This window comes from Drosophila kikkawai, chromosome 2R, assembly GCF_030179895.1.
Source record: "Drosophila kikkawai strain 14028-0561.14 chromosome 2R, DkikHiC1v2, whole genome shotgun sequence".
Lineage (NCBI taxonomy): Eukaryota > Metazoa > Arthropoda > Insecta > Diptera > Drosophilidae > Drosophila > Drosophila kikkawai.
The window spans coordinates 18,828,668-19,383,011 of record NC_091729.1 but is presented as its reverse complement, the minus strand read 5'-3'; the positions used below and the strand labels follow the sequence as shown (position 1 = coordinate 19,383,011).

The 554,344-nt window shown below is 43.3% G+C and overlaps 68 protein-coding genes and 5 long non-coding RNA genes across 100 annotated transcripts; 31 read left to right on the top strand and 42 right to left on the bottom strand.

Moving 5' to 3' along the window:
• The first annotated feature begins 41,286 nt into the window (after positions 1-41,286).
• Positions 41,287-97,780, top strand: side-VIII (sidestep VIII). 6 transcript variants are annotated; one of them, XM_017169494.3, is made up of 21 exons: positions 41,287-41,533; positions 46,424-46,776; positions 49,472-49,492; positions 77,961-78,093; positions 80,382-80,587; positions 82,671-82,784; positions 83,379-83,588; positions 83,691-83,842; positions 84,510-84,654; positions 85,602-85,732; positions 86,380-86,539; positions 86,958-87,172; positions 87,575-87,656; positions 88,463-88,622; positions 88,975-89,111; positions 89,317-89,481; positions 90,637-91,059; positions 91,154-91,440; positions 92,529-92,675; positions 94,824-95,177; positions 96,767-97,780. In XM_017169494.3, the coding sequence occupies exons 2-21, from the start codon at positions 46,626-46,628 to the stop codon at positions 96,875-96,877; spliced, it is 3,504 nt and encodes a 1,167-aa protein (XP_017024983.1). In that variant the 5' UTR covers positions 41,287-41,533; positions 46,424-46,625; the 3' UTR covers positions 96,878-97,780. The 6 variants fall into 6 exon arrangements, with proteins under 6 accessions (XP_017024983.1, XP_041633066.1, XP_070140652.1 ...); XM_041777132.2 differs by having other exon boundaries at positions 90,637-91,068; XM_070284551.1 differs by lacking the exon at positions 49,472-49,492 and having other exon boundaries at positions 92,529-92,813.
• Positions 97,781-123,858: 26,078 nt separating this feature from the next.
• Obp57c (Odorant-binding protein 57c) lies at positions 123,859-124,526 on the top strand. Its single transcript, XM_017169558.3, has 2 exons — positions 123,859-123,979; positions 124,042-124,526. The coding sequence occupies exons 1-2, from the start codon at positions 123,926-123,928 to the stop codon at positions 124,456-124,458; spliced, it is 471 nt and encodes a 156-aa protein (XP_017025047.1). The 5' UTR covers positions 123,859-123,925; the 3' UTR covers positions 124,459-124,526.
• A 7,888-nt stretch (positions 124,527-132,414) lies between these two features.
• LOC108076671 (uncharacterized) lies at positions 132,415-132,945 on the bottom strand. The gene is made up of 2 exons (XM_017169602.3): positions 132,785-132,945; positions 132,415-132,725 (listed from the first exon to the last, which is right to left on the bottom strand). Exons 1-2 carry the CDS (start codon positions 132,925-132,927, stop codon positions 132,461-132,463), a joined length of 408 nt encoding a protein of 135 aa, XP_017025091.1. The 5' UTR covers positions 132,928-132,945; the 3' UTR covers positions 132,415-132,460.
• A 14,928-nt stretch (positions 132,946-147,873) lies between these two features.
• Positions 147,874-148,473, top strand: GNBP-like3 (GNBP-like 3). Its single transcript, XM_017169579.3, has one exon. The coding sequence runs from the start codon at positions 147,907-147,909 to the stop codon at positions 148,354-148,356; it is 450 nt and encodes a 149-aa protein (XP_017025068.1). The 5' UTR covers positions 147,874-147,906; the 3' UTR covers positions 148,357-148,473.
• Positions 148,474-149,771: 1,298 nt separating this feature from the next.
• LOC108076626 (uncharacterized protein DDB_G0282077) lies at positions 149,772-153,635 on the bottom strand. Of its 3 annotated transcripts, none has more exons than XM_017169552.3 (2): positions 153,555-153,609; positions 149,772-151,168 (listed from the first exon to the last, which is right to left on the bottom strand). In XM_017169552.3, the coding sequence occupies exon 2, from the start codon at positions 151,109-151,111 to the stop codon at positions 150,107-150,109; it is 1,005 nt and encodes a 334-aa protein (XP_017025041.1). In that variant the 5' UTR covers positions 151,112-151,168; positions 153,555-153,609; the 3' UTR covers positions 149,772-150,106. The 3 variants fall into 3 exon arrangements, 1 of the variants encoding a protein (XP_017025041.1); XR_011444574.1 differs by lacking the exon at positions 149,772-151,168 and adding an exon at positions 151,577-152,192 and having other exon boundaries at positions 153,555-153,635; XR_011444575.1 differs by lacking the exon at positions 149,772-151,168 and adding an exon at positions 152,204-153,362 and having other exon boundaries at positions 153,555-153,615.
• Positions 153,636-154,970: 1,335 nt separating this feature from the next.
• On the bottom strand, positions 154,971-155,693 carry LOC138928125 (uncharacterized). Its single transcript, XR_011444589.1, has 2 exons — positions 155,561-155,693; positions 154,971-155,499 (listed from the first exon to the last, which is right to left on the bottom strand). It is a non-coding gene; the product is annotated as an uncharacterized lncRNA (long non-coding RNA).
• On the top strand, positions 155,109-156,185 carry LOC108076634 (uncharacterized). Its single transcript, XM_017169560.3, has 2 exons — positions 155,109-155,478; positions 155,566-156,185. Exons 1-2 carry the CDS (start codon positions 155,415-155,417, stop codon positions 155,721-155,723), a joined length of 222 nt encoding a protein of 73 aa, XP_017025049.1. The 5' UTR covers positions 155,109-155,414; the 3' UTR covers positions 155,724-156,185.
• Positions 156,186-157,077: 892 nt separating this feature from the next.
• Positions 157,078-158,366, top strand: Bbd (Bombardier). Its single transcript, XM_017169841.2, has 2 exons — positions 157,078-157,373; positions 157,632-158,366. Exons 1-2 carry the CDS (start codon positions 157,307-157,309, stop codon positions 158,300-158,302), a joined length of 738 nt encoding a protein of 245 aa, XP_017025330.1. The 5' UTR covers positions 157,078-157,306; the 3' UTR covers positions 158,303-158,366.
• Positions 158,367-158,924: 558 nt separating this feature from the next.
• On the top strand, positions 158,925-161,155 carry LOC108076810 (bleomycin hydrolase). Its single transcript, XM_017169840.2, has 2 exons — positions 158,925-160,105; positions 160,157-161,155. Exons 1-2 carry the CDS (start codon positions 159,512-159,514, stop codon positions 160,979-160,981), a joined length of 1,419 nt encoding a protein of 472 aa, XP_017025329.1. The 5' UTR covers positions 158,925-159,511; the 3' UTR covers positions 160,982-161,155.
• A 505-nt stretch (positions 161,156-161,660) lies between these two features.
• Positions 161,661-162,231, bottom strand: LOC108076812 (uncharacterized). The gene has a single exon (XM_017169842.3). The coding sequence runs from the start codon at positions 162,012-162,014 to the stop codon at positions 161,661-161,663; it is 354 nt and encodes a 117-aa protein (XP_017025331.1). The 5' UTR covers positions 162,015-162,231.
• A 4-nt stretch (positions 162,232-162,235) lies between these two features.
• LOC108076648 (uncharacterized) lies at positions 162,236-163,228 on the bottom strand. The gene is made up of 4 exons (XM_017169580.3): positions 163,044-163,228; positions 162,948-162,977; positions 162,518-162,586; positions 162,236-162,444 (listed from the first exon to the last, which is right to left on the bottom strand). Exons 1-4 carry the CDS (start codon positions 163,137-163,139, stop codon positions 162,349-162,351), a joined length of 291 nt encoding a protein of 96 aa, XP_017025069.1. The 5' UTR covers positions 163,140-163,228; the 3' UTR covers positions 162,236-162,348.
• Positions 163,229-163,889: 661 nt separating this feature from the next.
• On the bottom strand, positions 163,890-165,435 carry LOC108076677 (uncharacterized). The gene is made up of 3 exons (XR_001770784.3): positions 165,292-165,435; positions 164,307-164,509; positions 163,890-164,207 (listed from the first exon to the last, which is right to left on the bottom strand). It is a non-coding gene; the product is annotated as an uncharacterized lncRNA (long non-coding RNA).
• A 689-nt stretch (positions 165,436-166,124) lies between these two features.
• LOC108076624 (uncharacterized) lies at positions 166,125-167,014 on the top strand. Its single transcript, XR_001770782.2, has 2 exons — positions 166,125-166,298; positions 166,365-167,014. It is a non-coding gene; the product is annotated as an uncharacterized lncRNA (long non-coding RNA).
• A 3,509-nt stretch (positions 167,015-170,523) lies between these two features.
• Positions 170,524-171,031, bottom strand: LOC108076665 (gram-negative bacteria-binding protein 3). The gene has a single exon (XM_017169598.3). The coding sequence runs from the start codon at positions 170,996-170,998 to the stop codon at positions 170,630-170,632; it is 369 nt and encodes a 122-aa protein (XP_017025087.1). The 5' UTR covers positions 170,999-171,031; the 3' UTR covers positions 170,524-170,629.
• Positions 171,032-171,274: 243 nt separating this feature from the next.
• Obp57e (Odorant-binding protein 57e) lies at positions 171,275-171,737 on the bottom strand. The gene is made up of 2 exons (XM_017169464.1): positions 171,681-171,737; positions 171,275-171,622 (listed from the first exon to the last, which is right to left on the bottom strand). Exons 1-2 carry the CDS (start codon positions 171,735-171,737, stop codon positions 171,275-171,277), a joined length of 405 nt encoding a protein of 134 aa, XP_017024953.1.
• A 175-nt stretch (positions 171,738-171,912) lies between these two features.
• Positions 171,913-172,347, bottom strand: Obp57d (Odorant-binding protein 57d). Its single transcript, XM_017169606.2, is given in 3 exon segments — positions 171,913-172,029; positions 172,031-172,225; positions 172,282-172,347. Coding segments are annotated over 3 exon segments (372 nt in total). The 5' UTR covers positions 172,342-172,347.
• A 184-nt stretch (positions 172,348-172,531) lies between these two features.
• Cpr57A (Cuticular protein 57A) lies at positions 172,532-173,410 on the bottom strand. Its single transcript, XM_017169577.3, has 3 exons — positions 173,307-173,410; positions 172,874-173,230; positions 172,532-172,796 (listed from the first exon to the last, which is right to left on the bottom strand). Exons 1-3 carry the CDS (start codon positions 173,325-173,327, stop codon positions 172,611-172,613), a joined length of 564 nt encoding a protein of 187 aa, XP_017025066.1. The 5' UTR covers positions 173,328-173,410; the 3' UTR covers positions 172,532-172,610.
• Positions 173,411-173,558: 148 nt separating this feature from the next.
• Positions 173,559-174,585, bottom strand: LOC108076583 (trypsin 3A1). The gene has a single exon (XM_017169495.2). The coding sequence runs from the start codon at positions 174,575-174,577 to the stop codon at positions 173,774-173,776; it is 804 nt and encodes a 267-aa protein (XP_017024984.1). The 5' UTR covers positions 174,578-174,585; the 3' UTR covers positions 173,559-173,773.
• A 222-nt stretch (positions 174,586-174,807) lies between these two features.
• On the bottom strand, positions 174,808-175,317 carry BORCS7 (BLOC-1 related complex subunit 7). The gene is made up of 3 exons (XM_017169496.3): positions 175,153-175,317; positions 175,049-175,092; positions 174,808-174,989 (listed from the first exon to the last, which is right to left on the bottom strand). The coding sequence occupies exons 1-3, from the start codon at positions 175,244-175,246 to the stop codon at positions 174,810-174,812; spliced, it is 318 nt and encodes a 105-aa protein (XP_017024985.1). The 5' UTR covers positions 175,247-175,317; the 3' UTR covers positions 174,808-174,809.
• Positions 175,318-180,631: 5,314 nt separating this feature from the next.
• Positions 180,632-183,920, top strand: lms (lateral muscles scarcer). Its single transcript, XM_017169810.2, has 3 exons — positions 180,632-180,892; positions 182,645-182,793; positions 182,860-183,920. Exons 1-3 carry the CDS (start codon positions 180,658-180,660, stop codon positions 183,613-183,615), a joined length of 1,140 nt encoding a protein of 379 aa, XP_017025299.1. The 5' UTR covers positions 180,632-180,657; the 3' UTR covers positions 183,616-183,920.
• Positions 183,921-184,177: 257 nt separating this feature from the next.
• Mgat1 (alpha-1,3-mannosyl-glycoprotein 2-beta-N-acetylglucosaminyltransferase) lies at positions 184,178-186,734 on the bottom strand. The gene is made up of 7 exons (XM_017169809.3): positions 185,677-186,734; positions 185,187-185,617; positions 185,020-185,124; positions 184,853-184,943; positions 184,701-184,783; positions 184,502-184,589; positions 184,178-184,444 (listed from the first exon to the last, which is right to left on the bottom strand). Exons 1-7 carry the CDS (start codon positions 186,142-186,144, stop codon positions 184,331-184,333), a joined length of 1,380 nt encoding a protein of 459 aa, XP_017025298.1. The 5' UTR covers positions 186,145-186,734; the 3' UTR covers positions 184,178-184,330.
• Positions 186,735-187,129: 395 nt separating this feature from the next.
• Positions 187,130-209,594, bottom strand: qsm (Zona pelucida superfamily protein qsm). Its single transcript, XM_017169845.3, has 10 exons — positions 209,280-209,594; positions 208,287-208,450; positions 208,051-208,223; positions 207,574-207,664; positions 189,873-190,099; positions 189,605-189,804; positions 188,911-189,019; positions 188,585-188,706; positions 188,241-188,515; positions 187,130-187,812 (listed from the first exon to the last, which is right to left on the bottom strand). Exons 3-10 carry the CDS (start codon positions 208,210-208,212, stop codon positions 187,565-187,567), a joined length of 1,434 nt encoding a protein of 477 aa, XP_017025334.1. The 5' UTR covers positions 208,213-208,223; positions 208,287-208,450; positions 209,280-209,594; the 3' UTR covers positions 187,130-187,564.
• A 3,390-nt stretch (positions 209,595-212,984) lies between these two features.
• On the bottom strand, positions 212,985-213,942 carry Nnf1a. Its single transcript, XM_017169581.3, has 4 exons — positions 213,722-213,942; positions 213,453-213,665; positions 213,287-213,395; positions 212,985-213,218 (listed from the first exon to the last, which is right to left on the bottom strand). Exons 1-4 carry the CDS (start codon positions 213,850-213,852, stop codon positions 213,048-213,050), a joined length of 624 nt encoding a protein of 207 aa, XP_017025070.1. The 5' UTR covers positions 213,853-213,942; the 3' UTR covers positions 212,985-213,047.
• Positions 213,943-214,296: 354 nt separating this feature from the next.
• On the top strand, positions 214,297-233,574 carry HnRNP-K (Heterogeneous nuclear ribonucleoprotein K). 3 transcript variants are annotated; one of them, XM_017169689.3, is made up of 9 exons: positions 214,297-214,486; positions 222,430-222,536; positions 222,613-222,669; positions 224,368-224,411; positions 225,306-225,378; positions 225,450-225,545; positions 231,710-232,657; positions 232,715-232,909; positions 233,412-233,542. In XM_017169689.3, the coding sequence occupies exons 2-8, from the start codon at positions 222,441-222,443 to the stop codon at positions 232,904-232,906; spliced, it is 1,506 nt and encodes a 501-aa protein (XP_017025178.1). In that variant the 5' UTR covers positions 214,297-214,486; positions 222,430-222,440; the 3' UTR covers positions 232,907-232,909; positions 233,412-233,542. The 3 variants fall into 3 exon arrangements, with proteins under 3 accessions (XP_017025178.1, XP_017025177.1, XP_070140024.1); XM_017169688.3 differs by having other exon boundaries at positions 214,298-214,486; positions 232,715-232,884; positions 233,412-233,574; XM_070283923.1 differs by lacking the exons at positions 214,297-214,486; positions 224,368-224,411 and having other exon boundaries at positions 222,474-222,536; positions 232,715-232,884; positions 233,412-233,574.
• A 239-nt stretch (positions 233,575-233,813) lies between these two features.
• On the bottom strand, positions 233,814-246,768 carry Hil (peptidase hillarin). The gene is made up of 9 exons (XM_017169687.3): positions 246,651-246,768; positions 242,557-243,014; positions 241,535-241,676; positions 241,270-241,469; positions 235,682-236,676; positions 235,138-235,624; positions 234,832-234,945; positions 234,593-234,756; positions 233,814-234,509 (listed from the first exon to the last, which is right to left on the bottom strand). The coding sequence occupies exons 2-9, from the start codon at positions 242,743-242,745 to the stop codon at positions 234,341-234,343; spliced, it is 2,460 nt and encodes an 819-aa protein (XP_017025176.1). The 5' UTR covers positions 242,746-243,014; positions 246,651-246,768; the 3' UTR covers positions 233,814-234,340.
• Positions 246,769-247,837: 1,069 nt separating this feature from the next.
• On the top strand, positions 247,838-250,091 carry LOC108076735 (DDB1- and CUL4-associated factor 11). Its single transcript, XM_017169713.3, has 7 exons — positions 247,838-248,119; positions 248,186-248,453; positions 248,512-248,658; positions 248,712-249,254; positions 249,319-249,474; positions 249,542-249,648; positions 249,718-250,091. Exons 1-7 carry the CDS (start codon positions 247,931-247,933, stop codon positions 249,856-249,858), a joined length of 1,551 nt encoding a protein of 516 aa, XP_017025202.1. The 5' UTR covers positions 247,838-247,930; the 3' UTR covers positions 249,859-250,091.
• On the top strand, positions 249,762-257,428 carry FAM21 (Family with sequence similarity 21). The gene is made up of 5 exons (XM_017169710.3): positions 249,762-249,890; positions 252,518-252,651; positions 252,717-252,911; positions 252,974-253,113; positions 253,169-257,428. The coding sequence occupies exons 2-5, from the start codon at positions 252,550-252,552 to the stop codon at positions 257,310-257,312; spliced, it is 4,581 nt and encodes a 1,526-aa protein (XP_017025199.1). The 5' UTR covers positions 249,762-249,890; positions 252,518-252,549; the 3' UTR covers positions 257,313-257,428.
• On the bottom strand, positions 250,025-252,407 carry LOC108076733 (PIN2/TERF1-interacting telomerase inhibitor 1). Of its 2 annotated transcripts, XM_017169712.2 has the most exons (3): positions 252,227-252,407; positions 250,570-252,164; positions 250,259-250,427 (listed from the first exon to the last, which is right to left on the bottom strand). In XM_017169712.2, exons 1-3 carry the CDS (start codon positions 252,297-252,299, stop codon positions 250,404-250,406), a joined length of 1,692 nt encoding a protein of 563 aa, XP_017025201.1. In that variant the 5' UTR covers positions 252,300-252,407; the 3' UTR covers positions 250,259-250,403. The 2 variants fall into 2 exon arrangements, with proteins under 2 accessions (XP_017025200.1, XP_017025201.1); XM_017169711.2 differs by having other exon boundaries at positions 250,025-252,164.
• On the bottom strand, positions 257,305-262,669 carry Rcd6 (Reduction in Cnn dots 6). Of its 6 annotated transcripts, none has more exons than XM_017169715.3 (4): positions 262,511-262,669; positions 259,643-260,141; positions 258,949-259,188; positions 257,305-258,881 (listed from the first exon to the last, which is right to left on the bottom strand). In XM_017169715.3, exons 2-4 carry the CDS (start codon positions 259,805-259,807, stop codon positions 257,748-257,750), a joined length of 1,539 nt encoding a protein of 512 aa, XP_017025204.1. In that variant the 5' UTR covers positions 259,808-260,141; positions 262,511-262,669; the 3' UTR covers positions 257,305-257,747. The 6 variants fall into 6 exon arrangements, with proteins under 6 accessions (XP_017025204.1, XP_070139696.1, XP_017025205.1 ...); XM_070283595.1 differs by having other exon boundaries at positions 262,515-262,669; XM_017169716.2 differs by lacking the exon at positions 262,511-262,669 and adding an exon at positions 262,125-262,497.
• A 362-nt stretch (positions 262,670-263,031) lies between these two features.
• rig (rigor mortis) lies at positions 263,032-269,715 on the bottom strand. The gene is made up of 8 exons (XM_017169767.2): positions 267,892-269,715; positions 267,674-267,836; positions 267,460-267,613; positions 264,362-265,269; positions 264,135-264,300; positions 263,917-264,067; positions 263,599-263,856; positions 263,032-263,540 (listed from the first exon to the last, which is right to left on the bottom strand). Exons 1-8 carry the CDS (start codon positions 269,619-269,621, stop codon positions 263,342-263,344), a joined length of 3,729 nt encoding a protein of 1,242 aa, XP_017025256.1. The 5' UTR covers positions 269,622-269,715; the 3' UTR covers positions 263,032-263,341.
• LOC108076767 (cilia- and flagella-associated protein 206) lies at positions 265,428-268,013 on the top strand. Of its 2 annotated transcripts, XR_011444596.1 has the most exons (4): positions 265,428-266,168; positions 266,282-266,631; positions 266,696-267,621; positions 267,676-268,013. XR_011444596.1 is itself a non-coding variant. In XM_017169768.3 (3 exons), exons 1-3 carry the CDS (start codon positions 265,532-265,534, stop codon positions 267,437-267,439), a joined length of 1,731 nt encoding a protein of 576 aa, XP_017025257.1. In that variant the 5' UTR covers positions 265,448-265,531; the 3' UTR covers positions 267,440-267,685. The 2 variants fall into 2 exon arrangements, 1 of the variants encoding a protein (XP_017025257.1); XM_017169768.3 differs by having other exon boundaries at positions 265,448-266,168; positions 266,696-267,685.
• A 270-nt stretch (positions 269,716-269,985) lies between the features above and the next one.
• maf-S (MAF bZIP transcription factor K) lies at positions 269,986-270,735 on the top strand. Of its 2 annotated transcripts, none has more exons than XM_017169777.3 (2): positions 269,986-270,144; positions 270,207-270,735. In XM_017169777.3, the coding sequence occupies exons 1-2, from the start codon at positions 270,112-270,114 to the stop codon at positions 270,570-270,572; spliced, it is 399 nt and encodes a 132-aa protein (XP_017025266.1). In that variant the 5' UTR covers positions 269,986-270,111; the 3' UTR covers positions 270,573-270,735. The 2 variants fall into 2 exon arrangements, with proteins under 2 accessions (XP_017025266.1, XP_070140686.1); XM_070284585.1 differs by having other exon boundaries at positions 270,003-270,144; positions 270,195-270,735.
• A 152-nt stretch (positions 270,736-270,887) lies between these two features.
• Positions 270,888-271,720, top strand: LOC108076772 (mitochondrial inner membrane protease subunit 2). The gene is made up of 2 exons (XM_017169776.3): positions 270,888-271,072; positions 271,133-271,720. Exons 1-2 carry the CDS (start codon positions 270,979-270,981, stop codon positions 271,546-271,548), a joined length of 510 nt encoding a protein of 169 aa, XP_017025265.1. The 5' UTR covers positions 270,888-270,978; the 3' UTR covers positions 271,549-271,720.
• Tcs1 (Threonyl-carbamoyl synthesis 1) lies at positions 271,721-272,711 on the bottom strand. The gene has a single exon (XM_017169775.2). The coding sequence runs from the start codon at positions 272,709-272,711 to the stop codon at positions 271,950-271,952; it is 762 nt and encodes a 253-aa protein (XP_017025264.1). The 3' UTR covers positions 271,721-271,949.
• On the bottom strand, positions 272,711-273,162 carry Polr3K (RNA polymerase III subunit K). The gene is made up of 2 exons (XM_017169778.3): positions 272,959-273,162; positions 272,711-272,896 (listed from the first exon to the last, which is right to left on the bottom strand). The coding sequence occupies exons 1-2, from the start codon at positions 273,097-273,099 to the stop codon at positions 272,711-272,713; spliced, it is 327 nt and encodes a 108-aa protein (XP_017025267.1). The 5' UTR covers positions 273,100-273,162.
• A 38-nt stretch (positions 273,163-273,200) lies between these two features.
• On the top strand, positions 273,201-275,049 carry DMAP1 (DNA methyltransferase 1 associated protein 1). The gene is made up of 5 exons (XM_017169774.2): positions 273,201-273,432; positions 273,491-273,880; positions 273,939-274,528; positions 274,595-274,749; positions 274,822-275,049. Exons 1-5 carry the CDS (start codon positions 273,332-273,334, stop codon positions 274,885-274,887), a joined length of 1,302 nt encoding a protein of 433 aa, XP_017025263.1. The 5' UTR covers positions 273,201-273,331; the 3' UTR covers positions 274,888-275,049.
• Positions 275,050-275,568: 519 nt separating this feature from the next.
• Lrt (Leucine-rich tendon-specific protein) lies at positions 275,569-291,509 on the top strand. The gene is made up of 6 exons (XM_017169663.3): positions 275,569-276,303; positions 288,118-288,526; positions 288,588-289,775; positions 289,879-290,025; positions 290,091-290,176; positions 290,236-291,509. The coding sequence occupies exons 1-6, from the start codon at positions 276,188-276,190 to the stop codon at positions 290,837-290,839; spliced, it is 2,550 nt and encodes an 849-aa protein (XP_017025152.1). The 5' UTR covers positions 275,569-276,187; the 3' UTR covers positions 290,840-291,509.
• LOC108076708 (lysozyme c-1) lies at positions 283,342-285,432 on the bottom strand. Its single transcript, XM_017169669.3, has 4 exons — positions 285,277-285,432; positions 284,025-284,173; positions 283,813-283,965; positions 283,342-283,628 (listed from the first exon to the last, which is right to left on the bottom strand). The coding sequence occupies exons 2-4, from the start codon at positions 284,170-284,172 to the stop codon at positions 283,438-283,440; spliced, it is 492 nt and encodes a 163-aa protein (XP_017025158.1). The 5' UTR covers position 284,173; positions 285,277-285,432; the 3' UTR covers positions 283,342-283,437.
• On the bottom strand, positions 286,252-287,295 carry LOC108076709 (lysozyme). Its single transcript, XM_017169670.3, has 4 exons — positions 287,035-287,295; positions 286,648-286,736; positions 286,525-286,588; positions 286,252-286,437 (listed from the first exon to the last, which is right to left on the bottom strand). Exons 1-4 carry the CDS (start codon positions 287,186-287,188, stop codon positions 286,304-286,306), a joined length of 441 nt encoding a protein of 146 aa, XP_017025159.1. The 5' UTR covers positions 287,189-287,295; the 3' UTR covers positions 286,252-286,303.
• Positions 291,510-291,831: 322 nt separating the features above from the next.
• Positions 291,832-292,978, top strand: LOC108076707 (uncharacterized). The gene is made up of 3 exons (XM_017169668.3): positions 291,832-292,307; positions 292,434-292,652; positions 292,711-292,978. The coding sequence occupies exons 1-3, from the start codon at positions 292,172-292,174 to the stop codon at positions 292,803-292,805; spliced, it is 450 nt and encodes a 149-aa protein (XP_017025157.1). The 5' UTR covers positions 291,832-292,171; the 3' UTR covers positions 292,806-292,978.
• Positions 292,979-293,096: 118 nt separating this feature from the next.
• Positions 293,097-298,431, bottom strand: Fem-1 (protein fem-1 homolog B). 2 transcript variants are annotated; one of them, XM_017169665.3, is made up of 7 exons: positions 296,019-296,076; positions 295,845-295,944; positions 295,272-295,554; positions 294,416-295,158; positions 293,941-294,356; positions 293,656-293,882; positions 293,097-293,592 (listed from the first exon to the last, which is right to left on the bottom strand). In XM_017169665.3, the coding sequence occupies exons 1-7, from the start codon at positions 296,036-296,038 to the stop codon at positions 293,429-293,431; spliced, it is 1,953 nt and encodes a 650-aa protein (XP_017025154.1). In that variant the 5' UTR covers positions 296,039-296,076; the 3' UTR covers positions 293,097-293,428. The 2 variants fall into 2 exon arrangements, with proteins under 2 accessions (XP_017025154.1, XP_017025153.1); XM_017169664.2 differs by lacking the exons at positions 295,845-295,944; positions 296,019-296,076 and adding an exon at positions 298,078-298,431.
• A 152-nt stretch (positions 298,432-298,583) lies between these two features.
• exu (maternal protein exuperantia) lies at positions 298,584-302,350 on the bottom strand. The gene is made up of 5 exons (XM_017169770.3): positions 302,189-302,350; positions 301,731-301,886; positions 301,497-301,649; positions 299,899-301,190; positions 298,584-299,514 (listed from the first exon to the last, which is right to left on the bottom strand). Exons 2-4 carry the CDS (start codon positions 301,869-301,871, stop codon positions 299,922-299,924), a joined length of 1,563 nt encoding a protein of 520 aa, XP_017025259.1. The 5' UTR covers positions 301,872-301,886; positions 302,189-302,350; the 3' UTR covers positions 298,584-299,514; positions 299,899-299,921.
• A 513-nt stretch (positions 302,351-302,863) lies between these two features.
• galla-1 (cytosolic iron-sulfur assembly component galla-1) lies at positions 302,864-304,335 on the top strand. 2 transcript variants are annotated; one of them, XM_017169773.3, is made up of 5 exons: positions 302,864-303,037; positions 303,095-303,443; positions 303,515-303,627; positions 303,869-304,019; positions 304,085-304,335. In XM_017169773.3, exons 2-5 carry the CDS (start codon positions 303,158-303,160, stop codon positions 304,180-304,182), a joined length of 648 nt encoding a protein of 215 aa, XP_017025262.1. In that variant the 5' UTR covers positions 302,864-303,037; positions 303,095-303,157; the 3' UTR covers positions 304,183-304,335. The 2 variants fall into 2 exon arrangements, with proteins under 2 accessions (XP_017025262.1, XP_017025261.1); XM_017169772.3 differs by having other exon boundaries at positions 302,871-303,443.
• A 15,416-nt stretch (positions 304,336-319,751) lies between these two features.
• Gr57a (Gustatory receptor 57a) lies at positions 319,752-321,084 on the bottom strand. The gene is made up of 2 exons (XM_017169607.2): positions 319,927-321,084; positions 319,752-319,868 (listed from the first exon to the last, which is right to left on the bottom strand). Exons 1-2 carry the CDS (start codon positions 321,082-321,084, stop codon positions 319,752-319,754), a joined length of 1,275 nt encoding a protein of 424 aa, XP_017025096.2.
• A 5,810-nt stretch (positions 321,085-326,894) lies between these two features.
• LOC108076555 (uncharacterized) lies at positions 326,895-327,325 on the top strand. The gene is made up of 2 exons (XM_017169465.1): positions 326,895-326,976; positions 327,036-327,325. Exons 1-2 carry the CDS (start codon positions 326,895-326,897, stop codon positions 327,323-327,325), a joined length of 372 nt encoding a protein of 123 aa, XP_017024954.1.
• A 517-nt stretch (positions 327,326-327,842) lies between these two features.
• Positions 327,843-328,607, top strand: LOC108076556 (uncharacterized). The gene is made up of 2 exons (XM_017169466.2): positions 327,843-327,913; positions 328,036-328,607. The coding sequence occupies exons 1-2, from the start codon at positions 327,844-327,846 to the stop codon at positions 328,605-328,607; spliced, it is 642 nt and encodes a 213-aa protein (XP_017024955.1). The 5' UTR covers position 327,843.
• A 437-nt stretch (positions 328,608-329,044) lies between these two features.
• On the top strand, positions 329,045-329,792 carry LOC108076557 (uncharacterized). Its single transcript, XM_017169468.2, has 2 exons — positions 329,045-329,114; positions 329,206-329,792. The coding sequence occupies exons 1-2, from the start codon at positions 329,045-329,047 to the stop codon at positions 329,790-329,792; spliced, it is 657 nt and encodes a 218-aa protein (XP_017024957.1).
• A 594-nt stretch (positions 329,793-330,386) lies between these two features.
• On the bottom strand, positions 330,387-331,812 carry LOC121502924 (uncharacterized). 4 transcript variants are annotated; one of them, XR_011444502.1, is made up of 3 exons: positions 331,591-331,812; positions 330,788-330,875; positions 330,387-330,707 (listed from the first exon to the last, which is right to left on the bottom strand). It is a non-coding gene; the product is annotated as an uncharacterized lncRNA (long non-coding RNA). The 4 variants fall into 4 exon arrangements; XR_011444503.1 differs by lacking the exon at positions 331,591-331,812 and adding an exon at positions 331,091-331,384 and having other exon boundaries at positions 330,788-330,862; XR_005991126.2 differs by lacking the exon at positions 331,591-331,812 and adding an exon at positions 331,091-331,379.
• Positions 331,813-334,903: 3,091 nt separating this feature from the next.
• Positions 334,904-385,847, top strand: dpr1 (defective proboscis extension response 1). The gene is made up of 8 exons (XM_017169861.3): positions 334,904-335,694; positions 364,874-365,040; positions 373,053-373,130; positions 373,199-373,331; positions 380,986-381,105; positions 381,197-381,293; positions 382,828-382,925; positions 383,674-385,847. The coding sequence occupies exons 1-8, from the start codon at positions 335,610-335,612 to the stop codon at positions 383,985-383,987; spliced, it is 1,092 nt and encodes a 363-aa protein (XP_017025350.1). The 5' UTR covers positions 334,904-335,609; the 3' UTR covers positions 383,988-385,847.
• LOC108076826 (uncharacterized) lies at positions 366,397-369,142 on the bottom strand. Its single transcript, XM_017169859.3, has 6 exons — positions 368,982-369,142; positions 368,404-368,923; positions 367,685-367,819; positions 367,149-367,368; positions 367,033-367,094; positions 366,397-366,981 (listed from the first exon to the last, which is right to left on the bottom strand). The coding sequence occupies exons 1-6, from the start codon at positions 368,998-369,000 to the stop codon at positions 366,588-366,590; spliced, it is 1,350 nt and encodes a 449-aa protein (XP_017025348.1). The 5' UTR covers positions 369,001-369,142; the 3' UTR covers positions 366,397-366,587.
• Positions 385,848-386,456: 609 nt separating the features above from the next.
• On the top strand, positions 386,457-387,657 carry LOC108076558 (uncharacterized). The gene is made up of 2 exons (XM_017169469.2): positions 386,457-386,529; positions 386,588-387,657. The coding sequence occupies exons 1-2, from the start codon at positions 386,457-386,459 to the stop codon at positions 387,655-387,657; spliced, it is 1,143 nt and encodes a 380-aa protein (XP_017024958.1).
• A 517-nt stretch (positions 387,658-388,174) lies between these two features.
• LOC108076559 (uncharacterized) lies at positions 388,175-389,221 on the top strand. The gene is made up of 2 exons (XM_070284586.1): positions 388,175-388,237; positions 388,295-389,221. The coding sequence occupies exons 1-2, from the start codon at positions 388,180-388,182 to the stop codon at positions 389,212-389,214; spliced, it is 978 nt and encodes a 325-aa protein (XP_070140687.1). The 5' UTR covers positions 388,175-388,179; the 3' UTR covers positions 389,215-389,221.
• A 20,024-nt stretch (positions 389,222-409,245) lies between these two features.
• Positions 409,246-410,633, top strand: LOC108076676 (uncharacterized). The gene is made up of 2 exons (XM_017169608.2): positions 409,246-409,322; positions 409,384-410,633. The coding sequence occupies exons 1-2, from the start codon at positions 409,268-409,270 to the stop codon at positions 410,631-410,633; spliced, it is 1,305 nt and encodes a 434-aa protein (XP_017025097.1). The 5' UTR covers positions 409,246-409,267.
• A 754-nt stretch (positions 410,634-411,387) lies between these two features.
• LOC108076560 (uncharacterized) lies at positions 411,388-411,847 on the bottom strand. The gene has a single exon (XM_017169471.1). It carries the CDS (start codon positions 411,829-411,831, stop codon positions 411,388-411,390), a length of 444 nt encoding a protein of 147 aa, XP_017024960.1. The 5' UTR covers positions 411,832-411,847.
• A 1,398-nt stretch (positions 411,848-413,245) lies between these two features.
• Positions 413,246-414,190, bottom strand: LOC108076561 (proteoglycan 4). The gene has a single exon (XM_017169472.1). The coding sequence runs from the start codon at positions 414,188-414,190 to the stop codon at positions 413,246-413,248; it is 945 nt and encodes a 314-aa protein (XP_017024961.1).
• A 776-nt stretch (positions 414,191-414,966) lies between these two features.
• Positions 414,967-416,139, bottom strand: LOC108076562 (uncharacterized). Its single transcript, XM_017169473.2, has one exon. The coding sequence runs from the start codon at positions 416,137-416,139 to the stop codon at positions 414,967-414,969; it is 1,173 nt and encodes a 390-aa protein (XP_017024962.2).
• Positions 416,140-420,517: 4,378 nt separating this feature from the next.
• LOC121502876 (mucin-2) lies at positions 420,518-425,194 on the bottom strand. Its single transcript, XM_041776860.1, has 3 exons — positions 423,273-425,194; positions 422,169-422,732; positions 420,518-421,766 (listed from the first exon to the last, which is right to left on the bottom strand). Exons 1-3 carry the CDS (start codon positions 425,192-425,194, stop codon positions 420,518-420,520), a joined length of 3,735 nt encoding a protein of 1,244 aa, XP_041632794.1.
• A 670-nt stretch (positions 425,195-425,864) lies between these two features.
• On the bottom strand, positions 425,865-426,874 carry LOC108076563 (uncharacterized). Its single transcript, XM_041776861.2, has one exon. It carries the CDS (start codon positions 426,867-426,869, stop codon positions 425,865-425,867), a length of 1,005 nt encoding a protein of 334 aa, XP_041632795.1. The 5' UTR covers positions 426,870-426,874.
• Positions 426,875-427,176: 302 nt separating this feature from the next.
• LOC108076565 (uncharacterized) lies at positions 427,177-427,867 on the bottom strand. The gene has a single exon (XM_017169475.2). It carries the CDS (start codon positions 427,860-427,862, stop codon positions 427,212-427,214), a length of 651 nt encoding a protein of 216 aa, XP_017024964.1. The 5' UTR covers positions 427,863-427,867; the 3' UTR covers positions 427,177-427,211.
• Positions 427,868-428,258: 391 nt separating this feature from the next.
• Positions 428,259-428,998, bottom strand: LOC108076566 (uncharacterized). The gene has a single exon (XM_017169476.2). The coding sequence runs from the start codon at positions 428,996-428,998 to the stop codon at positions 428,297-428,299; it is 702 nt and encodes a 233-aa protein (XP_017024965.1). The 3' UTR covers positions 428,259-428,296.
• Positions 428,999-431,496: 2,498 nt separating this feature from the next.
• LOC108076567 (uncharacterized) lies at positions 431,497-432,243 on the top strand. Its single transcript, XM_041776863.2, has one exon. It carries the CDS (start codon positions 431,508-431,510, stop codon positions 432,213-432,215), a length of 708 nt encoding a protein of 235 aa, XP_041632797.1. The 5' UTR covers positions 431,497-431,507; the 3' UTR covers positions 432,216-432,243.
• Positions 432,244-438,338: 6,095 nt separating this feature from the next.
• On the bottom strand, positions 438,339-440,298 carry LOC108076606 (uncharacterized). The gene is made up of 4 exons (XM_017169521.3): positions 440,219-440,298; positions 439,728-439,951; positions 438,796-439,662; positions 438,339-438,616 (listed from the first exon to the last, which is right to left on the bottom strand). Exons 2-4 carry the CDS (start codon positions 439,939-439,941, stop codon positions 438,420-438,422), a joined length of 1,278 nt encoding a protein of 425 aa, XP_017025010.1. The 5' UTR covers positions 439,942-439,951; positions 440,219-440,298; the 3' UTR covers positions 438,339-438,419.
• A 23,722-nt stretch (positions 440,299-464,020) lies between these two features.
• insc (inscuteable) lies at positions 464,021-480,125 on the bottom strand. Its single transcript, XM_017169636.2, has 4 exons — positions 479,987-480,125; positions 468,575-468,810; positions 466,553-468,346; positions 464,021-465,721 (listed from the first exon to the last, which is right to left on the bottom strand). The coding sequence occupies exons 2-4, from the start codon at positions 468,806-468,808 to the stop codon at positions 465,170-465,172; spliced, it is 2,580 nt and encodes an 859-aa protein (XP_017025125.1). The 5' UTR covers positions 468,809-468,810; positions 479,987-480,125; the 3' UTR covers positions 464,021-465,169.
• Positions 470,853-480,125, bottom strand: sktl (skittles). Of its 2 annotated transcripts, none has more exons than XM_017169638.3 (2): positions 479,987-480,125; positions 470,853-473,846 (listed from the first exon to the last, which is right to left on the bottom strand). In XM_017169638.3, exon 2 carries the CDS (start codon positions 473,836-473,838, stop codon positions 471,400-471,402), a length of 2,439 nt encoding a protein of 812 aa, XP_017025127.1. In that variant the 5' UTR covers positions 473,839-473,846; positions 479,987-480,125; the 3' UTR covers positions 470,853-471,399. The 2 variants fall into 2 exon arrangements, with proteins under 2 accessions (XP_017025127.1, XP_070140851.1); XM_070284750.1 differs by lacking the exon at positions 479,987-480,125 and adding an exon at positions 475,420-475,994.
• A 12,357-nt stretch (positions 480,126-492,482) lies between these two features.
• On the bottom strand, positions 492,483-494,431 carry LOC108076690 (luciferin 4-monooxygenase). Its single transcript, XM_017169643.2, has 4 exons — positions 494,086-494,431; positions 493,807-493,999; positions 493,625-493,747; positions 492,483-493,493 (listed from the first exon to the last, which is right to left on the bottom strand). The coding sequence occupies exons 1-4, from the start codon at positions 494,429-494,431 to the stop codon at positions 492,518-492,520; spliced, it is 1,638 nt and encodes a 545-aa protein (XP_017025132.1). The 3' UTR covers positions 492,483-492,517.
• A 286-nt stretch (positions 494,432-494,717) lies between these two features.
• LOC108076691 (luciferin 4-monooxygenase) lies at positions 494,718-496,688 on the bottom strand. The gene is made up of 4 exons (XM_017169644.3): positions 496,234-496,688; positions 495,978-496,176; positions 495,796-495,915; positions 494,718-495,738 (listed from the first exon to the last, which is right to left on the bottom strand). Exons 1-4 carry the CDS (start codon positions 496,574-496,576, stop codon positions 494,769-494,771), a joined length of 1,632 nt encoding a protein of 543 aa, XP_017025133.1. The 5' UTR covers positions 496,577-496,688; the 3' UTR covers positions 494,718-494,768.
• A 13,412-nt stretch (positions 496,689-510,100) lies between these two features.
• Positions 510,101-513,372, top strand: CAH14 (Carbonic anhydrase 14). Its single transcript, XM_017169479.3, has 2 exons — positions 510,101-510,259; positions 512,403-513,372. Exon 2 carries the CDS (start codon positions 512,405-512,407, stop codon positions 513,281-513,283), a length of 879 nt encoding a protein of 292 aa, XP_017024968.1. The 5' UTR covers positions 510,101-510,259; positions 512,403-512,404; the 3' UTR covers positions 513,284-513,372.
• Positions 513,373-515,489: 2,117 nt separating this feature from the next.
• Positions 515,490-515,852, bottom strand: Dso1 (Daisho1). The gene is made up of 2 exons (XM_017169646.2): positions 515,699-515,852; positions 515,490-515,621 (listed from the first exon to the last, which is right to left on the bottom strand). The coding sequence occupies exons 1-2, from the start codon at positions 515,766-515,768 to the stop codon at positions 515,569-515,571; spliced, it is 123 nt and encodes a 40-aa protein (XP_017025135.1). The 5' UTR covers positions 515,769-515,852; the 3' UTR covers positions 515,490-515,568.
• A 1,794-nt stretch (positions 515,853-517,646) lies between these two features.
• Positions 517,647-517,958, top strand: Dso2 (Daisho2). Its single transcript, XM_017169645.2, has 2 exons — positions 517,647-517,766; positions 517,838-517,958. The coding sequence occupies exons 1-2, from the start codon at positions 517,700-517,702 to the stop codon at positions 517,909-517,911; spliced, it is 141 nt and encodes a 46-aa protein (XP_017025134.1). The 5' UTR covers positions 517,647-517,699; the 3' UTR covers positions 517,912-517,958.
• A 101-nt stretch (positions 517,959-518,059) lies between these two features.
• Ipk1 (Inositol phosphate kinase 1) lies at positions 518,060-527,785 on the top strand. Of its 3 annotated transcripts, XM_017169639.3 has the most exons (11): positions 518,060-518,256; positions 519,802-520,471; positions 521,091-521,243; positions 522,079-522,179; positions 523,487-523,774; positions 523,841-523,899; positions 524,881-525,027; positions 525,579-525,636; positions 525,827-526,345; positions 526,789-527,024; positions 527,091-527,778. In XM_017169639.3, exons 2-11 carry the CDS (start codon positions 520,141-520,143, stop codon positions 527,245-527,247), a joined length of 2,049 nt encoding a protein of 682 aa, XP_017025128.1. In that variant the 5' UTR covers positions 518,060-518,256; positions 519,802-520,140; the 3' UTR covers positions 527,248-527,778. The 3 variants fall into 3 exon arrangements, with proteins under 3 accessions (XP_017025128.1, XP_070140852.1, XP_070140853.1); XM_070284751.1 differs by lacking the exons at positions 525,579-525,636; positions 525,827-526,345; positions 526,789-527,024; positions 527,091-527,778 and adding an exon at positions 525,187-525,453; XM_070284752.1 differs by lacking the exons at positions 518,060-518,256; positions 519,802-520,471; positions 521,091-521,243; positions 522,079-522,179; positions 523,841-523,899 and having other exon boundaries at positions 523,668-523,774; positions 527,091-527,785.
• Positions 527,786-528,343: 558 nt separating this feature from the next.
• Cib2 (Calcium and integrin binding family member 2) lies at positions 528,344-531,165 on the top strand. Its single transcript, XM_017169562.3, has 5 exons — positions 528,344-528,531; positions 528,618-528,652; positions 529,204-529,346; positions 529,418-529,540; positions 530,835-531,165. Exons 1-5 carry the CDS (start codon positions 528,382-528,384, stop codon positions 531,050-531,052), a joined length of 669 nt encoding a protein of 222 aa, XP_017025051.2. The 5' UTR covers positions 528,344-528,381; the 3' UTR covers positions 531,053-531,165.
• Positions 531,166-532,632: 1,467 nt separating this feature from the next.
• On the bottom strand, positions 532,633-545,980 carry otp (orthopedia homeobox). Of its 3 annotated transcripts, none has more exons than XR_011444593.1 (7): positions 545,478-545,664; positions 545,078-545,233; positions 535,615-535,819; positions 534,282-534,448; positions 533,759-533,875; positions 532,971-533,697; positions 532,633-532,896 (listed from the first exon to the last, which is right to left on the bottom strand). XR_011444593.1 is itself a non-coding variant. In XM_070284553.1 (7 exons), the coding sequence occupies exons 1-7, from the start codon at positions 545,846-545,848 to the stop codon at positions 533,485-533,487; spliced, it is 1,002 nt and encodes a 333-aa protein (XP_070140654.1). In that variant the 5' UTR covers positions 545,849-545,980; the 3' UTR covers positions 533,377-533,484. The 3 variants fall into 3 exon arrangements, 2 of the variants coding, with proteins under 2 accessions (XP_070140653.1, XP_070140654.1); XM_070284553.1 differs by lacking the exons at positions 532,633-532,896; positions 545,478-545,664 and adding exons at positions 535,394-535,519; positions 545,831-545,980 and having other exon boundaries at positions 533,377-533,697; XM_070284552.1 differs by having other exon boundaries at positions 532,634-533,697.
• Positions 545,981-546,562: 582 nt separating this feature from the next.
• LOC138928128 (uncharacterized) lies at positions 546,563-547,348 on the top strand. The gene is made up of 3 exons (XR_011444594.1): positions 546,563-546,825; positions 546,883-546,930; positions 546,999-547,348. It is a non-coding gene; the product is annotated as an uncharacterized lncRNA (long non-coding RNA).
• Positions 547,349-554,344: the final 6,996 nt, after the last annotated feature.

Here is a 554,344-nt window from a genome sequence, read left to right as displayed (position 1 = left end):
GAAAGTTAAGGGAGAAGATTCTCTAAGAAGATTTTTTAAGACAAAAATGTGAATTTTTTAAAGATTATTAAATTGTTTACTGCTGTCGACAGGAGAAGTGTTTTAGTAGGAAAATGTTGCATGTTTTAGTGAGCAGAATCCAAAGCCTTTTAAGATTTTCTATAAGGTTTTCGGTTTAAAGGGTATATAAGTTATAAAGTTTTATCAAAGGTAAAAGGTATTTGGAAAAATATTCCTCCATATAATTACTTTAATTAACTTTTCAAATAAGAGGGTAATATCCCGGTCGACTGCCGGATAGATTTGCCCAGCTTTTTTGCCTTATCCAAGTTTGCTTTGCCAAACTTTTGTTATCGACTGTCGCAGCAGTGGCAGTGGCAGTGGAAATAAAAAGAAATATTATAAAGTAAAACATTATGTTAATACAACACTTTGTTTTGCTGTACTTCATATCTTGGCCACGTCCCCCGCCGCACCTCTCGAATAACTTTTGGCATATTCGACTGGCGACCGGCAACTGGCGACTCGGCGACTTGGCGGCGTCAGGGCGACAATAAATCAAAGTTTATAATATTAATTTTAAATTCAAAATGCGGCGGCGGCGGCGGCGTCGGCGTAGAAACTTTAAGGTTTTGCCCCGATGCCGCCGCTCGGCAAATTAAACAGAAAACTTTTACCAACTTTGCCGGACGGAAAGCTGAAAAACGTAACCCCAGCAACTGTTTTATTATTAACTTAATTTGCTGGTGTGCCACAAAGCGGCCAACTTATTCGCAGAAAATATAAAAACAAAATAAATAAAATCAAATAGCTGTTATAAAAAAATGGTAAGGCGAAACTTGTTTGCTCTCAAGTCGGGAAATTTTTATTAGCCGCCCCCAAAGTTTGCCAGAGCCACTGTAAAAAAAAACGCCGAACCAAAAGAATCAATCCCTACGGCCAAGTCAGGAATTCTGAGTATTTTATTTATCAACTCACGCAGCAAGAAAAACCCCAAAAAAAAAAAAAAAATACAGAGAAAGCAGAAGGGACTGGATGAAAAAGAGAAACGGAAAACTGCAACCTGAACAATTTCCAGAGTTTCAATTCAACTTATGAAACAGCTCGCGGCCATATCGATTTCACGCTTGACGCTAAGAAAATTAACTTTGCCCGAGCGCAAAACTCCACGAAAAACCAACAGCTGCAGGGGTAGCAGATACTTCGATGCGTATGACAGGGGCGGTGGGGGCGGGAAAACCCCAAGAAAAGGCGGGTACATCGGGGAAAGCTGCGGCAGGAAGCGAGTGGAGAGGCCGCCTGCCATTCCTAAGCCCTGCACGTACTGCGGGTCCAAATATTGTAAGTGATTTGGTGAAGTTCTCAAAAAAAAAAAAAAAAAGGAAACCCGCCCCGAGTCGAGTTCCCACATGCCAAACGGAAAGGTGTACAGAAAGGCAACGTGCTTGTAATGTCGATTCAGTGCGCCTAATTTGCTACACTCAAGCCTGAATGGGGGGGCCTGAGGTCGGAGGTCCCTGGATTCTGGGGGCAATTTTCATAATTCACTTGCCACTCCCCCCGGCCTACAGTCAGACTTTGAACTTCACTTCAAAACTGGTCATTAGCCATACGCATTGCCAGCACTTTTCAAATGTCATTTGCCGTTTTGTGGCCCCAACTTCATTAGGCACATGGCATTGGGCTCGGACTCTGCCCCTGCTTCGGCCTCTGCCTCTCCACTCTCCACTCTCCCCTCTCCGAGCTGAGGTCACAGGACACTCTGGTCGAGGGACAGCCAGTGCAATTACTGCAAAAGTTCGCGCAAACAACTTTTTGACTTTGGCGCGTAAAATTCAATGAAAATGCCATTATTTGAGCCAGCCGGTTTTTCGGGTATTCGCCCGGACAGACAACAATGAGCTACAAGCGGGACCGCAACGGATTCCCGCCAGAGGTGGACTCCAAAATGTGCGAACAATGTTTATGGGAGCGGAGAGACAAATGCAGTTGGACAACATTATCGGCGAGTGTCCAATGTGGAAAACAGGAGCGGGTGTAAGGGCGGTCCTTCGGAGCGGCAGGATAGGTCGCGGAATGGTGTGGTCACTGATATATTGACAAAGATTTCTGTCGAATGAAAAGCCTCCAATGTATAGCTTAATCTGGGACTTTAATTTTGTAGGGAATTTTACGGTGATTAAAATTGTTGTTGAATATTAAAAACTACATTCTAGGCTTTTATGGTTGGTGACGAATACAAATATTATGGTAACAAAAGTTACACAACACTTTAAACTATGTCTGAAGATGTAAATATTCAAAGTAATATACATTTTAAATTATCTACAATTTTAATTATATTTTAGGTTTATGACCTATTGGTTAATTTATTGGTAATGAAGCTTATAATCATTTCCCTATTTAGCAATGCTTTTTGAAAGCCTCGTTCCTCCAGCCCCTTTAGAAACCCCTGAGCAGTGTAGATACTTCCGTGTTGGTACTATTTAAACTCCCCTCCCAAATCCCTTATCCAATTATATCGCTGACCAATTACATTTGCACCATTCTGCATTTTCAGCTAACGCTGCAAGGGTCTCTTTTGGCCAAACAGGTGGCAGTTGGATGCCGGCGATAATAGTGGCCAAAGTCAGACACTCCTGATATCAGCTGGAAAATTATACGAAATTGGCAGCAGAATGGCGTTTGGTTATCGGGGTTGCGGTGGCATAGTGTTGTTTCTGTTGCTGTTTCGGTGGTTTGCAGGTCAAGTATACTCCGCGTGGTCCAGCTAAAAACGAAACCCGTACTCATTGCAGTTAATTTATCTTAATTAGCCGCTGTCTGCTTTAAATTACTATAATTAACTGGTGCCACTTGATTGCTTTTGTTAGCCAGGTCGCAGACAAAACGAGTTAATTGCACTTTGTGTCTGTCGCCGGCTTATTAAAATCAAATCGATATCTTAGCTGGCTGTCAAACTTTTCGTTAACCCAATTAAAGTATTGCCTGGGGGAGGGAGTTGAGAAAAATACTACACATGCTCAAGGGATTTATTCAGCTCGCAGCGGAAATGACAACTGAGATACCAATTGCAAGTTGGCCCCTGAGTGTGTTGCAGCTAGTCAAGCCAAGACCCCTGCCGCGGCATGCATTCGTGCTTCAAAAGTCGCATAAATCACATGTGAAACTAGGGCCATAATTTAAAGAGTTCGGTTTCGGGGAGTTTTTCCAGGCCACACACACACACAAATGAAATGGAGCACGTAGATCGACTTTTGCACCGCAGGCTTTTCAATAATTTATGCAATTTGCTGCACGAATGCAATCAAAAACAATTTTCGCAGCTTAAAAACCGCATTTATTTACTCGGTCTAGCACTTTTTCTTACCTGCTGCAGGTGCATCTAGGATTTTTTTTAGAGGTAAGTAATAAATGCTAGATGTTTTGTATTCTATAAGTTGAGACATCAATATGGCAAGTATCTGTCATAGCTAAAAATGGCATTATATTTAAGTAACTGGAATCCCAAAGAGAAAAAGTAGCACGATTCAGGAATAACAAATTCTTTTAAATTGGATTAATTCAGAGCAGCTTGGCTAACATCTGAAAATATATATGAAATCGTTTAACCAAAGTAAAACAAACTGTGTTCAACTTTTAGATACACTTTCTTGCAGTTCGTTCTTAAGGAAATATTTCTTTAAATATATGATAGCCTCTTTTATATCTGGGTAACTATTTTAATATATCTCTAACAAACTCTTTTCACCCAATTTATTTAATTTAAAAAAAATATAATTCCACCTTTGTGGTCCCTCAAAAACCCAGAGTGCTTTAATCTTAGCTGTGGTTTGGACAGACACCTACCTCTTCCGACATTGCTGGCTAGCTTCCACGGTTTGTGTAATGGTCGCCAGTTTTTAGTTTCGGGGAATATGCAGTTCAAATGTGGTAAAAGCATCTAACTGACAGAGATCCCATTTTAATTTCTCACTCCGGTTTTCCGGTTGGTATATCTAACCACATGCGATTTCCATGCGTATTCCTGTGTCTGTTTTGCCTGCTAAACATTGTCAACACAGATTTGCATGGGTTTTGGTGGGTTGGAGGAGGGGGATGCTATCGGGCGGGCAATGCCAGCACCACGTTGACAGTGTTATTAGTTGGAGTCCGTCCGAGTGCGCTGAAAGGGATTTGCCTCTGCCCAATTTTTGTGTGCTTTCTTTTGCGGCTGCATTAAATATTCATGTTGGTCAAATACGGGTTTGTTTTTTTCGTTTCTTGTTTTTTGTTTTTGCTTTTCCTGTGTGCTTTATCAAAACATAATAAACAAATTTGCATGCCGGGCGACAGCTTTTTTATTACTGCTCGCTGCACGCCGTCGGCTGGCTTCCTTCCCTTCCTGGCCAAGGAACTTTTTGATTAAATGTTCAAACGGACATGCTCCTGCAGTCGTCGGCTATTTCACTAATTTAAAGTTGCATTTCATGCTTCAGTGTTAGGGGTTCCGATGGCAGGGTCCTAAACTAGAGCTCACTTTTTGTAAAGTAAGTTTTTAGGACAAGGTAATATATAATATTCTTACATAATTTTTACGCTGAGAAAATTTGGAAATAAATCACATTTGATGCGTTCTCTTTAAATAATTTCTTTGCCTTAAAAAATTTAAAAATAAATCCCAACCAATAAAGAAAGCTAACTTTGGCCAGCCAAAGTTTGTATACCCTTGCAGGTAACAATTAAAATATATCACAACTAAGCCAAAAATGCATTAATTTCGATTCGGAAAGCAGTGTTGTGTTAGTTTTTATTAATTTAAAAAAACTGCATACCAAATTTAAAATTTTAAGAAATCAAAATTTTCGGGCATTTTTGCTAATTTTAATGATGTAACCCCTTATAAAATTTTGCAAAAATGGCCAAAAAATCTATTTCTTCCGGACATGTCTAGAACGATTCCCCTGTTAATGCTGATCAAGAATACATATATATGGTTTATGGGGTCGGAAATGATTCCTTGACTTAGAAAAATATTATTTTGTATTATAAAATCGGATTTTTTATATTAAAAAACTTCTTGATTTTTTTTAAACTAAAAATATCATAACTCGGCCAAAAGAGCATTAATTTTAAATCGGAAAACTGTTCTGTGCAAGATTTTCCATAGTTAATAAATCTGCATACTTCATTTAAAAATTTTGAAAATTCAATTTTTTATCAAAATCAAAAATTTTAATGATGGGGTTACTTATAAAATTGTGCAAAAATGGCCAAAAAATCGATTTCTTCCTGACATATCTAGAAAGATTCCCCTGTTGATGCTGATCAAGAATATATATACTTTATAGGGTCGGAAACGTCTCCTTCACTGCGTTGCAAACTTCTGACTGAAATTATAATACCCTGAGAGGGTATAAAAATTAGTAATTTTCCTCAATGTTACGCCATTTCCTTGGAATATTGAGGTAGCCCTGTGATCGTAGGGTATATTCATACAACCGCTTATGGCTGTCTCCGCTTGTTTCACACTCGCAATAATCATACGCCCTGGTGTCCCCATCGGTGCCATCGCCTGCTTATGTGAGCTTTTCAATTTGTTTTGTTTTCCTCCACCGCATACACATGCAGACACACGGACACAGTGTCCCATATAAATGGCAACTTTAGCTAGAGCTGCCAAAGCCATTTGAGCTAAATTTTATATATCTCGCCATTGTAACGGGCGTTCGTTCGCCGTCTTTCCCCTTTTGCCTTGGCGCTTTCATCAACAGAAGCGGCAGCAGCAAAAGTAGAAGAAGAACTCTCGCTGGATGCTGCTGACTACTACAGTTGGCCTTAATAACAACACTTGTCGTAATATCATTTTTATGCTCAGGGTGGGGTCGCTCTGGGGCCAAATCGTTTTTATGACACGCACCAGGCGCTGGGCTGGCGATGGAGCTGGAGATGGAACTATGGCTGATGCTGACGCCGGAGACTCTCGGTGGGCGAGAGATAAAGAATTGATTTTATAGCGTCAAACATGCGATTATGAGAGAGACGCAGCCAGGGGCAAAGGGACAAGGGGTCAAAGGGTGCCGCCACCTAGAATGAAGCGGGTGTCAGGGCAATAAAAACTTCGCACAGCTTTTTCTCTTTCGCCCTCGTAGATCCCAAAACTATTCCAATCTAGCATCTAGCATTCGGCTTTAGTGCTGAGCCATGGAAAAATATATTATTAATATCCGAGCAGCACAAACAAACGCACGCCAGCATAAACACTTTGCGCACTTTTGTCACTGCTGCCGCCTTTTCTGGGCGGCAATAAAATTATATTTATGACAAGTGGACGGGGGTGCTGGGCGAGATGAGCAATAGACCGCTCGTCGGTGGGACCGTTTTACATAAATCAACCAAATGGAGATGCTGCGCGGGGCTGTGACTAATTACCAGCAGGAGCAGCAGCAGAATCATTCTGCCCACTGCATCCCACTTGTCCTGGAGGAGTTGCTGGAGCCAATTAAAAGTTGTGCCTGGCTTGCACCTGAAACACAATTTGGAAATTATAGAAAAACACGAGCATACCAAGCTGGACAAGCAGGAGCAGTGAGCAGGGTTGGGGGAACATTAAATAATTGTTAAAATTTAGTTTTGTATTATATTATATTTTTTTAATTAAATTTACTCATTTTATATAAGCATTTTTAATATATCTTATTCTTAACTCTATTTAGAGTCGACTTTCCAAGTAACTTAGCAGTTTTCTGCAATTTAAAAACCAGCTCAAACCCAAAACTATATATTTCTCTGCTCATCCTAGACCCCATTCAACTACTCCTACGCCATCCTGGGGAAATTTCCGCTTATCAATATGAAATATTAATTATAATCGCGGGCAGCTTGCCCAGGGACCTGGGGATATTTGACCGAGCACCGACAGCAGCCTGCGGGTGAGAGGAGCGACAAATGACAGATTAGCGCAAATATTTATTTTAATGTGAGGATGCGACGACCATCAGCGAGAGGGGGAGTCTGGGGACGTGGGATTCAGGATTCAGGATGCCGGGGATTCAGAAGCCAGGAGCCAGGGCTATTATGCTTAAGCTGCGCACTTGAATACCCCGGGAAATCGACTGTGTATGTGTGTGTTGGGGGAAAACACGGCCCTTATTGCCCATTAAACGCAAAGTCATAATGAGCAGTCGGTGGTGGAAATGGGTTAAAACTACTATTACTATGTGAAGCGCGGTGTTGTTTCCCCGGTAGTTTATGCAATAAAAATAAACACAGCCAGGCAATGGAGCCACGTTTATCAGTGAGCACATGATGACTATACCTTCTATATATTGATAGTTTTTGCGTATATAAAGGAAAGTAATAACAGATAGAGGAATGAATAAAAGAGTGGCTGAAAGAGAGAGACTGGTTGCCCCTGATTCCGCTTATTAATAGCATTTCATAATCAGAAGGCTTCATTTATTAGCCGCATTAATGAAAAGGCTCCACTCGAAACTAATTATAGCCACGAGCCCCAATGACTGCACCTCGGCTGGTAAAGTGGACAGGCATAATAAATGACATATTTACATGTTAATATGAAAGCAGCCGCAAGGTTCGCTGGCAAAATGGCCGACTTAATTATCGGATCAGCATCTTGGCCAGCGTCCTCCACGTCTTTTGTGTGTGTCTCTCAGAGGAACTTATCAAGGCTTAATTTTCTGAGAGGAAGTGGAAAGGGGAATGGCATGGAGTGGGGTGTAGAGGAGCGTGGGTGCTTGTCCAAATCTCAGCAGCAAAAGTTAAGTAGCCAAGGCAAACAGAAACTGCTTACGAAACAAAAAGTCAAGCACGCAGATGAAAGAGGAAGTCCCTCTCCGAATTCGACTTTGTCTTTGGCTCTGAATCTGCTTGTGCTTCTGCTGTTGCTTTTCCTGTTGGTGTTGCTTTGTGTATAATTTTTGGCAAAACTTTTCGCCTAAGTCACTCTGCCTCCATGCAGGAATCGAGCCTGGGAATTAATTATACATGCAGGTCACGTAAATATGATTGTCATGCCAGCAGCCGGTCGGCTACAATGGCGGGGAAATCGCTGGGAACGAAGTCAGATTGAGATTGACCAGGACAACCAGGATGAGTCGCTAGCTCTGGCCATGGCTCTGGCCCTGGCCCTGGCATTGGACCGATCTTGATAAACTTAAGGACTTAAGCGGCTTGCATGCCCTGCTTACGGCTTTGCCTGTGCAGTAAGCGGTGATTGGAGTCGAGTCCGAAACTTTTCTGCCAAATCCCCAAAAACTAAAAGTATTTAGCTAATAAATTATACAAAAATTGAAACAAATTCCTTAAGCATTTTGAGTGGCCCACAGAGGGCGGGGTAGAGGAGCAGGAATTTCTGTAAGGCAATTGGTCAGCTCTCGACTTTGGGCTCCCTGCTCTCAAATTAATATTTAATTGTGCCAGGCGGGCCGAAAGCTAGCCCTGCTACACACGAATATTTGTGTGTGTGGGGGCGGGTGCATGCTGTGTTTTAGCCTTGCAGGAGAGGAAGGACTTTCCCTTCCAGGCAGGCAAATTACAAGGCTCAAAAGGGAGCAACGAGATTTTGTCGGAAATTGCAACAACTGCAGCCTGCGTTATTAGAACTGGTCCTGGCCGAGGGGAATCGGGGGTTCAAAGGGACGCTGACACGCTACCGACAACAGCAACTGCAATTAGTGCAGGCTGCCTGCAACAAATGCCACATTGTTGAGCCCAGGAGTAAGGATATTTTCGAGGTAGCAAAGGACACTTTCTTAAAGTTGCGAGAGGCCTAAAGTTTTCATACAAAACTGAATGCTTTCAGCTGAAGTGGAAAGGAATTAAAGTCCCTTAACATACATTTTAATATACTCTTTTGGACAAGAACCTATTTGAATGCAGTTGCTACTTTGCCGGCAAAGTTAACGTACGTCTCATTTTAATAGACATTAAAAAGTCTCATTATGTTTGCTACTTTTGAGCAAATTTTAATTTCCTACTAAACAAACAAACAGACAAAGCAAACGGAACGAAAAGGAGAGGAACTGGGAGCAACTTTTCGTGTGAGTGACTTAACTGGGGGGCGGCCGAGGGTTGGGAACCGCAGCGAACGACGCCCAAGGAATTCAAATAAAGTTCATGTCCTTGTCAGTAAGGGGGAGACGGCAAGGTGGCGAAAGGGGGTGGCAGGGTGTGGCAGGGTTGCGTAGCCGTCACGTTATAATTGATAGACAGTTGCAGGACGTGTGCGAGTTGACAGGCCTGCTTCTGCCTCTGAATCTGACTTCTCTGCCGTTTTATGCTTTATTTTTATAAACTTACTCAGAAAGCGAAGCCGAGGGGTCTGACTTCTTTGTTAATATCAACGCAAACACAAATGAGCGTGCGTAAAAAATTCAATTATGGCCCCGTGGGCAGAGGGAGCAGCAGCAGTCAAAAGGCAGGCCGAGGAATTAAATAAACTCGCAGGTAAGTAGGCCACATAAAAAGGCAGGGAATGAACAACCGCCTCGTGTCTGTCTGTACCGTGTCCCTGTGGCAAATGCTGAACATTAAGCACAGCCAGGACACACACACGTCATGTGTGTGTTTTGCAAAGGACTGCTCAAATTTTTCCGTCTTACGACCCAACTCTGTGGCTGCAGCCATTCTGCGGTCCTGCTCCAGGCTGCCACCTGCACTTTATTTGTTTAATTAATGTCGCCTTGTAAATTGCAAAGTGTCTGCCTGTTTGTTATAGGCAAATAGACACTTGACATAAACACAGCTGAGCTGCAAACTTGATTAAATGTTGCGGAGCAAGACACTCGCTCGCCAGACTGTCAAAATGTGGGCGACCAAAGGACTGCGATGTCCTGGCCCGGACTGACAGTTACCACCTTGACGTTGACTCAACCGCTCGCTGGCAGCTGACAAACAGCTGGAAAGGATGGCAGGTGCAGCGTGATTAAGCTGCGGTTCCTTAGCTTCAGGTATCTCAATTAGAAGAGCTCGCGAGGCAAACTGAAGGCAAAAGTTAGCCTACAAAAATACAAGTTTTTCCAGAGAGAGAGAGGAAAAAAGACACCAACTTCATTTAAAACTAATTATGCCACTGCATGCATCTGCCGGAGAGTCGGCATTTTATTTAGAACATTTAACTGCATTACTCAGGCAGGCAGCACATTTTGCATGCACACGATTTCAATCTAACCGAAATCTACTTACTGCGAAAAGTAGGCAGTAGTCGGAGGAGCTGTCTGCCCGGCTTAATGGGTAATTACACAGCACAGCAGCCGTTAAATGAGCCAGAGCCATGTGCGATGCGATGTGAATGCGGCTGTGGAGTGTGTCTCAAATTGCACTCAACTCGATCCCAGGCAGGTTGGAGGCTGGAGGAGGAGTGACAAGTGGCAGCACAAAGTGCAGACAGGTTAGTCGAGAGCTGGCAGTTTGTTTTAAATGATATTTATTTATAATGCCGTCTTGTTTGCCACACGGCCTCCCTGGCAAAAACTCATTTAAGTTGTAGATTACTTGCTTCCCTGCTCCTCAAAGCCTTCCTTTGCCAAGTCCTGGCTCGACTTGACTCCGCTTGACTGTGTGTGCAGTTATACATTAAGTAGTTGTGGTTATTTTTGATGGAATTAGATCGGGATGATTGTGAAACGGCAATTTCACCGGTTATTTATGCATGATAAGCTGGCCTCCACTTGGCCCCGATGTATGGAAAGCATAAACTACCTGTCAGAGCCCATGTCCACTTCGTTTGCTTGGCCAAATTAATGCAGAGTCAAATGTGGGCTAACACGCATCCTGGACTCCCCCTGGAAATGGTCTTGAGTAGGAAAATATAATTACCACAGCCTGCTATCTCTGGCTGCCCCTGTTTTTATTCTATTTGCCAACTGATAAATAAAATTTGAAATACGCCCATTATGTTGGCACTAATTTCCTTACAGGCCTCGGCAATTATCTTTTTAATATTCCGGCAAATGTCCACTTGCTGCTCCCCCTGCCTCCTTAAATCTACTTAATAAATTTCGTTAGAAAATAAAAATGTGCAACTTGAGCTTGTTTTTGGGGGTGGATGAAGCTGGAGAAGATCTGACAGCACCTGTGCCAAATAGACGCCGGGAAGTTGGTCAAACAAAGTTGGTCGCCAGGGGCATTCGTCCTTCGTTCCTCCGTCCGACTTTCCCCCTCCGGGGCTGGCACTTTATTAGCGCCCTGACAACCTGGACTACAATAAATAACATTCTGTGCCCGCCATTTTGTGTCTTGCTTGGTCTTTCTTTGTTTTCTGACTCTTGTCTGAGTCCAAAAATATAATGTGTAGGTAATAAAAGTTGGCTGAGGTTCCATCAAATGTATAGATGGTAATATAATCACGTTTCCTGTACATTTCTTAAAGGAAATGCAGAATTTCTTGATTTGTCTGCTAACTAGAATGATTTTCCTCAAATAAAACACAATTTTGAAGACTCCTTTAAGACCCACTCTCTAATAGATATTTTTGAGTTGAAAAATCAAACAATGACTAGGATTACTTCAACCTTTCGAGGCTCTCACCCATCTCTAATTTCGTTTTGAAGTGGAGACACACACTTTTTCCAGGTTTCATATTTGCAACGTGGCCGCAGAACTGTGGTGCCGGCTAAGCCAGAATCAGATGCAAAGCCGGGCCAATATGACATTTCAATTTCCATCAACAACAGGACAGCAATACCAGGCGCCAGGGATACCTGCACTGTCGACGGGAAACAGAGAAGGACGTCGACGCACTCCTAATACAATACAAACGCAATAATATCGGATTTCCGCTTCCGCATCCGTTACGCAGCTGAGCTCTCAGTTCCCAGCAAGTTCTGTCTGGGCCAAGGGGCGATTTTTTCCACCCCGATTCGCCATTCGATACAATTTGTTGTGGGGGCAACAGGCAACTTCTAGCTGGTATGGCAATGGAAAAACCATTTAGAGTTCCTCGCTTTCTGGCTTGGTACTCTTAAGCACGCCGAAGCAATAAAAACTTGTCGGGCACTGGCACGAACGTATGAGCGAGTGTGAAAGGATTTCATGAAGTTGCCATGGCACACGGGCCGGGAAAAGTGAGAGAAGCGGAAGGAGTGGGGGAGCTGACGTCTTGCAATCGAATGCATGTTGACAATGACGGCAATCTGCACAAAGTTCAGGCGACAGCAAAGAGTGCGCCGTTGTCCCGGCTCGGAAATTTGCTGGGCTGAGCGCAATAAATCGCGCCTTGCCGTCTCTAACCCGAGGGCTATAATGGATATTGATGGAAAAGTTTGATTGATTTTCACCACGCTCTGCACGTTGCACTCTCTCTGTTTGAATATGTGAGAGCTAGCGAGTGTTGGCCAGAAACTTTCAATTGAATTCATTACCAGCGATAAAATCACTACCATCTCTGAGCCCGTAAATCGCAATCAGTCTGTGGCTGCTGTGCCGTTTGCGTGTGGCAACTAATAATGATCCAAAACGAACTGCAAAGCCACTCAATTACAACTAACCGTGATGGTAACACAGCAGAGTGTCCTGAAACCAAGACCAAACCAGCACCGAATGAGTGTCGCAATATACAAAATGTTTATTTAATTGTTTTCCATGTCCACACAGAGTGGCGTATATGCATATGTGCCGGCCAGAAAACAAGAGATTTAATTTCATTTGGTTTTTAAAATGGCAACAATTTCCATATGCCGCAATTGTGTGCACTGCATTGTTGTTGTCCTCGCCGGGATATGGGCTTTGTCATGGGCCAACGTGACGTATACGTGATGTAGACTGGCGGTGGGGATAAAACTTTTACTTTGGCCATGGGTTTATGGCCTGCTCTTAGGCGCCCCAGTGAACTTTATGATCAGTTAGTTTAGTTTTATTGTTAATAAATTTGGTTTATTTTCAATAACAAACAAAAAGCCAAGCACATAAAATATTTCCGAAAAACAACAATAGAAAATTGTCTAAGCGAACTTTTTGTGTGTGCCCCTGTGCCGATTTTTATGGCATTAATTTGTTTAATGCACAACTTTGGCCAGCAGAAACTTGTCTTGATATTCAAATATAAGGCAGGGGTGGAATATACTACATGTGGCATTCAACTTTTGCCCTATCAGTTGCTCAATTTCACAGAGACCAGGCACACACACACGCGCCAAAGCCATTCTCCACCCTTCCCTGAAGATTTGGCCCGGTTTTCATGCGTTAAATCAGCATATAATCCCAAAGTATTTCCAATTTTATACTCACCCACACTCACGCACCCCGAGTCATGTCAAACAAACTTAAAAACACACAAAGAAAGGGACTCAGGCACCCCCAGCAGCAGACTGAGACACAGACACAGGATATGCTGACAATTTGCAAGTTCTTTAAGGTATGCGCCAAAGTGGAAGCCTCGAACCCTGCATCCTGGGATCCCTGAATGTCTGGATCCCTCGGATCCCTCGCATTTCTTCGGGGGCGTAGAGCCCGAGCTGAAAGGCAGCTAAGGCGCTCTTACACTCGCATCTGGATCCGGGTATCTCGGTATCTGTGTATCTGCTTATGCCTCGTCAATCTAAGCCCCAGAATCTTGTCGCTGTCATGTTGTATAAATTAAATGTGTTTATATTAAATGTAAAAATCCAAAAAAAAAAGTAAGAAGCCAGTCACAATAACGTCCCTTGTTGTTTTGATTTTTCCTGCCGCCCACTCTCATATATATATTTATATTCTAATAGGCAGTGAAAGTTCTGAAGGCTGAGGGTTATCTCTGATAAATATTGACATGTGGGGACTGTTTTTGTTTCGGGACCAAAAAAAAAAAAAGGAGATGGTGGGAAATGTTGACACGCAATCAGTTGAGATCAGTTAGCATTTTTGTGGGGATTGGCATCGGGGATTGGCTGTCGTGTTTGGTTTATGCTGACAGCCAAGTGACGTGCACTGCGAAGGCGACTCCTGATTGTGTTATTAGATATGATATTTATGCGAGCGATGCGACAGAGATGGAGCAGTTGAAACCTTAAAGTTTCCAAGCGAAACTTTAATATTTTCATTCTCTGACAGTGTCCAAGCGAATTACGGAATATATATTCCGATAATTCCGTTTGCTCTTCTCATATTTACCTGCTCGATTTCGCTTTCTTCCTGACACGCTTTCGGCTTTATTTGCCGTTGTTGTTAATGTTGCCCCGCTCCATGATTACACGCCCGATAATGTTGATAAAAGTAATAATATTGATGATAATGATGTCGCGTGTTCCGCACAGAGAATTATTTAATTTTTCACGGAAAGTCAGCTGGGTCAGCAGGACCGGCAGTAAGCCTTCGGTATTTGCGTTTCCACTCTCTGTGCGGTGAATGGGATTTTTGCTTGTTACGAACTGAAGCATTTCAAGCGGAAGTTTTCCGGTTTTTTTATGTTTCACTCGTTGTATATATATGTATATATTTTTTTGCTGCTGCTTTGTCTTGTTGTTGCTGTTGTGCATATGTAATGCCTGCTGCCCGATCCTGTAATCCCGGGTAGAGATAATTAATTACTTAACAGCCAGAAAGCAACCTTCAAAGTTTGCCATACTCTTCATATACGCAACGTGAGCGGGTCGGAGGTCGAAATGCAATACTTTGCCACAGCTTGTGTTAGCTTTCGCATCGAAAGCATTATTAATTTGACCGAGAACGGCATTCACCTCTCTATTCCCTTCAATTTCGCCTCATTATGGAATGCCAGTGATGAACAATAACCTCGAGCTCAATCAGAAAGCAATGCCAACCGAAACCTGTCCGTCAGCAGGAAAGCAGAGGGAACCCATTGAAATTGAAATTGAAATATCATGGGCGAGCATTCTGTGTGTGTGTGTGGCCCAGTAAAAATTTGAATTTAATTTCTGGCGATTGAAGGAGAGGCGAGACAGATGAAAAGTGACCGCAAAATGTCGGCTACAGTCAGCGGACCGGAAGGTTCCGACCAAATACCGCTTCCGTTGTCTGTCCGTGCTCCCAATCCACATTTGTATCCGTGTCCGCTCCCTGCTCCCTGTGTACGTACTGTTTCCTGCCACCCTTGTGTTTGTTGGTCATGGCGATGCCGTCACCGATGCCGCTGGCCAATGACCATAAGCGGGGAAATTGTGACTCGCAGCATTTTGTGGCACGCACCACTCTCTCTCTCTCTGGGTTCACAGAGCTCAACTGGCACGGGTCACATGCATATTTAATGCCGGCAATTTTTGGCCATCGCAGCTCCGGGTATTAGCAGCATATTTCGTCAAGTTTTTGGCAGCTGCTACTACTGGCTGCTACTACCCCGACATATGCAATTGCCGCGGTCCAGACTTGGCACCGATCAGCACACAAAAATAGGAACGTATATAATATTCGCATGTGGAAAGTTTCTTGCTGCTGCTGCTTCTGGTGCTGCTGGTGGTGGGGTCGCTCAGTGAGATTTGCGCTAAAACCACTTTGCGGTGACGCCAAAACTTCTAGCCAAGTTAAAAACTATTGTCATTCTCTTAAGTGGTCACATTTAACACTTGCGGCGCTGACAACCGATGCAGAGGGGTGATGGTGATGGCCTGGCCCAAACCAATGAGTTATGGGCCCTGGCTTGCATTCAGCGCGCTTTGGCCAGATAAATGACCGCCTTCCATTGCTTGTCCACTGCTGCTGCTTGTTTTGCCACGGAGCGTATGTGTGATATTTTAGCTAAGAAATTGGATTACTCGAGATAAAAGTAAGCCCTGGGGATCTAATATTACCTAAATGCACTTAATTTAAACCTCATATTTATTGGCTTCCCTTTACTATTTACTTACCAAGCCTGGTATCCTGGTATTTATCATAAAACTGAATTAAATTTGCCGATTGTCAACATGGCAACGAATTCGGCAACGAATTCAATTTGCTTTTTGGTCAACTGGCAGCCTAAGCAAATAAGTTCCAGCTCGCTTGACTTCCTTCCAAATATCTTCGGTGGCCTCTTGGCCAAATATTAGTTTAAGATTGTGAAAAAATCTCATTTCACGCTTAAATGGCAAAGTTCCGAGAATCAAACAAAAGTCAAAACGAAGGGCTTGATCGCTGGACTTTTGAAGTTCGAATTGGGGATGCTCTTCGCTGCCTCCTCAGTTAATTATTTCATGGGGCAATCAACTGCTTTATTAAGTTCACTTTGTATCGTGGCAGGCAGGCAGGGGGCTTTACGGCCAGTATAATCCCCTCACACACGCACAAGGACCTCCGAGCTGGCCATGCATAGAAGATGGTGCCGTCAGCGGGCAAAAGTGACCAGGAAGTGCAAGTGCCAACGGAAACTTTTAATTGTTTCTGCCGTTGCCTTTGCGCTTCCGTTTCTTGCTGCACGGCCAAGAACAAAAAGCCAGCGACGCAAGAAAAACATTAAGCCGTACGATGCAAAAAAAAAAAAAAAGAAGACGAAGAAGGAAGCCTGTTGGAAAAGCCTTACCCCACCCACTCGCCGCACATTGTTGCTCGCGGTTATTTGGCTACTTCTTTTGGCCAGGCCAGCCAAGCAGCAAGCCCGCGCATGTCGTTCCGGCTTTCTTAACTTTCGACGTGGCCATTGTCACCGCTTAACCGGATCCGGAAACTGCGGAGAGGGAACGAACGCTTTACGAGGTTATTAAAAATCTCATTATCATTGTCGCTGCGGCGTAAATTTTAATTGTCCGTTAAAATTGTCCCTTTTTTTGCCCTCCGTCTTGCGGTCGCTGCGAAATCAATTTAAAGTTGTTTGACCAACCTGATTAGACCGGAATGAATTTGCTTAATAACTGCCTTGGCTCCTCGGACCACGACAGCCTTGACAAACTGCACACTGGACTTCCATCGAACTCCAGGAGTGCCAATCCCAGTGGCATTTTGCATGTTAAACTGTACACGAACACAGCCCTTTGTCCACATCCATCTAGCCATGCCATCCGTCAGGTATCGAGCTATGGGATTTGCCGGGCTTGGCACCGCAGCGCAGCTTAGCTCCGCTCTGGATAGCCGGCCGAACGTGTCATAACACACAAGCTGGGGGCTCACTGGGAGAGCTCGTGGCTCCCGGCTGCCGCTGCGGATCCTGGCTCCTGGATCCACACTCTATCGCAACAAAGTGGCACGACGTGTGCATAAGAAAGCAGGCGAGTGTGTGAGCCACAACAGCAACAGTCCTAAGCCCGGCTTCTCAGTCCCTTTTGCCCAGCCCCATAGCCTTTCACGGACTTAACCCATTAAGCGCACGCAATAAAGCGTTGAAAATTTGCTGTTTTTAAGGGGATACGTTTAACCCATTTTTAAGGGAATGAAATGTGTGTGAGATAGTAAAGAGCAACTATTTAGTTTTTTGTAAGGATTTCTTAACTTTAACTTTGGTAACTATAACAGTTTGTTGTAGATTTTAGAGATCCTGGCAGTCTGTCTTAAGATTAATAAGCATCCGAATCCCTAGATTTAATCTCCTGTGACCGTCTGGAAGCGATAAGATCTTGAAAGAAATCTCCGGCGTAGCTTAATTCTCCCCGGGAATTAATGTTCAGGAATTCAGCATAACTTAACCCATATAATTAAAGAGTTGCCCAGAGCCTGCTGCTGCAGAATCTAACTGGGCCCATCGGCCTCAGAGCTCTAAGGCTTGAGAGCCGCCAGGGTCATTAGTCAATTTCCATGCAGGCAACAAAAACAAACTGTTCTGGCTTCCGAAAAGTCACGCAGCTTGGCCTTTTGAACTGATTTACTTTGCCTCGCCTAGAGAACAGCCCCGAGAGGGGAGACAGAAAAAAGAAGAGTTGGCCGTGGCAGGCACTTGAGCACAAAATAATCCTTAATTACACATTGGAAGCACGTAAATGTAATTTTTTGTACACTGCCCCATTGCGTGTGTGTGTATGTGTGTGAGTCCTGGGACAGGGCGGCTCTAAAGCATAAGAAAAATTATGTTAAGACACGCTTTGGTGATTGGGTCTGGGATAGCTGGGCAGGGAGGGATCCAGGATTCAGGCTGATTGGCCGACTTCTGGGCCTAAGCCCGCCATAAATGATTGTGTCTGCCTTTTCGGCTTCGGTGATTGCTAGCGATGGGATGCCGGGATGATGGGCCAAAGTGGCCTGTACTGGCTAATTTGTACGCATTTTGTAAGCTCCTCGGATATCCTCGGGGAGTCTAAGCTACCCTTTTGGGTATTTATTGTCGAGGTAATGGCTACATATGTTGCCAATGCCAATTGAGTGACTTCTTGCCCTCTTAAAGCCTTTAATGTGTGCATTTCGCGGCCCTTTCTGTTTCGAGTGAGACGCCGCGCTAAGTGGGAAACTTTTAGCCTGCTACCCACACCAACGGACCATATTTGTTCAGCTGCCTTTATATTTTTTATAGCCCCTGGTTGCTGGGAGTGTTTTTTACGCGTCCAGGCAATTATGTTGCATGATAACTATTTTTTTTCTGCGCCGCAGAGCGCACCTTAAATGAGAGAGATCCGAGGTCCCGGACGCTGTATTTTTAAGCTGGCTGTTTGCTTTGTAAATTAACTTTAACAAAAGTGTATGCCAAATAAAACAAGGAACCTCCGCTTCCACGTCGTTCCTCTCCCGCACTCCGTCCGATTTCAATGCGAATGAAAATCAATATACATATAGAGGGGAATTGCATATTCAAAGCGAGCATTCAGATTGCCAATGGTAAAATGTGAGTTATGGCACGAGAGACCAGGGCTATGCAGGCTTCTTCTGAACTTTTCAAATTGAATTTTAAATGAGTCGAACCGTAACATATAGAAATCGGCTTTGGATCCGACCACTGGCAATTATGCCGTTATTTCTTTCGGACCTGGTTTCCGCTTTTTGTGGAATTAATTACTTATAAAAAATGCACGGCAATGAAACCCGCATGCAAACAAAGCTCACGTAGTGAAAACATATTGGAGCGGATCGAAAAACAAACAGATAAAAAATTAGCAACCGCATACAAAGAATTTACAATTGTCCGTCGATGGTATTTCACTTGCTGCAGGTGCTGCCGGTAATACACATAGTAGGCAGGTGAGCGGGTAGCTGGGTATCTGATGGCAAGTGGCATTATTGTTGGTCTATTTGTTTAAGGCAATTGGCCAATCGAGCGCTTCAGTGGCCGGGGCGCTTAACATGGCCCCAGGGGCGACTGACAGGCCCCAACCCTTATTCTGTGCAATCCCTCCGCCTGCCTCTGCTCTGCCGTTCGAGGTTGGGAGCTGTGCGGACTGTTGTCATTGAGCATAATACCGTTATCTCTCTGTGACAGCAGCGATGTCGCAACTCACATGCACGCAGCAGGGGACGCAGGACACACTCACACACACGCACACAGGACACTCTGAGCTTGCATGGGTTAAAGCCAGCAACGATGGCAATGGTCTAGCATATTAAGCGGCGCCGAAAAGTAGGCAACGAATTCCGGGCCGTTGCCATTGATGATTTTTTATACCCTCCCGCAAAAGGAGTGTATTTCAGTTACTCGCTTGAGTTTGTAAAGAATTTTAAACATATTTATGTATATTAATTAAATTACAAATTCTGATATTCGTAGGAAAGGTAATAAATAGTTTAATCTTGTAGGAATGTGCTTGTTTTGCTTTTGTTATCGTTTCAAATTGTTTTACTGAAACAAATTAGTATCATTTATACAATTTTTATTCCATTTAAGGTAGTTTTCATAGAAATTAGACTTCCCAGAGTATTCCCTACTACGACCTCGATTTTAGTTCCTAATTCTTGTTTTGCTTGGGCTACTGGCCTACCGGAAATTGTTAGTCAAATCGAGTTTACGGAGCTTTAGAGGTCAGGCAATTGTGATGCTAATGGCCATAATCTAGACATTCCCCGTTGTTTATCGAGCCGTGTGTCCATCCCACTGAGCCGAGCTCACTAACCCAGCCGGCTCCATCGGTGGCAAGCTCTAGCCGCCACCCGCCAATATCAATATAAAAGCCATTTAACTTATGCTCTACCATTTTCCACCAAATACACACTTCTCCAACCCCATTCAGAGTGGCGAGCTCAATTTATTTGGACCGCACCGCGTTTATTTCAACGCTTATTAGGTTTAAATTTATTTTCAATTTGGCCTGTCATTAAATAATAATTTACGAGCATTGTGACAGAGCTACAGCGCCATTTCCTTGGGCGGCTGCACATCCAGACATTCGTTTTCAATTGCTTTACGTTCAATTTAAAGCCATTTGCTTTGTTGACCTGAACCTGAACCTGAACCAGGTCCTGGGAGCAGGATTCGGGATACCAGACCCGCTCTTTGTTGTTGTGTCTGTGGCTAAGCAGCGATTGTTGCCGCACCCATTGTTGCTGCTGGAACTGGGATCTAATGCTATATAGCTACAGCGACTGCTTATCGACATCTCCGGTCTCTCGCTGGCTCCGGCTCCTCCTGGCTTTTAGCTCCTGGCAGCGTTTATTTGTCTTCGCCAATTGAATTTACGCGCGCCCGGCGTGTAGACAATCCCAATTGCGAACAGAACGAACTGAAACGGAGGAGTGCCCCTTCCTTTGGAGCGTTTGATTATTTTAAAGCTTTAAAATTATCGCTGGTGGATTTTTTGTGCTTGTTGCCAAATTATAAACGAATTTGTTTTAGATTAATTGCGCGTAAAGTTGCAAACAACAAAAATGTCAGCGGCTAGAGTCCCAGTTCCTGTCCTAGACCCCGTCCCAGACCCAGACCAAGTCCCATTCCCAAAGACAAGAGCGCAAATTTGTTCATTTTAAATGCGTCTCCGGCTTTGAGCATCAAATGGTATTATTTATTATTTCACTAGGCACTGGGCCCCCTCAAAGACCTCTAGTGTTGTTTTAAGGCTTCCTCTGTCTGTTCCCCTCCACTTTTCCGCTGTTTGTTGTCTTTTGTTTTATGTTGCGGAAAATAATCGGAAATTTTTTCCCTTACTTATTTAATGTTAATAGTTATCTCGACGCGGTCCCGAATATCCTTCTCTGCTTTTTTTTGTTGTGTCTTTTTTTCGGGTGGGCTTTGCGCTTCAATTGTCCTCGACTGGAGGTCCTGGCTCGGTTTATTTGTAATTTATGTAACTATTTCAGTTAATCGAGCGTAATTGATTTTATTTTGAGCTTTATTACGGCGTTTGGCGGTTGCCATTTTTCTCGCTCCTAGTTTGACTTTAGTTTTGCGGCGGCGGACAACGAACCATTTGTAGTTGATTCACGATACGAGCATTTGACATCGGCTTGGCTTTGATGATTTGGCCGGGGCATTAAAGCAATTGCTGGCTGAATTATGGCATTACAGGGAGAGCTCTCGCTGTCGGTCTTGGTCAGGGACTTGTCTATAACCATTCCTGTTGCTAGTTGGGGTTTGGTTCATAAATCGCCTTCTCGACTGATATTTTGCCCTAGCACTCGGACATGCACATGACTTCATATCCCCGCCGAGCCATAAATATTTTAGGGTGCACTGGAAGAAAAAGGATAACCAGAAAATTAGTAACAAAACAAAAATAAATAAAAATCTGTCTACTTTTGATGTTTTATAAAAGGCTTAAGACATCCTTTTGCTATAATTTTCCTATAGAGATCTTTTAATTTCATATAAGAGGAAGATGTCCTTAAAATATGATATTTTCCAAGTGTTGGAATCCTCTCCCAGCTCCAAAGTCCCCTGCCAATATCAAGTGCTGGCCACTGGACGCACTTACTGGCCCCCGGGCTGCTTAAATGAAAAGCAACTTGTGGCATTCCACCCCATCCTACTCCTCCTCGAAACCAACCAATATCCTTGCTATGCGCAACAGCGTGAACAGTCGAAACAGAATTTGGCATTAGCCCCGTCCAGGTGTCCCGTAGTCCCGGTGTCCCGGTGTCCTGGTGTCCAGGTGGCAAGTACTTGCCATGGATGTTGCGCCATATTAGCGCCGCGTGTCTGGTAATTTATGAAGCGACAGCAGCATCGGCCACAGCAGGCTGCCAAGGACTCGGGCCTGAGCCGGGACCGTGTCCTGCTCCGGCTGTAAATATCTTTAAAAGGCGCTGTTAAAACAAATTACTGACTGGTTGCGTGTGCCATGTACCTGTGGGGGTGGCGCTCGCCCCGCCCCGCTTGGCTGGGAAAGTTATTAAGCGAATTTCTTGCAGACAAGGAGGCATGAAAATTCCCGCGGGAATTTTCAACACTCCCCCAAAAAGTCCGGTGCGTGTGGATTTTCCGTATTGTTTTCCTTCAAGGGGGTACCGAGGGGGTGGGAGGGTCTGACAACTTCCGGGGTCCCCCAGCAATTTTTGTGCGTGCGTGACACGAGCGGGGAGACAGCTACTCGACGGTGTTGTCAATTTCACTTTTAAAGTTGGCCCATATGCAGCCATCATTTTCCGCACGCAGATTTTCCGCCATCATTTCAGATCGCAGATTTTTCTTTACACCCCACTTCTCCTCGAGGTCAGGCATGCTCAATGTGGTTTGATTATGCATAGATGAAGTTCCTCCAGGGAATCAAGCGGAACAACTCCCGGTGGGTGAGAGTCTATTAATAGCCAGGACAGGAACTTGAACTTGAGCAGCTCTCGAGACGAGTTGCTTCTGTTAATGGGATGGGGATGGGGATGGAGCTGTGGTGGAGAATACTCCCACCTTCAGACTCAATAAATTTAATGCAAATTACGAATTTGTGCCAGAAATTAAGTTAAATTATGCCGGAGACGAGGAAACCCACAGAGCAAAGAATACCGCAGAATGTGCAGAGGCAACGCCCAAATAACTGCCATGAAGACAAAGCCGGGCCGAAAGGAAAACAGCAATTTTTTGTGGCTCCCTCAAATTGAAAATGAAAAGTCAGAACTTGAAAATGATAATCAACGTCAACAAATTCAGGGTGGTACCCAGGCTCGGCCTCGGCACGAAGGCAGTATGTATAATGATCTAATAAATTTCATTACCGCAACAAAGCGAGAGCAGGGAAAGCGGGAAATGTGGGAAAACCTGGCTTTTTATCTATTTGAGGGCCATGTTCGGGGCGTTCGTTCATTTATCCCGCATATCTGGGCCAGGTAGAGAAACTGGGTCCGCGCAACTGCTTTGCTCACTTGAGAATCAAATTGGCGGCAACTCCACCCCGGAAAATGGGAAATGGTGAAAAGCAACGGCAAGCGGAGAACGAAAGTCGCGTTTGCTCACTTCAAACTTGGGAAATTTGCTACTCGGAACTCTGTCATCGAGCCACGAACTTTGTGGACTTGCCAATGCCTGTCCCTTCGTCCTGGCCCCGCCATCCTGCATATGTCAGCAGTTTTCCATCCCGTTTTTTTTTTTTTTTTTTGCGCTGCCGCTTGCTGCTTTCTGCTTTTGGCAAAGGATTCGACGAAGGCTTCCTCTCCCGCTTCCTGCAAATGTTTTGTATTCATTTTCGTTATTTGGTTTATTGCGGAAATTTGTAAATTTGCTAAAGGGGTTTTGTTGTCAGTGAAGTGGCTCAGGTAAAAATAGAATATTGATATTGTTATGGGTAGTAGTGAGTGAGTGCTGGATGGATGCTGTTGGCACTGCGGGATATTCGATTGAAATTTAGGAGGAGTATTCAAATTGTGTGCGGTGATTGAGGGAAGCGCACTGAATGGAAATTGTGTCCGATTTGTGAAGATTTGATGGTGTTTTGTGCGCTGTGCGATGTTTTCTTTTGATCCTCCCCAGATGTGGGTTTATTAACAAATTGACAAGCTCCCTTGGGAGCACCTAGCCATGTACCTGCGTAGAACCCAATCTTCTAGGCTTTCAAATTCCGCTCTAAATTCACTTCCGCCTCAAATTCGAGCCGCTAATTAACCGACAAACCGAACAAATAATCACTTCCTGCGCGGAAAATCCCCAGACTATTTAGACAATTTGTTGTACTCCGGGATCCGCCATTAGGTGGAGTTCATAAATACATGGCCATTCCCCCGGAGAAGGCTGGAGGCAATTACGAGTCCTGCTCCACTGCCACAAGGGTGGGCCATAAATAATGCCACTTAATTGTTTTACAAAGCATAATTTTATCCTTTCGCAAATCCAGTGTTTTACAAACATTTTCAAACAAAAAAAATATATATAGGGAAAGTATGAAGGGGAAAAGTATGAAGGGCAGAGGAAAATGGCGCCTTTTTCTTTTGCCGCACCAGCTTAAATATGAATTAATGGCCAATAAAGATAATCTTTTACACATTCGCGTACGCAGCGCATTAAAAGTTAAATTTATGCGGCACACATTCGCCCGTCTCAGGAACTTCAAGCCAGAGACTTTATTTTTTCGCAACCCTAGCTTATTCTTAAGACTTCCTTAAGTATAAAATATATTTAAAAAAATATATATATATTATACAAGTTTTGGTGGTGATTATCTGGCTTCCTTCTGATCAATAACTTCCAAAACCTCAGCCTCATTTGCTGCATACTGAATGTTATTGCGTATACGCAATGTGATACAAAAAAAAAAGGACATGAAAAAAGCCGAGGCCGCAACCGCTCATTAATATTTCATGTTCGAATGCGAATTATTCAAAACAATGCGGGGAACCCAAATGAACGCGAGGAGCATAGCCAAAATCTCGGACCAAGACCGCAGTACTCGGGATTCCTCGAATGCTTCCAGTGCCTCTCGAGGGTGGCTCAGCCTCCCCTCTGGACGGACTGACAGACTTTGGGTCAGCGAAGATGACTTGGAACTGGACTCGGGGCCGTGGCTGTATCAATATTTGTGTTAATCTGTCATTTTTCGTCGTTTATGAATATTTGAGTTGGCCAGAGAGGGGGTCATGAAATTTTCATGTGACTTGCGGATAGGTCCTCGCTCGAGTGTTTGCGGAAATGTGATGATTATTGGTTGAACAAATAGCAGTCCCGGACTGCTTCTTGACTACGTTTTATTTGGACAACCTGCCGGCGGAATTTCAACCGAAATAATATCAAACGGAGACCGAGACCTAGACCGAGACCGTTCGTCTTATTAATTTCCTCCGGCCAATGCTGTCACTGCTTGGCATTCCCGGCCAGCACCGCACTTACTTATGACAATTTGCCTATCTCAATTCCCTCATTCCCAGATAACGGCCCATCTAAAGGCCACATTAAAATATTTTACACATTCATTTTCTTGACCAGACAAAAAGTCGTAGCGGCCAACGCAGAAAATAGAACATGAAAAATGGGACAACAGAAGTAGTAGTTATCCCCCCGTCCAAATATTTATTATATTTGCCAAATGGAGTGTGCAGATGCCCCTCGAGTGTGTGGGTGCTTGGGTGGCTGGTCCGTCTCAGATTATTTAGTTTGTTTGGGGAGCAATGAAAAGGGTTAAGCGGGAAAATAAACAAATGCAAGAAGACACCAATTTGCATATTTTTAATATTTCTCTTTCAGCCGGAGAGAAGGACAATCGCCGAATAAATTTATGTTCATGCGTAGGAAACACTTAACCAAATTACATTCGAGTGATTGCGAGGGTTCTGGGAATTTTATTTCTATTTTTTATTTGCTGCCTTTACAGATCTCTTTTGGTATATCAGAGAATTGTAGGTAATAGGGAACCTGATATTTAATAATATTTAAGAATACTTGGTAACTATACTTGATCAGTTTTTCGTTAGCTGAAGAGACTCCTCTTCAAGTCCTTTCATCTCTGTTATATTTTTAATTTCCTTCCAATAAATACTTTTTCAAACAAACTCCAATTTTAATATATATTTTCTGTCCAAAAAAGTGTTAAAATGATCATCCAGTTACGCTTTTCACGCTTGATTATGGTCAGCATAATATTGGCCGAAATAATATTTAATTTGAAAAAAAGCTGCGCTCGTATATGGTATAAATATGCACACGAAATTGAACCATTTAAATAGTTGTATGCTGATATTTTGCAGCTAAATAAATCCCGCAGAGATGAATGCATAAGCGGGGCAATATGCAAAATTGATTTCGCAACAATTAAAAAGCGCATCGTCAACAATCCAGAACACTTAAATATTTAAGCATTTTTTGCGGCTCCTGTACCTATTTTTTTTTTAGAGCGAGCCAACTGTCGCCAACGGAATTGTCATGGCACTTCCATTCACTGGCAGTTTTTGTGGGCAATAAACAAAAATTATTATGCTCAAATAAGCGTAAATGCATGCGGAATACATAGGGGCTGGAAGCGGGGAAAAGGGCTTGCATTGTTGCCAAAAAGTGTCTGAGTGACGATGATGAAAAATGCAGCAAGGCAGCGACGCCAGCGTATTATGGGGAAAATGAAATGAAACGGAAGTTGCGAGCTCTGAACACGTTTTATTGGCACACTCACATACCATACACACACACAGACTCCCAGCTGATTTGACAACAAATCTGAATCCACACACACAGGCGGCCATGGGGGGGAAAAAAAAGAATGGAAAAGTGAACCTCGTCGCTCGAGTAAAAACGATTGCAATGAATTTTTATAACCGCCAAACGGCGAGCAGGCAAATGAAATCAATCGAATCGAATGCAGTCAACAGCGCCACAATTGAAATGGAAAATGTTATAAATCGAATGTGGCGATAGGTGAGGCGAGGCAAGGGAAAACCAGTGGGAAAATCAGTGGCTGACGACGGGGTGCAGTGTCGCACTCTCTCTCTCTCTCTGACGCCAATCGTTTAGCGGCTTTTGTCTGTGATTTTTATTGTTGCGCAAACTTTGAGCCCTCCTCCGTTTTACGGCTTGTCAACACTGAAAACTCAACTCGACTCGCGGCGCTCTAATTAAGGAACCCTGATTAATGACGCGCACTACGATTTGACTACGAGCTTTGTGGCCAATGGTGGCTGAGTCCTGGCCAAAGACAGCGCCAGCGCCATCGCCCCATCAATCATCAATCATGCATTATGTCTGGAAACGCCACAAACTGAACTTGTAATTTGATTAGTGCTAGTTACGCCCGATACTCGATATTCCCTGTCAGCCGTCAGCCGGCGTCGGGGCGTCTTAATTCAATTTATCAATTCATTAGAGAGTGTCGCCGCTCGCTTGCGTCACCAGTAATCAAGTAGATTTTTTAATGGCAACTTAATGCATAATCATTAAGTCGCTTCGGAGCTCCTGGGCTCTCCCCTATTTTGGCCAGCTGCTCTTGGCCAACATAAATTCCCGTTTGCCGCAGAGCAGTAATAATTTTTATGCCTACGGCCCACTCGAATGTCCACTGGGCAGGAGATTTATATTGTACTAAAATAAGAGAGGAAGCTCGCTTGCGGAAATCGAAGTCTCTATACCCTAGGAATTGCAATGGGATCATGAAAATCTATCGTATTTGAGCGAAGAAGGAAGTAATTTCATTACGGAAAGGTTAAGTCTTAAAGGGTGAATCGAAGTATATAATACTTTTAGCAATCACAAGTTTTTAAAGCAATTAATGCTCTTAAAAAGACCTGAAATATTCGCATTCTGTATATCAATATTTACCGATATTTCCTATATTATAACTATTGGACAATTCAAAGTTTAGAAACACCATAACTAAGTCCAAAAATAATCACTTTTTATTTGGAAAATTCAAATTTTTATTAATATTTGACAATTGTAAGGAAATAAACCCTACTAAAACCTTTCTTTTCTTTAAGACAAGGCCAGATAGACTCACCTGTTCATCAAGAATATATATGATTTATAGGGTCGGAAGTGACTCCCAACAATGAGCTTAAAAAACAATAGAAAGCCCATTAATATCAATAAATATTTGGAAATAAAAGAAATTCTTGAATGTTACTAAAGTACCTCCTCAAAAAACCAATGAACATTACAATATTTACACCTAAAACTCTTGTAACTCTCCACAGTATATCACATTATGCCCCAGTTTATTTCCTCTGTATACATTCACAGCAAATGTCCGAAAAAGGGGATTCCTTTTCGGGGCCATATTCAAAGTCACATAATTTTCCAATCAATTAGCTTTTGTATTGACTTTTGCCGGCAGCAACAGCCCCGCCCGGTCCGATGGAGCCCCGAAAACTCAATTTGTATTTCGGGGGACAAACATGCGATTCCACCCTCGGAACAACCCATTGACAGCTCAATGGAAGTGGAAGTGGAAGTGGAAGAGCAGGACCACATTTGACCGGTGAACCTCAGTCAGGATGCAGTGACTTACGACCCTATGGCCAGCCCTTTTCCATTTGAATAAACCGAAGGGAGAGCAGGGCGTAGTGAGGAGTGTTAAGGTGGCTGCGGAAAACAAGTCCTGGACAGCACTAAACTAACTGACACCGATCTACTCTACTTGAGCTCAATGGAGAAACGCAGCGTTACTAATTAATACAAGCAACTTTGGCCAATTAATTAGTACTCGGCTGGGCCAGGTGAACTTTAAGCCAAACATGACACGTGAAAAGACCAGTGCCAAGGTTTTGGCACTCGCATATAAATACGTATACTTTTGGCCAGCTATAATTGGCCTTCGGTTCGGTTTTTCCCGCCCCCGGCCGTGCGGATGTTGGGAATTTATGGCCAAAGCCCGTGACATTTGAGCCCGCATCCTTCGTCAGGACGAAAAGAGCACATAGCATTGGCCTTAGCGAGGGCGTGGCCGTTGCGATGACATTTTAAAGTCGTCTTTAATAAGGTTTAATGAGCGCCATCCGCATTCGACTTTTCCCCTACGGCGGAAAAGCGAAATGCGAAAAACGAACGCGACTGCGAATGCGAACCTCAACCGTATTGAATGACAGCGCTCGGAGAGCCAAATTGGAGGGAGATCGGTTGACAAAGCTGCAAAAGTCGCACCAAGGACTCGACTCGGACACTTGCGAAGGCGGGGGCAGGGATTCTGGTTCGGGTTCGGACCCAGGGAGCGACCTCGGCTCCGAATCAAGGTCCACCATCAGCTTAATTAAGCGGCCAGGGCATTTACGTGTTTGCCGCTATTCTTTTGTGTGTGCGTCGTGTGTCCGCTTTGCTCGTAGTTTAGTTTACCGCAATTACAGCAATTAACACTAAGCAATTAAAAGCAACAACAATGCAAATTACGTGCAACATGCAAGTGCTCAGCGAACCAACAACAGCAAGCACTACGGAGAAAAAATAATCGAATGGGACAAGGGTAGCGACTGATGAGATACCTCTGGAAATTCAAGTGGGAGGGATGAAAAACGAGGAGTACTTTAACTCAAGGGGTTTTTCAAACAGAAAATGTATAAATTAATAAGAGAAAAGATGCAGTATTTACTAGATGAACGGAGCTATTGAAAATCAAGGCTGATCTGATAAATCAAAGAGCTAAAACCTTGCTTTGCTTTCCCCCTCAAACCTTTGCTAAAACAAGACAAACTTATTTATATCAATCAGTACCCATCTCAAGGCACTTTGCAGGGTATCAAAACAAATAAACAGCGTGAAATGTTTGGCTAGAGCCGAGCGACAGCCTCCGGCCCTGGCGGAAATAGTTGTATGCAGTTTTAAATTTGCGCCCGCGGAGACAGATGCCGGCCAGAGGAAGCAGGGGCGACTGGCAAGGGGACCTGACCCAAGGCAGGTGAGGTGAGCTAAGCTGAGGTGAGGCCTGTGGATTGGAACGGCGGATCGGTCGGGGCCATGGCGTTGGCTGCGTTAAATGAAGACCACAAAATGCAGCGTCGCTGCGCAGCTCTAATTAAGTTAAACCCAGACACTGGCAAACAGAGGCCAACGCACACTCGTGCATAGCGGGGTGTACGTGCTGGTGGCTCAATAATTAACTAACTGGCAATATATGCAACGGGGCTCCAACAAGGACACCCACCCACATCCTGCATTCCAGCAAATCCCTGCCAGCCACTCCCTACGGAGCACTAGCCTCTCACACACTTTGTTTACTGACAAGGACTCCAAATGGCATTGCACTTGAACTATTTCTGCATATTTTATTTTTAAATTCCCAGATCCCAGATTGGAGATTGTTTGCCTCTCTCTATGCGCCGGCAATTTGTTGGTGAGCAAGCAAATTGAATTAAATTTAAACAATTTCATTTTATTTTCGGACGAGAGCCAGTTGTTCCAGGCAAACTTGAAAAGAGACAACGTAGTCATGTTCCTGTCGGGACTGCCGTTGGTAATTTTAATTGCCAGCCCGCCCAATCCATTTTTAGTTCCCCGGACCAGGTCCAGTTCGGTCTTCAAGTCCCACACAAGCATTTGGCCCAAAATGTGAGTGTGAAATATATTCTAAATAATTTCTGGGGCTTGGAAAAGAGTTTTATGAAATTTTATATGTACACTTATCGGATGAGTTTTATACCCTTGCAGGGTATTATAATTTTAGTCAGAAGTTTGCAACGCAGTGAAGGAGATGTTCGATTTTTTGGCCATTTTTGCAAAATTTTATAAGGGGTTACATCATTAAAATTTTTGATTTTGATAAAAAATTGAATTTTCAATATTTTTAGATGAAATATGCAGATTTTTTAACTGCAGAAAATCTAGCACAGAATAGTTCTCCGATTTAAAATTAATGCTCTTTTGGCCGAGTTGTGATATTTTTAATTACAAACAAGAAAGAAATCTAACTTCGGCACGCCAAAGTTTGTATACCCTTGCAGATTGGTTTCGATGTTTATATTATAGATTTAAATGCTGAAAACACTCACAAAACAGAGTTTCATTAAATTTTACCTATACTTATTATGTTTACAGTTTGACAGTTTCAGTTTTACATTCCCAGCTTTACATATTTTATATATTTACCGATCGCTTCTATGGCAGCTATATGATATAGTTGTCCGATTTTTATAAAAATTTATACCAAAATTCTAGAATAATAAAAAAAGGTTATATCCGAGAGTAGATAAACATACGCTGAAAAACAACAAAGCTATAATTTTTATACCCTTGCAGGGTATTTTATTTCCAGTCCGAAGCTCATTACGCATTGAAGGAGTCATTTCCGACCCCATAAACCATATATATTCTTGATCAGCATTAGCAGGCACATCTTTCTGGCTAAGTCCGGAAGAAAAAAATTTTTAATAAATTTTTTCAAAATTGTATAAGGGGTTACATCATTAAAATTCTCAAAATTTGATCAAATTTTCAATTTCTAACTAAGTATGCAGATTTGTCAACCTTATAAAAACTAACATAACACCGCTTTCCGAATGCAAATTAAGGCATTTTTGACAGAGTTATGCCGTTTTTAGTTTTTAATTTGCTGTTTTTCTCATTTCAATTACAGACTTTCCATCACCATTGCCATCGCTCATCAGTACCACCCACCCCGGCCAAAAACCAAGGGAAAGGACCAACGACACATGCAAAAGGATGGTGGATAAGGGATGGGAATGGAGGAACAGGGATCAGGAATCAGGGATAAGGAGAGAGCACCGCCAGTCAGGTCTGCCGGCTACTTTTACAACAACAGCAACGAACACAACAAGCAACATTTTAATTTTAAAATACTTTATTTTATTCTTTGTTAATGAACCTAAATAAAAACAATGAAATACATTATTTTATATTATTTTGTTTTATTTTATTTTCCTATATAAGAACAATGAAATGAGCATCACTGGCAGTTAGTATTATGCCTATAATTTATAAAAAACCCTCATAAGTGTATTTTAATTATTTTCTTAGTTTTATTACCGCTTTAAAGCGTTTTCCTAATTTTTATTTTATTTTCCTGGTTCAAATCAAAAAGTAAAAAAAATTGCATACTTTTATGCATATTAAAATATAAGTTGGTCATTTTGTGGCATCTTTTGCGCTTAATTTTTAAGTCTTTGATTAAAATATAAAGTAAGGCATACTTTTGGGCGGGGACGAATGCAGGTCCACGTATTTTTCTTTTATTTTCCTGGTTCAAATCAAAAAGTAAAAAAATTGCATACTTTTAGGCATTTTAAAATATAAGTCGGTCATTTTTGTGGCATCTTTTGCGCTTAATTTTTAAGTCTTTGATTAAAATATAAAGTAAGGCATACTTTTGGGCGGGGATGAATGCAACTCCACTGCATCACTGGCAGTTAGTGAGATGCCATTTTGTCCCAATAATGCAAAATAGCTAGATGAGCATCACTGGCAGTTAGTGAGATGCCATTTTGTCCCAATAATGCAAAATAGCTAGATGAGCATCACTGGCAGTTAGTGAGATGCCATTTTGTCCCAATAATGCAAAATAGCTAGATGAGCATCACTGGCAGTTAGTGAGATGCCTTTTTGTCCCAATAATGCAAAATAGCTAGATGAGCATCACTGGCAGTTAGTGAGATGCCATTTTGTCCCAATAATGCAAAATAGCTAGATGAGCATCACTGGCAGTTAGTGAGATGCCATTTTGTCCCAATAATGCAAAATAGCTAGATGAGCATCACTGGCAGTTAGTGAGATGCCTTTTTGCCCCAATAATGCAAAATAGCTAGATGAGCATCACTGGCAGTTAGTGAGATGCCATTTTGTCCCAATAATGCAAAATAGCTAGATGAGCATCACTGGCAGTTAGTGAGATGCCATTTTGTCCCAATAATGCAAAATAGCTAGATGAGCATCACTGGCAGTTAGTGAGATGCCTTTTTGTCCCAATAATGCAAAATAGCTAGATGAGCATCACTGGCAGTTAGTGAGATGCCATTTTGTCCCAATAATGCAAAATAGCTAGATGAGCATCACTGGCAGTTAGTGAGATGCCTTTTTGTCCCAATAATGCAAAATAGCTAGATGAGCATCACTGGCAGTTAGTGAGATGCCATTTTGTCCCAATAATGCAAAATAGCTAGATGTGCATCACTGGCAGTTAGTGAGATGCCATTTTGTCCCAATAATGCAAAATAGCTAGATGAGCATCACTGGCAGTTAGTGAGATGCCATTTTGTCCCAATAATGCAAAATAGCTAGATGAGCATCCCTGGCAGTTAGTGAGATGCCATTTTGTCCCAATAATGCAAAATAGCTAGATGAGCATCACTGGCAGTTAGTGAGATGCCTTTTTGTCCCAATAATGCAAAATAGCTAGATGAGCTTCACTGCCAGTTAGTGAGATGCCATTTTGTCCCAATAATGCAAAATAGCTAGATGAGCATCACTGGCAGTTAGTGAGATGCCTTTTTGTCCCAATAATGCAAAATAGCTAGATGAGCATCACTGATGCAAGGATCAAATTTTTTCATTCGATTTGGCCGCTTTCCAAACTGGGGTAACAGGCGAACAGAAACCAGCAGCAAGCAACTGAAAACTGGTATAAACTGTTATAAAAACATTTGGGCAAAAATAATAATTGGTTTAAACTGTTATATTTCATTTTATGCATTTATACCTATTTGTTGCAGACAACAACAGCTTGATGGCAACAACAACCTCTTTACAACAACATCCCTTCAGCAGCCCATCCAAATTTTTGAACATTTCCATGCAAATTGCCCGTTTCCCAAACTGGGGTAACAGGCGAACAGAAACCAGCAGCAAGCAACTGAAAACTGGTATAAACTGTTATAAAAAGTCCAAGTTTCGAACCATTGATCTTGGAGTAAGCGAAGACTCAAACCAGATGTGACCATATTGTAAATTTTTTGGCTAAAATGTTGCTTAAATGCACCTGGGCACACTGAAACTGACTTTGCATCAGTGATGCTCATCTATCTATTTTGTCCCAATATTGCAAAATAGCTAGATGAGCCTCACTGATGCAAAGTCTGATTTTATAGCCTCACAATATTGCAATATAGCCAGATGAGCATCACTGCCATTAAGCCCGATTTTATAGCCTCCCAATATTGCAATATAGCTAGATGAGCATCACTGATGGAGATGAGCATCACTGATGCAAGTGAGCAAATTTTTTCATTCGATTTGGCCGCTTTCCAAGTTTCAGTGTGCCCAGGTGCATTAAGGCAACATTTTAGCCAAAAAATTTACAATATGGTCACATCTGGTTTGAGTCTTCGCTTACTCCAAGATCAATGGTTCGAAACTTGGACTTTTTATAACAGTTTATACCAGTTTTCAGTTGCTTGCTGCTGGTTTCTGTTCGCCTGTTACCCCAATTTGGGAAACGGGCAATTTGCATTGAAAATTTCAGAAATTTGTATGGGCTGCTGCAGGGATGTTGTTGTAAAAAGGTTGTTGTTGCCATCAAGCTGTTGTTGTCGGCAACAAATAGGTATAAATGCATAAAAATTGAATATTAAAGTTTACACCAATTATTATTTTTGCCCGAAAGTTTTTATAACAGTTTATACCAGTGTTCAGTTGCTTGCTGCTGGTTTCTGTTCGCCTTTTACCCCAGTTTGGAAAGCGGCCAAATTTTAGAAATTTTGCTTACTTGCATCAGTGATACTCATCCGATTTTTTTTTTTTTTTTGCACTATATTTAATAAGGCATACGGAGTGCTATTTACCCCTTTGTGACCTTAATATCTAATCATTCTGCCCTAAAACGGGCACGCCGGCTAACCTTATTGGTTAGCATTTTCACAATTACAAAAATAGCAGAAATATCACATTGTAGGTCGTCTACTTCTGGCCCCAGGCGACCGAAAAATGAGGTCTCCAGGGTACCTCCTCCTCAGTCTTCTGGGGTTTATCCCTCTTGTCAGCCTATTGGCCAGCCAGTTTCGATGCTGCGCCAGTCTGTCATGGTAGCGACTTGAGTGCATGCTGATTTCTTCCATCACCAGGGGAAGCTTCAAGTCCTTGCGCAGGGTGGAGTTGCGGACGTACCACTCGCAGCCAGTGATAATTCTGGCTACTCTGTTCTGAGCAGTCTGGATTCTCCGGATCTGACTATCGCATGTCAGCCCCCAGATCTGGCAACCATATCTCCAGATTGGCACAAAACTGCTTTCCGAATCGAAATTAATGCATTTTTAACTTAGTTATGATATATACAAACTTTGGCTGGCCAAATTTAGCTTTCTTTCTTCTTAAATATCTTTTCAAGTTGAGCTTATTCAGGATTTTCTAGTTATTAGGGTATTGAAATAAGACCTAAATTGTCCTAAAATCTCATTTAAATTTATCAAAAAAAAAGCAAAAGTTTAGTCTCAATTTATAAGCTAAAAGTTAACGAGCTAAAAATATTCAAGAATCCGATTAAATACGAACAAAGTAAATCGTTTGTTTTGGCTTCCATTGGTAAATGTATTCAGCTTGTTTTATATATTGCAAATATTTGAAATCTATTCAGAGCTGGATACTATAGCATCTGCATAATACCCGTGTATTAGTGGATTTACCGCCATAAAAACCGGCCGAAACGTGAGCGGGCATAAAAAAGAACGTTGCCACAATATGACAATCCATTGAATGACCATGGATTCTCCTCATATCACAAACAATAAACAGCCACAAACGCCAACAACAATGGAACATAAAAATGCAAAAAAAAAGTATATATAAAATAATAAAAAAAAATGAATAAAAATAAAAAGGAAAACTAAAACAATGTCACGGAAGAGAAAGGGGAACGAACAGTTGGAGAATGGAAAAGAGTTGGCCAAAAAATATAAATCGCCTGCCAGCTAAGCAAAATGTCAGAGCCATAAATATCATAAAAAATATATTATCAAGCGACCATGATTTCAAAATGGGAAGCTGCCCCTGGTGTATACACGCAATATTCGTTTATATGTTATCCGGGGGATGTGTGTATACACACTATATAGAGTCAGAGTCCTGCCTGGTTTGGCTACAAATTGTGTGTTAACAGACACTCGAAGCAACTGCAGGCGGGTGCGAGAGAAAATATTTTAATACGTGCTATAAAATTAGAACAAAATACGCAGTAAAGCTAAATTGAAAAGAAAATCGTTATGGTTGACACAAACTGATGCCCATAACCAAATAAAACTGGGCAAACCAAACCGAAAGCGATTCGAGCGCGTTAAGCAAAACGCGTTTTAGTGGCGGCCCCGGCCAAAAACTACAAACAAACATACATATATGTATGGGTACCCTGCCAACCATTTGGCGATTCTCGAATCGCCGGTCGCCAGAAAGAGTCTTCTGGGAGTCGCTTTGGCGATTGCTGGAGGACTTATTTACGAAAATCGCCAAGAAGAGTCTTCTGCGAGTCGCGGTGGCGATCATTGGTGAAATAATTTTCGGGAATCCCGAAGAAGAGTCATCTGGGAATCGCGGTGGCGATTGCTGGAGGACTTATTTACGAAAATCCCCAAGAAGAGTCTTCTGGGAGTCGCGGTGGCGATCACTGGTGAAATAATTTTTAGGAATCCCGAAGAAGAGTCTTCTGGGAATCGCGGTGGCGATTGCTGGAGGACTTACTTACGAAAATCCCCAAGAAGAGTCTTCTGAGAGTCGCGGTGGCGATTATTTGGCGACTCTTAAAGCAGCGTTAAAAACTAGGAAATGAAGGAATCAGGGATTAAAGTACCGTACATAGATGCAAAGCAGAGAATGCGTTTAAAAGCAAAAGAGTTTTACAAAAACAAATTGCATTCATTTGAGTGAGAATAGGAGTGCCAACCGAACGTCTTTCAATATTTCTATGTTCATTTAGTTTGACTTCGTTCTTTTGTCTTTGCGGTCGATCTGTATTTTAATTCTTCGGTTAACGATTTTTGTTTTATTAATTTGTTTTTGTTTTATATTATTTTCAACTAAAATGAGTTCATCATCGAGGCAATTGAAAATCGTAGTAATCGCGAAGCAAAGCGACCCCAAAAACGTTTTAAATTTTATGAAACTTCCGAAACAGGACAACAAGAAACCTGTGAAACAAGTGAAATATTAAAACTTTTGTTATTAGTTGTGAAGAAAATTATTGCGTTAAAAGCTATGATTCATTGGCACCCTTACTATCTGACGAAGAGACGATGGAATAAGTGGTATGGATTAACTTTATCTTTCTTTTTTATTTATCTAAGAGTACCAAACTACGAGGGTAGGCTGATAAAAAGTCGGCCTTACAAAGAAAATACGTTTTTTTTTTAATTTTTCTTTTTTATATTTCAACATAATCTCCTTTTAGACGTATGCACTTGGACCACCGATCCTCCAGTTTCCCAATACCTTCCATAAAATAGGATTTGTCCAGGTCCTCAAAATAGCGGTTTGTTTCACAGACTACCAGTTAATTTTACTGAAATTTTTTACCCCCAAGCCATTTTTTTAAGTTTGGAAATAAATAATAGTCACAGGGTGCTAAATCTTGAGAATAGGGTGGATTGGGAATAATTTCGTAGTGCAATTCACACAATTTCGACATGGCGACAAAGCTCTTGTGAGCGGGAGCATTGACCTGGTGAAACAAAACTTTCTTCTTCGCCATGTGCGGCCTTTTATTTCTTCAGCTTCAAATCAAATCGTCCCAAGAGATTGGAATAGTATTCTCCCGTAATTGTTCTGCCTTTTTCCAGATAATCCACATGAATTACACCTCGGGAATCCCAGAAAACCGTTGCCATCACCTTATTGGCCGACAAACCGATTCTTGCCTTTTTCGGTGCCGTTTCTCCAGTTGAAATCCATTGCTTTGACTGTTCCTTACTCTCTGGTGTATGGTGATGAACCCAGGTTTCGTCAACAGTCACAAAACGACGAAAAAATTCGTTTTGGTTTGCGCAATGTGCAAGCGGTTGCGTGATACCACGATATTCGATTTTATTCATGTTGACGAAATGCAAAAGTGAATGCGTTAAAAGTCTCGCCAAAATTACCTGTGTTGATAAAACCGCATGAAACTTTCACAGTAATCAGCTAATAGAAAACACTAATCGAATAAAATATTTATGAATTAAAAAAAATTTTTTTCTCTGTTAGGCCGACTATTTGTCAGCCCACCCTCGTAAATATATATATTTTTGTTTCAGAAAAACAAACTGCAACAAATATGTGGGAGCGATGTGCCAACATTTGTACGCAACTCATTAAAGCTATAATAAGGTATTATTGAAAATAGTATAATAAATAAATACAAATAATTTAATTTTAATTTTCTTTTGTATAGGTGTTGGTTTACGAAAGTTCCCGAATTTTTACGAACAAGATATGAACAAAATTTATCAGCAACCCCTGGTTGGAAACAAAATAAATATGTTAAATTTAAGATGATGTAAATGTAATAAAGAAAATTATGAAGTTATATAAATAAAAAAAACTAAATTAATTTAAAAAACTCTTATACTCTCTTAAGGCGACACTTCCGCGACTCTTCCACAAGACTCTTCCGCGACTCTTTCACAAGACTCTTCCGCGACTCTTCCACAAGACTCTTCCGCGACTCTTCCAGAAGACTCTTCCGCGAGTCTTCCAAAAGACTCCTCTGGGACTCCTTCAGAAGAGCCCCCCGCGACTCCCTTAGAAGAGTCGCATTCGTAGGTACACTTTCTCCCAACAGAAGATCGGAAAGCGATCAGAATGCGATGTCGCGGGCGATCAAATTAATCTTCTAGAAGAGTCGCAGGCGACTCTTTCGCGATTGAAATGGTTGGCTGGGTATATATAATCGGAACGTTGAGAAAACTTCGGCAAAAACACATTTTATATGCTTGTTGTTGGCTTGCTAACTTTGGAACAATTTTCGTATTTTTTATGCGAGATTTTCCCCCGCTGCTTTTCACTGCCTTCCCTTCTATTTATTTTTTTTTTATATTTTCCATGCGAGTTAGGGGAGAAAACTTCTTGGGCTTCCAATAATTTGTTGTAGCGAACTTGTTTTGCATGTGTGTTGCCCGAGTGCGAGTGTTGTTAGCCGCTCTCCATATATATCAAAGAGTGGCAAAAACGAGGCAGGCAAGGAAAACTCTAACAATACGGCGGGACGAGAGAAAAAAAAGGGGAAAAATCCTAAGCATTTTCCCAGCAGTAGCAGCAGCAGTTTGTAAAATATATTTTTATTGCTATTGCACACACACACACACACACACACACTATACACAATACGGCGGCAGGACCAGCGGACTCCTTTGGCTGGTCGACGTTTTGCCATTGACTTCTTCTCGCTATTAAAGCGCTAACAAAAACCAACAACAGCACTGCGGAAATAGCGGAGCTGTAGCATGCTTTTTGTCATATTTCACCGCGAAGAGCAGGAGACTCGGAGGAAGCAGCAGCAGGAGGAGCAGGAGCAGAAGCGGCAGGATCAGGACACGCATGTTGCGTACGAGGATGCGAACACTTCATAAAAAACACTTTCATTACAACTACAACGTCAACAAGAGGGGAAAGTGTGTGGGCACAGTGGATTGTATATTAGAGAATATAATATTTAGTTTTATTTGTAGATTTAAATAAGATATAACAAAACATCAGGAGCACTTTTTAAATCTAATAAAAAAGACTGAGCATCTTAGTTAAGTTTTTGTTGAAATTCAACATCAATAAAAATTGTTTTTAAATGAAATTATATGTATGTATTTAAAATAAGTTGAGTGTTTTAATTATTTCCTGCAACGATTGGCTTTTCAGTTGAGTTTTCATTTAATTTAGTTTCTGTTTGAAAGCGTTTTAATCGGCATATAACAAAGCGTTTAGGCTTGGCTATCAAGCTTTTGTAACATTGTAGTGTTTTGTATAGATTGGATGTTTTATTAAACCTTCTTATATTTATTTATATAAAGGTTAATTTCTTAGAATTTCCTTTAAGAAGCCACAGAAAGTAGCCTGAAACCCCTAAGGAATTTTTTATATATTACTTTTAAGGGAAATAGAAAAGGTTTTCAAGCACTAATATTAATCAAAAATTTGCAGTCCAGCAAGTAATCCTTCTCCCTTTTTTTATGAACTCAACCCAAGGTGCGTCATCTGTTTGGGTTCGGTTCTGGCCGGACTACTTACTACTTTGGCCGGCATTATTTCATGTGCAAAAGTCGCTGCGTGTTGTGTTTGCTATTAAAAATGTCAGCCAACGAGAGTGTGTGTGCGTGTTCGTGTTAGTGTATGCTGCAGCTGTAAAATGGACCCACACACACACACAGATATGGGTGTGCGGGAAACACGCTTTTAACACCAAAATGAACTTGTTCGCCATGTTTATGAGCTGATAAAAAACAGTTGACCAACATTTGCGGAAGTGGAAATTGACTTTAACGGAGAGGAGGGTAAATTAAGGATATTTTAGAGGGGCTCATGTGTAGTGTGGAAGGGGAGATTATAAGTGAAAGCAGAGCAGTGTCTTAGTTTCATGCGGGGACTTCCCCAAGGAACACTCTGATTTGGCCTACTTACACTGCCCAGTTAACATTGCCTTACATTGCCATAAAAAAGCTCAGCAGCGAGTCTGACAATTTGGCACACTTTTGGTGCAGAGATTTGGTTCTCTTAGCAAAGAGCACAAGGCTGTTAGCTACAGAGCTCTGTAATAAGACTGCTTAACAAATTGTTTATTAACCTATATTACATATGTAGAATAATAAATAAAGACGAGTTAAACTAAAAGTTGAAAAAGTAGAAAGGCTATACTTTTCCCTGTTGACCATTTAGTGTCTGTCTTTGGTTTTAAATGCAACTTCACTGATTGATGTTGGCAGCAGCCAAAAGGCAACAGGTTGTTCTTGATTGATGTGGGAATTTGGTTAAGGGAAGGCTGACTACAAAAACACATTTAATACAATTAATATATAATAAAATAAATATTCTTAAATAGAATAAGGCAATTTCGAATATACTTTTTGTTTGCTTGAAAATATTTTTTAATAAGTTTCGATTGAATACTTTGTTTTTCAATATTAAATTTATAAAACTAAGTATTCTTTAATTAACTTAATTATTTTCAACTATACCTACTTTTTGCCAACTCTTTTGTTACTTCCAAATTAGACAGTAATTTTTAAAATCGCGCTTTGCCTAGGCAGACATGAACTTTAGAACATTCATCAGCTGATTTTTAGCACAAGCTGCGCCGCAGAGAGCCAAAGAGCTAAAAATCCCGAGAGAGACTCAACGAGAGAAGCCGAGAGAGACAGAGCCAGAGAATTGCCGCAGGCTAATTTGAAATGTAAACAAGATTACCCGATGCCATAAAGCATCTGCAGGACACATAATGTCGCAGGCAATGGTTCATATGAGAAGGTAAAGAAACCGAGTGACTAAAGTCCAGAGATTCCTAGTTTGTAGGACTCCATTTCATTCCTTCCTTTAAATGAGCCACAGGAAGTACGCCCCCGAAAGCCTGCTATAAAACCGTAAGCCGCTCTAACAGAGCTCTGTTATGGCACAGCATCCGCACAGAGTGGCACTTCGGACAGCCTCATCGTGTGCTCTCTCGGCACCCTCTCGCCCATTGGGCGGCCGAGAGCGACTTCCGCTCGGCGCTCGTTTCCGAGCTCGGAACGGATGCTGCCGAGCCGCTCCAGCCTCTCGGTTCCAGCGTGTGTACCATAAAAATCGGTTCAGTGAGAGTTTGCGATCCCGCGGGTACGGTCGGAACTAACGGGACTTCAACGGCGTGACGCCTCCAGTGCGAATTGTTTTTCCGGCTAACCGAGCCAAGAAATCTGCGGAAAGCCAACCCAAAAACCAACCGCAATCGGAATAAATCAGTTCGGTTCGATTCGAGTGTGCAGAAATGAAATAGTGTAAAATTTAAACCGGTCAAGGGATAATGCCAAACTGATTGAGTGGAAAAGTGCGTTTAGAGGCCAGGCTAATTTGTGATTCAACGTAAGCAGCTGCCCAATGTGGTTCCCATTTAAGTTGTTTGTTGCCGCTGCTGATGCTGGAACATTAAATCCGCGAATCGAGACTGATCTCTGACTGCAGTGCAGTGCCCCAGTCGCCCTCAATGAAAATCATTTCCATTGAAAAGCGCCCGTCGCCGTTCTCGTTTGGATTAGGCGGGGGTGCGTCCACTTCTCCGGCTATATACGCTCTAAGCTATATCTAGCTATATGGCCGAGTGCCTTGGTTCTTGCTGTGCCGCATAGCCGGCAGATAAAACGATTTCCCCGCTCAGCTGAGCTCGTTTCGGCGCTTTTTTCGAGCTCTTTTCACTGGCTGCTGGAATAGATTTTTGCAGCTTTGTTGCTCTATTCGAGCGGCGCGTACAAATTGCACGAGAATGGTTATTGTTGAGCGCTTTAGTTATTTATATGAGCAGCATTTTTCTGTTATTTTTTGCTACTAGCACAATTCGCAATGCAATGCCATCATATTTCACGGCTCTCAAACATAAGTGCAAAATTGCTGGCCTTTGACGGCCATTAAGGCAGTGAAATGCGAGCCATAAACTAATAGATAAATAAATCCCACACCCTCGTTGTTTAAATTGCTAAATTGCTGAAGTGTGCGTGTAATGAAATTACACAGATGAATGCCACTTGAAAGGCAAAACTGTTGAGGCCTTTGATGCTCTGATGGTGAGAAATTGAATGTGCACGATGAGCTGCAGGGAGAAACATTGACGAACTTTACGACTGATTAAGAGTGAGTGCGCTGCGATATGAAAATTGGTTTAAGGAGGTGTGAATCTCTAAAGCCAGGCCAGATGGACTGTGATGCGTAATCACATCAACAAAATTAAATGTAATTGAATTTGAATCGAAGTCCAAAATGGAAGAAACTGGCAGACACTTTTGTTTTTATGCTGGTGATAAGTAATAGTTATAAATCAATTTGTACAATTAGGTTTCAAAAACTACAGTTGAAGATGGCTTAGTTTTCGGTGTGAATAATTTATTTACATATATATATTTTTTAAGTTTCTGGGTTTCTTTTTCCATTTGTATTAAGTTTATATTATGTACAATATAATTAATAATGTAACATTTTAGTTTATATTCTATAAACGGAATTGTTTTAGTTTTCCTAAGTATTTACTGAAAGAAAAATTGATTAAATTGCATTATTTATTTTATTATATTTACAAATTAACATTAAATGTGCCTTCTTTAAATTAATGACAACCCACCAAATATTATTATAAATTTCTCTTTGACCAGCGAACATATTTTCATTGTTTTCATTTTATTGTTCGCACTTGAAACCTAATCCCCGCTGCTCCCATTTGGGGCCCAATCAAAATTACTGTGCAGACCATTAATTGCAAATTCTGACACAAATTCGACAGACCAACACACAGGCAATTGTAGAGAACAATAACCACACGATTTGGCGACAAAAGCAATTTATAAACGACACACGATACAACATAAACAAACTTATTGGGAACGTCGAGAACAAAGTGCATCAATTCGGCATGGAAATGCGAGTGGAAGTGAATTTTAATATGCAATTAACTCTGCGGACAGCTGGAGACCGAGCGTTTATTTGCATATCAAAACGCTCATCACCCGGACTCCGGGGGGAGGAGTGGGCACTCCTCCGGGATTGGGTGTGAAGGCCATGCCCAGTGAGGCCAGCCAGCAGGCTCACCCAAGTATGCAGCACAATTAGCAGTCGGAGGAGGCAAACAGCTGCTGGGGCGATGATGATGACGTTGATGATGCTGATGATGGCGCCAAGTGTTGAACGCTCTGATTGCTGCCCAGTTCTGCAGCCCTCTCCCTGAACTGCTCCTCACACACACACACACTGGTGGCCATTAGAATTTTTAGTATTCATAAAATTGCACTTGAACCCTTGCGAAACGAGGCAGCCATGCATGGCTTTTTATAGGCTCACTTAGCGCACATAAACCGCGCGCGAAAAAAATGCCAGGCAGGCAGGCAGGCAGGTATCCTGCTCAAGGGCTCTCCTTGATGCAAACACACACACAAGCACAAGCCGTGCACTTGTAGATGCCATAATAATATTGTAACTTTGCACTTCAAATTGCATTTTAATGCAAACACACTTCATTACATTACAAAATAAAGAGAGAGCCAGCGGGGGGTAGCGCAAACTTGCATGCCGGAAATGGAAAAACGTCGACACACTTTGCTGCAGCTGCAGCCGGAAAACTCACTGACACACACACACACAACACACACCTCTACACCACCACAGCCCACTTTCCACTTCCCACTCAGATACTCACACAAGTTTGTAAATTGAAGTGCATGTCGATCGTAGGTGGATGCCTCAATGGCGAAACTGGCACAATGTGCCCATCGAGGTTACGTATACGCAGCGTAGTGCTGGGAGAACCCTTCACCTTCGGCCCTCGGCTTGCATTAGCTAATGTGACTCACATTTTATTGGGAGCGCTCTTTATTGGCTGCACACAAGTTTTCATCCTTGCATAAGCCATTCGGTAAACTGATTTGCAGAGTTTGGCCGAAGCTTGGGTAAATGGGTTTTGAGTGGCTCATATTTAATTTAAGTTCGATTCCAGGGTTGAATGTGTGCCAAGCCTTAAAGGGACGGAGCTAACTCTCTGCTATTGAAATGTAAATTTAATAAACTCCACTCGGTCATTTATTTAGTATATTCTTTTAATTAAAGCTTTTATATCTCGATTCAATTAAACTATAGCGCATATCCAAAACTGCATCTCGAATGTTTGGATATTTTTCGATTAGATTTTCATACGTATTTTATTTTCCTCTCTGCCACAGGACTTCGTTATGCAATGAATACCACTCCGCCTTTATTCGAGCGCTATTGACAAACGATTTACAAATATTTTCACTTTATCGGTATGAAAATCCATTTGCAGGCACTGCTACTCGTGTTGTAAATACATTTAGACAGATTTATTAACGCCGCTTAAAAAACATGATTAAGTGGGCACTCCGCCACCTGTCAGCTGCGGTTGCGGGGGCCACAGTTGTCCGAATAGTTTTGGTTTATATATTTCGGTTTATATCCATGTCCAGGCTAAAAGATAAATAAAAACTTTCAGGGCATAGGCCGCCAGCGGAGAGCTGAAATAAAATTAGTGCAGCCAGCTAAAAGCATTTGGTCCTGTAATGTCCTCGATAAAAACCGTGCTAGAGCAAGTCAATATATCATAAAAGCACGTCGCACACCCAAAGCCTCAATTCTGCGGCCCACAGTGGGTGTAAATGCAGAGAAAAAAAAATTATTACAAGGATAACATTATATTAAAAAAGAAAATTATTATATGAACTATTTTTAGAAGGTTTTCGTTAAAAATAAATATTTTATAAATACATTTTAAGGCTCTTTAAGGCTCAAAACTAATTTTAGAATCTAATGGTTTAGTTTATTTACGCCTTAAATTTGTGTTTCAAAAATACCTTTATTGTAGATATTTTTCTGAAGGGAAAATATATTAATGATGTATTTAAAAATTCCCTTAGTAAATTATTCTTGGTTCAAACAAATTATAAAAAATATTTATAAACCTTCTATATATAAATTAATAGTCTGTCTACATTTATTGGCTACAAAGTTCAATGTTATTATATATTTCTGTTAAATTCCGGCCACATTATACCATCATAATTTAGCTCCTTGAAAGACTAGAAATTTTCCCTTAAATCCCTTATTTTTCCAGTGACTGTGTTTTAGTGGTGATATTTGAGCCAGTGTATGTAGTCTAGAAACATGAGCATATACAGTTTCCGATTTCCGCTTTCCTGTTTATCGTTTATTGGGTTTTCGCAACGTAAAAGTAAAAGCACTGCCAGACCGTGGTCGAGGCGGGGAAAAACAAGAAATCCGAAGAGAAATTTGCACTCGTTAGCTCTTCAGCGGGAAGCTTCAGCTTCTGCCATCATCGTCATATTGAACTTTGATGCCGGCACGTTCCTTTAGGACCCGGCTCCCCCCGTTTAAAGATCTACACGCGCGGATACTTTGGCACATGTTTCACTCTGCTGCCAGGCTGCCATCCATTCCGCATCTACTTCCTACATTTCTACTGCCATCTCCTTGGCGCGTCCTTTGCCAGTTGGCCGTGTGTTGTTAGTCATTTATATGGGCCACATAAATTATAACAAATATGTATGCAGGCGGCATTCGAAATGATTTCTCACTGTTCGCGCGCCCCGGGCTGCGAGTTATAAATAATCTTTAATTAAAAGAGCCTCTCGCAGCGGAAGAGGGAAATATGTTTTAAAATATTGAGGTGTACGTGCTGTCGTGCGGTTGACAAAACGGCTAAAATGTGCGATGTGATTTGTAGCTGTCTCTCGCAAGACATCGTCGGCACTCGTACAAATTCTATGTTACAAATTTATTTCCGTGTCCGGCCTGGCTTTAATGGGTCCAAAGTTACTGCCGACTGCAGTTGAATTGTGTAATTCGATTTGATTTTACGGCGTGAATTAACAATTGCAGGCGCATAAATAAGGCCCGCTTAAAATTGCCATAAATATTAAAACAAACAAATTAACCCAATAAAATTTGTAAAAATCACATAAATTACATTTGCATGTTTGTGCGTCGGTGAGAGTGTGTGTGTGTGTGTGTGTTTGTCGTGCGAAAGTGCAATGAATTTGCTTACAAATTTGCCAAACTGAAAATAAAGGCAATTAAATGAATTTTCAGCAGAGAAACAACCAGCAACGGCAACGGCAACAAACTGCAATTACCCAAAAATGGCCTTTGTTTTACTTTATTTATTGACATGTCAACAAATTTTGCTGACTCTGTTTCTCTTCTCTCTCCCTCTCTCTCACACTCTTTCTCTGTCTCACTCTTTAGCAGCCATTGCGAAACAATTTAAATCAAATTCATGCATAAATAATTCGCGCGAAAGAACTAAAATGCGCGCAGTGCCAAGTGTGAAAGAGTTCTGAGCCATAAAGTAGGCAACCTCGTGCGCGCCTCCATCCAGGACCCCAGCAGCCCACCACCTCTTGCATATACTCTACTTCTTTCCTGCCAGCTCGAGGGCTGGGCCACCATGAGCATGAGCCGGCCCTGCAGCCGCTCGCTCGTCCTGCCGCTGTGCCTGCTCGTCGTCCTGTCCGCGCTGAATGGCCAAGCGGCAGCGGCATCCCGCGTCCGTGTCAGCTCCTCGACGACAATGACGCGTAACATTGAGGAGGAGAACGGTAAGTGACATTCTATAAGTATATAGTATAATGTGCAGTCTAGATATCGATTGTGTCTGTAAGACGAAGTATCCTTTCAAGTTTTCCATGCCCCTATTAGATTTTGTAGGTCCTGAAAGGATTCAAAAAAATTAGTTAAAAATTTTAATATATGAACTTAAAGTAATATATTTAAGATTATTAACTTTGGACTGGATAAAAGAACCTATTTTGGATATACTTTTGGGATATTAAACATTCAAAATGGTTAAAAATAAAGATGTTTACAGTTAACCATATAAATTCAAATTATATATTATATAAAAGTGTAGGACAAGGTTTATATTTTTGGTCCAGAAAACCATTGAAAATGTATCTTTAAGCAGGAAATTTTATTTTTTGGGTACCAATATAATATAAATATATATTCTTTAGTATAATTAGGATATTTTTTTTAAGAGTTTAACATCAATTAGAAATTTGATTGCACATAGAGCTTAAATTATGTTCGTTGAATAAATGTTTTAAAATTTATAATTATATTTAAAATGAAATTATTATATAATGAAATGGTCCTTCTAATAGTTTTAATATGAAAACATCACTTTGCTGTGGCCATATCGAACTGATGATATTGTGAATTTTCCCTCTGTGCTTAAAAGTTAATTTAAAATGAAAAGTTTGCCTGCCATTAGGCAACTCCCTCACTCTCTATCTATGTGTGAGTGTTCCAGTTTGTGTTCATGCGAGTGTGTGTATGTGTGTGTGCCTGTGCCTGACGCAACTTTTATTCAATCAACATAAAGTTTATTGTGTGTAAAGAAATTGCGTTTGCGTTTGCCTTTGTGGGCTGACAAAGAGAGGCCTTTGTCGCTGCATTATTGAGTAAATGAAATTTTCGGTTTTATGCGTGCAAATTATGCCAAATTGTTATGGATTTGAAATTGATTTCACTGCGAAGCGATGCGATGCGATCCGTGGCGGGGCAAAGCGAGTCCAAAGCTTTCGTAAATCCTTCTAATCGTGGCCATTGGCGGCTGAATTGTGGCGAGAAGTTTCTTTTGGCCATCACTTTCGTTTGGCAAATAATAAAATGTTGCTAATAAATAAGCCCGAGGCAGTGGAAAGCCGCAGAAGAACGAAACAAACTTGGCAAAGTTTTTGGCCATCGAAAAGTTTAGCAGCCAGATTGGACATTTGGGCCTGCTGTCAGCGGCACAAAGGAAAGAGTGAGTGCTCAGGTCTGGAGATAGATAGTTATCTATTAGCTGGTTCCGTTTCCATCTCAATTAACCCGCAAGTGATCCGCCAGATCACGCATACGCCATGGGTAACTTCAGAGTAAGGTAACTGTGCCTGGGGTCCTTGGTAGGTCCTGTATCCTGAATCCCTGCTGCATATTGTTCCACTTGCCTGCTCGGCCTTTTGATGCCAAAGTTTTCGACTGACGCAAATTGCCGGCCTGCGCATGTGGGGGTCTTCATAAATTCAGATTTTATATGTTTTCAATTGAATTTCGTTGTTGCGCCAGCCAGCCGAAACTTTTTACTTTGGCATTTTAATGTTTTCCAAGTTAACTTGGCCACACGCCGCCACTTCCATCTCCATCTCCACCTCCACTTGCATTTCCTTTGCCTCTGCCTCTAACTCTGCCTCTGGAGTAGTTCCGGCCGCTTGCCGGCTAAGCCGGCTAGGAAAAGTATTTATCGCATTTCTGCGAAAACAACCTACTCAACATTTTGGGCAAAAACTTGGAAATTATGTTTGGCTTGCCGCTCCGATTCGTTGTTGTCTGTTTTTGGGCAAAAGTTTACCCAGTTTACCAGGCTGGATGTTTAGCTGTGTTGCCGCAGCGCAGCTCTATAAATGCTTATTTAGAGGCATATCTGATGAGTTAAGTTTCGGCCCAAAACACTGTAAACTTCGATTCAGATGTCTATATCTAAGCTGGTGTCTTGCGAACTTTCGCAAAGGATTTAACGCCAGATTTACAGGATCTTCCAGGCCGTCAAGGCAGCAGTGTGTTCGGCTCTATGCGGCTGCTAACTGGTTTGTTCATCGACCACGCACTGGATGAAGTTGTTTTCCCCAGATTTCCAAGAGCATAAAGTTCTGCCTCCGAGAAGTTTTCAATTATGCTGGTTTTGGGCAAATCTTTGGCCAACTACAAAATATTCTGCACACAGTTTGGCAGCTTGATTGATTTTCATTTGCAATTGTTGATTGGAGTCACTTCAAGTGGATATATTTTATATAGTTTTGAGGAGTTTCTATGGGAATTTTGTTACTGTGACTCCAGAGTTTATTTAAGTTTATTGAACTGAGGATAAAGTGTTTGCTTTGGATTTCTTTTTGAAGTTATGAGTTCTTAAAATAGTTTTCTTTCTCCAGTTTCCTCAATTAATAAACAATTTAGTTTTAATTCATTTTAAATCTTTTCTTTTAGCCTAAAATTAATATATTCAGCAAGAATATTGTTAAAATATTAATCAGGGATATATTTTTTGACCAGATTATAAAGCTCAATGTATTATTTAATATTATCTATTAGTAAATTTATTATTTTAAATATTTTAAAACATTTTTTGCTACATTTTTTATATAGATTTTCATTATCATTCCTCCATTTATATTAATTTATTTATAACAATTTATTTTTACCTTTATTTTTATTATTTTTACCTTAAACATTAATTTTATTTTCGTTTATTTACAGCTTTGCTTTTGCTTCTAGCTGGTAAGTCTATTACCCATTTAATTTATTTTCAAAGCACCTTCTTGGGGCGGCCTTTAAGTTAGCAAAACATTGTTGGTCTTTAAGCCAGGCCAACCCAAACAATTTGGCCATCAGATTGACCGGGCAAGCGGAAGGGCGGCGGCAACAGCTGCGACCACGCCCACAACATGAATACAAACACGAGGCCCCAGTTAAAAGGCATCAAAGCAGCTAAAAAATCAGCTTTGCAGGGCGAGAGGGCAGCGGACGGGGAAAAGTCAAGATTCAGCATGGATATATCTCACTGAGGTCGGGCAGGGCCGAGGAAAGCACAGAGGAGCAGAGGAGAAAAAAAAAAATACCAAAACAACTTTCAGCTGGTCAAAGTCCTTGGCCATGGCTATGTGTGTGTGTGTGTGCGTGTAGTTGACCGAAAAAACTTTCCCTCGAAACTTAGCCCGAGAGACTGAAAATTCCAGTGCAGTCCAGGAAGCGGGCTGACAGCGCGATGAATGACAAGCAGCGCCAGTTCAGTTTGTCAAGAGTTTTCTTTTGCTGCTCGATTTCCTTGCTTTCCCTCTTTCCCTTTTTTTTTCCTTTTGGCTTCGTTTGGTTTTGGTTTTTGCAGCTTTGCCGATTGGCTCTGAGTTGGCCAGAAAGTCCTGGCCGCTGGGCGAGTGGCCCACTAGTCCGTGGAAGTGTTTCGGCGGCCTCAAAGAAAAGCGACTGTCGCCAGGACAGGACTCTGTCTTCCCCCGCCCCCGACCCGCTCCGCCTGTTGTGATTTTTGGTCTCCCTCGCTGTTGTCAGGTTTTCTTTTTGTTTGCCCGGGAAATTCTGCCTGTTTGCCTTCGGCCACACATAAATGCGTGGCCATACTTCATTCATTTCATGGCTTGGCAAGGACATTTATCATCTGCCCCTCGAGTGCGTCACAAAAAGGCACAGCTCCTCCACGGCCCCCTCCTTGTTGATATTTCTATATTTTGCGGAAGGCAGAGTAAATACTCGCCCCCCACAAAGAAAAAAATTGCGCAAATTTCACCCAAAATGTTAAATAGAATTCGTTTTACTTACTCACTCGCCCCCCCTGCGCACCAGCCATCCCACGATGGCTTTTCCCTCGACCGCATTTCCTCCGCCTGCCGTTATTCATGGCACTTTTTGCCCTCTTATCGCTCGTGTTATTTTTGTATATGAATTTCTGCGGTTACATTGAATGCTAAGGAGCAATTGCCGGGGCGAAAAAGTGGAAAATTTTAAGCCTACTTGAAATTTATTTGCACTCATTATGCCTGACAGTTTGCAGATATCAAGGCGGTGTGAAAAGGCCGAGATAAATTCATTTCGGAGCCGGGCCACTGGCGGCGAGCCATTAAAGAGTTTGCAGTCCCAGTCCTTGCCCGGCTTAGGGGTTAAGCCCATTGAACGGGATCGAGTCGGGCTTAGGCGGTGAGCCTCCTATGCTATTTTCAATAGAAACCAACTGGGCCTCGACAGACTCACTAATGAACAAATAAAGCTTAGCGGGCCAGGGAAATAAAACCCAACCGCATTAATAAATCACGCCGAGAAAGCGAGAACAGAACACAAATAATGCAAATGCCTAGCGACAGTCGAGTGGAAGGAAGGGCTCTGTATCTGTAGAAATGACAAAACACTTTTCCCTTCCAATCTCCATGTCTGACTTAAGGGATTTTCCACGCAAATTCCGCAGGATGCATGGCATGGCATGGCCTGGCTGGCTGGCATTCGTTGTCCTCATTCTAGACCCACTCCCCACACAGACAGATGAATATGCCATGTGCTGCTCTCGGAGTCGTCACCAGCTCCTCGGCCATGTTATGTCTGCTATCCCCCTGAAAATCAACAGAAAAAATCAAACAACTTCGTTGGCCCAGTCGGGGGAAGTTTATTGCCAGCAACTGGCAACTATTATGCCATGCTAATCGGCTTAGACTGACTCTGGGTCCTGCGTCCTGACCAGGTCTGTGATGAAGCCAAGGACTCGGGCAAACAAGGTTGGCCAGCCGCCGAAAGATGTTGCCATGTGGCCAGCCTGATTGTTCATTTGCCACACGCGCTATAAACACAGGCCACAGGCACACAGGAAGAACAACAGATGGGATTGGGTTTATATCGAGGGAAAATAAAAAAAAAATAAAGGTATTTTTCCATATAAAAATAGTTATATAAGGAAAAACATGGAAAGTGTAAGTAATATATTTATATTTATAAAAATTCTTCTCCTAAAAGTACCTAAAATTTTCCATCATATAATAATTTTTTAAACTGTAATTTCCTTCTAGAATTATTTAACTTTTAGTACATTTATATTGAATATCCTTTTTAAAGTGACTTAAATTTTGTCTTGTGTAGAATTTTCTTTTGGTGCAAGACCTCAGCTAAAGAACTCAAGCGGATACCTGCTTCGTAGTCATGTGTGTGTGGCCTCCGAAAATTGCGGCCTGGCCTCATTTGGCTGACAGCTTAAGACGGCAGCCATCGCAGAGCAGCCCCAAAGGCAGCAAGGATTTCTCCCTTGTGGCTGGAAAAAATCGGTGGGCGCGTGTGTGAGTGTGCTTTCGTTAGCATTCCGTGTGGAATTTGATACTTGATTATTTGTTGCTGGCCTCAAGCGTGCATAATATATCAAAGTGGCGTCAACGTCAACCGGAGATGTTCGGCCGTGTCCTCGCCGGCTCGATCCTTTTGGGGCCGACATGTGTAGACATCGTGTGTTGGCAGTCGGCCTGGAATCTTGTTTTTAGTTACAGTTTAGTGTTGGCCGCATAATAAATAAATAAACAGTTGACTCAGACGCCCCTTCTCCACCTGGGGGGGGGGGGGGGGGGGGGGGGGCAGTGAGTTTGCCCACGGCTCCTGTCAGCTCCTTTCGTGCATGTCCTGTCTCGTTTCGTATGCTAAAGAGCCTGCCTGGGTTGCGGGAATTTCTCTTAAAGCTCTCTCCCTCCCTCCTTCCGGTCCAAATCAGATTCAGCCCATGAAAATTTCCCCAAAAAATTGCAAAGTTTTTCATTAATCTTTGGCAGTTGTTGTCGCTGTCGAGGATTTGCATACTTAAGTTGTCGCTGACTTTATAAACAGGCGAATTTAAAAGCGGTTTTTATGCCGGCCAGCAGCAACAGTTGAACTTTCAAAAAATAAAATCCGACATGGAATATGTTTCTTTTGGGAAATATGCAAGAATATAAAGTTTTTTGGTCGATATACAGATTTTTCGGTATATATATTTCTTTAAAAGAAACATGAAACATTGAAAAGCCTCCCTGCTGATAACCCACAACAATGGCTTTTGAATTTATACACATTGTCTAGGACCAACATAACTTCCCATTGATTTCCTACATAATCTCTCTTTATCACAGCGGGGATCTAAAGAAATTCCAGACAATTAGTGCTGGAAAATCCCTCTCCTGGCTGCACTAATCATTGAGTTTGAGTCCAAGGCCCATGGCTGCAAACTCAAAGAGGGAGACAAGCCTCCTGCTGGGCCAGATTTCGAATCCTTACGGGCTTAAGGCTCCAAAGCCACGTGATGCCATGACATAGTTCCGCAAATGGCAACTGTAACTTGCAGTTGCACATGTCAGGCCTAAGGACTAAAGGACTAAGCCCTAAGCACACAAACACATGCCGTTCGTAGTCGGCCGTAGACACCCGCACATTCATAACAATTTGTCGGCCAAGAATGTAGCCAAAAATCTCGTACGCTCTCTCAATTGTTATACAACATTTAGGGTCATTTGCATACAGAACCTAAATTAAAATTTGACCGAGCTAAGCTGCACATCCTTTGATGTGCAGGCTCTCGCACTGCAATCTCGCAAAATCCTGGCATCTCCTCACTCCTGGCCAGCGGGTTATTTAATTCAGCCATCCGACCGACAGTTGTTGCAGTTTTCTAATTAGACGAGAGCCAGCAGCAGAGAGGGGTGGCCAGTCATAACAAAAAGTTAATTAAACATGTAATTGTTGCCAAAGAGAGCAGCGAGCAAAGATTTCCCCACGAGTGTTGCCAGCAGATTGGATTGCCAGGATCGAACGGGGAGCTTGTACAGGGTATACTGGAGTTTGGCATTATTATTTGCGAGACTTTGCCCGCCAGCCAGTTGGCCAATTTGATTAAGTTGCAGAGGTGCCGAGTCCTGGCCAGGATCGGAGCGAAAGGTAATTAAAACTGAAACCGGCTAATGGCAGCGACTAGAACTCTAGCTCTAGCTAAAGCCAGCTCGCCTCTCGAAAGCATAATAAAAATTTTACAATTCAATTTCGCTTTTATTTCCCAGATATTATGCCCCGCAGTGGCGCGAGTCTGCCCACTTCATATGCTCTCTTTATTTTATTGCCTCAAATTGTTTGTTGCCATTTCGCATTTGTGCCGCCCGGCTGCCCAGGAACATTTAACTTTGTGCAACATGACGACGGCAAAAAGCAGTAGCCAGGCCACTAGGATCGGGGTGGAAAATGAAAACATAGCGGAGCGCAGCAACTAAAACCAACTATACTTAAAAAACAGAAACTAAAACAGCGCGGCGACAGCGAAAAAAGTTGTCAACTCTCTCCAGTAGCAGTTGGAGGAGTGGCACTACCAAAGAAGGTGGAGAAGGACTCCAGAACTGGGAGTGGGAGTGGCGCATAGCTCCGCTTTCTGTTCACTTTGGCTCGAGTAGAAGTAAAGTCAAGTTACGCGTAGAACTCGGGGCCACGGGACACGGCACGGCCAAGTAGCCAGGCACACACAGAACATTGCAGAGGATGAAAAAAGAAAAAAGAGGGAAAAGGTAAAAGTTCCGACTAAGAGATACCCAGTGGAGTATATGGATATTTAGCTTGATAATTATTGATTAAAATTTCGGTAGATTAGCTAATTTTCTATGAATTTCAAGAATAAATACCCCTTAATAAAAATTCCTTAAAAAATTACTCTTTAAACAAGTTCCTTAGAACTCAAGCCAACCTCTTTCCCGTACAAATACAGAGTACCAAGAAGACAGCAAAGCGGAGAGTAAAGAGTGGAGGACACCAAAAGCACATTTCAGCTTGAACTCCCACGGAGACCCGGGCGAAATGAAATTGCCAACGTGAAAAGTGTAGAAAAATGCAGGCAACGGGAATGGGACTGGAACGTGGAAGCTGTAGCTCGGATTGGAATCCTGGTGGGAGTTGGCCCCAAGGATCGGGGTAACAACAGACTGCTCCTGTCGTGCGTCTGCCGCCTGTTAAACTGCAAAGTAAACGGACAAAATGTTAAATCAAAGCCAAACAAAAGAGGCGTAACGCTCTGCCAACAAGGTGCAGCAGTGGGAGGGGAGCGAAGAGCCTGGACAGGTGGCTGTCGGCCAGGCCAAGTGGGATTCCCCTCGAGGAAAAAGTTTTGCGTGCACTTTTCATAAGTTGAGTGCGACTCTCGCCTTCAGCTGGCTTAGATGATATTCTATCCAATAAACTGATAATAAATATTGAAGTTTGGTAGCCATATTGGACGGTAAAATCAACCTGGAAAATCCTTTAAAATTTCATTACGCGAAATGTGTGTCAGCGCACGGCCTGGCATTTTGCCCCATGAATCTTTTAGTGGGGCATTAAGGCTGCTGTGGCATTATTAATGCGGCTTCATTATGAAATTGTGCAACAAATAATAAATCGATTAAGCAAATATTTGCCGGTGCTAAAAGCGTGTATTTTTACAAATGTAGCCGTTGGTTCTTTTTTTCGGCCTTAACTGCGGGACAGGATGCGGACGGGGGGGTCTCGGTCCAGCCATATGCATTTTCCGTGCGTCATCCATTTTAATATTTCAACAAAACCAGAAATGACGCTGTAAAACCAACGCGGTTATATGTCAAATATTCCCCCCAATGCATATGCATGACAGGGGAACAGGGGGACAGGGGTCTGGGCGGGCTTTTAAATTTTGCATGTAAATTTCATCGCACAAACACATGCGAATGTATTTTGCTTTATGCCCCAGCAGAGAGGGAGAGCTGGCAACTGGGAGCCGCTGCTGCTGTCTGGTGCATTTTAATAAATTTATGATTTTATTTTGAATTTTTTTACCCCCCGAATATGTGTCATTCGCTTGACAATTTCCCTTAAACCAGAAAAAGGAGCACCAGGATCAGAACGAATACGGAAAAATAGCAGAAAGGTCCATAAATAACGAAGCATTTTACTTTGTATTTGCTGGATAAGATTTATAAACGCGTTTTTGTTTCGCTAAATCGAGGGGAAATTTCATCGCGATGCCCGTGCCACATTTCATTGAACGAAATGAAAAAATAATTGAAATATTTGCCAATCAGCAGAGCGAACGAACAGAGAGCGGAGAGCCCAGATAAGGCGAGAATTTCCCAGGAATTCTCAATTGCTGTCTGCGGCACGTTAATAAGCTCTTTGTTGACACGCACACAAACAGCCAGCACACCCAAGGACCCCACGTGTGAGAGGAGTGTTCGTGTATGTGTGTGTGTGGGCAAGGACCTTGTGTTATCTGTGCTGACATTGTACTGGCCCTTTCAGGCTGTCATCTGTGGCACGGGTCCTGGCGGGCTGTCGATTATCGAGTCGAGATTATTAACCTGTCAGTTTAGCGCTTTGTCTTGCCAATGCCAATGCCAACTTGGTCCTTTTCGGGCTCGGCAACACTGACAGCTGCAGAGCATTAATGTAAAATATTTGTTTTATTGCAAACAACAATTTTTTCCAATTCTTTTCGGTACTTATTTTCGTTCTTTAAGCCTGAGTTTGGGTGAATAAAGAAAATGTTTTATGAACAAGAAACTTAAGTTGCATATTAAGGGGAAGTGTGTTTATTTAAAGAGTAGATATGAAACCTAAAAACCAAATATTAATTTAGGGGAAATATTAATAGTAATAATTATAATTTGGCAAGTATATATTTAGAAATATATTTGTAAAATATCTTTAAGTCATTCAACTAACCAACGAAGCACCTTCTACTTGCCCCTGAATTTAACAACAACAGAATGCAAATAACTTCCCACCCATTAATGTAAATTATTACTTTTATTAGGAACAACAGTTTTTTTCTACATTTATTCCGTGCTGTTTTTCCTATTTCTCGCCGGGAATCGCATTCGAAACGGCGGATTGCGAAACCTCGACACTGCCACTGGCCCATAACAGTAACAGTAACAATGGCCGTAACAACGGTGGCAGCCATTGCAGCCATTGCAGCCATAATAGTAACGGTTACAGGCGCACAACTTGTACATGGGTACATTGTAGCCGGTACATGGCAATTGCAATTGCAATTCCCGCACGAGTGCGGCTGCTTTTAAATTTTAATTAACTCAGCGCGCCCGGCTGCGAGCAAAAACAAATCCGAGGGCCCGTCGCTGTCGTGCAGAAAAAGTTATTATTTATTTCATGTTATTTTGTGCTGTTTCAACGCGCCATAAACGAGCGTCCGACTGAGGCCACTGACTTGGCCGAAAACGGCCAAGAGAAGAGGGTCAAGCTGGGGGTAGAGGTAGGAAGGATGGGGTGATGGACTGCAACTAGGCTGGTGGCCATTGCCATGTTCATTTATTTATGAGCATTTTACACAGCCAGTGCACAGACACACTCGCATACACACACACCCAGAGAGCGGCACTTTGAGAAAACTTGTCTGGAAATTATGTAAATTTTTCAGTTATTTTTCGTAGATTCCTGGCAGAGCGAGCCGGGGCTGGGATCGGTTTGGTTTAGGTTCCATCTCGTTGCCCATGTCCAGCATGTCCTTAAAAGTGCCACCGTCGTCCCTCCACTCCGCAGGCCATTGTTGTGGCGGGGGTCAAAAGTTCAACTGCTGTTTCGTAGGTGGCCCTTGTCAACGCAGCTTTTGTGTCTGTGCCTAGAATATATAACCCATTTTTGGCTTTTCACGACAACAGGCCAGGGCCAGCAACAACAAATTGCCGTCCTGCGGTCTCAGCCACATGCAAAATTCTGGGCCACATCCTGATCCCGTTCCCGTTCCCAGTCCCGGTTCAGATCCCGTTCCCGTTCCTGACTCTCGCCCCCATTGTTGTTCAGGCAAGCGAATCCCGACAAGAGTTGACTCAAATTGCATTCGGTGTCCGGCACTCTGTTTGCTAAAGGCCCTTCCAGCTGACATTTGCTGCAGGCCCCAGCATCAGCATCAGCTGAAAGTTGTGTGTTTTTTTTTTGGTTACTTAAATGTGCATTTCAATTTCATAACCGTATTTGCTTTTACCTGTGTCATGTGATGTATGAGCTGGGCCGCCAAAGAATGTGACAAATGTGAAAAATGATTGAATGTCTTCCGCTCGTAATTTGAATGTGAACTGTTCGACCTGTAGCCGGAAGCAGACGAGACAGAAGGAGGCTTTCGAGTCGATTAAAGTCTGGTCATAGGGAGGAGATCCGGCTTTAACCTTTGGCTAACCCATGTCAAATCGCCCACGCCACACTCGGCCATCGGCCCTCTGCCCTTATCCATTTAATTTGCCTGACTTATTGTCTCGCAATCAAAAATAAATTTCCTTAAATCGAAATTAGACGCACAAAGGCCATTAATCTTCAGCCCTCATCCCAGTATCCATTATCAGGGCCCGGCCAGAAGCCCTGGCTGGCTGGAGTTAGTAAGCAGCTAATCTGGCGAATGGCGAATGCAATCTACACACAGACACACACACACGCTGCTATTTCACGAATTATTTATTTTAAATTGCAAAATTGTCTGTGGCCAAATCGGTTTTCATATGCTCTCGCCCACGCCCCCTGCATTTATGGCTATTGTTTTATGCCGTTTTGTTTGTTTTTTCAACTAGACAATAATAATAACAAACGAAGCAGTCGTTTATGGCCGTTTATGTGACTTTATTTACGGTCTTGTTGTCTGCCGCTTTTTGGTTTTTATAATCTTTCGTTTTTTTTCTTTCCTTTTTTGTGGCATTTTTAATTTGATATTTATCAATTTGGGTTTCATCTGCTTTTGTATGCGTTCCGTTGTCTGGAGTTTTTCACTGCCAATTACATTAGTCCCTTGGCTTGTTGACTTGTCTAGAAATGCTTCAAAATGGCTCTTGAGGCAACAAAAGGAAAAACTGAGCAAGTGACAGGGCGGCTTCAAGTCTTCGATACTCTGTGGAGGCATAAAGGCAATGTAAAAGTTTAATAATTAATTCTTTAACCTTAAAACCTGTCAAAAGGTGAGCTCTTTGCTTGTAAATAAATAACCAGAATATAGCCAAGATGCTTATTAGTTCACAATTACATCTTTATTCCCCCAAAGTATTTATTTAACTCGATGTTAAACCAACCCAACTTAAGCTGATAACCAGACATTAGACACGACACATCCCAGGCACACTTTCCAAAATCCGGAATCCCGGCACTCATTCATTGTTTGGCACTAGTTTCGCCCCCAAATGTCATTCAGATTAAATTTGGCGTGAAAGTAGCATTTTAAAATTGTACAAAATACTTAAGGCGAAGGCGAAGGGTTCGTGGGGGAGGGGTTGTGTGTGTGTGAGCTCGCGCATAACAAAGGGAATGGCTGCTGGTGCTGTTGTGGCTGACATTAAAGGCAAAAGGCGCGAGTGGTGAAGCAACAGTCGAGCTCAGGACGTGCCACACACATACACACACTGCTGCACAGCTGTACCATAACTTTGTAGTCTACTTTGGGGCGGGAACACCCACATGGATGTTTATGAGAGCCAGAACGTGATGGGAGAAGCGAAAGGACTCGGAGCTCACAACAGCTCACGATGGCTCAGAACTTTGGGCTCAGGGCTCTGGGCTCTCGGCTCAGGACTCAGGACTCAGGTCTCAGTGGCGGGCTTTCCTTTCTGCCATTCCTTTGTGGCGCACGCACTTTGCCTTAAACAATTGTTTGCAGCAGCCCTCTTTGTGTGAACCGCTTTTCCAGGCGCTTTTCCCACGTGCCCGTTTCCAGCTGAAAAGGAAGGTTTCCGTGCTCGCCGTGTCCTGGGCCTCATTTTGCTTTTTACGTAAGTCGCAAGGCGGTGAATCTGTTGTTTGTTTTCCCTCGGAGGAGTTGCGTTGCCCCTGTCCAGACTCTGGTTAAATCTGGTTAAGGATTTGCCGCCGTTTAGGTGTCCAGTCTGGAGGATTCTTCGGATTCTCTGGGTTCCTGGGACTCAGTCAGGCCTAATTGATGCGCTTGAACCTAATGATCGATTTGAATTACTACGAATTTCGTTGTAATAACCCCAAAAAGGCTGAGCCCCGTCAAAGCAGATTTATTTCAAATGTTGTCGGAGCGTAAATCCGATCCGATAGCGAAAGACCTCCCGGCAGACACATCAAAGCAGTTGCCTAGTCAACCAGCCGCAGAAAAATGGAATCGTTCCGGCGCGCTCCCCTCCAATAACTCGGGATGCCTGCCTCGCCATCTGTTGCGCCCGTTGTCCTGGCTGCCACATGCAAATGTTTTGGGATAAAGGCGACCGAAAAACCCCCAACACAACACACAACAGAACAGAACACAAATGTGGGGCTACTTTGTGTCTGATTGTCGGGCTGTGAGCGAGTGTTTGCGGGTTTATTCCCCTGCTTTGTGGGTTTATTTTCGGCGAAAAATAAGATGAAAATATTATGTCACGGTACCTTTATTCGATAACTATATTTACGCCGCATCCCGCCAGTCCTAGCACAGACAGAGAGAGAGAGAGTGTGTACATAAAATATGGGGTCATGTTTTGGCCAGCCATCGGCATTATTTATGCCGCCATCCGCCTACGTGCATTGTTTGGCTAATAAAGCAAAAAAGGGAGAGCACGGCGGAAGCTGTGGGGATATTTTCGGCGAATGTTTTCACAGCTAACAACCGGGGACATGCCACCGATACACCGCCTTTTCACACCTAAACGAATCCATACCCATGGGGCATAGCCCAACCCCTACCCCCTGTAGCTGCAATAACAATGCACAATGGCAGCGATGGATTGAGCAAACAATGAAACGCTTTCGATCGAGCGATGCCGCAGGGATCAATGCATATTTCACTTTTGAAAAGCCGCAGAAAACGCTTTGACGTGCAATTGAATTTATTAAAAAACGCTAACTTCTCGCTCAATCATGCTCGATCATCCCACCTGGCGGCCATCAAAAGGATATCGAGTCCTGCGACCCCTCCTGCCTCTCCTGCGGAGCTATCGCGCATACTAATAAAAGCCCCGAAACGGAAGTGCGTGCGCACGTATGTGTGTATTGCGCTGGGTTGTGTGGGTGAGCACTGACGACATTAGCGCCATTTTGTCGTAATTAATGTGCGCCATATTAGTTGCTATTTGGCCATTTTTCACACACACACAAACACGCCGGCACAGGCGCTCGCAAAACAGTTTTGTGGGGGAAAACTTTTGCAATTTTAGTTGAAGAATTTCGCACAGCTGCCTGTTTCCTGTGGCTATGGGAAAAACTCTGTGAAAGCCGGGCCCAAAATAGCTGTCTGCCTGTGTTCGTTAGCGTTTGTCTGTGTGTGTGTGTGTGTCTCGACATCCATCTTCCGACAAAAGGAGCCACCCACGACCCACTTACCCTCCTCACATATACAGCTTTTTGAGACGAGTTTTTATTGCTGGCATAATTAGCCCAACTGGAGCAGGAGGCGCCTGGCCAAAAGTCAAAGGAAAACACCAACGAAATGCCAGCAGACTGTGGTCGAGTGGCTACATTCTGGCCGGAGTTTACTGTCCTTGAAACGTGTATCTAATTCACAATATTATTCTGGCCGAGGGGAGATATCAGCACCAAGAAAAAGTAACAAATCATCAAATTGTGGTTACTGAGACATGTTAGTGGAAGGTTCTAGCTGAAGCTGTGAAATAGTGAAAGGCAATTATAGGAAATATTATTAGTTGGCTTTAATTAAAGTAACAGGAGAAGTCATAAGTGGTTTTTTGTAAAACCTTTTGTGTTAAATATTCAATATGGGCAAAGTTAATTGAAGTAATTTTTTGAAAAACTAATTCCCGCAAAGAACTTAGGGGGATTTATATAAATCTAGTCCAAAAATTGGTTAATGGACAGCAACTAAAAGTGATTGATGGCCTTAACTCTACATATTTCTCTTATTATTTTGAATATGTTAATATTTTTCTTAGAAATTTCCTAACACTCCCCTTTTGATCATACATTAAATGAACTCCTTCCTGCTGCTAGAGTCCTGGAACCGCCCTCGCCGGATGCTTCCATTCAGCCTGTTTATCTCACGCTGCCTTTCACAAGGTTAGTTAGCCAGTTGGGCCTCCCCACCCTCAACCTCAACCCCTCTCCGGCTGCGTATATTTAAATGATTTGCTGCTAATGCGTCTGTTTATGTTTTATGTTGATGTTGCCAGAGTCTGCGGCCCTTTCTGGGTCTGCTGCTGCTACTGCTGTGCAGGGCCTATCCTATCTGACTTTGTGCAATATTTATTTGCGGCGCTCTCACACACACCGACAACGCCGCAGTGTTTATGTTTGAGCAAACACACAGGCAGCGGAGCGGGCAATGCCAACGTGGTCACATGTGCGTGGTGCGCATTAATTTCTATGGCCGGAAGTTGACTAGACAGTTGACTGCCTCCTGTGTCTGCCACATCAACACACGCACACACACACACATACGCTTTGTGTATTTGTGTAAGCTGCTTTTTTTCATTTCTCCATCGTTGAGCTCTGTGCTTTGGCCTCGATTCCATCGCTCAGTGTGTCAATATTTGCCGTTGGGCTTTGGAGGTCGCGGAGAAAGACATGCGATGAGCTCGGCTAATTGCCACCAAAGTTGTATTGGATTCGCCAAGCCACAGCACAGATTGTTAAAGTATAAAATCAATTTTCCAAAGAGCCAGGGAACTTGGTACCATTGCCTGTAAGCAGTCAATAGATTCTATATTGAATTTTAATTATAAAATTAATATTATTTAAATGGTAGAAAGTTAGTTTATTAGATTTATTTTAGAACGAACTTTGTTGGAATTTTATACTATAATTTCGTTTTAATCAAGAGGCAGATTAATCTTCCTTTAAATCTACATTTACTACCATTTTCTTAAACGATACTTAAACTAACGTCTTACCTTTTTTCATTGTATCCCAATCTTCCCTCGGAAATGTCTACTTTCTTGTGACTTTAGCTCCCCCGTTAAGCTGTGCTTTAACGACCCACACTATCGATTCGTTGGTTTCAACCGATTTATAGCCACATTTATTGCCATTACTGAAATATGCTGCATTAAAAAATTGGTGACTTTCCCCAACCCCCACGGTGGCCATAAATCAACAGGCCAAGAGGAAAACTACTTAAAGCGCCATTACAACAAATTTAAAGCAATTTCCAAACTTAGGCCAGCCGCACACGCCCCGATCCCTGTCCCGCCCCCACCCCGACCATCATTTGGTTTGGAAAGTTGTGCCAAATAAAAAGGCCAGCAGAGCAGAGCAGAGAAACCGGAAAAAAAAGAGCCAGGGCCAGGAGGACAAGGCAAAAAGAAAACAAATGTTTTGGACACTTTATTATGCGCATTATTCACTGCTACAATGTTTTATCCCTTTTCGGCGCAGGACTGTTGCTCCCGTTGTGCCGGCGATTTCTACTCCATTAACTTGACCCAAAGGTCCACTCAACGGGAAGCGCTTCAAGAAATCACTCTCACTCCCACGGTGCCCCCTTAAAGCCAAGTCCTGTATAAATGTCAAAGCAAGCAAGGCCCAGGAGTTGAACATTAGCCAAGTATTATGATTTGATGTGCCTCGATCCCGATCCCGATCCCCATTCCGAGCCCTTTGTGCCAAGTCACTTGTGCAGCTGAAGGCTTTCGGGACCAGGACTCAGAAGGCGAAGGTTCAGTGGGCCTGAATTGCAGGCTCAGCCCTGTTTCCAGCTGAAGTCACCGCCGAGGCCGCCCATCATGTGTAAAATTAGCTTATTCTGTTGGATAACCTGCAAGCCATCCTTATAACCATCCTCCGGACTCGGTCCCAGCCACTGGGCATAGAAATAGATTGCTCCGGTCGCTGTTGCATAATTCTCGGTGCGCTTAATGCAATTTTTATGTAGCCTGTGCATTAAGTCATAGTCAGGAGCCGGGAGGAGGACACATTTCTTTTGCCTGTTGGCGCATTAAATTTATATGGGAATTGCTCTGCCAGCCATATGGGACACCGGCAGGAGCAAGAGCAGGAGCAGGAGCGCCAGCAGCAGCAGCAGGAAAAATGGAAAATATCCCCCGCCCCACACCCACAAACTTTACCTCGACCGCAGCTCCTTCCTATTTTGACTTGCTGCCAAGCATAAATTTTACAAAACTCAACAAATAACCCTCGGGGCCGCACGGATAAGGCAGGATATGGCCAAGAGGGACCCAAGGACGAGCGTGGACTCCTGGACACTGCCAGGTTTTTCCCGATGCCATCTCCATGCCCTCGCTAAAATTTATTTTGTGGGCGTGCAGTTTTCAATTTGGCAGCTGCCTGGCCCAAAGTATACGCAGAAAGCCTGCCAAAGGCGTGTGTTCAGCAAAATCAATAAAAACACATTTAAAACCGCACCAGGACACTAACACGACACAAAAACCGTTGGCCCCATGGATGTGTTTTTGTGTCGAGTCAGCGGGACCACTCCCGAGGACTGCAGGCCAGTGGAGTCCGGTTGAGTCCAGAGTACAATGCTAATTCCGAGCGGATTTTGTCGGGTGCTCTGCTGGTGGTGGGAAGAAGGCTTCTCGGTCAGCATGGAACGAATTACTGCCTCTGGGCGAATGTTAATTCCATCAAGCTTTTCCCACTCGCGCTGTTTGCCCAGCCCGATTGCATTAGGTTCTCCCCCTCCTTGGCCTTCCACCCCGTACACCGTGGCGTATACGCATTGTTGCGACTTGAGTGCTGACGGCTGAGTCACCCGCTTTCGATTTACGTGCCGCGCTTTAAAAGTAGTTTGACCCATTTACAGGCCGTGCATTCTCCTCGTAAAAGCTAAGGCTGCTCCCTGACAAAAGTATCCTCCATTTGCAGAGACATCCGCACGTGGCAATAGGAGTTTGTCAGGCATTTATGTTTGCAATTTAAATGCTTTTCCCCCAGCTGGCTTTTCATTTCAGCCCGTTGACATACTGCGAGGCCTGCCCTGCCTTGTTCTTCTCCGGCGAACTTCCACCTGGAGGACTCTCCCACTACCGGGCATAAATACTTTCGTTTGCCTCCAGATGCAGATGCGGATGCGGATGCGGATGTGTTGCATAGTTTCGAGTGCCATTCAATGGAGTGTGCATCCCCGAACCACTCCACTTATTTATGCATTCGTGCGCACTTTTTCCCTGTCGCCGCTGCCGACGTTGGAGTGCATTTTAATTTCGTTTGCATATGACAGGCAGCGCCCCATCCTATGGGCCCATGGAATCCAGCGAGACTTTCATTCATTTGCCTGACGCTGCTTAAATATGCACGAAACCCCGGGCCTGGTCCCACTCACTTTCCCATGTTTGCAGCATACAAAATTCATCGAATTCATAAAATGGATTTATGAAGAGCGCTCTCGATTCGATTCGATTCGATTCGGTTCGGTTCGATTCGATTCGAGTCTGGCCTGCCTGACGTGGCGAAAATTCAAGAGATGCCAAAAACAAATTCGAGTGGATACATTAAGGCTTTGCAAATGTTGTGTAAGCACTGGAGATGCTCTCGCCAGCCTTTCAGCTCAAACATTTAACGTCTGTCGGTGATGGAGAATGCAAACGTTGCCAGCTGCAGCCATTATTTTTTCACAAAGTATTGAATCGACCATCGAAAGGAGGTAAGGTCAGGGGAGTTCATTCGGCCTTCGAATTACTGTCAGGACATATACACACGAGCTTGATATCGAGTAATTATAATGGAGAGGAGAAACTCAAATAAATTTTAAATGTTTAAAGCAGTTTATGGATGGTTATAATGTGTCTTATAATTCCGTTAAATTATAACCCCTTATTTGCTTATATTCAAATTGTAAATACATAACAAAGTCAAATGGTTTTTGTGTTATTTTTATGGGAATATAAGCTTCTTTATTTCCATTTCCAGCCCAGTTTTCAGGCCCTCGAATTGCTTTTCGTCATCACTCCCAAAGCAGATATATAAAACATAAAGACTTGAGAGCATTGAAATGTAAGCACCGAGGCTTTTATAACCTTTTTACAATCTAAGAACCCATCTGGTCAATTATCCACATCGAGCCCCTTGTTAGTCCCAATAAAAATGATACAAATTAATGAAACATAAGTCAAAAGCAGCGACGAACAGACATAAAATGCCAATCAAAAGCCTATCTGCCGAACGGAACCAGACAGCCGCCGCCCTGCCCGACTGTCCGGCATGGCCCCAAAAATGTTTGTAAGACTCCTTTGCCAGTCCCTGTACCCTCTACCCACTTCAAAAGGCGTCGCAACGTTGCACAGTCAATTTGCGTTCGAGATTTATAACAGTCACAATGCGCCGTTCCATGGAAACAGTTGACTCGGCACCCGTCACACCCGCGCACAACCAAAAATGGGACCAGGAGAGACGTGTCCTTGAAGCGGGCGCCCATCGAATCATCAACTGGGCCGCTGGTCCCGTTTCGGCGAGCGCTTTGCCATAAATATTTTTTGCTCGATCAAGTGTACTAATTTAATGTGTTGCCATGGCTATGGCCATGGCTATATATCCCACATATACCTAAGTATGTGTGTGTGTGTATGCATGCGAATCGATGACTCGACTGACTTTAGCAGGACTCCCGCCTGCCCCAACCACTCCCCGTGCGCTATCAGCGCTGGCAGGACATTCAAAACAAGATTTATGACAGGCGTGCGCTAACTGGAAGATGGTGGGGAAGAGGCCATGGCAGACAGGCAACAATAAAATGAAATCAACGTTACGAAACAAGAGAAATGACAACGTTGCTAAATGGGCTTATCTGAGGCAGCTAGCGGGTTGGAAAGAGACAGCTATCCAGCCATCCACCCAGCCGGCTCGGACCGTGCAAAGTTTTTCGATTGTCTGCCGAGCTCAACTTGGAGAATTTTTCGCTTGAAAATTTGATTAATGCTTCGCTCCTCTGACTGACGGCTATTAACAAGGAAGGGATATCCAGCGACAGGGCCAGAGATCAGGGGCCCCAACCGGGTACTGTGTGTGTGTAGCAGGTCATGATTTGCCGACTGAGATTTATCTTCTGGGATCCTATTAAATTTCCAAAAGAGCAACAAGCCATCGGGGTCACTTAAAAGTCCATGATGAGTGTTGTTTGCGGAGAAATGTTCTTGGGATTACACTGAGGGAAAACAATCAATACATCAAGGGTTTTCTTAAGGGAGTTGCTTAATTTGTTGTAACTTCTATACTATTATTGTTTAATATTAAATTACGCAAAAGAAAGGAATGCTTCAGGTAAAAGAACCTCCTACTAAAAATTATAGTTTTGTGTATGTATTTCTCAAGATTTTACCTTCCACCTTGCTCTCCTTTGTCTGCGTTAAATTAAGCCTTCTTTTGGACAACATTCTCCTTTTGTACCATTCTTATGCAACATCCTTGTGTGCGACGGGATCTGGGTGCACGGTGGCAGGTGCAGTTCAAAGCAATTTCATTGCTGAAACAAAAACCCGATCCTCTGTGAGCTCCTTTCCCGTGTTAATTATGTGCCCTGTGCAAGTTTCGCCAAGCATTTGTCTTTATTATGGGCTGAGCCCGAGCCTCGGGACGATGACTACCTGGCAGGCAGCAAGGACATCTGCCGCAGCTCCTTGCCAGCCCGAGCCTGTCGCCTTTATTATCATTGTTGCCGTCGCCGCTGCCGCCTGTCGCTGTTGCCTTTGTTTTTCCGCACTGACATTCGGGCGACACAATGCGAGGGATGGGCAGGGGTGTGGAATTCCGGGAGCATAAGCTCGGTAAGCTCAGTGGAATGGAGAGGCAACAATACATCATGTATGCAAAATGATGTATGCATGTAAATGACGACGACGACGACGCACAAGTGTTGCGAATTAGGCCAAGGAGAAGCATTAATAAACGCATTTAGTGGCCGCTGGCATACGCGGCGTATGCGCAATGCAAAGAAAAGGCATCGTGGGAGGTGAGGAATAAGCTTAGATAATCGCAGGCGCAGGCAGCAGAACAAGGATAAGAACAAGAACAAGAACAAGAAGCAGATGATGATGATGATATAGACGACACATGCAGGCTTATAATTTGCACGTGGCAGGCAGTCAGGCAGTCAGGCTCCTCCTGCCGCCATATTTTTCCCTCTGAGCATGCTAGTATATAGTGATAGTATGTGTACTTATTGTGTCACTGAGCTTGACATACTTTCCACTTAGGCAGCAGCATCAGCACCCCCACTCTTATTTTCCCCCAGCAAGTTTATCATTTGCAGCCTTAGTTATGCATAGTGTTACAGCCCGCGCGCCACTTTCACCCGCCTGGCAAGTCATCATTGTCGTCTCTCAAGTTGCTTGCTCAATTTTCTCCAGCGACTCGAGCCCGAGTCGTGCTGTTGCTGAGGCGACATTAGTCGTAATATGTCAGCCTGTTACTTTTAGCCGCCTACTTTTAAGTCTGCTATCTTTGCGACGGCGAGAGTGAAAATAAGGAAAAGCGGGGCGCTGCGGTCTCGTGTGTGTTTGCACACATTTCACTACATATCTTGAGGCGCACTGCAGGCAGTCCAGGATCCGCTTTCAGGGCCTGGATCTATGTATATGTCCTGCCAGCAGAGAAACCATTATAATTAACGCCGCTTGCTATGCTTTAATTCGCCCTCTCCAACATCCTCCCGTCCGCCTCCACTCAGCCACGCATAATTAACGTATAAATTACTTATAGTGTGACGTTAATAATCCGGGCGTTAATAGATTTTTCCTCTGTTTTTCCGGCCCATTTCCATTTGTTTATTCTGGCTAACGCACACGCAGGCTGCCAGCTGTGGCTAAAACGGAACTGCCCCCCTCCTCGGCGGGGCCAATGGCCTAAATTATCGATAATCAATGAATTTGGTCCTTTATTGTGTTTTCCCAATCGCTTTCAGGGGCAGCTCCAGTGTGTGTGTGTGTGTGTTTGTGTTTGGGTGCGGTAAAATAATTGTTTATCGAAATAATGGAAGCATTAATTTCCGCTTTATTGCAGTTGGCTTTTTGTTTATGCCGGTATACCTGCGACTATGTTTTATGCGCCAGTTGCCAGACCTAGCTCAGGCCGAGGATAATTAAATATTCAAGAGCCCCAAGGGTTCCCAAGCTCTTTATTAAAATCCAGAACACACACACACACACACGGATGGAGACTCATTAAAAATCCTCACTCAAAAGTCATGTTGCCTGCCCTGTCAAACATTTTGTAAGCAATTTAAGTGCAAAATCATGCGACAAACTATAAACCAACAAGCCGCAGACCCTCCTCCAATGGCAGGGGCGTGTCCGACAACTAATGAGACCCACAATCCTGGCCGGAGTGGGGGGGGGGAGGATAGAAATCCTGAAGTTCTGCTCCCTTAGCCATTGTCGCTGAGCCGCAAGGCATTCGAAAGGCAAACAAATAGACATTAAAAAAGGCACAAAACCAACAGCAATAATCAGTTGAGGGTCTAGCATTCAGCCGCTCCTCCCTCCCCTTGCCCACAGCATTATCACTATTCCGCACCGAACCGAACACCCCGACAAATGGCACAAAATTGTAGAGGTTGACGTTTAATTTGCCACTTTTATTAACAGCGCTCATATTAGGGACTCATTTATCAGGTCCACTGTCGCTCTTGCCGCTGTTGCTATTGTTATTGTTGTTGTTGTTGGACCAACAAAAAACAAAATGAAGCCCAGGAAAAGCCGAGGTGGGCGGGGGGATAACACCCTCCGCCAGCAGACATGGCACACAGTGTAGCAGTTGTGGGAATTATTTAATTTAGACACTGCGCTCAGACCTTCTGCATTGCTCTTGGAAATGGGAAGTGGGACGAGCACAGTGGAATGGAATGGTAAAAGAAGAGGATAAATAAATCAAAAGTGATTTAAAGACTCTACTTGAAATATCCCAATTTATTTTATGTAATTATTTATTAGAATAATTAGAATTGGAGCAGATAAATTGCATGATAAATTGCTGATAAGAGAAATAGGCAAGATATCATTTCAAATATATAAATCATATAAATAACATAAAAATATAGGTTAAAAAGACTAAAATTTTATTATTTTTACCTCACATACCCGTAAAATTCATCTAAATTTAAAAACGAGGTCAGTTTTGGATACTTTGTACCCCTCAAAGCCACTCCTGCTGCCTTTCCAAAGTGCCAACTCCTCACTCAAGCTGTATTGCTGTTACAACCATTGTACAAGGACTCCCAGAGCTGGGAGCACCCATTTAACTGGCAAGTTGTTTTTGCACTCTCATGATGCCACTGCTGCAGACAAGGACTAGGAGGAGAACCGGGACCGTGTTCTGGACCGGCAACGGGAATAGGAACAGGAACAGGAACCAACCAGGGCACAGACCAACTCCTAAGCTATTGCTTTGGCCCGAGCCGGGCCAAATTAATGACAATGACTCTGAACGCCATGGCGGAGTGGGATGCCGGCGTCCGTGTACCCACTGATTGTTCGGTGGGTTCTCCGGCCCCGAGTTGCTCCAGCTCCAGCTTCAGCTTCGGTTACTTTTTCAGTGTTTGTCTGCATTTGCACTGACACATGACAGAGCGTTTCATTTGTTGTGCGGCGGAGCATGACGCGAAGGAAGTGGGCTCTGATGCCTGGCCAGGATTAAATATTGCATTGCAAAAACTCAAGGGTTCGAAGGGCAGTTATGAAGTGTCTGGCCCACCCCCCAGACTATTCCCCAGTTAATTGAGAGGAAGGAAGCTGGTGGTTGGGTTGGGCGAGTCACTTAGCTGCTTATTAACTCGCCAACGATTGGGCCAAGACACGCAACCCAAACGCGGTTAACGCTACACTTATGAGCTGCTGCGGATCCTGGCCGGTGAGCAATGTAATTGGCTAACCGCTCACGTTCGGATTCCATTTCCACGGACACACATTCATCATTGCCAAGCCGGCTAATTGGCCGGCTGGCCGGCATAAATGGTTAGTGGCGGCGCTGCCAATGTGTAGGCCCATTCTGCGGCTGCGGCTAATCAGTATTAAGCTGCGGCACATGTCGGACAGGACTGACAATGCGCCAAACTGTAGACTGAGAGCCACTCCCCTCCCCCCGGTTAATGGGAATTAAATTTCGAAATTAAAAACTTCCTTTGCAGATGACGGAATCGCTTCTTTGGCCAAATATTTGCTGCCTGCCAACAGACGCATCATCAAAATGTTTTTCTTCTGCCGTATTTATGGCCGTGCAATGTAACAAACACATCATAAATGGGGCACAACACATACTTAATGAAATATTTATGTGCCTTCTGTGCGTGTGCGAGTGTGCGTGCGAGTGTGTGTGTGCAGTGAGCACATATTTGCCATACATTACGCACACATTACGGTCTGCTGTATTTGTATTTGCTTTACTCACAACAGCAGCAGCAGCAGCAGGGATATGAATTTTTTCTGTTTCGGGCGCCGAAATAAAACAAAAGATGCTGGGGAAAAAAACGTGCTGCATATACTTTGCTGCGCACTTTGAGGCCAGAGGCTACTGCTCTCTACGGTTTCATATTTTTTAATATATTAGCTAGGAAAATATTATATTATATTATGTCGTACGGCATAGAGGGAAAGATGTATGTATGCGCAACGACTGCCTTTAAATGGGCATGTAAATTTTATTTGTTTTTTACGAGCGCATAAATCAAAGAAAATTGTTTTTATACAAAAAATATGTGCGTTGCCCCTTTCAATGGCCGAACATTTCATATTTTATGCGGTCGGCGACCCTTTTCTGCAGGCATTTGCTACCAAAAAAAAGGGAGCTCGAGTCCCGGAGAAATCCTTGGTTGGAATTCCAACCATGCAGCGAATCCACCTACGATCAACTGCAGTCGATAGGAGGATTCCAATCAATACTCGAGTACAAAATAAACGCCTTCGGGCGTCGCTGTTCCCATTTGAGACCCTACGCATCTGGCCGTTTTCTTTGGATTTTTCCTCTTTGTTTTTCCAAAAATTGATTTCATTAATTTCTAATGCTATCTGAAAATATACAAGGAACAACAGCCGCTGGCTGTTTTCACAATGAGAGAGGAACAGAGCCGGCAAATACATCAATGGAGAATAAAAAATATAAAAAGCAGAGGGCAACGTATATATTTTCACAGAAAAACGAAAAAAGCAAACTGTACTCCACGAATTATATCAAAAACGAAATGAGCAAATGTATATATGTGAAAAGACACTGAATTGAGACAGAAACAAATACTGTATACCCTATAAAGAAATGTAAATAATACTAGAGAAAGTAAAACTTTACACATTTCATTAACTACATGCCATTTGGTCTTGAGTTCATGAGGTTTTAAAAATTAAAATCATTATCAAGTTCCCCCATAATTATACATATTCCAGTGGACTCTTTGAGTTCCCTTACAGAAAATGGCATGAAAACGTATCAAATAAAAATGAGATGAGGAATTAAATAAAATAAGATACTCTTGTTGAAAATTTCATTTGGAAATTCCTTGTGCAGCAATTAGGGGAAATTCGTTTGGGTTTTTTTTCCCTTAATTTGCGTTGTTTGTGCCATCTTGGCTTTTGGCATAAGAAAATTAATTTAGCCCTGTAATTGTGTTGCTCTCTTTTTTGTAAGGACACTACAAATCCTTGAAGGCAATTTCCATTTGTTCTTCGCTGCTACGTTTTCATTATGTAATTATTTCCACATGCTCACGTTCGCACATCGAATTCATTACATTTTTTTTTCTTTGGTTTATCAGATTCACCTTTTTGGGAGCAGAAAACTAAAACTAAACCAGGGCTGGCCCAGCGCTTGTCGAGTCAGCAACGCATTACCCGATCCCACTTTCAGATAAAAGTAAAAGCAGCGACACGTAAACGGTCACGGCTTCGCACACAACCAAGTCCTGCTACCAAAAAAACTCACACAGATTCGCACACAATCACTCTAATACACGCAACGTGTTGGCACCCCTTTCTTATGCAACAATTTTCGAATGCTGGCCGAAATCACAGACTCTCAGACGGGCACAAAGAGCCGGCTTAATGGCCCCGGCGGATGGAATGGGCTTGGATGGGGCCGAAAGGACGAAGGACGACATAGAGACCCGCATAAAAGGCTCTCCAAATGCAGGCGGAGGCCCTTTTAAGTATCTATAAAATGAAAATGTTTATAGAAAAAGTGCTCAAGTGACTTGATTTGTGCATTAAAGATATGTGTATATAGGTTCCACCTGACACGGAGTATTTCCTCGACCATAAAATGCAAGAGATACCGCTGAGCCAGAGCCAGAGCCTGAGCCCGGTGCCACGTGCTTGTATCTCCCAGATACTTATGCTGGGTGGCAGGCATAATGTAAATGCGAAAAGGGTAGACCGGCGCACACATTCACAATGGCCACTAAAATTCGGCCGTTAAGAATCCTTTAAGGGGCATCGGGACCGGAAGTGAAAGTTTTCCATAGTCAGTCAGTCTGTTACTCAGCCATTTACTGCATTTTTATGTGAGCGGAGGTGGAGGAAGGAGATGGCGAGGACCGACATATGGAGATTGGCCCTTGCCATTGATGGTTTATGTAAGAGCCGGTTGTGTGGCCGAGAATCCGGATCGTTATAGTTATGTATGGGATGTAAAATGAACAGACGACATGGGAACTCTCCTCAAGATGGGCCACAGTCCGTAATGAAATGAAGTGTATAACATTTTATTTTACGAGTGCGTATTCAGTTTGCTGAAATATAATGAATACCATTTGATGGCACAATAAAACTATTGATTTTAAGGCGATTTAGCATTTAGATTAAGTTTTCAGTAACGGATATAAATAAATGCTTAAGAACTACCCAAGTTAAGATGAAAATCCTGCGTTTTGTGCTTCTTGTTTAATTAATTATTATTATTAAACTTCAATTAAGCTAATGGAAAGGGTAACTTAGGCCAAGCTATACAGCTTTATCGATCCGTGAAAGAGTTCTTCCTTTAAAGCAATTGTCCTGTTTAATTTTCCCTTAAAAACCCTCGCTATTTTCGTAATCCCATTACTTCTCGCCCGTGTTAATGGGATACGAATTAAATTTAATATAAAATTCATTTGGCCAAATCAAGGAGACCGAGACAAAGCGATTGCTTGTTACACTTTTCGGACTGGCCGAGTCGAGCACTTTCAATAATTGCCACTTTGGCGCCCATTAAAGCCAACTTATGCCCACGATTGACTGCTGCAACAGCCGAGGCCTATCCCCCGGCCCTCTTCTCGAGTCCCTTTTCTACGACTCTCTTTCTGGCCAGCTCCACCTAGAACGCATAATCATTATCGTTACAGTTTATTGCACATTAAAACTGCGCCGCTGTCGCCCTTTACTTTTATGCCACCGTCGCTGGGCCAAACACTTGGCATTACATAAAGCAAATGGCCATAAAACGGAACTGAGAACATGGCCGAGACGAAGGGAAGAAGAGAACGAACTCGAACGAGTCTTGACCGACTCGTAATTGTCACCCTCAGCGCCTTTTGTTGGAATTTACACATGAATAGTTGCCGGACCTCCTGCCAGTGGGAATTTAATTTAATTGCGCCTGAAATTTGCTTCCATCTCGAGCACCCTCTCTCTCCGCGAATCGTTCGCCTCAATTGTATTTGAAATTTTTATTTGATTTTTATTTAATTTTTAAGTACTCCCCAGGCGGGTCCCAAGTGTATGCAATTAGCGGAGGAGTCCCGAATATCTCTCAATCTCAATATGATTTGCAGTTGGCCAAAATTTACGATTGAATGAAGCTGAACCCTTCGCTTAAGCTTAAGCCCGACTAAAAAGCAAATCCAATAAAACGGGGTTAGAGCTGTCACGCTTATTTTATTTGATAGCCCCATGATTTTAGCAAATTATGCAAATGTTTGCACTTATTTGAAACAACATTTTTGTTACTCATATTGAGTCGCCGCACTCGCTCTCAATTCCCTCGGTTGCTGGCAAATATTGACAAGAGTTTTATTTAAATTTGGCTGCCAATTCCTTGGCAGGAGTTTCCGGCAATGTCACTGCGCTCCTTCCCCTGCTGCCACGTTCTGCGCATATTTTTGCGAAATCAGCAAATGTTGCCGTTGTCAACTGACTTGGCCCCTGCCATGTCTCGATTCGCAGATTCTATTTTTTCTGCCTGCCGTCTTCGCTTCCGTCGACAGTCGTCGAAGGAGCAGTGGGTAGTGAAGCAAATGCCACTAATATGAAAGCAAATTTGCATAATAATTTTTGCCAGATTCTTTTGCTAGCTCTCTGCCGTCATATTTAAGTTGAAATTCCTTTAGTTTGGCTTTCGAATATCACGATTTGGTTACTCTTTAATGCTTGTTTATTTTCACAGCGGTCAAAGCACTTGCCACTGCCACTGCCACTGCTAATTATATTAATTGAATTTAATGGCATTTAATGAGAAAATTAATTAAACTGCTTTATTTATTGCGTCACATTAAACGGATATATTTTTTTCTAGCTTCTGACAAAGAGAGCGGTTTGTTTTTTTTGCGGAATTTGGCCTGTGGCTTTGGTTAATATGACAACTACTATTGGACAAAAAAAACGAGGTTTTTTCTTCTATTCATAAAGCGTGTGTAATTAAAGAGCCAGCTGGGTCCGATTATTCATTAATAAATTGCATTAATCTTAAAGCTTAAAGCAAATATATGAAATATTTCATAATGAAAGTAAACTATTGAGCTTGAGCTCAATTGTTGGTACAATAAAATAAATAATCCAAAGTTAAAGTTCATTTATCTGCACACCTTACGCCTGTTTGCCCCCCTTGGCAATAAAAATAATTGGCTATAAATGCGCCAAGAGTCAAAACAAGAAGGCCAATTGTCAAGGAGCCAAGGAGAGTGCCACGAGTGGCTGGCAAAATGGAGACCCGGGAAGGAATAAGAAATCAACACATTGCTTTTAATTAATGGAAGCTGCAGAGCACACACAACATACACCACTTCCCAGTGGCAATGGCAGTTACCGTGGCGTTTTTATGACTTTCCGCCTGGCATCTGGGAATGCCATCAAATCGGAGCGAAACTGGGGTGAGAAAGTCACCTTGTCGCTTGTCAGTTTCAAGTGCGTTGAGTTATAATTTTATGTGCAATTAATTTGCCACCACACAAGCACTCACACACACACACACACACACACACACTCGTTTAATGCGTTTCCTGGCTTGTACGTGGGGCCAACTAATGAGCCAACAGCTACTGTTTTGGCCTGTCTGGGCTAGAAATTTTTGTTTAGCCCGCAAAAGCAATTTTAATGGCCACCGTGTTTTGGCAATTAATGTTGATGGCTTTTTTATGGTTCAAAACGACATGGAAAAAAAAAACACAGCCGTTTTCCATGCATCCAGAATGCAATTCGTTCGATCAGTTTGCTTTATTCAAGCCGATAGCTGGAAAACAAATCAGCACAAGTGGACAAACGTGGCCGAAATTGCAAATTCCAGCACAAAACCACGCACAGCCTCTGGACATTTTGCGATTGATTTTTGTTGTGGCTGCGAAAAAAGGAAGGGCAAGGGGAGAACGAACTGCGTTTGGGCCCAGAGAAAATCTCTAATTAGCTAATTGCTATAATTAAATGTTTTGCCAATGTTGGCATTTCGTTTAACTCGGGCGCAAGGATAATGTAAATTCTGAGAGCTGCCCTCGCTGTGCCAGTGTGTGTGTGTGTGTGTGTGTGCGCTGTGTTGTCCTTCCGCTTTTGTGTTAGTATATGTGCAAGTGTGTGTGTTTGGGGCCGACGTCATCATCATTACCATCATTGGCATTGTTATTATTGCGGTTGCCCTCGTGCCTCGGCACTGGCTGTGCTCGCTCCGTAATGGCAAATCGAACATATTTGCATATGAAATGAGCGAAAAATCGAAACATGGCGGCAGCCAGGCCCGGGCCATGTGGAGCCCCAACAAAACAAAAAAAAAGAAAAGGGAACCCAGCGATTTCCGGCTTAGGAGCCATCACATTTTAAACGAGTCTCCCCCGCTCCGACTTGGCCGATTATTATGCAGAATCGAAAGTCAGGCGGCAGCACAAACCATTTATAATCATCATAAATTATGCATTGCATTATCGCTGGAGAGTCGCGCAGCTTGCCTTTTTCCCCCCAGATGATTAGCAACTAATTCCGCGGAGCGGCCACGCGGCGTATGAGTAATATGCGCCGCCTGCAGTTGAGCTGTGAGTTGGGTTCGCAATTAAATCATCTCTTGCGGTCGGCCAGTGCATGGGGAACTCTCAACAAACTGTAATAACTTTGTTTGGGCCCCGTCAAAACGCTGAGCCTACGAAATGCAAATGAGTTAACAAGTGAATTTAAATGAGATACAAACAACGGAGGAATTCCGTGACGAGGGACCGCCTTTCGGCCAAACAGACAAAAAGGGCTAACAAACTTTTTCGGGAAAGGAAATTTTAAACAGGGAAATTAGACCGGCTCTCTGGCCCAATCTTATAAAATTTAAATTAAAATCAGACCAAACCCGGTTGGAAGAAGCCCCTGTCCCGAAATTAATGTCAACTTCAAACAGTAATCCCTCTCTGTCTCTCTTTCCCGTCTTGCGCTTTAAACAAAGCGGCAAAATATGAGCGGACAAAGCAACTGCGAATAATGAAAAGGCAAACGAATCTTAAGTGCAGGCCAAAAATAACACAAATAAATGCTGAGCAAAAGGGAAATTGTTAAGAGCAAAGACTCGGAAAATAAGCCAAGCCAAAGGACATAACTCAAAAACTGGCTGAGCAAAAGTAACACAAAAAGCGAAAAAAAAGGAAGGCAGCAAAATAAAAGAAAAGAAGAAGCCGGCGAAATGAGGAAGAACAATCCCCGCCGCCTTGAAAGCCGAACGAAATTAGCATAAAAAAAGGATTTGCTCGCTAATTTCACTTTAATGTGAGAGGGCAAAAGAAAAGGCGCAGGACAGCGATGAAGACGTCGCGTCCATTACGTCACTTTTATCTCGCCGCCTGCGCCCCCTCCAAGACGTCTTTTCGCCTTTATTTATAGCATTATTAGTTGGGCCAAGCGAAAGTTCGCAGCAAGCTCCCCGCTACTTGGCTTTTCGGGGGGTCCCTGGTCCCAATAACAAAGTGCTAATGCCCTCGGCTAATTATACATCATTTGTTAGCCACATTTTTTTGCAGTACAGCCTCTTCCCTGCACTCCCTTCTGCTCATTTTTTTGTCTTTCGTCTCGTGTTCTTTGAGCTCGAATATTTGGCCACCTTTTCTTGAAGCCTATTTGTGGAATTTAAGAAGATTTTCTACTATAACTATAAATATGGATAAAGCCTTATTTTCGACCCTATAAAGACTAAGTTTTTCCTTAATTTCTAGGTCCTCCCGTGCTATCCGAGTCCATAATGGGCACAGTCGGCCGACTGCCCTGCAACGTCACCCCGCCCATCTACGAGGATCGTGTGGCGTTGGTCATCTGGTACAAGGTCGGCCTAAAGACGCCCATTTACAGGTGAGTCCCGGCACGTTTTGGAAGAATTTTTAGGGAAGGGAAAGAGCTTTTCAATAACCTAAGTGCAGTGGCAGGGGGCCTCCCATCTGAATGACACATTTTCAGAGTCGCCTTAAATCTTTAAGCCGTCGTGTCAAATGCAGAGCCACAAGCCGCAGAGCAGAGCAAAGCGGAGCAGAGCTGAGCGATGCTGAACACCCACCTGACCGCAAACATTTCAACCGCACACACTCAGACAGACACGCACGGGTCCATAAATAAACAAAATTGATTACCGCAGACAACTTTTGACGCACTCAACCCGCTCGCCATCCGCCATCCACTCGCCAATCGCCACTCTCCACTCAGCCCGGCAACACAAACCAAACAGATGAGGCGGGAAATTGGATCGGATGCCGGAGACCTGCACATGTCAGTTACCGCATTCGAGGAGAGTTTTCATTCTGATTTAATGGCGGCTAATTAAGCCGATTTTTTCTCCGTTTGCAGTCTGGAGTCCGTCAGCCTGCAGACATGAAATTAGCATAACTAGAAAATTATACGCAGAGGAGCTGCCGAAAGTGGGCAAAGTTTCTCGGCGGTTCGCTCCAAGGTTACATTCGGCAGCAAAAACTTTTTCAATTATTCATGTCTAACATTATGTCGTAGTGGTGGCAGCTAGTACCGAGTATCTTGTATCTACCAGATACACGTCTACATCAAAGGCGTGAAACTTTAATTGGATTCGTCTGACTGGGATGTGTGTGTGTGTGTATGTGGTGATTAGCTGATTGCTAGGCAGCCTTCCAACCAGCCAGGCAGCCATCCTGCCAGCTAGCCATTGACATGCGGCCAAAACTAATTGAACTTCGGGCACTTCAAGGACTTGGAAATGACTCGAGCGAAAGTAGTAATTAGCGTTGCATAACGACCGGCAGAACCAAGCTCGAACTGAGCTCAACTCTTGTTTGTAATTAAAAACCACTCAGCAAGTAAATTAATCATAAAAGAAAGCGCTGCCCAGACGCTGGACCAGGCCACGCCCGCTGGTAAAAATTTAATTTTCGCCAAGCATTGGCAGCGCTCGATTCTGGTCCTTTTCGACATTGACTTTTTATTGCCCGGCTGACATACGAGCTCCGGCCACGTCAGGTCCTTCTGCAGAACCTCATTATCCGTTCGAGAGCGCCATATGTTCGAAGCAAATCAAAATCGAAATGCAATAAAACACAGGCTTTGCAATCCGAGCAGTTGTCGAGGGCGAAGGATATATAGAGATGCAGGGGAATTTATGGCGCTTTCCTGGCTGGCGAAAATATGTACTCTTCATGCCAAACAAACGGCCGGCCGCTTGTCGATCTAATTTAGGTGAGATTTTCCAGCAATTTGAATGCCAATTGAGTTGGCAACTCGAAGCAAGGCCCTGGGGCCAGGCACTAAATGATTAATTCATAAGTTGTAGCATATCAGTGGGCGAGTAGGCACTCAAATCGGGCTCCGAACTTCGATGCTCCGGGCGGGGATTACTTTCTGGATCTCAATTAAAAACGCTTTCGGCCGCTTTAAGGCTTGCCAAAATAGAATATTACGCCGAAGCGTGCATAATTAACTATGTGTTGCCAGCCAAGAATGCCGGGCGGAGTGCTTTAAGCCCAATTAACTTCGCCACTCGGCTAAATGTTGACCCAAATCGGGTATCACAGCGAACACTCCTCTCCCTCCACTTCTCAGCTGGCTTGAAACTTTTTAAACCCAATGCTGGCCCGAAGTTGGAGCAGTGCGGTGGCATGGACACTTTAAGACCATTGATTGACCACCAAAATGAGCTCATTACGGCCAGTAACGGCAGAACGGAATAATCAATAATTGGGAATTTCAAGCGAAAACAATAAATTACAGTGTGGGGGGAGGGGGCGGTGTGTATTATTAATTCATTGCAGAACCCAATTACTCCGGCGGCGATAATAAAAAACTTCAACATGGCGTGAGAAAGTAATGGCAGTGGTGGGGCGACTTTTGTTTTCCTTTTGGCTCAGGCTGATACACAGGAATTCTTTTAATTTTTCCCAGGCCCACACTGAGGGAAATACAAGATAATATAAATATTTGACAATTAATTAAAATAGGTACATTTTTTAATTAAATTTATAAGGCTAAAAGTGTCTTAGTTTGGGACATTTTACACATCTAAAAGGACTATAAATATTATAATAAGAATATATATAAATCAATAGATAAAAACCCTATTTCAGGTAATTATTTTTCCTAGTGCACTTCTGATTATCGCTTCCTTTTTCCCCCCGTTTCAGTGTGGATACACGCGACTCCAACTTCGCCCAGGGCACGCACTGGTCGGATGAGACCTATCGGGAGCGGCTCTCCTTCTACGTGGAGGGACGTGCCGGCACGCTGACCATCAAGTCAACCACCGAGGACGACACGGGCGAGTATCGCTGCCGCGTCGACTTCCAGAAGAGTCCGACGCGTAACTCCAAAGTGAATTTAACTGTCATAAGTAAGTACGGGCATCAAGCCACTCGACTTGCTCGCCATTCTGTTTGCTCACGATGTGCGGGGCAGCATAATTGAGCAGCTAATTTGTGCGGCAACATATCCTGGCCGGGTGGTGTCCTCAAGCCTCTCCTCAACTCCATTCTTCTGCGTTCCGGTCCAACCACGCCACTCAGCTCTTGGACAAACACATTAGTTACAGAATAAGACGCCAACTATATGTTCGGGTTGCCAACTTTTCCCTTATTTTAACCCACTGCCCCCACCCGGGTTGCAGTCCTGCACTTGGCAAACAGATTTTAAAGTGCCAACTTGGCCAGAAGTTTAAACTTGGCTGGTTAAAGCTGCTCGAGGAGAAAGCCCCAGTGGGGCGACGGGTGGCGACGAGGGCAAAGCGCAACTTTTGAATTGAATTCCTCGCCTCTTAAATGGATCTCAGATTGGAATTGGGCAAGAGTATGCGCTGAAACGGTTAGGATTTTTCCAGGGCAAGGATTTGAATCGATAGAAGTTGAAATTGAGAAAGGATTTGCAGCATTCCGAAAATTCTGTAATCTTAAATCATGTTTTTAGTAAGGCAAAGGATTTACAAGTGGAAGTCTTTGAAAAATAAAGATATATTATTTTTATAGAGAATGAGCTAAAGTACTATACTCGTATCAGATTTCTTAAATATAGTTCTGGTTAGTTTTTACTTATTCATTTAAGATTGATTAGAAAGAACTTTGAAAATTCAAACGTACATTGCAAATAAGAAACACTTTTTTAAAGGTTTTTCAACTCCATTTTCCTCTCATGATTTTCCAGAACTGAAAGCGTATTTCCACTTCCATTTTACCCTCTTCCAAATGGAATTGAAGTCCTGTTTTTTAAGCTTAACCTCCGCGAGGAGGATACCTGGGCATTGAGGCGGCCACAGCTTGCAATTTACCATTAAAATTTATATGCGTTTCCAGCGGCGTTTAGCTGAAATATATGGCCAGCAGAGTTGGCCTGGCCAAATATTGTTGGTAAATAGTTGCTGCCGACGCCCGAAGTCGTCGTCGCAGTCTCTGCCGGCGTCGCAGTTGCCAGATGAAGCACGGAAGGCGGCGGAGGGGCGTGGCTGTGTTTTACAAACTTCTTGAGCATGTTCAACATGCTGCCGCTGTGTGTGCGTGTGTTTGTCTGTGACATGTGAAGCGTAAAACCAAGGCAGGATTTAGAACTTTGTACGTCGGTCGGGAAATGACAAAGGGAAAAAAGAACAGAGGGAAAAACTTTAAAGAAGATATTAGATTGAAAGTTGCCCCAGTTCGGGGTGGACAGTTTGGACAACTTGCTGCTGCTCTGCTAATGCGCCGGGGTGCTGCTGGGGTGGAGCAGAGCAGAGCAGGAAATTCCCAAGACTTGATCAGGCCAAGCAAATTTGCCAGCAAAGCGATGATAATCGGGTTCGGGTTCCGGCTCCAAATAGTTGGCCAAGCGCCCACCCCGAAATAACCAATAATAATAAGGAAGAACCCTGGGAGAATGGAAAATAGGAAACAGAGTAAAGCAGTCAAAACAAGAAAAGGTGTCTAAGCTAAAGAGAAATAAATGGATGGATTATTTACAAGAGAAGCTTAAATTGTGATAATATTGTAGAGCGAATTGACTATAACTGAACTAGCTAAAGAAGAGGTTAGTTCGAGTGAATAAATAAATACATTTTTAAGTCAAAGAATAAAACAAGTAATCTTATTTCAATTTATTTCCTATAAATAAAATTGATATAAATGCTTTTTATACCTTCTTTCTCCACAAATACGAGATATACAAGTAATACTTTGCTGAACTTTGACTGCATCTGGAGCAGGACAGGGTTTATTTTTTTCCCTCGTTTTTTTCTTTCCTGAAGTGGCAACAGCATAAGCAGCTCTTTAAGGCAGCGACAGCCAAGCTCTTAAGGAGCTTGCTGGCCAAGTATTGAGCTGACAGGAGGAAGACCGGCTAGGTGTCATCGATTTGACACTGCAGAAACGGCATTTTAACAAGCTCAAAGTCTATGATTTCCATTTTCAAAACTCAATTCTTATGAACTGTGTTGTACCTTACTCTCCTTGCAGTTCCGCCCGAATCCGTGATTATATTGGACAGCAAGGGGGCCACCATCAAGGATCACACACTGGGGCCCTACAACGAGGGCTCCGGCATCAACATCACGTGCGTGGCCATCGGCGGTAAGTCCCAGATATATGTATGTTTGTATATAAAGTACTGAGGGTTTTGCGGGTTTGTGTACTTGGGCGAGAGACGGAGAGTGTGTGTTGATGCTGGCTGCCGCTTGTGTCTGACAATTAAAAGTGATGAGCGTGAAAATGCAGGCGAAAGATTTTCACATTTTATTTAATTTCCACCCGCCTGTCTGCTGCACGAACCCGAACTCGAGCTGGAGCCAACGTGCAGACAATCGAGGAGCTCTGCCACACACAATGCCCACACAAATTGCATTGAGAGCACTTGAAAATTGCTAAAAGCCAAACAAGACAACAAATGAAACAGCGAAAGGCACTTGTACACACACGCAGCCAGCCACACACCGCACACATTCCGTCCCAGAGCCCGCACCCACCAGGAGGGGACACTCATCCACTCCTTGCACTTGTGAGCACATAAACAAACAGGGGGACCGGCTAAAGCGCTGCCGGCTAAACGCCAGAGACAACTCCGAGTCTAAGCCGTTTGGCAAACATATCAGTTGCACACACACGTCCCCGATAATTCTTTTTCTTGCCCTTACCAATCCGCCCTCCACCTCGTCCTCTCACTTGCAGGTCGCCCGCAGCCAAGGGTCACCTGGCTGCACGGGAACACCGTCTACAAGGACGCCAGCGTGGGCCAACCCCTCTCCGAGCGCCGTGTGGCCAATGTGCTGTCCCTGCCTCGGCTGGAGCGTCGGAATCTCCACATGCAGCTAACGTGCCGGGCGGAGAACAATAATTTGACAACGCCAATTATCAGCAGCGTCGTCCTCGACATGAACCGTGAGTACCCCGGCCCGAGAAGCCATCATCCCCGAGTCCGTGTCTGGGCCTAACTAATTAATTCTATTGCTTTCACCCCCCTCCTTCGACAACCCGCTGCAGTGCGTCCTTTGATTGTCAAGCTGCAGGGGGAGAATCGACCACTGTCGGCGGGGAATTCTTATCAGCTCAGCTGCGTTGTCATCGGAGCACGTCCAGCGCCGACGATTACCTGGTGGAAGGGCAGTACCCCCATGAAGAATACTCATGAGATTGTAAGTGGAAGCATGGCGAAACAGAGGCCAAGCTCGACTAGAGAGTGTCCTTTGTGGTCTTGGATAAGGGTGGCCTCATCAAGAGAAAAGGATTCTGCAAATTAAAGAATATATTCCCTTAAGCCTGGCTTAATTTTGTTTCCAAAAAAAGATTTCTTTAAAGGAAAGTAAATGTTTCTTAAAGAGTTTGGATAAGAACGAGAACGTTAAATTATAATATTTTCTATCTTAATTATAATCAATGTAAATCAGAACCACTTAGCCAATCTTTACCATTCAAAACTTTATTAAATATCTTGAATTAAATACTAAAGTATATACCCCACAGTATATACCCTACCCGTGAGAGTAACTTCCTTGCAGACCCATTGCTACCCCGCTCGAAATGTTTATAAACATGCAAATTTCAAATGCCTGTCATCCTTGTTAATGGCCGCTCTGGAGTACAATTTCTACTCCCCCCATTTCCCAGTGGCAGCCGTACACATGCTTTGCGGTAATTGAAGTTGCTCGAACGGTAGTCACGTAGCGAGGGCCTCAATTAAAAGCCACCCCTATCTGGGCCGCAGGACGTGCGGGCCAACGCCAACCCTTTCCGATTCCTTTGTCTTGGCCAACTTGGGCTCAGCCATTAACTTGCTGCTCTCCTTCTCGTCTCGTTATCCAGGCGAATCCGGACGGGAATATGACCACCTCGGTGCTGACATTCACGCCAACCATCGATGACCGCGGCAAGTTCCTGTCCTGCCGCGCCGAGCAGAGCATGATACCCGAGTCTGGCATGGAGGATGGCTGGAAATTGGACATCTATCGTGAGTACAGACCCGCTTAATATTTAATTCGGCCTGCCAAAGTTTTTAATGAAAACGAAAGCACCAAGGCATGGCTTTAAGAACTGTGTAAGGAATCGCTGCACTGGGAGGATCCTGCACCTCCTCGACTCGACTCCCAGCAGCTCCATATTTTTCTTCGATTCTCCTCAGCTGCGGCAAGTTTTGGCAAATTAATTTCCAGCGGCGGCCGGTGAAAACTTTTGCACAAAAACTTGCGAAACTTTTTAACCCGCCACAAGCACCGCAAGCAGAGCCGCCACCGACGCCGGCGCCGCTCGCAAAGTCATCTTTACGCTTTTACAGTTTTCGACCTGTTTGCACAAAATTTAAATGGTAAAACCACGAGGAGGGAGGAGAGATGGGCCCCCTCCCGAAGCCCGGACCGCTTCCTGTTTGCCTTGGGAGTGCGGTCTTGTTGCTTACCTTTTAACTTTTCCCCTTTTTTGTTCCGCCCAACGGCGCCAGGCAATTCGATTGAAATATCTGGCTCTGGTTGAGTCGCCGCGAAGGGAAGGAGGAGCACGGACCAGGGCAGGGGCACTGTTTGCCCAATTTGATAGATTGCTTAATAAGCTTAATTGATTCGCATTCGCGAACCAATTTTGAATTAATCAAGTTAAAATTTTACCCAGTTACCAGTACCTTTTTCTCCGCCGGAACAACATTTCCAGGGCCTAATTGGGGCGAAAAAAAATATAATAATAAACAAACAAGCAGCTGGCACAGAAGGAGCAACAACTTAAATTGCCTAATTTGTGCGGCTTACACAGTAATTACACCTTTGGCCGGTGCTCAGGCATTTTATTTGCCTGCCAGCCAGCTTTATTATTTGTCTGGCAGCCGATTTAAAGTAATTAGCCTGCTCCAGGAGCCATGGCAGCAAAGCCCCATACTATATATATACATATATCTGATTTCGTTCACAGATATACCGGTGGTGAGTCTGGAGCTGGGAACCAATTCCCTTAACTCGACGTTGCGCGAGGGCATCGATGTGTTCTTCGAGTGCAACATAAAATCGAATCCGTGGATATACAAAGTTAGCTGGCGGCACAATGTAAGTGACAGACAGATGCCGTTTTACACAAGTTACCTCTGGTTGGGAGAGGGCTCTTAACAGCCCAGTGCCCCCATCCCCGACTGGCTAATTTATATACCACCCTCACTTGACTTGGGGCACTTTCAAAAGGAGCAAGAACTGCTTACATGGGCTGTATGTGTGGCGGCGTTATTATTATTATTATTATTTTCATTATACGCCATACATACATTACCCTGCGGCAGCGAATCCGGCCGAGATGGAGCGCATAATTGCTGCATATTTTAGGGCTGCCAAAGGGCCAAAAAATGGAGTTCTCAACGCTCACACACACACACACGCACACATAGATCGCACAATTTATTATTGAATTACCCGGCAGTGGGAGAGCACTTAACAATTTATGCAGGCCCGGCCTAATTTATGCAGCCACCGGGGCTTCAATCAGCCGCCCCTTTGGCCTGCGGGGCGTATGCGCAATGTAACGCAACATAAAAGTGTTATTAGCTGCGAGAAATTAAATTTATTTCAATTTAGCAGTTATCGGTAAATTGAATTCGATTCAATAAATTATTATGCCGCACAAGCAGCCCGAATTTGCGAAGCCTTTTCAATTTGCGTTCACTTTCCGCCCTCTGACTTCTGCCTTCTCCTTTCGATTTCAGGGCGAAATTCTGGCCAACAATCCCGCCGAGGGCATCGCCGTGTCCAACCAGAGTCTGGTGCTGCAGAACGCCAGCCGGGCGAGGAGCGGCATCTACACCTGTGTGGGCAGCAACCGGGAGGGCGACGGTGAGAGCAATCCCGTCCAGCTGGACATACGATGTGAGTAACGAAGGCTGCACAGAGTGTTAATTTACATAACAGCTTAATTAAAACGAATTGGATCTTTCGATTGCAATTTGTAACTAACACGTTACACAATGCAATTACAAGAGGACTCAGCAGGACGACTTATCCTGCCTGCTGCCAGGGACAAATTGAGTTTTTCCCGTAAATCAGACAAATAAATCAATTAAACAGCAGCAGCAGCAGCAGCAGCAAGTCGGCCACAAACGAGGCAACAATGCCGGAGCATTTTCTTTAAATGTTTAATGTTCGAGTGCTGACAGATCTGGCTGCAGGCCAATGGCAGCTAAAGTGGGAATCGAACCCAAGTTGGCCAATGTTTTCCTTTAATTATGCAGATGTCGTCTTGGCCATTCAACCCGACTTCAATCTCATTCTCTTTGTATCCTTGCAGTTGCGCCCGTGTGCCGACCTATTCAAAAGACCACTTACAGCTCGGGCAGGCATGAAACCGTTAAGGTAGCCTGTGAAATTGATGCCAATCCCGCGGAGACCACCTTCGTCTGGAAATTCAATGCAACGCAGGGCGAAACGGTGGACATACCTGCCTCGCAGGTGGCCGTGGATCGGGGCCGCAGTATTGCCCACTACACACCGATGACGGAGAATGTAAGTGCGCCTTCCCCAACCCCCTGCTATTACCAATCCGAACCCAGATCCCTATTCGTAATCATTTCCATTTCCATTCCCTTGCCGGGACTCCTGGAGGTCAAATAAATCAGTCCCCGGCACGCCCTTGAGGGCCGGCACATAATTTTCCAAACGAGTTGCGGTTTTGAATTTTCAATTAAGGTTGAAAAGGTGTGTCGCCATCGGCGTCGCCATCGCCGCAGTGCATGCATAAATTAAGCCAACGAAATGCATTGTCACTCAGTCCGCACCACCCACAGACTCGGTTTGGTATACAGACCCTTTACAACCCCCCATACGCCCCTCTACACACATCCCTTTACTCACGCCCTCACTCATCCTCTCATGTGTGTGTTTGCGATTTCTTCTTTGCATTGCCAGGACTACGGAACGCTGCTCTGCTGGGCCACCAACGAAATTGGCGATCAAAGTGAACCCTGCGTATACACAATAACCCCGTCAGGTGAGTACTATCGCTGGGGAGAAGGGGGAGAGGACGAAGGTGGTTCTCGATTCACCTGTCATTGGGGCTATGTGGAGCCATTGCCCTGCGGCTCGCGTGCCTGCAGCTTGGGTTTCATTTCAGGGATTGCAGGGCATGCGAGGTTTATTCGGGACATATAAGAAAATTATTATTTTACCAGTATAAATCGAAAGGTTTTATAAGTCAGGTTAGAAGATAATCATAGTTTAAGTTCGTATTCAATAACCAAAGAAATTTATTCACAAATTTTCAGTTTATTGAAAGTTGTCCACTATTTCTAATTTGAAAGATATGCTTATATTTGTCTTTATAAAATCTATAGCATAAATTGCTATATTTTCCATCTTGCTTTTAATTAAATAACCATTTCCACGACTCACAATAGAATTTATCGCTCAGAAGCATGCTCTTGGTTAGCCACACGGTATTTGGAACTCCGTGAGTCGGATTTTCAGCCGTGGGAACAAACTCTGGCTTTCAGTGCGCTTTGTTTATGTTTTGTTTTGGGTTTTGCAAAGTCCTGCTGTGCCGATGACTTTGGCACTTTGGCGCTTGGCTCCGCTGGCTGCCGCCTGCTGGCTGATGGCTGCCGGATTAGTCAAACCGAAGCCGCCAGTTGGCTTATTGATTTTGAAGCCACCTCGGGAAATATGTACACGCAAAGCTGCAGACAAATGCTACGAGTCCGTGGCATTTGTAGCTTGATCTGCCTCTGAGCCGGAATAATAAATATCCTTTGGTTTTTTTTTGTTTCTGTGTTCCCTCTGTTTTCGGTGGGATTCCAGGCGAGCCGGATCCGCTGCTGAACTGCACGGTGCTCAACCAGACATCGACGGGCTTCCAAATCGAATGCATCGAGGGCTTTGACGGCGGCCTGCAGCAGGACTTTATAATGGAGGTTTACATGAATGGAACGACACGCAATCCCAAAATTTCCAAATCAAAGTGAGTACGAAGTCGGCGTTGCAGGCAAGACAGGAGCAGTAGCAGGAGCAGGAACAGGAGCGGAATGGACACAGAGCAATCAGAATCACACGCCATGTGACTTCTGCATTACAACAAGCCCAACGAGGCGTGGCATCGGGCAGAACGCATGGCCATGGCGATGTCCACATCCAGTGGCACAGCCACATCCACATGCATATTCTCTCGGCCTCATCCAGCTCTAGTTGCTCCTCCTTCTGAGCACTGCTCTGCGCTTGGCGAAACCCATTTGTTCGGCTCTTTGGACTTCCCTTTTTTGCGGTTCTGCCGCTCTTGATTTGGACATTCAGATATCGATTCAACTCCGTTGCAGGCGACCATACTTTGAGGTGAGCGGCCTGGTGCCAGGACTGGGCTACAATGTCTTCCTCATCGCCCAGAACGGCAAGGGCCGTAGCAACGCCACCATTTTGCAGGTCTACACGCTGAAGGATCCGGAGAAGCAGACGGGTGAGTTTAATCACAGGGGAGGGCCCAAAAATGAATCCTGATGCGGGCTGCGTGTCTCTCGCTCTCTCTCTATCTTTCCTGCCTTTCTCCTGCACTTACAGCTGCTTCATTTGTCTTTTAATTTGCTTTAAGTTCTGCTAACATGGTTTTCTTTCCTTCTCGGTTCCTCCGGCCGCCTTATTTCGATTGCACGCTTTCCTTTTAGTTAAAATAACATTCACTAAGTCCTATCAGAGATTCAGGCCGGCCTTGCCCAAGCCCAAGGCGACGGCCACCACGACAAGCGACTGCATTTGTGATGAGGATGAGTTTCTGAACCTGGGCAAGGGGATAAGCCACGACGAGGGCAAGGACGTTGTCCAGCAAGAAGGTAGCGGTGGATACTATTTTCATTTAATTTTCTATTGATTAACTAACTCTTAGTTGTTTGTTGTTAACCCTTGATTTGGTATGTTTTGTTATTTAATTATGTGTTATTATTTGTTTAACTTTTAAATTGCTTCCGTTTTGATTTATATTTAGGTTAAGTTCCTTTTGTAATAACCAATAATGTTACAATTATTTTTCTTTTTGTTGTACATTTTTAGCTATTTATGTTTCTTTTTTTAGTGCTTTTATTTTATTATTATTTTAGTTGTGACTAATTTTATTAATTACTGTTTTGTTTTCTTGTCTTTAAATAAATTTCACTTTACATTTTCACCCCAAACACTGCACACAAATAAATCCGGCTGCCGAATGGTTTTATTTTCCTTTCTTTCTTTTATTTTATTTTGCTTTGGGGGCTCTAAAAATTCCTGGCATGCCGACAAGGACTGGGACAAAAATTAGCAAGCCCAGCGAGGGGGAATGTGGGGATGTAAGGGACAACAAGGCGGATTACAACGCGCAGATATGCACAACTAGACCCACATACATGCACCCGCACCCACACACATGCAGCTCATTAAGGCGGCACTAAATTCAAGGCACGTGCGCCAGGACCTGCCACCGACAACAATAACAACCAAAGGACGCAGACTGGACCAAGAGCGGAACGTAGTTAGCAGCTCATAAAACAATGCAGGCTCAGGGAAAGAAGGAGAGGGAGACTAAGAGAGAGAGATAGAGAGAGAAAGAGTGCACACTTCGAGAAAATGTTGTTTTATATTCTCATAGAAAGTTCTTCATAATCCCATAAAACTGTAATAAAAATGTAAATTAAAATCAATTAATCATGTCCTTGAAGTTGTACAGAGTTCTCTAAGCGTTTAAGGTCATTTGTAAAGTTTAAAACAATCAAATAATGTATACAATTAGGTTCGCAAATGACTCCTTTACTGTGTACTAAGCTTCTGACCACATTATAATACCCCACAAAATATATTAAACTTATCAAGAGTCTCTAAGAATTCCAGAGAATTTTAAAGACATTTTTCTTTGTGCATAAGGAATATGTAAATGCCACAGCACATGCTTATCCCCCAATCCTTGGTCTCTTTCCGGCTGCCTTTATTTTTTACTCTCTTACGCCGCTCTCTCGCAGACCTCTCCCTGGCCTATGCGCCCGTCATCGAGGACATCCGGCCATTCCTCGGCATTCTGGCCGGCATCGTGGGCAGCGTTTTCCTGGTGGCCCTCATCATTGTGATTGTGGTGCGTGTGCGCGGCTCCTCGGGGCGCGATCGCAATAATTACTCGCATCCGGGCAGCGGCGTCGTCGGCGTGTCCGGCGCCACCGGCACCGGCTCCGGGTGCGGCGGGGGTGGCGGCGTGGGCGGCACCACGGCCAATGGCAACGGCAGTCTGGGCCTGCTGGCCAGCAATAACAATGGCAGCCTGGTCATTGGCACACTGGGCCACAATGGCGGGCAATCAGTGCAGGACATGCATCGCATCGGCCGGGAGACGTGCCATGTGACGAGCAGTCTGGATAGCATCGACAAGAACCCGGACATCATACCGCAAGGTGGGTTGGGTGAGTTTCCACAGGTGGCCCAGATTGTCACCTCTTGCCATCATGATCCCTTCCTAATCCCCTGCACTCACTCCTCTGCTTGCAGATGGCCACGACGTGGACGATGAGTGGACGACGAAGGGTCATGGCCGGGCCTACGCCACAGCGGCGCTGGCCGAGCAGAATGCCGTGATTAACTCCGGCACCTATGATCACCTGATGCCCACGTACGCCGTGGTGGACAAGAAGACGGGCCCGCCCCCGGGCCACGGTCCCTACATCCAGTACAACACGCTTATCCCCGTTAGCAAAATGGGCGCTTACGCCAATCAACAGCAGCAGCAGCAGCAGCTCCATCATCAGCAGCAGCAGCCGCAGGCGCCGCAACAGAAGGTGAGTTATGGACACCCTAATCCACTTCCCCGTCGGACACTAAACCTTTTACAATATGCCCGAGCAGCCACCGCCAGGGTCTTAATTTACGAGCCAGGGACAGGCCACTGGCCAGGTGGTGGTCCCACTTGGCTGCCGGGCTCCACATATTTTGGGTTAAGTGGTTTTTATAGCCAGCAGTTTGTTGCTTATCTTAGGAGAAGAAACAGGAGTCTTTAAAGGGAGGCTATCGGAAAATAGGTGTCAATTAGCAACAAAGTAAATTCCTTAAAGCTGATATAACTCTACCTTTAAGAAACCTTTAAGTATTACTGATTCGTGAATGCTTATAAATTCAAGACAACTATTAAAAACTCTCTCGAAAACTTTCGAATACTGTCATTGAATAATGGCGAAATATTTCCCGCAACTAACCCCCAAGGAAATTCCCTTTGAAAACTACCGAAGGTCGTCCGTGAAGTAAGCGAAAACAACAATGACTCGGTGGGGAATAGAAGTGCAACAGCATCATCTGCAGTTGCAGCAGAAGCGAAGAAACCAACATAATTTGAAAATCATTTAAGAAGAAATTTCTCTTTGGATGCCACGCCCCCGAAGAGCTGGGGCGCAGTAAGGGCAGCCGCAGCAGCTGCAGCAATATAAATTTTCCATTTGCGAATTTAATAAAAATAAGTTGCAGGCGGATCCAGCGCGAGACAGAAACCGCTAAGGATGCAGAGGATGTGCGCATCCTGCTGCCAGCTCGAAATGCAATAAACGGCCAAGTGTGTGCCTTCTTGGCGGAAGGGAAAGCCAGTCGGGGGTAGGGCTAGGGCCAGCACCAGACACATTACGGACAGGCGCCGCATGTGGGTGTTGTCTGGCCTAAACAAACAGGCCGGCAGCAGACGTAAAGCTGCCTGAAGCGACTCGAGAGGTGTAGTAAATACCCGCTAAAGTTTAACCTGCTCGGGGATAAGCGAGGGTTCACTAAACACTTTAGTTGTATTAAGAAAATATCAGTGGAAAATTGTATTTATCGAGGCTTATTTTTATATATATGCCCTAATTTATATTACATAAATCCTTTTCTATCTTTTCACCCTTAGACTGAGCTCAGCTATAGTGAACTATCTGCCCCGCTGGTGGGTAGTGCCGTGGGCGTTCAAAGAATGGCCCCCTATTGCAGCGCGACCTTGGGACGGCCGGGCAGACAGGCGGAACTGAAGCGGGCCGAGCCGAACATCTACTCGCAGGTAAATGTGATGATGGACGACGAGATACTGGCCGACCTGCAGGCGGCCACAGCCTCCGGCAGCAGCTATGTGGCCGGGGCCGTGGTCGACAATGTGGGTGGCGCCGCCAATCTCTACGTTCAAGGATACGCGACGCGGGTGTAGCCTTGGATTCGTTAGCCTATGATTTTGTTTATGATTTTGTTATTTATTTTTTGTTAAATAAATGTTATTTATTATCCTGCTTAAAGTTGAGTTGAGTTCTCGCTGTGTACTCGAGACCTGCACGTTTTAATTACATCTGTCGGTGGTACTGCCATAAAGAGCTGACCATATCAATAACCAGGTAGAAAAGAAAGCTTGCTGCACTGGCTGGCAAAATATTTGCTTTCCATTGTCCGGCCTTTCTGAACATTACTCATACGCAGCGTAGCACAAACAAAACGAGCTGCAAGCAAACAGACTACTGAAATCTCAGTTTACGCAAATCGGGTTTAAAGAGAGACGCAGGACGTGCCGACAGACGTGAAATAATGACCGAGGAATATCCTCGGTACAAGCTGCCAAGGTATTTGATGGGATTGGGCCAGAGAATTGAGTACCTGGAGCGGCTGAGCGCAGATTTTCAGAGAATCTGACTGTAAGAGGTACAGACTTGATAGATATCTCGAAAACGATGTAGCTGCCCATCTTGGCAAAGCATTTTTCAAATTTGTCTGGCCCTGGCAGACAAGTTATGCTTTCATTTTAGGGAACAATCCCCACTAGACATTGTTCGGGTCTTTTTGTTTATCGAACCTGCTTTCAGTTCCCTTAATAATTGAAATGACTTGAGTTACGACCAAGTGCGGGTGATTCTATGGACAGGCCCAAATGCACTTAAACAGCTCTCCGTTCGGTGGGAACACGGACTTTGGGAATACAGGCCAAAAACAACAATTACGGCCGCAGGAGCACAGTCCTGGCAACCATTTCACCTAATGACATTGTTTGGCTTTATTGTCGTTTATCGAAAAGTTTTACACGACATGCAGTTGGCTCTGGACTTCCTCTCTGCTCTGCTGGCAAAAAATTCTGGTCATTGATTTCAGTTTTTAGTTTGGCTATTATATTAATTCGATTCTCTATGGCTCTTGTTGGGGACCATATTGTTTTTTCTCTGTTCAGAATATTCCGAAACTCTGCTTTATAAGCCAAGTTGTGAGGTCATAAATACTAGACACACATAATTCTCTTCCCGAAGAGCACATTCAATATAATCAGACGATGTTCTACTTGTTTACTTATCCCTCCAGCCCATCAATTTTAATAGATATGGCGCTAAAAATTAATTTCATTAAAATCTCGTTGAGCGCGTTGAAGACAACAACGTAAATATGCCTCACCCAGGCACACACGTTAATTACGGAAATAAGCATATAAACATGCCGCACATACACACCCATTTAAGCCAACTCACAGCTACAAGGCCCACCCACGGGCCAATTATTGTAGTAGCTCACCGCATAGAGTCCAGGCCCGGCTTCTTGTTCGCCACCGTGGCTACCATGTTGGCTAAATAAACGCCGGGCGCGTTGTTAACTATCAGTAGCAGCGACACGAGGGGGAGAGTGCCGGCAGCGGTGGAACCGCAGAGCCAGCGATGGCTGCAATCTGCGCGGGCAACCACACTGGCATATAAACACACTGACTCTTCAGATGTACATATAGTATGGCGAGTTCAACATATAATTACACATACGCATATTAGTACGCTGTCGAGTAACTTGTTTACTTTGGCATTTCATATTGCATTAAGTACCATAAAACGCAAGTGATTCACAAGAGGTTACTACTAGAATTAAATGCAAATAAATAAATATGTGAAAAGGTGTAGTAGATGATGGATAGGAAGGCTTAACATTTAACATTTTTAAAATATGTGTTTATACAAAATTACAATTGCTTACACATGTGGGGCGGTGCTTTAAGTAATTTGTTACAATATTCACCTTAGTTTGAGACTCCGCGGACTTTTTTTTACACGCATTATTATCATTTAACCTTCCCTTTGATCAATTACTTTTGTTTTTAAACAACTAGACCCTCCAAACTCGCGACTAACTTGCAGCATATAAATCATCACATGACTAAAACCTCATTACCTACTCCTCTACCTGAACACCGCAGATCGATCTGGCCCATCATCCCATGCCCATGTACTCGACCAGCCCGATGTTTGGCACAAACACCACCATCACCGGAGTCACCATGTCACATCCATCACAATTGGCCACCTTCTCGCCGACGCCGCCGCCGCCCATCTTTGCCCATAGCGTGGTGACCACCGGCGATGGCCTCCTGCAGCCTGTGACGTGCATGGGACTGGTGGCAACATCTTCGGCAACGGCCTCGGGCCCAATGCCAATCCCCCAGCAGCAACAGCAACAGCAACAGCAGCAGCAACAGCAGCAGCTGACGGCGGCCAATGGCGGAAACGGAAGCATCGTCGGCATGGGCATGAGCCTTTATGGCAGCGATGTGGTAAGTGTCAGTTTGATGTACTCCCCAATTCCTGGAGTGGACGGGAACCGAGTCGCTGCTGCTGCTCCTTGTTGATAGCGCTCCGGTCGTCAAGGCAGCCTCGCCTAATGTCCAAAACGTTGAAAGCATCAATATGCAAAGTGGATTTTCAGGCAAGGATTTTTGGCATCGATGCAGCCAAAGGGGAACAGGATGGGGGTGGGGGAGGGAGAGCCGGCAGCAGGAAACATTTATCTTGGCCCCCCTCCGCCCCCTGCGGCCCGCCCGCATTCGTGGGCATCTTTTGTGCCCAATTTTGTTTTCGTTTTTCCCTTATAAATGGTAGCCGCTGGGGCGGAAAATGGGTTTTTGCGGTTGGCCTGATAACTGTTCAAGTGATTGCAGCCGCCGAAAGGGTATCCAAATGTTGAAAATTAAGAGCGGAAGCTGTTCGAGTTCAGATATTTAACAGCAAAAAAAGTGTACGCCTACAAGCAACTTAATTTTCGGGGACTCGAAAGAATCCTGCTTCCCCATTCCGGTGTTTCCCCTACATTAGCTCCCTGTTTTCAATCGATTAGGCCACCACCCAGTGCGTCATCGATCAACAGATGACTCAAAGGCGAACTCACTCTCGTGACAATGCAATTTTCTGGCCATCCATAACCCTTGATCCCCCCAACAGACAGCTTTAAACTCAGCGCGAGGAGCTTTTGCCGCCATTTCGAGGCGGTAAATGACCTCTGAATGTGCCGCAGGATAAAAAAAAAAATAAAATTAAGCTGCCGCCTGTCCTGCTCTTGCCGCTGGTGACTGTCATTCATTGTCTCTGCCAGCCGCCTTATAAATACGCCATTATGTATACTCTCGACGCAGAGCATTGCGTTCGCAGTGCCTGTCCTGTCCTAGTCGTTGTCCTGGCCAACAGGCTTCAGCCCCTGCATTGTCCCTGCTGATACTTGCTCCGTAAAAAGAATTACGTTTTTACAACAATTTCATGCCAAAAGGACACTGCGGTGTGGCAACTTTTGACTCTAATGATTGCAATTATTATGACCCAAATAAGAGGAAGAACGACAGAGCAGAAAAAAGACGAGCACAAGCACAAGGCAACATCATCATCAACAGCAGCAACTGAATTCACAATGTTTTATTCCCACTCTCTGCCGTGGCTGCCAGTTTTTTTGTTTGCGTTTTTGCGATGCCTTTTCTTGAGCTGCTCCTTTTGTCTGCCAGTGATGTCGGTTGTCCTTGTTTTTCCCGCTCGATTCCCAGCGGCGGCCCAGCCTGACACTGTTGGCCCAAGGGAGTTGGCCAAAACACAGCAAATGGCTCCGAGACTTGTTGGTTTCTTACTTTTGTTCTGTTCTTGCCTCGCCGCTGATGCCACTCTGCCAAAACCAAATATTACGCATACGCAACGTTTTTGCTCCTGACTCCTGGCGGGGAACGTGAATTCGTTATGGCTGCGAGTACTCAAATAATGTGCGGCTCATTAATTTTAAAGCAGCGCTATTTAGTGTCTTCCCTTGGCCAGGCAGGCTTGTTTAATTGTTCCCAATTCGTCGCCGAGAATTCCTCTCATCTGCTCCTTTTTTTATCGTTCTCAGGGCAAGCCACAGCTGCTGAAGACCGTTCCCGAGGAGCTGCACCATCAGCTGAACGGCGAGGATGTCCTGATCGCCCAGGATCGCAGTCTCGGAGTCGGAACACGCTTCTGACGCTAAGCTCGCGGCCAGGAGGAGGAACTAATCTGAAGTCAGAGCCAAACAGGAAATGCAAATCAAAAGAGCGTACTATGGAGAGCCAGAGAGAAATCGGGGAATAATTGGTAAACAAATTGACTATAAGTTGTATGTGATGAGGGCAGAGCAGGAAGCCAGCTAACTTGGAGTTGATTTTAAAGGAGCTGAGCTGCGCGGAAAGAGCAACCTTAGTTGGCACTTTTTTAAACAAATCAAAGAACATTATATGAGATGGGATGTAACCTGTAAAAAGATAACAATAAACCGTGCTTGCCAAGGATTCGAAGCGAATGCAAAGCTCGGCATTGAAATGAAATTCCACTAGGCCTAAGCAGACATGTGTAAATTATGGAATACAATTAACATGGATAGCTATAATTACGACTAACATTAAAGCGAGGACACTGAATTGTTAATATATTTTTAAACAACAGCTTTAAGCGCCAAAAGAGATGGAAAACTTTTAGCTATGTAAACGAATTCATAATTGTTGTTGACCTTAGTTCGAGTGACCTAACTCCCATTACCATTTAGCTTGTAACCTAGGCTTAACTACGGCATTTACCACATCTAAATCAAATTCATCTAGCTGTAAGCTCAAACTTAGCATAGTTCAAATTGTAATTAAAAATCATAAAGAATTTAAACCAACCCTAACCCTAAGCCAACTAAATAATGAACGATTAATAAACGACTCTAATTAGCAGGCCACGGTTTGCATTTTATACGTAAAGAAAAGGTATGAGAAGTGGAAATCCAAAGAGGTTGGCCGATTAACCCGGAAAACCCAGGAGAAAATGAACTCTAGCTTAAGACAGCTTAAGCATAAAATGAATAAAATAAAAGTCTAAGGAACTGCATGTAAAATATTTAACTGAATATTAGGCTAAAGTTAATAAATTAAATTTAATAAAATGTATGAAACAAGAACGAGAGGAGTGTTGATTTAAAAGGGAAGAAAACAGGGAAAGGCTTTAAAAATCAAGTTAAGTAAATGTATAAGGGAAAATTATTAATTAGCTAGAAAGATGAGTTATCTTTGTGTCCCCTCCCAGGGTCACTGATCTCGGCCCCACTAAATTAGGCCTTTTTGGAAGGTATCTAGAGCAAACATTAGCGGCCTAAAATGTAACAATGTTACACAGGAGCCCAGCGGCTGCTATGTGTTCGGCCCTGCCTTGTAGCAAACGGTAAATATTGACAGGCCGCGTGAGCAAACAATGACGGAAGCGGAAGTCAAGCCCTGCCACGCAGCCACCGCAGAGGAACAATAACAAAAACAGGCAACAATCTGCATTGAGTAGAGCAGCAGCAACATCAACTAACTGAAGCAGCAACATGGCCGATACAGCGCTCAAAAATTGTCAGGCCATGTAAATTTTGTATGCGAAAGCACTTAACACCGTTTTCGCTTAAGCAACGCAAACAGCGCCGGCCAAAGGAACTGAGTTAGATCGCTGTAGGCAGCATTTATGGACGGGGACCGAGAACGGAAGGCCTACTGCATGGCGAGCAAATTATGCAAATTTTGACCGCAGCACTGTCACCGTCACCGTTGCTGTCGCAGTCGATGACTTGTAAATTTTGGGCTCCGGGTAGACAGGAACCCGCAGCCAGGACTCTGTATCCTAGAGCACCTGTTTAGATTTCAAGATATGCCATGCCCATATAGGTGTGCTCAGATCAAATATTTGGGCCCGGCAGCCCCTCAAGGAGCTGCCTCCCCCAAATAGATTTCGAAATTGGAGTGGACCACATGTCAGGCCACAAAGCCGCAGGATATTTGGAAAGGGCCTGGTGGCAGCTGGCAGCCATTAACCCGCCAGATTGAAATCAATTAATCAAAATACACCGCATAAATTATAAATTAAACGCCGTGTTTATGCTCATTTCGTAGATGTGGCTGCCGCCGAGTCACTTCTAGACATCCCTTCCGGGGGGCGGCCATCAATCAGGCGGCGGCGGCAATAAAGCGGCCCAGAAGTCAGCCTGAAATTCATATTGCCAATGACAGGAAAACGGCATTCAATTGTATTCTAAATCATAAATAAATATTAAAAATCAATTTGAATGCGATTTCCCCCGCCACGAGCCCGTGCTGCACAAAGCGGAGAAATATAGTCGCAACATAAAATAAATAAACGGAATAAATATGAAAAGAAAATAGAAAAGCGCACAACAATGCAGAGGGCATTGACAGCGTGCTGCACTCTCAGTGGAATTTTTCATAAATGAAAAATATCCAGCATTAAGGAATGTTATAGAAATGAAAACCAAGCAATGCCGGCTAATATCGCAACGTTTTATTGACAACATTTAGATTTTCCTGTGGCAAGTATTTTCAATCATTCAGGCATTTTTCCAGCCCCTCGGTGAGTTCATTTATCGTCCAACGAATTTTTAGTTGTTTTCATTCCTCGTTGCTTTTTTTCCCTAAATTAAAAGTTTGCACACAAAGAGTTTTTATTACTCCGGAATGATAAATGATGGATGGATGAATCGGTTCGTCACAGAAGAATTCGTGTATTTATGCGACATTTGCTTTTAATTGATTGTTCGAAATGACAAACGACTTTCGGTCGCCGACGCGTTTGATTTATGCCCCGGACGAGCTAATAAAACTTTACTGCGGAGTTGTGCGAAAATTAAACGAAAATGCCCGGCAATTAAGCGAGTTCTTTTTCGGTGCAACACTTAAGCCGCCATTAATGCGGAGCTGCGCTGTGTTGTCTGTCAGCCGCTCGTGCACTGCAGTGGCCTGATTTATAAGCCAACACTTACAGCACAGCAGACAGGGATACAAGGATACAGATCCGGATGAGGATGAGCATGAGGACGTTGGACGAGAACGAGAAGGGGCAGGCGAATGCGAACGACGGGTACTGACCACAGCAACATTTTCTTACCACTGATTTATTTACATTTAAGCAATTTCGTCGCCATCGTTGTGAAGTTTCCAGACGGAAATTCGCAGCATTGCATCCGGAAATTGGCAACAAAAAGAGGGAGGATGGACTGACCCACCCTTTCCTCCCTTCGCCCATTCAGCGCCACCCAGGAGGCAGGGGCCCCACTTACTACCATTCGCGAGGGCCAGAGAAGATTAATGCCGGCGCTTTTATTGTTTGGTCAGTCGCGTGACCATTTCTGCAATTTATATCGTAAATAAAAGTGACGAAGAAAATAAAGAAAACTTTTGTGCCGAGACTGCGGGCAGGATGTAAATAAACCGCCTGAAAAGTGAACTCATCTTGGCCTTTGGAGGGCCGAGTGGTAAGATTAAGGCTTTGTACTACCAAAGAGGGTCAAATTGGTTTAAATGAATAATTATAAATAATAAAATAGAACAAAAACTCTTATAACTAAATTTAAAAAGCTATTCCTTAATGATTTGAGCAAATATGAACCCACTAAGCTATTTCTATTTTAGCCAATTTCAAAGATTTTACCTTAAAGAAATGTTTGCCATTCAAAATCAAGAATATGCCGTAACGATTTGATGGCGGAAACTCAATCCTGCTGTACTATTTATTTCTTGGCCAAAAACCCAATCGTATACAAATTTACCGACAATCCGCAATTCACCACATGAAACTGCGCCACTGGCAGCCACTAAGCCTTGGCCTATAATGTGTAACAAATCTAGGCAAATTTTTCTGGGGCAAACACAAGGCGACACCTTTGCAACATATACCCAAATCCTGGAATGGGTCGAAGAATAACGCAGTTTGAAGGTTAAATAAATTGCTGGATCCAAACATATGCCCCAGGGCCATAAATATTTGGGCTACGGAAGCTGGCAAACAAAAAAAGGGTTTAGCCTGAGGAGGGGCTGGGAGAAGGGGTAACAAATGCGTGTATCCATTTACATAGAAAGTACCTGGCGTCGCACATTTCCTGCCTTTCACCGGATCCAGCCGGATTCCCGCCTCCGGTTAATATGGCGGCGTCAAAACAACATTAAACACAAGGCCTGGTAACCGGGAGCCAGTCACCGGAAGTGTGTATATAAAATAACCCACGCCCGTGCGCACACACGCACTCTCGAACACGGTGCGTATACGCAATAAACATAAAAATTTTGAACAGCGACAGGCCGAGGACAGGAGGAAGGAGGCGGGGTGGCCGCCCGTCGCTCTGATTTCCCTTTTGGACGTTCCACCTTTTCGTTCTTTATGCGCTGGGCCCCCCCAGAGGTTGCAAATTATTTTTTTAGTACTTTATTCAATGCGCATTAGGCGCGCTCCCCGTCTGTTTTTTGTGCCCTGCAAATTTTGGCCATAAAATGAGTGAAAGGTGCGTGAGCCCGGGTCGGATTTGCAGACTTTTCGGTGAGAGTGCAGGCCAGAAAAAACTTAACACTTAATTTATGTTGAGTTTTTTACAGCCCAGCGTGTCTGCAATTATTATGAAATGGAGTTTCCCAGCGATTTGTCAGGCGGCACACGTGCGGAATAAGTTTAGCCCCAATGAAATGGCACAACTCTTTGACGCGAGTTTAGCAGCTGTAAATCCTTTTAACCATTAAAATTAATGCATTCCAATGCTAATGAGTTGTGCCAAATAGATGGGCAATCAGTATGCATTAGTGTTTGTTCAAGTTTTTGAAATACTTTGTCAACTAATTAAAATATTGAATGCCTAAGCCCTAATTGAGCGCTCTGTCCTCCCCTGACAGCTGGACCGCAGGCCACTGGTATTTATCTGTGGGCTGTTGGCCAGCGTCAAGTGGCTAATTGACAGAGTCCAGGCAGTGCATTCTCCTTTTTTTTTTTTGCCATTTTCATTATGTTGATTGAATGTTTTGTGCGCTCACTCATTGGACTATCAAAGTCCCTGCTAACCGAAATGCAAATTACATTTTTTGCCCGCCTGCAAACTAATAAACATAACATTTATGAATTTTATCAAATTTGCCATTTGTGCACGCTTGTAATTCGGTTTATTAAAAAGGGCTTCATGGATAATTAATAAATTGCGCATCATTTGCAAAATGCAACTGCCAGGATCATGCATGGCAAGATAGGAAAGGCTTTTCACTGTTTATTGCTGACCAGATGCCAGACCGCTGCGGTCGAGTTGGTAAATCGAAATGATTTCATTGACATTTATATGATTGCATTTAAATTTTAGTTTTAATTTATATTTAATTATGTTGCCTGGCCCCTTTAAAGGGAGGAGGGGGGGGGGGATAATTAAACTGACAAAGAGCGTTGGCAAATTTATGCAAAACTTTTGCTGGGCGCTGAGAAGCTCGCAATTACAGCTGCCTGTGTTGCCTTAGTGTCGAGCGTCTATAATTACTCGGTGCGAAAATGTTTTTGCAATTATGAAACAAAAAACTGCACGAAGGATGAAAGTGAATTCCGTTTCTGAGAAAATTACACGGCGCGTGCTAAATTATATGACCCGAAAGTTGCCTCTCGCTGGGCGTGGAGAACTCTAATTGGTTTTTGATTTCGTCTTCTAAAAATTTTGCGACACTTGCAGCACCGTAAACTAAATTGCTTCAGGAGTTTTGCACATGCCTACAATTTGGGCAAAGTTTCCGGCAAATAACAAAATTAACCCCAAAGTGCCTGCCTGCCTGGCAGCCTGGCAGCCTGGCAGCCAGTCGAGTGTTAACTCCACTCCGCTCCAGAGTATGTGTGCTTTGTAAAGTTGACTACGCTAATATGTCACTTTGTCGTGGGCAAAGTTAACTTTGCTCTCACCTAACGCTCCATCTCCGTCTTCTTCTCTGTCTCCATCTCTGTCTCTATCACAGCCTCCATCTCTTTCAGCACTTTTGGTCCTGCACTCAACTCGGTTTTTAGCTTGCTGCATGCATGCATAAGTGTGTGTGAAACCAGAAACCAAGGCGGCCAAGAGCCGGAGCGAGTTGGTCCTGGAGGGAGACCAGAGACCTCTCCCTACTCGCACTCACATGATTCGGCATTAAATTTGCAGTAACACAAATTGTCGCTTACCCAAAAGTCTGCATCTACAGGTAAAAAGTGGCACCGCTAAAAGCTTCAGCTCAAAGACAACAAATAAATTCAATTGAATCCAGACGAGACGCGACGACACGAGCTGAAATAAAATTGCAAGAAATGGCGTAGCTCAGCAATAGGATATATCCTCGGATGGTTCCCATATGGACTCTATAATGCCAAAAAATGCTATGAAACTTAAGTTATTATAAAGTCATATTAAAGATTGGTAAAAACTTTTTACTAAAAACTATAAAAAAGTCGGTGGGTTTGGATACAGGCAATTTGCTAAAGATATTCCTTAAATTAATGCACCAGTTTTATTTGAATTTAGTTTACAAAATATTATTATAATGCTTCATGACATTAATAATAATAAAATTGAGTTACATAGATTCTAAATTTATAATTTAAATTACCATAAATTAGTTGAGAAATTAAAGGTACAATAAAGTTACTGGATACTTTTGCTATGGGCTGAATATATATTTGAATCTTTACATTGATAAATAAACAAACAACAAATTTAAATGTAATGAGAAAGAAATACGATATTTCGTAGGCAAAAATACATTTGGAATTAAAAATTTGTGATTAATTTTACTCAAAACAAGAAAGAAAGCTAACTTTGGCCAGCCAATTAATTTCGATTCGGAAAGCAGTTTTGTGTTAGTTTTTATTAATTTAAAAAAACTGCATACCAAATTTAAAATTTTAAGAAATCAAAATTTTTGGTAATTTTTGCAAATTTTAATGATGTAACCCCTTATCAAATTTCGCAAAAATGGCAAAAAAATCGATTTCTTCCGGACATGTCTAGAAAGATTCCCCTGTTGATGCTGATCAAGAATATATATGGTTTATGGGGCCGGAAATGATTCCTTGATTTAGAAAAATATTATTTTGTATTATAAAATCTGATTTTTTATATTAAAAAACTTCTTGATTTTTTTAAAACTAAAAATATCATAACTCGGCCAAAAGAGCATTAATTTTAAATCGGAAAACTGTTCTGTGCAAGATTTTCCATAGTTAATAAATCTGCATACTTCATTTAAAAATTTTGAAAATTCAATTTTTTATCAAAATCAAAAATTTTAATGATGTTACCCCTTATAAAATTGTGCGAAAAATGGCCAAAAAATCGATTTCTTCCTGACATATCTAGAAAGATTCCCCTGTTGATGCTGATCAAGAATATATAAAGTTTATAGGGTCGGAAACGTCTCCTTCACTGCGTTGCAAACTTCTGACTGAAATTATAATACCCTGCATATTTAGATATATGTATTAAAGAGCCCAATTCCTCTGAGTATGAAATCATTGAAATAAATTCAACTTTTCAAATTTCCCAATCACAAGCACATCGAAAATCTACCGATCAACCTATTCGTTTAATCATATAGTACAAGAGTATTAATTTTCATTCTGCCTTTAATTAAATTCCATGTGGAAAATCACACTTGCATAGCCATTTCCCTACGGTGTGGAATAGTTTTTGGCCAATCAACTGCAGCTAAAGGCCCAGAGCCTGGCAAAATCACTTTCGAGCCTTTAAAATGCAGGCAGCGGTTTGTTTATTTATTTTACATGCTTTTTCACACTCACCCACACACACACAAACACACACACACACACACTTCTGGCACCTTTTTGATTATAATTTACGACTAAATGTTGTTGTTGCCGAGGGAAAATTTGTAAACTTTTCCAGAGAAAGCCAGAGCGAGAGAGAAAGGGGAAATGGAAGTGGATGTGGAATAACTTCTTCATATTGCAAACACATTTACTCGCCAGTTCTTGCAACTGCCAAAAGGTGTGCCAGTGTGTGTGTGTGTGTATCTGTGTGCGTATCTGTGTGTGAGTGTGGTAAAAGTAACTTTTAAAAGGCAAGCAAAAAGTTGGCATTACTGGCTTTCGGCTTGCTTTTATTTTTCGGCAACCAGACCGCACTTGGGCCCACCCCCAAAGCGAATTTTTGCTACATTTTATTAGAATTTAAAATACACGCAGACGCCATAAATTTTATGAGTTGATGCGACAAGCGAAAGTTGCAGCAAAGTTGCCGCTACTGCTGCTGCTGCTGCTGCTGCTGCTGCTGCCTTAAATGCGCCTGATGCCGCTCTGTGCATAATTTATGCTCATTAAGCGCAAATGCAATGCTGACCCACATAGGCAATTGACTGCACTTACAGTAGCCTGCATTCCCCAGAAGGAAAGAAAGGCAGGATCAGAGGCACAGTGCAGGCGGAGGAGCAGGAGATGGAGCTGAAGCTGGGACTGGAGAAGAGGCAGCAGGACGAGGAGCTGCCTGGTTGGCCAAACGGATTCACGCTGGAATAAATGCCTTTTACTGTTTCGGTATGCAAACTTTTTCGCACTCAAATTGCAGCAGCAGCAGCAGCAGCAACTGCAACTTTCACACATTTTCGTTTGCTGCACAGAGAAAAAAATATTGAAAATTAAAAAGTGAAGAAATTAAACAATAAAATCTAGGATAAAAGGTAGAGGAAATATTTAATTTTTAAAGATAACATTATACATTTTTGGAAATTAAAAGTAAAATAGCAGCACATCGTTCTTGGTCTTTCTATTCCAAAAATATCAAAAATTTGTAAGAGAAAAATATTTATAATTAAGAAAATACAAATCCATAAATACAGTATTTCACTGGCTACTAGATTTTCTCTCTCTGCATCGCTCGTCTTCTGGCTTTTGGCTGGTTGCACATTTGAATGCCTCAAATTGTTTGCTGTTTTGTTGCCGGGCTGGCATTGTTTGAGAGCCGAAGGACGAAAAAGAAAGCTGCAATTTTTTTTTTTCGCCTCCCTTCCCCTCTTCATATTCCGCAATCCCCCCCGCTCTTTTTCTTGGCTTCTTCTATTTTTGTTATATTTTTGTCACAGGCAAAAGCGGAAGAGGAGCTGCGACCCGACTCGAATGAATTGCAATGAAATTTTGAGGCTCGCTCTAGCCGCCATGGCAACGAATTGAATTTGCTGGGGCAAAGGGACAAGGGAGAGAGGGGTTCGAAATTGCTGAAAAAGCGGGAGGGGAGGTGGCCAGGAATGGTGCTGCCGGTTGTTTTGGCTGCCTACCAGCCTGCCAGGCAGTCGTCAGTCAGGACGGGAACTTTTGTTGCGGCCTGGCGCCAAGCCAAAACGGAAGTTTGGTGTTAGAAATCGAGCTGCAGACGACTCCGAAAAAGCCCTGTCCCTGTCCCTGCTTCTGCCCCTTTAGCATCCGCCCGCATCTGTTTCGAAATGCCTGCCATATGCATGGCAGGCCGGCAGATGTAATGAATTTTCAGGGCAATTCCTTGCTAATTTTCCAAGTAACAGCGGAAAACAGCAGAAGCAGCAGCAGCAGCAGAAGGAGCCTTTTCTGTCCGCTTTAGGTTAAGTTATTAACATGACTTTATTAACACTCAATTTGTGGTCATTGGTAAGTTGTGTTGGCGTTGGCGAGGGAGCGCAGTTGTAGCCATTTCATTTTATTTGCACACAGAACGCAAAGCCATTTAAAGCACGCAAAGAGGAGCAAAGAAACCAATCGACCAAATAGAGCAAATTGTTAAATATTATAGACACGTCGGTATTTGTTTAAATAACTCTGCAGGCTCCCCTCCTCCTCCCCTTTTCGTTCCATCAATCCCAGAAATGCCGCAGAAAATTGGCCACCAAACACCGCTGGAAATGCAGACCTCAGACAGGCTGCGGACACTCAACCCCACCACTGCCTGCCAGTCTCTCCGCGCTTAATATCCCCCCGTACTCCTCCTGACCGGAATGCATTTGTTGCTGTTTTTGGACGTGGTTCGGAGCTACCACTGTTTGTGTTGGCGGTTCGCTCCTGCCGGTTTTCCATGCGGGGTTTTTGCAGTTTTTAACGACAGTCAGTTTGCGGCTGGCATCGTCGACGGTTAATCTCGCATGGAAAATGCGGACGTAGAGGTAGCATCTGGTGTGTGCATCTGATGGGACAAAAGCCGAAGCGTAAATGCAGCACACTATTCACAGGGACAATTTTATTTTTTTCAGATTAAGGTAGTAAGTTGAAGTAATCTTGAAATTGTTATAATCCTTAAGTATCAACCCAGTTTAATTACCAATTTCATAGTCAACACATTTTCACTAAAATATTAACCAAACATCTTCGAAGAATACCACTTTGAATTGAAAATAATTATCTGGAAATCATTACATTACTCTTTCTCTTCTCTATCTGGCTTTCCTTTCGGCCCCAAGGGGCAAGTTTTCTGCTTTGAATTTCCCTTCTTTTGAGCTTTTTCAATTCAATTTTCACGTTAATTACACAGAGTTGAGGAGGCAGTCGTCGAGTTGCTGCCGAGAAAAATAACACAAAAATGTTGCTTCAAGAGTTGGCACTTAAGTCGGCCCACAACAATCAGCCAAGCGAGCACCTGTCCCACCTCAGGCCCGCACTTAACCCACCCGGCATCATTGCTTTGTCCATTCATTTCGGAATTTTGAGTGCCTAAAAGGCATCAAAGCAGCGCTGGAAACTACGGAAAACTAATTGCAACTACACAAACAGAAGAATACACAACAAACCAGCAACAATTATATACAAAATTGGGGCTAAAAAACTTTATTAATTGCAAAAATTCCCCCGAGTTGTGTAAAATAGTTGAAATTGAGACAGCGGGGAGAGGGGGGACAGAGCCAAAGGGGTGAACGGTGAACGGTGAATAGGGAGGGTGCTGGTATAGGGGTGGCAAAGTTGACAACTTCATTTACAACGTTCGGGTCGCCTTTTGCATCGCCCCCTTCCGTCGGCACGCCTCCCAAGATCGTTCCGGCATTGTTGCTCGCACCTACTTAACTTTTAATTAAAGCAAACAAAAGCCAAGGCGGTGACAAGCAGGGACGAATTCGGGTGGCACCGCTGCAGAGTGGAGTCGAAGCTGGAGCCGGGGCAGGAGTAAGAGGCTGGAGTTGGAGCGAGAGAAATATCAGATGACGGCAAGTGAGAAAAACCGTAAAACGAAACGTGCAAATAAAATGTTGACTGTTGTAACAAAAGCTGTCTAAATTAAATGAGGCCACCAAAAAACAAGAGAGGGGAAAAAAAACAAAAGCGCCATCAAACCAAGGAACGATAGTGTGTCCTGGCCTGGGTCATTGTCTCCTTTAAGCTTTCGCCTTTGATGTTGGTTCTCATCGCCAGGCATCCCTCCTTCGACTTCTGGCGAGCAATTTGCATATCATGATATCAGCTTAAACTTTCACTTTGGCAGCTCCTTCAATCCACTTTTTTCTTTCTCGAAAATTCAAATGACACCTCAGCTCCCCCGCCACAAAGTCTGGCGTAAAATCAACATTAGCTTCAGACAGATAGAAAATGAGATACAATTAAGGCGAATAATAATAACAATGCGTCAGGGTAAACATTGATTTAATAAATATTTAATGCATTGTAATTATAAAAAACAAAAACATTAAATGACGCTTATTAAGCCTTTTGTTTTGCATTTTGTGGCAAATAAATTCATTTATTAATTGATTAAGCGTAGAAGAAAAAATATGCAACACAACCCAAACAGAAAGCCTCTTCAAATGGAAGCCATCAATTGCTGCACATTACAAATTATTAAATATATAATAATGCATCCAATTAAGAACTAATAAGTGATATTAATATGGCCTGGAGTGCGAATAAGTTATGCGGCGGTCATAAAAAATTATAACAAAGGCGGTTAAATAATTCGAATAGATTAATAATTAAATTCAAATGATAAACAACAGCCTCGGGCAAAGGCAATTATGCATTGCAATGGTAAAATTCAATATAGTAAATACCGAAATCAAATTATTTATCTGCATTTACATATATATAAGTAGGTGTGGCATTAGGTGTATTAATATTTTCATAATTCAATTAAAGATGAGGGGTTTTGAATTAAACAACCAACTGAAATATCCTAAAGTTAAGCACTTCATTTCCAGACAGCGTCCAAGATCATTCTACTTATGAATGTTTATCAAAAATACCTAATTACCCATACGCCACGTTGTCTGCGCCCACAGACATCACGCAAGATGTCCTCCCAAAATTTCACGAAAATAATGAAAATGAAAATGGCCTCGCGTGTGTGTGTTGTTACGTGTTGTGTTCTCTTGAACCCAAAATTTGTTGTTTGCCAGCGATATAAAAAGATACGGAGAACAGAGAATGTCGAGGGAAACACACCCACGCGTTGGGAAACGGGGGAGCGGGACGCTGGAGAACGGAGAGTCACGGCCGCAGTGCATGGAAATTAAATGGCGTGCCATTTCCGTGTCGTGACTGTCATTTCCGCTTCCTGTATTTATACAAATCACAAAGTAAGCCAAAAATACATGCCGGGCACGAAGCGCCCGCCGCTCTGTGTGTGTGCACGCTGCTCCCTCGCTTTTATGGCAGTCAAAAAGTTGGAAAAACACAAGCGAACGTACAACTTTAAATGTCTTTATGTGGCCAACAACAATGGGGGCGCGAGCATAAATCTTAAAACGAGATGAAATCAAATCAAATCATCAGCAAACGTGGCCCAAATTTTAAGGTTGGCCCAAAGGATACGCATGCAGCGGCGTCACCAGCGGTAGCAGCAGGACATTAACGAAATGTCAACATGTTTGGCTAAGTGAAAATTCAGGGCAACAGTGAGGAACGAGCCGGAAAAGTACACAGAGCGGGAAACGAGAGGGGAAAAGCGAACGAGAACGTGTCAGACAAAGCCATGGCGCACCGCTTAATTAAATTGTTTGCGGGTATTAAAATGACAAAAAAAAATTAAAAGGGGAAAAGGGGAAAGGCTAAAGAAAGAAATGAAAACTTGAGCTGGAAGAGCATGCGGGTCACAAAGTGTCGCGAAAAGGACGCGGAAAATCATCGCGGGCAGTAGACAGTAAAGCAAGGAAGATAGATAAGAGAGAGAGAGAGAGAGAAAAGACTGAAGAGTGGAAAAGGTCAAAGACTGTATAGGAATCTCCATTGCGATGGCGTGGGATTAGCTTGTGACTTTCGAGGGAATTGTAAGCGTGTCAAAGCGTGGCGAAAGGATTAAGCGAAAGGATTATGACATCTCAACAGAGGGCTTCAAAAAGGACCACTAAACAAGCAAATTAGCAAAGGCAGCCCTTCAAGACACCATACGGAATTTTAAACATTATCACAGCCAATTGAAAGACATAACTAAACAAATTTAAATATTTGCCAAATTTTGTATTCAATTTTTAAGTACTTTGTGGAGTTTAGGTACCTTAAAACATTACAATTTATCATTTAAAAACTTACATATTCATAAATTCATTACAGAAACTATTTTCTTTCAAGTGAAATAAGGCACTTAACCATTAAGCTTGAATTTAAGGCCATGAATTAAGGTTACAGCAATTTAAGGCCTTTCCAGGTTGCGTGTGTATACTGCAATATTCAGCAATTAATTGCATTGACAGCATTATGAGACCTTTGCTCTCAATGCAAACTGACAGTTTCGATAAATGCCAACGGCCCCGGGTGGCCGGCCATAGGCCCAGAATCACAAACGGGAAGGTCCTGTCGCTGATGTTATCCCGGCTGTGTGTGTTCTTGGTCACCGCTGTCACATGTTGCTGCTGCTGCTGCTGCTGTTCCAGGCAATTGCAATTAAGTTAGCGGAAAGCCACTGCGTTCTGCCAGAGCAGTTATGTCAATTTCCGGATATTTATTTTAGCTAGAGACCCAGCAACTAACCAAGCATGAAATAATATATATATTTCATTACATTCTGAGAGCTTTAAGTTGTTATATAATATATTAAAGTGTTATTATAAATTAAAAATTATATAAACTCTTTAGGGGCACTTGTAAGTACCCGTATACAGTTGATTTTTAAGACGATGTACAAAACCCATAAGAAAATGCTTACTACTAAAAGTTTATTGATTGTTTATTAACCACCGTCAAATGCGTCATCATAATATTACAAAAAAGCTTATTCCGTGTGGTGTGAAGATATTGCATTGTATGGCTGCTGTCCAAGTGCGGAATTTCCGGATCGCATTGTCTTGGCTGTCATTGTTGCAGCTATGTCTTTGATTGAATTAAATGGCTTCGCCTTGCGGTTGGTCCTTCTCCTGCGGCTGTTGTTGGCTGTTAGTCATGTCCTGTCGGCATCGGCAGTGGCAGTGGCTGTGGCAGTGGCAGCGGCATCGGCATGTCCTGATGCTGCATTTCCACCCCCTGGCACCCCACTGCGTATGAGGAATTGCGGCCAGAAGTTATTGGCCCAGATAGGGACACTGGACAAGCGGTGTTCGTCGAAGCGTGGGCGTGGCAGGGCTTAACCGCAAAAATAGCAAAAAAGAAATAAAAAACGAAAATGAAACCAAAACAAAAAACAGGCATTTAAAAATAAAACCAGGAAGCAGCAGTCTCGGGCCGCATAAAAATTGTTAAATGCCAAAAGCATCAGTGGAAATCCCAACGAACCCCACAACTCGCACCTATCGAATGCGGCAGCAATTTGGCGCAGATATTGTTTAATTTATTGCATTTTACAGCGCTCGCTCCTTTTGCTTTTGCTTTTGCTTTTTGCGCACATCGCTGTTTTGTCCGGGAGCTGGCATCAATGGCAAACAATAAAGCAAGGAAGTGGAGTTGGTTCCGACCCAGGGCGAGGTCAAAGGGCTGCCCGCTTCGTGGCTGGCAGTTTAAGCCTTTTGACAAAAGCATTTTCCGCCCAGTTGGTGGGCAGCGAATGTCCTCGTTGTCCTCGATGTCCAGAGTGTCCTGCGTGTCCCCAACTGATGCAGCTGAGCTGAGCTGGTCGGGCTGTTTGAATTTTTATGAAACTGACAATACGACATCGATCATTGGGGCTTCACAGCACGCAGGAGTAGCGATGCAAGGCAGCACAGGATGCAGAAGGCAGGACACTGTCAGCATTTACCGCAGCCGCCCGGCAGAAGGACATTCGTTATTGTTTTTTATTTTGGCTTTCTTTTTTGTCAACGGCACACGGTCTGTGGTGCCCGGATTTTTTTGCCGACCAGCCTGCCAATGCAGTTATATGGCCATAGTAATTATTCGCACTCGCCTCTCGCCGCAGTGTCGTTTTGTTGTGTTTTTCTGGCCGCCCTTTGTCACCGTTTTTTTCGGTATTCAAAAACTGCATTTAATGTTGATTTCAGTGGGTTTATTTTGTAGTTTTCGGTGGGTAAACTAGCCGAAAAATGCGGGCTAAATATTCTCCCTTACCCATAATAATTTACTCCCCTTCCCCAGCCACGCATATGTACCATATTGGTGATTTATTGAGTGCCCTCTTAGCCAGTAGCTGACAGGATTTATGGCTCTCTTAGCGCGGCCACTCCGTCATAATCCAGGCGCACAAGCGCGGCCGAATGCTCGATGGAGCGGCTCATTAAGTTGATTGAACGCACCAATGTGTGCCGTACTTATATGCTAATTTCAAGCTGACGCCCGCCCGAGCGGCGGAAAACAACAAGCGACGGCAGCTGCCCCGGCAAAAAGTGCCTGCGAGGTCGAAGGGCGTCGGCAATCAAACAAATTCCGACAGAAGAACACTCTCTCCGCCCCCTCTTACACACGCACACACACACTCGCTCCTTGGCACACACACATGCATATTCAATTGGACAAGTGCGTGTAATTGACCCAAATTGTGATGAAATTGCGCCAAAGGAGCACTTTGAGTGAGTGCGCTTGGCCGACAAGTGGGTCGGGAGGCGGGTCGAAGGTCGAAGAAGAAGGCGGCCCCACTCAAAGTAAAATCAGAGCCAGAATGAGGCAAGAATGCATAGTTATAAGTACACAAAGAACAGAAGTCTCTAATTTTGTTTGATTTTTCCACAGATTTTATTCACTTTATTTGTAATATATTTTAAAATCGTAATGTTTTCTAGATTTTATTGTTGGTTTCCTGGCAATCGCATTCTAAGCACTTGTTTGACCAATAAGGACATTTGCTAATCTCTAACTGCCAGTCGGTGACGAAGGACATTTCTGTTGGGGGGGAAGTGGACTTTAATAATATTGCAAAAGTTTAATGCTAGCAAGTTTAAGCAACACAAAAGCCAAAGCAGCAGCAACTGTTCAAAGAAAATAAGTACAAGGGGTCGCCTGGAAAATACCCTTACCTCCTGATTGATTCCACCCTCCGTTTCTTTGATTTCAGAAGCCTTTTGACCGGACTTGGCAACTCCTTGGGCAGAGCATTCGCAACTTTTGCAAGTTATCAACAATTACGCAATAACAGAAAGTAAACCAAAAGTTGCAGCAACAAGAGGACGAAGCTGGAGCAGAAATAAAAATAAATAAATGCTGGCAAAGCGAGCGAAAGAAACTAAGACAAAAGGAGCGCTTTGCAGATGGAGCACAAGGAGCGGGGAGTGAGTGCCTGAAACTGCAATAAAAAGCAGCTGCAAGTCAGCGACAGAAAATTTTGATGCTCACTGTCCGGGCTCATTTGCACTCAACTGCAGCTGGAAAATGGGTGGAAATGGCCTGCCTGGGAGGGGGGGTCGGCGAGCTTTTGAGGACAGCTTAAGCACTGTGACAACTTTTTAAGCAACTTAAGAACGAAGTTTCCCCCGCATTTTTGGCCGCCGTCGCAGCTGCCTCTCTTGGAATCGGAGTAAGCACCTGCAGCAGGTGCGAGTCCCGCCAGCTCGCAGCTCCTTTTGTTTGAGTTGGGCTGCGCGGAGCATCCAAATGAAGGTATCAAATTAAAATGCGCTCCGGCAGATGAGCAGGCTAACAAGAATGGAAAAATAAGACTCTAAACTCCAGTCTAGGCTGAGCCAATGTCTGTGTCTGTATTGGTGACTGTTGCGCTTCAGTGAGCAGCGTAAACTTTTTTTTTCAGTTAAGCTCCTCCATTGTCCAAGGAAAACTCAAATGCCAATGCACAGACAAAAAAATATATAATATTTCCTTGAATTCATCTATTCTTAAAGAATTGTTTATGGTGTATTTTTTACTTTGTTTTAATAAACAAAAGAAATCTCATAAAACTTAAAAAAGTTAATAATTTACTCTACAAAATTAAGCAAAACAAAATGTTATTTTAACACAATGTCTTGAGGGCTGTGAAGGCCCCTTAAGCCCCTTCTAAAAACAATGATTTCCTGTTACTTTAGTTTTACCTCTCTGTACGCCCTTTTATTTCCTACTTTTCTTTACTGTTTCCCCCTTAGACTGTGCTTGTTCGCCTGGCAATAATTTTATTTGTTAACAAACAGAGAGCCGGAACATTGATGAGACTAGCCAGAAAATTTTGCATTACCTGTGGAGGCGTTTCCACCCGAACGAAGTCAAAAAAAAACTCTTTTGTAAACTCCCTTTCGTGTTGGGAGTGTCACCATATGTGGCCGCATTCAAGGCTAACGATCTGGGGAAACCCGGGAAAAAGGCGTTGAGTGGAAAGCCGGGGCAAAGTGGAGTGACTGTCACTGGTGCCGATGGTGGTGATGTGATGGTGTGAAAAAGGTGAAGCGCCAGCCGTCAACGAGTCAACAACTAAACGCAGACTAACTGAAAAAACGGCCGCCATTGTCCGCTATGCTCCTACCCTTTCTTTTTCGCGTACCTAGTTACACCACCCACTGGCCATGGGGGTCCACGGACTGTTGACACTTGAACGCTGCCCGCTGCAGTTGTCGCATAATCCACACAATTCCCTTTCGCCTTTTTTCCGGCCATTTCCGGCGCTGCAGTGGTGTGGCCTCTGATATCAACACGGATCAAAGCGGCCATCTTTCTTCTGCTGCACATACACACACATAGACACTGTGTGTGCAAGCGCGCACTCACACACACACAAATGACAATGGAGCGGCCAACGCGTAAAGCTTATCATCAACGCAATGGCCAACTGGAGAACAGAAGTAACAACAACAAGAACAGCAACAAAAGCAGCAACAACAACAACAACATCAGCATGAACAGAGAGTAATGTACAGAGAGAAAAATATTCAATTTTCATAAAATCTATATTACTTTAACAATGCATTAAATATTTAAATAATATAAACAATGTTTACTGTTATATTTAATGCAGGTAAAAATTAATTATTACTTAATTATTTTCGACCCAATTAACTATTTGCAGTCTTGATCAGCATCAACAGCCTAGTTAATCTAGCCATATTTCTTAGAAAAACAAATTAAATCTATTTTTAAACATTTTGGAAGAGATTAGTTCTATAGAAATATATAAATTTTTTACCGGAAACTAAACTATCAGACAATTGTAATCTAGAACTAAGAACACGATTTTTCTCGCAGTGTGGTAACAACAATCAACAACAGCATTTTGTGCTGTTGACACTTTGGATTCGAGAATTTATGCAACTTAAAAGCGGTCAAGTTACGAATTTATGCATGCCATGCATTCACAGCAGCAGAAAAGGACGGCTGTAGTGGGCCAGACAGAGACGGCTGTCGAGACGGAGACAGAGACAGGGACAGGAGCAGAGACAGGCACAGCTGGGGGGCGCACACCATATAAATATATGTTTGCATGCAGTTTTTTGTTGTTGCCGATGCATAAATTGAGCAGCATCTTCCCCCCCTGTCCGCCCCCGGCCAGTAGTAATCGGGGAGAATTGCCCGGCTGACACTTGCTGCTTACAGCCGTTTAACCCGCCTCTCAACGGGTTAACACTCTTTATGGGCGAATATAAAAACTTTCGTTGAAATTATTTGCATTTTGTTGCCTCGCATAAATTGCACTTCATTTGGAAAAGAAAGCAGCAAAACCGCCAACGGAAAGCGCCATTAAACGCGGAAGGCGATGAAGAAATATTCAAAGGGAAGTTATAGCTGAAAATTAACGCAAAAAAAAAAAAAACTCGAGATTAAAGCTCACAGATCTGCTTTCGGGATTATGATTGTAATTGGTGGGCCGAAAGGCAGAGAAAAACCAAAGCTTTCAACGGAAGGCAGCCCGAAATTAGGCCAGGCTAAGAGCTAACCAGCTCGCTGATGTGCGGTTACGTCCACTTGACCACGCCACCCAGGACCACCCCAGGACCACCCCAGGACCACCCCAGGACCACCCCAGGACCACCATTTTCCAGGAGCTGCGCCTAAGTGCAGCGGGCGGGGCTCATCGCTCGCCGCTCGGCGCTTGCATTACATAATAAATTCCCAGCTTATTTGCATAGTTTTGCGGCTGCGAACAATGCCAGCAGCGCGAGTTAATGGAATTCTGTAATAAATTCCGCAACGAGCTGCCCGAAACGGACTTTAACTCGACTTTGGCTTATCGCAGACGAAGGGAAGTCGACCGCCGACGGACGCAAGGCTATTCAATGACGCGGCGTCCCGTCTTGGCCCTTTGTCTTAGATGGTTTTCGTGAAAGCGGAGCAATTACAACAAGTGCCAAATGCACATCAACAACAGAAAACGGGGTTGGTGTTGGTTGGTCCTGCGGATCTTGCGACGGGAATGACGCTACCGACTTTTCAACAACTGTCGTCGACTGGCGGCTGTCGCCGGAAGCGAAAAAGTTGCTTCCTAGCAGAGCGGGGAGAAAAGTGCTGCTGGAAAATCGGAAGCCGGCAGCGCAGTAAAAGTCGCACTACTTCTGCGGTTGTCAGTTGTTTTAACAGCTTAGAAGGGTGCAGGATCCGAGGATTGCCACGGAAATGTGCCGTCGTCAATTTACGCAAAGAAGGGTCCTCTCTCTTCATCTATTCCGTGCTCTCACTTTTTACATCCCTTGGGGGCGGCTTTGAGTGTTTCCCGATAACATTCTATAATTGCCAAAGGTAAGATGAGCCAGTGGCTAGATTTTTATTCGATATCCGCAGACCTCGAACCGAATTAAATGTGGAAAATTGAAAAGTATTCATCAGCAACTGTCGAAAACTTGTCTGCTCTCATATATTTCCTTTTCTCCGGTCTCTTTTTGTGTCGCCAACAAGTTTTAAATTAACTTTTGGCCTGTTGGGGCGCAAGTTTTGCTTAAGTCACTCGCATTTGATGAGAGTATTGTGAGGATTCTTTGACAGTTCCGGCTGCATTTTCAATTTTTGGCATAACGTCAACACCCTAGAGGAGAGGAGACTTAGAGGGGGCAATGATATATCTCCATTTCGATAGGAAAAATAAATATGAAGTGATTTAATGCCATTGTAATGCCAGTGCATATCAGGAGCACTCTATGAACGGCAGCCCGAGTTATAAACATAAACACATCACCTACATGAGCACCTGAGATAAACCTGCACTAAGTGCAAAGAGTCAGGACTCGCAGGATGACCCAGACTACTCCGGCAGCGAATTATTGCAAGTGTCACCGAGCGAGGCGACAAAAATTATATATATGTACATATACGTACTCAGAATGTGAACGACAGCCTGCCTATGCAAACAAAAAAAGGGGGAAAAATTGCAGAGATCCCGGGCTGGCGGGCGAGGTGAAGAAGGAAGCACATCAATCACAAAAGAATTATGTTGGGGTAAACAAAAACATTTGTCATGAAGCGGCAGACAAGAGCAGCGGTGCACGAGTATGCGAGGATATGCGGGATATGGGAGGCAGAGGCAAGGGCTTCAAGTGCCAAAGGATTGAGGACATTAGCTGGAATAGCTGCAGCAGGAAGGACCTGGGACTCAGATATGCCGGTGGTGTCAACCCGGGCTGCTGGTCAGAAGCAGTATCCTGGGCGGCCACATAAATCTGGTCAGCTCAAAAAGGTGAGTATGTGTGCCGGCCCTTTGAGTAATTGCACACATTTAAAATTCTTTTCACACTTTTAATGCCGAAAGGCAAGGAACTCCGTGGCCCCCGGGCAGGCAGAGGTTGGGTTCAAGAGCTGCCCCCCCACCTGGCCCGGGGTCAACACTCGCCTTCATCTTCATCAAGTATTTATGCATAATTTCACAAAGTGCATCGCCGAGTTGGTTTTCTTTGCGCCGGCTTACGGTGCACTGTCTGCCGGTGCCACAAACAAAAGCTAAATACCCGCTCTTGCCAGCAGTTATTAAATTTTATGCATCTCCAGCAAGTAATTTGAGTCCGGGCCCGGTCTCCGTCCCGATCCCGTCCGGAGGTCTGGGCTAAAAATTTGCATTTAAATGAGTTTGGCCCAAAGGCAGCGTATCGAATCTAAATATTTTCCATGTGTGCTTGCTGGCAGCAGGTTATTTTTACAACTTATGCAACAGTGCACACATGTACACAAATATTGTGCCAGCCCCAAAGAAAGGAAGCTGGCTAAGGCGGCTAATGGGCGTGATCCGAGGAGAAGGCGGAAGGCTTTATGCACTCAGAAATGCACATCAGATGTTTATGCTGCCTGCTGGGGCTCAAATTTGGACACCCTTATGCTTTATAAGTGCTATTAAAAGATGAAGAAGGTATTAAATATTGTTAAAAACAAAGTAATGATAATTTCTCTTAGAGGAATATAATACTATGTAATTATATATTAATAACTAATTTTATAAATTTCAATAATTATACTTATATTTCTTTAAATTCCTTGCAGATTAATATATTTCTTAGTGTACAGCGGTAAGAAAATCTTTTGATGCAATTTCATTTTCACATCCATCACTCCTCACTCCCTCCCTCTTACTCTTAAGAAAGTTTTCATTTTAAAGAATTAAAGTGCAATTGCCCCGCAGGACTCTCCTTTTGCCAAAAGACAAAAAGCAGGAAGAATATATAAAAACAAATGAGTAAATGTTTACAAGCCAAAGGAGCCCTAAGTGAAGACAAATTGTTTTTAGCAATTTGTTTTGTCTCCTTGCTAGGATTTTTCTAATATTTCCACAAATTACGTACACAATTTCTCGGACTTAAGTTCCAGATGTTGCCCCGAAATAACAAAATTATTAAGAATGCACACAACTTTGGGACAGAGACGGAAACTGAGACGGAGACGAAGGGAGCAGTCGAAATCGCTTGCGGCTTGTCTGCATTCAAAATTGGCCCTTCTCAGGGGCCGCCAAGTGTGGCCTGCAAGAGTGACCAATTTTATTTGCCAGCATACTATATTATGTGGCAGAGGCACCAGTCAGCAGTCAGCCGGCAGCAGGCAGCAGGCAGGAAGCGGGCTGGCAGTCAGTTTACTGTTCCAATGACCTTTCGACATGAGCCAGTCAAGCGAGTGGAGGCAGCCAGCCAGAAAGGAACGAAAAGTGGCACAACAGAAAAAACAATGCTTAGGTTGAGGATCAAAGTAAAGGATAAAGGATACCCTGTGTAAGTAATATCTAAATTAGTTATAAATATTGTATAAAGTCTGTAGAAAGCTTAATAAACGCTTTCCTGCTCTTCTCAATATATTTTTAAATGATTTATTGAAAGTATTTATATTTGAATTGTTTTTCTTATTAAAGTATATAGCATCTTCTCAGAAAGTTTTCCAACGCTAAGCACAGTTCCAGAAGACCCACATCCTTGAGCCGCATGGCAGCTCGACAACATAAACGGCGACCTTTGACTGCCACCAGACTTTAAGTGGGCTTGCCGGAGGAGGGTTGGGAGGCTTCAGTGGGTGGCCCAAGCCATGGGTAGGGGCTTTACTCTATTCATTTGGCCCCGGCGACTGGGCGCACTGCGTTGATTTCCGTTTGCTGCATGTAAGAGTGCAACTTGAGCCGGCACTTGCTCTCAAGTGAGTGTGTGGGGGTGTGTATATGTGTGTTGAAAACTAAACTGTTGCCATGTGACAAGTGGCAGCTTGACGACAACAAGAACAACTAGAGCAACAGCAACAGCTAGAGCAACAGCAACAGCAGCAGCAGCAGCAGCAGCAACATCAACGTCAGCATCAATGACGCTGGGTGCGCACTTTGCAGCAAACAAAACGGGGCAGCAATGTGCACCTGCTGCAGAAGCCGAGAGCTGGAAGAAGAAAAATGACGAGGACCACGAGAAGGACTCGTCGACTCGCCCGTTGTTGTTTCAAGTTAAAAACGGCAGAAAGCGCACTCGAAAATTGCCACAAAAAGGCAGCAGTGGCAACAGTGGCAGCAGCACTCAAGTAATGAGTCGCCCATTCCGCAGCAGACAGCTGCAGTCAAAGGGGTTAAGTGTTGGAATTTAATACACAATACAGGCAGTCACCTGTGAGAATGTTTATTGAACCCATCAACGGCGTCGAGTCAAAGTTGAAGTCGAGGGCAGCGCCCGGGCGCCAAGAAAGAGAATCATTTAACACGAAAATCGGATTATGAAGCTCATACGGACAAAGTCAATATCATTGTGGTATATATATGCTATATATGTTATGGCGTGAAGGGGTCTGAATTCATAAGAAGACTTTTCTCCGCTTTGCTTCGCTTTGGTTTGGTTTGCTTTCGTGAATTGTCAATGCAACAACAATTGAAAATCATTTGAAACCTTTCAAATGTCACACAAAAGAAATTGATTTGAGTTCTTGGCATTTGCTTCATCTTTTTGCTGCTGTTGGCTCTTGGTTGCCATGAGATTGGATTTAAATTTACACCAGAGCCAGGACCAGGACCAGGACTTGGCAGCCAAGGAGGCATTGACGTCATCATCATTGTGTCATCTTGGTCAGATGCACTGAATAAAATATGCAGGACTCGATATGTACAGAGAGCAAAAAGGTTATGAATATTATGCAGAGACACAAGTCTTTAAATCTTAAATCTTTCTTAAATTAAACTAAGGTATCATTGAATTTAATCACAAAATCTTTAATTAAATTCAATTAAAGGTGTAGATCTATCTCATAAATTTCGTTCCCTGTGCAGAAAATACAGAGTCCAGCATTCCTGAAGGATATGAGCTGGCATCCTGAAACATCCTCTTTGAAAAGTTGGAAATAATAAGCTTGCATAAGTGGACAGGCTGTCAACTCACACCGCTTTTAGATGGAAAATATCTCTCCAAGCATGTTAACCTACTAAAGAGTAATGAGATTTTCACGGCCGTAAAAAAGTAACTGACCCACCTCGCCGTTTCGGGGCAACTTCCAGCACATTAACCCCCAGAAGGGGCTTAACTAATTCCCTTTCGACTCGCCAATTCAATTAGCAGTAAGACCCTGGACACACACATATACCCAAAGCCCACAGCACCAAAAAAAAAGGACGTTTTAATCGAATTTATGGGGGCGGACTGAGTTAATAGTTCTGCCTTTTGGGCCAACAAAAGGCTTACCTCAAGCCAGATAGCCAGCCAGCGAGCCATGCCCGGATTTATCTATTCTATTTTGTAATTTTTAATTTCACAACTAATGCGATTATTCACGGCTGACGGACCACGCCGGCAATAAAAATGGCCAGTGTGTAAGCCACGTTTAACACTCGGTTTATTTTTAGTTAACGAAACGCTTTCTCTTCGCCTTCTCTTCGTCCTTTATCCTGCAAATACGACAAAACTATTCGCACACGAGCATGCACTAAGCCCAAACTTTAAGCTTCCCAGTTGGTGGACAAAAAAAAAAGAGGACCTAGGATATTTATGCGAAGAATTGGCACCCTTTTTGTGAGAGAAAAACTAAATTTTCACAAAAATACGCTTTGAATAGAAACAACTCACAATTTCTGTTTTAGTTTTATGCCAAAGAACTTAATTGTTTCCATTTCTAAGCTGCTTCCAGAGTGGACAGTGCACTTAATGGCTCATAAAGTGTGATATCTATGAATAACATATGACAACCTAATGCGACATAACCCAACAACCCCAACATGTATCCAGCAGATACTGAAAGCCATGTGTAAGCCCTCTTGCGGGCGGAGAAGGAGAATTACTCACCAAATGCAGCGAGGCGTGCAAATCTCACGGAAAGCCACGAAAAATTGCCAAAGTCCGACGGCTGCGGCGGAGAACTCATCTCATCTGCTAGTCAAGTCCCATTTGCAGTGGAACTTAAAGCTCTGCGGCGTGCCCGGTCTCAGTTATGAGTGCTTAAAGTCCTCCATTTTGCGCTTAACATTTAATTAAAAAATTTTGTAATTACCGCCTGGGAAGTGGGTTTGCCTTGCTCTGCTCCGTTTCGCCATGCAGCTGCCTGGTGTGCCCCTTGGCACTTGCAGCTCTCAGGATGTGGGGACTCCTTCTGCGCCATCCCCTCGTTTGTTTGTCTTGCAGAAGCGATTCACACCCGAGTGGCTAGGAGATGGCTCCTAACTGTTATTGCAATGAACTTGGCAGCTGCCTGCACTGCCCTCCATTTCCCACTAATTGATAAATGTAAACTCCTTGGAGGTCCTTTGTCCCTCTGGGCAAGTATGCCAACCTGGTCATTGTAGTTAGCAAGAGCCAGGATTTCGGCCATTAATTTGTTGCATTGTCTTGGAAAGTTAAGGGGTCTACAGAAAATCCTCAGTTAAGCAATGATCCCCCCCCCTGCCTGCCCCCTACGCATTTCTCGCATTTCTCCAGAAATTCCATTGTGCTTCTGCACGTGCCAAAATGTGTGGGAGTGTGGGGCGTGGCATCAAAGTGCATGCAAAATACGTGACATGCATATTGAAGTCACTTACTATTTATTTTTATTACGCAAAGCAGCAGAAACTTTTTACACATATTTTTCCCTTAGTTTTTCTTTGTTGTGGCAACTTTCCCGGTAGCAAGGTAGGTAGTACAGCAGGCAACAGCTGGATAAAGGGGCGAAGTAACTTCACTTCAGCTCCCCCTTCCTGACATGTTTAATAAATGGCAGTAGCTGTCAAAAAAGAGCGAGAGTTGTGTGGGTGGCTCTTCCTTTTGTTTTTGTTAACCTTCAAGGAAACTTGACTAAGCTAAAAAATTATTTGTATTATTTTTGCCATGCTAAAGAATTAAAATCTTTTAAATTTGAGTTACATGAACTCCCCTGGGAACTTATTATTATGAAAATTCTGAAAAACTTTCTATAGAGTAATGAATACTATTATATTTCACTATTCATTCCATCCTTACTGATTCCTAAATTATGCAACTGACTAAACGAGAGAAGCTCATTTGGGTTTGAGTTTTTCATGGGCCTAATTAGCTCGGCCGAAAGCTTAACCTGCCACAACATAGTCAAAATTTAAGCCAAAATAAAAGGCAAAAACAAGAGATCGTTCCATGGAAACGTGGAAATTTTCCATTAAACATCAAAAATTGATGGGCTGAGAAATGGCATCGCAATTATGCAGCAAGAGTTGACAGGAGTGGAAACGACAGGCCGGTCGACGACGGGTCGGCCGAGGACACAGTTTAGCACCTAGCGATGACCATAAAAATTTGTAATTTTCCCAACACATATTTCCTTTTTGGCAAACGGCCAAAGTATGCAGCGTGAAAAGAAAGAAAGAAAACCCGACAAAAATGTTGCTCAGGCCGTAAATAACCAAAGTAAACAACGCGACAAGCGGTTTGGCGGGGACCCGAAAAGCGAAGCAGACAAAGTCCTGGCCGCAAAAGCCAAAACTCACTGCGAATGTGAATATTCTTGGAATTTTCATTTGTTGTCTGGAGTTGCATGGGGTTGCATAGTTAGGAATGCCATTCCCCATTTCCCATTCCCGGTACCCGGTTTTCCGTCCCTCCCCCCCTTCCTCCTGTCATCGCAATTTGTCGCTTTGTGTTGCTCCTGCCGCTGCAGTTGTCGCTTCATTTTTGCAGCAAAAGTGTTGCAAAATATGTTGACAGGAAATGTTATGCGAATTTCACTGCGTATAAAACGAAATTTACGTGGGCTTTTCCACACCGTTTTTTTTACTTTTTACCTTTGTACGAAACACAAAAAAATATACCTGACCCTGGCCATTGAAAAACGAAATCAATCACTGGCCGCCGGGCTCTCAATCTGATCTTGTTACAGTTCCGAGTTGCAAAACCCAATTAAATGCACGAGAGATTGCTCTCGTATTCCCATCAGGGTTATATTATATATCCAGCAACTAGTTGCCGGCAATTAATTAGTTTACTTGATTGCAATCACAATACGAAAATAACCCTCTGGTCGGTTTCTATAAATTTACAAACACTTTTCTCTAGTTACCAGTTTAAAGTTGGGTGTTGACGGCTACACGGGAACCCATGTCCATATTTATCTTGAAGAAGATTCTCAGAGTTGTGCGATAATGTTAAAGCTAGGGATTGTATTGGTCTTGGCTGTTGTCTTGGAATTATCCCAGGTAAAGCTAAGATTTATCTTCTAAAAGAGAGAGAAGAAGCTTATAGTTCTTCCTTCCCGAAGGCTCTGCCCGTTCTGGAGGAAACCGCTTTTGTAAGTGAATGCCTCGCCGCAAACAACATAAGCCAGACCGAGTTCCAGGAACTCATAGAGCAGAGTTCCTCCGAAGAGGAGGACTACGAGGAGGATCTCGACAACACCGAGCGAAAATACAAGTGCTTTGTCTATTGCCTGGGCGAAAAAGGTAAAATCCTAGACTCAAATGGCTACCTAGATGTGGGCCTGGTGGAGCAGATGGAGCCGCTGAGTGAGCAGATTCGGGATGTCCTCTACCATTGCAAGAAGATCCACGATCAGGAGGAGGACAAGTGCGAGTACGCCTTTCAGATGGTTCGGTGCCTCTCGGAAAATATTGACCAGAGCGATGATGAAGTAACCGACCAGAACCTAGACGTGTCAACAAATAAGCTAAATGAATAATGAATCAAGCAAAAACAGGTTAAGCAGCACGAACTTAATTATATATAAGTGTGAAAACAGCCAGACAACTGATAGTTTTACTTCCACAATGCCGGCAGTTTTTCCTACCTTGATCTTGGTTTTAACAAGCTTGACTAAGGTGAAAGCAACTAATTAGCAAGTGAAATAGTTCCCATTATTTAAATAGATTTTCTTAACTGTGGAGTTAGAGAACAACTTCCATGTGAAACAGCGTAAAAAAGGCTAAATGATCAGGGTAAACTGGATCTGGAGCAGATGAGTGTCACCAGTAAGGCAGCGGAGGATATTACCTTTTTCTTACACCTTCAAACTGTTTATTTACGCTCTCAAGGCGGATATGCTAACCCTCGAACGACTCGAATTCACCACCCAGATGGGGTAATAAATTTTAATTAACATAAAAGTGCAGCCATTAATAAGCTCGGTGCATTTGCGGACTGATTTGCATAATCAAATGGAATTGCACGGGGCGGGCCAAGGGGGACGTTTGAATCAAATCAAACCGATCCGAATGGAATCCAATTAATTGCATTGCTCTGCCCAGCCATGACGCAGCAGGTAAACACACAGCAAATAATTGATTTAACATACTAAATATCGCGACAGAGTTACTGGTTGCCATATTTCTCGGGTAACGCCTCCGATTTGCCAGCTGTGTGTGCGAGTGTGTGTGTCACTTTGTCGGCCCCGTTTACAGGAAAAAACATTTTCCTCCTTACAATGCGATTCCGCTACAGTTTTCCATTCGCCCGTTCCACGGGGCGTATGAGTGTTTGTTTGTGTTCGACTTTTTGTCGCTTTCCTTTGTGCCGGCAGGCGAATGCAACGGAAGTTGTCATGTTGCATTGTTGCAGCTGCTGTTGATGCCGCTGCCATTGTTATTGTATGTGTATGGGGTCGGCTGGAAGAAAAGACGGGCGCGCCACGCCCACGCACTTGACTGGCCCGCTCCGCCGCCTCTCGGCTTTCGATTGTGTCAGCTCAACTTCACGCCGCCGTGGGGCGTGGCACATTAGTGGCAACAGCACGGCGGCGGTAAGGGAATGAAAGAAAAAAAAATAGCAACAACAGAAAAACCCGGGAATACATGATTGTCAACACGCACACTTCTCACCCTCACCCTCAGCTCACCCACCCACCCACGGCAGCAGCGACAACACGGCGTATGAGTAATATGTCTGGCTGCCTCGCTGGCGGTGCCTGCGCCATGTCAACATGCAAAACAACAATGGGGCGGAAGTGCATTGTAAACGTAGCATGAGCTGCACCAACCGCCCATTCACGCTCCCACTCCGACACCCCTTTCCCTGGCCTGTTACCATCATCACTCCCTCGGTGGGCGAGTGCAATTATAATTTTGTAAATCGACGGAAGTTCGGATAAACATACGCAAAACGTTTGCCAACGCTGGCCGAAAAGGATGACAGGAAAAAAAAGGTGAACACGGTTGCCGGCCCTCAGGCCAATGCACTTTTGCTTAATGGCGAAAATGAGTAAAATATGTTAGGTAACCGGGAAAAAGAAAACCGGGGAGAGCATCAATCACAGGACAGAAAATATGATGTAAATCGAAATAAAATCAAAACGAAAAAAAATGGGAGAGATATCATTAAAAGGAATTATTTTATACAAAAACCTAGTGTAAATAATATTTGTATATTTTTAAGGGGACAAAATACTACAGAAACTTGAATATTTAAGAGCTCCATAAGTGTTAATTAAGCTGTAAGCTGTTATTATATTCTCAACAATTTTATTTTATATAATATTTGGAGTAAAGCTTTAAGACAAGAAACAAAGCATTATTTCCCGCCAAGGTTGGTATCCAATTTCGCTAGGTTTCCTTCAAGGTATCCTTATCAAACTCCATCTTCCTTAAACTCCGGTCCGGTCCACACATACTCCTGTGTAAAAAGCAATCTAATCGCACCCCTAACCCCCGCACACACATGCCAGAAATTAAATTCAACGAGCAAACTTACACTGCGTTGCATACTTCAGCAACTGCCAATAAAGTGCTTGGCGTGTGAAGCAGCCAAAACAAAAAAATATAAAATGAAAACCGAAAATGGGAAAAAAGCGTGGAAAACTTATACTTCTTATTCCCTGCCTTCAGCTTATGCCGCTGCGCTACAGTTTCTGTTGCTTCGAGTGCGCTTATCAAAAGACACACAAGGCACTGACATGCAGCCAGAAAACTGGAGACTGGGCGGAGAAAATCGGAAAAGCGAGAAGGAAAAAGCTCACGAAATAGGGATGGAAAGGCGGCGAAGCGGAGAGCGTAAGTTTTCCAGTTTTTCCGCTGCCATTTCACTTTGGGGCAAAAGCGTAGAAGAAGCAAGAAGGACTCTTTGCGAGTTCTGCATATGACTGCAGGCACGTCTTTAAGCCCCCCTCACACACACACGTTGGCGCTGGTGTGTAGGTGAGCGTGTGTAAGTTGATTTATGCCACTTTGTATACTCGGCATGCGTAAGGGTGTCCTTACACTGAAAAAGAAATTAAATCTTATGAAAGAAAATATAAAGTTGGTAATAAAGATACATAAGTCATAGAATCTATATAAAATATTTATCTGAAAAATCATAAATCTATAATTACATATATGTTTTTATATTTGTATATATGATATTTTATCATGTAAATATGCTAACAAGTGTTGTAGATCTCTAATTATAGTTCCATATCAAAATGGATTCATATTTCCTATTAAGACCTATTATAAAATTAAACCCCACTTTTTCCCCCAGTGTATTTACTGTCTGTGTGTAAGAGACGCTGCTGCATAAATGATTTATGGCCAACTCTCGCGACAGTTTCGTTTCGCTTTCGTTTGCAGAGAGTGCAACAAAGGGGCCGAAGGAGACGCAGATAGCCGGAGTGGAAACTGTCGCATAATAAATAATTATAATTGTATTTTTCTTTCCGTGTTGCCTTTGGTCTTGCCGGCTTCTTTGTCTTTTGGCTTTCCCTCGAAGGTGCCACCACACACCACATTAATAAACTTAATAGTAAATATTTAAGGAAAAAGGTGACGGGCGAGTAATTGAAACCGCCGCAGCAGGTGACCAGATGTTTCGGGGTCCAAGGACAAATGATAATGGTTCAATCGGGACCGGGAAGATCCTGCCAACGAACTATCACTCAGTTGTGGGTCAAAGAGACAACAACAGCCCAGCTTCCGGCAACTTCAAAGTTTGAGCTTCCTGCTTAGCCACCCAAAAATCTTTGCTTCCTTGGCTCGCCTTTATATATTTTTGAACTTTTTTTTTAGCTTTTGGCTTTCGGCTTTGTCGTGAAAGCGAAATGCGCTTTCACAGGAAACGGGAAGTACGCCTCATGCAACATTTATGGAGGGTCCACACTTCTGCCCCTCGGAAGGGACCAAAACTGACAATAGGACACAACCGAAACAAAAAGATACAGCAGGGAAGTTGACGCGTAAAAATTGTCACAAAGTGTAAATAGAAAATAAAATTGAAATGCCTCACAGAGATTTAATTAAATTTCAGGCCAACAAACAAAAACTGGCCAAAAACTGCCCACAAATACGGAAAACATAGAACGCAAAGTAAAAATATCTGAATTTGTGTGTGTTTGCACTTTTGTTGGCTGGGCATAAATATTTGAAAAATCTTCGCACATAAATAATTTCGTTTAAATTGCATACATAATTTGCAGCAGGCAAATCAGTAAACATTTCAATATCACCAGCTCCGAATGGGATTTGCCCTCACTTACTGCAACCATCGGCAAACAAGTTTTGGTAGACTTCTCCAGATTATTCAATGTTGGTCTCCCACAAACAGCCACCTCGATTTCCTTCTTTGCCAATCGAAGTTTTGTATTTTCTAGCTCTGAAATTCATATTTTTCATATATGTATAGTATTTTCCTTGATGTGGGGAAACTGATTTTGTTTATTTGCTAAACTTGATTTCTAGGAATTAAATTCTTGGCCAAATAAAAGCGAAAGTCGTAAGAAAAGTGTATGCCAAAATGTTTGTAATAGCTTCTGCTTTTGTGTGGCCTATTGATATTAAATATCTTTTGTGTTATATTAAACCTAAAGTTACAGTTTGTGAAACATTGGTTGCACTTTTTGAACTGCAACCTTGTTTCAAAGATATTTTCTTTTGTTAAGTTTAACCAATAAGTTGTTTATCTTGGAACACTTATGGGTGCTATGCATCCGCAAGCCAGATGTTAATGGTCACCTAACTTAAATATGCCTTTTGACTGAAGGCCAATAAATTGAGCAGTCTGTTTCTATATATTTTTGATATGCGCACGGCCATGCCATGGGCACGGAATATTTAATAAAAACCAATAAACGTTAAAAGCCTTTCCAGTGGGCCATGGCCGTAAGCCACCTGCCCTGGCTGGTAGACCAAACCCCACTGACCACGATCCTCGGCCGCATCATTCCCTGCCATCCCATGTTCCTGTTCCCCTTCTACCCCCGGCTGGCTATGCGCCCGATTAAATGCATTTAAATGTGTTTTCATCATAATTATGCATATGCAAACCTGACTCGACCAGTGGCCACTCTATCGCAACCCCGCCGAGCGTCCCCTTTTGACCCCGGCCATATGCCATGTCGTGGGTTTTCCGGCAGCTTAAGTGCTTTAATGGCTTTAATTATGTTGCATGCAATTATTGTCCATGTCCCCGGCAAGAATGATCTTCATCATCGGCTTAATAATGAAGCCGATTGCGAAGCCGATGCTGTTCGGCAGCTCTTGGCCTCCGACAAATGCAGCAAAAATTATATAATTAATAAATGAAAAGCAAAATGGATAAAGCTCCCCTTCCGCATTCACATCCAACTGATGTACTATGTACAACGAGGGGCAAAAGCAGCTGCTACTGCGCTTTGCTTTTGAGCATAAAATTCAATCGCTAAATTATGCAAATATTCCGCAACTGCGACAATCGGCTGGGGCCACGTTACGTATACGCAATGCCGGCCGGATGAGGCCTCCGCCATGACTCCCTTTTTTGTGTGTGTGTTTGTGCGTGTTTATGTGCGTAAAGAGGTCGTCGAGTTCATCGATGACGATTTTACTGCAATTCCGCTCCCATTGCCGGCTTTTTGGCGCAGATGCAAGAAAGGCACAAAAGCACACAGTCACACACAGAAAAACCGCGGGTGTGAGGTAGAAGAGTAGAATGCCAGAAGAGCCCAACTCTGCCACAACAACAACTAGACAGCCAGGGGGTTCGCTTTTGGGGCATTTGGGTTTCGGCCTCTCTGCGGGTTTTAGTACCCGGTTCTTGAAGAAGGATAGATATTTTTGACTATACAGGATAGTAAAAGTTGGTCCTTGAGGAAATAAGCTTAAGATTCGGCTACTATGTTTAAGGCTATAACAATATATCTTTAAAATAAATTTAAATACTTTACTATAACACAAAAAAGAACAAGAAAATATATTAATAATCTTACTCTCCGAATATTTGAATATAAACCAATCGTTTTCCATTTAAAACCAGGTATCTCCTAGTCGATCCTTTAGCAAAATTTTCGTTTTTTTTGGCCACCTATCCAGTTTGCCTAGCCGTCACTTTTTTTGGGGTCGGGCAGCAATTTTATTTCGGCGACGTGACAAACGCAATCAGCGTCAGTCATATGTGTAAAAATGTTTTCCGCTTCACGCGACTCACACTGCATGGAAATCGAGCCACAAAACCCTGCGTTAAGATGTGCCAACATGTTCACACAGTGTGTCTTTAACTTTTCGCACCTGGTCTAGACCGATTCGGTGTCCCCTCATTAGCTTTTCCATTCATCCAAAACCTAATTTGCAGCCTGCCATCCCAAACAAAAAATCACTTTGCTCTCGGCCTCTGTGAGCCTTTGCAGAAACTAGTTTCAAGCCCAGAAACTGGCTTTTCGGCCAAGAGTCGCACATTGAGTTAATTAAAGTTGTACATGGTAGGCGCAATCAGGAGGAGAACAAAAAACACATGTGACCAGAAGGGTGAGTGTGTACAGAGTGTGTGTGTGTGTGTGGGGGGGCAAGAGAAAAGGCCAAAACAAATTGCCAAAGTCAGAGCGGCAACGTAGAACTTTTTTTTTGTGTGAGGGCTGAGAGCAAATGGCAATTTATAAAATCCTTTGAAGTGTCGAAAATCAGTAATTGTAGTCAAAGTGCAAATTGATTGCCAGTCTCTCTCTCTCTCTCTCTCTCTCCTTCTTTCTCTACACTCTCCTTCACACGATTCGTGCCGAAAAATCAGTGTGGCAGACATGTTTTATTGAGTGTAATTTGTAGTTGCAAATTAATGGCCGCACTTCACTTTTAATTAAAATGCATCCAGAAGAGAACTAGAAGCAGGCAACTGTGCCACAGCAGGCTGTGTGATAGAATAGAAGTGTGGATGCTCTCTGAGCTGCAAGGCATCGGGAATCAGTCTTAAATAAAACGAAATATGGATTTAAAATTGTTTAAAAATAATTCGGCCTTTTACATCCCTTATTTGTGATCTTTGATTGCTAATAAAGTACTAAAACACTAAATAGAATTTGTGAAATGTACAAGAGGATACCAGATTTGTTATTATTCCTCATTTTATTGTCTTCAAGTTCCAAAATTGGGTATTCCAAAGCTCTTACCCTCCTACACACCTACACCAACATAAAAGCATTCCTTGTAAGGACACCAATTAACCCACTGCCATAAAAAATGAAAATAAACCTGCATTCATGAAACCCTTCCTAGGCAGATATTTAAAAAGTAAAGCCAAGTTTTGTGACTTTCGACTTCTCCTTCGAACTCCATATATAGTCAGAGAGTTAATTTCCTGCCAGCGATTCTTTTAGACTTGGCTTACGTCCGGCGCCTTTGACATATCAGCGAAAAAGAACTCTTATGCTCAAGGGACTTCCTGTGCGATATTCCTTCCTACCTTCAGTTTCCCCGAGTTTCCCTTGCCTGCTGCTGCCTTTGACGCCTGTTGCATGGACGAGCCGCTAAAGGATGCAACTGCGTCGAAGTTTTGAATAAATTTTCGCCATTTGCCAGCGGCAACAGCGGGAACAACAAGGCAACGCCACTCGCATCCTCTCAACGTCGCAAGGACGCGAACGAGGACATCGAGGCATCATCAATTTTGGTTTGCGAGACTCATCAATAAAACATAACAGCGGCAAATGGAGACACATGTGACAATGCGAATGCAACTGTAGCTGGAATATGGATGCCGTCGATTCCTCTGGAATCCCTCGGCAGCTGCTGCGAGTTTCGAGATAAAAGCTCTTTTAACTGATTTGGTGAACAAGTTTCTTTGGCAAGAAAATAAGCAAGGAATTCAATTGAACTTAAGAAATTAAATTTAAGTTAAAGGTTTAAAAATGATGGCCTGAATGAGCTTGTATCTTTTTTCACACCTTTCTAGCTATCAGCCAAGAATGACTCCACCTGTGAACTCGCCTTTTCTTCCTTTTTCGATTAGGTTCACCACCAAATATAGAAAAATACGTATATTTCTGTGTTTTTGGCAATGCTGAATGTTTTCCAGCAAATCAAAAAAGGCAATATTGTAAGATGAAACTCCAGTAAGCAGACTAAAGGATACCGTATAGTTCTCTGCTCTTCTTACTTCTTAATAGAAAATAATGAAACCTGGCAATATGGAATACAAAGAGATATCATAGCAGAACCAATCACAAAACCTTTTGAGGTAAGATAATCATCTTATATATATATATATCTATCTTATATATATATAATATATACCACAAAAATAAAAATTCAAATTCAAATTCCTACAAAACCATAATGCTCTTCCCCCTACTCACACAGAGTAATAAAAATAAAGTCTTGGCCAAGAAGAGGAATGATCCTGTCAACACCCTGAGGTCAACCCAACCAGCTTGGCTCTGTTCTCGGCTGTCTTGGCTTTTGGCCAGCGAACTCTCAACTCTCGACTCTAGGCAGTTGAATTGAAACTTTATTTCCGCTCAAGTTTCCTGGCTCTCAGGACATAAGAATGCTGGTGATGGGTATGTGAATCAGTTTGACCGCGAATCCAATCGAGCCCATGATGAGGAATCCCACTCCGATGGCCAAGCAGGTGCGTTGAAACTCCTGGCGATTGGGCTTGGTGCAGCGCTTCAGGAAGCGCAGTGAGTTCTTGGCCAGAGCAGCGGAGGGCAGGACTCGAAGTAGCTGAGTTTTGACCCGTCGTCCCAGTCCCTTGAAGGACTTGCTTTTCAAATTGGGTAGCATTTGGCAGAGGCTCCTGGAGATCACCACAAGAATAATGTGATCGCTTATAAATATTCTGGTAGATAAACTTACGCCTCATCATCTTTGCGCTGGTACTTGCGCCGACGAGCTATGAGTTGCTCCATCTTTTGATATCCAAATTGATTTTTTTGGGGCAAAACTTGTTCGTATATGAGCCTGGTAACTGGACTCCCCAGGCCTGTTGAGATCGACATGGAATTCGGTCCTAATAATTGCCAGCTGTTGTACCGAACATGGCCGTCAGCATTTGCCACATGCAAAGTGTAGCAACTTGAAATGGAAAATACTGGCCGGCTTACACACATAATCAAACTTTACGCAAACTGTTTGCCAGAAGCCGGCACACACAAGTATACACCAGCCAGCACACACACCAGCTCAAACATTCTCTACTAGTTTTCTACTCCGGCTGAACGGAAGCTGAATTTGTGGAGCAGAGTGGCAGAATGCAGGCAGGATCCCGGGGAGTGGTGGGACGGGTCTTAAATGCTGCAATTTGTTTCACTGCCGAATCGTTGCTGTCTTCACTTGAAGCTTAACTAAATGCACAGGGAGTCGGTCCGAATATGTACCCAGGCCCCAGCACATTCTAAGCTAAAAATTGCCCCCTCTCGCTCGCTCTCCCCAAGTGCCGTCTCTCTTTCTCCCCTGCATCTATCTCTATCCATCTCGGCGCGCGGAGAGGTGGCTGTTGTGCTACGATTTGACAGCCTTGGCTTTGGAGATCCCCAGGACAATTCACTGCAAAATTGGTAGACAAAACTGTGCCACAACGGGCTCCTCTTGTTCTTCACCACGTATATGATTACACTGGGAGAAAGCTAGTTGATGATTTTATTTATAATGATATTATTTTTAGAGAAAACAAGAAAGAAAGCTAACTTTGGCCAGCCAAAGTTTGTATACCTTTGCAGGTAACAATTAAAATATATCATAACTAAGCCAAAAATGCATTAATTTCGATTCGGAAAGCAGTTTTGTGTTAGTTTTTATTAGTTTAAAAAAACTGCATATCAAATTTAAAATTTTAAGAAATCAAAATTTCTGGCCATTTTTGCTAATTTTAATGATGTAACCCCTTATCAAATTTCACAAAAATGGCCAAAAAATCGATTTCTTCCGGATATGTCTAGAAAGATTCCCCTGTTGATGCTGATCAAGAATATATATACTTTATAGGGTCGGAAACGTCTCCTTCACTGGGTTGCAAACTTCTGACTGAAATTATAATACCCTGCAAGGGTATAAAAAGAGTTACTTCAACCCTTGCCTTTTTTCAGGATAGAAAAGCTCTTTTCGCAACATTTTTAAATAAAGAATTAAAAAAGTTTATAAAGCTTATAAAGTTGATTGAAGTAAAAACAAAATACTTACATTTAAATACAATTTTTGTATTTATATATTTTTTTTATTTATTTTATTTAAAATATTCTCTGAAAACCTATCAAATAATCTTTAAAAATAAATTCCTCGAGATAAAAACCTACAAAATTTAAAAATGGTAGCATTATTTAATTCGTCTCTGAAGCGATATTTTTATATAAATATTATAATTATTATTTTTATTATAATACTATATTTTAATCATAAACTACAATTTTATTTCCCTGTGTAATTGTACGGAAATGAGTGTATGCCAGTGGCAGTGTTTGTGTGCCTGTGTTTGTGGGTATTTATGATGGTGTGCGTGCCTGCCGTTTCAGGCATTGCCATTGAGATTGAAAAATGTTAAAAAATTGCTTTTAAATGCCGCAAAATACAATTTATTATTCAACAGAGGCAAACGCCAAACACTGAGAGCACAATGTGCGCCAAGGGAGAGGGCGGACGAGGATGGTGGCTTGTTCCGGGCTTTCTGGAGGAGTGACACCGGGTTGAGAGGGGAGGGGCATGGCCAGTGTGCGTAGGAAAGCTCAACAGTGCCGACTGCTTGGTTGTAAATTTAAATAAAGCCCCCTCACACACACACAGACACAGAGGCGATTGTTACTGCAGTTGTTTTGTTTATTACGCATACGCACTGTGCGCCGACCATTGAAGTTGGTCATGGAGCGCAACGAGGCTTGCGGAATTACTGAGCTTCTTGCCTGCCCGCTTTTCCGTTTTTAGGGTCAGTCCCTGGTAAGCAGCACTTAAAGGGCTCTTATACAAATTATTTCACTCGTTCCAAGTCCTTGGGATAATCGCTTAAGATGGCTTACCGGAACAAACTTAATTTATATATTTTAATATTATATTTATGGTTCTTCTTTATATGCTTAGATTTAAATCTTTAATTATATTATTAAGTCTCTGAAACCACTTCGTATTTTTTAATATATTCCCTTATTCCCCAAATCAAACTATAAATTTCCACGCAAATTCGTCTCATTTTATTCGCAATCCAAGAGCAGTTAGCACACTTTTGTGTCCGACTAATTGTGGATCAGAGCCGGCATCTTGGTTGGTAACTTTTTTTTGTTTGCGGTGGCACTTGAACAATTTTCCATGTGCTCCAAAAACTTTGGCAATAAAATTTGTTTCAAATTGCTTTCGAAAGCCGAAAGCCCCCCCGAAAAAGGGAGGCAGCACATCCGGCGTACTTGCTCCGCAGAGGCAAAGTTGTCAGCGGGAAAATGACCAAAGTGCACCCAGAGGGCCAAAATAAATATCAAATATATTGAGAGGGCGAGGCAGTCGCGCAAAAGTTAATTACATTGTGTTAACCGGGGGCGGGGCCAAGGCCTAATTTTGTAATTCTCTTTCTGAATCATTTAACCATGAAATTGCCTGCCCGGCCACGCCCACAGCCCACAGCCCGCCGACCGCCCCCTGTCGTCCTTCTGCGAAAGGACTAACCAAATGATAACCCACAACGCATTTGCTCCTCATGGATGTCAGTCCAAATGTGCAAAATTAGCCTTTCAACTGCCAGTGCCACGCCCCCTTATCATCGCCATACCATCTGATGCTCCTCCCCCTCCCCCTCCCCCAATTGGCCCCGGAGCAGCAGCCACCATGTTGACAGCTGGCACGCAATTTATAATGAAAAGTTTCCACTCGCACAATCCCCCGGCTGCGATGGGGCTCACCTATTCCGATATTTTCATTATTTGTGTTTATTTTGTAATTTCTAAATAATTTTGTATAAAGATATTAATGCAATTAGAGTGAGTTGTGTTTTTTCCCCATGCAAATCGTGAGTTGAGGGAAAGGGTGTGCAGCCTGCCTGGTTAATTTACAGTGTCTTTTGATGTTTAAGCCGCTTTTGCCCTTGGCCTTTGGCAAAAATCTGTGGCCTAATGGCAGGGGTAAAGAAATTAATTAAATTTCATCAAGTCTTAATCAAACTTTGGAGATTTAGTAAGTGGGAAATAATGGTAATTCACTAGAATTTTAAATTAATTTAAAAAGATTATTTATTCTAAACAGAACTTCACTACGAGACTATAGGAAGCCAAAAGCTGTTCTATATGCTAAAGAATTGTAAATATTTCCATGAACCAGAGTGAGTTAATGCATAATCGAACTATAACTCTCAGATTGGATCTCTGACATACCTCAATGGCATTTTCAGGCTCTGGCCAAATCGAAAACCCATCACAGAAGGAACACCGAACCAACATAAAGATATAAAACCTGCGCAATGATTGCCAAAAACGGAACGGCCACAGCCACAGCCATTACCAATTTTTGTGCTTAACGCTTCAGCGAGCAAATCACTGGGACAGACAGATAGACATGGCCTGGCACAGGGACAAGCACAGCGATACATTTCCAGATACAGATACAGAATCAGATACAGCTACAGCTACAGATGCAGAGACACTGAGGAGCAGTCATAGTTTTAGTTCCGTTCGTCGGCTCTGCCTCCACTTATACCATCAGCATGTCATCATGGCAAATCAGAGGACATGCAACATTGCATAAAGATTTGTCACAGCTAAGGCCCCCAGTTTGCCACCCGGAGAAAAATAGCAACAGCCGATGGGAAACTTTTGCAGGCCAGGATGCTCGGTGGGAAAGAGGAGGGAATGGCTCAAATCGCATTTTCGCATGCTCAAATACGACAAACTGCAGCCAGTTGCGAAATGGTAGCTACAGGATGCAAGCGGAGGCGGATAAGGATGAGGATGCCAATGCCGAATCCTGAGACCCGAGCAACTTGCTGCAAATTCAATTTCGTCTGGCTCGATTGCATTGCGGCACATTGCTTGAAATTCAACTCCAACTCCGGCACAAGCCCCGATTCTCAACTCCATTCCCATCGATTCGCATTGCATTTCAATATATAAATATTTATACACAAGCGAATTTGTGCACAGCTGAGGGCTGTCAGGCTACACTGGAAAATAATGAGATTAGGGAGAACAAATATTTTAAATTTTATTAAAAAGTTGTTTAGTAAACAGAGAACTTCATAAAGATTAATCTAGAAAATATATTAATTATTAATTATAGAAATTGGTCAGAAAAGTTATCTAGTAAAACAAGTTCCTTGAAAGTGATATCTTCTTCCTTAGATTACATTTGAAAATTGGTAAATTTTGTAAATATTTTTGCATTTTTTTTCCAGTGAAGTCCCCCCGAGCTTATCCGTACTTTGTCGCACTGTGCAAGTTCGACTAAAATGAAGATATATGAAGCTGTAACTGACGCCGATTCTCCTCTTTCGCGGCCCCACAAGAGTAATGGTCATGTCCTGGCGATGTAGCTGCATCTGTTGTTCGAGCTACCAGAATCGTTTAGTTTCGCATTGGCCTTTTTTCTCTGCTGGTCGTCTCCCTTGGCGACTGCCTAATTCCGTTTATTACAAGCTCTGCCCGACATTTGATGTCTGCCTTTCGCCATATAAATCATGGCTAAGCCCTTATGACATATGCTAAAATTTAATTCCCCAAGACCTTTTGCCGCGACGGGGTTAACCGGCGTTTATGTTTAGCTAAACGCGTGACAAAATGATTAAACGGTTAGCCACGACAAGGGGCTACTACAAGCATCCCCAGACCCAGTTACAGGCCCTGGTGTTGGCCATTGTTTGGGCCATGACTGTGCAAAATGGCTGATGATGTTAACGATGCGATTAGATGAGTGGATATTTTGGCAGGCCTCGTGTGTGTGTGTGTGATGCGAAGATTCAACCTGTGGCAGTCACTGCTCAAAAGTGCCAAAAGTGTTGCCGCAAAGTTTTCGGAAATTTGAATATTTAATGGGGCTAATTTTGGGCAAATCTTTAAGCCATTAGCGAGAGGGAAAAGTCAAAAGATACCGCTGGTGGGGATGAAGAGAAATGTGCGTATGTGCTTGAAAAGTTTATTTCAAAGATTAATCCACATTCAAGAGGCATTAAATCGACCCGAAATTGCACCGCATTCAATTAAATTTAGGTCTCAGCTCGCTATATCTCCCATCCAGCCGCATGTGCACTACACTGAAGTGCAATTTGTGGTGCACTTAACCATTTTCATATGCTAATTATGAGCGATAAATTTGCTGCCTGGCCGTAAATCGTTCAGCTTGCCACGATTTTATGTGAGGTCATAAAAAACACAAGACAATTCCTGCGACCACCACCTACTACTACTACATAGCATACATAGATGCCGCCGGCTCCTTATTGGGAAAGTTTTCCAGGTGCTGCTCGGAGCACCAGGCCAAACTATATAGACAGACAATTTCCTTATGAAATGAAAATAAACATGACATTTCTGGGTTTATGTACTTTTGCAGCTGTGTCTTTGACTCGCCTCCGGCAGACGGTTTCTCCGGCCTCTGGCTTCCATTTCAGCTACGGCTGCGGCACTGGCTACGGCTCTGGCTCCGGCTACGGCAAGGGATACGGCTCCAGCTATGGCTGCTTAGGCCAAAGGCCCAAAACCACTGAGTTTCCAGGCCCCCTCGCTCGGCTAACATGGCTATGACTGCTATAAAATGTCATCTTTTATTATGGCAAAGGCTCAACTGGCGCAGACTGCGCCTAGACCAAGGCGGAATCGGAGATGTTGGCTCCTCACACTCGCCCTGTAATAGTGGCAAACAAGTTAAAAAGCTAACGGGGAGAGTGCGGACTATGGGGTACCCTGTACTTTGTTTGAAAATACCTTGGAATCAAATTTCCTAAGAATGAATTTTAATAGATTTTTGAATATAAAAGAGGAGGGGTTTGATGACAGGAAACCAGGATCTTCCCTTTTTTATTATGTATAGTAAATGACACCAATTGAACTGACAGACTGGAGAAACATTATTCAAATCAATTAAACTTATTGTAAATACACATCCTTTTGTTTCACATAATATACCCTTGAACTCGACGAGTACCCAGTATAAATAACAATGCTCAGCCCGACCACGCCCCCTGCCTTCTCCGCCTTTATACCCAGTTTACACGCTTCGCTACACATTTTCCCGCAGACAGAGATAGAAGAAAAGAAGACGAAGACAGAGACGGGTACAGTCAGAGAGATAGAGACAGCGATGGCAAGCCAAGTCTCATGCTGTGAGTTTCATTTCCGGTGCGACATTTTGTTACAAAACTTTATTTTCAATTTGTGCACATATTACACACAGCTTGCCACGCCCCTCCGACAACGACGCCCGATCCGCTGGCCCACTTATCCGGCTTTTGTTTTTATTTTTAGTGAAATTGTTCTATTTTTGCCATGGCAATTGCTCCGGCGAACGGAGATCCGCAAAGCTGCAAGTGTCCATGTCCAGGTCCGTGTCTACTTATCATCTTCTGCTCCACCCTGCCTCTGGGGCTGTTGATTATTATTACAAGCATTATGACCGGATTTCATGGGGCTCGGCCGAGGATATGGACAATCCATGTCGGTGCCAGCTGCTCGTAATGAAATTAGTTTGTCACTCGTCCACGAAAGCGAAGGATTTCGTTTCGTGACTCCTTTGCGGGGTACATCTTTTGGCCTAGACCCGGGCTAAAACGTCTTCTTCGGCAGCTGGTGGCAAGAGGGAGACTTTGATGGCTGTTTTTGTTAAGGTCAATGTTAGAATGTATTGCCTTTGCGCTTCATTAAAATTGCATTACAATGTGATTTCAATATTATATTTTAGTTGGATTATGAAAGTAAATAGTTGCATTACATTTTCCCGATCTTGATATATAAATTATAGAAAAGTTCACACACTTTATTTACTCATAACTCCCAGGTTTATCAACCAACTGTACTCAGATTTTCACAAAATCTTTACTCGCGCCTAATTATTATAACTATATTTATTATCCAAGCAAATCAAGGCTTTATAATGAGCTTTATTATGATTTGTGTGGGCGGTAGTGGTTGGGGGCAAACATTAAAGCAAACTTGAGCTGTGTGCAACCCATGATAATGTTAAATTTGAAGGCTCTAGCTCTTGTAGTCTATGAAATATATTCCTTCTGAAATTGAAAATGCCTGTAAACTATGCAACCAATACAATACCACCTCATAAATGCTCAACAATCTGGATTACATACCAAAATAATTATGGGAATGTATTCTGTTGTTCTCTCCTTAATTTCAAGGATTGCCCTCTAATGACCAGAATCTAGACAACGCAAAGCGGCTTATGTATCATCAAATAGGCAAAATAAACTTGGGACAAAGGCCTTCCTGGAAATTGTTTGGTTACTAAGCGGCTTTACCTGAGCAGGGAGAATTAATTAATATATTTTGGCACCCACATCAAAACAGGATGTCAAAACTAATTTGCGACTAAAAAAAGTGATGATTAAAAATTAACGAGATTCGGAGGGAGGGAGGAGGAGGAGAAGGAGAAAGGGAAACGTTCCAGAGCAACGGGACGATGAGCTCACGTAATCAATCAACTTTGATTACGTACATAGGCATATGACCCTCATAAGAAGGCCAATCCAACCTTTTTTTTCTGGTTTGGTTGGGCCCAGCAGATTATCGTCTCTCTGGCTGGCAATATTTTTTGGCGCCCGGCAAAGACAAAAATCAATATGTCTTGATGCCTGATAAAAGTGAAATAAATTGTATGGCTCGCAAAGTGAAAGTGTCAAATGACCAGGATTCCTCACACCCACACACACACATCGGCTGGAGCAAATGAAAAGTGAAGATGTATGATGAGCCCCGAAATAGTGATCAATCCGCCACTTGACCCCAGTTCTCCCAACTTCCAAATCAAGGGTTTCTCCATTTTCTTTAAGGTTTGCGGCTTTAATGCGGGACAATAAATACGCTCTTAAAAGATAAATAAATCCCTGACACTGGCACCAATCACTGTCAGAGACCAGGGACCAAAAGCAAGGCTCCTAACCGCATTTCCCCTAGGCAGCATAAGCAGCTTAGCCCCGAACACGCACCGGCATCACCTATGGCACAAGTTTAAAGTCAACAAAAACAACAACAACAAGAAGAGGAGGAAACCCTGGCGGGCCAAGCCGCAAGTGGAAAAAGAAAGAAGGAATTTTTCCGACTTCGGTCATGTGAAGCGTAAATTACCAATGATCGGGAAAGCCGCAATGGAATGGGACAAACGAGAGCAAAATACCGGGGATAAGACGGAAAGCCAAGAGGCAGAGGAGACCAAGTGAAAAAACCTCAAAGAGTTAAAGGACAATGGCGGTACTTTCGTACCTGGCAAACCGAAATTTAATTAACTCACCTGTCAAATGGCGGCCAAGCAGGAAAAATGTGCCCTAGCTCTAATTGCCAATTTGGCAGGAGGATCTTGAGCTGAGAATTAGTAGGTCTACCTTTATATATAGATAAAAATAGTTTACTAGAGAAATATAGTACTTAAAGACATATTAAAAAAGAAAAGTAGACTAGTTTAAATTTTATAAATTTTAAATTTAAAACCCCAACCAAAAATACCATAAAAAGGCTACCTATTAAACTCAATTTTACATTTCCCGGATACATACTTACCCTTACGACTACATGCTCGACGCTCCGCCGGTTTTCCATGTCGCGAACTTTTATTAACTTGCCCCTTTTGGCCACTTTTCCGCTTCTGCCAGGGCCGAGTTTGTTTGCTCTTGGCCTTTATTGGAAAACGGACACAGACGGGCGAGTCTACGGGCTGCTCATTAACTTGGCTCTGTAGCGGCGGCTTCGGCCAGATACAATTGAAAACCTAAAATCTCATTTTGAATGCAATCGAGTGATGGATTTTTGCATACAATTCGTCGGCTTATCGGCAATTGCCAAACAAAAAAAAGTGCCTTCATTAAAACGTAAATATCAAATTGCCAACAATTGCGAAATTGCGAATATAGTCAGGGAATGGATGTGCGTGTGTGGTTGTGCTTTGTGTGTACATTGTGCTCTCCAATCAAGAGTCCGGTTTCAATTGCAGCCGCAATTACGCTAAACAAAATTACGTATTTGTGAAATAACAAAACGAAGAAGAGGCGGCTAGGCGCTAACACAGGGATTTTTGGTTGCTGAATTCCGCATTTACCACACATATAAATTTGACTGATTTTCATCGAGTAAAAAAAAAGAACTGAAATATCAGGCAATTTATTGAAGGACCAACAAAAGCCAATGCTTTTAATGGTTAACTGCTAGGACCATCGATACTGATATAATAATTTTCAGCAAATGCGCGGCAATTTGGACAGAGCAACACAACAGTTTTGTGAACCGCAGCACGGCCGAGCGGATTGGCTAAATGGAGTTTACATAAATATCGCATTCGTCTTTCCGGATGAATCAACGGCGTACGAAGGTGCCCCCCGCACCAGGACAATGCATGTTCAACAGCCCCATTAGCAGCTCACCAGGACAACTCCCGAATAATGAAGCCAGCGCCACGGCACTCCACATACACTGGACCACGCACAGTTCCTAGAATTCATATCCTGGCCACGCTTCCTACTCTTTTGGCCAGGACAATGGCCAGGACTCCACTTACACTCTTTTAGAGGGAGGCGCGTGCATAAAGCGACGGGAGAAACTAAGCTACCAAGTCCTAGCCACAGATGCTCCTGCTGCTGCTGCCCCTGCTGCCGCTGCCCCTGCTTCCTGCTTCTGTCCCTGCTTCTGCTCTTCCTCTGGTTGCTGCGCATAAAGCAACACTTTTCCAATTTCCGGCTATGCGAAGGGGAGCGCAACCAAAACCAAAGCAGGCGAATGCAGCGGCATCAGCCAAGAAACAGAATGTATGGCCATTTAGTCAGTGCATTGTAATAATTTCAGAGATGCCAGCGTGATCCGGGCACGAGATATGGGTATTATCCAATTTCTTTATCGTTTGCAAGCGAATATCGGGAAAACGATTTCTCGACACTGTCAAATGGTGGCTGAATGCTTTTGCTTTTCTCTAAACTCCACGAACTACTTAATTTAATCTTTAAGATATTTATTATAATATTATTAAAATAATTTCCTTTAAATCAAACACCTGTGGTTTTTAAAAAATTAATATCCCCACAAGACGTCAAAAATCAACCAACACGCACATAAGTGACTCATCTCCCTTGCGCATCTCTATAATAATGACCATTTTGGTCGCTTTGTTGGGCCATGGCCAGCGTGAAGCATAACTCACAATGCGCACAAATACATGGCCAGGATCGGACCAGAGCCCATTATTAATGAGCCCAGCAATCGAAAATGCGTGTACACCCTTTTTTCAGGAGCAGGATGTGCGAAGAGGATGACGAGAATGGCGATGGCGATGATGACGGCGACTTGGTAACAATATGCAGCACTCTAATGAGCAACCGCTTGAGCAGAAGGAAACCGCGTATCTGCGGGGCGACGGAGTCAGAGGCATTCCATCTCTTGTGGCAACGAGTAAAACTGGCATTGGAACGCTTGTAAAGTTGCCGAGTAATTAATTTGTTCAATGGCATGCTGAAGGTGTAAGCGAAACCATTTAAAGTTGACGACGCCAGACACTTGGGAATTCAAAAGCAACTACAAAGTGGCAAAGTCCTCGAGGGCCTTGCCTCTCAGTAGAGCACGGACAGAGGCAGGGGCAGAGGCACTATATAGTATGCCGGCGGGATCTGTAGAAAACTTGCGTGTATGCCCGACGGAGTGTGTATCCGGCTATGTAAGGCCCGAGGTGGGTTAAAAGAGTTATGCTTATGTGAAATTTGAATTGTAATTTTTAGAAATAATAGAATAACTTTAAACGAGAAAATAATAGAGGATACTTTTGCTTTCACAATATAAAAATAATACAAAATTGCAATGGGCATTCCAGGGCATCTCCAACTTTGACTTTGTAAAGATTTTCTCTAGAATATATCCCAGTTTTCAGACATAATTTCTTACTGTAATAGAACTAATAATATTTATCCATTTTGCAACATCATTAAAAGAAAATACTTTTCAAACCACCCTGGCAATATCTAGTGCTCATGCTACCGGGTCCCGTATGCGTGTGAAATCGGAAGTGGATGCCAACCCTCCCGCTCCCAACGCCTCACCATCGCAACTCCTAAGTGTCCCCAAGTCCTGAGTGGAACATCTTCGAGCCGTAGTCTCCGGGTTGGGTTCCTTCTTGGCTGGGCGACAGGTGCTTCCGCATTTGAATGTCAACGGAAACCGCAACGGTACAACTTAGATAAACGTTTGCTCTTTAAATATGTGCGCAGTGGCGCCGGAAAGGGAATGCCAGGCAGTCGGGGGTAGTCGGGGAGGGTATAGAAACTGTCCCCGTGTTTGAGCAACTGAACTTATGTGTAAGGCAAGCGCTACATGCGAAGTGGTTGCGGTCCTTAGAATGGGCGGGTGGGAGTGAGTGCGAGCTATGACAGGTGTATGCTTGGATAGATCTTGGCTTAGCTTATTGCTTACTCTCCAGATATACATACGTACTTTACGTGTTCCGTACACCGACTGTGCGTGAGTGGAGGAGTATGCCAAGGTGTTTGCCTTTGCAGGAGCACTGTGAAATTGATTATGGGGAAATTGAGATGGATAAGTAAAGACGGTGTCGAAGTCAGCAAGCGAAGGCTGACATAAGGAAGCTGTTGGGAACATCGATACAACCGCAAAATAGCAGGGTTATAGTGCATCTAAAATCCAGGATATATAAAGAAAGCTTACTCGCTTAATTCTAAAACAGAATATACAGGATCTTTGATCTGTTTGTAAATTATAAAAAAGCTTGTTGCTGTACTTCTATCTTTCCTTAGTAACCATAATGTTATATGATAATGATACCAACTTTAGCATCATCATTGTTCAGTTATAATTTAAAATATAGCAAAAATATAGCTTTAAAGAACACAAGAATGGTGTACATGATGAACATGCATCTGAGGCTTATTGGCGACTTATTACGAATATTAAATTTTGCATTTCTGACAAGTTGATCCATCACAGAAAGCATTACATGCCCGCAGCAATGTACACGAAATTATTCACAAAAATATTGTATCAGCCCGTTGATTGAATTATGCTCAGCGGCTAAATGGGATTCCTGCATCGAAAGCCCTGCCCTTTCAACCTTTTTGTTGTTGCTGCTGTGGCTTCTGACCATGCATCATTGACAGTTTTCAAAAAATCGAATTAAGTTGAAAATCAATTTTCATTCAATTTAGGCAAATGCCCAACAAATTAAATCACGCCCGAATAAATCGCCAAGCACCTGAGTGACTGGCCAAAAAAACCTCTCTATGCTAAACTGCTAAAAATAAAATCAATTAACAATAAATGCAAGCAATTAAATTCAATGCTGTGCGAGGGCGAGGCGAAGCGAGGTGAGGTGAGGCAAGGAAATGTTCGCCACAGATAAAAACAGGCCACTTAATTAAGCCGAAAGGGTGTGAGGGACTGGGAGAGTGGTGGCTTCTGGCCCCATTTCTACACTTTCTACACTGGCCGGCATGTTTAAGTGCGAAACAATGTAATTTCATGGTAATCAGTCGGGGACCTGGCCGGCATCTAATGCCAGTCCGGCAGCAGCAGCACAACTACAACTACACAAATTTCCGGCTGTGTGCACAAAGCCAGTGGGAACCGATGGAAAAGATGGAAAAGGGCCAAACCGAGGCTGAGCACTTGGGCCAGAAAAATGTCAGTTTGCAATTTTCTATGCCATTTAAAATAAATGAAAATTACTCTTCATTCCTTTTCTGGTGGGTTTTTTGCTTTTTTGGTATGGCATACTTTGGGCCAACGCGTGTTAACGTAAATAAATTACACACACGTGCACTTGGAAAAAGAAACTAAACTTAAGATATATTTTAACAAAATTATAAAAAAAACATATAATATGTTAATTAAGATCAAGGATATTTGTTGTTAAAAATCTATGTATTTGAGGAGACCTTAGTGGCCATGAGCCATTCGAATTTTTCTATAGGCACTGCAAGAAATTTTGGCAAAGATTACCAAAATTTGTTCACAGGGAATCTAAAATAGGCTCAATGCGAATATAAATGGAATACAAATATCTTGTTTTTTTATATTCCAAGAACCACAGATTTTAGGAGTTTAAATTACAGGAAAATTTTACAAACTAAGGTTTCATATTTTACAATGAATCCATTACGTATTTCTCTTTCCCTAATTTTAACACTTTACCTTCAACTTCAAATCCATAGAAATTGTATCTGGGGGCTAACCAGGCTCAAGTCTCCTCCTTCTTAACCCACTTTTTTCCGAGTGTGAAGAGACTGAGCACGGGACACAGATACGCAATCAAGTGGTCAGTGGCATGCAGCTTATAAATCAGCGCCAGCCGCTTGGGCGCAACATCAGCAAACATTTGGAGGATAGATGACCCCGGCATCGCGACCCGCATTGCGATGGACAGCTGAACGAATGACCGAGTGAGTGGATGGCCGAATGACTGAATGAATAGATTGAGCGGGCCAGCTCCGGATAGATTGCTTCTATAAATGTTCAGCTATTTAGTTTCGGTTTGCTGTGGTTTGACTTTGCTTGTTTTTCCCCAGTCCCGAGCATCACCCACAACCCCAACCCCATCACCGTTCCACTTTCCCCCCATGCTCCCTCCCACTCTCTCTCTGTTGGATTTTTTGTTGCCATTCGGGGCAAAGTTGATATTGCGCTTTTGTGTTTTAATGTTGTTTCTGGGACAATTGTCGGTCCGGCGAGAGAGCCGTGCGTCCGAGTTGGTTAGCTGAATCATTTTGTTTGACAAATTGCAGAGCAATTAAGAATTAACTACCATCTGGTTAGGCCAGGCCCGGGGACATAAGCCGCTTTAAGAGCGCTCCTGGTTCGGGGGAAGCCAGAGTGCTGATAAGCCAGATGAAAGCCCAATGTTTGGGAGTCGGCCATAGTCAAATGACACTACGAGTGGGTTTAATTTTAGTACCAACTGATTCTGGCATAAAAAAAGCATTAAATCGTGAAGAGAAATATATATGTACAAATAATAAAGAGTCAAATGGATTAAGTTACGACATAGTGTAGACTTAAATATGACAAGAAAAATATACATTTTTGTTATTAATTCAAAGAAGCATGTACTGCTAGGGGAGAACTCTATTTCTGAAATGCCTACAAGTGTTCCTAAAAAACAATTTAAATAACCGTAGCTTTCCCTCTGACGGGGGATTTCATTCCGTATATCCGGAAACTTAAACGCCTGCTGACTGGCTGCATAGTTAACATTGCCCCCTGACTTTGTGCCACTGACAGCAATTGACTGTCTAAGTATGTCCCACTGGCTGCAGCCTTGCCCCTTCACCTCAGCCTCTTTATCTTTCGCTTTGTATGGGACGCGAATGCCAAAGAAGAATGCCTGCCTGTGTGTTTTGTGTGGGTTTAGAGGGGAGTAGAGTAAGTACTTATATATATATATATGTATACTTACAGCCAAAAGTAAAACTGGACCGGCAACAATGCCACAAGATTGCTGTGTGGCCAACGAGGCGAGTTGCCAGGATCATCTGCATATAAGCAAACGTGTGTGTGTGTGTGTGTTTGGTTGCATGGCACAAAGGAGTCGCTGTCCCAAAGCAAACCGCACTCATGCGGTGTGGCTATAGCTTTAAGCTCTTCCTCAGCTACCCGCGCCTCTTCTTGAGAAATATTGCTATGCAAATATTTGTATTGCATACTTTCGGGCACGCGGCAGAACCAGTCGCGAGGGGGGATTCCCCGCCGGCGGGAAATTCACAGCTTACGGTAGCTAAAAAGTAAAAAAAAATATAAACAACAGACAACTGAGGAGATAAGCTTGCAGTGCCGGAACCCAGCCGCCGTCTGAATCCAGTTAGCATTGCCATGTCTCAGGCCACAAAGGTGCTAGTGTTTCTGCTCCTCATCGTAGGCATCTGGGCCTATAATGTGCCCCAGGCCTCCGTCAAGGTCAATTCGCCGCAGGGCTTCGAGGTCTCCATTCCTGACGAGCCTGGAATCTCCCTGTTTGCCTTTCACGGCAAGGTCAACGAGGAAATGGACGATCTTACCGATCAGACCTGGGCGGCAGATATTGTGAGTTCTCGGAACGGCCGCTGGACATATCGGAACCGGCAGCACCGACTGCAGCCCGGCGATGTGCTGTACTACTGGACAACGGCGCGTTACCATGGCATCGACTACCATAACTATAACCAGCGATATGTAGTCGGCGCCGGCGGGGATTCCCAGAGCATCGATGTTCACGGTTCCAAGGGCGGGCACCTGCCTATTGTGGCCACTGGTCACAACACGATCAATATACATGTACATTAACTTAAGTATAAATAAAGTTGCATCAACTCGAGATTATATAAAAATATATACATTAAATTAAATTTGTGAACCAATATTAAACCCAAACTATTGACAGCTTCTTTGACAAAAAAATTAGTTTCCCTTTTGCAACAAATTATTTCAATGCAACAGCCTTGCTTTATTTTTTGTGTTTATCCTTAGAGGCTATAAATCAAAGTGGCACTTTGTCACAGATATGCAGGTAAGCATCCGGATCGTATAAATCATGCTGAAAAGTTCCCACACCTTCGCTCATCAGGCTTGGGGCCACCCAAAAATCGCAGCCATATATTCCAGCGACGACGGCATCAACAAAAAAAAATGCACCATAGAATCTATGGAAAGGTATGAAACCATCGCCCTTCCATAAACAACTGCATAAAAGGTTACTCTTGGACCATTTAACTTTCCCTTGAGGCTAACAAAAAGCAGATAAAACTTTTTGCCATCTTAGTTTCAGTTCAATTTGCCCTTGGTACTCCTCCTCCCCCAGGTTGTTTAGAAGTTTTTCGTTCTGAGTGTGTTGAAAGGTTGTCCCAGGATATAACCAAAAGATGCAAGCGATTTAATCGACTTGAAATTGGCCTGATTAGAGTTTAGAATTATTTGCTTGGGATTGCCTTTAAAACGTAAAGATAATAAGTTTTGCATTACTGGAAAAGGATTTGTAAAATAAAGAGCTCGACTATGAGATACCCAATACTCAGTTCAGATTTTTATAGATATAAATGCTTTAATGCTTAGTATGTCGCTTAAATTAGAACTGGATGAATGTTAGTATTATATTTTAATGTTTTTATTAGTTCCTTGAAACAGATTCTACCCTTAATCCGCTCCTGGAGCCTACTGCTTTGTGTTACCCTGCCTTGCGCTTGACCTGGCTCGCTGGCCGCTTTCAGCCGGGAGAGTTGAGCCTGAACAGAAGCCGGAAAATTAGAAAATTATATAATGTACCAAGGACTTGGGGGAAAATGGCCAAATTGCTGATATAAAAAATCATAAATACATTATTATATGCCTCGTCAGCCCATTTGTCAGCACCCATTTGTAGCGTGTTAAGGCATGGCGGGGTGACTGCACTTTTTCGCACTCGGACATGCATATATTCACACACATACCTGCATATAAGTCCTGGCTATATCTGCGGACTAAGTGACGCTGTCAGCAACATTTGCGAGCTGTGTGCTTGCCGCTCTCATTTTCCCATTTGGCTCCGCGCAAACTGCCAGCTAGCGGCAAGATTGTGGCAGTTGCACTTGCACTTCCACATCCACGACACCACCTGCAGCCCACCACAGACTCATGCTTCATTTACCCCCCAAATATACATATACACACACAGGTTGGCCAACGTTTTTCACCTGGCAGGCGCTAAAATGACTTGTGACGACAGCTTAATGCGGCAAGTAGGGAAAAAATATATATTTAAGTCCACACAAACGCATCTCACACATATAAGCCTCAAGTGGAGAGCACTTAATGGTATACTTAAGCTTCTGATGTTTGTCGTAGCCATGATTTATTTTAATATAATTTAATGTGCTAACTGTAATTTAATTCTTAACTCTTGAAATCTCTGTAAAATGATAATATTCATATATTTATTATTTATAAATAATATCATTTAATGGGATCTCTAATATGACTTAAAGTTTACATATATCGTCTCTTGATGAAATGTTTCCGAGTCTTTTACTCGTCTTTAACTTATTTACTCTAAAGAACACCTTTAATTTCCGGTTTCAACTATCAAGCCATCGTTTCCTTGATAAACTTCAAAAGGACCTCCAGTATTTCCGCCAGAAATGAGTCCTCCTTTACGATTACCAGTTATAAAAGGACCTCCTGTATTACTGCCACTAATGAGACCACCAGTTTCAGCTATTCCACTACCAAAGGGACCTCCAGTAGTTCCGCCAGAAATAAGTCCTCCTTTTTGATTAGTAGTTATAAAAGGACCTCCTGTATTACTGCCACTGATGAGAACACTTCCACTTTGAAGAAAGGGTCCTCCTTTGCCGGATTCTACTATCAAGCTGTCTTTTCTGTGAAATCTTCCGAATGGACCGCCACTTATTCCTTCAGAAATTAATCCATCTTGCTGGTTACCAGAAGCAAATGGACCTCCGGTATTACTGCCACTGATCAGGCCACTTTTAGTTTGACTTCCTTTGCCGGTTTCAGCTATCAAGCCTTGATTTCCTTGGTATCTTCCAAATGGTCCTCCAATATTTCCACCGGTAATGAGTCTCCCTTGATGGTTACTAGTAATAAATGGACCTCCACTATTACTGCCACTGATCAGACCACCTTCAGCTTTCAAGCTATCTTTGCCGTGATTACTCGCGAATGGACCTCCACTAGTACCTGCTGAAATCAATCCTTTTTGCTGATTACCAGAGACAAATGGTCCTCCAGTATTACTGCCACTGATCAGACCACTTTCCCGTTGAAGATCTGCTCCTCCATCAGCGAGTTTAGCTTTTAAGTCGTCTTCTCCTTGATAACTGCCAAAGGGACCGCCACTAGCTCCTCCAGAGATCAATCCACCTTGATGATTTCCATGGGCAAATGGACCTCTTCTTCTGGTGCCACCTTGGGCAAAGGGTCCGCCACTGTGGGCACCATTTATCAAGCCTCCAGTGAGGGCTTCACCAAGTCCGTAGTCTCGGTAAACAAGTTGTGACGAACTTGAACCAAGTATGAGCAGCATCACAGCAAACAGCGAACTCATTGTAGACCCCGCCAATCGATGACTGATCTTGCTAAGTGATTCGCATTCAGTTTTTCACTAAGTTCAGTCAGCCGAAATAAAAGGAAAACAAACAAAAATAGGCAAAACGCAAAATAGCAAGCGAAATATAGCAAACAAAAATAGAAACAAATAGTAAATCAGATAAGCAATCAATCATAAAATGACGTCTAACCAAGATCGGAGAGTGTCTCAGCATATTCCCAAGCTTTGAAGAAGCTTTCGTGTTTGGGCATTAAGTTAGTGTTAATTGTATTCTCAGATTATAGAATCTTTTATTCAGTTCTATTTGTACCTACTTAAAGTAAAATTTACATATTTGCTTTTGGAACAAACAAAAGTTTAGTAGTTAAAACTCTAGTATTTTCTTTATTGTGTGAATTCCTAATATAATATACATATGTATAAGCTATTAAATTTCAAGTCTACATCAAAACCTAAGGCATCTCTTAGTGAAATACGCCAAGCATTTTCAACATTATTAACCTTTTTCACATGTCTAATCTCGTGTTGAGGCCTACCCTTCCCTTCCTCTACATATCCCATCCATCGACCCCCATAAATTGCAGTCAGAAAACTTAAAGACACCGAAAGCGCCCAAAAGAAAATGTTACTTTCGCCCATGAATATAAATACGTGTCCGGGGCTGAAACTATTTCAAGAAAATGCGGGCATCCTCTAATGGGTAAAATATGAAGCCGCCAGCGGAGGAGGCACGAAGCTCGCGGGCCATGAGACGCAAGTAAAAAAGAGCCGACAGAGTGGCAAATTAATTATAAAAGATTCCGCTGCCACCAAGTTAAATATTTTTGCGCAACTTCGGTTCAAACTGTGGGCAGACACGGGGCGTGGCCGTGGAAAATAAGTTGCCAGTAACTTGACGCACATTTGTCAGGGTTTTCCCCGTGAAAAAGGGGTTACTCGGGAGGTAAAGTGCGAGTCTACAGGTGTCTTTTCACCAGCGGAGAGAGTGGAATTTGCACAAGGCGGCGGTGTGTGTGGGCGGGTGAAAGGGCAGGTCCTGATATATGGCTCTTTGAAATTAGTCCAAGTGCAAAATGTCCTGAAAGAAATAAAAAATTGAGCAAAATGGAGAATAATTGCATAACTTTGTCAGACTGTTGTCGATGGGTATATACAACTTGGAATGAAAGATCGCAGACTTTTATATATATATATATTACTTTTATATTATATACATATATTATAATATATTCATATTTACTCAGGGTTTACCCCTTATAATTTCATAGCTTTAACTTCAACCCAATACATTATCTTGCACCACAAATAATTAATACCCCAAGTAATAAGGCCTTGCCTATAATGAAACCCAACTGAATATCCGATAAGGAGCTAACCATTATTGAAGCCCATCAAATTATATGCTAATTTATTAGCTATTGGCTCAAAGTGCTTGAATAAACTGTCCTAAAGCTGCCATACCTAAAGCCCTATATCACTAAACAACTACATTAGGCGGCATGTAAATATATTTGCATCTGCAAAATGTAATTTGCGGCCTAAACATTTGAAAACACTTCTGGGTTCGGACCCTTGGATCATAACATATGTGCGTAATAAGTATATATATTCAGGCATAGTATATACTCCTCGGCTGTGTACTCAATTAGCATTAATGAATCCTCATCCTCTTGCGGGTAATGCCTATAAAGCTCGCCTCAATAATTGAATTAATGTCGCTCCGCTGACGCTCACTTTGCCCCAAGTCGTTGTTTACTTATTAGGCTAATTGTGTTCATTAAGACCACCTGCCTTTGTGCAAGTACTTTAAGACTTGAGATTGTTGCCATCTTCGATTGATCAAATGCATTTTCCGTGTATTGAGCTCTACATATCCCGCTCCCTGCCCTGGTGACTGAACCTGGTTTCAACAATGGCCCACGTCGCAAGTCATCTGCAGCAGCCCGACATCGTCGCCTGCATTTCAAAATCACACACAAAACATTTGCCAAATGCGAAAATGCAGTCAAAGTCGTGCAATATGCAGTGCCACCCTAGGTAGCCGCCCCCTGGCTCACCACTAGAGCACCCCTGAAGGTTCTACACTGACAGAAAGCGGTTTGGTAATCGAGAATTTAGAGTTCCTTTAATTTGTTTTAAGGCTTCTATAAGATTGTTCAACGAACAAAAATATATATTTTTTATATATATTCCGTTATATATTCCGAGGGTTTTGCCTTATCAGAGGTGCCACAAAAGTGTTGTTTATCTGCAAGTATCCATTATTACGAAAAGTACTTAACAAAACATAGAGGTATATATTTATCTCCATATATCTCAGTGTACGAGATCACCCGACAAACAATCTTTTTTTGTGCTTGTTCACTCAGCCGTTGATATAGACATTGGTGGAGAGGGGAAAAGGGACTTAAACACAAAGAGAAAGACAGGGAAGAAATACCTCTACTGCTATTTTCTAGCTCTGCTCTGTGGCAATGATTGTTGCTGCTGTCGCTGCTAACTCTGTGCAATTGTTGTTATATTTAGCATCGCAGACGCAATTTATATAAAGTTTAATTGATTGGAAAATCAAATCGATTCGATTCGCACTGCAGCAGCAGCAGTGGCGGCACCAACAACACAGACACGCATTTGCCTTTGACCAGGCGTAGATTGTAGGGGAATTCCCCTGGCCCGAATCAGCAGCCCACATCCATGGTTTGGCTGGCAGCCGTATTTCAGACCCAAAGTCGTTTATCTTGCCGCTGTTTGGATACATTTCTGATCTCGGTTTGCAGTTGGGCCAATGTTGGACACACATAAGCACATTAAAGATTGAAGGATGGGAGCAATAAAAGACAAAGAAACCCATTGTGGTTGAATTAAGCTTCTTAACCTGGACTCGACAGCCGGAATTCAATTACATCCTTAACGCGCCAGAACAATGCGATAAATAATTCAACAAGTAAGTCAATTTAAAGTTACAATTTTCCTTTATGGCAGAGAGGGAAAACGGACTCGTTAATCGGAAAAACTTTACACGAGGCGGACAAGGGACTAACAAGCTAAATATAGGAAAGGAAATGCAAATCGATTGAAAATAAGGTAATAAAGAGATTACTGCGTCAAAAAACAATGAACAATTTATAAAGAAAAATATATTTAAATAAATAGTCGATTAATAAAGACAGATCGTGGAACAACTTTAGGATATAATCTTATAAAAATTGTGCTAAGCTCGCACCTATTATTTCTACAAATTAGTTAATACCTTTTGCTCTTGATCCCATCTTAAAAAAAAGAGCAAATTAATTAACACAAAATGAACCAAAGGTTTATTAGCGGTCGTTTTGAATTCATCAACCTCAGGAATCAAGGTAGTATAATTTTAAGGACTGCAATAATTTGCACTCCTTGCTAATTAACTCTTCTCCGACCATAATAGTGCTACTTCCAGCGATGTCATTTTATTTTCCACTTAACAATTGCTTTATTTTCAGCAGATAAGCTCCATTCTCTCCATCCCCAACTCCCGACTAATCCCGATCCACAGCCACTCAATGGGAGCAGCAACAACTAAGCACTTGTCATTAACAAACAGCGCAATACCTGTTTAATTTTTATTGTGAAACTTGGCTCTGCGAGAGAGCTTAACTTTTCTCGATGCACTGCCAGCCACGCCCACTGTCCATGGCTAATGTCACTGGCCGGTGGGAGGACGAGGGACGAGTGAGTGGGAGTGAGCAGTTCGACGATATGTTTAATGGCAGTTACAATGGAAAAACTTTTACGTATAGCAAAGCAATTCAATTGAAAATAATTAGAAACGTAGCCACATGGCGAAACTTCTTAATTGCCCGACTATTGTGCGTTTACACTATACAAAAAAATATATTTTTAAGACTATAATAACAGTACACTTAAATAAATATTATATTTGGGTTAATATATATTCCTGTGCAGGTAAGAACTGTCCGGCTAAAAGGTAATAAATCAGATTGAAGACCTGTAAGAACCATGTAACATAGCTTTCTCCGACTGTACGTGACACTGGAAGGGTGGTTAGGGGGATGGAGAAGGGCTTGAATGTGAATTGAAAGAGTGCAAAAGACAGCAAATTGCATTATGCATAAGCCGCTTGAGCTTGAGCCATTATCGAACCCCTCCACGTAGCCAAACATGGGGAGAGGGAGCGAGACTCTGGCCATCCGCGAGATACGAATCCACTGAGCGGCGAGGCGAGAGCAACTTGACGATAGGAACCGTATAAAATAAGTGCGTATATATAAAGCCGCCTCATTTGGAACTCCTCGCCTTGACCATGCACCTCAGTCAGCATATCGCGGTGCTGTTTTTCTGGCTCTGCTTCGCCCTCATCGGCGGCGGTGAGTGACGACTTCGTCCGTCTATTTTTATATGTATATTGTAGCTTCCAAGTTTTTAATGTTCAATTTATGTTTTTAATACCAAAGGGCACGGCCAGCCATGGCGTTGGGGCCCAGCCTCAAATAGCGGACCCATTGGCGGTCCCGCCTGGAATGGAGGCCATGACGAGTCCACCGATAACATAGTTCTCCATGCTAACGGCAACGGCAACCGCGGAAACAGCGGCGGCAATTGGCGTTACTAACTTCTAACCAGTGGAAGGCGTGACCAACGAGTTATATTTTCCAGCAACTCTATGAATAACACTGTAATTACTTTGTTTTCAATTAGTTTTCTAAGAACTGATTCAATACATACGATATAATACTCCCTCATTGTCATACCCTCACGAATATGCATATATCATACCGAAAAAATTATTTACTTGATGTAAAACCAATAAATACTCAACAAAAATATAATTATAAATTATTTTTAAAGATTATACATCATATCAATGCTATTCTAAAGCTCTCCCATCTTTTATTGGTTTTTTTTGTTGATAAGAAATTTGATCATAAAAATTTACTTCTAAAATTAGCGTCGCATATACGAGGCGATCAAGAGCATCAATCTAAAATGGAGAGTTTTTTCATTCTGTAAATCTCAAATAAACTATGGACTAGCAGTAAATAAAGTTTGGAATCTTCTATAGGCTTTAAGCAGACACTTTTCCTTTAACATTTCTTATAGGTTTGAGGGGCCAAAATAATGACTTTTGACGAAAGTAGTCTTATCATGAGCCTTTAATAGTATTATTAGCTTTAAAAGTATAAATATATATTGTTCTAAGTTCTTGGAGAAACGTGTGCTAATTTTTATAAGCGATACTATTTAAATTGGAGCTGGAAACAATTTCTATTAGCTGTCATAAAATCTTTTAAACTATGTCTTTTTTGATATTTAACAAGCATGTTCTTTTGGGTAAGATTCTGGTCCTCAATTCTGAATCGTACACCATAAAAACCCACAAAAATAATCATTCTTACTGTCATCAACCAGACAGAAGATGACCAAGGGAATCAACAAATAAAAGTCATCCGCATCGGCATGTGTGCTTTGTTTTTTGAAGTCCTCAAGCGGCTATTGTACCCGAAAGATGTCTTGATTTTGTTTACACTTCAAAGAACGAATTTCTTTTCGATAAAAGGCTTTTTTTCGCAGAATGATAACAACCACCAGGACAAGAGATCTTGACCTTTCCAGGTATATTTAATCCAGTATCTAGGCAGTATTTTCAACACGATTGGCATAGAGGTCACACCTTCATTGATAAGGCGAAATACCCGTTGTGTGGTGTTGAGCTGGGAATTTCTCAGACTCGCCATATTCGACGTCAAAACAAAGTCGGGCGGCACGTGCTATATTATATGAATTTTTTGCAGTACAGTGTGAAAACATTGCAGCCCGCCCATCGCCCATTTGTCCGGTTTATGGCTAACGTGCATAACACTGGTACTAACTCAAAAGCAATATCGCGTTGACACGCTTCGCTCTCTCGATTAGCCAAAATCAACAAAAATCGGGAGTCGCTTGGCGAATTGGTGACTCAATGCCTCGGTCCCTCAAGTCGCTCAACCGCAAGTAAACAAAACAAACTCGTCGCTGGCAATTCCCCGACGATTGCACCGCTGCTGACCTCCTCCCCTGTCTTATCGTCCGGTGTGGGAGAGGATTGGAGCTGAGCACCGAGCTTTTAGAATATATAGAACGACGTGATGATCCGATCTTGCCTGCACTCGTATAAATAGCTGACACTTGACTTGGCCCTCGTATAGTCAATGCGAAATGGGCTCGAGCACTGGAACTTGGATCTTACTGGGCCTGGTGGCCGGCATTGCGTCTCTAGCTAGCGGTAAATATATATATCTCGATCTATTTAGTAGATTTCTTAAGTTTTACTAAATGCATTTGAAAATGTGTGAAAAAATAACCATACAATTATAATTTTACAAAGATATCCAGTCAATAGCGAAGCCATATCTTAGTCAGGTGTTTCTTCTTAAATTTTCTTCTTAAATGAAACTTCTATCTACATGGAAATTTAAATTAAGAATAGTAGTTATTCCTTATTAAATTACCCAAAATAATTATGGTGTATTCCCCTTTTCAGCTGCAAATATTCAACGAAGCGACGGCCAGTCGATTTATCAAAACAATGGACACACTTTTCTAACCAGTGGAGCTGGACAAATCATCCGTGGACCCGATGGCAAAACCGTCCTGATAGGATCCGATGGCAGCCAGATTGTGGCAAACGATTCCGACGAAGATGACTCTCTGGATTTAGATGATGGAAGTCACAACCACAACAGCAACAACATAATCATCAATGGAGAGAGATCCACAATTATTCAGAATGATGGAAACAGCATTTTGTACGGTAGCGCAAATGAGGGAAGTCAAATGAGCCTCAATGGACGCACTGTGCGGGTCATAAATGGAGGTCTTGAGCTGAATGAAAATGGACAGGTCTACACCTTCCGACCCAAGGCACGGAGCGAGAACCAAAAGGAAACCGTGAATATCAACGGTAAGCCAGCTCAAGTGGATTACTCTAATGGTGATATAGTCATCGAGTTGGCCGATCACACGGTGGTCGCCAAAGTAGGAGATCGTACCTTCCTGGGCGATCGGAACTCCTTCGATAATCGCGACAAGATAGAGGCAGAGTCCCAGAAAGAAGCCCGCCGCATCCAGGAAGAGATTCACGCAAATATTAAGAAATCAATGGATGAACTCCACGCCCACCTCCAGAGCACTCTGGGCAACATGTTTCACTAATGGGAAAATGTAACCAAGTGTACGATAGTCGCGTCGCTCGAATAAAGCGAATTTTAAGCATTTATCTCTTTATCATACTTTTTTTTTTTGAGGGAAAATGTTACATTTTCCTAAGTAATCGCTGGATATTGATTGCCCTGAGAAGCTATTGTTGTCGCTGGACTAATTTCACTCCCAACTCGGCAATAATCTCTTGATTCGCACAACCTGCGGCCACAAATGTGTGTGCGCCAATTACAGGGAATTGCCGCACAGCTTAAATTATGTGATTGATTAGCGGGAAATTCGCCGGGCCGTCGTCTTAGGACGCTGTTAATTCTAACGCTTAGTTAGGCAACCGAGACTGTTTAGGCCGTGGGCGGTTGGGCATGCATTATCCGGATGTGGCGTCGTATCTGTGACCAGTTCTCAGTATTAAGCCAATTGACCCTGCATTACGGGGTGTCAGACCTGTTATGATATTTTCAAGATAATTCAATTTATTTTCAATTTAACGACCTTGATCTTTTCCCCATCAACCTACAAATTGAACTCGCCAAGATATATAGAAAGTATTTTTTAATAAATACATATACAAATACGTATACAAATTTAACTAGACACTTATAGTTAGGAAACTACGTACATGTGTATGTAATTTGAATACGGTTTTCCGTTAATCTATGTACTTATATAACTTAATACCTTTAAAAAAATAATGACATGCTTACCGAATAACCCCTTAAATGGTTTAAATGTGCGAGCTCACGATTCCGGTGTCCACTTGTTCCAGTTTCCATTCAGTGAAATTCTTACGTTATTAGTTTTCACTTAATACAAATTTTGACGATAAGCTAACTTATTTCTCACTTTGAACGATCAGAAATGATTATTTATGTTCAAAAATATTTAAAAAAAACTCCTAATTTTATATACAAACTGTACAAATGTGATTTATAAACCTTCTTGAGTATTTTGTCATACTTCTTCTATATCCATCGTCCCAATTTAATTGCTAATTGACCGTCACTACTTTGACCCTTGACCCAAATGAAATTTATCCCGTTTTCCAACACTTTTGCTCGTTAAAACCTAACCTAACCTAATAGTTCTGAAAAGTAATACAAAATTAAACAAAATTAATACAATAAGTGCGTTATAAACAGCTTCACCTTATAGGCTTGACAGTTCCCACAACACAGGTTAACTTGCAGATTTTCACACACTCTAATGGCAACCTGTGTCGATAACAAAAACTGTATCAATGAGAAAGCTAAAGAAATTAACTTTTCTCTGACCAAAGAAAAGGTGTCCGCCTGGCGTGCCAACTTCTACGGCACACCGCATAATCGCCTAGCCCAGAATGTGTGCACATCCCGCGATCCCATGCAGGTGGCCCTCAACTCCCCGGTGGTGCATAACTCCTTAGGAACAGGAGTAAAAACGTGGCACACGGTAACCGGGCCGGGAAAAGCAACCACCGGCGGTCCCGGATGGATTTGCACAGGTTTGGATATGCTACGTCTGGGAATGGACAAAAAGATTCCACTGCCCGTGGATTTTGAGCTTTCTGCGGGTCATTTGTTCTTCTACCACAAATTGGAGCGATGCAACTACTTCTTGAGGAAAGTCTGTGAGCTGCTGGAGACAGACGAGCCTCTGGACGGACGATTGTTTAATCACCTGATGAAAAACGCAGTCCCAGACGGTGGGAACTTTCATATGTTCATGAATCTGGTCAAGAAGTATGGTGTTATGCCTCGAGCATGTTACCTGCACAACCTCAGTTCGATGACCAAAGTCAACAAGATACTAAGGAGCAAGGTGTGTAAGCTACTTATCCTTTTTTTCATTTTATTATTGATTCCCCCATAGCTCCGTGAGTACGCCTGCCGGCTTCATACCCAGTTCTCCCTCGATGGAGACTGCAGAAGCCTTCCGGAAATCATTGACGGCATGCTGCCGAATCTCTACAACGTGCTGGTCATCTGCGTGGGGGAGCCGCCTTTGGAATTCACCTGGGAGTTCTATGACCAAAAGAAACGCTACCAGTGCCTAAAGGACCTAAATTCGATGAATTTCTATGAGGTTATGGTGGGACCCACCCTTAATCTTGACTCTTGCGTTTCCCTGGCTCATGATCCTCGAGCGACTTCCAGCTATAATTCCAACTACGAAGTGGTCCACAGCTCCAACATGATTGGGGCAAAGGACCACGTCTTCAACAACCAACCCATGGACGTGATAATGAAGATCATAGCGGACGCTCTGACCAGTGAAAGTACAGTGTGGCTGGGCTGTGATCTGCGCCACCGGTTCAGGGCCAAGCCATTAGCTTTGAGCCTGAAAACCTACATGTTTGATATGGTGTTTGACGTTGATGTGGGCAGCACGCTCACGAAGGCGGAGAGACTAATTTACAAGGAATCACGTCAAGATTCAGCTATACTTCTAACGGGTTTAGGATTGGATTCTTCTGAGCAGTCGGTGCAATTCAGCACCATTTCGGCATCGGTTCTCGGAAAGGTTCCGTCAGCGAAGAATAAGACCTTCACTATTGACGCAGACTGGTTGAGGGAATACGCCTTCGAGATTGTGGTTAACGAGAAATTTGTTCCACAGGATGTTCTGGATGCCACCAAACTTTCAGACGTAAAGCCGCTGCCTCCTTGGGATCCCATGGGCGCCTTGTATGCATAAATCGTCAACTTTAAGTAGCCAATGATCTAAGATTACTACCACTGCTTAAATTAAACTCTACAAATTATGGTTGACTTTTTGTATAATTCTCGACTTTGGCTTAAATGCAAGAACTAGTAATAAAACTCTTTGACAGATGTAAAGCTATTTCCATCAAGTACTTAAAGCAGCTCAAACTGAAGTGTCCTGTCTTGTATAAAATTATTTAAAAATCCCCCCAACGTTGCCGCCTTTCAGGCAGTTGTTGTCATCGTCACCGAGGCGCGACCTTCACTAAGTTTTTCGGGAATCGGTCCTACGTGCCCGGCATGCCTAATTAGGCATTAGAGAGTTGCCCGGGAGTCCGGGTGCTGGTTGGAGTAGCCGGCAAGACGGCAACTGTTTTCGTCTTAAGGGATTTGCGCTAAGGAATTTGACTTTGCGAATAATAAAAACAACATTTATCTTCGACTTTAAGGCCAGTCTTTATTTTATTAAATTTGTAACAATTACTTCTAGAAATCTGCTAGCTATAAGTGAGTCTTGTTTTATAAGGAACACCAACGACTTTTACGTCTGCATTTGTTCCCTGATTTGCTTGTTACTTAAAAATAATTAAAAGAACAGTTTTTAATTGATTTTTAAGTGAAATCATATTTATTTATACAAATTCTCTACAAACACGTCTTAAGTATCCACGCTACCAATACTTCCCAGATCTACCCTCGTTGTAGTACGGATAGGGCGCCCCATATCCGGAATATGCTCCAGGAAACTGCCGGGGATAGACCCCTGGACTTACAATAATGGGCTGCACCACCACGGGCTGGGGATGTAAGAGTTTGCCTAGAAGATGACGAGGCCGGCGAATGCTGTTAGAGCTCTGGTCTGCTGATGGCGATGAATCCGCGGATCCCTCATCTGCCGGACTGGCCAGTGCAAGAGCATGCTGGCCACCAGCTGGCACAACAGCATCTGCATCGTCGTTATCAGGAAATGCCACCACCATCGCAATGGTAAGAATGCTCATCAGAAGAATGGCCACGAATTTCATCTCAAGGCGACTGCTACGATATATTGTCAATTTCAAACTGATTTGTTTTCAATGCCGTCTCGTCTTTATATAGGCAACACAGGTAGACGAGTGTAACCTTTCTACCTGTCCTGCCGCGGGATTATGACCCTTCATTCCCTCAACAGCTGCAACTGGAAATAATTATCCAGCTACATTTCCCAGAACCATTAGGCGACTTAAGGTTTTCCGGCTTAAAAAGATTTGTGTGTTTATGATTTTTGGAATGCTTGAAACGAGTTTTATTAGCTTCGATGTGGTTCCCATTTACATTGCACAAACGCCCAACTTTATGCTATACATTCAAAATTTTTGTTCAGATGATGAACTGCGGAGGTGGGGGCATACCGCCCGGAGGTGGGGGCATACCATCCGGAGGCGGGGGCAGGCCGGGTGGAACCTGGCGACGTTGCTGTTAGGATAAGAGAACCATGTTTTAGATTTGTTATAAGTTGTTCTTATAAAGGAGTATGAACTATACTCACCCTGAACTGCTTAGGCGGTGGCGGCGGTTCATCGGCCTTCAGGCCTTCGTCCAGGGCATTACGGCGAGCCTGATGAAAGGAATTATCAGGAAATTTAGTATAGCAAAAAATAAAAAAAAAAGTCTATAACCTTTCTAATTAACTAAAAACATTATAAACTTCCTATGTTAAATTCTTAACCGATCTGGGAACCTCTGTTCAGCCTAGGTCCTTAATCCCAGCTGGAGCTGGATTCATTCTGGGAGAACGGCGTCTTGCCCAGAAGAAGGCACTTAACAAACCGTTGATTTAACAAAGCTAAATTGTGAAGGCGCCGCCAGTGCTTTGCCTCCTCTGGATCGAGCTGCTCCATTTGCTCTGGCGCCTTATGGTTTTTAGGACCAAGAAGTCTTTAGATTCATTGGCCTTCCGCTTTACCCTTTGCACTCACCCGCTTGAACAGCCCCACGAACTTCGGTTCCTGCAAGGAGAACAGAAACACAGGTTAAACCCACCGAGAAGTCACGACAAAACCACCGGATCTCACCTCCACGCCGTTTGTGGTGCCCCCGCCGCGTCCATCGACTCCGAAGAGGGTCAGAGCCACAACGTAAATAACCAAAACAAGGCAAAATAGCTTCATTTCCGAGCTGTCACGTTCCTACGGCTCACTAAAATGTTGAATGGTTGAAATGCCCGGAACAATTCGCTCCGCTGATGCTGTACGGTCCGGTGGCACTGCGACTTCTTTATATACCCCATAATTCCGCCCGTGGGGATTGCATTTAATTGGCTTGTTGGGGGTTTCGTTATCCGGAATCTTGTAAAGTTGCGGCCGATACATGGCCGGCGATAAGCAAAACATGTTAATTGGGATATGCAATCGTCATATTAAGAGATGCATCTTGCAGATACCACGGAAAACACAATGTTGCTGCAGCAAATAATATGAAATAATAGCATGATCGAGTGATTCTACTGAGATACAGAGGAAGTATAGGTTACCTTAAATTGGTTAATTTTAGTGCTGCTTGTAAATGAAACCCAATTAATGTGATATTTCATTAATAACTATTATTAATTGTTTTCATAGTTAATTAAGAATTCAAAACGCTATTGAAACTATGAGAAATTTACTCAAGATACTCTTTAGTTTAACCAAAAATCAATCATTAAAGAAAGAATGATCTGGAAAATTTGGTTAAAAAGTAACATGGAGTCTTTATGGTAAACAGAAATAATTATATTAACAAATTAAGAAATTGTAGGTAAGATAATAATGTTTCCTATTTTTTCCCAAGTGTAACAATTTGATTGCATGCAGCGAAGGTGTCGCAGCAAATTCGCTTTACAGGTGCAATCTCCGTGTTTCGTTGCCGTTACCTTTATTTTTACCGTTGCCGCTACACCGTTACGAAACAATCTGCTTCCTCTCCAGCCAACCCATCCGCCATCCTTCCCGCTTCCGTACCGACGGAAGACAAATGATTCTGCGTCTCGCGCTATTTTTCATTATTTCCGCTTGTAAACGCCACAATGCGTCCACGTTTGATAAGCTTTGCATAATTCCGAATTATAACGCCCTTTGATGTCGCCGCGAGTAAAGAGAGAGAGCGAAAGGATCTCTCCCTGTCTCCCTCTCTCTCTCTCTCTATTTGCCTCTCTCTCTTGCTCCTTCAAGTCAAATAGAAGTGCAGGCGACAACGGGAAACTGTACAAAAAGGAGAAGGTGGAGTGGGGCGGAAGGGATGAGGCGAAAAGAAAGTACAAAAATAAATAAGCGCACTTTTTTCTCATTTCCGTTGCTTACTTTGACGTGTTTAGTTTTTGATGTGCACACACTCGCACACCCAGGACGAAGGAGCGAGAGCAAGGCGAATGATTAAATTCGCCGCCAACATGGACAACGCTCTCCTACTCGCTCCTTCGGGATATCCTTGCTCTCCATCTGTATCTCAACTGGCTCCTTCTCTCTGTCTCTTTCTCTGTCGCCGGCGCTTCCTCTCTTTGTCTCTGTGGAAACTTTTCTCATTAGAAAACTTTTACTATTTCCGCTACTCAACGCCAAACGCAAACAACAAACGACAAAAATACGAAAAACATAAAAAAGTGCCATGCTCGAGAGACTGAAATGCGTAAATGTGTTGTAAATAAAATGTTTGATGCGCCCAAAGCTCCAAAAAAATGTATGTACTTCGGCAAGTGCAATTGAAAAATGCCACCGGAAGTGATCTCGAAATAGAGATTGTATATCGAATGGAAGGTATATCGACAGAGATCGTGCTCGATATCAAATCGAAAATATCGTAATGCATTTTTAGATATTTTGTATTCCCTGTCTTAGGTGGTATTCAGTCTCATTAATATTTTAGGTTATTATAGTTGTATAACTATTATAGTTTTCAGTCAAATTGATAATTAAATACATATTTTACAAAATTACAAAAATAGTTTAAGATTTAAATTTAATTGATAACTAATTTTCTTAGATTTCTGGACCACACTTTTCCAGGTCCATAATTTTATTAAATCCATATGTTGCAAAAGGTATTGATAAAATATATTTATAGGTATCCAAAACTTTTGAAATAAATAAAAAAATGAACCTTTTAACCTGTGTTCTTTAAGTGAAAAACTATTGAGCTTTGGAGAGCAGCGAGAATGGAGGCACCTAAAATTTCACTTTATTCAATTTGCAAGCCATGCTGAAAACGCTGCTTGAAAATCAATAAATCAGTTTTGCTCGGCAGCTTACCTCAGTTTCAATTCAATCAGATTTTGTTATTTGATTTTACCTTTGCCTCCCTGCCTCCGCCTGCGGGTCACCCTGGCTCCTCCGTCTGCTCTTCCTTCTTCCGGTTTCCTGTGCTTGCAGCGCATTTCCTTCAAGTACTTCGCATTTGCTCTAATTTGATTTTGAGCGGCAGGCAGGCAGCTTCTTGTGCGATTGCCACTGCCAGACTGTCAACTGTCATCGCGAATTTGAAATGTTCGCCCGTTTTGAGTTGCAAATATTGATTTCGAACCGAGTTCACCAGCTAAGCAGGAAGCGAGTGGTTGTTGCCGAAATTCACTAACTATTATTGCCAATTTAATATTACTGAATAAAGACAAAGATTTAAATGATCATGTAGAATAAACTTTGCTATTATTCTTAAGATTTTAGCTATGATATTTATATTTCAAGGTAAATTTTCGCTAATTAGGTTGCGAAAGAATAAACCAATAAATACATATCACTGAAACTTACTTTAATAAAAATACAAATTAGTATTTCATAAGAAACGTCATAGGGTAACCTCTAACCTTCAGCTTCTAAAAGGTTTACATATATAATTTTGTAGTTATTTTTACAAATACCATTATCAGTATTCAACATTGGACCATACGCTCTAACCTATGCCCTGAGCTTCATCAAGTATTATATATTAAACACCTTATTGGGTTTTCCCCTATGGTTTAAGGTAAATAATTATCAAGTATTTTGAATGACATTAATTAATTCCGTTGTAGTATATAACGTCATTTTAAGCAACAAACTGAGCTAGAATAGATTAAGATTGTATTAAGATTAAACTAAAAATTGATAACGCCATTGGCTTCATAAGAAAAATTCTACTATCTCTAATGCAATTGCAATAAATTCACATTGGCAGCCTATAAATACTCAATGCAGCGTAGAAATATTCACAGTCTGCATCATCTATTTGCGTGTTGAACTTATTAGTTTTTGAAAATGCGGCATATACTATTTCTTGTTTATTTCGTAGTTGCTTGGCAAAGTATTCTGGCAAATGTAGTGGTGAGTACATATTTTCTAATATTTAACTACACAGTTTTCTAATATTTCCCCTAAAATTAATAACAGCCCCATCCTGATGATGAGGAGGAGAAACTACTTTTCTATTCACTCGACTCTGAAACTGCTGAAAATAATTTAAGCTTGAAACTCAATAGTTTGGAGAAACAAGTTGAGGAATTGAGCAACCAACTAAAGCACCTTTCTTCTCAATATGACAATCTGATTGAGAGACTTTCCCTAGTAGAAAGTGAAAAAACTAAAGAAAGAAACCAAGTTCCAGATAAATTTAATGTTGAATTGGATCAAAATGATGATGATTTACCAGTAGAAGTGGAAAATGCAATGCACTTTAAGACAATTGGATTAAAGTTTTACTATATTGAAGAAAACGAAAAACTTGACTGGAGCCAAGCGAAAGATAAATGTATTCAGATGAACGGCCACCTTGTTGTACTTCAAAATGAGGAAATGTGGAATGCCTTAAGAGTGTACTTGGATCCCTTAGAAAGCTATTGGATAGAACCCTTTGAGTCGTATTACTCCGAGCCGCATAATCTTGCAACAACGTTGGATGATGAGTTCTGTATCGAACTGGGATCAGAACTGGGACTCATTAGCTGCTACGAAAAAAAATATTTTATATGCGAAGTTTAAGTAGCTTATTCTTTGTAATTTGAGAAACGTAATAAAAGTCTTTTATTATGATGTTTTATTAATTGACAATATTTTTGGTACTTTATATTTTGAATATCTGTTTTGTAAAGAATTTTCCTTCCTTTAAACACCTTTAACAATTTGGAAGAGAAGAGATACTGAGAATGACGCCCGATAAATTTCAATTCTAAGCTAAGTATGACGAGCCATAAAACCCTTCAAATAACTGGCAATTTTTAATGACTAAAATTCTATTGACCAATAAGTGCTTTCCAAATGCTAAGCATTAAGCAACCCAAATTACGATAAATAGTTTGTTAAAAGCTGCAAATAAAAAGGCCTCAATATTCATTGCAATTCACTATTACCATTAATGGGAATGAAAAATTCAATTACCACCCTCGGGCCATTAGTAGCCCATAGATTTGAAGCTGCCATTTAATGCGCCATAAGTAGCCAGTGAAATTAATGCCCGACTGCCCCAATTGACAAAGTGCCGGGGCCCAGGCCGAGCCATTGCGCTAATGCAAAACATAAACCAGGCAGTCCAGTAGCTGGCAGAAGGCAGCCCGGCAAACCCGGTGAAATGTGTTTTAGTTGTCGATGCATATTCGCCCAGATACCCGCGCCCAGATACCCAGATAGCTAGATACCCTCTCCCGGGGTAATAAGTTCAATAGCGCCATTTCAACTCCGGGAATGCTGCATCACGTCGCCGGCAAACGAGGGCATCACGAACCGGATAATGATCAACGAACTGTATACGTTTCCGCAATCGTAGTCAAATCGACAAACATGCACACAGAGCGCAGCGGCTGGCTCGACAGCTCCTCGGTACAGCTCCTCTAGCTCCTGCAGTTCCTCCTTCAGTTCCTACAGTTCCTACAGCTCCTAGAGCTCCTAGAGCTCCTCTGCTCTTGTATCGCCTGCTGCTCCCGCAGATCCCTACTGCTCCCACTGCTCCTTTCCGCTGTCACGGGGGACTACTCCGCATCGGAATGGCATCGAAGGCCAGGAGGAGCTTTAGAGATGTAGCCCAAGCAGCTTATGCCGCTTCGCTGGGCGACGCTAGTGCCAACAATCACACTGACTAAAAAATCGACCTCAAACTGGCTAATAAAATAGCTGATAAAGCAATAAATCTTTCTAGAAAAATATGTATACTCGGTCTAAACTAAAGTTTTAATCGAAATAATATAATATAGAGAATTTTATAGAACTTAAATTTAGAGAATTCCATAAACTCTCCTTAAAATATGATCATTGTTATCCTATATTTCTAATCAAGAAACCAAAAACTTTGTACTATCGATGAAGCATTAAACTCAAATCTAAATCGCTTAATTATTTTCAATTTTATTTTCTTTCAATCATGCAAATTGTAAATTTTTGTAACCCAAATATAGATTGATTTCTGTCAGTGATCTGGGTACCAAAAGGGGGTTTCCCTTCGCGACGGAATATTTTGCATTATTGATAAACTGCTTTCCCCCGTAGTCGTCATCGTTGTCGCTGTCGAACCAAGAAATAAAGCAGCGGCAAAGAATATTTATGACACCGCCATGCCCCAGCAAACACTGTAAAAAATACATGCATATGTACGAGCATTCGCATTGGAAGCCAGCGGAGCGGACAGACAGCTCAGCACGCCCCGAAGCTCGGAACGTGTCGGGCATTAAGCGTCGGAACGTGTGTAACAGGCTTCCTTAGAAGCACCTTGCCATGATAATGGATCTCCTAGTGACACATTCTCACAGCTTTCGATGGCAAAAGAATGACCCAAGCGGATGTTTTGGCGAAACAAGTCAAAGGGTTTTTGAAAACGTATGCAAAATGGTTCAGTATTGTGGTAATTTATATATATATTTTTTTTTTGTACAAATGGAGTTCGTAACTCTTAAGTATGGAGTGCATACAGAGCAGGATTATGGCATATAAAATATAAATAAGTGATTCTGATTAACATCAAAAGTCTAGGTTAATGTTCAAGCTAATTAAGGCTAAGAAAATATTCAAAAAAATCACTTCTGATAATTGCCTGAAAGTATGCAACGATTTGAAGATCAAGTATTAACGATACTTTAGGTCCCTTAAAGGTTTCAAAAAAAGGACATACTAAGGCCTATTGCGATCCTTGCAGCCCAGACGACATTCAGCGGGACATTTTTTGGCAATTTCTGGCATTCTGACGTGCAAATGGAATGCTGCAAAGACGGGGAAAAGTCGCCAATGAAGCGTTTAACGGCTGCTCCGCCATGTTCGAGAAGACTGAACCTCATAAGGATGCGGGCGCAGTGCAGGGGGCGACATGGTGATATGGGAAAAGCATTTGCCAGACCAATTTAGCGTGGCTCCAAACTCTCAACTCGGCGCACAGTGAGTGCAAAAAATGTGCGCTCGTTGCGTTGTAATTGCATTTGCCATAGCTTTGTTGTTGCTCACCAAAAAGGCACCGCAGTAGCGGTCGATGCAGGAGGAAGGAGTTGCCGAGAGGTTGAAGGAGCAGGAGCAGGAGCAAGAGCCTGGGCCAGAGCGAGAAAAAGTTAACGAACGGGCGGCACAAAGAGCGCCCATGGACGACACGCCATGTATGCACGCAGAGGGCGTGGTCGGTGGGCAGTGCGTCGTCTCTGTCTGGTAACGCACACATCACGTAGCGAAGTTGCCGCAACTAAAACTTCATCAATTTGCCTTGTGAATCCTTGGCAACTTTTTGCCCCGTCGCCTGCCGCCGTGTGTGAGTGCGGTGTGCGAGTGTGCCGAGGATGTGTGTGTGTGTCTGTGTGCGGCTGAATGTAAGTACGTACTTACAATCGCGGTCAAGATAATAATAATAATAATAGCTTGAAGGCTTTTACAATTTGTCTTAAGTGTCCGTTTCAACGATATACATAATACGATTTCATCAGGATCAGTTAATTATTTTTTCCTCCTTTAAAATCCTTTGGGTTTTATTTTCATGACCCCGTCTGTTTGAGCCACTACGTGCATGCTGGCCAGTGCATAAAGCAAATTATATCGGTTGGTTTGAGAGCGAGCTTTATTTTACGCAATTTTCAGACCATCGCATTGCAGGGCCCTGCGCTCCATTTGGCCATTAATGCCTTGCATTTTATTTATGATTAATTACAGCGTTTAAAAGTGCATAAATTTGCATTGGATAAAAGTGTTTTTACTAGCGAAAATAATTAAATACGTCACGGCCACAATGGAATCCGGCGAAGGATGGACGGTGACGGTAAAGTGCATGAAATATGAATTTGCATTAAAGCATTTCCATTTCTTTGATTTAAATATCAATTGACTCGATTACATTATGCTGCTGCCCATTAAAAATATGCAAAAAGTAACAGGAAGGATTTCCCTACTATGGGAGATCCTGAGAAAGAAGAAGGAACTCCAATAGGTCTTATTTCTCATCAACTTACTCATTAAGCAAGATGAACATTTCTTATGAAGAGACTTTTAGTCTTAAGAAGGGTGTGGAAAAGCTTTTACTCAGTTTTAAAAATTCTGATAAGGCAGCTATATATGCGATTATATACCAATAGGAGACATAACAATACAAGTATTCTCTGTAAACAAAGACAAAAGGCAAGCTTAAAGCTTAGCTATAAGATCTTTATTGTTTCTTTGCTCTAAAAGAAATAAATGTTTCATTTCCCAGAGAACTCAGTCTATTGATTGTCATAACTCTCCACCACATACACCCCATCATCCTGGCGATATCCCAGTCCATTATACACCACGTAGGTCCAGAAGTACAATGTATCTCCGAGCTGCAGCTTCGTCTCGCGGTCCCGGAAGGTCCATCGTCCCCGCTTAGCACTTGGTATATCCCTTGCCCATCGACCCGCCTCCAGGCCGTCAAACTCCTCGTTTAGCTTGCCGTGAAAGGCGAACAGCGAAATGCCCGCCTCATGCGGTATGGAAACCTCGAATCCCTTGGGATGAAACACGCGCACCTGGGCCTCAGGTGCTTCGTAGGCGCCACCAAACCAAATCGCACTTGCCAGAAGCAGCAGGCACAGCGGAAGTCGAGCCATCACGGAGCGGAATGGAACGTGTTTCCCGTTTGATTCCTCGGACAGAACTGAATCTATGGAGCGGAGATGGTTTTGTCACATGGCTTATCAAAGCGAAGAGCGAATAGATTAAAAAAAAAGGTCAAAATACTCACATTTTTGTAAGAAAAAAAAAAACAATCCTATCGAGCTTATATTCATTTTGGCTTATCAGTGTTTTTTTCTTTTTAATTCGGACTATAAATTTTCATGTTTACGAACAATAAATATTTAAACATTTAAATATTTCTCAATTTCTTAAACTTTTCTTTCTGCAGCAAGTTTCATCTCTCTGAAGCAATTGAAAATTCCGAAAACAAATTCACACAGATCCCACTCATCGTGATATTTAGAGCGACATGAGGCCAAGTCACTAGCCACCCACATCCTGTCCAAAACTCCCGATTCCACATATTTATCGATCTGCACCTGTCCCATTTTATTTACCAGACCCAAGTCTATTAGCACGCAGGTCATAGTACACTTGTAGCGGTGCTCAATGAGGGATATATCTTGGTTATCAGGCCAGTTTTCCAGGGCAATGATTGCTTCGGCTGCAGATAGTTCTTTTTGGGATATGCAGGGGTTAAAAACCACAGAAGCTCCCTATGAATATAGTAAAGATATCCTACACTGAACTAAGATAATAATAATATCATTTTACCTGAACTGACGAGCACAGAAAAATAAGGAAGAGGTAAAAACTTTGTCCGTCCATCATAGTTTCTATATTGAAGCTGGAACCAACAGTACTTGCATGCTTATATCAAAGCCAATTATAAGTAATTAAGTATATTTTAATAAGGTATTATAGTATACCAACCCATTGAAATGATGCTACATAAAAGAATCTTATTTATAGATTGCACAACAATTTAATTATAAAATAATCTATATTATTTTGTGGCTAATTTCTCTAGTCTAAGGCAGTGATCAGACACATCTCTATACTGGTAAATACAGCGGTCGAGAGTCGGTGCAAAAGCATACTCATCTATAATCCCAAGATCCAATATATACATCAAGGCGCATATTTCCGAAACAATCTATAATACCAAAGTACCAGAGAATGCCGGACACATAGCACTTGTGGGTTCTATTAACCCTATCCACTTGCAGATTTCTGGGCCAGTTCTCCATCACTGCATTGGCTTCTTCGACTTTTATTCCATTTCTATCTCCACAGGGATCAAAAAAGCTAAAAGCAGGCTATCGTTGAATGTGAATATTAAATATTTAATTGCCAAATTGAGAGTTAAACTTACTTTAGTTACTCCAAGCAGGAAGATTAGCTAGAAAAGTTTTGGGACCAATTTTACAGACATTTTTACTGGCAGTAAACTAGAGAGTTCTTCTGCCATGTAGTATTACTTATACTGAATTGTCGTGACAAATAAATAAAAACAATTTAATTACTGCTTAAAAAGCTGTGACATTTTAATTGAGAAGTGATTTGATGTTGAATAAAGCAAAATCAAAGCTTGAATGCTTTGATCAGTTTTAATTAGAATTAGATTTTGCTCTCAATGGATATCAGAAACTTCCGTTTTATTAACATTTAAAAAACAGAATTCCAAAATATTCATAGCCAGTCCTATTCTGGATGGTACTGCCCATTGTCCACCTCCCCATGCTCGGACTGAGCGGCCAGGGCCAGACGCTGTGCCTCCTGCTGGCGGCCTATAGCCGCATGCTCCGCTGCGATCCGCTCGAAGGCGCTCAGATGCTTCTGGGTGGCATGTGCAACAGCGGCGCTGGCATGCGGAGCGGCAGCCAGTGACTGTGTGGGGGTGTACCAGAAAACAATGCATCATTACAAACTATTTGGGCCACACCTGCTGTCAGGTGAATACTCACCGCTTGGCCGGGCGTCTGACTCGCATGCTCTTGCGCAATGCGGTTGTAAGCCTCGAAGTGCCTCCGCTTGGCTGCTTGAACGGCTGCGCTGTCCTCCAGTTTGTGGCTCAGCTGCGGATGGAAACCATGCTCATCGGCCACATACTGAACGGTGCGCACTTGGTTCTTGGGATCCACATAGGAGAAGGCCCCACGGATGACGCCGGAGCCATCGGATACCTCGGTATGCTGACGATCCACATGGCCTGGAGCTCGACCAGCCTGGTAACTGAACACATAGGGGCTGGCGGGAACCTTGGGTTCCGGGGTGACCAGATGGGACACATCCGCCCTGGTGACGCCGAGCAAGCAAACGACCTTGAAACGCAAGCAGGAAGAGTCAAAGTTGAGAAACACCGTTGCTGCTAGTGCTCTGAGGCAATAGCTCACTTACACAAACTATAAACTGCTTCATTGCGGGATGATGTTGCCCCTATCGAGTCGAACTGCGATTGGTAACTGGCGGAGACTTGGCCAACCGCTCGCTATTCGCAGTTCGTGAGAGCCAAAAACTGGTCTTTGGCTCGCCGAGATGCGCATTTTATATGCGACTACCTTCGGCTGTGCCAGCCACGATCCCAAAACTTGTTTTTTACATTTTGCATTCATAAACAAGGTAATTTGGCATTAAAATTGAATTAACAAATTGTTTTTCGATAAGTAACATTTAATGTTAGGGATTAGTCACTTGAACTTGGCAATTTGCAAGTTATTAGCACTAGGAAAAGTTCATTTACAGCGGAGAAAAGTCTTAAGTCCTAGGATAACTATTTTATAGGAACTATACAACATGGGTAATAACTTAGGCATATAGCGTGGGGTCCGGTCTATTCTGTCTAAAATTTAACTGGGAAAGCTAAGCTAATCCAGCTCTTTCAATGTCTGAGCCACCCAGTCGCCGTACTCCGAGACTTTGGTGTAAACTCCTGGATAGAAGGCATTGGCGCAACCAAAACCCCAGGATACTATGCCGTAGAGCTTCATGCGTCCCTCGATGGAGGTGACCACTGGTCCGCCGGAATCTCCCTGGCAACTGTCTCTGCCTCCGAACTGAGTGCCCGCACAGAACATGGTGCTGGTCACTGTGCCAGCTCCAAAATAGTTTCGGGCGCACTGCTCCTGATCCCTCTGCTGGACAACCGTGTAGCGGAGACGCTTCTCCGGCTGCATTTGTGAGATTGACAAACTGCCCCAGCCGCTGACAAAGAGCTGAGCCTTTGGCTGTATACTGTCCTCCTTGGTGACCAGGGATATGGGTTGGATTTCGCGACTGTAGACCAGAGGATGCTTCAGCTGTACCAGAGCTATGTCGTTGTTCATTCGCGTGGGATCATGGAACTTTGGATGCGGAATGATGCGACGAACTCGGATATAGCTTCCACCTTGAGCCCACTCACTTGTTCCAGCACGGATTACATAGTACTGCGGCTTGCTGTACTCTAGGACACAGTGCGCAGCAGTCAGAATGATGGTCGGGGATAAAATGGTTCCGCCGCAGGCGTGGCGAGTGCCCAACTGCAGTGATACTTGGTGCGGAAAGAAGGTAATGTGCGTCTCCCAGCCTCCGACAATGCGGCCATCCTTGTCGCCATCCGTAATATTCTGGGATGCCGTCGTCCAGACCAGCCACAGGGTGATTCCCAGTCTCAATTCCAAGCTGAGCATGTTGAAGTCCGTAGCTAACTGCGGTGGAGACCACTGCGGGCCAGCTCTTTTATGCAGAACTTCACGGCACAAGTTATCTTATCGGCAGTTACAACTCTTGTGGTGATCTTGACCTTGTCGAGGGCTATCGTGTGGGATTTATGGATATATATGGAGGGGGCGGGCGCTGGGCAAACTAAACTGGAGGACGAGGTCGAGGGTGCTGCTAGTTTCTCGGCTTTTGCTCTTCCAATCATCTTTCCATGGCCGTGACCTGCTCCTTGAGGTAATCCAGGTGGTTGACGCTGTCCTGCATCACGTCGTACTGGTAGCCCACGTGCTGGAGAATCAGGGTCATCTTCTGCAGATTCTGGTGACTGTAATCGGAGACCACGTCCACCTGGGTGAAGTTCTTCAGGGTTTGATGCATAATCTGTGGAATAACTAATCTCTAGGGGTGTTCTGAGTTTGGAAGTTGAAAAATTAGCTCACCTCGTTGGTCTTGGAACCCCTAACCACCTGCCTGGCCACTGAGCCTAAAAAACAAAACATATAAAATTAGTTTAATGATAAGAAAATAATCGATAAAAGCTCACCTAAATTATTAACATTTACACCCACACGGGCGCACAGTCGCTTCTTCGACTCATCAAACAAATGTCGGGCACTTGAACTGGAAGCGGAGGCCATTTTATTTATGGATAAATTCTACGTAAACGTTAATAAACTTTAATAAACTTTGAAAAAGTAAACAAAGTCAAGGACAGTGATGGCAGTTAAGCTTGTTTCAGGCTAGATTTTGCTTATTTGAAAATGGAAAAGCTTATAAAGCTTATCACTAAAAAAGCTTATTTTATTAAGGGTATTCTAGCAATAATTGTATTCATGACAATTTATTTTAAAAGAAATAAATAAACTTGTATTTTAGGTGTTATTTTTTATAAATGTATAAAATATAAAAAACATATAGCATAAAAATAAAATCTGTATTTATGGACTTAACATTACATTTAACATTTACATCTACTATTTTAAAAGCTTTTAACTAAAAAATCAATTAATTCTCCTTATTATGATTTTGTCTTTAACAAAAATTATATAATTTATCTATTATTTCTAAATAAACAACTATTTACATTTTGTATATAAATGGCACAATAAATAATAATATTAATAATAAAAAATAATTGCAATTTCTGTTAATTTTTAAAAGCATTCCTTTAATTTTTTTTTAATTCTTGCTTCTTGGTAGCTTTTACTCCCATTAACTTTGAGATCTACATATATCTATCTATTTATTAGAAATATATAAAGAATCTTTTTTGTAGATGGATAGCCTAAACTGTTTGCTTATATTTTCATTTTCAATTTTTTTTTATATTTTACTAAGAATTAAATGTTTAAACAAGATATAAAAAGTTATAATAGTTATGGTTATAATAATTAAAAGTTATAATAATTACTATATTCAAAGGAATATTTAAGAGTAAGAGGGAATCCAAATTTTCCAACCATTTCCAAGATGATCGATGGGCTAATTTCCAACCTGGAGTCCCGTCGGCAGGATGCTCTAGTCGCGCCACTCTGACGACAGAATGGAATTCCCTGAACCTGCCCCCTGGCACTGATCCTGATCTACATCTATCTCCGTGCCAGGCACCCACACAGACATGCCCCAAAAACCGGCTAGCATTCCAGGCTGGCTGGCGCCAAAAGGCGTCGCTAATTGTCCCTAAACGACGGCATTAGGCGCCAACTTTTAAAACAGGAAGTGAAGAAAATTCGACGCTGGAAGAGAAATAGAGCGATGTAGCTTCGACTGCGACTGCGACACTTGGCCACTTAGTTGCCACATCATAGCTAATAATAAAAGCTAATTAAGCGATTCTGTGACAACACCTGTAGTTGGTTTCGGCCCCTCTTTCTCTCCTCTAATGACAATAATTCGCCGCTAAATGTCACCAATAAGCATCTGCAGCAGCTTCGAGAGATGCCACTGGCACTGGGCCGCTTCTAATTAATTTATGATTTTCCTCACCGCATTAATCTCCCTCGGATGGCGTCTCCAGAAAATGTCGCGAGCCCCAAACAAGAGAACAAGACAAAATGTCATGCAGATGTGGCCGCAGGGAATCTACTTCCACAGTTTTGTGGTTTGTATGGGATTAGGGGGGCTCATGTTCGGGTTAGACATTTGTCATAATTACCCACAAAAAAACACACCTCAAATATGGGGGATTACAGGGCTTAGAAAATTGATCCGCAGGACAGCAAGACTTTTAATCAGATCAGAGATCTGCAAGGATCTGCGTTGGGAATAATTTCTTGGAAATTAATTACAACATATGCTCATCACTTAGCCCCATAAATCTGCCCCGGCACAATTATCAGTTTCAATTTGTGCGTGAAACTGTTTGATATCGCAGACGACGACGACGACTATGCCGATGTCAATTAGTAGAAGCCACTAGAGAAGATGCTGCTGCTGCTACCCCTTTCCATGGGTTGGGGCAATTTGCCGCCACTCGAGGGGAGATGCCATCGCATTTGGCTCATTAAAATGCCGCCGCAATTGTTGGAGAGATCGAGGAGGAGAATCAGTGCCATCGATGCGTTGAGGTGCCAACACAGCGCCCTCCGCACCCGAGACACGTACACAGCCACGGCTCCATCTCCAGATCTGTCACTCCGCCTGACGCAGCCCTGAGTAATTACACCAAATTAATTGCCCGTAGTTGTCAGGCTCGCATTGTCTGCTAATTTTTCCAATTGTTCTGCTTTTCTTTATATTTTAAATGCCGCCATCAGCAGGCCATGAATCCACCATTGATTCTTTATTTGATCCGTAGGAAAAAGAGATATAAGAACCCATTCGTATAATAAAAAACGCACGGAAATGAAATATCCCCAGATTGTGTCGTAAAAAGCGTATTCCAAGCACTTCTATATGATTTAAACTGCATGTTTTGTAAAAATCTAATTTGATAATTGGTTGTAATTTATGAGTCTTGTCTGCTCGCCTGAAACATAAACACGGAACGGGACGGGAATGACGCCTTTTACTCCGCGTGCTGCTCCTCCCCAAACATGTTTCTCGGAAAAGAGATCCGAGAAGCGGCAACTCCGAATTCGAAACGAGCGCACATTAAATTAATAATATGCAGTTCATTCTCTCTTATTTTTTCTTAATTATTATTTATATCTGTCAGTTTATAAGGCGTAGGCTGGTCTGATTTTGGATGGTTGCCTCCTCTCCTGAGGAAGTTTTCATGAATGAAATTAACAGTAGACTTTGGCAAGAGGGGAATCATGATTCATGGATATTACTCAAGGAAACAGAATGACGGAAGGACAATTCAATGTGTTAAACATTTTTTTGTTTCATTTTTAGTTGCGGAAGGAATAAGCTAACCATAACCATACAAAATCAATTAATCAGTAGGAGAAAGGTAATGGAAAATAAGGTTGTTTTTGAATCAAGTTAAAAAGATACAACCTGTAGAGTTCCTAGAAGATAAAATAACCTAACACCTTCTTGGTCTATTAGAAACACTTTACCCCGAATCCAATTTCCACAGCTTTTCTTGTTGCTCTATTAGTTTTTCACACAAATTAGCCTCAGGACACACAAACAGACAGCCCAGAGAATTAATCAGGATACCATTACCCAAAGAGTTCAATGCACGCCCAGCCAAGGAATCCCTTGGAATAGGAATCCTCCACCTTTGACGTAATCGGAAACCTCAAGAATATGCAAGAGGCAATGGCGTGGGAGTGTCCCAGGCAACGATATACAGATGTTTGGCCCAAGCAGGCCAATGATCGATGTGCCAGTGATACCCAAGTTAGATGTAGCTGACACCCCGCAGGACTTGATGCATCATTAGCTGGATGCGATGACAAAAAGAGGGGATACGAAAAAAAAAGTAAAACTAAATACAAAAAGCGAAGACTCTCCAGCCGGAGGACGGACTGTTCCACGCGACTGCCAGTGCAACTCCGCCCGGGACTCGGCGGGTCTCCGGCTGTGATTTATGCTGCGTGCGCCTGACAAACACTTGAGAAGTGATGATTTATAATGGAGATGCATGCTTGGTTATTAATTAAATTCTGACACGGCTGCGCTCCATTTAGCGTTAAATGCGATCATCAAACGGGAGGATCTGGTTAGGTTAAGGGTTGGCATCTTATGCAATAACCGGCCAAAGGGTCAAAAGGGTGGGAGAATTGGGTTGAGATTCCAAGTAAAGTCCAGGAATTTGGCGAATTTCATTTATTTGTAATTAAAAGGTGGGGAAATCCATTTATTAATATCGTTTATTTGATTTTAAACCAATAAGAAGATGTTAAAATATAGATAACAGGGACTCAGAGTTCCTATCAAGTAACTCTGCTTTTAAGACACGTTTACTTCAGATATCAACCTTAAGCTTTATTTCGATTGATATCACAAAATAAAATCCGATTAGAATGATGATCCTATAGTTTAACCCCAGAAAAAAAAGGGGCCATCAAACCGGAAAACAAAGTCTGCACTTCGTCTGGCAGCGGAATTTGAAATATGGCAAGCAATAGTCGAATATTCATTAAGCGCAATTATGAAAATTAAGTTGTCATTTTGATTTGAGTGCTCGCGACACTCGGGCATGCGGTCCCATAAGCAGATCCGAGAATCCCCTCGTCCCGCCACTATTCTCATTAAGTTCAATCAAACTGACAGCTCGGCCGGCTAAATGGATGCCAGGCGATTCGTCCTCGCCGCCCTTTCGCTCTCGGATCTTGGCGACTAATTAACGTGTTTTCACATATTTTGTTCGAATCGCGACTGAATAATTAAGACGTTATCACACACGGGCATCCAGTCAAGGCACAGCACGGCACGGCACCCTGTAGCACAGTAAATGACGTGGAGTTGGCTGCTGGCCAATTGGAATGGAAACTAGTGTCGCCCATGCGGCAGGCTAATTTCTCAAGACCTCCCCTCCACTTGGGCCTTGCCTTTGCCTTTTCCTTGGTACTGTTTTTCTGTGGGGATCGCATTAAACTAAATTATGTGTTCATAATTTCGAATTAATGAACGTTTCCTATGGAGCTTGTGGTTGGTGTGGCAGAGGTATTGATTACCCTAGTGTTAGTTTTATTCATTTTGATCAGAAAAAGTAGATTTTAAAAAGATTTAAGGATTTGAGGGGGAGTTATCGAACATAAATTAGGAACCAGGACCTAAGAAAGTATTCTTCTTACACTTTTAAATTGAATTTGTTTATAATATTGTTTTTAAAATGATAATTATACATATAATTTAATAACAATTCTGAAAATTACCTAAAACCTTTTGTTTTTACTAGAAAATAATTCTAATAACTATAGATTAATAAATTCCAAATTTATCAAATAAAATATGCCTTAAGTCCCTTTCTAAACATATTTAGTGTATTGTATTAAGTAAAAAATATAAATAATTTCTTAAAAATTGTTATTATTAAGAGATAAATTCCCCCAAAAACTGGACACGTGCCCGCACACCAATGCAGTGAAACCAAATCCAGTTGCCTCATATTGGACGGCTGCTCGTTAATCAAGCGAATGAAATATGTTGGCAAACGTATTAAATATATTTAGCCAGCCATCGAAATATTAAATAGCGCTACTTGTAGACAATTAGCCAAAAATTATGACTTTTAATCACGGCGAGGCGACAAGAAACGAGACCGAACACACATCCATATAATAGACGGAGATGTGAGCGCAGGCCACGCCCTCGTCCCCACAATTTCACACATGTTTTAAAAATAAATCCACATCTGTTTGTCTTCCGAGGGAATCGGAATCTGTTCCTGCTTCTTTCTGTCTCACAGCGGTACCAGTGGGAGTGAGCAGGAGGCAACTAGATGGATTTAGGCCACGCCCCGCCTCGGCAATCATCTTGAAAGAAATCGGCCAGTGAGCAGGATGCTCTGAATATTCAAATTAGTTTTCCGTAAGATCTCGACGCGCGCTGTTCTCTGTTCTGTGCGAACTCCCAATAACTTTAAGGATACTGATCCCGTTATTCAAAAACATTTATCGTAATCGCAGAACCAATTAAAATCGAAGGAAATATGAATTCGCAATCGGCGGTGCGTCGGTATCCACACAGTTTCTCCATCGAACAGATCCTGGCCAAGCCGGAAGTGCGTGCGTCCAGTACCTTTTCGGATCCGGTGCAGGATGAGAGTTTGCGTGGCGGTATTTGTGATGTTTCGCGGGTATCGAGTCCTGCTACATCGAGCTGCTTGGAGGACACCCTGGACGACGGCAAAAGTGATAACGATCTGGCCTCTGACGACGGCAACGGTGCGTATGATTGATATGCGATTGCAAAGCATGGCCAAGATCGGGTAGTGGGGCTATAATATGAAAAGCGGAAATGTTTTTATTGGAAAATATAGTGAGCAAATAATTTAGATTGCTTTTTATCAAAACCTTTTGGGAAGAAGTGGGTTTGTTTTGTAGAAAAAATAATAATGATTTTTAAAAGATATATATTATGGTTATTTTTTATACTTTCGAAGTCAATCCTTAAACTAAGACTTTATTAGCTTAAGATAAACAAAATTTAAATTGGATTCTCTAATGAAAATCTGCCCAAATATACAGTTTTTAATTTTTGAAACCGCAATACACATTTTGAATTGCATAAAAATCAGACGAGTTACTTCCTATAATAGAAGTTTTCTTCTATTTTAGCCATTAGAAATTAATTCTAATTTTACTATATATACACCAAATTTTATTTTCAAATTACACATAGAATCAAAAACCAAAATTCGGACTTATTTTAAACACGATTTCTTAATTAGTAGTACAAATATTTCTACTAAAAAAAGGACATGTATGACTTAATCTGCTTGATTTATAGACCACTATCTGTTTTCTGTGGTATTAAGATATTAAACATTAAATGATAATATCCATACCTGTATCTCTGAAAATTTATTAGCCATTAAATGTATTTTAAAGAATTATAGCACTAAAAGTATGCATAAAAAAGCAATCCATTAATTCTATTTAACATAATATTTACATATATTTGCAAAAAAAAACAGGCTTACTAGATTAATTAGTTAAATCCTGAAGTTAAGTTCAAAGTTTATTATTAATGCTCTTTAATCTAAATCAATATTTGGGTTAACAAGTCAGCATATTGATTTTACATTTTTAAAATATTAAAATTTTTTATTAATTTCTGTCAATTTTAATGATGAAACCCCTTATAAAATGTTGAAAAAATGTAGAAGAGAAATTTTTCTATCAGACACGGGTAGATCAACTTGGCTGTTGATGCAGATCAAGAATATATATACTCTATGTGGTCGGAAATGACTCCTTTACCGCGTTGCAAGCTTCTGACTAAAATTATGGGGTTTTAAGTAAAGCCCGATATTTTCTTAGTAAAACATAAGGCTGTCGGGGTTTTTTATATTAAAATAAATAATTTTCATCTTTTATTTAATATACGTTTTGTTGGAAAGCATTTTCCATAAGAAACTTAGACTTAAGTATTCACAATATATACTCCCACCTGACCAAATAATGCTTTTGGCTGAGTGATCTCATCTGTCATCTGTGCGATCAAGAAACAAATGGTCAAAAATTAGCTTTGCAAGTGACAAAGAAGGAGGCGTGCCACCGTAATTTTTCGCACCCTCACAGCAGCCCCCACCGCCAACCGTTAATGATGCAAATGTCAAAAGCAAACAAAGAACGAAGGCGATCACAGAAAGAGTGCGCCTTCCACCCGTAAAGAAGGAATTTATATGACAATTTGTTCTCGGTCAACCAGGAGAATGTATTGTATGTATGACCAAATGGCCAATTAGACGCCTTGGCTAAGTGAAATACAACTTTCTGATTGAAACGTAAGCGTCTTCGGGCGAAGCAGACTGGGGGTAAGGGTAACCTTGCCAACGGATCGACAAATTACAATTAGGCGAAAATAGTTGGCACTGATTCCGAGAATGGCCGCTGTCGGTAGCAATAAATGTCTAATTAAGATTCTGGCGATCTTCATTTGAATTTTTCTTCACAATTTTAAATCCCTTGCAGCCCTTGGCGATGATCGCAAGAAGCGTCCAAGAACCGCTTTCTCGGCAGCCCAGATCAAGGCTCTGGAAACTGAATTCGAGCGAGGCAAATACTTGTCCGTGGCCAAGAGGACGGCGCTGGCCAAGCAGCTGCAGCTCACAGAGACACAGGTGGGAATTACAATACATTCAAATTAATATTTAAATTTTATAAAAATTCCTCCGTTTTCTGTTTAGATAAAAATCTGGTTCCAAAATCGCCGCACCAAGTGGAAACGCAAGTACACCTCGGATGTGGAGACTCTAGCCTCGCACTACTACGCCCAGCTGGGCATTGGCGGATTGGCCCGACCAATGGTGGTTGGCGACAGGCTGTGGCTCTTCAGCCAGACACCCACGGGTCCCACGCCTATTCAGTCCATCATGCTAAATGGCAGCGGATCGGCGGCACCCCTAGCTGCAGCTTCGGCCACTGCATCTCCCATGCGACCATATGCCACGCCTGGCGGAATGCCTCCACTTCCCGGGCCCAGTGTCATGGAGAGTGCTCGCAATGCTATATTGGCACGAGGACAGCCGCTCAACTTTGCCCTGCCCTTTGGAGTGGCCAAGCCACCGGTGGCAGCGGGTGGTGTGCCATCCTCCGCTAGTTATATACCACGCTGCAAGTCGTATGCGGGAAGCTATGTGGATTATGCACCGCCACATCCACAGAACGAGGCGTATCTGCAGCTGAAGTACGCCACTCTGCCGCCGGAAACGGAAACCGGGTCCACCAATGGCTTGGCCGAGCTGGAGCGGGTATTCGGGGATGCCAATGCCAACTTTCTGCAAAATAGGAGCACTCCCGCCAGTGGCGTAGCCACATCCTACGGTCACGATGGATTAAACCAAGCCCAGCGCAGCCGAAGACCCACGCAATCCGAATCGGAGTGCAGCGACATCGACTGCGAGCAGCTGGACGAAGATGAAGAGGCGCCTGCAGCAGAGTGAAACTACAAAGTAGAGGCGTCTTGTTATCTTTAGAATTTATGTTCTCACACACAAAAATATGCTCATACAAAGGGTATTCATCATAGGGGGTAATGTTGTGTCTCGTCTGTGTAGATTCCATTACAACTAGCTGAGAGTGGCACACATTTTCAGACCTGGCCAACGCGACGTGCCGCTGGCCTAGTTCTAGTTACAGTTCTAGCGCTAGTTATTGCTATTCTATGTTACATTGTGGGTCGGTTATGGGTTACTCTCTCTCAACAATTAATAAATGTAAATTAAATAATCACAAATCACAAATATTACACGCCCGTTACGCAGCTAGAACTCGAGTTGATTTAACTTAAATGCTATGAGCTACACGCGGAATACTATAACTTAAACGTGGCTACAACTATTTGCAACTCAACACGTTAGGCTGAGGGAAAGAAGCGAACGACACTGACTTATGTACAATTCATTGCCTTGAATTAACTATACTATACATAGTGGAGACTCATTTGATTTGATTTTGTTACGGCCACAGCTGGTCGTTAAAGGAGATTCCATAGTTACAACTTAGCTAATTGGTCAAACAAAAATAAAATAATTAATAGGACTATTATTTGGTATAGCGAGCACACTGGGCTAGCTGTGTGTGTGTGTTGTTTACTGTTTGGAGTTGAAGGTGGAGTTGCAGTTGGAGTTGGCGGATTTCTGTCTCTTTTTAGCGTCGTTAGCTCCACGATAGCTCGTAGCCCTTCCAGTTGGCATTGGGTGCCAGATGCACGCGTCGTTTATTGTAGTAGAAGGAAACGATGCCATGGTAGGCAGTCCGGGGAACGCCGCTCTAAAAGGATTTATAAAGTAAAGTAAATCCAAAGGGAAGAAATACCCATAGACTCACCTTGAAATCATCCATTAGCCCCAGCATCTTGGTTGTTCGTTTGTACTGCTCTCTTGTGGTATACTGGATGCGCACAGGTCCTTCAATTCTTTAGAAAAAAATAAGAAATAACAGCCACAAAAGGGTTAACTTTCACAAAGAGCAAACGTGACATTTCCAAAAACCTTGTAAGCTTGGAAAATGTAAAAAATCCACTCACCTTATCAGGTTGCGACGCAACTCATCGTACGTGACAATGGGATACGTGTAGACGCGCCGCAAAAACGTATTATCGTAATTGTCCTGAAAAAAATCAAACGCAAAATTGTAATTATTGTGGACATGCAATGACTGCTCACTTGATTTACTTACCTTTAGCAAATAGCTTGTATTTATTTTTGTAAACTGCACAAAATCCTCGCTGAGTTTAATGTGCTTTAAATACTTATCAAAGAACAAGCCGCTGATAAAAGAAAAACAAAAATAGTGAGCCATTAGAAAACATATGGAGCTGCGTAATAGTGCTCGCTATCGCTTACTTGGATACGCCTATTTTTCCAAATGTTCGAGTTCGCGATATTTCGGGCCTAATGCACACGCGATCTTTCCGCTGGGCCGGATGACGTATCCAATCATCCCAGAAGCTACAACGTTTAACAAGCAATTAGCAAACGGTTGACAAAACTGTAGATAAGTATGTACTCACGATTTAGGCCATTTGACGGATAGCTCGGCCCACAGGTCTCTGGTGAGCATCCAGCCGAGACCGGGGAAGAAGTCGGTGCGGTAGAGCAGCTCTGGCTGCGAGGCATCCACCACGGCAGCCTTGCCATTGTCATTCCAGGCGGATACACACCACAGACTGGGGTCCTGCTTGAGCAGCTTGTGAGTGCCCAGGAAGTACTCAAAAAAGTCCGGCGCCACATTCAGATCATCCTCCACGATGATCACGAACTCGAAGCCCACGCCAAAGGTGGTGTTCAGGGCCCAGCCATAGTGTCGCGCTATCTTGTAGTAGCCCTTGAACTTCTTCTCCTTGGGCAGCACCTTGATGTCAGTCAGGTCGGGCTGCTCGATGAGGGTTACCTTGTTGCCGTACGACAGGATCACCTCCTTGGTGGGCTCATCCCCGCAATCCTAAGCAAAGCCAAAAAATATATACCACTTTTTTAAAAGATTAATCAAGTCCTACATACCTGAGACACTATAATGGGAAACTGTTCGATGCTGGGCCGGTACTGGACCAGATTGTCGATGCACTTCTTCACCGACACCCGGTTGCAGGCGAAGACCAGGACGGGGAAGACGGGCTCGCCATTGGCCAGATATGTTTTCGTTGGAATGCGCGCCGGTGTCGGCTTGGCCACCAGCTGCTCCGGCAGCTCGCCGGATATCTCGGCGGCCACAATACTAATCTGCGGCGTGGTCGGTGGTGGAAGCGGTACCTGTGACTCCAGGTACTTGAGCTTCACAAACTCGAAGACGCTCTTGGCCAGGTGGTGACTCTTCTGGTTCGCCTCGCGGGCCTGAGTGTTGACGCGGTATGCCTGGTGTGCCTGGTTGCGGCTATTGTGAACGCTCGTGTTGCGCAGCAGTAGGTAGTATGTGGCATAGGTCCACGTAACCAGAAAGCCGATCACCAGCAGCACCTTGCGCGAGCGCATCTTCGGGGGCTTGGACTAGGGCTTGGGGTCGTGGCTGGGGCTGGGGTATTGGTGGGGTGGCGGCGTCGGCAGCAATGCGTCTTTACTGCTGCGGCTACTGCTGCTGTGGCACTGGCATTAAGCCGGCTAATCGGTGGGATTGGAAGCCCTCTCGCGCTGCTCTCTCTACTGTCGCGAACGCAGAGCACCCGAGTCGAGCGCCCGTGTCCAAAGAGCGTGTCCACCATCGGGCACGGGCCCAGCTGGAGTTGTCGGCATCCACGCAATATTGTCACAGCCGCGGGTCGAAAGTCGCACGTCACACACCAGCGCTCAGCTCTGGGAGAGCGCCAGCCTGGCAGAATCTGGGCTCTGGATAGCGGATATTGTGCCAAATCGAATTGCGGATTAGCCTCACGTTGCCTGCTCCGCTGGAAGACTGTCTGATTTCTGCGCCCGTCCACTGCTCCTGGGTTTGGGGGTGTTTGTGGTCGCTTGTTTGTTCGCCTGGCCGTCAGTGGGCAGCTTGTTTAACTGCTATTGGTTACGTGTTTGTTCGTAATTTGTTTGCATATTTTAAAAAATAAACCATATAAAGTGCAGTGTGACCGCAAAGCCACCTTTAATATATACCACAAGCAGGAAATAATATCGATTATGCTATCGATTGTATCCACTAACAATCGTTTTTCGCTCCGCTCTAGCTCTTTTGAACCGGAATGAACTAGTTCACAAAATTCAAAAAATATTTAACGGAAAACGAGTGAGATATGGGATTTGTGAGGGATCTGGCCGGTATAAAAAAGAGAATTGAATGGCTTAAAGCAGTTTTCAGCGGGATATGAGAGAGAAAAGGGATTTACGCAGGCTTTGAGTTGAATTTGGGCAAGATCTTAATCTTCTTTCTTGGGAGCACTAAAGCAGTCTCTCCCTTATGGGTTCCCATACACATACACAGCTTCCTCGATGAGCCACAGATTTATATAGATATCAAACAACTATAAAATCCTTTCAATCAGAGCTCTGTTTAATCAATTAATTCGTTTAGTTTAGTCGTTAATTAAATTAGCTTAACAGTTACACTTAGGAGACTAGTAGGTGCTTATGAGTTAGACCGAGTTCATCAAGTTCTCCAGATATTTATATATATATATATATATAGTATGTAAGAGTTTTGTGTATTTTTATAAGAATCACTGTTGTCTGTTGTCTGTTTTGTGTCGCAATGCCGCCACGTCGCCTGCCATAAGTCGTAGAAAACTTAAGCTACGCATACGTTTAAAGTTAATTACGTTTTGTAAATGGCAGTTACATCAAGTATAGGTATATATTAGTAGTTAGGTAGTACATTAATATTCCCTCCTTCGTTCATTGCCACTGCACGCAATTCCGACCTGATTAGCATTCCTCGCACTCGCACGCCTTTCACACCTTGAGAGATTTACAACTTCTGCATCAGCCGCCAACTAAGGACAGCACCGAGCAGCGTCCAGAGGGCCAACGTAAGACCATTCCATGCCGATCCCGATGCCGAGCTGAGGTGTCCCAGCTCCCGTTCGTCCACCACAAAGGCGGGCTGAGCACTGGCAGGCGTCTGCTCCTCCGCGAAATTGCCGCGACTATTTCTGGCAAGACGCTGGTTGGCCAGCTTCAATTCTCGCAGTTTCTCCTCCAGCTGCAGGACCTCATCTAAGGAAGGGTAAAGAATGAAAGGTAATTAATTTATTTGTAAACTTTGCACATATTTCAAAATTTAATTTAATTTATTAGAACCATATGTTTATTTTTCTCACATAAAGCAAGTAATTTCTCTTGCTAATATATTTTCCCTGAAGCCCTCTAAGCCCTCTTTAAAAGTGTAATAAACGTATAAACATGGCTAAATAATTAAAAACTATTTGTAGACTTTATGGCTTATGTAAAATAACCATCGACTTTTTATCACCTCCATTCTTAGGTGTGAGTTTACTTGAATAGAAGATAGTAAAGCCATATTACAGGTATAGTAATTGAGATTTTTTTATGATTATATGGCTTTGAAGCTTATGGAAAGACCACACATTATTTTCTATACTTTTTCTTAAATTTACAATAATTTTTATAACACGAAAACTTACTTTTATTGACTCCTTCAATATCCTCCACCTGCAGGAACATGGCCAGCGATATTTCGTAGACCTTGTTCGCCGCACTGATCTCTCGCTTACGCCTGCCGAAGCCCACCTGGTTGTTGGAGCACTGAGTGCCTAGGCACTTGTCCAAGCACACGTTGACCGTGGCCCGGAATTGAACGTACGATGAGTCGGGGAACTTGAAGGCCTTAAACTTGGCACTTAAAATATCCCCGTCGATGGTGTTGAAGTTTTCGAAGAGATATGGATCCACAGTGCAGCTGCATGGGGGTTACAAAAGAAAATAAAAGTGAGTTAACTCGTATTGAAAATTTAAAAAAAATTTCTACCCCTTGAAGATAAGCGTTTCCGAGGACGTATGCGTATCCGTCACATCCAGATAGTTCACACCCAGGCCATAAACTGGTGCAGAGTCCTCATCAAGGTTGATTTCCATGGTCAACGGGGTGCCCTTTAATAATAAAAAAATGTATTTGTATACAAATTATAAAACTAGATCCTATAAAAATGCCATAACTTTTATGGTTATTACAAGATTAACATGCTTTTTTTGGATTTTAATGACTTCTTAAACTACCATTTAAATTTAACATAACTATAAACATCTGCTTGCTTAATTTTTAATTTATTTTTTCTATAATTCGTCGTAACTCACCGATTTGACTGTCAAATCCCTGGTGAACTTCTGTCCGTCCTGGCTAACGCCAATGGAAAGTCGCGGCTCTGGGGCTCTCTTGGTCAGCGACGTGGTGATCTCCAGATCCCTGCAAGAATATCAAATCAAGTGGTTCAGTACCGCCTAGCCAGGCAATTCCAGCTCTTAATGATCGGTGGTGGTGGGGAAGGACCCGGCCGAAGGTAGTAAATCATCGCCGGGCATTGAAAAACAAACATTATATTCGATCAGGGGCGGCAGGGGAGGAGCTGGCGGAGACCAGACGGACCCCGACACGCCCCGCAATTAAATTGACTGTGGAGGTATTAACGCATATGAAGCCGCCGGCGTCGATTTGGCGGCTAATTACCTCCTGGTAATGGCAACTCTTGGAAGAGCCCCCAGAGAAAGGGAGAGAAATACAGAGCGGCGGAAGTACCCCAGAGAGAGAGAGAGAGAGAGAGAGAGAGAGAGAGCGGGGGAGTAGGAGGCAATAGGCTGGGATAGGTTTGATTTATGGCCCTCGGTTTGATCTTGGCTAGAAACAGGGCTGGATGCGGCATTTAATATGCCATAAACTTTTGCATAGATTGCCCATAAAAATGTGCATAGATGCAGTTTGCCTTTATGGGCAATTAAAAACGGGGAGACAGCACCAGATCCGGAGAGCGTGTGCCCGCTGGGGGAGACTTACTCGGGTTCCTGGAAACCCGCCGGCAGCACATCCCGCTTGACCAGGCCACGGCCACCGCTGGACATCGAGCTGGAGCTGGTGGTGGTCGCATTCATCATGACGTTATAGGCGGGACTGCTGCTGGTGATGCATTTGACGCTGACAATCTCCTTGCTGTTGGCCGACTCGATGATGATCTTGTGGTAGTACACCTTCTTGCCCTGGAAGCCCGCAAGATGAAGAGAAATTACAGGACTCGTTCACCACCTGGGTGATCTCTTGTGCTTACCGTTAGCTGGTTAACCATTCTCGTCACTCCGCATTCGTAAAAGTCACTCAACGACAGCCGGAATACGGCTAGCGAGCCATCAATCTGGGGTTGGCAACGCACATCCGGATATCCTTTAAGTCCCTCGAGATATATCTGCGGGGCACTCTGGTCCTTGGAGTCCGCCGCCTCTGGCAGACCGATGTCCACTCTCATTTGATCCTCCGCGCAGTGCACTTTGTGGGAGCCTAAAAGCAAAGAGGGAAGAGAGGAAAGATACTGGATAAATGGGGCTGCCGCTTCCACATTCTTCTTCGTGTATAGTAAAAAGTGGGCTAGCATGTCGTTCAGTGATCGCAGCTGGACTGGATTCTGAACTGGCTAGCCGGGGCCACGCCCCCTATCATCATCATCATCATCATCGGCATCATCGTCATCATCAGACGTTGACGAGATGGAGTTGAGCCGAGCAGCAAACACTAAACAATTGCCAAACATAATTGCCATGTGTTGAGCAGCGAGTTTGTGGCCTAAGTCTTTTGTTTTCCTTCCATCATTACACTCGAACAAATGACTAATCAGCCGAGAAAAGTATACTAACGATAACAGAGATCACATTGGGCTCAAGTCTGTAATTTAATATAATTACACAATGCTCTTAAACTGATGAAGGCACTCTCTTAACACACATCTCGTTAATCTTTGTTGTTTTCCCCAGTTAGCTCCAAAGATATTCCTTTAATATTTCACATTACATTTGTCTAAGTGCATCGCTTGGCGTTGTCTTTTTTTTATCGAGGTGGCTTAATAAACCCGCAGGGCTACTTTCTGGGGCCCGGTGGAAAGCAAAAACCTGGCATTAGCCAAAGGCACACTCAGCACACAGCTTTGGTTTAGTTTTACTTGTGCGAAGCTGTCGTCGTCCATGGGTCTCGGCTTTGGCATAATTTTAGCTCGGTCCGGGCAATCAAAATCTTATTACCGTCGAACATGTGTAGGATGCCACAAAATTATCGGCTTAAATGCTTTGCCGACGAGGCCATTAGTTGGCCAGGATTTGGAGCAGAAGGCTGGGACAGACCAACCATTCCTCCTGGTGGTGCCACCATTGCAGATGGCAAAACTAATTTAAATAATTGACTCTAACTACTTAATCTCGTACTAATGGCCATGGCAAATTTCGCAATTTCTGGGCGGAATTCGCGTCCCGCGTACACCGGAAAATGCTCTCATCGGTAATGCGAGCTGTGGACATGCAATAACTTGCTTTAATTAGCCATTCGCGAGAGTGAAATCCAAGCCGAACAACAATGAGATCGGGCATTAAACGCGGAAAAACACTACCCGGTGAGGCAATTAAAACTGCGAAGGCGATGCAATTGCAATGGCTGTGGTTGTTCTCCCACAAAATCCCAGCACAGTCTATGGGACTGTGGACAAAAGCTGTGTAATCTGAGCAACAGCAGCAGCTTCAAGGTGGGCGTAATGCAAGTGGCGCCCGAGCAAATTAAAATAAGAGACGGTTTAGCCCACGAGTTGTGCCAAGACTTCCGCGAGAGCGGGAAGGAGAACCCTAGTTAATAAAGCAAATACAAAGGTAAGGGCATTAAGGCCGCATTAAGGATGCCGGAGATGAGGTGTTGAAATAGCCTGATGGACTCTCCAAATTAGGGACGGACAAGGGTCTATTTATTGCCTGCAAGCGGATGGAATACGATGGAAATGGGAATGTGAATGAAGTTGATTAGGGCTGGACTCTAGCATATTTCTTGTGTATTTAAGGGGCAGAGTCTAAGTAAAATATATACTTAAAATTTCTTCAAATAAAGAATTATTTTAATCATAACTTCAATATTTTTTTAAACCTTTATTCTTATAAATTTCCTTATTTAAAATACACCCTAACTCAAATACCCTAACATTCCTAAAGAGGAACGCCCACAGAAGGATGACCACCGGGGCGGGGACCCTGGAGCAAAAAGCTGGACAGACCCAAGCCCCAGACCCAGAGCCAAAGTCTTGTCCAATAAAGTTGTTGTACCGAATGTTGGCCGGTGGGCGAGACTGCAGACGGCTTGAAATAATTGAATTTCCAAATGGTTTGGCCCTTGCTTTGGCTTTTCTGCAACTTCTTTTATTGAATTTTTATTGCCGGCCGCTGATTACAATTTATTTGACACCATTTTTATGGGGCAAGCCAACTCGTGAGAACCCTAAACCGCTCCGAGACAAAGTGCAATGACGCCGAGCTTCGAGACGAGGCGAGACTTAACCCACATTCGGATGGAATCTAATGCTCGTCGGATCAGAGGAACTGTTCTTGGAATCGGATCGAGTGGCCGAGTGGGAGTCCGGATGGCAGAGGAGGCATTAGCATTTAACCTGCGAACATGACAAATCAGCAAAACGTGCCACATGAGCATGCCCTGCCGCCTGGTCGCAATCATGTTTGCGGCTTGTTGCCGCAACCGCGGAGCGCGGAGCATAAATTTCCATTAACAATAAATTTAAAAGAAATAACATTACAGCCGAAAATGACCCGTAGCGAAGTTCCATGGAAACCCGGCGTCGTCGCGGTAGATTCGGGGAGTCATCAACAGGGGCAAACATGCTGCTGAGACAGCCTGGTAAGCACCACCAACTCTGCCAGGAGGTTCTTCTTCTCTCTCTCCCATTCCTATCGCAATCAGCAGCCACGACAATGTTTCTGGCCCGGCTCTCCTTCAAACAATTTGGCAACAAATGCGCGCGCACAATCAAATGAATGCACAAATCAATAAGACAACAACTGCAGCCCACAATTGCAGCGTGCAAAATCGTTTACAAGCCACGCCAAGTCAAGTCAAGTCGCCTCTAACTCCGTCTCTAACTCCCAGCTCCAGGACAACGATGAGGAGGCGCAGCTTAGGCCGAAATAACCAAATCATTGCCATGCAAATGGCATCGTTTTGTGGCCGCAGTCATCGCCAGCTATCCGGCAGTTCCCCAACAGCCCCTCTGACTTTCCTCTGGAGAAGAGTAGTCGTGAAAGGTGGGAAAGACATCTCCTCCTCCACCACTTGAGCAGAGTTTACTCTGTCCCCACTCCGCAGTCAGCTGGTGTGCACAGAAAGAAAATATGTGAAATGGAAAGCGATCTCTAGAGAAGTTTTCTAAAGAACTCATGTAAAAACAACCTGGTACACGCGTTTTCTAATACAAAAAAAGAAGGAGAATAATACTAATAATTTATCTTAAACTCTCCTAAAATATTGCCTCTAAAACCAGTAAAGTTAATCAAATTAGAGTAAAGTTTCTTCAAGTCTTAAATCTAGTCTAAGTAGAAAAATGAATTTCCCAGGGGAAAATGGTAACCCAGAAATGGTGATTGATAGATCCATAAACTCCACAAGATAGATACTAATTTGTGCAATATATATTTGCTGGGTTTCGCCTAGTGTAGCCTTGGGCTACAGGCGATGTTGCAACAATTGTTTCATGGCCGTGCCCACCGCGGATCTTGAGGTTGTGTCTGGGATTGCAAGTGCAACTGAAATTGCAATCGCAATCGCAATTGCCATGGCCATGGCCACGGCTAGATTATGCAATTGTCTGACTCAGTGTCTCCGCTGTCTGTCTTCCTCCCTCTCTCTCTCTCTATTTGCCTGTGTCACTGTTCCCGGGTCTGCCTCCATCTCTCAGTCCCAGTCCCAGTCCCTGTGTGGGATTCCAGTCACGTTTCTGGCTGCTGGTGGCGGATCGGTACGGTGGATCTGGGCGATCGGCAAACTGTTTTCGGTACTCTTCGCGGAGAAGTGTTAAGCCTGGAGGCGTCTCTGGCCACTCAACGGTAAACGCAGGCGGCAGGGGATGCTTCCCCACCATTCACGAGGAGGAATTAAACAGGCGATTTGTCAGGTGGAGGAGAGAAGTAGGAGTAGGAGTAGGTGCCATTTGTGACTTTCACATTTATGACAAGCCTTCAGCTGTGATAGCGCATTCTGGGCCCCACCACAAACATACCCACTCGTACACCCGCCTGCTATCGCCGAGATTATGCCCGGCCTGGGCCACTAACTTGACACACACGACGCACGATTATCATCAATCTTCTGGCGGAGCCACAGGAAATACTGGTAATTTTCCCGGTTCTCCCCCCGTAACTGGCCTCATCATCCTTTTCAATGACCAATTACACTTAACGGCCATGCATACAAAATAAATTAGAAAACCTCAACTGCAGCTGGGCAATGGGTTTGGTTATCGGTGGAGCGGGAGTGCAGGTCAGCGCCAGTCGCCTTCCAAGTGGGAGTTGTCCGCTCCTAATGGCTCCCCCAATATGCTAAGCAGTGTCAATGTGTCAATGTTGCCGCGTAAATCCATCAAAATGCGACGGGAACTCAATAAAGAAACTTGTTTAGCAGCTGAAGCTGAAGGAGGAGGGTTTGGAGGGGGAGTTGGTTGCCAGTGGGGGTCGACATGGGGCTACAAATGTGATAATTGCACAACATTTAGTTGTTGTGCTCAAGATCCTCTACAAGTCTAGGCGTTTTTCCTCTCTCTTCTGGGAAACCATCTTAAAACACCAAGAGAAATTACTGTTGTCTAAAATAATATTCTTCCTTGGTTATAAGATTGTAAGCAACACATCTCATTAGGAAAGAGTAATATATATTATATCATTCTGATTTTTAGCCATGCTCTCTTTTAAATCATCTGTGAAAATTCTTAAAACCCTTCCTGTGTAGTGTTCGTGTTCGTGTTGCTCCTGTGTATACAGTGGCTGTCAGTTGTATGCGACGACCGGCGCAAATGGCCATCCGTTCCATCTCTCAAACGCTCTGTCAGTGGTGTCGTCTGCTTCTGCGCCTCCATCATTATCGGCCAACAACTTTTTGTTGGTTAATTGTTTCCAATGACGCAATTGCTGGTTGCCATTTATAGAACTTGGTCTTGGATTCCGTCAGCTGATTGCGTCAGTGGTTGGCCAAGAGCCGGCATCCAGCTTGGCTTGCCACCTCTACCTGCAAGGGGAAGACTCATCAGTCGCCGGATACTGGCGGTTCAATCAATAGCCACACACATTAAGGCCAAATATCAAACCAATGAGTTGCGGTTCCCAGCTACCAAATGACCGCTTAAATTAGCGGCCAAATCGATTAGGCGGGGGCACAAAACTTGGCTGATAACTGGCCGCGCTTTTGGCCATATTTAAAACATGAGATGCAGAAGCAATCCTGCTACTGCGCCTGCTCCATCACCTGGGAACGGTAAATCCGCGCCACAGAAACTCTGTTTGGCACTTGGCGTGAACATTATGCGCAGCTGGCTAATTAAATTACACAACAGTTTAGACATGAGTGCCGAGGCGAGCGGATGAACAGTAAGCCCGTCCAGGGGCATCAGAACGGATGCCGCCGGCCTGACCATGACTTTGAATTCGTGGCCGAGCTGGATAAGCTTAATGCTCAGTCTACAGTCGGCGTCAACAGATGTAAATGTAAACGTAAATGTTGCATGCAAAAAGCGGCTCGAACCTGCCACCTCATGTGGCATTGTGCATACTACACACGGAACACGGAACCCATGACGGAGCTCGATCTCGCTTTTGGCCACCTGACTAACTCTGACTCTGACTGTGACGATCCCTCGTTGGTTATTTCGGCGGGCTCCTTGGCTATATTTATTAATTGCCAAGGTGAGAGGCAGTCAGCCAATCAACTCTGCTGCCGCTGCCGCTGCTGCTGCTGCTGCTGCCTCTGCTGCATGCGCATCTGCATCATCTTGTTACGCGACGTTGAATGCTTGGCAACAGACTTGGCTTGAATTAATTTGGCCTTGTTAGCCCGGCTTGATGACAAATGCGTGACGTAACTGTAAACACGGTCGGTCTTCGGCTCTCCCTTTTATTTTCTCTCCCCGATCCCTTGACAATTTGTCGCTATTTCCACGTCACGTTTATTGTTCTCCCATGCCGCCCGGTGCAGCCTGCAACGTTGGAGATTCACAAATCCCCGGTGCATATTCTTAAAAGTTGGAAACGTTCATATATGTAGCTTTAATAAGCCATTGCAATTTTATCAAATTTAACAAAACACTTTGAAGTTTTTATAGGTAAATTCCTTACAAGATTAAAGAAAACATTCAAGCATTCTCATATTAAAAATTAAAAGAGATTATGCCACAATTTTCCTTTTTTTATCATATTTAAAAATAAAATCTCTTGAACCAAAGAACTCCAGCTTGCAGATTTAGAATTCTTTTAAAATTCCAAAAAATATCTTCTTTTAATTAAGTTTTACTAAGCTGTTTGAAAATACTTAAAACCTACTTGTCTATTTACAAATAAATTTATAATTAAATGTAAATTAACATCTACTATCACTAAGAACCTGTTAAAATCCCACAAAATCTAGTCACAGCCATAGTCTAGTTAGAATGTATTCACTCAGTCAACTCAGTCATTCACTCATTCATTCGCTTATTTACACATTTTTCAGCTAGCGGCGCCTCGGCACTTGCTAAATTGTTGGTTTCCGCTTTGGCCAGCACGCCTGGGCTCCCTCTGCAGTGTTGGCTGTTGTTTAAGCCAAATTGCTCTAACCAACAACAAGATCAAAATCGAGAAGAAATGGTAGAGGAACAAGCCGTATTTACCGCTAAGAAGTTTCTAACGAAAGCGAGTGGCATTGTTCTTAGCCTATTGAGTCATTTGCTTAGGGAGGCGGAATGCGTTTACAGAGATGATGGGACCGAGACTGGGACTAAGACAGAGACTGGGGGCTAAATGGAAGAATTCTGGGATAACCACCGACTGGCTAATGGAGCTCTACGTGCCTCCGCTTCTGACTAACTGTATATCGAAGACAAATTAATAAGAAAATAGTTGGAAAAGGCTCTAATCATAGGAATTAATTCAATTGTCGGCACGAGAAAGTGTTGTTCTTGTTGCTGTTCTTACCAAACTCGTATAAAAACGCATGGCGAAGACTTCTGTGCCCGATGCGGCATATAATTGCCTTTTCTTTTTATGTAATCGCCAAACGACAGCATCTGATTCTGGTGTGTTGCCAAGGCCTGATGCCTTTTTACGCTTAATTGGCCATAAAAGTGGTTGCCGCAAACGAGAGTTTCATCGCTGCTGCAAATCTCATTTATCAAATAAATTCCATTCGATTTCCCGATTCCAATCTGACACATTTCTGTGGGCGATGACACACAAAAATTTGTTGGTTTTCCTATAGCCGGATCGATGGGCTATTAATCAAACGATTATGGGGAAACAAACTCGAAGAGGATCGAACACCTATTGAACCCCCAACCCCAACCCAGTTGCTAATTGTGGCCACAACGCGGGAACAGAGTCTTGGCCTAGTAGGAGAGCTCTCACAATTATCGATGGGGTCAGCACATAAATCTCCTCGGGGGTTAGGCTAATCAACCCAAGCGCCTTTAGCAACCCGCCAAAGGTGTCCATACCCGGCAACGGAATAGAAACATTTTCTAGGTTCACTCGGAGAAAATATAAATTTCTTCTTAATTAAACAAGAAATAATTAAGTAAGTTTTCTGAAATCTCTTTATAAAGCAATATAAATTTTTAGATTAATATTAAAACAGAAGCCTTAAAGACCTCTTGAGTAGCTTTATGGGTTGCCTCTATTGTTAAATAAATTAAATTATTAAATTAAATTTATAGTCCCCCCATATAACCCTCTCTAATTCTCTTAATTTCTCACTGTGTTCGCTCCAGCTCACTCTCCGATACTCGCACACACATATATGGGACAACCGACTGACCAAGTGACCGCCAGCCAAAATAACAACAAGCTGGAAATTTATTGCAGTCGCGGACTCCACAGTTGGTGGAAGGTTGCTGGCAGACGCAGGATGGGTTATTTGAAAGCGGTAATATTTTACTTTGCATGGCCGAGGAGCCTTAATGCCCAAAATAGTTATCCGTGGGCGTTGTCTTGGCCACATTTGGGCATTGGCCATTTAGCATTCGGCCGCAGAATGGCGGCCTAAAGAGAAGATCTAGAAGGAGCCAACGAAGAGCCGGTGTCGTGTTTTGGCCCACACCTGCAATTGACATTATTATTTGGCCCGGGTGCGCGATGATTGCGTGTGCCGCAGCCCAGAATGCCGAAAAGGGAAGAGCTCTGAGCACTGGAAAGCCGAAGGAAACAAAACAAACCAAGAGCCAGACTCCGGCCAGCTTGATTTATAATTGTCCAACTGGGTTTTTGGGTAGACATTCCACTCTACGCATCTTGATAAGTGCGTAGTTTATGGCCGGGCTGCGGGTTAACTTGCATCTGGCCACGGTCATCGCTTGTCCGCTGGTACAAACTTGTTGAAAGGCACTTGGCCAGGTACTGTGGACCGTGGAGGATGGTGTATAGTCCATGGAGTATGGAGTATGGAGTACTCTCCTGGCGTAGATCGCATGCCTGGCCATCTGGCCACGTTAATAACCGTTTTTGACATGCCAAGCGGCATTATTAACAGCATTTTCTTCTCCTTTTATTTATATCTCTCTGTCTATTCGCCTCTTCTCCACTATTTTGTTTGCGTTTGCGTTTGTCTGCGGCTCTTTTAATTGCGGGAACGAAAGGGAGGAGCAGCGGTCTGGGCGACATTTTAATTGAAATTCTGCGGAAATACTCGTAGCATGAATGAATGCCACACTCGTCAACCGGGCTAAGGTTATGGGCTTGCGCCAGCTAGGGAACTAAGACCGATGTTGGGATCCATAGGCTACCAACCTGGCTATCCAGTGAAACCGCAGAAGGTATTCTGTGTCGCGTCAGATGGCTCCAACTCAAACTCAAACTCCAACTGCAACTCAACTTCAATCCAAATCCAATTTGCCCTTGAAGAAAAGCGAAACCATTTCGAGAATGGAATGCAGAATCGCCTGCTTCCTGGATGCTCCGGCATTTGGCAGTTGGGCTTTGGGGTTGGGTAAATTGCTTGATTTGACCGCCGGCTAACTGTCTTCGCCCGCTGCCGTTTCCTGATGGTTTTCATCTCAGACAGGGTAACACAGAAATCTTATTGATTTATAAGCTATTATAATCTGATTTTAAAATATTATTTTTAAATAATATTTTGGGTAATGGTAAATTTTACAGATATCTCTACAGGTTATTTAGTTTCAATCATTAAGATTTAAATTTAAATTCGGTCTTTAGGTTATTATTTCACACATTTAAAGAACAGTTTTTACGAAAAGTTAAGAAAAGATGCCATCTAAACTAAAGATAATGGATCCAAAAACCCAATTTTTTTTAAATTAATTTTGAAACTTAAACTTCAAATCATATATTTTTGATACAAACTAATTTCAACAGGTATCTGAAAGTCGGGATGCCCCCCGATATTGCTTCCTAACTTGTTCATTTTTGGGATATGCATCTTGGGCATTTCTTTTCAATTACCAACCCACCGGCCCAGCCGCCAACCGCCATTCCCGCCCCTTTGCCTGTGGTTGCTGCGGTTAACTCCCCGTTTGCCATGTAATTTGGACTTCAAACGCATTCACGTGTTGCTGCTGATGCTGCTGTTGATCTTTCCTCGCTCTGTGAGCAGCTGCAGGCGGTGCGAGGCAGGCGCATATCAAAAGACTCGGGACACGAACTGGCTCCTCGTTAGCTCACTGCCTGACTGGCTGGCTAGCTGGCTAGCTGGCTGGCTGGGAAGCTTTTCTTCATCGCTGGCATCACTTTATGAGCCTGATCCAGTTCATTTGGCGCTGTCTGGAATTTTACAGTTGCCCGCCGCATTCACATTCGTAAATTGTGTTGTGGCTCGAATTTGGACAGAAAGGAATTCAATAAATTAATTAACAGCATTTTTTACTGATTTTATCGCATGCGAAACCGAGATAGTGCGAGACTGAGAGACACTGTTTTCCATGCACTGATGAGTTTTGCCATGAAAAGCAGCGACGCGGGTAATTAAATGGCAAACTTTTAATCAGGTTAACCGAAATGAATGGCGGAGAGCGCCCAGATAAGAAAAATAGAAACCACATCGTGACATTAAAGAGTGCCTTGTAGCCATCTACTCCACCGTCTTCTGGTCTTTTCGTTTTAATGCTTTTGTTATTGTTGTCATTAAAAGGCAACCATAACACTCTCTTATTTTTTCTTGGATATTTTGTTTTTGTTTTTTGCAATGTCATTGACTTTAGTGCGTGCGTGTGCAAATTGTCTTGTGAATTCAGATGGAGCCACATGCGATGACAGAGGCTCAGGTACAGTGGATAACAGTAGAAAGGGACTTTTAAGAAATTACTAGAAAAAAAATATCATTTAAAAACTGTTGCTAAATGTATTATATTTTAGAAATTTAAAATTGTGAAGTTATACAACTGGCAGCTAATTTGTATAAATGCAGAAGTGAACTCATATTCTCTGGGGGCCTTTAAAATTAAACGTAAGCAAAGTTATAGCGAAAAATTCTCAAGTATGAATTCTGTGAGATCCTGTTAATATATTTATGTATGTTGAACAGCACAAATATTAAAGCATTATCGGTAGATAAATCCATTTAAGATATTTTGGTTGATGTGGGCAAAATTTTCTTTAAGGGGGTCTTCTCATTCAAAAGCCGTTTTTTGGACCCTTTTTAAAAAAATTCTTATTTGAAAACGCAAAGAATAATTGAAAACTTTTTTTATTTATTGTATTCAAAAATGTTCAAAGTAACTAAAAAAGTTGTTCTTGCCTCGATACGAGGGTTGTTCAAAGAGTAATGAGACTTCAAACTTGGTGGTCGAAAAAAAAGGTGTCGTCCTGGCGGCCACGATTCAGGGTCTCCAGAGCATCCGAAATGAAAAATAAAAACGGTGTTATAATCAGAATAGATGTCATTTTCGGCTGACGGAACAGATTTTTTTAAAAATTTTTTTAAACAAAATGGCGGCCATTCAAAAAAAAAATTTCGATTTCGGGTGTTTTTTTTGTAGTTTAGTGTAAAAAAAAAAATAGAAAAAAAAATTTAAAAAAAAATCTGTTCCGTCAGCCGAAAATGGTGACAATTCTGCGTCGATTCCACTTTGTTTCATGAAAATCGGTTCAGTTGAACTGGAGATATCATGGCCGCCAGTTCGAAAAACGTGGTTTCGAGATAAACGCGTTTGAAGTTTGAAAAAAGCTCATTTTGCATAGATCTTGCATCACAAAAAAGGCTGTATCTTCTAAAGTATTTCGTATTTCTAAAAATCCTTTTGGGGACATATACACACCATCCCACGCTATAAATAAATGCAAAAAAAAAAATCGAAAAAAAAAAGTTGCCCAATGAGAAGACCCCCTTAAAAAATTTCAGAACTTTAATAAAATATTTAATCACATAGCTATATCTTTCTCTGTGGAATTGTTATACATCTGATATATCTTATAAATGATTATCCATTTCCAAAAAATTTATAGGCACCCAAGATTTAGATCCTTTAGCTGATATTTACTGTACAATGTTCAGACTTTTCGCAGTTGATATGCCGCCTTTGGACATGTAAATCTATTTCGCATTTAAAAAGAAGCAAAAAATAAATATATAAACACAACCGAGTCGGTCAGTGACCCTCCCTCACAAAGAACCCAAAGATCTATTCATGGCAAACTCAATTCGCTTGAATTTCGCTGACAAAGAACTTTATATTCTTTTGGTCATAGCTTACATAACACCACAAAACAGCTTTTCATATGCGAAATCAGAATTGATTGCCCCACAATACCATTATAACCCTTGGCCTTTTCAGTGATCAATCTTGGATTTCCTCAAATGTGCAACAACCCACATCAGCCAGGAACAAAGCCACTGCAGTGCAGAGTCGGACAACAAATAAATATGATAAATTTGCCACATGCAGTTAGACATGCAATTTATCATGGAGCGCAACAGTGGGGCAGGGGGGGAGAAGAACGCTCCCCATCGTTGCGGGTCAGAGCGTCTAATAGATTAAATAAATTTCGCATAAATTATGCAATTGTGGCAAGCCATAATTCTTCTCGCTACCTGCCCAAGGGGACTCGGCTGGCTTACGCACTCGGCGGCTCCGCTTTCCTCTTTCTCTTACGCCTTATTAATTTCCATCTGCTGTTGATCCTGTTCTGGCGCCTCTACTGAGACTGCAGATGTGGATGTGGATGTGGATATGGATGTGCTGGACGCTGGTGCTCCGTTAGCTTGGCCTGTCGGCTGCGTTTGAAACGCTCTACGCAGCTTGCATTTCGCATTTGGTAATTAAAAACCCAACGAGCGAGCCCCGCTTGCTGAATCCAACTTGGCTCTAACGGTAAGCAGGTTGCTCTCCACGAGCGCCCACCAGGATTAGCTACAGGTTTCCAGCGCCTACTACTTCCTACTACTCCTCTGGGGGCACCTCTTGGCCAGCGGGAAATTTACATAATATTTGCTCTAGATTCCATCTTGTCCCCTCGGGCGGCTTTCACACGCATAAACCAAGTTGGTTAGGGGCAAGTCAGGCTCCATCTGCCTCCAGTCTTCGGCTTATCAGGCCTCATAAATATGCTTGCTGTGCCTTTGGGCCGCCTGGAACGACGCTTGACAATTTCTTTAAAGCGAGTCTCTGTGTTTTTTATTTTTAAAATTTTTCTGTGAGAAATGAGAGCGGAAGTTAATGACCAAAGTGAAAGAATCTGTGGCATGCCGCCACCAGCAGCAGGTGAGTTTGGTTGGAGTTTAAAGTGGTTTGCGAAAGTGGTTCTCAGTTTAAAGACTGTCTAGTGGATAAGAATTTAATCAAAGATATGATGTAAAAATATATTTTAATACATTTTTCATTAGGGTTTTCAGGGACAAAGATTAAATATTATTATTATTATTATTATTTATTTAAGCAAAATAAAATAATTATTAAGGAATTTCATTCTACCTTAATTGGATATCGATTATAACTATTAAATCTTAATTTAATTTAATTGACCCATTTTTGTGTTCACATCTAAGACTGTTCTTCTTTCAATTGAAGTTCTAGCATTGAATATTGAATCCCGTTTGGTAGCAGTAGTATATGAATCACTTGCCACAGGCCTTTGTCTGGAGTTCCCATAAAATTATTCAGTTTCGCCTTCTTAGCAGTCATGTCCACATGCAAAACATGCAAATTTTGCAGCAGTTACTGGTCGTTGTTGCGGTTGCTGATGCGGCCTTAGCTTCAAGCTGTTAGCTGTTGTTGCTGCCGCTGCATCTTGGCCTAATACAATTAGTCTTGTGTAATACGCATGCCTTATGCTCGGCTAGCGGCGAGCGGTTGCCGGAGGAGGAGTGCCAAACCCGTTAGTGGTCAGAGTACATATACAGTTATACCCCAATACCCCTTTCTCCTTTTTTTTTTACGCAATTCGCGCCGCCACACGCCGCAACACATGTGTTTCGGAGTCGCCACCACCGATCGGAATTGCCTTGGGAGCGAAGCGCGAATTGATTGTGGCCCAAAACGGCAACAGCAACAGCAGCAAAAGTTGAAAGCCTTTTAAGCCGCCTTCCCCCTCCTCACCCACCCGACGTTGCGCACTTGGATTTTGTCAGATTTTGTGTTACTGCAACTGCATACAACAGGCAACTCCGATTTCGACTGCCACCTTGTTGCCAAAACGGTCAGTGCATAACGGTACACGCCAATCGCTGCCAAATACCGCGCATGCCCCAGGCCGCTCCCCCAAAGCCGCTGAACTAATTAAAGCCACAAAGGAACAAGGCGCACGGCCAATGCAAGTGAAGTTGTCTTTGTCCGATCACAGGGCAATCGGATTATTATTCAATAAAATGCGCCGGCGTACAAAGAGATGGCCAGCACTCGATGACAAATGCCTGGGCGGCCACCAGTCGGCCAAAAGGGCGCACTCTTTTTGGCCCGGAGTACTTGTGTGTTGGCCAACCCAACTTCAAGTCCAACTTGCTGCTCCCAGTTCGATCTGCGATCTGAGGTCTGAGGAGGAGCCCTTAAAGCAAGCCGCCTCTATTCGATTTGCTCGTTTTGTTATCGCAAACTTTTAATCTGCCCAGTGCCGCGAAGGTCTTGGCCAAGTTGCCGCCACCTCTACCTCTTATTCCTCTATTGCCTCATCCTTGGGCCCAGAGTTTAGGCTTCGCTTTTCCAGCTAACTCACAGCGGGCATGTAATGTGAGAGGAGTCGAGTGCAGGAGGCATTGTTAGAGCCCACAACCTTAACCCCTGGGTAACCTTGCCGGGATGAGAGGAAAAAATTAGTTAATAAAACAGAAAGTGTTAATTTAAATGGGAATTTAGGGGAGTCCTGGAAATTATTAACGAAAAACTCTTTCAAGTCAAAGTCAAGAACTCAAGCTCCAAGCTTAATGACTCGGAGAAGCCAAAACTTGTTTAGCAGCAGTGGGTTAAATATGATGAGGGTAGGACAGCCGTAAACTTAACTCCTGGTAACCTTGCCTTAATAAACCAAGAAGAGTCCTGTAAATGGTTTAGAATTTAAAACTCATCCTCACACCTCGCTTACTATTCCTAGTTTCCCACACAAACTGCATAGATTGATCACTCAAAGAGGCCCAAACTTGTTCACCAAAAACATTTCTCTGGGTCAACAGCAACACTGAGTGCCATTAATGGGTTAAGTGTGCTGGTGGCAGAAGGACAGGTTCGAGGGGTTCGTTCAGGAGCATCAATGTAGCAGACACGAGTCTGCGCCAAGGCAGCGGCTCGATTTTATTAGCTTAGCAAAAGGCTTTGATTGTTCTTGTTCTTTCCAATGTTGCTCTGTTGCTGTTGTTGTTGTTGCTGTTGCGGCTGCTACGGCCTGTTGCGCTTGTCTAGACGGGCAATTTTTCACACACACACTGGCACACACACACACACATTCAGTTGGACAGCACAAGACACAGACATTGGGGAGCTGGACTTGCTCTAAAATTGGCATTTTTCGCACACATAAGGCAAAAATGTAAAGCGAAGTCAAGTCGATGGCCAAGAGAGACCTGGCCAAAGCCGCATCGTCCAAGTCCAAGTCCAAGTCCAAGACGAAGCCAAAGCCAAAGCGGTTTATTTGCCTTGTGTGGCATCAGCTTCATCATCATCATCATCGTGGTCATCCCAGAGTTAAAGCCTGACTGCGACTACAAGTCCAACTCTTAGCCAAAGTCAGAGCCTGTGCCCGCTGGCATAATGTGGCGCAACTCGAACATGGACCTGGCTCTGAACCTGAAGAGTCCGAGGAGGCCCGTAGCAGACTTTGGCAATTTCTTTATTATTACTAGCGTTTCGCTGGCTGTCCTTTTGGGCCGCTGTGGCAAAGAACAGAACTCTCGGCCGGCTGTCACAGCTCCGCTGATCATTATTGTTCTGCCCTGGCTGCTCCTCCATGTTCTCTGGAGCTCCTCGCCCGCTCACAATGCAATGTCAATGTTTTGTCTTAATGCGACAATGCTCGATGGCTGGCCTGTCTCGCATGTTATTTAAATGGAGACTCATCCGTTGGGGAGTGAGGATTTACAGACCCTGTTGGCCGGGACCAACGTCAATTTATTATATATTTATATGGCCAGCAGTTCGCTTCTTAAGTCATACGTTCGTTCTGGCCATAAATTAAACGATCTTGATGTTGATGTTGCTGTTGTGGACGCTGCACAAGGTCGCGTGTGGTTGTTGCTTGCCGCCCAGTCGGCAATTAAACGAGTTAATCACAGTTCGATGATTTGTCAGTTGCACCGCAAAGGCGGCGGGTGGATATAATCGCCTGACGAAGGTCGTCCTCCCTCGGCCATCAGCGTGTGCACTGGACTGTGGAGCTTCTTTTTACTCCGACGATGACATCATCCGCTGACCGGATTCTCGACGAGCTGCTGCTAAAGCCCAAGAAAGATCGTAATTATTGGGAATGAAAGCTGCTGGTTGCAAGCTGCTTTTATGAGACTTTTGAATACAAAAACACTTTAAAATTTTAATGGCCATCTACTGGTCATTAATTTCATAACATTATCATAAAAAATTGAAGTGAAATATGTGTTTCTAAAAGCGACTGCGTGTTTAGTTGTAATAAAAAATGTAATCTTTTTAATTAATTCCAAGAATATTTAAGTATTTCTAGACGTACATCATAGGGGATAATAAATTATGCCATTAACTGAGTTTAGGAAAAGGAAAAAGGGAAAATATAAGCTTAAGTGGGGTTTTTTTTTAGGTAGAATTAAAAATGTAATATAATAACACAATATAGAGATATTCTAGACGAGCTGTTACTTTTTGGACTGGCTGTAATAGAATCTACATTGTAATAAAGTCAACATTGTCTATCTAATGTTGACTTTAATTATTATGCTTCTTTATTTTACAAATTTTTGTTCAACGATCTCTCGACTTATCAACCTGAAATATTTATTTTTAAAATATTTCATGAGTCGCAACACTTTGTACATCTTTCGGCCTGTTCCGGACTTTTACTTTCCCTAATGCTGTGCAGACAAACAAAAGTTTCGCTTTAGTTATCCCAGCAGCCACGCCCCCATCAGCGGCCCCCAAGTTGGCAAGTTATAATTTAGCTTTCAGCTTTGGCTGCCGCTTTGCTGACTAAGCGGAGAACACCGCCGAGGAGAAGTCTCTAATCGGACGCGTACTCGGACTCGTACTCGGACTTGGACTCTCGGTCTCGCTTGGTTCGCCCGTAAATTATAGCCTCGTCTGCAGCTTTCCTATATAAGTATATTTCTGTTTGTCTGCGGTTGTGTATCCACACCGATGGGGAGAGAGAGAGAGATGTATTCGTATCGGTGGCTTTGTGTATTTTTAGGCTGCATCTTAATTCCAGAGACCAACCAGTTCGCCTACACGAGCCGAATGTCGCCTGTGTTTGGGCTGTGTATATATTTCGCTTTTATTTCTTCATTTTTCTCGCGTAATTCTTTTGCACTTGGCATTTATCAAGCTGGCCGAAGGCTGAAGAGGAGGGGGAAGTGCGAGCTGTTAATTCTCCTCTCTGATTGCCTTTTAATAAGCCACCAAGCCGATACTTGACCAGTGTGCTGATCGTGAATGTGGGGGCTTTATGAGTTTATACATTTTCATTTTTCTCGTCGATATTATCTTGCTACCTTGGCTGTGTTTTATTTTTTTGTTATTTTTTTTTATTTATTTTTTCGTTTTAGCGTGTCATGTTCCTTTCCCAGCAGTTGTGTTTGTGTAGGTGTCTTGTTTGGTCTTTTGTTTTTTCGCCGCGCTCGTTGCTTGGTTTGTTTAGTTGTCTTGCCTGTGTAAGGCAGCTTGCAGGGAGAGCCTTAAGTTAATGACTAATGTGTCAGGGCTTTCGGGGAATATGGGGGAAACTGTATGTATGGCATGCATATAAGGCAGGAAGAGCAGCGGACTGAGTGAATCATGACAGGGCCACACTTGAGACGAAGCTCCCAACTTCATTAGTCCGCGAGCAAGCGCAAGTTCGTTGCCTCAGTCTTTCGTTTTTTGGTCAGAAAAAAGCACCAACGTCGCCCCCGCCACCGCCCAAAACGAAGATCGTTAGATTCGGCCATCACTCCAAATGGCCACAAATTGTGTGTGTACCCCACGACTGAAAACGAGGTCACTTTAGCGGGTTTAGCAAAACGAAAACGAAAAAAAATATCCATTTTGTGTTTCATTGCGCACTGCGAATGACGAATGACATCATGAAGCCACAGCTTTTTGCCTGCACTCCGATCTCAGCTTATACATTTTAAATGGAAGTGTAGAATTAATTGGGACTTACCTTTGGCCTGGGCTAATCCGCAGAAGAGGGCCGCCAGCCACAGAGAGCGCCACATTTGCATTGAAAGCAGCATTTCCCCAAAATTTCGGATCTAATTGGTCGGGGAAAACGGAAAGACAAACGGCATATTATTATTATAAGCATTTCGACCGAACGAACGAACGGCACATGCTCCACAAGCGGGCCAGCATTTCATTTGTATTCTTGGCCTTTTGTCGTTTTCACAGACACAAATATATAATATATATATATAACGTTTGCTGCTCGTTCACCATCGCGCACACACACACAGCAAATTATTATGAAACAAAGCCAGAAGAGAATGCCCGGAGCCGAGAGCGCCGTCAAGTGGCTTGCGGCGACCGCTCAACAAATCAAAAACCAAATGACAACGGCAAATAAAAAACGAAACGAGCCGCGAATGAACCACACATCCCATCACAGAACTCAACACACTCGGCACGGAGCGGGGCTTACTTTTCGGCTGGCTGGGAGGAATTCAAACTCAAGGCGGGACCGACGAGCACGTCCAAGCAGTTCGCTAGTCGCCAGGCAACTGAGGCTCGGCTGGAACTTCATCAGCCGCATTGGTGGCGAAGCGGGAGAGCCACAGCCAGCCAGTGGTGCTGCCTTCGTCATTTCATTGTTGGCTGGGTGGGAAAAATCGAATGTTAAAACTGAACGAGTATATAAAAAGGTTTTTAAAATTTTACTTGCAGCTTGAAGAGAGCCAGAAGGCAAATTATCTTGAGAGTAGAACAAATCGCCAGGGTTTTGCAGGCTTTGAATTATGTTGGAATTGTGTTTCTATAATTTCCTGATGGGATTAAGTCAGACCTCGGGGTTTCAGTTTCTTTCCTGATAAGCGTACATTTTCCTGGAATAAACAATACAAAATTTTTAAATTATTAATTTATTCATATTTTCTGAATTTAAAAGTGAAACATATTATTCTTTTGGTATAATTATTCATTGGGTTATAAAAATAAAGACTTAATTTGCATTCTCAACTGATATATAGTATAAAATATCATATCACCATAAGAATTAACGCCTAGAAAGCAAAAATGTTTAGAACTAATAAAATATATTAACAAAATAATATTAACCCAAGTCCCAGAGTACACATACCCAATGAGTCAAATAGCCAACACTGCCAGAACAGCAAGCACAGAGCGTGAAGACTGTAAGAGGGGCGATAGCAGGCCTTTGGCTGTTCACAGTGCATAAATAAGGCCGACAATTACAAAAGTGCTATTTGAAATTTATGGGCATATTTGAATAAATATTTAGATAAACCGCACAAATATAAACAAGCATGCGCCAAATGGCCCCACTGTGCCAATCGCGCCGGGCTTTCGCTTGAAAAGCTCTCCACCAACGAGAGCGCGGCTTGAAACTTGCAGTAAAAGGATCGCTCTTGTTCTCTCGCCACCGCTAGCTCTCCCACTCTCTCACTGAAAGATAAAAATCAGCCGGTTGTTTTGTCTCATGACTAAAATGAGAAATTGTGGGAGCGCAAAATCTTACAAGCAATTATGCAATCTTGTCTCTGCGGCGTTGTTTTTGCTGCCGCTGCATTGTTGTCAAAACAAACATTTATGTAATTGTGTTTGCTATCAGCACGAACGGCAGGTTCTCACCGCCAGGAAGTATTAGTTCAAAATCGGGCAGGTAATGCTGCGGATAATCGATGCAGTACTTACGGTAGTTGCACTTCCGCCAAAAACCGTTCCATTCCTTCGCCACTGGTCATCTGGTGCAGTTAGGACCCAGAAAGTGCTCCAAGTACCGCCCGAGTGTGCCCAATTTCACACCTCTTGGCTACGCGCGTGCTTAGGCATTATTCATTACGCTCCTCGACTTGTTAGTTTTCCAAACCAATGGCCATCCCGTCATTAAACGGCAACAAGAGCCAAATAGGCCGGCCGGCCACAGGCTCCTCCAGAACGGTAAATGACGTGCAAATAAGTGCACCCAAGCGAGCGCACTAATTAAATTTGCTTATTTCGCCTCCACCTCCACCGGTGGTTATTACATAGTTGCATCATTTAGAAGGGGAGAATAAATTAGGCGCCTGGTTAAAATAAAATCAAAAGGCAAGTATTCAACCTAAAAAATCCCAAAAAGTTGAAACTTCCCAAAAAATCCAGAATTCCAATTTTCATCGGATTATCAGAGGATTACAGTTAGAAACGTAACGAATAAGATTACGTTACAGTTTGAAACGTAACGAATATGATTACGTTACAGTTTGAAACGTAAAATGTTTTCACATTCCTTAACATGTTTTTAAAAGCATTGATGCGAATTACCTAAGTTTGACAAGCACTGATGCGAATTACTTAATACTTGACAACCCTATACCGTGTTCTCTCCGCTTATTCGTGTAACGCCCGATCTGGCAACACCGTCGGTGCAGAGACAAAATGGAAGAAAACGAAAGAGAATCAAGGAGGAAAAAGCCCCGTTCCAATTGTTTCAGCTGTCGTCTCGCTCGCTCTTCAAGGGTTCCAAGTTAACGGAATTGCGGAATTGCGGAATTTCGAGGAAAAAGCAAGCGACTTTATATAATTATTGTTTTGGACAAGTAGAAACATCTCGCATTCATAGGCCGGGAAGTGTGCAATACAAATATTAAACAATTAATGTATTCACGCACAAGCCAGACTGCAAATGTTCGTGCATTCGTCCGACACCTTTTACTTTCACTGAAAACTAAAGCGTACACTATCTGACGAATAGCCCAGACATTATCAGGCCGGTATGTGTGCAATATGAATCAAAATCACGTATTGACACAGATCCCGTCCTGACCAGTGTCTGGTAATATTTTACCCAAAACAAAAACGCAAATTCTGTTGATCAGTCTGAATATTATAAGGCCGGTATGTGTGCAATACGAATAAAAAGCAAGTATTGACACAGATCCCGTCCGAATCATGGTCCAGAAAATAGTCTAAAATTACACTTTTAGCTCGTTGGTTGCTGCCACAAATCCATAGGCCGGGGCGAGTGCAATAAGTACGTTGGTAATGCCCATTGCCACCCCCACCGACGTACAGATCAAAGGCAAATTCCAAGTACCCGAACAATTGTCTAAATTTTTGTTGCGATGTTTTGGGCCGCCTTGATCTGGCCGTTTCAAGTGCAATTCTGGCTATTAACCACAGATTTGCACCTCAAACAGCACAGACCTTTACGGCCGGAGCTTTTGTTTATCTTCTTTCAAGAAGACTTCGTAGCCAGCATTGCAGGGCCATGGAATGAGCAATACTGGAAATTACACCGTAGTAATAGCCCAACCCACAGCCTAGCAGTGTTGAGGACAAATACCACAATTACTAAATTTAATCGACCACTCGCGACAAGTTTTTAAAACCGAATGCCGGGCAACGATCCCGAGAACAAAACGGCGGCGCAAAAAGAACATTTTCACATTTCTTCTTTGCACCGGCATTCGTAGCAGGGACAAAAAGGAATGCGACAAGTTAGAGCGAGATGGCTATAGGACGCAGTTAGCCGATGTGTATACACACAAACGCAGAGAAAGAACTTATGTTCCACAAAAGTTAAGAGCCGGAAAACAATTAAATTCATTTATTTATCATTGCACAAAATCCTTAACTACATACTACGAATGCTTCCAAAATAAAAACAAAAAAACGGGGCAAAAAAACATGATGTTATCTTTAAAATTTTATATTAAGACTATCGTCGTAAAACAATTAATTTATAATTCCATGAGTACTTACAATATAAATATTTACATAGTTTTGAAAGTTAAATGTTTTCTTCTTATTTGACACAAAACAAAAAATTAAAATAACAAATAGCTGCCGCGCCGCCAGATATCGTGAAGACAATTTAATAATTCATTTTTCCATGTATTTTCACCTATCCCACTTTTTTTTATGTTGCAATTGCAGAATTTGAGTTCCACTTCAAAAGACCTTTAAATACAGACTTAAAACATGTACTTAAGCTAATTTGAAGGGGAACCACAAAGCTGCGATGAGTTTGGCACTTATCAACCGATAGAATTGTTTTTAAAAATATATAGACCCCGAATGACTTATTTTGAACAAATACACAAATTAAATAATTCGGGGTTCTACACACTTGGAAAAAAAAAGTTCTTGTTAGACCCAGCAGCTCCTTTACGTCCGGCGGATGAATTCGACAAGAATTTGATTAACCTCGAAACTTTTTTGACAGTGTTGCAAGATGTCTTTTTACACTACGGCCACCACAAAGATGGTGCATGTGTGCGAACTAAAAAAAACGAGGAAAACATAACCTTAATTTCAGAATGCATAAGCCATGTATGTACTGTGCACAAATAGTTTCCACAAAAAATATAATACAATTAAATAGCCTTGACTGGGAGGCAATTTAATATATTGCATAATTTCACTACCTTTTTAACTTTTATTATTTTATTTTTTATTAATTTTTTTTGCAGAATTCCGATTACGTTCATAACCTTAATACAGACTCAAAACAAGTATGAATGCAACCCCGAAACTGCGATACGGCCATAGACTTTTGCGACTGTTCTTCAAAATATGTAGAGCACGTATAATTTATTTTGAAGAAATACACAAATTAAATTATTCGTGAACCTACAAACTTTAATTCAGAAGCTCTCTCACATGCGGCGGATGACATCGAAAATAACCACAAAGACAATTGGATTAACCTCCAAACTTTCGGGCAGTGTTGCAAGATGTCATTTTATATTTCGTGCGCGACGGTTACAACGACCAATAAAATTGTGCGTGTGTGCGAATTAAAAAACAACCGAAAAATAATCTTAATTTCTGTACATATGGATCGAATCGAAGTACAAGGTTTTAAGGGTTCTGCAATGCACAAATTGGTTCCACAAAAATTTTGCACAATTTTACTTTTTTTCACTTTTCAAACTTGTTTATTTTTGCAGAATTTAGATTACGATTCATATTGACCTTAATACAGACTTGAAACAAGTACTCAAGTTAATATGAATGCAACCCCGAAGCTGCTTACGGGTGTCACTTGCCAACTTTTGCGATTGTCCTTCAAAATATGTGGACCACGAATAATTTATTTTGAAGAAATACACAAATTAAATAATTCGTGTATCTACACACTTGGAAAAAAAAACGTTTTTTTACACCCAAAAACTCCTTCACGTCCGGCGGATGAAATCGAAAAGAACCACAAACACTTTCGATTAACCTCGAAACTTCTGGGACAGTGTTGCAAAATGTCTATTTAAGCTGTGTAAAGATAATGCATGTGACCGAAGACTGAATTATAACCTGAATTTCGTATGTAAATTGAGCAAATTTAAATCCCTGAAAAATTCTATAACAATAAAGTAAAAAAGCAACAACACGTAAATGTATATAATATATAATATTTATATAATGCTAGCCTATAGTTAGATGCTATATAATATAATTTATGTAATAATATATGTACATTATTTAGTTTTCAGGTGGCAAATAGGAATTATTTATAGAATGCTGCAGCTCCAATAGTTGCCTAATATCCTTGTACTGGGCCGTCTGCTGCTCCATTTTGGCCGTTAGTTTGACTCGTTCGTTCTGCACGGTTTGCAGCCGTTCTCGATTAGCTTTGCTTTTGGCCATGGAAATCTGCAAGTTTATTAAAATACAATTATAATAACAATAAAAACTTAAACAAACTAACGATGGGTCCCTACCTCGAGATCTTTTTGCTGTGCCTCCAGCTGCCTCTCCATAAAACGAATGCTGGAATCCAAGAGGCGCATGCGCAACGGGCGTGTCAGCTCCTCCGGGCTCAGACTATTCCTAAGGGCGAAAATAAGGTCAAGTCGGTGTGGGCAAGATTCTAGATTATCAACCTACCAGTCTTTGCCCTCGTAGGGCGCAAACTTTTCCTTGAGAACCTCCAAAGTCACTAGCTTGTTTTCCACATCGTTCTTGTCGAAGAAGAATTGATTCATTTTGCCCAGAACGGTGGTCATCTGTGTGCGCATGGTGTTTACCAGCTCCTCTGTGTCCAGCACGGAGTCCTCGTGCTCCAGGAGAATGTCAGAGAACGCTTGCAAGTCTGAGGGACTGAAATAAACAAATAATATTATAGTTGTTTACGATTTCGCAGCCCTTTTGCTCACCTCAGATCTGCAAACACTTGTCCAATGACCTTGTCGTACTCCTGTTTCACCTGGGGCATGATACTCTGGTGCCGCTTGAAGGCGGCTTCTACGTCCTCTTCCATTTTGGCTAGTTGTTCGACGTTTTCCATATTGTTTCAGCAAGTTTGCAATTTATTTAAAATCAAAACAAAATTGGCTGCCAAGCGCAAGTGCGGCCGTTTGCTGCTTCCTTGAAATTACCAAAGCGATAAAAAATAGTAAGCTATCGTCTATCGCTGGGCAGCACTGGTGATCTGCCCATATCAGATCTGGTTCGAAAATTAGACAAGGTTCGATAGTATAATGTTAAGCCACTGTTGCTCTCTCTAGATTCCATAAGCAAAAGTCTGTTAGCGCTCTCAATTTGGGAATTCCATAAGCAAATTCTGTTAGCGCTCTCATTTTAACAGAAAATTATGTTACGCTCTCATTCTGGGGAATTCCATAGGCGAAACTCTGTTACTCTCATTTGGTTGTAGTATCAGATGTGGTTCGAATATTAGATAGTAGAATATCGATACCTATCGATTTATAATAGCTATCGATAGCCGACGCCATTTTGCAACTCATCGTTTGTGCATTTTAACTCTAAAGTGTGTTTGTGCTATCAATTTTAAACAATAATTTACGCTCGCAGGCAAAACGTGTTGAATAACAATTGGGTGTTTGTGTGTACCGGCAGCAGATCGAGTTTTGTGGCAGCAGCGCATTAGCAGCCCGAAGAAAGCAAAGGCATCCCGATAGGTGAGTTGTTTTTTCCTGGGGACGCGCTGGGAGAGATACGAAAGAAAAGCGAAAACCAGGAAAAATGTGTGCAAGTGTGGCTGTGTGTGTGTGCGCGGTGTTGTGTTTTCCCGAATACATTTTCTGCGAAAAGTTTTGCCAATACATACAGTACGTGCAGGCCGATTTTCTTCCGCTTTAGCCACCCCCCCACCCCCGATCGTTCTTTTGGCTTCGGCGCTTCACTTTTACATTTTTTTTTACAACCACCAGGGCACACAGAAATATTCCTAGCTCTCTCTCGCTCTGCCGCTGGCGCTCCCACCCGCCCGCTCGCCCACCCTCTCTCTCGCTCGCACGCGTACCGGCTTTTACCAGAGGTACAGAGTCGCCTGCATTGTTGTTGCTTTTGCCCCATCCGCTTTAGTGGCTTGTTTTGTTTTTCTTTTCTTTCGCGTATTTCCACGCGGTTACCGGCGCATATAATTTCATTATAATTTACAGAGATAAAATCAAAACAAAATAGTTTCGTTACTCCAAAAGCGACGAGGCTCCCACGCTGCCGAGCGGCGATAGCAAAAGTCGGGTTCAACGCTCGCGCCAGCCTACAAATAAGGAAAGAGCCTAACCTATATTTTATTCATACATAGTTGGGCCCATTGTTGTTGTAGCATCAATCGATGGGGGCAACGAAGAAGAAGAAGAATAGGTGGTGGAGGAGCAGCGCTAATGAGAGAGGCAAATAACCGTTCAATAAGAGAGTTGCTGTTGGGTGCAGCTCGTTACCAACGAACCTCATTGTGTCCCCCAAATACCCCCCTGTGCTCATCCCCCGCCCTTTCACCCTCTGGCATTTCGACTCTCTTTTTCCAATGATTATTTTTTTTTGCTTGCACAACTTTTGAGAGTCGTCGCAGATTCCAACTTTTGCTTTTTGTTCTTTGGCTGGCGATTCCGCCTGGTCTTTGTTTAGATTTCCAGTTTTGTGCAAAAATTCGCTTTTATTTGCCTTGTTTGGTTGATTTATTTTCGTGTTTGTTGCCGTTTTGCCGAGCTTGTTGCTGTTGTTGTTCTAGCATTTATTTCGAGTGAAGCAATCCAAAAGATATTTCACAGCTATTCGCGCGCGCGTTCATTGACATTGAACTAAATTCTCAAACAAATACTGTACAGCAAAGATTGTTCACAAATACATTTGTTAAATTCAAAATCTCATTAAATTTAGCATAGATACAGCTCCAGAAATGATCAAAATAACGTCTACTTGCGGTCAGTTTCTTAGATGTTTCATTTCACGAATTTCTTAAACAGAAGTTTTATCAAATTTTAAAAGGTACTATTATTAAAAAAAACTAAAGGTTTTTGGTTTTACATTCTATGAAACTTCTTTTAATTAAAATCAAATCTCTTTTAGACAAGTTGTCTTGCTTCGAGGAAAAAAAAAAAAAAAAAAAAAACAGCAAAGTTGTTTACTTATTTCCTTGTAGATTTTTTATAACGAAAAGTATCTCATTTTATGTTTTATAATTATCGATCCATCAAAAATGTGTATAGAAATTATATAGTTTTAGGCATATCATATGACTTCCAAATCAATTTTCTTAGTTATCCTAAAACTATATTTTTTGTAATTCTTATTCATATCTTTTCCATGATATCTACTCTTTCCAGCTTAGTTTGCGAGCTTTACATTTTGTCATCGTTGAATAAAGAACATGACAAGTAGGTATCGTGCTGTTTGTTTGCTTGGTGTTTTAGCCAAAAATCAAGAATGGCCAAAAAGCTAAATTCAAATGTGAAATTTCTCCCACATTGGTGTGTCGGTAGGGCCTAGCTGGCACATTCTCATTTATTTGTTTCCCCTCGCTGGTGTTTGTTTCGTTGCGTTCTGTGCTGCTCATGTAGTCGTATCATGAAAAATGTATGCTGTTTGCCATATTTTCAATGCAATCAGCTTAACATGGGCAAAATGAAATAAATAAAAAGTATAAAGTATTATTGCGGTGCTGCAATTGTGCCGCAAGTTGTTGTTGTCGTTGTTGGCTGTGTATGTAGGTTGCTTTGATGTTGTTAATTTCCCACATGAATCTATTTTCTGGTTGAGATACGGAGGGTCGAGAGAAATCTCGGCTAACTTGGCCCGCATTTAGGTGAATTTAATAAATTTATGTTATGTGGGGCTTATACGGGTTAACTAGGCCTGTCGCTCCCAGTGAAATGTAGATTTCTACCGAGAGCTTTCGACGTCAAGAGTGTGCCATTCGATGGTAATCCCTTCTCTGTACTCCCCCCTTTAACTATATATTCAATAGCATTCGCAAAACATGTTCCACTCAATGATTTCCGACGATTGCTTTTGTCTCGAATGACAGACGAAAAATGTTGAAAAGAAGAAGCGGCAAATATTTTTATGCAAAACACTTGGAACACGTTTCGTAGCCAAGCAAGACCCAGTCTTATTGAATTCCAAAACCTTGACTGGTATTTCTATTGCTGCGAAACGATTCTTATATTTCCAATTAATTAGCCAACGATGGATTGTCGAGAGATGCAGTTGACAAACGAAGAACTAGATAAGGCCAAAGTAATAAAGGATGAAGGCGGCTGGCTTTGGTGGGGGCGAAAAGAAGGAAAGTACTTTTCAATCGAAGTCTTTTAATAATGCAACAACTTGGGGGCTGTACGATTGGTGAGGGAACAGGTATACTTAGGGGAAAAAAACTACACTGAGACATGAGTTAGGATTGATTAATCATTATTATTATTGGTAACAAATATCGTTCAAAGGACCAGTTCCCAATCATAATAAAATATTAAAGCCAGTAGCTCAATTATATGGAACTATTTTCTTCTTACTTTTTCAAATAAATTGGTTTAATAAACAATAATAAAGTTCTGTATATTATTTTTCCTATGTGTAGCAAGTCGAACTATAGCCGGCAGTCTGTGGAAGTTGGAAAAGAACAAAACAGGACGACTAAACAGAGCAGAGTAGTCCGAGATAGAATGGAATAGAATAGTGTGCGATAGAGCAGCAACAACTACATGGCACACGCCATAAGCACATTAGTTATTAGCGCAAGGGACCAGCTGAACACCCACACCCACTCCTCCACCCAAGCCTTAGAGACACACGCGATGGCAGAAGTTGGTCGGCTCACCCGCCCCGGGCTCACTCGCTAAGCACGCTGACATGTCCATAAAAGCCTTGAAGTGGACAGGCCACAGAGCACAAACACAGGACACAACACCAATACACAAACACACACACACAGCACACTCTGTCCGAGGGGCGTCTATCTATTCTACCGGCATGGGCGATGGGAATTGTCAATTCTATGCATTTCCGCTTATACCCCCAACTTTTGTGGCCATATCCACAACCTGGTTCCTTCCCCCTTTTCTTTTTTGGTTAGACATGACGTCCATTAGCTGTTTTTCCGCTAAATTATAGAGTTGGAACGCATATACCCGCCGCCCAATTACGCTGGCAAAAAGCACAGCCAGAGGTATGGAATGGGACAGTACGTACGGCCAGGGGCGTGATATATATTATATATAAACGTGACACGACTTTTTTAAAAATAGTTTGATTAAGCCTTAAATCTTGTAGGGTTTATAAAGATCTTAATCTTTACCTAGGTTCAATCGATTGAGATATATTTAATTAAGAATCTGGCAATAGATAGCAATACAAGATATATAGTTATAACAGATTATTGAAAAAAATTCATTTCTAAGGAAGATAGATAGATATAATTAACAGCTCTGTAGTTTTTAAGCTTAATGATCAGTGATCCTATCACGCTCCCATCTCTGATAATCGGGAATACCTAAAAGGTGGCAAAAGGAAGAGGGCCAGAAAAAAAAGAAAGGCAAGGAAAACGAGAGCTTACGAGTGTGCATGTATATATTTTCTTATGCTTTTTTTTTATGTTTTTGGTGGGTAACCACGAACCGCGTTTTCATGTGGCCTGCCACGTTTTGCTGGACATAAACTCTGCAACTGTGCTTCCCCTGTCCAGCTTTGTACTGCCATTGTTGCTGCTGCTGGTGGTGTTGTTGTGGTGCTTGCGTTTTTGTGGTCAGCCTATACACCTGTGTATTAGTGTATTGGCCTGAGGGGATACATGCACGGGAAAAAGGTTTCAAGCGCTCAGCTCACCTGGCCGAGCAACTTAAATTATTGTCCCTCTCGCTGTTGCTGCTGGTGGATGGGATTTTCGGTTTTTGGTGGGGATGATGGTGGGAGGAGGAGGGAGTGGTGGTTGGGTTGGGTTGGGTTGGCTCGGTTGGTTGGCTGGACGCGTGTGCGCTGTCAAAAGCTATTTGAACAGGATGTGGACAGCAATCAAATGATTTTCACATAATTGCTTACCTGTCATTTATGTCACTTTCAGGAATGCGAGCTTGCTGCCTGCTTACTCGCTCCGCCTTTGCTTTACTACCCTTTCCTATGCTTACGTTTTGTTTTTCTGCAGCAACTGGGAAGCTGTGTAAATGTTTGTAGAGTAGAAAAAGCTTTCTTTTTCGGCCTGACCGCAAGCAAACTGCACTCGGAATTAGGTGCTGCTGATAAAGTGGAAAAGGAAAGTAGGCAGTGAAGATTGCCACCCCCTATTTGCCACTTCCGCTTCGAAATTGCTCCTGCGGCCTAAAACTTCCCTATGGCACACTGAAATTGTGCTCTATAATTAGATCCCCAATCCATTTGGAACGGCTGTTGAATTTCTCAGAGTATCATTAGTTATTAGACAAGTGCTGGGGGAGACGGCGGCGGGCCCATTAACTATGTGGAGCATACACACATTCAAATGTCTTAAGGGAGTTCATCCCGAAGTGCTGTGGAGGTTTTAAAATTATTGCAATTTGCCTGAATAATGCATGTGCGTCAGATCCAACTGCTGGGACAGTTAAGGATAATGATGGCACTGCCATATGCCACGTCATCGGTGGAAGGCCGCTGCCTCCCCCTTAATGATATTTGTCCAGGTCAGCGCAATTTGTTGCATTTCACAGGCATTTAGTCCAAGGAACTATATGGCAAAAGAATTGCTCTATCAATAGTTAAACGTTTTGTTATCCTAGACGAACGAACGGCCAGGGTACCGCCCATTATTGTCTTTGGTAGTCCTCCGTTTAGCCAGCTCCCTGAAATATGCGTAATGTGAAAACATCAGCTGAAGTTAATCGAAAATTCATAAAGCTGCAAGAAAGACTGCAGTTCTTGTGGCCATATTTCAGGCCCTGGGTTATTAGTCTAATGTCGAACTATAAATTCATTACGCAGCCCACACATGTACGAGAATTACTATACAATTGCTGGTTGGATATAGTATATAACCTCATATATAGTATATATTTGGGAGGGCTCTACTATATAGTATAAATCCATATTTCACATATGTAGAGTTCCAATAAAAGTGCAATGTTCCTCCCTCAATATATATATATATAGTTATATATATTTGTATATGGAGTATCTGCCCGCCTTTCGTACATAGGAACTTATCTATTCCATGGTTCGTATAGAGCTTCTGTTATGGTCAGTTTAGTACAATTATCCTGGTTGCCTAGCATCCGGTGTCTATAAGCGGTCACTTCCCCTATTTTTCGGTATTGTCACTTGATTTGTACGATTTCTATTGGTCGACAACTTCCGTTGTCCATATAACGATCCTATAGCTTCCGATTGGTCAACCCTTAGGCATCATATCGACGGATTTCCCGTATAAATAGCGCCAGTTTGTCTAAATTGTGTTCATTAGTTTTTGTTCAGGACCCACGGGCCGTGCTTCCTGCACACTGGCTCTTTCGAATTTGTTGGATCCTCAGAGCTTAGAGTGTTATGTAACTACTAGAAAAAAGTCTGTGAATGTGAAAGAAAAATCTATAAGATATTTGCCAAAATTAAAGAGGAAAATAAAAATCCTAAGTGAACTCTTGTGATACTAATTTAAAAAAACAAAAGAGGTAAAGTTGTGATGGAAAAACATGTTCGTACTTAACACAGTGATGTAATAAAAACCTGAAAAACTTAAGAACTCTAGTTTGGGCATTCGCAGAGACCTATTATTAAGATCGAGGGGCTTGTGCTTTTGACCTCTGCTTGATTTTCTTGGAAAAGCTCTTTTAAAAAGTAATTAAGCCAGAGAACATCTCACGATGGCCAAATTCCAGCAATTCACAATTGCATCATTCATCCATACAACGACCTCATCTTCTCCGAATCGAAGGTGGTGGTGGCAACCCTTTCTTTAAGCTCTTCCCACGCACACACAGGCCTCACATAATACACTCTACCTGTACTCCATCGCTCGACAATTTCAATTTCAAGCCGAGTCATTTTTAGAGCCTCCTCTTGGGCCCTCGACAAAATTCATTTAATCTTCCGTCGCCGTCGGTGCCGCCGCTGCTGTTTGCTCATAAATCGGACAGATTTTTGACAACTTAACAGCAGCGGCAGCAGCTCGGACAATTGATGTTTTGACATCTGAGACCACGTAAAAAAGTAAAGCATTAAGCAGAATTGTGGCTTACCGACTTGGTATATGCTCTTTAAATTCAAGAACTATATGATTATACTTGAAGGAATCTAAGCTTTAAACTATTTAGATTAAGCTTTGATATTTTTCTATCTTTACTTTCAAAAATGCTTTTCAAATTCTTCTATCAAGGATTGAAAACATATCCTATTCTCCATAAAAAAGTCTAAATTACAAAGCTCGTTTTGAAAGGGTATATTTCAAATCAGAAAAGGCAAGCAAAAAATGAACACAGTTTATTTTCCTGTGGGCAGAGCACATTCCACACAAAGCCCCACAATTGTTGTATCATATATACACTCATACCCGCTGGCTCTTTTTTATAAATTTATAATTTTTCGTTACATTTTGTATTATTGCACATGCTGCTGGCGGTTCGCTCAATTATGCCAACAAATATATATATACATAAATCATTTTCTGCACTCCTATAAGAGAATACCTTTATATACTAGCATCTGGGTTTAGTTTTGAGCGTTGGTTGTCTGGCATTTCCGCTTTCTGGGCTTTCAGGAGGGGTCCCAAATAGGAGGTGACTAGGTGGAGGTGGCACTGAACGCTTGCCTGCTGATTGATGCTACCCAGATTGGAAGCTCAGCGCGGGGCGTTGTTGAGATGCTTGATCGCCAGTCAAGTGCAGCTGCGGCACGAACCAGATCGGATCCAGCCCAGAGCAGAGCTTGGCTCTGAAATGGAAACTGAATTGAATTGTTATTCAATTGCGGTGGGCAACAATGGCAACAAAACCTGCCACTCACCTTATGCCTTCTCTGGGCTCTGTTAATCAGTGGTGAACGATTTTTAAAAGGAGAATACTCTTTTTTTAGTGGGCTGAGGAATTAAACAATAATTTATATAATAATAATAAATGTATATAATAGATTTTGACTTGGTTTAACTTAATAAAATTTGAACTTATTCTCTTGTCTTAATGAAGCCAAATTTATTTAAAAGATTTTTAGGCATTACTAAAGCAAAGATTGCTTTGAATATTAATTTATATTAAACTTATCCAACAATAGCTACGATACAAAGAAATCCATTTTCCTAGTCTATTTATAAACCAAAGATTTCCAGCTGTTGGCACAAGTTTACAATTTTCTACATTGCTGGGAAGTATAAATTGTATTCAAAAAAAATATATATAAACATAGAAACACATGTACACTTTTTAAAGAGCTTTTTTTTAGATTATAGATTTGAAATATTCCAATTAAATTTAATAATTAAAGAAAAAATAGCTACATTGTCAACTCTGTTATTCAACCCACAATGACTTACTGCTGCCTAGAGTTTGTGCCTCCGGCAGCTCGATTTTATGTGTCAGTTGAGCCAAATCGGGCTAGAGATCAACATACACAGTTGGCTAAAACAATTGCGAGTCTAATCGAATGCCAAATTCCGCCTTTTCAATTGCAGAGAGACTGAGAATGAAGCGCGAAATGAACGATGCAGGGGAGGGACCACAGGACCAGAAGCGTAACCGCCGCAACGAGGAGACAGTGCGCATACTGATACCAAGCAGTGTAAGTGCTTAGTCTTAAATAAAACCAATAACTTAATATTAACCTACAATTATTTTCCTTATTATTTTATTTACAGATTGCTGGCGCTGTGATCGGCAAGGGAGGACAGCACATTCAAAAGATGAGGACTCAGGTAATACTATATTAAATCTAAGTTCAATAATCATGAAACCATGAAAAATATAGAATCACAAAATGCATAATTCACAATTGAAGCGTCTGGTATTATTTACAATTATGTTTTATTTGTTGCACCACAAATTAGAAACTCTCAAGCGAAAAGTAACCTAATCGAATCGAATCCATGTCCCCCAGTGAATCCCGAAAGCGTCTGCCTCCGTTTTTGTGTGTCTCTCTAGTGAACTCTGTCTCCCACTCTCTCTCTCTTTTACTCTGTCCACCACTATCTCAAAATTCTCTTGACTTTGTCTCTGGCAGTCAGTCATTTAGTCTTTGATCTCCGTCCTTCAATCACAAGCTCGAACCAGAGTTCCTAAAACCCCCAAAAACCGAACCGAACTAGAAAGAGAATTCTGTCTTGTGTGCCGGTCCAGGTTCCCCTTTTCCCTACTCTTATTCTCTCCTACTCTCTCTCTCTGATACTCTTTTCCCTCTATCACTCTTTCTCTGGGCGTAGGAGCCTGGAGAAGTCTAGAAAGAAATCGAAAATCAAACACGCTTCTCACTAACTCGGGTCTCTGCACTCAGCTAATACTCTTTCTTACATACTCTCTCACTATCTATGTCTTTGGCTACCGTTTTTGAGTCTATTTTACTCTTTATTTATCGTTTCGTTACTCAAAAAAGGAAGCTTCCAAGTACAACAACATTTCGATAGGAAATTAATCCACGAAGCTTGGGTGTTAAATGAAATATATACTACAGGCGCTTTATTTAATCGGGACAAAAAAAAAAAAAAATAAAATAGTTTTTGTATAACTCAATAAGAACCACATGAAAATAAAACGATAAATTTACACGCTAATTAACCTTTTAACTAAATGAACAATTTTCTCTCTCTCTTCTCTCTCTCTCTCTCTCTATTCTTGCGTACACCCCATATGTAACCAATGAATCAATCGATTTTGATTTCGATTTGAAAATAAAACCAAACTATCGTCGGTTCGCACGCCCAACATATATAAAACCAAATCTTCAACCGCTCATCTGAACCGAACTCGAATCGAATCTCGAATTGAATCGTATCGAATCGAACCGAACCGATATGAACCGAACCTCCGAACCAACCAAATATATCGCCCGCCCGCCCGCACCATCACTCTGCACCGCTGGTCCATGGTCTCTGGTCTATATGTATGTCCCGCCCGGGTACTGGGTAACCTTGGATCTGTGTCTGTATCCGAACTACTGGCCCGATGTCAAAATCTGAATCGAATTGAAATCGCCTTGCACCCCCTGTTGCCGTGCACACATTATGCTACAAAATCTGCCTATGAACGCCTATATATAAATATTCTAATATTCATATATATAAATATATATGTTTTGGGGACTCCCCTTCCCATGTGCCATGTGTGTGGGTTCCCTATATCCCCCTTTCCCTGTGAAATATCTCTATCCATGTAACGAAACCGAATGAAAACGGCGAATCAATCAACCCAACCGATCAAAAACTGAACCGATATCGGCCGCCCTTCGACCGATTGACCATCCAACAAACGCCCGCCCGCCCGCCTGTCTGCCCATCGACCGATACCGATACCGAATCTGAATCTGAAACCGAACGCCCGCCCGCCCATCAAACGCCCGCCCGCCCAACAACCGCCTGCCTGCCCGTCTCCGAATGAAATATGTGTGTGGTGCGGCACAGTATAAAGCCACTGTGTCTGTCGACGATTCCCAAGGCCCCGAACGGTAAACCACAATAAAAATCTTTAACCTTTTACCAATTACTAGATTATAACCACCGCATCTCTCCACCGGAGAGAATCGAAGTGACCTGAGCTGAGCTCAGCTCTCTCCCTCTCTCTACTCTTTCTCTCTTTGTATGTCCTGTATGCGCTAGTTATACCCATATATATATATATATATTTATCATGAACATTGTGATGTGTGATGGATGTCTCTTCCCCCGAAGCAGGCACCCGGTGTCCCGAAGTATCTAGTTGTAGCCAGTATATATCTGTAGTAGTTTGCCTGGCCCAAGCAGCAAGAAGCACCCAGATCGCCATCCAGGTCTAACTCGCTCCGTCTCGCCCTCGTTCTCCGGCTAATCCTAATCCTAATCGCATACTAATCCGCAATGCACCCCAAGTACCACGATTAACAACCACCCATCCCGAAATGCACGGCCTGAGGTATATATGTATATGTATATATATTCCACTGAACTCGGCTAGGAGCCATGAGCCAAGAATCGAGATCCGCATCCGAGATCATGCATTTGTCCACCGATCCACACCCGAATCCCAGCAAGCGTCTTGTGTGTCCTTGTGTGGTATATTGTTGTTTTGAAACAAGGCAACAGGGACTGAAATCTCATTCGCTCTCCCTCTTGTTCTCTCTCTCTTTCTCTATCTAAATCTCACCGAATATCTCTGTACCAAAGTTTGTTCTCTAGTCCCCCGAAGAAAACAAAAAAAAAAAATAAGAGCAATGTTTAGACCTTAAACAATTTCCAGTTAATGTTCAATTCTAATATGCGTTTCCCCTCACTCTTTTTCTCTCTTTTTTCGCCATCACTCACTATCAAAACAAAAACAAAAACCAAACCACTTTCTATGCACGTTTACTGCTCGCTCGATATAGAACCATCCAAATCTCGGCGGATATCGAGTCCACTTTGGAGATAATCACCGAAATGCTGAAATATTTTGAGGAGGTAAGTGTGCCACCGCCATGCGAAATGTGATCCCTACTAATGATAGCGCTCTTTCATGATTTCCGACCCAGCGCGATGAGGACTTTGATGTGCGCCTACTCATCCATCAGAGCTTGGCCGGCTGCGTTATCGGCAAAGGTGGACAAAAGATCAAGGAGATACGCGATGTAAGTAACTGAATCCGATATAATTTTCATATAATTTAAGGGTAAAGAAGATTAAGTTTATAAAACAGTTGTTTCCCCATTTGTATTATTATTATTAATATTTCAAATTGAAATCGTTATGTTTATATTGTCAAAGGTAGATAATTTATAATTATTGTCATACCTCAATTACGGCATAATTATGTATCGATCTTGGTAATTTTGTTTCAATAATGAATTGGGTCAGTATATTACTTTGTGTGGGAAAACCCAACAGCTGACGGACCGGACCACACGACCTGTCACTTATTGATGCCCTTATGTGTCCCCTCTACCAAGGCCTTGGCTGATTACATATTTAGCTCAAGTATTTCCGCTATTTCCCATGTAAAACTCCCATGCCTTTGCATGTGCGATGTGCGTTCACACGGCTATCCGTCGTCCTGCGGTCAACTAACATCGCTAGCCAGCCATGACGAATGAAGGCTAACTTAATTGGGCCTATTACCACCACCGCCGAATGGTGCGACAGCGGCGGTGGCAGGAGTATTTGCTATGTGCCAAGGAGATGCAGGTCAGGACGTGAGGAAGCCCGCATAGTTAGTGTGAATTTCTGACATGTTTTTGACGATCCCGAACGTTTGCGGCAGTCACGTGAAGCTGAAACCCGTCAACATAACTTTGCGCTTGGTTAAATCGAAAACTTTGTACGAGTTACGAGCCAGCTCTGTGCTCTCGGGTCCTGGCTCCTCCATCTGCGCAGTTCCTTGCTCTCTGGCAGCGACAGCAGAATGCAGTTCCATCGATGATAGGACGGTCTGGAATGACGTTCAGTTGGGGAATCTGTTGCTGACGCCTGAGCCACCGCTTTCATAACGCACTTGTCACTTTGCCAGCCTCTTCACCGGCAATCTGAATGGCAGCAGTGCATTGGGTCGGCAGCCAGGATCCAGCATCCAGCAACCGGGACATGCCAAACGCTTTTCAATTGCGCAATTCGCAATTTAAGGCAGTAGGAATGATGGTGGGGAGCGCCCTATTTCTAAAGTGTGGGATGCGTTCGAGTGAGTCAATTGGAAAACTCGACTCCCGCGCACCTACCTGCAATTAGGTTCAGCGCGTGTCCTTCCTGGATGCGATTTGGCTTGGTTCATTAATTAGCGATGAGTGGGGTTGCATTTTAATTGGAATGATGTCCTGCCTTTTGCGAAAGGTGCCTCCTGAATGCACATAATGTGGCAGCAACACCTTCCACCCCCCCAACGGCTCATGCATATTCATCTTTTTACCCATTTGCAGGGCTGCTTTTATGGAGGTCAACAAGTCCGCGGCGGCAAACAAAAAGCTTACGTCTTTAAGTTCCCACAGCCTTCCTCTCTCTCTCTCTCTCTCTCTCTCCTTCTCCTTGGCTTTCTGTTTTGTTATTATGAATTTCTTAGACGCGTTGTGAGGAGATGAGGCTCGCCGCATCCTTGCAGCTGCCTTATTCTATGCTCTGATGGCCACGGCAGATGATCAGGAGCAGCAGCAGTGGAGCAGCGTTTTCAGCTAGCCAAGCATGTGTTTGTCGTCTTGGCATTTGTACCTTTTTCTCTCTAGTCCCTTTTCCTTCTGAAAAGGAAGTCGTCCTCGTTACTTTACTGTCTTCTTTGTTGCGGCGAAGAAAAAAAAAAACAAAACAGGCAGCCACAACTGGCCCTGCAAGCAGCTGTTTCCTTTCCTGGCCTGGCCTGGCTTCATTCTCTTGCTGCTTCCCGCTCTGACTTTCTGTTAAAGCCGGTTTTGCCTGCTGGCTCATCGCTTGGGGTTATCATAATTTCTGCCCTGGGCTTCCTTATATCTCTAAATGTATCTACTTTCTGGGGGGAGGCTCTGCTGCTCTCCAAGAGCTGCATTCTGTTTTGGCAGGATTATTTTTAAAACATTTTCTCCCCCCCAATCGCCAAGTAGAGCTCCAAATTTGTCGCATTTTTTGTACATGTGTTGACTATATATATAGTATTATAGTATACATTTAAATGGCCACGGTTCATAGACAACTGTTTCATGTTTCGTATTTCATGCTGCCCCTTAAAATGTTGTCCTGTGCCAAGAAGAAGGAGATTCAGGAGTAGAGGCATCTGCTGCTGGCTCTTCTTATAATAATGAGCGACAGCTGCTTCTACTTCGACTCCATCACGCTGATCCTGCAGCCGTCATCCATTATTGTACCCGTGTGTATATGTGTGTTTTAAATCCAAAATGCCCTAAAATGCATTTGAGGATTGAGCGTGCCATTGGCTTTTGTTCCAGGCTGCGTTGCCTGCTTGCCTGGCTTTCCTTCTGGCTGCCTGCGGCTTACAATTGTTGCTTGCTGTTCGTCTTAATGAATGCCAAACAGGTGCTACTCACATACACATACAACCCGGCAAGATATAGGGTGTTCCTTCATCTTCGATTAGAGCTGTTCCCTCTCTATGCTTCAGTCCTTCAAACTCATTTGAGGAAAGGAAAAAATGTACTTTAGATTAAATTTAATAACGACGTATAGAGAGTCCTAGGCGCAAGGCAAGTCTCTGTTAATTAAAGTAAACTTTTAAAATGAGGTCAAAGCACTAGTTATCAACTGCCTGAAAGTGCTACCTAATTTAGTTTAATTTGCCTGAAATTCCATTTTAAAAGATAATGACATTAAAAGCGAGTTTCCAACGCCGTGTGACCTTGTATAGCAACTGAAGGCATGAAAAAGACACCCTTTGTAGGCATTCCTTCGATAGCGGCAGCTGAGACGAACGACAACGAGTCCTGGCAGCACCGACATCTGGTTTCCTGATAATTTTTCTGGCAGCCAAAGCAAGTTCCTTTCTAGGTCTGCTGGGCTGGGGCTCCCTTTGATCATTTGATTAATAAGTTTATGGGAGGAAACTTTCGCGGGCGGAAGAGGCGGAGGAGGAGGAGGAGCGGTGGAGTCTCGTCAATATCCGGTTTATTTTTCACTGGTGCGCTCAGCATCAAATTAGTAGTTGGATGCTTCCTTCCGCCTTGTTTGTGCCATCCTTGACAGCTAGCTCAACCAAGGAGCTTGTTCCGAGGAGCTCTCCTAATAGTTTTGCCCCCTAGCTCTCAGGGCCATGACACCGAAACGAAATGTCTATATTCCCTGGTGTTTAAAGTATTAGTATTAAATGTACTTTAAATAATATCATTTAGGATTAGGAGGTTATTTAATGATCAAGCTTGAATTATTTATTTATATATTAAGAAAAGAAAGGATCTACCTTTCAGTTAATAAAGACCTTCCTTTATGTGTGTGCCGGAAAAGGACATAGTCCCTTTGTTTTTAGATGTCTGAGACTTGTAATAGTTTAAAGATATTTGGTGTATTGATTTGTCAACTATTGTTTGGTTCTCAAAACTTCTGCAATAGACAAAACCCCATCATATTTAATCTAAAGAACTTGGTGCTTCAGTTCTCGACACGTGTAATTAATGCCCAGTAATTTAGCCCTGTGTCTTAGCAGAGTTCTCCAATTACGTTGGTTTCCCCCGGTTGTTTGCTTCTCGTTCTCTGTCCGTATGTGTGTGTGCATAAGAATGTAAAAGTTTTTTAATTGCAGTTGTCGTAAGTGAATTTTGATTGCCATTTGCAGGCAGAGAGTAACGCTCTCTCGGGATGCGTTCTCCTTCATTCCACTGGTAGCCTGATCTTAAGCGCATTAGTAAGCTGGCTGCAATCCTTTAATGGAAGAGGTTTCCCTGGATATACAAGGATGCTGCGCTTATACGTTTTTTTTTTCTACTTGCTCTTCCAGGATGTTTGCATATCAATCGTAGGCGATTTGTTGTTTAATGGCTGTCCTAATTTCCTTCCTCTCAACACTTGCCAGCAGCACACACACTATACACACACTATACACGTGCATGTACAGAGTTATGTAGTGTTGTGGGATTATGCTCATAACATTTACTTTCGTTTTATTTTCTTTTTTTTTTTTTGCTCTTCCCTGCGCATGCGTTTTAAGGAGAAAAAAAAGCAGGAAACTTTTTTGGTTTTCGTTCATTTTTAAGCGAGGCAAGCTGAAAAATACACCGGTTCCGTTTTGCTGCCAGCGGGAGCTGAATCGAGCAGCAGCTGCCCCAGCAGCCTGCCTGCCTGCGTATCCTTTTTGGCCTGCCATGACACACACAACAAGAGCAGCAGCAGCAGCAGCCGCAGGACGAAAGGAAAGCAGCAGCAGAACGGCGCACATGCTCTGCCTCTGTCGCTGCCGCTGCCGCTGCTTTCGGTGTTCTGCCTGTGTATTCCTTTCTGCCTTTCTGGCTTTGTGCCTGTGTGAGTGTTTCCTTTTTTTTTTCATTCTCTCTCTCTGCCTGCGTCTTCTTCTCCTTACATGGCAACTGGCAATCGTTGAACCCAATTAGTTCGACATTGGCGCTGGTCGGGCACGGTCCGCCAGCTCCTGTTCCTGCTCCTGCTGCTGCTTTGACTTTAGCTATTTCTGCTAGTCCTGCTCTCGTTTTTAGTGTCGTATGCAACAAACTACAAATTAAAGAGGAAAAATAATTAAATACTTAAAATTCGGAGTGAAAATGTGCGCGTTTAAGCTGGTTGATGACCAGTTTCTCGTCTTTAAAAGGTATAAAGTGCTCATTAAGTTACCTAATCATGCAAAGAGATTAATAACTAAACAATTATCCTAACTAATAAGTGCAAAGCAACTAACCTAATAACTTTGTGTTAGATTAATTAATTAAATTCAAGAAATTCAATTTTGTTGAGCCTCTGCTTGACTCAGCGGCGCCAACTAACGCCTGTAGGCGGCAACTAGACTGACCCCCTTGGGCGCCAAAAATGATTACCAAAAATTAATGTAATCTTTAGAATCCGCGAGCCATTAGCTTTAGCTATTTTACATAATTTTCACATTCTCACAGTTCGAAAGGCGGCCAAAAAGTATGCTACATACATCCATATTTCGGAAGCCACGCACACAAACACAGCCAGAAATGGTAGATACAGTCCGTGTTGTCATGTTTAAATTTAATAATTTTTGATTCACCGACCGACCACTGACATGGAACTTGGTCCTGCCGCTTCTCTCTCTGTGTGTTTGTGTGTGACTCAACGCTTTCCCTCCATTTTGTGGGGCAACGGAAGGGGGGACACACTTGAGCGTTTTGATGTCGCCATTGTTGTCTGGAGCACACGCAACGAGTTGTCGCCTGGGATTGGCAGGGGTGAGGAGGCAGAGGCAGGCAACCGACATGACATGACGCAGCCTTTGGTCATTGCCACACTCATACATACAGAGAGCACGCAACGGGCTTAGGAATGATGCAATCGGCGACGGCGGTCACAAAATAAAAATGGGAAACGCGGACAGGGTACCACTAGGGACAGGACAGGAAAGCCCAAGGGAAACGAGGTGGGGGCATGAAGCAGAGGCAACGGGGGCTCCTCCAAACGCACAAACACACACTCGGAAATCAGAGCGAGTCCCTTATTCTTCCCCTCGTCGTAAGTGGCTATCGAATTTCTCATTTACACTTCCGCCGCAGACGGGGGAAAAACGAAGGAGGGAGCAAGGAGGAAGACTGGCAGGAGGGAGGGATCATTGAAGAGGATACGAGATGTACGGGGGCAAGCACTTCCTGCCACTTTACATGCATCGCAGACAGACAGCTGCCCCAGCAGCGCAGGTAGAAACTACTGTACAACATCTGCTGCTGTTGCTGCTGCTGCTGCTTCATGCTGATTAGGAGCCATTGCCCGCTGTGGCAGGATGCAGGATGCGCACACTACACACACATATACATACGTATAGTATGTATAGAGCGGGTTTCAGGTCAGGACCCAGGGGCAGTGTCACGGCCAAATTGATTTAGAGACGACTCGGCTTTCAGTAAACCTTGACCAGCATTTGCCCCGCTTGCTCGCTCGCTGTGTGTGTCCTTTGTCCTGAATTCTGTGGAAACTGCAGGCACTTGGCCTAAGGACTAGAAAACTGGTTTTCGAAATGGCCAATGAGCCTACCCAAGCCACGGGGTGTATCCTAGATTATTTGCTACAAAATTATTGGTACCTGAAAAACCAACGTCAAAAGATAGAAAACTATTAAAACTATTTCTATATAGATTAAACAACGTTGCTTAATTATTATTATATATTAAATCTTTACTAATAACATCTTATTTCCTTTTTACAGCGCATTGGATGTCGCTTCCTCAAGGTCTTCTCAAATGTGGCGCCCCAGAGCACGGATCGTGTGGTGCAGACCGTGGGCAAGCAGAGCCAGGTCATCGATGCGGTGCGCGAGGTGATCACTCTCACGCGGGACACGCCCATTAAGGGCGCCATACACAACTATGACCCCATGAACTTTGACCGCGTCTACGCGGATGAATATGGCGGCTATGGCACTGGCAGCGGCAGCACCCGGCCGAGTCAGCGCGGAAACAATCGCAATGGCGGTGGTGCTGGCGGTGCTGCAGGTGGAGCTGCCGGCGGTGGCAATGGCGGCGGCGGCGGCTTTGGTGCTGGCGGTGCACGTGGCAATGCCGGTGGCCGGGGCGGCGCTGATCGCTTTGGTGGAGGCGCCGCTGGCGGAGCTACTGCTGGTGCTGGCATGGGACAGCGGGACAATCCGTTCATCAATCCCTGGGCCAATGGCGGCGGCGGTGATGTCGACGGTTTCGGCAACACGGGTGGCGGTGCAGGAGGATTTGCGGGCAACAGCTTTGGTGGTGGAGCTGGCGGACCCTTTGGTGGCGGCAGCTTTGGCAACAACGGTTTCGGAGGCGCTGGACCCACAGACTTTGGCGGTAACTCTGGCAACTTTGGCCAGACCCAAGGAGCCACGGGACTGCCAAGTCTGGGTAGCTTTACCCAAAGCCAGGGCGGCACCAGTGGGCTGCCTAGTTTGAGCAGCTTTGGCCAGAATACCGGAGGAGCAGGCGGCTTGGGCAATGGCCTGGGTGGCGGAGGAAGTGCTAACAACGGCGGTGTAGGCGCCTTGGGCGGTGCTAATGGCGCAGGCGGCTTTAATGCCGGCGGTGGAGCCAATGGCGGTCCGAATGGGAGCCCGAATGCTTCCACAAACATACCGCAGGGCCATGACCCCAACAACAGCACACAGGTCACCATTCCAAAGGAGGTAAGTTCAAGTCTTGAACTCTTTAAGAAGGGTACTAATAATATATTTCTGTTACAGTTGGCTGGTGCCATCATTGGCAAGGGAGGCGGCCGCATCCGTCGCATTCGGAACGAGTCCAGTGCGTACATAACCATCGACGAGCCCCTGCCCAACTCGAACGATCGCATCATCACCATTTCGGGCACGCCCAAGCAAATACAAATGGCCCAGTATCTGCTGCAACAGAGGTTGGTGTCGCAATCAGACTAAGAAGTATGCACTCCTTCTCATTTGACTAACCCCCCAAACCGACCACAAATAACAACACTCGCAACCCAACACCCGATTAACCATCGAGCGCGATTAATTTGCAAAGCGGTAAACAAGTGTCAGGTGTTAAGTGCTTCCATCGTAACTCCATCCAGACTAACCGATTGGGTCTCCTTGGGAGTGCATTCCGTATGGAAGACTAGTGATTTTGTTGTTTGGTCTTTGGTAATAACAATAAATCCCTTGTCTTCTTACGGCGTGCACCTGTGCTCTTCATTCTATCGATTAAAACTGAACTCTCGGCATTGGAAATTATCTAAACTAAACTCTAAAATGTGTCACCTCGCTCCCATCCCCAGACAAACACCAGAACCCAACTTCCCATCCTGCCAACACACCCACATTCATTCATCTGAATCTCTGCTGTTCATTAAAAAGTTCATTAATTATGTTTTCCTTTGGCTTGTTGCCATCCTTTCTCCCACTCCTCTCTCTCTCCCTGCAGCGTACACGAGAATGGCAGGCGAAACATTTAAGTGGGCAACGCAACTTGGAGCAGCAACAAACACGGGAATATAGAGCAACACCCACAACAATAACCATCGGGATGTGCTGCTGCGTTTCACGTTTAAAATTAAATTTACTAAAAAAGAAGAGCTGGCGCGAGAGAGCATCCTCCAAATACGAAAGAAATTTATGGATTTCTTCTCTTAACTTTAAGTGAAAATAATGCCCAAAACAAAACAAACAAAAAAATGGAATAATAAGAAACTGGAACATCCCCCCCATATGCCCCTGTCCCTCAGCATCCCCCCCGCACCAGTTTGCGCTCTTTGGGGGGAAAGTCAACCTTAAAAAAGAACTCTGTATGATAAGAAGAATGAACAAATAAAATATACACACAATAAACTATTGTATAAGGGTTTATTCACATTATTTTATGAACGCTTAAACAAAAAAAACATTAAACATTTTAATTCAAGGTCGTCGTAGGCATACACGATATGTATAAAAGTTGATGCATAAGGGGCAACGTTGCGTTTTATATAATAAATTATTAAGCATTATTCAGTAGATGTGTACAAGTTAATTAAGAGCTGCTTTCAGGGTTGGTATTACTAGGCATCTTTAAGGTCTAATGATTAGAATCTAGAGTATTTACAAGTTCCGATTGTGGTTGAGCAAAATCAATGTTCCTTTTCAATGTCCTCGTGTGACCAGGGATTCGCCAGATTTTTCGTCCAGGGTTGTACTTTTAGCACCTGCCTAATTTTGTGATGTGGTAAACGTTTGTTAAGTTTCCGCTTAAGCGTAGGCTATAATTAATATTGCATTTTGTTTGTGTGTTTGCTTAGAATGCCTCCATCTACCCATCCATCCATCTGACCATCCTTCCTTTCCCGTATCCATTCCAGCGTCCGCTCAGCAGCCGTTTTAATTCCGCTTCGACGAGTTGATTAAATATTTACAACAGTGCGTCAACAAATGTTTCTCGCCGGAGGACGATGAGGAGTTGTTGTTATTGTGATGCTGATGATGGTGCTGGGGGGCGCCCAATTCACGCGTGTATATGTCGAGACCATATTGGCCTTCCTCGGGGAAGCTGCGACACACACAAAGAGCAGGGAAGAGAAGAGTTGATTGCAATGAGCGACCATTAAATTTTCCATTTCCCTGTGCACTCACTTAATGATAAACGTGACAATGTCGTCCAGCGTGCTGTGAGTCACATACTTGGCCAGCTTCTTCTCCTCGATGCCATTCTTGTGCAGCGTGGCCATAAAATCTGTCAGCGGACGGGACATGCGGAATTGCAGGTCCAGGCTGCGTCCGGCAAAGATAAGCGGATCCTGTAGAGGCAAAAAAAAAAGGAGTGCTCGTATCAAATAAACCGACAAAATAACCAATCACCAAACCAAACCCACCTGATGCGTGATGGGTATGAGCCCGAACAGTCGGGTGGCCTTCGTCGGTCCCCACTCTCCGCTGGCGCAATCCGGCAGTGGAACCATAACTGTCTGCAGCTCCTCGCAGCAAATCTGGAAGTAATAAAAGGTATTACAAGCTGGACATCTAATACGATTTGTTGTCTGAAAGAAGTTTTTATGTAAGTATCTTAAGAGGTTGCCACAAATTGGTTTTACTTTAAGGCATCCAACTGCATGAAAGGCACTTAAAAATATTCTATGAAAGTTCTTTTCGTAGAAATCTATTCCTCGATCATAACCCACCTTGAATTTGCACACCGACTTGAACTTCATGGGTTCTCCGGTAAGGTACTCCTGCGGCGTGACCGCATTGGCAAAGATATCTAGCAGAAAGGCTCCAGAGCAAGGCGCATGAACCCGGAACGCCACAATGTTGCCAATGACCGACTGCATCACGAATCTCTTCAGGGAGACACCGTCATAGGAGAGCTCCTCATCGCTGTCGTAGAACTTGAGATTGTAGTGGAAGATCAGGCAGCTCTGCATGTCTGTGGGCATGGCAATGCGCACGGTGGCCGCTCCAGTGTCATCGGTAAAGACCACAGCTCCGTATCCTTCGTCCGCAAAGTGCAGACCATAACGGAAGAAGAGGGAGCGGACAAAGGGCAGGTTCTCAAACTCGCGCAAGGTAATTGGACGCTTAAGCAGTTGCCATTCCTCCTGCAGCGGATAGAACTCGTAGATGAATTCGCGCGGATCGGTGAGGAAGTAGTGGTCATCGTACTCGTAGCTATAATCAAACAAAGATTTAACAATAATCTCCTGGGAAATATAGTACTCCTCTTACCGCAGACTGTCGTTCTTGCCGCGTCCCTGCTTGGGAGCCTCCTTGGCATTGACCAGGTGGCGAGCTCCCCAGTTGCATTGGACGAATCGCCAGGCTCCGGCCACATAGACCGCATTCCAGGAGTTGCGGAAGCGCGAATCCTGGAACTTGACTCCCGGCTGATAGCCGGCACTCTTGGAATAACCCTTAATGACCACACAGTGCAGGCCGGCATAGCTGCAGAGGCGCTTGAACAGCACATGGTAACTCTCCGTTCCATATTTTATGCCTCGCAGCAGACCCATAGGTGTGTCACCCCGCAAGTCGTCATCGAAATGCATGGCATTCAGGTTCTTGACTGTGATCCAGCGGAAGATGGTGCGAGCCTTTTCGATGTCCGTGGTGCAGCGTCCTACTAGCTGGCGCACCAGGTCTGTGAACGTCTTCTGATCTTCCTGGGCCACCGAGATGGCAATGCGGTCCACATCCTCGAACTCAATGGGATCGGTGTAGATCTGGAATTTGCTAACTGCCGGCGGTGCTGGAACCGGGGCATTCAGCGGATATTCAATGGGCACGGCACCCTCACTGAACTCGTCGTCCAGGAAGATGCTCTCGCTCTGCATGTACTCCGATCGCCGGGCACTGATCAGCTCCAGCATCTCGCTGGACTGGCGATCCACCAGGGCGGCGGTCTCGTACCGCTCGTGCTCCAGCATCTTGCGGGTGATGCTCTCCTTCTTCTTGCTGCGCCGCAGGGTCATGTTCTTCTCGAGGTCCTCCTTCTGCTGCTCGTGGCGCAGTGTGAGGATATTGGCCTCGTCCCGGCTGCGACGAGAGGTGGCCAGCTCCTTCTCAAACTTGTGGGTGAGCCGTTGCAGCTCGCGCTCCCACTCGTCCTGGAACTCGTTCTGGATCTTGCGATCCTCCTCTTCTCGCTTGCGGGCAAACTTCCGGTACAAATCGTCCTCCTCCTTGCGGTGCTTCATCTCGAGGTGAGCTTGCTCCTCTCGAGCCTAGAAGATGGGAGAAAAGCGAAAGAGTTAGTTGGTGTTTTTGTTTTTTTTTCTTTGGAGAAAGCTGCATTTTCGTTGATTGCATTGCGAGCGTTTTGTTTGTTGTTTTTGCAATGCTTGGCTTGTTAACTTGGCTAATTATAATGCCACGCTTGAGCTGCCCCCAGCCCGGCTCAATGTCTGACATTAGGCCCCACCTCCGACTGCAGTTGCATCTTCTTTAGAGTCTCCTCCCCACCCTTTTTCCACCCACACAGATTTTCTGCACCACGCATTGCGTGCTTCTACTGATAATTGTGGCTCTCAAAATCGATAATAACCGGTGGTCCAGCGAACCTGTAGCTTAGCCAATCATTAAGTTACAGGTTTACTTGTTTTCCATATACAAATATATTTTATATCTTAATATTTTATATTACTATTAATATAAGAGTTTTAATTTAACATAGTTATTAACTGATAAATCACAGTATTATATCTATTTTTAATTGGCTTTTAGAACCTACTACTACTTGAACCTACTCTACATAATAGAGGGTTTCAAAAACAGATTGCCTGTGATTACCTGAGTCACTTTAGCCCATTCTGAATGTTGGCACATTTAATCACCAATCTGGAAGCTGCACTTAATTTCCTTTCGTTTTTGACCACATGGCAAAAAATGGCAAAATTATGACTTCCGCATGGGAATATGTATCACACTCGGAAAGCATTTAGCGCCATGCAGCAGCAGCAGCAGCAGCAGCAGCAGCAGCAGCAGCAGCAGCAGCAGCAGCAGCAGCAGCAGCAGCAGCAGCAGCAGCAGCAACACACAGTGGGAACAACAATGCGTAATTAAAACCGAATTTCAATGTCAAGTTCAAACAATAAATATGAAACAAAGGCAGAAACAGTAATGAGCAGCGGCAGAAGCAATAACAAAAACAGAAAATATAGAAACACCTGAGACTAAACGGTTCAAAGGCCCAGTGACAATGGTCAAAAGCGATGACGACGGGCATTGCGTGAGCGGCTTTTGAGCGGATTTTAAATATGACCATAAAGCCGGGCCAGAAACCCCGAGAGTTATGCGACGCCCACGGTGACACAGGGGGAAAATGCTCGTACACAACAAGAAATCAAATCAGAGCCAAACGAAAACGAAAGTCCAAAAATGTTGAAATTAATTATTGCGCAAGCGGGCGCAGACCAAAAATACAAATAAATGCCAAAGTAACCAAAACAGAAACCAAAACAGTGGCATAAATCGTAAATTGGCAAAAAGAGCTTTCCAGCTATGAGGAAGTGTCTGCCTTTGCGTTTACGTTTGCGGCTACGGGCTGCGCCTGCGTGAGAGTTTTTATATGGAATTGCCGCGCCAAATTACACGGCGATTACATGGCGTTTAAAAACGCGTGTATTGCATAAGGGCGGCCAAAGAGAGGCGGAAAGAGTGGGCCAAAAAGAAAGAGAGAGAGAGAGTACACAGAAAGAAAATGTGTACAAATAAAGGTTTTACAAAGTCATCATCATTACAACTACATTGAAAAAAAAAAAAACAATATTTACAATGTTTGATAAACTTGAGGACTCTTTGCAAAAGGTTATAAATAGGAAAATGGTTACTAATCTGATCCTAATTCAATTTTATAATACATTTGTACACTCTTAAAGGGTATTATTACTTTAGTCAAAAGTTGGCAAGGCACAGTGAAGGAGTCATTTCCGACCCTATAAACCATATATATTCTTTATCAGTAACAACAGGCCAGTCTTTCTAGCTATTTCTGAAAGATTTTTTTTGTTTTTAAATTTTTTAAAATTTTATAAGGGGTTACATCGTTAAAACCCTTAAAAATCGACAATAATGTTTCTTTCTTAAAATTTTACATTTAGTATACAGATTTGTTAACCTAGATAAAAGAAGCATAAAAAAGCTTTCCTAGCCTTATAAAACCTTTGCCTTATAAAAATTCAATCCACTTCCAACTAGGTAACATCTTTTACTAGATATTATCCAAACGGTAGATTATCACCTACAAGAATTAATTATTTCCTAATTATATTCTTTACCTATATTTCCCTTGGATATCTTAAAATTCAATTTATGGAACAAAAATCCTTAAATCTTTGATGATATAATATATAATTTTTATTTCTGTGCAGGGAGAGCGACAGTCCAAGCTACTCAAGCCAAGCAGAATGGGGCGCTCCACTCTCCGGTAATCACAGAAAAAGCGGTTGCTGCCTCGTTCGCCGTTACTTTCACTGTACCGCGCATAATTTAGATTTAGCAAACGGCAGCAGCGCAGCCGGAAAAACAAGTGACGCCGAGTGTAACTGTGCCGGTGGCATTGTCTTGGCCGCGTCTGTGCCGCTGCACTTGCGGTCGTACAATTGCGAGCGGAAAAATAGCAAAGCAAATACTTATAAATGTAAACTTGTAAACAAGAAAGAAAGCTAACTTTGGCCAGGTAACAATTAAAATATATCATAACTAAGCCAAAAATGCATTAATTTCGATTCGGAAAGCAGTTTTGTGTTAGTTTTTATTAATTTAAAAAAACTGCATACCAAATTTTAAATTTTAAGAAATCGAAATTTTTGGCCATTTTTGCAAATTTTAATGATGTTACCCCTTATCAAATTTCGCAAAAATGTCCAAAAAATCGATTTCTTCCGGACATGTCTAGAAAGATTCCCCTGTTGATGCTGATCAAGAATATATATGGTTTATGGGGTCGGAAATGATACCTTGACTTAGAAAAATATTATTTTGTATTATAAAATCGGATTTTTTATATTAAAAAACTTCTTGATTTTCCTTAAATTAAAAATTAAATCGGAAAACTGTTCTGTGCAAGATTTTCTACAGTTAATAAATCTGCATACTTCATTTAAAAAATTTGAAAATTAAATTTTTTATCAAAATCCAAAATTTTAATGATGTAACCCCTTATAAAATTTGGAAAAATGGCCAAAAAATCGATTTCTTCCTGACATATCTAGAAAGATTCCCCTGTTGATGCTGATCAAGAATATATATACTTTATAGGGTCGGAAACGTCTCCTTCACTGCGTTGCAAACTTCTGACTGAAATTATAATACCCTGCAAGGGTATACAAAATATTAGTACAAGGTACAAAAAATCCTACTTCCAGATTTAAAAATTAAATTTAATAAATTCCTGCTATTTTAAGTTGGTACAAAAATCGGAATTTAACAGGAACCCGAACCCGCTGTCAAGTATTTTTCGAATCCTCAAAATTATATATTTATTTTCGTTTCATTTAATCAATGAATTTGATTTGGATCTAATAATCGGTAAATTTTCATATTCAAAAGTTTAATACGTGCTATTATCTTGGCCTCTGCTGTGTATGGAAATCTAAGCTGCCAAAATAGTTCACCCAGCTCAGTGTGAGGGTGAGGATATGGGGGTGTGAGTGAGTACTTGTGCGTGGCAGTTGTAAAACATGTACAATTTTTAATGATCGCATGCATGCAGTTTTTCACATATTTTTCTTGTTCGCTGTCTGGCGGCGTCTGTTAGTGCGGTTCATGTGTGCCATCAGACACCTGTTCGAAATTTGTTAAATTGAGCGTTGCAATAAAAATATTTGCTGCTGTCTCTGCCCGCGGTGGTGCTGGTGCTGGGATCTTGAATTTTGTGGTACTGATGCTGGCGGTGGCGGTGGCTGATGGTGGTCAGTCGCGTGTGGCATTCTCGAAAGTGAAAGAAAAATCGGTTTTCGGCATTCGCAATGGCAGGCAGCAGGCAGTCAGAGTGTTAGTCAAAGAAAGGCAAAAACGTGTGCGATTTGAATTTCGTTTTTACGTAAAATGCGATTATAATGCTTTCACCCGAGCATCAGGCGGGGATTACCATTCCAGTTGTGGCAAGTGCCAAGTCATGGATAAAGATGCGAGCACCGATAAACGCAAGCAACTTGTCCCCCGCTTGCGTCGCACTAATAAATTATAATCTGTCCGAGAGATCATCCCATCAGCCTGCCGGATTTCAACTAACTAGATCAGTTGGGTATCGAATTTAACTGTTTGAAGTATAATTTTAATCAAAGTTTTTGATTTTTTTTAGCCACTTTAAAGTGCATCTATAACATATGACCTTCACTCAACAAGAAATCTTCATGAATATATTAAAACTAAAGCTTGATAAATTCCTAATTTCCTGTTTAAACTATCTTTGCTGTTGTTCTAACCCGTTTTGGCTTCATTTTGTTTACGAATGGCTCGGGAATTGGTCAAAACACTTGAGTAACAACTACGAAAACACACAGATTGGGAGTTAAAGGCATACTAGCCTACATAATCACAACTCTGAGCCGGCAGTGCATTAATTAAGCTCTCGACTGCTGGGTGCCCAGGAACATTGCACAATCGGTGAAGCTTGGAGAGAATGGGAGATACACACTTGACCAGCTGGCCCCGCTAGCCACTTAAAATTTCATTAGATGTTCTGCACTAAATATTCTCTTAATTTGCGGCCACTTGGCTCCGCATCTTAGCGGATGGCTTGCCTCCTCTTATGGCTATTACAGGTATATGCATACATATATGGACATTCTGATTTGTAATCGAGCAGAGCTTACCAGGTAGAAATCGATGGGCTTCTCGCGTGCCTTATTGTAGGCCTTCTGGATCTCCGTTTGCTTGAGGGCGTGGGCAATGTGAAGAGCACTGGCATCAAAGCGCCCGTATTTGTAGTCGGAGTCGTTCTGCGACGGAGAGCTCACATCCCGGCCACCGTAGCCATTGGGTGTGGACTGACGCGAACCACCCAAGGGTCCACCTAAAGAAATCCAGCAAAGAAGAGATGTTAGCTCGCAGTTACTTAAGGAATCTATGCTGACTAACCATCGATCTCGCTCCGTGTGCCCCGGATCTGTTCGTTCACGAATTTGTTGGTGCGCGGCGCATTCAGGGCCTGACGAATGCCCACGGAGGTCTGGTCGAGATGGCCGGGTCCGCTCTTTGGTACATGTGAACTGCAATATACCTGGAATGTAAGAGCAATACAAGATTTTTAATATACTTACAAATTGTATACATTTCCAATTGCTTCGTAATTGAAATTAATTTTGTAGTTTGGCTTACGGTAAGTACTGTTTCCCCTTTTTCGCCTCTTACTTTGATTTTCTTTGAGTTTTCCTAATGGTCTTAGATAGTCATCTACAATTAAGGTTTTCCTTAAGCATAAAGGAATTTTCAGCTGAATCACTATACGTTTAGAGCCAACGACCAAATCAATATACCCCATTAGCCTTATTGGGTTTCGCTTTGAGTGCGTGAGCAGACCCCAAAAGTCAGTCGCTTGCAAATGCAACTTTAACCGCTTCACCTACACACAGCAGGTGGTAATAGACATGCAACCACAAACATGGACCTGGCCACAAATTATAATTACTTTCAAGAGTTTTATTATTCATTTGTTGGTTGTGGGTGCTGATTAAATTTATTTATGTTTTATTGGCTAGAAAAATCTGCCATAACTCCATAACTTTGTTGCCTAATTATCTATAAATCTTTGCTAGACTTTAACTATTTAAAACCGATACTCACCACAGCCATGTTAGCTGCGAAACGCACTGTCCATGCATTACTGTACGTCTATCTATATTGCATATGAATGACAGACCGCACTGACACACATTTGCGCCTCGGCACAGTGCAATAACGAAGTTATTTATTATTATGCATAGGCACACAAAAAAAAAAGTGTCGTAGAGTCGTTCGAATTCCATTTTGCATATGGCAGCTGTGCAAATATTTAGCCTGGCGCGTTTGTCGCCTAAGTCTTTCGTCTCAGTCCGTCCCCGTCTCCGTCTCTGTGTGAGGTAGACTCTCACTGGAGCCAACTCTCGTGCGGTGGCACTTACCTCTTTGTCATCCTGCTTGTGCTGATTATTGAAATACGTCTTGAGCGTCAGCTTGGTGCCGCAGTGCACGCATTTGAAGCAACCGGAATGGAAGAATGTGAAATCCTTGAGCGGCCCCACACGATCTACCTGATAGACGGTCTCGCTGCACCGCAGGCAAGTCGACTCGTAGAAATTTGGCCGATACATAGTGCCGCCGTTGTGGCTCAGGCTCTGTGTATGTGTGTGTCTTCCGACTGGTTTCGGGGGGACCTGTTGAGTTTGTCACTTTTCTTTTCCTCTTCTAATTTCACTTGGCGCGGAATTTACGGGTATTCGGCAAAGGCGTCTAGTGCTTCAGGCTGGTTTGTCGAGTTTGCCGAGTGAAGCTGTTGGTTCTGGGGGCGACGCAGACACTTTCGGCCATCATCCGCTCATCCGCTCATCCTCGTCATCCGTCCGATCGCTGCTGGCAGAAGCTGTCCAACGAAAATGACCAAAAACTATTACTGGCTGAGTGGGATGGACATTTCCTATTCGAGCTGCGATTAGATTTTTCGGCCAAGACCAAATCAGGCCCAAAAACACAAGTCCAAAGCCAACTGCGCAGGCGGTGGTGGGTCGAGCCGAGCCAAAATAAAAACTTTCATTTATTTTGGCTCTGAGCTGAGATTATTAATGAATTTTAATTAACTGGACACGGTGGACAAGAAATTGGCACGGAAAAGGGTCGCCAGGCTGGTGGTGGGAATCGAAGCTGTTTCGCCTTGCCATTGACCTCGCTGGGAGAGTTCGAGTTTGCCTCGAAACGTGCCACAATTGAACTTGACGTTGCTGCCGTTGCTTTTGTTGCAACTCGCTCGTGCAACTTGCAACTGCCGCCTGCCGCCTGGCACCGGCAAAAGTTGCATTTTCCATTTGATTAATTGACGCGATTGTTGCTGGCAGGTTTCCTTTCGGTTTTTATGTTTCTTTTTGTTTGGTTTCAACAATTAAATTGAAGTGGAAAAAATCAGACTGCGCGAGTGTGTGCATGTAACTTTTATTGAATGCATTGTGGCTGCTGTTGCGGCGGCAGTTGCTTTGACCAAAATTAAAACAAATGCGGCTCACCTGCCCGGACAAAGCAAGCCAAAACCCGCCGCACTCGGAGTCATCGTCATCGTTTTGCTTTCTTTCCAAGTTTAATGAACGCTAACACCGTGGACTGGGGGGTGGCAAGGCCTCCTTACGATTAGCGCCAGTTGCGGCACCGTTTCCCCAGCGAAGGTTGCTGATCTTCGGATTGCATGCTGCCCGCTTCAGCTGCTGCTACACTGCAGCACTAATGGAAAATGCCTCGAAATGGAAATAGGGGAAAAATGCAAATGCGGCGAAGGCCGCTCGTCGATTTTGTAACACCAAATTATTTTGATTGGCTGTGAATTAAATTTTGTTCCGCTTTTGAGGTCTCCTCCTGATCGAGCAGAGCGAATGTGAGGCAATACAAATTGATGTGATGTGTGAATCGGGCGGGCGAGGGCTGACCACCACTCGACACCTCTCCGATGGTGACTAACTGATCAATAATCCCCCCCGGCTTTGTTCTCGGCCCCCGCATCAAACCGAATATCAATCAACAGTTCACGTTCCATGAATGGCAACGCCCACGAGTGCGACCAAAAAGACAAAATAAAAAAAAAAAGAGTGGCTCAGTTTGATCTCTTGATGCGATCACAATCGGTGTGATTGAATGGTCCAATTATGCCTTGCTTTTGACATAATTAGCGTGTAATGATAATTGTAATGGACATGGATACGTCAGTTGGGAAGACCCTCTGCAAAGCTGGGGGAAATTAGTCGGGGGCGGCTTTGACAAAACGCCTCGTGCGACTTACATCACACTCTGTGGCAGGCAGCATGGTCACTTGGGTGTGACTAAGAAGCCAGATAGAGGTGGAAGCAACCCGAGAAGCCGCCTCGCTCGCTGCATAGAATACTTTTTCATACATCGCATTATCTCCGCTGTTCCGTGCTGGCTTTTGGTTTCTTTTCCACCTGAATGCGGATGAAATGCCACGAAAATAAATTATAACAAATGACAAAAGTAGAAGCAGCAGCACACAATCACACACACACATGACGATATACAAAAGGCAAAAACGAAAGTTGCTCTGCACAGACACAATTGTTCACAATCGGGAGACATTTAAATAAATTGATAAGCGGTTGATCGGAAGCATTTGCATGGGGCGAGCCGTCGCTTTGGATTCAATTTGGCCGAACGAGTTTGTTGCCTAAGTCTTTCGTTTCGCGGCTACTATTGGTGCTGTTGCCTTACGAAACGCTAACAATGACAATTAAATAAATACCAATAATAACAGTTAGCTGCAGCAACAACCACATCATCATCATAATGAACTTGAATTGGCATAATTGCCGCAGCTAATCACATTAAAGCCAGATACAAAGTTTTGATAGATGCAGAGAAACACAACAGCAAAGCAGAAACAACGCGACGACAAACAGCAACTGGTTATTCAGCCAGGCAGTGAAACAATCATAGGAATTAAAATAAAATGCAAATGATTGCGTCACTTTGAACGAGTGCAGACGGAGATATGGAGAAAAATACAAGCTAGCAACATTCAAAATGTGACTCTGTCAAATTTATTATTATTGGAAAATAAATGTAATATTTAAACAATTAAGAATGATTTGATTTAAGTTTTAGTTTTTTTTTTAAGGTCAACATAAACAAACTTATTTTATTTAAAACCATAAATAAATGCCTTTAAAGCTTAATACAAGCCAAAAACGGATGTAAATTATGTTAATGTATAAGAGTTATTTCAATTTGGTATCAGACTTACATAAAAAACTTATTCTTGAACGAAAAACCTTTTAATTTGAGGCGTTTTATTTGATCTTTAAAGGCACCCTTATATTATAATTTATAATGTTTATTTATTTATATATAAGTAAAACTGGTACATCAAAAGAGCAAAAAAAAAGACACACGAATTAAAGAAAATATAGAAAAACCAAGTCCCCTTTAGAGAGTCTTCACTGTGACACTCGAAAAGCGTGAGAATTGCTTGCGCAAATTCAAGATCAGCCAAGTACTTGGCGTTGTGCCAATTGCAGAGTCGCTAATTGAAGGGAACAACGAAGTGCTTTTAGAAATCGCCCATTTCGCTGACGATAAATTAGAAGCACAAACACCGAAAATTATTTATGAGCCGTCCAAAATAATTGGCTAAAACAAACACAAAAAACACACGGGTGTGTGGGGAGATGGAAAGGCAGAGGGCGGAAAGGGTGGTGCAACCAGCGCCCATGACAGGTGGTGGTGGCTTCTAGCCGCCCTGACACAGAGTGTGTGTGTGTGTGTGTCGCTGACGTTGGATGTATGTGTGTGTGTGTGTGTGTGTTTATGCCGTGACGCAGTCGCAGCTTCAAACGTCAGCTTGCAATCTTTCACTTTTTCGTGTCTGCCGCGCGGCGTTCGTTCCAGTTTTTCCTAAATTATCTCCTCTAGCTTCGTTATTGTTTTTGTTACGAGTATTTTCGCCTTGATTATACACACGCGACGTTTGGGAGCAGCTCTCGTTGGAGCATTGTGTTGTTGTTGTTGTTGTTGCAGTTAGTTCTAGGCCCTTTTTGACACACTTCTGGCTTCCTCTCTCCATCTCCCTCCCCATTTCCTCTGGCACTGGGTCTCCTATCGCCTCTACCTCTACTCTATTACTTTTACGCATAAACTATGCTAAACAACTTTCTTCTGCAGAGGGGGGCGCGCTTTGTGCAAAAGTATTTATGATAAATTTCATACACACACACACACACACTGGCCCGCTCGCACAACCACTCACCCACTCTCACTCACACACACACGCAGCCAGGGAAACACACACGCTCGAAGCGAGAGATCCGAGCCCCAACGAGATCCAAGCACATATACACACACAAAAGGGGAGAGCACAGAGCTTGGCTCGGTTCGCAAGGTCCGTCTTTGAAATTCCGATTCTGCGCTTTGTTTTATCACATTTTCGGCATTTTTCGAGGGGCTCCATCAGTCTTGGCCTGGCCAGCAGCAGGTTTCGGGCATTAGGAATGTAACGAAATTTCATTACCAAACACAGACACAGGCGCAGGCGCAGAAACAGAGACACACACTGGAGCGCGTTCAGTACACAGGCACAAGATTCGAGCACACGCACACCGTCCGCCGCTGAACCGTTCAGTTTTCCCCGATCGCTTTTGAGATACTAAGCTGTGGTTACCTGGGCCGCACACCTGAAAGGTAAATAAGCCCGTGCCAGTGATGGCGAAAAAGCTAAGCTAAAAGCTAAAATAGCTGATTTATAGAAAATTTTAAATCGTGCGTATGAGTAATGTATATTATGCGTATGAGTAATATACTGTAAACACTGAGCTGCTTAATTAAAGGCTTACAAAAGTAGTTTTTTAATCATAAACCTTCAACAAACGGTTCCCAATTTAGTGCAAAATTATTTTTAGCTATTTTTTACAAAATTTAAAAATCACTCTAAATTTATTTATCTATTTTTTAAACTCTTGACCAATCGGCAATGAAATACTACTTAATTTAATTTTAAAAAATCAGCTTACATTTTCTTTAAATTCTTAAATTTTTTAAATATTTTTTAGTTTCCATTTATAGTTAGTATTTATTTAATTAATATTTAGCTAGAGTAAACGTTCTTGTTAGAGTTTCCTATGGGAATTTTAGTTTGACGTCGAATTCTGATTAGAATGTACGATCTGGTACTTTTGGTCGCTCATGCACTGACGATCTGGTACTTTCGGTCGCTCATGCACTGGCGATCTGGCAACTCTGGTCGCTAATGGCACGAGCGACCAAAAGTACCAGATCGTCAGTGCATGAGCGACCAAAAGTACCAGATCGTCCGTGTAAAAGTAAAATGTCAAAACAAAGTAAAATTACTTCGTCAATGAACGATCTGGTACTTTTGGTCGCTCATGCACTGACGATCTGGTACTTTTGGTCGCTCGTGCCATTAGCGACCAGCGTTGCCAGATCGTCAGTGCATGAGCGACCAAAAGTACCAGATCGTCAGTGCATGAGCGACCAAAAGTACCAGATCGTACATTCTAATCAGAATTCGCGACCAGCGTTGCCAGAATTTTCGTGCACGAGCGACCAAAAGTACCAGATTGTCCGTGCGTGTTAACATGAGAGTAACAGAGCCGTTAACATCAACGAAAAGTCTGGCACTTTTGGTCGCTGAGACCGAAACGTCTGGCAACTTTGGTGTGACCACAAAGGACTCGGACTAGTTTGGTATTTGGCCGGGCTGCGGTCTCACTAAACTCAACTTTAATAACAAAAGACGAAATTAAAATTACTTTTCTAAATTAACTGAAGATTATGGGAAATCAATTGGGCATTCAGTTGACCAGTGATGACGGTGACACTTTTGATGATTCCGACAACGAGCTGGGCTTCAACGTGATCAATTTTACCGTAAATGCCATGGACATGGAGCTGCGTTCGCCCTGCTATCACTCCAACGAAATGCCCATAATACGGAGTAAGCCAGATTTGGAGAAATTTCAGGTATTGATGAAATACCCCGCCTCTGCGACCGAAGGCAAGCAACTTTGGTAATCGTTTCGATTGCAGGCCACCGATATATACAAGGAGATAAGGGCCTCCAGCGGCCTGGGGAGCCACCATCCGGACAATCGTTGGAATCTGGTGCGTGCCCTTCAGCAGCGAGAAAATGGACTGGCCTCGCCCCACAGTGCCTCCTTTTCGAAGAACCAGCAGCGCTACATTTCCAATCTGTACATACCAAATAAAAAATCGACGCGGCTGATGTCGCTGGACTCCAAAGTGTTCGTGACCAAGTTCAATCGCAGTGGCAGCATGCTGCTGACCGCCTGCCAAGGTCAGCATTTGGTTATATTTCGCTTGCAGCTCAGATATAAAGGTCTTATCCGTTCCAGATGGCATTGTGCGCATCTACGACGGTGCCAAGGGCACATACCATCTGCTCAAACGTATCCGGGCCCGCGACGTCGAATGGAGCATCGTCGACGCAGATTTCAGCCCAAATGGCCAGCACTTTGCCTACAGCACATGGTCCCGTACATGTAGGTGGTCGACGCTTTTCACAAATTGCCTATTTACCTTTGCTTCCTTTCAGTTTTCGTGATGCCCGTAAATGGCACCGATGATGACTGCCAGTGGATCGACGTGCAAGGCCTGCCCAACCATCGCCTGGCCATATTCTCTCTGCGCTACTCGCCCACCGGAGACAAGATCGTCGGGGCCAGCAACAACGCCACGGTCATTGTGACCGACATTCGCACGCGGTCTACCCAGATCCTGCGTACCCACCGCATGCCCGGCACCGATGTGAACTCCGTGTGCTTCCTGCACGACAAGGACCCAAATGTGATAATTGCCGGCTGCGATGACGGCTTACTCAAGGTGTTCGATCTGCGCACCACATTTCGCTCGCGCGAGTTCTCCAAATCGGTGGCCTCCTTCATTGGCCACTACGACGGCGTGACATACATTGATTCACGTAACGACGGCTACCATGTGCTGTCCAATTCCAAAGACCAAAGCATCAAGATCTGGGACATGAGGAAGCCCAGCAACTTGCGCAACCGCAGTCGCGCCAGGCAGCAGCAGTTGGATCTTACCATGTGGGACTACCGCTGGAATCGAGTGCCGCGCGAATGTAAGCTCTTAACTTTATAAAACCTATATATTCCGTCTCACATCCGATTAACATTGCCTTGCAGTTTACAATCCTCACAAGCCGCTGGACGGAGACACAAGCATAATGACCTATCGCGGTCATCGAGTAACCAAAACATTGTTAAGGGCGAAGTTCTCGCCGATGGAGCAAACAGGCCAGCGCTACATTTACACGGGCTGTGCCACGGGACGTATTATAAGTGAGCTGGAAAATCTTATTCAAGGTTTTCTCTTCATCATTTATATTTTGTTTTAACTATTTTGCAGTTTATGATGTGCTAACTGGTAAGATAAAGGAGGCTATTGAGGGACATAGGAATGTGATAAGAGACTTGGACTGGCATCCAGAGCGCGCAGAGATTGTATCTGGTTCGGTAAGCTGTCTCTTTGAGTCTTCTCTTTAAATACCTATTAATGGTAATTATTGTGATCCATCTTTCCAGTGGGACACCCATGTGCATCTCAACAATTTCAGTCGCAGCAATGCCAATCGGTCGATGAAGCGATCCCACAGCTCCGATCCGGATAAGAGGCCTTTGAGACGCTCACGCCGTCTGGCGAATCGCAATATGACGCCGGACTAGTAGTGTTAAAGTTATATTTCATTGCCTAGCTTGTAAGTTTCCCATTGATATTAACCGTTAACAAGGACAGAGTACATTACATTCATTCATGAATATTAATATTATTATTCACCAGTCGGGCCGCATGGTTCTATGAATAAGACTGAAGATGAATACGGCACACAGCTTGAAGTGTAAAGTTCAGTTTAATTATCTTGTTACATACTTAAGTGAACAACCATGAAGCTTACAAACTACCTACCTAAGTTGTTTATGTACAAAAACAATGATAATAAGAGACACGTTGAATTATATTTTGTTTTGCCTAAACTAAATTCCCACAAACGCTACTCTTTTTTTCACCGCCCGAATGGTCGTACGCTTCACTATCTTCGGATATCGTATGTTCTGGGTATTGGCCTTTCTCTTGTATTTGTTGGTTTTCCTATTGTGCCAGAGGTCTATGATTCGCTGTTCGTCATCTTTATTCTCAACCACTTTCAGATCGACGTCTTCGCTGGTCCCGTAGCCCACAATTTCACTCAGCGTCGAGTTGCGAAACCGGCTCATCTCGAGCATTTGGAATTGTTCTGCACAAAATTGAGAGATTGTAAAGGTATTGAATAATTGTAGTTTGTTTTTGATCGCTTCCAGTGATAAGAAGTCTTCAGGCTGATCTTTATCGGCTGACTGATCACTTTTATCGCCGAAACTTTTAAGGGCAGCACTTACATCTGTGTCTATGTGCTTCCTTCCTTTGTCTTTAATCTTTTTAAATGAAGGTTCAGGGGCAACGGAGGTTGGTTCTGATTCTGATTGAGGTGGGGCATCTTTAGGTACGGGCTCATTATCGGAAGTCTTGGCCTTTTTCTTTTTCTTTGAGGATTTCTCGGTAGAATCGAGAGCATTTGAATCCGTTTGTATGGCGTCTTCAGGCTCCTGCTTTGACTTTTTCTTCTTTTTTGGAGGATTTTCTTTTCCTTCACTTATCTCGTTGGTATCTATGGCCTCTAATTGATTTTCTTCACATTTCTTTGATTTCTTTTTCCTAGCAAGTTCATCCACGGCCTCTGATTCGTTCCTGGAGTTTGAATTGTCATCAATTAAAATTATTTCGGAGTCAATCAGCTCGGTTTTCTTAGACTTTTTCTTTTTTGGGGCGGGCTCGTCGAGTATTTCGATGGTTTCAACCAAAGTCTCTGGAGTCTCTTCTATTTTATCTGCTTTATCCTTCTTATTTTTCTTTTTCTTTTTGGCAACAGCTTCTACGTCTTCCACAGCTTCACCCACTTCTTCAACTCCATCTTGAGAGGAGGACTTGTATTTCTTCTTTTTCTTTTTACCAGCAGCTTCTTCATCTTCCAGAGGTTTCGGTTCCACACAGGCTTCTTCTTTCGCTTCTTCAACTTCATCTTGAGAGGAGGACTTGGATTTCTTCTTTTTCTTTTTAGCAATAGTTTCTTCCTCTTCCACGGGTTTTTGTTCCTCACAGGCTTCTTCTCCCACTTTTTCAGCTTCATCTTGAGAGGAGCGTTTAGATTTCTTCTTTTTCTTGGGTTCAGTAATTGGAGTCTCGACTACCCTTTCTGCGCTTTTCTTCTTTTTCTTTTTTATAGGCTCATCTGAGACGCTCTCGGCCTTGCCCTCCTCGACATCTAACTCACTGCCGTTTACCTGAGCCTCACCAACCCCATTCACTGGGGTTGTTCCGTTTTTAAGCCTGTTCTTCATGGCCTCCATTTTCTGCTTGAAATAATCGCTCACGGACAGCCCCGTGCTTACGGTTTGCACGCCTCCAAAATTGGGGGACACATCCTTCTTCTCCTCCTTTGGCTCTTCGACAACTACCGGCGCCACGATATCTTCGGTTGCCTTCTTGCCAAAAATGTTGGCCAGATCCTTTTCGCTGTACCGGGATAGGTCCTTGCCGCGTGTGAACTTTTGGTAATGAACTCGAGCCTTACTTTGCTTTGAGCGCTCTTCGAGCGACATTCCGCTGATGTTCTCCTTGAGTTTCTTTTTAGATGGCTCCTCGGGTTCTTCGGCTTTGAAGCCAAACCCCATCGGTCTGGCCTCCTCTTCCGATTCAGATGCTTTGCCGTTGGCCTCTTTATCGTCTTCGCCGCCGTTCAAAGATTTGAGTAGCCCATTGAAGCCCTCCTCGTGCGTGGTCCACTGGTCATCCCTTGCCTCGTAACCCAGTCCCTCGGCGTCGTTCTTGAAGCGAATGCGAACAAAATCCTTTTCGCCATCCTGCCTGGCGCCCAGACCGTTGCCCTTGGACCAGCCCATTTTCTCCAGCATCTTGGTGCCAAAGCGGTTGTCGTCTAAAAAGAATACAATATTGTAGGTGCCTTGGCACAGCGGGTTTCATTTCAACAATATTTACCCTCGTACAGAGCCTTGCCGCGAGGGCACAGGTTGTACCGCTTGCGGCGTCGTGGTTCTGCCAGCATAGCCATTTCTTTTAATATTATATTCCCGGCAAGGCGTCCGTTTTTTGTATTAAATTAATTTCTTAAAGGCAGTTTATAAACGCGAGCGCACAACACGTGCTATCAGTCATCGATTGTCCGAACAGCTGTTGGCCCGATTGTTCAGTTCCGATTGCATAGTAATAGTCATCACTGCGAAAAGGAAAGACAACACATCTCTAATCAAATTAGTTATTTGTTTTTAGTTTTTAAATTCGCAAACTGCACTCGACTGATAATGGATATAAGCGCCGATGTGGACCGGATTATAGCCCAGGCCCCGGACTGGAACCTGGCCGGCGACTGCGCCCTCCTGGCGCTGATGAAGCGCATTTCTGAGGTCCGTGCGACTCGACTGATTAATCGCTTATCAACAAACCAATTTGATCCAATTTCCCCCCACAGAACTTGTACGAGCGGGGTGAACGGACGTCCCGCAATCTCCAGGAGTTCGAGACGAGTGTCCGACAAGTGGACATATCGCTGAGTAATGCCACCAACAGCCTCCGCTCCCTACAGTTTGGTAACCAGTTTGTGGAATATCGTGTGGAGGAGGTGGATGACGCCGATTTGGCTATGCCCGAGGAGAAGAAGAAGAAGGTTCAATAAACCATTGAGTTATGAGGGGTAATGGTAATTAAGATATCGAATATCTCTTGCAGCCCGAGCCGCCGCCCATGAGCTCTGAGGAAATGGCCAGGGGATTTCTGGACAACAACCTGCGAATGTTCAGAAAGAACTTTGAGCCGGTGACCATTGATGTGCCAGATTCGGATGACGAGGATGCGCCAGTTAGCTCAACGTAAGTAACAAAATTTGTAACATTTATTCTTACTAACAACAAGTGTCACTTATAGTACCATATTCCGCGCCAAGAATCCATACGATGCCATTCCTCTGCCCTACATTATTGGAACAAAGGAGTGGGAAGAGCACAAGTATGCCGGTCTGTATGATAGTGGCGAGAATAGCGGGGATGACAAGTCAGATGAGTTCTCATCCAGCTCCTCGGATGAAAAGGAGTCGGTATCCAAAGGAAGCACTCAACCAGAGAACAAATTCGTAGAGCCCCATCTTTCAGACTCTTCGTCGCTGGCCTCATTTGCCAGAGAGCCAGCCATTGTGTCGCCAGTGAGAACTCATAATCCAGTGCCGGTTGCCACTCCGACTAGGCCTCCTGCTGGACAGGTGCCGGAAGCTGCTATCCGCACTCAGCCGCGTCCGATTATAAGCAGTCAACGCAATCCGCACGAGCGTGACGTGTTTGCCGCGCTCCGACAATCGCCACCTAGTGACGATCCGCCATCGACTTCATCCTCACCCACATCATCGCCAGCTTTTAGAAATACCTCCGCCGGTGGGAGATTGCCCATAGTGTCAACAGCATCGCTGAGCTCCAGCAGCAGCAGTCCGGCCCACCAGCCGCCGCCAAGGCTTTTCGAAGACCCAGAAGCTATAGCTCCCACACAACCTCCCAAGGAGATTGAGGCCAAGCCAAGTCAAATTAAGCGGAAGCCAGTGAACCTCTTCAACGACGATGAGTTTAACTCATTTATGTCGGAAATTGTTGATAAAGTGCAGGCTAAGGCGGGCGCAGCAGAAACAAGGTCAGTGAGAGAACTGGCCAAGGAAAAGAGACCAGTGGAACAAACTGTCAAGCAGGAGGCACCACCTGAACGCATTAATCCAGTGGTGGCCCCTCAAGCAGTGCCCAGGCGTGTAAATCTATTTGATGATAGTCCTCCGCTTAGTCCTTCTTCGAAGCCAGAGTCTCTTTCCAAGAATGCTCCCTCTTTGGGTGCCATTCCAAAGCAGACACCACCCAAGGAGGTCAAGGTAGATCAACCGAAGGCTTCCATTCCTCCCAAAGAACCAGCAAAACCATTACCGAAATCTCTCTTTGATGATGATTTGGAAGACGATGACTTTTTGAGCTCCCTTGCACCCAAAACGAAGCCGGCAGATCAAAAGCAAAGCTCAACACCAAGAGCCTCCCTGTTCGATGATGATGACTTGGACATAAATGACATATTTACCAAGCCAACGCCCACGAATACTAAAAAACTCTCAGAGAGAGTGACTGGAAAGAGCAGTTTGTTCGACGACGATGACCAGGAAGATGACACCGATCTGTTTGGCTCCAAAAAGCCCGTCAAAGTTACACAAAAGGAATCAACAGTCAAAAAGATTGAGCCTCCTCTAGAGGCTCCAAAGAAAAGTCTTTTTGATGACATCGAGGAAGAGGAGCCTCCTTTAGAAGCTCCAAAGAAAAGTCTTTTTGGTGACATCGAGGAAGAGGATTTATTTGGGACACCAAAGGCAAGTGCCCGATATAATGAGTCCCAGCCACTAGAAACGGATGTTGAGATTAAGGAACAAAGCAAACACATTGAGATTGAACCAGAGGCATTAAGCAAAAAAGGAATTACTGTTCAACCCCAACAATTATTATCCAATGCATCAGCTTCACCTGCCTTTAGAGAATCACCTCCACCCATTGAAAGTTTGGAGGCAACTCCCTCTGAAGGAGAAAAGGGGAATAATTTTAATGATGGTGCTGAATCCCCACCCAAGCCTCCTCTAACTAAACTTCCAGATTTATTTTCTGAAGACTTTAGCGATGAGGAGCCTTTTCTGGAATCCTCAAATGTAAAAACTAGGCCAAAAGGTGCTAGTGAAACTAAAGAAGTTATTAAAACCATAGTGGAAAATGTTGAAGATAAAAAGGAAGAAGAAACTGTGGTTAAATCTACTGATTTGTTCAATGAAGATTCCAGCGATGAAGATCCGTTTTTGGGTGCATCATTCAAAGCTAAGGATGTGCCATTGGGTACAGCAGACACCAAGGAATTAATGAAGCCAAACAAAGACCAGTTGGTTGAAGAGATTAAGCCAAAGGAGCTACCCCACAAACTGCCAGAGAACAAAAAAGATGATGAGCTAACCGTCAAGGAAAAGACAATATTTACTCCAGAAATTATTGCGCCCGTTTCTGAAACACCTCCACCCGATGATCACCAAGATCCCATTATAGCAATGGTAGCCGATATCTCCTCCAAGTCCCCGAAAGAAGATTCGACTACCAGGAAGCCAGCAGATTTGGCTGCTGCCCAGCAAATCATGCAGAATTATTCGAGCCTCTTCTCAGATGAACCACCAGATGATAGTGAGTTTTTCCAAACTCTCGGCAGTAGCAGCAGCGGTCTCAGTAGTCTTAGTGCCTCGAAAATCTTTGACAACGAACACGACTTCTTCGAGCCTGCCTTACCAAAGATTCCGAGTGCCACAAAGTCATCGGCCACGACGCCAGGAGACCAACCTCCGGCAACATCGGACTACGGAGGCATGCGTTTATTTAGCGATGTTCCACCCGAAGATGAGGACGACATCGATGAGCCTAGCTCAGCAGCAACCAAGCAGACGGAGGATGTGGCACCAACCACTACAACCCGTATACATACGATTTTCTACGATGACTTTAGTGAAACTGCAAGAGCAAGTTCACTTCAACCATCGCAGCAGACTTCTCCTTACGATGAGGAGCCACCACTATCAGGAGATGAACCTGATCGCAGCAAAGCCAAGGAGACGTCCGATTCGCCCAATCCTTCGTCACCCGTCAAGAAATTAAAAATGCCCAACATCAAGATCAATGTGCAGGCCCTACTTCCTGGCTCGGGAGGAGGTCCTCCAAAACTGCTTAAGAAACAGGAGTCATCGAGCTTTGAAGAGAGTCTTCAAGCGGAATCTCCGCCAGAGTCTATCCGAAAACCCACTGATATTCCTCCAGCAGAGGGAGGCTTGCAGCATGTAAACAAAACACGCGCTAGAGGACCTCCCAAGAGAAGGCCTTCAACCAGAAAGGGAAGGCAGGAGAACTATGTTAAAAGCTTGATTGAAGATGAGCAGGGACCAGCACAAGCGGCTTTGCTGCAAGATCAGCCATCGTCCAAGCCTCTTTCCTTTACAAAATCGGTTGAAGTTGAGGTAAATTCTCCTTCCTCTACCGTTTCTGCTCCAAGCCAAACAATAAGACCTCCCAAGGCAAAGGATTCCTTTTTAGATAGGCCTGATGATGACGACTCTCTTTTTGGTTCTGTCATCACAAAAACCTTTCCTTCTGCAAAGTCAACTGATGGAAAGATGTCTGTAACTGCAGCTTCTGTTTCAGCAACGCCCAATAGGCAATTAGTGATACCCAAAAAGAATAATGATCCGCCAGCTTCATATCGATCATTTTTGGACAGCCCAGACGAAGATGATTCCTTTTTCAGTTCCTCTGACAAAAAGACGCCACCGCTTCCGAAGAACTCTACGGAAGATAAGGAACTGACAATCCCCAATGAAACTCCTCAGGTGCATCGAGATCCACCAAAGGTGGCTAGTTCATTTTTGGACAGCTCAGATGATGATGATTTCCTATTTAGTCCACCCAAGGCACCTATTGCGCAAACTAAATCTGCAGCTCCTGTAATAGAGAAGCATCCTGATGCCGATACAGCGGTACCATCTTCTTCAACGCTCCCCAAAACCAAAGAGCCTCCAAAAGAACAAATTAAGCCCAAGTCCCAAGTTGTACCTAAACTGTTTGATGACAGCGACGATGACAATGATCTGTTTGCAAGTGCCTCAGGGCCGGCGCCTGCGGTCAGTGTACCATCTTCCAGCCGGCCAGTTCAAGCAAAGCAACCAGCGAAACCAGTTGCAACTGCAAGTTCTCTCTTTAGCAGCGACGAGGATGATGCAAAGGCGCCGGATAATACGCTCCCCAAGAAGAAGTTGCCCATCAAAACAAGCAAAAGCCTCTTCAGCGACGATGACGACGACGATGATGATCTGTTTGGAGGAGGCAGCATCCGTAAAGCCAGCACAGTTAAAAAAGCAAAACCTATAGCCCGGCAAGTATCAAAACCGGCTCCGAGTAAAACTCCCACAGCTGCAGCCACCATTCCCGAAAGTATCAGCGATAATCCCTTGGCGGATCTTCTCGATGTCGAGTAAAAACACATGATTGCCTTTAATATCAAATATGTACAGTAGTCGATCTGTGGATGGTTAGACTGTCGACCAGAGTATTGTTATTCGTATCCCTAGAAACTATAATAAACGATGAATGTGTCAAAGTCGATAAGCGGTCGATTCTTAATTCTAAACATGGGGATATGCTGTGAGCATGTTTCGCGTAGATCGATGATTTAACCAGTGACTCTTTCCTCTCTTCTAACGGAATAACGTTAATTTAGAAACCCGATCAAAGCGCGGTATTTGGATTCTCCCAGTTAAACGTTAGTCTACGAACTGAAACTGAGTTAGCTTGTGGCTCTTTGGTCGTTATTCCGAGGAATCTCATTCAAGATCGAGCATCTCTTACAAGTATTGAGTTAACCTAAAGCGCTGATTGATATTCTACTTTGGATCTGGCTCCGGGACTCTGGCTCAGAGTGCTACATCGCGATACTTCCGGTAGTCGTCGGACTCGTTGCCCAGTGACAGCTTGCTGTTGGCTGTGATGTACGGATTGGCATAGTTGGCGTAGCCAAAGCCTCCGTAATACTGCAGCTGTTGGCTGTGGGTAGAGCCACGTCTTTGCAGCGGTTGTGCCAGTACGGTGCCGGCGAATCCACCCGTGGAACTGCAATTGGATGGCCTCCGGTAGATGCCACCAGCCTGTTGGTGGAGCATATGTTGCTGCTGCTGCTGATGGAGTAGCATGGCCAGGTAGTACTGCTGCTGCTGCGTGTAGTTCTGGAGCAGATTATTTCCATAGGCATTGAGGTCGTTTTGCACCTTGCTGATCCCGTCCAGATTTTCCAGGGATACACAATTGCGGGAGAGCTTGCCCGGCGGAGGCTGTTTGTGGCTGCCTCTGGGGCGATGGTGGTTCCGCTGCTGAACGGGTGGCGGTGTCAACTGCTTGGGCTCGATGGAGCAATATATGGGATCGTTGCTAGCGGAACCAATTAGGGAGGGTGGTGAGGGTCGGTGCGAATCCTGCAGATTGTTCTTCAGATCATCAATGGTTATATTGAAGTACTTGGCATTCTTGTCCTCCGTATCCAGCACATGTCGGGGATTGTACATCCCCGGCAATGTGCAGCGCAAATCCATCAGAGACTGAGCGCGATGACCACCAGGTGCTGCTCCAGACCCACCTCGTTGCATCATGGTGGCGTTATTAAACTGCTGTGCCAAAGCTGGCGCAAACATGCTGGCGTTGAACTCGTTCTGGGAACCGAAAGCTTGACTTCCGCCGCACTGGTTATTTAGTGCCAGACCTGGGCCCAGGGGCAGCTTGTTGCCTCCAGTCTCGTCGCACAACTGGTAGCCGGCATTCTCGAACCCGCTCAACCGCTGGCTGGAGCGCCGGGAATCTGCCTTGGTCATTGGAACACTGGGTGCGGGCGTTTGTAGGGATAGTCGCGTGGCCAGTCCCTGTAATTGGCTGAGAACCTGCGTTTCACGTCGCCAACGAATGCCCGTGGGAATCACGCAGATCAGGGCGAAGCAGTTGATGATCAGGCGAATCAGGTAGCTGGTAAGTTCCGTCAACCCATGCACAGACTGCAGACCCTGGAAGAGGAGACAATGGATGATCATTTAATTAAGCAAAGCATTCCCTATAGGATCCTGTACTTACCCAGTGCTGGGTGGTCATGAGCATAACAAAGACCAGCTCCGGTATGGAGAGCAGCCCGATAATGCCCGACCAGGCAAAAAGGGGCCAGCACAGCCCACTGACCAGGCCGTGGATGAGGATCGTTGTGGCCACGAACATCACGAAATAGAGCGAACACAAGGTGTAAGCGGCAAAGGGCAGCTCCCCATGGGCCTCCAGTATCCAAGAAACCTCGCACGAGAAGGCCCCCAGATAGACGATCTGCGGTGTGGGAAGAGTAGGAAGAGAAATGGAAATTAACCGAGATTCGCAGAAGAAAAGCGAAAACATAAATCAGGCAATGGCAGACAAGCAATGGGGATGATTGCATACGAAAAACCGGAGACAACTGTGCTCCGCAACCATCCATCAATCAATTAATGAGCTCCAAACTCTCCGCCTCCCCCTTAACGACCGACTGGCCTGTCGTCGTCGTCGTCTGGCCTGTCAACTTGGCTGGCAACAAAAAACGATAAAGTTTTTACATCTGGCACGATGAGCAAAAAGCGATTTCATTTCATTTTCACTTAATGGAGCAAATACGTTTTCACACTGATAACGGTAACGGACGGACAATTGGGACATTCGGAAGGAGAAAGATGGGGGAGATACAGAGATCTCCGTGTGGAAGTGATATATATGACGGACATACTCAAATATCAATCGAGTTACTTACCAGCAGAAGAACTGCCACCACGCAGCAGATAATGAATAGATTTGCCTTTATGAAGCGCTCCATAATGCGTTCGTTCCAAAAGTTTTGTATGCTATTGCCGTTGCCCGGCGGCCGCTTCTTCAATGAGGACGGCGACTGCTTTTCACTGGTCTTTTGATAATTCATTATTCGTGTTTCGGTTTCGGTTGCGGTTGCGATTGCCGTTGCGATTGCGGTTGCGATGTTTGTCGAAGACGGTGGAAGATATGTGTGTTCAGACAGGTGTTAGAGCGGTTTTCAAGAGAAATTATGCTGCCTAGCGGGAGGATGGTGTGGCTGGTGGCCTTGGTTCCCCTTCGGGAGGAGGTCAGTGGTGTAAGTGATGCGATGCGATGCGAAGCGATGGTGGAGTTCTAGTTCTTGGTTTATGTTTGAATGGGTTTCGAGTCCAGACCGCGCTCTTGTGGGTTGAATGAAAGCGTTAAGCGGCCTAATTGAGCCGTGTCATGCTAGGCTGGTGCTGAAATGAGAATCCGAATGAGTGCCAAGCTTCTCCCATGAGTCCAGTTCGATACCCAAACAAAAGACTTAGGCAACGAACTTGTTTTGGATGCTACACATACTACGAACGGGCAAGCAAAAGAAGCACATCCACACAGCGTAGCTAACACTGGGCTAACGGCTTGTTCCATATTATTAAGAAGATTTTCACTTTTCTACAACACAAAAAAAAAAAAAACAAGTCAGTTCGTTGGCCAAGTCTGTGTTGTTTGGCTTCAAGCAAATATTTGACTCTAAACAATCAGTGGAGCGTGCGCCATATTAGACAGAAGAGGAAGCTTCTGGTTAAACACTGACACTGTTTAACTGATGTCAGTTAACTGCTGGCTGCCGCCTTATGTCATGACAAATGAATTCGCCAACTCGGCAATACCCAAATCAATTAATCAATTACACCGAGCTACAAAAAGGGAAGAGCTTCACCCATTTTCTTATTGCAACTATTGGGGTCTAACGATATTTAAGGAAAGTAGTAGCCTTGGATTTAATGAAGATATATAGATGAAAGTGGAAACTTTTAACCAGAAAATACAACCTAGAAAGGAGAAGACAGAACAAGACTAAAAGAAACCATAAATAAATATACAAGAAATAAGGAAATAAATATCTTAAAGCTTTAAATTATTTACATTTAATTCAAAACAGACAAGAAAAGCTCAAATTTCATCAAGAAATACTCGCAAAGAGGCATTCGGGGCCACTTGAAATAAAAAACCCAACCAATTATCGCCTTAGGCTGTGTTGCCGAGTGTAAACAATTGAGACGCCTCGCCAACACATCACCCAGAGCCCAGTTAGCCGCTTAGTCGGATACGGCAATCTGCCCATTAATAGACGGCGTCATCAAAATAGAGGCGACGAACTTGCTGTCAATGCCGTCAGCACGCAGGTGCGCCAGCTCATCATTCTCTGCTGCCCATCGCGGTCTGCGCTAATCCAGCTCGCGTGCGTCTGTGTGGAGGCGTCTCCTCCACTTGGCGGGCATGGGTTGGGTGCTCCCCAAAAGGAGCGACGCAATGCTACGCGCCGGATATGCGCACCTTAAAGTGTCAAGCAGTGACTTGCCCCCATTGACATTCCGACGACGTTGCAAGACCCCCTCGCTGGGGCTCTTTCCTGTCCCGCTTTTGGCTTTCTTTTGCTGGTCGCGGAAAGAATTGCAAGTCAACTTTGTTTTTATTGCTAATTAGCTGGACAAACTGATTCCAGCGGGGCTGTCCGGTTTTTCGGGGGCAGAACTCGGTCTCGAAACGAGTTTCGGCTGAGACAGATCTCAGCCATTAGCATCCATAGCCGGGAAAAGGTGGCAAGCGAATTCGCATCGCCCTTGAGTGAATGCCACACCCATGCGCGGAGACATGGAGACCCCTTGCCAGCGAGTTGGTTACGAAATTATGCAGATCCAACATAATCTCTGTGAACCTCGTGTGACCGAAAAATGCGAGCAGCGTTTCAAAATATTTTTTAGCTTTTTGCATTGTATTCCCCACATTGCCGCGGGCAATTAAATTAATTTAATTTCGTTATTGTTGGTCGTATTTATGCATTCGCTCTGTGTGTCTGTCTGCATGACGAGTTCAATAGCATAAGTGCAACAATGTGAATGCCTGAATAAGCACAACAATGCAGCACCGGGGCAAAGTTATGCAAATTGTTGTTATGAAGTCGATGTAAATCGGAATGGAATCGAAATGAATAGCCCAATGCGTTACCGTTATAGTTATGCTGTGCGTTTCAAAATGCAATCATCTATCTATCAGGCATATGTATCGATGCGATGTAAAGCCTACCTTTCACTTTGCAGTGTTATTATTATTATTGTTATGGCAGTTACACAGAAGAGGAGATACCAAAAAAAATAAGTGAACAATAAGCGCGGATCGTAGAAATTATCAGTCAAGCAAGAAACGATTTCTCAGCGACTACGACGACGCACACTCACATGCGTCCGACCAAATTGTTCAGCGTTGAGTCATGCCACCAGGTAGGTACGGCTCTTGAAATTGTCGCTCATGCAAATTGCGTCGCCCGACTTCGAGGGAAGCTTTAATGGGCCATATAACACCACCGTTGAGAGGTGGTTCTTGGCACTTTTACTGCTCGCACAAATTGAATAAAGCCGAAGAACTCGTTTGGATCATCGCGCAAAAGCGAAATGCGCTCGGCCACAATTATGCTTTGATTGTTATTTAATTGTACAACGGTTAGGCCACAAGTAGCAGCAGCAAGAGCACCAGCAGAAGCACCAGCACCAGGTCAAGTCATCAAGTCAAAGTTGACGAACGTGAGAATCGCGGCTAGATGTACGCCTGTCTTTGGGTCACTCACTCACTCTCGCACTCGTGAAAAAGCCGTAACATACGCCGCGCTAACGGTACGCTTTAAGTTGGCGCGCTTACAAACAGTTAAAAGTGAAATTCGAATGACTGAGGAAACGAACTGCGTTCGCCGAACGATCTCTGCGAGCACCGCGCCAGCTGAGCGAGCGCTACGACGGCTGTTTGGCAACTGAAGAGCGCTTCCAGCTCGAGTTCGAGCTCTGCCCTGGCTCTGTCGTTTTGTTGATTTACATTTTTCTGTGCTTGGTTTTCGTTTATTTTCGCCTGCCGTGCCGCAAGTTCACTCGCCCTGCCTCCACTTCCAACAATTAAATCTTAATTTCTAACTGGCAATGATGCTCCCTAGCATTTGCATAATTTGATGGCAAACCAAAACAAAGGCCAGACTTAAAATGAGGCCTAACGGTCATACTTTTGTTTGGGCCAGCTTTTTGAGCCTGATAACAAATGGTCTTGGCCGCTGCAGCAGCAGCAGCTGCTTGTTCTAATTAAAGCTCGCCGGGGTTTCTTTTCTTTTTTATCTCGTTTTCGTTTATTCAAAATTCAATTTGTGAGTGTTGTTTCTTTACTAGCTATTGTGCCGCTGATATATGTATGTATGTTTGTGTGTAATTCTTTTGTTGTTTCCCCCCCTTTCTTTGGGGTAAATTAAACTTAAATATGGAATTCAAATGTCAACTCAAATTGGATTCAATTCCACTCAGTCTCTGACTATCTAAGAGTAACAAAATTAATTAGGTTTCATGGGTTTTAAATGCCTAGCTAATAGCTAATAGCTTCAGGATTGTTTCAAACTAATCTTTGACATCAACTCATCGTTTTATTCTGTCTCCTCTATAACGCAAGCAGCTGCAGCTCCATTCTGTTCAGGTTGTTCGGCCGGAGCACAGCTATCCAGCACTGCGCCCAGCTGCCCAATGCGCTTAATCTGCTCCATTAGATCGGCTATTTCGGGAGTGCAGTTGCGGAACTTCCTCAAAAAGGTATAGCCACGCAGCATCTCGTTGTCCAAAACGCATCTGTAAAGGGAGATTTCTTTAGATTTTGCTTTATGAAACCACAATCAACTCCACTTACATTAGGGCCGCCGCTGCATAGTTGCCTGTGCCCTCCAGTTGGTCTAGCCAACGGTTAATAATGGTTTTAATTATGGGATCTGTGGCTGGCAAGCAAATTCGGGCATGTACCAGGGCCTCCTTGTAATACTCATTGGCCAGGAACAGTTCGATGGCTTCCTTCTGCATTCCCAAGCTAAGGAGGTAAGTGGCTGCGTGCATGATGTAACCATTCTCCTCCATCTGCTTGGCATACACGCGGCAACAGTCCTGCCAGAGTCTGAAAAGAAATCATACCTATTGAATATCGATATTCAATATTCATGAACTAAGAACTTACGCAAAAGACACCGAAGGAGCTACGGAAAGATGCCACTCCGTCAGAGTCTTGTTGGCCATATGTTCCTCCAGTTCCTCACGCAGCTTGAACGTGGATATGACTAGGGAAAGGGGGGATATGTCCTTTGTGTTTGACTGCTTAAGGTTGCTTACTGAAAAATGATTTTAGAAGGTCAAAGAATTATGGGAATACAGATAATTTGTGTAAATTCAACTTACATTCTATGGAAATGAGCTTCTTGGCCGTCACTTTGGTACTAAATAGCTTGGATATAAGCACTGACTTGTCTATCTTAGCCGCATCTTCAGTCAGAACAATGGCCAGCTTCTCAAGGGCGCTCTTGTTGAGCTCCTTACCAGCGAGGTAGAGACAGGTGCGGGAATGCTAAGGGTTACAAAATTATTAAACTTGGCTCCTAAAAGTATAAATCCCTCTATATACTTACAATAAGCAAACTGTCAGGCGGGTTATTGGACTCTAATTCCTTGCATTTTAAGCACTCCTTTGTGGTATTTAATTGCTGCTTCTTGTCCAGGCTGAGTGCTTCCAGCATTTCCTCCACCGGAGTCTCATTTTCTAGTGAGTCCTTAGTTAGGTTCTCACTCGCTGGTGCCTCTGATTCCTTTGCCTTCTCCACATTCTTGCTGGGAGCCTCAGCTTCCACCCTAGATTCCCTATTACGTTGGTTGCGCCGCTGTCGCTTCTTATCGTTCTTGGTTAGAACCGGAGCATAGGGCAAGTTCAGGGACTTGCTGGCCCACTTAACCTTGAGCAACGGATCCACCTTGGAGCAGATAGTTTTCTCATTTTCGGCTAAAGCAGTTTTGATGTCGATTAACTCAATAGAGATTGCCTTGCCGGAACACATGATAATGTTCTCGTTGGAGGGCAAAAACATGCCGCACCACATGGGGCAGTGATAGGTGATGGTCAGTGGTGGCTTTTCCGGCTCATTAGTGTTCCACATGCATACCTTTCCCTCGATGTGGAAGGAGAGAAGGATGTTGACTTTGCTCTGACTCCACCTCAGGGAAGTAACAGAAGCCTTATCTGCATTGGCCGTGAAAGTGTGAAGCGTTGTCCAATTGCGATCCGCCGGTTGGAACTCCATTACGTATATAAACTTGTCATTGCCCGCCACAGCGAATTTATTATTGTCCAAGGGACTCCACACGATGTCGCACACATAACGTGACAGCAGGGCCGACTGGCGGATGAACGGACTCCAGGCCTGGCCGGCTCCACTGGTGCGTTCATGCAGCTGCAACATGCCATCATCGGTGCCAATGAAAAGAAACGATCCACGAACGCTGAGGTAGCTGGGCCGAGAGATGTGGTTTAGCATGTAGGGATCTGGTTGTGGAATCAAAATTTAGAAATTATAATTAAGTAAAGCTAGAGAGGCACAAAACGAGAAGCAATTTAAGTACACCCTTAACTCAACAGCTGTACCAACATTAACCTTACATTTTCCAAAGGTAAAAGCTCTTAGGTAGGGTGGGTAACCACCAGCAACCAAAAATAACAAATCAGTCAGTCACAAACACAACTTTCATAGTCAATTTTTCCCCTGAAATAAATTATTCGTTCGGTTTGTTGGCGAAAAATTGTTAAAATGCCGAGACACAGGACACTGGTGGACATTGGCCACCGCATCATGAAGCGCTTCCAACAACTGGACCTGGATGTGGGCGAGGAGTTCATCATCTTTGCCGTTCACCTGCTGGCCAGGGATTTGCGTCGGGGCCTGCTCAAAACAGACCTGGACAAGCCCACTGCCTGTGCCATTAACGCGTTTGTGAACAGCATTGTGGATAGCTACGTGGATCCCAAGGATTGCACCATGGCGAATATGAAGATGGCGTGGGTGATGAAGAAGGGCGTGACCATCGACCTGCAGTATGTCAAAAGCCAGTACGAGGAGAAGTTTCAGATAGAGCTGCAGGTGCTCATAGATGACATTCTTCAGTACCCGGAAACCTGCAACAAGCTGCAGCTGGACCAGCTCTTCGCGAAGATGCAGGTTTTCATCGTGGCCTGCTATAACTTGGGCTCGCCCAAGAATCATGTGCTGCTCAAGCTTACGGCCCAGGCTTTGAATAGCGTCATTGGACGCAGTGATCTGCAGAATTATGTTTTGAAGAAGAAATACCACAGAATGGAGTATTTGCAGCGTTTGGCAGCTACGGTGGGCGGGATCGTAATCTATAATAATGATGGCCCAGATGGAGATCGGGAGAATGTGAGAAGTGGTAAGAGAATCAACTGTTTACTTGACAATTAGCTCGTTCTTTTAATTGTTCTGATATGGTCTTGGATTAGCAACTTTCTACTATAAAATTAACTAAAAATATATGTATTTTAGTGGTTGATGATCTTGAAATGGCCCAAAAGAACACAAATGCCGCCTTTAGAGCCAGCATGGAGCAGGCAGTCAAGATGCGATCCCTTTGCCAAGCGGCCGTCGATGATCTGATTCATATTGACCACAAGGAAGAGACCCTAACCTACGGAGTGCCTTTGGGGCATATGGATCGTCTAAATCAATACACCTTGACCTATTGCATGATGCATCGATGCTTGACCACCCTGAACGAGAGCTACGAGAGCACTCAGTACCTGGTCGAGGTGGAGCAGAAGCGCTACACCTGCGTGGTGGCCAAGATAAATGATGCGCTCTCAATGCGCACCGCAATTGATTCGGAATTGATCTTTGTAAGTGAATTATCCTATATGGTTTTTTTAGCTGAAATCTGTAATCTTTAATCCCCTCCCTTAGCCACACTTTGTATACTTGTCCCAGGTATGGGGCAATCTCAACAACTATCTTAGTCACATTGTGGAGCTAAACAAACTGAGGGAGCAGGTGGAGGCGCTGGTTGTCGATGACTTGATTACCATGGCCAAGGACACGATTAGCGAGCTGCAGGCTTTGAGCCAGCGCATCAAAAAGCCCAAGATATGCGCTTTTGAGGAGAGAATAGAGGCCGTTAAGGACCTACAGACCGATGGAAACTTTTGCAACCTGGCCAAGGCAGACATTAAGGAGTTCTGCTCCTTAGCTCTGACCGTAACCAATGGCCTGCTGCTGCCGGCACAGGTGACCAGGAAATTGTGCTCCAATGTGGATATAACCTTTGGCTTTCGGGATCCCAGATATGCTAGGTTTGCCGAGCTTCGTTTCGAACCCTTTATCGCCGGCCTCCGAAGGGTTATCTTCAACAGTGCCAATCTGGCGCTGCTTTTCAAGCTAGATGATGATCTCATAGCCCAGGAGCTGCAGGATCTGATCGTCGAGCCCCCAAAACAAAGTGATTTCAATGGGCAAACGGAGATGGTCATCACCAACGACCTGACGCCATCCAACTGGATCAATGTCACGTGGAATGCGTGGGACTACCACAGGGAGACCATACACTTGGCCAACATACGCCAGCGGCAGACGCACGACACGCAGACCAAGGTCAGCTACGGGCAGCGAAACGCCCAGAATCAAACCTACAACACTCGACAGCACATGTGAGGCATACAATTTCAACTCACCGCCCTTTATTTTGTCCAAGTCAAAGATGCCGAGCTGGCGATTCACGATAAAGTAGATGTAGTGGTCCTGCCAGACCAGGGAGTACACTTCCTTCTTCTGCGGCGTCCTCAAGACGGTCTTAACCTTCATCATCTCCACATCAAGGATGCCCACCTATTTAGGTTTATATTTGATTAGTTTCTGAGGTTAACAGTTAATAAAGAAGCAACTTACAGTTCCCTCAAAGGTGCCAAAGGCCAGCTGCAAACAGTCGGGACTCCAGGCCAGGGAGTACACATTGGTGTTGACAAACACGCTGTCGATGGGAAGGCAGCTGGTCGAGAGCTTTGAAATGTCAAAGATGCCAATACGGCGGTCAGAGCAACCCAAAGCGATTCTAAACGAAAAAGAAAATTAGTTTGGGAAAAAATTACAATGTTGATTGCTCTCACTTGTTCATATCATCCGGACACTCGGCCATTGCCCGCACTCCGAGATGCACTGTGCCATAGGTGGCACTCACTTGGCCAGTTTGGGGTTTCATTGTAACAATCTGGCGATTGTTCTTGCACAACCATATCTCCTTCTTGTTGGGGTGACAGGCAAACGTAAAGATATCCTGCTCCCGGCAACTGTGGACTCGGTCCTTGCTAATCTTGTAGCGCAGCATCTTGCGGTCAAACTCCAGGGACCAGAAGAACAACTGGTTACGACTGAGGCTCACTATGGTATCGCCGCTCAGCCAAAAGACGTTGTTGAGCTTGCCCGTGGCCTTGCTCTTGCTGTAGTTCCTCCCGGAATGGGCTCCCGTGTTGGCGTTCCAGATCATCATGACCTCATTCCCGTCAATGGAGGCCAGCAGAATGTCGGGCCGTGTGGTCACTGACGAGCTAAGTGTTTCGGTACTGCCAGCAGCCGTCACTTGGAGATTGCTCGGCGGCTCGGGCTTGGCCTGAGGTGTTTCGGTTTCTGAGGCATGGACCTCGGCCTGGTGGTAGATGTGATGCAGCACCTCGCGTTTGGGCTTTGCGGCCTCTCCATCGACGATCACAGCATCGTCGCTGGAGGAACTGTATTGAATGACCTCCAGACTGCCTTCGGTGGAATCGCTGATATCCTGGCGATTGCTGGCGGTGCTTGCATCGCTCAGCGGGCCCGAAGGCTTCGTGGGTTCACAGTCATTCAAGGTGACTTCTACGTGCTCAAGGCTATCGTCCTGTTTATGAGCCATCAGATCCGCCTTCATGTTCTCGCAGGCTTCCACGTAATCCAGGGCAGCGGTACTGGCTGGCTTCTCCAGGCCAACAAAGTCTCCGCAGATTTCGGTAGATTTGCGTCGCTCTGCAGTGGGTGCCCCGAACTCACCCTCCAGATGATCAAAGTTGTAAATGTCAAACAAATCGTCGGATTCGGCGGCCCGGGATTTAAGCAGCGGCGGTGGTTTCGGCTTGGACTTCTCCTCCTCTTTACCATTGCGACTGCGCCACTGCTCAGCTCTCGAGGACAGCTCATTGAGGTTCTCCTCCAGGGGAGCGTTCACCTCTTGCCAGGATAGGCCGCAGATCGGTGATTTGTGGCCAGTGAACTTGTAGACGACGCCCATCTTGAGCAAGTCGCAGACCAGAACGTTTCCCATTGCAGTTCCCACGGCAAATATGTTGTCGTTGTAGGGGGAAGCGCGCAGCTGGGTGAGCTGATGGTTCCGGGGCGACAGGAACGTCGGCCGGCGGCAGTATGAGTTTGAGGCCGCGCAATAGATGACCAGGTCGTTGGCATCTATCGACAGTATGCTCCCGTTGGCCCGATAGCTCATCAGCACGGAGCTGGCGGTGTGGTAGACTGATCGGGAGTCGCGCGCCTCTTGCTGATGCTGGTGAGCCTTGTGCCCGGTGACAGCCTCGCCCAGTAGGCAGTCCCAGACCTGCACGCTCAAGTCATCGCCGACTATGGCGAACTGCTTGTTCGGGGCGCCCCACATAGGGCTCACGTCGAGGGCCAAAATGTTGATGCGCGTTGACATGGTCGCCACCAGAACCTGCTCGTTGCCGCATGCCGGCGGAGCCGCTATGTAGTTAATACAGCGCAAGCCGGCGTACAGAAATCCCCCGTCCGGAGTCGCCGCCGCCAGCGCTCCGTTGGACGGCGGAGTGGGCACGTTGTGGTACGTTACCTGCGAGTTCATGACGAGGAAAAAGAACTCAAGACGAACAGAAATAAACACAGCTTCCCGCTAACATTTGGCGTCGAGGATTTTTTCGCAACCGCTAGTGTTAGAAAGCTTTGCAAGTTTAGCCAGAGCTGCCACCTGTTGTTAAAAGAGAACCATGACCGGCCATCTTCGGAGCATCTTCCTCCGGGGGCATCGAAAAATACTTTATTGGTTCTATTCGCGTCACAATAGCGGTGTGTCCGCAGGGCTATCTTCGCTTTTAAAACTTCTTCAAAAATGGCGCTCTCGTGACCAGAGGCCTGGCAAGGCCAGTGGTTTAAAACATAAAAGTCTGGCAACGCTGCGTATAATTTTCATACGATCTTTCCAACACTATTTTGCGTTTTGTGTGAATGGTCACCAGCAGGTAGATAAGAAGAAGCACACAATAACAACGCAAAAAAGTTGGAAAACTCCAGAAAAAAAACCCTCTCGAACAGAAGCGAAGAGAAATCAACAAACAATGGATGCTAAACGCGAGAGAAAGTCGTCTTTGGTATGAAGTTTGCATCCCCATTAAAAGAAGAAAGAAAACCCTGATAGAAGTGCGATTTTCAGGCCCCACTTTCCCCCTGCCCCATTCCGGACATCACCGATGACGACTTGGTCAGCATCTCCGTCCGAGACCTCAACCGGACCCTCAAGATGCGCGGCCTGAACCGCGAGGAGATCGTGCGGATGAAGCAGCGGCGGCGCACGCTGAAGAACCGTGGCTACGCCGCCAGCTGCCGCATCAAGCGGATCGAGCAGAAGGACGAACTGGAGACCAAGAAGTCGTACGAGTGGACGGAGCTGGAACAGATGCACGAGGACAACGAGCAGATCCGGCGCGAGGTGGGCAACTGGAAGAACAAGTACAAGGCCCTGCTGCAGTTTGCCATCCAGAACGAGATCCCTATTCCGAGCGAGCTGGAGGGGCACTGATTCGATCCAACGCCAACCTGTCACATTCCTTTCCAGTCAAAAATAAACCTAAATAAAAAATAAAAAAAAAACAACACCTGTAACTAAAGTACAATAACTGGAAAATTCCCCTGTATACCGACCGAAATAAAGAGAAAAAGCAAGAAATAGTCTGTGCCACTGAGGATACCTGTATTTTCCGAGCATAAACAAAGCCCGTGTCGGCGTTCCCTGTGAATGCAAAATCGCCGGGGAGCACAGAAAGCAGACGAAACGCTTGTTATGTATTCACGTCAATAGCATCTAGGTCCAGTTGTCAGCCAATCAAAATCCGAAGGCTGGGCTAGCACGGCCCCAACCAGGTGTCAGAGGTGCCCCACAGACAATTTGAAGGCCCTTCCACAGACTCATTGACGCCCCCCCACACATGGCATTTCGCTTCTTTGGCAAATCCCTCCTCTACGGACTGCCGCTGGGCATCACGTTCCTGGACTGCGTGGGCTATGTGGCCAGAGTGGAGGGTGAGTGGTGTCCAAGGGTTACATATATGCTCCATTACAAATATAGTGCCTTCTCCACAGGAATTTCCATGCAACCGGCTCTGAATCCGGTGGCTGATGAGCGGGACTACGTGTTCCTTATGCGCTGGGGCACGCACAACAGCCAATTGGAACGCGGCGATATAATTTCACTCATCTCCCCCAAGGATCCCGCCCAGAAGATCATTAAGCGCGTGGTGGGATTGCAGGGCGATGTGGTGTCCACGCTGGGCTACAAGCAGGAGGTTGTGCGCGTGCCCGAGGGCCATTGCTGGGTGGAGGGTGATCACACCGGCCACTCGATGGACAGCAATACCTTTGGACCGGTGGCCATGGGTCTAATGTCCGCGAGAGCGGTGGCCATTGTCTGGCCGCCGGAGCGTTGGCAGCTGCTGCACAATGAGCTGCCGCGTCGCCGGAGGCCCATCCAGGCGGCCAAGGGTAACTACTATAACTAGACTGACCAACCGGCGGGGAGACCCAGCTCTGGACCCAAGGATAGTTCCAATTGTGTACATACAAATGTTCAAAAGCCACCACACAAGCATATATTTTATAAATAATTGTGTTCCCGCAAGAGAGCCCACATAGGACGTTCTAAATTATAAATTAAAGTAAAAAGCCAAAGAATTATGTTTAGTTTTCTTTATATTTTAGTTTAGACTGGAGTCTTGTCCTAGATTCAATGCAAGGAGAGGTTATAACTATTGATTTCAAGGATATAATATTCAGAATGCAAGTCCTGGACGTTGCATTTTATTTTAAAACTATGAAAAACTATAAATTGTTTGTGAAATGTAACATAATATGATTTTATAAAGAATCAAAGAAATGTAAATATAATAAAAACTCATGTATTCTAAATAATATCCCGTGACCGGATGCCGAATTCCTCCATTACGGCCTCCGTTTGCTTCAGGGCCACACCTGCTCTTACAATCTCGTAGTAGCCGGGAGTGGCCAGGTCGATCACCGTGGAGGCCAGACGCCGCTCCTCAGTCAGACCAATTTGGCCGGCATCGAAGACAGCCCCCAATTGGGGCCAGAGAGAACGGAACTCGGACACCTGCAGGCTGCTGGGGGCACTGGAGCGATTGGCGCTGGTCAGGGCCAGCGGCTGTTCGTGCCACACGGCGCACAGGTCGCGCATAAACTTAAAGTCTGGAATACGTATACCGATCTTGGAGGTGCTGGGATTTAGGAACCTATTGCTCAGCGCGGGCGTCCGCTCGATCACGATGGTCAGGGGGCCCGGGAGCAAACGAGTTAGCAGCTCGTCGCTGAGGTGGGCAGCCTGGCCAAAGCGACGGAGGGCGGCGTTGTTGTGCACGCAGATGGCCACCGGCTTGTGTTCGTCCCTGCCCTTGATCTCGTACAGGCGCTGGATGGCCTGCTCGTTGTTGGCGTCGCAGGCCAAGCCGTAAACAGTGTCTGTGGGAAGGCCTATAACCTGGCCGCTCAGCAGACAGTGGCGGGCCAGCTGGAGTGCCGATCCATCTGTCACAGGGCACACAGCGGTCTCCGCCTTCTCCCTCGCCTGCGGCTGCATTGGGATGGTGGACTTGGGGCGGGCGTGTTGCACAAGGAGGCGTCTGAAGAGCAGCGCCTGCGTGTGGCGCATTAGTCTCGCCAGTTGTGACCGCACTCGTGGTTGCAGCACTTGTAGAACGTGGTCATGGGCTCGTCCGCAGACCGCGTCTGGATCTGCATGAAGTACGCCCGCTTGTGGCTGCACGACGGGCACTCGGCGTCCGTCGAGTCAACGTTCTCCCACGCCGCCTTGCCGCCCAGAACGTGGTCAACCTCCTGCGGTTACAGAACAGAGCGATATAATCACAAATTCAGCCTAAATTGCATCATCCACATACCTTGAGGCGGGGAAAGGTCTTGGTCGAGATCTTGCGCTTGATCTTCGATATGTACGGGCAGGTGTTGCAGGTGAACCGGTGGCAGGTGGTGTCCTCCTCGATGATCAGAATATTGCCGCACGACGGGCAGAAAAACAACATAGTTCGCCGGTTTGAGTTTTTTTTGAGCACGTTGTGGTCGTCGGGTTTTCTCCGGTGTGACCGTACCACGAAATATACTGAAATCAGATTGTTGGTTTTTTCTTGCCTACATCATAAGGTCACATTCTTTAATCTTGGAGTTTCCGCGATTTTTTGCAAAACAATTGTCAAAATAAACAACAATAGCCAGGTTTTCCTTCTAAAGTTAGTGAATCCTTATACATAAAGCAACATGTCGGCCGATGTGCGTGATATCCTGGACATGGAGCGTGCCAACACGCCGGAAGTGACGCGAGATTCCTTTCTGGCCACCAAGAAGCGCAACTTCGAGCGGTAAACAAACAATTCCCTGCAATCGAGGGCTCCAATTAATATGTTCCTCTATTCACAGAACCAAGAACGCCTCCCGGCGTCCCGAGGGCATGCACCGCGAGGTGTTCGCCCTGCTCTACACAGACAAAAAGGATGCACCGCCTTTGCTGCCCACGGACACGGCTCTGGGCATCGGCGCCGGCTACAAGCAGGCAAAGGCACGTCTGGGCATGAAGAAGGTGCGCAAGTGGGAGTGGGCACCGTTCTGCAACCCGGCACGCAACGATGCCGCCGTCTTCCATCACTGGAAGCGAGTCAGCGACAACTCGACGGACTATCCCTTTGCCAGGTTCAACAAACAGGTGGAGATCCCCTCCTACACCATGACAGAGTACAATGCCCACTTGAGGAACAACATCAACAACTGGAGCAAGGTGCAGACTGATCACCTGTTTGACTTGGCAAGACGGTAAGCTTGGTTTGGCCCCTGTATCTCAAAGGGAATTACATGAATCTGCATTTTCCAGATTTGACCTCCGTTTTATTGTGATGGCCGATCGCTGGAACCACCAGCAGCATGGCGCCAAGACCGTAGAGGAGCTCAAGGAACGCTACTACGAGGTGGTGGCTCTGCTGTCCAAGGCCAAGAATCAGACCAGCGAGAAAAAGATATTCACATATGACGCCGAGCACGAGCGCCGCCGCAAGGAGCAGCTCGAGAAGCTGTTCAAGCGCAATCGCCAGCAAGTGGAGGAGGAGCAAATGCTCATTAACGAGATGAAGAAAATCGAAGCCCGCAAAAAGGAACGGGAACGCAAGACGCAGGACCTGCAGAAGCTCATCTCGCAAGCTGACCAGCAGAATGAGCACGCCTCCAACACGCCCAGTACGCGAAAGTACGAGAAGAAGCTGCACAAGAAGAAGGTTCACCCTCAACCGCGGCCCTCCAAGGTAGACTCTGTGGTTAACGCCATCGAGATTGGCAGCAGCGGCATCAAGTTCGCCGACCTGCGTGGCTCAGGGGTCTCGCTGCGCTCGCAAAAGATGAAGCTGCCGGCCAACATTGGCCAGCGAAAGGTAAAGGCACTCGAGCAGGCCATCCAGGAGTTCAAAGTTGGTGAGTTGTAACGAAATGGCAAAGACTTTCGCTAGCCGACGCTAATTGTGCCCATGTACTTTGAAGATCCCGCACCGCCGCCCACGGAGGAAATATGCACCTCCTTCAACGAGCTGCGTTCCGACATGGTATTGCTCTGCGAACTCCGCACAGCGTTGTCCACCTGCGTCTACGAGATGGAGAGCCTTAAGCATCAGTATGAAGCTGCCTGTCCGGGCAAGGTGGGTGTCCACTAACCAAGTTTGTGAAGCATCTTGTTTGATTTCTGTTTTCTTCTCCTAAATCCCATGCAGACACTCAACATCCCACCCTCGCTGGTGCCCATCAAGACCGAGGCCCTGGACAATACCTCAAATTAATTAAGTTAACGCGGCTCGCTTACCCACACAGGGAGAGAGATTCTCCAGACGCCAAAGTGTGTGCGGCGTGCTAATCATTGTAACCCGTTTTCCACTATTCCATATTTGTGCATTTGCGCTACTCCCAGTCCGCTTGAGGAAATAAATGGATAAACAAGAAAATTGTTTTGCGGCACACTCGATGTGAAAATCAAATAGCCCACGGCCAGCGGTGGCCAAGCAGCAGATGCCATGTCGAGTGTGAGAACTTTTTCCCGACCATTCGGCCATGATTTATTTTCCAGCTAGCCGTGTGCTCTGTTAGTGGCTCGTATTTGGGTTAGGCAAGCAGCCACAACACCATGGGATGCGATCTTTGGCGAACCGAAAAGGAGAGAATCGAACTGGGCTGAGCGCGCTGATATGTTCAATTCGATGCCTGCCCACACAATTCGGATATACAGATGCAGAGGCGGAGGCGGCGTCCCATTCATCGGGACCAGTATTTGTGAATGAACCGAATGCGAAGGCAAACATTCGGGCACACACAAACACACAACACCCATACGAATGCGAGCGTAAAGCGAGACGCGGAGGAGCGGCGAGGAGAGGCGGTGGAAAACGCATATGAAATCATTCTGTTGGCGGCGGCTCGACCTGCCTTACCTGAGCGTAGGCCGCTCAGTCGAGTTTCAGACGTCGTCGGGTCCACTTCGTTAGCGCTACCTCGTCGTCTCTCTCTTTCTGCGAGTGTGTGTTATTGTCGGTGGTTCTCTGCCTCACCTGGGGCCGCATGCAACCCGAAAACAAAGTTCGTCTGAGCGGCAAATGTGAAAATGCAAATTTGACCATCCTCGAGAGTTGGTTGCCGGTGAAATTACCTCGCGCAGCGCTACCTGGCATTCCTCGGTCACAGTCAACGTCATTGTCAGCGTCATCATCCCTCCAGAATCTCTGGGAATCCTGGCGGGGGGGCAAGGCAAAGTCGGACTCGCATCCGTTTCCGGTTCTTTCTGTTCTGTTGATTGTTCCCTATACATACATTGCAGTCGGTAGTTTTTCATGAATGAAATTTTAATTTCATGAGTGCGCGAGTGTGTGTGCACCGCATGTCCAGTCACAGTTCCAGTTCCAGCCCGAACTCCAGCGGTGTCAACTGACGGTGCCCTCCGATCGCATTGTCGACGCTGCCGGGGCGTCAGTGCACCGTAAAGATCTTTATCGCATTTTAAATACGTTCTGGAGCAGAAGGCAGAAGGCAAGACCCGGCCGGCAGGCAGGTAGACGGAAAGCGAGCCAGGTTAATGCGGTTTATTGTTCTATGAACGCTGGCTGGCACCGCACTCTGTTTAAGTTTCGCACGCTGATAAAGAGGAGCAGCGACAACATCGAACGCACGGACTTCGCCCTGCCCATCAAGATGTGGCCGAAGCTCAGGTGAGTCTCTGGCCCAATTCGCTGGTTAAATAAACATTTATATGTGTATGTGCTCTAGATGGGGGGGAGACCCCCACGAGGCTTTATGTGTTATGCGATAGAAATCTGTATCTGGCATTTGCCATTTTCTACAGCAGCGTGTGTAGCAGAAATTAGCACCTTTTAATCTAATAATAGCGCTGGAAACGAACGCAGCCTAATCGCAGTCTTAATCGTAGAGTGCCCGTGGGCAGGTGAATGGTTTGGATTGGCTAAACCCGGCTCATAATGAACTCGTATTAAAAATTCAAAGCTATAATGATTTCAATCAGCTCGCAGTCATTTAACGCCGCCCAAGCGTAAGGCACTTCCGTTGTGTTTGTCTCAAATTTCGTTTAATTTCACGGGCTAATGTCTTCCCAATTCACCCGGGAAGCCCACGCTTTTCGAGGGCCTAAACCCAAGAGGCCCCCAAGAAATGGGAAGAGACAACATGAGGAATGGAACGAACGAACCCACACACGGAGCTACTCCACTGTCTCTCCCTGCTCTCGGTTTACGCGCAATTAGCGCTTTGTTGTTATTGTTGTTGCTCCACTCTCTTCTAATTTCATATATAACTCATCATTTTCACAGCGGGATCTTCGGCCTGTGCCCAACAGCCACAATGAAGGAAAACTCTTTTTATTTTTATTTTCATTTCATTTTCAAAAACGCCCACAACAACAATGAAAGCGGAGAAAAAAGATTGCTCATAATTAATGTTTATATAATTTTTTACTGCTTTACATGCGGCTCATTAGCCGCCCGGCTCGGCTTGCCTCCGCGGCGACCGCCGTTTCTATTTCGGTTTCTGTTCTTCTTGGCTTGACATGGCAGGTTCGTTGCCTAAGTCTTTTGTTTGCCAACTGCCAACTGGCAGCCGTGGGCGTCCGCTTGATGCGGGAAGCAGACCGACTGCGACTACGACAGCCACCGCAGCAAATGCCCAAGGAAAAGAGATAAAATAAGAAACATTTGTGCTACTTACCTGCCGCTGGAGCTGCTGCTGTTGCTCCACAACAAGTTGCCAAATTTGGCAATGGGAGCGCAGAGCTCAGAGAGCTGCCTGCTGCCCACTTACTTTTGTGCCCAAAGTGTGTCGCTGACATCCGAGCATCCAATGAGCTAATGTCTCTTGGCAAAGATGAGGCTCTGCTGACACAGCATTGTCGCTTGTCACAGGGAATGGGCCGGAATAGGACCTGGGGCTTCCACTGGTTTCTGGCAGTGCATGCATAACTTATACACAGCCATTCACTTAGCATACTCCTCCGCAGCATCCGAGCAATTTCTTGCCATACAACTCTAGACTGTCTCTGGCATTTGCATTTGTGTGTGGGCAGCCCACCGCGGTGTGTGTGGTGTGGGCTAGACCAAGATGCGAGCCAGTGTGTGTGTCTTTGTTTGTGTGTGGCATATGCCAACTGCTGTCGCATAATATCTTTAATTTAGTTCATTTCCAAGCCCATTTTCGTGACGCTCCGCCAACCCCACACTCAGCTTTCTTCTCGTCGTATAATTTCCCTCAAAATTTCATTGATTTTTCGGCTCTCGTCAAGCGATTTCCACTTTATTTATTGGTTTTCTGTCTGTGTCTTGGCTTTCGAAATGTCGCAATTAACAGTCGATTTAGCATTATGCACATGCGTTGGCGGCCTCCTCGTGTCTTAACTGGCTTTCTGAGGTTTTGCGTGGGCTGTGAACTTGGTCTTTAGGTTTTTTTTCAGTTTTTGTCTCAGTGCGGGGAGTTGGGAGAGGAAAGAGTAAGGGGTGGTGAGGGATGATGGAGAATGTCAGGTTTTTGGAGGAAATATAATATATTATTCGGTTTTTTACTTATTGTATTGTTTGTCCAAGCTTGAAAACAGTAGAATAATAGCATTAAAATATAAGAGATCAATAAATCCCAAATTTGTAAGTTATGAGTGTTTTTTTAGGTCTAATTAATAGATAGATTTCACACTAAATGTTTGTCAGATGACAAGATTGTTTGAGTTTAGGAAAAGTCTCTAAGCTTTTGCAAATACCAAGAGTGATTTCTATACAAAACACATGATATGATTCTCTTCTACCATTTACCTTATTCAACTCCACGTTAAGAATATATAAATACCTTTTTATGCATTAAATTCGTGGCCCAAAGGCAAGTGAAATGAGCTGCAGGAGCGAAATGGACAATGCCCATAAATTTCGGTCTCAAATTGCTTTTAGTTGTTCGGTTCAGCAGCGGCTGCCATCGGCATATTCATATGCAAATGGCAGACACAACACAGAAGGGACTCCGGCTCCTCACTCGTATCTAAAGACTCTTTTGGGCCACAGCAAAGGCAACGAGAAATCCAATTTAATTTAAATTAAACACACTGCCTGGACACCAAGTTCATTCATTCATTCATGTTCATGCTCGGACCGGGACCGTGTTCGGGAGCCCATAAAATGCAAGATTTTGTAAATAAAATAAAAATGCAAGCGCACAAAGCCCGGCTTATGGTTTGTTTACCTTGCCCCAAGGGAAATCGGAGCAGATCTCATCGGATCAGCCAACTGTTCCTCGCATTCGGATTGGGATTTGGGGTTCGGATTGGCCGACTGTCGACTCGTTTCATGTTTGGTATTGGGTCTCATCTGAGACCTGCAGCGACTTCTGCTGTCACTTATCGGTTACTTGGCCTGCGATTTGCTTAATTGTTCGAGTGTCTGCCAAGCACAGCTGCCCACGTGTGAGTTCAATTAAAAAGTAATTTGCCCAACGAAGGCAAAACAAAAGGCAGCCAAATCCGTTGCGAGCCACCCACACGTTTCCGCTGACTTGTCGTCTCGGCCCACTCTCAAAAAATAATACTTACTAATTTTATTTCTCGGATTTGTTGTTGTTCGCTTCTCTGTTTTGGTTTTTTATTTTTCTTGTTTACAGCAAAAACGAGTTTGTGAGACCCGTGATTTGCAGTTCGCTTTGACAATATTACCAGCAATTCGAAACTGGCAGCGAACCCACAGAGAGCAACAAGCTGTGACTGCATGAAACACACACATTTGGGGGCAGAAGAAGTCTGAATAAATCAGAAGTTAGTTAATTGATTTTCCAATTAAATATTAATTGGTTTAAATATGTATTTAATTTAAAAACTGGCAGGGAATCGGGACTTTCGCAAGAGCAATTAATAAAGTTTATTAGGGGAAAAATAATTTAAAGTTGAAGTTAATCAGGAAAGTGACAAGATTAGAAGCTAATGGAGTCAGAAAACTTGATATCCTTATGAGATATTTGTGAATTTAAAATAATTTAAGGAAGAAGGAAGTAGTTATGACTACTTTACCCTTTAAAAAAGTGTACATTAAGCTAAAAAGAAACTAGAAAGAAACCGCAAAAATTGTATACTTTCTGTGCATATTGACGCCCAAGTAATGGCTTTGGACACCACTGAAATAAAAATAGTATATTCCTATATACTTTTCCCAATACACCAGCACTGTGTTTATTGTTTTGATGGACTTATAATTGTAGATGGAAATATAATATTTATGCTCCTTGTCAGAATGCCAGCATCCGTTTCCGTCTTACAAGAAAGACGCCTTAATGGGCAGCCTTCCGATGCGAGTCATTCACGCAGTCGGTTCTCACAGGCCCAAGGGGGGAAAAACAAGGAACCAGGGACCGGGGACCAGGATCACAATTAAATCCCTTTCGGTTTTCAGTTTCCTGTCCCCTTTTGTCTACTCCTTTTCGGCATGCTAAATACCCAGGCAGACCACAATGGTCGACGTGAATGTGGGATGTTTGCTGTGGATGTTGAATGTTGGTGTGGCTACTTCAGTTTCGAAAGCAGCTGCTTCGGTTTTCCACCTCTCTCCTGGCCTTTTTGTGTGCCGCACGTCTGTGGTTGCCACTTTGCGTGACATTTCGACCTTTGGCTGGCTTTTGCAGCAACTTTTACTATTTTCATGCTAGGCATAAATTTCATTTGCCACACACACAGTCTAACACACACATGAGCCCCTTTCGATGCGCTTTCAACATCCGAACAATGCCCCAGCAGGTTGATATTCAGCATGGCCAAGCCAAAAATAAAAAAAAAATTAAATAAAATAATATAAAAAAAGCAATTTACAAATTTCGCCTTTGGCCTATGCAACATGTTGCTGTCATTATGATTAGCAACATGTTGCCCAATTTGCCCGCCGCAGCAGCAGTTGCCGCTGCTGCCGTTTCGGCAATTCATGTCACTCGTTGCGGTTGCTTTGGCCCGTAAAAAAATAAGTTATTTTTTTATGTATAAATAATTAGGCAACTGCAACTGCAGCTGACGCCAAAAATTGTTTCCCTAAATTGCCGGGGAACTGGGTACGAGGACGAATTGCCCCTCACTTAATAAATGTATTTTACTGTTGGCGTTAAAACAGAATGGATTTTGTGACTTTTTGTTATAGTTTTCTTTATTTACTAAATAAATATATATATTTGGAACAAATAATTACATAAAAATACATTTTCTAACTCAAAATGTTTATTAATTTATTAAAATTTAATTTTTAAACGTGATAATGAATATATTCTTGTAAATTTTCCTGCAAAGGATCTTGCGTAAAGCATTGTTATTGAGTTACTTTTTTTCCTGAAATAAACATTAAAGAGCACCTATCATTCGTTATCTCTTTGGTCACAATTACTTGCTGTTTTTTCCCAATTTTTTTTTTCATTTATTGCCAAAGAAGGCAAGCTAACAAAAAACGCGTTTTTAATTGTTCGGTGGCTTATCGCATGTTTTGGCCATTTTGGGAGCGCAAAAATGTTGAGCAAAAGAGGAGAGAGAGAGAAATCAACTGAAAAAAACCCGAAAATAATAATATATTGTGCCAGTTAAGACTAAAGTTATGTGTGAAACAAATAAGAATTGATTTGTTTTTTCTTCTCGAATTTGTTGTGAGCAAACGATTGAAATTTCCAATCAGTTGTGCAGTCAGCTGCCAGATACACCCATTTTGCGGCGTCATTATCATATGTATCTGTATCTCTTGATCTTCATGCAGCATCATCAGGCAGCCAAGAAAACGCTGCAATGCCATTACCAGCACAAAGGCAAGCCATTTTCCGCCATTTGGCCAGGCTTACTCCCATATAGTCTTACGATGCGTACATATATGTTTAGGCATCCAAACGAGAGGGTTTATTTCCGCTGACGTGCCTTAATTTCAGTCAGTTTGGGACTGACTCTGGCCGCCGTTTCAGCCGTTTCTGGTGTTTTGGTCTCTATCTCAGTCTTTACTCTGTGTCTGCTCTGATGATGATAATGGCGATGGCGATGACTATGGCGCTATGCGCCTACACATCAGACAGCACAGGCTTTAGAGGTAGTTGCAAAGAGTTTCATAGCTAAGATAGTTGGTTGGAAGCTACATATCTAAAAAAAAACATAAGACTACAGAAAATAAACAAGCCTAGATGCCGCTGAAGTTGTGAATTTGAAATCCTTTAAAATAAAAACTTCCAAAGAATTCCTATTAATATAACAGACTTGATTTCAGGATTTATGAAATCAAAGGAAGGGTTAATAAAGACTTGAAATAAGTTATTATGTTAATTTATAAATAATGTAAAATTGTTTATTTTAAATACAATCAAAGTATCTTCATCAGAGTTTTATATGAGCTTCTTAGTATTAGGAAAGAGCATTCAAAATTCACCTTTTAAAATTTATAACCAACTGTGATGTGTGTGGGAGCTGGCAGCAGCTCCCTGCCCAGATGAATAATCAACCCAAGCTGGCGTCTCCAGTCTGCACACGGAAAAGTGATGGCGACGATTGCCTTGGGTTTCTTTCCGACTCCGACACCGAGGCTCCTGCCCCGCTCCTCCGACCTCCAACCTTCGGCTATAGTATCTTGATTAGCGAGTCCGTGCTAAGTCTGAGGCCAAACAGGCTCCACACAGAAGAGCAGCTAGTTAGTTGGCCACAGCCGATGGCTGATGGATGTGCTTTGATTGAGTGCGGGGACCTATCGCTTCGCTGAGTCAGCGGCGACAGGTCAGCCCGCTGGCTGGTACTTGAATCCGGATCCTGGGAGGTTTGAGGCGTGGCATTTTATGCATAATTAGCCACACTGAGGACCGAGGGGGCCCGAAGCCCAGGCAAAGGAAGAAGCGAGCGGAAATTGAAGGCACTCAAACGTTTCGAATCGCTGGCCAGTTAGCGTGACAGAGGTGGAGTTGAGCTGAGCTGCATTTTAAAATATATATTTTTATTGTTGAGGACGTAGCCGTTGTGTGTACGCAGTGGTCAACACTACGCTTAATGTGGGGATGCACAAAGAGAAATATTTTACTTTTTAAATTAAAATAAATAAATAGATATCTTAAACGGAATAGGGAATTCAGTTTCAATATTCTTGGTAAAAACCAAACGTTTAAGGCATTTTATCATAGGAATCTTATGGACTCTGTTACGAACAGCTGAACAATTTCAAGAAATAATCTGTAATTGATATTTCTCAGTGTGTGTTGATTTAGCAGAAAAAAACAGATTTATTTTGACCACGTACATATGCAAAGCGCATTCTAATGGAACCGGCCAGCCAGTGTTTCCTCTGTCCATACCTGGCCATTGTAGTTTGCAGTTACGCTCTGATTTTTGAGCCTCCACCTGTTTGCTGTTATTGTTTGCACGCTTCCCTGATGCCCTGCGGTGCGTTCGGCAATTGTTGTTGCTACCGCCGGTGGCCCCAAAACGGAAACGCCGCCTTTTGTTGAGCGGAAATGCAAACCGATATTGTTCAAGAACCTTACCACTCCACTCGTACCTATGATTGACTTTGAATGGGTCTCGTCTCGGGTTGCACCGTGTTGCGTCGCAGCTATCAATTACTAACTCCCAGTCCCCAGTCCCTGTCGCGATGTCATTGGAGAGTGCCATCGCCATCGCCATCAAGATCCCAAACGCCCAAACAAAAGGCAGTAACAGCTCGCCCACTTGGCTAAGCTCCCTGTGTGGGCAAGCCGCAGATCCAGATCCAAACAAGCAATTATGCAAAGCATTCACATATATCTCTCGCCTTCTATGAGTAAGTACAGCATACACATATGTTATGTACAAAGGAATAGGAGGAAGGTAACACAGCTTAGCCCCCTATGGTGAAGCGGGGAGAACGCAGCGGCGACAGGCTGCGAAGGTTGCACACAACTCGAAGATTGGGTAGATTCTGCGGATTGCGACAGAAGCGATCCCAGCCCTTCCAGTACTTGAAGCCCTCGCGTTCCTGGATCATTTTGGCGCAGGCAATGTCATCGCCAATGTCGTCGTTGGAGAAGTCTGGAAATATTTGACAAGGAAATACAATTTAGATCTTTGGCTTGGCAAAGGGTTCTTCCATTTAGTATTCATCGAAGAAGATTTAATTCATTTGTTGTACCACGAGCATTAACTATAAAGCTTAGATACTCGCATAGACGGACATTCTAAGATTTACCTAAAAAAATGTATACTTTCATCTCACCTTCACATTTCTTATTGCACTGTCCTCCTTTTCGTCCCTCGGCACAGTAATCCTTGCTGTTGATCTGGAACAAACCGTAGTTTTTGCTGGCGTTATCCTTTTTCGTGATCTTGTTGGTATCCAGGTAACTCTCATGCTCCACCAGACAGATCCCTGTTAAGAGTAATACATGAATTTAAAAAGGCTTATCTTATTCTAATACTTTAACTTACAGTTTGAGATGAAAGTCTTGTCGAAATTGTAATTTTCCACCAGCACGCGGGTGAGTTCGCAGCGTTGATATTTTTTGGACTCCACAGGCTTGGATCCCAGCAGCAGCAGGATCAGCAGAGGAAGCAGGCTACGTAAAAGCGTATTCATTCTGAAAGTGAAGAACCAAATCAAGGTCTTGGGTTAAGCATGGAGTATAATATAGGGAGCTTCCTCATTAGCTATGGACATACTTAACCGAAGAGTTCAGAGATTGTATAAATGCTAGGAAGCACCTGATCGTTGGAAATCAATGTTATTTCTACGGAAATTAGACTCAAATGAGCTTTAAAAGTGTTGAAATTCTACTGCACATCTGGCATTTTTGTTTGGTAAGGTGATGCTTTCACAGTTATTTGGTTTTTCACAGATTCCCATGACATTTCTGTTCCTTTTTTTCAACACCAAACAAGAACCACTCAATTGTGGCTAATGATGAGACCACTAACAAAACTCCATAGCTTTTACCTTTGTTTACTCCCACACAGTTTCGTAGGTTGGCATCGTTTCTGGTTTTTTGCATATAATGTGTTTTATATAGTTATCTATTTTATTATATAAATACCTTTCATGTCATTTGGCTTTAGTATCATACAAAGACTTAATTAATTCAAAAGGCATTCTATATGCTAAGCCCAGTGATTTCAATAGAATACATTTAGGTTTAGTTGGATGTATTAACTAGTACATGTATTTTAGTTTGTAATCTCCTGTCAAGTTCTGATTGTTCCGAGAATAAAAATCTATTATAAATTTCCATTAAAAAGGGTTACTAAAGAAAAGCAAGCCACTTGGGGAATTACTTATTACTTATTATTATATATTATAAATTCATTATATATAAAGTCCTTCTGTTATCGGCTGTTTTTTATATATATTCTTCGTTAGGCTTAGTTTCTGTTTTCATTTACAAAGATATAATCCGATCTATCCACCATTAAGCACAGTCTTCAAGGTTGCCAAAACGTAAACAGCGCCAAAAAAACAATCAAGTTTGGAGCTCTACGCGTGTCTACGTTTCACTTTTCTCAATTTGCATGCCAGCAGCGAGTGTAATAATAATGAGATTGAGTTACTTCCTCTGGCAGAACACTTTTACTTCAGCAAACAGTTTGTTTACTTTGTTTACTTAATTATCGCAGAGAAAACAGCGTGCTGCTCGACAGCAGGAAACGAGTTTGTTTAGGGGAGTGCGAGTCTAGGTATCGCGATTACCTGTATCTTCTTGCCGCGTTCCACAGGTATTTCGTGAGCTTTGCGATGGCGTGCTGCTAAATATCATTTGCACAACACAACACCCGAGATCGGATCCGGTGCGAAGCTAGCTCGCCGGTGCGACGCCGCTGACCCGAGTTTAAGTACTGAACGCCCGAATATTCCTAAAGTACAATTGCGACTCGGTTCGCGGCTGAGTCGAGGAGGAAATTCTCTCCCAGAACTCGCGGATCGCTCTATCGTATGAATATGCTCAGCGGTGGCCGATAAAGCTGATAAGGTCCCAGCACGCCGACACGGCTGACTTCCCACCTGAACTCTCTAACAAGTCCAAAGATCTGAGTTTTGGGTCGGAGAGATTCCCTTATTTGAGGAAGGCCTGGTATGGGTTGTGTCTTTCTCCGAAGTTTCATAATTAAAGCGATAAAAAGCTATACATTTAGCAATCAATGGAAATGGCATGAGTTGAGTGATCGAACTTAAGGAAAGTCTGTATTTACTTGAACAGAGTTCCAGGGAATATAAAGCTCTGGTATTAAAAATAGCCACAATTGTCGCAGAAACTTATGAAGGTATGATTCACGGTCTTGTAATCAAAGCTTGACCTTATAAGAGTTATAATTAAAGAGATATAATGTAAAAACTATAACTTAAACAAACAAATATTACGCTTACCTGTAGCCAATAGTTCCAGTTTTTTATAGTATAAATAGATAACAATCCCCATAATTTCTAGATAATTATAGCTCTTGAATCAACTGAATTTATATGTATAATAATTCATTTGTCCAAAGTATTCTCTATTTCAAACTTTTGTTTATTTAATTTTGTGAGGTGAATGATTAGCAAACAGAGATAGCATCTTGCTTAGGCAAGATAGGGGGAGATTCCTGGAAATACCCGCAAATAATCACTGTGATTTGAAAATAAATACACTTTTTTTTTCAGACATATTGACTTAAGCTTTATGTGATTTAGTAGCTATGTATACAGTTAGTTAAGGCTAAGAGCAAGTCGAAAAGCAGTCCTAGCAACGCGAAACGTCGGGCAGCGTGCGCCCACGACACTTGCTCATCCAACCGGGCCAGGCCTGGAATCCGTGGCGGTTAAAGATCTGCATGGCGCACCGTGAGTCATCCGAGATCTCGTCGTTGAGGAATTCTGAAATGAAAAGGCCCGGAAATCTCTGCACATTAATATCTGTGGCTCGCGTGGGCGGGAATGGCGACTGTGACTATGGGGACTCACCTTCGCATTTGATGTTGCAGATGCCCCCGCGACGACCTTTGCGACACCAGTTTTTGCTGTTGATCTGTGAAATGTGGCGGATTCGTTGAGGGAAAACTGGAAGAGGGATTTGGGTTAACCCACCTGAAAGAGGCCGTAGCTGACGCTCTGGTTGGGCAGCTGCATGGACTTGGATGTGCTGCGTCCGCTCTCTGCTTCCACAAGACAAACCCCTAAATGTGTAGCAATTAATATAAAATATACAATTTAAATAAATTTTATACAAGCTAATGAAATTTATAATAAATAAGATTTTCTTTCAAAAATAAATACAATTCAGGCAAATTGAAATCCATCTAAATTTAAAATGACAAGTAAATTGTTTAAGAAATTAATTCCCAATGACTTTAAAATCACCTTTATCCTTACATTTATTTGAAAACCCAGTAAATCTTTGTAATAACTCCACCACAAATACTTTGTAATTAAGAATCTCCTTTGTTAATGCTTTAAAACTTGGCCCATACTCACAGTTGGACAGATAACTGCGGGGAAAGTCATGTCGCAATAGCTCCTTGGCCAACTGACACCGTGTCAGCAGCTTGGACTCCGTCTCCCATTGCGAAAGCAGGAGAAGATTCAGCACCAGGACGAGGGCACCGCCCTTGGGCAAGTGACTGGCCATGTTGGGTTGAATGAAGGGAATTATCGTAGGTTGTAGGGACCACTGCTAATCCTTTGGACTCGACTTGAGAGATTCCAGAGCTTCCCACCGCGGCAACTGCGAGCACTGTGCACTTTGCTGCGGAATTATTTCTACGAAACTGGATGCGTAGCGCCCGAAATCTGGGTTTTTAAAGCCTCGCACGCAGTTTTTTTTTTTAATCCGACTCTGGTGGTGTCTGTGGAAGTGGGAGGTGTCACTCGGGAATGGCCTGGTGACATGGAAAAAATATGGAGGGGACTCAAAGATGATGACAAGTTTAATGTTTTTTCATAATATTTTAATGTTTTATTTGGGTGTCTGAAGGTATAATTCCACTGATACATATCATATTCTCGATTATGATCCTTATTTTTTTTCCATTCGCCCCGGAAATGTATTTCGTATATGTACAAAAATACCGAAAAAGATTGATAAATAACGAAATATTATAAGTTCGATCAGGGGAGAAATACAACAACAAATCCATTCACATGTTGCCGAATTAAAAAAATACAGCGGAAACACCCACATTCAATGAGTAATATTATGTAGCAATGGAATTACAGTATAAAATGTTAGTGTTTTTATGATATTTATACATCAGAGCCCTAGATTATCTCGCAGTGCATTCCATAAATCGCTCTGATTGCGTTAAGCTCTAAATTGGCAAATTGTCTTGCAGAGATAACAATGGGAATCTTAAGCCCGAAACGCATGCCCACATGGGGCTGTTTGTGTTTGTGTGTCAGAGTGTCAGTGACAACTGCGGCTTGACCTAAAAACGCACGATCTGATGATGTGCGGGGAGTGCATCCAGTGCATCCCCAGCACACTTGGTCTCCGTATCCAAGTGTTTACGCTTTCAATGGACATGCCACTAATTTCCATGAAAACTTTTCCACTTACAGCCTACTGGCACTTCTCTCGCTCTCGCTGCTGTCCGACCTGGCAGCGGCCAATGACCTCAAGGATCTGCTGGAGGACAGCACAACGAGCAGTACCAGTACCAGCACCAGTACCTCTTCCTCCTTGGCCGCCTCACCCACAACGCCTATGGCGTATGTGGTATCAGCGGCTGCTGTGCCCGCCACTGTCACAGGGAAGATCAGATCCAAGTCTTCGTCCGGGAAATATGTCAACAAAAGTTCGCCCAGGAAGCGCAAGGCGGAGCAAGTCTCCTCGCTGCCGCTGCCCGTGGACGATGAGCTCGGGGAATGGAAGTGTCCCAACATAACGGGCACCCGGAATGCAGAGCTCGAATGCGGATGCGATCTGCCCCACACGCTCAGGTGCAACATTGATCTGCACGGATTGCTGGTGAGGATTCCCCTGGCTAATATCCCAATGTAGGTTATTCAACTTTATTGATATATTTCAGCTGCTTGCGGATAGACTACGTACCTCTCCGTACTCCATCTCCCTGCTGGACTGCTCCCTGCGCAATGTTACCTTCCTGAGCGACGCCAAGATCTTCGACGGAGTCTCGCTGCACGGTCTGGTCATTTCCTCCGGCGAGATTAAACGGGTGCACAAGTCCGCCTTCTTGGGCATCCGGGGGCCACTGCAGGCTCTTGGTCTGCCCGGCAATGCGCTGATGAGCGTGCCCTGGAATGCCCTTTCCACACTGGGCGCCTTAGAGCGTTTAGATCTAGCCAACAACAAGATCAAGGCTCTGGGTACTGCCGACTTTGTGGGCCTAGGTAGCCTGGTCTATCTGGAGCTGAGCAACAACCAGATCTCGAGCATCTCGCAGCGAACTTTCGGTAATCTTCGAAAGATGGAGGTGCTAAAGCTGGGCGGGAATAGGTTGGGCGACTATCCGCAGAGCCTGAGATCCCTGAGCCAGTGCCTCAGCCTGCGACAGCTGGATTTGCAGGCCAACAACCTGAACGGACCACTCAGTGAGCAGACGCTGCCCGGGTTGAGGAACCTGGAGAGCTTGAATCTCAATCGGAATCTGATCAAGAGCATACAGAACAAAGCCTTGGCTAACTTCTCGCGACTGGTTAGTCTGTCGCTTCGCCACAATCAAATCGATGTGCTGCAAGATCACGCCTTCTTTGGACTGGGCGCTCTGGACAGCCTGGACCTCAGCTACAATGGCATCGTGGCCATCTCCAGTGCATCGCTGCAGCACTTGAGCCGTCTTACGGTCCTAGATCTCACGCATAACTTCTTGAGAGCACTCACCTCGGATCTAATAGCACCGCTACCCTCTCTGAGGGAGCTGCGATTGGCTGGCAATGATATCTCCATAGTGGCCCGGAATGCCATGGATGGGGCTCGGGAGCTGGAGAGTCTGCAGATGCAGGAGAATCCGCTCTCGTGCGACTGCAGCATCCGGCCCTTCGCCGAGTGGCTGCAGGTGTCCCAACTGCATTCCAGTCTGACTGCTTCCTGTGTGACGCCGCCCCGGTTGGAGGGAGCACCTCTGCTTCAGGTGCCCGTGGAGACGCTCAGCTGTGACATGGACAATGTGGAAAAGGACAATGCCAATATAATGCAACATCTGGAGACGCTGGCTAAACCAAATCAGACGTCGCCCGTCAAGGACTTGTCTGAGGAGGTAAGAAATGTTTAGAAAGTCATAAAATACATTTTATACTCCAGATTATGTTTATTATTATTATAAAGAAACAAATACTTAAATTATCCCTTCTCTTCAATAGATTATTCTACATGAGCTCCACTATTCTGCGGATTATGGTCTCATCCTTACCTGGCTCCTGAATCTTAGCAAGAAGGACTACATGTGCGATGCCATCTTTGTCTATAAAGAGGAGAACATAAATGAGATTCTCATAGACAACTCACCGGTAATAAGCTTAAATAAATATTATATTTAAAATCTTTGCTAAAATTTGATTCCTTTCTCTTCCAGATCCATTGCGAGAGCAAAGTAGTCAATGGCCAGAACACAGTCAGCGTCATTGTGCCGGATAGCTCTTCCCTGGAAATAGGCGAAAGGTGAGTTGTTGCATTTCCTCTTTACTTGAAGATTATTCACAATTCCCAATCTCTTCCAGCTATCGCTTTTGCCTGGTCATGGTCCAGGAGCAGAATCCCAAGGCTGATCTGAACATCGGCTGCTCGAACATCACCCAGCTGCAAATGAGCAGCCCCGGCTCCATTCCCGTGTCGCGTCAATACCAAAGACGTCCGTACTACACGTCCAATGAGCTGAAGCCGGAGGCTGTGCTTGAGGCTGGCGAGGATTACCAGCTCAATCAGCGCCGCTTCAACCCCGTGGTGGTGGGCAGTCAGCCGCAGCAAACGCATCCCCACCAGCAGTCGACGCTGCTGCACAGCTACACGGTGATCGATTCGCTGAACAAGAGCTTCCTGCCTGGTCTGGGTCTGGGCGTGCTGGTCACCTCAGTGCTGGTCCTTATCTGGGGAGCGACCCGCATCCGACACACGGGTGGCAGCAACGGCGGAGGAGGAGGTGGCGGTAGGGGCAACGACAGCATCGGCAGCAACAGCAGCAGCATGCACAACAACAATAACAACAGTCGACCGGGCACTCCGACGGCAACCACTTGCTATGCGGCCTCGGATCACATAGCCCGGCTGGCGGATGCGGAGAGCGGGACGCGCTACCTCAAGCTGCAGGCCACGACCAGCCTGTGAGGCAGCACTGGCAGGGCGTTGCACCTGCCCACTCAATAAACCATGTGATAGTACAGTGGCAACTGTACCGACTTGCGTAGCTTAGACTATAGAAGTAGCCCTAAGGTCCACTGCACTAATCCAAATAGTTGGCCCACACACTAACCCACTTGTGCCATAAGCTAATCGATACGTATCCCGAAACTCCCATATATAAAGGAAGAGTGTACAGATGAGGTCAACAAAATAGGAAAGCGAATAACTACTGAAGTATTTGAAACAAAATTGAGCTCAGTCTTAATTCTTCTATAAAGTCCAGTTAAGATTTTTAATTTTGGTAATCTAAAAAGCTTGAACTGGACTTGGTATCCTTGAATATAAAATTATATAAAAAGCATATTTGCTCACTACAATCAGGGATCTTTCTGCCTGAACTATCACCACTATTCTATTGACCTCAACTATATCGATTCCCTCAAATGTCGGACCTCTCTTGGTCGCATCCCGAACTAGTGTTAGCTTAGTGTACGCCTCCTTCGTGTTAAGAACGAAAAACGTAAGTCATGACCCCTTACAAGTAAGGCTTTAATAATTTATTAACCAATTCAAAGCACACAAAATAGAAAAGAAAAACATAATAACAACAAGTAAATAAATGTGAAATGAGAAATAAAAGTTAATTTCAATCGAACTGAAAGAGTTCCTAAGGTCAGTTGGCCAATTTTCGGGTTTCTATTTTTGGGGGCTAGGCATTATTACCGCATAATGCTAAGTGGGATATTAACCCCGAACATCCGTGACGTCACGAATAACACGCCACATGGAGGACCGTCAACCAAATTAGCTAATTTCTCATGGAAATGTGTGTGGTCACCACCCACGCTCCCCCGGGAAACTAACTCCACCACACACACATGCCGACTCTATATACAGGGTACTCCGTTCGGCAGTCCGCTTATCCTATCCTTATCAATCATTGCCCAATTTATCGACTTAATGAGAATTTTTAATGCTTATCCAGAAATCAAAGTTGGCAGCCACATGAGCTGAACTTCGGATGCCGCCCCCAAACCATGGGCACCTCCTCCTCTAGTCTCTAGCCGCATTATTGTTGTGGCCATCCGCTGCTGATATGGCGACCGTGCCTCGGCCGTTCGGTACCGACTTTCTGGCTGGGTCAGTCAGTTGTTCCGTGCCAGCCGTCGGGCGACAACAATGACCACTCGACGACGCAGCCAACGTGACGGCATTTATCGATTTTTGTCACCCCCCGTGGAGCGCTAGCTAGCTCCCAGTCAAGGAAAAGTTCCAGCTTGCAGACCCATCGCTGGGTCGGACATCTACGGCCTTCACATGAGCATGCTGGGATTTGTGTACCTGGTTCTAATCCTGGGCTGGATACTGATCGTCTTGTTCCTTAAGTGCAAAAAGTCCTTGGCCGCTCCATTTCGATTTGGCGAGAACTACACTGATGCCATTGCCGATACGGGTAGGGTGCACCAATGTCCGTTTTCTGTTTCTTTTCGGAACAATTTTATACGATTTTTTTATACCAGACCAGTTAAAGACTCCAGAAATCTTATAAAAACTATAATTTTTATAATAATTTTCGCAGACCGACGTCCCTCGGTGCATGTAATCCAACTGCAGCACGATGATGTGGAGCGGGAGGATCACTATCTGGACAGTTTTCACCAGAACACGGAAAATCTGCAGCGGTACTCTCATCGCTCGCAACGCTCCACCCTGGAGGAGCGTACCGTTGAGCGGACCTATCCCACGGATGCGGTGATAAATCCAGCCTATATGCACGACGAGGATTATGTGATCAATGGTAAGCAAAGCTGCTGAAACCAGAGAGAGCTCTTCTAGTAATCAAGTTTTTCTTAAAGCCCCACCACCATCCTACGAGGAGGTAATGCGTCAGCCACAGGTGTACCCACAAGTGCGACACAACAATCACAAGATCAGTGATGCTAACATTTAGATATATCCCAGATATATCTGCCACCAACTTGTATATACGCGTTCTTTCGTCTTTGTCTCTCTCTTAGCTGTGATTTACAGTTTATGTTTACGTTACATTTTGGTTGTTTTTTATTTGACATTTGACCTAAAGAAAACATAATCAATTCGATTGATTCAACTTAGGTGGCCTGCGCCCTCTTGCACTGCGAATAATAGTAGTGTTTACATAGAAAATGTACAAAATGATTTTACGCATAAGAACGATTAATAGTTATGTGATTACGATTAATGATTACAAACAAACAGTCAGTCCACACGGATTGTAATTGTAATTGTAAATAAATTAAGAGTGAAGATTACTAAATAAAATGTGTACAAAAATAAAAATGTTCCCCTTTTTGCATCATTATTTTGGCTAGATTAAGTCGCTAAATTCGATATACCTCGTACATACATATATATATTGATACATATAAATGTGTTCCAACTTGGCTCAGTGCATTCACAGTTCTAATGACTTTAGTTGCGCCAAAGACCCTAGGATAAAAAGATGAGACTCTCTTGAAACGGTGTTCAAAAGCCAGAAAATCTATCTTATTATTATAAAGTCTTTGGGTTGCGGCTAGTGCCTATGGCATACGTCTACGGGAGCACCTTGTGCACGCTGTGCATTTGGATGAAGGCCTCCAGTTGCGTGGGTATCAGGCCCTTAAAGTTCAGCTGGTGACTGGCGATGGTGCGTGCAGCCAGGCACTTGAGGCTGGTGTGGGCATTCTGATAGGCATGCAGCCGATTGGCCAGGACAGCTAAAATGCAGACATGTATTTATAATATAAATTATTTAAGTTTATATTAATTTGTTAACTTACGTTGCTTGCAGGCCGTAGCCGCTGTCTGGCCAGCCGCATTCACCGCATCCAAATGGGCCCCAGCCTCGACGAACAATTGCAGAATACGTGCCATTTCCGCCTGTCGATCCTGCGTGGTGTTCACCTTGGTCACCAATATGTGCAGCGGGGTATTGCGTGCCGCATCCACAGCCACCACAGAGGCGCCGCAATGAACCAAAACCAAGGCAGTGGCATAGCAGGGGAATCTGTGTAGAAAATTCGTTGAGTATAGTTCGGTTAAAGGTAACAATAAACCTTAGTTACCTGCACATTTCATTTGTGTAGAACTCATCCACTGGCATCACCCCATTGACTGCGATATGGAGCAAGGTCTGGCCGTCCTGCAGGCGCGTGTCGTTCTGTATGAACTTGCGCACCACCAGAAACAGCTGCTGGATGTGCTCCTCGTTGATATCCTGATCCTTCTTGCGACGAGCCAGGTGTGTGACTATTTTGATGAGATACAAGGCAGTTATGCAGTTCTGATTGTTCTGGTCCTGCCATAGACTGGGACAGTTGTTGGGTTTGGCTTCCTTTATCTTAAACTTGTTGTTTTCGATTTCCTGCTGGCACTTGGCCAGAACGGGCAGAACGTGATCCAGGGTGAGGTTGTGGTTCTCAACGCGCAGAATCTGGGCGAAAAGTTGAGCGAAACGCAGGAGATCGCGATCTACAGAGACCTGGAAAATATATACAAAATGTTAGGCTTCTTTAAAGTTAAAATCAATTCTAAACTCACATTATTACGCATTCTCAGATCTATGGCATAATTCCAAAGTACTTGGCACTGATAGAACCTGCCCTGATCCGCCATTACTGCTCCCCGGTAGATGATGGCCTGCGGCAACTCCGGATTATTGCGTCCCAATATGCGTTCTCGGATGGCCAGAGATTCCATGTGAATGGAGTGATGATTCAGCTTGATGGCATACAATTCCGGCAGGTTTTCAGTCTCGAACCAACAGTCATAGGCGGCCACAGAGGGTTGAACCTTCTTTCGGATAACGCGTCGCGGATCGCTATACCTCATCTGCATGGCCCTCAGCAGATAGCTGTACGCCTTGTTCACATCGTACTTGGTCTTGTCATTCGCATAGGTGGCTCCCAAGAGCTCTAGGGCGGTGATCTGCTCCTCTAAACTCATCAGTCCAGGCCTTTGAATGAACGCCTCGAGAACATCCTCATGAAGTCGTTCGGCCGCCTGCAAGGCTGGTGTGATGCCTAATTCATTGTTTTTGAGCGTGGCTCCATGGTCCAGCAGGGCCACCACCACATCCAGATGACCGCTCTCAGCGGCATAGTGCAAGGCAGTGGCTCCACACAAGGCCTGGTCGTTGGCCCTGGAGCCATTCTGCAGAAGGGTATTGACCACCAAGTGGTGACCCTTGTAAGCGGCAATCATCAGTGTGTTGTTGTTAAACAAATTCGTGGCATTCACATCCGCTCCATTGTCAATGAGGAATTCGACAATGTCCAAGCGACCTGGAAGGATATTCATATTATTAACAGATTTTACGGTTTCTGTATATGAAAAGAGTGCATGTTTTAAGGACAAAATTACACTCTTGTCGATCACTATCAGGGTAGGAACTTACCCTCATAGCAGGCTGCTCTCAGCGGCGACGACTGCGCCTTGGTGTTGTGGTTAATGGCCGCCCCCGCCTGCACCAGCATCTTGACAATCTGCAAATGTCCCATGCCTGCGGCCACCCAAAGGGCGGTGGCTCCATATACCACCATTCCGTCAAAGATGACATTGCACTCCCGCTCCAAATCCACGTCATAGTGCGACAGCAGGGTCTTGATGAATTTCACATTGCCCGACATCGCGGCCATGGTGAGCGGGGTCAGCGATTGTCCATCTGGCTGATCGAAATTCTGGGGAAACAGAGAAACAGAGACACAGAGAGAGAGCGTTAGAGGGGCCGTCAACTTATGATGTGCGTGCGCAGCCGTTTCACAGTCAAGGTTGGACGAAAATAGTGCGTCGCTAGTGCAAAGTGTATGGCATATGTATCCATCTTGGTGGAAAATGTGCAGCAGGCTTTCTTTGTTCGCTTTACAATGGAAAGTCCGCGGACCAAAGTCCATAAATGGGCTATTGCGATGCGGCCACAGAAATAGCATCTGGGTCAAGAAACTGCTGCCCAGGGACATCACACACTCACCGCCGGATACGTGATGTAGTTGGTCACCGGCAGCGTGTCGTTAGCTCCTCGCCAGAAGCCAGCTCCTGGCCAGGCCGACTCATACCAGCGCTTGCGAGTGCTGCAATTGTATTTGTATTTGGGGAAAGGCAATGATTCAAGCTCGAAGAGGATCGAAGAAAATCCTTCTATTACCGATATAGCTCCGCGTGCATGGCCTGGAATCTGAATTTTAACTGACAGCTGCCAGCATAGGTCCTGCCGAGCACCGAAAAACTCGATAAAACTTCGCCAGGCACACGATTCCCAACCCTAAGTTTGCATATGCGGCCATATCTGGGGGTTGAATCGAATCGAAACGAGGCAGAGAGATACATAGATCCTGCGCAGGGCCGAACAGCTGTTCCCGGAGAGAGGTCCTTGAGGGTTTGTTTACCGCCCGCAGCTGTTCGCCTGCATTCCTGCAAGCCATCGCCACACGCGGAGAGAGCAAAATCAAGGGTGGGGGAGTGGGAGCGACAGTCAACCGCATTCCTACACAGAGCGAAATCTTTTTATGTTTGTATGGAATTCTAAATCAAGCTTAAAAAAATATACATATGTAAAAATAAATATCCATTTTAATACACCCTATAAAATACATAAGAAACCAAAAAAGTTGTTACAGGCTTCGAGTATTTCTAATATTATACTAAATGGCAATCAAAAAATAGAATAAAATAAATTAAAAACACATACTTTTTTTGTGTTCTTATCTGCAATCATAAACTAATCGCTTTATATACAAAAGTATAATTACTCCCTATTGCATTACTTATGTGAGGAATGTTTGCTCTACAAAATTCGATTAGATTACGACGCAGCGCGATGGTGCTGAATATATTTGGTAAATAAACAAATTAATAAACGCACATTTCACATTTAAGATTTCAGGAAACTGCAAAACATTCGCGGGTACTGGCAACCGGCCAATTCCGTGTCCAGAGAGACACGCCACCCATGAGTAATTGGTTAAAGATGGCCCACTACTGAGTGTCACCTACTTGATATCCAATTGATTGTGGCACTGTGCCTCTCTCGGTGCCTAGAATAGGGCTTGGATCTATATCGTTCGGTCATTAATTTCCCATTTTTGCAGCAATTACTGCACATTGCCGCTTTTTGCTCGTCTTTTTGGCAGACAGTAAAGTTATAAACACACAACAAATTCGAGTACAGTGGTAGCTCGATAAATATAGCCATTCAAATGTAAACAAAATTTAGTTATTATCAAAGGTTAATGCAGATAATTAAATTTGAATCTTACAAATATTTTAAATATTTATAAACACAATTCTTAATTTAAAGCCTAGTACTCTGACGAGAAAAAACCGCTGTATAAATTTAGACAGCGGCCAAACTCCATATAAAAAAAACGGTGTCGAAAAAAAAAGAAGAAGAACTTTTAGACACCTCTTTTTTTTCGGTACTCTGACGACGAAAATGAAGCCTGCGAAAATTGAATGGCGTTGCCAGATCAAGATAGTAAACAGCTGATATCGCGCTGTCTAAATAATTCATTTGATTTATTTAGACACCCCTAATGGAGGGAAAGTTGAAGGAAAAAGGTGACATTGATAGGGGCTGTCAAGGGGAAGCCCATAATATGGAATTTAACCCACAAAGGACATTTTAATGCCATATTTATTATTATTTTTAATATTTTTTTTGAATATTTGTTTACAAACAGCTGTCCAGTGTGACCAAGGAAAATCCTTAAACGCCATAAAAAGTACATTTTCATGGAATTTCCTTAATTTTTTTGGTCACACTAGCTCGGTAGCGAAATAAACAGCGATTCCGCTGTCTAATTTATACAGCGGGTTTTTCTCGTCAGAGTACTAGGCTTAAAATCTAAAGAAAAGGAATCTATGTATATTTTGAAGACACTACTTCTAGTCCACCGACCACTGCCAACGAATGTCCACTGTAAAATGGACAGAGCATATGGCAACCTCCCCCTCCCTACCACTCTGTCTCTTTCCCTCACTCGTTCTCTCTCATAAACAATGACAACAAGCAAATACCAAAAACAAAAACACCAGCAATGGAGCGTTTAAATGCGCTCTTTGGGGCAGCGCAGACAGCGGGGTTTACATATAAACCCAATACGTATACGTGCGGCAGCGATTTTCATTAATGACGCAGTAGTAAATTAAGGCAATTACGCAAAGAAAGGCGTTCCACAGCAGCGTTCGCCCCACCGGGTACTCACTGTATTGACCAGGTGCGTCTGCACCTCCCTGCTGCTGACGGTGTTCAGGATCTCGACAAAGCTCATCATCTGGCCGCCACGAGCAGCCAAGTACAGGTTGTTTAGCTGGGAGAAGCGGAGGCGCTCCTGGGGGAACTTGGCCCGGATCTCCTCTGAGATCTCCACCAGCATGCCGTGGGCAATGTTGAAATACCCGAAGTCGGGTGGGTAGCCGTCGTATATAGAAGTGTGCTCCTCGTCGCGAGGCTCTTCCGCCGGATCGACCTCCATTCTGGTCGAGATATAGTTTCTATTTTTCACGGCGAAGAATTGACGGAATCTTTCGGAAAGCTGATCAATAGAGATGGAAAGACGTCGATGTTTTAATCGATAATGATAAAGGTATCAATAATCGATTAACGATGTTTTCAAACATTTTTAGTGCATCGATGCATTTTTCCACCTCTAATGTAACGTTGATAACGATAAGTTTAGGTGCCGCGAAAATTTAAATGCGCTTAGCTTAGTACATTTTACATTTCAATCGTTTATTCACGCATTTCATACAGATTTACGTATGTGTTCACATTATCATTTGGAATTCGTGGAACGTTTGCAAATATGAAATATGACAGTTTGACTTGTTTGGATTTACATATAGTTGTAAGTGTTCCCTCCCATTGTGTTTGAGTTATTCGTGAGTTTGGTGTGCGTGCATGCGTTCGAGTGGGGTATAGATTTGGTTCTGTGTGCAAAGTGAAAGTTTTAAACATTGGACCAGGCCTGGCCTTGTTTGCTTTAATGTACGGAAATATTGTATTGGTTTTTGTGTAGTCCGAGGAGGCCTGTCCAATGCAAAATTTTCATCGAGGCGTTTTATGGCTCTATTTTTCCGATCGTCCATCCTGGGACGATATTGTGCATCGGTTCGCATGGGAAAACTATGCCTAAACGCTGCGTTTGGTTCTTCTGTACAATCATATCATGGTTTTGCGGCTTTTTTTTTCTTCTTCTCCATCATTATAATTATACGATCCGTTTTCGAATACTATTATTGCATGTTGCTTTCGTGTATTTAATGCAGCATCCTCCAAATGCTTCGCCCGGGTTCTTACAACAACGACTCGATAAACAGTTCTTGCTTCTAATCAGCAAATTGAAGCCGTGCCACTCTGCACCACACACAGATCACGATTGACGATCACGGTTCACTTCACCCTTTCTGCATCCATTCACCGACATGCTCGTGAGTGTGGGGGCGGTGTAGGCTTTTGTACTTGTGGTTATAGTTAGTACACTGAAAATTTGTGATTACACAAAAATTTGGAGGCTGTTTCTGATCTGTGGCAGTTCTTCAAAAAGGAAAAAGTTCGCTTGTAGTCTTCTCTTCTTCTCCCGTTCATTTCTTGCCTATTTTAATTGGTGTTTTAAGTGTGTTTCATCATCCCGAAAGGTCTACTGAAAAGCGAAATTAAAAATTAGAATTTACTTTTATTTTGGTACAACAGAAGCAAAAGCTAATCGTTAAAAATATGTAATATTTACATAATTTGACTGAATTCAAAAGTGGTATAATAGGCGTGTACAAGAGTGTAAAAGTTTCGTATAAATTCAGCTTTCTTATTGCCAGATTTTCAGTCTTAATGTACTATGTTTCCAAACTAAAATAATGGGTGTTTTAAGCTGAAAAAATCGAATATTCATTTCGATCTGATGTAAACAATTCAATAATACAAGCAAGCGTAATTCATAAAATTAATCAACAATCTACCCGAGTGATTACACCCTCGGCAACTACTTGATCTACAAAGCAACTGGCGAAGGATTATCTTAGGTATTTACTTTACAGAGCCACCGAAAGGTGTTTAATTTGAAGCCGCAATGGCCACCGGTTGTATGGCAGCTGGGGCCGAGCTGTTGAGCTCCACCTTTATAGATGCACCACCTTCGGTCACCTTTGCTTCGTTGCCACTGCTCAGGCTGTGGCGAGAGTTGCGCTTGCGCTGCGTACGTCCGCCGGCTGTCTTGTTGGGCGATGACGACTTGGTGGTGGAGTCCGGCAGCGAGGACACGCTCTGCGACTTGTCGCCTCCCGCCCCGAACTCGGTGCTGGTGGAACGAGTGGTGTTCACCCCGTTCTTGGGCGGCGGCTGGTTTGTGTTGCGGCGATTGCGGCGACGATTGTTGTTGTTGTTATTGTTGTTGGACTTAACCACTGGCTTGATTGTGGTCTTGTTGGGATCGAAGAAGCTGTCCAACAGCTCTATAAGCTCAGTCTTGTCTTCGGCCTTCAGTTGTCCGATCGACTGAAGGGCCATGTCGAGGCCCTCGGTGCCCTTGTCCGCCCAGATGGTGTTCAAAGAGTTGAGATCAAAACCGTTCTCCGCCAACACGATGCGGAACTTGACAGCGCGCACACGGTGGTACAAAGCGGTCTTGAAATAGTTTAGAAAGACCGGACGGAAGGAGTTCTGGCGCTCCAGGTTCTCGTTCTGGGTGTCTAGCTCCTGGACATCGGATCCTACCAGCTCGGCAAACGGCTTCAAGGCGTTAAAAAGGTTCTCCATAGTCTCAGAGGACTCTGGCTCAGACTTGCGAATTGCGTTGGCAATCTGAAGGGCCACATGGAAAGCCATCTTGGCACGCACGCTGGCATTACCCTCGAACTCATCCCGCTCGAACTTGACGCCATTCTTCGCAGAGCGCTTCTCGTTAAAGTTGTTGTTGCTGCTGCTGCTGCTATTATTATCGACAGTGGTGCTGTCGATGGCCTCAGTGGATGTCGATACTGAGCCAGAGCCGGAGGCGGAGGAGGAAGAGACCGCGGTGTTGTCCTCCTTGGACTTGGACAAGAGCTTCGCGAGCTTGCGCAGACTATAGTTCTTGATGTTAGTGTCGCCAATGGAGGCCTTGGCCAGGTGAAGGCTGTTGGCGAAGGCCGTGACGGTCTTAGAGAATCTTTCAATCAAGCCGTACTTCTTAAGAGACTCCAAAATCATGTATGGAATGAACTTGCGCTCCTCGTGGTAGAGCAGCACAATCCCATTATAGCCGGAGCCGGCCTTCGCCGCCAGCTGTTCTAGCCAGTTGAGGAAGTCCTTCAATGCGGCGATCTCGGACTTTGATTTGATGATCTATTAATGGAAAATATTATAAAAAATATTAAAATTATTAGAAATATTAATTCTGTCACAAGTAAAATAAATTTTAGGAATTATAAAAATACTATTTATATTATATTTGTGAAAGGTTGCAATGTTTTCTAAAAAATTCATATTTTAATTTTAAGAAATAAGCATTTGTGTGTGAATATTTCTGTCATTTTATGAGTCGTTTGACAGCTGTCAGAAATTTATAAAATTAAAAAAAATTATTTAAAATGGAAATCAAATGCCTCCTCTGCTAAACATATATATTTTTAGGGGATTGGACTGTCTTACCTTAAAGGTCTGCATCGACTTCAGCATACGATAAAAGCCAATCGAAATAACACGAACTTGATGGCGCTGGCGCGCAGCTGGATTTAGATTCATATAGGGCATGATGTACTGCTGGAAATTATCAGTCGGTGTATAAGCAGCCAGCTGGACAATCTGTGGGTATAGCGAAAGTGGGGTTAGGTCCGATAAGCCGAAGAGAAAACTTTCTTTCAGAGTCGCAGCAGTGGATCTCACCTCATCGATTAAACGACGTCCAGTTGTGTCTATGTCGATACCCACCAGGAGGTACTTGCCCACGGGCAGAGTATCCTTTTCGATAAAGCCCGACGAGGACTGGTCGGCGGTGGCAGTAGCATCGATGTTGTCGGCACCCATTTTATCCTATATGAACTGGTGAAACCGATGAAAAAAATTAAGGTGAAGGAAGAAAAAAAAATTATTGACGTTTGACGTTAGATTTTTTTTAGAAGGGTAAAATTGTCCCTCGAAGACCGCGATTCGCTTTGAGACTTGTCTACGAACTGCCGGCCACTGACTTCTGGGAGTCGGTTGAACCCAAATGGGGACCAGGGAAAGCAGCGGTTCCTTTCCAGGAGCGCCATGTTCTTTCGGCCCTGCTCCACTTCCACACACACACACGGAACATACTCACCACAATCACTGATTTTATTTCACTCTTTTTTTTCACTCACTTTTATTGAACTCCTTTTCGTGTTAATTTCGATGGGCTCTTTCGCTTTTTACGAACTTCTTCCTTTATTTTTCAAAAGGGTAAAGCGAGATTTGCTTCCGTTCGACGAGCTTTCACAAATAAGAAACAAATCGTAGGACTAACTAAAACGGAATGAACTATTTGTGAAGGCAGTGCCCGGCGTTGACAATTCGTTGATTTTCTCGAATTCCACGGCCTGCTTGATGAGAACGTTACCTGTGGGTACGGTGGGCGCTGCGCGTGCAGATTAGGGCAAAAAGCTACTAGACCACTGCGACTCTACAAAGATTACTTGACTAATGGAATTACACTGGCCCAACGGTTGTTCTTGCCAACTGTTTAATTTAATTTCTGTAAATAAATAATAATAAAATAGCCGGCGAAACTTTGGCCGCAACAAGAAAGAAGTTAAGCTGAAAGTGCTGATAACAGCAGGTGTTTGCGATTCTATACTCGATATATCGATATTCATTTTCGAAAAAGCTCTACGCGTATGTGAAGTTGCGGAAAAATAAGTAGAAACTTCATCATGTTGTACTTATGATATATAAATTAAATCTGTGCTCTCTTAGGATTTCCGAAACTTGTATTCTACTGTCCGGTTTTCTAACGGTTGACCTTGTTAATTTCAAATTTCGATTTTAATCGAGCTTAATCGATACCACCGAGCTGCCACCTTCGTGTGTCCTTGCCAGATCGTCGCAAGCGGAAGCCCAGCTGTCAGCGTTGCTGCACACAAACAAAAACCAGCTGATGCGCTTCATTTCCCCGAATCAGAGTTTTTAATGAAATTGTAGTGAAAAAACCTGGAAAATCAGACAAAAACAAAGTATTTACAACTAAAACAAGCTAAACGAATGATGCACCATTAGTTGCACACCCGCAGACACCCGTGCAGACACAGTAAAAGATAAAACCGGGAGAGATAAGCGGTCCCAAGGTGCCAAACATGCTGTCCTACATCAAGCGTAAGCTCTCCGAATCGGACGGGGGCGGCGTCAGTGCGAGCACAACCGTGACGTCGTCGTCGTGCGGCGGTACAAGTGGCAGCGGGAGCGGCAGCACCAGCAGAGGCAGTATCAGCAGCAGCGGCGGACGCGGAAACTCGGCCGACGAGTTAGTGCGCAAAACGAGCCAGATGTCGATGGATGATGAGGCGATTGCCTTTGGAGAGGATGCGCTGCTCCACGAGCTGGGCTACAGGAATGCCACGGATCTGCAAGAGACCATATATGGTTTGAAGACTTTACACCTCTTAGCCTAGCACAAATTATGTAACCTTAACTTTGTTGTGCCGTCCACACAGATCTGTTGCGAGGCATACGCGATCCGGAGAAGCCATGCACGCTGGAGGATCTGAATGTGATCTACGAGGAGGGGATCTTTGTGATGCCTCCCACGCGCTCGAATGTCTCTGTGGTAGGTTATCCAGTTCATAAAACTGATAAGAAATAATACTCGTGATTATTTTAACAGTAACGTACAATTTTAACTTTAATTTTAAATTTTATCATATTCTTGGCTTTGTGCTAATTATTATAATTATATTTTTAGCTAAAACTGTGTAAATTGTATGACTACTTTGAATAGTTAACCATTTTTATGCTCTTAAGAAGTTTTACCTTAAATATACATGAATTATCCATTGTACTTACAACAGGTGCGCATCGAATTCAACCCCACAGTGCCCCATTGCTCCCTGGCCACTTTGATTGGACTCTGCATACGCGTTAAAGTGGAACGGGGTCTGCCGCACAACATCAAACTGGATATATACATCAAGAAGGGAGCCCATCAAACGGAGGAAGAAAGTGAGTCTAACTTCACTATCCCACCATAAATATTCATTTATTTACTTATTGTTTTACCCACACAGTCAACAAGCAAATCAATGACAAGGAACGCATTGCTGCGGCCATGGAGAATCCCAATCTGCGGGAATTGGTTGAGAACTGCATCAAGGATGAGGAGTAGTTGTCCCTCGGTCTTGTTTTTTGTGTGTATATAGGGATTTTTAAGGAATGTCTAGGGTTAAGTCTAACATTAAGTTGCCTAATGGACTGTGTGCATAGCATTAAAGCCCTTCAAATCTGTTAATCGCCCGGTGCTTGCTGCGGCGTGATTCTACCTGAATATCGATTGCTTAACCTCCTATCTATTTTCCCCCCGTTTGTTTACTGATAAGGCCCGGTTCCAACGCCCATTGTTTACATTCGATATCGCCGGTCGACGGACCGACGGACACTTGGCCGTGTGCACAGCGCTGTCATGGCGGACCGGATTGGAGGGCCGGCCATCTTGGGTGAGCATGACGTGCGCATGGATTTATCAGCTTGAAGAATATGTTTTGGGACGGGACAGGGCACTCACCTGGCGCTGTTAAGTTGAGTGCATGACACACATTTGGATCCGCTAATTTCTTTGCAACTCTCCGGTTTCAGTGAGCACTTTGTTGCAATGGCTGCTGCCGCTTTCTGCTGTCTCTGCTTCTGCTCCAATTTGCATTTCCGGGATTTTCCATTTGTTAAATTGCACTGCCAGCATTTCCCCCCAGCCATAAATATTTAGCAATATCAATTAGTTCCCTGGCCTCGCTCTAAAATGCTTTAAACTAATTTTCAAAGACTTGGCAAAAAAAAAACATCCCGAGGAGCAATTAAAACCATCTGCCGCTGGAAACTTTTTGCCATGACACTGCCGGTCAATATGCGCAGGATGGGGATTGGAATGGGTATAGGAGGATGCCTCTTAGGCGTGCTGCTGCCTCAAAGGGCGAAGGAAAAATAATAAAAATGAATACGCAGACAAAAGCATATTGCGAATATTACGCTAATTGGTGACTGCAATCAAAGCGGACAACGTCGCGGACACGTTGAAAGAAATAGGCAAAGTCGGGCAGGGACTTTGAGGCTGCCAGCAGCCGTGACTTCGCCTGACCATGACCAGCTGTTGCCTTACCCTCATACCCTGGTCAGATGACCAGGCTCCAGGTGATTCGCTGTCGGACGGGTATTAAGGTTATCAAGACCAAGAAAATGTCTAGGTAAGGGTAGTGGAGTGAGGCCTTTTTTAACGTTTAATTTCTGAAAGAATTAAACACGTGTCTTTATACATCATTTTAACCTTTTCTATATCTAAATATAATAATATTTATTTAATGGTAATTTATAATAACTTCTATTTATTTTATCCATAAGATACCAAGAAAATCGAAGAAAAAAAGAAGACATTTTCAAATAAAGTTTTTAAGTAAAATCTTTTTCAAAAATGAACTTAAGCTACCTTTCTTCAGGTTTTTTGGCAATAAAATCCTCTACCCTTTGCAGAAGGTTGAGATTTTGGGGATTTTTGGCCTGTCACCCAGTCTATTCATTAGATAGGAGCTTGCCCAGGTTGCCAGGTGACACTTTAATAACCACGTAGACGACGGAAGTAGGCAATCTTGGGGCCACGTCATGATGACTCCTTTGGTTCTCAGGCCATGTCGCATGGGAGTTTCGTGGGAAACCCGACTGCGACAGAATTTTATGTGCGAAAAATGCATAATTTATTCGGTTAATGCATATGCATTTAAGCCGGACCAACAACTGCAGCAATTCCCCAGGATTTGCTGACCGGCAATTGTCATTTGTGCAGCGGTCAAAGTGACCCATTTAACCGGTCTGCAGTGTCGGTGCTGTGGTGCCCTTCCTCCGCCTCCGGCCAGAGTACATACATAAGTAGGCAAATGCAATGAGTCCCGGGCCCAAGTCGCAGTTGCCCGAAGACGAGAGGCACAGATTGCGGCCACCGAGATTTCCTTCCGATATATAATGCTGTTAAATTGTGTGCCATTATTATGATTGCCATCGTGCCGGGGAGACGGAGAGCCGGGGAACTGCCGGACGGACGGACGAACTGCACAGGATGCCGGAGCCACGACCGGCTGTAGAGTTGCATTCACACATTGTTCGGCCGCTTCGGGTCTCCGCATATGCCATGTATTTCATTATGGGTCCCAATCCCCAATCCCATTTTCTCCTCTCGCTTCTTGAGTGAGCGCGAGGTATCCTCTGTTTGAGGTGGGTTTGATGGGTTCACATGGAGTTTGTGTAGATTTTTTAAATTCTATATTATATTTATGATCATAAAAATGAATAAAATAGAAATTAAAACAACTAATTAGTGAAATTTCTATTAACTTAAAGTATTAAAATACTGCCAAAAGTTATTAATATGGTTCGTTTGATGTGAGATTATTAGTTTATATAAAGAAATATCTTAATTATTATTATTTATTATTTAGTAATGTTTTTAAAAAATTCCTTAGTAAATCTATGTAAAATACTTTATAATTTAATAAGTAATCCCTGGTCGTAGTTCAAAAACCTTCTGCAAAATCGCAGTTGCTATTTTTTCAGGTGGCTTAACTGTTGTTCGCGTTGTTACAACCAATTGTTGTAATTGTCCTAGCCCCAGCAGTTGGCCGTAGCTCCTTAAAACCGGAAGTAACACTCAGTGGCGTAAAGCTGCCGTGGCGACGGCTTACGCAGCGTATGCGCATTATGCAAAGTCCTGGTCAGTGGTAAAAGCAACGCCAGAGCCAGAATCAGCCGCAGATGTTTCACAGGAGCGGCAAGGACGGTGGGGCAGGGCAGGACAGGAGGCAGAGCCATTCAGCAACTGACAACTTACGCATCAGCGAAGGCAGAAACACAGAGCATTTCGGGCTACGGCAAGGGCTCCAAAGTGCAGCGGGTAGTCAGAGACTGAGCTCTGTCTGAGCCGGAGTCGGTGCTGGTAGAAGCAGGAGTCGGGGCACGGCTTTTGTTGTTTGCACTGCCATTAATTTCTGTTGCACTGGGCTCGCCATTTATATCGCAAAATGTCCCACCGTTATGAGTTGCCGGGAAACCCTTTTTGTCTCTGTCGTTTAACCCTTATTTGCCTGGAGTGGAATTTTATAAGAAATATTCTATTTGGAGTCTGGTATAAACGGAAAACAATAGAGAATCTTAGGGATTTTTAATTGAAAAATTAAAAAAAAAAAAATTTTACTCTATACTTTGCTAAACTTAACAAAAAACAATATTTTTGTGAAGAAAATATACTGGAAATTAAAATTGTATATAGCTGAGTTATTGATCAGTTTTGTTCACTATCCTATTCCACACATCCTAGGCCCTGAATAATTTGCAGGCCGCAGTCACTACGCTTCGGGCGTGAATGGGTTAACTGGGCCAGGAGACCGGAATGGCTACCGAGAATGGAGCGCCTGCCAAGCGGAAGTGGTCGCGTGCGTTGCATCCTGTCGGCAATTACCCTGCAGGGGCAACAACAATTACAGTTACAGCTGTTACCGCTCTGCCCGTTGCCCGCTGCCCGTTCCCGCCCACGATTTACCCCTTGTCCGCCTGGTTGTAAGCCATTTTAATTGCTTGTCTCTTTTTAATTTTCAGCTCTTTTGTTATACTTCACCCTTTGGCCCCACATCCCACCTGGCATATATCCTTGCATATATATATATATTTGTATGAAGCCTTTGTCTATCAGTCCTTTCTTCGCCTCAAGTTGACATTTTTGCTGGCTGTGCTGACTTCTGGCCAAGAGGTCGCCGCTCCTGGGGCTCGAGGGCCTTTGCTGTTGACCATTTGACGGAGCTAACGAACTAATGTTGAATGCACAGCAAGTGCCATTCGAGCTTCCGCCGGCTCATTGACCAGAAGACGCCAGCAACTGCAATTAACAAAGGTGCAGGACCACGTTCTATTGTCCTGGCTGGGAGGGCATTCAATCCCCCGGAATCGGAAGGGTGTCCAATGGCAGCTAAAACGTGTGTAATCAGAGCATAATTGTCTTAAAATAGCTACGCCACTTGCTCGGTGTCACAAAATGGGAGCGTTTGCTTTCTGCTCAAGCAAATCGGAAATCGATTAAGTTCTTAGCTTTAATGGGAGCAATATCTTCCCAGAGTCAATTCAGGGATTAGTTAGAAGTTTACTAATGGATCAAATATTTTAATTATATATTTTTTAATCCTGTTTGTATTTTTGTAAACTGTATAGGATTTGTTGTTTAATAAAATGGAAAAATAGAAAAATAAGCAATTAATTGTCTCAGTCAATTGTTAGCCTTTGTAACTTAACAATTGATTGATATTAAATAAAACAATTTAACTATGTCACCAAAGCCACAAAAAGGCCAACAATTCACAATAATTTTGTGGTTTATTTTTTTAGATTTAAAACAAAACGCCCAGCATAAACAAATGCTAAACAAAGCGAGACGAAAACAAAGTGAATCGAGTTGTGCATTCATTTTGCATAAAGCAAGGCCTGATGGCCAAATTGTTTAATCTAAATTCATAACGCGACACAAGCAAACTCGGCACAGATTTGGCTGACATTTTGCCTAAATAATTGATTTGGCCCCGAGAGCAGGAAGAAGTGCAGGCGCTTGAATGCTGAGTGCGGGCCGAATGCCTGTCTCGCTAAGTGGCGTGGCAAATAAAATGATTTAAATATTCAAAACAGCAATCCGCATGCAACAATTCTTTCTCATATTTTTTGTTTGTACGCATAATAAAAAAGCAGGGCGGAAAAGTTTAAATTTCTTTTACGTCCCCAAACCGCCTCTAATCCACTTTGGCCGACAATTTTCGAGCGACCGCAGGCGCAAAATAAATGAAATCATGAAATAATAAACTAAATTAGGTGCGAATTGTTGGCCAGCCTGACCTGGGCAACATTTACACGTTTTTTTTACATTTTATTTATGCCACTAAAACAATTTCAGACGGGGGTCGGTGAACAGTGGAATTTAAATTTCAGAAAAACAGTCAGAAACATTCAATTTGTAAGTGCTGCAATCTACCACCTACACAAAAGTTTCTACCAATTTCCACAAAAAACATAATTTAATAATTAAATGTCAAGCTGAGTGACTGGATCTCAAGCGGCTAAAGGTAGCAGTCAAACAACAAAACTAGGCTACTCCTCCTGCAATTGACTCCGGGGCTTTGCCACTCCGTCCTTCCCTCCTCCCTTGGTGTGGGTAAAAATTATTGTGGCATTTGTATGCCAACCCCAGGCTCGTATATAAGTTTGAGTATGTTGTTCAGCTCACACACACAGCACACAGAAACTTTTATAATAATTTGCGCAACAAATTTGAAATTGTAATGCCGACTCATTAGAAAGTTTTTCATTCGAATTTGCTGCCTTTGCTGCGGCTGCCCGCCCTCCCCTGCCCTTTTCCGCTTTTTTATGCTTACTTGTTTTCTTGTTTTTTTGTATTTTGTATTTTGTATTTTATTTTTACTCTTGCACACTCTATAAAATTGCCTACAATATGGAAAAGACAAGAACGAGAGAGCACAGCAGTTTGTTTATAATATCGTATCGCTGACTGTCTTTCTGCCAGTGAGTGTGGTGTGGTCCTGGAAACTGAAACTGTGCCAGGATGCGCTACAGTAATCTGGTTTATCAGTTTGCCAAACTTTCTGCAAGCCCCACAAGCTGCACATATGAATGGCTTTGCTTGTGTCTTAAACTTGCCATCGAAGCTTTGGGATATATTTATTTTAGTTTTTTTTTTTTTAACGTAATGTGAGGGATAAAGACTACAAAATATAATTTTAGAACTTACTTAAAATTGTAACGGACTTAAGTTTATAAGAAACTAAAGATATATTTGTAAGTACTTCTTAAGCTAATCTATCCCTGGCTTTTTATCAAAATCTCAAGAGAGCCTAAAGCCGTTACGCATCTTATTCTTTATATGGTCTGAGGAAGCTGCCAAGAAATATGTTTATTACAAAGAAAAATTATATATAAAGGGAAAGAAAAATTAATAAGTTAATGTCCTCTCCTCATAATATGTATCCACAAAATTTCTTATAATATTATGTTAATATACTTAATTTATATATCCGTTGTTTGACAAAATCTTTAAACCCTATAAATCGTAGCGAACCCGACTCATTGTTTTCCTCTGCTTTTCGGGATTAGTGTCAAATTATGCCTATGCAACTTTTCGATATTTGTACATATATTTTTTTGTTTGTCTGGCTTTGGCCTTGAAACCGTTTGTTTTTGGGGTTTCGGATTCAAATTCTGCATTTGTTATGCAGATTGGATCTGACATGGTTTCTGAGTGCTTAGCATTCAGGCGACTATTTGCCTGGCTGTCGAGTCGATTCGAGTCCTCCCGCATTCGTTGAGCTTGCCAGCTGGCAATCTGTCCGTTTTCTAGTTAATAAAATTCTAATTAGTTGAAATTGCATCACCGTTTGCGGGAGGGAATCCACCGTTTGCACACCTGTGTGTGCGAGTACAAATGCGAGTACTAAAGTGAGTACAAATATGAGCAAATGTGGGTGTGTGATTTTAATTACGTAGAGGCTCATTAGCATTTTTCATACATGTTTACTTGTTTATTTTCGGTGGCTGCCGGCGAGACAAACTTTCTCTAACGCTCAGCAATTGACATTTGCATTTCCATTCTCAACGGTGCAGCCGGAAATCGAGCTTTATAAGGGAAGACTTGAGTAAGATAGGAGTTAGTTTATTATTTTTTTATAAATTTATTATTAAATAAATATAAAAAAATAAGTTGTGAACAAGAAACTAGCATGACTGCAATAGAAAAGGCTTGAAATCTAGGCAAAATATTTAGAAATTTTTTTCTTTTATGAAATTTACACAAACTTATGATAAGAATTAAGTTTTACTTAAAGTCGCTTTCGCTTCTCTTCTCTTCTTTTCGTTTTTTCTGTTCAGTTATCTTTAAATTAAATTGTATTATTTTAAATTTAGAATCCTTGGTGGTTTACGAACTCGAACTAATGTGATTGAATTGCCAAATTTGATCCAACAGAGATATTTTGTAAAAGAAACCTGAGCATAAATAACTCCATTCAGGAGTTTCAAATCAAAAAAAAATATCCTTAACCAAAATTCCTGTCATCAAATTTGCTTGTTTATATGCTCAGCCGAATTTCTCTAATTCAATTCGCCCGTTATTATCATTTCGTGCTCATCTCTGCCGGGATGGATGTGGATATATGGTAGAAGAGTACTGTGCTGAAATCCTCTTGCACACCGTCAGAAAAGTTCAAATAAACAAAATGTTATTGCAACGAGAAGCAGTGACATAGAGTTAAGGGGACGGAGGTGAGGGTCCGGAGTCGGGGCTCAAAGTACTCTTACAGTTGGCATACAAAATTAACAACTTTTTTGCTGCGGCAGTTGGGAAAAAGACAGGGCAAGGGCATAGTTTTAATATGAATTTGCATGTAAGATTAACGATGGCACAGAGAGCGCGATTCCCATGGGGATTCTCTCGGCTTCTTTGCGACTCCTTGGCTCCTTTGGCTTAATTGAGTTCTTGAACTTGGCGGCTGTTGTTTACGGCATTACAAACTCACTTATTATGAAATTGAGTTGCCAGAAATAGTAGCAGCCGACACACTCACACACACATACACACATGCGACACAACTCATGAATAATGCAATTATTGTTGCAGGTGCCTGGGATGTTGCAGCAGCAACACCAGCAACGCCAACAGCATCATCAGTTGTTTAATTAACTATTAATGCCCGTATGTGTGTATGTGCATATGGGTTGGCTGCTGCCTGAGCCTGGCTTTGACAAATGGTCATGTCACGCCACTGAGCCCGGAATCTGGCCAACTCCGTGCCAGCTTCGCCTCCAGTTTCAGTTGCGGCCATGAGAAATGGCAAATTCATTTACGCGACGTTGCATTTCTCACGCTGCTAAACGGAAAATGCAAAATGAAAGAGAGCGGGGAATCCCCCCGGCTGGGCTGCGATTTGGAGTGGGAGGGAGCGGAAGTGGCTGGCATGTACGTGAGGCAACAGCAGCTCTAACAAGTGACAACACCCGACCGGTTCTCGCAGGACCACCGAAAAGGAGAGGAAATGCCTGGAAAATTGCATTTTGAGTGCAAATATTAATTTCAGCTGCTGCTGCTGCCGCCACAGCAACATACAAAGGCGAAGCAACATCACCAGCAGCAACATTACACACAGAGAAAAACATAAATAATACAAATATATGAAGGGATAATGAAAATTATGGCTTATGGGTTTTGATTCATCAAATTTTACAATAGAATCTTTAGATAAATATATAGAATTCTGATCACTATGCCCTTAACATGGCTCTTCACAGACTTATCAATATTTTAGATTTTTTTTTTCCAATGTAAGCCGGCAGAAACTGTAGCATCCTCAGCGACTTTGGCAGGAGTTGCAGCCTTTTACGAGGCAATGTCCGGACTGCAGCTCCATCTCCTGGTATTTGTGTTATGTAATTTTGAAAGCGTGGCCAGCATTTGCTAAAACGCATTCCGCAGTGACAAATGCATTGCATATCCTGCAGTGAGCACAGGATCCTTCTTCTTCGCACGGCACTTAGCTTAATGGAGCAGAGCTGCTGCTGGTGCTCGGACATGTGCCACTTCAAGGGGCGGCTGCAGCAGCAGCAGCAGCAGCGGCACGGGGGGCGTGGCACCCTTTACACATTTCCTCGGGGTGCGGCACGCATCTCCGGCTTAAACGAATTAAAATGAAAGGCGTAAAAAGCATAAGTCAAATGCAAAGCTTGACCAAATGTGCCAGGATTTGGAGTAGGGGGCCCCGGGAAGGATATTGCGCGCAAAATGGCTCAAGGACAGCTGCCCAGCTAGGCAGATATATGACCTACTTGCAGCTCAGACCTCAACACCCAATGGTACGGTGGCTGCACTCGCCCTTCGCCAAGTCTCAACATAGATTTCCTGCCTGATTTCTTTTTGGTTGCCGAAAAGGGTCGTTAAGCTCAACGTAAAATTGATTTTGTTTTTCGGTATTTGAACGTTATTTGCTATTATTATTTTATTTTCAAGTCAGTTTGTATATTTGTAGGGTTTTGTTAAATCATGATTAAATTTTTATGGTGTTTTTGAGAGTATTTTTAAGAAAAGCTTAAGTAAATAAAAGTCCGCCAGTTTCCAAAGCTAAGCTCTAAGTCGGATTTGCAGAAACTAAAGATGAATATTGATTAAGATTAGACGTTTTCGTAACCATGCATATATTTATCCTTCAAGTATATACAATGTTTCTTTGCCTCAAACAAAAACAAAACAATATAAAAACATTCTTGTTGGTTAATCATCAAAACTTAATCGTTTTGAAGTCCATTAATATTCAATTACTGTTCAACGGGATTATTTTTCGTTGGTTTCCTTTTCCCCTCTAAAAAAATAGCAACCAAAATGACTACATCTTCCCCCAGTTCATCTATAATCTAGATTTCATTAGTTGAACTCTTTGGCTTTGGGGTGTCGTTTCATTTGTTTCCGAGACCTGCACGCATTTGGCCCAGCTGGCGGCATCTTGGCTCGATTCAATTAAAGTTGACTTAAACCACACGCAAGCCCAGGCACTCCCTTTTGGAAAGGACACGGAGTGTTTGCAGGGCTTGTTGCAAATTGCATGTTGGTCGCCGCGGTGCAGCAGCACAAGACAACATTTTCACTTTTCCTCGGCTAGCTCAATGTTGCGCATACGCAGCGTATGCCAGATGTTACAATGAGCGAGCAGCACTCGTTAGAGACGTTGACACAAAATGTTATTTCACTTCAATTAAATGGATGCCGAGGGGGGTGAGAGGAGACGGCGCCTAAGCCATTATGCGAACTTTGCGCCATGTGTGTGTAAGTGTGTGCCAGAGTGCGGTGTGTGTGTGTGCCGGTGCATTGTCAGTCAATTTGGCAAGTGCCGTAACCGCGAAAGTTTCTTAACGCATTTGCAGCTTGTTGCTACATGTATTTTTAGAGTTTGCCATCGGAGGAGTCCTCTCTCATTGTTGTCATTCTGGTAGAGCCTTTCTCCGCCTGTAATTACGTAAGCGGAGAAGTTTTCTCGCGCAGCAGGCGCTTTCAATTTCCGCATTCCGAAATTGTTTGCCAAAATCAAATTCAAATTACAAAACGATTTTGGCTTCTGTCGCTGGCATCTTTCGTTATCTCTGTTTCTACAGAGAGCAAAAATAATAGTATCCCAGAAATATTTTTATCTTAGTTGTGATCTAACCAATAGCAAATTGCTAGGGTATAAAACACCAACTACATAAAACAATAATTATTAATAAAATAATATAAATACAAAATTTTTACAGTGCATTTCTATGCTGCTTTCTTCTACCTGACTTGTTCATAGACTTCGGCACAGACATCCGGCGGATGTGTTTGTCTCAGATACCGCTCTTCAAGTAGGTGAAAATTCGTAGCTTAAAATTATTCCCAAATTCTGTTTCCCAGCGGAAAGCTCTGCTTTTTTAAATCAGCGCCTGCAGGGTGCCGGAATGCGGTGCCGAGGCCTGCGTTTGGAATGGCAATCGAATTAGCGCTGCTGACTTGTCGCTTTGTCGACTCTGATCGCATATGTGCGAAAAACACGCATGACAAACTGCACTGACAATCGGCGGGGTGTATGTATATGTTCTCAAATGGGAGAATATTTTGGGGGGTAATTCGGGGATTTGGTGCCCACATGTGACGGAGATAGGCTGCAGCTGGCCGCTGGTCCCGCTGGGTGTAAATATACTCGCCAGTGCACTCTGATTTTTGGCCATTTTCGCTGCATTTTTGGACCCGGAGGGGCTTTGTCTAGCTCATGGTGTTGGCCTATTGGGTTCGATTTGCTTTGGTCACCACTAAGCTAACTGATTTTTACGGTCTGTGTGAGCTCCATCAATAGATTTGGCTTGCAAGGATGCCCATGAGTAAATGAAAATATTGATATTTGAATTAAGGCGAGGCTTCGGTTTGAACAATTTCTAAGAGTAATTGATTGCTGATTGGGTTTATCACTTTTCACACTCTCAGTGAAACATGGAATAAAAATTAAGCTGAGAGAGAATGAAAGCTTATTTTTTGCATGCTTTCAATTTCTATTTTACTTATAACTTTAAAAATGAAATTGCAGGTTATTTATTTTCAGGTAATTAATTTTATTTTCTCTTTGAAATTCTTGAAATAAATATCTTTGCTTGTTCTATATTATTTTTTTTAGAGTTGGCTTATGATTTATATTTGCATTTAAATTGAAATATTCAGGTATTTTTTTTGGGTCAGAAAAAGGCCTTTAAATTTTTATTAAATTGGAAAATTTTTAGACAGAATGCGAAGAGATTTTTCATACATTGAACTGTAGCATTTTAAAGTATTAATCTAAATTAATCTAAATATAATAAGGAAATTTAAATTATTTTGTGAAACCAACAAGACATTTTTTAAATTTAAAATCATCTTCAATTTAGGTAATTTCTCTGACATGGCTTGTTTAATGCTCTCTTTTCATTGTATTTAATTTTAGTTTTATGAAAACCCTTAATGACCCTAAGGGCAAGCGAATGCTTTAAAGCCTGACACCTGTACGGTGTCTTTTAAGACGTTTTTCAATTCAAGTTAAATTGCTGGAAACATTTCTGGGTGGCCCAAAGTTTTCGGCCCTTGGCCAAAAGTGGCCTTAACCCTTAACCTTTTTGGGGCACCCCTCTCCTTGTTCATTTTTGCTGCTTAGGCAGCCTGCGCAAAATGCTCGTAATTTGCTTGTTTCTTTGCACTTGAATTAGACGTGGATGTGTGTTATTTTGAGCCATGTCCTTGCAGCTGCGCCACTTGTAAAGTCGTTTGCTTGGACTGTGCAAACAAAATGAGCGAGCAGCGAAGAAGACTAGTAAATGCATTAATGGATGCACCCACCCGCCGTTCCAGCTTCACCTGTCCTGCTCCTGCTCCTCTACCGTCTCTACCGTCTCCTCATCATCCTTTCAGCACGTGTGAGTGGGCCAGGTGCTCTTGACATTGCCCTGAGTAAAAGGAGGCTTCAGTGTTTACGCTGCGACATGGCGAATGCTTCAGCCTGAAGAGTTCTCGCTGCCCTCGTCGTCTTTGATTGCGTGCTCGTCTCGCTGGGATCAGAATATATACATATGTATTTATATATACAATATGTGTGTGTATATAGTGGGACTCGTCTTGGGCTCGTTAAGTGTCGCCTCCTTATGGCATTTCATGCTATTTTAAATGCATTTGAATAAATAAACACTCCTACGGTGGCAGTCGTAAAATGTTTATTACGTGGGCAAATGTTTGTGTCTGGCCTCATTAGGAATTGAAGCCGAGGGCCAAGGCACGGGGCGAAGGCGACAATGGAAATGCAAATGCAAATGCAGCAGGCTACATTTCGCACTTAATGCATTTTTAAATCAAAATCCCACAACGCACATCCCGAAGACGTTTCGAAATTGCATTGAAATTGCTTTAATTGAGTGGATTTGCAACCGAATCAAAGTGTCCCTGAGGGCATTTCAAAGGACCTAAAGGGACTTTCCAACGAGGTGTTAAGTAAATAGGTACTTAAAATAGTTACGGTTGATTTAATAATCAATATTTAAGTCCATGTTTTGTTTAATCAGTGAAATTTTGTTCTAAAGTCTTTCATAGTTGAATAAAGAGGTACAGAGCTCATAATTTGCACATTTTTATTAAATAACAATACGTTTTTACCACAGATAAAGACAAGCCAAGTTAACATCTCAAGACATATTTTAATATTTGAAAAAGTAAATGTATAGTTTATTTTCACGATTTGTCTGCCTTCTCCTAAAACATTTTTTTTAGACAGAGAGAGAGAGTGAGATTTAGTGACAACTCTTTAATTGATTGCCCCATCAATTATGCACATCGCGGGGCCCACGTGTGGTATGCGTGATATTTCATTTGGTCCTTGATTAACTCACTGCCTCAAATATTTGCCAGCAAATACAGCATATATATGCTTAAATGTTTGCCCCCAAAAGAGTAACGAAACTATTATATTTGCATATGAATTGGCCCAAAGCCCACCACCTACCACCCTCCACCTCCTGCAACTGCCGCCTCTCTGTCCTCTTTGTTTGACTGTCAAATGCTGAGCAAACATGGCGAAGATTCATGTATCTCAACTTCAGGCTGACACTTTAAGTGGAAGTTATGCAAATAAATAAATGTGGATTGACTTGACAAGCAGGGAGATATATAGACACACACTGACAGTTCAAGATGGAGTGGGGGCAAACATGCAAAAGTAATTAAACGATATGGCAATTTCCACAGACATAGAACACAAATAGGGTTTAGTTTCATGTTTGGTTTAAGTTAAGACAAAGCCAATAAACATATTTAATAGTTAAGAAGTAATCAATATTTGCTTTAAAATATATTACAAGTAAATTTCTCCCTGGGAAATGCCCATATTATTGACAAACTACCAAGCATGTGGGCCCCAAAATACAGGATTCTCTTTATAGAATCGCTGGGCCGCATAATTATAATGAATCCTTTTTGTCAGCTAACTTAACCCTAATTTGCGCCAGCTCGCATTATCCTTGGGTGTAAACACATTGCCTTTGCCATTGTCTTCTCCCATGCAGGTGCGAAAACAGTTAAGAGCGGCGAATGCAAAAACGCCGCCGCCTGCTGCCTGCCACGTCTGCTAATTAAGCTCCAAAATGGTAAATGGAAACCGGAGAATGGAAAATGGAAAATGTAAGGGCCGAGGAGGAGTGGCTGAAAAACTCAACTATTCCTCTGCATTGTTGCTGCGACTTTTGTGCATGAAGCTGCAGCAGCAGATGCTGCCAGAGGAGAGCCTCAGACTCATCCCCAGCATCCCCATCGCCTCCTTCTTAGTGCCCCCTCCCCGATCCTCTCCAGCTGATGCGGGCATCGCGCGAGTTGTGAAAGCTTCAGCCCTGACCACATTTTAATTGGGCTAAGCACACGCCATGTGCCTGTGCCGGTGCTGGTGCCGTGCATGTGTGACATGCTATTAGTGAAACTTTTAAATGAGTTAGTTAAGTAAAGCGGGTTACGTTATTATGAGTTTTTGGCTTGGACATTACAAAAGCTTGTCAGCTCGGTCTGAGCTGGGGATTCAACGCTTTTTCATTCTTTGCTCCCTCGAACAATGGGTAGAGCAAAGGTCCTTGAAGGTATATCATGGTTTTTGAAATCAGAATGTTGCTGGGATGTACCTAAGTATTAATAGTAAAAAAATAACAAGACTAGGGTTTTTTGAATATAAAAATATCAGTGATAAATTCGAAACCTTATTACCTTTTGTATTAAATTTATAGAAAGAATCTTTCTGGCAGAAGACAAACCAAATTTCAACCAAACTGGATTTAATTACATGGCCTATATCCCTAGTTTACTAACGCTCACCGAAGGCATTGCATTCCCCTGTAAATTCTATTAAACTCAAATAAATGTTGCTTGCTAAGTAAATGCGTAGAAAATGCCTAGTAAATATTCTGCCAGGCATACAAAATCCCTGTGGCCGGACAAATTGAATGCAAAATCTATACACAGCCTCGCTACTCGATGTTTTATTGGGGCAAATATTATTCTGGTAATTATATTCGAACCTAGTGGGCGCAATCAATTTTCAATTAGTAACATGCAATAACTCCGAACACATTTCTTGAAAGGCAAAAACCGAGGGGATTGCCGTTGGTAATTATTGCAAATTATATGGCACCGAACATTGGTGTATATAAACGACGACGATTGCAGTCCTGCCAATCGAATTTACTTGAATATGGGAAAAGGAATGCGAGGGAGAGAGCAGGGCGAAAAAATATTATTCAATTACGCGTCATATCCAGGACAATGGTAACGATGAGCATAAAAGCAGCCGCCGCCGCCATCGCCATCGCCAACGCCTTCCCATAAATACACAAAGTCTCCCTTTCAGTCAGCCCCCCAATGCCAATACTGTGTGCCATAAATTGAAGTAATAACAGTCATGTGGGACACGCGGCATACCCATAATAGTTTCGTCCTTCCTGCGAATCTTTGAACTGTAATTTTCGAAATTAAATCAATGTATAAATGGTTGACAACAAGCCAAGCCGGACCGCATTCCGAGCCATAAAGAAACAACATTCCATTGCCCTTTTGGCATTCCCCGAGAACTCTTTGATTTATTTTCGCCTTGGCACATTCCTGATTGACTTGAAAAAATCAATAGAAAGTGTATTCCACACAATTAGCAGTGAGGGGAGGGGGCCCTCCTCCCACGGAGGCTTTCACCTGGGCATGGACTGCATTGATAAAACTGCCTGCCGACTGGCCGGGTCATCCCCTGGAGGAAATTTACATAAAACTCAAATAAAATAAAACGACAAACGTAATAATCATTAGGCGGCGCTCTCCTGGGTGCAGTCCACACAGTGGACAGTGGGCACAAGATGCCTGCAACTGGGAGTTGGCAGCAGGAGCTGACTTATTTATGGAGTTTCCATGTTAACGAGCCACTCGCAGTAAATTAATTTGGTGCGAGATAAATAATACCTACGGGTCGGGCATCAACTCGAGGAGGTTTAAGGTATTTTAAAGGTTACAAAAATAGCATAAGTTTAAATAACAAATTTAGAGTCTTGGGAATAAATTTTAAAGAACTTCGCTTTTATCTCTCCAGAATACAAATAAGCGGGTGTACATTCCTTTTAGTAACCAATCCAATCTTGTAGAGCAACTTTCTGCTGTTCAATTTGCTCACCCATCTTCTGGGTCATGGCAAACTGGATAAGGATGAGCAAATAGTTGACCAGGATCGAGGTGAACTAAAATTATTAAAACAAAATAATACAATTTCACAATTCTTTAGAGAAAACTAATTACCAGAGCAATAACCCTCCTGTTGAGAACGACATCTAGGCCGCTGGTGAACTGAATCCTGGCCTGCCTTCGCCAGCACATCAGGGACTCGACCAATGGACGGAGCGAGGCAATCTTTGGGAACCAGTTGTCCAGCTGCTCTACAAGACGGAGGCATCGCTGGGCCTCGCGGATGGTTCGATCGCAGTAGAAAGGGGCGATCAGCAGCTTGTAGAGCGGAGTGGCCATGCAGAGGGCCACGTAACCGAGCATTCGATAGTTGATGCCCTGCTCCTCCTCCTCTTCCTCCTCCTGCTGGTCAGCTCCACCTCCACCGATTCCCACAGACATTCCGAATAGGATGTACAGCTCGCTGGTGGTCATGGCCAGATCGTGGGCAATGGCCGACCACAGGCTAAGAGCGTATACAGCATTAATCTCCTGGACAAGGTAAAGCAGCTCCTGGACCATGACCACCATTTGTCGAATGCGCACTTCCCTCAGTTGCTTCTGGGGAAAGCGCCACTCCAGGAATTCTGGATGGAGCAGCTGCTGCAGCAGGCGGAAACGAATGCCCAGCAATTCGGCCAAGTTCATGTGCACATAGCCCGTGAAGTGGGGTCCGCCCGTAACTATGGCATAGCAAAAGACTGAGATCAGAAAGAGGACTCGGTGACTACTGCCCACTTGTATGGCGGCACTGTTAATGGCCACCAAGTACAAAACACTGACCAGGGCCAGGATCACAATGTTTTTTTTCAGCATTTTCCTGTAATTCAAATTAGCTCCAAAGTCCCGCATCAGCTTGAGATCCAAGGCGGCCAATCTTTTGTAGATTCCCAAGTGGCGACGGGCTGCTAACTGCAGGGATGCGACAGTGGCCACAAACACTAATGTGGATAGTGCCAGTTCCTGGACAGCGATGCTCAGAACCAGCTTGTCGGCGTGCTTTAGTTGCTCTTGAACATCGTCGGCGGCCAAGAGGACACTCAGAGAACCGAATAGTCCTAGTAATGTCAGAACAGTCACCACCAGGGAGTAAATCCTGCGCCACCGGCTGATCCTGAACTGTGATCCTCGACCACTAAAACCGCTGCAGCCCATCATGAACTGGAGGCCACAGATGAAGCTGGCGCAGTCGTAGACGGTTTCCGGTTCGCGGAAGAAGTACAAAACGGCCATTGCTTTAGGCAGAGGAATATGAACTGATTATTACAGGTATTATGTCAAAGATGACCTCAAATATTAGCCCCATTCTGTAGGAAATACACTTAAAATTTTGTATGAATGTGCTTTAAGTCTAAAATATAATAGGTAGGTCTTATAATATTAAAGAAAATAAACCAAAAGAGGCTTTTCGTTAAGTTATAATTAGTTGAGAGTTGAGTGCTGATGTGTTAACACCAATATTTCTATATTTTTCGAAAAGGATTAACAGGATTCTCAGTGTGTGACATGCCAGCCACCTTTTCGAGCATATAAAAGCTATTAAAGTAATTTAGTAATTACCTCGATTACTTTCGTGATAACTTAGACAAGTGCTTTTCCTAATTTATGAACAATTTCCCCTTGCCATTGTCTGCGGCCAGCAATCTCGGTGAGCGCGGTTACGCAAACATAAATGATTTCTAACAAAAAACAATTCCTAGCACAAACTACTAGCAAACGTTTCAATCGCAAAGTTGAATTTCAATTAGATTGGTTTTGCGGCTAAAAGTTACTATATAAACTGGTGAAAGGAAAATAATTTAATTTTTGCAACAGTGGAAGTGCTGTCAGTTTAAATACCATAATCCGAGGGATTATGGCCAAGCTGGAAAAGTTGTTAATGCCTGGTGACAGAGCTCAACCCTTCGAATTGGGCCAGTTCGGCAGAGATGATATCCGGCATGATTTACAGCTTGCCCGGGAAGGTAAGGCATCGGAGGGCCATTTTGTTGGCTTTAATTAATAAAACTTGATTAACGGAAATTTTATGATTGTCCAAACGGCAGCAGGAGGCAATCAATCATCGCCTTGGCTCGCTCTTTCCCTCTCATTCACTTCTGTTAATTATTTTGCATTAAATATTTATGAAATTCCCGAAAGAAAAAGCCAGCGCACGGGGACAACTCGGTTGGGAAGAAGTGTAAAATTAATTAGCCTGTGTCCGGACGGACGAAGAACCGTCAAATGGTTGCAAATGACAACTGGAGAGTTGGTTAATAAATTGTTTGCTGCACATTTGTGGTTCAATAGACAGGGACACACATGGGCATAAATAAATGCGAATGCGATTTCGAAATTATTTATGCGCAACTGTTGATTTTCTGGCTGATTAACCTTTGGGAGCTTAGCCAGGAAATACATTTTATAAATTAACTGAATGTGGGAAACTGGATGCTCTGCCTAAAGTGCATTTAGTTTAGATAATATAAAGTATTTCCAGCAGTGAAGAGACTCCTACTTCCACTTAGAGTATGTCCTTGTAATTACAATGATTTTTTTTGCCAATTTTGTTTATTATTTATCGCCTTTCGCTTCAATGCTCAGCTATGTAGTAACATATGCGCCAACATTTGCATTAACAATGGCAATTACCAAATCCAATCGGAAACAATTGGTTGGGATTCATTGGACTTGACTCGGGTCCGGCAGGCCTGCACTTTTCACAGGAGCTTCTCCGCCTTTTCAGCCATTTGTCCTTGTCAATTAGGCACTCCTTTTCTACACACATCCTGGCTGACAGCTGGCTGTCTGAGTGATGGGCCGGCTGATTGACTCGCCGAAATGTCCAAAAGTAAAACAACACCGAGACACCGAAAAAAAAAGGGAAATCAAATCTCCGCCCATATGGATTCAATTAACGCTAATTTAAAATGCCAACATATCTGGAGAGGCCTCTGGAAATGGGAAAAATGGGAAAATTCGCAGCCCGTTTTCCACATGACCCCCATCAAAATTCCGTTGTCAGCGGTTCAGGGTTTGACACTCCAAAGGGCAGAATCGGTAACAACAACTTTTTCGTGTCAGGCCAAACAAGCTTTGATTGAGGGCAATAAGCGAGCCAAATTGAGTTTAGAATGTGTTGGCCATGTTTATGAAATTGTCAGATGGATCATATATAAATAGTATAGTATAGTGGCATTTTCAATAACCCTTTTTTTTGCGAAGGTGTACTCAGGGAAAGGGTCTTATAATTTAAAGCAAAAGTGAAGGATGTAATATAACAATTATTCTTAAAATATATTTAAATATATCAACGTACAGATAGTTGAATATGTTTCAAGTTTGAAATCAGATTTTTTAGTTGTTAAAAATTAATATAATAATAATGATTTCATGGCTATTTAAATTATTTCTAAATATGGTTTTATTGTACTTAAAATTTTCTCTCGTTATATATTTCCCATTAAAGCTTATTATTAATTATTTATTGAATAGCTTTTACCGTTTGTGTTTTCTCTTAGAAGATTATTAATAATTTTTGTTAATTAGCTAAATTTCAAAAATAGTCAGCAACTGTTCCAAACTAAACTCATTTAAAGGTGATTTACATTAAATTTTTTCATTTTTACCTTAATTCTTGTTTGTTTATTTCCCGTAAGCTTTGACTATTTATTATTTATTTAGTGCCACAGGAAAAAGCTTTTCCTAAATAAACAAATATTTTGTGTTGAACTATCATTTAAAGATTTAAAATACATATATAATATCCTTTGAGTGCCAACTGTGTTTTTCCAGCAGTTTAAAAGATTGTTGTGGTTTGTTTTTTGGGGGGCAGAAGAAGAAACCCATTTGTAGGCACTTGCCCGACTGAGTGCGTCCTAATGCCGCTCACAATTAAATTAAATAACACCATAATTAATTACTGCCCACGCACACACACTTACGGCAGTAGGGACTCGGTTCTCGGGACTTGATTTGCTGGCCAAGAAGGTGCTAATGTCCTGGCCCATTCATGGTGGATTGGGGATGGTGTGCGTGAGTGAAATAAAGAATGATTTATGGCGGTAAGCTAACTAGCGTTCTGTTCCCGAGCGGGCCACGCATGTTCCTGTTCTCACAATTAGGCGGTGACCCCCGTGTGGAAATGGTTTGGAAGGGGAAGAAGGGCATAAGGGTATGGGAGGCACCACTCGCTGAGCCATAAATCGCATCATAAATAAAAGGGCAGAGTCGCAATGGAGCCATCAAGTTTGATGCAACTTATAACCGTATTTGGTCATAACCGAGCCAATGGGCCTGCATTGATTGGATATATCGGGTGTCCTTAAGCGTCGCTGACGAAGGCCCATCAACATCTTGAATGTCCGCCCATCAAGGAGCAGTGATAACGCTCCTCTGCACAAAGGCGTTTAATGTTAACGAGCAAATGGCCCCCAAGTAACTGCACTCCTTTCCTTCCCGCCACTTTTATAAATTGTGTTATGCATAAAGTTTATGCGAACGTAATACTTACAGATATATACTTATAAATATATATATATACATATTTATAGTCAAGGGTTATCATCGCGGCTGCTTTATCTCGCCCAGCCGCTGAAATATGCTTCTGTTCCTTCTCTTCCTATCTGCCCGGCATCTTTCCGCGCTGCATGTTCATTTGATGCCGGTGCTCTCCGGCTGCTGCCGCACAGCATAAAATCCACTCAGCCGTGCCACATAAAACCCGCAAAAAAACGATGGAATTATGGTGCCTGCTCATTGTGTTGCAGCTTCTCACCTCGCGCCCAGAGCCTGCAAGCAGCACAAGTTCCCTGCATTCCGCAAGAGAGCTGCTCCTGGGCAAAATCAGGGGTATATTAGTTCACATCATCTGTGGGATTTCCGCAGAGGGGGCCTTGACAAAGACTTCTTAATTTAAATGAAGACGAGGGACTGAATACACTGGGGAATAAAACTCCACACTATGTTATTAAGGAAGTTGGAATGGGGTTGCGTTTAGTGCGAAATTCGCACTGCGAATCCTTTTTCAATAGGGCTTCTCGGTTTCCTTGCGAGACTCCAGAACTAACATATTCCAATCGGTTTTCTTGGGTGAGTGTTCAGTATCAACCCTTTTCGAATCCGGTTAAGTAGTAACCAATTTCCAATGGGTTCCACGTTTCTTTTAATCATTCTCTAATAGGGTTTTCTGATGACCGGTATATTATAAAATATATTAAGTTCTTGTTCGACAATAATTATAGATAATTTTATTTTAATGTTAAATGCAGTTAATTAAACTGTTTTTTTTTTTTTCTGAGTGATTCCTTAACCCGAATAGAATATTTTCATTAAAAAGATTCAAGATTCAAGACCTGGGCTTAGTCCAAATAAATTTTAATTATGTGAAACACAATATATTGGGAGATATGCAAGATCCGATCCAGCCTATACGCACTTTGGGCTCTCCAGCCACAAGGCTGCAAGCTGCCTTTGAGGCAGCAGGCAAGCCGATTATGTTGCACGTTCCCCGGGAAACGGCAACTTTGCTGCCACATGTCGGTTGTCGGTTGTTGGTTGCCGGTTGCTGGCTCTTGGTTGTTGGTTGTCGGCTGTTGGGTGCTGGATGTTGAGGCTCGACGTGTGTCAGAACTGATTAATGAGCTGCAAATGATGTTATGCGCAACGCCCGCTGCTAGGGCGTAAATCAGAAATAAGCAGGCGTGCCGAGGAGAAGAATGCTGGATGCTGGGTGTTTTGGAAGTGGTCTTGGAGGTGATGGCTGGGTGCAGGCGCTATATAATGATGCTAATGATGCTGCCGATGTGGCATTGTTCGCGTGCGCAGACAGCTCGGCATTCATCGCCTGCCCTTGCATTTGTCACTTGTTGCTGCACAGCTGCTCTCTCCCCTTGACACTTTGTGTGTCCGCCAAATATATCCTCTGCGGAGTTCTATTCTAAATATCTTTGGTTGAATCCCCCAACTGGGGTCTAGAAACTTCCCCGCCAATTGGCAGATGTCAGCTTTAAGCCATTTTAAAAGGCAAATGTCTGACAAAGCAGCAACTAAAACTTTTTATGCGCCACTTTGCCCGGCCATTCACAACTTGTACGTGGCAAATAAAAGTGCACCCGGGGACCGCCTGCGTAACGCTTGCCAAATGGGATAGACAACACTTTGCTCCTTCCCCCAGCTCCAGCTCCAGCTCCTGTTCCCGGCCTGGAAACAGATTTAAGTATGCAGTTGTAAGCCATAAAATCAGCTTAATACTTCCGCCGAGCCACAAAATCTGAATTTATAGTCAACACAAGGAGTACAAGCCAGAAGGAGAGTTCGAATTCGAGGCTTTGATTTGGGAAATGTCTTTGGGAATACCCTTTCAACGGGATTTGAGAATAAATGCGAGATTTTATTTTGTATTGGAAAATTAAACATTTACTTAGAAAGGCTGAAAATAACAAATTTAAATCATTAATTATTTATATACATTTTGTGAGGCTTCTATCTTTATTTCCTTTGTTCTTTATTTCAAATTTTATATAAAAATATTATTAGAAACTTTAATCAATTATAATATTAATATCTAATACAAAGGAGGGTATGATAACCCTCCCTAGGGTATCTGGAAAAGATTTAAAATAAGAATCTAGAACACTAACGAGGAGAAATGTGCTGGGCCCTGTCAACGACTGGCTCACATTACATAAGACCAGTTTCTGGGTTTGGTTTCCACTTTGTGACACGGCTCGATGGGCAGGTCAGCTGGCCAAGGGAAAGAATATATCTACGGCAAATGCAAATTCCGACGACCCCCGATGAGATTGCTTTCGCCTTCTTCGCTGCTCGTTTGCCATAATGTTTCCATATTCATATCTGGCAAAGTGAAAGTGCTTGATTAGCAAAAAATAAAGAAATCTGCCTGCTTTTGGCGGCTCCGAGACTTAGACACATGCGGAGTGACTGATTGCCTGGGCCTTGTGTCAGTGACTAGTGATTAGTGTTTATGCAAATGGGTTCTAAAGACCTGGCCGGGGCATATAAATCAATGTGGATGTGAGGAGGTCGCGCCAAGTCTGAGCGAGATGGGCGACAGCCACAAGTGGATGAGGCAGCTGCTCTTGGTGGGCCTGATTGTATTGCTGAACTGCAATGGAAACCCCTTAGGTGGGACTGGCAGAAAAACCCTTTTTTTCATCAACTAATGAATTTTCTTTGCCCCACAGCCAGGCGGCTAAGATTGCGTCCGCTGAATGCCATAGAGATTCGGCATTTAGAGAACTCCTTGCCCGCAGGTCGATCGGTCTCTAGTGGATTCGCTGGCCTCACCGGCTTTGCTTTGGGTTTGGGAAAAGCCCTGACTGGTGTGTTTATCTATGACGTCATTACTGCCAATATCACCGAAGCCGAGGAGAGCAGTGTCTCAACCAGTGGTTCTTCCTTGAGAGAGATCTGTCTCAATACGGGTAACTCCAGTTCGGATATAACTTGCATTGTTTACTACACTAATAATTAATATAAAATATAGCAATAAAATGATACAAGTCTAATAAATTATTAAACACAACACATAAACCTAAAGGTTTGCATGTTAATTCACACTACTTAAAATTATAAACTTATCTCATTTTAAAGCCTTGATAAATATGAAAAAATATATATTTATTTATACATTTTTATTCTGTATTTTGTATTTTAAACATTCCTGACCTGGCGCATATTATTTTCTAGCTGATTGTTTATTCTACCAAGCTAAATGGAATTTGCGAATTAAGATAACATATTATTTTTGGCTACCGCGTGGCGTGAAATTATTCAATGTATCGCATATAAAAACCTGTTTCGGGGTCGCCACTCTGTCAGAGGTCAAACTTTTTATGTTTTCAGAGGAATCTATGATTTTGGGAATGGGAATTTGCATATATGCAAAGCTAGGCACTTTCTTTGCTTCATCGTCACACATAAAAGTGACGCAGAACCCGTTGGCCGTGTCAGTTGTGTTTCTACGCGATTACGCGAAAGATCTTCGAAAAGATGAGGTCGTCCCGGAATTTGACATTTAGCATATTCATCCTCATTGGAGTTATCAGTGTCGGCTTGGAAGGTGAGTAGTGAAAGTTGATCTTTACTCAACAGGGTGTTTTTTTTTGTGGGGGGAATAAATTTAAAATTTTATAATATTTTATACAAACATAATACTAATCTCCTTTAAATTTTGATCTGCAGCTCGTCGCCTGGTCCTGCGACCCTTGACGCCGAGGGAATTGCGAAATGCTCTGGATGAATCTGGAATTGGTTCAGAATCTGCAGCTGGAAAGTCTGTGTCATCGGCTTTTGCAGGACTCACTGGCTTTGCCTTGGGCATTACAAAGGGCATCGGAGGCTCAATCCTGTTTGATGTGGTCACCTCTAATGTCACCATTGATTACATTACGAGTTTGCTGAACTCCACTGCCAATTCTACGAGCAGCAGTGGAACCGCCCAGGAGATCTGCTTCAATAGTCGGAGTGTCGACGGGGAGGTCATTAATGGCAGAAGCAACGATGACGCCTACGTAGATGACAGTGTATATCCATCGGGAGAGTGGAGGCAAACGACATCGGGTACTGGTACTGCTGCTACTGGGACATCGACTGGTACTACGACTCCTACGACTACTTCCGGCTCTAATGGAGTCACCTGCATTGTCCTAGGCTCGAAGGGATATCGTCGCAGGCGCCTACTGGAGATAAGACCAGGAACATTACCTAGTCGCTCCTCAAATCGATTGAGAAAGTATCGCAGGACAAGGTTTTAAGAAGGATAAACACGCCTAGCCTAGTTTAGCTTTAAGTTTATTTATTTATTTATTGAATTCGATTAGTTTATTAAACTTTAATTACTCTGCATTCTGTCTGTTGTCTTTATTAGTTGTTGGATATCTGAGACTCCTACCAAATTTGTAAAAAAAAGTAAAATTAATTTTATTACATCATCAAGAAATGGAGATAATATATTTTATATATACACACTACTATATACTTCTCTATATTTTCGAGAATAATTATTCAATGCATCGCATCAAACCAGTTTGGGGTCACTGCTGGGTCAAAGATTAAACTTTTTATTTATTAAGAATTTGAATATGCAAAGTTTTTAACTTTCTTTGGCTTTTCTCCATGGTTAAAAGTGAGCCGATCCCGTTAGGTGCTTCAGTTGTTTTTTTGAGCGAATACAAAAAGGATCGTCGAGAAGATGAAGTCGTTTCTGAGTTGGATATTTTTCTCACTCATCCTTATAGCTACTATCAGTGTCGGTGTGGAAGGTGTGTAAAGGTTAAACTAAAAACTTTTAAAAACATTATTAAAAGTTCAGATTATTAATATAAAAATTAAACCAAAAATTGAATAATGAAGCTCGTCGTCTGGTCCTGCGTCCTCTGACGAAGAGAGAACTCCGCAATGCTCTGGAGGAATCTGGAATAGGCTCCGACTCGGCAGCTGGAAAATCGGTAGCTTCAGCCTTAGCAGGGCTAAGTGGACTTGCCCTGGGCATTACCAAGGGAATTGGCGGTTCATTACTGTTCGATGTGGTCACTTCGAATGTCACCATCGATTACATCACTAGTCTGTTGAACTCCACCGCCTCTTCCACGACTTCGAGCAGCAGTGGAACCTCCCAGGAGATCTGCTTCAGCAGCCGCAGTGTCGACGGAGAGGACCTTAAAGACCGAAGCCAGGATGAGGCTTACGTGGACGACAGCGTATATTCATCGGAAGAGTGGAGACAGTTACCTAGCAGCACCAGCACCGACAATTCCTGGACAATCAATAATCCATCAACGGATACCACCGCACCCACAACAGATACAAACAGCGGAAATACCTGTATTGTCCTGGGATCCAAGGGATATCGTCGGAGGCGCCAGCTTGAGATTCGACCAGGAACCCTGCGTTCACGCGCCTCAAGGCGCCTACGAAAATTCTACAGGAAAAGGTTTTAGTCCGTGCAAATTTATCGATTTCGATTAGTTTATTAAATTTTAATTGTTCCGCATTCCATTGGAGCTGGAGCTGGGTCGTCTTTATTAATGGTCGGATGACTTGGGAAAATTTTAGATTGACATATTTTATGATTTGCTGACATGCACTCTTGGGTTCGCCCCGAGGGATTTTACGGGGCGTATGGACTCGCCTTCCGAAAATAAACATTCATATGTGTAATATACACCTTCATAAATATCTTAATCAGGGGAATCTTATGTATTAAATGTTAGGTATTAAAGCTGTAGTATTCTATTTAAAGTAGGTTGAAATTTTCTAAGACAGAGCGAGCCAGATGGGCTTGTCTTTTAACACAGCTCACGAAGCTACTTCCTTCTCTTGGGAAAAACTCTGTTTTATTTATTTCAATTTTTTATTTCTCCCCATTTCCATCACTTTTTCTCTGTGTGCACTTTTGCAGCGTCACGCATATCGCCGTGGCAGAATGGTTATTAATACAAACAGCCACGCACGCAGCCGTCCATCTCCGCCCTTACCCTTTGAGTGGCCCACACACCCCCTCGTTTCCTTGTAGCCTTATGTAAACATTGAAATGTCATTGCCGTCGAGGGCAGCGGCCCGGCACATAAATCCTCCTTGGCCACAATTTATTAACTTTAACACTAGCCGATGTCAACGGCACCCCCCTGTTCGCTTCCAGCTCGCCCAGCTTCCAGTTATTGATTTGGATGCGAAATTTATGTGGTCGAAGGACCTCCAGCCAGGACTCTGTTTAGCGAACTATTAACTTTGAATCTTCTTTGAAGTGCAGTGTTTATGTTATTGTCTGAACCCTGCCCGGCCTGGCTTCGACCGGAATTGCATTAGGGACCATTTATTATTTATGTTAATGCCGTAGCAAGTCCTGTCAAGATCTGAAAAAGTGGTTAGTGATTAAAGTGCGGGATGAGGGGCAAAGCAAACTATTGCTTCAAGAAAACCAAACTCATATTACCATATCTCTGCATCTTCAAAAGGCCATTGAGACGGAATTTGGGAGTAGGTACATATGCTAGGTACAGTGGGACTTCTGTAATTGTAAACTATATGTTTCAATTTTAGAAGAAATTAAAGAAAATTATTTGTAGTGAATTAACATGAAAGTAGAGAAAATATTAAAAAGAAACTATATTTATAAAGGACACTTTCCTTTGAAAGCTTTTTTACTAGCTAAGAAAAATTCCTTTTACTCGAAACCAACTGTGCGGGACTTGTATGAGAGAATCAGCAGCAAAACTACAATTATTGTGCACTTTACCATCGTAGAAAAAGCCGGCTTAATGACCAAGGCCATGACCCCAGTAGGGCAGTTGCTGCCCCTCGGCCCTCCTTCTTCCGTCTCCCTCAGAAATTGCGTACTAAATGCGCTAAATTACTAACTAAATGCCGCAAGTGCCGCCCTTGGGCATGGCTAGAATTTCACAAATGAACGCCCTTTTCGGAAGGGGGGTGGCAAGTGGCAAGAGGGGGTTGGTTGGCTGTTTGGGCCAAAGCCGAATACTGAAGTCGAAGTCAAAGTGAAAGCAAAAGCAAAAGCCAAAAACTGCCGACAGTCGATGACATTTGAGCGATAAGAAAAACTGTTGTGTGGCTTACTTGGTGGCTGCTCCCCTTGTGATTTTCCTAGAGGAGGGTAAGGGTAGCAGTAGGCCAGGGGTCAGGGGTCGAGGCCAGGTCCTTGTGGTTGTTGTTGGCATTAAGTATGCAGGCGTGTGAATTGCGAGGGAGCTGAAATACAAATAGTGAACCACCACCCACCGCCTTTGGCATTGCCCGGGTCTCCTTCTCAGGTCTTTTGCAGGCATTTTTACAGTTATTTTTACAGCATTGAAAATTGTTTTAAATGTTAATGTTGATGTCGTTGCCGCCGAGCTGATAATAAAATCGGGGCATCCCAAAGCCAACGAATAATTGAGTTGTTTTCGCAGGGGTGCCGAGAGTGTGACATACACACCCCCAATGGCCACCCTCCCCCCCTGAGAGTGAGCTGTGAGGAGTCGTCGCACTTGTGTTAAATTATGCGGGTTTGATTTTTATTGCAACGCCGCTCATTTCGAAGCTGTTTTTTTTTGTGTGCTTCTTCCTTTTCCGTTTGTTTGCTTTGCCGGGGTTTCCATTGTTTTATAGAAGGACCTCTCCGCTGAGGTTATGATACATCCCACCCAGGCCCCAAATCAAAATCATCTTGAAAGTATAAACAAGTTACAGGACCCTGCCGTGGAGTGGCAAGCACGCGTGTGAGTGCGGCTGTAATTTGGTCATGCCTCGTTGCCCCAACGAGCTGTTGCCTGGCATTTCAATTAATGGCACTTGCCACCCCTGGAATCTCTTCTTTCCCTTCTCGTTTCTCGTTTCTGAGCTCCAAAGGGTCATCACTTTCACCGCTGCACTCCTAATGAAGCTATCTCCAGCAGTTCCAACCCTTACTCCGTCGCCAAAGAAGAAGTGCTTGGCACTTTTGGGTTGTCAACAGGAGTCAAGAGATAATCATCTGTACGCTGGTAAAAATTTATGGTTGAGTTTGAAATTGAAACTTGGATGGGCTAACTATAAGAAACCGATTTGATTATCTGATAATTGGAAACTTTAACTTTAATAATAAGAATACAAACCAGTTTAGTAACTGAAGAAGTTTAAGTTTAAAAAATAAATGAGCTGAAGGTTAATAAATAAAAGACTTTTGTTGTATTTAAACGCCTGATGACTTGTTTCCCCCTGTTTATTTTTTCCAGTGCACAATTGCAACTTCGCGGCGACACGTGACCGCAGGGATATCGGTTGAGCCCGAATACGCCGCATCGCACGTCTTAATAGATTTTTGATTTGTTTGTTCAACCGCCCCCCAAACCCCTCACAGTCGATTTCACCCCTGCCCCATATCCATATCCCAACTCGAATCCGAATCCAAATCCAATTGTGAGCCGCGCGTGCGTCTCTGATTGGAATAATGATTTGGCAAACGAAGCTAGAAAACAAACCGTGGCCAGATTTTTCCAATTTTTTGGGGAGTAACTTGTTTGTCAATATGGAAAATCAATACGGAATATTTTCGTTTTGTCTTTTGTTAAAGCAGGCGCGTAATTCAATAAAGTGGGAGAGGAGAAATCCTTGACTCCGGATACTGCTAGGTGAACTGAAGGCTCAAGGCTTCGAGGACGAAGATTAAAAGCGCGACCTGAAAGTTTGTCTGCCTCAATTTTGGGAAAGGGAGGTTCCTTTGGGGGAATGGGCCAACAATATTGAGCAACATTTTACAAATTGTTTCAATTAAAAAGTTTACTGCCTTTGGTTTTTCGCCTTTTACTTAATCTATAATCGGCTTGCGATTGACACGTGCTATCGAATGGGAAGTAATGGCTTTCGGGGGCGCTAATTGCGGCGACCTTGGCTGTGGGGTAGATATTTATAAGTCCGCAAAGTTGGTTGCATAATGCCCGCGCAACGTCCGAAACTGTCCGAGTTTCGTAAGCTGGGAAAGCCAAAAGCTGGGCCAATTAATTAAATATATAATCAGTGCGAGAAAATGTTGGGCCAATCCGCAATTGGCAATAATTAATTTAATTGATTTAAACGATTCGAGTTGACCCATTAAGGGGGGGTTAGGAGGGGGGGCTATCGAGTGCATTTGATCTGTTTGTTTGTTCAAAATTAAATTGACTTGTAATTAAAAGTTTCGCAAATTGATTGAAATTCTCGTGTGTGCTTTTCCTTTGTTTACGTGGGGGCGGGGGGCAAAGCGGTCGTCGTTTCGCAACAAATAAGGGAATCCCCGCTGAAGGGAAGTAGAAGCGAAAAAACGGCTAATTACAGGCATTAATTAAAAATGCACTTTTTGTTGGTCAGTTGGACTGCAGAGAAGTTTAGGCAAGAGTCGCACAAAAGAGCTGTCTGAGACGGGGATTCCTTGCCTGGGATATTTTCTCTTTACTTTGTGAGAGTATAAGAGTGAAGGTATTCTCTTATACGCATCCTTAACTGACCTATGCCAGGACATGTTTGCTTACTTTCCACCATTGCCTAATATCTTGTGTTGTGTTGTCCTTTTGAAAGTATTCTGGATTGAGCAGGACTGCCGCTTATTAAATTGTAATTGAAATAAGAGATTTAAGTACAGGAAGTGCAGAAACTATTCAATATTATTAATTGATATGAGAATCCTTTACGCTTCTCGGACTAAAGGCAACCTTTATTTTATAGTAAACAAAACTAATGCTTAGTTATTTTCTTCTTTTGTCTTCTAAAATAAACTGACTCAATCGACTTGGCAATTGATGCTGACAAAAATAAATACTTATAGGGTCGGAACTGACTTCTAAAGTACTTCTTAAGTACCTTTCAACTAAAATTATACCTTTTCAGGGAATAAAAATGATTAAATTAATGAAATACATTTAAGTTCATCATTGCGTATACGTATTTTTTATTATACCTATTATGAATACCTAAGGACTTTGATATTTATTTGTTAATATATTGGATAAATTTTCATAATTTTCAGTTTACCTTAAATATTTTTTAAATGTGTTTCTAGCTCTGCTAGAATAATAAAATATTTATACACGTACTTTTTCAAGCTGATATATTTTATCACTGTTAAGTAAATAACTAGCTCAAAACAAAACTAAACATAACTGATTGCATACGGAAACCACATTTACAGCAGCCAAAACAAACACAAACATTGGCCCTTTTTGGTAATGAAAATTGCCTGAAAATTAAGCAGCAAATATGAAATTTTCATAACACATCCTTGGAAAAATAAAGAAATATTTACAAATATTTCAATGCAGATGCAAGTACGATTGAGTGCCTGGGCAATGCACTTGCAATAAACAAACAAAGACTCTTAATAGCTCCACTCGAAAGTTGCTTGGCAATTTCGTGCTCCAATAACCAGGCCTTAAGAGCTGTCGTCGCTGTCGCTCTCTCTGGGAGCTCTGGCAGATCTCTCTTAGCCGCAGGCCGAGCGTTAACGAAGGCCGAATGGCGGCTGTTCTTCGCTTCCGATGGCGGCTGCTTTCGTCACACGAACACCCAGCTTCGAGCCAGTCACTTCCTGCGCCTCGAACGAGAAGCACGCGTCCCTGATTTATGTGCGCGAGTTGAGCTCAGAACCAGAACCAGATTCAGCTTCAAATTCATTTATAGCCTCAATTGTAGCCTCAGTTCCATATAGTCAGACTGGTGTTGTGGAGGAAAGAGAGTGCCTAATGAGTGGACGGCTTCGGCCCTGCGTGTTAATGGCGAATTAATGACGGCGATTAAAATGCAATAGCCACATGCATAGGCCCCTTAATGAGCAGTTACAGTTACAGTTACAGTTAGAGTACAGTGAAAGAGTGCTATAAATTAAAAAAAAAGGAAAAGAGAAAAACCCGCGCCAAGTGCTGCCTACTTAGCGGCATTTTTGGGGCTGGCGATCTCTGCGGCCAAGTGCTCGTAGCCCATTAAAACGAAAAAAAAAGTTGTGTAAAACTCAATCCGCAGCAGATTAAGACCCCCCGAAAAAACAAAGGGCAGACTAACTGTCAGTGCGAAAAAGAACCAAAGAACGAAGAACTTTCATTGCTCCCCAGGCAGAGCTTAGCCGAGAGTGTGCCCGGCTCTAATTTGACGGAATCGTTAGTTGACCGGCCAAAGTCCTCCCCCAAGAGCTGCCGCTGGATCGCGTGCCGAGTACAAGCGTAATAACAATAAACTTGCGGATAACAACCACGGACACAGATACAAAAATACAAAGATACAGTTACAGGAACAGGAACAGAAACAGCAGCAAAATGTCCCTGCCATCCAGAGCCAATTTTGGATTACTCAACTGGCTCATCGGCTGGCTGCTGCTGCTGTCGATGGTGCTGCTCAGAGGTGAGTCGCCTCGTCCGTTGTCGGGCTTTTTAATTAAATAATCCAATTTATTTTCATTTAATTTCTAATTAAATTTAATTTGTTTGCGCCAAGCGCTGGCTTCTCTAATTGCCCCCGACCGCCACCGTTGCCCGTTTTGCCGTTCCCACCCCTCTTTCAAAGGTTTTCCCTTTGTCGCCTAGGATTTCCCTTCTAATTTCCGGCAACCAGCGAACGAGGTGAAGCAAATGTCAGAGGGGGAATGGAAAACTGGGGGAATGCGAATAGAAATTCTTTAATTTTTGTGCTAAGAATTTTAATTCCGCTACAGAGTCGGAAAAGTTTCCTTTTGTCTCTGTTTGCCCTGGCGCAAGTCAAAAGGTGAAAGCATTTAATGCCCATCTGTGTGTGGCCCCCAAAAAGCGGAGAAGCCACAAACGTTCTAGGAAAACTGAAGGCGCACACAGTAGGAAAAGCAATAAAAAAAAAACAGGGTTTCTCTCTGGGAAAATAGAATATTTGTTAAGTACAAATAGACATGGTAGTTTCTGAGTAATTTCTACTAAAAATACTTGACTTGTTTAACTAAAAGATATACATTTTATTTATATAATAATTCAAGCTCTTTTATTTGCTAAATCCATTTTAAAATTTATTTCAAGAATTTAGAAAAGTTTTTAAGACCTTCAGATATGAAATGGGGTTGAAATGGTATTACAAGTAAATTGAAAACTAAATAGAGTAGGGTTTAAAAGGTTGAATATATATTTTAAACAAAAAATCTTGTCTTGATTTTTTATAGGAAAAAGGTAATAGTTTATTTTTCCAACTTAATATTTTATTAGCTTTTTCTCTAATCCTCATTTTATTATTAAATTATCTTTATATAAACTCTTAGATCCTTTTTCTCTGTGCAATCCTGGCTCTGTCCTTACTCAAGCCCGGGTGTTAGTCCTAGTCCTAGTTTCGCAGCCATCAAGGTCGGTCCGGAGACCATTTGAAGGGTCTGAGGATGAATGGCGAACCGCAGAGTGTATCCTGCCACATGCAATGTGTGTGTGTGTGTGTGTTTTGTGGGTTGGGCAAACAGTTTTATATAATACTCTGCAGCACACACTGGGCCGAAAATCTCACTTTCAATGCATCAAATGAGAGAGGGACGGCCGCCGAGATAGAGATAGAAATGTGGCAAATAAAAAAATAACGCAAAAACTAACAAATACTAACGAGCGGCAGACACTTGAAAAATGCTGTTGAAGCTTGGTCAGGGTCAAAACGCTGCAGGCTGCAGTTGCCGTTGCTGTTGATGTTTCAGCGTTGCATGCGGCATGTTGCAGTTGACACACGAAACTATTGCCATTGGGCTTGGCTTTTGGGATCTCAGTTTTCAGTTATCTAGCTTAACGTTTTCAGTTTCTGGTCTCTGGTTTCTGGTTTCAGCTGTCCGCTGGCTGGCCTCAGCTTTCGGTTTCCACTTTTCAATTTTCTGCTTTCCGTTTGTCATCTGAGAAAGCGGCAAATTGCATCTTTATATAATTTTCCATCATTTGCCTTGCAGTTGTTTGTCGGCGCTTTGTGATTCTCAAATGAAATACTTTCCAAATGCAATTCACTTTTGCGCAAATTGTTTCCTTTGCCTTCGCCGCCTTTGAGGAGGTCCTTCGCCCCGCTCTTGTTGGCTTTTCCTCCTCTGGCATCTGTCTGTGTCTGGGCATTTCATTTGGCTAAAAGCTACTTGAAGTTGGTTAAGCGCAGACAAACAGAAATTACACATTTTGGCAATTGAAAACCTGCAAAAAGGCAAAGCAATCAAAACAAATTCCTGCCGAATTACTTACTGTGTGTGTGCGTCCAAGGATTTTGTTTGGCTTTGTTGATACATTTGGCCAAAGGCGGTGATTATTTGAACTAATTAACATTTTGGCATTTATCCTACAACTGCAATTGATATTGTTAAAATATGTAATTATAAAATTGTTAATTGTTTATTTTCTTTTCAAAATGATTGAAATTTAGTTTATTTTCGGTTTTCATTAAAACTAACCATCGTAAATATAATTTTGCAGCCGATGAGAGTGAGCTCTCTTTTCAATAAACTTCCCCGGGACTTAAAAACTGTTCATTTCATCTAAAAAATCTGAATTTTTTATGAATTATTTTCCATACATGCATTTTATATTGTTGTTTTGGCTTCAATTAAATCTTAATTGAAAAAGTAGTGTTGGTTTTATTAAAAAGTGTATATATTTTTGTCACTTTTTCTTCAATTATCTGACAGGGAAAAACTCGATAAATGCGTGCACATATTTCCATAATGAATTCATAAAACTTTCGATCGTGTCCTTACGCGGTCTCATGTTATTTGGTTTGCTGGTTTATTAATAAATAAATTTTGTCCTTGCGGTTTGCCCGTTTGCCTGTGCGTGTCACTCGGTATGCAAAATTGCAGTTATTTGCACAGCTGTTTGCCATTTAAGGCAAACAAACGGTTTTCCCCTTTTTTCACCACATAACTCTCGCATGAAGCGCGGTTTTTCCGAGTTTCTCGGTAAAGTATTTTTGTCAATATTTTTCATGACGCTAAAAAGGGAAAAATTACACAGGGAACGGGGTGGAAAAAAAATGAAATGATAATAGCTGACGTGATTTTGCAGTTGAGTCCGGTTAATGCAAAAGCCATGTGGCTGTTATAAAATAATTGATTGGGAATCGCTGGAGTGGTAATCAGTGGAGCACATCATTCAGCGGTGTCAGACTGATGAATGAACCGACGCATTGGCCCAGACAAGTGCCTGGCATCACGCACATTTCCCAAGGATAGACTCGAGCTCAATGAGCTCCTCGATGGCGACGGCACCTTGAAGTATGCAAAGCACATACTCAAGGGTTCGGCCGGGGGAAGGAGTCGCCCAGGTTATTCATACAACCTTATGTTATCAGTGATTTCCCCTTCTCTAAAATATATGTATATATATATTTGCACCCACAGACAAATGTTCTTGAAAAAAACCCATATTTTTTATTCCCCAAAGCGGCTTGAAGAAACAAACTTTCTCTGTTGTTGATTTTAATGGCATATGGCTTCGCTGGAATTTGTGATGAATGTGTGGTGAAAAGTTCAGCCGGAAGGGCTGCAGACTATGCTTTTTAGCATAAGCAACATAGAGTGGAGCTCAAGGGGCACCATTAATCATTTAATTGAAGGCTGGTCACTGAAGCTGATTTGGCTTAAGGCTAAGGGAGCTGTTTAGATAAGTATATATTAGGAAACTGACCCAAAATTAAAGTTCATTTGAATAAAATTTAAGCGTAGACCTTGGAAACATCTTTCACCTCAAAACAAAACACTCTAGAGAATTCCTGGCTAAACGAGCATTCAAATGTATTATTAAACCTACCTACCTACCAAATCTCTGTGGGTTTTTGTAGCCAAATTTAAAATTCTCTGAATTTCAGTGAAGAACATTTCAAGGAGTATTGTTTACCACAAATTAAGACTTCTACAAGATTCAAAAATAATTATATTGGCTAAGCTATTGAAACCTTGCTAAGGCATGATTAATTTCTCATAACACCCCAAAGATAGATACCAATTAAATTTAATAAAAAAACAAGTGTAAACTCAGGTAATGTCTGCTTGACATATCTCATAAAATACCTCTTGGCACCAAGTACTTTCAAGAATTTCCGAGTTCTCAAAGGTGTTTCAGAGGCTAGAAGGAATCGCTAAGTTCTGCCAACTAGTTTGTTAATTAAACTTGTACTAGAAAGTTGTTGCCACAGCAAAGATGAAAAGTTCCCAGAGCCGTGGCACATCTATTTCTTTTAAGGAAATCTAAAAGTTTGCCTTATTAAGAATCCGTTTCTAGGCAGGTCAAACCACCGGCATTATTTTTTACCGTTGCCTTCGTAACACTTATGGATTTGACATTTATATGACAGCCAAGGTTTTTCTGCGTTATGTGTATGAGCAAGGTTGTTGTTGGTCCCCTGAGAGTATTCTTTGTTGTTTTTAGGTTTTCGCCACGAAAAAAAACAACAAGAAAAATAAAGAAAATTGTTTTTATTTTGCTTCAATGGGAGCGAGTGGTGTGGTTTAGGAGATTTTAGGGGGTGCGGAAGCCATGTGCGTATATATGAGCATTATTTTTTGATTCACTTGGCACACAGAAAGCGTCTTGCCTTCGAAACTCAACTATTTTGGTCACGTAGCTGTAGCGCAGAGCAAAAACGATGCGAAAACTGAATCAGCCGAGAAAGAAGAAAATTTATGCATTTGATTTCAACTAATTTTCAGAGTCCGAGCATGGCTGTGAATTGTTTTGTTTATTGTCTTCCAAATTAGATGCTGCCATAAATTAGCTTAAACTAGAGGGGAGAGAGCAGCTCCCTGGAGCTACCCATTCCCGCTTCCTGGCCATTGTTGCTTTTACGACCGCCAATAGCCTTGAGCCAAGAGAGACGTGGCTATTAAAAAGCACTCCGCAATCGAAAGCGGGCAACTCCTTGCCAGCTGCGCTTTCTCCCAGCTTTCAGCTGTCGATTTTAAAGCCTTTAGCCAAAGTGCCAGCCCAAATTGAACCAAAACACTCAGAGCACAGCACAGCTCACACAGGCAGACAGACAAGTGTCGTAAAAAGGATATTCTCGACATAAGTTTCGGGTGGGGGTGTGGGGTGCCTGTCGATAAATCCACAGGAGCAACATAAACCAGTTGCGCGGCTCTAAAAATCGTGTAGGCCTCAATCATTTCCCAAGTAAAATTCGTTTTATTAACACGGGGACTCCGGGACACGTCACACGTGCTGGGGACAAAGTTTTCGCCATCCATGGCAGGCCAGGCCAGGCCAGGAGTTCCTGGAGGAGACTGTGTCTTTGTTGCTGTTTTTGCCCGGGGCGTGCCAGTAACCTACATGAGATGTTGCTTTGAGCCCCCTGTCTGAGCCGCTTTTATTAAAAATTCCTCACACAAACGGCCGGGCTATGGCGGGGTATAGGATAAGGGATATAGTCGGATTCTGAGATGGAGATGGAGACGGAGTGGGAGATGCCGAAATAAGCATGTTTAAGGCAACCAACTAGCAGGAAACAACCAACAATTGTCTATGTTGCCGTTGGTGTTGCTTCTGGCGTTGCTGCTGCTGCTGCTACTGCTGCTGTATCTGCTGCGTGCTTTCCCGGCGAAGCAGTTTTATTGCTTTGTCATTCCAACATATTTCACACAGACACATCAGCAGCAACAAAATACGGCGTCGACATCGCTGGGAACTGAGCCGCATCGGCTCCTTATCCTTTCGTCGCTGTATTTTTGGATGCCCCAGCCCCAGAGGGTAGCCCAGGGGTAGCAGTGGCTATACCAATGGATCATAATGAAATTGTATTTCTATTTATTAATATTTAGGCATATGATAACGATATTCTGCAAATTTATATTTTGTATCTCATAGATACAAATATAGCTAAGCGGCACAGAACTTCTAATCATAAATCATTTTTTTCAAAATTATGTATCACTTTCCTTAAAATCCACCCATTTATTTCATTTCAATGTGGTCTATATTCAATAAATCTGCATACTAGTTAACTAATTAGCCAAGAGTTTTCATTGCTTATAACTGTTCACAAAATTTATGACCTATCTATACCAGATTAAAACACAAAACAAAAGCACTTTTATAAATTATAAAACTTAAAGTTTTAATGCCGTTCAATTCTATCTAAGCTGATATTAATTTTCTGTGACTCAAACAATATATCACTATTTAAGTTTACATTTTTATGGCCGGTAACATAATATTTAATTGTTATCAATTAGCAGAACACAAATATGACTTAATTTTCTTGAATTAATGGGATAGGATATAGTGGTTATTGTTTGGGCAGACAATAAATTATTGTTTGATATAGCCTGTGATATAACTCATTGAAAATGAATTTATTTTCAATAATTGAATTGCTCTGTATGTTTTCTAATTAAGTTGATTGAAGTTTTGAAGTTTAAACTCGGGAAAGTTGTTGCTTAGTATTTACAATTTATTTTCTAATTAGATTTAAATGGATTTTAAAGTATCTTTCTTTTGTCTTTCAACTTATTAGCTTTATTTATTAATGGCAATGGATTTTATATTGTTTTAATAGACAATTAGCAGAAGTATTTTCTTGAAAGCTTAAGGATTGGCATCTCATCTCATTGTTTCTTCTGCGGCCTTGAAGGGGTATCACATAGTCGTGGACTGGAATGAGTTTGCTCTACTTGTCCCTTATTTATTTGTTGTACATGTCTGCCTCACTGGTTTGTTATTGTTGCTGCAGCCTCCCGCTGGCAACTCGCCCCTCCCACCCCCTGTTGCCAGTTGCTGGTATTGTCAACAGCGTTTGGCGCCCGGGGGGCTGACGCATTTCTCATGCGCTCGCGCGTGTCATATTTATTTATTTCGCCTTGGATCGCCTCTTCCAGCATTTCGCCCACTTTCGTTTTTTTTTTTCTGCTGCCGCTGCTGCTGCTGCTACATGTGTGCCTCACATACAAACTGTCTGCAATTGTGTTGATGTGTCATTTCCTTTTTTGGAGCCCTTATACAGTCAAAGCGTTTTTCATTTCCCGTTTCCTCAGCCATTGTTGGCCGAAAGTTTGCCACGCCTCCCTAGTTAATTTTGAGTCCTTTGATATGCAGAGTGTGAGCGTGGGAGGCATCCGCTACGAATTGATTTGCCCCAATCCAGAATGCTGAGGCTGGAAATCGGTGGAGAGGGGTGCGCGGAAGACAGAGCACACTTAATTAAACCGGCTAGCACTTTTGGCCAAAAACTTCACTGGGTTATCCAGCTGCGAACACGAATTGACAGCCAACTAACATTTATGGGCGCTTGTCATGTTCTACATTTTTATGGCTCGCTCTCGACAATTATGCGCATTTGCTTTCCCTGAAAAGCGGAACACACACACACACACAATTTCGCCACAAAAAATACAAAATAAAATAAAAAATAGTACAGAAAATGGAAAAAGAATTAATGAAAATACAAGCAAGCAGCCTACCAACAACTGTTCCATATTTGGTTCACTGAACTCAAGCATTTGCCTTAATTTTGTGGTGTCCTTTGGCGAAAAAGCGAAACCGATAAAATATCTAGCCGAGTCTTGGAATACTCTTGCGTGATTTTAATTTTATTTCTAAGAAATTAACGAACTAATAAGACTTGTTTCTATCTAAAATGAACTGCATTATATAAATAATAATTTTAATTTAATAAAAATATTTAATTATGATGTTTAAACTCAAGCTAAAAGCACAAATGTTTGATGATTTATAGTGTTCAGGTGCTTTAGCTGAAGATAATATAACAAAACCAAGGCAAACCGTCTCCCAAAACCGAGATACCCCTAGTTAGGGTATCGAATTTCAGTGCCTGGGAATATGCAACAGCGGCTGCAATGCAACTGCAACTGCGTGCAGCTGTGTGTGAATTCGAGTGCATTGGCAAGTGGCCAAGAGCAGCAACAACAAACAGGAATAAAAGTAACAATTGGGTGGGCCGTTAAAAACAGCAGAAAGCAATTAAACTTGGTCACGAAAAATACAAAAAAAATGGCAAGCGGAAGACGCTGCGTATACGTAATAAACGGTTGGGAAAACTAGGCAAAGGTTGCCGCAACTCCCACGAAGAATAATTATAAGCAGAAGGGTAGAGGCAGCCACAAGCTTATTCCCGTCTAGTCTGGGGCAATTACAAGATTGAAGGGAAAACTTTGCACGCTGGCAGCGAGCGATGACCCCGAAAATTATATTCTCGCTTCTCTCCTCGCCGGCCTATAAACATTTGAATTTCATTTCATATTTCTCCGGGCAATGCGGGTTATGTGGCACAGCTCGCCCTCTCATTGACATTCATGGCCGGCCATCTATTGAACTTTTTACGCTCGCTCGCTGGCAAAATGTCCTTTTATGTAGCCATAGCCTCGCAGGTCCTGCACTTGGCCATTTTGTTGGCGGGTGTTTTGGGGCCATCACGCTGCCTGGTCGCAGTAATTAAGCCGCCTCAATGGCTGATCAAAATGGCATCGCTCGCAGACATTTTCAGGCCCCAGTCTGAGCGCGACAATTTGCTGGTGTTTTTGTGCGTGGCGTTGGGTAAATGTTTGTTTTGGGCGAAATTCCCATAACGGCCAGCCATTTTTGTTATTCCTTTTTTTTTTTTTTTTGTAGGTTTTTGTTTCGCGTTTGTGGTGCCCGCGTGCATATTAAGCTAGAATACGTGGCAGTTTTGGCGGCTTTGTTATCTGCGTGCGCGGTGCTTTGACAGCTCTTTGAGTTATCAAAAAAAAAAAAAATAGGGGAAAAAAAAAGAATGGAGCGAACCAATTAAAAAATGGAAAGCCCCAGCAGCAAGGCCGTTGTGTAATTAAAGCGAGTCTGAGCCGGGGAATTGCTTTCATCTGCGTCGTGTCTGGGTATTATTCGAATAAATATCGACAGCCGTCTGAGTCAGCGAAACCTTGAACAAATATGGAATGCTGATGCCTCTGACTTTTGATATTAATTGCGCAAACAGCTAATGACCGAGGCCAGAGGCTGTTTCGGCAGCTCCACAGCTCGACTGTGTCCTGGCCAGGACCTCAATTCAGTTTCAATTTGTTGCCACGCATTTGCCGGCCTGCTCACAATAAATTACGGTATTAAATAAAGTTTGTCAAGAGGAAAGAGGCCGAAAGAGAAAGGCCTGCCTCGGTGTCCGCAAGGAGCAGCAGCTCCTCCGGCCTCCATCTGGTCTCAATCTGATTATCCCTGGGGCCCGATGGGCCTCTGTGTGTGTGTGCGGCCTGAAAAATTGCACAATTCTCAAATACACAGGACACACGCGCACACTTACAAATTGGGGCACATATGTTAAATTTCACAGGACCAGAGTGCGAGAGAGAGAGCTACTACGTGCGGACATTAGATGACTCTCCCAGGGCGGCCAGAAGCAGGACCGATCCTATTCCCCGTATCCTTCCGTCGGTCCCCCAAGCCCAGGACAGTGCGTAGGATGGATTTGATAATTTGCCGGCCGGACCATAAGCAAAGCTTAGCTAAAAGCCGAGTGAATGGCCCCTAGAACGGCCCATGATGTAGAACAAGCTCTGTTTTTGTGCGGCCCCGCCAGCTCTTCTGTCCAAACTTTGAGCGACAATCTAAAATAATTTCAGTAGGAGCAGGCCCAGAGCTGCCCCTTTTTGCTAAATGCTTGTCCTTGTCCATGTAGCACTTAAGCCACATCCCATTATCAGGCCGAGAATTGTCCACACGTGTTGCCTCGACGAAGCCACGGAGGAGCGAGAGTTCCCCAGGGAACTGCTTTAATTATGATTTTGTTTGATATCGGAATGCGAGATTAAAAGTGCCACGAGTTTCTCGAAGCAAGCACAAGTCGTAAACTACAACCTGAGCTCTGAGCTGGTGTGAAATTCCAAAATCTGATGGAATACTCAGCACATCGTATGTACTTCTTACTTTGTTACGAACAACATTGCGTATACTTAATGTGTGGCCTTAGCATGTTGCAAGGGGGAAAAAGGGAGAAGAAATCTCCAGCAATTGCTGTTATTACAAAACTGCTTGGCTTCTGAAAATGCAGTGCGCCAGCTTCTACACAGAGAATAAGTTTTATAATCCAGAATAACACTTTTTCACGAAGAAAAGTGGTTGAATATTTGGAAGGTAGGAGTTTTTATTTTATTTTATGTTTCCAATGATAAATAAGCAAAAAAGTCACACCTTATTTCTCTGCGTGTACTTTAGAATAGCTGCTGAGAAGAAAATCTGCAAAGAAATGACAGGGCCTGTGGATGCTGGTATACTGTGTCCTGTGTGCTTCTTTTTGGCTCGTGTGTGCAGTTATTAATTTTACTGCAACGACTACGACTGAGACTCCGACTACGACTGTCATTGGCCAGCTCAGAGAGAGAAAGAGAGAAAAAGACTGGCATCCTTTGAACGCAATCCCAACTTCATATCCCAGGCCGATCCGGCTGGGCCCAGTCGTTGTGGCTCCTGTTTGCCAGCATGGTCGTAATTATTTTTAATTATTTCTCCTGGCAACCGCAAGCTTGCTGCAGGTGCAGCCGTCCTGATGTATGCTAGGAAAGTTGTCAGGCAGTTAATAAGCTGACTCTTTTGTGGCTGCAGCCTGGAGGCAATTTGCAGTTGGCTTAACATGCCTCGATGGCTGTTAGTTTTATGTTCTCCGGGATCCTGAATCCAGAACTCAGAGTCCTAAATCCTGGCTTCTGTGCTGGCTGCTGGAGGCCTTAAAGTTGATTTGTGTGCACGAGCTGCTAAGCAAATGTTGACATTTTCTGGGCAAAAGATATAGATACAGATACAGAGGGTCACGGCGAGAGAGTCACACTCATGGGTGGATCATTTAATAACCTTCTGAAATAAAAATCCAATATGGGACCGCAGTCTAATCCCACTTTGGCTTTTAGCTGCCACGAAAGTCGCTTAATGTGCGGGCAGGGAGTCGACTCGACTCCGACTGTCTGTTGACAGCTTTTGCGCAAAAAGTGGCAGCAGAAAAAGTTTTGCATACTTTTTGGCGCATTATATATTAATGATACATTTGCCAACTGTCTGGCCCCGCGGGGGGTTCCCAAAAAAACGCACAGAAAGAAAGAAACCCCAACCGAGTGTAGCTGCTGACTTGTCTCTTTCGCCGGCTCATTTCGCCGTCCTGCATCAGTCAGTCAGTGGCACATTTTATAATCCACAATGATTGATATCAGTGTGTGTGCGCGTGTGCTGGAGGGATATATGGGAGGGATGGATGGTCGCATTATGTGCACTCACTTGACGGAAGCAGCGAGACAAACGAGAAAACAAAGAGCTAGCGCCTAAAAGCCAGCAACACGAAAAATATCGCCACAGTTAAAAATGTCACAGTAAATTCATATTCATTCATTATGTTAAAATCCCCCACGGGACAAACACAAAAGGTCCATGGAAAAGTGCACAAAAACCCAGGCACCGTAAGGGAAGGATATGTGGCAGGAGGACACACCCTGCACACCCATACACAGTCATGTGCATAACGTAGATTGTATATGACAAAAGTGTTGAGCCCGACTCGGTAGAGCTGCGAGTGTCGCATTCATTTTCATTAACCCGTTTTTAGGCCTGAGCCCCGCCCCATTTCGCCCCCATTCCGCCCGAGAAGCTGATGTATCACTTGCCTAAATCTCCGGCATTCCAGGCAGCATTTTGTTGCTGCCTTTGTCATGCCCAGCCAGATACATACCTATTTGTAGGATACATTCAACGAAAATATAGCACTTAACATGATAGTGATCCCGAGTTCAAAATTTGATCATACGGGATAGTCTAATCGAGGTTATAATATTTTTGAAAATTTATAATGCTTTGATGGTTATTCCCAATTTTCATAATCATTTTTGAAGGATTTCCATACCCAGTATTGGCCTTCGACATTTTCTGACTGTGTATTCATCAGCAACTATAGTAGGGGCCACCAAGGCAGGCCTGTGCCTTTCTTCGGCTGGTGGGTACAAGAATCCGTGCCTGGGAGGGAGACAAGTGTGCCATGTTTGGGGATAATTGCTCGTGTGTGTGTGCGTGGTGTTTATGCGAGTGACACGATTTCGTCAATTCGATATTCAAGTAGTGAGCGATGAATAAATCGATGATGTTTACCCCCTAACGATTTATTGATCCGAGAGAGAAACACCTTAAAGCAACTTTAAATTGCTATGCCAAAGGCTCGAGGTCCAAATAATTGAAATGCAGCGAAGCGATGGAACGTCTATTTGTGTGAATGTTTGCTAAGCTTAATCATCTGACAGGCAGCTCTGTGAGTGTGTGTATGTACTTATGGCTTAGGCACACACATAATTGCTAAGCAGAGACACAGATACACAGCTATATAGCTGTACAGATACACAGATACTTGAATACACAGCTGTATAGCAGAAGGAGAAAGTCGCAGCTGCCATTAACCAATCAGGCGAAAATTCGCCAAGGCACTCGGGCTTTGAGATCTTTATTGAGCTGTGTGCGGATGTCAGGTGGTTGCCGTTAATTAAATCGCTCAGATAGAAAATTAAAGCAACAGATGGAGCTGGTAAAGGCGATGGCGACAGCGATGCCGCCTGGCCAAAAACAAATCAAAAGTCTAAGCGACATTGCAGCTAATTAACATTTTCTACTGCAAACAAGAAGCGAATAAGATTCCCCGTTTATTTGCGACTCTCATTTGAAGTTGGGGTGCGTATACGTGATGTGGCCACAGCAGCCCCCAACTGTCAGCGTAAATATTTAATATGCTAATAAACAACCATATGGCATTTCATTAAATACATTATCATAAAAAAATTCCGCACGCACTCTCATAATTTCATTAGCACTCTTGCCCCGGAGTTTGTGTTCTCGAGAAAAATTTCTCTTTAAAACAGGAAAGAAAAGCGGGAAAGCCGGAGACGAAAGAAAGGAAGAAAGCTGTGTAAACATACCCGGGCCGATGATGAGAACGAAGCGCCAGATGGAGTGGGCCGAAACCCTCTTAGCCACATCAGAGGCGTGTTGGAATTTAATTCCGCTTAATGTTGTCGAAAGAGCTGGATTGAAGCGGGATCTGGGAAGCCTTCAAATATGGTGAAGTATTTCTTATTTCTTTTTTTGGGTTGGCTCTCGGATTGAATTAGCATACATTGCTCATTCCGAAATGAACACCGCATCCGCTGACCCAGCTGCGATTGGATCTGGAGTGGATTCGAAAGATATGGCACCACTCACACGCGCCGGCCAAGGAGTATCCACTCCTTTGCTTTCGCTACGCCTTGCTTTTCCTGCTTTTCCTGCTTTCCCAGCCTTCCCAGAAATATGCAAATAATAAGCCCCAAAGAGAAGCAGCAGCGGAGAAAGGGAAAACCAACGAAAAGAAAAGCCTCTCAGCGGCAGCTCTAAACAGCATTTACAAATAATTTCCAGGGGATGAGGACTCGCGCGCACACAGCGACAAAGGGAGATCCGTTTTTTACACATCCTACACTTGTAATCATTTTTTTGTACCGCCCGGCCAGCCCCGCTTCCTCCTCGAGCCAGAAAGGATTTATTCTCGTGCTTAACTTGGCTTAGCTGACGGTTTTAAATGTAATTAGTATGCATGTTTGCATTTCGTTAGCGCTGCCGACCGGCGACTGTGAACTTTTCATTATAAATCACGCTTGCACAGCCACCAGGGGGGAGGGCAGGAAAGGAAACTTGAGCTCGAGCGCGAAACGTATCCTTGCAGGCATAATGATTGCCGAAAAAAATGTATTTAAATAAATTTTAATTAAAGCCGGTACGCAATATAAAATAAATAAATAAAATGAAAGCGAAACTGAGTCTCAAACCGCGACTGAAATGCCAGCAAATTGCTCGAGGGGCCTTTGAGTACGGTGAAAGTTGCAGGAGAAGTCGCAGGAGGAGTCGCTGGAGAAGTCGCAGGAGGATCTGGAGGATCTAGAGGTGGAGGCGTGGCTGCTGCTGTTGTTCTACTTACTTTGACTGATGAAGATTTATGCGGCAAAGTCGAGGTTATTGCTGTTGTTGCCAAGGTGCACAAACCCCAGACGAGTCGAGACGAGACAAGCAAAGACGAGACATCCAGGATGTGGCAATTTGTTTCGAGTGCTCGTGCTCGTGCTCCCTCTCGTTGTCGGTTGTCTCATTGGCAACCAGCAGGTGAGGAGCCAAGCAGAGCTGTCAGCCACTTACTGCCAACAAACCGCGACAGTGACAAATTCAAAATAATTTCATTTTCTCTTTATTTGCACTCGATTATTCATGGGCCCGACCGAAAGTGGCGTTTAATTAAATTTGACAACATCTACAAATTTCCATTTGCCAGTTATGAGTTCACAGCAAATGTGCGGCTAGGCTGTAACATCCTCAATGGTCTGCAATAAGTCCGGTTCCACTGGCCAACAGTCGATCCCAGAGCTTTATTACTTAATTTAAGGTGTTAAGCCGCTTAAGTGGACTCAATGGAGTCCATGTTTTAAGCACTTGAATATATTTAAAGTTACTTTAATACGTTTGAAGCAATTAAATATAATATAAATAAGTTGGCCAGCTCATTTGCCATTTATAAATAGGTGTAAAAAAAGCTTTTTCTTATTTAAAATGTTTTTTTTTTAACTACCTTAAAGCTTAATTACCATTCAGTGATTTATTTATAAGACTTGTAAGTATATTTTTATTTATTTTAAAGTGATATTTATTTTACTTCTTAATTATATTCAAAATCACCATTAAAAATTCTTTTAAATGTAGCTGTAAGTCCCATGTTTATCCGCTTGTTGTGTAACATTAACGGGAAAAGCGCACTTAAGTCCGGAAAAGTGTTGGCCAAGCAATTTGCCATTTGGCATCGGCTATTTCCACCCTTTTTTTTATGCTTTGCCCTTTCGCTTTTCCCATGATTTTTGCTTGCCAGCTGCAATTTGCAATTTGTTTGTTTTGCCTGTTTTGGTGGATCTGCCACCGCTCTCTGGGGCCTCGCCTTAATGAATCTGGATTATTAATGTGCTCTCGTATTTCTTCACTTGATTATACATGTAATTTGCGCCCAGCTCTCGCTTTGTCCATATCTCAGTCCTTTCTGCCTTCTGGGTTTCGTCCTGTTCTGGTCACCCCCCTTGCCTTTGCTGTTTGCTGATGTTTTCCTTTGGTTTACATTTCATGATTTCCCATTGTCAGTATCCGCATCCTGTCGCACCCCTCATGCCCCCGCTCGTTCTGCCCATGTCCTGCGAGTATCCTGTTTGCCGGAATGTAAACAAAAACTGGGCATCAGGAACAAAGTGGACACCGACAGCAGCTTATAAATTAGTGACTGACGCAATTAATGAATGGGCCAAATTAATGGAACTTCTGCTCCACTGAGGCGGCCTGAAATGGCAAAAAATATGAAACTGAGACTGCCTGAAGCGAAGGTAAAAGCAGTAAGAAGGCTGAAATTCGGTATATCAACCAATTAAAGCTTGGCTGTGTTATTATGGGTGACTTTCTGATGCGTACTAGAATTATTTTCCTATGTTAAAAGCTTAAAATATTTAGTTGAAATTCATCAACTTTACAGAGAAATACAGTTTAACCCCTAGCTCTACTCTCACCAGGTATAAACTACTTTAGTCTAACCCAGTTTCGCGTGAAATTGTTTCCCAGAACCATTTAATTGACTTCCAAGAGGCGTGTACCCTGGGCAACGTAGTTTCAATGAGTTACTGGGAAATGAAATTTCATGAAAATTTTAAATCACTTCCCGGCTTAGTCTGCACTGCACTCTGCAAAAAATACTTAATCATTTAAATTGCATCAAGAGCCAGCCAGCCGGGCAATCCAAATGTATTTAGCCACAGAAAGTATGCCACAGCGGATTCCGTTCGTTCGCTGGCCATAAAAGAAAAAAAAAAACAGTGCAATTCAAATGGCCGCAAGGAAGAAGGAGCCGAAAGCAAGGAAGGCGAGTCACAGAGATAAGTAAATCATGCAACAAGAGGAAGCTGAGAGCTGAAAACAAGCTAGGAGATTTGCAGGAAGAAGGGACGGGGACTGTAAAAGGGGGAAACTGTATATAAATAAGTTTTGTATTAATCATAGAAATAGCCGGCAACAATGTGCCTGCTAATGGCGGAAATTTTATGGCTGCCCTTGCCCCAAAGTATGCAACATTTAAATAAGGCAGCCTGGCGAAGGAAACGAGGAAAGGACTCGGACGGAGGTGTTTTAACTGCATTGCGCTGCTGGCTAAAATTTTTATTACATTTTCTGCTCAAAAAGCCAAGTAATTAGTTTGGATACTCGACCCTCGGGCTCGGATACTTTCTCGACTCGTGTTTCCCGCCAACGCTTTTGCGGCTTCCACAAGCATCGGACGGGCGGACGTTATCCTTTGGCCTGGCGTGGAGTGTCCTTTTTATGCTCGGACCAGACTAATGAATAAGAATGTGTCTGCCCTCTGTGAAGGCGATAAACGTTTGCTGTGATTATTTGATTGGAAAGCCGTAAAAGCTGGCCAGGATGTGTCCGCATGTGAACACATCCATTACCCGCACACACACCGCCCTTTAATGGCCTCTTTTATGGATACGGACTGCAATGCGTATGCGTACTGCCTGTCATTGATCGCCCTTTTCGTCAGTCATTAAAATGTTTATGCCCCCCATCGGCTGTCCTTTTGTCCGATTCGCGTGGCCTAATTGAAGAACTCTTGAGTCGTCTCCATACGGTTCAGTTTGGTTCGCTTCGGTTCGCTGGCCTTAATTAGGTTGTAAAACTTTAATTACGACTCGGTGCAATCAGCGCAAATCATTTGGAATTTATACCTACAACCCAGCTCCCAGATCTAATTTGAATGGCCTTGGACTGAGTGACAATCATCCATCTGTCCCTGTCGACGCATTAATGGAATATTCAATGCCTGAAACATTCATGGTCAGCTTCTGGATCGTGTCTTCTCAGTGGAGCTGAGTGATGAGCAGTGCTTAAAGTTGCCAAAGTGTAGGAAGGGAATATGTCGGCTCCTGCCAGCTCCACCAAGGCGTAAAATCGATTTCGTGATATATTAGAAGCACACATTAACGTAGACACGGGCTTGGTATCCAGCTCCGTCTCCGGCTCCCGCTCATGTGAATGCCTTCTCCTGATAGTCGTAGTCAGACGAAAAGAGCCGTGGGCATAAATTGGATGGGCGCCCGGCTCACAGACAGACGCAGCAGCAACTCATCAAAATGCAAAACAAAATACGCAAAAGTAATTCCCATCTACATCAAGTTATTTATTTTCTCATATTGCTACAAGATGTTCCAGGCTCAGCATCATTTACTTTAATTGTGGGTGTGTGGGCCGGGGAAAGTGTGTGTGTGTGAGACCAAGTTTACTGTTACTGAATTAAGGAGGATTTCCCTCGCTTTAAAAAAAAAAGAAAATATTTATCAATAGGAAAAGCCCGCTGGAACATTTTCCAATTTTCCCGCTGGCTTTCATGTGGCTGCCGCCAATTGAGTGCCTGAAAACGAACCAGAACTGTAGGGACAGGCTGCAGGCAGTTGAAACTGTGAAATGGCAACCGCAAAACGTTTTTGCCATATTCATATAATTAAGCAAACTATTCAAATATGACGCATACGCCATGTGGTCGGGCGTCAATTAGCGTTGCCCACTGACTACAGTTAAGCATGCATAAATCACGCATTGCGTATACGTGGCCGCGACTGATGCAAGTTGCTTGTGTCACGCGGCGGCTTAACCGACAAGCAAACAATAAAAAATGGTTGACAACACGAATTCACATCGAAATGCACTTACATTTCAGTTGTTTTACATTTCAACTGCCGGCCAAGGACGCTGTTCGCGCCAATTGACTGCGTTTTGACTTTAATCCCTCGTTTGCACTCAATTACTTTGGCCAAGTTAAATTGGCTTTGTCGGAAAGCCAACAAAGACAAACTTAAAGTGGCCTTTGTTAGTTGACTCGTCGCTGTGTCTGGCTTTCAATCCAATTTTGACTTTGTCACTTTGCAATCCGACATGCATTCATTCGATCAATTATTAAATGTGTGGCCTTCATATTTTATTGCTGCCTGTAAATCTGAATTGATTAACTCATAATTAGTGCACTTTGCAATGTATTTGATGAGCATAGAAACAAACAACACGGCTAATTAAAAGCACAATTTATAAATTTATGAATTATTAAACTAATTGATGGCAACGCGAAATGTATGCGTGTATTTCATAATTTATTTGGGACCAAAAATGAGCTAAAATTTTCAAGTTTACAAAAAAGGGAGAGATGAAGGGGACAAGGCAACAGCTCGAGATTAAAAGTTTGTATGCCCTGGGACTCACAAAGTAGTGTAACCCAGGCACGAAATCAGGTTTTGGCCCTATGCTGCCAGGGGTTAAATGAGCCATGCTTTCTTGGGCCAGTGTGTGTCGGTGTTGGAGTTCAATTAGTGGCCCAAACAATGAGCTGCACTCGCTCCTAGATGCTGTCCCAGTAGCTGTTGCTTTGTTGTTGTGGTTTTTGGGTTACATAAGTTTCCTTCTAGTAGATGGGCCACCACCGAGTGCTAATTTCCAACTCCCGTGGCATATTAGTTGCCGCTGCCGCTGCTGCTGCCACTGCCACTGCCACTGTTGCTGCCTGGGAAATGATGTGGAAAATTATGCGGAGCATGCCTCATGCAAATTATGATTGTGTTGATTATGACGCATTAAAGCTAAACGAAGCAGAGACTTTGTTTTGCAGCCCCGGCAACAGGAATTAGCATACAGATTCCCATTGGCGACACGTAGCCAACGTATTTGAAGACTTAAAGTTTTCCGTTTTCCGCTTTTCCGCCTTCCTGTGTCGGCTGCCGTTTGGTGTTGATGTTGATGTCGCAGGCCAGGCATAAAATTACAAAGGCCTCCTGGAATGGCATACTTTCAGTCGCTTTTATGAGTGCTAACAAGCTCATAGAGCAGACCATTCCATACCGGGCCCAGACGGGCCGAGCCCCGCACCACACCAAAGTGAAGACATTAGCAGTGAGCCGGGCAAAGTAACCCAAAAATGAAGTAGAGCCCCGGCACAAAGGAATCTAGGGGCCAGTTCCAAAAATAAAAAAAGAAATATCCAGCATACAGAGCAAGAAAACCATATGGTTACCAAGTCACTTATAATCTACAGAGCCTTAACGTCAATATAGATATTGATTGAACCTCAAGGATAGTTTAATTGTTTTCATTGACTTTCTCTTTATATATATAATGTATGTATTTTTAATGAATTTAATTTGAATCAGTTCATTCTCTAACCTTTGATATGTCTCATAATTTAGGAAATAAAAAAATCTGATTAGTTACTTGCCTTTAACATTGATTAACTATTCAATAAGTATTTTCTCCCTGTGCAAAAGGCAACAACACACCCTTAATTCCACTTCTCGGGCTGAAGAGAAAAAATGCCGTCATTTGCATGCATTGTCAGGCGCAGGTTGAGGGGTGGTGGCATCTCAAAAAAAAAAGGTCAACTTGGGTCCCCAAATTGGCACAATAGTTGCGTAGGTGTTGAATTTGTGACCGGACTATGAATAAGCTCCATTCGCTCCCTGGCTCCTCGACAGCAGTTTTCCTGTTTTTTTCCTGTCCTTTTTCCCCCAGCAAACATATTTATTTGCACACTTTCATTCGTTCGAGTCGTTATGAGTTCATTGTATAGTGTGTGACCCAGCCAGGATGACAAAAACAGCAACAACAACAATGATACTCAATGCAAATTGAATAGGAGATAGGAGCAGGACCAGGACCAAAGCAGATCCTTCGGACGTGGCGGGATGAACTGTGGCCCAACTTGTTGACTTTTAAGCCCAATAGAGTCGACCATTAACTTGAGAGTTTTGTAAGTAGATATATTTACTTGGCATTCACCCCTGTCCGGGGCGGCTTTAAAGTGCCACCTCATTGTGGCAGCGGAATATTTAAGAGCTCATCCTCCATTGCGGCGAATGACGAGGCATTGCTGTGCCGAAAATCAATTCCAGGGAACACGAACAGCTCTGCGCCATTAAAAACACACGAATATGCAAAGTGGCCGCGACGGGAGATGAAGTACAAACCAATTTGCATTTACATACGACTGATTTCCATGGAAGGCTTAACAACATGATGCTCTTCCAAGAATCAAAACATGCCTTGGGCTGTTTCTATTCGACGAATTCAACGTGAAAATGTGTTCTTTAAAGTAAATATTATAAGAGAAATTTAGTAGACATACTTGATGTTAAATTATAAAATTATAGGAGATAAAGTAAGCTCGGAACGCTATTTAAAAGGGTTTGAATACTTCAAGTTCTTAATTGTTAGCTTACCTATAACATTTATACCTATAACAGCTATCTCTATAACATCTATATCTATAATCTACTACATTTGTACATCATTAAATAAAATATAATTTTATACATATACAATTTAAATTAAAGCAATCACGAGAAGAAAATTCCTTTCCAAATGGGCTTTACACAAGGCGTACGATTTTTATTTCAAAAACTCAAAATTCCTTATCTTTGTTAGCTTCAAAAAGTCTATAAACCGCTTTTCATTAAAAAATAATCAAGCAGATATGCGTTCGGCAATTAAATATTTTTAAAACTTCCAATAAAAAACTCCACGCAATACAGGTGGAATATTTTCCCTCAGCTGTCGATACAAAAAACACCTTGTCAGGCCGCTGTATTTCCCTAGAATTTTTCTCACTAATTGCTTCAGCTTCCAAGGAGAGGACCCTACACGTTGCAATATAATTATATTGCTCGGCGGTTGTGCCTATGTCAAACCATTAACTGTAAAATTATGGCTGTCATTTACAAGCACTTTCCTCCGCTCCACGACAATTTCTCCTTAATCCCGCTTGCCCTGAAAATTTATTTCGCTTTCATTCTGCGGGCCAAACGCCGGTAAAAATTTCAATAAATGCTTGGGCCATTCATTACAATTTATTCACGGGATTTTGTTAATATTTTTGCAAGCGAAATTATTCCAGAAGCGCTGGGGAAAATGGCTTCACCAAGAGGAGCTGCTGTTTGGCATATTTTTGTGGAAACGTAGCTCGCCCCATCCTGTCGCAACTGTCGGCCGCCGGTTGTCAGACATCCAGCATGTGGAAATTCGTGCCACACAATAAGCGAATCAGCTGCGTGGCCAGGGGAATATCCTGGGAGGAACTTGGAGCTGACTTGAGCCTGGCTGAGTCTATTGTCTCGCAAAAGAGGATGTCAGCGACAGCCAGTTCGAGCAATGCAAACTGCAAATGCAGTAAATCCATTTTGAGGCGCATGTAAGACGAGGGAAGACGCAGAATTGGAAAAGAAAAACGAAAGCGAGCGAAGGACAGAAGTCAAGTCAAGAGAGAGAGAGGGAAAGGGGATCCCCCGATTTCCCCTATCCTTTCTGTGTGTCCCTTTCCGCTGCCAGTTGCAGTTGAATATTTTACGCACTGATTAAAGCAAACGAAACGAAACTTTGGCATCACCATTTGCATTCCCCCACTCGCGAATCGCAAGAGACTTTTCCCCATCGCGCATGCATATTAAATGAGATTTTTCTTAGCTTTTCTTTCGCTGATGCAGCATTTCGTTGTAAGTTGTTTACTTTGTCGGCGAAAACTTTTGCAGTGTTAATGTGCTTAACAGTTCGGCAAAGGCGGCAAAGGCTTCATAAACACCGCGGGCTAATGAGGAGCAGCCAGGAGGATGCCGTCTAGACAAGGCTTAGTGGGTGCGCGTCCTCGTATAAGCCCTCAATCCTCAATCCCTTGGACCAAATAAAAATGCCATAAAAATCACTCATACGCAGTGTTGAACCCTTAGGGCGAGTTACAGGGTAACCTAATTTGATGTGAGAGAGTCTTCAGGGTGGCCACGACCTACGTTAGATGTCCAGGCAGTGGCCAAGGAGTTGTTCACTTTGAAAAAATAGTAGGAAATTAAAATATTGATTTAAAATAATTAAAATGATGTTTTATTATTGTATTTTACTTAAATTATAAAGCGGAAAATTATTACCCATCAGATATTCAACACGATAAGTTCCAGCCTTCGTTTAGACAACACTCAGGCAAGCACATTTGTGTTGCCCTAATTTCTTTCTGTGCATGACTGCCTGTTTTTATCGACCAAGCAAAAACGGCTAATAAAATGTGCTAAATTATGACAGGACACAGTCGCAGAAAGAGAGGAAGATAGGAATGGAGCGACACACAGCGACACAGATACCACAGTCGCATAGTAATTGACCAAATGGCAATGGCCCAGAGGCCAGAGTTCTTAGCTGGCGGCATTTTGTTAAATTAAATCAGAGCGGCTAGCAAAAACGCCCGCTCTATGGCTATCTCGCTCCGAAATGAGGCACATAATCATGAAAAAGTCAGCAATAACAGCAGCAACAACAACAGCGGCAGATAGCCATAAAAGCGTCGCCCAAAAGTCTGCATGATTTTTTGCTTGTGTGTGTGTGTGTGCTTTGTTTTCTATCCTGCCGCCTGCCTTAACTTTTGCCCTCAAAGCCAGAGAGAGACAGATAGAGAGAGAGAAACGTACGTAACGTAATAGTGGCCCGTATTGTATTGTTTCCTCGTTGTCCCCTTCAATCGGGGAAAAGTTGGGGAAAACTGGCGAAAGTTCAATGCCTGCATACAATACAAAATTCGGTTCTAGGTAGTCCTTTGAGTGGGGCACTACTACTGCTAGTTGTGAATGTCATTTTTGCATTTTTGCTTTGAAGTCAACTGGAAAATTTTCAAGGCAAACTCTCTCGTACTTTTGGCCAACTTAAAGGCTGGCCAAACAAAGCGCCCGAGAGAGATGGCACAAATGGAAAGTTTGCCAAGATAGAAATCAATGCCAGGACTTGTTTATTGTTCAGCCAGGACACTTTGTTCAGCTGACTGGATTCCTCATCCCAGGCCCCTGAAACTATGTCATTGCCGACTATCTTTAAGTGGTCTCATCTGAGCTTGAGCCGGGAGGCTCCTGTGCTCAGTGCTGATTGCTTTCGAGTTCAATCTGTCGGATTCAATCAGCAGGCAATTAGCTGCAATGTAACCAAAACCAGCAATCGACGGAGCACAGGCAGTTGTGTCTTTCCGTGTGTTAGCATATCAGCGGGTAATTAATCAACAGTATACGTTATGGCTACTTATGTTTCATACAGAGAGAGAAATAAAGGTGGGATACTTATATTCCTAAAATATGATACACTATCAAATAGAAAAAATAAGCCTTAAAGATTCATCTTTCTATAGAAGATGTCTTACCTGATTCCTTGTAAATTATACTTAAGGGCAGTCACTATTTTCTTCCTGTGTAATCATGTCATTGTGTAACATGCCTGGCTATCAACTCCCGTTACTCATACGCCACGTTGTTCAATTATTGCGACCAGCCGGCAACGCTCCACTCTCGCTCGCTCGTTCTCATTGGCATTCGGAGGCATAATTTATGGGCTGGCAGAGCGTCTAGGCCATAAATTAATTGTCGCGCCTAAGTGCGCACACTGTCGTCTGAGCACTCGGATCGACCGAGTGGAGGCAAACTTAATAGAAAATTGCCAGCATCGGTGGCATAGGCATGGGGGGGGGGGGATCCAGGGTCCTGCGTTGCAGAGCTAAAGTGAAATATGACCGCTGGCAGAATGGCTGCGTTTGCCAGCGAATGGCCTGCAATATGCCAATGATAATTGCTCGAACATTACACATACGCCGTGTGGCCGGGGCTTTACGGTTTTATCTCCGCCATTAAGTGTAATCAATTTTTCGAAAAGGCAAGGCGTTGCAACAACTTTTACCCTTTTTGTCGGTTAACCAATATAGGATTTCATTTACAAACAATAAAGCAGCTGAAATTGTTTTCACAATTGCGTTCCATCGAGTGTGCAATTGCAATTGCGATTGCAATTGTGATTGTGATTCTGATGGCGATTGCGATTGTGAACAGGAAGCGGAGTCAAATCGATTTCGATCATAAAGTATGTGTCACTGGGAGTGGAGCATGTAAACAGCTCGAAGAGGAGATTTTGTGCTCCGATTAATGTCTGTATTTAAGTGAAGCACACTTCGAGGCGAAACTGCTGAGCTCAGCTGTGGAAACCTAGCCCGAACCTGCCAACGCCAGCAGTTGCGGCCCCAGAAAATGATTGTGCCTGTGCTGGTGGCGTTGTCAACACACCCGAGGGTGCAGCGGGTGCGGTGGCCACAAGGAGCCATAGATACGTACGAGTATCTGTGGCAAATATCTCCTTTGGGCCTTGCCCACCTGCTCCTCCTCGTGCACTCACCTTCGTGTGTGTCGGCTGGGAGTCCTTGAAGCGATTCCTGATAATTCCTGACTTTTATTCCTCATTTGCTGGTCCATCTAGCCTCTCCACACATCCGTCACATGTCCTAGTCGCATTCATCGGTCGTTTATCTGATTTCGCTTTCGATTTTTGTATATTTTTTTTTCTCTTTGCACAGCTTCAAAGTTTTTCTGCTGGGATTTTTCGGGGTTTTCTGCGTGACATGTGATGCGCATGCAAATGCCAACGGGGCGGTTTTTAAATAAGGCACGGTTCTGGGTGATAGAGCGGTTCATCTTTGCAACATTTTCATGGGATTTTATGCTCATTGAAATGCGACATCGCCGGGCTGCTGTCTAACGAAGTTCTGCTCGAGCCACACACACATGATGGCCTAATATGTCGCCGCTCTCACTTATCGTGCCTCATTGTGAGTCATGACCGCCTCTTTTTATAGTTGGCCCCGATTTGTATGCGTATTTGTATTTAAGCATTCATATGGCCACATTAGCCAGGCTCTACAGAGGGAAGAGGGAACGAAATGCGAAAGAAAAATAATCATAAATTCCAAATGCGGCACTTATAATGCCAACTGAGTGATGAAATGACTGGGCGGAGGAAAGTCAGAGGAAAGCGCAGAAAAGCAGACATTGTCAGCCATAAAAATGGCGACACACGACAAAAACTTTGCCCGACACAAGAATATGAAAAACCCAGAGACCCAAAGGACCTTATTTAAAAAGTGTCCCTAAAAAAACGCGATCTGCTGGAAGACAAATCTGCTTAATCCCGGTCCTTCTTTGACTTTGTATTCAAACAGAGCTCTGCTGATTAGATGCCCAATAAATTTATCTGTCAAATTTTCATTTTGATTTAATTTTCCCTAGTAAATAGAGTGGCAAAGTGGCAGAAGCAATTTGCTGCACAAATATTTAGATGTACATCCGCTCGCTTGGAGCCAAAACGGAAACACTTTGCCGGCATAATCGATAGAGGAGCATATTTAAGGAGCTCCAGCTGTGTGAGTGTCCTGTTAGTCTAGACTCCCAACTCCAGACGGGAAGGAAGCCAGAGGAACCCCGTTGAGTGCATCGACAGACTGCCACTCAGCGCGTCAGGGCGATGTCAGTGAAACTTAACCTTAAGTGGCCGGGATCATGGACAATCCAAGGCTTCTTTAAGGCTGCTCCTGGCGTTCGTCTCCGCTTGGTTACACATGCTGATGTTGGCAGCCGATTGAGATTAACTGGGCCAAAGGCAGAGCGAAAGAAAAACAGCACTAGTCTCGTGTCAATTTATCATTTTGCTTTAATTGTGTTGTTAAGGATGTTTTTTATACCCTTGCAGGGTATTATAATTTCAGTCAGAAGTTTGCAACGCAGTGAAGGAGACCTTTCCGACCCTATAAAGTATATATATTCTTGATCAGCATCAACAGCCGAGTCAATCTAGCCATGTCCGTCTGTCCGTCTGTCCGTCTGTCCGTCTGTCCGTCTGTCCGTCTGTCCGTCTGTCCATCTGTCCGTCTGTCTGTTTCTACGCAAACTAGTCCCTCAGTTTTAAAGCTATCTGAATGAAACTTTGCATATAGTCTTCTATATGCTCTCACTGCTATATATGTCGGAACGGGCCGGATCGGACGACTATATCATATAGCTGCCATACAAATGTTCGATATATTTTTAGAAAAAAAATTATAACTTTGCTGTTTTTCAACATTTTTGCACCATTTTTTAGATATGGCCACTCTATATTATTTAAGAATTTTGGTAAAAATTTTATGAAAATCGGACGACTATATCTTATAGCTGCCATAGGAACGATCGGGAAATTAATCGAAAAAAAATATAACTTCGTTGTTTTTCAACGTATTTTCATCTACTTTAAGTTATAAGCTTTTTTTATTATTCTAGAATTTTGGTATAAATTTTATAAAAATCGGACAACTATATCATATAGCTGCCATAGAAGCGATCGGCAAATGTATAAAATATGTAAAGCTGGGAATGTAAAACTGTAACTGTCAAACTGTAAACATAATAAGTATAGGTAAAATGTAATGAAACTCTGTTTTGTGAGTGTTTTCAGCATTTAAATCTATAATATAAACATCGAAACCAATCTGCAAGGGTATAAAAACTTCGGCGTGCCGAAGTTAGCTTCCTTTCTTGTTCTATTTGCTTTTTGGCTTCTGGTAATTGTTCTGGCTGTAATTAGTCACCAGTGATGGCTTCTTGGCTATGCAGTTCATAAAATATCTTGATTAAAATAGAGAAAATTAACTTATCTGCTTTTAATTGTATATTTTTTTTTATTAATAACCAAATCTCCTATATTTTCTGTCTCCCCCACCAAGAGTTTTTACGCTCAATTAGAACGTCCTTAGTTTTACAGTTTGGCCTTCGATTTTCGGTAATTTAAATTTATGTTCATTCGGCGCGAATTGGCTCCATAAATATTCATATGTTGTGCCCCATGACCCCCACACACACACGACCGCAAACATTTTCCACCACATTTGCTAATTTTCGGGTTGAAAAGTCGACAAATATTTTGGGTCCTTCAACCGCAGCTCAGGACGTGGCAGGCAGGCAGGCAGGACCTTCCCCCCTTGGCCGGGCCATGCATCATGTTAATTTGCAGGCGCCGAGCGTTTTTGATTAAGCGCACGCTTAAAGGCCAAGCCAAAATCTGACAGCAGCCAGCTGCCGGCTTGGCCGTTATCGATAGCCAAAGCGGCCCAGAATGGCAGGGCGGCAAACAACAACCAACAGCCGGCAACGAACAGCCATCAGCAAACAACAAACAAACCGGCTAACAACAAATCGGAGGCATCGACAAGTTGGGCAAGGCATATTTCCCGGCCGCCGCATCGTTAATTTTCACAGCGTGAGCAAATTTTCCATGCATAAACTTAAAATTAGCCCAAAGTTCCACAACGCGCACAAAACAAAATTGGTAAGAGGGGGGGCTGGGCTCTGGCTGGGCCTAAAAATGTTGTATGTGAAAATCTTTGCCATAAATTGCATGCTCGCTGATAAACAATAAATTAAGTTCAGTTGCCGCCGCTTTTCCCTCTGCCGCCGCATCGCTGCGCGTTTTCCGCCCAGCGAATTTCCCACGCTTTTCCGCGCCGTTTATGCGCCACGCACGCATACGTGCAGCATTTCTAAGCTAATTTTCGCTCGCTTTTGATACCCTGTTACCTATCTCTCATCTGCGGGAGGGGGAAGTGGAGGTCGGTAGGGTATTAGCGGGTCTTTATGTAGTTAGAATAAGCTGCGCTTAACCCAGCTTAAGCACAATAAACATAATATATGGGAGGATGCAGCATTTAAAATGAGTAGCAAACTATGATTATCTTTCAGAAAAAATACTCTAATATACTGTGCAATTATTTAGGAAAATGTTCGTTTATATAAAACAAATGGAGACATTTTAAAACGCTTAAAATAAAACATAATTAAAATTATATTTATATTTGTGGGTAATTACAAACCACAAATAATATATATTGATTACTTAAAACTATAAAATTAATTGTGTAGATTTTTCTATATAATGTTTACTATTTTTGTCGATATATCTTTTTGGGATATGTCATATTAAAAGGGCATCTCCCATTCGACTTTCCAGTCAAACTTTTCCCCGATGCTCCTCTTACATTATTATCTATGCTGAAATGTTTTGCATATTGCCCGAAGATGGAAAGCCGCACGTACGCAAATGTTGCGGGTGCGCATTAAATTTAACTTTGTGTTCGAAATTTTTGAAAAAAAGTGCGAGTAAATCGTAAAATTTGTCATGTCCCACAGAAGCCCAGCTTTCCCACATCCCGAACCTACGCAACCGCCAGTGCTATGGTTGTGGTGGCGTCGATTCATGTTTTCACGTTGCTACGCATGTGGAAAAGTTTGCGTATGTTTTCCAGCTGTCTCTGTGTGAGTGTGCAAGTGTGTGTGTGTGTGTGCGTGCCTTGGCGAAAGTTTTCACTTCTTTTTCGATTTTTCGATTTATTTTTTGCACCCCCTCGTTTTTGGCGCGTGCGGAAACGGAAATGTGCAACAGCAGTTTTCCTCCGTCTCCGGGCGATGGATAGCGGTAGCTCTTTGATTCCCGGCTGCCAGTTAGTTGAGTTCAGTTCAGTTCAGCCGGAGGAGTTCGATAAATCAAGGAAGAGCAGCCAGCAGGAGAGCTCGTCGCGTATCGCCTCATTCAATTATTCGTATTCCAGTTGGCTGCATGCGATCTACGCCGATTTGTACCGGGCTTTGATGTGCGAAACTTTTTCCCAGCTTTTCCGTCTTCCTTTGAGCCACAGCTGCCTGGGCGCCACGAATTGATGAACTTATTTCACCCCGTTTTTGCCTGCCTGCCCTGCCGGCTCCCCGGAGTCCAGGCCGTTATCTAACTTGGCTCTTAGCGGCTGCAGGACACAACTTTTGTCCTGCTTTGACATATTTAGTGGGCCAACTTTTGCCATGGCCATAAACTTGTCGAAAGTGTGCTGATGACCGGAAAACATTTTTACCATCATAATTAGCATCTTTTCTGTTGACGGAGAACAAAAGAGCAAATAATTGAGCATATAATTCTTTCGATAAGTTCTTTTTTCTAGCAATACCTACCTTTTTATATCAGTTTCTTAATAAATCATAAAATCTGATAAATCATTTAAAATTGAAGAACCTTACTTACTTACAAACTTATATTAAGAACCCTCCAATATAATTCCTAATATTTCTAATGTTTTATTTAAAGGAAGTTCGATTGGGTTCAAAACCCCTATTATTGCCATATTTGTCATGGAAATGTATGCTATGTTCAGGCATAATCTCTTACTTGCTTCATTATGACGAGGCTTGAACCTTAAGTAAACCATATCTATGGCTTGAAAAGGACATCATCGATTCCGGCCTTTTTGAATATTTTCAAGTTGAAGTCCCTTCTCATCCTCCTTTTCTCTCAGCGAGCACTCACAAAGTAGCAAACAAATGCCCAAAGAAATAAAAAAGAAAGTATAATTGTTTGTTGAGGATTTTTGTTTTTTTGTGTGCCACTCACACATATACTGGTCCATTCCTCTCAGCGTTCATTTATTTGTTTTTTCTGCCTCGGTTTTGAGCAGAATTTTTATGCGAATTTTATTACTTTTCAGTTTCAGTTAGGGCTTTGGCAGCCACCAAAAGTTGTGGCCAGGGATCGGGGCCATGCTAAAAACCAACAATACGCCGCTGCGTATGTGCGAATGAAAATGAAAATAAATTTCCATTTGGCACAAGTTTTTTTATGCCGCAGCTCTCTGAACCATTCTGCTTTCTCTTTCCTATTTCTAGGCTACAGCGCGGCTATTGCGCCCACGCCGCCCACAACGACGACCACCACCGTCTCGCCCTCGAACCTGCTGCCCTACTTCGACTTTGATGTGCCGCGCAACTTGACCGTAACCGTCGGCCAGACCGGCTTCCTCCACTGCCGCGTGGAGCGGCTCGGCGATAAGGATGTAAGTACAAAGTTCCAGTTGAAAAGCTAAAAAACCCTAAAGGCATTTTGGGGGTAATACCTTTTGGGCAAATACTCTGATTGGGATATTGAAGCGCTTTGAAAATAGAAAAATATTTAATAATAAATAATAAATTCAAATAATTTTATAATAAATAGTAATTTGATGTTAGGTTTTTCTTATTATATGTTTATAATTATCATTAAAAACTTTGGCCAAAGAACTCTTAAGTTCCAAGCCGAATTCATTTATTTTTTAATAGTTTTAAATAATATTATATGCTTACCTTTTCCATAATTAGTCTTTATTTTTAACTTTACTCTAAATATTTTCTCCCAACTTCAGAAAATATTCCTAGATAGTCAACCCAGTCAGCTTTAATATCCTTCCCAAAAAAAGGGTATAAAAGTCAATGGCTTAACATATGGAAATTGTGCAAAATAAATGAAAATTCCGCTTGGGATTTGCAGGCACTCAATCATTCGGCCTGTGATTGCCCAAACAGGGGGCCTCGGCTCCTACGTTTCGGTTCGGTTGGGTCCACTCCAGTTCAGGGCGAAATGATTGAAGGTCGCACTGGGTTGTTAACCCTTTCCAGCCAAAATGTGGGCGTTGCCGGGGCTAATATGTCAACATCACGGGCATATTAGGTGGGCGGCCAGTTTGGCCAGCCAGCTCTGTTCGGCTTGGCTCTCTCTCTTAGCCAGGCTTAGTCTTTGTGGCCGGTGGTGCTGTTCCTGGTCCTGGGTGGTGACAGATAGTCCAATCATTCAAAATTCAGGCACTCACGCTCGGTCCTTGAACCAGTGTGCATTAGCAAGCAGGACTCGTGCTGTTATTAAATGGCAGAGAGGCAGGCAATCGGGATGGTAATAGGGGGGCCTAGACCAAATTACCGGGTGATTTCGAGGCTGCACTCGAGGCTGCGGAGAAAAATTGGCAAACAAGACAGGCGACAACTGAGCAACGTCCTGTGGGAGTTGCCAGCCTTAACGAGTGCCCCCGAATGCCTCCTTCCACCCTCCCCCCACACTCACACACTCTCAAATAGACTGCTAAAGCAAAATGACTAATTTATGAGCCATCAATCACGTGACTGGCTCAGCCATCAGCCTCGTGCGCCCGTGTTATCGGCTTTAATTTGCCCGTTTTAAGGTTAAAGGGGGAGGAGCGAAGGCGAAAGGATGAGGCGTAAGCCGAGGCCGGAAACCGGAAGTTGTGCGCCTTGGAGGAAGCAACCAAAGTGCAGGCACGAACCGAGACAGGAAAAGGAAGAGCAACTAGAACAGGAGTAGGAACAGGAGCACCGTCATTACCATCACTATCATCATCATCATCATCAGCTGGGACTGAGACTCAAGTTTACCCATTTAATTCAAGCTCTCATTGGAAAAGTTCATTAAAAGCATTGAAACTACATTAAACAAATGACACGCAAACAGCGAAAGCCAAGCTAAATCCTTGCCCTTGAGCCTTAATTACTTGCCCAGCCCAGGCAACCGTTCACCCTTCCCCGGAGACCAAGTCCAGTATTTGTCATTGGCCCTTCAGTGGATGCCATCCGGTCGAGGTTGAGGTTGCTGATGATGATGCTTCTTCTGCCTTTGCTCCTGCTCCTCCTGCTCCTGCCTCTGGTCGCACTCGATGGCACTGGCGTCAGCAATCGATTGCACGGTGGCAGCCACCACGGCGGCTAATACCTCGCTGTCCAGGCGGGCGCCCCATTTCTGGGGTGACTTGTCGTCCCCAGGCTCATCATCGCTGGAGGTGATCGTCAGGGAAGTGTTCCTGGCAGGCATGTCGAGCTGATCATGGTGGGTGAACATGGAGGCTGTCGTCGAGGCCGTTTCCAATTGGATAGCCTTTAGTAGGCGGCTTGGATTAGGGAAGGGTCGTCGATTCTCCAGGATTAGTTTGATGTCCCGCGCAGATTGCCACCAGCTAAGAGAATATAATATAGTATTTGACATTATAATTGGAAATTAAACTCACCGATACCACGGCGTCAGCTGGGACTTGATCAGCATATAGATGTTGGCAAAGTAGACAGTAATCTAGGGGCAGGCACATTTTAGGAGCTTAGATAATGGAAAAGGGATCATCATCACCGTCATGAACAGGAAGAACAGCATCCACGACTTGGTCCAGAGCTTGCTCAGGCCCCAGGAGTGGGTATGCATGGCATAGTACTGGATGCCCACCAGCAGGGTTCCAATGATGCCAAAGGCCACCAGGGTGAGCAGGGAGAACATCTGGCAATCCTCCTGCAGAGCCCTGCGACTCATGGCCCGCGAATACCACAGGCGCAGCGACTGCAGGCAGGTGTACCTGCAACGGAAGCTGGCAGGTGAAGTGAACATCCCACAAACACAGAGGCACAAAGTGACTAACAAAGCTAGCCTAGCAATTAGGAGGCGCCACAGAAACAGGAGCAAAAGGCAAAGCCAGCTCAGCTGATTAAAAAGATCTGAGCCGCAGGCGTCTTTTATCTGCTGACGCTTCGAGTGGCACCTACCAACTGTCGAGGGCCAACCACACTCGAAGAAATACCAGGGATATTCATAAATAAGCTCTCTAAAAACAATTTCCCTTTTTCAAATGACATAAGTATTTTTTTCCAGTATAGCTCGAGCTCTTAACTTACCGCAACGTCTGCTCCGTGGAGTACTGGAACTGGCACAGCTCGCAGGTGGTGCAGCGCGAGGTGCTAATCCAACGCTCCAGGCAGTGCACATGGACATATGTCAGGGAGCCCTTGCACAAGCACGGCGACACGAGTCTGCAAACAAATCGGAGGCGGCACAGGCAGGGGTGGGTTAATGGGCAAACAGCGGAAACAATGAAAAATCAGGGGATTAAAAGCGACAGCCAACCAGATAATCAGGGATAAAGTGTTCGATGGTGGAAAGGGACCATAGGAAGCTACTCTGTTCTGTTCTGCTGTGTGCAGTGTTCAGTTTTAATTATTAAAATAAATAAATGCACTTGCTTGCTGACCGTGCGCTAAATACATTAAATGCCATGCAATTAATTTATTGCACAATTTGCGGCTGCACGTTTGTAATTTCGTAATTAAATGGAAGTTACAGTACCCTGTTTTTGATTTAAGGAAATGAAATGATTTATGTAAGGAATATCATAAAGAATGTAAGAGAAATAAAGCTTAAATAATAAAAAAGTTAAGTCAATAAGCTTACAACTACATGGTTAAAATGACAATAGATATAGATATAATTGTCAGGTCTTTGAAGAACAGGTTGAACAGAATATTTATAAATATTTTAAGAGATATCTAAAGAGTCCATAAAGGCGTACCAGGTATATACTACTATATAGATATACTATATAGATTTATATACTCACTGTTCTGGGTTATCGGCGTTGTGACAAATGCGACAGACGAGCGATCCCACTGAGGGCACCGACTCGTTAGATGCCGACTCGTATCCCAGGCCCAGGTTGTTGCACTGCGTGGTTCCGTCGATGCAATGACGCAACGTGGCTATGGACTCCGTCCCACTGATTATGCAAACGGGCTTGGGCAGCGGCGTGGGCGGTCCATAGGTTGAGCAAGTGGCGGCGGCCAGGGCGGCCTCGGTGCTGACCATTGGGTGGCTGGGCTGCGGCAACTTTTTAAACTGGTCATTCGACTTGAGGCCCAGGGACACGGAGCAGGCGGGTGTCTCGATTACTTCTGGTTCCGGAACGGATACCTTGTCTTTGGACCGATGAGGCTTCAGGTCCCACTGACTGATAGGCGTCTCCACCACTATCATGCCCGGCGGAGTATCGTCGGCACTGCTCGAGGATAGCGCCTCCTCGAGCTCCATCTCTAGGGTGGTGGTATCTGGCTTGATATCCGCAACATCTCTGATGTCTGCGTCTGGCGGAGATTGCGGGATTTTAAATAGAAACGATTGGCTATCAAAAGTGGTACTTACCACACTTTTCGCACTCCATTTGTTTTTCTGTATAACGAGTTTTACGCAGGTAATTACCGAAATAAACAAGAAATTTTAAAACATCTTCTGTTAAGTAAGAAAGGCTGCTTTTCTTCTCACTTTGTTTTGGATGAAAGTATTACCTGTCATCAAACTCAAGGAGTACTTGCTTTAAGACGAAAGTATATCTAAATGTTAAAGAAAAGAAATGAAGAAGGGATCGGGAACCGTAAAAAAAATTATTTAAAATCATGTTTCATTAAATTTGACATATATTATTAATTTAATCGGTTAGAAATCTTCAACAACTATACCTTGGAAAATAGTATACTGTTATGATTTATGAATTTTAATTACCAACACATTTTCGCGATACCGAACGATGATGGTGACCTATTTTTCTTTCATCGACACCCTCAAGTCAATGTAGAAGGCCACTTTCCCCTTTCCTGGGAAGATGCATGGCCTAATGGAGGCAGTTAAGCATGCGCTGGCTGGAAAACAAACTTGTCCCGCAGCCAAGTCGCCCACATTAATTGTAATTGACAGACTGGAACCGCGCTGTCAGTGCCCACGCAAAAACTGGCTCCTCGGGACAGCTCCTGCTCCTGCTCCTTCTTCGCTGCACCCATAAACTCAAAATTGAAAGTGTAACAGTTACGGCAAATAACTTTGCCGGCGCTTGGCTTCCATTACGCGCCACTCCACGCAGAGCAGGCTCCTCGGGTAATTTATGCCCGTGCCGTTAGTTCGTTAACCGTGAGTTTTCCTGGCGGGAATGCGGAGGGATCGAGGGATCTGTTGTTCGAGGGTTTCGGTGCTATTTTCATATCAGCTGACACTGCCACCGCTGTGATGCTCTTTATGCTCTTTTTTGGGGGGAATTTTCTATGGGATAAAATATTTGGAAGAAATGTATAAGTTAAAGGGGTCTCTCCTTGAAATTTATAATTAGTTTAAATTATTTGAGAGCTCTGAAAATTATATTTAAGGCAATGGGAGTCTTATCCTTTCCAATTCCTCCATAAAATATTTTAAAGATATAACAAAGAATCCAATTAAATGTCTCCCATATCACCCTTTATATATTATCAACAAAAGATACTTAATTCCCCAGGCTGACCCTGGTAGGGTGCTTTACAATTCGGTCCCCGATGATTCGTCCTTCATTCTTGTTTTTCGACTGCCCTTGCCGGAAGCTGGCGATGAATCCGCTTGTTCAACTTGACTTCACAGGATTGTCCGTTCGCTGTTGATTTATTGCGCGCCGAGTGCCGCCAACATTTTCATAAACGCTCCACGGCTACATCAGCGAACATGAGCACGAGCAATTTACTCGTGTAATACCAAAAGCGGCAACAATAAGGCTGAGCCTGGAGAAAAAAAAAAGTATATTAAACAAAGTTTTAGGCTTTGTAAAAAGGCAGCGAACCCTTTTTAATGCCAACAGGACAACCAGCCAGCCAGACAACCAGCCAGCCAGTATCCTTCCCAGAAATGCGGCAGCGGAAAAAAAGAAATCAAAATCTGTTTACAACTTTGTTTACAAAATGCTGCCATTGAAGTCTCCATTTGTTTATTGTCAAACCCGGGACGGGGGACTCGACTCGGCTGGCTTTAAAGGCAAACAATTTAATTTGGATCAAGTTCATTAGGCGAAGCCCCTGTAATTTGCGAATTCGAACCGCTTTTCGCAGCGCTTAATGAAAGTTTTTCACACCATTTTCTAAGCTCGGACAAAGCCAGTGGCAACAAACTAACAACTGCAACGGCAACTGCCACTGCAACTATTTTTGGCTCTGTCGAGTTTGGGCCAAGTCTAAAGTCTCTCTTGGTTAGAGACGCAGAAAATGCGTCAGCAAAGTTTTTAATGTATTTTCGCCAAGTTTTCCACACGCTCGCACAAACACACATCTCAAGTATACACACACACCCATGTATATATAAATTTTTGTACATATATATATATATATATGGTATAGAGAGCAACCTCAGCTGAAACTTCTTTCATTTGGCCGTGCTGCTAGATGACAGAAAAACAAAGCGAAAGTAAGAGTCGAAGGAGAGTGGTAGAGCGAGGTAGAGCGAAAGTTTCTGGCCGCAGCGAACACAAAGTGTTAAATAATATAAAACTATGCTTGTGGTATTTATTTAAACCTAAAGACATTACGAAAATTATACCCAGAGCAAAGTTTTCGCCACTCACGGGGGACTCCAACCTGTCCCAAGCCGGGGAAATCCGACGTGCGGCAGAGATTGGGACAACTTCTTGACAGGGGATAGCGTTGGGAACACGGCTTAAGCTCTGCCTGCCTCGTCCTGGGTGGAGTTGTAAAACTTTTCACTTTTGATTTTAACCGTTTTCCAGCTGGAAAATTAAATATTTAAGTGCTGGCCTGGAATACATAATTGAGCGGGGGCTTACGGCGACCCGGTTTCGTTTCCATTTCGATAGTTATTTAGTTTGTGCCGCCTGTCGCGTTTACAGTTCATTTCGATTTCGCTATTGCCTTTGCTTTATGACATGGCTCATACGCCCAGTGTTACTCATACGCACCGAGGGCCGGGCGACAATTGGCCGGGTAAATCGAATCGAACGGGTAAATCGCTGCTGAACTGGGTTTAACTTCTGGCAATGTCGTCTGCCGAGATTTGACCTTTTTCCCCCAACGGTCCGCGAAAGGCGGTTTTCCCTCCAGTTTTCCCTCGTTTTTCCCCGCCTTGAAGCGGTTTAATTTACATTTGGCCGAGACAATTCGCCTATGATCCGGAGGGGCGTAAAAGCGGCAAGCGCATAAAAGTTTTACAAGCGAATGATTTTTATTTTTACGTATTACGTGACCGATTTTTCCACAGTCGGGACGACGATTCCGCCTTAAATCGAATGAATTTATTAGATGGCCAATAGTTGGCCGGTCATTTGGCTTTCGAAAAACACGACGCCACAAGCGATTGGCAAATAGTTGAATGAATGGCCACCTCAATTTACCCCAAGCCCCACGGGGGCAAAGGTAATTAAATTTATTAATGAGGTAGCATATTTTCAACTTTAATGTTGACAGCCAGCAAACATTTAAAGTTTCCACCGGGAGAGGGAGGCCGAAACTTTTTCCATGTAATTAAAATTGAGTATCACAATAGAAGGGCACAACAACGGAAACTAAGGTCATCAAATAAATTGGAAACAATGTGCCAAAAAGGGCACAAAGTCTGTGGGCTCCGAAGAAATCACGGACAGTTTTGGGGAGAGAATGAGAGAGAGAGACACACAAAATCATGGTTAATGGCTTTCCCCAAAAGATTTTCCAGCTAAGGGCGAATGGGAATGCGAAGGCAAAGGCGCTAGGCAATCAAATGAAAATGTAATTCAAGCAATAATAAAAATGCTTCCAAATAAAGGCTGAAAATGGCGTCAAAGCTGTCTCATTGCGGGCCTTTCTCTGGGCTTTCCCTACCCCATTCCCGCTTTCTCGGCTCGAAAAGGTTTGAAGGCTATTTGAAACAATTGGAAATCGGGCTGAGCAAGCAGCTTTGACAAAATTGGACCGACGACCCACTGACAGACTGACCTTTTGGCCAGTGTCGTCTGGCTTACACAGTCTGCAATTGTCGAGGGCCATTTTGCGCATCTCTCATCTCCTAGCAACGCGGCGTATACGTAACGCCGGCCTTTTTACGCTCTAATGTACTTTGGCTTTGGCTTGGCTCGGCGGCAGGCAACTTCCCGAGGTGCTCGCACCCAACTTGGCTTGGCTTTGTTTGTCCGCTGATTAAATGCCTGAAACAAAAAGCAAAATGCTAAAGATTAACCAACGCCAGAACACGAAAAAAATAAGAGGAAAGTAAACTTTGCGCTTTGTTTTCATTTTGCCACCTCATCCTCATCCTGTTCCGCTGCTGGAGTTGGTGAGCGAGAACAGCAGACAAAACACGTTAAACTCACGGGTGGGAAAAAAGTTTTAAGTACGGAATTTGTAATGCTCCCCAAACTTTTAGCAGCAGCAGCAGCAGCAAGCGGTCCTGCGACTGAGAAAAGCACTTCATTCCGATCCCCTCTTGTTTTCATTGCAGGTTTCCTGGATACGCAAACGTGATCTGCATATCCTCACCGCTGGCGGCACCACCTACACGTCCGATCAGCGTTTCCAGGTGAGTGTGTCACCACTTCCGGTTGAAACGGAACCCCTAAGGATATCCATCTGTTGTTAACCCCGCAGGTTCTGCGACCCGATGGCTCCGCCAACTGGACACTGCAAATCAAGTATCCGCAGCCACGTGACTCCGGCGTCTACGAGTGCCAAATCAACACGGAGCCCAAGATGTCTCTGTCCTACACATTCAACGTAGTGGGTGAGTTGAAGTCCTTATTCTAAGAGAAATTTGTAAGGGAAATTATATTTTCTTGTTGATTTAATTTTGATTTCTCATAACATAACACCGAGATAAAGTGCCTGAATATTAATAAATAATTATTAAAACTAACTATAAGCTTTGGAAAACCATTAAATTATATAATCTATGTAGGTTGTATTTTAAATTTCTATTAAAAACAAGAAAGAAAGCTATCTTTGGCCAGCCAAAGTTTGTATACCCTTGCAGGTAACAATTAAAATATATCATAACTAAGCCAAAAATGCATTAATTTCGATTCGGAAAGCAGTTTTGTGTTAGTTTTCATTAATTTAAAAAAACTGCTTACCAAATTTAAAATTTTAAGAAATCAAAATTTTTGGCCATTTTTGCTAATTATAATGATGTAACCCCTTATGTAATTTCGCAAAAATGGCCAAAAAATCGATTTCTTCCGGACAATTCTAGAAAGATTCGCATGTTAATGCTGATCAAGAATATATATGGTTTATGGGGTCGGAAATGATTCCTTGACTTAGAAAAATATTATTTTGTATTATAAAATCGGATTTTTTATATTAAAAAAATTCTTGATTTTTTTAAAATTAAAAATATCATAGCTCGGCCAAAAGAGCATTAATTTTAAATCGGAAAACTGTTCTGTGCAAGATTTTCTACAGTTAATAAATCTGCATACTTCATTTAAAAATTTTGAAAATTTAATTTTTTATCAAAATCAAAAATTTTAATGATGCAAATTATAAAATTTGGTAAAAATGGCCAAAAAATCGATTTCTTCCTAACATATCTAGAAAGATTCCCCTGTTGATGCTGATCAAGAATATATATACTTTATAGGGTCGGAAACGTCTCCTTCACTGCGTTGCAAACTTCTGACTGAAATTATAATACCCTGCCAGGGTATAAAAAGTGTTGAGCCTAAAACTTTAAATGATGCTATTATTTTCACTTTATTTTCTTGAGTTTTCCGCAATTAAAGTTAGTTTTTAATGCGGAAAACTAAAGCCTCCTTATTCAGCTAAGCTTAAAACTTTTCAGAAAACTTATTAAATATGAAATGAACCCAATTTCCACTATTTTTCAAGCACATTTTGAGTTTAAGGAATTTAATAAATGTTTTCAAAATATACTTTCCAACTTTTATGGCTTATTTCTGACACTCAAACCAAAGAGAAGCAACCTTTTTTGACTGATATCCCGGCAATCTCTAATATATGCAACAGTTTTTGAACATCCCATAACCATTACCCATGATTTGTCTCAGAGCCTGAGCCCGATAATCAGAAGTTTGGCCCATTATCCGACACAGCAAAATAGGCCAATCGAAATGGAGGGAGATGGTGAAAAGAGGCTGGCCTGAAATTGGTCGCAGGCCACTGAAGTGATTACTTTTACGGGCCCGGGCTCTTGAAACTTGCTGGCAGTTTTAAGCCAGCTATGCAGGTTTCATGGTCTTAAGGAAGCCATACAATATGCATGTTACGAGCATTCTCGGAGCGTGTGAGCCACGTTAGCAGTACTTTCGGCCACCCGCCGAGCGAGTGAGCTGCCTTTCGCTTCCTCTGTACGTGATTATAAAATTTTCAATTCGATTATGTGCAAATTGGCTTGCCGAGCGGCTTGAGCTGTGGGGGTCAAGTGTGAGCAAGTGCTTACCTCTTTGTCTTGGCAATTGGCCGGGTAATTAGTTTGCTCTCGGGTCAGAACCCTTGTCACACATCAGCAGTTGGGGGAGGGATGGCCGAATGGATGGAAGGACGGATGGATGGGTTAACTGGGCTCCGGCAAGACGTTATCCTTGGGAGCACAAAATCTGAGTGCGGCATGCCTTTGCCTTAGCCTTTGCCTTTGGATTTTGGGCTTCGTTCCTGTTCGGTGCATTTTTATCGCATTTGATATTAGCAAAATGCATTTGGCTAAGAGCCTCTGGTGCGGAAGAGTGCCCTCAATGAGCTTATTTGATCTCTGATTTCCCCACAACATGTGTGCGTGTTTGTTTTAGCCGCACGGACAAACGACTTTCAGCCAGCATAAAGCACTCCGGTCAGCCCCGACTCGGTTATGAATCTTTTAGTGCTGCCAGGACTATGAACGAGGGTTCTGAATATAAGTTTCCACGCATGCAGGAGCAGTGATCCAGCAAGCAACTTGACAGACTGACAAGTCGCCTTCAAACTCACACACCACACCCAGACACCCAGAGCGTCATAAATATTACATTTGCGGAAATGCAAATGACTACGAAACGGCTGCATGCACCCGGCCACGCCCACATTAGTGGGCGGGCATAACTCCCAGCCAGGCTGGAACTCATTTGAATGCCCAAAAAAGAAATGTGCATATAAAATATTCGACATGCCACTCACGCGGAAACAGCAAACAGCAGGTCAGTGAACACAGTGGAGTGAAAACAATCAAGTCAATAGGGTTCTAGGCTCTCAAAAAGCAATTCATTTTGGCCATAATGGGCATTTATATATATTTTATGATCTTCAAAGAGGATTGGTTTGAGTAGTAATGAAAGGTTTTTGCTGAAAATAAACTATAATGTGATTACTTTCTCTACTTAAAGAGCTCTTTGTTAGGAATAGGGAGATTTCTAATATCTAAAAAGAAGAAGAAACCACAGGAAATGTCTTTACCCATTTTTATTTGTCAGTCCATTTTAGTCGCTTAATTGTAAGCTCCACTGTGCTGTATCTGCTGTCATTGTCGGTGCAAACAAGTTTGTTGTTATGCCAGAATTTTTATGCGCTTATGCAAATAAAAAATTGTGCACTAAAAATTCCATAAATTTGTGTGTTTTTCTTCCACTGCTGCCTGTTTCTTTTCAACGCCAGTGAAAATTCTATTACACGCCTCCCGGGCAAGGAGCAGAGCGAGATAAAGAGAAAAAAATAATATAAAATGGAGAGCGCGGCGAGTGATAAACAAAACAGCGCCAAGTTGACCAGAGAATCATAAACATAACAAACATCGCCTTCCGTCTGTGCCGCCTCTTCCGCCACCCATTGGTCCTGCCTCCTTCCTCCTTCCGCCCTGGCCGCAATATTTTTGACATTTTAATGCTGCAGCAGCCGCTCCAATTGCTTAAATTACCAAGTTTATGTACTCAACTCGACTCGACTTCAGAAAAATGGCAAAGGAGGATACTTCCAACTAGGTGTCGGCCGTGGAAGCATGTTTATATGAACATAGATAACTTCAGGCGACTGCGAGTTGTCGCCCCGACTCGATTTAATTTTGAATTTAAGGCAAATTACCAAACGCCCTGATAAAGCGAGCAAATTGTAAATTAAATTATGTGTCCCTGTCCCACTCAAGTTGAGCGACAAGAGGAGAACAGGACCCATCAGACGGCCCAAGGACGAGGGACAGGATAAGTGCTGAAGCAAAGGTAAAAATAAATCGAGCAAGAAAGCGTACCTGGGGAAGTCGCAGGTTGTATGCCCTTACAGTTTTTCAAACTAGAAATATTATAGTCCTTGGCATATCCTTTTAAACGAGATTTGTATTTTTTTGATATTGAATTTAAGCCATTTCCTTGTTTATAATTTAGACAATGGAGCCCAAAAAATACTTTAAAAAATGATTATAATTTTATTTTGTCTTTTCTTTTAGTTTTTTCCCAATTCATATAAGATGAGAACCTTTTTAGTTCCCTGCCTTTGCCAATTTATAATACCCTTGGCAAGAGTACTTATATTAAGAAAGGTGTTGTTGATGCTCCTTGGAAAAATTTGTTTACCAACGCGAATGTAATCAAGCGTGAGCGCTACCTGGCTTAGTCAACCTGGCAAGGGGCGAGTGAAAAACAAATTGCACAACCGGAGCTCCGGAAGAGCTGCTGCAGCTCCTCCTCCGGAAAGCGGGGGGGATGGAGAGCTGGAATTGAAGGCAATTTGAATGCGTAGCTGACAAGATGGAGATGCCAAGTAGATGGCTCATTTTGGGCTCCATAAACCAACACTTTGGCCCAAGAAGCTGTTGACATTAGCAGCCAGCAAATTGCATGCAATCAAGCGCAAATAATAATCTACAGTCTGAACGAGCCAGGATGCAAGATTAGCTAGAGACCAAAGGACTTTGGTCCTCTTTCAACCTGAATATATAGTTTGAAATTGAAGAAAATGTAGGACTTAAAGCATATGGTTTTATAGAAGATAAATATAGACAGCTGCCCAGACATATTTGTAAAGTAAAATATAAATAGATTTAAAAACATAATTGATGTTTATGTTTAATTAAATTACAGCAAAACCCCAACTCACACGGCTCATAACTTCTAATTACTTCCAGCTTGGCATAAAATTTAATAAATTGTTCAATTTTCAACCATAAAAGTTCACAAACTTAACCGATAATAACTTCCACTGGGACACTTTCTGCGATAAATGCTCGTTTCTCTCGAATATTTTCATTCAAGCAGCACTAAATTAGTTTCTGCTTGGGGATTATTCTTCATCTTGAATGGAAAAGTAATTGTGCGCCCCCAAAAATCCATTAACGTGGCCTTGTCAGAAACAAAGAAATCTTGGGCGTCTCCCCGGCAATTGTTCCTTGAGGTTAATAGACGAAAACCGAGAAAATGTTGGCAATTATGATGCACATTGAATGCTCAAGATGCGAACACTCGAGTAGCTTAAAAGTTAAGCGATTCCCATTGTCTTGGCAGCAGGAATTTGTTAGCTGCAGTTGCTTGTGCCCGCCTGACCCAATTCGCATGCAAATTGTACGTGGGCCAAAGTTTACCTTTACCTGTGCCTCCTTTGCTTAATATATACAAAGCACCGGGCTAGGAAAATTCCCAGGTGAAACGAGTGGCTGTACGAGATAGAGCACAGTTTGTGGAGGCGCATCGAGGGGGATAATGAATTTTTATAAATAAGTTGCCGCAAGGACGACGACGACGACGACGGGAAAGGACTCCGGCCTGGGCCGCACAATTTGCCCGGCAATCAAATGTTTTACTTCCCATTTCATTCATTTGCGCTCAAATTACATTCTACGGCGAATGCCTAGACCAAAAAATACCCCAATGATAAATTACTAAGATATTGCCGAGAAATGGGATAGGAGCCGTGCGGAGGAGGAAATGATTAATGTCTCTGCAGCAATGCCGAATTATTAATAATAATAATCACAACAATGGGGACTACTGAAAAGGCCCGAAACGGGATCCGGGCAATGATGATGTTTTGGCATTTTCATTTCGCCATTGTTGGGCTTTTGGAGGCTGGGCTGAGTCCTCGCTAGAATCCTGACAGGCGAATGGAAATGGAATAGTAGGCGGGGCCGGGCCAAATACTTCATCAATTGTGCTGGCAATGCGGCTGACTTTTACAAATTGAATTTGTTTATTTGATTTGACAATTAATTCCGAGCAATTGCACGTCCACGTCCATGTCCACATCCGATTAATTGTCGGCCTCGAATTTAAAGAGCTCGCGGCGGCGCCGGCTTAAAGATAATGCCCGCTCAGCACGGCCCAGTTTGATATTGTTTTTCGGGCAATAAATACCGAGATGTTGTTACATGTGTGCAAACATGCATCAACACTGACGGAGGGTAATAAATTTTTACGGCCCGGGCCACACAACGAGCATAAGGGCCCAGAGTCGGAGCTGGATGGAGCCAGGATACCAACGAGCTGGCTGCAGCGGCTGCCCCAAAAAAGTATGCCATGTTTTGTGCCCGGCCCTAGGCAAAGTTCATCGCTCCAAATGTTTATGGGCATATAGGCTTATGCGCATTTTATGCGCGAAATCAAGAAAAATGAAAATGCATTTTCCACACACCCCCACACCCCGTGCCGTGGCCCATCTTTGGCCGCATCCTTTCCACTTTCTGCTGTGGCTGCACAAAAATTCGCCACAGTCTGAGCCGGAGCCGTAGCCTGGCTGTGTGTAAACAAGGCTCGGCAAGGACTTTTGTTTGCCAGAACGAGGGTTGGCATGTGGCCAGGAGTAGACTTTGCAACTTTTTGGTTCCTGGGTCAACTGCGGCCAGGTCTAATGAAAACTTCAAATACGACCAAGTGGCTCTTGCTTGACTGACTGGCTCTGAAGGACTCACCTGCCCCCCCCTCCTTCTGCATAATGCAGCTGGCCAAGTGTCGGGCCCACTTAATCTAATTATAGTTAAATAAGCAATTTCCCATTTCCCGGGCAGATTCCCTCCAGTAGGACTCCCATTTATCCAGCAGCATGCGGGTTCACACCTGCGAAGGAGCCCGCTTCTTGGAAATCCCCCCATACGTGGGAACCGCAGACGCGTTGTCAGCTGCATGTGTGTGTGTGTGTGTGTGAGTTGGGGTGGCAATAATTTTCCCGGCCGCAAGTCCTTGCTCCCTGCACCGGGGCTGGCAGAAGTCATAGACGGTTAGCTTTCGCTGCCACAATTGTTTTGCCAGGTACAACAACAGCCAACAACAAGGTGCCGCACTCAGCGCTTTCCTCGGGAGGGAAACTCACACCTACATGTACATATACCTATATATATGTGCGGGTCTATAAAACAGCCAGATAATCGCCCAGCATGTTCGAATTCCATTTGGGGTTGCTCCGGCCCATTCGTTTGGCTCCGCTTTTTGTTGGCCTTCTTTGTTTCGGGCGGTATATTACTTTTTCTACTTGGCATTTCATTTAGATTAACATTTTTGGGACGCGGACCCCAGCACGACAGAGAGTCACACTCGCACACCTGATTTAAAGACCGATTTAAAGTTGGGAATAGAAGGAAATAGAGAGAGTTATGGAAAAGTCATCAGTCCTAGTTTTTCCTTCAGCCTCTTGTAGCATTCAAATTTGGTTTCATTCGGTTTTTGCCACACGATTGAATGGCAGGCAACCCGCAGCAAAGCTTAGCCACATCTAGGCTGGAGTGTGTGTGTGTGTGTACTATACAAATGTGCCAGTTGCAAGCCATTCCATTCCCTCGTCTCTTATGGCTGCAATTTATTTCCACGGGCTTTGCGGTTGTTTAGGACCTGAAAAGTTTCCATTTTCAGCTGCTTACGAGAGCGAAAGTGGAGCAGGGAACGGAGTACGAAGTCGCATTTAACGCTCGCTTTGGGAAGTGAGTGAGCTCGAGAGGCGGCTGAGACATTTTCCATTAAGGCAACTGTCAGCCATCATAAGCTTTAAGTACAAATCGCATTTTTGGGGCTGTCCACGATGATATTTCGCAATTGAAATCATTGACGCTGTAACAACAAAAGGCACTTCAATGTTGACATTTTGATTTTGTGCCCCAAATGGAAAGCAGAAAATTCTTTCCAATCTGCCAGTCGCGCGCGCTTTGTCTTTTTTAGACAATTCCACGGAGAGTCGGGAGAGAAGGCAAGGAAAAAGAGGCAACAGCTTCGAGGTGCAGGTACCACGGGGCGTATGAGTCGACGACTGCCTTTTATATGGCATAACAAAAGCTTATCGCCAGCATAATAGAGACACGCGTCTGTGTAATAAAGTAGAGCCCAGCTCCCAGTTCCAGTATCAGTCCCAGTCCTTCCTCCACTCCCAGACAAACGTGCACTTGGACGTTATCATTAACATTATTATTATTATCATTGTTACGGAGCAGACTTGGCATTGTGTGGCAGCAGCAACTTAAGTGACTTTTTGTCCTCTTGCAGAACTCAAAGCGGAAATCTTCGGGCCCAGCGATCTGATGGTGAAAACCGGCAGCGACATCAACCTAACCTGCAAAATTATGCAGGGCCCCCACGAGTTGGGCAACATATTCTGGTACAAAGGTGCGTATGCGTAATGAACTCCGGCCTCGGCAGCATGCACCTCATTTACGCAATTCAATTTGCTACTCCTCGCATTCCATTCCATTTGCAGGCAGCGAAATGCTCGACGGCAAGGGCGAGAACGAAATCGACAGCTCCATGGCCCGGATTCGTGTCGAGGATGATTGGACCGACGGCCTGACTTCGAGGTATGTACAAGTATAGTAACGACTCCTCTCGCCCATCATTTCGCCATTTCGCCATTCTGCCACCTGGCAAACGTGCAAATGTGTGCCGAGCATTTCAGTTATTTCGCATTAAAATACCGCCTCACTTAATTAAGGCCAGAGCCGCCATTTGGAGCGGGGAATTTAAAGCACAGCCGGCAGGCGGTAGTCGATGTGGCCTGCAGTCCTGCAGTGCTAGCAGCATGGACCCCGACTTTGAATGACATTTTAAGGCCAAAGCGAAGGACGAGTTCCGGCTGGAGGACCCTCCGCCAGTCTGGAAGTCCAAATCAAAACTAAGGGTGGATTAGGCAGGTGGCCCTGCCTTCACACTGGAAGGGAGAACTAGAACTAGACCTAGAGGAGCTTAAAGTCACAGGAAATGTGGAAGAAATATATTAAACGATGATATAATACATACCATAATTAGCTACTATTTGGAATCAATTTTGAAAGGTATAGTAAGGAATCGTCCGAATTTAACATTTTACAAATACCCCAAAGAACAACTAATAAAGGGAGAATTGAAGTATAATCTTAAAACATTCAACACAAACTAAGTTTCATTAGTAAACAAAACACTTTCTTTATATATTATCCTTAAGTTGAGCTTAATATCTCCTCAAACTGCTCTCACTCTCCCAATGAAGCTTAGCTCCAGTAAGTAGGGTATCATCTGGTTTTGATTCCCTCGCCGTGCCCTACCATCACTCTACTTTGTACTCGAGTTAGCCGTGTGTGACTTTTAATTTGCCTTAGTCAAAGTCGCAAAGTCTGCGGTGTCACAGTAGTAGCAGTCGGATTTGGATCCGTATCCGGATTCCGGGACTCGGGGGCTACAGCAGTAGTTGCTTGCTCGGTTTCAGTTGCCGCCACGTGATCATTGCCCATTTATGCTGTTAACTAACGACGCAGACGACCATAAAATGCAGGTGCCGCTGACAGAGATGAAAGGAGAGTGGTAAAAGCAAGGATTAGGAGCACTCTGGAGAAGCTGTGGGAAAGGGCACTGAGGAATTATCTTGGAAAATGTTGTACAATATAAAAAAGAAACATGAACCTTTAAGAGATGCTTATAGTAATAATTAATAATTATTAATTATGTTAGAGATACTACATATTTTACGAGATGGATATTTAAAAATAATAATATTTAAACTTAAAATGTCAAAAAAAAAGGGTTCGTAGACAGAAGAAATTTTTGAAAAGATATGTGTAATTAAATTATATTAAATTAATAATATTTTCAAGTACTTGCTTCTTTAAATTTCTCCAAATTTTTCTGAGTGCAAAGTGACTTCGAATTAGAGTCAGTGGTGGAGGCAGCTCGGTACACATTGTGCCATCGCATAAAGTAGCAAAAGTTTTGTATTTTTTTCCTTGATGTTTTTCCCCGACATTCTTTGGCCTTTTCCCTTTTTGCCTTTGTTTCACATGCATTCCCCCACAGCCATTCACTTTCTCTATGCTCTTCTCTTTCCCGGAACTCCTCCTGCTCCTCCTGCCCGCGGCACAGATTAAAAATCAAGCGCGCCATGCCCGGCGATACTGGCAACTACACCTGTGTGCCGACGGTGGCAAAAACCTCGAGCGTCTATGTGCACGTAATTATTGGTAAGTAAGTAAGGACTGCAGTCCTGCAGGTGTGTGTCTATGTGTGTGTGTGTTTGGGCTCCTGCCGGTGTTTGAGCTGTCAGAGAGTTTTGCATGTTTATGACGGGAAGTGGAAGTTGCCTGTTAGCAGCGCCACTTTCGCAATTTGTAATGCCAAGTGCAAAACGGGGCGTGGCCGTGCAGTAATTGCATTGCAGCCGAGTCGGCGAGAAATTGCTGCTTGCCTCTTTTCAGATTTTGTAAAACTTGTTTTTGTTTTTGTTTCCCTGCTGCCTCATGTTTGTATTTGTGCAGCAGCACGGAAATTATTTCTAGTTGCTGCTGCAGCCAGCTAGAAAGTTTTCTGCCAGCCAATAACGGTGGGGCATGTGGGGACTCGAGGAGCTTGTCAGCTTTATGGCAGCAGAGCTTGTGTGCTCGAGAGCTCATCGAGAACTATAACAACTTGAGCGGCCGATGTTTTTCTTTGGCACAAACAGGAAACTCAGGCAAGCGAGCCCAAGTCGATGTTATCAGGCGAAGACTCAAAGGCGACTGATTGCTTGCTTCATTTCCGGTTGAGCGATATGAAAAATAAAGTTAATTATATTATTTTCTTCTTTTTTTTCAAATGTTTTTTAATATTTCCCTCTTAACGTAATTAGAAATGATCATAACCTTAAGATATTGAGAACTGTGTCGAATTGCAATTAGGACACTAATGGCTTTCACCATTTCTAAACCCGTGTTTGCTTTCGCTTTTCAACAGGCGAGCACCCGGCGGCCATGCAACACAATTCGAGCAGCAACAGCAACAGCTTCTACTGCGGCATCTGCTGCATGCTGCTGAGCATTGTCTCCTGCTGCCTGCAGCACTTCTACGAGGCCGGGTGTGGATATATCCATGCTGCGGCAGCGGCGGCAAACTCGGCGGCACTGCGTCCCCCGAAGCGAACGGCGCTAACGAACAGCGAAACACGAGTAACTGCAGCAGCAGCAACGGCAACAGTAGGAGCAACATCCATGCCAGCGACGTGCAACATGTTGAGAGAACGCCCAGCGGCGGTTCAGTGCATGAGATGAAGGAATAATCAACACGCAGTGAAACACTAAAAAGGCAAAAGTACACACACAACCACACCAAGCCACACACAAACACACGCACTCACTCATAGTACACATATTCAAGGTGATTTAAGTTTTTTATGTATCGCATGGGGGGTCAAGCATAGGTATTTACAAACTTCTAAGATGAATGCACTTAGTGGACAGAAAACATATATATTAGCTGATAAGTGAAAAAGTATTTAACGAAGATAAGAGAGACATAACAATTGGTCTAAGATAATATTATTTGCCATACGTTCTGATTTAGTTTAATTACCGATAACCGCTAGGCAGTAAGTGATCATCACTGATAGACTCCCCGCAACCATATACTGATATTTCTTGAGCATTACCTATATATCTGATTCTAAAACTAAACTCCGGACTGACTGTATCAATTTCCCGTTTAAAGAAACCCCACAAGTGACAATCGATGGCCAATAATAACCGAAATATCTATCGATTTGCGATATCCGGGTATCGGTATCTGTTGAAGCAAGGACAATATAATAGTAAGATGCATAACGCCACCAGACTCTTTCGAAATACACAATCTTTCATCTTACTTATGGAAGTTCAAAGGTATTGGCGTTATGCATCTTACTGTTATGTAGCCTTTGATTGATCCCTTTCTGCTGCCAAATATCGACTGCACAACCCACAGAAAAAATAAAATATCCAAACTCTCATTATGAAGTAAGACTTACTAGCTATAAATACTCTGAAATGCCCGGAACACCCGACAAGCACCCTTTTCCCTGGACTCACAGTAATCTTCTTCTATGCAATCTCTAACTGCCAACGACAACCTTGCACCCAGTAGCCACCCATTGAGTCAGAAATTGGATTGAAATTCGCTGTAAATAATTGCCGTTCGAGGGAAATATTTAACCAAGAGCACTTGGAGGTATTTGCAAAACAATTAGGAGCAGGAGCAACGCATTGTTTTATGTTCGAGTGCAACTCATTTGCTTTGCACACTTATAAGTTTTAGGCATTAGCTACGTTAGATACGATTGTGAATGTATAGTCGATAAGCCGATATGTATGCTTTCATACATGCGTCAGCACTCGAACCTTGTTTGTGTCAGACCCAATTGCGGGATAAACTCGTTTAATTGTATATAATTAGTTTTGGCTAGAACACAACAAAAAAAAAAAAAAAAACAGAAAACCAAAAAAACCAAACACAAAAGGGGGCGAAATTTGAAAATAAATGCAATTTATAATTGTGCTTATCGATATAATTGATACGACTGCCATGCAAATGCGCAGGCACTGTAAATAAATTCATTAGTAGACGAAATTGTAATTTTAATTAACTCTTAAATGATATAAACAGATAAAGCCGATAAATACGATTCGAATGTTGCGGACCGTTTTTAGCTGGTAAGCAGCACCCCGACGCGAGCCTGGAGTGCAACACACGCAACCTAAAATTAACTAACACGCAACACGAGACATAAAACAATTTGAATAATAGTAAAAACTAGTTAAATTTAATATGGACCCCTGGCCAGGACCTCCGTACGTCCTGAAATTTGTAAATAGAGTGATTGGATCTCGAACTAATCTGAGCTGGCAATTAACTAGAGAGAGCGGAGTCGGTTCCCGATCGAAAACAATAACGAACGAAACCCTAGCAAATACATTACCCATGAGTGTATGTCACAGCATTGCAGCTACAAAAGTATATACATATTTAAACCAGGTACTCTCAATACATTTACGTGTGCGTATCCATAGGTACCCTACATATGCATATACAGATAGGATTGTTTAACAGCGACAACTAACACACACGGACACTGCAGGCGAGAATTTTTGTGAAAAGAAACCAAATCGATTCAATAAAAATATGATTTAGAAAATTTAACCAAAGGTTTGAGATTATTTCTTTTAAGAGGAAATACTGGGTAGGTATTAATTGGGTCTTCTTTAAATATTTTAACTCTGAATCTGCCGACACATTTGCCAGCTTGTTGAATTTAACATTTAAAAAAATCTTTAAAAAACTTAATGACTTAGCCCACATTCTTTTGCAGATTTCCATTAGCATGCACCCTTTCATTAACCCTTTATATTTATCCAGATTGACATCTGATCTGAGTTGAATTTGCTCAGGCAAAACCTGTTCGTCTCAGCTTGTCTAGGAATGCTTATAATGCGTTCATTGACTCTGCTCTGGGGCGTCACCGAATGTGTATCAAATTTGCCTAATTTATTCAAATCGATTCGGAGCGATGTTGTCGAGAGTGATGCTGATGATGATGATGATGCGATGCCTGAAGTCCAATATTTATTTAATTGCAATTCGTCTCCAAATTCGGGGCGGCTTGTGTACCGTTCGATTTTATTCGCTCGACATAAATTCTAGAAAAATGTATAAATAAAACCAGAGCAGAGTGAACGCATTTTAGTCCGTTCTTGTCCAGGTGTTGGAGCATGTTGCAGATGGCAATGGATAAATGCCTGGCCCTGCTGGTGCTGTTGGCCCTGTGCGCCAGCCTAGAGACAGGTGAACCTCCGAATCTGAAGCTACTCCTAGAACTCATTACGAACCAAATAAATTACAGCCCCGCCACCTTCGCCATCCGAAGCTAACCGGGAGCAGCTGGTGCGAGTATACGAGATCAATCAAGAGCAATATGAGCGCATGCTGCAGCTGACCAAGGGCAGGAAGGTGATATCGGAGGCCAGGCTGATCAACGGAGGCTTTGCCACCGTCAGCGAGTCGTTCAGCGAGACCATCAGCTCCGGCTGGCACTCTCTCCTTCGGATCGTGGGTCTCACCACAGTCAGCAAGGCTGACGAGGCTGAGAAGGTGGACTTTGAAAGTCAGCCCCTGTGCGTGATCAAGACCCGAGAGGACGAGCCTGTGGGTAGGAACGAGGAGGTGGCCTCCGCTCGCAGTTCGGGCAAGGGCATTGAGGCCGATGATGAAGATTCCGCCATTCACTGTATCGTGGTGCTGAAGAAGGAGCCTGATCAAGAGTTGCTTAGCCAAGATCCTCATCCAAACTACTCCCAATATTGGGCGACACAACCTGTGGAAGATTCCGCTGCGGTCAAGCAGCCTGAACAGATGAAGGATGAACAGGAGGAAGTGGAAAAGGAGGAGGTTGAGCTCACCACTGCAGCCCCATTGAAAAGGCAGAAAATGAACAAGAGCACTTATCCCAAGTCAGCCAGCTTGGATGAGGACTCTGACGGTTCACGCCAATATAGTGGTTATCCACTGCAGCCTCAGTTTGGGGCGCCCTATCCCCCTTCCTCTGCCTATGGTGGCTATCCCTACAGTCCCTATCCTAGCCAACAGCCCTTTGGTCCTCAAGCTCTATATGGACAAAGTCCCTATGGATCACTGCCACCCTACGGGCCACCATACCCTCCCCAACCGCAATTTCCGCCGCAACAGCCCTATGTCAATCCCTATGGTCCACAGCCTCAAGGGTATCCCTATGGCTATGGTTTTCCCTACCTAGATCAGTCCCAGTTGGCTCAAGCGGCTGCTATTAAGGAAGCGGAGAAACCCCAACAAGCCGAGGAGGAGGATGATGAAGATGAGGACTCCTACGAGGAAGAAGATGACTATAAGAAGCGTTATTATCCCTACTATAGTGAACCTTATAATTACAGACAATAAAATATCCGAAAAACTATATTTATACCTATTTTATTTGGTTACTATTTTGTGGGTCTAGAATTTTATATTCTTTGAGCTGAAATATTTACTTAATTAATAAAAACTAAACATTAAAGAAGTCTAAAGAATCCACTCTAATAAATCCATGTTCTTAGCTATGACTAATACCCATGAGCGATCCATTGCTGTGATGAGCCAAGTCATAACTAAAAGATCATTATCACTCAGTCAGAAACATGGACAAGAGAATTAAGTTTTGGCCATAAAGCTGCTCCAACTAGCCATTAGTAAGACCAGTATGGGCAGGGCGCTGGTCTTTGCCAGAAAGAACTGGGTCAACGCGTAAATTATGGAGATCAGAGTCGATTAGGGAGATGCCTTAACTGTAGATGAGCAATTTTGGGTTGATCCATTTGAATGACAATGCCGAAAGGGAATTTCATTCCGGCTGCTTACCAAGAGCAAGACTTTTAAAATATATAAGCGAGTGAGCGCTGTCAGTGGAGCTTATTCGCAATCGGCATGAAGTTCTTTCCAGTTCTAGCAGCGATCGTGCTTAGCCTCGCGGCAGTCCAAGCGGGTAAGTTCTTTTGGCCCGAGTCTTTGGAAGAAAGCTAATCTTCGCTCCTTGCCACAGGCAGGAGTCGTCCTCAGCTGGTGAAACTGCACCCCGTGACTCGGCAGGAGTACAACGAGCTCCTCAGGCTGACCCAGGGCAAGGATGAGGTGTCCGAGGCCCGTCTTCTTAGCAGCTCCATTGCTGGCATCAAGGGTCTGGCTTCTGGATTTGCTGCCGGCAGCTTCATCCCAGCAATCTTTAGCTCCGGCTCCAAGGATCAGAACAAGAAGGGACGTCCCCTGTGCGTGATCTCTACGAATGATCTGGAAAATGGAGAGGAGGACAGGCGCCTGGGACGTGTGGTGAGCATTGAGTACGAGCCCAATACCGACTCCAGCTCGGGTTCAGGATCGGGTTCGGGGCATGGAAGTGGACATGGCAGTGGACACGGTAGTGGACACGGAAGTGGTCATGGAAGTGGGCATGGAAGCGGAGGCAGCAGTAATGAAGGTGACGACGATGATGTGACCACTGTCAACTGCATTCTGGTGGTCAATGGCACTGATACCTCTACAACCACAACAACGACCACAAAGAAGCCCGAACACGGTCATGGTCACGGAAATGGTCATGGTCATGGCGGATATCCCTATCCTCCCTTCTACCCCTACGGCTACCCACCCTACTACTACCCCTTCCCTCCTCCACCCCCGCCACCCAAGCACCACCACTCCGATGGAGACAAGCGTTCCGTCGGCGACGAAGTAGATTTTGGCCACCTGATCGACGCCTACAATGGCTTCTACTACCAGCCCGTAGGATTCCCCTTGAGGGGCGGTAAGCGGTCGAGGGCCAACCAGGAGGTCTCTGCTTATCAACCAGCCAGCTATCCCAAGCAGGAGTATGCCTCCAACTACCCAAAGGTGGTCCGCAACTACGGCCTCACCCACCCGGCACCCGTCTACGTTCGTTCTCCGCAGTTCGAGCGGGAACAGTGAGCAAAGCACCCGGTTAGAAACATTTCATTTACAATAAAATAAATTAATAGAAACTTTGAAAATTATTTTGAGTTTAAATGGGAGAACAGAGGTTTTTGAAGGAGGAGATCTACTATAATTTAATCCAAGAATTATAATTTATGACAAGAAGTTTTTAGAACTAATGTTCATTCCTTTAATTTTCACAAAAAAACTAAAATAAACATAAATTAAAGCTACTATTTAAAATATATTTATAGAAGGGTTAACTATTCAGAGCTATGAGCCGTCATAATTGGACTTGGAATTGAGTTTCAGAATCGTTCATTTGTTGCACGTTTCCGTGAGTGGATGTGTGTTTGTTGTTGTGCGTGTTTGATCGAAAGTGTTACAAGGTCCTGCCACTAACAATGCCAGAAAGAAGCGTTGATCTAGGCAGCAGAACATAGCCACCATGTAAACAAGGAGCATTACAAACATCGCATCCCACACACACACAGACTTCGCAGTATTGAGGTACAGCGACAATTGAAAGTGTAACACATCGTTGCCTTTTGTAGAGCATCTGCTGCTGCTGCTGCTACGACAGGCTCTTTAGTGGAGCTGCACAGGGAGTAAAATAGTTTGGAAAATTAGAAAAAAAAAAATTTGGTGTTTTATGTTTTAACATGTGTATTTGTTCGAAGAACATCCGGGATCTGACTGTTGGAAACACTTTCTATATAAAAGAAAACAATGAAAGTGGTTTCCATAAATATTTTTATATATTTAGATACCGATTTAAGTATTTCCAACTAATATTGCTAGTTTAAGATGTATTTTAGTATACTTTTCTCTCAGTGCTTGTACTAATGCCGACATACACATCCGTTCACTGGTGAAGGACAACGAACGCACAGGCATGAAAGAGAATAAATTAAAGAACAACTCAAAATAACCGCGGGGCAATTGACAGTGGTGCGTCGCATCGCATGTGGGCGTGGCAGTCAGAGAGGCGTGGGCGTGGTCGGTGGGGGGTCGTGGGCATGGCGATTTGAACGCCCGTTTGCTGTTAAGTGCAAGTGCATCGGATCGGATGCACTGAGGCAATGACGAAAGAACAGCACTCGCCTTTGGCCTCATTGCGTTTTTAGCTGGGGCTCCACACAACCAGAGAGCCACGCCCAGTGGCACGCTTACGCCCCCACCATCCAAGAGGACGAACGACTGGCAGTGTTGTGTCTATGCACTGCAAAATAATTACTTTCATATCCTGCGGCAATTAAATTCATTTAGTTTGCCACCAATTTCCCACTCTTACCGCCACTGCCCCCACATCCCAGCATTCTGATTAAGACATTCATTCCGCTTCGCATTCAACGGCTTACGCTTGTGGCTGTTGAACCCAGCACCCAGCACCCACCCACTCCCCCTTGACGCCGCACTTGGCAAATCCCCTCGAAGCCCCACGAAACCCCTCGAAACATCCCCTTGACAGCCTCCGTCTGACCAAGCAACTCTAAACTATGTCAACTGTTAACTTTTCCTTTCTATTTTTGCTATTTGTTGCGCTGCTCGTTGTTTTTGCCGCCGCTGGCATTCCGCTCCTATGGCCTGCATGTTTTTCAAGGACTCTACATAGTTTATCCAACAACATCAAGCACACACACACAGCAGAAGCAGAAGCAGAAGCTTGTTGCTGCCATTTTGGACATGGCTGAGTTGAATGTAAGCAAATTGCTGAGAGCGCTGCTAGACTGTTGCTGGGGCCAAAACAAAAAAAGATGGAATTGCCCAAAAATTGCAGCAGCTTACTCCCAAAAAAGGCTGTAAAGTGTTGCCAAAGTAGTTGTCAACGTCAAGAGAAAACAGATCGATGCGTCTAAGTGATTAGTTTGGTCAAAAAACTTGTGTTGAAATGGAATAAAATTAAATCAAAACATGTTGTCTTTTGTCCTTTATACGAGAAATCCTTTTCTCATGTGTTTTAATTGCAATTGTTATTTCTATTCAGGCTTTAATTTCTACTCATATTTCTAGCTTAGGCTGAAGTAGCCTTGAGTTATTGGTTTATTTATAATATACTATATATATGCCGCCAGCAAATGGTCTTTAACTTATATACAATACTGCCAGTGCAAGTGCGCTGCAAATAATTAATAATTATTATTTAAGCTCTCAGCAATGTTGATAGTTAAAGTCTCAAATGGCAAATAAACACTTGTGAAAACTGTTTTGGTTTCTGATTTTCCATGGAATTTATTGCATTGATGAAGATAAATTAGATCTTGAATAATTTCACCGGGGGAAAAGTCAAGCAACCATTTAGAGCGTTCGTCACCAGCGCCAGCGACATGATCATCGCCTTCATCATCATTGTCTTCATCATGTAAATGTCAATTTAACGGAATATTAATGCAGGCACCCACACAGCAACACCTACACACACACCGTCTCATGGCGGCTATACATATGTCTTTGATATCAACGGAAGTGCGCACACAAATACACGCTCGAGTGCCATTTTGTTAAGGCGCAGAAATTGATAAGTGCCTTGTGGTTATTGCGGTCTTTGGCGGCCATTAACACAACCAGTCGGGGAGGAGCGGACGGAGACGAGGGGGGCAAGGAGGTGTGCACACATACATGGATAATAAAATTTATACAATAAGAGGCTGTTGGAGCATCAGAAGCAGCAGCAGGCGTTTGCACGTCAATCAAACATGGCGTCAAATAATCATTAACAAACGCCCGCACATACACAAACAAGGGTGTGATTTTTAAGGAGGAGAGCATTGCAAGGATCTGTGGGTGTAAGTGCTGTGTGTGTGTGGCGTATGTCTGTGTCGGCTGTCATGTAGTTGTCGCCGGCGTTGGTTTTGCTGGCTGTTGATTTGGTAGCTTAACTGATTTGCGGTTGCCAAGCCATAGAGAGCTGCCTCTCCAGGCTTGGTGGATATCAAGGAAAATCCACTGTAACCACAAAAAATTTATAGAAATAAATATAAAACAGAATTTTCTTTGATTGCTGTTTGGAAAGATTTTAGGTAGAGCTTTCCTCAAATCAAAATTATTTTCAACATACAACAAATGCATTTTATAGACTTTTAACTTGTTTATTAATAGGTGTAAACTTTCATTCTTGTATTCCATATTTTTAATTAATATAATAAAGTAGCTGTTAGTTTTCCTCTTTCAGAAAGAAACTTAATCGCTTGAAAAATCCCTGGGACTGCCTGCCTGTTACTGGCATTTAATAATCTGTTGTCAACCTGTGCTAACTGAAAATCGGGAATGGCAATTTGGCATCAATGGCAGATGGAGAGCCCCTTGCGCCATTACCAGTTACCTGGTACCTGGTACCTGCTACCTGTTAGCTGTTAACCCTCCCTCTACCGGCTTCACCCCCACGAGAAGGAAACCTGAAACGTATGTTCGCAGCACTAACGAGCTGCGATTTTTCTTGCCATCAGCAGAGGCTGAATGGAGTGACTGCAAGTCAATGCGATTGGCGTCAATTAAGTGCCATAAGCGACACAACAAGCCGTCAGTCCGCCATTCCGTCCATACGCCCTTCAGTCCCTCCGCCATCCGGCCGGAGTTTAACGCTCTTCAGCTCACTCCAGCTTAGTTGGGCAACGCTTTTGACACACTTTCGCAGAGCGGCTGCAGATTGATTGGCGCCACTCAATTGGCAACCTTTTTGGCCTGGTCGGGTCTGGCCTGGCCGGGTCTGGTCTCCGGTCTACGGTCTCCTGCTTTGGTTTACCGTTGACTTCGTATGCAGCATCGTTACACGCATCGCCTGCCATCCATCGGGGTTCTTTTTTCTCCGACAAGCGATTAGAATAAATTGCAACATGCCGGCAAAACGACAGGCCTCCTTCTGCTGCCGCAGGGTCCTGGGAATAGCTATCGCCATCGGTATTGAGCTCAACGTTATGCATTTGACACGAGTGCCGATTTCTGCTTCAATAATTTCCCCAATATCTCAACGCAGGCTGCAGTACAGAGCGAGAGTATCTCGAAAGTTTCGCCTCGAGTGGCGGGTCTGCTGTGAGTGTAATCAATTTTAGTGGCAACGCAAAGTTTTTCAATGCGCTGCCATTCAATTAAAAATTTGTACAGAACTTTATTTCGCTGTTAAGTGGCAATCTACATGCATCATCCCTCCCCCTTGGGGGTGAGTGTATAAAAGTGTGTGTATACATATTTTGTCGGTTGCAACGCGCTTTCGCATCTGTAAATACAACTATAAATGGCTTTGAAGAGTTTTCCCTTTTCGGCTTTCCTTTTTCATGGTTTTGTTTGGGTTGATTTATGTGCACATGCCAGTCAAATTGATGAATTGCCTTTGAAAGACGATCAAATAAAACCAGAAGCGAAAGCGTAACGTGCGCATAAGTTGGCCGATTGAATTGGTAAAGGTAAGTGGCCAGGTTAACAAGAAATTTAAATCGAATTTAATTGCAAGCAATTCTGGGTACTATTTTCTGCAAATGCTAATATTTGTATAATGAAAATCACCTCTGACATCTGCGAAAAATGAAGAAAAATAACTTCGGGAAAGCCTTGCAAGCTCTTATTGTTTTCGATGTGGCCAACAAAATTGAGTTTCCCAGCAAAACATAATCAAAAATTGTTTAGCAATGCACAGGCTCCGGCCCGCATACACATAAGCCACTTGAAAAATGACATCAATTCTCTGGCTAAGAAGGAACAGCAACCGAGAAGCACCAGCAGATGACGAAGAAATTGAAAAATAATAACAAAAAGTTACCTTGGCAGCCGTTGCTCTACCTCAGCTCTAATTTAATGCGATGAATTCTCGGTATATATCCTCGTACTTTTTGTTTTTAATTTATCCAGCAGCCCGCAGCACTTTCCCCACTTTCTCTGCCGCCGACGAGGAGCACCTGTGCCATTATTCAATCTGTTGGTGTCCTGGCTGGCGCTGTCATAGTTGCTGATGCCGCTGTTGGTGTTGGTGTTGCTGTTGGGGGGATTTTGTTTGTGTTTATGTTTTAATAAAACATTGCCTGCTACGCCCCCTCGAAGCAGCTTCCCCCCGCCACAGATGCTGGCAAAGTCAAGAGTAAGTCATGAGTAAATCTTATTATTTTATCCTTTGTTATTGCATTGCCGGGAAGTCCTCGCCTGGCCAGGCTGAGGTCCTATCTCAGCCCCTGGCAGCTTTCCATCCCCAAACCCTGCCCCACGCTGCTGTTATCATAAATCTGCATGCTGGCGAGGCATGTTTCGACTGCTCCGAGTTCGGCTCCCAATCCGATCCTGCTGCACACAACGTCATATGTCAACTGCATCAATATTTGCATTTTGATTGAAACTTACAAGGAGGCAAAAGTCTGTCCCAATTTGCATATCCTTCCCTGCCAATCCGGCTTCGTCTGCAGCTCCGTTTCCATCTCTAGCGTCGGCAGCAGACCGTCCTAATCCCCGGCCAACAAGCAGCTTAAATGGCTTTAAGACATGGCCGACGGTCGTCGTCGGGTGGGCACTCTTTGCCTATTTATGTCTAAATTGGCAAATAGCAAATGGTGATGGCCGAATGCAGTTTTGCTGTTAATTTCACTTACAACGCACATTAAATGCAGACACCAGCAACAGCAACAGATCCTCCAGCAGAACCACCCACAGCAGCAGCCGGCAAAAGGGTGTTTGTCCATTATCAGTGCAAAGTGCAGTTGCAGTTGAACAAGAATGGAGTGCATCCCCCCCTCGACTTTGGCTATTTGGGCATTGCATGCCAGTCGTCGCTGTCGTTGCCCAATGTCCGGTGCCCAATGCCAATGAACGTTGCGTTGTTGTGCCAAATTAGGTCAAAATTGCGTTCAATTCCGCACGAAATGTCAAAATAAACAAGTTAGCTAATGGTCAGGGCTCCCATGTGAAGATTTTCGGACTAGAGCACTGCTAATCAGTGATGCTGTTAGCCAACCGAACAAATTTAATTGGTATTAATTGGGTTTAACTGGAGGAGAAGGAGATTAATGCCCAGATGCTAGCGATGGGTCAATCTTGGTAGAAACTCAATGGACTTAGAACTTCCTTTCTTCTTTAAAAGAAGCTATCTCTGGGGTAGCGTGTACCATGAACTCTCCATTATCTGAATCTCTAACATGTAGCTTGCCTTGAACTCAATATATGCCAAAATACCTAATCTCCATAGCAAGTAAGTGGCCAGCTGCTCAGTAAGGAGCCTTAGCGTTGGCCAGGTATTGCAATTAATTGGCACTTGCAACTGGAATGGATTCAAAGCCAAGCCTCCTTCCATTTAGAGGAGGAAACTACCCAAAAGGGAGAGATGGGCGGTACAAGACATATGCCCAACAATAGTGCGATAATTTCGTTTAATTAAGCCTGGGCCAAGGCTCTCTGCCTCTCGGTGCCTGTGTGTATCCCATAATCCCGCACAATGGCTGTGAAGGAGGCCCAATTTGAATGGGAGAAGAGGCGAGCAGGGAGGAACGTGCTCCGGGACAACTACAACAACAACAGCTGCATTTCATTACAATTTTTCAATTACTATTAACTTGATGCGGACTCATTACAGGACTCGGTGCGTTGCCTCATCTCTGCTCACCCCTCCCCTGTTCTCTGGTTTATCGTAATTAATTTTGCGGCTTCTGCTTGTCTCCTGTCCGTCCCTTTTCTTGTTCCCCTTCCCCGTTCCCTTAGGCAGACATTTCATTAGGAAAATTGTTTATTAAAAAATAAATAGAATTAAACAATAAGCAAGAAGCAAATGGCCAGGACGTCCTCGTCGTAGCTCCAAGTTTTCCTTTTTGCATGCAAAGTCACGCCCCCTCAACCCTCCGCAGGCCGTCCTGTAAGTTGCGCTTATCACGGAGCATAATCATAAAAAGTTATGCGCTCGCTAATTTGATTAATGGCATTTCCTTGGCCGCAATCCAAATTCATAATGACTGTGCTCGGCTAGGAAATTATTATTACTTCTAATTACAACGAGACAACTTCATTAAGCCAGCTCCCCCGACACGGCTGCGGCTGTGGCTGCTCGCAAAAACGGAAACCGGGCGCTGGACATTAAAACAATCGCATCTGGCAATCAAATAACGTAAATCATAAAATCCAATTATTGTCTCCGGCGGCGGCGGCGGCCTTTCAGCAGCTGCAAAAAATCAAAATCAAATTCAACTTTTCCCTCCTTTGATTGTTCGAGCGTCGGATCCAGAGCCGCAGCGTATAGGTAACTCAATTAAAATCAAACAAGCATCACTGCCGGGAGCCAGTGGCCATAATAAATTCCAACAGAATCGCCCGCAATCAGGCCAAATTCCGCTCCTAAGCCCCATTCAAATTTTACATTTGACTGCATCAAACAATCCGAAAGTAAATCGCTTCAAATTGACTATTAATAAACATTCGCGCAATCACTAACAAAAATAAGCGAAACTATAAAAATAATGAAATATGAGCTGAACTAAATACTCTGCCAAACAGCCATCATATTCTATTCAGAAAAACTATGAATTTGAATTTGGAAACAAAAAAATTAGATACACCATAGAAATGAGACCCTGAAATACTCCTGTTTATCCCTAGAATTTTACTAACAAAATATAAGAACCAAATCAGCTTTCATATTGAAATACACAACTATTTCTATGTACCCTGTGCTCTATCAGCACAGCTTAAAATGAAAATCCATTTTAAGGTCACATATAAATATTGGCTACAAAAATACATGGCATTTTTGGCCAAAACTGTTTGTGAATAAAAATTAAAACGTTTATCGAGCGTTTTACCGGAAAACAAAAGCATATCTCTGGCTCTCCAGGAACCGTAATTGATTGGTCTTCCTCGTGGAAGGGAGGAAAGCTTTTAGTCGATCTTAATTATGATATCTGCTGTCTAATTGAACGCACCACCGCTCATCTTGATGGTCGCCTAATGTCCTTTGAGCTGTCGCTGAGAACTCGAGGGGAGAGCCAAAGTGTGACGGCAAACAATTGCTAAGTTTTGTGTCATCTCCGGCGATTGGATCAGCAAATATTTGCATGCAAGCAAGCGGGGGGCAGTGACGAGCAACATGTCCACACAACTGTTTCTCTTACTGCTGAGCAACGCCTCCAGCATGAGGGTGTTTCAAGAGGAAAGGGGGTTGAAAGGATATTCAGGGTATTAACTACCTGGAATTTCCAAGAATATACTACTTAGACCAAGCTTTTGTTTTAGTAAAATCCTTACTTTAAAGTATAAATATAATTTAACCCAAATCACTATAGGTACACCCTTCATACACTAAATATCGAAACACCCTGCCCCGCGGGCAACAATCCAGACGAGATGGGGCCTGGAGTTAGCGGCACTGCTGACAAAAGCTGATTATTATGGCAATGACAAGCATATTGGTAACGTTAGCACGCCTGGCCAGTGGCCAGTGTCCAGTGTCCGGATCGTGGCATGCACTTTACAGGCAGCCCGCTGCCGTTAATAACTGAAACGTGCCTCAAATTGGCCGTACAGCATTATGGCCTATTTGCCTGCCAACTGCGATTGTCTGTCTGCGACCGACCATCTCCCGGCACTGGCACTGCCGGGTTCGCTTGGTGGGTTAGCTCATTGAACTCCAGTTGGCCACCGCATTCTTTGTGAAGCTCCTTTTTGCCTTGCGTGCGAATTCCTAGTCCCCAGTCTTGGGCTCCTCTCACGTTTCCCCACTTATTCCCTGATTAAATAGCGTATACGCCCTGTGTACATTTCATTTAATTCCGCCCCCAGTCGCCGCCCACTGCCCGCTAATTGCATGCATGACTATTGAATAAGTGTCCCGAAGTCGGGATCTAGATGCTGATTGATGCCCCGGAGCAGCAGAGCTGCAGTGCAGCAGAGCAGCGAAGCAGGGCACATAATAGCATCAGCCATAAACCCCAAAGCCAGCTGGAGGACAGGCGGAACCGTTGGCTATGGCAAAATTGCATAATTAATCATGCGCGCATAAAAATGTCAACTGCTGGGGGCAGAGGAAGAGGGCGAGAAAAGCGGCAACATGTTGCTGCTGTCCAATGTTCCCCCCTGATTCCCTTTTTCCTTTCGCAGTGATAGGGAGCGGGGAAAAGTTGCAAGTTCGCCTTGGCTTGGGGCCGCATTGCAACGTCGAACATTTACAAACAAATCAAATTTGCATCAGAATTTCATTTATCTTGTTTTGCTACTATTGTGTGGATTTTGTGCTCACAGACGCAGAGCCCGGAGTGGGCGGAGGGGAGTGGCAGACCCGGAGGAGTGGAGCTGGGAAAAAGTATAAAAGTGAAATTGCATTTGGCCAGATGCAGAATCAGGAATAACAAGTAAAATAGCTCTGGCCAAAGACAGTCGGACTCTGGGCTAGGAAGTACCTTTTAGATGGTTGGGTATATACTTTTGCAGGGTACTACCATTTCATTTTGAAGAACGCTAAGTAAAAGTCATTTCCAGGCCCTTTAAAATCATATATACCTTCTTACCAAAACCTTATTATTTTAGTAAATATATTTTAACTACTAAAAGATCTCTTAACCCATCCACCTCACTTACAAAGATCCCTCCCTATTTGAGGCACAACTTCAAAGATTCCCTACCAAACCCACTCTCCACTCTGCCCTCGTCCTTCTCCCAGGGCCATTTATTAATGCCAAATGTTATTTCTTTGCAAGGCGCACAAAGGGTAATGGCAAAACAGCTATGCAAAAAAAAAAGAGAACTCACATAATAAATCGAGCCAGTGTCCAGAAACGACTTTAATGAAATAAAACATTGTACATTGTATCCGGTCTCGTTTTTCTATGCGTATTTGTGTGCAACAAAGTTAATAACCGTTTTATGAGTCTATTAAAAAGGGATAATCGCCGGGTTCAGACTGATGTCTGGGCCCTGTGCATGGCACTTATGTAAATGGTTCCACAAAAACAGAGAGATGAAACCGAAGAAGGGCCAGCCGCTGGCCAGGCCAGGCCCCACCACACATCATCAGCTCGGAGAGGAGCTAGAGGAGCTCCGAACTAAGCCCGAGAGCTCTAATCGCTTGCCCTGCCCATGTGAGGTCCGTATATTACCAAGTCGGTCCAACCTTTTCCCGCTCCTGGCCATGGCCAGTGAACCACCTAAAATAAATAAACAAGTTAAGCGGTCAAACCCTTGAGGGAGGGCAACTTAAAAATTGTTTTTTATTCGCCGTCGGAGCCTTTTTAATGATTATACACACTGTGTAAATCAAACCGCTTGTGAAAGGGACCGAAAATTATGTAGATTAAGCAGCAGTAGCAGCAGCGGCAGCATAAAAAAGGGTTTCACTACATGGTATATGTGGTTATATACAGGCCGTGTGTGTGCGGGATAGATATTATTTATGGTGATATGTGCCCGACAAACTGGCAGCATAATAAATTATGAAAATGCCACAAAATCTACATCGAACTTTTATTTTTTGCCAGGTAACTGAGAAGAGCAGGCAGGTGGTGGAGCTTGTTGTGGTCTACGTAAATGGCCCCAGCCTGGGGCCCCCAGAGCAGAAATCAATAACCAAACCGGACAGCTAACAAGGGACTATTTAATTAATTGTGTGCTTTATAAATGGTTTTCTAAACGCCGCTGCAAGCGGTTTAAATGCATGTGCGGCTGCTGCAGCAGCATGCGGCAAGTGGCAAAAACTTCCGCCGCCTCTCTTGCTTTTGGATTGCGGCGGAAAAGTTCTTAAATCTAACGGCTACGAAGCCAACTTCCCTTTTCCGCTAGGCATAAATAACAACAAAAGTCGTTGCCCCGCTGCTAGCGGCAATTGAGCAACACGCATACGCCGCGTTGGCCCGAACTGTGCAGCAGCTGCCACTAAATATTAAGCATAAATACGGATGTACATAGGAACGACCAACCGGCTGTATCTCTCTGGCCATACATCTGCATATGCATGGTGCTGGCGGAAGGGAGAGCCCAGGACACAAACAGGACCCTCAGACACTTCCGCCGGCAGTAGCAGCGCCAAACACAGGGCTAAGTTGGTAACCACTTGGCTAGGGCCTGGCCAGGGTAGCCTCCAGAGAAGGCCATATTCCATATATGTACACCCGGAAAAGCAAACCTCTAAAACGGCTTAAATTATTAAAGACACCTTGCGGTTATTTTGGTTAAAGTCATTTCATAAAAGACTGAGCTAGAAACTATATTATTCTTTTCGAAAGCGTAATTAAAAATGATATTCGTTTTGAAAGTATACATACACTTTTTCAAAATGTAAATGCCTTTTTCTAGCGTAAATAAATTTATCCAAACTGAATACTTTAGCAACTATCCATAAAAATGTATATATAAAATGTGCCAATAATATATAACCATATTAATTACCTACAAATTCCACCCGAATGCTCAAGTGCTTCACAGTAATTTCCCAAAATTCAAGGGCCAGAGTTTTCCAATTTTTCGAGTGCACAAATATTCATAACTCCAACTTTTTCACCCACCCACTTCTATGTGCATATGCTTATGTTTATCTCTTCTGAAGCTGGACCGCAACGTATGTTGATGTGAAAAATATTACATCCGCCGCTGCGTACGGAATTTTTCATGCCCCGGCCACAGAGGTCAACCCAGATTCAGTCCCCCAGCCTCCCAGATACCCAGATTCCAGACCACCGAACAACACCCCAACCGGTTCTCCATTTGATTCCAGGAAATGAGGACTGCAGGCAGGGAGGACATGGGGTTGATGCCTGATTTCATTAAAATCCCAAAATTCAAGGGCCGACTAAACAGCCGGCTAAGAGAATACAGAGGACGTGTGGTTGTCGGTCCTCCTTGCCGCCTGGAGGCACTTTCCGGAATTACCTGCTCTGCGTAATTAAGGGCGTTCGACAGTGACCGCTGGCTGGGAACATTCGGCATTCGGCATCCGACAGTGTCTGAGGCAGCAGCCTACGAATGCGGCTAGACGGCATAAATCTAGGCAATTGCAGGGACGCAGCTGCAGTGGCTCCAACTCGCATCGGTCCTTGCACTTGCCAAATGGACATGTTTGCCCGCTTGTTTGTCCTGCCAGAAGCTAAAATGGGTCTACGTCAGCTGGACCGAGTTGAAAAACAAATATGGCAGTTGGCAAGGGCTCTGTCTGACTGCCAAGGGTTCGGTTCGCTTTGGTTCAGTTTGGGATGTTCCAAATGCAAGTCAGCTGGCTGGATGATGGGAGTGGCTGCGAATCCATTGGAAACGCCTCTCCCTCACACATTCAATCAACCAATTAGATGGTAATGTCCTGGCCGGAGTTTGCAATTTCCCCGCTTAATGCTCTGATTAATTTTGAAGTGGAAATCGTTTTGCGCATTCGATTGAATCAAATGTTTGTGGATTATCTATTTGAATTTGGAAATGCATCAAATTGGCAGACACTCATCGGCCGTCCGATCAATTTGCGGCCCTCTCTGCGGTCAGCCGGGCATGTCCTCCTCCACTCTGCGTAGCCAATTAAATATGCAGCTTTTTGCCAAACCAAACACCATGGAGATGCACGCAGACAGCCGGATGTATTCGCGCTGACAATGTTGCACGCACTAAATTGCTAATTGACATGTAAACGCATCGATTGCCCATCAGCTGCACTGCCAAATTGATAAAAACACCAGCCAATGGCAGTGGAAATGGGTGACCATAACGACGACGGCGGACAAACAATAACACTGAAACATAGATATCGAAAATTGAAAATTCAATTGTTGTGCAAATTGATTTCAAATGTCACATAAACGTCAAACTTTTGCGCTTCAAGGGTGCCTTTTTCACCCTCCACTCGTGTTTCTATCTCCTTGTCCACCTACATCCAGTCCGGTCCAGACTTCCCTTCACTTATAGTGTCTCGACCTGGCCAGTGGCCACACACTAACAACCCCCTGACTATCGGTTATAGTTAGATAAATGGTCCGTTTGGGTGCGAGAGCAGCCATGAATTTAGGTGGGCACCAATCAATAATCACGTTCTCCCAGGGTCTGCGCAGCCAGCCACATGGCAACATGAAAAATGACGGATGCCAGCGACGGTGAGGCGGAAAAGTCCAGCGGGAAGGGCGGTCAGGGTGTTGTTGCAGGAGCCATTGGCCAGATGACTTTGATTTACTTGGCCAGCATCGACAGTTTGACACAAATCACATCTGAGAGAGGCATTTTAAAAAGTCCACAGCTCCCACGTTGCAAGTGAAAGTTGGTTGGACTTTGGTGTAGTTTTAAGCGCTACAGATTGTAGATGAAAGAATTAGGTTTAATTCCTCAATTAATAACCAATTTAAAATTATTATAATTTTATTATTTACTATAACATAACAAAACTATAAGAAGTTGTTTGAATAATTTGCACATATATGTGAGTAAAAAACTTAACAAATATTTTTAGTAAATTGTAAATTAAACCTACAAAATGTTAGAAGAAATTTTACAGTAGAAAACCCGGCACATATTCTCAAAATTCCTACCTAGATAAAATTCCCATCACTGACAGCATAGAGAAAAAAAGCTGGCCAACAAACACAATTTTCACTGCACGCCCTTTGTGCCTGAGCAAACGATGGCCAGTGTTTGCAATCATAACAAACTGGACTCCTGGACACCAAGGAGGAGAGTGAGTCCTGTGACGGCCTAACGACTACCTGTCGGGAATAACAAAAATCCGGCCAAACTTTCATTCTGCGCCCGGAGTCAATGTCGCATGGCGCACTTAATCGTTATTAACGCCAACTTTTTGCGCACACGTGTGTGAAAAAAATCATCATAAATCTGTGTGCACACACATATTCTCATACATTCATATTTAGTATGTGTAGTGGAGCCTCGGAGGAGCAGCGAAAAAAATGGAAACAGCATCCGAGCGGAGCAGAGAACTCCCTGCAGATGAGATCACGTGCCGGAGATTTTCCGTCGCACAGTGACAGGTTCCGGAGACCGGAGTCCGGGCCCAGATCCTTTGTCTTCTCCTCCGCGGAGGCGAAGCCGGCTAAGCAGCAATTGGCGTTCATTAGCCCTACTAGATGCGTCGCTGACGGGATTTGTCAGACATTTGTCAAGTTCGGGGCATATCAAACTTTTGTCAGCATATCAGCTTTCCATTCCCATTCCCAGTTCCATTGTCATGCCCTGCTCCTTCCGCATTGCCTTTGTTTGAATTTTCGACTGTTCGGCATGGCGAAGCGAAATTCGCGATAAATCCGCGGTCCACATACGCACAGGTAGGCAGGTGAGAGGACGGTAGCGGGTTGCGGGTTGACTCTACCAAGCGGTAGGGTCAACGGACAAGCCTACCAGGAACAGTGGCTAAAAATCAGAGAACTCTGGATTCTCAAAATACTCTAAAATAAGAGCTCTAGCTCTAAACCTCTGAGAATTCCAAATTAGGTTACAGTTGCAAAGTACCTTTATCTTAAAATATATTGTATATTTAGTAATAAATATACTTTAACTATCGCAAGTTCTTATCATTATAAATTAAGTAGTTTAGGTTTTTGAAGGCCTTTTAGCACACTGTCCCGGCTTCTGTGATTGACTTTAGTTGGCTTCTGTGTCATTGTGTGAGTGCGATTGGGCTGTGTGTATGGGTTGTGTGGGTGAGTCGTGGCGACAACTTCATCACTCAATGGACGCGGCCGCAGCTTGCGATGACAGTTACAAATTATGATTGATTGGGGACAAATTCCCCGCTCTCCACCGCGGATCCGCTCTCTTTGACCGTCTCTCCCAAGGAGGAGCATTGTGTCCTGGCATCGCCGCCATAAATACGCATTAGAATTAAGTTGCATAAATTTCACATGGAAATCTGTGGCAATTTATTGCAAGCGTTTTAAATAAATTTAGAGCATCACTTCATAAATAACTCAGCTCGGCATTATTTTGCTTCCAGACGAGACTATTAAAATTTAATGCCCGAACAGAGAGCATTTATTGAAACAGCAACTCGGCCCCACCAACAACTACACCACACCACTCCCAATAAGCCAGTCACACCGAGCAATCATAAATCATCTCTGGCCAGGCTTCTTCAATACAGGACGGCACAGGACAAGACAGTGGCCCAAGAAGGCCAGAATGCCAAAAAGTAAAGAGGGGAAAAAAATTACAAGGAGGAAAAAGGGATCAGACTACGAGATACCTGGTAATTAGTGGATTTTTACTTTGAATTGATGCTTAGTTTCATCTCTGATATGGAATTGTAAAGTGATTAGAAGCTTATTATTTCTAAAATAAAAGTTATTATTAATTTTTAAATGTAACCTTAATAAAATGATGTAGAAGTTTTCACTTTATAAACTCCTATATACCCCTACGACCCTGCTCTTCTAAGAAGTATAAAAAGAAGTCAACTGCCCCTGGGTCCATTACACGCTCACTTGCTTAGATAATTGGCAATGGCGAAGGCCGGTGGTGCTGGTGGAAGCAGAGGGTACACAGTCCTCCTCCTCTGTCGGCGCTTTAATCACCAGAATTCGAAATTTGCAACGCGATAAATCAAACAGAAATAGTTCCCGGGCTTCACTTTCCTTAGACCAATAGCCCCCATCGGGGCATATCGCATTACAGAGCTCAGCAGTGCTGATAATTCTCAATAATTAAAATCATTTAAGTTTAGGAAATCCTTTTAGCTGACTTAACGGGCTCAGGGCCCAAATTGAGTTTCGCTCGTTGTTAATAAATCATAAATTGCCCTGCCAGGCGATGGCTTGCTGCTTGTCTGCTTCCCCAGCTGATTGCAAAAGTTAAATGAACTTAAAGTTTCTCCTTTTTTCGTGTTCTTTGTGTTTTAAGCGGCTTAGTGGGCGGTTCGACTTGCTCGAAACTTGCTTTCGGCTTTGCATATTGATGCGGCATTAGGTGGCAGAAATTGTGGCCCTGTTGTAGCAACAAGTTCTGCGAATATAACTATGGAACGCTGCGGCAAGACGATAAACTGTATCGCGCATACGCACTGTGTGACGCCTTGGGGCAGGCTGCACATTGACATTCAGGCGGCGTACGCCGCAGAGACAGACACAGATATAAATACTGGCGCGGATAAAGAAATAGATAGAGATGCTGCTGGGGAAGGGGATTGGGATTGGGATGGGGATAATCATGGAGCTCTATGGATTGCGTGGGTGGCGGAATGGGGCTTTTATGCCAGCCATAAAATTGCCGCCTGCATTTCGGTTTCGTTTTGTTTGGCCATTAGCTTTGTTTTGTTTTATTGCGGCTTCTGGGCCACTGTGTCTACTCGGTGACTACTCCTCGCCATTGTTGTTGCACTAAATCAAAGTGTCGTTTGTTTTGCGGCATGCAAAGGCCATCCGGCAAATCAAACACGAAACCCCCAAGGAGGGGGTAGAGTTTATTGGCGCTCGGACTTGGTTTCGGCTCCAGATTCTGATTCCGATTCGGTTACGTATAGGAATTGGTGCCCGTATTTTTATGGCCTCATTTTGGCTTTTGCATAACAATTAGCCAGCCAGATTCAATTCTCACAGTGCCTCACCACAGTAGCTATCTTTTTTCCACTAGCTTAACGTGCGGAAATTGGAAAAGGAAAATAATCAAAGCCTAACAAGAGACAGATAAAACAAAACAGGGACCAAATGAGAAGGATAAACCATGTTTCCGTTGGAACGAATTACAACTTCCCTAACTGCAAGCTGTGGCAAGAGAGTAGGCTCTAAAAATTATTTGAAAATCAGGAATATACTACATTTTTTTTATAAAAGATTTAGCAATTTCTGTGGCACCCCTGCGTTTCTAAAATATTTTAAAAATCACCAAGAATATATCTGTTTCAATTTGTGGATTCATGAAATCTTTTCTGTCAATTTTCATAGATATTATACTTTATTGACAATCAAATCGTGTTAGTTTTGGAAGCACAAGCTCTCGATGTCTATGCAGCAGAAAGAACGAATAAAAAATGCCAAGCTAAAGCTATCCATCCAACTGCTATTCATGGGGATTCCCCCGCTGCCAAGTGCTGTTAGACAGTGGAACTACCTTATCGGAGGATATTTCCCAGCGAGTGGAATACAAATATCAAATAAACGACAGCGCACTGAACCGCGAGAGCTGCAAAATGTGCAAAAATACACAAAGAAAATTGCAATAACAATTTGGTGCAGACAAAAGCAGGGATACAAAAAAATAACCAAAAATAAAATAGAATTATTTAACGAAAAACAGTTGAATTTTTGGAGCTCTTTTTTTGTTGTTGCCACCTCCCCAAGTGCACGGCATTTGCATAGAAAAATTCAAATTAAGCGAAAATGTGCGAAATGCTGTGAATGGTTCTCTGTCCTTTCCCGGCTTCGGCTCTGTCCCTCATCCTTCCTCCTCCATTTTCGTCCTATTTGGGCAGGCGAATGCAACAAATGAATGGTCAAATAAAAGCTGGACAAAGAAATGGCAAGCTGGAAATGAGCTGCCAAAGCAGAGCAGTTGACAGAGGGCCCCCAGAGGGAGGAAGGAGCGCCATCGAGTGCTTAAAGTGTGCGTCTAATGACAAAGCAAATTGTGTGTATTTGCCAGCACAACAAACAGAAGAGTCAGCAGCAGCCAGAGCAAAAACAATCCAACTGGCTTTGCTGGAATTGGAAAAGTTTTAAAGTTTCTGCAATTTCCCTGCTGAAATTTCAATTGAATTAATCATGGAATAAGCCTCTTGGCAATCCGACCACAAGTGCAAGCAGTGCAGTTGTTCAGCCCACTTTTTGCTGTCTCTCTCTCTCTTTGTCTCTATCCTTGCTTATCCTGCCATCTCTTTCGACCACTCAGTAGTCTGCAACAATAACAATCAACATCGCTTGAGTCGCTGCACGGCTAATTGTTGTTGCTGTTTGGGCTGCTTAATTAAGAAGTCGACGACAGCATTCGCTCGATTGCCTTCTCTAAGGACACTATAAAAAAAAACGTATATTATTCCAAATATAATTGTTTTAATACCTAAAAAATTAAAATTAGGGAGCTCTGAATAATTTAGTATATCTTGAAGAGTAATTTTCAAATTATATTTACATTTTTTCCTAAGAAGTGCCTTGTTTTAATGTAATTTATTTTTATTTTCAAACTATTTTGTAGTATTAGTATTTAATTATTGATTTGATTTATTGTTTTGCCAGTGCACTTGCAATCTACAAACGACTTTCTCTCTTATTTTCCTCTTAAATCGCCCGGCCTCTCCTTGTTTTTATTTGCATAGGCCAGCTTCGCATTCACTTCCGCATCCGCATCCCCGGTGCAAGTGTCCAATGGAAGCCATTTCAACGTCAGCGGATATGTCAACGTCTTTCCCAAGCCCTCAACTCGAATGACGAATGAAAAGTGCCACTTCAATACAGGGATCAAAGTTATTGTAATTGCTTCCATTCTTGACTTCAATGCCGTCGTCCATTGCAGCACTTTGTTTTTGACTTTATCCTTTTTTGAAGGACCTTCCACTGGGCAATCGCATTAACGCATCAGTCCTTTATTTTGACAGATATTTACATAATATTTAAAGCCACTCCAATTGCATCTGGACCACAGTGCGACGAAAAAAAATTATGAGAACCCTACACTCAAAATAATTAGGTTCAAACAAGCTAGGTATATAACTAATTAAAATTTATATAAAACTAAAAGAATGATTATTCATCTTTATTTTACAAACCTTTTAATCAATGGCTTTTATAATCAGGCTTTACTATTTTTTCCCAAATCATAGAGCCATTTTTCCGCAGCGTATCAAAGATGGAATAGGAGCTGGCTAACGATTTTATAATTTTTTTCCTATTTCACAATTTTTTCCTCTCGTAGACTGACTTACTTCACATGCCAGCACAATTGCCTTTGTCCGCCTTCACTGCTGTCATCTGGCTTTTTTCACATTTCCCTGCCAGCCTGGCAGCCTGCCTCCTAGTGGTCTTTTTGCTCTCCTCCGATTCCTTTTGCATTATGCCCGTGCACTTCGTGGTCCTGCGGCCTGCATTGTTCGAATGTAAATTCGGCTGCCTTGAGTCCGCTCAGAGTTTACGGTTCGAAGGACTAAATGTCAACAGTTTTCATAAATCTGCCACTGCTGGTGGACATCATCAGCTCGGCTCCGTCCTCGTCCCGACTCCAGAGTGACTGGTCTGCTCGACTCGTCTCGAAGTTATCTTAAGTGCTCCGAGTGGAAACTGTCAGTGCTTCTGTTTGTTCGCTGTTTGTTTGCTGCCTGCTGACTCTTGGTCAACTGCTTTTGACAAGCTCTTTAAGATAAATCAGTTTTTCGATTGGATTTACGAATTGCAATGTCGCTGTGATGGGGGTAATTAACCCATATGGAATATAAATAATTAATTAACGCATTTAAATACTACAAATACTACAATTATCAAGTTATTTATTACCAATTAATCTTATGTCTTGGATTATTTCGACTCAACTGTCGCTTTAAAAAATTTAATAAAATTCTCAGGGATTTCACTAGACCTGTCTAACCCTAATTTAATTTTCTTTTGGCCCCTTAAATGTAAATTTTACTCTAGAGATAAGTTTTGTAAATATTTTTCTCTTGATTCGGCGTACCTTGTCTCACATAAGAACACTTTAATCAGGGCTTGTCTTCCCATTCTATGGAATTTCTAGGCAATTACTTTCCATTAGCTGGCCATTGTAATGCTAAGCACAACTTTCAACTTTCGCTGCTTTTGGCCAAGCATCCGAAACACACAGAAATTGGCCAAGGCTCGGTCGAGGTGGCAACACAATAATATTTTATGGCACGGCATTAACATGGCCATTGGCAGGGCCGAAACTAAAGCATTGTTTGTCAGCAAATGCCAAAAGTGCCGTTGCTCGGTATCGATTCGGGGAAACCAGTTCCCGGGGACGGACAGTGGAGCACCGTCACCTCGACGAGATTCCAATGTCCGTAGCATGTTCGATCTTAATCGATGAGAGCTTCGGGGGTCCACTGTGTTTTCACATTCCCAGAACATTGGCGAACATGAATCGTCAATGCAAATTAGTTGCGGACTGACCCAAATTGGATGGCCATAAAATTGGTCGAGTGGTCAAAAATCGGTTTAGTCGTAGCCAGAGCCAACGCCTAAAATATGTATTAGCCGCCATGAGACTGTCACTGCTGCTGTTGCTAGTCCATTCTTGGGCCCTTGTGGCCACAGGTGAGTCTGCACTGTCGTTCAAGCGAAAGTACAGTGAGTGCTCACTTTCAACTATCCACAGCCACGCCCGCCAAGCACTGGCGCCGAGCCCCCGCCCATGGGGTCTTCAACGTGGATATCTATGCCTATAACAAGCCCCGGATGAACCTGGCCCGGCGCCAGGTTCAGCTGCAGGATCCCCCGCCGATGGGACACCTGCTGCAGCAGATCGCCCAGCACAGTCGCCGATCCCCCGAGCAGAGGTCCCACTACCGAAACCTGGACGAGAACGTGGACATGGTCATGCCAGTGGCACAGCCAGAGAAGAAAACAATTGTGGACCAGGCTATAAACATGCAATTAATGCCGCTGCAAATGAACTCGGGCCCGCACGCACGAGAGAATTTATACTCGAACGAGTTCCATGTGCAAAATATAGGGGTCAAGAAGATAGTGCAATTGAATACCCTGACTATTGGTCATGAACATAAACCAGTCGGCGAAGAAGTTATGGCCCAGAGCCAGCAGGAGCAGGAGCAGCAGCCCCTGAAGGTAAAGCTGACACTGCCAGAGCTGGGCGAGAACAATGCAGGAGAAACAGAAATCGTGCCACAAGGGGATGAAATTGTAAAAAAAGATATCTCTGACTTGGCCTCGGCCTCTGCCTCTGATCCTGCTCCTGTTCCTGCCACTAAAGCCCCCGTGATAGTGCCTGCAGGGGAATCCCTGACTAGTGTGAATAAAACCATGGCCTCGAGTGGGACAATTATCGATATGGCATCGACAGGAATGCAACAGCTTGTCAGCCAGCCGACAGCGGAGAATGCCGGTGACACGAGCACAAAGGCTGAGTCCGGCAAGAAAAAGAAGGACGAAACCAGAGCGCGCCTCCCTCGTCCGAAGACCAGGCGCAAGCCAGTGCAAACTTCCAATGAAACTGATACAAAGATGACAGCGAGCCAGGCTGTCACAACGCCAGTTCCTATTCCAGCTCCTGCTGCTAACCCCATCCTGGCACCAAGTCCAGGTCCATCGAATGTCAAGCAGCCGGCGAAGGAATTGGAAACACAATCACCGGAAATCAGCACGCATCGTCCCTTAACAACGAAGCGAAGCAGGACCAAGACGAAGAGCAAGGGTAAGGGAAAGGATAAGCGTCGTCAGGGCTCCCAGAGACGTCCTGCCAGCGCTGGAGTAATGGAGGAGGAAATTGAAACTACGACAAATTGGTGGCAGATTCTCCCGTATGCGGAAATTAGAAAATTTTTGAATACGATTTATGACACCATCGCCGACGATGTTGACGACGACCGTGCCACGGATGATGTGTGAAGCCAACGACATAGTAGGGACTGGGTAGGGGTTAGGGTTTACCAAGGGTCCGGCCAGGCGTCGAATTGAATTTCCGCCAGGACCCGACTTTGTGTACTGATCAAATAGCTAGTAAGTCGGGGATGTGATTCGATTGGATCCGATTGGTGTCTTATGGTCACAGTAATTTGCAATAAAACGGAACATTTAGATTGATTAAAATGCTATACTATGTCTGACTTTATTCTTGACTAAAAATTTACCCAAAAATATAGCTTTAGCTCCCCGCCCAAATAAATCATAATAGTACAGTCATCAACGTCTCATTTCGATGCGGGATGCTGTGACAACAAAGATGACTTAATTAAATGCCCCCCGATCAGAAACAATAACGCGGCTGGGCACTTAAAAAGCCATCTATTAATATTTGAATAAACAAATAGAGAATGCGAGAATCCCCTCGGCTTGTGCTTCACGCCAAATAAAACTCTTATAGACAGCTTAATGGGCATTAGGCCCGGGCCCAGACCCCTGGCGTAGCAGGTTAAAGTTGAAAGTGGTTGGACGGCTTCCATCCTCGGCCAAAGGGGTCACCGCAGGTAAAGCGTGAATCCAGCCGACATTAATGAGCTGAGAATTTTGTTTATGGCTGCGGAACAAGACAAGCTGTGAGTCAGCCGGAATAAATCTCTGGCAGCTGATGGATAGGTCTTAATGGGGGATAATAATATAAATGATTAAAGTGTATGTTCCTTTCGGTTATTTATTGAGCCTCTTATGGCAGCACCAGCCATATAAATCTGTGTTTACTCGAGTAGTTAAAAGGGGTTCGGCGCGATAGCTTTCTTCTGTGTCGCACTTTCCTTTTCGGCTTGGGTTCCACCTCGGCCACAATGAATAGCTGCGGCCCAGCTTCTGGAGGCGTCAATTCGAAGGTTTCTCGAACAGGAGCGGCGGTGGCTTGTACGACCGGCGCAAGTGGAGCACTGAAGGAATGACCCTCGTATAGATGAAGCTGCCAGTCGCACAGATTCGGGGTCAGGCTGCACTTGATGGTGGAGTTTTCTGCGATCAGCTTAGCCTGGGTCAGGTTCAGCCTCTTTAGGTCCTGCAGGACATCATCATGGATCACTGGGCCAGCTGTGCACCACCGGACTGCGAGACAGATCGTGAAAAGCACTTGCCACGGAGAAGCTTTGAAGGCTTGGACGGAGCTCATTTCAACTTCACCTACCACCTCCTCATGGAGCTGAACTTGGACTGGTCGCTGGGCCAGATGAGACGGTGGAGTGGGGCAAGTGAAACCAGTTTTCTTGAATAGATCCGATCTATTGTCATGCCAAACGAATTGCGGCTGACACATTCCAATGCTCCCTAATGCTGGGGTATCTTGGACTTCAGATAAGGTGTTCATAATCTTTATTTCTGAAAGAGTACACTACTTGTTTCGGTTGCTCTGCTGGGTATCTTTCTTTGATTGTCTCTGCCAAGCTGGTCTTCGTGTGGGTCCCAGCCATTCTGTGCTAGAACGCCCAGACGCTCGCATCTTCTTTCCTCTCGTATCTGGTAAAATCAGCAGCAGAGACTGTCCCTGCCCGTCGACTAGGGGAACGAATGGTGGCTCCTCGGCGAAGTTGGGATCAGTACTCCACTGAAGCGGTTTGGAGTTGCCAACACTCCTTACCTCTTGACACAGGGGAAGTTGAGGAAATTGATCGCAAATCGAGGGTTCTGGTGTATTTGTTTCCTCTTGACACTGGGGGAGTTGTGGATATATATCGCAAATTGAAGGTTCCGGTGTATTTGTTTCCTCTTGACACAGGGGCAGTTGTGGATATATATCGCAAATTGAAGGTTCCGGTGTGACTTCCTCTTGACACGCCGGAAGGTTTGGATAAAGATCGCAGATATCCCCGTTTGGACCTGTGGGTTTTGTTGGTGGAGTTGGTCTTGTAGATGTCGTGGATCTTGTAGGCCTTGTAGGTCGGCTAGTTGAAGATGGGTGCCCCTTGACCAAGTCAGAGAAAATATTTCCTACATTCCACACGGGTATTCTGACTTGTATCTCGTGTCCACTGGAGAGCAAGGCGAACCAGCTGGGCACAGCTATCAAAAGCGAAAACAAAGCTTTATAGAGCAGCAACATACTCCTTGTCTTATGACAAACTAAAACCCACACTCTATTGACACCTTTATATATTCTATGCCTATTAAATGGATTCAAAATTTGCCACAATAGAATGCTCGTCAAAAAGAAGACAAAAGAAGAAAGTCCAATAAACAATGAAGATCAGCATCCTCGAACTTGTTTCCATTAGTGTCTCGAATTGCTAGAAAGTGAGATCTGATTTGATTCTATTTTAGCATTTGCGAATTTATTGATTGCAAAAACATATATACGACACGTTCTTCATATAAATTATCTAATAAATGGGTGTGTCCCAAGGCAGAGGAATATACCTTGCCAGTCGGTCTTTTCAGATAATAAATGTATGTCTTCTGAAAAAAACCATATTGTGCTTAATTTTAAAGTTAAAGTAGAGCTTTTCTTTTTTTCCAAAAAGTATGTACTTTATTTAGCAGATTTGTTCTTGAAATAAGCTTAGATCAGCAAGAAATCCTTTTTCGCAAGGCTACCCTTTGGAGTGAGTTGACTTCTTCTCTGCCGGAGATATTAGCAGCAAAGGTTTGCCATTTTCGTCCGATAAACTCACAAACTGAGCTTCCTCCGGCTTCATACAAAGTCGAGGATAATAGAAGCAGAGAGACGTTACTGGGTGCGGTTCGGTGTTAATGGAGAGCTTGTGATCAGGCTGAAGGACATTGTTCTGGGGTTTCTTGCTCTTCGTCGGGTGCACCGACTTGATAATCCGGCACTCTGGAAGAAGGGGATAAATTTGGCAGAGATCCCGCGCAGGTGTGCTCGTAGTGGTTTCATCAGAATCACTCTCGGTTGTGGTTGTCTCAGCCTCCTCTGTTGTTGTTTGGGTAGGGGCCTCCGTTGTTGTTGTGGTAGGGGCCTCTGTTGTTGTTTGGGTAGGGGCCTCCGTTGTTGTTGTGGTAGGGGCCTCCGTTGTTGTTTGGGTAGGGGCCTCCGTTGTGGTTACGGGTTTTATAGTCGTGGGTTCTGTTGTAGTTGTCTCAGGTTCTGTGGTCGTCGCAGGTGGTTCCTTTGTAGTCGTCTCTGGTGGTTTTTTGGTAGTTGGCTTCTTTGTTGGTCCTTTCGTTGGTCCTTTCGTTGGTCCTTTCGTTGGTCCTTTCGTTGGTCCTTTTGTTGGTATTGGCGGATACGTTGGTGGTGGATATGGCGGGTATGGGTAATAATAAGGTGGATACATTAGAGCCGGATCGTAGTATGCATAGGGCCAATAATCTTCATGATGAGGTCGATCCTTTTTCTTTGGAAGGTGTCCTGAGTCCTGCCCTGTCATGTAACCAGTTACTTGTTTGATTACGCCTCCCACATCCCAGAAGGGTATCTTAACTTGGACTTGATGGCCAGTGGCGAAGAAAAGGAAGCAATTGGGTCCAGCAACGGCAAGCCAGACCCAAATAATGGCAGTTCTAAGCAGTTGCATGCTCTTAGAAAAATGTTGGACTGTTCTCTGCTGGTCACTAACGCCTTTATATATTCCACGGATTGCCCATTAAAAGATGATTATCGTTTATTGAATGCAATGGAAACTAAGGGCAAAAAACTAAAAACTCAACCGTAAATCAGTCAATCTTCAAACACATCTTTAAACTGTCGTTAGTTAAATTTTTCCTTGATAAACACATCATTGATATCTTTATATGTTCAATATATTAAAAGATATATTCTAAACTGGAACAGACGTAAGTTATTGTGTACAAGCACACTCTTGGCTTGATCTTTGGCTTATTCATATAATTAATGAGCTTTTCTCCACAGGCTGATAAGCGGTAGTGATTCCAAAGTGTATTTGAGATACCTTATGACACTGAAAAATTCTTTATGTATTTAACTAGGGCTTAAAGTTATAACCAAAATTATAATTTAGCATTTTAAAAAATATTAATTACATATTTAATAGATTACCATTTAATTAAATCAGAACAAACCAAATGAACGGTTTATTAATTTTATTTTCCTATAAGAAACAAAAGCTCATAGATTAAAAATATTAGGCCATAAGAAAACTCACAACAAATAATAAAATCGAATCGTCATAATCATCGAATGTGCTAATTTATTGATTTCGACATTAGTAGTGATTATAATACTTAATTGAATGCCATTTAATTTATGGAGAGTATAACTTTAAGAGCATTCCCAAGTCCATAACATTTAATAATAGCTAAAATATTTAAAAGCCTAAAGGCTTAAATAAATTTATTCAAGTCGTTGATTTTTCCTTTTCTTAATCAATCGGTAAACGTACCGGCTTCTAGATGGCCTCTTTCGTCGGGATGGCCGCGTTCTAAAAGGCCGCTGCATAGAGTTTATTGGCCTCACAATGGGCAGAGTTGGTTCCTCCACTGCTCCAGGCCTTATGAGTAGCATAGGTTTTCCGAATCCATCTATTAGCCGCACATATTGCGCCTCCTCGGGCTTGGCACAGAGCCTTGGATAATTGTGGCATAGCGAAGTCAATGACTGAGGTGGCGACTGTACTGTTAGTTTCTGTTCAGGTCGAAGCTCGTCAGGAGCCGATCCTTCTTGACTGAGAACAGTGGGGCTCCTGATGGGAGTATATTGGAACTGGCTGGGATGCGAGTAGAAAGGATTGGCTGTTGTAGCTTGCATATTTATTTTGGGTGTACTGATTGGTAAATATTTGGAACTCGAAATTATAGTCGAGGATGATGATGATTCTGTTGGGAAAAATCCTGTTGTGGACGATCCGCCCGTTGTTGAAGATCCTCCCGTTGTAGAAGATCCTCCCGTTGTAGAAGATCCTTCAGTTGTTGAGGATCCTGATGCAGTAGAATTACTTGTTGGCTCGATTGTGGTGCTGTTTAGCGCCTCGGTCGTTGTTGGAACACTGGGAGTTGAAGTACTCGAAGACGAGGAGGATATGGGAGATGCAGTTGTAGTTGTCGTAGTTGTTCGAGTGGTTGAGGTCCTTCTAGTGGTTGTTGTTGGCCGCCTGGTTGTCGTGCTTCTTCTCGTGGGCTTTTGCGTTGGTCTGGGCCATGGTCGAGTCGGTCTTTGAGGCCTCAAGGGACGCAGAGGACGCGGGGGTCGGGGAAGGGGCACTGGCACAGGTATAGGCAAGGGCAAAGGCTCCACTGGTATCACCTCGCTGGCAGCGTACAATCCTTGCTTTTTGTTATAATATTCCTGCAGGAGGGCATTATAGTAGTCGCCCCAAGGAGCGGCGCCAGCTGAATTCGCAGCTTGAGGTGCTGGCGTGGAGCTAGCTCCTCCAAAAACAGTCGAAATTCGAGAGTAAAGCGTACCCACATCCCAGAGAGGCACGTTTAATCTTAAGGACTCCTCTAGCTGTTGGCCCCTCACCGCGATTGAAAGTAGTAACAGGAGAAACGTGCGCTTAAGTATCATTGCCGCGTATTGATTTAACCGTCTAAATGCCTAAATGAAAACTAAACCTATAGCTGTGGCCAAAATTCGTTTTTATATCTGAAACAGATAATAAAACCACTGATGATGCCCTACGGCCAGCAGCGACCCCAGAGCTTTGTAGGCAGTAGAATTGTCAAATTAACTCGCTGTTTGTTTTTTAATAGACGAAGCTCTTTCTCAGTTCCCATTAAAGAAACTTTCTAGACGGGGTCATGGCGCTTTAATGACCAAACATCCTGGTGAGTTTTTTTCCATTGCTGACTTACCGTCTCAATGTCGAGAGAGTCTTAGTAAAAAAAGGGATCCATTCAAAAACCACAAGCAATAAGTAAAAGATGTCATATTTGTTCTGTCACTTATAAGAATTTGTTATATAAAAAATATTTTGCCCATTTTTGGTTATATAAATATAAAGTTTGCTGGTTGTAAATTTTAATACCCTTGCAGGGTATTATAATGTCAGTCAGAAGTTTGCAACGCAGTGAAGGAGACCTTTCCGACCCTATAAAGTATATATATTCTTGATCAGCATCAACAGGGGAATCTTTCTAGACATGTCCGGAAGAAATCGATTTTTTGGCCATTTTTGCAAAATTTTATAAGGGGTTACATCATTAAAATTTTTGATTTTGATAAAAAATTGAATTTTCAAAATTTTTTAATGAAGTATGCAGATTTATTAACTGTAGAAAATCTTGCACAGAACAGTTTTCCGATTTAAAATTAATGCTCTTTTGGCCGAGATGATATTTTTAATTTAAAAAAAAATCAAGAAGTTTTTCAATATAAACAAGAAAGGAAGCTAACTTCGACACGCCGAAGTTTGTATACCCTTGCAGATTGCAATTGGATCACTAAGAATCGAGCCATTCTGGTTAAATAATTGAAATTATTCGAATTGAATTTCATGAATTTTTAACTGAGTTGTGAACCTTTGAAAATTAGTTTCTTGCCCATTTTTGTTTAAACAATTATTTAAAAATTACAGGTAAGTATTAAAGCAAAACTAAGTAGGCAGTTTTGTTAAGCTTAGAATAACCAACTTAGAACAACTTTCCGAAATGATTTTCATGGATTTTTGACTGAGTTATGAACCTTTGAAAATTAGTTATTTTCCCCAAAAATAAATCGCACCATTTTTGCAAAAATATGTAAGGGGTACCATCATTAAAATTCTAAAAAATTGAGAAAAAATGAAATTGAAAAGAACCCTAAACGTAGTATGCAGTTTTGTTAGGCTTAGAAAAGGCAACTCAGAACAGCTTTCCGAATTGAATTTCATGCACTTTTGGCTGAGTTATGAACCTGAAATTAGTTTTGTTTCTGAAAAATTATCAAAATAAATCGCACCCTTTTTTTAAATTTAATTGCAGCAAGTTGCCAGGAACTGAAAGCGGGTGCCGAAGGCGAGACAGAGAGCGTTGGCAAGGAGGATCAGGACGACGAGGAGCAGAAGTGGACCAAGTGCCACCAAGACCGAGTCGAAACCACTGGGAACGACCTCCGACATTCCTACATGCCTCACCTTTTCTTCTTTTATTTATTTAAAGCCGAAATAAATAATAAACCTTACAAAATGTGTTATTTTTGAGTTATGAGAGGAGGATGCGGTTTTTTTTTGGTTGGAATATTTTAAACAGGCTCAATGGAAGGGCATTCTTGCGGTGGAAAATGAAAGAAACATCAAAGCAAAATAGCTAGATGAGCTAACTGACAGTTAGTAAGATGCCATTTTGTCCCAATAATGCAAAATAGCTAGATGAGCTAACTGACAGTTAGTAAGATGCCATTTTGTCCCAATAATGCAAAATAGCTAGATGAGCATCACTGGCAGTTAGTGAGATGCCATTTTGTCCCAATAATGCAAAATAGCTAGATGAGCATCACTGGCAGTTCGTGAGATGCCATTTTGTCCCAATAATGCAAAATAGCTAGATGAGCATCACTGGCAGTTCGTGAGATGCCATTTTGTCCCAATAATGCAAAATAGCTAGATGAGCATCACTGGCAGTTCGTGAGATGCCATTTTGTCCCAATAATGCAAAATAGCTAGATGAGCATCACTGGCAGTTAGTGAGATGCCATTTTGTCCCAATAATGCAAAATAGCTAGATGAGCATCACTGGCAGTTAGTGAGATGCCATTTTGTCCCAATAATGCAAAATAGCTAAATGAGCATCACTGGCAGTTCTTGAGATGCCATTTTGTCCCAATAATGCAAAATAGCTAGATGAGCATCACTGGCAGTTAGTGAGATGCCATTTTGTTCCAATAATGCAAAATAGCTAGATGAGCATCACTGGCAGTTCGTGAGATTCTATTTTGTCCCAATAATGCAAAATAGCTAGATGAGCATCACTGGCAGTTAGTGAGATGCCATTTTGTCCCAATAATGCAAAATAGCTAGATGAGCATCACTGGCAGTTCGTGAGATGCCATTTTGTCCCAATAATGCAAAATAGCTAGATGAGCATCACTGGCAGTTCGTGAGATGCCATTTTGTCCCAATAATGCAAAATAGCTAGATGAGCATCACTGGCAGTTAGTGAGATGCCATTTTGTCCCAATAATGCAAAATAGCTAGATGAGCATCACTGGCAGTTAGTGAGATTCCATTTTGTCCCAATAATGCAAAATAGCTAGATGAGCATCACTGGCAGTTAGAGAGATGCATTTTGTCCCAATAGAGCATCACTGATGCAGATGAGCATCACTGATGCAGATGAGCATCACTGATGCAAGTGAGCAAAACTTTTCATTCAAATTGGCCGCTTTCCAAACTGGGGTAACAGGCGAAAAGAAACCAGCAGCAAGCAACTGAAAACTGGTATAAACTGTTATAAAAACATTTGGGCAAAAATAATAATTGGTATAAACTGTTATATTTCATTTTATACATTTATACCTATTTGTTGCCGACAACAATAGTTTATGGCAACAACAACCTTTTTACAACAACATCCCTACAGCAGCCCATCCAAATTTCCGAACATTTCAAAGCAAATTGCCCGTTTCCCAAATTGGGGTAACAGGCGAACAGAAGTCAGCAGCAAGCAACTGAAAACTGGTATAAACTGTTATAAAAAGTCCAAGTTTCGAACCATTGATCTTGGAGTAAGCGAAGACTTAAACCAGATGTGACCATATTGTAGATTTTTTGGCTAAAATGTTGCTTAAATGCACCTGGTCACACTGAAACGGAGTCCAAGTTTCAAACCATTTAGGAGCCGGCGCAAGTTAGCGGAGACTCAAACCTTTTGAATCCAAATTTAGGGGTTATTTTACAACTGCACCTGGGCACACTGAAAGCAAAGACTCACACCAGATGTGACCATATTGTAAATTTTTTGGCTTAAATGTTGCTTAAATGCACCTGGGCACACTGAAACTGATCGTCGTTAAATTCAAATTCAAATTTGGCAGTTAAATTCAAATTCAAATTTGGCAGTTAAATTCAAATTCAAATTTGGCAGTTAAATTATTTTTAAAAAATTTGTTTAATTCTAAAAAAATTCTTAAATACATATAAAAAATCTAAAAAATGTTTAAAATTCAGAAAACAAATTTAAAAATTTAGATTTTGCTTTCAAAATAATTAGATTTTTCCCCAAAGGATCCCAAATAAATGCCGCCTTCACAAAAAGTGCACATTGATTTCACCATCTTTTATTGATTCATATTTGTGTGTTCCATCAATTATATTTACATATTTAAATTGCATTTATAAATATTTTATTTATTTACGCCTGCTGCAGGGTTTTAACTAGCCCGGAGCCAAGATCCGATCACCGTCCTCCACTGCCATCGGGTTGAGATCTGTCATCCCAGCTGCTCGCTCCTTCCAGCTTTTTAATATAAAAAATCCGATTTTATAATACAAAATAATATTTTTCTAGGTCAAGGAATCATTTCCAACCCCATAAACCATATATATTCTTGATCAGCATCAACAGGGAATCTTTCTGGACATGTCCGGAAGAAATCGATTTTTTGGCCATTTTTGGGAAATTTGATAAGGGGTTACATCATTAAAATTAGCAAAATGACCGAAAATTTTGATTTCTTAAAATTTGAAATTTGGTATGCAGTTTTTTTAAATTAATAACTAATAATAACTAACACAAAACTGCTTTCCGAATCGAAATTAATGGATTTTTCGATTAGTTATGATATATTTTAATTGTTACCTGCAAGGGTATACAAACTTTGGCTGGCCAAAGTTAGCTTTCTTTCTTGTTTTAAAATGTAATCCTCTGATCCAATTTCAAACTGCAATTTAACTTTCCCAAGTCATCTTGTTTTCGTGTTTATTTTGTAAAAATAAAATAGGTAGATTCAACTTATGCATATCAACACATTATTTTTTGTGGTTTGTGATGGCTCTTCTCATGGCTCGCCATAAGGCAGGTTGATATTGATTATGAGATCTTCCTTCAACTGATGATATCAACAGCAAAGGTTTTCGATTTTCATCAGCTAGACGCACAAATTGAGCTTCCTCCGGTTTCGAGCACAGGCGAGGATAAAAGAAACAAAGCGATGTCACAGACTGAGGTTTTGATGTGATCAATAACTGTTGCTCTGGCTTGAAAACCGTGCCTGATTCAGTGATTTCAGAAAATTCCGGTTTTTTTGATACCGTTTCCTTAAAATGTGCAGCTTTTGCTGTTTGACAAATTGGAAGTTGCGGATACTGTAAGCAAAGAGAATTTTCTGTCGTTGTAGAATCTGTCGATGTTGTTGAATCCGTAGTCGAGGAAGATGATGTTGCTTCAGTAGTCGTAGAAGTAGGAAGCGCTGTCGATGTTGTTGAATCCGTAGTCGAGGAAGCTGATATTGCTTCAGTAGTCGAAGAAGTAGGAAGCGCTGTCGATGTTGTTGAATCCGTAGTCGAGGAAGATGATGTTGATTCAGTAGTCGTAGAAGTAGGAAGCGCTGTCGATGTTGTTGAATCCGTAGTCGAGGAAGATGATATTGCTTCAGTAGTCGTAGAAGTAGGAAGCGCTGTCGATGTTGTTGAATCCGTAGTCGAGGAAGATGATGTTGCTTCAGTAGTCGTAGAAGTAGGAAGCGCTGTCGATGTTGTTAAATCCGTAGTCGAGGAAGATGATATTGCTTCAGTAGTCGTAGAAGTAGGAAGCGCTGTCGATGTTGTTGAATCCGTAGTCGAGGAAGATGATGTTGATTCAGTAGTCGTAGAAGTAGGAAGCGCTGTCGATGTTGTTGAATCCGTAGTCGAGGAAGATGATATTGCTTCAGTAGTCGTAGAAGTAGGAAGCGCTGTCGATGTTGTTGAATCCGTAGTCGAGGAAGATGATGTTGCTTCAGTAGTCGTAGAAGTAGGAAGCGCTGTCGATGTTGTTGAATCCGTAGTCGAAGACGATGATGTCGATTCAGTAGTCGTAGAAGTAGGAAGCGCTGTCGATGTTGTTAAATCCGTAGTCGAGGAAGATGATGTTGCTTCAGTAGTCGTAGAAGTAGGAAGCGCTGTCGATGTTGTTGAATCCGTAGTCGAGGAAGATGATGTTGCTTCAGCAGTCGTAGAAGTAGGAAGCGCTGTCGATGTTGTTGAATCCGTAGTCGAGGAAGATGATGTTGCTTCAGTAGTCGTAGAAGTCGGAGGCGCTGTCGATGTTGTTGAATCCGTAGTCGAGGAAGATGATGTTGCTTCAGTAGTCGTATAAGTAGGAAGCGCTGTCGATGTTGTTGAATCCGTAGTCGAGGAAGATGATGTTGCTTCAGTAGTCGTAGAAGTAGGAAGCGCTGTCGATGTTGTTGAATCCGTAGTCGAGGAAGATGATGTTGCTTCAGTAGTCGTAGAAGTAGGAAGCGCTGTCGATGTTGTTAAATCCGTAGTCGAGGAAGCTGATATTGCTTCAGTAGCCGAAGAAGTAGGAAGCGCTGTCGATGTTGTTGAATCCGTAGTCGAGGAAGATGATGTTGATTCAGTAGTCGTAGAAGTTGGAAGCGCTGTCGATGTTGTTGAATCCGTAGTCGAGGAAGATGATGTTGATTCAGTAGTCGTAGAAGTAGGAAGCGCTGTCGATGTTGTTGAATCCGTAGTCGAGGAAGATGATATTGCTTCAGTAGTCGTAGAAGTAGGAAGCGCTGTCGATGTTGTTGAATCCGTAGTCGAGGAAGATGATGTTGCTTCAGTAGTCGTAGAAGTAGGAAGCGCTGTCGATGTTGTTAAATCCGTAGTCGAGGAAGATGATATTGCTTCAGTAGTCGTAGAAGTAGGAAGCGCTGTCGATGTTGTTGAATCCGTAGTCGAGGAAGATGATGTTGCTTCAGTAGTCGTAGAAGTAGGAAGCGCTGTCGATGTTGTTGAATCCGTAGTCGAGGAAGATGATGTTGATTCAGAAGTCGTAGAAGTAGGAAGCGCTGTCGATGTTGTTGAATCCGTAGTCGAGGAAGATGATATTGCTTCAGTAGTCGTAGAAGTTGGAAGCGCTGTCGATGTTGTTGAATCCGTAGTCGAGGAAGATGATGTTGCTTCAGTAGTCGTAGAAGTAGGAAGCGCTGTCGATGTTGTTGAATCCGTAGTCGAGGAAGATGATGTTGCTTCAGTAGTCGTATAAGTAGGAAGCGCTGTCGATGTTGTTGAATCCGTAGTCGAGGAAGATGATATTGCTTCAGTAGTCGTAGAAGTAGGAAGCGCTGTCGATGTTGTTGAATCCGTAGTCGAGGAAGATGATGTTGCTTCAGTAGTCGTAGAAGTAGGAAGCGCTGTCGATGTTGTTGAATCCGTAGTCGAGGAAGATGATGTTGCTTCAGTAGTCGTAGAAGTAGGAAGCGCTGTCGATGTTGTTAAATCCGTAGTCGAGGAAGCTGATATTGCTTCAGTAGTCGAAGAAGTAGGAAGCGCTGTCGATGTTGTTGAATCCGTAGTCGAGGAAGATGATGTTGCTTCAGCAGTCGTAGAAGTTGGAAGCGCTGTCGATGTTGTTGAATCCGTAGTCGAGGAAGATGATGTTGATTCAGTAGTCGTAGAAGTAGGAAGCGCTGTCGATGTTGTTGAATCCGTAGTCGAGGAAGATGATATTGCTTCAGTAGTCGTAGAAGTAGGAAGCGCTGTCGATGTTGTTGAATCCGTAGTCGAGGAAGATGATGTTGCTTCAGTAGTCGTAGAAGTAGGAAGCGCTGTCGATGTTGTTAAATCCGTAGTCGAGGAAGATGATATTGCTTCAGTAGTCGTAGAAGTAGGAAGCGCTGTCGATGTTGTTGAATCCGTAGTCGAGGAAGATGATGTTGCTTCAGTAGTCGTAGAAGTAGGAAGCGCTGTCGATGTTGTTGAATCCGTAGTCGAGGAAGATGATGTTGATTCAGAAGTCGTAGAAGTAGGAAGCGCTGTCGATGTTGTTGAATCCGTAGTCGAGGAAGATGATGTTGCTTCAGTAGTCGTAGAAGTAGGAAGCGCTGTCGATGTTGTTGAATCCGTAGTCGAGGAAGATGATGTTGCTTCAGTAGTCGTAGAAGTAGGAAGCGCTGTCGATGTTGTTGAATCCGTAGTCGAGGAAGATGATATTGCTTCAGTAGTCGTAGAAGTTGGAAGCGCTGTCGATGTTGTTGAATCCGTAGTCGAGGAAGATGATGTTGCTTCAGTAGTCGTAGAAGTAGGAAGCGCTGTCGATGTTGTTGAATCCGTAGTCGAGGAAGATGATGTTGCTTCAGTAGTCGTATAAGTAGGAAGCGCTGTCGATGTTGTTGAATCCGTAGTCGAGGAAGATGATATTGCTTCAGTAGTCGTAGAAGTAGGAAGCGCTGTCGATGTTGTTGAATCCGTAGTCGAGGAAGATGATGTTGCTTCAGTAGTCGTAGAAGTAGGAAGCGCTGTCGATGTTGTTGAATCCGTAGTCGAGGAAGATGATGTTGCTTCAGTAGTCGTAGAAGTAGGAAGCGCTGTCGATGTTGTTGAATCCGTAGTCGAGGAAGATGATGTTGCTTCAGTAGTCGTAGAAGTAGGAAGCGCTGTCGATGTTGTTGAATCCGTAGTCGAGGAAGATGATGTTGATTCAGTAGTCGTAGAAGTAGGAAGCGCTGTCGATGTTGTTGAATCCGTAGTCGAGGAAGATGATGTTGCTTCAGTAGTCGTAGAAGTAGGAAGCGCTGTCGATGTTGTTGAATCCGTAGTCGAGGAAGATGATATTGCTTCAGTAGTCGTAGAAGTAGGAAGCGCTGTCGATGTTGTTAAATCCGTAGTCGAGGAAGATGATGTTGCTTCAGTAGTCGTAGAAGTAGGAAGCGCTGTCGATGTTGTTGAATCCGTAGTCGAGGAAGATGATGTTGCTTCAGTAGTCGTAGAAGTAGGAAGCGCTGTCGATGTTGTTAAATCCGTAGTTGAGGAAGATGATACTGCTTCAGTGGTTGGAGAAGAAGTCGTTGTTGAGGAAGCTGCCGTCGTTGATGTGGAAATGGCTGTAGTTGTAGAAGTTATTGAAATCGCGCTCGGTGTAGTTGGATCCTCTGTTGTCGTTTGACAAACTGGCAGCTGAGGATACACTGTACAAATTGGATTTTCTGTAGATAATGTCGTTGGATCGTCTGTTGAAGTTGGCAGTGCAGTAGATGTAGTTGGAGTTCCAGTTGAACTCGGAATAGCAGTTGATGTTGTTGGGCTGCTAGTAGAGGTAGGTAAAGCTGTAGATGTTGTTGGGGAAACAGTTGTTGTAGATGCTGTTTCTGGCGGCTGTTGAAATTGGTTGGGATCATACTGTCCATAGAGTCCATATGGCCCATAAAGTCCATATGGTCCATAGATTCCATATGGGTCATAACCAGCTGAATTCTGGTATACATTTTCCCAATAGTTATTATAATAGTTATTTAAGTTGTTTAGATAGTCATTGTATTCATTTTCCTGCTGACTGCTAGTCTGTGGCCGCTGGTTATTGTTATTGCCCGGATTGATTTGAATGCCGGTAAGACGAGTAAACAAAGTAGAGGCATCCCAGACAGGTATTCTTATTTTCACTGATTGGCCCCTAGCTTGGCTAGCCAGAAAAATCCACAAGCTGATAGTGCTTAATTTCATTCCGAGCAGAGATTAGCCTGCGCCCAGGTTAGTCTAGAACTGAATTGGTAGCGGCTAGCCACCTGGAGTTTTATACATGCCAAAAAAGTCGTAAATTCAAAATGACACTCTACACAAACAATAGGCTGGGTAAATCTAATTTAATAAATTTGAAAGGCTTATAGATTTGGTAAGAAGGAATGAATTCAAGCTAGAGAATAGCTATCACAGATGATGCTAATTTGTTCTATACTAACCACTTAGCTTTGGCCATGCAATCGGCGCATGATTGGGGTGTGTCTACTGCTTCTGGGGACTTCTTTAAAACAAATTCTATTACACTAGACTACAAATTTTAGGTCGAATTTTGATTTAGATAAATATAATAGCTACACAGAAATTTATTTGTAATATAAATAATAAATATAAACTGCTTAAGATATACCGCTAATTGTAAAAGGTCATCAAAACTAATTGAAATAATTGATGTATCACTGTTAACTCCATTTATAAATTTAAAGATAACCAATAGATTGTGTTTTATTGCTTATTTGGCGAGATCAGTTTTACCCAAAAGTCGGACTCATTTTAGGAGCAAATCTAAAGTTTCCCAATGGATGTAAGTTAGTGTATTTGGTAAAAGAAAGTCCATCAGCAACTTGTATGTTTTTTCGTACTTTTATTGAATTAATCAATCGTCGTATGAGTTAAATTTCCTAGCGTCGTAAGCGAAATAAGGAGCTGGCTGAGGCCTGCGGTAGATGCCGCTGTATGGGATATACAAGGGCGAAGCCTGCGCCGAAGAGGATGCTATAGCTGTTCCACGAACGTAGATTGGGTTTGAACTGATTCGGTGCAGATCGTAGGGACTGATCGGGGAGTTGGGCACATAGTGGAAGGGAAGTGGCGTCGTGTGAGCCCGGCCTGGATTAACTGCATCCACAGTGGTGTCCGTATTCGGGGTGCCCACTGCATCCGAAGTCATCGTAGAAGGCGTCGTGGAAGTGGTCACAGGATTAACTGCATCCACAGTGGTGGGAGTTGAAGCCGTTGTTGACGGATTAACTGCATCCACAGTGGTGGGCGTGGAAGCCGTTGTTGACGGATTAACTGCATCCACAGTGGTGGGCGTGGAAGCCGTTGTTGATGGATTAACTGCATCTACAGTTGTGGGCGTGGAAGCCGTTGTTGATGGATTAACTGCATCTACAGTTGTGGGAGTAGAAACCGTAGTCGTAGAGGTGGTAGAGGTTCCAGGAATGGCGTTCGAAGTTGAAGTTCCATCATCGGGCGTCGTTGGAATCGCAGTTGATGTGGCTGGAGCTGGAGTAGTTGTTGGTGTTGTCGGTGCTAAGTTGGAATTGGGGCCATAAGGTCCATAGGGACCGTAAAGGTAATTCATGTACTGAACGTACTGCTGGTACTGCTGGTTCTGTTGGTACTGCTGATACTGCTGGTACTGGTTATAAGCCGCCTGAGCTTCGTAGTACTGCTGCAATTGGCTATAATATTCGTATAAGTCAGCCTCATCTTGGGCAGCATTGTTATTGTTACTGCTACTCGAAGAGCCAGGACGCGCTCCACCGCCTCCGGCGAGGGCCGAAATAAAGCCTGCCGGTGAGAGAGGAATAGTTATGGTCTGGCCACAGGCCTGGCCGGCCACCAGGAAAAGCAATCCCAGAGTCGTGATCAGCATTGCGATGCTCCGGTTAGTTCAGAACTAAGTGGCCAGTATAATATGCGAAGAGTTTTATATAGTCCGTCGGGTGTCATAAATTGAAAGCGACAAAAGACTGGACTGGAGCATGGGCCTCGAGCTACGGAATTGGGAATGTAGAAGATTCGAATTTGCGATTTGAATTTTTATTGCCTCACAGAGCTTAACAGAAAGCGACCACCGCATAACTTAGCAGTCTGATGACCTGTCATAATCAGAGTTCTACTTAACGGACCCCTATTACCAAACCTCGCTAATTTTCTAATCATTCTTGTGGTATAAATAAGGCAACTTTATTGATCTCCACTGATTGATGCTCGCTTAGCCAACTCTGTTGTAATATCCAATCGGTCTATAGGCGGGTCTATAATAAACATATCTCACTGGCTGTCTATAATAGACCACACTGCTAGGGCTTTGGGGACGAGCCACTGGGGGACGGGTTGTGGTCTGCTGAAGAACTTTATTCACCGGCTGCTCCGCCCCATCCAGATCGTACTTGATGCGCGATCCGTTTTTAAAGTCTATATAGTCGTAATCCTCGTCGTTTCCAGGAGCCTTCAAATCCTTTTCCACCGCTGGCTTTCGAGTTGTGGTGGTGGCCTGGGCGATAAAGTCTGCCAGCATGGCGGCTGAGGGTGAACTTGCTCCGCCACCAGGTTGCTGTAGACCCTGTAGGATTCCCTGCAGGAACTGCTCGCGTACCAAGTCGCTAGCTGGCTGGCTGTTCGTCGTCTCATCGGAGAGGGGCAGCTTCATGTTAGAGCTGGATTGCGATGTCTCGTCCAGGGGTCTTCGAACGGGTATTCCGGGCAATGGGGCACCAACCTGTGGCAGGCCCCCCGGATAGGATAGTAGGAGCAGCCATGGTATCGCGGTTCGCATCTGTTCCTGCTTGGAGTCCAGGGCAGCTGCACCCGACCGGAGACTGGTCACAGCCAGTAAACACAGTAGAAATCCGATTACTTTCATATCGAAACGCGTTTGGCCATCAACTAAGACTGCCCGGGCATTGGGTTTGCATATTTAGGAGATATCTGCACTCGGCGAGACATAAATGCTAATTTCGGTCCATTAATAAGTTGGCGATCAGAGAAATCGATCGCGTCTCTCTTTTCTTTCTCTTCGCGCTTTTGTTTACCCATTTAATTCGATTTAAATCTGTTTATAAGAGCTAAATCAGCTAATATGATAACGCGTCGGAAGCCGTCAGCTTTGGGAATGTTTTTCGCTTTGGCGAATGTGTCTTTCTCCAGCGAATCTGGTTTCGGTTGATGATGTTGCTACGGATACCTCTAGTTGAGATCAAAGCTAGTTTTTCATTAAAAACAATTTAATAATAATAAATGTGGATTTCTTTCAGGGTGTTTATGACTTTACTCAATTTATAGGTTTCATAAATATTTCTATTTCTTTCCCACGAACTGAACGTAGGACCCTGGCTGGTCCGCTTGATAGTAGTTATCATATGGGATATAGACTGGTGCTGGTGCTCCCACATTCGATCCAAGAACATAATTTGGAAGCGACTGGCTGATCAGATTACTGGCCACCAAGCGGAAGGGAAGAGGCGTTGTGTTAGCTCGTACTGCCGGAGCAACTGCCGTTGAGGTGGTGTCCGTATTCTGGGGAGCCACGGCAGTGGAGGTCGTTGGAGATGGTGTCGTTGTGGGCTGGGTTGCCACGGCTGTTGATGTGGTTTGTTCTCCAGTCGATGTGGGAATAGCTGTTGAGGTGGTGGGCGTTCCCGTAGAGGTTGGAATCGCAGTGGATGTTGTGTCTGTGTCGGGAGCTTTGGTGGTCGGCGGCGGTCCATGGGGTCCATGAGGTGGGTAGCCCCCAAAAGGTCTATAGGCCCAGTAGGCATAGTAAGCCGCCTGGGCTTGGTAGAACTGCTGCCAGTAATTCTTGTAATAAGCATTCAGATATGCATCATATTCCGACTGGCCCTTGTCCTTATGGTGACTGCTGCTTGAAGAGCCAGGACGGGAGCCAGAGCCACCGCCTCTGATGTGTATAGTGGCCAAGTTGGGAATACCAAAATGGGACAAGTCTCCCAAGGACTGACCCGTTAACAGAAGAAGTAGGCCCAAGGTCTTAATCAGCATGGCGAAAACTAACTTAGAACTGAAGAAGTGATGGCAGATCGCCGCAGTTATATACAACCTTTAGGCTGTAAAAAATAGTGTTCTGAATTTTAATTTCTCTGAAACATGAACTTTGGCCAAATCTCCGAGTTAAATATATATAGTCTTGGCTAATGAATAGCATAACTTAATAACTTAATGAGCTTTTGTAGGGCCTCAAGACATCTTGGGTTCTAGTATCCCCATTTGAATAACTTATCTATACTAGCCACTGATTGACATGGATTTAAAGTAGGCCTAGCCAGTGGATATTTTAAATAGGCTCCTAACTTGGGTGCGTAGAAATTTCGATCGGATGGATGCCACTGGTCGATTCGATGGTTTATTAAAATATATTCCAGGCTGTTAACCCAAAGAAAATGCCAAAAACCAAGGTTGGCTTCGTTATCAAATACCTGATCTCATGTGGTCAAAAGTTGTCTCGTTTGATGAATAAATATTTACATTTGAATACACCCTCGAGGGTATTATAATTTCAGTCAGAAGCTCGTAACGTAGTGGAGGAGTCATATCCGATCCTTTCAATCATATATATTCTTGATCAACATCAACATATTGATCACAAAGACAGTTCATATTAAAATAAGAAATATCAAAGACAACACAAATATTTAGTTAATCCAATAGGAAATTTTAATTTTTTCTTTCTCCATAGCTGCTAAATACACCACGCATTTCACAGATATCCACTCTAAGCCATCTATTTTAAGAAGGAAGAATTATAATTAAATTATGTAAAGTTCCCACAGACTTTTCCTAATCACTCACCTGCCACTCGTCCTCGAAGACGGGAAAGCTCAAACTCTGCATATTGGTTAAGTGAGCCTGGCTAGATCTGAGATTTCGTACCAGCATCCGTCGGGGCACATTCTGTCGAATGACCTGGACCCGCGTTCTAGGCACATCCGCTCGACTGCCAGCCACTGGGCGGTTGTAGTCAATCCTATCCTGCGCCAAGTTCCGGCGATTACCAAGATCCCTTCCTTGAGGAGTCAGAAAGTGGACATTGGAGCGACGGTCACCTCGTCTTGCGCCGAATCGAAATATCTTGAATATTTTTCGCAGTGAAACATCATCATCATCATTGTCATCGTCCTCATCGTCATGGCTATGCCTTCTCTTAGGACCGCTGTCGCCTCCCAATTGGATAACTTGAATACTGGAGGAGCCTTGGTCCGTTGTGATGTTCTGACGCTTCAAATAATCCCTGATTTCGTCCGGTAAGTTGGAGTTTCGATCTCTGTCATGATTGTGTCCATTGTCACTTCCCAATTGAATAACTCGAATGCCATCCGCGAGGTTGGAGTTTCGATCTCTGTCATGATTGTCTTCGTTGTCACCTCCCAACTGGATAACTCGAATGCCATCTGGGTACCTCTCCCTATGTTTGTGTTCTGGCTTGGGCTCTGAATCCTGAGACGATGTCAAGAAAAATATCTTTCCGCCACCAGGTAACTCAAAAGCCTGGTTGCCTTGTGCAGCTGTAAAGCTGGCTTGGAGGATCAAAACGAAGCCGAGGTAGGCGACTAACATGATTCTGGATTACTTGCTTAGTTCCCGAGTTCGAATTCAGACTACTTCTTGAATGACCAGCCGCTGGACTTTTTATACTGGGAGTATAGAGATTTATCTAAATTGTTATTAATGGTTCAGTTTTTAGGGTTTTTATGCGTATTAATTACATCTTCCTATAGGTTTCTAAACAAATGCTGGTTAGCTAAACAAAATAGTAGAGACAATTCTAGTCAAAGTTGTGTAACAAATAATTAATGGGATGTATAATATCTATCTGCTCAGTTCTAGGAAGATGCTGAATGTATAAATATAATGAGATTAAAGCAAATGATACTTCAATGGCTTTGTGTAAAACGTATGTCGCTTAAGATATATAATAAGCTTAAATACTGGAAGGTGTAATGATTTATAATTAGTTTAAATAATTAAGGCAGTATTTGTTCTAAAATTCAGCTAATGCCATAGGTTTCTTACAAATCCCATCATCACCTGGAAAGTGAATTCTTTTTGCCATCTGCCGAGCTGTTATAAAAAAGATTTTATCATTTGGACACTCCACATTGTGGATAAGCAGCCAGCTGGCTTTAAGCAATAAAAAAAACTCAAAAAACAACCAAAATGAACCGTTAGACCAGCAAGCTAATCGGTGACGCCGATCTAAGCGAATAAAACCGCGCGACTAGTAACTTCGCGGGGCGTGTTCTGAGCTGATTTTAATAGCCGAATAAATTAGCATGCTAACTTGGCGGACTAACTGCGGTGACTAGACATTTTCTCGGGAGATCTTTTGAAATGCCGGGCAAACTGGGTTAATGTTCAGTGGTTCAATGGTTCGTTACCGTTTTTGGCAATAACTTAGGGGGCGCGATCGCATTTCTTTTTGCGAATAGGACAAGTATAAATAGCGCAGGTGCTGCCATCTGTCAATCAGTTCGAAGCAAACACCTTTCATACCATGAGCACCAAGTTGGTTCTCTGCCTATGCCTGGCGCTCTGCGGAGCCCTGGCGATGGCCCGCCCCCAGGAGGAGACCCTCGGTCAGGAGTCGAGTGTGGAGAGCAGCCAGGAGTTGAACAGCGTTGAGAACGACGCGGAGACCGATCCCTCGACCTGGCGCAAGCTCTTCGGCAGCGATGGCAACCTGGTGGTGACCTTCCCGCAGTCCTCTAGCTCCACCAAGAAGCCCAAAACAACGACGACCACAAAGCCCTACCCGCACTATCCGCACTACCCGCCGCCACCACACGGCTATCCCAGCTACCCGAGCTATCCCTATCCTAGCTACCCCTATCCTCCGTACCCGTTTCCTCCTCCGGGTCATGGACACGGAGATCACGGCGGACATGGAGGCGGACATGGCGGTGGACATGGCGGCGGACATCATCCTCCCACGACGACCACTACTACTACTACTACAACCACCACGAAGAAGCCTCATCCCACTCCTCCCGGACACGGCCACCACACACCTCCCCCTCACTACCCTCATTTCCCGATCTACCCCCCCTACCCACCACCACAGTACTTCCCACCCTACTACCCACTGCCGCCGCCACCCCCACCACCACGACCACCACACCACAATGACTCTGACGAGTCCACCGAAGCGCCGATCAAGCTCTGCAAGAAGTTCTTCGGCCCATCCTGGTGCATCTCGCGGTAGATAGCCTGCCATCCATCTGACACTCATTAAAGGCTCAATATTTATTTATTTATAAAATCAATTTATTAAACAAATAAAAAATTGGCATACAAACACAAGGATTTAATTTTAATCTTAAGATTTATAATGTTCTATATACGTTTTATGGAATTTCTGAAACAATTTGGCATTGCAAGAGGAGTGTTTAGCAGTCTGTTCTATTCGTAAGTTATGAAGGCAAATATTTAAATATATATTTAGCCAAATGTAAAACATTTTCTGCCCAATCTGGAAGTTTAAAGTTTTTATTTTGAAATTTTTTATTTACTTTGTTGACACTTGAAAAAGACAGCTCGAACTTGTCAACCCAAGCTCTGAGATATATTCATTCAGTGTGGTCCCAGAAGACCTGTTCATATTGTTAAAAATTCTTCATAAATTCTCGATTTGCATTAGGCAGCGCCACAGGTGCCCTGGAGATTCGTCTCTAATTGACAGCGACAGCCTCATTAACATGATTGTCGGCCGCGGAATCGGTGTAACCAAATGTTTTGTTTGTCTCCCGTTTAACATTTCCAAAACGCTCGCGGCACACTTAACATATTCAAATTGTATTTGGTGGTTTGGGATGTGGCCATCGGGAGAGATGACTTCACCGCCAGCTGAGGTGGCCGAGCGGCGTGGAGCTCATTATAGAGATAAACTTCGATAAACAATGGCCGATGTCTGTCATCCGGGGGTCGGCTTATTTATCGGGATCTGGCCTGCACGCAGACTTTCTGGCGACACTAATTAAATGTCCGCCCGCCATTACTAAATCAAAACAATTCCCAAACAGGACAAACAACAGCTCCGAGATGCAGATACTCGCACAAAGGCCAGACGACCAGTTAACTATTTTCTATACAACTTAGCTCCGAGCTCCACGCGGCGGCTCGTGTTCCGAAAATCGTAAATTTCGGATGTTGTTAAAAAAGTTTTGGCAGCGGCATAAATCTGCGGCCAAGAGGGCAACAACAGCCACGGCGAAGTCGGTTCACTAACGAGCCAAAATCGTTGACTGGAAATCCTTGAGTACAGCAATAATGCCTATAAATATGCTGGAGGAATTGTCTGAGCCCCTTTGTTGGATTCAATTGAGTCAAAGGCAAAACTTTTCCGAAAACCATGCGAAGGTCAACAGCGCAATTTGTTTTCCTCGATGGGGATAGGGATGTGGTGATCCGATGGCTCAGATCTAGAGTGGAGCAGCCTTAGCTCAAGGTGGGCCGCAATTACCACTGTTTGCGATGCCTCCGAGCGATCCATCCATTCCGGGAATCGAGGGAATCGAAGATGGGTTATGAAGTGCCGCGAAGCCTGATTGTCCAAACAGAGAACACGTAATTACCCAGCATCGCTCTCAGGAGGGGGGCGCAATTACACGCAGATTACCACGTAATTTATGAAATATGCAGTAACGAATAAAGCGCTGTAAAGCACGTATACCCCGGACCCCATAAATATGCCAGCCGGCTTAGCCAGCTGCCCATAAACTATACATTTGCCCGGGCCATCCTACGGCGTCCATTCGCCGTTCAAATGTAAATAGGCCCCCTGCCAGCCTCTTGGCCAACTGGCAATTCCATCTTGACTTTGAGCCTGGCAACCGGCGGAAGTACTTGGAGCAGCGGAAATACAAATGAAGCTGGCCATATCAGTGGAACTTACTTAGCCAACATTTTTATGTCATTTCGCATTGTTAGGACAACTTTTCGGCCAGAGAAAGGAAAGCGTGGCCTGGCCCGCGTGCTTTATGCGCTTAGAGACAGTTATTAAAAATTTGATCTTCCTGGAAGCCCCCTCAGAACGTACTTAAATTGGATGCCTCCCAAAACGGTTAGGGAAAAAAAAGAGCGCCGTCGAAATGAAACAAATTCCCCTTGATTCGTTTGTGTAACGTTTTTGCTGCAACAAATTGCTCGTCAAATTTTGTACATTTCTGTATAGAAGTCGAGTGTGTGTGTGTATGTGTTTCAAATATAATTTGCACTCAACAAATAAATCGCCCGTCCCTCCTTCAGCCAGAACCCTCGTCTCTACTTGGCCATTGTTCGCGACAATAGACGTCTGCGTATGGCTTTTCACTTTAATTGTGTGAAATTATTTTGAAAAAGTGTTTCGCTTTTCATTTTGTTCTGCTCCCTCTTTATATATATATATACATTTTTTTTTTTTTTTGTTAACGATTCGTTTAGCACAAGGCCATATTTATTTGAATGGCAGCCTTTTAATGTCGATTTTTATTGTGCGCTTTATAGACACAAATTGCCTAGACAAATGAGACAGGGAAAAACAATTTATGGATACGCACACTACCCTGAAATATATACATATATATATTCGACGGCGGGAATATTAAATACATTACGTTTGATGGAAGAGCTCTTCGAGTCCTTAGCAAATATAATTTCATACTTATGAATTTCTTTTGCAATTGAGGTTTTAATTAAAAGAAGAATCGCAGATCTCTGTATAGGTAGGTGAACGTTAATTAACATTGATGACCCAGAGGCTCGCTTCCTGACCCCGTCATCCCGGCCAGACGGCATCGTTACCAAATTTTATGTGCTGGCCATCCTTGTGGCCCATTAGGTCTATTTTCCTTGGCCACATTTACGTCAGAAGTGATTGTAATGAGTTTTTGATATTCGCCCAATGGCTGGAACTCCCTTCAGGGCTGACCAGGCCACTCCAGGCGCTTCCTGTTCTTGTCAATTTGAAAATGGCCCCATTTCGGGCCGACTGTCGGAATGTCAGGCTCGGACACAGTTGGCTGTCAAACATAAAAAATGGCAACACAGAAAATATATGTACAGTCCTGCCAGTTGCTGTCGAAGTAATCAAAATGTGGCCAGAGAAATCAAAGCAGCCTAGGATAAATACTGAATTAAATATCAGCAGGATATATATTCAGGCAAATTTAAAGGGCCGTTGAATTCGGATCCCTGCGGGTTTTTCACTTCCTTGGCGCTAAGCGAGGAGTTTAGGGAACACCACGTTTGGGGTTTTGTTTTCGCCGAGGGCTCGCCAACAAAAACAAAAGTCGTCTAAGGCAAAGGCGCCAAAGCGAAAGACACACACACACTAATACGCAGCCAGGCGCTGCACACGCACACATAGACACCCTGAAGGACCTTGGTACCTCGCGGTTTTCCTGTCCTTTCGCTTTCACTTTCGCTGCCCCCTCCACTGGCGCTTCTTTTTTTTAATTTCTTTAAGAGCTAAGCAGAAATGGCGAAATAAGCATAATTTCAGGCGCCATAAAAACAAAGGCAGGAAAAAAATAAATTCACACAATTTGAAAAACGCAAACACTCAACACGCCAGCCAGGCTCTACAGACTACAGCTGCTTAGCTCCGCCGCTCCACATTCAGACCTAGCTCCCTTTCTGCACTGTGAGAAAGTAAAAGAGTTTTAAAGTGTGAAATAAAAGCTAATACTTTAAGCGTTCTTATAGATATTTAAACCAGATGATAGATCTTATTCCTTGATCCTTATGAAGTAAAATCTACAATTAATAACAATTTTCTCACAGTGCCCCTGCTGTTTCTGCAGCTGTTTAATGGCTTCCCCTCTCATAGTGTAGGTGCAAGTACGCGGGTGTGTGTGTGGCCAACATTCTTGGTTTTCCTCCTAGTGTTGGATGAGGATGAATTAAAAAAATGTTTACGACTCGACCGCTTGATTTTCAGCACATTGGTAAAAATAGCCGGGGCCAAGGAAAAGCTGGAAAACAAAAACACAGAGCGTGGAGGAGACCATAAACCGAAAGAATGTGCAGAAGCACACCTCCCCATTAGCAGCCGCTGCCCTTCATCCACACTCGCATTCCCATCCTCGTCCTTGTCCACCGAACCTGCTGTGGCCATTACACAGCTGAACCGAAACCAGACCAAACCGAAGCGAATGTGTAAGTGTTTGTGGTGACGGTTTTTGGGTTACGCTTAAATTTCACCCACAAAGTGGATAGCGGAGTGACCGAGGTGGAAATTTATTGAGTTGGCCAGGCATAGATCTCACTTTCGAGTCTGTAAACTTCAACGAAAGTAATACTTAAAAATATTTATTCAATTGATTTATTAAGTGTAAGGAGATATATATTCCTGATATAACCATTAACTGATATTCATAATTGAAAAAATACCACGCTCTCATTACCTTTTCCAAAGACCTCAAGCATTCTCTCCACAACAAGGACTCCCTCTTGAGTTCCCTCAGAATTTCTCTGTTTTATGGCCATCTTATAATTTGTAGAGACTCATCAGCGAAGGCAACTCAGAGTCAGCTTGTGGTAATTTTTATATCTCTCCAGCTTACTCCTCCCTTTTTTGATTCGTTGTATTTTTTGGTTGGCCCCAAAGTTTTAATTATTTCATCGGCGCTTGAGGGCGCCCCACCGAATGGTCAGCATGTGCGGTAAATGAGGCTAGAATTTCCAGCTAGGAAAACAATTCAATAATTGGCAATCGTACGGCAGGCAGTCGGAGAGATATAGAATGGAGAGGAGGCTCAGGATAAGCCCGAAAATTAATATTGAGTAACTTCGATGGCTGCCACGCGAACTCGATAAACAGGCTAATTAGTTTCTGCTCTTCGCCAATGAGATTGTAATTAGCGGTCAGCTGAACTACGGCCCGACTGGGCTCGGACTCGTTACCGGAATGAATAAATTGTTGCAGTGCCGCCAACGGCAGCATTCTGAGGTAAGTACGCTTAACGAAAGTACCCGCAACCAATTAACGGTCACACAACCCCAGCGAATGGCCAAAGCGTGTTGCAATTGCAGTTTAATTGAGCGCACGGCCGTCGGTATAGTCGGTTGAGGGAGGGTCCTTTGGCAGGGACATACAAAATTCGTCTCGATAAATTTCAGGACACCACCCCTGGCATTTGACAAATTATTAGCGGGTTTTTGCGTGGACGGGCGAGCGTGCGGCTTTGGCTTAAATTTATGCGCCAGCCCGCCTTACAGGTAACTGCTCTTCAGTCTATTAAATCAGTTGTGGAAAAGAACTGAACGAATTATTTATGGCACGCATTTAGGCAGTGATAAAATATGATAAATGCCCAGGGAGGTTGCCAAGATCCTGGCACTAGGCCCTAGGATGCACCATCTCCCCGCCATTATCTGGGCCCCTCAGCTGCCTCTGCCACATGCATAATTTAAGACAAATTGACTATAAATCAGACACCCGAACATTTTCGGCTGCCTCAGCCACCTTAACGAGTGGGGGGAAGGGCCCTTCACAGAAAAATTTGGAGTACCAGCGACAGATTCGACATCGGCCTGCGAGCGTGTGCTGCACACCTGGACACAGGTGCCACAACAGCGACACATCTGAGGCGGGCGAGGCAGGGGAGCTGGGAACCGCATGGCCCATTGTGATGCCGCAAAACAAGCGCCAGGCAGCCACATAACGGCAGCAAACCAACAATTTATTTTAAAATGTTTTTATAATTGCGATACCCTAGGCTAAAAGCCGACCCCAACGATTTTCAGAAGGCGAGAAAAATCTGAATATGGGAGAAGGCAATTTGTTGTGTTAAATAATTAATATTAAAGATAAAAAGTGAAATAAATACTATGATAAATTAAAATATTGTCAAATTAATACATTATTATATCGCAATTAAAATATGACCTATATTTGGCATTCTTCATTAAAGAATAATTAGCAAGATGCCTTTTTATGGCATTGCTATATTCACTCTTTATCTGCTTGGAACTTAGACTATCAGTGTCTTCAACTGATTAAATATAAACAAATAATAGGTGAAGTGCAGTGAAGATCAGATCAGATCACAGATCTTTCTAGAAATAATAAACTGCCTTACTCATGCATGGTTGGCACTTTATCAATGTTTTTTTTTTTATGAGTAATTGATTAATTAATTGATTAATTGACCTACGTCACTAGTTTTAACGCCCACAAAAACCTATCAGAGTGTCTAGTATAGTTCGCACGTTAATAAAACTGTTTCGTCATACAAAGTTTTCTCTTTCTAAAAATAAAAGACCCCCAATTTCAGCCAGTAATCATGAATGTTTACTACGATTGTGGCATGCCAATCAACTATTGATATAATAGACATTTCCAGACTTGTATTTAAATTTTTTATATTTATGATATATAATATCACACAAAAATTGGCTAAACTCTAGGAAGGCTCTGGTAACGAACCTAGACAGACTTTAAAAGTCCTTTTTTATCGAAAAACGGCAAAAGCACCTTCATGGCATTGGCATAATACGGATTTATGAAGCTCTTGTAACGCTGGGCATCAGCCTCGGGACCTGGGGCCAACATCATTTTCATATTGGCATCCTTGTCGGTGGGCATTAGGATGGCCAACATCAAACCCATGGCGTTGAGCGGTCCTAAAGCGAAATAATTGAAGGTCAGGCTTAGAAAGAGTTCATTCAAGGAAAATTAATATTAAAAGTTGGATATTAGTAAAATTTTCAATTAAAATATATCAGTTTAACGGCTTAATTATCGATTTTAAATCTTTATATATACCTCCTTTTCATATACAAGTAGTTGCCATTAAACTCACCAAAGAATCCGTACTTTAGCATCATGATATGGGTATCTCGCAGGGATGGAATGGGCTTCGAGTACTTCAGGAGCTTGAGGCACTCGACCAAGCGTTCGTGATAGATCTGAATAAAGTGATCGAACTCTTTGACCTTAATGTCCAGCGCGGCGGATGTGGTGATCAAATACCAAAGGTCCTGGGCCGGAGTGCCCCACTTGCCCATCTGCAAGTCCACAAAGATGGTCCTGTCGATTTCGCCGTTCTCCTTGTAGGTGAACATGATGTTGTTGGACCAGCAGTCGCCATGATTCAGCACATTGAACTCGCTCTCGTCCACCTGGTTAAGTTTTAGGGCTTCCTCGAACACCTCCTGTGGGCTCCACACTTTGGCTATGTACTTGTCGACGTGCTCCATTCCCCACTCCCTCATCGCCTTAAAGAGCTGCACTTGACGCATCTCGTTCAGCTTCTCAAAGAGATCGCGGCTCTGCTCATTGTACATGGACATGGAGTACATCTGGTCAAAAGGTCCGTTGATCTCTCTGACCACAGCAGAGGCGGCATGGAGCTCGGCCAGTTTCTGGAGCACTCGTCTCATATGCGCCATATCTAAGCCCTTGAGACGATCGGCGTTTTTGAAGTTCTGACGACTTAGGTCCTCAAAGACCAGTGTTATAAGCTCAGCGGTGGACTCCACATGAAGACACCTGGGTGCCAGCTCAACGTCCAAGCCCGCCTCCTTGTAGAGCTTCGCGTATTGCGGTATATGCACCTCGTACATCTTCTTTTCTTTGGGAAACAGGCTCATGCCAGCAACCACATCCGCTCCACTGTCCGCCTCCAGCACGGTCTTTAGGATGTACGAGACTTTCTTTTCGCTGCCATCTAATTATAATATTTAAATAATAATAAATAAGAAATATTCGAATATTGCTAATATATTAAGATACCTTTTAGCAATACATCCACAACAACCCTGATCATAATGGAGGTGTAGTTCTCCCCGGGCGCTGTGGCCGCAATTGGAAAGAACTTGACGATTTTGTCAAAATTCGGAACATCCTTTTCGAGAATCGGCAGGAAGTAGTCCTCGTTGACCCACTTGGGGATGTGCAAATACTCGTTGGGATTTACGGGCTTTTCCGAGCTGCTGTTCGGCGACATTCTGAGTCAGCTGCAATCAGAAAAGTCTATTAATTGTCAGAGAGGGGAAACCATGAACGATCCAAGATCGAAGCAAGATTAAAATTTTGCAAGTTTTTTTATTGTCAAGTCATCTTGATAAAGCACATTCTCATCACATCACAGCCATTTCGTTTAAATAAGATTCCACTTAATATATTCCGAAATTTAGGTAGATTTTAAGCGATTTTCAGCGTGCAACATAAGATGCAATTCTCCCACAAATCGGGGTTTCCTTCAATTGTTATTTATTACTGACCGACTTTTGAAAGATAACTAATTTCAATGAAGATAATCTTGGGTAGCGAACAGTGCCGTAGTGTGTCTGGCGATTTCTACCGACAAACAAATACTGAGCATTCCGCTGGAATCCCATTCATTTTTATACCCAAAGGCGGAGCGCGCGACAAGTGAAATTGTTGTTGTGCTGTTATCTGATAAACGGGGTTAAGTCTAGGCGGCATAAAAATCGGTGATGGGGGGGAGGAACGGAACTAAATTGTCGCAGAACAAAGTTTAACAATGAAAACGCATATTCGCTTCCTTTATCTCACTTCGGTGACCCCTTCGAAGCTATATTCATAATTGTGTGCAGAGAAGGCAGATTTTCGTTATCATAAGTGATGTGTAGGTAAGTGTTTTTTTTTTTTTTTTTTTGTTTAATAAGTGATAAAGAACGTTGGAAAAAAACAGAATGACTGCCAGAAGTTGTACGAGCTGTAAGTTCACACCTTCAGACCAAAGTCTGTGCTCTTATTATATTTTTAGCATTTTAGATAAAGATTTGCCAAAGATCTTTACATAGTTAACCAAGTTTATTGATTTTATTAATATTGTTATTTCACGTCTTCATTATTTTAAATAAATAGTAAGTACATTATATTATAAGAAAGTCATACAAAAAGATTTCTTAGGGCAAAATAAAACCCAAAAAGGGAACCCAGGTTTCGTCGTGGAAAATCTATTGCGAAACCAATGTTTCGGCTTCTGGCTAAATAACAAATACATCGTATTTACTTGAATTGATCGATAACAACGATGCAGCCGCTTTTGCACAATTTAGATTTATTTTACTGATTTTGATTGCCCATTGCTGGTTTTATAGTTTTGTGTATTCCACACCTTGTTTACGTTTTTGTTTATAATTGCCGTACAAAAGAACAAAAAAAAAAAAAAAAAAAACAAACGACATATAAATCTGCCGGAGAATACGAGGAAAAATGATTTTTTAGAGCGGGGCACGTGCTTGTCAGCTATTCCCCAGGAATCCCCGTTGGGGCAACCCCCACATCCGGCCAGGTGCTGCAGCTGCTGTCCCCTGCACGCAATTAATCACCTGGCTGGCGACCCTAGCGAATGGAAAACGCTGTCCCGAAATTCAATTTCCCAGCCAAAACAGGATCGCTTTTCCCTTATGCTAAAGGCACCGTGGGGGAAATATCGAGATTTTTTAGATTATTTTTTAAGATGAGCGAAAGTTGATCTCCAGTAATATTTAGTTAAAGGATATTATAAATGGAAATTAAACACTACTATAAGTGGGTCATTGAAAAGAGTTATAATAAACCTTACTTCCTATAGTTGAATCTCGGGAAATCCATATCATATACTTTCATTTTTTGGTAGCTCTTTATTTTTAGGTATATTCAAATGTGAACCAGGTAATTAACTACTCGTTTCCTGAATATATAAGAACATTTTCCCAAATAAAACAAATATAAACACAAAATATTCCACCGTCCAGGGAGCTGCATTCGAGACGAGGGCTATCAGCTCGGCTCGTTTGCCTTTCAGAATCTGCAAATGTCTAAAGCCGCTAAATATGAGCGCAGTTCCTCCAGCTCCTCCAGCTCCTCGCTCCTCGCGCACTCGAGTGGCTGAAGCACCTTTTAGACAGCAGCCAGGCACTTAATTTTGCGCACTTTTTAGCAGTTGCCGGTCGGGCCAAAAGCGGAATCCCAGCCCAGAGCCAGAGACCCAGGCCAAGCCAAGAAGCTGGCGCGTCAGTCAAAGTGCAAGTGGCACTTGTTGCCACTCCAAGCGTGCGGCACAAAACGGAAGCCAGCGTTCTTCTACGGAATTTTCCGCACCGCCCTGAGCCTCTCATTCTTCTGCCTCGTCACTGGAAAACTAACCCTAATTGCATCTACGTTGCTTGGCCAACATTCATTCATTTATGGAGCGTAGAAAAACATAGGGCAAAATGTATTTTCGGTTTTCCCCCAGGTAAATTTCGCTCACACACAGATACTGTAAATAACAAACATCTCATGGTGCCCCGGCAATTATTTGCCCAAAAAAACATGCAAACGGATTTTCCAGAAATCGTATGAGAATTTTGCTGACAGGTCAAGGGGGGAGCGGTGAAAGAGCTCGAGACACTTGGCTGAAGTCCGGTTACTCTACAAATTAAAAGTTCTGGTCCGGCTGCGGCTCCCCAAAGAAACTATAAATTCACAGAGAGAAAGTTTACAGAGAACGAAAATTGTGGGGAAAAAAGGGAATAAAAGTCCTGATTTAAGAACAAATAGCGCTTAGAGTTAACTTTAGAATATAATATATATTAGTGATGGGTTTTTAGCCTGCATTTGTAAAGCTAAAAAGTAAAAGCTACCACATTTCTCTCAGTAGTTAAATACATTTAACTAGAATTTCTGATGGCCACAAAACCCATGGCAATTTGGTTTTGTCCTTGAGTCTCCCCAAACACACTCACACACACACACACACTCGTGCGGTATCGATGAAGGACATGGAGAGCCATATGAAGTTCGTAGGCCTGCTGCCTCGCCCCTATGCTGCATTGTGTGCAAGGATGTCCATGCAAGCCTGTGTCTGTGTGCGCCATTTCCCAGGGGAAATTTATGTAAATAAAATAACAAATAAAATTTACAATTTTACAATCATGTGCACGATACTCGGTCTGCATTCGGCGAGTCCCTCTTTCATTCATTCATTCATTCAGTTGATTTCGTTTCGAATTCAAGCATTGCACAGCCCACTTCCGCGTCCTTTGTATTCCGTGTGTGAGTATGTCTCAATGGGTTTATTTTCTCGAAGAAAAGCGCGGAAAATCTTCCGTCAAGGCCGGGCACTCCATTCTGGCCACTTGTCAATATCATTAAGTGTGTAGGGGACTGGCAGTGCCGTCTAGACGGTGACCTTAGAACTCGGGGAACAATAGTTATGCAATCGGTTTGATGGGCCCGAAGAACAAACTTTAATTGCTTCGAGGCAGGAAAAGTTTTTTAATCATGATTTTGCGCATTTTACAGATGTGCGAGCTTGGGTATTTTTAGGTAGCAGCCACACACAGCACACACATGAGCCCAAGGACTAGAGGAATTTTCACACTCAACTAGATGTGTAATAAGCACAATCCCCTCTAATGCCCACCCACCCGCACCGTCGAAATGGATTAGAAACAACTTTGTCTGCGCCAGAAAGTATGCAAATTTATTAAAATTGAGCATTCAATTTATTTGCAAATGGCTTGCCATATATATTCATCCGAACGAACAGCTTTTGCCTTGTTTTCCGTTATCCGTTCTCAGGACTTTGCTTTTTTACCACACAACCCCCCCATATATGTACATATGTGTGCTGGCAGCGGGCGGAAAAGTTTAAGGATAACTGAAATGTACGCACGAAGGCGCCAACATCTATTAAGCTCCAATGGAGAATATAATACATTATACATATCCCATATACACGCACACATTCGTGCACAACTCGTGTGTGTGTGTGTGTTGCCCGCACAACACAATCAATAATTATTTCCATATCATTAGATGCCAGATCGCAAAATGAAATGCAAGAGCAAAATGTATGAGCAAAACAAAAAGTCGTAGATTCCGCTTCTATATTGGTTTATGAATCACCGACCGGGGCTGAGTGCCTGCCTTCCAGCAAAGTTGAAATTTTCTATTTTTCTTCTTGTTGGTTCCGCCAGCTGCTTCTACATTCCGGCCAAGAAAGCTAAAAACAATCACGGGAATTTGTTAGCCAAAATTGTTTCTATTAATTTAACAGGAAGCGTTTTGTGAAACAACCTGCGTGGGTCGCTCGAGAATTGTTTTCCTTTCCACCGGGTTCTGCTGCTCTCCTGGTTCCTCGGTCTAGACTAATGCCCCACACACATGTGTGTGTGTGTGTGTGTGTGTGTTTGGCACCATCAAAGTTGAAATTTAAATGAACCGACAAAATTAAGTTCATTTCCAATTAAGGCAAATGCAGCAAGGCGACCAAAAAGAAAGCCCATAAATAAAAAAAGAGAGGAGAATGTTGCAAGGGAGTCGCGACTACTCCATACTGTGAGGTTACAAAATTAACAAAAAAAAACGAAATTTTAATATATTTTTAAGTTGAAAATGAATTTATAGTTTAATCAAGTATTTTGTGAACATTTTAAGTAGGATAATTTGGGTTTATCAATAGGTCATTTTGTAGTAAAGTTGTGATTAACCCATTACTAAGTTACAACCAATAAAATATTTATTTTAAATATAATAAAAATGTTTTTCAAATACTTAATTAAAAATCAAAAAATAAACTCTAAAAACCATACACCTTTCATCTCTAAAATACCCCTTAAAAAGAAACAAAAAGAACGCTGGAAAAGCCATAAAAACAAGTGGGGAAAACACGTGGCAACTGCCAGCGAGAAAAACAACCTACGAAAAGGTGAAAATTTTCTGATTGCCCGTGAGTGCTTGTGTGTGTGTATGTGTGTTGAGTCTCTTGAGGCGACAAATATGCACAAGAGCACACACACAAACACACATGTCGACACATTAAAGCTGATTTTGCAGCTGATTAAAAATGAATGGCAAGCACATATACACACAACACTGCGTATACGCAATGTAATACATTATTCAATGGAAGGCCTTGCAATGGTCGCCTTGGATAAATTGCAATTAGAACAATGCGCATCATCTAGCAGCAAACACTTGAACAATTCAATTATTAATAAACGAGCCCCTTGTTGTTGTTGTTGTTGTTGCTTGCCAAGGGGCAGTGTCCTTTAACCCCAATTAATCAAGTTTGATTTATGGCGGGGCTGTAAGGTGCAGCAAACGTTTGGCTCCCCGCCAGTCAGCCAGGCACGTTTAATTGGGCCAGGCCAAGAGAGCCATTCGGTTAAAGCGCAACAAAAAATAAGAGGAATGGCCACAAAAAGGCAAACAGAAACAGCCAGCAATTGCACTCTGCTCTCCAACTCGATTAAGGATCATTGGCAGCAGGCAGCAGGCACCGGGAAACAAGCCACTCGCAAAGGTAGAAGAATAATTGTATGTATAAATAATTGATGGCAATAAACGGAACGAAGGAAAAGAGACCGCAAATGAGAGCCATCGAGTGTCGATGTGGCAATTGTTTCGCATTTGCTTTAATGCCCCGCACAAAGGGACCTATTAAGGGAATAAAACAGTGGGGGGTGCATCCATCCAAGAGGTCCGCTCCAAAATAGTTGGATGGCCTCCTTCGACCAGTCTGGCAGGAGGATAAACAATGCATTGATCCCCGTTTGCTTTAATTGACAACATCGTTTGCAGCTCGTATACGTAATCATTTATGCATGTGCAGCTTTTCTGCTGTAATTACATTGTAAATTTACGTCCCAAAATCCAAGCTCTGACTGGCGGGAAAGAGAGTGCGATTCACGACAGTGGTGTTCCTCAAAGGGGGTTTGTTAAGAAGATATTGAATTTTTAAGTTTTGATGTTCTAAAGATAGCAGATTAAACTATGTTTTAGACTTTGTAATTTATCAGCTCAAAATAATGTGTAAGTATATGTTGTACATCCTGACTTCGTTAAAATATCCTTGGCACGCCACTGATTTATACATCACCCCGCCAGTGGAAACAAAGAGGCAGTCCTCCCCAACTTCACGCAACTCCACTTGACTCGCTTGTAAGAAGCTGTTGGCAACATGCTTGTAAAACTGTTAACACACCGAGGCAATAACAAAAGCCGGGGGGCAAGACTCACACAGACCCACACAAAGACAACCGCCCTTCCGGGTTATGGCGAGTGGGCGTGGCCGTGTCATTAGAGGCGCTCAATCTCAGTGGCCTGTTTGCTCACGAGACGCAACACAAACACTCTGATTCAATTTCACTCAAGCAACTGTGCAACTGCAACTTTCCCACCCATCCTCCTTCCTGGCTGCCACTTTACCAAACCACTGGCAGCGCGGAAAAAGTTTCGGGTGGCACTAATGCAAAATTTAAGAGAGAGCATAAAATGCCACGGAACGGCACGCACAAGTTAACAATCATTTAATTTCCATGTTTCAAATAACAATTTCGCGCGGCGCAAACTTTTGCCTGCCTGATAAACTGCCATTGCCGCAGACTTCTAATTACGAATGCAGAATAATGGCTATGGACTTGGTGGTTCGAACTGGTGCAGGACCCCACCACCATTCATGCTCGTTCAGAAATGCTTTCAGCAGCAAACTTAACCGGCGAAATAGTTGTGCAGTTATTCAATAGGCTCATTGTTCGGCTAAAGCACAAATGATCCGAAAGCCAAATTCAAAAAGGAGGAGGTTCTTTTGCCAAAAATTTGCTAAAAGTACGGATGAAATATTTTTGCTGGCGAAATAGTTGCACAAAGAGGAGCGCATTCTCTGCGAATATTCGATATGAACAATTAGTAATTTTCAATTTTTTTGAAGAACCAGAAAGTTAAGCTTGGTATTTGAAAGAGTTTATAATTTTTATATACTTTAGTTGCTAAATATTCTTTAAAACCCAAAGTTAAGTAATTGAAATTGTTCTTTATTCTAATCTATCATTATAAAAGAGTTTTCCGCTTGCAACTTTTGTTTTTCAAGTGAGTTTTTTAGAATAAATAGTACAGGAAGTATAAATATTTATATTTTTAAAGATCTAATTTAATTTCAGCCTGATATACCCTCTCTGTCAGATATATTACATGAACAATCCCCAGTAAAATGTTATCCGTCTCCATGTAATTGCATTGAATACCCAGTCAGCACTTTATTTACTCAGCTCACCCGCCCAGTTCATTATGGGTTTCGATGCGAATTTCCATTGCCTGTGCACTATTTTTATTTGGTCGATGGCCGGATGGGCGGTGCGGTGCATTCATTTCATTTTGATGTGGCCAGGAGGAGGAGGAGGAGTACCATACAAATGCTCACTGGCATAATGAGTCCGTCCAGTGGCAAATGCAGCGACTTTGACATGGCCAGTGAGATGTATCTACATTCTAATTGGTTACACTTGCATGATGAATAGTTCGAGTGAACAACGCACTCACATATTGCACTGTTATATATTTTGGATGGGAATATATGAAATCATATATCGCAGGCCCATCAATTAGGGGGCAAGAAATTCGAATACGCTTCCTCATTATTATTATTATTATTATGGGAATGGTTATGGGGCCATAAGCGGAACATGCTACACACATCCGAATGGATGTTGGTTCATTGGATTGCCTCAACCTTGGCGTTCGGTATTTGAATTTAGTAACTGATACGAACATCGCAACAATGGCCGCATATCCCGGGTCCGGCATTAGCAACAGGGCCCGAAAGAAAGCCATTACGGGGAATCGCTTCTTGGCGAAATTGCCACAATAAATGCTAAAATGTGATTGTGCTTTAATAGTGCCCGCTTTCCACTTTGACTCTGGCCATATTCTATATGCTCTATGCCATTGGAACATTTATGGGAATGTGCGGGGTGCTCTGGGCTCCACATGTGCCTGCACTAGACAGCACGTGCCAGACCAAGAAAAAAGGTTTCGTCCTGGCTAAAAAACTTGTCTGAGTCCTTTGAGTTTGGCTTGTCACTGACCGAATTGCCGGCGCCTACTTGGCCAACTCTTCTCCGCATTTGGTCGCCTTAAAGTGTTTTTTTTTTGTGTGTATGTGTGTTTGTGTGCCAGAGGAATGCGTATGCAACTTTAATAGACTTTCTGTCCGAAGGAATTTGAGGCCATATGCAGCATTGCCTGATCCCGGGACAGCTGTCCTTCAGCGTTAGCTTTGACAGTGAGGTTTGTCCTGGCAAGTACGAGAGGGAAATACATATGTATTTAAATACACAGACGATGTGGTTTGAGTCAAGATCAAGCCAAGTGAACTAATGGCAGAGGAAACGTATTTTAAAGGCTTTGCTACTTGGAAGTTAACACAGAGCAAATATTTGCGAAAATTAAATCCGGATTATACCTGTTTCGAAAGTAGTTTTTTTCGTTTTTAAATTTTGATTTTCATCAAAGTATTTAGTCTTGTTTTTATAAAAAATTAAAAGTTTAATGAAGAAAGAGCATCCTGTGTTTGCTTCGCTTTCAGTGCTCCACTTATTACCACTTCGTTTCAATCCTGACTTCCTCGAAGCGTCTGTCTCTGTATGAATGTCGGCTGTCAATAACCATTGTGGTGCTCATACATTGCTCTTGTCTAGCAAATTGGTTCAGTGGATTAGTGGTGCGGGTGTGTTTATGTATATCTGTCGTTTCATGTGCTTGTCAGTGTGTGAGTGTGGCTGTCATTGTGTTGGGACATGACTCTGACAGCGCCACAAAATGGCGATCCACTCGCACCCGCACTCTCGGTCTCGCCTTCAATCCTGAGAGCTCAGTATCTGCTCCGAGGGTTTCCCGTTCATTCTTTTAAGTGGCAGGCCAAAAAAGGAAATAATTGGGCAAGCCACTGGACGACTCCCCCCGAAAAGCCGCATCTTTCAAACTCTATCAAAATCTCGCTTGTGTGCACAATGAATCAAGCTGACTTTGGCTTTAAAGGGCTTTCCTTTCCTTTACTTTCACCGAAATGAAAACGAAACGAAGTGGAGCGGAGCGAGCACGCTCCATTCCATCTGCACAATTCACACACAGCCGTGTTAATCCGCACTAATTTGTTGGCCATAATTCACTGGCCCGGCCGAAACCAAAACCGAAAGCCAAATCACCACGGGCTGAGCCATTTTCAAGTTGGCCCTCATACCCTTGGGCTAGTTTGCCATTTGCAGGGTGATGGATATCAGGGAAATTATCCTTTTTAATTGACAGCTGTTATGTGGATTTGGCCAGCCTCAGCATTAAACCCTGATTACGCGCTAAATTTATTTTTTGGCCCACCAACAGTTCCAGCACCAATAAAGTATAGCCCGGATACAGGCCTGGGCAGGGGACTTTTATTGCCGTAACTTCTTGTTCTTGAATTTGGTTTCCAGCCTACGACGACGACGACGACTCGGAATATCCTTCGAAGCGCATTAGGCTGGCCATTCCTTTGGTTCTCCCTTTTCGCAGGCGATACTATCGCCGGCATAATGAAGGACCTCCCCCCGAGAGCACCGCATAAATAAGGCACGAATAACCGAATAACCGAATAGCCGATGCCGGAACGAAAGAGTGGGCTTTAGGGGGATATGGCGAGGAAGGACAACAATGGAGACAGCGCTGGGGATAACTAAGCCGGGCGGCCTTACGTGCGCAGGATTTAATCGATGGACTTAGTTTATTGTTTTCAAATTGAAATTGCAAATTCAAAGCGCAACCCCCGCGACACTTGCCGCCCCCAATAAATTTTGGAGCCTGTCCCCAGGAACTGAATTTCTTCTCATAAATATTTCGCATTCCCTTGTCCCTTCCGCTCTCTCTCTCTCTCTTGGTTATTAAATTCTGCAAAATTGAAGTTTGAAATTGTAACCTTTTAATAAGAAGGAAAGAACAACAGCACACGATGTAATTCAAATCGAATTGCAGAGCCCGAGTCTGGGCCTGATTCTGCTTTATGGCATCCCTGCCTCTTTCAGGCAACATCTTTCCATTGCTTTCCTATTTTTTTTTTTGGCCCTCTGGCACACCTTTTACTTTTATGGCAAAACAAGAAACTTTGCTGCCTCACCGAAAATATTTTTGGCACAAATTTCGAATGTTGCATAAAAACTTTGGCTATTAAATGAAAATAGAAATTGCCTGCCTGTAAAGTCAACTTTTTGGGAGGATTCATTTAGTAACAACATGTTGTTAGTGGAAGCTATGCTCTAAATAACCGAACTACACAGCAGCAACTTCACAGAAGTTTCTTGGCTTTTTGGGAGTGAAGTTGACTGACCTGATACGAATGTTGTAGACTTAGCAACAGCAGCCAAGTGTGAAATAGAATCACACAAAATGTAGCTAAGGTCACTTACAGCTGTATAATTGTATATATTTATACATATATATAAACTCTAAAATATGGAGCCCAAAATTAATATATTAAACTGAGATATCCTTGGAGCTACTTTCCTGATTTCAGGCCACATCAATCGGTGTGGTATTTAACCATATTTATGGGCCTGTGCTCAATGATTTGGCCCTGATAGCACAAGTCTTGGCTAATAAATGTTGCGATTACCATTTGTCTTGTTTCAGTTTCATAGATTTCCAAGTACACAAAATATTTGTCGCTTGACAGCAACGAAAGGATATGCCCGTGCGAGCGTGCATAATAATTTATGGCCAAGTGATATTTCAATTTGCCAAAATATATGTGACTACATTAATTTTGCTTTGTTTCTGATTGCAACTTTGTATTCAATTATCGCAGATGGGAAACCGAACTGAAGAGAAAATTTCCCTGTCCACCGGACCTCTGCTCGCTCTCTGCAGCTGCGCAACTGGCCAGGATGCGACTCTTACTTGGCCACGGACAAATGAGCTTAACTAATTTCAATGCACATTTATTACCTGCCTCGGGGTAATTACAAATACCAAGGGTGTCGTTGGGTTCCGTGCTAGCAGTGTCCTTGAAAGTCCGCACCTCCAAAGTCCAGAACAGCCTTCCTACCGAAAAAAACAAAAAAGTTAAGAAAACTTTTCCATTTTTCTATCAATTTCTGCAGGTAGGTGTTAACGGGCAGGGAAAGGGCTGTGTGTGTGCGCCGCCTCAGGGCTACACATGGGCGATGAAAGTTTGCCACAAAAAGAGCTGGATTTTCTGCCAAATCGAACCCGGCTCGCCTCGAAGGCTCCGCCTGGTGACAGACTTAACAAGCACACGCACTGGTGACCACGACACCTTCCATGCCCTGGCTACGTGCACAAAATTAAGAGCTTAGTGCGACATGACCTTAAGTGTCAATTCATTGAAAATTTATAATTCGCCAGTCGACCATGAGTCTTGTGTGGAAGTTCTGCCTTTCACAGCAGAGGGAACCTTCAAATAATTTAAAGCTGAAGCTGAAATTAATTAACTAAGTTTGGCCATAGGTTTTAGTTTCTTTAGATTATATTGAACCAATTTTGGGTTTAAAATATAAAAGACTTTGCTAGAGGGCTTGTATTTGAAAACAAAGCAGCTTGCTTAATAATAATCAAATGATTTTCATAATTTAAGCCTAAAGGGTTAGGCTTAATTGTTTAAAATTCATGGTTAAACTCTTCAGCAAAAGAGATGATATTGAATATACTTTCAAGAGATGTTTCCTTCGGTTTGCCTCAATTTTAAATATTTACAAAAATAGGTTGAATTATTCTGAATCGAATACTACAAATATCTAATTTAATGACTTTGATTTGGTGTAATTAGGATATCTTTTTTAGGCGCTATCATATCTTATTATCTATTTAATTTCATTCTTATTTTATTTTGTTTTCAGTAGTACATTTTATTCTTCTCAGTGTGTTGTGCAGTCCTTTAACTTTTCACCTCTTCATCTTAAGACTTCATGACTTTTACTAGCTTATTTCTGTGGCTTTTACTCAATTATGCTTGTCCTTCTTCAATCTCTGGCCTATTTAATGTGATTTAGCTCACAATTAGATTTATTTCAAGCTTTGTGTTGTGCACATTATTAGTCTGTGTACAAGTCAAAATCAATCAAAGGAAAACGGAAATGTTTAACATGTCAAACAGCTCATGATTTTCCCGAAACATTTGTCACATCCTTGTGGAGCCTTGGATGAGTACAGAAAATTACCCTGTGCGAATAAAAGAGCCGGGTAAATATTTTATTCCAAATACTTCTACTCAAGCACTATTCGGCGTCTATCTGCTCCTTTGCATCTCGGATCGACTGGCACGCCCACAAAACTACACCTGATGCAAGCCTCCCCTCAACTATGCATCGCAGCACACGGACAAAGGCACAGGAATCGCGGGGGGAGCGGGTGGAGGTCCTGAAAAGCCGAGAAAAATGGTGAAAAATTCAACCTGCCTGCAGAGGGCGACGTTTTGCGGCATCCTCAGCATCTTCCTTGCCGTGCGGCCTGTGCCTGGTGGCTTTCCAATGCAACTTATGCAAATTTATTGGAAAATACTTCGTTATTTTTTTTCTCAGTTCTTTTCTCGCTTCGCTTTGCCGCAGAGAGAAAGAGTGAGTGGAGGCGTTTCTCTTTTTGCGGCATAACTTTGAATACCCTTTTTGTCGAAGAAAAGCTGGGTTACTTTGATTGGTAAATGTTGGAAAATGATGCAGGTTTAAGCCAAGAACTGTGACTAATATCTCTTGAGAATTTTTGTGTTTTCTGTACTTAACTATTCAATATATTTATTACAATTCGGTAATAAGACTATTATTTAAACAATATATTATGTGTCCATAAAGATAGGCTTCAAGGCGATTGCCATTAAATTCTTTAAGGGAATTTATTCTTCGACAACCGAAGCTCAGACCCTTTCAATAAATTTTTTTCTCCCTCCGCCATTCTGCATTTTATTTATACATATCTGACGTCTTTTGCAGTTCGTCTTCAATTTTATTGTGGGGAACCGAATTGTGGGCGTTTTACATTTATTTTCCATTTGGAATGCAAGTTATTTCGCTGCGCAAGACAAAGGCCGATGTCTTTGGCTTTTCCCACTGCAATCACCAAAAAAAATAGAGGGAAAAACTAAGGTGGAAAAGTGGGCGTAAGCAGGCGGCTTTCCCTTTGACTTTCTGGCTGCAACTGCAACGGCAAACGCATCTGCATGCGAATCGGGACTCTAAGCCAGCAAAGGGCAATTAATCAAGCTGATCCGGGGATTGCGGAGCAGCTCCAGCTCCTCATTTGCTCGGTTCATTGTTCAGAGCTGTGCCATCATTAATTCGTTGGCCAATTGTTTGCTCTGGCTGCTCTGGCTGCTCTGGCCCCCCCAGTATCCACCGCAGAAGTGTTTACAACATTTTGCCTTTGTCATCCTGGCCATTTTCCGCACGACAGCACAAACTATTTGTGCGACATTTTTATTTCACTTTCTAATATGAATTGTTCCGCCCCTAAGCCCCTTAAGCGGATGAGACAGAAGTGGAGTGCCTGGACTCGGATTTGGATTCGTATTCGTATTCGCCGGGTGTTCAACGTAATTAATTATAACGGAATTCATTTATTTTCCTCTATGCAGCATCTTAGAAATACCGTCAACAATTTCCCGTCGCACTTGCAACGTGTAGATGTTGCTAATTAATGAGGAGATTTCTTAGGAATTATCTGATAAACATTCACGAGTGGAGAACTTAATCAAACTCGAGTTGGGTTCGATTTGAAAAAGTTTGAAAAGCAAGCTGTCAAAGGTGTTACAGAAGTATAAGAAATAAATAATAAAGTTCAGCGATAAATATATAATAATACAAAATATTTCACTTGTTAGTATAATATTTAACCCGTAAGTCATGTTCCAAATTAAGTTTCATCTTAATATAATAATCAAGAAATTTGAAATTACCTAGGCATGTAGTTGGCCACTTTAGGGGTTCCCAACAAATTTGCCTGGCAGATGAATCTGCAACCCTTCCAGAGAGGCCTTTCCTAATTTGGTTTCCTCTGGTTACTTATCAAATCCCTCATTGACCTCAAACCTGGTGAATTACCGCATTTTGAGGTGAGGCAGGAAAACAGAGAGTAATAACTTGGCCTACAACCAAACGGGTCGGGTTGAAATGAAGCCTGGGACATGGACACACTAATTTGCATATGTCTGGGGCTGGCAGATGGAGTGAATGTTGTAATTTAATTAGCTGCCACTTCCATTTCAGCCAGTGGTTAGCATCAGTTGTTGCAGCCTAATTAAAATTACCTGCGCTAATAAACCGATGGAGCAGGTGAAGCGCCCCATGCATGGCTGTGAAATGCATTTGTCTGCCATAGATCTTCGATTGAAATTCCGCAAAAGAGCGATGCTGCCAGGCAGAGTCGAATTTCTCACACACATAATTGGAAAGCGCTTTTGACGGGTCGAACGACTGACGAGCCATCAATCAAACGCTTAGCGAGTACATCAATCGAGGAGCGGGTCCATTGTGGGAGTGTGTGGGTATAAATCACGGGTGCGATGGGTTAAACTACGTTGCCATCGCTACTGTTATCCGAAACTATTCATCAAAGGTCTGGCCAAATATTTGGCAATTGCTGGAGCTGCCAGCACTGGGATTCTGCTTGGCAATTAGTTCTTCAGGAGCTGGAAGCGTGGATGTGCCCATTAAATTATCATAGAAATTCAATTATTCCCCGATGCGCGATGGGTGCCCATCAAGCGAATTCAATGGCGAAAAAGGGAATGCTTTTTAATGGGCGCTCGTAAAAATTCCGGGGATTCGGCCAGGTAAGCAGCAATCGATCATAATACAATTTTTGATATCGTTGTTAAGCTCGCGGCGCGCATAAAACTCACATTATACCAAATATCTAATGACCAGAAAGTATGCAAACCGAAATTTATATGCTTGCGGACGCCTCGAAATTGCTGCAGCGTGCTCCATTAGCAGCCAGGAGTATGGAATTTCGATGGATGCAACGAACGCTGAACTTTCATCGCTTCCCTTGTGAAGCGAAAGCCCTGAGAAGTATGCTATTAAAATTATACCTTGCTAAAAGGCGAAATTACAAGCAAAGTTAACAAGAGAAGCGACTGCCTCATAAAAGTTTTCCATATTAATGAGCTCCATTCCCCGCCGAAAACGAACCCACCCCGCTGCGTACATCGTGAGCATTAAAATTGTTGAAACGGCGAAGGGAAGCCGCGGCACGGAATGGGTAGATTCTGCGGTTGGTGACCATCTCCTGAGGGTGTCACTGTCTGAGCCGGGTAATGGAGTTGAGTGAGTTTTCATAAGCCATTTAACGGTCTACAAAGCTGCTGTTGGCCACAATTTTTCCAGGCTTCCAGGGGGGGGAGTTGGTCAAAGACAGCAACAATGTTGATTGGCTCTGAATGGACGACCATTAACATATTGAAATAGAATAAAGTTTGGGGAGCAGTAAAATGTATGCATTTAAATTGCTAACGAAAGGTACTCGGTGGGTTGAGTAACTAAGTAAAGCTTAGGTTTAGTTCAAAGAAAAATTTGCTTTATGAAACTCAATAACAAAAATTTCTTTTCATATGAATTGAATAAGATTTTATGCACTTTTAAAAATATTTTGGAATTGGAAAAAAATTAAAGTACAAGAACCTTTTCCCATTTAACAGAAAATTGTAATGTCAAAAGCTTACAACAATCAATAAATAAAAGAATATGTTTCTTTTTAAATGAAAGCTGGCATTAATTTTTAAGTCTTGTCCTTTCTTTCCTTGTTCTTCCCAAAGTAGCCCATTATCTGTAATTACAAACCGCCCCGAAAGAATATATGCAAGTGTACTTGACTTCTCTGCAACTATTTTTCCTTAATTTATCAATTTTTCCGAATACTGGCAGAAAGTAAGAAGAGGGATTTGGTTCGGCTTTTACACAGGCAGAGCACACACAAGCAAATTAAGGCAGACGTACGTACTTATATTCCAATCCGACACATTGGGTATATGTTTTCAATATAAAACGACGACGGCAAGGCCGATGGAGGAGGAGAAGGGCAGGATGCTCCTCATACGTTGGCTGCTATTTAAGCAACGTAACTTAAAATAATCGCACTCATATATAATCCGAGGCATGCAACTTTCGGATCCCGTGCCAATGCCACACACACTCTTATACCTCTATATGTATGTATATATTTGCTGCTTCTTAGCATAAGTAATAAATGTACTACGCCGCATGAGAGAAATCGCTTGGAATGGCAGGAAAATAAATTATCGAACTTCGATTTCACTACTCGTCCTTTCAGGACGTTCGCCGCCCGCCTCCCCCCCACTTGCCTGCTCTATTTTCATTTTGTATTTTATGATTTTGTACGCTTTCCCGGTCTAAGGTTATAAAATTGATACGTAAAGAGAAAGAAATTTCAGCTGAGTTCGATTTCTCCCGCCCCCCCCCTTCATCCGCCTATAGTTTAAAGGAAAATTCAACTCGAGTAGCACACACATGTGTATGGGTGTTTAATGCGAGGGGTAACCAGATACCCCGCACATCGGGGTGTTTGCCAGCTTAGGGCTTTTCAGGTTAGGCAAATATTATTATTTGACTGCGCATCGGATTTCAATTTCAGCTTGGTCCGGCAAGGTCACGTCGCTAAGCGTTTCCACAACATATAGCACACACACACACACACACACATCGTAGTGTGGCTTATAGTGAGAGCGTATTTTTCACAAATTGAACAATTGAACCAAGGAGCCAGCTCAAGGCTAACAAATTGAACGATGTCGCCTGCAGTCGACGCCGAGTCGAGTTTAATTTGTGCTGCAAACTAACGCCAACACCAGTCTACAAATGAGACTTGGAGAAAAATGGGTTGCTTATAGATAAGAAATAGTCATATTAGAATCTTTAAAATGCTTAATTAGGTACTGAAAGTGCCGAGGCATAAGTAATATTGAATTTAAGTAGTCCCAATAAACAGTAAATATATAATCAAAGAGTCTTTACATCTTACAAATCAAGATCTTAATAAATCTGAGGGTATAAGACCTTTCATCCCTAAATTAATAAACTAAATATATTTAATTTATTATTTATATTTAACAATTTCTTAAATAGGTTTGGAAATCATCAAAGAAGGCAATTAGTTATCATATTTAATATACCATTATTGACAGTTAATAGTATAAACTTTATACTAGTTTTCAATAAGTTAAGCTAAGCCCGATTCCAACCATCAGGATAATAAAGGACAACTGTTTTTCCTGTGGACTAGTGTCGCCGCCTCTGAGGATGTGCTTATCTGTGTGAATGTCCGTGTGAGTGCGGCTTTGTGTGTGGCTGGGTCATGTCAAGCAAACGTTCAACACCGTCTCATTAATCATGCCGGCCACACACACACACACACACTCTTGCAGGGACAACATGTGGCCTCTTTCTTTGTGTCTCTGCGGGCTGCAGCTCCCACTCCTTCCGCTGTTCCCTCTCCAGTTTTTTCTTTTTTTTTTGATTAAAATTCAACTTTTGACTCTTGCATTGTAATGGCTGACATCATTTGCTTGCCACTGCTGACCACCTGTGCCAGCTCCTGGCTGCTGGCACACAAAGACAGACACACACAGAGTATTAGCGAGCGAAGGGAGGCGGCAGGATAACGCTTTGTGTAACTTTCTCAGTTTGGTAATCTCTTAACGCAAATAAAAACAGGAATCTGTGTTGGGTGAATCAGGATATACACTTCCTCGAAGGAGAGCTTCAAAATTGCATTTCTAAATAAATAAATAATATAGTTCCAATTTAAAACAATTAATAAATTAGTTTCTTAAACTTTTTTATATGAAATGGTGCCGAAATATTTTCTTTAAATTAAATTTATGACACCTTGACTTTATAAAACATATTAAATAACATCTTAATGATGATTTCTAAATTTTTGCCAAGGCATACAAGCAGCAGCTCTCTTCTTAATACCTTAATTTTAATTGTATACTTCTAATATATTTTCTAATAATTTACAAAAACATTATTATAAGCCTATCTTCAGATATAACCCATTCTCAATTTAAATACAATGCTCAATTATTTAATAAAAAAAACCATTTCATTCCATTTGCCTTTTTAAATATTTAAATAAAATATTTAACCATATCATGATTCTGTTACAAATTTATTGTCAAATTTCGCTAAATTCCGTTTATTTAAACCAATTCCTATATATCTCTGCAACTTTTCCCAACAACTTCAATCAATTAGTTATCGGATTTATTTTTATTTGTGAACGCAATCTGCCAGCGAATGTACTCGTTGCGTGAATCACATCTAAAACACACCGTCTGGCAAAGTTTTCCATTTGATTCATTCGCTCGGTTCTTTTTGTTACGGCTCTTGTTGTTGCGGCCAAAACATTTTTAACTTTCCGCCTGCCGCGTGATATTTTCGGGCATTCATTTATTTAAAAAAGAAAACCTTTTCATATAAAGAATTCATTTCGGTTGCCTACTTTCGGGTCGTGGCGAGCCACGGTCCGGTCCGGTCCGGCATTGTTCAGCCTGTCACGTCCGTCATCAGCATCAGCATCAGCTGTCGGCCGGGACGGGACCCGGTTTTGGCCGGGCTCTCGGACCTACGTGCTGCGAGCCCTGCGGGAGTGTGCTTATATGCGGTTCTAATGTTTTGCCGGCTTTCATTACGTGCATCCAACCACTCCCGGCTCACTCAAATTGCCATCAGCAGCGGCGGCAGGACGAGATCTGTGTGCCGTTTGCATTTGACAAATGACAAACTCAACTAGCCTTGGACGCTGCCTCCCGTCGAAAATTGCTAATGATGTCATTAATTTTGCACAATTTTTAATGCGTTTGCAATTGGGGGTTTTTTTGTTGTCTGTCTTTTTTTTTTGTATTTTTTTTGCTGCGCTAAAAGCCTCTCCAAATGTTTGTGATAGAAATTGCACAAAAAGGATTCGCTTCTGGCTGTTTTATTTTTGCCAGCAGTGTGGGTAAACGAAAGAAAAAGCATTTGCCAAGCAAATACAAGGCAGCAGCGTCAAATTTGCTCTGCAGCAATGCAAATGCAGCATCAGAAGCTTCCAGACTGGCATTTTGCCCCCTGGGCTAACGACTTTACCCCCATTCTGACACAGCCACTGCCAATGGCAATGGCAATGGCAGCCGCAAAATATTTGCGCTAATTGAGATAAAATACAATTTAATGGGCCAGCGGAGGGGGAGAGCATACCAGTGCTATTATTTCGCACTGCACGGCCAAAAATGTGGTTAGAAATATGGAATTGAATTCGCTTTATCTCACATCTAATATGCATAATGAAGTATGGAATTTTTAAATCATTCACAAAGCAGTAAACATTAAAAATATCTTCAGAATTGGTAGAAAATCGAATTGAAATTTGTATCATTTTTATGCATAATATATACAGACTTATTTGTTTATCGCTTAAAATCATATCTCTAAATATTCCTTAAATACTTTTTCCAGTGTGTTGCTGGACAAACTTTCATCAGAACCACCTAATCGAGCTGAATTCTTGGTGCCTGCAATTGTGAGCCAGGGAATTTAATATCTCTTACCAGTATTTGCAATTATTTGGCGTTGGGATCTGCCCTCTTTCCCCCCTCTCTTGACGATCCTCTTGGCCACATTAACCAAACCTCATCGCTCAATGTGTCAATTTTCAAGGCAGGACACTGAGCTGGGGAGGGAAGGGGAGGCAGGGCCGGGAAGAAGTAGATGTTGATGCAGCAGCTACTGCAACCAGATGTGGCAAAACAAAAGGCAACATCAGCCAGCGCACAGACACAGTTTGCCAATGACAAGCAAGCCGAAGACAACACAACACGACTGAAAATTGACTGCATTTTCCCCCAGTTTTGTTTGCACAATTTTCAATATGCATTTTCCTGCAGCTGCAGCTGGATAAAAAAACAAAAAATCATACACAAAAAGACAACAATAAACGAGGAGCTGAGCAACAATGAAGCTGTTTGCCTGTCTTGTTTCATATCTCTGGGAAAACTGTGGCAAACATAACTTCCGCCCCCCGAATTCCCTGAATCGCTTAACCGCAGAGCTAAAAACTGGCAAAACGAATGGCAAAACCAATTGCTGCGAATTGCGGTCAACAGTTTTGATTGTTTTTGTGGCCAAGCCAAGGGTGCTCAGCCTATGTCCCACCCCAGCCACCCACAGGCCCCTGATATCTGCTGTCTTTCTGTGGTAAACAATGCCAGTGAAATACTCACATTCCAGCAGCTGGCGGGACGCGAGCACTCGAACAGGAATCAAACAGAAACAGTCGGAAATTCTCCAGTTCTCGTTATGCACTTACAATCAATTTGCGGCCATAAATTCAGCTGCCACGCCCAGGCGGGACCAGCAGCCAGGAGCCTCTCCGCCCCCCGGATTTTTGACGCATCTTGTGCACGTCTGCGTGCGAGGCAAATAAAAACCAGGGAGAACCCAAAAAAAAGAAACACATAGCAAACATAATGGCGACGCTTTACAACCCTTTGCTGCAACAAATAAAAATTTATGACTCTGCCAAGAGCGGAGCCAAAGTAATGTGTATGCTTATGGCTGTGGAGCAAATGGTGTAAGAAATGGTGCGAAATAAAATATTGGCTAATAATCGCATGATAATGCCGAAGGATTTGGTCCGCCGGCCTGCGGCAAAAGTTCTCACTCGGGGGACACGTTGCGTATACGCAATCCATTCTCCACTTTTTTGCGGGCAGTTAATAATGCTTTGGTTTATGGGGGAGAAGGCGGTGGGCGGTGGGTGGTGGGCGGTGGTGGGTGCCGGTCGAAGGGCAGGCATTAATAATGACAACTCGTTTATGGCCGCATCAAAATGGAGCTCAAAGCCCAGCACTCAAACTCGCCCTTCGCGCTTTATCCTAATTGCACTGGAGTCCCCGAAGCCGGAGAAAAGCTCGTGTGTGTGCGAGAGGAACTACGGGTGAGGGAGTAGCTCCTCGAGGGTATGGGTGTATGGTGTACGGTGTATGGGTGTTTGTGTTTGCGTGGCCCGGCGGCAAAAGTCTGATAAGCTGGCAGTTCACAAAAAAAAAAACAACAGCAGGCAGGAGAGTGTAAGGAAAACATTGCAGGAGTTGCATTTAAGTGCAGTTCTCACATCCTGCATGTCCTTGGCTTCAGCCGAGGTGGGCGAACGGCGGCGTTCGAGTAAGTGCCTATGGTAACTACAGCCCCTAAGTGGAGTGACGTAAAACTTATCCCAGGCCTTATTATCTCCCAGATAGGGCATGCACCTCTGCACGAGGGGTTGAGCCTTCGTCCTGGCTGTGAACTTAAAAGAAACTCCTGCAACCAAAGCTGCTGCAGCTTTAGAATATTTTTAAAACTATTTAAGTTTGATTTGAAGACAACATAGTATTTTAATTATATTTTCTGCTTCGAGTATGATAATAATTGATAACAATTCTGATTTTCATAAATAATTTAATACAAGTTGTAGTATTTCGACAACTTCATGTCTAAAACTATTTACCTCCGAAGGACGGCTAGGAACTTTCCTAGAGTAGGATACAATGAATCCATCCACTCTCCATGGCAGATCCATCCCCTTCTCTGACAGAGTAACTTGGCTTCGGGGTGGCCCGTTTTGTTGTGGCTTCCAGGACACGGAGTTTCGCCGGCTGATTGCCGCTGTTGCACCATCTTTGTTGCACTGGCGGCGCTTCGGAAGTGCAACTTTCGCCCAAGTGGCAACTTTTAACGCTTTTAGCTGTTGATAGTGGTCGGAAAAGTTTCGGGCCAACTGTTATCGCCGCGTTGCCGCCGCCCTGAGCACGTGCAAAAGGCTCTAATTATGACACAAGAACTAGTCCCCCGCACCGCTCTCCCAACTATTTAGCCCATAATTGTTCCAGAAATCGTTTGTTTACGCTTCACTTGCCAGCTTTTGCCACCTCCACTGAACATGTTTTCCCCCCGTTCCTTGCCCTCGAGCCATGCATTTTTCATGGCATTTGTCTGAAGCGTTTTTTTCCGGTCTCGGGCACTTTAAAGCCGTTGGAGAAAGGAAAACAGAAACCAGAAAAATAGAAAATACAAAACAGAAAAGTAAAAAGGCAAGGCAAAAAAAAAAGAAAAGAGGAAAAGCGAACACATTTCAAAAACATAAACGCACAAAATGTGTCAACCGCAATATGCTCGCTGTGTAAACAGGGCCGAGGCGGGCACATGCGGAAATCACTAAAGGCACTTCCTGCACCAGCAACAAATGCTATAAAAATCATGAAAGCAGAGCCTCAGACCCGTTCCTCGAGACTCACCTATAGAGCACATATATATAGATAAGCCGGGCACGATAAACTGACTTTAGACTGAAGACTGGAGCCGAGGTCAATGGGTCGCTCCCGATGTGGCGGTGGGTTGTCGCTTTTCTAGAGGAAAGAGATGATCACGTGAAGTGTAAGGAGACGTCAGCTTTACAAGGATCTTAAAAAGGATTTAATAAAATTACAGTCCCTGGAATATATAGTTCGTTATACTAGGTTTAGTTCTCCTAACCTTTATTCACGTTTATTCACGTTTATAAACAAGGTAAAGACAAGCCTCATGATATATATTATTTTAATCTTAAACTTCAACAACAAAATATTTAATTTATTTGAAAGTTTTCACCTGAATTAAATAAAGTTTGATATATATTAATACAAACACAAAGAATGCCCTGAGCGAGTGCCCGTTAAAGTTTACTGCGAAAGCGTTCATAGAAAAAGTTTTGGTCTCGGACATTTCATCGCATATGTCCTGTGTGTGTGCACCTCTGGCTAAGATCCTGTTTCTTTACTATTTCCCCGCTTTTCCCGCTCGCAGATGTCAGCCATACTTGTCATAATACGCACACAACCATACATATACATATATGAGAGAAGGCATCAAATGCCGCAACACTTTGGATCTGAGTCGGGCATTCCGCATGCCACAAGCAAACACACTCAAGCTCGAGACGGGGTCTCAGGATTCTCCCCGCTTGTGTGTGGCACATTTCAATGGGCACACACACACACAGCAGCAGCCATGGCATAGCATCTCCTCTCATTCCGGGCTCAGCCATGCAAAATATGCCAGCATTATAAAACTTCAATCTACTCTAAAGAACTTGTTTATGCCCGATTCGGATATCGACAGACAAGGATTGGAGTGGGGCCGGAGCTCAGAGTGGGATGTGGAGCTAGCACGCTTTTTGACATCTTAGCCAGGCCAAAGCACTTTGCATAGTTTGAGCAACCCTATTTAAATCCGAAATCCAAGCCGAGATAAAATATGGATTGATTCGCTTCGGTGACTCACAGGTTATTCAATTCACGTAGATATGAAATATTTGACTATTAAGAACTGTCTCTCTCTCCCTATTTCAAAAATATTAAATTATGCTACAAATATTTCTTATAAATAAAAGCAAAGGAAAAATGTCACAGAAAATACAGAATTTCCTTTGCTTTAGTAAGTGAGAGTAGTCTTAGTAATCCTTTTTAGGTTGTAAATAAAACTAATTTGATACTTCTTTTCTACAATAAATTCTTGAATTTTAGAAACACAAATGAAAATTTTAATGAAAATATTTTAAAATCGCTCAATGGCTTTAAAACCTTAACTTTCCTTTAACCGACAGCTATAAGCTTTGATTCCAGGAATAAATCGCTTGTCTCCTGTCACTCCCACACTTGCCCGACGTCTAACACACACTAAGCTCTGATTTCCAATGTCCGATAAAGTGCTAGAGTGTCTGTGGGTATCTGTGGATTTGCACACCGAGATGGCGATCAGTGGAGTATTTACTTTTGTATGTTTTCATTTGGACTCCGGGCGATGTGAGACTATTCTGTGAACCACTGTAGGTGGACAGGGCGAGGTGGCGGGAAGCCCGGACAGGGATAACAGTAAAAGTATGTCTAACCCCCGTAAGCTTGTTCTACTGCTACAAAGCACACATAATGTTGTGAACAAAGGAATAAAAAAACTATGGTCAGAGCTAGTCAGGGAAAACCAAAACAGCTTTGAGCATAGCACAATGTTGTTGAATTTGCCAGTAATTCCCTGTTATTATAGTATAAATCCAATGAACGTTTACTGAAAGACTTCATATTTTGTATAATAAAATGATAATAATACCCTCTATTCGCTAATAAATGTATTAATATAATCAACATCCAATCATCCATCGCCTAAGCAACCATTTCCCATTGCACAATTATACAATTAAGCCTTAAAAGCCTTCTCAAAATATTAAATTTCAATACGCAAATAACACACTTTCAATTTATAGTTTAAACAACTCAACGTTTTATTTCAACGTATTAATTACAATGTAAAGTGTAACTTTAATATATAGTCTTATAATAAACTTAAGTTTGGAAACCGTAAATATTCATACATAGATACATATATAATACAGTGTTATGCAATACAATTGCTTTAAGTACAAAACAAATAAATTGTTTGCATTTTCTTTTCTCAGTTTATTTGGCACAAAGGACTTCGCTCCTACCAGCTAAGGAATTTTCCGAGTTTTTGGTTTTTATGTTGCCAGCCGTATGGGGGTTTTGGTTTCGAACTGGGATCAGGGGAAAATATTTACAATGAGAATGCAAAATGTCAAAGTTGCATTTGCATTGAATAAAACATAAAATAAATCTGGCCTGCCGAGAGGGGGAGAGCACTTTAAGAGCATTTTTGTTATAAGCACACAAGAATACCAAAGTTGCCTCGGCAACAGAAAAATAACCAAACAAAAATTGTATTTCTATTTATTTTGTTTGCCTCGCCCCGTCCGGCTCCGCCCCCTTAGTTTGTTTTGTTTGCCTGAGTGGAAATATAAAAATTACTTCGTTTACATCCAGCAGCAAGGATAATATCGTAGCGAGGGGGTGGAGAGGCGGGAGCGAGGCCAAACGGGTCACGCAACATCCTAGACAAAGTAATAACACTTGACGCACGTCTGCGTTTCCGGCTTGTGTCCGGCCAAAGGACGTGTCTGCACAGAGAGAAAATATTTGCCAAATATTTGTGAAATTCTAGGTATTAATATATGGTACATAATTAAGGAGTTTCTTAAGGAAATTATGGTATTAAATTTAAATAAAATATAAGTAACAAACAGGCTCTTTAAGGTATAAACAATATAATTTATAAATTGTGAGGCTGTGAGTTACTTATATTTTATTAGTATTGTCTTATTACTTTGAAGATTAATAAACTTTTACTTGATATTTGTAACGTTTTGTTAATTTTAAATAATAACTATAATAAATTTTGAGAAAAGTATTGTAGAATATGGCTTTATAATAAATGTTATATGGTTGATAAACATAAATTGAAAGCCATATTGTTATATTTTCTCTCTGTGCAGCTCGGGCGGGCACTCGAACTCTTTCATCCGTCCAAAAACCTCTGCTCAGGTGGTGAAAACTAGACGAAACTCTCCTGACGTGTTAAATTGAATTTGAGCAGCGTCGACGAAGACTTGGCCTTGGTTTTCGAGTTGACGCTGGAACTGGTCTGCGTTTGGGCCTCGGGCGTCTGGTGGCCACTGGAGAAGGAACCGATTGGCGTGGGAGTGGCCAACAGCTGCTGCTCCTGCTGGTGGACGCCGAGCAGTTGTCGCGCCAGCTGGGATATATCCCTGCCGTGGCTGCTGTCCAAGTGCTCCTGGGGAGAAGGCAGAGTGGTCGAGGCTGCTTGAGGCTTGAGGGCCAGGGATTGGCGCAGCAGGTCCGGCAGATGCCACTGCTCCAGGAGCTCCGCTCCCAGCGTGGGCGAGTCGCTGGCCAGGCGCGTCAGCGTGTGCAGGATGGTCTTGATGCTGCGGCGCTGGGCATCGCTCTCCGCACGTGAGCCGTAGGTCTTGTAGAATTCCGTTTGGTACACGGACGTGATGAAATTTATGATGACGCCGTTGGCCAAGTGGCTGTGGCACTTCTTGTTCAGCGACATGTTGTGCAGCATCCCAACGATTTGCTCCTGTGCGGATGAAATAAAAGAGAGGGGAGGCAAATGTTGATGAGTAAAAAATAAGCAACTCAAAGTGGGTCGGATGTGTGTGTGTGTGTGTGTGTGTGTGTGTGTGTGTGTGAGGCCTGGCCAAATGAAAAATCGTGGCCAAGATTGCGAAAAAATTGCTTTGCAAATGCACAAATAAATTTTACGAGCCAGCGCCCCGAGAAGCTTTCAATAAAATTGCCCAAAAAATTGCAGGAAATCGATTCAGGCGGTTCCAAACCAAGGTCAGGTTTGAGCACACAAAGATATATAAGGATACGGGAACGTTTATATCCTTCAATAAAAAGAGGCCACATCTTTCAAATTGTCTATATTAATTTATAAATATTTCAGGAATTTCATTTTAATTAAGTTTCATTCCGGAGATAAGTTAAATTTGTGATTACTAATATGTGATTGGTGATTACTTTCAATTCAATTTAAATTAGTTGCCTTTTTTGCATTGTAATACATTTATAACTATCCAGTAAATTTGTTTATTAAGAGAATTTTAATTGTTGATTGCAATGCTGCCCATGGAGAGGGTAATTTATGTCAGGAAATTAAAATTTTATCGGAAAACTGCCTGGTCTGTTGGGATTTTGTGTGATATTAGCTAGAATTTAATAACGAAATTTATGGAAAATATTTGCCTTTTCTTCATAAATTAGTAAATGAGCTTAAACTTTTTAATTTAGCTTATTTTTGTACGGGCATTAAGCATAATAGATAACCTAATATGTGGTATTATCTGAACCATGTTAAATTCTATTATTTAAATTATAAAATAAACACATTTCCAGAGCTACTTACATAGAGAAAGACACTGGTGCCGCAGCTCTGGTGTTCCAGGGTGTCAATCAAGCGGAATATGGCCTCGTTGGACATGATGGAGTAGTGTGACGTGGCCTCCATTCGGCTCAGATTATTTAAAGCAGCGGCGCAGAGGAGCAATGTCTGGGCACAGCACTCTGGCTGCAAGAGGGCAGCCAATCCGGCCACCAGGCTCTCGGCGCAGTCCCTCAAGCCTGGCACTCGGTGCTCTGGTCCATGCCAGGCGGCGGTGATTTGGGCCAGAAGCGACACCGCCTCCCTACGCTCAATGGGTCCTCTCTCGCCCGCGGACTCCACCTGGAGGATGTCCCTCACAATCTCGATGCCGCCACAGCTGCCCAGCTGATTAATGGCCTGGAGAGCGCAGCATAGAGTAGCCAGAGCCCGGAGAGCCAAAGCCCTGACGGAGCTCTGTTTGTGATCCAAAACAACCACTAACAGAGTTCGCACTGCCTCGTTCTGGACAAAGGCATCCGACAACGAAGCAAATCCATCGTAGTCAATGTTCATCAAGGTGGCCACCATATTGATATTGGCCCTGAGCAGCAGGTCACAGCGACTCTGCTCAATGCTGATCACCAGAATGCGAACCAATCGCTCGAAGATCAGGCGCAGCGTGATCAGGGTGTGCCTCTTCAGCAGCTGCACATCGTCCAGCAGGGACTCTAAGTTGATGTAGTGTTGCCGCTCCAAGGAGTACCTCGTGTCCTTGCTGACCGTCCTGATCTGCTCGAGATGCTGCTCATAGCGCCGCCTCTCGATCTTGGCATCGTTGAAGAATATGGCACGGCGCTCCAGCGTGCAGGTGAAGTCGTCCAAGTGGGAGAGCAGCTGTGTGGCTCCGGCAAGGGCCTCCGGCAGGGAACTGGCCTGCAGTCCGCTGAGCACCCGCTCGCTGCGCTCAAAGTGCAGCTGGAGCGACAGAGCCTGCTGCTGCAGCTGGCGGACCAGCTTGCAGACCGCACTGGTGGTAATGGTGTAGTTCTTGTACGCCTCCTGGGCAATGGATTTGTGCTGAAGGGTGCACATCACCTCTGGTTCTCCGGCCCAGCGTTGCTCCTGCATCCAGCTGGCCACGGGTTCGGGGTGTTTTCTTGTCTTCTTTGCGATCCTCGAACGACTCTTAGGCGTACTAGTGCTAGCCGTGAATCGCAAAGCGCTAACTCTCAGGGGAGAGGGCTGCGGCTGGATTGTTTCGTCCTGTTCGGTGGTGCCAAAGGTCACGGTCTCGTTGTTGTAGGGCGGTGGTGCCTCGCCCAAGTAAACGGTCTCATTATTATAGGGAGGCGGTGGAGCAGAAACCTGCTCCTGCTCCTCCTCGCTGGCCGAACCCTCTTCCGGTTCCGGTTTGGCTTTTCGCATAATTCGCCGACGGCGTCTTATCGCCGGACGTGGCGGCGGTGAACTCTCCTCCGCCGTCACAAGCTCCGCCTCATCGTCCAGCTTCAAGCTATTCAGCTGCTCAAAAAGCCGACTGCGGCTAGCCGCCAACTCGGCGTCCACAGCATCCTCCTCATCGTCCTTGTCGGATTTCGCCTTTGGTGTCTTTTGGCCACTGGTGAATGAAATCCGGCGAGAAACACTGATCAGCGGTGAGTAGAAGGCTGAGTTACCCACGCGACGCACCACAGTTGGGGGCGTGGCTACCGAACGCACCGAGGTGGGCGTGGCCGTGGGCGTTTGATTGTCATCTGACTGAGGCGATTGCGGGGACTGTGATTGCTGCCGATGCTGCAGCTGCTGTGACTCCTCATTGTCCGAAAAGCCTGAATCCTGTGGAAAAAAGATATAAATTAGCATATTGAAGGAATTTAGGTAAAGGTATTTAAGTTCATTATTATATCATTCCAAAATCCATACTAATATATAATGAAAATCTGTCCAATTATTGTAGTTACATATATCCTCTTAAAGCTCCCACTAATCGGAGCTATCTTCAAGTTAAATTAGAATAACGCCACGGGATATATAGAATCAAATGGACTACATGAATATGCTCACCTGACTGCGCAGACTGCCGGGACTATCGTGCTTGTGCCAGGAGAGCTTGGAGCTATTCTGCTCGTCCTCCACCTCCTGGATGCAAGAGAGATTGCCCAGGGCGCCGAGGGAGGTGGGCTGCCTCTGTGCCCCTGCCGAGTAGCTGTTATTGAAGCTCGAGTAGAAGCCGCCGCTGGTCAGGGAGGACTGCTCCGAGCCCCACCACACCTTGCTATAGCTGCGCTGGAAGGACATGCCTGAAATTGAGAGACGGAGAGGAAATCAGTAGTGTCCATCATTTAAATAAATTGGACTCATTCGTTTAACAGGCTTAAATTCATTAAATTTAATGCAATTGCCGCTTGGCTGGACTGGATTCATTGCCAATACACCCGGGTTATTCCGGGGTCATTCCTCCCGGAAAGAGTGGAGGGACGCAGAGACAGAGACGCACACACATGCCTGAACATTGGCGTAATATCCGTTACAAAAAAATTAAATTTCCGCCCAACCGATACAAATCATTATTTTAATCAATGAAATGCCGTATGCCGGAGCCAACCACCCACCCACTCCAATTTTAAATTTCAGCTCGACTCGAGTGATTTAAGGAGCTCCGAAAGTTGGAGGAGACTCGAGGCCATCAAAATGATATTTGGCATATGGCTGGCCAGGCGTCCAACTGTTCCACTGTATACATTACGGTGCAATAATTTCTAAATAATTGATGTGAATGCCCCAAATTGTGGGCATTTATGCAGATTTTACAGGCCAAATCTGTTGAGTTACAAGCATAAAGAAGGGGCGGTGGTCACCTGGCTGGATGCTGGAAATGCAAATGATTTGCTGGGGGGGCTTGGTAATGGTCATGGCAATGGGATTGGACTGAGAGTTGAACCCACAAAGCATTGACAAAGCATTCAGTGTGCGGCATCGGGGGTCTCTATTATGCAAATGGAATAAACTAATTATGCTGCAAAACAATTTTCGTGTGACATCGCAAACCAAACGAACTCGTGTTTTATTTTGTTTAATTTTGCGTGGTTTGTGCACTTTGCAGTTTACATATTTATTAAACTTTGTTTTTGCCATAATTACATAATATAGCATCCATATGCATGGGTGTATTTGCCTAGAAAAGGGACTTGTTGGCAGCACCTCGGCGAGAGAGTGTGCAACTATTTGTGTTATGCATGAGTGGGAAAGTTTATTTTGCATGCCCAGTGAACTCTGACCTCGCGCGCGCTTTCTCTTTCTATCACTCACTCTTTTTGCCCCACAAATGTGGCATTTGGTCAACTGCTGCCACTCTCTCCCTCGCACTCAGTGCAAATATTGACAAAGTGCTTGTTTCAAGTAAACAAAATGAAATAAATAAAGGACGAAATGAATTTTTTCTTCTGCATTTTTTCCCAACGGTCAACGAACGCACACATAAGCGCCGCACATGCATATTTATTGAATTCATTAAGCAATTAATTAAAATTATATTCAATTAGTACAAAAAGCACGGCAATAAAAACCAACAAATATTTGCTGCCCACTCAAAGTTTAATATGAAAAAAATTAAATATTTCTAACGCATTTCGTAATAATATCGTGTTTTTTGTTTAATTTTTATGTAATAACCATTATTTTTTACCTATAATAATGAGAGTCGACGATTAAAATGCTCATTATGTGATACTTTACTTACGTTATATAAAATATTTTAATATTAAAATTTCATTTGTTTGTAAAATAAGAAAAAATAGTCACAATTTTTATAATACTGCCTAAAAATAGAGAGACGGCAGAGAAACTGGCTGAAACAGGGCTTTGGGCAACACCGATCTATACTATCCTCACATTGAAATTGAATAATCTACTACGCTTAATTAATTTTTAACAATATAACATAGTTCACTTTTACAGACCATAATTTCTCCATTTAAGACCGCTCTCATATCCCCATTCCGCTTCCATATATCACTAAAGCCCCTTCGAAATCCCGAATCACGGGGTACACAAATGAAAATCACTGTCCCTGGGCCATGGGCTAATTAATGGAGAGCTCTGTTAGCTTCATGCCCACATTACAATTTCGAGAGCGCAAAATCCTTTTCTCTGGCACAATAAATATTGCACAATTGACGCTGGCGGCTGGCCGGAGAGGCTTAACAATGCTGCAAGGCGATAAAAATTAACGGTGCTTAATAGCAACATTGAAAATCATTAAGTGATTTATGGTCAGCCGCAGACAGAGCTCCAATAAGTGTCAGCGCTCGGACAGCCCCACGAAGGACACTGATCCGGCATGTAAAATGTATATACGTATATTTATTTATCATTTCGTTTATTTACATGAGCATCTTAGAATACGTAAACGCACTTTATAATACAGCAACATACATTTATATATATAAAGACAATAACTGAGTTCTCTCCTCGTCTTTTTCTCCCCGACCATCTCAATTTCGTCCAAGTAGTTCGATTCCCGTTCACAATGATTTCGTAATTTAAAACAAACTTCAGTTAAGGCCACACACACAGACACAAAAAAACAAAAAGAACAACCAAAAAACATGAAGCCAAATAATATTTATAAATTTTCCTAGGCTGTATGTGTGTGTTGGTGTGGGGGGCGTGGCTGGTTGGCAGTCAATTAGCACAGGCGCCACATAAATTTTAATATCGAATACGTATTCGTTTTTGGTTTTTGTGTTTAATCAAGATAAACGAGCTCGTTTTCAGTATTTTTTTTTTTCGTGATGGGAGAGTGGCCATTACACCTTACAAGCCCACATACCCGGCGGCTTTACATATATGCATCCCATGTACACCCAATGCCAGTCCCGCTTCCAGTCTCAACGCGGCAGGTCGTTGAGCACGAGCGTGGACGTGTAGCTGGGCCCCTGAATGTGAGCCGTTTTTGTGGTCGTCATCGTGGTGGTCGTCAACGTGACCTTGCCGTTGACATCTGCATGCACCTGCTCCGCCTCGCCCTCCGGCTGAGCGAGTATCTGCTCCACATAGCCCGTCGTCACCTGGACGCTATGGTGGGCGCGATTCAGCGGCGAACGGGAGCCACTCAATCCGGTCCCCGTCGACTCATCGTCGCTAAAGTCGCTGGTCAGGGCGCTGCCCGTCCGTACGGAGCTATCGTAGGAGTACTGGGTGTGATAGGTGCTGCTGGGCGGCTCCCCGCTGCCGCCCGTCGTGCTGCTACCACCTGCTGGGGCTCCTTCCATCTCGCCCTGGATGTTGTTGTTCGATTGGCTGTTGCCGTTTTGCTTTTGCTGACGCTGCAGCGTCGTGGTGGAGGCTGCGGTTATGTCCTCCTCGGAGATGTCGTCGAAGGCCGGCGGCGGTGTTGACATACCGGAGAGCATGGTCAGGACCGGTTGCCGTCCACCACCGGTCGGTGTGTTCAGGGAGGGCAGACGCGAGGCTGGTGAGCGCATCAGTTGCGTTGCTGACGTTTTGCGCTTGGAGGGGGAATGTTTCAGTGGAAATGTGGGCGTCTTCTTGAACACCTGCTTGGCCATGGCGTCTTGGAAGCGTTTGGCATAGAACGAGGGACGGCACACGGACACCGTGTCCCCGTTGTACAGGATGCTCTTGAAGGTGTGCTCCAGCTTCTTCTCCAAGCGATATGACTGCAGGATGTCGATAATGCCAATGTAAAGGATCAACCTTTCGTCATTTTCCGATCGCGCGGGTATACCGCCCGAGGGCACATCCTCGTCCTCCTCCAGAGGCATATCCATGTCGGCTGTAATCGATTCTAGAGCTGTGGAATGAGCCACCAAACGCTGACGATTCATACTGCGAGTGCGATTCAAGGCGGCTCCTCCCGTTCCAGCAGAAGTGCCCGGAATGGAGGCGTACGAGGCCACCGTATGGAGTTGATTTTGATCCGCCTCCGGGGCGTCGTCATCGGGGTTCAGGGATGATGGACCCTGGGCGGCGCTTTCCTTCCGCTGCAGCTTAGCCCGTGCGTTTAGGATGCGCTCCTCCCTCTTCTCCTTGGCGGCCAGGTCCAAATTGTGAATGCCCACCAGCAGCGAGTAGTCCATGATCTGAAAGCTTTCCAGAACCATGCAGTCCCGCTGAATGGTGCGCATCAGTGCATTGTACTTGTCCGTCTCCAGGAAAATGCCGTTCGGATGGTGCTCGGCAAAGTCGAGGTCCTTGAATGTGGGACTCGCCTTCTGGCGCTCCGCCTTGGAGGCCTTGCGGCGGAAGGACGAGCCCTTCAAATCGTACTTGGCGTGCATCTTGATGTCCGAGGGCAGCAGGTTGTTCATGGCCACCAGTCGCACGTTCTTTGAGTTGTAATGGAAGCAATAGAGTCCAAAGAACTTGGGCAGCAGGGTTCGGGGATTCTGCGAGAGGTTCATGTAATAGCCGGGCAGCAGTTTCTGCAGGAACTCGCACTCCTTTTTCTGCACCGTCTTGATGATGAACTCGTCGTCGTCCGTCAGGTAAAATATAGAGCCAGAAGCCCCCGGATTGGAGAGCTCTCGCAGCGGCGAGGCACACATGGACATGAGGAAGTCGTCGGGTGCGATTCCAAACAGATCCCGGAAGTAGCGAAAGGCAATGGGTGCGTACACCTTGAACCGGAAGTCGCTGTAGTGGTGAGCTGGCGTGATGGAGGAACCATCTGGCGGAAACGATATGGTCTCCATTTCCCAGAAGTCGTTCATCAGCAGATCCCTCTTTGGCTTGCTGGCCAGACTGCCCACCGTGTGCTGGATGCCCAGCTGTATGGAGCCCATTATCTGCTTGGACTGGATCTTCTTGTAGGTTACCTCACCTCCCTCGGCCACTCGCCGGTGGCCGATCTTTTTCTCATGCTTGCCCCCGGTGGTGGAGGGGTTTCGCGAAATACTGGCATCCAGCGTGGAGCTGGCACTACGAAGCCTGGAGACCGGTGTCTGGGTGGCAGCGATATTGTTCAGCTCGTGCTGCAGCAGCGCCGTGGACTCCTGGCCGCCGTGGGCCAGAGCAGCGTCCCTGAATAGCTGGCGGGATGTGCCCGGCTGCATGTTCATCGGGGGCGGCGTTCTGGGCGTCCGCGGCGTGCCCTCCAGCTCCTGAATGGAGTTGCCAGTTGGTGACTCCTTTGAGGAATCTTGGGGAATGATCTTAACGGGCGTAAGAAGGCTTTTTCGCTGCAGCTGGTATTCCTCAGCCTCTGGTGTTTTCTGGGGCTTTGTGTCATCCTGCTGCTGCTGCTGCTGCTGCTTCTCCTCCTCCTTGCCAACCGGCTGGAGCTCCAGCTCGACACGGGTGTCCATACTGCTCTCTGCGGAGGAGAAAACCACTTATTGCAGTGCCGCTCAAACTGTACAAAAGGCAACAACAGGCAACGCGTTCAATGGCAGCTCGAGTAATGCAAATTGGTGAGTGTTTTTCTGGATTTTGTTGTTATTCTTTTCAATGGGTGGATGAGTCAGTGTGAGATGGGGCTTGAGCCAATGAGCGAATGATTAAGCATTGGAGCAGCAGTTGGCACGTTCCGCCTTCTTTGCTCGACACTTTCGAGCTTTCGAGCAGCTGCTGCCCACTAGCAATTGTGTGGCTTATCTTTTGTTTGCGCAATGAAGAGCAGCTACAAAAACATCAACGACAACAACAACAACAGCGCCAAGGCAAACATTAAGCTTTTATCGAGAATAGTAATTAGCACACAGTAACTGCAAAACTGTGAAGCGGTTGACTCCCAAACCATAGGCAAGTGCATGCAAATTCAGGGGAAATCGCACGAAATCTCATGAAATCACTCATTACGAATTTCCGAAATGCAGGAGAGACAGGTAACAAAAACAGCCCAACCATAATTTCGATTGTTTGCATATGGGAATCCTAAATACCCGACAGACACGTTCGAATGCATAAACAAACGTTCAACAATACACACAGAAAAAAAAAGAGAATAACAAAATTTGTACACCTGAAATAATACAGTCCCCAGATCTGTTTAAATTACAGTTTTCTATAAAAATAATTGATTACACATATGCCTTGTTTGAGACGGATAAATAAATCGAATTGTTGCTTTAAATCAAGGGTGCCCAAGGCCGTCTGACTCACCTATTTGCAATTCTAGAGTAAATATTACTAATTAAAACAGTTTTTTTAAGGCTTTTCTATATAAAATTTATCTTATATCCCTTAGATACCAAATTTCTTCTCCACAAAACTATTCTATATTTTCTCTCTCTGCATCCAAAACGAATGGCAAACGGTTGCTGAAAACGCAAACAATTAAGGCCGAAATCCTCAAAATTATTATAGGAAAGTCATTATTTTTGCGTGTGTGTGTATTGTGGTATTATTTCGAAAAATGGAAAATGAAACCAAAACATGGTCATGGGCGTAGAATCAGAGCGGAAGGGGGCTGCACGGCGGGCGGAGGCCATTCAGCTGGCTCGTGTGTGTTTATTTTCGTAGATTGTCGCTCGGCGGATATAGCGTCGGCATCTCCTCTATATCTTTTCCCTCCTCGTGTCTTTTTTAATATTTGTCGCACGCATGACAGGCCAAATAATAATAATAAAAAAAAGTAGAGAAAAGCGAAAACAACAACAGCTAGTAGTGCTTTCGCAGCGGAAAGTTTTTCCCGAAAATATTCAGTGAATGAATATGAAATATGGGCGTCCTTTGGCCGATAAGCAATATAAACACCATGGATATCATGGATTAGTAATAGGTTGGCACTGCTAATGGGTCTATTAACCTTCCAAGAGTTAGTTCTCTGCTGCTGCTGATGTTGCTTTATCCGTTGTTGCGGGTTTTGCCTTGGGCAATTGTTAACGATGAGCTTGCCATTAAAACGTTTTGCCATTTTATTCGTGAATTAATTAGCGTACTTACACAGAGAAACACTCGAGATTCAAATTATGGCGCTCCCAAAGGTCAACTATCCAGCAACAAGTACATGGGCCCACTCTCTCTCGCTCTCTTTGTGTATCTGCTGCGGATCGAGGCGCGTTCGTCTCTCCCGCTCTCTCGCTTCCGTAGCTCAAGTCGCCGTTCCTCTTCCTTCGCTTTTATCGCTTTTCCTTCGATTTCCAGTTTCCAGCTCGGGGTTCAGTTGATAAATTGCTTTCATAATTTACAACAATCTCAACGAATTCTCTGTGAGCACCTTTAGTGTGGTTGTGTCGTTGTGTCGGTGTCTCGGCGCGTGTGTGTTTGTGACTGGCGATGACGTCGTCGTGCGGCAATCGTCTCGGAATTCCACTTCAAAGCGGTCTCATTTTCCCCGTATTTTCAGCCACCCCCGCTCGCGAAGAATGAGAAGAACAGTAGACGTTTCCGGACAGCAGCGGAATTTGTGGCCGCGTCTGTTTTGTTGTTGTTTTTGGTTTAAATAAACTCTGCGATTTGCAAATTATTTTATTTTCTACGCGATCAGAGTGACCGAAGTTTTGTGTCTGGGCGAATGCGATCAGTGTGACTGTGTTGTCTCAAAAGAATTTGGTACCGAAAATGCAGCCGTGAAAAAGGTGCAGAACATTGATGAAAAAGCGGTAGAAAGCGTATTTAAATTTCGTGATCACCGTTAAAAAACGTTAACTAATTAATATTCCAATCTGTAATATACACATTTTCCTTCAAATCGACCCGAAAAAAAGGGTGAACAGCTTTATAACAAATGGTAAGTCTTTCGCGCAGTGTGACCATTGCTGCGCCCTTGTAAAATACCATTATTTTATATTACGGAAAATAAGTTGTTGGCTTATTAAATGTTTTAAGAGACTTATTTTAACTTTAAGTAGCTTATTTAAGATCACAAATACCTCCAGAAGAGTATAAAATATAGTGAAATCTAATTGGTTCTAGTCTATGCTAGCAGGCTAACAAAATTTGTGATCGTCACGCAAGCCAACAGGTGGTGCTTTTGTCATTTGTAGCGCCATCTGTCGATTTGTTGACTTGTGTAGAATTTATGTAAAATGTTTAAAAAAATGGTGTATAAAAAATAATATATTTTTAAGACTGTAATTTAAGAAATTAATTTGATTTTTTTTTAACTCGTCAGTTTTTAAAGCTTTGAAGACTATATTTTCCGAATTTTTTTTTTAGTAATAGAAAATAAAATAAAATTAAATTAAAAAAAATAATTTGCCTTGACCTTTACCAATCTACCGATTTATCTTCACAATTCTGTCTTCTTGTTCAAAATTCAATTTTCCTTCACGAAAACAATGAGTTTCTTGATTGGAAAAGAAAAATACCCAGCAATTGTCGTTCTATTTCGGGATGAAAAGTGTCTGGATTTCGAGACGAAATATTAATTTAATTTTTCGCACGGGAAACCGCCTGACCGGCGAGAATCTAATTAGGAACACCTACAAAGGCGATTTCCCGGCCGGCGGCGTAATTCTAATTGGATTAGTAACTGAAGCCGGCGAAGGAACGTTTTCAGGACCCTGCCTCTGCCTCTGTCACTGCCCTTGACCCTGCGACTTTCCTTTTGTGGATTTTTTTTTTTTGCGGGTGCCTGTCTCATTACCACTTCCCCGCCCCGTTTGCCGCTTAAATTGATTGAAAAACCGCCCCTTAATCGATATTTATGGCCAGCCATGAGTAATTTTAATAGCCGCTTCCCCCTCTGCCCCTCATTAGTAGTAGGCAAGGCGAAATGTAAAAAATGTTTAGCTAACAATCCGGTTCGCAGCCGGAGCGGAGAAATACTAATGGCTGGGACGAGATGAGTAGGTACGCCTCATTACAAATGCCCAAGAGCAGCAACAAAGCCGGCCACAAATTGCACTTAATTGGGTGTGTTAAATAGTGTAAAAATTGATGTAAATTTAATTTCGAATAAGGATTGTTCGTGGCTGACGAGCCAAGTTCTAGCTTATTGGTTAATTAGGAACTAAGCCGAAAGCCAGGCGAAATTCATATGCAAATGCCGAATAGAGATGTCAGCAAACAAGTTTCGCGCCAAACCAAATGAAATACAAATTCTAAAATGTGCGACAATCTGCCAATTAATTTGGAATCCTAAAAAAAGAGTGGAACGCATAATTTATGCAGTCCAAAGACACTACAAAGCGAAAGACCACAACGGAACTCTACGCCATATCGCGTTGAAGACCCAACAAAAGCTGAGATAATGCTTCGTTATCAAAGGCATTTCATTTCGTAATAAAAACAGAAGAAAAAAATTAAAAAAAGAAATGTGAGAGAGCGAGGGAAGCGAATTGAATAATAAATTTATGTTCTGGTCAGCTTAAAAAGTGGCCATGTTGGCGAGTTAAAAATATTCATAAATATCGAAAATTGCATTGTAAAATTGCATTGAGAGCGGTGGCAGAAATTACACTGAAAATGTTAACTATCATAATTAAGTTAATATGCGGGGTGGTTATGTGTTAACTGAACTTGGCTCATTGGGGTCGTTGGCGAAATACGAGGCCAACCTGATGGGGGAAAGTGGGAAAGAGGGGGCCCGGCTTAATTAACCGAAAGTTAAGGCCCAATACGAGAATCAAAATCGATGGGAAAAGCGCAAAGGCAAAGCGCTCAATGATTAATCCGCCATCGACCGTAATCATTTTAATAGTTTTGACATTTAAGTGACAAATTAAAATGGAATAAATGCAAAATAAGCGTAATAAATTTTAATTGCCACCGCCCCATTGGCAGGCAGCTGTTGCATTGATTATAATGAAATTATTATTTATTTATTTGGCATCTTTTTGTTATTGCATAATTAATTGTTGTCGCTCGAGTGGCAAACAATTAAATAATAAATCAGTTTTTAAACAATCATTTAATTATGTAAAAAATGGCCCACTCTAGATGCATTGAAATGCCATTTAGCGAGTGCAATTATTCAAGCCGCACTTTGCTGATATTGTTCAATAGATTTTCGCCATTGTTGCAACCTGACACATCGAAAATAAACACAGAGTCGGTCGGCGGATTACAGAGCTCTTTCAATAGAATCCAAATAGAATCCCCTTTGCACTGCTGCTCCATTTACGGCGTTGTCTGACATTTCGCATCGGAGCGCTTCAATGGAAAATCAATAAACTAAGCCAAATTAAACATTAATCCCATTCAATTAGACAATCATCATTGCTTTGGCATTTCCCATCTAACGGTAGCCGCATATCGGAGATGCTGCCGTGTGTGCCGCACGAGTTTATGTATGTTGCCGCTGCTGCCATCGACACCAATTGTCATTGATATCGATCTCTTACTGGAGAGTGAGTGGCGGCGGCAACAGGTGACTGACTCCCGGACTGGTTTCTGGGCACATCGGACTTAATAACACCTCTCACGCTGACCGGTGTAATGGCCAGTGTTTAGCACTCTAATGGAGCAATCGCGGCCGCAGATCTCAAACCGCAGGGAACACACTCTCCCCGTCGTCTGGAACTAGATCAGTGCAATCAGTGTTCCCTTGATTATTGCAATTAGGTTTAAGGTGTACGGAAATTATGCGAATCTTCTTGTGGTGCCAAGTGAAGAATTTCGAAAATTCTTCGGCAGCTAATAGCAGTCTTTGATCTTTGGTTAAGAGGTATTATTATAATTTCGGGAAAGGGGTTCCAGGGAATGATTTAATTTTGTTGTAATGCAGGTAAAGTGCATGAACAAATTTTTTGGTATTATTTAATTATACAAAATCCTTAAAAAACATAAACTAGTATTTATTATGATTGGTTCTCAAAGAGTATAAATAAATAAATCCATTATTCCCATATCAAAAGAGTAATTTATTATTATTAATTTATAAAAGAGAACTTATCGCATACTTATTTATAAAAGCGTAGATAGGAATGTCAATACAGCTGCAAGCTATTTTTAATTCATTCTCAACTGCCTCGTTACGTCTAGTATATATGTATATCCACAGCACCCAAGCCCATATCATCCGTACTCCTTTACCTAACCCAATTATTGTTATGTCAAGCCAAGGCTTAGTCACCACCCCACACGAGCATTTCATTCACCATCAACCTGATCAGTCACCTTTGCCCACACCCCCAAATATAGTATATATCTCCCAGTTGTGTATCCACTCGGTATCCCCAAGCTCGTGCGTGACTCATCGGGGGATCTACGTTATAAAGAACATTCAGAGGAAAGCTGTTCGAAAAAAAACAACCAAGAAAACAATCATTACGCGGTCTGACGACTCTGGGACGCTCCTGAGTCATAAAACCAAGCTTAGCGGAGTCCTCGAAAATACAGAAATAAAAGCAATATTGCCGCATAGTTGGGTTATGAGTTCAATAAATGGGCGGCCCCGACATATAGTGTGTGTATTAAAGCGCGTGTAATTACAAGGGGCGTATGCGGAATCGTATTAAATATTTGTGTTTATTATTGATAAGCCTATTGGGGTCAAAGGGGCCCATAAACAGTTATGCGTCTGTTGGGCTGGCATCCCATATACGGCTTTTGGTGACCGAAACTTACCGTTTTCTTCTTGAACAAACAATGCCGAGGTAATCCCAAGTTTAGCCGCTGTTATTGTTGTCGGTTCCTCGGTTGTGGCCGCTGAATGATAGTAAAATTTATATTTCAAGCACGTGTCATTTGATTATTTTCGGTCACTTGGCACTTGGGGGCGTAGTGGGTGGCAGGGGGGTGGTGCACCCACGAGACAGAGTGTAAATAGTTTAACACTGCACAACGGTAAACGGAAAACACAGGCGACAAAAACGAAACACGTAAAACCCGAACGAAACTAACCCGAAGAAACTGGGCGAAGAGAGACTCGCGGCGATCGCGGTGTGTTGCGTCTGCGTTCTTCGAATGCTAACAAGCGAATGCGAGGCTATAGACTTCTGATTCCGAGGGAGGGAAATACCTTGGCCCGCAGCAAGAGAGAGAGACAGAGAGGGAGAGCAGAGAGCGAGTCACAGAGTCATATTACCTGGGTGAGTAAGGTGCACTGGAAGAAATTTAAATATCTTTGAAATTTTCCTTACAATTTTAAAATATTAGTCTTAAAAAATATATATATTTTATTACGGAACCGTTTGAAAAAAGAGTTATTTCTGTAATTCTAAAATATTACAAACTGTTTATCCCTTGATATTAGTAAAGTTAAAAAAGGTAGTCTTTATAATAGAGTTTTCTTAACAAAAAAAACTATATTTGTAGTAACCAATTTTTTTTTTCTGTGTATTGACAACACTATCAGCAGCTGCTCTCTCTCCAAACTGGCACTCTCTCTGACTCTCCCTCTCTCAGCATGTTTGTTTAATCATAATGTACATATGTACGCTTCGCATAATGCATCGCATTGTTCACATTGTCGCCTTCGTTGTTGTAGTAGTTGGTGGTGGTTTATGCTTTTGTTGCTATTTCGCTTTCTTATCACAGGCTCTCCCTCTGACCAGCTGTTCGGTAGCATTTCCAAAGGTGCGATGTGCGATCTCCCCTCTGCCTTACCTTTCCCGTACCTTCAGCGCATGCGCAGCTGCCTGTGATTTAGTTCCTTGATTGGACTCGCTTGTTCCTCCTCTGGCTGTGATTTAATGCTAATTTTTTGCGCCATTCCCGGGAGTTACTGACATTGTTTGCAGATTATTTTTAACCCTTAGGAATTTCCGTTTCGACATTTGTTTGCCCAACTTGCGCAAGTTTGTCCGCTCGGTCGGGGTGCCCTGATAAGATAACCGAAAGTATTGAAGGGCCAGTAAATATAGTAAATGTGGACTCATTCAAGATCGATCAGCGGCGATAAAACCTTAATATGGCACACATATTTTTGACTGTTGTAACGCGACAGCAATTAGGCAATTGAACAATTGCTGCAAACACTATTAAAGCGCTAAGAGATCGCCCACCTCTAAATAAAATACAAAAATTAAGAGCAGCCCACGGTGTGTGCTGTTTTTGTGCGCTGTTTTTTGCTATTGCCAATTTGTAGCAATTTCCAAATTGCGAAAGTAGTTAAAACTGTCGGGATGAGCTTGGTGGCATGGAGGAGGAGCTGGATAGCAGAGTAAGCAAATTAAAACCGAAAACAACTGCTGAGCGATGTGCACTGGGAAAAATAAGGAAGTGAAAAAATTATAAAAATAATACTGAAAAAAGTAAACCTATTAGAATAAAGTTGAACTGCCCCTCAATCTTTTTCCTGCTTCTAGTCTTTAGGTATAATTTTCTCTTTGAATCCAATAATAAAATAATTAAATAAATTATTAGATACTTAAATGGCATACCAAATACAACTGAAACAATTTGTTTCTTCTAATGTTCTCCTCTGACCCGAATCTTTCATATGCCACTTGAGGGTTTGAGTTACACAAGTTTCCATCGATTGTGGAACTTGCAAAAAACTGTCTTGTTGGCAGACATTTATTTATTTTATTTATTTATTGACAGCTAAGCTTAACTTTTTATTGATATGAAATGGCGTGACATTGACCCCGAGGCTTTTCACTGTGTGCAGCACACAGCAGCTCCACAAAAAGCGACAGTTTGAGGGGCCAAAAAGAAGTTCAGAGTGCACACGAAAGGAATTTCCCCCCATTTCGTTGTCAATGTAATTTGTCAGTTCAAAGACCCCGTGCGACACGAGGATTCCGTCGCCTGCCGTGCGCCGTATTTTGTGTACCATGTAACCGGGATGCACAAGGACCCGGATCCTACGTGCAAGATGTTTACATGGCGGTGCCGCTCTGACAAATGTGCCAAGTGTGCGGACGTGCGCCCAGCTCACAGAATATAGAGCCCAGATCCCGAGACGAGTGCAGCTACAAAAAATGTAATCAATGTATTTTTGTCACGTTAACGAAATGCACAAGGCTCACATCTCAGCTCAGCTCAGTCACAGCTGCCTCAAAATCTACACAGAGAAATAATTAGTTGGATTTCTTAAATACAATCTTTGGGCTAGGAACTTATCAGATAAAAAGTATCTGAAAGATACCTTAAAATCTCTTTATGTAGATTTCCCGTTCTTTAATAAGATATCCTGGAATTTGTATCCTTTTTCTCTCTGTGGCCTTCACTTCCTTCGTCACTGCTCTCCAAACATAAATTCTGTCTGTCTTTTAGTCTGTTTGTCGAGCTGCCTGAATTTGCACGGCACAGCAACAATAACAACTACTATTACAACTATAACTGCATCTGCAAGTACAAGTACATCCACAACTACAGATGACGGAGAAGAATGAGTCCAAATCCCAGGCAGCAGGAGCAGCAGCACAAAGGATTGTCAGGGAGAAATGTCACTTCGTTTGGCAGCAATTATCCCCAGAGCTGAATGAGCATTGACTGAGCCGGCGAATGAGCCTGCGAAGGATTCAGATCCTGTGCCTCCCGAATTCTAGACGGCAGCTGCCAGACTTTGGCGCGAGCTAGTCTGCAATTGCCTGACAGTGAGCTCTGGCTAAGGGTGGCAATTGCCGTGATTTGTCTGAAAAAGTAATAATCTTTCAACATTACCAAAAATATTCCATTTTACTCTTGAAAGGTAAGAAAGTGGGATACTTTTTACAACAAATCAAATGAATTCTCGATTTTTAAAATATTTTTACGTTAAATTTCCCTTGCCGGAATGCTCTTCATCTTTTTTAATAAATATCACTTAATTTTTATAAATTATTTACTGCCCATCGAGTACATACTGCAGTCATAACTGAGGACTGGCATGCCTTTGCTCAATCGCGCAAAGGACTCCCTTTTTCGCTGGCAGTGATGTGTGCCTTATGCCACGACTTCCTCCCCGAAAAAGCAGAGCCCAGAGCGAAGAAAACTTAAGTGCATTTTATGCCACTGCGAGTCGCGTCGTCTGCCAGCTGTCTGCACCCCCTGTGCATAGGTCTCGTCTCTCATTCCCTGGCAACCCTCGTGTGTAATTAAGTCGAGCATTATCGTTTGGAATGGAGCAGCGTTTTCGATATGCTGCATTGGTGAAATTTATGGGCCAGGCATTTGCTTTGCTAGCTATTTTTAGACAGAACTAATGGCAGTTCATAACCTTACCTATGCATATCACAGTTGGCTATCAAAGTGGGACAATGGAGTAAAAGAACTCTGGTTTCTGTAGGCTTCTTTGTGCACCATCGATGAGTAATTCCTCTTTGACTGTATATCCACTGTAATGTCAGTTAACTATCAGTATTATCTGAGGAATACCTAGGTAAGCACAGCAGATAAGTTGCTCAAACAAGGGGTGACGATTGCTTTTGATTAAGTTGACTGTAAGCCTCTCTTTGTATAGGGTTTTACTACGTTTTAGGTAACTTTGTTGTTATTAGTAGAATTGTATCAATAAGACTAACAGTGGAAGTCCATTGTAACTCAGATATGGCAAATCTGATAGCCACCAAACTCCCAGAGCCAAACCCGGAGACTCTCTGACTCCCGCATACCCAAATTCCAACTTCCAACTCCACCAGAGCGCCGGCTTAGCTTGGTCAGACTTTCGGCGGCATTTTTGCAGCATGAGTTCAAAGAGATATCTCTGAAGAGACTACATATAATGGACACTCTCTGGCGTCGTGAGTCACCCGCGAACTTTACGTGTGTCAGCGCCAGAAAGAGCTAAGGAGATCGCCAAGTGATTAACTGTCTGTATCTGACAGTCGCAGATTCACCTTTCGAAGTGCCGAGTTGGCGGAAATCGTAAATAAGGGAGCTGGAGAATATTCAATAGCCCGGATCGAAGCGGAAACCCGACGCCTTCGCAGGCGCCTCCGGTTGCACTTCGCGCTGCCTCAGCTTTTCCTGGGCTGCCTCCCTCCGCCTTATCGCCGCGACTGTGTCATCAGAAAGCCATATAAAGAGCATGCCGCAGCAGTAAAGAAAATAATTTAACGACGAGCGACGAGTGCCCAGCCAAGATAGAAGATAGAAGATAGCAACAAGTCGCTGGCAGCCCGCTTGTTTACCTTGAGTTAGTTGGCCGCAGCGGCGGAACCGCCAGCAGAAACTCTAAACTTACAGCTGCAGCTCTTATCAGGTGCCACAGTGCATTGACATTGTTTTGAGAGCGTAGCTGGAAAGCTCTTCAAAGTGGCCACACAAGCGGACAGAAAAGCTGTGCCCTGTGAAATTCGGAAGTTGCATTAACTTATTCCCCTGCAGAAATTGGGGGGAAAGGGGTTCGGCGGAGATAAGAAGGCAGTCTGTATTCAGAGGTTTTTCAGTTATCTTGTATTCACTCTTCAAAGCTCTTGGGTTTCGCAAAGGAAGGAAAAATAAAGTAGAAAAAATTCTCTAAATAAAGTATTTGGTTAAATGAAAGAGTAAACGGAAATTGTTCAAGTGCAAATGGATATTATACCTTTGAATTTAAATCAATTTAAGTTTTTATTGGGTGTTATATAAGATATGGGGTATATAATAGTAGAATGGTTGTAAATGAATTAGTGATTTGGAAACCCTCAGCAAAATATGTTTATTATTCAATGTGACCAATAAAAGGTATAATAAACACTTAAACCTTTCGATATAATTTTATTTTATTTTATGATATTTTTGAAGATAGCAACTTCCTATTAAGCCATGTTTATCGTCCGACTTAAACAACTTGTTTTTTAAGAATATTTGTTATTAATTTATATGGTAATTACATTTTCCTTTGTTATAATTAGTAATAAACACTAGGTTCTTAGATTAGCTTTTCCTGTAAATTACCGACTAAGTAGCATAGAAGTTTTGCGGATTTTTCTGCTATGATTTCTCCTTTGGTTATCAAGATTTGGTGTCCTTTTAATCGAGATTCTAAAGTTTGCATGTTAATGGAGTTGTTTGCCTTGCTAGCCAGTTGCCTTAGCCTTGACCATATAGTATGTACTTGCTAGGCGAATTCCTTGCATGACAGTGGGATTAGCGTGGTCCGTGCATGTCCTTGTCATCGCCCCGCTCTAGCCGCTGCTCGAGAGGGCTGCTTATTAAGTCATAGCCAATGCTGAAGGCAAAGTTCACAGGCACTTGGCGCCCACATAAGTATGCAGCGCGTTTATGTTTGTCTCAAGCGCTGCATGCGGCAGGATGCCTTTGCTTGTGTGTGTGTGAGCTGCCATAATTTACTATTTTGAGCGGCTTACACATACACATACACACTGAGGGAGACACTGGAGGAGCAGCTTTGTTGACTTTTGTTTTAACGCCTTTCCCGCACACACACACACACGGCCACACACGATAGCACTCACGTACATGCTTCACTTGACGCACATTGTTGTTTAAACTGGCGCTGGGGGGAAATCACACAATTTATAAGTGCGGACCAACAGAGCGGAGCTGGCCTATCTGGAAAAACAACGATGCGGCGATGGCGCCTGCTTTATATTAACAAGCCCAAAGAAAGAGCGCGAAAAGGGGCAGGATATGGCGAGGACGAGCAGAATAAAACTGTTGACAATGCCGCAAAACAAGCGAAAAAACATTGCATAAACTCGGGCGTACGCACCGCGAGGGAGGCAGAGGGTGGAGAGGGAGAAAGTGAGATGGCGATGTGGTAAGAGAGATGTTGTGGGTGCGAGTGGCGAAAGGATAAAGGATACTGGCTGAGTGTAGAAGGAGGTGAGAAGGTGAAACACTCAAAGAAGAGTGGGTGCTTTAAGATGACAATTATGGAAATACATAGAGGAATAATAAATCCTTTTATAGAATTATGTCGTTTAAATATATTATTATTATTAGAATTTATATTATATTATTTTTCTCCTATTTTCTCCAAGTGTAAGACTGGATTTATGCTGTGGCATATAATGCGATGGCAGTTTGCGAGTTGCCGCTTTAAGAAGGCCGCCGAAAGCAAAACTCTTTTCACTTTGCCATTATGCGGCTTCTGGGGGAGTGAGTAGCGGGTCAGCAAGTGGAGGGTGGGAGCTTGGGGTGGCTGTGCAATAACATATGTTTTTTGAGGCAGCGGGGATTATGTAACAACTCGCTGCATTTGAACAATGTTTACCGCTCCCCCCCCCCCCCCTTGTTCTTCGGTCCACCAGCGAAAAGAAAAGAGACAGCAATGTGGGCCTGGAGGTCGCTGGGCTGCATGTGCGCCTGTGTGCGTGGCAAAGCCAAAATATTTGAACAATTTGCGCTGCAGATTTCTTTGGCAGCCGCAAAAGCGAAGCTAACACCCTTCGCTCTCCATGTGTTTGTGTGTGTCGCATCCTTTGGCCTCTCTTTCCATCCTTTCGCTCCGTCGTCCTCGTCGCACTTATACACGCACAGACTGCACTCGTTTAGCATCGTTAAGCTTTCCACTTTCCGCTTTTGTGTGCCGGGCCACATTTTTCGTGCTAATATCGTTAAAATGTTATTACAACGTAGTTTTTGCTTTAAGCTTCCCTTTGCCCCCCTCCCCCTCCCGCTTCCGCTCTCGTCCTGGAAAATTATCGTCAGTTTGGTTGTAGTTCCGAGCCATCTCCTCCCCTTTCCAGGATATTCTTTCATGTTTCTGGGCTGGATTTTCGCTACATCGTGTAAAATTAATTGAATGTAGCTGCAGCGCAGCAGCAAATCCAACCGGAACAGGCCCAGATGGCCAGGAGCGACTGCAGGCCAGGATCTCTGGCCAGTTGGCCACTGGGCCATGTAATTTAGATGCTGCCAAAGCTACTTGGAAGCAGCAGTAACTAACCAAAGCTCGAAGTGCCTTACCAGGAGAGCTTAAAATAAATATTATTTACAGAAGGAAGGAGCTAGAGAATGAAAGGATCTTTGATCGAGGCGAAAAGAAACTGTGGACTTAATCCAGTTAAAGGCATAAATTCCTTTTTTTATATTTGCCCATACAGTATCAAGATATATTTACGTTTTTTCCCCTCCCAAATTTAATATTGTTACAAGGAAAATAAAGGACAATATTTTTTTGTAAATTACGACAGACAAATGGAGAGTAAAGCTCAGATCGAAGCCGAAATTATGATGTCATTGGCAACAAAAGAACCCATAGTTTTTTTTTTTTAATTTGTTAAAAAGATCATAAACGTACTCACTTTTTCATATATATTTTATATTTTACTCTTCGCTTTACCGCGAATCATCGCAATCAGAAAGTTATTATAGATTAAATAAGAAAAAAAATAGTTTTCCATGTTCTCTTTTATGCTGTCTGCCATAAAAATGCAATTTCTTTTTGCTGTGTCGCTTTTCATGCTGAAAAAGTGTGCTCGGTTTATATTCGTGCCAGCTTACAAAAAAATATAAAATGGAAATAACGAATAATTTGAATGCTAGACCGTATCGTTCTGGAGTTCGTAACAGTTTCGACTTGGAGAGGCAATATGCCTTATCATAGGGCGTCGATTGTTTGCCCAACTCCGACGACGACTCCGACTCCACCTGGCCTATCTTATCAGCCAGCTGAGAGCCTCTGCCTCAATTTTCCCAACCCTCGGCATTCCTGAATGCGATTAAAAACCCCGCTGGATGTGATGAGTTCCCCATTCGCTGTGACAAATATTGATTTATGCTTTAAGCTCTCAACGTTTGCTCTGCTGCATCGCAGCAGGGTTCTGGAGCATATCAAATATTTGCTTAAATAAAGCAAAGGCAAGCTTATTTTTCTGCCAGAAAATGAACTAAGCTCCGGAATCGAAGGGCAGGGGGTTTGTTTTTCCCTCGCATTGCACGACAAACATGGCATGAAAATTCTATGAAAATTTCGCTCTCTTTTCAACAGCCTTGGTCCAGGGCCAGGATAAATGATTTTTTCATCTTCTACTGCTTTGGCTTCTTTTTCCTCATCTTTTTCTTGGCAGGCGTAATTTAATGATGAATTCTAGAATACACAGAGGAAAAAATGCACATACTACATGCTCATTAATAAGGGTAATAGAATTGTAAGAGAATTGGTATTAACAACATCCTAATTTTCTTAAAATAATGTATCATCTAGGTTAATTTTTTTTCTGTGTAGAGCTTGGCCTAAACGTGGGCGTTTGTGGGCGTTCAGTTGCGTGTCTACAGAAATTATAATCCATATAAAAGGAGAGAAAAAGTGAGAGACAGAGGGACGGAAGCGACTGAGAAGGAGGCTGAGAGGGAAGGATCTGCCATTCGTGAATGCTTATTTATATATTTCCTTATCTGCGATGAAAAGTGAACTATTATTCAGTGGGCCCTGACCAAGACGCGCTCAACTGAGACGCCAGCGGCGTGTGCCAGGACCTCGTCCTTGCACCCACCCCCGTCCCCTAAGACGTATGTATATGTATCCTACTGCTCGCTCCTACCCCTATCCCGCTATGGTCCTGCGTAGGTGCTGCGAAGCGTGGCCAGACAGACGGCTGGCAGGCGTTAGGACACGCGTCCTTTTTTCCCAACTACCGCAGTGCTGCTGCTGCTGTTCTGCTGCTGCTGCTGCTGTTCTGCTGCTGCTCCTGCTTTTCTGCTATTGTGCTCCCATTCAGGCCAAGAAAGTTTTCCGGTGGTGGGCTTCCTGTCCCAAGGAAATTAAAGCCAGCCTAGCAGCTGCGGATCCTCACGTCGGCCAGTCGAAGGAACTATCGAGCTAGGGTTCCACGAATTCGTATATATTGAGAATCGAAGAATTTTTGCTTTTATTTATAGAATTTGAGCTTCGGCTTACAATGAATTCCCATTTGTTTTCTGCTTTTATGGCTGCTTTAATTAATTAAATAAATATTAAATAGATAAGAATTTGGATTGAAGTGCCTATGAATCCATGCAAATGCAAAACAAATTAGTAAATTATTTATAAAAAAAACTTCCCTAAGTTCATTTTAGTTTATAGTTTAAGTTAGAGCATTTTAAATCCTGTTTAAAGGTCTTTCCGAATTTTTTCAAACCTCCTTTGGCTTATCTAATTCCGGATGTGAAAACGCTTTAAATGCTTCGCCACTCTGTGCCGAGCTTAAGATGCACCTTTTCCATTCAAAGTCTTATCAGGCCTACTTTTGTCACACCAACACATAAAATATACACGCATTCTGATTCTATTGTGTGGGGATAAGTTTTCTGTTTATCTTTTGGAGGCCCGCAGCTTTACATCGAATCCGATTGTAATTTTGTGTGTTTTTGGCGGTTTTGGAGATTTTGGAGAGCCTTAAACAGCCCCGCATCCTTGAAGTCGGCATCAGACCAGTATCGTTTGTACACTGAAGGAAAAATTTAACTTATTACCAAAAAAATCTGAATATTCCTTCAAGAAAACATGAATCACTATCTTAAACAATAATGCTAAATTTCGATAAAGCTATAAAAAAACCTCCAACCTATCCAATTTGTATGATTTTTTCTCTTAGTGTGGTAAGGATTTTCGCACTTCCTTTGCCATCAATCAAAAGTGCGTGAAATCAAGAATTTATGCCTCATTGGCAGCCAGGGCACGCTCGAGCGCATTGAGCAGATAAAAGCATCAGCCGCAGCAGGTCGACACCGGGAAATCGCATAAAAATGCTTGATAAAGGGCGGGTAATATATGCAAGCTCCTCCGCAGGGGGTGGTGGGTGGCCTGGTTGGCTCGGACGACCGCAGGGCAACAAATACATACATTTTATTAACCGACAAACATGGCGAAATGTCTCTGACCATTTCTAGGGCCACGCACACTTGCTCCATTCTTCAGGGACTGCTGCCGAATGACCACAAGTCAGATGCACGTGTAGGCCCAACGGTGGGTGGCAAGTGGTTGAGTGGCTCAGAGGCTCAGTGGGCGGAGCATAAAAATTGCATGAGCTTGAAGTTGATTTGAATGTGGCCCCTGCGCTAGACCCTGGAGGTGAGCAAACTGCTATAAATATCACCTTACCACAGACAATTCACATTGCAAGTTCCTAGCAGCCCAGTTGTGGTTTCAGTTGCCTCTGTCACGCGTGCCACCTTTCGGCCACTTACTGCGGTCCTCGAGGCAAACTCCAACTCGGCTTTTATTGTGGAAAATTAAAGTTAAAGGTTAGGCTTACATTTGGAGCAATAAAGTTTAAACTGTGGGAGTTCGATTTAGAAAGGGGTTTTTATTTAATAAAAAGAAAAAAAGGAATCCTGGGTTAGGGTTTTATTTGAATAAAGTAATTATCAAAGCCTTTAAAAATATCCTTTTTGGGAGTATATATGTTTCCCCTAGATCATCTAAAGTATAATACCAATAATTACTCTTCTATTTAGTATCCAGCTTCTACAATTAAAAACCCATAATACTTGCATTTGCATGAGGACTTGTGCCTGGGCGATAACCCACTCCATCCTGTTCCAGGTGTGCTCTGAGCACCATTGAAAGTAACGGCTTTTTCCACGAGTCCTTTGTGGCTGCAATAGTTGCCACCACTATGAGCTGGGCAAACACTTTCAACCCTCCTCGGGCGAAATCAACGCACGGCAGATGTGCGAGTTGAGCGATCGAGGCGCAGGACATGTTCCCTATCGCAGGACATATGCGGGATATCTCTCTCTTTCTCTCTCTCTCTCTCTCTCTCTTAGTGGATAGATCCACACGGGGTAGCGCCGAAAATGCTTGTTTAATTACAGGACCAACCTGGAAACAAACTTCCCTTTATCCCGAATCGGGTTGGGTTGAGTGGGCTTGGTCCTGTTTCTGTTGCACTTTCCGTGCTCCTGTCGGTACAGTTTTATTGTTGTCCTTGTTTACATGTGATTCCATATGCTGCGCATTTCCTTGATGAAATTTTAAAGCATAAATTGTTGCTTTTCGTTTCCTGAAAATATTTGCTGTGCGCAAAAAGCAAATAAAATGCAAACAATATGGTTGTGTGTGTATATATTTTTATAATGCTTACCTGCTGGTCAAATGAAATTGCATAACCAAATAGTTTTAACTGAGGCATTTAGAAGATGTACTTTTATTTGCAGTAAGAATGCCTCCTGCCATATCCTGGCACATTTTTGGTTTTAGACTTTCGAAGGGAAAACTGCCATTTGATATTTTAATTTCACAAAGTGAGCCACTGAATGAAAATCGAATTTTTGCCGACAGACAACAGACTTGGTACCCTAGAAATATTTATGTAATTTGTTAGAAATTGAATGGTTTTAACAGAGTTCAGCTTTCCGCATATTCCACCGGGAAAAGAGGCTTATGAAAGAGTGCAGGGAATGTTGACCTCCTTGGGTTTATCCTCTAGCCGGAAATTGTTAAGCAACTCACTTGCCTACGTTCATACATTCACTTACCCCATTCATTCATTCACTCACCGACTTAGTCCTGCCTTGATTCATTCAGTTATTCGTTGGTCATGCAAATCCCGGGCACACAAATTTACACCTTGGGTGCAGTTTGCAAAGCCCGGATAATCCGCATTAGTTGCAGAATGCAGACGGCCTCAGGACACCGAACGAGACCGGACCGGCAGAGGCTAAGACCCTTTCCAATCCGAAAGGACCATGTGGTTATAGGGCTTAGTTTCGCCCGCTAACTGATGCTATTACGCTATTTGCACAGGACACAGGCGGAGGCACAGGCAGAGGCACTGGCAAATTGAATCGTGTTTTGTCGAGCATTTCATTTCGGCATTTGTCAAATGTCGAATATGTCCGGACTGGCTTCGGTCCTAAAAGTCCTTAAAACCCCAAACAGAAACAGAAACCAATGAAATATGTATGTTTTGCCCATCGCTCGTCGCTGCCCATTGCCAATTGCATATTGCAATTTTAATTTTTCAATTCATTTTATGTAGAATATCTGTCCGAGTCGATGTCCCTAGCCTCCCCCGGCCAACTGGAGTCGGAGAGCCACAGGGGTGCCACAAATAACAAATTGCTTGTCATTGGCATTGCCTCAGCCTCAGCTTCGGCCTCGACCCCAAACTGGGGCCATTCCTCGCAGGGCCTGGCCCATAGCATTTACAATTTGAATCTCGATTAGAATTCATTGAGTTCCCGGCATTAGTTAGCTATCAGCCTCTAAGCATGCACAGTGGTTGGAATGGGTAAATTTCGTCCTGTAAGAATTTGTAAATTTAAATATATTTGAATAAATTTTTAGTACATTTCTGTGATCTCTTTACAATCTAATTGAAATATTCTTAATGCCTTAAACCCAAAGAGTCCGCTTTATTGAGCTTTTATTCCCAATTCTTGCACAAGTCCCAGCACCTTGCGCCTTTGCAGTTTGTCATTGGGGGTTTTTGGCAGGCTATCTATAAAATAAATACCTCCCCGAATGTGATAGGCCCCACTCAAGTGCCGCTCCACAATGCTCCGGATTTGTTCCGCCTGCAGGCGCTCACCCTCCAGGCTTTTGGTTCTCACAACAGCGCAGGCCGTGAGGTTGGTGGACACCTGATCCGGAATGCCAAAGACACAGGCCTCACTAACGCCCGGTAGTCTGAGGATGAACTCCTCTATCTGCTCGGGATAGATCTGGAAGTTGTTAAACTTGAAGACATCGGTATCACGCGTCTGGATGTATAGGTAGCCCTCGCTGTCCAGGTAACCAATGTCGCCGGTGCGGAACCACAGTCCATCCGAGCTGAGGGCTCTCCTGGTGGCCTCCGGATTCCGGTAATAGCCCTCCCACTTGTATCGCAAACGGGCGTATATTATGCCCACTTCATTAATTCCCAGCGGCATCTTCAATTTGTCCAGGACACGCAGCTCCACATTCCGCATGACCTTGCCCTCGCAGCCCACCGGACCGCCCACATTTTTGCTCAGCCCTCCCATTTCCGAGAGGCCGTAGCCCACGATGAATCGTTGGTTTCCAATCAGTTCGTACATCCGCCGGGAGACTGCCTTGCACACCTTGGAGCCAGCTCCGATCAGCACCCTTACAGAGCTGAGCTGGGCCTTCAGCTCCATAAGATCGCAATCGTGTTTGGAGAGCAGGGCTATTTGGTGCGAGGCCAGAAAGAGGAAGGTCACCTTGTGACTGGCCACCAACTGCAGAAGATACTCCACGCTGTAGGGCCTGTTGGTGATAATGCGACGGCAGCCGTTGAGGAGGGAGGCCAGCAGGATTATAGTTCCCGATATCCAGTAGAGGGGACTGAACGAGAGCAGTATGCTGTCCCTGGTGTAGGTGTTGGGACTGCAGAAAATTAAGCAAAGTATTATTATTATAATACTTATAAGCAATATGCCTTAACAACCTTTTATTAGTTATTGAAATTCAAAGGGAGATATATTAACAAGGCTTATAGAACTATAATCCTCACTTACTTTTTGCAATTGCAGAGCAGACTTCGATGGGATCGTGTCACACCCTTGGGCATTCCCGTAGTCCCCGAAGAACAGACAATAAAGGCCGTATGATCTCCATGCAACTTTGGACAGGGAACATAGCTGAAATGAAGGGGAGATTTTTTCAAATATTTTATTTAAATGTTAACCGATCGACTTACGCTGCAGCCGTAATAGATTCATCATCATTGAGCAGGACACTTATGTCTAGCACTCCTTCTAGTTGTCCATTGACCAGATATATCCTGGCAGGGTTGATCAATCTCTCGTTGACGGACTTTATTATGTGATAGTTCTCCACATCGCAAAAGATGAGCTTGGGCTCAGTGATGTCATACATATACTTGACAGTCTCTAAAAGAACAAAAAACAGATCCAAAAGATCATCCAACCATTCTTTTTGATTCTTTCAACTTGTTACAAGTCGGACAGCGTCTTACCCTCTGTGAATTCCGGATGCAGTGGGTTGATAGGGATGCCCCTTAGCAAAGCCGCGATAACCACGCTGGTCAGGTAGGTGGAGTTGTTGGCCGAGATGCCGACGACATCGCCCCGCCGCAATCCCAGCCGCTTGAAGGCCTGAGCGAGGCGGGCGCTCTGCTGGGCCAGCTGGCTGCCGGTGAGCTCCTGGCCCGTAGGATCGCAGTGCTGCATCACCTGGTCGGCATTGATCTGTAGCACGCGCATGATGACCTCGCCCAGGGTCATCTCCGGACCGTAAAAGTCCTTGCCCCGCGGTCCAAACCAAGTCCGCGAAGCGGCGTCGTAGTGTACCTCGCAGCTCATCGTGCTGGCGAACGAATAAGTGATTTATTGCGCCTCATTTGGGTCTTATATGGCACCGGCTAGAGGAAACAAAAGCGGAGCTGCTAATTAGTCGGACACGCTGCGTCGCCCCAAGACGCCGATGCCGCATGCCTGTCCCCGGTGACATCTAAAATAGATGCTGATTTACTCATTCGCATCTCTTGCTGGCCGCTAATCAAAACCGGCAGTCCACCAGACAGGCCAGATATGGAAACTTTTTGATAACTCGAAAGCCTCTTCGGCTGACTCATTGTGTTTACTTCTGCAGAGCACGACTTTGTCCAACAGGTGACATTTATTTATAACAAAGATTGCCTCACAGATGGGTGGTGGCCTCACTCAGCTCCGGCCAGATTCTCCTTCGCTGCACTTTGTTGTTCTGCGTCTTCGGGAGATTGTCCACAAAGAAGACACCGCCCCTTATGTGAAAGGCCTCGCTCAGGTGTTGCTCCACGATTCCCTTTACATCCCGATCGGTGAGCTGCTCCCCCCACTCATTCTCCTCTCGGACCACGGCGCAGGCTGTGAGATTGGTGGACACCTCGTCAGGTATGCCGAAGACGGCCACTTCATGGACTCCTGGCAGGTGCAGTATAACGTCCTCGATCTGCTTGGGATAGATGGGAAAGTGGTTGTACTTGAAGACGTCGCTGTCGCGTGTCTGGTAGTGCAGGCAGCCTTCGTCATCGAAGTAGCCGTGATCCCCCGTCAGCAGCCACTTTCCGTCGGGCGTGACCGTCACCTGGGTGTCCTGCGGGTTGTGGTAGTAGCCTCCCCAGCGGAAGTTGAGTCGCGCCAGAATCTGACCCGTCTGGTTGGGACCCAGGGACTGACCCTGTCCATCAACCAGTCGCACCTGAATGTTTCGCAGCAGCTTGCCCTCGCTGCCCAGCGGGCATCCCACATTCTTCGAGATACCTCCGATCTCGGAGAGACCATAGAGCACGGCAAACCTGTCGGCGCCCAGCAGCTCGTACAACTGCCGCCAGATGCCCAAGGGAACCTTGGATCCACTGCAAACAAACGACTGGACACACTGCATTTTCTCGGCCAGCTGAAACCGTTCGGGACTGCGGGCCAAGAGGGCCATGTGGTGGGGAACGGTAAGCACGAAGCTCACCTGGTGGCGCTCCACCAGGTCCGCAAAGTACTCCACACTGTAGGGACGGTTGGTGATGATCCGGCGACACCCATTGACCAGAGAAGCGAGCAAGGTGAAGATGCAGCTGATCCAGTAGAGCGGACTAATGCAGAAGAGCACTGTCTCCGAGGTGAAGAGCTGAGGGCTGACGGGTTATCAGGCATTAAGGAAAAGCTTGGAGGGAACGCCACAAACAACTCACATTTTGGCATTGTTCAGGAGGCTGCGGTGCGAACGGCTTACGCCCTTGGGCAAACCAGTTACGCCCGAGGAGGTGATTATGAAAGCCGTGTCATCGCCGCTCAAATGCGGGCAGGCAAAACTGAAAGGTCGAGGCGGAAGGTTAGGGGTTTGCTACCATTATACGGTGTCTGGCCTACGTACAGGGTCTTCTCGTCGTACTCGGTACAGCCATCTGCTAGCAGATCCTGAATGTTGCGAACTCCTGGCAGTGTTCCGGTGAGCAGGATGAGCTCCGTTTTGAACTTGAGACTGCTCTTGACCGCGCTCAAGGTCTCGTAGTTGTCCAGGTCGCAGAATATAACCTTGGGCTTGGTGATCTCGTACATATAGGCCGTAGTTTCTGATGGGTATATAAAACATTTTAAATTCTTCTTTGATTTTTGTACTACAGACTTACCAGAATCAAAATCCGGATGCAGTGGGTTGATGGGAGTGCCATTGAGCAGAGCTGCAATGACCACTTCGGTGAGGTAAGTCGTATTCTTGGCCGAGATGCCCACCACATCGCCCCGCTGTAATTTTAGCCGCTGGAAAGCATGGGCGAGACGGCGGCTCTGCTCCAAGAGCTGCCCTCCGGTGAGCTCCTCACCCGTGGGATCAAACACCTGCATCACCTTGTCGGAGTAAAGCCGCAGGATGATTAGGGCCACCTCGCCGAGCGTCATATCCGGACCATAGTACTCCTTGTCCTTCGGGCCCGACCATATCTTCTCAAAGCTGTCGTATTTGGTGGCCGCCATTTGGCTCGCACTGATTTCTCGATTCCTGTCGGACGGTCGATGGGACAAAACAAAACTTCCACGCACAGCAACTGAGTTTCGGCGAGTGTGGCCTGGCCTATATATATAGGCCACCACCACCTCGGTCGGCGGCAGAACTAGATGTGCGATCTGCTAATTGCCCAGACACGTTCTCCGTAGCCATGCCCTCGCCCCGTGCCCGCTGCCCGCTGCCAGCCCCTCTAATAAACTCTGGCGACAGTTGGCGCTGTCGAATTGTCAGATTTGTGTGTTTGGGCATAGCACATGAGCCTGAACGCGAACTGACACTGGTATCGGTCCCGCAGGGATGTCATTGCGGATGTCTGAATCCCAACTGGTTCCCAACTCCAATTATTTGGGATTTTGGGGGGTAGCTTTAAAGCCGTTTGCCAGAGGGGTCTATGTATATTTATATGCTGATTGGAGTGGTGGCCTCATCAATAACCATTCATCATCGAATCCCAACTATCCTGTGATTTTATTTACCTAACCAAGGGGCATAAATAAGGTAAATGTTATTCTTTGGGTAACATGTTCAGCATGTTCTTCGTGCATGGAACCACAGTGCCGGGAGGGATTCAGTCTCTGTTCGCCGCCTGGCAATTGCATAATTTCTACGATTAAACACGAGCTGAGCTCCAGCCCCTCCGGAGTCCGGGCGTCTCACTTCCCCCGACTCTGCTCTGCGGTTGTCGCACGATTCCTGGTTCTGCGCCAGGTGGATATATACGCGCAGTCGTCTATATATGTATAAATGGCATGTGCAACCGCAGAGAGATAGAGTCGCATCCTTGATGGGCACACGCTTCATTTGCGTGCTTAGTTAGGAAATCAAGCGTATGGCTCCGGGACACCGATAGAAGCGGACAAGGGGCGGGAGCAGTCAGAACTTAAAATGCAAGGAGCATCCATCCACCTGCAGTTGGGGCGGAGTGGGTTGGTCTCTCTCTTTGAAACTTTGTTGCGTAGCCGGGTAAAAAGTTACCCAGCATTGGCGGACGGAACTTGGGGTGCGGCAGAGATAGTCCTGAGTCCTGTGCCGAGTGAAAAGCACGGATTTGCCTTGCCTTTGCCAGGGGCAGGTCTGATTCATTGATTTCACTTAAATTCTCTTGATGCTGCCAACTAAACTTAATTAATTACGCAGTCGGCAGAAATGTGCAACAAACTGGCAAACTGGAGTGGGTAAAACTCTGTGATCAGCAGCTAATAAAAGTTGCGATCAACTTTTTTATTGCCGTTTTATGACCAGGACTCGACGACGACTTGACTGGGGCACAAAACAAGGCGACTGCAAACAACTTGTGCCACATTTAACTAACTTCAAATCTCGGCAATTAACTGAAAGTCACCCACAGCGAGAGTCCCCAGACGCCCCGACATGGCAAATGTAATCAGGCCCAACATTATAATTAACCGCAAAATGCAGTCCACCAGCCAGGAACCCAACGCCGAGCACTATGTCCTGCAGCCCCTTTCCTCGCTGGCCTGCTGCTATTAAAACTTTTACGACAAGTAGGCGAAAAAAAAAAATTACTTAATTAAAATGATTGACTAAACAGAAAAGTTTGTGCGAAATCATTTTTGCTTTTTTCTCCCTCCTCGTAACTAGCTGGGCATACTTTTCCGGAACAATAGTTCTTTCCGGTTTGCGGTCCGCCCTATATATCTGGCCCTCTCGCTTCCTCCTAGCCCTTGCTCTTTTGCGCTTATTTATTGTTTGCCTTTGGCCGGAGGCTGTGAACATTTTTTCTTCTTTTTTTTTTGTGCCTCGCGTGAAGGGCGGAGGGCGGAGTGCTCCAGTCCAAGAGAACCTTAGATGCGACAGCAGCTTGTTGTTCATCTAACAAATTAACGAACGCCTCGAGTGTTGTTGCGTGCTATCCCCCTCTCACTTGCTCCTTAACCGAGAAAACTTTGAAGTGTTAATGAATTGAGCGGCAGTGGGAGCAAGCGAGATGCCAGAGAGAGGGAGAGAGCCAGATAGGCAGAGTAATGACCGTTGGCCGCTTTTGTGGTCAATTTTCTGGTAATTGAAATTATGATTTAATTTAATTTGCCACAAAAAGTGTTGACAGTGAGATAAGAATCAAAAGAAAAGGCCAAGGGGACGGGAGCAAGTCAAGCTAAAGAGATTAATATCATATCTTGATGGGAAATTACAAATAATTCGAGTTAATGTTGACACAAGATAAATCTAAAATGTCAATGCTTTTATTTGTCAGAGTCAACTTGAAGATAATATATTGCATATTTCAAGCAAAGCCACCAATTCAACCCTTGACCCTTTTAAAGCTGTAATTAAATTAATCAACTCAAAATCCCCTATTCTCCCGATATATACATACATATGCTAATGGCATTCAAGTGATAATCGGTCCAACAGGACTGAATAATTCAAATGGGATTATGTAATGTGGCATTTAATAATTCACATGCGAGAGATGTGTTTTAGGCGTCATTACAAATCGTTACAACACTAATAATCCGTCCAAATGAGTCATTAACAATTAATTAGAGCGCCTTATAGACGGCTCTCAAGTGTTTGTGTCTGCAAACACACAAGGACGTGCACACACACACACCCCCCTATGCATAATGGATGTCATGGAAGGCGGTGGGAAAGCGGAGGAAAATGAAGGAAAACGGAGTTCTATTTTACTGCACTTTCAAAACTGGCTTTGTGTGCGGTTGCCACAAAACCAATTACAGCTCGATTCCAAAGCTTTTTCACTTTGAGCCGAAATCGGTGCCACACACACACACAGTTAACCCCAAGGAAACTAGGCAGCTGCCTAATAGAGCAAAGTCGTGGAACGAGAAGGACTTAGTCCCTGGTGGCATATAAAAAGCATTTAATTTAAATGATGTTCAAATGCCTGGGATGCTAACTGTTGATACAGCTGAGGAGCTACTTACTGCTGGATTTAACTATAATCCACTCGAAGTGGCATAGAGTTACCTCACTTTTCCTCTAGCCTCTAGTTTTATAGTCTTAGATAATTCCTATTTATTTAAAGCATTTATTTCTCTTGTTTAACAGCTCGTTCTTACTGCAAACGAAATGCATTTTTAATTTCACTTTCAGCTGCACTCTTGAACTTTTGTGTTAACTACTGATCTTTCACTCGCTTTAACGCCCACTGCCAACACCTGCTACTAAAGTCCCACCGTTTACGGCTTTTCCAGCAACGGAAAATGAGTTGCCAAAAAATTTTAATTAGAAAATTCGCACATATGCACCTAATGTGCCCCGTTAACGGGTGCCATTGGGCGGAAGAGGAGGGAGCATGCAGTGGGACGGGGCCAGGAAATCGCCATTTCCGATTAGGCACCTGGCAGGACTAACTGGCAATTGTTACCTGGCAACTGTGCCACCTGCCCATCGACAAAGGCCATTCGCAATTGTCGCCGCTTTTCGAGGTGCATGAGTGTGGAAAAGCTCTTTCCATAAGCCCCAGCACAGGTGTGTTCAACAGAATAGTTAGTTGTGGCTTTAAAATTAAAAAATGTTGTAAATTAAATTTATTATTTTTATGAAGAATTTTTCTGTTATTTTATTAGGAAAGTCGTGCCACTGAAAGTCTTAAAATTTTCTAATAAAATAAGCGAAAAATACATTAATATATTTTTTAAATGAAAAAGTAGGATTATATTATATTTTTAAATACTTTAAAATCAGTTTAACTTCAAGTTATTTTTAGCTTTGTTCAAAGAATTTTTGTTTTTACGCCTAAAATAAAAATTCCACATTGTTGCATTTAGGTGTTAGTGGAAAAGTGTGACAGGACCTGGCCATAAGTGTGATTGCACGGGTATGCTGTTGCCAATTAAACTGTTCATTTTGCCGGATTTTCTTTGTTTTGAGCCACTCGCAAGAGCGTCATGTCAGCCTTGTTTGCCACTGCCAATTGATGCCTCATAATTGCTCATTAACCCAACAATCGAGGGGCTCGCGAACAATTGCCATTTAATTACACAGCATTTCAATTCAATGTTGGACAATTTAATATTCGGTGACAATGAAATCAGGAATATATTTGTGTTCAAATGAACATGATTCGAGGCATACTTTTGGGTGCCACTCAGTCGTTTCCTCGACTACCTTGGTCAAGCAACTTTCCCCTGCTTCGTTTAGTTCAGACAATAAAATATATCATTCCACTTTTACCAGATTTTTATTTGTGAACCAATTCCCTTGACTCGTTCCGGGCCAATTGAGCTGACAACGAAAACACTTTGCCGGCTATTTAAGCCAAAAGGCAGACGAACAAAACAAAACTTTAATTTACTTGTGGTCAACTTCGGTGCCCCTCCGTCTCAGTTCGTCCCTTTCCATTACTGGCACCGCTGGCTGTACATAAAACATAATAAAAGCAAATACAGCAGAAAAAGCAGGGGGCAGCAGAGATAAAAAAAAATTAATTTTGCACAAACTAAAGCCTTAGAAAATTTATGCTCTGCCTGCATAAACAAAAGCACATAACGAAAGGCAAAAGGCAAAAAACAAGAACGAAAAACAAGCAACAATTCAATTCATTGGCTGTGAAAGATGCAGACATGGGCAAGCTCGTGGTCAAAACGCACTGGCTGACCGGAGGACGAACTTTTTGCTGGCACAAAAAAAAAAAAATGGGGGAACTGCAGAGGACAGAGATGGAGGAAGGAATATAGGGGCAGGACGGTGGCCAGGAGTCATGCCATTCCTGCATTGCGAAGACGGCGTTGCAGCTAACCGCAGGCATTCAATTCAACTAGAAAATACAACTTTGCTGCTGCTCCAGCTCCAGCTCCAGTTCCTGCTCCTGCTCCTGCTGTTCTGACTGCTACTGCTGCTGCTGCTGCGTTTTTATTAGCTCAGACACAATGCAAAAAGCCTCTGACTGCCAGGACCTGCGTATAAATAATGAAAACGGAGCAACAACAACAGGGCTGGCAACATCCTTACGCAGCATTAACAGCCAAAGAAAAATACTGGAAAAGTAATTCTCTTGCAAAAATAGAAACATACAAAAACAGGACGAAAGTCAGTCCAAGCTTGAATCGAATCTGAAAGTATCCTATTTTACTTTTGACTTGGATAAAAATATATAGTAAATTTATAATAATAAAATATTATTATAATTACATTTTTAGTTCACACTTTTAATAGTCAATGTATTTCGAGAAAGAGTCCTTCAAAAAACCCCACAAATTATTCTAAAAAGAAGTCTACACTTCGATTTTAGTTATGGAATAAAAGAATTCACTTTCTTACATTACAAAAATACTCGGTACTGGGGCGGAGGTATACAAAAAAAACGCATTTAAAGTTCCCCAAGCAATTGGAGCGAAGCGCAGAACTTTTTACTCCTGCTGCTGTCAGTGGGTTAAGTGCACGAACACCAATAGTCCTTCCACCAGTGCACACATACAGACACCAGGGCACATAGTCATGCTGCAAATTCGATGCATTGAAACCATCATTAATCAGGCAGTAGCGAATGGCAACGAATGGCAAGGAGCCTCGCAGAAACTTCCCTACCTTCTCTCGCACATCAAGGACTGCCATCGCCAAACCGCTCCTTTAGGCTTCCCAATTCGACCCTGCAAATTATGCAGTATTTTCCCAGGAAATTTCAAACAAATGTTGATTTAAGATTGAAATTCTAATTTGAGAATCTGTAAGAATATTTGACGAAAGTTCACTTAATTTTAGCTTCCATTAAATCTTTGAATAGCTGATACTCTTCATGTAACTTTTCTCATGCTGAAAGATGTCTTTGAAATGGGGTATTCTTAATTTTCGTTGTTTTTAAATACCTGCTTTATTAAACGTTTGATTCCTGAGCTGGCTTGCGTGTGACTTAGTTGTGGAGTTTGGGGGGGCAGTGAAAATGTCACACTCGGGTCACACGGCGCGTCCTTGCCGGTCTGACGTCCTTGCGTGTGTCGCATGTGCTCTGCGTCCTTGCGCCCGCCAACGAGTTATAGCTTACTCCCAGCTGCCACAGCACCTGCAACCATCCACCCACTTGGCTAAATCCTTCCATATCCTGTCGAGTGTGTGTGTGTGTGGGAGGTGCAATTTATTTTGTGCTCTGGTGCTCGACGACGACGACGACTGCGTTCTACTCCTGATGTAATTAGCGAAGTTTACCGTTGTGTATTTTTATAATACTATTTCCCCCTGCAGTCCCCATCTCCGGGTTAACAAATTGAGCACTCGAAGGAGGATTTACTTTCATTAGCGTTTGATTTACGCTTCCAATTCCGCTTGAAGTTATAGCACAGCGTCCTGCCGGGATATATGAATATGCAGGTTTAGAGATGGGAAGGATAATATTTTTTAGGTACATTTATAAAGATTTAAGGTACCTAAAGATGAGTGAAAAACTTAGTTTGCACATCCTTAAGATCAAATTTTAATTTGAACCTTAAACAAGAAAGGAAGCTAACTTCGGCACGCCGAAGTTTGTATACCCTTGCAGATTGGTTTTGATGTTTATTTTATAGATTTAAATGCTGAAAACACTCACAAAACAGAGTTTCATTACATTTTACCTATACTTATTATGTTTACAGTTTGACAGTTACAGTTTTACATTCTCAGCTTTATATATTTTATACATTTACCGATCGCTTCTATGGCAGCTATAAGATATAGTTGTCCGATTTTTATGAAATTTATACCAAAATTCTAGAATAATAAAAAAAACGTATATCTCAGAGTAAATAAAAATGCGTTGAAAAACAACGAAGCTATAATTTTATTTCTATTAATTTCTCGATCGTTCCTATGGCAGCTATATCATATAGTCGTCCGATTTTCATAAAATTTTTACCAAAATTCTGGAATAATATAAAATGGCTATATCTCAAAAATGATGCAAAAATATTGAAAAACAGCCAAGTTATACTTTTTTTTCTAAAAATTTATCAAACATTTGTATGGCAGCTATATGATATAGTCGTCCGATCCGGCCCGTTCCGACATATATAGCAGTGAGAGCATATAGAAGACTATATGCAAAGTTTCATTCAGATAGCTTTAAAACTGAGGGACTAGTTTGCGTAGAAACAGACAGACAGACAGACGGACAGACGGACAGACAGACAGACGGACAGACGGACAGACAGACAGACGGACAGACGGACATGGCTAGATCGACTCGGCTGTTGATGCTGATCAAGAATATATATACTTTATAGGGTCGGAAACGTCTCCTTCACTGCGTTGCAAACTTCTGACTGAAATTATAATACCCTGCAAGGGTATAAATATAATTATTTGCATTAAATAAATGCCCCACAAGCTACATTTTTTTTTTTTCAATATAAATAAAGGAATATTCTTGGGTACAACAACCGGAAAAATCTCCAACACTGTCGGCTTGTTTGCTGGCCCTGGCAGTGAGTGGAAAATTGTATGTCAATTGAATGGCCAGAAATCACTGTTTAAATTTGCATGCATTTGCAAAGGCAATCGGGCCAAAGGACAGAGGACAAAGGTCGCAGGACGCAGGACGCAGGACGCAGTCCAGGCGGAAGCAGGTCAGCGGGATAACAACCAGCGGACTCTTAGAGCAACCGGCAACGGTTAACGCGCAGTTGCCGCATGCATAAAACATAAGGATAACGAACGGAGCACCCACAGGACAGGACAATCAGGACAGCGACTGAGACCGGGACCGGGACTGGGACAGGTTGCTGCTGCTGCTGATACAGGACCCTGCCGGAGGCATTGTATAATTAAAATTGCATTCAGATGCAAATGCAAATGCGAGTGTAAGCTACAAAGCGTAAGGCGAGCGAACGCTCACAGATTAGACAACATCCTCTCGGTGCTGCTCGCTCCATTCATGATCCTGACCGAGCCTTGGAACAGAGGTAGCAGGACCTTTGTTGTGTGGGCCGGTCTTTGGAAATCCTATTAGCCGCATATCGGCCCTGTTCAATGAGGCGATGAGGAACACATTAGGGCCTGGGGATTTACACGGACTTTGGCCAGTTTAGTGCAGCAAAGTCCTGGCCAATTGTGCCTGCCCTGCCCGAGCGGGTGTTGGCCCAAAACAACAAAGCGCATCCGTTCTACCTGAAGGTGAATTACTGCCTCCTTCCTGGCAGATCCTTAAGCTCGCTCGCTTGCTCGCATCGCACGCATGCCTGGTGATAAATTTCAATTTATGAAATAACTTCCCTCTGGCATATTGCATTCGTGCCGTAGCTAAGTGCTTTTTTATCCCATGCAAATCCCGGGCTGAGCGGCGTACGCCAGGAATTTGAATGGATATCCATTGATGCCGGGCATACTTTCCGAGTTCATTGCATTTTCGCACCTCGGATTAAGTCAGCAGCCAGCAGCAGCGGGGTACAAATGGGCGCGGCACGTCACCTCTTGCCGCTCTTCAGCGGCTTAGGTGCACACGTGTCCCGGCAACAGGTAACAATTGTTGCACTGCCCGCAGGTCGTGTGCCGCTTCACCTGGCCGGGCACGCGCGCTCCACAGAGCCCGCCAGGTGACTCCTTGGCCGGTACAATGTCAAATGCGGGCCAGAAGGGGTGGTGGTGGCACACGTGCGCCTCTAATTGAAATGCAATGCGAGTGCTCCACACTCGAAAACCTAGTTCACGGCAATTTTTGTAAAAATATACCATACATTCGTCTGCCAGCACTCACCTGGCCAGGCCCTCAAGGCACTAAGCATACATACATATGTATTTATTTATTGGAATTTGTTAAAAATATTTCACAGTTGTGTATCCTTTTGTGTGTTTGCTTTTTCAGAGCTTAACAAATATTTTGCATAGCAAACTAATAGGTGAAAAAGTATAAAATACGACATTCTTAGAATTACTACAATTACTGTAATGTTTTAATTGTTGTATGCGAAATATTTTAATTTAATATTATACATTGTTTTGTGCTTGGAACATTTGTAAGGGTTTATATTTTTTAATAATAATATTTTTAGACAAAGTTTACTTTCAACAAAAGTTTCTATAACCATAACCAATTACCTTGATATAAAAAAAAAATCTTAAAAAATTATGAAAACATCATACATTCTATTTAACTAAAATCCTTCCTATTTCCCTTTTGTCAAGTGCATAAAAATCGCATTTATGCTGGATATCCAAGCATAAACTAGAGCTTCCGCAGATGCCTTGGCTGATGTGCTCCACTAGTTGAGCTCACAATGCACAAACAATAATGCGATTAGATTTGACAAATCCAATTTCGATGACACTCGCTAGCACAACATTAATGAACTGCAAATATTTGTCCCTCACTTTCCATTTCCCTTCCCATTGCCCCGCTGTGCGGCGCGTGGCTTGCGTTTCAATATTTGCTGCATGTAAATTTAAGCTCGCCCAATCGAGTGCAACAAATCGCAGCTCAACAGCATATCATACTTTGCATATTAATGCCACCGGCAGAGACAGCTCCTAGTCGTGGCGAACAACTCCACGGTGGATTCACTGCAGCGGCTAGGAATGTCACCACCAAAGCACAGTGGGATTCGAATCAAAGCCCGAGGGCATTAATAGAGAAGAGGAGAAAGCAGCAGGTGATGGCTTTTATATGAAACTTAAACTTTAAAGATTATTTTTAATTATTTACAATTAATATAAATAAAAGCATACTTTTGGGAATTAAAGAAATCCAAATACCCTTTAAAGTTCACACCAAAACAAGAACCGTCACCCAAATTTCTAAGGAAAATTGAATTGGATAAAGTAAAATATTTTATATTTTAAAATACCTCTAAAAGTAGCCAAGTTTAATTGATTTGAAAGCACGTCAACAAAAAATCATTGCAAATATTGATACTATTGATAATAATAATTATATTAAGTACCTCTACCCCGCTCCTCCCACTGTGCCCCGCCAGCGCTTCAAGGGCAAGTGCCAAGTGCCGAATGGCAAAGCATCAGCTCCAGAGCAAATGCTGCAAATGAAAGAAGGAAAATTATTTGTTTTCCCTCATTGAAAATCGCGCAGAGTCCGCGCGCTGTACGAGAAAAAATGAGAGAATGGCTGAATAAAATGTAAATGAAATTGTGTTGGGATTGGAAATGGTAATATGAAAGTGGCAGCGGGAATGAGAAAGAAAGGCCATGATAGCGAATTGATTGGCGAAGCTTCAAGGAGAGGAGACTTTGCAAAAGTGAAATTTCAATGAGTTTGTTGCACAAAGATTTTTAATCGGACTCTGGTGGCAACTAGGATTCGGCCACAAATAGAGCATGAAGGGTTTTAATATTGCCAAAGAATATTAATAGCGGTTTTTTAGACTTTAAGTTGATTAATCGAAGTGGAAAGTGCAAGCAGTGTTCAAAAACCCTGTACTTAACTCCAATAAGAAAATGGGTACAAGCAGGGACCCAAAACCATGTATGTAAGCAGTGCAAAATGACCTACCAAAAGTCTATCTATCTTTAAACACAGGTTAAATTAAATTTAAGTATTAACAAATACAGTAAATATATAAACCTAGCTAACTTAAACCGTCACAACGATTAACTTTTAATCTGTTTCAGACACTTTATCGTTATTTTTCAGCTATCCCTCTTTGGCCACTGGTGGCACTCAAATCGAGAGTGTCTTTTCCGAACCCCTTTTTATATTTTGACACATTATTTTCGCTTTGGCACTTCCCGAACTGCATCCCCCTAGAGCTGAGATCCAAGGATCCAGCAGCTGGCAAGGTTGAAAGGCGCATTTAGGACCCATTACCATTAGAGGACACTTTGCTGTGCTCGAAATCAGCCATAAGCCGTGCCTGGCATCCTTTGGCCAGGACATTTGCATGATTTTTGCAAGAGTAATAAACGTGGCGAGCGAAAAAATGGAAAAAAAAGCTATGGGAATCGACCAAGGGCGATGGTGGCGGAAAGGCCAATGCCAATACTTATTGTCAGGCACGTAGCAGGGACACTTTGCGTCCATTGACATGACCAGCTCTCCTGTTAGCCAGCTCTGTGCCACTCTTCAGGCCAGCCGGCAGTTGTCTGGAGTCATCCTGCAAACTGCAGGAGTCGTGTCCTGGCATAACTGCCTCCTCTCGGACGGATGGGTCAGTTAGTTAGTTGGCATGCAAAATGCTTTATGCACCTATTCACTTTGTCATTGATTTGCAGACTATAAAAATATTCAGGTTAAGCTCTGATCAGGGTTTAACTATATAAAAAAAACCCAATAACAATTATGGTAAATTGGTTGGGTAATTGTTGTCAATTAACCTTTATGATTAATAATTCAAATATTATTTGTTCTGGTTGTTTTTCAAGCATATTATTTGTTGAATGTCATTTGTTTAATTAATTATTGTTTTATTGATTTCTTATGCCAAGGCATTAGAGGGATCAAACTTTGTCAGTAATATAATTTTTTTCAGCTTTACTGCTCCAAAAAAAACCCACTAATGGTCCCATTTTTTCATCGTGTGACCAGTGGCAAAGAGAGCAAAGTATAGACAAATGGAATACTAAAGTGGCATAAACACGGTTATCACTCAGTTGGCCCTCTAGCTGTGTCTGACGTGTAATTCGATAAGCTTGGCTTTAAAAAAAAATAGCCATGGCTCAAATGAGTCGATACACTTTTAATAGTTTTTGCTGCTACCGCTCCTGTGGCTCAGGGGGGGAAAAAGTTCTTGAAACTTTGCAGCTTCCAAAGCAAACTTTTGCGCTTCGATAAACAACAACAAAGGGTCGGGTGGTGCGGTGCTGTGTAGGGGCAAAGGAAGCGCCCGATCCCGGAGTCCGGTCCGAGTCAAAGGCAAAGTGTTGACAGCTTGATGCGACATACAGGGGGACCCTGAACTTTGGACAGCTCGAATGCATTGTATACAAATGCAGTTTCTATTGGCTCAACTGCAGGCCAAGTTTTGCTTTTCAATTTCGAGCAAAACTCGAACAAAAACACAAACACACCAACACACACATATGGAGAGCAGTAACGCCGCTGTGTGCAAAAGTTTTTAGCAACACAAAGCAAGACCTGGCAAAGTTATGTCCCGCTCTCCTTGGGGTATTATTAGAAATTGAATTAGATTTCATTTGGAAGGAGGCAAGATTGCAGGAGCAATCATCATTCGAGATCCACTTAAGGTGCGACACACTGTTTGAGTCAGCCGGAAGAAGATAGGTCTGAAATGGTGTATCAATACAGCAGGATAACTGAATGAAAATATATATTTTTAAGAGATTATAGAAGATTTCATTTCTTTACAACATTTTTGTTATATTTGTATTGACTCCTGTATTATGTTCTTATGTTTGTTTATCTTTTCCCAAAGGTATCCTTGATTAATATTGATAATATCACTGTAATAATATTTTACTTTTGACATCCTTGAATAAATAATGTTATCGATATTTCATAAGTATTGGCAAACTCAACTTCCCTTCCTAACCGGAAGTACCACTGCTTGCAAGCAGTTGGTCCGCCCTCTTCATTTGCCAAGAAAACTCGCGCTGCAGTCACATCGAAAGTTTGCAATCAAAAAACTTAGCTAGAAGCCCAAAATTTGCGTGCTGAAAAAATAACCTTAGCATTAAATAGACTACAAAGTTGTTTTTAACCCACCCGCCCCCGCCTTTTTCCCTTCCCTTGCTAATCCTTTTAATTTTGAACTTTAACTTTCGCCGGGGAGCTAGGAAAATAAGATGGAAAATAACCGAGTAGAACCAAACATGCGACGCACTCGGCGAAAGTTTTTTAATAACAAGGACGAGGCAGATCCATCGCAGTTATCAACGGGGCGGGCGAGGAATAAATTCCGCCCTAAACTGCACGTACACTGCACACATTTCCCTTTCCAGTCCGATGCCGTGACTTTTGTGGCCCGAAAAACCCGAAAACTTTCAGGCAGCCCGAGGCGCTCCAACCTCGTGCCTAGCTAGAACCCGCTCACCCCTTCCCAACTCTGCCGTAAAGTCCGGCCAGCGGAATGCAAATACAAGTTATAATAATTTCTTTTCAATTTCCAGCCAGAGCAAGCACTTAAGGGGATCTTAGCTACGGGTCCGGCGACGGAGAGTGCAACTGAATATATTGCCAGGATGGCGAGCAGTATTTGTCATTGGCCTCATCACTTCTGTGATTTCGCTGAAATTTGCATAATACCAAGTAAACAAGCAATTTCATTGAGTGGGACTGGCAGTGGAAAGGGGACTGGCAGCCGGGAGTCGGGATTAATAACTCTTTGCAGACAGAAATTGGATATCATTCGGCGGACAGTCAGGCCCCGAGCAAGGCCAATTTCATTAGAAACGAAATGAAATGGCAGTCAGGGATCGAGGGCAAACGGACGACAAGGTGCACTAAGGAGAAAGAAGATGCTTATAAATGTTAATTAGAAAATTTGATTCTTAAGATGGGTCTTTGAACGAAAAGGTACTTAAAATCGCATTTAAAAGCTTCCACTTTTATATATATTTATAGATTTATTTCAAGTGTAGTTAGAAATGTCCTTGGAGCTCGATTTGTTTTACGTAGTGCGAAACACGTTAGCCTGGAGAATGCTATCAAGTTGAAACTTTGATCATTTCTCGTTCGAATTGTTATGCACTTAAAAGTCGAAATCCTTGGCGACAATACCCCCAGGCTTTCCTGATATCACATTGATTTGCTAATTCCACCCAAGCGACGCTATAGCGAAGAGAAAAGCAAAGTAAGTTCAGCTCCCAAGTTCCGGCACTCGCAAATCAGGCTCCACTTTCCACCGGCAAAGTTTCGTTTCGGCAGCGATAAAAGTTGCCCCAATATACGGGTATTTCCCCGTGAGAGTGCAAATAAGTGGCACAATAAATTTGTTATTATGTTCCTACTTATGTCAACTCACCTCGTTGCAGCGATATTTGTGTATTGCCATGTCAAAAGTTATCGCCCGACCAAGCCGAGCAGCAGCGCCCAACACTCGAGTGCTTGTGACAGGCTTTGGGAAGTCATAAATGGAACCTGCACCACCGTCGGGCAATAATTTCCGACCTTCCATTCCCTTCCCCCAGCAGTCTGCTCATTCATTTTTGTGTGTGCCTGCCAGGGTCTCAATTTAATTACCGTGCAGCATTGACAGTGGCCCATAGCCTAGAGCTCGCCGTAAAAGCATTTTAGCTGAGAGCGTGAACCCATAAGCCTGTCAATCGCAAACCGTCGCGTCGGTTGTTCCCCCTCAGAGCAGTCATTTTTGTAAAGAACTTTACCAGGTAACCACAACAAACAAAAAAGCTACATTTTATCCAGGAATATAGAGTTTGTAATGATAAAAAGAACTTGGGGGATAACTTCAAGCCATTTTTTTGCCAAATGCTTTAGAATCTTTAATTACAACACATGCTACTGTAGTTGCCCATAATGCTTTGTAAATCCATTATCCATTTCAACGGAAATTGAAAAAAACGTTCTCTGAGGTCTCATATAACTGCAGTTCTTCAAAAAAAATCAAAACATTTTTTGATAATTTACACCAACTTTGCTTTTAATTAATGCAAACCCTGCCAGGTATTTTAAAGCATACGAATCCCTAAAATCCTGCCAGCATATATGACTGCCGCTGGCAATAGATGATTATTTCATGGATGCCAAGACCAAAATCCCAATGCAATTTCACTTCTTTGGTTTTACTCTCCCGGGCGACTTGGCAACTTTTAATGGCCTCACTAATACATTTAAGACCCGGCATAAGCACACACACACCTACACCCACACCCACAGGAGAGAGATGGATTCGAGTCCTGTATACAAATAATTACATGGCAAAATATTTACATTTCGGTTTTGGCTTATGCACCAAATAGGCTAGGCCAGAAGCCAGCAGTGAGTTGGGTTCTGGCTTCTCTGCTTGGGTAGCAACTTTTTGGCCACTTCATATTTCATAAAAACATGCATTATGACTATTTTATGAAGCACGCGCCGGGAACTTTGGCAGTCAGGATGCAGGACCACAGCCCAGCAGTCCTGTGTGCGCTAGGTATTTATTCGAGCTGCCGTAACGCCGGCGAACGAGCCCGATGTGCGTGTGTATCCTGGCACAAAGCCCCATAAACCGACATCGTTGTTGTCCCCTGTCCTGTCCTGTACACTGGGCCTATCTGCTTTATGGGCCAGCGCTTCCAGTGCATCCAACGGGGCAAACAAAGGATCCCACATTCATGGCCTGTGGGGGTCACAATTTCATGTGCCCTAAATGGCTCACTTTGGAGCAACAAAACTTGGTGTGCCCATGGACGCAAATAGTCGTAAATGTGCCTAGAAACGTAACTGACCGAGCCTACGTTCTCGTTCTCGAGGCCCGGTTAGAGATTAATAATTTGGCCCAGAGTTCGGCCAAGTCTTTGGTTATTTGAGTGGCCATCGGCCGTCATTTGCAAGCCACTCGAGACTATAGGAGGCAATTCAATATCTGAAACTGCACCTGACTCGCCTTGCCTACTTGAGGTTTTGATTAGATTATGCTCAGGCCCCATATTCATCTCTCGAAAGTGACGGGCTGGCTCCGATTCCAGCTCGTTGTTGGGTAATTAGTTGGGGGGCTCAGCGAGCTGGCTAATTGAATGGTGTAACTAAGCGCCGGCCAAACACAATGCCCAATGCAATGAATCCTGATCACTTAACCTTTGCTGGCCAGGAGTCCTTCAAGTGTGCTGTGCACCAGAGAGTATGAGCGCCAGCTTAGTTGGGGTACAGGGTTTCTTAAGCAGGTTTTAAGACAGGACTTTATTACCTCATTATTTCTGTTCTTATAGGAGGGCTTTAAATCCCCTTTCTATTATACTGTAGAGATTCTAATTAACCTATATTATCCTGTCCCATAGCCATGTTACTCTCAATATTTAAGATATGCTGGCACACGCTCATGAACTATTTCGAACGGGTAATGGAGCTGGCCGAGGAATCTCGCTTCGGAACTTTTTTGGTCAGCTGTACGATGGCCTTGGTCGTCATCCTGAATGTGCAATCAGGCCGGGCATTCTTCTATGAAGTGGATAGGAGGATGACCAACAGAAGGATCAATGCGAGGCTGGTCCGCTATCCATCGCCAATTGACATTACGAGCAGTAAGGCCTGCCGGCGGCAGCTGAGGCTTCCTTTGGTCTGGACCCACTACGATGAAACGCCCCTGGCTATGCTCCTGGAAAACAATGGCAGCACGGTTATCCTGCGAAGTTTCTACCCACCGAAATCGGTGCCCTACCTAAGCGGCGGCGAGCTAGGCGGCAGCTACCATTTTGTGGAGGCCATCTTTAAGTGGGGCGTCACCAAAACCGAACACTCGATTGATGGACAACAGTTTTCCCTGGAGATGCAGGTCCTTCACAGGTGTCCTCAACGAAAGGAATACCTGGCGCTGAGCTACCTATTCTCGCGGGCTCGCTTTAAAAATGACCCCTTCAAGCAAATCACTGAGAACTTGAGGTGTATTCGATGGCAACGATCCTCAATTGAGCTGCCGCCCTTTGAGCTGGGTACTCTGCTCCGCAGCTTCGAAAGGGGCTACTACAGCTACCAGGGCACCTATGACAACGGGGAGCAGGAGCTGCCTGTCACCTGGCTGATTGACGCTCAGATTGGCAGACTTTGTTACCAGCAGGTGGCTGAGTTTGCAACTCTGTGTGGAAAGGAGGGAAGCAGGATCACGAGCAACGCAAGGGAGGAGAAATCTTTGGGCAGACGCTCTGTACAGTTTCATTACTAAGAAGTGTCCTAAGGAGGAGGTCCTTCTAAATGCATTACAATGTAGAAAATAAATGCATTTCTTATTTCATAAAAAGAAAGATGCCCCTCCTATACTGTTCTCAAATCCTTCGCAGGACCATTTTTTTAGTTCTAAAAAAAAACCAAAAGTATTCCAAATCTATAGCTATAATGCACAATTCGTTACAGTTATTGAAAATGTCCTTCATAGCCACTGCCGACGACGTGTCTGACATAAAGTTGCCATTGCTGCAGTTCCAGTCACTGCGTTTCACATCTGAAACTTTAACATTCACCTGTGCGACGTGCATGGGATTGCGGTGAGCTGGGGCCCGAGGAGGACCCCATCCTCGAGGAGCAGTTGAGCATTTCGATTCGTGATTCGCACGCCATCGGCAGTCGATCAGCCTTTGAGTTCAAATGCCGGCCAGCTACATATTTGCCTATTTGACCGACTCTGTCTGCAGGTGCAGCCAGGCAAAAAGTCAAAGTGCAGGAGGAGGCTCACCCGGGGAATTTGTTCATTTCGCTCCGGCTGGTGGAGAGAGTCGGTCGGGGAAATGCCTGCGAGCTGCAAAGGCTAAAACAGTTGTGAAAATTGTCGAAATTAATTTTCAATAAACGCCCGCAGCACAAAAGGGGATATCGAATACTGATTGGCTTAAAAGTTCCGCTCAAAATCGCTTTGAATGGAGGAACCTGAACCAGCGTTGGCCAGGAGCAAATCGTAGAATTCCAGTTCGGTAATACCGCTGACGTGGGCGCTGCAGAAAGCTCGGCATTCGGTTATTGACTTGGCCAGCACCCACATCCACCACAGAGCGAACCGACTGGATGGGGGGAAAGCAGCATAGTTGGCCACTTCAAACGCGGCGCAAATTGTTCCCTTGCCCCGGGAATGCCTTCGCAGGGATATCAAAAGGATTAGCCGAGAGTCCGGGTGGCCAAGGAAATATTCGAGGGCGAGGCTGGGGTATCCTCCAGCCCCACCTTGTCGCCGGCAGACATTCTGAGCGGCGAACTGGTAACTCCTATTACGATTTATTTCAGGCGTAAAACCAGCGAAGGAAATATTTGCGGCGAAAGTTTAAAATAATTGTTGATGTAACGAACCATATACAGGCGGAGCCAGGGCGGGGAGGCGGGGAGGCGTGGCTGAAAGTAAAACAAAGGAGCTGTAGCAGGATCTGTAACTAAAGCTGAGGCCCCAAACAGGACGACCAAATAGTTTTCGCTTGGCAAATTGTTTAAAGTTTCGCTCGGTTTCGTTTGCATGCATATATAAATATGGACGCGTCTATGGTTGTTGTTTCCGAGTGGCCACAGTTCCAGTCCAAATCGCAGAACCCCAAAACCCAGAACAACTCACCCATCACACCCATCGCACCCGCTTGGCCGGCAGCAGTTTGCAAGTCAAACAATTAAAACAAGCTTCAAACAATTTCCATTTAGATGCGAATAACAAGTTGTACGTATACTAGACACATGTCTAGACTGGGGCGATGAGTGCGAATTTCGCAGAGATTGGCCATCAATCAGGCCTGGGCTGTAAACAAATCAGTCCCCAGGTTCCGAGCTCGGGTGACAGACAATTGTCCGTGTGAATTTGTGCTAAATTGGGCTGGATTTTTAATTAAATACAGTTTCCCTGGCGATTTTGCCTTCTGTAAGCTGGCAAAGATATTAGCTAAAGTGATTCCAAGTATTTCTTGCTATTTGTTTATCTTGGGAGGTGATTTCTTGGCAGCTCAAGTCAAAGTTGAGTAAGCTGTGACTGAGCTGTAATAAGAGGATAAATACTATTAAGGTCTATATGAAAAATTACTCTTATTTATTACCAATGCTATAATTATTCCAATGTGGTTTTGATGGAAAATAATATATGTAGGCTTTGCACGTTTGCACTTTTTACTCTGAAACTTTTTTATATTCTTGCTTTTGCTAAGATCATTCAACTCAAAAATTAATCAATCTTGCTTCTATTTGCTAAATAAGAAATAAACTTTATAGTTTATAATATATAATACTCTATTTGTTTATATTATACGCGGTTTGTCTGGGATTTTTGCATATTTGAAAGAGTGATTGGAGTAAATTTTCCATTTACAAATTATATTTATTAATTTTTATAAATTAACCTTCTTTCTAATAAATTCTCATTTAATTTATATTAATTTAAGTGCACCCATTTGAGAATTTAAAACACATTTTATACATTTTGTACATTTAATTATTTTTATTTGAAATTTAAATGGAAGACATAGGAAATTGTTCAGCTGTAAAGCTCTAACCGGTGCGAATGTACTGGGTGTTGTCGGTCTGGATCAGCACGGTTCCAGCTGTAAAAGTAAACAAATAATAAATATTTTTTATTAATTAATTATAATTTAAGTAATTTTAGTAATTTAAGACTTACGTTCGGGAGCAGCATAGGCCAGGGAAGCGAACATGGCCAGGAGAACAGCGGCAGCTTGGAAGATCTTCATGTTTGTGGTTTGGTTTGGTGGTTTTTTGGTTGCTGGTTGACTTGAAAGTATGACTGAGATACTGATGCCTTTACTGACAAACGCGAGCTCTTTTATAGCTGGGCATTCGAGTGGCTGTGGTCTGGGCAATTCCACGCCGGGGGATTGCACAGGTTCAAAGATCGGCGTAATCTCTTCACTCGTCAATCAGAGATTCGCTTGTTGTTGATGCGATTTTATGCGATTCGAGGGAAGCGAGAACCTGTCTGGGATTCTACGCAATTCAATTAGTGCTGGTTATCGGCATTCGAATATATGCGCACACGTAGCGCATGACCATTAGAATAACTGGAACTGGGTGCAAGCAGCGCAGTATGCAATCCAGTTTGGTGTGGCAGCAGTCACCTGTCCACACCTGGAGTTTCTCTGGAAAAGGCCGTTGGGAAGTGTTGTTGTTGTTGTTGTTGCGCTGAGACAGGTGCTTAGACCAACAGCAGCCGCCGTATGAATTCTTAATTAATTCTTTGCGTGTTTGTAAACAAAGTATTTGGAACAAAGATTGTGTCTCAGGGCCTTAAGCTATGACTCTTCTTTGTAGATGGAAAAATACTTTATTATATTTAAGTATATAAAATAAAAAATTTAAAGTAAAATTTTGGAAATTTTTAAAGAACTTTTTATAACAAAATGTGATTTTTTTAGCATTTATTTTTTAAATTTATTTTACAAACATTAATTCTTGTTATATTATTTATTATAATTTTTGTCAGAGGCTCACAACGCTGTGAAGGAGTCACTTTTGACCCTATAAACCATATATATTCTTGATCAGCATCAACAGGGGAATCTTTCTAGATATGTCAGGAAGAAATCGATTTTTTGGCAATTTTTGCAAAATTTTATAAGGGGTTACATCATTAAAATTTTTGATTTTGATAAAAAATTTAATTTTCAAAATTTTTAAATGAAGTATGCAGATTTATTAACTGTAGAAAATCTTGCACAGAACAGTTTTCCGATTTAAAATTAATGCTCTTTTGGCCGAGCTATGATATTTTTAATTTAAAAAAAACAAGAAGTTTTTAAATATAAAAAATCCGATTTTATAATACAAAATAATATTTTTATAAGTCAAGGAATCATTTCCGACCCCATAAACCATATATATTCTTGATCAGCATCAACAGGGGAATCTATCTAGACATGTCCGGAAGAAATCGATTTTTTGGCCATTTTTGCGAAATTTCATAAGGGGTTACATCATTAAAATTTGCAAAAATGGCCAAAAATTTTGATTTCTTAAAATTTTAAATTTGGTATGCAGTTTTTTTAAATTAATAAAAACTAACACAAAACTGCTTTCCGAATCGAAATTAATGCATTTTTGGCTTAGTTATGATATATTTTAATTGTTACCTGCAAGGGTAGTTAGCTTTCTTTCTTGTTTTTTTTTTTTAATTTAAAATTTACAGCTATTTTAGAACAAATGAAAATGTTAAAAATGTATACAAATTTCATATGATGCTTGTTGGTAGATTATTTTAAACTTTTAAATAACAGTTGTTATTATAAAAAAGTTAAAAATATTATATAAATGTTCATGTTATTCACACCCATTAAGGGCTTTTAATAAGCTTTACGCATAGCAAAGTAAAGTTTTTTTAAATCCACTCCTAAAGACATTGAAGTCATATAGCAACCGATTAACCCCTGGGAAATATTCATTCACGTGCACAACTTATTTGCAATTAAACACTCCCCGTATCAGCTAGAAGTGAATTATCAGCTCAGACCCAATCCCGAGCCGATCGTGACCCTGGGGTATTTCGACTCGTATTGGAAATTCCTGATTTCCAGCTGAGTGCACCGAAGCCAGAGGCGGGGACGGTGCTATATAAGCTTCGATCTCGGCGAACGCCAATCAAAGTAGAATCTGATTTTACACTGCAAACATGAACTGTCTGAAGATCTGCGGCTTTTTCTTTGCTCTGATTGCGGCTCTGACGACAGCAGAGGCTTGTGAGTAGCTCAAATCTTAGTAAATATTTGATTTTTACTTATCAGTTTTAAATCTCTTTTCCCTCTTTCAGCAACCCAAGTGTTGAACGCTGGTGGCCACACGCTGATTCAGACGGATCGCTCTCAGTACATACGCAAGAACTAAGACAATGCACAGACAAGAAATAAAAACATTTTAAAAATATATACAAATTGTTTTGTGAATTTTGAATTTGGCGCTCTTTATAAACAAAAACAGGTCACACTGCTGAGAAATACTAGATTTTAGCTGGGATTGTTGCCTTATGAGGGTGCTTACACACTGAATATGATCTCAGCAATCAGCTGTTCGCATAAACAAATTTTACTTGTTACTTGCAAATTTAAAAGTTTTAGTGATTTTAAGTAATTAAGCTTTGTTTAAGCTATAAACTAAATTTAAAAGCAGTGTTTCTTAAAAATGAAGCAATGAAAACATGGATTAAGTGTAGAATTAAACAAAACAACAGAGGTACGTACTTATTTACGTTGTTTGCAAAGCCGGTTTTAAGGGGGAGGGGGGCTTAGGTATTTAATTTTTTTTTTCATATTTTTTTATTTTTAATTTTTAAGGCTCATAACTTCTTTAACTAATTCTACAGGTACTCATGTCAAGCTAATTTTAATTTTACATTTTATTATATTTTTTATTTAGCAAAATAACTGAAATTTTTAGTCAGAAATCGGGGATTTGCCTTTTAATTTTGATTAAATTTGATTAAAAATTAAATTAAAACAAACTATATCGGGAAAAAAATTTAAAAAATAAAAACGCCACGTGAGTACCTTGGGAAACTTATCCTTTAACTAATGAATTTTAGGTTTTTGATATCGGAAACCATCTTTTTTTTTGAGGGGTATCAGGATATTCTCTATTACTTGTAGACCTCTAAATATTTTTTAACAAAAAAAATTAAAGAAAATTGTTCAAATGTTGTGTTATTATTTAAATTCATTAAGCAAACTTTAGCCACTTCACAACATTTTAGTTCGGATAAATTATACATTTGGGAATATTTCCTTAAGCGATGGATTATAACTAGTTGTTGATTATGTCAGCTTTTTATGGACCATTAAGTTGGGGACCATAAAACATATATGTTTTTCTGGTTAACAATAAGACAATGGGGCATACTGCCTTCAGTATGCAGACTTGGTTTTGATAATTAAAGCTTATATTCCAGTTCAGCATTCCCAGGTCCAATATCACCTAAAGTTCTATTCATTGAAATTACCAAAATGTTCCCCAAGAAAATAAAGACAGGGATATGGTTTAGAATCTAAGTTAATAGCTTATCATAGGAGGATAGGAGAGGCTTTCAGACCCAACTAGTTTTTATTAAAAACTGACTTGCACATTTACAATTCCACTATGTATCAGATTTCACTACGATTTATTAATTTTAATTTTGATTTATTAATTTATTATCCTAGTCTACACCTATAATTGAAGCACTAGTCACAATGAATTTAAAATATATTATTTTTTTACTACTTTAATTATTTAGTTAATGGGGTACAGGTCAAAACATTTATTTAAACGATTTATCTTTTGTCAATAAATAAATAACACAGTTACATATATATTTTATTACCCTTGGGGTATAAACGTTTGTTCTGTTTGATATTTGCTTTATTTCTAATCACTCAGTTTTCTTTTGCAAAGCATTTAATTTATTCTATTTATTTTTTGAGCTATTTGTTTGCAAATAAATTAAATTTAAAAAAGATGTAAAACAATTTAGAATATTCATGTTAAAGATTCCATTTCTCCTCAAGCTATTTGACTTTTTCAATAACAAATTAGGTTTATTTGATTAACTCAAGCTTTCTCTCACTTTTAATTGCATAAAGACCACACTCTCACAAATAAACATTCTATAGAAATTAAGAAACTAAGAAAATATTTATATAAATATGTAAAGTTTAAGCTTAAACAACTTTAAGCATTCCCATAACTTGTGTTGCTCAAGAAACCATTTAAGCTCAAACTCAATTCTTATGCCACCTCTTTCAGCTCCGAGTGACCCGACCCGGAGGCCGGCGACGACGACTTCCTGGCTGCAGCATCTTATCGCCGGTCAATAAATGTACATAAATGTGCCCACGACAGGACAAACAGCCGTCGCAGTCGCAGCCACAGCGGCAGCAGAAACAATAACAATAGTGAAGCCGCAAACTCAACCGCAACAAGCCACAATCGGCAATCATCAACACTGGCGCGCCGCAGACCAAGGAGGGGTCATCAGAGGGCCAGGATACCAGGACGCCTTTCGAGGGCGCCAGTTGCATTTCGACAGCGACAGCGGAGAGCCCCCACCAACGGCAGCGAACCAAAAACACCCGCGCATAAGCCATGACAGCTGTAGGAGAACAACCCCCAGGCCCCGGGCAAGACCCAGAGCCGCAGCCGGAGCTGGAGTTCCAGTTCCAGCCACTGCCACAGCCGCATCAGGCGGCCAAGAATCTGCACGCCCTGCTGGATCTGCCCGCGGCGATGGAACTGCGCCAAATTGAGTTGATCTATCGGGCGGAGGGTAATGCAAATTTGGTGCTCGCCTTGCCGCAATTTAAAAAAGTTTTACGTTTGCCAAAAATGATATCCAGCAGACTGCGGAATGAGCGGGCAGAGGTTGCTCGGCCGGAAGGGCAAAGCGAATCATCCGTTGGAGCCGGGCCTGAAAAAGGTTTGTACATTGAGAAAAAATACGTAAAGTTGTCTTTTGTAATGTAATATAACTGTTTTTTAGGGGATAAAACTAAAAACTTTCAAAAAATATTGAATATTATTATTACTAAAAACTCTATGACCTAGTTTGAGTTATAAATTTGTAAAGTTTGGTCGTACATTTTACACAAATAGTTATTTTTGTACCCGTTTGATTTATTTTCAAATTTTTAAATGAACTTTCTACCTATTTTTCTCTCCGTGAAAGGCCATCCGCCTGTTATTGTTAGCTGTATGTACGGCAGCCGACATTTTCCCTTTTTTGTTGGACAGGAAATGGTTGCGTGCAACTTCAAACACCCAGACAAGCTGCTGCTCCCAACGCCCAGCTCCCAGCCAATTTGAGTATTGTGCTTTGGTTATTGCCCGCTTGGCTGGATTTCGACCCACCCACTTCCTATCCGCCTCGCCGTTTGCCCTTTGCCCTCTCTGCCTTGGTCTCTGCCATCTCCCTTCGGGAAATCTCTCTATCTTTGTGCATCTTTTTGGCTATTGCATCAAATGTGTTTATTTCATTTATCCACATTTCTTTCATGCTTCCTCCGTGGCCAATGCCGGTCCATCGCCTCCATCTCCAGCTGGCGACTTGACAATGCCGGATTTTATGGCTTATATCGGGATAATGCGCCGTCTATTAGGAAATGAGTTTGTCTGCGGAGCGGATATTGTTGCCATACCAAAGGAAGACGATAGATTCTGGATAAACGAGCACATACGCGCCCACAGACCGGGTAAGTGCACTGCGGGCAAAACTAACTAACCAAAAGGAAACAATAAGAATTTGGATTAAGTGTTTAATCTTCTTTAAATCATTCAGTTTGCAAGGAATCTCTAGAGAGAAAATAACGTAAATTGTTACTGCATATTAACACCTATAATAGTTTGGTTTTTAGTTAAGCTTCTTTAACTTTTTCACTTTTATAATCTTAAAGATATATACACAGTACGACCTAAATTCAAGCACAACTTTACTGTACCGTTTGTGGCTACAATTTAGTATTTGATCAGCTTTCGCTGCAGTGCCTCCTTCCATTGGCCTTTGGCTTTACTGCTGAAACTGCCACATCCACAACCTCCGCTCCTTTTCCTATCCTGGCTCTGCTCCTGGCCGCTGTCCAAAGCCTTTCAGAGCCACTGCAATCAATCATAAACGAGCGTTTTAGTGCTTCGTCCCAGGCCAGTCCCTTTCACTGACGTTTACGATGCGGAGGCTACCAGGTTCGGGGCTCCTTTGCTCTAGTTTCCAGTTCCCAGCTCCCGGCTTCATCCAGCCCGTACACATGGGACTGATTAGTGGCGGACGCCATAGTCGTGGCCATATATCAAAATCGGGTTTATGCCCGGCAGCGAGCAACAGGCGGCTGCCCGGTGCATCCATAGCGCGCGCTCTGGCCAGCGATTTATCATTCACCGGTGTAGTCTAACCCAGCGGCATCTATATATCAATAATCGCCGGATGCTGGCGCTTGCACTTTACATTCATTCGGGTTTCCCTTTTTCCTTTAGCTACCATTCCCACACCTGACTTTCCCGCTCTTCATTTCGTCTGTTTTTCACCCGTTGCAGTTTCGCGTCTGGATAAGGAATTTGTGGGGCCATTCGGCCTGCTGCTGCCAGATGTGACCCAATTGCCTGCCACGTTCGATGTTTTACTTGCCAATTTACAGGTGAGTTGGTCGTCGCCGTCATCTGCTGTTGCTACTCCTGCTCCTGCTGCCGCTTTTGGAACTGGGATGCTGATGCTGCTGTTCCGCCCGCCGCTGTCCAAATAAATTGTGTATTTTGTACAAGGACAATATTGGCATTTTTGGCCATATGTGCTGGACACGTTAGCCGCCGCCGTGCTCTAGCTCCCTGCTCCTGCTGCGGTTTAGTTTGCTTTGTGCCGAGGCAAACCCCACCATCCAAATTCGAAGCTAAACCCTGGCCAAGTCCCATAAATCAACGGTTCTTTGTTTTGAATTAAAGTGGGCAACAGTGTAAACACTTTGTTGGTGCTACTCGCCAGCTACTCCGTCCACTCTGCCCGCCGATATGCCGCTGCCCGTTTCGATTCGTTCCGTTTGGTTTGGGCTTGTGCGGTTATAAAAGATGCTGAAATTGCTTTGAAAGTGCCCGCCATAGCTGCAACTTTTATTATATGCCCTATGTACCCGAAATCGGACATAGCCGTTGGGTAGCTTAGCTGACACACATGAGGGGATCCCCCCGAAGAAGGCCTTTACCACCCCTCGGTGTTCAGGGTACTCTCCGGTTCGATCATTCCCGGTCCGCCGTTTTTCTTTTTTTTGTTTGTTGCCATTTTTTGGCTATTTGTTCGCCGTGCTCGGTGGGTACATATTGAATTTATGGCTTTGGTGCCAAAGCATTGACCGAAATAAAATTGCCAGCAAAGGAAACAAACAGCCAGCGGAGCGGGAGAGCCATTGAGAGGCGTACGTATACGTAACGTGGCCATAACTAACGCCATATTGTGTGGCGGCCTGCGAAATATAGGAGAAAAAGGTGAGCTGGCTGCTGTAAGAAAAAACCTTTTAATTGCGGCTTTAAATGTTAATTTTCAATTTCAAGTTGAAAAGCGAGCGAACCAGCCCATGCCGTGCCGACCGTTGGCTCCATAACTCATCATACAATCAGCGCAACAACTTTTGTTTTATGTCACAGCGGCGGGTAACAGCAGCAACAGGAGCAGCGATAACCCCAGCGAACCCCAATCCCGACCCATTCGAACCCATGGAAGCTTTATTCATGGTGGCTTTTTTTTTTCCTGCTGCGCTCGTCGCTGCATTTTCAAGTCAAAATGGCATCAACGCCGGGGCCAAAAGTTCGCGGTACACGGGAGGCATAATATTTCATGGCAGGACATGCCGGCACCTTTCTTTTACTCCATTTACTCCCGGGGATCGGGACCGGGTTCGGGACACAGTGTGAAGGAGCGACGAGAGCAAATAAGCGAAACGATATAATTTTGCAGGCACAGGACACAACAGGAGATGGAACCGGAGCAGCGGCCAGAAGCAAGGAGTCGGGAGACAGGAGAGGCGGTGGTGTCCGTCGTCTGGGCGATACATATGCCATCGAAATAAAACCCAAACAAGGCTGGCTCCAGTTGGCAAGTGATGTCAACGATTTATTTGATTTAATGCCAACAGGAGCAGAGACAAAGCCAAACAGAGACCGTAGAGAGAAGCAACATCCAGAGGAGAAGCCTTGGGATCCGGACAAGTGCTGGTGTCGCTATTGCAGCATGCAGCTGCTAAAGGTGAGTGGAGGAGGAGAGCGGCGATAACGAAGGTCGTTTTAGTTCTTCATTCACTACCTTCGACAGCTGCACAATGGGAAAATCAAACGTTTGGGCCACTACTGTCCGCTGGAGCTGTTCTCAGGGTATGTCATCGAACCTGCTGCGCTGAACAATGAGCACGCAGGAAGGAGCACAGGCGGAGGCCGCTCCTTTGGCACGAACACCGAGTCATAAATTTCAATCTGCTCCATTTGCGTGTCCTGTCGTGCTTCATAATTCCAACACTTTCGGTTACTGTTTGCCACTCCTTCTGCCTTAGTGCAGTGCTTTTTTTTTTGTTGTCCGCCTCTACAGACAGGACCCTGAACAGTCCGTACCCGGGGTTCGGGTCGCCAGGACTCCGGGTCTTGGTCCACTTCAATTGCAATCCCAATTCCAGCCCCGCTACTACACTCATTCGTTTATTTGCGGCCCGCTGTTTCAAGTCATGCGTGCATCCGTGCACAAAATTCAATTTGCTTGCGCTTTCATTCCGGTTTACCGCCTGCTACGCCTCTCCTGCTTCCTGCTTTCCCGCTCTTCCATATTTTTTTTTGGCCCGTGCTCCTTCCTACGGCCCCTCGAATATTGTTGCCATTTCTTTTGCCTTTGTTTTGGGCGCCAGCATCTTCCATATAACCCATATGTATCCCATATATACATCAGTTTTAATAGTATTATTCATAAGTACACTACGTGACAAAGTTATTCGATCTCTTTTGAAAAAACTGCGAGTCAAGAGTCATTCGACAGACTTTTTTGATAGATGATTTCATATTAAAATTTATAAATTACACAATTTATTACCTAGTAATTGATTTTATTCCAACTTAAATGAAAGATTTATTTAAAGTAAAGAGTTTTTTCTATATATCTATATGATTTAAGAATATAAAATTAATACAAATTTGGTTAAGATATTACACTATTTGTGTAAGCAGAGAAAACCATTGTTTTCAGACATCAATAAAGTTAGTAAACATTTTAAAATACATTTTATATTCAATTTAATCGCCTAGCATCACCATTATCTACCTCACTGTATGAGAGGCACTATATTTTCATTGGTTTTTCTCTGCTTTTAGTGCACCCAGTCGTATGCTCGATGCCTTGAATGCACTTTTCGCCTGCCCGCAAAATAATTTACGTGTATTTCAGAACGGCAATTTAATTTATGGCGATCACGCGAATTCGATTTCCTTCGACGAATTGAACTCGCGTGTCTTTCCCGGGTAAGTCAGAAAGGCTTTTAAATAAATATTATATTTAAAAAGAGAATTTGATCATGAGCGCAAAAGTATACAACCGGGAAAATGTAAATGAAACATATTTTGAACTATCTTAGCCTTTGTTATAATTACTTTTTGTCCTTCATAAATTTCCTTGGCTAGTGAAAAAGTAACCGGGAAACTCCCAAACAATTCCGGGCAACACGCAAATATTCAATAAATAATGCAAGAAGCAACAGCCAAACACAAATTCTCGAGTGCCAAATGCTAACATTGCCATTTTCCCGGCTGCATTCCATCTCTCCTACCTCGTTTTACCTGGTTTTCAACTTTTTCTTATGCTTTCCACTATCCCAACCCCGCCGGCTATGTTTTTCCCTGGCCATGTCGCCTCAACACCTTTTGGCACAACGTTGACAACGCCGACGACGTCCACACGAAATGGGAATGCGCATTGAAAATGCTAACAAACAAAATTTCACCAATGCCACCGCCACCGTTACCACCACCACCATCGCCATCGCCATCGCCATAAAATCTCTGAAATTCTCCAGTGAAATTATGGTGCTTATAAAACATTTGCTGGTGGCCTGCCTGCTAAGGGAATATAAGGTAAGGTACACTGTAATAAAATACCACCAAATAGTGGTGTATAGTAGCTATTCTCTTGGTGATTGTTGGTGAATTTTTGAGTTTTCAGTCTGTTTTTAGTTCGAAAACTCTAAAGTAAACTTCGCTACTTATCTTTTTTTTTTAAAGAGATTATTTATATAAAAACATATTCTTTTTTTCCTCTCTGTAGCAAGAGGAATCCAACCATACAGAGAGCCCCAATCAGATCCAGAGCCACGACCAAGAGCAGCTGCAGCTGAATCAGATTCGCGTTTCAATTGCGGCGACAGAGACAAAAGTCGGAGCTGCTGAAATTGGCGTCGCTAATGTTGTCCTGCCGTCCGAAGCCAGGACTGTTGTCACTGCCGCTGGTCAATCCACGACCCGTACACGACCAGCTGCCGCAAGAGCAGCAGCAGCAACGACCCAAAGGTACACAAAGCTGGCCAGAATGGAGGCAACTACAACAACGGCCACGGTCGCTGGAGTAACATCGAGAAGCCAACTGGCCGGCAATGTGTTGGCAGTGGCCACTCGAACGGAAACAAAAACGGAAACGGAAACACAGCCAACTCCAAGTACGAGTCGGTATGAGAATGAGAATGAGGCTGCGAATCAAACTCGAGCACAAATCAACAAAGCGGAAATATTTAGCTTACCAAAAAATTGTGTGCTGCAAAAAATTTTGAATTTGCAATTGCTGGTAAAGGTAAGCCAACCAACCAATCTTAGTTTTGCCCACTCCTATGTCCGTCTGTCTATTGTTTGGATTTCCCGGCCCAGAGACGCCAGGCAATTGAAGATAGCTTTTCGTTGGCTTTTTATACTCTAGCAAAGAGGGTATTGTATGTGTTTTTAGTACTTTTTGAAGAAGTAAATAAGGATGTTTTAGATATTTATAGTTTTTTCTTTGTTAAACAAATATAAAAACAACGGCAGTTTTCTATACCTGAAATAGTTATAAAGTGTATTCAATTCGTCGCTTCTAAGCTTACCTTTACGCTGAGTTTTTTCCCAAAAATGCTCAGGTGAGTAGTTGAAAGTTGAAAGTTTACTCGAAGAGATGGCTAAATGGCCAATGGGCGGCAAGTGGCTGTAAAGTGGCTTTGTCCAGAGAGAGAGAAAGCGAGTAACATTTCTTGGCCATTGCAGGACCAATTCGCCTTCATGTGGCAATCCGGCTATGCTCGCTCCACCCACTCCCTGCCCACCTACAACACGCTACGGGACCTGCTGGCCTCCGCCGAAGAGGCAAAGGAGAAGGAGCAGCTCAAACCGGATCTGGAGCAGGCTTACATGCTGGGAGCCACGGCCCTTGACTGCTCGATAATGTTGACGTTTCAGGAAATCGAAATCGAAAGCCAAGCCGATTGCCCCGATGGCCAGAGGTAAGTTTTATCCACACAATGCCGCCGCTGCTGCTGCCACTAATCGAATTCCAAATCCTTTCGCAGCACGGACGCTCTGCAGCCTTGGTGCATCTCCCTGCTGGGTCATCACTTTCTAACCAAGCTCAGTGTGCTCGATTTGGACCCCAAGCCCGACAGTCACTTTCATAAATTCATAAAGCAGACACGTGAAATTGAAAAGTGCCGTCGAGCATTAAATTAATTAATAAACTTTACGCCCAACTAAAAGCCGCACGCATCGACTGTCGGGCTCACAAAACTGTGCTACAGTTTTTCCCCAACATATTTAGTTGGATTTTCGAGTTCTTTTCATACCCGTTCATCGCAGCACCCAGGGTATGTTGTACTGGGCTGAGGGCTTCTAGCTGAGCGGACAAAGGGTTTCGGATATCGTCTGCTTAACAGGCAGCTTTACTATAATACCCAGCGATGTTCTTGCCTAAACTTCATCTTAATTGGACGTAATTTAAGGAAATCCTGGTTTGAGCAGACATTGTCAAAGGATTGCTGTTGGAAATGGAAGCAGTGCTTTAGCCAGCTGTAAAATCTGTATTTGTTAACGTTATTATTTTGGAAATTAATTGGACATTGCCAATCAAACTTAGATGAAGAAATGTAATATTTTATAGGTGTATACGAAGAGTACATCATTCTTTGATGAAGGATAATATATAGTTTCTCATGTTAATTGGACGTAATTTGAGGAAATCCTTGTTTTTTTAGAATTTTTCTAAGGATTTCTCTTGTACTGAAATGGGGGAAATGCTTGAAATTAAGCAAGTTTACCTGTAAAATCTGTATGTGATTACGTTGTTATTATTTTGGAAATTAATTGAGCATAAGTCTTAGCAACTTTATAAGTAAACTATTATTAAAAATGGCCCTTCTTATGATTGCATCCTATCCCATACATATTCAATCATCGGATGGTACCCATTATTTTTTAGATCGACACAGTTTGGCTTAGTTTTTCCATATTTTTTTTTGCGTTTTTACTTTTCTGGGCCGCACCTCTAAAAACGGTTTTTCCCACAGCTTGATAGCGTAAAAGGCAGCCGCGGCAAACAAACGACAGGATACACGGCGCTGTCCTGGCTGCGGCTGGAGGAGCTGCGAGCTAGGGCATAGTTATGGAGGCATGGCAGTGGAAGTGGTTGTGGTAGTGGGAATGGGAAATGGAACGCCAGAACACTCCTTAATTAATTTCCATGCGAATGCGGGCGCCATACGCTGTCCGGGCGCCGCAGGATGTGTTCGTAGCCGTGGAACCACGGAGCTATGCAAAGTTATAGCCGGGGAAGTTGGCCCGCCCGCGCCACAGTGTCAGTCGCCATTCATGCTCGGGACTAACCAGTTTGGCCAGCAGCTACATTTACGCGAAAAACTAAAAAAAAAAAAACTAAATAGAAGCGGACTTTCAGGCTGGCCAGGAACGATGGGGAACAAAGTTGTGACGTTCACCGAACAGCAGTTGGACGACTACCAGGTGAGCTATCAATCAGTCGATGAAAAGGATCCCACAGCTAATTTGGTTTCATGCATTGCATCGCTGCCGCCCCACAAATCGGAAAGGATTGCACGTTCTTCACGCGCAAGGAGATCCTGCGGTAGGCCATTTGTATTCCCTTAATAAGCCAAAACTATTCCATTTCATATGGCGGCAGACAAAGCCCGGCCCGCCATTGTTCCCAGCATCCTTTTGTTTGCCAATCGGCGGCAACAAAGAGCAGGAAACAGAAGAAAATACCCACACGACAGGCCACAGACAGGCGCTCGGGACACAAAGGCTTTCATCGCCTCTATCGGCCTCTCATCCGCCATCGCGTTATCCATACCCTATTAGAGGGGTTCACAATTTCTACAGTCTCCAGATTTCCAAATCGATTCAGACATGATAGCTGTTCTATTTGAAGGATATATATGTCAGAGGGTATCTTTTTCGTAAGAAGTCAGTCAAAGTGTCTAAATTATTTTGAAAATTCAAAGAAAACTATTGGAAAAACTCTAAAATAACATGTCTTATTCTTAAAGATGTTTATATATCAAAAGATTTTTTTAAATTAACTAAAAATTCGGAATCCCCTGAGTCTGTGCAAGAGTATTTCCCACTTTGGTTGCCGAAACTAACCCATCATCTTGTTTTTCCTATACGTTACAGCGTTCATAAACGTTTTCGTGAGCTCAGACCGGATTTGGTGCCTCGCCAAATGACCGAGGGTCAGGCCTCGAGTGTCAAGGTTCCCTGCGAGTGCATCGAGAAGATGCCCGAGTTGCGTGAGAATCCCTTTCGTCGACGTATCTGTGCGTAACAAAGGACCGAAAGCCTGCATAAGCAAAGCAAAACACTATAGCAATTTTCATCCATTTCACAGGCGAGGCCTTCTCACGCGATGGCCAGGGCAATTTATCCTTTGAGGACTTTCTAGACGCCCTCTCCGTCTTCAGCGAGCAGGCGCCGAGGGACATTAAAGTTTTCTACGCTTTCAAGATTTATGGTAAGTTTTCTCTATACCTTTTTCGTGTTGCCTTGTGGTTGTTGTCCTCAGTGATGGGTAATGATTATATGTTTATAATAATATGAAAAGGAATAACTTTATATGATTATTATTACATGTCAGGAAGTCCTTGAGTACTTGAGAGAACTGGAAAGCACTTAAAATCTGATAGGAAATTAGTAGAAATTAAAGATATAGACACATTTTTGTCTGTCAATTTTTAGAAATAAATAAGAGAGGAAGCCTGAAATTGTATGTTTATTGCGAAGGCTAGATAGCTAGATAAACCTAGGTGTAAGGGTTTCCAATGGTCAAAAGAAGTACCTCTACCTAACTAGATACAACCTAAATTGCATGATTAAAATCCTCTATAGATATACCCATTGTACAACCTACTACCTAACTGCCTGGCATCACTGTTTGTGGTCCAGGCTTGTCTCTCCAAACTCCATCTTCAAATGCAGTTTCAGCTGTTGGCCAGCAGCCAGCATTTTGAGCTTTTGTTTATGCATTTCCGCAGCCCCTGTTTATTGTCTTTGGTGTAGTTTGCCTGTGCGCCGGCTGCGTGTGAGTGTCTGTCCTGCTGGTCCCTTTTGTGTCTCTGGCCTTTACACGAGGAAGAGGAAGAGGAAGATGCTGGAAGCCAGAGGGAAACATGGACATACGCAGCTCCACAACTCGTGACCCGCGACTCGCCAATTTGTGGCGCCGTGCCAGGCCACCACTGTTGTTGTTTGGGCCACGGCAACTGCAGGGCCAAAGTTCAAGGACAGCCATAAATTCTAATAAGCATTTTAATTGAAATTTAAATTAGAATCCCGAAAATGTCACCATAAATGGGCGAAAGTTTTCGTGCAAATTGATTGTGCACTTGGCACTCGAAAATTAATGGGCCACAAATCCCACAGAGAGTGGGGTGGGCCTGCCATCGATGGATTGCAAAAGTATCTCTCAGCTCGAGTGCATCCGAAAATTTTTGCTAAACTAAACTAGTTTCGACAGCGAGGGGGACAAGAGCAGAACGGCGCCTACACTTTATTTCAATGTGCATTATTAGATTGACACAAATTGAAACGTGCAGCAGGCGATTACCTCTGCCACACACACACACACACACACACACACACACACTGAGAAGTACGAGGATACAAACGTGGCAGGCAGCTAGGCAAACTCAGTTTGGCACACATCACTTGACTTTTGTGTGCAAGAAAATGTCAAGTTCTGTAAGGCAGCTCGAATCCACCACGCCCCTTGCCACTTGTGTGTACTTATGTCTGGCATAACTTTGCAGATTTCGATCAGGATGGCTTCATAGGGCACGCTGACCTCATGTCCTGCCTGACGACAATGACCAAGAACGAACTGAGTCCGGAGGAGCACCAGCAGATTGCCGACAAGGTAATCGAGGAGGCCGACGTCGATGGTGATGGCAAGTTATCAATTTTGGAGTTCGAGCACGTTATACTCCGGGCCCCCGACTTTCTCTCCACCTTTCACATCAGAATATAAAATTGCTGCCTCGCCAGCAGACAGCACACCGAAAAAAGTGGCAGAAAAAGGGTCATTCACTTGGAAATTGTGTCTTTTAAAGTTAAAGAACTAAATTTAAAAATGAATGGTATGATGTCTAAATAACTATTTTACTCTTAGTTTCTTTTACATTAATCTAAATATTTTATAGTTTTACTTTTAGTTCTTTACATTTTCTTATTTATTCACGAATCTATCTTAAGGCCAAGAGTATGCCATGTTTTGGCATGAAATAAATATAAAACATATAGTAATCCCCCATTTGTTCTCTGTGTATTGCTTGTATTATTTAATTGTTTATGTTCCCTCGCATCGAATATACATACATATCGCATAAAAGTGCCATCAGTGTGATTAAGTTGGCTCCCCGGCTGCAGCCCCTGGGTTCTGGGTTTTGGCTACCGTTCCGGGCTCTGGTTACGGGTTCAGCTGCAGGGGCTCCACGGGCCAATTGTCGTGACAATGTGCATGTCAAATGTCAGCCGGGCATTATAAAATTTATAAGCCCATGCATGCAGTCGGTTCGAGTTTCGTCCTGCTCTGGCTCCTGCTCTGGCTCCTGCTCTGGTTCCTGCTCCTTGCTGACCCCAATCAAACGTACTGGGCCACAAACTGGTGTCACGGCCAATGGAAATCGTTCTGCCCTGAGGTCCTGGCACTCTCACACTCGCACTCTCACTCGTGCGCCACACAAACCGGACTGTTATCAGAGTGCGAGTGTGTGTGCACTGTCAAAGTTTTATCAATTTTGCCAATTTTCAGCTTAAACTTGTTTGGCATTTGAGCATCTGCCTGGCGCTCCAATCCCATTCAATTATTGTAATTGCATCTGCAACGAAACATGGAGCAAAGGCGAAGGAGTGTCCGGCTCCAGGGAAATTCTTGACTTGTGAAAAAAAATATATATGCAGCCTGCATGGCCATCAATTGTTGTCATAAATGATATTCTGGTAACTGAATGGTTTTATAAATACCTTTGAGTAGAAAATAGCAATATTGATATAAATTACAAATTAAATTATTTTTTAATAATATTTTATCTGGAATTATTTTGAAGTCAATGGAGAGTCTTAGGATGGGAAAGATTTGGTAATGGTTAGGGTATTTTGAGCGGATGGACTCGACTAAGAAGTCGAGTCAATTATCATCTTTAAACTTTAAATTGTTTAAGTTACAAGTTTTTAAATAAAAACGTAAACTTATTATGATCTTCCTTTCTCATTCTATTACTTTACCCCCTTATGAACTCTTGGTTAAAGTAAACTCTCTGAAGGGATGTGTAATATAATATCAGAAATAAATTGATTAGACCTCTTAGATATTACAAAATAGCCACCGATGAGTGGAATTAATTTCAAGTTTTTTGTTTCAAAAAGCCAACTGAAATCAATTAGCCACTTAATCGGAGCACGCAGCCAGCCACTTTATGAACTTGTTTTTATTCAACCTCGATGCCATTGTTATGCAAATCTCGTTTAATTTTTAATTTAGTTTACTATTTAATAATACGCATAATTACATACATAGTAATTGTTTTCCATTTTTTGTTTAGTTGGATTTAAATTTAGGCTTAAACGATACAAGAAAGTCTATTACAAGTATGCCATAATCGTATGCATGTATATATAGTTGTATTCGTATTGGTATAATTTGTAATTGGTAATTGTAAAACTAATCCATGGGATGCGTGCACTCTGAAACGGTTTCGGGTTGAGAATTGAGCTGCCTTCGCTGCATTTTGCTATGTCGGGACTTTCGCTTGATACTCTATGGGTTATGTTAGAATCGGGGGGATATATAGCAACGGAACGGAGGTATACTGCCTATACACAAAAACAACAACACTTACATGAGAATAGATCTACTTACATACACGCCTAGGCATAAATACGCTTACATACGTACGAGCTCCGGGAAAGTCCCTTGCCAAAAATTATTGTGCCGCCCGGGGACACGAAGATACTCTCCTATTATCTCGCGGGCGGTCTTGTTTTTACAGTTTTCGTATACGGCAAATGTTACGGCTAAGGTCTACATATTCATGCGGGAGGGGGCGACCACTCGGGGGTGGTACTGGGTTGGCTTACGATCCTAGTTACTTGCGGTTATCCAAGTCCTCGGCATCAAGCTTCGATTTTCGTATACATGTTTACATTCATTATAGTCTTTTAAGTTGAAGATACACACTCCTTGATCTTGGAAATCATTAAACAAATAATGCAAACACATAAATTGTACAGTAATTTAGCCTAGTTTTGGTTATCTTATAACGCTTCCTTCCATCCGCCGGAAGAGTCCCTCCTCCTTCCGCCCGACTCTACACGGACTTTGCGCACCTAGCCCAGGTCGTGGGTGCCGCCGCAGTTGGCGTACCCGTAATCCGAAAAGCTTTCGAAGCTCTTCAACAAATTTCAGTATATTTGCTGCTGCTCGTAGTTGTTGTGGGCGGCGGCATGGTGGTGTAGGTAGGAGGGGATCGCCGTGGCGTTTAGTTCCGAAGCCCGGCGGCGTAGCGCCGCGATGCTGTGTCCTCGCCACACATCCTCGTCGGTGGCGCCATCGGACGGTGACTGCATGGACTGGTGGCAAAGCTCCTGCTGCTGTGTGGGTGTCGGTGGCGCCATCTGCGGTTGGTTGAAGCCGGGTTAACATGAAGCTGGTACACAAACCATTGTGGTGACTTACCTGCTGCTGTTGGTGAGTTTGCTGCTGTTGCTGTTGGTGAGCCTGCTGCTGCTGCTGCTGTTGTTGGTGTGACTGCTGCTGTTGCTGTTGTTGGTGACTCTGTTGCTGGTGATGAGGCTGGAATTAACAGCGGAAGTGTAAGATGTTTGTAAAATAAGGACATGTACATGTATACTGTTAGTCCTTGGAAAACAAAATGGCTGAAACTACGGAAAACTAATAGAAAAAGCTATACAATGTTTGCTGTTATTTGTTTACTTTTATTCCAATATTTAATATTTATATTTCTTCAACATTTTTAAAGAATTTAATCTATTCCTATTTATCTATTTTATTACAACAAAGAATCCAAAATGGATAGAGAATATGCAAAAATATACGTGCTGTTTAGCTCGTTCTAAATTATATTTTGATTATTCAAAAGGTGGTTCTAATAAATTAAATTTTTAAATAGTTATTTTTAAATTGGCTGACGTATGTTCTTTGGTTTGATTTAGGGTTATCTTATTCAAGGACAACTCACCATAGGCTCGCCATTCAACTCGTTCTGGCTGGCGCTCGGCTGTGCGGAAAGGGGTGGCGGGGTCACCGAAGAGCAGCTGTTCATGTTCGGCGGGGTGGTGGCGCTCGGCGAACCACTCGGCCCGCAGCTGACCCCGCCCACACTGTGCTGGTACATCATGGAGTCGCCTATGGGACAGAATTGAGAAGAGTTGAGTTAGTCAATTAATCATAGGTTAATATGTAATTAAATAATACTGGTAATCATTTAAGTATTTTTCTAAAGGTTCTACATATAATAAAATGGTAAAAATTATATAAGTGGGTATAAACAAAATAAGAACTTTTAGGAACCCAAAAATAATATTTCTTTTTAATTGATTTGTATGTGTTTTTATGTACTGCTGAATGAATATATCTATTTTTTCCTTTTATAAGTATTATTGAAACTGATGATACCAATTTTTTCACAAACTTCATTTTATGTCACCCCGTAGATATGTGCAGCCCCCCAAAAGTTTAAAATCCCCAACTCGAAAAAAGTGTAACAATGAAAAACTTTGCTGACGGGCTCTGGAGCCGGAGACAGAGACAGACAGAGCCAAAAAAAATATATATAAAATTGACATGAACATGTCTCCAAAATGTCAATTAGCACAACTATACGAAACCAAACAAAGAAGACGAAAAAATGCCTTTGGGTATTCGTGAAAATTAAACGACTGCCTGTTAATTGATCGAGCAAACAGGCAGCCGGGTATAATAAATGATACGATGCGATGCTGTGTTTTGGGGCTACCGAAAAAAGTGTTATGAGTTCAAAGAAATGAGAGTCGTCGTCGTGTTTGGTCAATTGTCGGCAGAACTGGAACTGAAACTGGAACTGAAACTGGAACTGGATCTCGATGGTCTCTCGAAAGCCAAGCAAATAACTCCGACCCAACAAAACACAAAAAACGAGAATGAGATAAAAAACATGGCAGGCAAAAAAAAAAAGTGTCAACGCTTGGCCTTTGTCAGCAGTCGCATGCAGATGGAAAATTTTCGGGCATGTGATCATCGGGGCGGGACTTTGGACTTAGAGGAGGAGGAGGAGGAAGTGTTGGGAGGTGGCCCCCGGCCAGAACGACCTACCCAGAGCGTTGAGGCCGTAATGCTGATAGCTGCCTGCTCCGAGGGCGGAGCCCATGTTAATGCCTGAGTTCAGGCCGCTGTTCAGCGAGGACGAGAGCGGCGAGGACTGATTTAGCTGGCCAAAGCCTTTAAGCCCAGTTAGTATATCCAAAAAGCAGCAGTTAGTAGGAAAGGCACGAAAGTTAGTTTAGGCCTTCTTCGAACAGGGAGGGATCACTCACCTGCCGTCATGGGATTGACGCCCACACTCCAGCGATCCCCGCCAAACATTCCGGTGCCGCAGAGGCCGTCGCCCATGGCTATGTTGGTGATATTGGCCCCAAACGGCGGCAGGCCGTGCGAGGGCAGGAGGGCGCCCGGGGTGCGGAACACATTCGTGGTCTTCTTGCGCTTCTTCCACTTGGCGCGACGGTTCTGGAACCAGACCTGCAAAGGAATGTTAAAGTGGTATAAGTATTATCTTCAAATTGAATTTAAAGTCATCAAGATACATATATGTCCTATTCTCAGTACAATTTCCCAGCTTAATACGAGACTCCTCCTTCGACAGCCTTGCAAGTGTTCATGTGGCCACTGCCACTCCCCTTCCAGGAAACGCCTTCACAGAACCTTCTCCAACCCTTCGGGCTCCTTCCGCCGCCTACGAACACGGTCTTAATCGAGATCAATTACCGCCGTGACAGTCAAAACATGTCTCGACACACGCACAGAAGCAGATTTACATGCGCATAAATTCCGTATGTAAATTTCTCGGCTCCACATATTGGCGGAGAACAAGGCAAACACCGATTTCCCCCTGCCCAGGACGAAGGTCCGGCAATTTGGCATCTTTGGCCAGCGAATCCGAGTCCGGGGCCGGACTTTCGATACGCTTTTGTCTTAGGCCCGAAGAGAGCGAGGGAGGTCGAGGACCGTGTCGGATGTGTTCGCTTGAAATTGGCATTTCCATATGCATAAGAACAACGCAGACATGTTGAGGTTTTGACATTTACAAGGCAGCACACAAGCACTACCTCCTGTCCCTCCCTCCTCCACCTCCCCCACCTGAGTCACAAACACTCAGATGAACGGGACAAAAGGGTTGCCTACATTTCGGCGGAGGAACTGCAGGCTGCAAAGGATTCTCAAATTCAAATTCTCCGTTCTCGGTTCTCGACTTTCCTTTTAGCTTTTTTTTTTTTTGTTTCCTTCGTGCGGGGCTACAGAAAAAAAAGGGGGAATAAAGTGCCAGGCGGTGAATGACTAGTGACATGAAAACGATTTCGCCAGGCCATCAGGCCTTCGCATCCACATCACTCGCAGGCGGGTTGACAACTTAACCGTGATTCTCACACACAGACACATAGACACACCTCAGCCTGGCCATATAGTATTTATAAATCCCAGCATTTCGTGGCAAATCTTGAGCTGTCACCGACTGTCGGCGTCGACTGTTTCTGTCTGAGTGCGCGCCAGACTAATGGCAAAGGAATACGGCCAAAACAACAAGCCCGGAAAGTGCGAGCCGGAGAGCAAAGGAGGCGGAAAGAAAAATGGCAAGTTTCCAGCAAAGTAACTTTGCTTGTAAGGCCTTCTGATGGCCTGATGGTCCCCAGTGGGTTTGTCATATGTCGGACACTGGCTGCTGACGGAACCAGAACTAAACTGAGAACAATTCTAATCGAAAGATGTATTTTTTTGAGTGTAAATTAAAGATTTAAATCAAAAATCAAAATAGGATTGATTCGAGCTTTATGAAATAAGGCTTGTTAATTGTTAATTGTTAGAAAGACCTATCTTAAATTAAATGTATTAAATTTATTAGATTTTTCTCAGTGCACTCATCGCAGTTGAACACAACTGGAACTATCTCAGGTTGTTTTGGAATATCACAGCCTTCTCGATGTTACTCTAGGGACGCTAATGTGCCACAATCCAGGGGAGAGTCCTGACAGCTAGGGGTAAAAGGATGCTATGCTACATATACATATATATATATAAGTATGTACATATGTACATATATACCTCAAAGGGGTTGGGCTGGAGTGTCGGCGACCTTGACTTGTTTATGTTTTTTACGTGTTTATGCGTCGCCCTATTCATTAACTTTTAATTTAATAATTTAAGGCAGTGTCTGACTGTCTGCCCTCGGCTCGCTGTCTCTCTCTCTCTTTCTCTTTCACTCTCTCCCTCTTCTTCCCCTTTTGCTCTGTTTCAGTGTCCGTCTCTCTTGCACTGTCTATTGCCATCTCCTTTTGGCTTATTGAGTTTGCTAAATTAAATTTAGCTTACTGTTTTATTTTGCTAGCCACATTCGTGTGAAAGCATTTTCCTACTCACAAACACAACACACAGACACACCCACACGAAGAATGCGAACGGAAATAAGAAGCACAGGAGAGGAGAAAGAATGAGCAGCGGAAACGGAAACGGAGGCAGAGAAAGCCAAAAGTCATTGCCTGCTTTTTTGGTCTAAGGCTGCGAGCCATTAAATTGGCATAACGTGCATGACGTGCACGGCACGTAAATAGGCGTTAAAATGTCGGTTAAACAAAACATTTATTTTTTATGTCTGCCTAAAAAGTGTAGGTATGTATGGCTGAGGTATATATCCAAAATATTTGAGGGTGTGTCAGGCAATCCCAATTTGTGTGTGCGTGTGTGTGTCGGTCTGTTTGCCTTTGATTTGTTTTTATTTCCGCTTCCTTCTGTCTCTTTTCGTTGCACTCAATTTCAAGCCTGAATCCCAAAAATAAAAAACACAAAATCGAATACATAAAAAAGAAGGCGAGAAATGCTCCTTATGTCGCGTTAAATTGTGTGTCTAACGGTAATTTTTTAAGCTTCACCCCTATGCATAAATTATAAGTGAGTGGCTGTCTTCAGCCCAAAAGTCAAATCATACGCATTTTTCCTTGGTCCTTTTTATGTTTTTAAAGGGTAGTTGCTCAGGCGAAGGGTATATAGGATATTGTCTGTACTTCTTATCAAGACAAATTAGTTTTAAAAATAAAATAAAACCAATTTAAGAGATAATAAGATTTAAAATTGTAATCCATTAATTCAACAGATATCTTAAAGTATTTACTATGTAGTTATTTGATGTATTTTATATGTTGTTGTGATTTAAATAAAATTTAAAAAAATATTCTCAAATTAAATAATGGAAGTCCAGGCTTAGATGGAGGGACATAAATAGATTGAAGAATTTAAATGTAGTTCATAGGTTCCTACATTTCTTTTTCAATGCCTAGCAAATTTTAAGTCAAACGGATACAACTTCAAAAAAATACTTTGATTTAAAATAAAAACTAAGCAGTCATGGGATCCGGGTATTTTTATATTTTAATCAATTTAATTTATAACTATGACAGCATTATTTTGTGGCTTATAACCCCTGCTCAAGTTTTATAATTGATTAGGCTACTTCTATACTATTTTTGTTCAGAAAGAAGCTCTTTCTTTATTCTACTAATAATTCCACTTATTTAAATTAACTTTCTTAATTGAAATTATAATAAAAAGTTATTCAAGAATGAAATCTAACTTTATTAACTAACTCTAAAAAAACAACACACCTAAATAAAGTATCATTCTCTATCAAATCCTGTTCCCTTCCCAAAAAAAACCTTCGATCTGCAGACAAAAAATAAAAGTCAAAAAATTTCAGCCATATGTTTCATACAAAAGCATTTTCATGTTTGGACTTTTAATTTTCACTTCACGACTGACACCAACAAAAGCAGCAACAAAGAAGAGTCACCACCGGCAAAGGCAAACAACAACAACCAGGAGCTGGGCAGGGGAAAGGGAAGGGGAAGGGTACGGAAAACTGTTGCAAATAATAAATGAGTCAAGTTCATGAAAAAGCAATTTCTTGTGGCAGGCCGCAGATATTAGCACCCGAAACCAGGACCAGATCCAGAAATGCTCACGAGGGGCGAGCCAGCGAGCAAATGGAAGCAGAAGTCAGAAATTAAGTATCGGCCAAATTACACGGCCGGGGGAACTGCGGCTGAAAATGGGATAACAAGTGATTTGCTTTGATTTTATGGGCTGGCTGGTGGATGGTGCTAGCTTCCGGGGGTGGCAGGATCTATGGCAGGACGAGCGCTGGGGGTGGGTGCCGGTGTCGAGCTAACGGCTTTTTATTATGAACCTGTTTATTGTGTCATCCTCACCCCGCTTATGATTGCAGTTCCGTGCCATAATGGTGTGTCATATATATCCGAAATCCCCCTCTGGCCCGCCTTGTTTACGATATCCTCCGCCCGGTTCGTTATGCAACATTAATTGCACATTATGCCTAATGGCTGATTAAACAGCTGTAAGGATAATATGAGCACGGAAGAGACTCGGCAGTCCTTTGAATTGCCAGCGACAGAAAAAGCAGTATCGATGCCAACATAGAAATGCACTTTGCCCCGAAAGCCGCACTTCAAAAGCCAATTTCAAAATTATCAATCAGAGGCCGGAGAGGCCAGAGAGAGAGAGAGTCGCGGAGAATTGCAATCAAAATTCGATTAGCCTGCAATGCAAATATTATTTGCAGAGCTACTAGTCGGTGGCACACAGGACACGGAACTCGGCACAGGTGGGACAGGTGGATGGTGTCTCTTAATAAACGCTTGATTGGCAAAAGCCAGAAAGTGCAATAATATTTTTCGGCTCGTTTGCGTTGACAATTTTTGCTGGCCCTGTCGATTGCAGATTGGTTATTGCCTCTTTCCCCCACTCTCTGCTCTGTGCTCTTGTTTGGGGCATAATCAAAAATCAATTGGCCAGGTTATTGCATTTTCTTGAACCCCCCCTTTTGTAGGATATATTCTGCCTCGCCGCACCCCCCTGAGGCTGCCAGGCAACCGAAATATAAAATGGCCACTCAGCAAAGTCCACACCAAACTGTCCCCTGGCTGCCGGCCTTTGATGTCGTCCTGGCCAAAGTCCTTGGCGTTTGTTTTCCTTCGAGCTGCCTTCATCTTCAGCTTGAGCATCTTTTTATTATCATTATTGGTCCTATCTCGGCTTTCATATCCTCCTCTGACTGCGACTCCGACTCCGGCCCTGAGTGGTTTATGGAAATCGCTTTTCGGCCAATATCTTTTCATTCCCGAGCATATAAAAAATGCGTATAAATTCATAAAATGCCGTCTCGACTTTGGCTCCCTTCCCCAACACTCCCTCACACACACACACACAAATGCCAGTCGATTTATTTTATGTTATCCTTTAAATCCTGCTTTACGAGTCAGCCCCAGCAACACTTGCCGCTGGCCCAGGCACCAACCCAGCCCACAACCCCAGGGATTGGAGCTCCAACCCGCCGAGACCGAGTCCACTACGGCCGTCTCTCTCTCACACCACCCGCAGCTGAGTCTAGCCGTCTCTTTCGTCGCTTTTGGAGAAATGTGTCGCGCTGGCCTTTGATAGACATCATCAAATCGTCTCTTTGGGGGTTGCCCAGGGAGCAGGCTCTGCTCTGATTTTCCTGATTTATGAAATAGTTTTGGATATCTCTGTTCTTTTTTTTTTTTTAGATTTCTGGGTTTGGTGCCTTTCATTTTGTTAGCCTTTGTGGGTTGCCGGGGCAACTGCAGTCTCTTCTTCGGAAGCTCGAATTTGGGGCTGAGGCACACGGAGGCTGGCCAATGCAACCCCCGAAAATTTGGAATGTTGCGCTGCATTCGTGGAGCATGCGCAGCACCACAGGCTGCTCCCCTCGGATTCGCTTTGTTCCATCTTTGCCAAGTTGTTCAACCTTTTCCATTTTTCCTTTTTTTTCTCCTTTTTGGGTCGTGGGGACTCTTGTCATTCTATCAATGGCAACGGCATTTGGAGCAGCTTATCCGGGATAGACCCAGAGCGCCATGGCATCCCCTGCCAACCGGCGGTGTCCGTCCGGCACTTTGGCACGCCATTTTCACACAAACATTTCAATGAAAAGTATCAACGAAATTGCTTTCGGAATTGCTTCATATGCCATAAACAGAATGCGTGCCAGATTTCCTTGATGCTCTTTATGTGCATTTTATGGAGAATCCTCCTGCTTCGCTCCCTACTCCCTCCCAAGTCAGTCTGGCTCTTTTTTTTTAAAGCTCTCGCTAAATTTAGCCCGCCACAGGACCCTCCTTCTTTTTTCCTGTTTGCTGCATATTTTCGTTTTGGTATTTCAATTAAAGTTTAATTAAAATTTGCGATGCCATGGTTATATCAGACGCGACCCAGTCGCCTTTGGCCCGACTTCGAGTGCTTCGCTGGAAAATACTCGTTACAATGTCCCCAGCTCCTTGACCCCTCCTGCTCGCTCGCTTTTAATAAAGATGCTCACTTTTTATGAGAATATTTCGTCTAATTTTCACGAAATATTCGGATATTGTGGCTGGGAGTCACACGGTTGGGTTGATATCCCTGCTCCCCCTAGTTTCCCCCAACCCTCCGCTCTTGGCAGGAGCAGTCAGTGGACTATTATTAGAGGGGCATTAAGCGGCTCAGCAAATAAATTAGTTCTGTCTGAAGTCGAGGCAATAATTTATCAGCGCTCACAGTGGGATGGCCAAGGCGGTCCTTCTTGGCCGGATGGTCCTGGGATTGGATGGCCTCGCAAGGACCTCGCCTGTGGCTTAGGTCAATCGATATTCCCTATGCCTGATAAAGTAGCAAGAGGTGTGATTTTTTATAGAGAAAATATGTGGTGGAGCCTTGGGTTCATGAGCTACATTTTAAAAATAGAATTAAACAATAAAACGGGAAACAGCAATGTTTAAAGTGTACTCCATCGCCACAATAATTTTAAAAATACTACAATGGATCAATTGCTTAGAAATTGTAACTTGATTTTAAACTTTTGATATATTTTGGATATGATTAATATGGATTTAGGTACAAAAGCCTAGTAAAAAAGCAAATTATAGTAGAAAATGTATTATTATAAAACAATAATGCATATTTTCGGTGGGAATTTTAAGAAAAATTAAATCTTTTCAAATGACTTTTTGAGGAGCAAATAATTTTACAGACCATAAATGTTTTTTTTAACAAATTGCTGAATTTTTAATTACATTTCATCTCTAGTTTACTTAAATATCTCTCTGACAATAATATTTTAGTTTTATTGAAACAATTCTAACAATAAAAGACTATTGTCTTACAAAGAAAGCAATTCTCTATGGTTGCTTGGAATAATTCTTATTTAAAGATTTCATTTCAACGGTTGTCAAGGTTGTACCTCTCTCCGTAATGACCCTAGACCTGGTTGCCAGGCAAATTAATCATGTGAGAAATTCATTTAGTGCACTGGCACACACCCACTCGCCTTGCTCGCCACGTGCTGGGCCGTCGCTCGCCTTGGCCTCTGCCCCCGGCCCTGTGACCCCCCACCCCGTTGCAACAATTTAATAAACAAACCAATAAATGCTGCAACATTCAACACAAAGCCGAAACAGTGCTTTTGACAATGCCGAATCACATGATAAGTCAATTTCGTGGGCCATCTTTTGGGCCATCCCCGGACAGCCGAGGGATCCGCTCTCCCGCGGAGATGTCACGTGTGACAAACAGATTGTCCTGGGCAAATTGTCCAATTGCCGCCCACCGGGGGCAAGGCGGTGTGAAAACACACAAATTAACAATTTTCGGGGGTACCTCCTGCTGGTCTCTGCTATTCTAATTTACCCAAAGTCGGAAAATCGGATTAGGATTAGAGCTGGCTTGGCTGATGCTCCTTGGCACTGACTTTTATTTTTATTAAATTATATTTACCATAAATGCTGCTCCTGGCAGCAACACACACGCTCAGCCAGTCGGCACTACGTGAGCCTCATAACTTATGCACCTGCCCGCCGAACCCATATTCCCGGAGAATATATACTACATATGTGGAGACTCGCCTTTCTTGGCTAATATGGACAAGCGTTTTTCGGGCATTTATAGTAGCTGCGAGGGTCGGATGTTGGATGTCGGCTGTCTTTATGCCGTCATTAGCTGCAAATCCTTGTAGATTGATTTAGGGCCAGACGTGTGTGTGCATATCGAATGAAGGTCCGACCTCATATACGTACGGCAGATTTTCCCGCATGCGGGAAAAGTGTGAAAATTTCGAAGCTCTAAATGTTTTATTTCGCCTTCGACTGCGAACTTAATTTATATGCTAATTTTATTAAACAGCAATCCCAAAACTAATCCAACGGCCTGACATCCTCTAAGCCGCAACGACAACGCAAAATCAAGCATTAAAACAGCAGGAACTGTCGGCGGAGGCGGAAAAAAGCGAGCTGGATAAAAGCCGACGGCAGTTCTAACACAGAGTTCCACACCCCGGAGAAGGAGCAGGCGGAATCCGCATCCCAGGCCATCCCCCGCTTGCAGCTTCTACCCCCCGGCAGGTGATTGCATTGTCCTTTTGGACAACCGGATGCGTGGCGGGGGTAGTGGTTGGAAAAACAGCATTAACGGGCAACACTGATACGCAATTATTAAAACAATTTATCAAAGTAGGACACATCCGGCGGCAAGCACGAGCCCGGCCAGGAGGTCGGTCGGCAGGATCATCATGAAGGTGTCGTCGCCTGAGTTGCTCACTCATGGCTAATTGTTTTAGCCAGAGCAGAGCGTATGGCCAATAAGCCAAAGTTTTTGGCATTCATTTCCACCGCAAAACAATTCTCGCACTCAAAGGACAAGGCGCAGTCGCTGCGCGAAGGAGCGAGATGCCAGGCGGAAGCGGAAGCTTAAACACAAATTTAATGAAGCAGTAAATTCGATTGTCGCATAAACAAAGCCCGCCCGCATGCAAAAAGGACCTCCGGGGAAGGGGGCCGGTGCCGAAAGAGAGACAAGGATAATGGCAGCGGTGGCACAGGGGAGCTGTGCCAGCCACAAAAGGATAATGCCCATTGTGTGCTCCTGTGTGAGTGTGAGCTCCGTGCAAACTTTTGCAGGCGCAAAGGAGGGGCTTCCGAGGGCGTGTGGCTGGATGCCCGACTAAATGTGACTTTATGTGCTTTAATAAAGTATAATTTTGGGCGCTTAAATGGCGTTCGGCGGCGGCAGCGGCTTTCAGCCCAGCCCAGAGCCGAGCCTCGTAAACTGTTGCAGTTCGGGGAAGTCCCCCACAAAGTCTCTGGCCTCTGCAGGCAAAAGCCGAAATCCAAAACGTCCGCTGCGGTTGTGTGCAACACAAGTGAAATGTCATGTCGGCCCTAAAACGAACTAAACCCGAAATTCCGACAGCTCCGACCACTGACAACTGTCGAGCCGCAGGACAAAACCACGTAGAGTTCAACGGAAGAGACAGGAATGGTGTGGTCCAAGTCCTAATGGCTACTTTAATGAAGTAAATCAAGAATTTTGTAGAAGTTTTGATATAAATATATAATAATAAAATGCGAATAGTTGGAATGAATTATTTAGACAATCTGCTGTAAGTTTAGTTCTCTTCATTCAGACAAATTTCTAAAAAGTAGAGTCTAAAGTTATTAATTCCTCACATATTTAGTTCACCCAATACAAAATCCATAAAACTTTCCCTTTCTAAAGCTTTGAAATTAACTTTAATTAACTCATTACCTACTTATTTCGCACAGAAAGAATATGGTAATACATTTATACATCAGATCAATCTAATCTGTCATGAAAAAACTAAGATAAATCCTTTAAAATCCGATCCCAAATAATGAATTACCTATATTATCTACTCTATAGACTCACCTGAACACGGGACTCGGTGAGGCCGATGCGCATGGCAATCTCCTCGCGCATGAAGATGTCCGGATAGTGGGTCTTCGAGAAGCAGCGCTCCAGCTCGTTCAGCTGGGCGGGCGTGAAGCGGGTGCGGTGGCGCTTCTGCTTGTTTTTGTCCAGGTGCTGGAAGAGAGACACAGCCAAGGCGGCACAACGGCCGATGAGAGATGGGACCACAGCAAAGGATCTTAGAACACAGAAGAACTACCGGACTAGGAATGCAAGCTAGGCACTACAGACTACAAACAGATTACAGACTATAGACTAAAGACTACGATTTACAGTTTACAGTTTCTATGGGAAGATACAGTTAGGCTAGGATAGAGGAGTTCTACGGTTCTAAGTATGGATATCAAAGTACACTTACTTTTGTTTATAGAGTACGGATATGATTCATAGAGTACAATATGATTCATGGCACATTTAATTAGGTTCATTACACAATTCAGAACACAAACATTCACGTTTTTGGAAACAGATTTTCGTTTCGGATCGAATTTCGGATCGAATTGGTTTGTATTTTTTGGATTTTTTGTTTGGATTTTTGGCATAGCAGAGTAGTGTTTGAAGGAAAAAATAAACATCGAAAAGAACATGGATTATTAAAAAAGTTTCGTATTAACTAAGCGCTATAGTATCTCTCTCCCTGCTGCTCTTTCTTCTGACTCTTCTTCTCTCTATCTTTCTCTTTTTTGCTCCTTATAGCGCTGGCCTGCTCACCTGATCCTGTTGCTGCATGTTGTTGTTGTTGTTGCTGCTGCCGTTGTTGTTGCTGTTGCCGTTGCCGTTGCCGCTGCCTCCGCTTCCGTTTCCGGCGTTCAGAGCATTGGAGTTGTCGCACAGCCCACCGGAGATGTGCAGGCGAGCCACGCCCCCGCCCACTGGGCCCACTCCGGCACCAGAGCCTCCGCCGCCGGCTCCGCCGCCCAAGTCGGCCAAGTTTGGACCCACGGGCAGTTGGCCGAAACTGTTGACGCCCGCGTGCAGCGCCGTTAAAGCGGCCTTTGGCAGATCACAATCCTTGGGACCTATTTGGGGTGATGGAAAAGAGGGGGATGTGTCAGTTATTTTATCTAAAACTATGATATTTAATATCTTAAATTTACAATAAATATCTTTACTACTTTGTAAAAGATAATTGATTGTTCGTATTTGTAAAATACATTTTAAGTTAGACATTATTTGGAAAGCTGAATTTTGATTCCATTAAGTGTCTTCTGGTTAACATAATATAAATAGTAAATGTTAGGTATATGTTAACCTTTTACAAACCAACACAGAAATACTTTTAGAATTAAAATGAATGCAGTTTTAGCCCAACTTTGAGCGATTTCTTAACATTTCCAATGGCAAACTTCAAGGTTTAATGTTGAATTATTCACTTGTATATCTTTATAATCAAAACTTAAACGCACAGATGTTTCTCTGACTTTTTCTCAGTAAGCTTGGAGATATTTTTCAAACGTTTCGACAGGATTCAGCTCCTATATAGCATTTAAACTTATCGGCTTGTAAACATTAACATTAAACAATGATTATTCACGTTGTTGCATGGTGCCTAGACTGCATTGTCTTCAGTTTCATAAGCATCATTTGGAGTATTTGTAAGTTGTTCCTCGTAAACGTGGGCTTCTTATTGACGGTACTTGCCATAAAACACTTGTGGACTGGAGGATCCCCGAATCCTGCAGAGGCTAAGCCCAGCGATAATAAACGTAAGTGAACTCGAGCTTTTTGGCTTCCTTTAATGAGGTAGCCACGAAAATTCACAGATTCAATTAAAGGCACTAGTACTCGGCACACACACACCCACGATGTTGGTAAATATTGTTAAATTGTTGTTGAAAATGATTCTCAATCACTTGTCCCGCGTTTGTCTTTAATTAAGGTGCGCGAACTGGGACCGGTGAGCTAACGACCTAGAGGATTGCTCGCACTGAACTGCGGCGATCGGATAAATTGAATTTTTCAACAACCTGTCATTCAGGAGGAAAAAGATGCCAAAAACAGTAATATACGTGGGGAGAGCGAGAGATAGAGAGAGAGAGAGAGCGCACCAAACAGCGGACACAGATACAACCTGAGCTACAGATACAGATACAAACTGAGGTGCAGAGTGGGAGAGAGCTAGAGTGAGAGCAAGCACCAAGTGCTAACCCTTTTCATTTCCTACAGAGAGAGAAATACCATTTGAACCATTTTGAGTTTAGTTTTTGTGTTAATTGTTAGATTTTTAATGTTTTAAAATTATATTAAATAATTTTTGTCATTTTGATTTCATAAGAAAATATATTGTTTTCCTTGTATTATTATATTCAGAAGCTCCCGTAAACATATATAGCTTAAAAGAAATTTATTTTTAATTAATTTAAATTGTTGCCTATTATCCTCCATTTAATTTAGGTTAATTATATTCAAGATTCTTCTTACACTCATTTTCCCTGTGTGTACCTTTCGGCATCACTTGGCTACGTAACGTATTTTGTGTTTTATTTCCATTTTATTTGTACGTGTATATCACGTCAGTTGTGGGATGGGATTGGTAGTGGGAATGGGAATGGGTATGGGTCTGGGACTCCGAATCCGACTCGGATTCACGGGAGAGTCATCTTCATCGTACGCCTGGAATTTTTAACATGTACGTGCGAGAGAGACTCCGGCTCAACTCTTTCTACGCGATTCCCTTTGTTGTTGCTCAACTGTTGCTACAAGTCAAACATTTACTCATCGCCAGTGGATGCGAACTCTCGTCCCCGTCCGTCGTAACCTTTGGGGGTCGGGGACCGGGGTTCGGGATGCTGTCATGATGGCCATTCGATTTAGGCCCAAAGTGAAGGTGTAGGCGGTGGACACTGGCAATTGCTGCTGTCTGCCATTTCCTTTGAAAGCGAGTCCGAAATGCAAATCGCAGCTAAGCAGAAAGCCCTACCCTCGCTTCCAATTCCTTCGCGGAAACAATCCGTTTCAATTTCATCTTAGGTAGAGACACAAGTCACTCTTGATTGCCGACTTTGATGTCAGGGGCGGTGGCGGTGTTGGCGGCTCTCAATGATTTTTATTGTTTTCGAGATGGACTTGTTAAAATTTCGGCAAAGATCAGAGGCGCAGATCCGGAGCGGGATTCGGTATCAGGGCCTCTGGTGAACAGGTGAACGAGTGCAGCGACGCCACATAAAATCATAAATATAAATATCAACAAATAAAAGATATGGAGTTCCTACAAGCGACATTCCCTGTAACTGGCTCTCTGGTTGTTGCCGCTGCTGCCCAGTCGCGTTTTAAAGCGCTGCCCGGAAAGTGCTAATTTTTACACATACACCCAGTGCGGCTACTGTTCATTAGCGATTTTCAGATGGTGACGTCCCCAATCGGGACCAAAGCCCCAGCCCCCCTCTGTCCCCCTATGCTCCAGCTGATCTCTGGGGGGGTTTAGACTCAGACTCTGCAACTGTGGCAATCTGTAGCACAACTGCCACATCACTGACATATTTTTAGAGCGTTACGCAGCACGCACAGATCGGAGGTTGCTGCGGGGCTGGCAATATGCGATCCGAAACACCGGGGGGAGCACATCGAAACTCTGCTCGTGATTAGTAAATTTAAGGCGCGGTGTTAGGTGCGATATCTCCATCGACACTCTATCTCTCTCTCCGGCTAGAAATTCACGCTCGATGGCCACAGCTCAAACATGGACTCTGGGAGATACTAGTCTTGGCCGCCGGTCCGTTGCTCCAAAGAAGTGCGACTTTTAACATCCAACTGTTCCCGCTTCCTTCTGTTTTCCGTTTTCTGTTTTCTCAAATCAAAGCCACACACATCCACAGCATCTGTGTGTGTTTGGTGTGTAGTATGTGCACGGAGAGTGTTTTGGCCACGTTTGGGAGCCATAAAATAGCGCCACTTCTCGAAATCGCACTTGGCTGGCAATGGCCATGGTCCAGGCCCAGGGCCCCAGCTCCGTATGTCCGTAGCTAGTTAGTTAGTTGGTCTAACTTTGATTTTTTCACCTCGCCTTTTACAGTTGTAACACATAAATATTAAAAAGCAGCAGCCCTAACTGTTCATTGTGTATGCAGATCAAGGTGATGCCATCCCAGTGCAAATATCGCTTTAAGCTGAAGATTTAGCTTGTGTACATTGAAGAGACTTGGTCATATTTAAAGGGAAATCTTCTATGATTTAAGCTTAAAAGCTTGAAGTAATCTATTGATATAAATTACGATTATTGCTTTAATTATTTATTTAATGGTTTTGCTTCAATATTATATTAGTTTCCATCTTGTAGTACAGGAACTATTTGTTGAAATTAATTTAAGACTTGTTTAACATCATGTTAACATCTATTTCTCAAAATCTATATGCTTTAGTTATGTCTTGGAACTAATTTATAGTTAATTTATAATTTTTATCTTAGGAACTGTAGACTCTTATTAGTTTCTTAGTATTTTAAAGATAGCGCATTCTAACTCCACTGAAGCTTATATAAATTTACCTTGAAAAAGGTATCAATAATCATTATAAACTCTAGATTTCAGTAAGAATATCTTACTAAAGCTAACATTCTTTGGTCGTCACTCCTTCCTTCTTGTACATAGTATCCAAATTTATCAAATAACCCCTGATGCACCTGTACCATAATTATCCCACCATAATGCAAAGAACGATGTAAACCTCAAACTTTGTGCAGAACCACAAAATTTACTCGAAAACATGTTCCCAAATCATTACAACCCGACCTAATAGGGCATAATTTTGTAATCTATCATCGTAATTTAGTTAGCCCGCCATTTGCGACCCGGCGAGAGCTGCGCTGGCATTAATACAAAACTGTAAACATTGCTGGGGCCCCACGAAAACCGACAAACAGAACAGAGATACATTTACATCGGGCCATTTTAGTTGGCCTGGCCCGGTCGGAGCGAAACGAAATGAAAACCGCACAAAGCGATTAATTAATTAAAATTGGCAAACATGAATTTATCGCGCAAGCAATTTGCACAATTTGCGCAAATCAGTTTGTCTGTTTTTGGAGGCGAACGCGACTATCTCCCGGAAAATGTATGCACCTGGCCAGAGTCCAGGATGCACTGGGAGAGGACGTTCCCCCAGGACACAGCCAGTCGTCAGTTGCATGTGCAATGTGCATAATTATTGAAATTTGGAAATTGTGCGGTTTTTAGCAGCCGCCTACCAGGACATACACTATAGTACATAGGCCCCGGGTCCGGATCGGCTGGCTGGTATCTAGGCTGCTCCAACAACTAACCGCAACAGGGAACAGAATCCGCAGCAACCGCAAAACATTTCAATGCACAACGGATAGCGCCTATGGGGGGCTGTAGGGGGTTTAAGCACATATTTCACTAGCACAGGACACCGCAAAAATGCCAATGCACAAAGCAGGGATACTTGGGACGCCAGAGCGGGGCTTACGCAAATTACAAATGCAATCGTGAAATTAATTTAATTAATGCGAGGCTCACGGAAAAGCGTCCGAAAAAGACCGAGAGCGGAATAAAATGCCATTCGAATTGTGCTCCTCGCGTTGCATGCAAATTAAGCATTAGTACCGGGAGAGAGATACGGGATTCGGAAAGTTCTGCCATTTCTTTCGCATGCAAATTGCTCTTAATTGTATGGGGCGCTTCACTCTTTCCCCGATATGCAAATGTTTTCGGTGCCCCATGCTTGTTGCTGTTGTTGTTGTTGTGCGGGGAACTCCGAAAAAGGCTTACGAAATTTATTATGGCAGACTCCGGCACTGCAGGCAGGATTTGGGCAAAGGATTCCGCACTGCGAGTCATTGAAATTTATAGTTTTCACACTAGGAGTCAGGCGTTACTTAAAGCTGGGCTGAAACTTTAAAAGCGAACTTTTGACAGAGACTAATTTTGCCTGGAATATGAACTTTAAACCAACAATTGCGCATTCGATTTATTGCAGGCTCTCGATTGCTCTCAATAAAAATATTCCTTCACACTAGACCTGCAGGCGCTGCAACTATGGTGCACATTAAGCATACGCCGCGTGGACCGCAAGGGGACAACTGGCGTGTGAAAAATGGCAATAAATTAATAAAAGTAATTAATTGCAATGCTTCGAAGGACACAAGGGCGAATATCGGCAATAAAAATTGAATAAAAACGCGAACCATAATTCATGGTTGCAGCAAGCAAACTGCAATCGGTGGTAGTGTCGGGCGGGCTAACAACAAATTGATTGCCGAAATTGAAAGTGCTTGAACCATTGATCAACAATGTGGTGGAAATAATTTATTCGCCTGCGCGTACACACACATATGTATGTACATATATATAGGCATATTTTCGGATTTATTAATTTATTAATATGTGTACAGTTTGATAATTATGTGCGTGCGACCGGCCATGTGCAAATGTAATTCACAATTTGCGGCATATTTAAAAGAGCAATTATATCAATTAACACACACACCCACCCACATGCCGGGAGTGGGCTCCGCGTTGGGCCTGGGAATGGGAGAGGCTTTGTCGAGTTAGTTAAATATACAACTTAATTATTGCTAAATGCACGCGACACCTGGCGCCATCTGGTTAGACGCCTCAATTATAGGCCATTTAGCAGACATCGGAGACTCCGATCGGAAGATCGGAAGTAACTACGCGAGAGCACACTCGACGGGGCATGGGGGTGTGCTCAAGAAATTAGTTTAATTATGGCCAGTCGGATCGGAGGGATTAATACACACATTATTATATATTAGCGCAATTCACTTGCCGATCTTAATTACAATATTATACGCTCTGAACACGGACTTACCCAGCACATTGGCCCCAAGATTGTTCAGCATGTTTGCCGAGAAGTTTCGTATCGATAGAGTCGACAGTTTGTCGCCGTTTCTGTTGGCCGCTCCAGGAGTTAAGATCACCTTGCGTCTCGCTGTCGCTTTCTGAATTTCGAATTCAATTTGATTGAATCGAGATTCGTTGTGGGGGCAGCTTCCCAAGGGGATTGGCTGCTCGTATACTCGTCTATCACAGAACGTTGGTGTTCACCTTCGGTGCGAATTACATTTCAATTGTTCGGTGGCGATTCAAAGCGATTTGAAATGGGTGTGGCTGCAAGTAAATAGAATAATCAGATTGTTTGCCTAAAAAGTTGAGAAATATCTTGAAAGCAACTTAAGATTTCAAATGCCTTGATTTTATTTAGTTATTAAGATAATAATTAAACTTAAATTTAATGAAAGTATGTATAGATATGGGAATGTGATTTGTCTTTTTGAGGACATTTTCATACATAAATTGAATTTTGTTAAGATCATTCTTCATATTTTGAATCCCTTCTGATCTACATCCCTTTAGAACTACAGTTTAGATCGTAACATCTACTTGTTCCATTATTCCACTTTTCAACCTCAAACTTAAACCTCAAGTGGATAAATAAAACAAATAGTATTATTATTCAAAAAAACCGCTTTAGTTTAATATACCCCTTAAACTCTTGATAGGTTTAAATTTTCTTCAGTTTATTAAACTTTTAATTCAATACACCCATTTCCCTTACCTTCTTTCGTTTTATTTTCAAATCCCATAGATTAAGATGACCGAAATTCCTAAGGAAACTAATTAATTTCTTTGCCCAAATGTTTTCCTTGGCCCTCAGCCTGAACCCTGACCCCTGACCCTCGTCAGGTGTCCAGCTATTTGGCTAATTCAAGTAATGTACGATTTACTTGAAAACTAAATCCATTTCACTTTCCTTAACCGCAGAAACTTTAGCAAGACGTTCGATGCGTATTTACATTGACTTTTATTGCTCATTTCAACGAAAACTCACCTCAGTTTTGGGTCGTCCGCCTCCTTCTGCTGCTCCTCGGGCTGCTTCCTTGTCCTTATTTTGTATGTGGCACAGGGTTAGGGGTCAGAGTTCAGGCCAGACGATCAAATTGCCATAGTAAAATTAATTAAATGCCTTGACCATAAAAAAGCCAAAGAAATTAAATCGAAGTCACTTGGCCGGAAGTTGCAAAGTTTCCTCCGCACACACACACACACACACAAACGGACGACACGCACGCACACACACACTGGCATGCACTGACAACATGCACAGGTAAGAGCACGCAAGGAAACGGAAGTCAAATCGTTTATTGATGGAATGTTTGACCAACTGACAGCCGGACACTGTCCGCCGCCGTCTCTGACACCGTGTCCACCTCCTGCGGGCGTGGCCTCAGTCTCGCCTCGGTTTTTATTGTTTAGTTAATAGATTTCGCTGGATTTCTGGCACATTTTCACTTTTTTACAACCGCTGGACTCGATAGCTTTCATTGTTAGATCATTGTTGGTAACAGTTTTTGGATGGCGGCGGCTTTCAGAAACTGACAAACGGGATCGGATCGGAGCAGAACGCCGGAAACGTAGCGCTGCCAAGGCGGACTCGCTTGCATTTGAGGGCAGTGCGAAAAAATCAAAGCGAATTGACTCCGCTGCCTGATAACATCGACATCGACGACTGCGCAATCGCCTACACCACCCCAGCCACCCTGGCCACCCCCTGATGGCACCCCCTTTGGCATTATGGTGCCAGCGGCAATCGACGCCTTATCTGCCTGCGGGTTATCTCCTGCATTGATTTGCAAAAATCCCACGAAAAGAGAAAGGCGAGAGCGGGCGTGGAAGAGGGACAGCTACCAGAGCCCACTGCCATCTTGCTTTCGTGGCCAGCAGGCTGACTCGCTCTAGCGCACGCCAGAGCGGGATGGTTAGTGACAGTGTGTGTGCTGTAGGCCACGCCCTTCGTGGAAGCTGACGAATCAGAGAGCAGGCCTGCGGAAAGTACAGTGGTTACAGAACGATAGCCCACTTGGCGCCCTTTTCGATAGCAGGCAGGTAGCAGCTCCTTGGGCGGCCTATCGATAGGCAGGCAATCGATGGCGGAGCAGGCTCTCCTGGCTCCCCCGCAATCGTCCGCCAACTACTCGACAGCTGGTCGCGTTGGCAACCTGCTCTTAGCCCACAGTTATTGCCGAAAGTCCACTCCCCGAAAAGTGCTTTAAATTCTTTTTCAGCTTCTCTGCCACGTGTCAGGGCCCGACTTCACCTGTTGTCGTTTATTAGTTTCTGTTTCCGCTGTTTTGGGCGGGTGGGCGAAGGCACGAGCCGTGTCCCTCCAGCGCTCGGCGGAATTTTGATAATATTTTGCATGCTGCACAAATGTTGAATTAGCCAGACAACGGAATGCCGGCCGAAA

Bases quoted from the DNA above. Each gene is read 5' to 3' on its own strand.
- LOC108076555 (XM_017169465.1), top strand. From the start codon at position 326,895: ATGGGCGACAGCCACAAGTGGATGAGGCAGCTGCTCTTGGTGGGCCTG. The intron at 326,977-327,035 runs GTGGGACTGGCA...TTTGCCCCACAG, and splicing joins CTGCAATGGAAACCCCTTAG to CCAGGCGGCTAAGATTGCGT.
- sktl (XM_017169638.3), bottom strand. From the start codon at position 473,838: ATGGACACCCGTGTCGAGCTGGAGCTCCAGCCGGTTGGCAAGGAGGAG.
- LOC108076561 (XM_017169472.1), bottom strand. From the start codon at position 414,190: ATGCAACTGCTTAGAACTGCCATTATTTGGGTCTGGCTTGCCGTTGCT.
- Dso2 (XM_017169645.2), top strand. From the start codon at position 517,700: ATGAACTGTCTGAAGATCTGCGGCTTTTTCTTTGCTCTGATTGCGGCT. The intron at 517,767-517,837 runs GTGAGTAGCTCA...TCCCTCTTTCAG, and splicing joins TCTGACGACAGCAGAGGCTT to CAACCCAAGTGTTGAACGCT.
- side-VIII (XM_070284551.1), top strand. From the start codon at position 46,626: ATGAGCATGAGCCGGCCCTGCAGCCGCTCGCTCGTCCTGCCGCTGTGC. The intron at 83,843-84,509 runs GTAAGTGGAAGC...CTCGTTATCCAG, and splicing joins TGAAGAATACTCATGAGATT to GCGAATCCGGACGGGAATAT. The intron at 87,173-87,574 runs GTAAGTGCGCCT...TTGCATTGCCAG, and splicing joins ACACACCGATGACGGAGAAT to GACTACGGAACGCTGCTCTG.
- lms (XM_017169810.2), top strand. From the start codon at position 180,658: ATGAATTCGCAATCGGCGGTGCGTCGGTATCCACACAGTTTCTCCATC. The intron at 180,893-182,644 runs GTGCGTATGATT...AATCCCTTGCAG, and splicing joins GGCCTCTGACGACGGCAACG to CCCTTGGCGATGATCGCAAG. The intron at 182,794-182,859 runs GTGGGAATTACA...TTTTCTGTTTAG, and splicing joins TGCAGCTCACAGAGACACAG to ATAAAAATCTGGTTCCAAAA.
- rig (XM_017169767.2), bottom strand. From the start codon at position 269,621: ATGAACTCGCAGGTAACGTACCACAACGTGCCCACTCCGCCGTCCAAC. The intron at 264,301-264,361 runs GTAAGTATATAG...TGTAACCCTTAG, and splicing joins CGCCTGACAGTTTGCTTATT to CATTCCCGCACCTGTCTCTA. The intron at 264,068-264,134 runs GTAAGTTGAATT...ATCATTTTTCAG, and splicing joins GAAGCTCATTTCCATAGAAT to TAAGCAACCTTAAGCAGTCA.
- Polr3K (XM_017169778.3), bottom strand. From the start codon at position 273,099: ATGTTGTTTTTCTGCCCGTCGTGCGGCAATATTCTGATCATCGAGGAG. The intron at 272,897-272,958 runs GTATGTGGATGA...CTGTAACCGCAG, and splicing joins AGACCTTTCCCCGCCTCAAG to GAGGTTGACCACGTTCTGGG.
- Nnf1a (XM_017169581.3), bottom strand. From the start codon at position 213,852: ATGGAAAACGTCGAACAACTAGCCAAAATGGAAGAGGACGTAGAAGCC. The intron at 213,396-213,452 runs GTAGGTTGATAA...TTTCGCCCTTAG, and splicing joins CCCTACGAGGGCAAAGACTG to GAATAGTCTGAGCCCGGAGG. The intron at 213,219-213,286 runs GTAGGGACCCAT...ATAAACTTGCAG, and splicing joins CACAGCAAAAAGATCTCGAG to ATTTCCATGGCCAAAAGCAA.
- LOC108076810 (XM_017169840.2), top strand. From the start codon at position 159,512: ATGGCAACCTGTGTCGATAACAAAAACTGTATCAATGAGAAAGCTAAA. The intron at 160,106-160,156 runs GTGTGTAAGCTA...ATTCCCCCATAG, and splicing joins ACAAGATACTAAGGAGCAAG to CTCCGTGAGTACGCCTGCCG.
- LOC108076707 (XM_017169668.3), top strand. From the start codon at position 292,172: ATGAGCATGCTGGGATTTGTGTACCTGGTTCTAATCCTGGGCTGGATA. The intron at 292,308-292,433 runs GTAGGGTGCACC...TAATTTTCGCAG, and splicing joins TGATGCCATTGCCGATACGG to ACCGACGTCCCTCGGTGCAT. The intron at 292,653-292,710 runs GTAAGCAAAGCT...TTTTTCTTAAAG, and splicing joins CGAGGATTATGTGATCAATG to CCCCACCACCATCCTACGAG.
- FAM21 (XM_017169710.3), top strand. From the start codon at position 252,550: ATGGATATAAGCGCCGATGTGGACCGGATTATAGCCCAGGCCCCGGAC. The intron at 252,652-252,716 runs GTCCGTGCGACT...TTCCCCCCACAG, and splicing joins TGATGAAGCGCATTTCTGAG to AACTTGTACGAGCGGGGTGA. The intron at 252,912-252,973 runs GTTCAATAAACC...TATCTCTTGCAG, and splicing joins CCGAGGAGAAGAAGAAGAAG to CCCGAGCCGCCGCCCATGAG.
- otp (XM_070284552.1), bottom strand. From the start codon at position 545,661: ATGCCAAAAATCCAAACAAAAAATCCAAAAAATACAAACCAATTCGAT. The intron at 545,234-545,477 runs GTAAGTGTACTT...TCTCTCTTCCAG, and splicing joins TCCGTACTCTATAAACAAAA to CACCTGGACAAAAACAAGCA. The intron at 533,876-534,281 runs GTGAGTTGTCCT...TGTTAATTCCAG, and splicing joins AGTTGAATGGCGAGCCTATG to CCTCATCACCAGCAACAGAG.
- LOC108076556 (XM_017169466.2), top strand. From the start codon at position 327,844: ATGAGGTCGTCCCGGAATTTGACATTTAGCATATTCATCCTCATTGGA. The intron at 327,914-328,035 runs GTGAGTAGTGAA...TTTGATCTGCAG, and splicing joins TATCAGTGTCGGCTTGGAAG to CTCGTCGCCTGGTCCTGCGA.
- BORCS7 (XM_017169496.3), bottom strand. From the start codon at position 175,246: ATGGCCTCCGCTTCCAGTTCAAGTGCCCGACATTTGTTTGATGAGTCG. The intron at 175,093-175,152 runs GTGAGCTTTTAT...TTTGTTTTTTAG, and splicing joins TGTAAATGTTAATAATTTAG to GCTCAGTGGCCAGGCAGGTG. The intron at 174,990-175,048 runs GTGAGCTAATTT...GTTATTCCACAG, and splicing joins GGGGTTCCAAGACCAACGAG to ATTATGCATCAAACCCTGAA.
- insc (XM_017169636.2), bottom strand. From the start codon at position 468,808: ATGTCCTTCCAGCGCAGCTATAGCAAGGTGTGGTGGGGCTCGGAGCAG. The intron at 468,347-468,574 runs GTGAGCATATTC...TTTTTTCCACAG, and splicing joins CCGGCAGTCTGCGCAGTCAG to GATTCAGGCTTTTCGGACAA. The intron at 465,722-466,552 runs GTAAGTAGCTCT...TCATCCGCACAG, and splicing joins GCACCAGTGTCTTTCTCTAT to GAGCAAATCGTTGGGATGCT.
- LOC108076560 (XM_017169471.1), bottom strand. From the start codon at position 411,831: ATGAGCTCCGTCCAAGCCTTCAAAGCTTCTCCGTGGCAAGTGCTTTTC.
- LOC108076709 (XM_017169670.3), bottom strand. From the start codon at position 287,188: ATGGCCAGTCACTTGCCCAAGGGCGGTGCCCTCGTCCTGGTGCTGAAT. The intron at 286,589-286,647 runs GTGGGTTAACCC...CACATTTCACAG, and splicing joins TCAGCTACGGCCTCTTTCAG to ATCAACAGCAAAAACTGGTG. The intron at 286,438-286,524 runs GTGAGTCCCCAT...TTTTCATTTCAG, and splicing joins CTGCAACATCAAATGCGAAG to AATTCCTCAACGACGAGATC.
- Obp57e (XM_017169464.1), bottom strand. From the start codon at position 171,737: ATGATGGACGGACAAAGTTTTTACCTCTTCCTTATTTTTCTGTGCTCG. The intron at 171,623-171,680 runs GTAAAATGATAT...CTATATTCATAG, and splicing joins TTCTGTGCTCGTCAGTTCAG to GGAGCTTCTGTGGTTTTTAA.
- LOC108076812 (XM_017169842.3), bottom strand. From the start codon at position 162,014: ATGAAATTCGTGGCCATTCTTCTGATGAGCATTCTTACCATTGCGATG.
- qsm (XM_017169845.3), bottom strand. From the start codon at position 208,212: ATGACGAAGGCAGCACCACTGGCTGGCTGTGGCTCTCCCGCTTCGCCA. The intron at 207,665-208,050 runs GTAAGCCCCGCT...CCGACCAATTAG, and splicing joins TCCTCCCAGCCAGCCGAAAA to ATCCGAAATTTTGGGGAAAT. The intron at 187,813-188,240 runs GTAAGTTTTCGT...ACCCTTCCTTAG, and splicing joins TATTGAAGGAGTCAATAAAA to ATGAGGTCCTGCAGCTGGAG.
- Hil (XM_017169687.3), bottom strand. From the start codon at position 242,745: ATGTATCGGCCAAATTTCTACGAGTCGACTTGCCTGCGGTGCAGCGAG. The intron at 241,677-242,556 runs GTAAGTGCCACC...CTTACATTCCAG, and splicing joins ACAAGCAGGATGACAAAGAG to GTATATTGCAGTTCACATGT. The intron at 235,625-235,681 runs GTAAGAGGAGTA...GTTTGATTATAG, and splicing joins GGCAAGAACGACAGTCTGCG to CTACGAGTACGATGACCACT.
- maf-S (XM_070284585.1), top strand. From the start codon at position 270,112: ATGGATGCTAAACGCGAGAGAAAGTCGTCTTTG. The intron at 270,145-270,194 runs GTATGAAGTTTG...CCCTGATAGAAG, and splicing joins GCGAGAGAAAGTCGTCTTTG to TGCGATTTTCAGGCCCCACT.
- GNBP-like3 (XM_017169579.3), top strand. From the start codon at position 147,907: ATGTCTCAGGCCACAAAGGTGCTAGTGTTTCTGCTCCTCATCGTAGGC.
- Gr57a (XM_017169607.2), bottom strand. From the start codon at position 321,084: ATGGCCGTTTTGTACTTCTTCCGCGAACCGGAAACCGTCTACGACTGC. The intron at 319,869-319,926 runs GTAATTAGTTTT...TAATAATTTTAG, and splicing joins ACAGGAGGGTTATTGCTCTG to TTCACCTCGATCCTGGTCAA.
- dpr1 (XM_017169861.3), top strand. From the start codon at position 335,610: ATGTCCCTGCCATCCAGAGCCAATTTTGGATTACTCAACTGGCTCATC. The intron at 373,131-373,198 runs GTGAGTGTGTCA...TTAACCCCGCAG, and splicing joins CGTCCGATCAGCGTTTCCAG to GTTCTGCGACCCGATGGCTC. The intron at 373,332-380,985 runs GTGAGTTGAAGT...GTCCTCTTGCAG, and splicing joins CTACACATTCAACGTAGTGG to AACTCAAAGCGGAAATCTTC.
- LOC108076772 (XM_017169776.3), top strand. From the start codon at position 270,979: ATGGCATTTCGCTTCTTTGGCAAATCCCTCCTCTACGGACTGCCGCTG. The intron at 271,073-271,132 runs GTGAGTGGTGTC...CCTTCTCCACAG, and splicing joins CTATGTGGCCAGAGTGGAGG to GAATTTCCATGCAACCGGCT.
- Rcd6 (XM_017169715.3), bottom strand. From the start codon at position 259,807: ATGAATTATCAAAAGACCAGTGAAAAGCAGTCGCCGTCCTCATTGAAG. The intron at 259,189-259,642 runs GTAAGTAACTCG...CCCACACCGCAG, and splicing joins TGGTGGCAGTTCTTCTGCTG to ATCGTCTATCTGGGGGCCTT. The intron at 258,882-258,948 runs GTAAGTACAGGA...CTCCTCTTCCAG, and splicing joins TCATGACCACCCAGCACTGG to GGTCTGCAGTCTGTGCATGG.
- LOC108076665 (XM_017169598.3), bottom strand. From the start codon at position 170,998: ATGGCTCGACTTCCGCTGTGCCTGCTGCTTCTGGCAAGTGCGATTTGG.
- LOC108076735 (XM_017169713.3), top strand. From the start codon at position 247,931: ATGGGAAATCAATTGGGCATTCAGTTGACCAGTGATGACGGTGACACT. The intron at 248,659-248,711 runs GTAGGTGGTCGA...GCTTCCTTTCAG, and splicing joins CAGCACATGGTCCCGTACAT to TTTTCGTGATGCCCGTAAAT. The intron at 249,475-249,541 runs GTGAGCTGGAAA...ACTATTTTGCAG, and splicing joins TGCCACGGGACGTATTATAA to TTTATGATGTGCTAACTGGT.
- Bbd (XM_017169841.2), top strand. From the start codon at position 157,307: ATGGGCTCGAGCACTGGAACTTGGATCTTACTGGGCCTGGTGGCCGGC. The intron at 157,374-157,631 runs GTAAATATATAT...TCCCCTTTTCAG, and splicing joins CATTGCGTCTCTAGCTAGCG to CTGCAAATATTCAACGAAGC.
- LOC108076733 (XM_017169711.2), bottom strand. From the start codon at position 252,299: ATGGCTATGCTGGCAGAACCACGACGCCGCAAGCGGTACAACCTGTGC. The intron at 252,165-252,226 runs GTAAATATTGTT...TATTCTTTTTAG, and splicing joins CGGCAAGGCTCTGTACGAGG to ACGACAACCGCTTTGGCACC.
- LOC108076559 (XM_070284586.1), top strand. From the start codon at position 388,180: ATGAAGTTCTTTCCAGTTCTAGCAGCGATCGTGCTTAGCCTCGCGGCA. The intron at 388,238-388,294 runs GTAAGTTCTTTT...TCCTTGCCACAG, and splicing joins CCTCGCGGCAGTCCAAGCGG to GCAGGAGTCGTCCTCAGCTG.
- LOC108076562 (XM_017169473.2), bottom strand. From the start codon at position 416,139: ATGATACTTAAGCGCACGTTTCTCCTGTTACTACTTTCAATCGCGGTG.
- Lrt (XM_017169663.3), top strand. From the start codon at position 276,188: ATGAACGCTGGCTGGCACCGCACTCTGTTTAAGTTTCGCACGCTGATA. The intron at 289,776-289,878 runs GTAAGAAATGTT...TCTCTTCAATAG, and splicing joins TCAAGGACTTGTCTGAGGAG to ATTATTCTACATGAGCTCCA. The intron at 290,177-290,235 runs GTGAGTTGTTGC...AATCTCTTCCAG, and splicing joins TCCCTGGAAATAGGCGAAAG to CTATCGCTTTTGCCTGGTCA.
- LOC108076671 (XM_017169602.3), bottom strand. From the start codon at position 132,927: ATGTCGATCTCAACAGGCCTGGGGAGTCCAGTTACCAGGCTCATATAC. The intron at 132,726-132,784 runs GTAAGTTTATCT...GGTGATCTCCAG, and splicing joins CAGCGCAAAGATGATGAGGC to GAGCCTCTGCCAAATGCTAC.
- Ipk1 (XM_017169639.3), top strand. From the start codon at position 520,141: ATGACAGCTGTAGGAGAACAACCCCCAGGCCCCGGGCAAGACCCAGAG. The intron at 520,472-521,090 runs GTTTGTACATTG...CTCCATCTCCAG, and splicing joins TGGAGCCGGGCCTGAAAAAG to CTGGCGACTTGACAATGCCG. The intron at 525,637-525,826 runs GTAAGGTACACT...TCCTCTCTGTAG, and splicing joins GCCTGCTAAGGGAATATAAG to CAAGAGGAATCCAACCATAC.
- LOC108076691 (XM_017169644.3), bottom strand. From the start codon at position 496,576: ATGGCGGCCACCAAATACGACAGCTTTGAGAAGATATGGTCGGGCCCG. The intron at 496,177-496,233 runs GTAAGTCTGTAG...TATACCCATCAG, and splicing joins GCATCCGGATTTTGATTCTG to AAACTACGGCCTATATGTAC. The intron at 495,739-495,795 runs GTGAGTTGTTTG...ATAACCCGTCAG, and splicing joins CTCCTGAACAATGCCAAAAT to CCCTCAGCTCTTCACCTCGG.
- LOC108076583 (XM_017169495.2), bottom strand. From the start codon at position 174,577: ATGCTCAGCTTGGAATTGAGACTGGGAATCACCCTGTGGCTGGTCTGG.
- LOC108076567 (XM_041776863.2), top strand. From the start codon at position 431,508: ATGAGCACCAAGTTGGTTCTCTGCCTATGCCTGGCGCTCTGCGGAGCC.
- LOC108076648 (XM_017169580.3), bottom strand. From the start codon at position 163,139: ATGAAGCTATTTTGCCTTGTTTTGGTTATTTACGTTGTGGCTCTGACC. The intron at 162,978-163,043 runs GTGAGATCCGGT...TTCTCCTTGCAG, and splicing joins GCACCACAAACGGCGTGGAG to GAACCGAAGTTCGTGGGGCT. The intron at 162,445-162,517 runs GTGAGTATAGTT...TTATCCTAACAG, and splicing joins CACCGCCTAAGCAGTTCAGG to CAACGTCGCCAGGTTCCACC.
- Mgat1 (XM_017169809.3), bottom strand. From the start codon at position 186,144: ATGCGCTCGCGCAAGGTGCTGCTGGTGATCGGCTTTCTGGTTACGTGG. The intron at 185,618-185,676 runs GTATGTAGGACT...GGCTTTGCTTAG, and splicing joins TTCCCATTATAGTGTCTCAG to GATTGCGGGGATGAGCCCAC. The intron at 184,445-184,501 runs GTGAGTCTATGG...AAATCCTTTTAG, and splicing joins GGCTAATGGATGATTTCAAG to AGCGGCGTTCCCCGGACTGC.
- LOC108076558 (XM_017169469.2), top strand. From the start codon at position 386,457: ATGTTGCAGATGGCAATGGATAAATGCCTGGCCCTGCTGGTGCTGTTG. The intron at 386,530-386,587 runs GTGAACCTCCGA...AATAAATTACAG, and splicing joins GTGCGCCAGCCTAGAGACAG to CCCCGCCACCTTCGCCATCC.
- LOC108076634 (XM_017169560.3), top strand. From the start codon at position 155,415: ATGCACCTCAGTCAGCATATCGCGGTGCTGTTTTTCTGGCTCTGCTTC. The intron at 155,479-155,565 runs GTGAGTGACGAC...TTAATACCAAAG, and splicing joins CTTCGCCCTCATCGGCGGCG to GGCACGGCCAGCCATGGCGT.
- LOC108076708 (XM_017169669.3), bottom strand. From the start codon at position 284,172: ATGAATACGCTTTTACGTAGCCTGCTTCCTCTGCTGATCCTGCTGCTG. The intron at 283,966-284,024 runs GTAAGTTAAAGT...TACTCTTAACAG, and splicing joins CAAGACTTTCATCTCAAACT to GGATCTGTCTGGTGGAGCAT. The intron at 283,629-283,812 runs GTGAGATGAAAG...AAATATTTCCAG, and splicing joins GTGCAATAAGAAATGTGAAG to ACTTCTCCAACGACGACATT.
- DMAP1 (XM_017169774.2), top strand. From the start codon at position 273,332: ATGTCGGCCGATGTGCGTGATATCCTGGACATGGAGCGTGCCAACACG. The intron at 273,433-273,490 runs GTAAACAAACAA...CTCTATTCACAG, and splicing joins AAGAAGCGCAACTTCGAGCG to AACCAAGAACGCCTCCCGGC. The intron at 274,529-274,594 runs GTGAGTTGTAAC...TGTACTTTGAAG, and splicing joins CATCCAGGAGTTCAAAGTTG to ATCCCGCACCGCCGCCCACG.
- LOC108076690 (XM_017169643.2), bottom strand. From the start codon at position 494,431: ATGAGCTGCGAGGTACACTACGACGCCGCTTCGCGGACTTGGTTTGGA. The intron at 494,000-494,085 runs GTAAGACGCTGT...TTGTTCTTTTAG, and splicing joins GCATCCGGAATTCACAGAGG to AGACTGTCAAGTATATGTAT. The intron at 493,748-493,806 runs GTAAGTCGATCG...CCTTCATTTCAG, and splicing joins GAATCTATTACGGCTGCAGC to CTATGTTCCCTGTCCAAAGT.
- LOC108076767 (XM_017169768.3), top strand. From the start codon at position 265,532: ATGCCGAGACACAGGACACTGGTGGACATTGGCCACCGCATCATGAAG. The intron at 266,169-266,281 runs GTAAGAGAATCA...TATGTATTTTAG, and splicing joins TCGGGAGAATGTGAGAAGTG to TGGTTGATGATCTTGAAATG. The intron at 266,632-266,695 runs GTAAGTGAATTA...CCCCTCCCTTAG, and splicing joins TTGATTCGGAATTGATCTTT to CCACACTTTGTATACTTGTC.
- LOC108076565 (XM_017169475.2), bottom strand. From the start codon at position 427,862: ATGAAAGTAATCGGATTTCTACTGTGTTTACTGGCTGTGACCAGTCTC.
- HnRNP-K (XM_017169688.3), top strand. From the start codon at position 222,441: ATGAAGCGCGAAATGAACGATGCAGGGGAGGGACCACAGGACCAGAAG. The intron at 225,546-231,709 runs GTAAGTAACTGA...TCCTTTTTACAG, and splicing joins AGATCAAGGAGATACGCGAT to CGCATTGGATGTCGCTTCCT. The intron at 232,658-232,714 runs GTAAGTTCAAGT...TTTCTGTTACAG, and splicing joins AGGTCACCATTCCAAAGGAG to TTGGCTGGTGCCATCATTGG.
- LOC108076557 (XM_017169468.2), top strand. From the start codon at position 329,045: ATGAAGTCGTTTCTGAGTTGGATATTTTTCTCACTCATCCTTATAGCT. The intron at 329,115-329,205 runs GTGTGTAAAGGT...TGAATAATGAAG, and splicing joins TATCAGTGTCGGTGTGGAAG to CTCGTCGTCTGGTCCTGCGT.
- LOC108076826 (XM_017169859.3), bottom strand. The intron at 367,095-367,148 runs GTGATGATGATC...GCCTGCCCCTAG, and splicing joins TGTTCTTCCTGTTCATGACG to ATTACTGTCTACTTTGCCAA. The intron at 366,982-367,032 runs GTGAGTTTAATT...ATATTCTCTTAG, and splicing joins CAGCTGACGCCGTGGTATCG to CTGGTGGCAATCTGCGCGGG.
- Fem-1 (XM_017169664.2), bottom strand. From the start codon at position 298,347: ATGGAGGTCGATCCGGCGGAAGAGCCTCGCGACGAGGAGCACACTTCT. The intron at 295,159-295,271 runs GTAAGTTCCTAC...ATATCCTTCCAG, and splicing joins GAGAGCAGCCTGCTATGAGG to GTCGCTTGGACATTGTCGAA. The intron at 293,593-293,655 runs GTAAGTTAACAA...TCTGCATTTTAG, and splicing joins GGCTACGGCCTGCAAGCAAC to CTGTCCTGGCCAATCGGCTG.
- LOC108076566 (XM_017169476.2), bottom strand. From the start codon at position 428,998: ATGCTGATTAAGACCTTGGGCCTACTTCTTCTGTTAACGGGTCAGTCC.
- LOC108076676 (XM_017169608.2), top strand. From the start codon at position 409,268: ATGAGACTGTCACTGCTGCTGTTGCTAGTCCATTCTTGGGCCCTTGTG. The intron at 409,323-409,383 runs GTGAGTCTGCAC...AACTATCCACAG, and splicing joins TTGGGCCCTTGTGGCCACAG to CCACGCCCGCCAAGCACTGG.
- galla-1 (XM_017169773.3), top strand. From the start codon at position 303,158: ATGCTGTCCTACATCAAGCGTAAGCTCTCCGAATCGGACGGGGGCGGC. The intron at 303,444-303,514 runs GTTTGAAGACTT...CCGTCCACACAG, and splicing joins TCTGCAAGAGACCATATATG to ATCTGTTGCGAGGCATACGC. The intron at 303,628-303,868 runs GTAGGTTATCCA...TACTTACAACAG, and splicing joins CGCGCTCGAATGTCTCTGTG to GTGCGCATCGAATTCAACCC.
- LOC108076626 (XM_017169552.3), bottom strand. From the start codon at position 151,111: ATGAGTTCGCTGTTTGCTGTGATGCTGCTCATACTTGGTTCAAGTTCG.
- LOC108076606 (XM_017169521.3), bottom strand. From the start codon at position 439,941: ATGTCGCCGAACAGCAGCTCGGAAAAGCCCGTAAATCCCAACGAGTAT. The intron at 439,663-439,727 runs GTATCTTAATAT...TATTATAATTAG, and splicing joins TGTGGATGTATTGCTAAAAG to ATGGCAGCGAAAAGAAAGTC. The intron at 438,617-438,795 runs GTGAGTTTAATG...ATTTCGCTTTAG, and splicing joins GCTAAAGTACGGATTCTTTG to GACCGCTCAACGCCATGGGT.
- Obp57c (XM_017169558.3), top strand. From the start codon at position 123,926: ATGTTAAAGCTAGGGATTGTATTGGTCTTGGCTGTTGTCTTGGAATTA. The intron at 123,980-124,041 runs GTAAAGCTAAGA...TCCTTCCCGAAG, and splicing joins TTGTCTTGGAATTATCCCAG to GCTCTGCCCGTTCTGGAGGA.
- Tcs1 (XM_017169775.2), bottom strand. From the start codon at position 272,711: ATGCGCCACACGCAGGCGCTGCTCTTCAGACGCCTCCTTGTGCAACAC.
- Dso1 (XM_017169646.2), bottom strand. From the start codon at position 515,768: ATGAAGATCTTCCAAGCTGCCGCTGTTCTCCTGGCCATGTTCGCTTCC. The intron at 515,622-515,698 runs GTAAGTCTTAAA...TTACTTTTACAG, and splicing joins GGCCTATGCTGCTCCCGAAC to CTGGAACCGTGCTGATCCAG.
- exu (XM_017169770.3), bottom strand. From the start codon at position 301,871: ATGGGTGCCGACAACATCGATGCTACTGCCACCGCCGACCAGTCCTCG. The intron at 301,650-301,730 runs GTGAGATCCACT...CTATACCCACAG, and splicing joins GACGTCGTTTAATCGATGAG to ATTGTCCAGCTGGCTGCTTA. The intron at 301,191-301,496 runs GTAAGACAGTCC...TTCCATTAATAG, and splicing joins AGTCGATGCAGACCTTTAAG to ATCATCAAATCAAAGTCCGA.
- Cpr57A (XM_017169577.3), bottom strand. From the start codon at position 173,327: ATGAAGCAGTTTATAGTTTGT. The intron at 173,231-173,306 runs GTAAGTGAGCTA...TTGCGTTTCAAG, and splicing joins TGAAGCAGTTTATAGTTTGT to GTCGTTTGCTTGCTCGGCGT. The intron at 172,797-172,873 runs GTGAGTATTCAC...ACCCCCACACAG, and splicing joins GTCAGACGCCCGGCCAAGCG to TCACTGGCTGCCGCTCCGCA.
- LOC108076563 (XM_041776861.2), bottom strand. From the start codon at position 426,869: ATGCTGATCACGACTCTGGGATTGCTTTTCCTGGTGGCCGGCCAGGCC.
- LOC121502876 (XM_041776860.1), bottom strand. From the start codon at position 425,194: ATGAAATTAAGCACTATCAGCTTGTGGATTTTTCTGGCTAGCCAAGCT. The intron at 422,733-423,272 runs ATCATCTTCCTC...TACTTATACGAC, and splicing joins TCTACGACTACTGAAGCAAC to TACTGAAGCAACATCATCTT. The intron at 421,767-422,168 runs ATCATCTTCCTC...GACTTCTACGAC, and splicing joins TCTACGACTACTGAATCAAC to TACTGAAGCAACATCATCTT.
- CAH14 (XM_017169479.3), top strand. From the start codon at position 512,405: ATGTTACTCTCAATATTTAAGATATGCTGGCACACGCTCATGAACTAT.
- Cib2 (XM_017169562.3), top strand. From the start codon at position 528,382: ATGCTCGGGACTAACCAGTTTGGCCAGCAGCTACATTTACGCGAAAAA. The intron at 528,653-529,203 runs GTAGGCCATTTG...TATACGTTACAG, and splicing joins ACGCGCAAGGAGATCCTGCG to CGTTCATAAACGTTTTCGTG. The intron at 529,541-530,834 runs GTAAGTTTTCTC...ATAACTTTGCAG, and splicing joins CTACGCTTTCAAGATTTATG to ATTTCGATCAGGATGGCTTC.